This window comes from Eschrichtius robustus, chromosome 1 (assembly GCF_028021215.1).
Source record: "Eschrichtius robustus isolate mEscRob2 chromosome 1, mEscRob2.pri, whole genome shotgun sequence".
In the NCBI taxonomy this organism is placed as follows: domain Eukaryota; kingdom Metazoa; phylum Chordata; class Mammalia; order Artiodactyla; family Eschrichtiidae; genus Eschrichtius; species Eschrichtius robustus.
Genome location: NC_090824.1, coordinates 124,583,844 through 125,006,749, shown reverse-complemented (window position 1 = coordinate 125,006,749; position 422,906 = coordinate 124,583,844). Strand labels below are relative to the sequence as shown.

The 422,906-nt window shown below is 42.2% G+C and overlaps 5 protein-coding genes and 1 pseudogene across 16 annotated transcripts; 1 reads left to right on the top strand and 5 right to left on the bottom strand.

Annotated features, from left to right (window-relative positions):
• Window positions 1-5,779: 5,779 nt before the first annotated feature.
• On the bottom strand, window positions 5,780-9,812 carry FBXL22 (F-box and leucine rich repeat protein 22). Its single transcript, XM_068536478.1, has 2 exons — window positions 9,465-9,812; window positions 5,780-6,412 (listed from the first exon to the last, which is right to left on the bottom strand). Exons 1-2 carry the CDS (start codon window positions 9,797-9,799, stop codon window positions 6,067-6,069), a joined length of 681 nt encoding a protein of 226 aa, XP_068392579.1. The 5' UTR covers window positions 9,800-9,812; the 3' UTR covers window positions 5,780-6,066.
• Window positions 9,813-12,475: 2,663 nt separating this feature from the next.
• USP3 (ubiquitin specific peptidase 3) lies at window positions 12,476-313,690 on the bottom strand. Of its 7 annotated transcripts, none has more exons than XM_068553183.1 (16): window positions 234,837-234,959; window positions 232,036-232,261; window positions 85,423-85,483; window positions 81,941-82,072; window positions 68,554-68,637; window positions 65,324-65,405; window positions 63,721-63,803; window positions 61,997-62,110; window positions 59,325-59,438; window positions 50,404-50,550; window positions 46,587-46,693; window positions 46,331-46,411; window positions 18,826-18,944; window positions 17,520-17,633; window positions 17,293-17,360; window positions 12,476-15,987 (listed from the first exon to the last, which is right to left on the bottom strand). In XM_068553183.1, the coding sequence occupies exons 4-16, from the start codon at window positions 81,967-81,969 to the stop codon at window positions 15,822-15,824; spliced, it is 1,308 nt and encodes a 435-aa protein (XP_068409284.1). In that variant the 5' UTR covers window positions 81,970-82,072; window positions 85,423-85,483; window positions 232,036-232,261; window positions 234,837-234,959; the 3' UTR covers window positions 12,476-15,821. The 7 variants fall into 7 exon arrangements, with proteins under 7 accessions (XP_068409284.1, XP_068409277.1, XP_068409266.1 ...); XM_068553176.1 differs by having other exon boundaries at window positions 232,036-232,635; window positions 234,837-234,916; XM_068553165.1 differs by lacking the exons at window positions 232,036-232,261; window positions 234,837-234,959 and adding an exon at window positions 313,506-313,690.
• LOC137759821 (large ribosomal subunit protein eL33 pseudogene) lies at window positions 129,642-130,062 on the bottom strand (annotated as a pseudogene).
• On the top strand, window positions 234,950-296,526 carry CA12 (carbonic anhydrase 12). Of its 4 annotated transcripts, none has more exons than XM_068553220.1 (11): window positions 234,951-235,197; window positions 243,023-243,043; window positions 274,457-274,636; window positions 275,541-275,683; window positions 280,718-280,813; window positions 281,654-281,717; window positions 281,946-282,103; window positions 283,457-283,583; window positions 293,028-293,060; window positions 293,929-294,016; window positions 294,774-296,526. In XM_068553220.1, exons 1-11 carry the CDS (start codon window positions 235,113-235,115, stop codon window positions 294,841-294,843), a joined length of 1,065 nt encoding a protein of 354 aa, XP_068409321.1. In that variant the 5' UTR covers window positions 234,951-235,112; the 3' UTR covers window positions 294,844-296,526. The 4 variants fall into 4 exon arrangements, with proteins under 4 accessions (XP_068409338.1, XP_068409321.1, XP_068409329.1 ...); XM_068553212.1 differs by having other exon boundaries at window positions 234,952-235,197; window positions 294,771-296,525; XM_068553237.1 differs by lacking the exon at window positions 293,028-293,060 and having other exon boundaries at window positions 234,950-235,197.
• On the bottom strand, window positions 310,197-349,078 carry APH1B (aph-1 homolog B, gamma-secretase subunit). Of its 3 annotated transcripts, XM_068553255.1 has the most exons (7): window positions 349,019-349,078; window positions 348,448-348,587; window positions 346,904-347,074; window positions 341,785-341,855; window positions 340,532-340,654; window positions 326,169-326,296; window positions 310,197-313,700 (listed from the first exon to the last, which is right to left on the bottom strand). In XM_068553255.1, exons 2-7 carry the CDS (start codon window positions 348,558-348,560, stop codon window positions 313,533-313,535), a joined length of 774 nt encoding a protein of 257 aa, XP_068409356.1. In that variant the 5' UTR covers window positions 348,561-348,587; window positions 349,019-349,078; the 3' UTR covers window positions 310,197-313,532. The 3 variants fall into 3 exon arrangements, with proteins under 3 accessions (XP_068409356.1, XP_068409351.1, XP_068409361.1); XM_068553250.1 differs by lacking the exon at window positions 349,019-349,078 and having other exon boundaries at window positions 348,448-348,645; XM_068553260.1 differs by lacking the exons at window positions 346,904-347,074; window positions 349,019-349,078 and having other exon boundaries at window positions 348,448-348,645.
• Window positions 349,079-355,709: 6,631 nt separating this feature from the next.
• RAB8B (RAB8B, member RAS oncogene family) lies at window positions 355,710-422,303 on the bottom strand. Its single transcript, XM_068553148.1, has 8 exons — window positions 422,128-422,303; window positions 374,615-374,675; window positions 371,353-371,413; window positions 366,521-366,598; window positions 365,458-365,547; window positions 364,171-364,236; window positions 360,883-360,933; window positions 355,710-359,953 (listed from the first exon to the last, which is right to left on the bottom strand). Exons 1-8 carry the CDS (start codon window positions 422,249-422,251, stop codon window positions 359,861-359,863), a joined length of 624 nt encoding a protein of 207 aa, XP_068409249.1. The 5' UTR covers window positions 422,252-422,303; the 3' UTR covers window positions 355,710-359,860.
• Window positions 422,304-422,906: the final 603 nt, after the last annotated feature.

The window sequence follows — 422,906 nt, the reverse complement described above, 5'->3', positions numbered from 1 at the left end:
CTTTGAGGAGCCAGCAGATCCAGTGATGGAATTAAAGAGCGGGGCAGTTTACAATAACATGTCATCTACCCTGGAAGGGCAGCCACGTGGGCACTTGGCATACATGAATGAGTGACCATGTGAATGTGTGAATTAATTTGAGAACTAATGCGTGGCTTTTATGTCCTTGAATGATGGTGGGGAATTGTGCAGGGGACTGGGGAAGGGGTTACACCCTTGGTTCTTAAACCCAGACCTTGAAGGCCCTGGGCGATGTGTTCATTTGCTCAGGCATGTCAGAATGAGCATGTGGTCCTGGGAGAAAGGGCTGTCTGGAGAGCAGCTGTGAAGGCTCTGGGAGTGGGAACAGGGAGAGGGCACAGCCTTTGGGTGGCGTCTCTCTTTCATCCACTCCAAGTTCATGCCACACGCTACTTCCAGTGTACTTCATGGACAAGGCCAAGGCTGACAGCCTGCTCAAATGAGGTGCCAGAGAGCCTTACAGGCGTTTGTTTTCCACAAGGAAGGTAAAAGGTGTGTGTTTGCGAAGAGAAATTGGAAGGAAGATGTGGTTTTGTTGGCTAAGATGATGTGGTGCATGGATATTTCCCAGTGAGTATATCTAATAATATTTAGAATGATGACATTTCAGTTTTATGGAAAAGAGGCTTCAATTGGCATTGTGTCTCAGAAGACCACAGCTTCTGGGGACCCCCAGGGGGTTCTGAGCCTTTAATACTTGATCTGAGAGCTCAGTCAGAAGCAGCGGTGAAGGTCTTTGCGCTTGAAGCACTCACTTGGGGGGTGGGAAGGCACTGTCCGGGCCTCTGGGCCAGGAGGGAACTTCTCTCAGCCAAGAAAGGCCTCTGTGTGCTGCTGAGATCCTGGACAATGCCAAAAGGGGTCTCTTCGGGCCTTCTGGGCTGGCTCCCGGTGACAAGTAGCTCTTCCCTCTTGGTGGGCTGGGCTGAGAGTGTGCCGAGCTGAAGGCTACGTCTGCAGTCTCAGACTATTTTAAATCACAAGGCCTTGACCTTCATGAGGCTCTGGGCTCTGCTGCCCCAGCTCCCTCTGGACTCAGGGGAGGGGGCACCCGCAGCAGGCTGACGCTCAGGCCCCACCTGTCGGGCCTAACGGATGGCTTCTCAGGAGGCCTAACTCTGCGAGGAAATCCTGCACAGACACCTTGATTTTATAGCAGATGCCATTTCTTTGCTGGAAACCTGTCATTTTTCTTCATTCTCTCAACTTTTGAAGCTCTGGGAGAGAGGAGGAGGTGTGAGTCCCTGATGTGAGGAGCTGCAATGAGCCTAGTGCAGCTGTTTTTTCCCCCGTAGTTCACTTTCAACCCCCATAGAGGCTTAGGCCTTTTTTTTTTTTTCTTTGCTAGACTCATTCAGTTAACAAATCCTTGCAGTTTTTATCACCCTTAAACAGTCTCAAGAGAACTTTGACCCCCTAGCCTTTAAAATTTAAGATTTCCTTGGGCTTCCCTGGTGGCGCAGTGGTTGAGAATCCGCCTGCCAACGCAGGGGACACGGGTTCGAGCCCTGGCCTGGGAGGATCCCACGTGCCGCGGAGCGACTAGGCCCGTGAGCCACAACTACTGAGGCTGCGCGTCTGGAGCCTGTGCTCCGCGACAAGAGAGGCCGCAACAGTGAGAGGCCCGCGCACCGCGATGAAGAGTGGCCCCCGCTTGCCGCAACTAGAGAAAGCCCTCGCACAGAAACGAAGACCCAACACAGCCATAAATAAATTAAAAATAAATAAATAAATAAAGTGAATGATTTTAAAAAAAAAGATTTCCTCAAAGGCCCTTGCAAGGTGCAGCTTTTTTCTGGGCCTCCCAGCTTCGTGGCCTTTGCCCAGCACTGCCAGTGAGATGAAACCTATATATGGTGAGCTCGGTTTTTAGCAAAAAGCAAGTCTTGGGCATTGAATCCCAGAGCTGGAGGAATCCTAGAACTAAGGCGTCAGATGATCTCTCCCTTTACAGGCCAAGAATTCGAGGTCAGGAGAGGGAAAGTGCTGGATCACAGGTACTTAAAAGACGAGAGCTGCGAGTCCTGGCTTCCTGTCAGCACGCCAGTGGTGGAGTTGAGGGGGCTCAGTCAGCCCCCTGCAAACATTCAGCCTGTGCCAAAACAGGCCAGTGTGTCCCTGTAAGACAAGCCTTAGAGCACAATGTACCCCCCAGCAGGCTCTGTTTCCTAGGGAGCAATCTGGAGCCCCTGACCTCTGAGCATGTGGCCCCAGTCTCTGCTGGCATTGAGGATCAGCCGACTAGCCAGTATGATGTGGTGACTGCGGCCAGCCTCCCACTAGGGGGCACTGTCCTGCCCCAGTGCTGAGGTTCTGCACCCTCCCGCTAGCTTTCACTTTGGCTGCCTTGGCCAAAACTGAGAGTGAAAAGAGTTAGCATTCAGGAGCGGGGCAAAGTCTGTGGTGTGTTCTAATGGAGGCTGTGAGGGCACAGATAATCCCCAAGCCATTTCCAAGTGGCTCTGGGTCAGGCTCCCATCTCCCCCAGCTCGGCCTTCTCTGGACATGTATTGGGCTTCCTGACTCTTGTCTTTCCTGAGCTGTGCCTGCTGCTGATACCAACCTTATGGGAGCTGGGGTCAGTCTTCCAGTCTCGGCTCAAAGGCCGTGTCCTCCATCAGGTGTTGCTTCTTGTGGGTTCTGCTGGGCACTTGGCTTTTCTAGCCCCCTGTGGATGTGAGGATGCCTTTCCCTACCCTCTGCCTTCCAGGCAGTACACAATTAGACAAAATCTCAGCACAGTGTCACAGAGAGCGTACTGGTCCTATTTTACAAATAGAGAAATGGAGTCTCCGAGAAGTCATAACTTGTCAGAAGTTATGGCTGGCAGAGCTGGGAGAGCACTCAAAACCCCCCTCAACCCCAGCTGCATGTCTTCTGACTAGAGTGACTCCCTTGAGGTAAGGCCTGGCCCAGCCCATGCCCAACACCCAGTAAATGTTTGTGAGATGAATGAGTTGGTGGATTAATTAAGCATGCAGTGCCCCTTGCTCTATGCAAATCTGAGAGAAGATCTTGAAAGCTGTTTTTAGATTAAGCAGGGCGCTCTGTTCTGTCCAGTGCCTTTGCTCAGTGCCTGGTGATGTGAATGAACGGGGACTGTTAGAAGGCAGGGTGGAGAGTAGTGCCTGCCTTCCAGGAGTACCACAGATGGGCCTGGGCTCGGGGACCCAAAGGTCCTGTGCAGGGGGCAGGGCCTAATTGGAGCCCTAGAAACAACGCTGGACACAACTGTCAGCACAGCTTTCGTTCTGTGATCACTAGTCTTGGTACGTGAGGGTTTACTAGGCATCAAGGGGAACTTAACCCTCATTTATAAAAGAGCTTCTGTGGGAAAAGGAACCTCAGGGGAATGTAGGTTACCCACTTTCCAGCTGAATATACAGTAACCTTTGTTTGCTTTACAAACACAGTCTCACAACCCTTAAGAGAACTTTGCAAGCAAGATTCTCTAGCTATCCCAATATACAGGTAAGAAAGCTGAGGTTTGAAGAGGGCTGACCTGCCCTTGGTCAGAGGAGAGCTAGAAACCAGGGTCCTGTTTTTCCCCAGTATAAACCACCAACTTAGGGCAAACAAGACCTCTGGGAATTGGGGCTTATCAGAGATGATGAAAGCAAAGCCATGGGGTTTAAGTGGCTCTGTTTTAAACAAACATTTAAGTCCCTGGGAGCCTGAGCTTTCTTTCAACATTGTTTGCAGTAGTGGCTGAAAAATTGATTTCCTGCAAAGCCTCTCTCCAGAGTTCAGAGCAAGGGTGGGTAAACTAGAAAATCACCCAGAGGACGCCTGCGTCTCACAGGCTAGTAGTAGGCCCTCACGTTCCACTGCAGCTGGTGGCCTGGCAGGGCTGGCTTTCCCCACACAGGGATGAGGAAGGATTATGCCGGTCCAGGGTCAGTGCGGTTACCGGTTTCTGGGCTCAGGGATGGGTCTAACCAGGGGCCCAGGGGCAGCAACTGAGGCCTTCGGCAGTCCCTGGAGGGGTTTGGGCGAGGTAGGGTGCTGTTTGCCTGCCCACAGGCTCTGCCTAGAGAAATCTCAGCCCCTCTGGGCCTTCACCATCATCTTCTTGGGGCCCTGGCACCTGCTGGAGGTGGCCTGAGTGGGGGATCTCCAGCTCTCGTTTCATCCTCATAATAACCTCTGAGGCCTGGGTGAGGCCCCTCTTATCCCTTATTTTTCTCATCACCTCTCCTGCTTACCTTTCCTTCTCACTCACTCTGTTCCAGCCATAACACACCAGCCATGCTCCTAGTCTGGGGCCTTTGCGCTGGAGGCTGTTCCCTCTTGTCTGGAATATTTTCCTCCAGACGCTGCACCGTTCTCTCCCCCACTTCCGTTCTCAAATGCCTCCTTCTCAATGGGGCTTACATTGGTCGACCTCTTTTAAGTTGCTTTTTCCTTTCCAGCAATTCCCAAATACCCTCTTACCCTGTATTTTCCCTCTTCCCCAGTACTTATCCTCTTATACACCAATTACTTACTGTCTCTTCCCCCACTAAAACATAAGCTCCATGAGAATGTCTTTTTTTCCTTGCTGTTTCCCCAATATTGGGGCAACGAGTTAAGGAACCCATGTGTATGGTCAGGCCTCTCAAGATGGCTGTTCTCTTGCTCTCTGTACATCCCCTGCCTGACCAGTGCCTGTTTCACCTAAACCTTACACACATGACTGATCTTCCTTTGTTCTTGTCCCAGGCCCCAGCTGGGGCTGTTCTTATCAAAGGGGTGGTGAGGGGCGTGCCATTCCATCGGTTTCACTCGTAACTAATGAACCCACCTGACATCAATTCCCCTATAACTGGTAATCTCCCCTCCCCCACCACCAAGCGAAGACTGCCACCATGTCCTGCCCACCATCAGCTGCACACAGTGGGGCGTCACTCCAGGACCTTGCTTCAGACATGCAAGATTCCTCCATCCATTAAGCCATTGATGTCTCTGCTGCTGACTCTGGGCTCTTTCTTCAGTCTCAAAGCTGGACAAGTGCAGGCCTTGTAGGCCTGTGGCGTGCAGCCCAACAATGTGAGTAGGCATCAAGAGCCCCTTTCACAAAGAAGAAACACCTGGCCTCAGGTGGTTAAAGGGCCTTGATCTCAGCTGGTGATGGGAGGAGCCAGGGTGTGAGTATCACCCACCACGCCACCATTCTCCCTCCTTTCCGCACTTACCCAAAGTTTTCCCCGTGTACCTAGAACCAGGAGGCTGCAGGATGGCTGAGAGCCCTTCCTTTGGTGGCTAAAGGTGGGGCACCAGTGACTAAAGCCCTGAAGTTGACCTCCAGGCGTGCGCCCACGTTCAGCAAATATAGCAGGTAAAAATTTAACTTTGCATTGCCTTTTAATGGCTTCGTTAAGCAAGGATTTAACCAGGTCTGCTGCTTTTCTTTTTATGTCTTTACTTTGGGTTTTTCCAATGATTGTTTCCCTTTATGATTGGGAGGACGATAGAAAATAAGGATAACAATCCAGTTTATGAAAAAATCACAGCAACAAGCGAATTTTGTAGAATCGCGTTTGCAGTCACTGCTAGGAATGCATCTGATAGATGAAAGGCTAGCGGGCTGGGGTGGGCGCGGAGCAAAGCCTCTAGGTAACCCGTTCGATGGCTCTCTAGCGCCCTGTGCCCGGGGTGCCTCCCCTCCTCCCGCTGGTGCAGCACGGAGACGCGCCCCCGGGTAGCTCCGAGCGGCCACGCCTCCCCACGGCTGTTATTTAGACCCCCCCACCCCCCCGCAACTGCAACCTCAGCCGTGGAGTATGGGCTAAGTAAGGGCTCTCGCCCAGCGCCAGGCGGAGAACCGGGTGCTTAGGGGAGACAGGGAAGGGTGCTGGTGTTTAGTGAGAAACACCCGAGTGTTCTCCAAGCATCTGGCCATCAAATCTTGCACTCAGCCAATGTATAAAATCGTAGTGTGGGGGAGGCGCTCGTATCCCCGTCTTGGCTGAGAATGTGGCGGCTGTCTAGGGGCTGTTGTTCAATGCAGGCCACTCCTCCCGCTCGGAGGCCCAGGGCCGGTGTCCCAGCCACGGCCCGGCCGGCCTAGCGCAGAAGCCGCTTGCGGAGGGCAGCGCCGGGCGAACGCAGGCCGCGCGGGGGCTGATCGGGGATCATGGCCGCGCTGTGCTCGGCGCGCAGCGTCAGGCGCGGGCACGCAGTGCGCAAGCGGCGCAGGCCGGCCGCGCTCACGTTGCGGCAGAAGTCCACGTGCAGCGTCTGCAGCGCCCGCCCGTGCGCCGCCACGGCCGTCAGCGTGCGGTTGGTGACGCGCGCGCAGTTCTCCAGGCGCAGCGCGCGCAGGCGCGGGCAGGAGCGCAGCAGTCGCGCCAGGCAGTCGTCGGTGACGTGGCCGCAGCCCGACAGCGTGACGGATGCCAGGTTGGGGCACCTGCGGAGAGAACGCGGTGACCGCGGGCCGGGGCCGAGGAGGGTGCGGTTAGCGTGCTAGCGTGCGGCCGCCCCCGGTCACGCCCCTTAGCTCCCTGGTTGGTCCCCGTGCCAACTCTGGGAGACCGGGCAGGCCCTCCCGCTTTTTATAGAGGAGGAACGGGCTCAGAGAGTTTCGGGCACTTGCCCGCGGTGACACGCCGGGATCTGAACCGGGGCTTCTGTCCCGTGTCCCCTGTTCTTTCTGCCACTCCACCCCACCTTACTTTAATCTGCCTGAGCTCTTAGCCCCAGGAGCCCAAGCCCCGGTCCTACGGTGGACGTAGGCGATGCTGATTCCAAGGAGGGTCGGCTATAGTTTCTTTGATCCTTTCAGACTTGTTGCCTTGGGTGGGGGTGAGGAAAGCGGTGCGGAGTGACCGCTCCAGTCTAGCTTCAAGCTGAGGCCCTGATGCTCCTGGCAGGACGGTGCAGGGAGGAAAGGGTTTCCCGTGGGGTGGCTTAGAGTCAGGCCCATTCCAACCCGTGAGGCCATCGGGGCACGCCTCTTGAGTATTCGCTCTGAGTTCTAGAGCCCTGGTTTCAGCTCAGTTGACTGAGGCAGTTACTGCATCTCCAGTGGGATGCCAGCCTGTCACAGGCCAGGATCCGGAGGTAGCTAGACCCAGGCCTGAGGTGGGTACAATCAGGGACACAGGTAGCTTGTCCAGAAAGCTTTTGGGGGGGGGTCTCTCTGCCCCAACCTTACCAGCACCTGCTGGGGGAAAAGATCTTGAGCAAAGTTGGACTTGGCTTATTTGCGCCGTGACCTTGATTAAGTCACTCGCTGAGCCTTAGTTTACCTGGGGGTGTGTGTTGGGGGTGGGTGGCGGGGAGGGAATAATGCCTACCAGTGGGGTTGTTGTGATGATAAAGCGAGATTTGGGGTATCTGGAACCTGTACAGGACCTTCTGTAGGCTATCATAACCCGTGTTTCCTGGGAGCAAGCAGGACCAGACAGCTTCCAGTCAAGAAGGACCTGTCTCAGGGGTGCAGGCCTTGGCTTCCTGTAGCCAGAGGGATCTGGAGTCGGGCCACAGGGGGTTTCCCTCTCCCCATCAGCCTCCCCCGTTGCCCCTTGACTGCACCTGCCTGGGCCAGCTCAGCTCCCTTGTCCTTGAGCAAGGAGGTGAGGAACTAAAACAGACTGGGCATGGCCACATCCACACACCGAGTGCATCCTGTCTTCCCAAGTCCACACAACTTCCTAAGTCTTCATATCAACCTTCCACCCCCAATTTCATGAATGAGGAAACTGGCTCAGGGAGCTCAAGTGACTTGCCTGTGACATATTTGCTCTCTGACCCAGGACAAGTGTCCGAACCTTGCTGGGCCACCTCCTCATCTGTCAGGCAGAGAAACTTACTTTCAGGGTGGTGGTAAGGATTAGGTAGGTGTTTAAGCCCCAGGGCTGTTAAATGATCCCTTCCTCTAAGAACCTTTAAAATAATCCTGATGCAGGAAGAAACCAGAGAAAGAAAAAGCCAGCTCCTTGCCTGCCCAGCTATCCTCAGCTTTCCTCTCACAACCCCTCTCCCCAGCTGATTGCCAGATCTAGATTTGGTGCATACTTACCAATACCTGCTATGTGCTAGTGCTACTGTATCATTTAATCCTTTCAGCATGTGAGATAAGGTAGTTTATCCCATTTTACAGATAAAGAAATGAGGTTGAAAGTGTTTAAATATTTGGGCTGGGGTCACATGGTTGGGCAGTAGCAGAACTGGGGGACTCAGCCCCAAGCCCTTTGCTTTTTTGGTGACACTGGGGACCCTTGCTGTACCTCGACAGTGGCCTTGGAGGTCCAGTCCACACCTTGCTGGTATGGGGGATTAAACCTGGTTCCCCTACAACAAGAATGCAGCAGATTCGGGGCAAGCTTTTCACCCCATACATATCGCCCTCCAGTCTGATTTCTGGGCCTTGTTAAACTCATCAAAATGGCATGGTCCCATCAGGGACCAGCCCCAAGTCCATCTTCTGTTTTCTTCTACTGCCTTAAAAAAAAAAAAAAAAAGAAAGAAAGAAAGGTGGGGCCAGGCCACTACACTATTTCCTTCCACTCCTTGTTGGGCTGCCAGAATATAGCAGCTGTTAGACTTGGGTGGCAGCAAGCTGACTGAACCTAGTTTGTTAGTAAACAGGGGGGAGTCTTTCCTGAAAGGCAGGACAGGACTGGTAAAGCCTCGGTGAGAATCTGTTCTCGCATGGACCGCTCTGGGCAGGAGGCTGTGACTGTGAAGGGAGTCTCACCCATGGCTAAGCCTCTGTGGGGCTGACAGGTCAAATACAGGATGTATTTGGGACAGACACCAAAAAAATTATTCCGTCTATCTGAAATTCAGATTTAGCTGGGCCTTTTGAATTTTTATTTGCTAATATCCGGCAATCCTAGACTGGGGCAAGTCACACAACCTGTCAAGAGTTCTGGCTTGCTCATTTGAAACTTAGGCTAGAACACTCTCTCCTTCAGGTACCTTGAAGGTTAGTGCGTTTCTAATAAGGAAACCATTATCACCACCCCTACTTCTGGAGCCTGGCTTGGTCAGCTAACCCAGAGCTGAGCACCCTAACTCTCCTTCCTCAGCCGCATTTCACAGGTCTTGGGGTTTGCTTGCTAGGGGCAGATCGGAGGGGTGAGCTGATTGCTGAATCTAGAAACCTCTTCCTGGAGCCTGACCTTGAAAATGAAGGCCCAGCTGGACCCACCCAGCACTTAATGGCTGCCAGGGAGGACAGCCGCCTGAAACACAGGGACAGCTGAAGCCAAGTTCGTCCTCTTTGCCGAAGCAGCTCCAGGACCCGTGAGGCTAAGGGGAGGATTGGTGCCCGTTTCCCCCAGGATTTTATCCATCTTCTGGGGACTGCGCAGTGGGCAGGCTTGGAGGGTCTGCCTTGGGCCTAGTCTGAGGCTCCCTGAAGCAAAGCCGTCTTGCTCTTGTAATTTGCTCTTCCCTGACCCCCGGAAGCCTCCCAGAGCTCTGGATGCCAGCGCTGCTCAGAGGCGGCCTACCTGTCGCACACCTGGAGGAGGAAATCACTGACTAGGCTCTCGTGCCGGCTGCAGATGCTCCTCTGGAGGGCGCTCTTGAGCCAGTCCTCGATGCTGCACACCTGCACGCGGCTGGAGTGCCAGCAGATGGAGAGGCTCCTGAGCGCCGGGCTCAGGAGGAAGTTGTCCTTCTTGAGTTCTGTGAGGGACCGAAAGTGCAGCAGGGGCCAGAGTGCGGGGTCCTCAAACACGTCCTGGAGCTGGGGGCAGGTCCTGGCAAGGTTCTTCCTGCTGTCCTTGTCCAGAAAGGAGAAGAGGTGTAGCAGGCACTCGCGGTTGAGCTGGGTGATGTGCATGGTGCACAGCGGCCACAGAGTGTGGCTGGAGCCCGGGGACCTGACCTCTACCTCCTGCTGCTCCTCCCTAGCTCTGGGCTGGTGGACATATATGGTTGAGGAATGGTGTTTATTTTTGGCCAACAACTGGTGCTGCTGCTCTGACGAGGGGGGAAGCCCAGACCCAGACATACGTGCAGCAGTCTGTGGCTCGGCTTATGTTTCGAGGAATTGAAAATCCTGGCAGAAAAGCAGCGTATTGAAGTTAAATAGCTTCCTTAAAAGGGATTTCTTTCCTTTTAGCTGACCATGGTGTTAGGCGGAGAGCTCTTTTGGCATTTTCACTTGTGCTGCTGGCTAGACCACCTCTGTCTGGGCTTGCAGTCTCTACTCACTGGGAGGGACTCTAATTGTAAATAGTACGTTTTTGTCTCCTGGGACATCAATATGAGTCTTTTGCTCTACTCTTAGTAGGAAGCAGCCTGCTGTCTATGAAGAGCTAAGGGTGACGGTTTTGTGCTCAGAGGTGTAAGCAGAAGGCATGGGTGACGCTTTTCTCTGTTATTTTGTTCAGTATTGACGGTTTCCAGGCTAGGCTGAACTACCTTCAAATTCTGCTGCTCTCCTCCAGGCAAAGGGATTTCTTTGGTCTCCCAGTTGGCTGTATTTTTACCCTGAGCTTTTTCATAAAAGATTTGTCTTCAGTAGCTTCTCTCTCCAAGGTTCTTCTGTGTGTGTCACGTTTTAAACTTAAGTTTACTTGGCTTTACATTTTTCCAAATATGTGTCCCGCTGTATCTAGTCTGTATTTCCCAAAATGTCAGGATGGATGAGGTAGCTCTTAATACAAAACTGCTTGAAACAATTTTAAGTTGAAGTATTTTACTCTTTTGCCCTTTAAGCCAGCCACACACCATCCTCCTTGTGAGTGATGCTTTTAGTTCCTGGAATTAAGCTGCTAGGCAAGTTGCCTGGAGGTCATTCATTAAGTTCTCCCTTCCTAAAGTAACTGAGATTTCTCAGTCCATGGATCCATTTTCTAATACTGCTTCACTCCCAGTCGTTCACCAGACCCTACCGCATTTCCCCTCCTGTGAACTCCTGGCTCTGCGTACTGGTTGGTTGGTTTGTGGGCTACAGTAGTGAGACGAGGAACCATTTTTCCTCTGCTGGACCAGGGAACACCACCTCAGTGGTTACCTTTGTCCCTTTTCCCACATAATTAGAATGGGAAGGAATGGGAATACTTTGTTTCCACTTGCGTGGAGTAACACAGATGAGGCACATACGGCAGACCCTCTTCGGGAACTAAGGCTCGATCGGACCTGGTGCAGCTTTGCCTGTAAAAGCAGAACGCAGCCTAGAGGAGAAAGAAGCCGTCCTAGCCAGCTCCCTTGCGCTGAGGAGCCAGTCTCAGTGGCCCCCTGTGCCTCAGGTACCCCGCCACTGCCGAGGTAAAGTGGAAGGGGTGACTTTTCTTAAAAACAACATGAACCAAGAAACAGCCAAAAGGAAGATGTGTTTCTCAAGGAAAGGTTAACTAGGAGCTGCTCATATTTCAAGCTAATCATTTTAATTGTTCAAATTACAGCTGACAGCCAGAGTCCCTCTTTGGGCTCTAGCTACACTCACCCACTAAAACGGTACTGCTGCACCAGAGGCGGATTTGCTAGAAAGCCTTATTATCCCCACTTTCCCTCCCAAATCCTTTCCAAACCAGTACTTTTTAGAGGGCCGATCCCTGGAAGTAGTTGGTTCTTTCACCTTCCTAAAAGGCAGAGCCGTGTTAAGTGTGCTGGCCACAGGGGAGAGTCATTGTGGTTCCTGGTGGCTTCCATGCTGCACTCCCGCAGCTCTGCTCGAACAGCAAAAGGTGGGCAGGGTGAACGTTCAGAGCCTGGCCTCTTCGCTGCTTGTCCCGTGGGGTTGTAGGGAGCACCCCAGAATGCAGGGTGGGTCCCTGTGCATGCCTGCCTGCAGGGAGGGATCTGGCTTACGGCCTGGGTGGTGTGACAGCAGCTCCCCCCAGCTCCTCCCTTTCCGCCTGTGGAGCTCAGCTCCGTGGCTGCAGCAGTATCTGCTATGGCCTCTGACCAGCACAGCTGCCAAAAGGAGACGTGTGACATGGGAACTGGAGGCAAAACCATTTGGGCTGCAGGCGCCTTTGTCTTCAGTTTAAGAAGACTGATAGAAACAGGCAAATAAGTAACACAGGAAAACGATGGGTGTGGACACAGGGTGGGTCTTGGGCTTTTTGCTTGTTTGCAGGGGACATAGGGGCAGAGAGGGGTGTAAAGCAGAATATTTATTTTTTAACAATGGCACTTGTTTGCCTGTTTGGCTTTAAAAGGCGATCCTTTGCTCGGAGCCCCAAACCTAGTTCCTCTGGCTCCGAAGGAGTCAAGTGGACCTCATTTTTATAAAATCAGTGTCACAAGGAAAGACAGGATGAAGTCACTCCGTGCGGGTGAGCTCCCTCAGGACCTGAATGCAGGCACTAGAGGATCTCTCCCACCACCCCCCTGCCCCTCCAGGTCACTCCATCTGGGCCCGTGTGCACCAGCAGCCCCAGATGGTGAGGGGTCTGTAAAAACCTACTACTACCGGTTGACTGACTCTAACGACCTGTAGCTTGAGCTAAGTACATCATCACTTACTATGCTTCACTGAAAGGTGTTCAGAAATAATAGTCAAAAGGAAAGAGACCAGATCTTTAATGATACTTTCCATAAAACAGTTCAGGTTGGTGAAGCAGAAAAGGGATGTGATTACAACTTAAATGAAATCAGTCACTTGCACAGTTAAACCTCTCAGCATCATACAGACTAGGTTTTAGTGGAAATGATTACGTCACACACAACCAACACTCACAGAGGGCAGTCTGGAGTCCGTCACGGTCAGACCTGAGGGGGAAGGTACTGCACCCGTGAGGTGATGCACAGACCTTGGACCACAGCATGACGCTACCCACGCCCACCCCTTCCTGTGCTATGGGCACCTTCCTGCGGCCATACGCTCATCCCTTGGGACCCATGCCCTGGATGCAGGAACGGACTTTGCTCAGGAGCTTCTCCAGGGCCTGTGTGAAGAGGCCACTTCAGCAACAGGGGGGATGTGAGAAAGTTTAGGGGACGGTGGAGGTGGAAGTGGGATAAGTATATCTAAATAGACTTATGTACATACACTAAACCAATGAAGAAGAGGTTTGGCTTTAAGAAATAAATATGTCCCCAACCCCAGAAACCAAGCTGCTGAGCAGGTTCCACAGGTGAGATACACATTTAACACTTAACCAGGGCCCATATACTTTACTGGTTTTATTCTATTACATTTGTCATCACTAGACACTGAGTAGAATACAGTGGATAAGCAAAAGTTTCTCCACCATGGAGAGAGATTTGTGTTGCCACAAACTGTTTCTGTCACCCACCTGTGTGGGAGGACTTCTGAGAAAGTTTTCTTGTTCCGAGGAGCCCTGTGACTCGGCCTGAGGCCCTGCCTCAGCACTGCTCTCTGAGCGAGAAGCCACAAACATGCTAGAGACAACACGGCACAAGGGAAGAGCCCCGAAGAGCACGAAGTCAGCTTTTGAAATAGGCGTGATAAAGCTGCACAGTTAAATTTTCAAAATACAGATAGGCACATTTACATCACTGGTGTTCAAGTGCACAGTTCACATGGATCCAATCACTTTTCCAAAGAACCTTCATGATATCCTTCAAACCTGTCTGCTGAAGTAAAATCAAGAAATAAAAACACTACAGAATTCAGAGAGGAGATGTGTTCATTTCCTAAGCCAACAGTGTTGCCTGTGTGAGGACCACTTTCCCCAACAAAGTAGTCTAGTCTGTTGTAAGTTCCATTTGGTATAAAGGCCACTTTCCTCCATGAACACTGCCCGAGGCTTTCTTGCTGGAGTTATAACTGCTGCCTGTCCAGAGACTAATGATTTAAGTGCAAATGTTAGAAGTTACAGCTGTGTACCTTCTAAACAGAAGATCCTGGACTCATAGGAGCGAGATCAAAGGAGATGCACGTTTCAAGTTCAATGACATGTGGTGTTAATGTACTGATATAGTAGATCAAATTATGTGAAACTGTCATTTTTGTAGATCAAAAACAGTCAAATAGAATTTCACATGGCTCGACCTGTGTAATTTAACATTGTGAACTGTTTTAAATACATGTTTCCCTCTTAATTCTAGGCTCTCTGTTTCTAAGTTGTAAGACTTAAACACGATGGCAGAGCTTTTTTCTCTGGAGTGAAAGTGCAGACCAGTGCTGTCTGAGAGGGTTCTGCACACAGGTGGAACTGTCCCAGACCACAGGGCGGTCCTGTGCCACGTGTGGCTGCTGAGCATTTGAAATGTGGCCAGTGTGACTGGAGAACTGAGTTTTTAATTTATTTTTAATTAAAATTAACATTTAGCTAACCATATGTGGCCAGTGACTGCTGTATTGAACAGTGCAAGTTTAGACATAATTGTAATTTGCTCCTAGTTAAAGTATATAGCAGATGTGTTCTGCTCTGAGAAAATGTGGGATTTATCCGGCCAATATTAAAGTGGAAATGGAGCACATCTGCTCCTGCAACTGCAAATATCCGACCTAGGAGGACAGCCACCCAACTTTCTTTTACATTCATACACTTAAATTATCTGGACTATTTTTTTCTTTTAACAGAAAAACAAGAATAGCAAAAAGTCCGGTTGGCTGGCTTAACATGAAATACATTCTGCCCCTTGTAACAACTTGTAGAGAATTGGGAAGGGAGGAAAATAACGATTGGGACAAGGAATGAACATGAAAATGTGCGTGCTGGCTTGGAGCACTTGCAGAAAGCACAGTTACCTTCATTAGATGGGATTCTGGTTCCAGATTTCAGTTTGAGTTAAATCTAAATAGTGCTGGTGCCTATTTTTCTTGAAAATTTAAAACAGACTACTAACCTCAAGAATAGAAACTCTACTTATTCAAAGTGAAAATATTTTCAGTTGCTCTGCTATGAGGATAGGCCAATGAGAGTTGTTAAAACTTAGACTGGTAAAGACTTTAGTTTCCTTCTGTGGAAGCAGACCCCACAGTATTACCCGATGTTTAGGTGATGGTCAGAATCAACTCTGGAGGGTAGCATCTCAACCTCAGGTGACCAAGTAAGAAGTAAGACTACAGTGGACATGCAGTTAATCCCAGTGCTACAGCTAACGGGGAATTAGGTGCTGACTCAAAACGGCGAACAGAAGCTACGGTTTCACGGCAGTGGAGAAATAACACCTGGATAACATGTAGCCGAGTCATGGAATTTTTTAAACACTTAAGTGTATTTGGCCTTACTGGGAGTTTTCAGTACCCCTATCTCTATGAAAATACCCCAAAACCAAAAAAAAAAAAAAAAAGGTAATTCTTGAATTTGCAATATAGTTACAACTGAACCAACAAATTTAGTTAGTTAGTGCTGATAAACAGCAGCTTTGAGAGATACGAAGAGCAGCAATTACTGGTCTACTTAATGATGCCCTTTCAGTTATCTTTTACAAGCAAAAAGAATGATTACTGAGCAGTCACTGAAATCTCGTGGGCCACAAATTACGTGCACACAGGATCCTTGATTTTGAGCCAACCTGATCTCCGTTACAGCTGTGAGAAGGCAGCAGGTGGTTACGTTGCTCTTCATGATCAGGAACATACCTTTCTTTCAGCATGTGAGAGTAACGATGCATTGATGTAAATGTGCCTCAAAGTGAGAACTGAACATTAATATAAAAAAGTCAAATAGAACTAAGTTCTTGAAACTACATATAAAAACTGAATTATTACAACTAAAGCAGCAAATCAAAATATCTGCTGAGGTTTTCTGGTAGAACTAAAAAAAAAAATTAGTTGGTGCCCATGTTCAATAAGTCACTACCATTGACAAAATAAAACTAAACCCAAAATAGGAAACTGAAAAGTGCATAATGAAATTAAATCTTGGATCAAGTATTTATGGAAAATTGGAAATGTTTGTCCGGTATAGTTGACGAATAATGATTTGGAGGAGGTATTAAAGTTTATCCGACCCAGCTTTGGCCTGGCGTTCCACATAAAACAGGATGTAGGCCTTGGCCTTCACGACGGTGTCTTCGTCAGTCAGTGTTACAGTACTGTCATTGAAATGGAACCAGCGACCTTCGTGAGTTGCATATGCTGTGTAATGTCCAGAACCGACCCTGTAAGGAAAGGTCAAATGATCAAAGAAAAAGACTACAGAAATCACAAAAGAATCTACACAGCCATATAAATTATTAGGTAGACAATAAATTTTAATAAGTACTGTTATTAGAGAATAAATCCTAGAGGCTTGTAATTTAAGATGGTTGCTTGGGCTCATGTGTTTATCTTCTCAAAACTCATTGAAATGACAAGGAATATATTGACACTGGAAAACAGGGAAGAGTGCCATGGACTGACCAGAAATTGAGGATTTTTTAGGACACACAAAGCAGTGTTTACATGGTACTGGATTAACAGAGAAACCAAACAGTGAAGGAGCTCTCAACCTAACAAGCAGAGGTCAAAGCCTATGGAAACATGGAAAACTGAGGACCAGATTTCCTATCAAAGTCTTAGAAGAAACCTGAGCATAAGACAGAAATCTGCCTCCAGGGAAGCACTTTCCCTCCTACTTTGGCCATCAAAGGCTTTTCTCTCTCAGCATGACCCACCCACTCACACATGGAGCCCCAGAGTCAGTCCTCCCGGGTAGGAGAAAGCCTACAGATAGAATAGAGACCTTCATAAACTGCTAGAAAAACCCTTACAACAACATTTCCATGAGCTGAAGACATCAGACTAAGAGTGCCCCTGTCAACTACCAAAGAGAAATGCATGTGATGTAATTTCTTAAGTCCAAAGAAAAAAACAAATGAGAATCAGACACGTAGTGGACTTGTCACTTATAGCTATGAATGGTGAAGTCAGTGGAGCAATGTCTACAAAGTTCAGAGGGAAAAGGATTTTCAACATGGATAGCGGTTTGCCAAGTCTGAAGGTAAAACTGCCATTCTCAAGCAGACCAGAAATAAGGTATATACCCCTAATACAGACTTTCAGGGGAAAAAAGTAATCGAGAATGTCATTTAACAAAATAAGAAATGCACCTTGAAAGTAGATGACGTGAAGTAAAGTTATTCTAAATAATCCCCCATTTCCCCCCATTTAAATATCAATTGGCCAAGGAAATCAACAGCTTTGGAGTAAAGACTACTCAGGATTTTGTGGACAATAGACTGGTTCCGAATGCTGGGCTCAAATGAACCCTTCTCCATTTTGCTTTCATGCGCCTTCTCTTCATGCTTGGCAACATCCTCAGGAATATTCTTTCCCACCAAGATTGAAGGAAAGTTCTACTTCACCCACTTTAATGAATCTGACTCTACTGTATAGGGAGTCTGGGGAGGGTTATCGGCAGTGGTACAAAATAGTGGGTCTTCACTCTGTATTCCCAGCCCTGAGAAGCCTGCTGGCATACTCACCCGGAACCATGGTGCACCACCACAGCAGCAAGGTCGTAGAGGCAGTTCTCCGGGCCACTGTTCTCCGGCTACAGAACAAGGGAGAAGGTATCCCAGGACTGAGTTAGGAGCAGTGGTCAGTGACATCAGCGTCTCCCTACCTCAGTGACCTCTACCCTCTCTTTGTGAAGACTTAATTTTACTGAAGAGCCATCTTTTCACCAGGCTAACAAAGGTAATTACCTTACCTCTAGTAAGTAGCATTTCATGTCTAGGCCTCGCAGGGGAAATTCTACATATGTATCAACTTTGTTTCTTAAATATGCTGTCCAATGAAATCTTTTCAAATGTAAGCACAGCACCTGGACGAGAGATAAAGACAAAAATTATAAACAATTTACCTTTCAATCAAAATTAGCTACTTGGTACTAATGTCTCTTAAATAATATTTTAGGTGGCCTACTACTTTTTCTTTTGATTCTTGATATTCGTTTCTTCCATGAATACCTTATTGTGGTACTGTGATTTATAACAGTATTTTTTTAGTCTTTGTCTCCTTTCCTGGCACAGAGCTTCTAAAAGCCTTGAAATTTTCTAAGTGAGGAGAGCCATGAAGGTGTCTTTTTATGTTAATGAGGTATGGGCGCTTGTTGCCAAGAGAACCAATCAAGAGGTGAGAGAGTTGGAACTTTCAGTCCCACCCCCCCTACCCCCAAGAGGGGAGAGGGACTGGAGTTTGAATGATCAGCAGTGGCCGGTGATGTAATCAGTCGGCCTGTGTAATGAAGCCCAAAAGGACAGGGTTTGGAGAGCTTCTAGGTTGGGGAACCAGAGCTCTTCCACGTGCCACCATGCTGGGCCCCAAACTCCGTGAGGACAGAAGCTCCTTTGTTCAGGACTCTGCCCTTTGTATCTCTTCATCTGGTTGTTGATTTGTATCCTTTAACGTCCTTTGTCATAAATTGGTAATCTAGTGAGCAAACGGGTTTCCTGCGTTCTGTGAGCTGCTCTAGCAAATTAATAGAACCCAAGGAGGGGGTCATGGGAACCTCTGATTTATAACTAGTCGGTCACAAGTAGGGGTAACAATGTGAACTTGCGACTGGTGTCTGAAGTCCAGGGAAAGGGTCATAGGAACCCTCAATCTGTAGTTTGTCGTTGAGAAGCATAATGCACAAAGTAACAACCTGGGCTTGTGATTGGTGTCTGATGTGGAGGGTGGTCTTGTGGGACTGAGCCCTTACCCTGTGGAATCTGATGCTATCTCTGGGTAGATAGTGTCAGAATTGAGTTCAATTGTAGGACACCCATGGTGTCAGAGAAGTGCTTGTTAGTGGTGTGGTGGGAAAAAAAACCCTCCACACATTGTAAATAGTGATTAGGACACATTTACTTACGAATTCTTAAAGGATGTATTTAGTTTTACTGAAAACCTTAGAGACCAATGCAGAACAGATTATATAAGTATAAAGTTAGAAAAATAATTTGTCTTCCAGTCAGTCATAAGCATTTTTTCCCTCAAAATTGCATTATAATTTGAAACTCAACACTTACCTTGGGTAGTTTCTGAATCCAAAACTTTTTAGTGGACTTTTGTTTCTTCTTGCACTTGTGGCACATATATAACTCTGTCTCATCAAGTTCTTCTAAGTCGGTAAAACTGCGAAGACAATCTAAAACCAAATTGATTTTGGCAGCATTAAAACAGGATGTCTTTTATAGAGGCAGTGTACTGTAGGAAGAAAAGACTATGAACTTCAAAGCTGAACAACTCATGTTCATATCTCAGCTTTATTAGCTATATGACCTTAGAAGAGTCAGCCTTTCTCAGTTGCAAAATGGAGACCAAATAAAAAAGTCTACATTGAAGGACTGTTGTGAGGAAGAGAAATAACATGTATAATGTGCCTGGCATCATGTCTAATAATCTGATGATGATCAATTCATGACAGATGGTATTACCGTAGTTGGGTTTACTATTATTAGTAAAAGAATTAATCTGGATAATTCTGATAAAAATGGTTCCCTAATGAAATCAAGGTTCAAAGAGCAATTTTCTCTCAGTATCTTACATAACAAAGGACAAAGCCCCAAGTTCATAAAAATGTCAAGTTTAGCTCATTTTCACAGTCATAACTTAATAAACGTACACTACAGAAGGCTGCATTATTGACCTTCCTATTGTATCTCCAGTGAATCCTTTGCTTCACACACTACTCAGAATCCCCTAGATCAACCACAGCTATATTTTTTTCTTTTCAAGATTTAACTGTGTAATCTGGGATTTGGTAAACTTTGGCCGCAAGCCAAATCCAGCCACCTGGTTTTGTAAATAAAATTTGGAACATAACCACACCCACTCATTTATATACTCTGTGGCCGCTTTTACTCTACAACAGCAGAACTGAGTAGCTGTGACGTAGACCTTATTTGCTGTAAAGCCTAAAAAAATTACCATCTGGCCCTTTATAGAAAAAGTTTGCCAAATCTTGGCAAAATTAGTAGTATATTTAGAAGTCCATGTATCAATAAAATGTATGTATTGTTCTGTGAGAATAAATATTTTTTTAGAGAAGAATATGAATGCTTATGTACTCACCACTCCAGTAAGGAAATGGACTCTCTCTAGTACTTGAGGAGCCAGAGTTTATGTGAATGGCATCCCCTAGAGTTGTTCAGGGGGCAGCCTGTGCGGCAGCCATGTTAAGAGCTTCCTGAGTGCCTCATCCCAATCAACCCTCCCCCAACCCCAGAAGTAGTCATTATCCTGACCTCCGTTTAATCATTTCTTGGCATGTCTTTATATTCCATATATATGCATTTATGCATCTTTAAACAGTATACTGTTTGGTTTGAGAAGTTGGGTCGCAAGCACAAACCTAGCGTATAAGGAAAGGCAACACTCTCGCTGTACTCAGAGTCTCCAAGTCACAGTCAGCCTTGGCACTAGAGAGAGTGTAAGAAAGAGCCCTTCAGGGGAGTTAGTGGGACAAGGTCTAGCAGGGATTAGATGTGGGCCGGGTTCTACACAGGCCAGCATGTAGCCAGAGGCCCATGTCTCTTTTCTTTTTTTAAGCATACTTTTTAAAGCATAACATACTATGTTAGCTTCAGGTGTATAATATAATGATTCAATATTTGTATATATTGTAAAATGATCACAATAAATCTAGTTACCTTTAGTCACCATATATGTTTCAAATTTTTTTCTTCTGATGAGAACTTTTAAGATTTACCCTCTTAGTGACTTCCAAATATGCAATACAGTATAACCTACAGTTAGCATGCTATACATTACATCCCTGTGACTTTATAAGTGCAAGTTTGTACCTTTTGACCCCCTTCACCCATTTTACCCACCCTCCACCCCGATTCTGGCACCCATCAATCTGTTCTCTTTATCTATGAGCTTGTTTTTTGTTTGTTTTTGTTTTTTAGATTCCATACATAAGTGAGATCATATGGTATTTGTCTTTCTCTGCCTGACTTATTTCACTTAGCACAGTGCCCTCAAGATCCAGCCATGTTGTCCCAAATGGCAAGATTTCATTCTTTTTCTTTTTGGCTGCGTTCGGTCTTCATTGCTGCACGCGGGCTTTTCTCTAGTTGTGGTGAGCGGGGGCTACTCTTCGTTGTGGTGCACGGGTTTCTCATTGAGGCGGCTTCTCTTGTGGAGCACGGGCTCTAGGCGTGCAGGCTTCAGTAGTTGCAGCACGTGGGCTCAGTAGTTGTGGCTCTCAGGCTCTAGAGCACAGGCTCAGTAGTTGTGGTGCACGGGCTTAGGTGCTCTGCGGCATGTGGGATCTTCCTGGACCAGGGATCGAACCTGTATCCCCTACGTTGGCAGGCGGATTCATAACCACTGCGCCACCAGGGAAGTCCAAAGATTTCATTCTTTCTCAGGGCTGAATTATATTCCATTGTGCATGTGAGTGAGTGAGAGTGTGTGTGTGTGTATGTGTATGTATCACATTTTCTTTACCCATTCATCCATCAGTGGACACTTAGGTTGTTTCCATATCTCGGCTGTTGTAAATAATGCTGCAATGAACATGAGGGTGCATATATCTTTTGAAATTAGTGTTTTTGTTTTCTTTGGATAAATACCCAGAAGTGGAATTGCTGGATCATATGGTAGTTCTATTTTTAATTTTTTGAGGAACCTCCATACTGTTTTCCATAGTGGCTGCACCAATTTACAATCCCACTAACAGTGTATGAGGGTTCCCTTTTCTCTACATCCTCCTCAACACTTGTTATTTGTTGTCTTCTTGATGACAGCCATTCTTACAGGTGTGAGGTGGTATTTCATTGTGGTTTTGATTTTTATTTCCCTGATAATGATGTTGAGCATATTTTCATATACCTGTTGGCCCTCTGTATGTCTTCTTTGGAAAAATGTCTATTCAGATCTTCTGCCCATTCCTTCAGCTGACTCTTTTTTTTTTTAATTTATTATTTTATCTATTTATTTTTGGCTGCGTTGGGTCTTCGTTGCTGTGTGCGGGCTTTCTCTAGTTGGCGGCAAGCGGGAGCTTCATTGCGGTGAACGGGCTTCTCATTGTGGTGTCTTCTCTTGTTGCAGTTGCAGAGCACGGGCTATAGGTGCACGGGCTTCAGTAGTTGTGGCATGTGAGCTCAGTAGTTGTGGCTCATGGGCTCTAGAGCACAGGCGCAGTAGTTGTGGCACACAGGCTTAGCCGCTTTGCGGCATGTGGGATCTTCCCGGACCAGGGCTCAAACCTGTGACCCCTGCACTGGCAGGTGGATTCTTAACCACTCTGCCACCAGGGAAGCCCCCTTCAGCTGACTCAACGCAGGTTTAAACCATGCAGGTCCACTCATATACAGGTATTTTTAGTAGTAAATACTACAGTACTACATGGTCTGTGGTTGGTTGAATCCATGGATGCAGAAGAACTGTGGACATGAAGGGCTGACTATAAATTATACGTGGACTAACCCCCTCATTGCTCAAGTGTCGACTGCAATCAGATTGTTTTTTCTGCTATTGAGTTGTGCAAGTGTTTTATATATTTTGGATATTAACCCCTTATCAGATATATGATGCAAATTCAGTAGGTTGCTTTTTCATTTTGTTGATGATTTCCTTTGCTGTGCAGAAGCTTTTTAGTTTAATGTAGTCCCACTTGTTTTTTGTTTTTGTTTTTGTTGCCTTTGCTTTTGGAGTCAGATCCAGAAAATCATCACCAAGACTGAGGTCAAGGAACTTACTGTGTATGTTTTCTTCTAGGGATTTTAGGGTTTCAGGTCTTACATTCAATTCTTTAATCCATTTTGAGTTAATCTGTGTGTAAGATAGTGGTCCAGTTTCATTATTTTACATATGGCTGTCTGGTTTTCCAAACACCATTTATTGAAGAGATGGTCCTTTCCCCATTGCATATTCTTGGCTCCTTTGTCATAACTTAACTGACCATGTATGCATGGTTTATTTCTGGGTTCTCTATTCTGTTCCATTGATCTATGTGTCTGTGTTTGTGCCAATACCATACTGTTTTGATGACTGTAACTTTGTATATAGTTTGAAATCAGGGAGCATAATACCTCCAGCTTTGTTCTTTTTTCCTCTAGTTGCTTTGGCTATTCGGGGTCATTTGTGATTCCATACAAATTTTAGAATTATTTGTTCTAGTTCTGTGAATAATGCCATTGGTATTTTCGTAGGGATTGTACTGAATCTGTAGATTGTCTTGGGTATTATGGTCATTGTAACCATTGATTCTTCCAATCTGTGAGCACAGTATATCTATATCTTTCCATCTGTTTGTGTCACCTTCAATTTCTTTTATCACTGTCTTGTAGTTTTCCAAGTACATGTCTTTTATTTTTATTTTATTTTTATTAATTTTTATTGGAGTATGGTTGCTTTACAATGTTGTGTTAGCCTCCACTGCACAACAAAATGAATCAGCCATACACATACAGATATCCCCTCCCTTTTGGACTTCCCTCCCATTTAGGTAGAGTTCTCTGTGCTATACAGTATGTTCCCATCAGTTGTCTCTTTTATACATAATATCAATGATGTATATGCAAGTACATGTCTTTTACATCCTTGGTTGGATTTATTTCTAAGTATTTTATTCTTTTTTGATGTGGTTGTAAATGGTATTGTTTTCTTAATTTCTCTTTCTGATAGTTCATTATTAACATATAGAAATGCAACAGGTTTTTGTATGTTGATTTTGTATCCTGCAACTTTACTGAATTTGTTTAATTCTAACAGTTTTTTGGTGGAGTCTTTGGCATTTTCTATATATAATATGTCATCTGCAAATAGTGACAGTTTCACATCTTCCTTTCTGATTTGAATGCCCGTATTTCTTTTTCTTGCCTAACTGCTCTGGCTAGGTCTTCCAATTCAACTATGTTGAATAAAAGTGACATAAGTGGGCATTCTTGTCTTGTTCCTGATATTAGAAGAAAAGATTTCAGCTTTTCACCATTGAGTATGATGTTAGCTGTGGACCTGACATATATGGCCTTTATTATGTTGAGGTGTATTCCCTCTATACCCACTTTGAGAGTTTTTATCATAAATGGATGTTGAATTTTCTCAAATCTTTTTCTGCATGTATAGAGATGATCATATGATTTTTATCCTTCATTTTTGTAAATGTGGTATATCACATTGATCAACTTTGCAGATGTTGAACCATCCTTGCATCCCTGAAATAAATCCTACTTGATCATTGGTATATGATCCTTTTAATGTACTGCTGAATTGGGTGTGCTAATATTTTTTTGAGGTTCTCTGTGTTTATGTTCATCAGCGATACCAGCCTGTAACTTTCTTTTTTTGTGGTGTCCTTGTCTGACTTTGGTATCAGGTAATGCTGGCCTTATGAGTTTGGAAGTGTTCCCTCCTCTTCTGTTTATTGGAAGAGTTTGAGAAGGATTGTATTCTTCTTTGAATGTTTGGTTGCATTCACCAGTGAGGCTGTCTGGTCCTGGACTACTGTTTGTTGGGAGGCTTTGATTACTGGTTCAATTTCCTTACTAGTAATCAGTCTGTTCACATTTCCTGTTTCTTCATGATTCAGTCTTGGTAGGTTGTATGTTTCTAGGAATTTATCCATTTCTTCTATGTTGTCCAATTTGTTGGCATATAATTGTTCCGAGTGGTCTCTTATGATCCTTTGTATATCTGTGGTATCAGCTGTAATGTCTCCTCTTTCATTTCTGATTTTATCTATTTGAGTCCTTTTTTTTTAATAGTTTTTAATATGTTTTTATTTATTTGACCACGCCATGTGGCATGTGGGATCTTAGTTCCCCAACCAGGGATTGAACCATGCCCCCTGCAGTGGAAGCACAAAATTCCAACCACTGGACTGCCAGGGAATTCCCAGTCCTCTCTCGTTTTTGCTTGGTAAATCATAGCAAAAGGTTTGGCAACTTAGTTTATCTTTTCAGAGAATAAGCTCTTAGATTTATTGATTTTTTCTGTTGTCTTTTTTGTCTCTAATTCATTTATTTCTGCTCTGATCTTTGTTATTTCCTTCCTTTTAGTAACTTTGGATGTCATTTGTTCTTTTCTAGTTCCTTGAGGTGTAGAGTTAGGTTATTTATTCGAGATTTTTCTTGTTTCTTGACTTAGGCATTTATTGCTGTGAACTTCCCTCTTAAAACTGCCTTTGCTGCGTCGCATAAGTTTGGTATGTTGTATTTCCCTTTACATTTGTCTGAAGGTACTGTTTGATTTCTCCTTTGACCTACCGGTTGTTCAGTAGCAAGTTGTTTTCATCTCCACATGTTTGTCATTTTTCTAATTTTCTTCTTGTAGTTGACTTCTACTTTCATACCATCATGGCTGGGAAAGATGTTTGATATGATTTCAGTCTTCTTAAATTTATTAAGACTTGTTTGGGAATTCCCTAGTGGTCCAGTGGTTAGGACTCCATGCTTTCACTGCTAAGGACCCAGGTTCAATCCCTGGTCTGGGAACTAAGATCCCATGAGCCACACGGTATGACCAAAAAAAAAAAAAAAAGACTTGTTTTGTGGCCTTACATATGATCTACCTGGGGAATATTCCATGTGCACTTGAGAAGAATGTGTATTCTGTTGCTTTTGTATGGAATGTTGTGTATATATCTGTTAAGTCCATCTGATCTAATGTGTCATTTAAGACCAATGTTTCCTTATGGATTTTCTGTCTGGATGATCTATGCATTGATGTACTTGGGGCATTAAAGTCCCCACTATTTATTGTATTGCTGTCTATTTCTCACTTTAAGTTGGTTAATATTTGCTTTATATAGTTAGGTGCTCCTATATTGGGTGCCTAAATATTTACAAATGTTCCATCCTCTTGTTGTATTGACCCCTTTAGCATTATATAATGCCCATCTTTGTCTCTTATTACAGTCTTTGTTTTAAAATCCATTTTGTCTGATATACCTATCCTAGGTTTGTTTTGGTTTCCATTTGCATGGAATATATTTTTCCATCCCTCTACTTTCACTCTGTGTGTCCTTATATCTGTAGTGAGTCTCTTGTAGGCAGCATATAGATGGGTCTTGTTTTTTTAACCCATTCAGCTGCTCTGTCTCGATTGGAGAATTTAGTTCATTTTAAGTAATTATTGATAGATATGTACCTACTGCCATTTTGTTAATTGTTTTCTGGCTGTTTTGTAGTTCCTCTCTGTTCCTTTCTTCTTCTCTTGCTCTCTTCCTTTGTGGTTTGATGACTTTTTTTAGTGGTATGCTTAAATTCCTTTCTCATTATCTTTTGTGTATTTACTGTAGGTTTTTACTTTGTGGTTACCATGAGGCTTACATATTATATTTTAGACTTACAACTTATAACCATCTATTTTAAGTTGATAACAAGTTCAAACGCATTCTAAAGCTCCATTTTCCTCCCGCCCACATTTTATGTTTTTGATGTCCCATCTTTTTTTTTTTAAAACATCTTTATTAGACTATAATTAATGTCACATCTTTTTATCTTGTCTATCTCTTAACTATTGTATAGTTATTTTACTACTTCTGTCTTTTAACCTTCATACTAGCTTTCTAAGTGATTAATCCACTACCTTTACTATATATATTTACCTTTAACAGTAAAATTTATACTTTCTGTTTTTGTTACTAATTAGTGCCCTTTATTTTCAGCTTAAAGAAGTCTCTCTAACACTTCTTGTAAGGTCAGTATAGTGGTGATGAACTCCTTTAGCTTTTGCCTGTCTGGAAAACTCTATCTCTTCTTCAATTCTGAATGATAAACTTGCCAGGCAGAATATTCTTGTTGGAAGTTCTTTTCTTTCAGCACTTTGAATATATTGTGCTACTCCCTTCTGCCTGCAAAGTTTCTGCTGATTCTCTCCTTGTTTTTAACTTTTGACACTTTAATTATGTGTCCTGATGTGAGTTTTCTATCTCTTTATTGAAGTTCTCACTGTTGTTCATCCATTCTTCTCCTGAGATGGTGAGCATCTTTATGACCATTATTTTGAACTCCTTATCAGGTAAATTACTTATCTCTGTTTAATTAAGGTTTTTTTCTGAGGTTTTATCTTGTTCTTTCATTTGGAACATAGTCCTCTGTTTCTTCATTTTGCTCGACCCTATGCATTGGATACAACAGCCACCTCTCCCAGTCTTGAAGGAGTGGACTTTGTGTAGATGAACCATATTGCTCAACCATGCCCTAGCTCTTGGTTGTCTCTCAAAGCTTTGTGGTTGTCTAAGCAGCCGCCTATTTTATTTTTAATAGTTCCCAGTAGTTGAAGGTGTGCCAAGACCTGTCAGTGTCCCAAAGGGAAGAATCTCAGGCAGCAGCTTTTAAAGTATGCAAATATATACAGGCCTATGGGACTGCAAGCATAAGTTTCACTAGCCACCAGAGCTGGAGGTGTCCCTCCCACCAGAGTCAGAAAATTGGGGTCCAGACGAGGGTATAAACTCCTTTCTGGGAGATACCAGTGAGCTGTGGCAAGGCAGAGGGAGAGTGCAAAGATGACCTCCCTGGCCTGTGTTGCCTGAGAGTACCTCTCTAAGCCCCTAGGTGTGTGCCAAACCAGAAGCCTGCCCCTCAGGCCAAAGCTCCAGGATAAGTAAATTGGCCTCTTTTACAGGAAGACTTGGGGTTTTAGTCTGCTGTCCGTGCAGTGCCCTGGAGGTGGTAGCCTACCAAGCACTATCTTCAATGGTTAGAGTCCTGTGGGACCCAGGAACACAAGTCCCTCCCCCCTGGTCTCCAGAGACAGGCAATCAAGGGGCATCCCATGGGCTGCAGTCACAAAAAATGGGGCACCAGACATGTGTAAGAGCTCCCCTTCAGGAGATACTGCAACTGTGGAGCATGGCAGAGGAGAGGACAGCACCCATCCTCCAGGTTCTCTGGAAAGGATTATAGTCAGCCCTTAGGTGTGTGTCTAATTAGAAGCCTAGCTCTCAGGCTGCAACTATGATGATAAGCATATAGGCCTCTTTCAGAGCAAGGCGGAGCTCCTAGGTCTGTTGCTTCTTGCTGTGCCTGGAGAGTGACAGCTGTTTAAGAGCTCTTTCTCCATTGCTTACAGTCCTCTGGGACCTGTGAGCATAAGCCCCGCTGGCCACCAGAGCCAGGTGACATACAGGTGTCCCCTGACAGCAGCTACAAAAATCCGAGTGCCAGACAAAGGGTATAAGCTCCTTTCTGGAAGATATTGGTGAGCTAGAGCAAGGCTCTACCCTTGCTAGAACACAAAGGTTGCATCTGCTGGCCTCCACTCCCTGAGAGCAACTCTGTAGGCCCCTAGAACTGTGCCAGACCACAAGCCTGCCCCTCAGGCCAAAGCTCCTGGACAAGCAAAGTCTCAGAAAGACTGGGTATGTTTCTCTGTTTTCTATGCAATGCTGTGGGGATGGCAGTCTGCCAAGAACTGTCTCTCCATTGTTATAGTCTCATGGGATGCAGGAATGAATGTAAGCCCCGCTGGCCTCCAGAGCCAGGTGATAAAAAGGGGCATCCCCTGACGGGAGCTGCCAAAACTGGGGCACCGGATGCATGTGAAAGTTCCCCTCCAAGAGATGTTGGTGCTCTGGAGCATGGCAGAGCAGAGCCTGAAGATGGTGCCTGCTGTCTGGAGCAAAACAAAAAAGGAGTGTAAAGATGGCACCAACCCAAAGCAGAACACACACACAAACAAAACGCAGCACCTGCAGGTTTTACCAAGGCAAAGGGAGAGCATGAAGATGGCAACCACCAGCCTCCATCCCTGGAGGGTATCTCAGCAGGCCCCTGCCCTTCAGGCTGATGCTTTAAGGTTAGCAAATAAGCCTCACATAAAGTCTCGGTGCTTTTCAAAGGCCTGCTTCTGCATGGGACCCTAAAGTGAGTGAGTCTGTGCACAAGCCCTTTAAGAGCCATTTCTAAGTCTCATGGGTCTGGTGGATGCAAGCCCTGCTGATTTTCAAAGCTGTCTTGAGGCCTCACCTCTCAAGTTCAGGTCTTAAAAGTTGGGGTCCCTGGTGAAGGGAGAAGCTCTGGGTTTTGAGTTCCCTCCCTATGTGGGTTGCTGCCCTGGGTGTGGGCTTATGGTGAGATTGTCTCAGCCTCTCCTACCCACTACAATGTGGTTCCCTTCTTACTTGCCCAATGTGCAGGAGTCGCTGTTAGTTTTTAGGGTTTTTTCAGAGCAAATTGTTCCATATGTAGCTGTAGATTTGGTGTGTCCATGGAAGGAGTTAATAAGCTCAGGATCTTCCTATGTCACCGTCTTGAGCTGGAATCCCCATGCATTCTTTTTTGCTTCTTCTTTTTTTTTAATTGAAGTATAGTCAATTTGCAATGTTGTGTTAATTTCTGCTGTACAGCAAAGTGATTCAGTCATATGTATACATACATTCTTTTTACATTCTCTTCCATTGTGGTTTATCATAGGATATTGAATATGGTTCCCTGTGCTATACAGTAGGACCTTGTTGTTTATCCATTCTATGTATAAAAGCTTACATCTGCTCACCCCAACCTCCCACTCCATCCCTCCCCCAACCCTCTCCCCCTTGGCAACCACAAGTCTGTTCTCTATGTCCGTGAGTGTTTCTGTTTTGTAGATAGGTTCATTTGTGTCATATTTTAGATTCCACATATAAGTGATATCACATGGTATTTGACGTTCTCTTTCTGACTTACTGCATTTAATATGATAATCTCTAGTTACATCCATGTTGCTGCAAATGGCATTATTTCATTCTTTTTATGGCTGAGTAATATTCCATTGTGTATATGTACCACATCTTTCTTATCCATTAATCTGTCGATGGACATTTAGGTTGTTTCCACATCTTGGCTATTGTGAACAGTGCTGCCATGAACATAGGGGTGCATGTATCTTTTTGGATTAGAGTTTTGTATGGATATATGCTCAGGAGTGGGATTGCTAGATCATATGGCAACTCTATTTTTAGTTTTTTAAGAAACCTTCATACTGTTCTCCATAGCGGCTGCACCAACTTACATTTCCCCCACCAGTGTGGGAGAGTTCCCTTTTCTCCACACCCTCTCCAGTATTTGTTATTTGTACAAGTTTTTAATGATGGCCATTCTGACGGGTGTGAGGTGGTACCTCATTGTAGTTTTGATTTGCATTTCTCTAATAATTAGTGATGTTGAGCATCTTTTCATGTGCCTATTGGCCATTTGTATTTCTTCTTTGGAGAAATGTCTATTTAGGTCTTCTGCCCATTTTTCAATTGGGTTGTTTTTTTGTTGTTGAGTTGTATGTACTGTCTGTATATTTTGGAAATTAATCCCTTGTCGGTTGCATTGTTTGCAAATATTTTCTTCCATTATGTAGATTGTCTTTTTGTTTTGTTTATGGTTTATTTCGCTGTACAAATGCTTGTAAGTTTGATTAGGTCCCATTTGTTTATTTTTGTTTTTATTTCTATTGTCTTGGGAGACTGACCTAAAAAATCATTGGTATGATTCCCTGCAGGCATTCTTGACTATACCTTTGCTCCCTGATCCCAATACCTGGAATGTACATCCCACAACTGCCTCTCCTCAACTCAACTCTTCACGTTTTGGTTTTTTTTTTGAGCCTTTCCCAATCTCCAGGGGAAGTGACCCTTCCCTCTTAACCTTGTCCTAATAGATTTCTTTAATACTACATTGCCAACTTGCTATTTTATCTCAAGGATGGTTCCTAGGAAAGGGTGTATTGTTTTGACCTTTTATTTCCTGAAGCAAGTAACAAATATTAAACTTAGAGTGACGCTGCTCTTAGGGACCTCCGAAGTTACACATCTCTAGCTACAAAGAGCACTGACTATGCCACAGACTGGCTTGTACTATGAATCCCTTTAGATTGATCACTACGGTCTTGTAATCTCTGAAGCTAAAATTATGAGAACTTCCATCAGCAAGTATTTGTTGCATCGTGTGAAAAGCTGTAACCTTGCAGGGAAGGAGGGGGAGGTGGGGAATGGGATTAGACATAGGAAAGAAAAATATAATTTTCCACATTTAAAAATCAGCATGTAAACACTCAATAAACTAGGAAAAGAAGGCAACTTCTTTAACATGATAAAGGTCACATATGAAAAATTCAAAGCAAACATCATACTGAATGGTGAAAGACTGAAAGCTTTTCCCCTAAGATTAAGGAACAAGACAAGGATGCTTTTGCCACTTCTATTCAACATAGTATTGGCAATTTTAGCCAGAGCAGATAGGCAAGAAAAAGAAAAGGCATTAAAATTGAAAGGAAAAAGTAAAATTATCTGTTTGCAGATAATACGATCTTTTATGTAGAAAACTCTAAAAATAAAAAAACTAACTTCTAGAGCTAATATACCAATTTGGTAAAGTTACAGGATACAGAATCAACACACAAAAATCAGTTGTTTTTGTACACTAACAATGAACAACCCAAAAAGAAAATTAAGACAATCTCATTTACAATAGCATTTTTTAAAGGAATAAAATACTTAGTAAAACATTTAACCAAGAAGACAAAAGATTTGTACTGAAAACTACAAAACACTCCTGAAAGAAATTTTTATAAAGACCTAAATAAATGGAAAGACATCCCACGTTCATGGATTGGAAGACTTTATATTGTTAACATGACAATACCACCAATAGAAGTACAAAGATTCAATGCAATTTCTGTAGAAATCCCAGTGGCATTTTTTGTAGAAATAGAAAAGCCCATTCTAAAATTCATATGGAATCTCAAAGAATCCCAAATAGCCAAAACAATCTGAAAAAGAACAAAGTTGCAGGACTCACACTTTTCTGATTTCAAAACTTACTACAAAGCCATAGTGTAGTACTGACATAAAGTTAGTTTTCAGGGTTTTTTCAGAGGAAATTGTTCCATACGTAGCTGTAGTAGTGACATAAAGTGAAAGAGAATAGAGAGTCCAGAAGTAAACCCTCAAATATACGGGCAATAGAATTTTGACAAGAGCAACAGGATCATTCAATGGGGAAATGACAGTCTTTTCAACAAATGGTGCTAGGGAAACTGGATATCCACATGCAAAAGAATGAAGTTAGACCCTTACCTAATACCATATACAAAAATTAATTCAAAACTCTTAGAAGAAAATATAAGGGAAAAGCTTCATGACTTTGGATTTGACAATGATTTCTTTGATATGATACCAAATGCAGGGGCAACAAAAGAAAAATTAGATAAACTGGACTTTGTCAAAATTAAAAACTTTTGTGTATCAAAGGACACTAACAACAGAGTGAAAAGACTAACCACAGAATGGGAGAAAAATATTTGCAAATCATGTCTCCAGTAAGGGATTAATAGATAAAATATATAAAGAACTCCTACAACTCAACAACAACAAAAATAAACCACTTGATTCAAAAATAGGCAAAGGACTTAGACATTTCCCCAGAGAAGATATACAAATGGCCAAATAAGCACATCATTCAACATCATTAATGATTAGTAAAATGCAGTTCAAAACCACAATGAGATACCACTTCACACTCATTATGATGGCTATTATTTTTTAAAAAAATGAAAAATAACAGGTATTAGCTAGAATATGGAGAAATTAGAATCCTCATGCATTGCTGGTGGGAATGTAAAATGGTGCAGCCACTGTGGAAAACAGTTTGGCAGTACCTCAAAAAGTTAAAGAATTACCATATGATCTAGCAATTCCACTCCTAGGTATACACTCAGAAGAATTGAAAGCAGGGACTCAAACAGATATTTGTACACTTACGTTTGCAGCAACATTCTTCATAATAGCCAAAAGGTAAAAGCAACCCAAAGTTACATCAACAGGTTAGTGGATAAACAAAATGTGGTATATATGTACAATGGAATATTATTCAGTCTTAAAAAGGCAGGCAATTCTGATACATGCCATAATAGGATGAACCTTGAAAACGTTATGCTAAATGAAATATGCCAGTCACAGAAGGATAATAGTATGATTCATAGAATGTAGAATAGAGGTACCAGGTCTAGGGAAAGAGGAATAGGGAGTTACTGTTTAATTGGTACATTTTCTGTTTTGGATGATTTTTAAAGTTCTGGAAATAGTGGCGATGGTTGCATAATATTGTGAGTTTACTGAATGCTGCTGAATTGTACACTTAAATTATTAACATGGTAAATTTTACATATATTTTACCAGCATAAACAAACTTTTTTTTTTTAAAATAAGTGAAAATCAGTATCTGCCTGAAACTTTCATAAGCAAATAAACAGAGTAGGCAAGAACGATGACTCTGAGATGCTCGGTCACTCAGCTTCCCCGTCCCATTAACCAGGTGGTGGTATGATTTGCTAGCAAGACTTCCATTCCCCAAGTCTCCCCGGCCACATAACACTGAGAAGCAGAAACAACTTGATGGTGGGGAAGCATCTTTTTCCTATATTTAACCTGCATTGAACCACTTTCCTGTGTATGGAAGCATGCAGTCATTCAGAGGGAGTTACTAATGAGTTAGTAGGTGACATTGTGAAAGTCTCCGTTGATAATTATTTAGACCCTCTAATTTCAGGAATATGATACCCTTACAAATGTTGAGATTATTGAAAGAACATATCAACATTTCACAGCGACTCAGTTGCATTTTTGAGACCAAAATGTAAAATGCACAGAAGTACTGGTGTGCTCTCTGGTTTCTTCTCCCTGCTAAGACGTGGGTGGGCGCCTCTGCAGCCGCCCTGCAGGACTCCTTCCGTGGGGAGGCCCCACCCACTTTCCACACACAGGCCTACAGCCACAGCATCTGGCCTTGGCCCTGCATCATCCTGCTCCTTTTCTGAAAACAAAGCCCCTCCCTCTAGCAACCGTCCAGTCCTTTTCTTCTCCCCAACACAGTTTCACCTTCCTCCAGCATCTTTTTGCTTTCCAACATTTTCTTCCTTTGTATTTTTCTTCCTCCCTGACTTTTTGAGAGGCTTAAACTTATGGGGTGACCACCAAGTAAGTGGTCCCACAACTGACTGATGTACAAGATAGTGCAGAGTTCCCTCCTTTTCATGTGAGGCCGTACATGATAAACCAAAATGGAATAGAAGCCATGAAAGGCCCATCAGACAATTCACACGCAAGCAATACAAGCTGAGCCTAGTTTTTCCAACACTCAGTTTTAAAAATGGTGGCCCCAGCTGCCTCTTGGAGCCCTTTCTCTCTCTGTTCTCACACCTCTCCCTGGCGCTGCCACAGGCCCAGGAAGCCCACACCTGCGGCTGTCCCCAGACAATGACAGGCCAGAAAACTGCTGTGCCGGGGGTAGCCTCTAGGGAGTAGTTTCAGTGAAGAAACGACATTATAAATTCTTGCTGGATTTGTAGAGAACTACCCCCACTACCACAATCACATCTCCCTATGGGTTTTAAAAAGCTTCTTTAGTTCTCCTGAAAAGTTAAGGCCTATTTGTAATGGTTTCTTGGGTTAAAAAAATAATAACAATTCTAAAGTTCCAACTGCTGCCTTTTTATAAAGCAGCTTTTAAAGGAGTTTTTAAATTAAAATATCCTTAACCATGGTATTTCTGGAAATAAGCTTATAAGGGATGTTTCTTTTCCTCTTTGTGCTCTTTTGAATTGTCCCCAAATTCTATAATAAACAAAGAATTTTGCTTCTTTGTTTGAAACATATGCACACAAACATTTCTTTAAAAGGGGGACTGCCTAGATACAGCATCTCCTTGACATTCACAGATTTGACAACTGCCATCTTAACTATTTGAAAAGTCTGAATGACCCCAAAATGTACTACAGTGTAATATTTTGCAGCAGCATGAACGTGAATCTCACCTCAGAGCTCACATGTAGAAGTGAGTCACATGGCCGGTGACCAGTCTACTAGGCACCCATCACTCACACCGCAGCCAAGTTTTGTTGTTCTCTACTTACCTTCATTAAGGATCTGAGAAAACTGCTTAACGTTTTCATTTGTACTTTACTGCATTTCATGAGGGAAAAATATATGTGTGTGTGTTTGTGTGTGTGTGTGTGTGTGTGTATATATATATATATATATGCCATATATATGTGTATGTATGTGTGTGTATATGTGTGGGTGTGTGTGTGTGTATACTCAATGCCATGGTGGCTTCTGAAACTCCTAAGATTCTTAAAGGTTTCAGGGCATATATTTCATAAATGTCAGTCTAACGCATTACATAAACTGTTAAACAGTATTCTATAGAGAGCAGGGAATAACACTGATTTGTTGAAGTTACTAGATCACTTTGTACACTATATAAATTAAACAAAGCAGTAATTGGGAAGTATGCATAAATAATCCACATTTTGTTTTACTCCCCCAAAACAAATATATAAAGGTGATACAATAAGTTAAAAAACTCAAACAATATAAAAGAGATGAAAAATAGTCCCAGTTCCATTTCTTTCTGAATCCCACTACCCACTAAGATAGTCAATGTGAACAGGTGTACGCTGCTCAAGAATTTTAATGCACGTATTTTTTTAATATTATATAAATGGAAGAATTCATGGAATAATGCTATATATATACTTCCATGGATAGTGTTTGACTCTACAATATTTTGTAGCTTTCTGTGGCCTAGCTGTTGATCAGTTTTATCTTTCTTAAATGTTACATAGCACAGTGTATTAAACCAATGCCCTACTGGTGGACATATAAGTTATTTCTGATTTTTTGCAATAGCAATGTTTCCATGAATATCTTTTACATATGTTACTGTCCACGTTCACAAATGACATTACTATGTCTAAAAAAAAGCCCATTAAAAATGGTGATCACTACCCTCTGAAAACAACTCTACTAATTTATACTCCTAACACCAATATATGAGAGTGCCCACCTTATGAAACTTTCATTAACAGTGCATATTATCTGTCTTTATCATCTTGACTAATTTTGCTTTACTTACACTTTCTTGAATATAAATGAGACTTAGTATTTTTCCAGATGTTAAACTGACCATGTGCATTTCTTTCTTATTCATATATTTTGCCCAAGTACTTTTTTTCATATATGTTACAAATATTAGTTTCAAGTTTATCATCTTTTCTACTTTGTTTATGGCATCTTTTACCATTATACAGTTAAATTTATGAATTTCTAGCCTTCATGATATACTTACAAAGCTCTCTCCTACAACACGATCAAAAAGATGTTTTACTATAATGTCCTTGTGGTTTTATTTTTCACACTAAATCTTGAAGTCTCAAATTAATCTGGGAAAACATATGAGTTAGGAATGAAATTAATGATTCCCACATAAATTTTCATTTACACTAACACAACTCATTGACTAATTTCTTATTTTCTCCACTAATTTGAAGTGTCTCCTTTGCCACATAGTAAATTCCCATATACATAGTACTTCTAGGACACTACCTATGTCATCTCTGTCCTGCTCCATTATTTTTGTTTTAAAACTTTTTTAGTTCCTCTTAAGAATATCTGCTTATAAAAGAAATTCTGAACTAATTAGAATAAATTTAAGGAGTAATTTGGGGGAAAACTACATCTCTATCATACTGGGTCTTCCCATCCAAGAATATGACATGGCTCTGTTAATTCTGGCTTTTTCTATCCTTTTATCAAGTTTTATAATTTCTTCATCTAGGTCTTGCATATTTCTCAATAAATTTATCCTCAAGTACTTTTGAGTTTTTAATACAACTGTGAATAGGATCGTTTGCTATGTACAAGAAAGCAGTTGTTTTTTGCCTATTTTCTACTTGGCCATCTTACTAAGCTTTTTAGCTCCACATTAAGCACTTATTTATCAAATCAATATCTGTGTTTATTTTTTGTTAACTGAGGGCTAGAAAGGCAGGTCTCCTGCGTTCCAGAGATAGCTAGGGCTAAACATTCTTTCATAATTTCCAACTGATTTCTCTTGAAATGTTCTAGGTATGTAATAATTTAGTCTTTCCTCTTCACTACTTATTCTTATTTCCTTTCCTTGTCTACTGCCTTGTCCCACAGCAGCAGTCCTCCTGGCTGATTCCTGACTGTAATGGAAAGTCATTAGTGCTTCACTATTAACTGTGATGATCACTGACAGCTTCTGATAGATAATCCTCAACAAGTTAAGAAAACATGTCTATTCTTATTATAATAGGGCTTTTTTTTTTTTCTTCTTTTAATCAGTCATGAATTTGCAATTTTATCAAAACCTATTTGGGCATTTTGATTTTTCTTCTCCCAATAAATTATACTTTCTAATATTAAATCAGTCTTGCATTATTGAAATAAATCCTACTTGATCTCTGTATATTACTGTTTTAGGACACTACTGGGTTCTATTTGCTAACATTTTATTTAAGATTCTTTAATTTATAGTATTAGTAAGATAAAGCTACATTTTTTTCCCGTTCGGATGGTATCTTTGTTAGGGTTTAGACATGGGGTTATTTTAGCCTCTCATACACCCTCTTTCAGTTAAATGATTTCAAATGACAGTGGTCTTTCTCACCATCACCTTTCCTTTTTAAATGAAAACTAACCTTGACAATTACAGATCCAAAAAGCACATAAGTAATTCTAGCCAAGTAGATGTCTAAGCATGTTAAAAGCAAGACTTATCAGGTAATCACACATCTCCATCCCCATTTAATAAACAAATGTGTATTACTCAACTAAAATTCATCACACTATGGACTGTCCAAGAAAAACGACTGCCCTTAATTGATATTAGTGGTAAACAAAAAGAGAATGAAGCATTACCACACCCCATCATATACTTCTTAAAGCTGACGCAAGCTATTTATTTGTTTATTTTTCACTGAAGTGTATTTGATTTACAATACTGTCTGGGTTTCAGGTGCACAGCAAAGTGATTCAGTTATACATACGCATATATCGATTTTTTCAGATTCCTTTCCCTTATAGGTTATTACAAAATATTGAGTATAGTTCCCTGTGCTATACAATAGGACCTTGTTGGTTATCTACTTTATATATAGTAGTGTGTATATGTTAATCCCAAACTCCTATTATAATTTATCCCTTGCCCAGCTTTCCCCTTTGGTAACCTTAAGTTTGTTTTCTATGTCTGTGGGCCTATTTCTGTTTGGTATATAAATTCATTAGTATCTTTTTTTTTAGATTCCATATATAAGTGATATCATATGGTATTGGTCTTTCTCTGTTGGCTTACTTCACTTAGTATGATAATCTCTAAGTCCATCCATGTTACTGCAAATGGCATTATTTTATTTTTTATGGCTGAGTAATATTCTACTGTATATATGTACCACATCTTCTTTATCCATTCCTCTGTTGATGGACATTTAGGTTGCTTCCATGTCCTGGATATGGTAAATAGTGCTGCAGTGAACACTGGGGTGCATGTATCTTTTCAAATTATGGTCTTCTCCAGATATGTGCCCAGGAGTGGGATTGCTGGTCATATGGTAGTTTTAGTTTTACTTTTTTAAGGAACCTCCATACTGTTGTTCATAATGGTTGTAACCAATTTATATTCCTACCAACAGTGTAGGAGGTCTCCCTTTTCTCCACAACCTCTCTCCAGCATTTATTGTTTGTAGACTTTTTGATGATGGCCATTCTGACTGGTGTGAGGTGATACCTCATTGTAGTTTTGATTTGCATTTCTCTAATAATTAGTGATGTAAGCATCTTTTCATGTGCTTTTTGGCCATCTGTATGTCTTCTTTGGAGAAATGTCTGTTTAGATCTGCCCATTTTTTGATTGGGTTGTTTGGTTTTTTTGTTATTGAGCTGCATGAGCTGTTTTGTATATTTTGAAGATTAATCCCTTGTCAGTTGTTTCATTTGCAAATATTTTCTCCCATTCTGAGGGTTGTCTTTTTGTTTTCTTTATGGTTTCCTTTGCTGCACCGAAGGTGTTAAGTTTAATTAGGTCCCATTCGTTTATTTTTGTTTTCATTACTGTAGGAGGTGGATCCAAAAAGATTTTGTTGTGATTTATGTCAAGGAGTGTCCTGCCTATGTTTTCCTCTAAGAGTTTTACAGTATCCAGTCTTACATTTAGGTCTTTAATCCATTTTATTTTTGTGTATGGTTTTAGAGAATATTCTAGTTTCATTCTTTTACACATAGCTGTCCAGTTTTCCCAGCACCACTTATTGAAGAGACTGTCTTTTTTCCATTGTATATTCTTGCCTCCTCTGTCATAGATTAGTTGACCATAGGTGCATGGGTTTATCTCTGGACTTTCTATCATGTTCCATTGATCTGTATTTGTTTTGGGGCCAGTACCATACTGTTTTGATTACTGTAGCTTTGTAGTATAGTCTGAAGTCAGGGAGCATGATTCCTCCAGTTCTGTTTTTCTCTCTCAGGACTGCTTTGGCTATTTGGGGTCATTTGTGATTCCATTAAGATTGTAAAATTTTTTGTTCTAGTTCTGTGAAAAATGCCATTGGTAATTTAATAGAGATTGCATTGAGTCTGTAGATTGCCTTGAGTAGTATAGTCATTTTGATAATACTGATTCTTCCAATCCCAGAATGTGGTATATCTTTCCATCTGTTTGTGTCATGTTCAGTTTCTTTCATCAGCGTCTTATAGTTTTTGGAGTATAGGCCTTTTGCCTCCTCAGGTAGGTTTATTCCTAGGTACTTTGTTCTTTTTGATGTGATGGTAAATGGGATTGTTTCCTTAATTTCTCTTTCTGATCTTTGGTTGTTAGTGTATAGGAATGCAAGAGATTTCTGTGTATTAATTTTGTATCCTGCAACTTTACCAAATTCACGGATGAGCTTTAGTAGTTTTCTAGTAGCATCTTCAGTATTTACTATGTATAGTATGTCATCTGCAAACAGTGACAGTTTTACTTCTTTTCCAATTTGGATTCCTTTTATTCTTCTCTGATTGCTGTGGCTAAGACTTCCAAAACTATGTTGAATAAAAGTGGGGAGAGTGGACATCCTTGTCTTGTTCCTGATCTTACAGGAAATGCTTTCAGCTTTTCACCACTGAGTGTGATGTTAGCTGTGGGTCTGTAATATATGGCTTTTATTATGTTGAGGTAGGTTCCCTCTAGGCCCACTTTCAAGAGTTTTTATCATAAATGGGTGGTGAATTTTGTCAAAAGCTTTTTCTGCATCTATTGAGATGATCATATGGTTTTTATTCTTCAATTTGTTAATGTGGTATATCACACTGATTGATTTGAGGATATTGAAAAATCCTTGCATCCCTGGGATAAACCCCACTTGATCATGGTGTATGATCCTTTTAATGTGCTGTTGGATTCTGTTTGCTAGTATTTTGTTGAGGATTTTTTCATCTATGTTCATCAGTGATATTAGCCTGTAAGTTTCTTTTTTGTGGTACCTTTGGTTTTGGTTATCAGGGTGATGGTGGCCTCATAGAATGAGTTTGGGAGTGTTCCTTCCTCTGCAGTATTTTGGAATAGTTTCAGAAGGATAGGTGTTAACTCTTCTCTAAATGTTTGATAGACTTTGCCTGTGAAGCCATCTGGTCCTGGACTTCTGTTTGTTGGAAGTTTTAAAATCAGAGTTTCAATTTTGGTACTTATGATAGGTCTGTTCATATTTTCTGTTTCTTCCTGGTTCAATCTTGGAAGTCTGTACCTTTCTAAGAATTTGTCCATTTCTTCTAGGTTGTCCATTTTATTGGCATATAGTTGCTCGTCTCTTATGATCCTTTGTATTTCTATGGTGTGTCCACTGTAACTTCTTTTTCATTTCTAATTTTATTGATTTGAGCCCTCTCCCTTTTTTTCTTGATGAGTCTGGCTGAAGGTTTATCAATTTTGCTTATCTTCTCAAAGAACCAGCTTTTAGTTTCCTTGATCTTTTCTGTTATTTTCTTCATCTCTATTTCATTTATTTCTGCTCTGATCTTTATGATTTCTTCTACTAACTTTGGGTTTTGTTTGTTCTTCTTTCTCTAGTTGCTTTAGGTGTAAGGTTAGGTTGTTTACTTGAGATTTTTTCTTGTTTCCTAAGGTAAGATTGTCTTGCTATAAACTTCCCTCTTAGAATTGCTTTTGCTGTGTCCCGTAAGTTTTGTATCATCTTGCTTTCGTTTTCATTTGTCTCCAGGTACTTTTTGACTTCCTCTTTGATTTCTTCAGTGATCCATTGGTTGTTTGATAGCATACTGTTTAACCTCCACATGTTTGTTTTTTTAGTTTTTTCCTTGTAGTTGATTTCTAATCTTACAGCATTGTGGTCAGAAAAGAAGTATGATATGATTTCAGTTTTCTTAAATTTACCAAGGCTTGCTTTGTTGCCCAACATGTGACCTATCCTGGAGAATGTTCCATGTGCACTTGAGAAGGTGTATTCTGCTGCTTTCAGATGGAATGTTCTATAAATGTCAATTACGTTCATTGGGTCTAATGTGTCATTTAAGGCCTGTGTTTCCTTATTTATTTTCTGTCTGGATGATCTGTCCATTGATGTAAGTGGGGTGTTAAAGTCCCCCACTATTATTGTGTTACTGTCAATTTCTCCTTTTATGGCTATTAGCATTTGCCTTATATATTGAGGTGCTCCTATGTTAAGTGCATATATATATTTACAGTTGTTTTATCTTCTTGGATTGATTCCTTGATAATTTTGTAGTGTCCTTCATTGTCTCTTGTAACAGTCTTTAAAGTCTATTTTGTCTGATATGAGTATTGCTACTCCAGCTTTCTTTTGATTTCCATTTGCATGGAATAGCTTTTTCCATGTCCTCACTTCATCTGTATGTGTCCCTAGATTTGAAGTGGGTCTTTTGTGGACAGCATATATATGGGTCTTGTTTTTGTATCTATTCAGCCAATCTGTCTTTTGGTTCGAGCATTTAATCTGTTTATGTTTAAGGTAATTATCAGGATGTATGTTCTTTTTTTTTTTTTAATTATTTATTTATTTTTGGCTGTGTTGGGTCTTAGTTTCTGTGCGAGGGCTTTCTCTAGTTGCGGCAAGGGGGGGGCCACTCTTCATCGCGGTGCGCGGGCCTCTCATTGTCACGGCCTGTCTTGTTACGGAGCACAAGCTCCAGACGCGCAGGCTCAGTAGTTGTGGCTCATGGGCCCAGTCGCTCCGCGGCATGTGGGATCCTCCCAGACCAGGGCTCGAACCCGCGTCCCCTGCACTGGCAGGCAGACTCCCAACCACTGCGCCACCAGGGAAGCCCCAGGATGTATGTTCTTATTGCCATTTTGTTAATTGTTTTGGATTTGTTTTTGTAGGTTTTTTTTCTTCCCTTCCTCTTTTGTTCTCTTCTCTTGTGATTTGATGACTATCTTTAGTGTTGTGTTTGGACTGCTTTTTCTTTTTCGTGTGTGTGTCTATTATAGATTATTGGTTTGCAGCTACACTGAGGTTTTGATATTGCAGTCTATATATATATATACAGGATTAAGTTGCTGGTCTCTTAATTTCAAATGCATTTGTACTCTCCTCTTCTCACAGTGGCTGATTTTGATATCTTATTTGTGGTTTGATGATTTCCTACCTTTACTGTATGTTTACCTTTATTGGTGAGCTTTCCCATTCGTAATTTTCTCATTTCTAGCTGTGGCCTTTTCCACCTAGAGAAGTTCCTTTTCATTCGTCATAAAACTGGTGTTGCTGAATTCTCTTAGCTTTTGCTTGTCTGTAAAGCTTTTGATTTCTCTGTTGAATATGAACGAGAGCCTTGCTGGGTTGAGTATTCTTGGTTGTAGGTTTTTCCCTTTCATCACTTTAAGTATATCGTGCCACTCCCTTCTGGCCTGCAGAGTTCCTGCTGAAAAATCAGCTGATAACCGTATGGGGATTCCCTTGTACGTTATTTGTTGCTTTTCATGTGTTGTTTTTAATATTTTCTTTTTGTCTTTAATTTTTGTCAATTTGATTAATATGTGTCTTGGTGTGTTCCTCCTTGGGTTTATCCTGTATGGGATTCTCTGCACTTCCTGGACTTGAGTGTGTGTTTCCCTTCCCACGTTAGGGAAGTTTTTGGCTATTATCTCTTCAAATATTTTCTCAGGCCCTTTCTCTCTTCTCCTTCTGGGACCCATATAATGTGAATGTTGGTACATTTAATGTTATCCTGGAGGTCTCTTAGACTGTCCTCATTTCTTTTCATTCTTCTTTCTTTATTCTGTTCCACAGAAGTGATTTCCACCAGTCTGTCTTCCAGCTCACTTGTTCGTTCTTCTGCCTCATTTATTCCACTATTGATTCCTTCTAGTATATTTTTCATTTCGGTTATTGTATTGTTCATCTCTTATTGTTTGTTCTTTAAAGTTTCTAGCTCTTTATTAAACATTTCTTGTATTCTCTTGGTCTGTGCCTCCATTCTTTTTCCGAGATCTTGGATCAACTTTACTGTTATTACTCTGATTTTTTTTTCAAGTAGATTGCCTATCTCCACTTCATTTAGTTGTTCTTCTGGGTTTTTATCTTGTTCTTTCACCTGGAACATATTTCTCTGCAATCTCATTTTATCTAAATTTGTGTGTTTGAGGTCTCTGTTCCCCAGGCTGCAGGACTGTAATTCTTCTTGGTTCTGGTGTCTGCCCCCTGGTGGGTGAGGTTGGCCCAGGGGCTTGTGCAGGCTTCTCGGTGGGAGGGACTGGTGTCTGCCCCCTGGTGGGTGGAGCTGGGTCTTGTCCCTCTGGTGGGCAGGGCCAGCTCAAGAGGCGTTATTTATAGGTGGCTGTTGGCTCTGGATGACTTTAGGCAGCCTGTCTGATGATGGGTGGGGCTGTGTTCCCACCCTGTTGGTTGTGTGGCCTGAAGCATCCCAGCACTGAAGCCTGTAGGCTGTTGGGGGGGTCAGGTCTCTTTGCCAAAATGGTGACCTCCAGGAGGGCTCACACCAATTGAGTATTCCCTGGGGCGTCTGCCACCAGTGTCCTTGTCCCCACAGTCAACCCCCGTGTCCCCAGGAGACCTTCCAAGACCCTCAGGTAGGTCTGACCCAGGCTCCTATGACTGCTTTGCCCTGGGTCCCAGTGCATGTGAAACCTTGTGTGCGCCCTCCAAGAGTGGAGTCTCTGTTTCCTCCAGTCCTATGGAGCTCCTGCACTCAAGCCACCCTGGCCTTCAAATCCAAATGCTCCGGGGACTCCTTCTCCTGATTCCAGACCTCAAGGCTGGGAAGCCTGATATTGGGCTCAGAACTCTCACTCCTGTGGCAATCTCTGTGATATAATTATTTTCCAGTTTGTAGGTCACCCACCCACTGGATATGGGATTTGATTATATTGCAGAAGCGCCCCTCCTACCGTCTCATTGTGGCTGCTTCTTTGTCTTTGGGTATAGAATATCTTTTTGGTAGGTTCGAGTCTTTTTTGTTGATGGTTGTTCAGCAGTTAGTTGTGATTTGGTGTTTTTGTGAGAGGAGGTGAGCCCAAGTCCTTCTACTCCACCATCTTGTCACCAGCCTCTCCCTCATTCTTAAGCAGAAGTTGAGCCCTCACAGGCAAATGTCTTTGATGCTTCATCATGAAAGGTAATTGCCACTGCATGCTTCTTTGTCTCTCGAGACAGCCTGGTTATATTTTTGATGTTGTATAGTTCAGTTACCTTATGAAAGTTTCTGAAATGTGCTGCCTTTCATCTGGAAATTTTTCTAGCCCTCTGGGTCCTTTACTAGGCGCCTTCTTGAAAACCACGAGCATCATCTGAAAATCCCGTTTTGTTGCATTTCGCAGATACTGCATGGTTAGAAATTCTAACGCTGACAGTAAGCTCTTTAACAAAATGAAGTCTGAGAATTCAAAGGAAAGCCAGCTGAGAATACAGGAAACATGTTTCCAGCCAAACCCTCAACACCTCAGGATGGTCTGGGCCCCCTGATGCTAATACCAATCTTTATCAGATTCCAAGGAGTCTATGCCAAGAAAAATACTACTTGGGATGTGAGGCAAATTCCATTTGCCACTATTCTTGTTTATAGTACCAGTCAACCACCTAAGTAAGCTGTGTCATACACTCTCCTGGATGGTCTCAAGAAAGGAACATCTCTCAGTATTAGGGCATTAAGTTTAAGTGGAATGTTACAGAGGCAATAAGAACCATGTATGACCAATTCAGGAGGGGTGGGGGGAATCAGCACTGAAGGAAGGAGGAAAGAAACCTGAACAAATGAGTGTCTCTGGGTCTTCCAATCAGTCAAAAATCATCTGGACTAACGGTTTTGTTAAACATGAGAAATTATTATTCAAATATATACCCACACATATATATTGAGGAACAGTATTTTTTTACTACATTAATATTATTAGTGTTCTTATTGATATTTAAGGTGAAGTCAATCTAATTTAGATTATATAATTTGAGGCTCTTTAAAAATTTAACTTTCACTGATTTCCTCTCTAAATGATCAAATAATATTTGTTTTATGCTTGTTAGCCTGTATTCACATGCCATAAATATAAAGGGAAAATGATCTGACAGACACTTGCTATCAAGTATACTGTGATATTTTCTTAATCAATCTCAAATAGGCCAAAACAGTTTTAGAGAAACATACTATAGCCACATATTTTAGGGGGAAGTGGCGTGGATGGGGCTTCCTTAAATTTATTCTGTACTCCTGTTCAAAAGAGACAATCAATCAACACTGTTGTATAGGTGGTGAACAAACTAAAAGCATCTACAAAGTGTTTTCATATACATCTTACAGGATAATTTGATTCTACAGCAGCACCGTCTAATAGAACTTTCTGCAACAGTGGAAATGTTCTGCATCTGTGCTGACCACTACAGTAGCCACTGGCCACATGTGGCTACTGAGCACTCTAAATATGGCTAGTATAACTGAGCAATGGAATTTGAAATTTCACTTTGATTAATTTAAATTTTAATAGGCACATGTGACTTCATGGTTGCATATTGGACAGTAAAGTTTTAGACCAACAGAATCTTCTGTTTTGTAAGAAAAGTTTACATTATATGTATATTAATCATTATGACAATACTCCCTAAAACTTTTAGTGAACGTGTAATTCAGGGTAGAAACTTTTTATTTTCCTTCACTGTAGAGGTACTTAATAACACAACACATACTAGATCCTCTTTCTTTTTTCTATCCTAGTTTCTTCTTTCTATGACTAAAAAGAACAATTAGTCATTTTAGTGGTTGGTCAAGGACAGGTCTTTTGCCTTGACTAAAGTAGTTAATACTCATCAAGGAAAAAATCTGTTCAGAAATCTCTCAAAGTAAATGTGAATTTTAATCTTGCAATTAAAAGCAAGGCCTCAGGCTTAGCCAACAGTTAGTTATGCCATCAAGAGAGCTCTCAAATTATTAGTCATACAAAAGAGCGAATGACACCATAATTTATAAAACTTTTCTGAGGTTCTTTCTTCCTCCGGTTACTAGTGGAATATCCATAGAATAAATTCTATTTCATTCGATCAGAAAAAGTTTTGTTACAAACTTTCAATTTTAAACTAGTTTTAAAAAGAGGAGAAAGGTGAGAAATATTTTATGTTTCACCTGGCAGGTCACTATCTCTGGCAGGCATTCTTGCTAAACAGAATTTTTTTGTACAAGAAGAGACATTCAGCTTTGACGCTTGTTAAGTTATAACACAGATTCATTAAAACAAACAATCATTTGCTATTTCAAGGGGGAAAAATTCTAGAACATTAAAGTATCTTTACCTCGTAATGAACAAACTGGTCCATTTTCTTGATTCTTAGAGCGCTTATTTCTGAACTGACTTGGAATATCTAATGAAAGGTCTTAAAAGGAAATAGGAAAACAGAACTGTTAAAGGAATATAACCACACTCAAAAAATAATTTCAAAAATTGATGTATTTTTAAGGATTTGTCTCTTTACTGTCTTAGTTTTCAAAGGAAACATTAGTTATTATTTTAATACAATATCATATCTCCATATGCCACATATGTCTTACCTAGGAATGGATCAAACTTTCTAGATTCTGTCCCACATATGAGGCAGTTAACCTCATTTTGGAGAATGCCTCCGAATATAGCCGTGACAACTGTAGATGCTCCATTTCTAAAGAAAATCACACAGGAAAACATCTCAGTAAAAAACTAAAATACATATGTGTAAAAGGTCCTATAGGTGGCTCTGTTTGGGGGGGGGGGCGGGTATATATATATATATATATATATATATATATATACACACACACATATACATATACATATAGCATTTATTAATTTAAATTATAAAATAACACAAAAATTTCGAAGCTACATATAGACGTATACCAAATAAAAGGTTTAAGCCACTGGCCTTCCCCCAGCTCCTCTCCCAATCCCACTACTTTGTACAAAAGTTACTAACAAACAAACACTGAACATTTGCCATTACTAACAGATCACGTACATGCCTGTACTCAGGGCAACAGGACCCCTTTCCCTCAATTATACCCCTCAGAAAAGAGGGAACTGCCTTAGATTGGACCGTTTGCAAGACTTCTCATATTAGGGGGAGCTCTCTCAATTACTTTACTTTGAACAACAACCTTGATCAAAGATAGTTTCAGATTTTTTTAGCTGGTCATATTTGGGGAAAATGAGGTAAACAAATTTAATACATACTTACTTAGTAATCACTGGTGGAGATATGACTTCACATTTGAAGTGCTGGATGTTACTATCAACAAGCCTTTTAAAAAGCTCACTTAAAACAATATAATAATTCCCTTGTGGAGATCAAAAAATATGTACAGCACTTTAAGAACAATAAAAAACCAACTGTCTTAATGTTACTTAACCTCTCTGTGCCTCAGCTTCATCAAATGTGAAACAGGCGTAACATCTATCTACCTTCGAGGCCTGGTGACGATGAAACGGGAATATACGTACAGTGCTTTTAGACAAGTGCTTACCAAAAAGAAAGCCCTTGGAGTGTTGCAAGCATCTTTTATAACAATAATCAGGATCATACCTGCTTTTTGCTTTTCTTTCCTAAGTACGTATCTTGGACATGTAACTCACTCTTTGACAGGTGCACAGCCTGCCACGATATGGACAGAGAATGCACAAGAACAGCTGAGGAAGTGCACCAGTGACAGCATGATTAGCAAGCACTTATATTATTTAGCACTTACATGCCAGGCTCCATTCTAAGTACTTTCCATGTAAATCAATTAATCCTCACAACAACTCTGAGGTAGATAAGATTATCCCCATTTTGCAGACCAGGAAGCTGAGGTTCATAGGTTAAATAACTTGGCCCAGGTTCACACAGCTGGCCTGACCTGAGCACCTGCTCTGGACACTATGCTCCTTCTCTTAATTTAACTAATATAATATTAATGGGTAAATCAGCTGTACTTCAATAAAAAAATATTATTTTAAAAACCAAAATGGCTTTGGGTTTCACTGCAACAACAGGAACCCACATAAAATTGTCAACAGAACAAATAAAGATGAATCAGAATAAAAATATTAATGGATACTGAGGTTCATTTGTGTGCTTTCATTAATAGTACTACAGTGAACACATATTAACTTTTGTGCACTTATGCAGTTACTTGAGCCAGTATATTGCTCTTTTTCGCTAATAGCAATTTGAGGTGGTTTCTGTCACTTGCATCAGATTAGTACTCCTAATACACTGAACCGTACTTCGAGTTGCTCCAAATTAGACCTACTGCAATGATGAGACAGACAAAACCTACCTGAGCAATTCTGTTATTTTAAAAGTTTGCTTCCTTTTCTATGAAAGGGCTTCCTTCCTTACTGGCAAAAGAAACATACTGTAGCTTTTTTGTTTTTTTTTTAAGTTGTTCATAGGATACACATGGCTTCAGTAAATTACAAGGGGAAGATACAATGGGAACTGTAGGATATAATGGCCATTTCAGGTTTTAGGTTTAATATCTGTATCACAAAGGATATACACCCCCCAAAAAAATCTACTGAAAAATAAAGGGACTATGACTGACCCTTTCATCCTGATGTTCACACACACTGCTGCCTTTAATTAAAATGGAAACTGCTTTATTAAAAAGCAGTACATTTAAACTCAATGTACTTCTTCCTTTATAATTTCTTCCTCTGAGAAAAAGATACTAATGAATTCTTGGCTATCTGATGTGTATGGCATTAAGCTTAGTCATTATACAATGACTTAAAACAAGATTCATGAATTATTTCAAAATCACTGTTCCATTTATCATAACTACACAATGAGAGAGTTTAAATATTGGCTACTTGGACAGGCTATTATGCTGCAAAGTTCCTTTATACTGGCACTCGTGATTTTTTGTGTATTAAAAAGAACACATCCGCCATTTATTTCTACCATCCTCACCCCCACCTTCAGTAGGGTTCAGTGTGTTTATACGAATAAATACAAATACAGGAGACCTTTTTTTTTGTAGTTTTAGCAAATATGATCCTTAGATCCTGAAATGCATCCTCCAGTGAATGTAAGGAAATATAAAGGAGCCTGAGTTTTGAATACTTGATAATTTTTTTATGTTCCTAACTCACTAATGGAACTTAAAATTACTATTATTTAAAATATCATGAAAGGGTATGGATTAATACTGAAAACTCATTAGTTACTAAAAGAACATCTTGTATCACACAATGTGATTCCCTAAGGGTGCCCTGGGCATCAAATAAAATAATAAAGACATATATCCTCTCACTTCACACAGACTGTCCTTCATAGAGCCCAGTTCAATATCCTTTGTGTATGAATATATCATCCTAAAATACAAAACAGAATTTTTCATTTAATACTGTGTTTGATTTGGTGCTAGCAGCAAGAACATTTCTACCAAATCACAGGTCCTTCCCTTTCTGTACTGGATTCTAATTTGAACCATAGCTCCTAGGACCTAGGTTCAAACATTTAAAAAAGTATGGCAATTCATATTGATTGCCCATCTCTGATACAGTCAGATTAGCTGTGAGACTGCTCTGTCATTAAAAAGACCTTATCTTACACAAAATCCGATTTACGGACTGCCAGGCAATATACTACAGCAAACCCTATATAGAACTTACTCTTTTCTTCTTTCTTTGGGGAGTTTGTCTAATAAATCCCTTTCCTGCATAGGTCAATATGAAACTCTTCCCAAAATTTGAACAAAAGAAGGAGACAACTAACCAAGATCCAAGCTGAAATAAAAGTCAATTATCTCTCCCTCAGCAAAATAAACATTCTGATCTCAATGTATATTTTGGGGGTATTAGTACGTGGGAAAGCAACCCAAAAGGTTTGTTTTGTTCATACTGAGAGGCAAAAAAAAATTCTGAAAAGTTACAAATGCCTCAATTTGATTAAAGAACAGACATATTTTTGGAAAATTTAAGTCCAAATGAGGCTTTAGGAAAATTCACATTCAAAATATTTTAAGCCTTTGTTATTAGTGAACAAATGTAATTATTTTAGTATATGAAAATTGTCTCCCATCCATTATTCAGTACATTTGGAGGAAAATTTTTAAGTGCTAAATTGTACAAATATTTTCTATTTCTTCAAGTTTAAAAGTAATCTATAAAAAAAAAAAAATAATCTATAGCAAATAACAATCAGAACTACACCTAGATGCAAGTACAGGATGCCTTCGGTCTGGAAGCAGGAGGCATGTGCTAGTCCACTTGGTCACAAAGTTCAAGTGCACAAAAGTTTCAGCAAAGGTCCACAAAGCTTTCCACCTTCCATTGTAAATCTAATAAACAATAACACCAGTAGAAATCTGAGGTCTTCCCAGAAAACAAAAGGAAACTAAATCTTACATGCAACATTTGTTACTTGCAGACAGAGTAGAATTCTCTTGCAGAATTGATGAGCGGGAAATACCGTTGAAACCGCCCTGGAGTTCCAAGTGCAGGTGGTCTAACAGGTAGCGCATGAACTCATGAGCGTCCTGCTGCTGATAGCCCCTTGAAGCAAACAGAAACAGTTACTGTGGGGCTCCGCCTGCCCAGCCAAACACGCAGGGGGGCAAAGTGTCGAGAAGGGCCACAGCCCTGCGCTCAGAGCACGGGGAGGCGCCCTGATCCTTCCTCCTCACTTCCTCCTTGGTTTACACATAAAAGTACCTTCAAGACAGAATTCCACTACTGAAAAACAAGTTTGAAAACACAGAATAGTAGAGTTAATTGGAATTCTAGTGATCTCAACTGACCTCACTGAAGAGGAAAACTGAGGGGCAAAAAAGGGGTTGTGTGACCTGCCTGAAGTCCTGCAAAAGGAGAGTAACATGTCTCCCGCATGGACTGAATCTTCCCGTTTCCCACATGGCCTCTAGAAGATGCTCACATGTTAAAATTTCACATCTTAACCTGCACCAGAAAACTAGGTCTAAACCACCATTATAAGAAATAAGGAATTTAAAACTAAATCTTTAGACTGAAAGATACTAATTTTTAAACAGTGGCTGAAAGGAAGAAAAACTTTATCTAAAGAGTTAAAGATGTGTAACATTCTATACTTGCATCCTAATCTCTGATTCAAGACATTTTTTAAATAAATAAAAACTTTAAAACGCATTGACTCATAATTATGCTCTAGCCTAAAACTTTAATATATACAGCAACATATTCTGAGGTTACTTCTTACACTATATTCAGTCAGGAAATTCTATGGAATTCTTATACTAATACAGATCAATGACAAGTGAACAGTAATGAAATCTGACAGAAAATTAAGCTGGTACAGTTGGAAGGTAATAGAGGTTTATGTAGATAAATCCAGCAATGATATCTAAAGTACATTCATAAAATTATGGATAGGAAAGACTACTGCCTACATTTTTACAGGCATGGAAGGTTCTCTTTAATCTTTGCTCTAAGTGGCAAGTTTTCTGGCCTGGTCTTGAGTCAAAACTGCCACCACTCTTCCAGGCAGTGGTTCCATAAACAAAATTTCTTTTAACCAGAGTCCCCCCCCTTTTCCTAAAATTTCTCCTGGAAATAAATTATGGAAATGATCTGCCTAGTCAATGGAACTTAAATCGAAAGTAACTTTAGCATTTCACTGTAACTTTTTCTACACTATTTAGCAACCAAATATTAATATATATGTTCAAGTATTTCTTCTAAGACTCTTACGGATAAAAATGTTAAAATTCACAGTCAAAAGTATTCAAAGTTGGTAGTTCCTTTATATATCTAAGGAGGTGCTTTAAACTTTTTCAACATAACATACATTTTTTTCGTGACTCAAAGGTAAGATCAGTATTTCAGGTCATATTTGAAATTCTATCACATATAAAAAATGTTTTATTCTCTCACCAAAATAACCTAATATCTAATCATTATTTTCTAAAATGGATCATGAAAACCAGTGCCTTGTAGTTATGTCAATTTGCATTTTCAGACACATCCGTCCCTTTTTTTTAAAACAAACAATCTGCCTAATGTACATTAATGAACATTTCTAAACATACCATGATTCTCTTCTCTTTCCTTATATCAAAATACATTATTTTCTAATGTTTCCTTTACCATTAGAAACACATTTGTTGACCTACGTGAGATCATGGAACACATTGTTTTATAAAGATAAGTTATGGGATCTGTTTCAATTTGTGATCTTCACCGGATAACAAAAAGTCTATGTTTCTTCTAGGACTGGGACATTTTTTTGATTCTGACTAAAGAGACATTTACAATTCCATTTCTAAACATTTAAATAAAACCTTTCATTGATTTATCTGCAAATCTTAATAATTATTATTTAGTATATTAAATTCACCAGACTTCAGTTATCTTTTCAATTATTTCTCAATTATACAGTCTGGGCTTCAGAGTTTCCTCTGCAGTCAACTTAGGTTTCTTCTGTTTGGTAATCATGTTAAAGGAAACACCCCTCACATCTGGGTGCAGTGCTCATCATGTTCTGTATACAGATTATTTCAGTGATGTCACCCAAACAGGTGTTTGTGAGTTAGTGAAGAAAAGAATTTATGAAGAACCAACTGGTATCTCTGTGACAGATCAGAATTGAGAGAGAAAAGAAGACAGAGGGAAAGCATGGTGGCTCCAATTTTAACCCTGTACCTTATCTTCACTTGTTTGCGACCTTCGATAAGCATTACCTCTTTCTCCTTAATGTCTACAGAAAATCTGTGTCATAAAGATGCTGTGAGAAATCATCCTTGGAGAGCACACTGCAAATACAAGAAGCCTAGAGATCATGAGGCATCCCTTTTGAATGAGGGGGCAGAGAAGGACAGACACTGCTGAGGCACAACGTATAGGAACACAGAGCAACTGTCTCTTCACAACAAGTTTTGACACAACGAGGCAAGCCGTATTTATTCGGATCTTAGGAACAAAGAAATGTTCCAATAAAGAATGATCAAGGAAAATGTTACTCTGCACTTGCTTAAGTGAAAGGCAGACACTGCAAATGATAAAACAGACACCACATAATACAGGCACACACAAGCACTTGTGTGATGCTCCAACGTGCGCAACTGTGACACATGCCTGTGCATTACTGACCATTCTCTCTATTTTGGCAGGACCAGTACGTTATGTGTAAAATGGCAAAGACCAGTACGGAATAGGATATGCCTCTACAGAATCAAATGTTATCATACTAGAACAAACTTCTTGTAAAGTACCTAGGACACATTAGAATTTTAGGTTCTGTTCATATTTAAAATAAGTTATTGTTTTGTCCAAATTATCTGCAAAACCAAAATCAGTTAAATTTAGCTATTCCTATCCAGTGTGAGGCACCAATCAAGGCTGAGTTTCTTCAAGACAAAAATACCAGAAAATGAAAATGACAAATGATGTTTTGTTTACAAACACACACAAAAGAATACGATAGCTAAATTCTTAGTTAGAACTAATACAGCATACCTGGTTTTATCACACTTTGCTTTGTCGTGTTTTGCAGATACTGCAGTTTTTACAAATTGAAAGTCTGTGGCAACCCTGCATCAAGCCAGTCTATTGGTGCCCTTTTCCAACATTTGTTCACTTTGTGTTTCTGTATCACATTTTGGTAATTCTCGCAATACTTTAAACTTTTCCATTATTGTTATTATTTGTTAATGTGATCTATGATCAGTGATCTTTGATGTTACTACTGTAATAGTTTTAGGGTGCCACAAACCATATAAGGCAGCAGACTTAATAAATGTTGTGTGTGTTCTGACTGCTCCACCGACAGGCTGTTCCTGCCTCTCTCGGGCCTCTCTATTTCCTGAGACACAACAATATTGAAATTAGTCCAATTAATAACCCTCAATGGCCTCTCAGTGTTTAAGTGACAGGAAGAGTCGCATGTCTCTCACTTTAAATCAAAAGCTAAAAGGATTAAGCTGGGACTTCCCTGGTGGTCCAGTGGTTAAGAATCTGCCTTCCAATGCAGGGGACACGGGTTTGGTCCCTGGTCGGGCAACTAAGATCCCACATGCCACGGGGCAACTAAGCCTGCACGCTCTAGAGCCCGTGCGCTACAACTAGAGAGCCCGTGTGCTGCAACTACTGAGCCCACCCACCACAACTAGAGAGAAGCCTGCACGCCACAATGAAGCTCCCATGTGCCGCAACTTAAGACCCGATGCAGCCTAAATAAGCAAATATTAAAAAAAAAAAAAAGCTAAAAGGATTAAGTTTAGTGAGGAAGGCATGTCAAATGCCGGGACAGGCCAAAAGTTAGGCCTCTTGCACCAAACAGCCAAGTTGTGAAAGCAAAGGAAAAGTTCTTGAAGGAAGGTAAAAGTGCTGCCCCAGTGAAGACAACGACTGATAAAAAAATGAAACCCTATTGCTGATATGAAGAAAGTTTTATCAGTCTGGATAGAAGATCAAACCAGCCACAACATTCCCTTCAGCCCAAGCTTAATTTAGAGCAAGGCACTAACTCTCCTCAATTCCATGAAGGCTGAGAGAAGTGAGGAAGCTGCAGAAGAGAAGTCTGAAGCTAGCAGAGGTTGGTTAGTGAGGCTTAAGGAAAGAAGCCACCTCCGTAACAGAAAAGTGCAAGGTGAAGCAGCAAGTGCTGATGTAGAACTGGCAGCAAGATAACCAGATCTTGCTAAGATCAATAATGAAGGAAGCTACACCAAATAACAGATTTTCAATGTAGATAAAACAGCCTTATACTGAAAGAAGATGCCATCTAGGACTTTCCTAGCTAGAGAGGAGAAGTCGACATCTGGCTTCAAAGCTTCAAAGGACAGGCTGCCTCTCTTTTTAGGAGCTAGCTAATACAGCTGGTGACTTTAAATTGAAGCATGCTCATTTATTATTCTGAAAAAATCCTAGGACCCTTAAGAATAATGCTAAGTCTACTTTGCCTGTGCTCTACAAATGGAACAACAAAGCCTGGATGGCAGCATATCTGTTTACAACATGGTTTACTGAATATTTTAAGCCCACTGTTGAGACCTACTGCTCAGAAAAGATTTATTACTGCTCATGGACAACACACCTGGTCACCCAAGAGCTCTGATGGAGACAGACGATGAGATTAATGCTGTTTCCATGCCTGCTAACACAACATCCATGCTGCAGCCCACGGATCAAGGAGTCATTTTGACTTTCAAATCTTATTCTTTAAGAAATACATTTTGGGGGCTTCCCTGGTGGCGCAGTGGTTGAGAGTCTGCCTGCCAATGCAGGGGACACGGGTTCGAGCCCTGGTTTGGGAAGATCCCACATGCCGCGGAGCAACTAGGCCCGTGAGCCACAACTACTGAGCCTGCGCGTCTGGAGCCTGTGCTCTGCAACAAGAGAGGCCGCGACAGTGAGAGGCCCGCGCACTGCGATGAAGAGTGGCCCCCACTTGCCGCAACTGGAGAAAGCCCTAGCACAGAAACGAAGACCCAACACAGACAAAAATTAAATAAATAAAAACTTTAAAAAAAAAGAAATACATTTTGTAAGGCTGTAGCTGCCACAGATAGTGATTCCTCTGATGGATCTGAGCAAAGCAAACTGAAAACCTTCAGAAAGGATTCCCCATTCTAGATGCCATTAAGAACATCATTCGTGATTCATGGGAAAAGGTCAAAATACCAACATTAACAGGAGTTTGGATGAAGCAGATTCCAAACCTCATAGATGACTCTGAAAAAAGTTCAGCACTATTTGGAACAGCTTTATTTCGATATTTGCTAATTTACTGCAGTGGTCTGGAACCAAACCCAAACATTACTGAAGTATGCCTATATTGTTTAAAAAAAACACCAAGCTGTTTATATTTTATATTTAAAGTCCTCTATTTACAAATACCCAAAAAAGATTATTATTAAATTAAATCGATCTTTTCAAGTGATATTTTATTATCTACACAGATCTTTTATATTTTCTACAAAGCCGAGTAGAATAGCTAGCAAATTCAAGAAAGATTTTTCAGTAATTTATTCATCCATCATTTTTAAACATTTAAGAAAACTAAAGAAAACTGTTTTGGGAAGTCAATGAAGATATATTAAATCAAGTTTTACATGAAAGGAGAAATAGCCTGTAAGTGACACGATGAATCAAGGGAATAAATACTAAGACCTGATATGAATTATCAAGAGACTTTCCTGGAGAGTGTTAGCATTAAGCTGGATTCTAAAGAAAGAGATGTGACCACAGGCAAATACCGTAGGCAGGAAGCAGATGACAGACAAATATATGGAGGCAACAAGACAAAATCATGTTAAGGAAAGCAAGGAGTAACAAAGGCTAGCAGAAAAGACTATCAAAATTACAAAAGCTAATTGTCTTTTGACCCAGCAATTCCTCTTTTAAATACCTGCATTATATGTATGAGATTACCCACTTCAGCACTATTTGGAACAGCAAAGAATAAGAAATGTAACCTATGTAATCACTGGTAGGGGACTATTAAATAAATCATGATGCAACCATAAAGTGGACCATTATGCAGCCATAAAATGACTGAGAAAGCTATTTATATACTAACGTGAATCATCTCAAAGTAGAAAAACAAGATATGTTACCATTTATGTTAAAAATTATGCACATGCTTGTAGGTATATACACACAGACTACCACTGAAAGGATACACAAACATCTGTTAACTATGGTTGCTCCCGGAAAGCAAAATGAAAGGCTGGGGAATAGAGTAAAAGAAAAAACTTTCATTGTATAACCTTTCTTTACCTTTCGAAATTTTGAACCATGTGTATTTTTGTCTATTTAAAAAAAAATACACATTAAGGTATTTTTATGAAAAAAGAAAGGACAGGAAAAGCTGGGCATACTAGGAAGCCATAAGAAGTGTGGTAAGTAGACATATGTATGGTGGGAAGTTCAAACTCAGGAACAGTTTCCCTGCTGAGTGACTGGCTTTTGGTTTGCGTAGGAAAAGAGAAAGAATAGCTCTGATGATCTCTATGTCCAAAGCTGTTGATTACATTTAGGGTACTTTTTTTTCTGCATTTATTTAATACATGAAAGTTGTTCCTACTTCTACATGCATGATTGTATTTCAGGCTCCTCACATTTTTTCCCCCTTGGCCATGCCACGCAGCTTACGGGATCTCAGTTCCCCGACCAGGGACTGAACCCAGGCCACAGCAGTGAAAGCCTGGGATCCTAATTACTAGGCCACCAGGGAACTCTCCAGGCTCCTCTTATTTCATTCCAAGGTATCACACTCCCTAGATACTGTCATATGTTAATCAAGGAAAATGGGCTTTCTAAACTTTAAAAAATTTTACTTTGGGATTATAAATACAAACATAATTCAAGACTCATTGCATTTCCACGTCGGCATGTTATAAGAACTTTTACCCTGTACACATAATAGGAGTAACAATTACGAGAAGAAAACCCTACCTCACACCTGGGCATTGTGCAGTGACCCTGCACTAAAACTTTATTCATGATATAATCTCAAGATCTAGAGCTAACCAAGAGAAAATTATTCTCTGATTACATGAAAGTAAGGAACAATCTGAATTACTACAGAATGAAGAGAAAGCCCTGCTAAGAACACATGGACATCCTATTCTGATCAGTCATTAAGGAAATCTAAGAGTTCATATGTAACAGAAATCACTCCAGAAACACCATCCAAATTTCTCAACCTGGTTACCTACTCCAAAAGTTCTTTCCCTTCATTGGTAGGAATAATAGAATGAGTAAAATTAAGCAGCTAAAAACTTAAGCATGCTCACAGCTGGGCTAAAGAAACTAGAAAGAGCAGAGATACGGGCAGATTTAGATGAAAAGTAGAATTCTATTAAATGAAGAGGGAACTGAGTCACCATGGCAACCAAGTAGAAGAGTATAAAGGTGGTTGGTGGGCCTCACTGGGGCACGCGGACAAATTACTGTTAACACATCTATCGCTGACCAACACCACAAAGACCTGGGTTCTAATTCTGGTCCCAACACCTAATAGATGTATAAAACTGAACAAACTACTCTCCTCTGTCTCAGTTCTGTCTTCTTTCAGATGGGGCTAACACTTCTTACCCTGATGGGAATTTTGTTGTGTTTCTTAATGAAGATCAGATATAAAATACCTAAAGCGCTCGACACATAATAGACATTCAACAAATGGAAGCAATTTTTATATAATAACCAAACACAAAGATTAAATCCCTATCAAGAGTCTAAGTAGGTGATTGTTAGACATTTTATAGCAAGTCCAGACGTGATTAGCAGTAACTTAATCACTTCTACCTTTCCTATTTAGAGTCAGGAAATGCTAAAATTCTTACAAAATTATTCTCTCCTTCTCAGGAGAGATTTAAATAACATGAAATATAAAAGAAATTTCCTTCAAAACAAAGACCAGGGTTAACAATAGTCAATTATGTCTGATCCTCAAGGCTAGACTCTTTGGTAAGGCAACAAATTATAGTCCTTTGAAGCTGTTACCCTTTAGACATTTCTCCATACTACCAATATATCTAAACCACTCTGAGAGAGTAAAGCAAGATATATTGCTGAGTTTTACTAGAGCATGCTGGTTTTTAAAAAGGAGAGGGCTGTACGTAAGGTGCCCAAATCATGACTAGTAGGAACCATGACGTGCTTCAGAAAGATAAAATCAGCAGAAGGTGGCGAAGGCTGCCGTCAAGCACCCGTAGAGCTTCAGATCTGCTGTTACCTACGGGGAGGACTAGCTTAGGAGAAGAGGTAGATTTCTCTGACAGCAGGGCTGTTTCCCCACTCAAGCGAGACCAGATAAAGAACACGGGAAACGCTGTGACTCTATAACCACATTAGGAGATGATGTGCTAATTGTGTTACCTTCTGGAAAGCGAATGAATCCCAATGGACTTAGCTACAGTCTTGTAAGGTCTTCAGAACCCAGACCAGAACAGTGGATACGATACCATGGTTTTCTACTGATTACATTTGGATTTTTTTTTTTTTAGCTGAAATAACAGGACAGTATATGATGATAATTACTCTGTATAAGATTTTGAAAAAATCAAGGAAATTTTGTCCAGTATGTTTTCCTAGAGCACGTAAGTTATTTATAAAGGCTTTGTTTTTGTAACAACAAAATGCCCTGCCTTTTGTTAAAGATTTTTCTAAGGTCTATCTATTATTTAAACACATTCGTCTTAGTAGGATATATCCAACTTCTGCTCTTCTCCTTAAAAAACAAAACACCGGTTTCATTATTGAGAAGACCACCACTTTGTTGGAAATTGTTTCAGGAACAGTGTAAAGACTAATATTAACGTTTTAAATATCCTTCATTAAATAATACTTACCTAAAATTCGGCATAATCTTCCAAACAACATAAAATAAGGACTCTGGGCTAAATGCAGTCTGGCTACCTTGCCATAATGCACAGAGTGTCTTTCTAAACTCTTCCACCAAAGACCTAGAAAAGAGCAGGGGATGATGAGACCCTCAGCATCAGTGAGAGGCTGCTATTTCAATACACAATGACAAACTGTCTTAAAATCCACAAATAAAAAATGAAAACATAAAAAGAGTTTGGTCTCTTCTGAATTAAACCTGACAGCTACGTACAGCATCTCAAAACCCATACAAATAGCAGTAATTACAGACAAGACTAGTTTTTTAACTATATGGTGAACTCTGAGTATGCCAAAGTACTGCCGCACTTGTAGAATAAAGCAATGGATAAGTTACAAACCAATTACCTAAGAATGTAATGTTTCAAAAAAACCCATAAAACAAGTAACAGAATCTCTTTCACCATCTCTTGCCTTTCTCCTTCCCGCCCCTCTCTAGGAGCGCACTTCCCAGACCTCTGCGTGTGACTGTCTGCTCACCTCTGCCACAGAGTTCATCTGGCCACAAAGCTTCAACACTCACCTCTATACCAATGACTCTCAAATCCAAATGTAAACTCCAGATTTTTCTCATGACCACTTTTATTCAGCTGTCTCCAGGTTCCAGCAGGAATTTTCTACTGGCTGCCCTCTTGTCTCTTCTAACTCACTGTGTCCTAAACCTGCTCTCCGTACCCTCCCTACTGCCCCTCCGTCTCCAATCGCCCCTTCTCCCACAGGAATACAACTTCCATTTTTTTCTTGGCGCACATGAGCTCCTGGAATAAAAAAAAATTTGAGTGTGCCCAACTTTTGACAAATTCCCTTAAAGGGAAAGAGTGGTCCTTCTTATTCACCCCTTCCTTCTGCCTTCCAGCTAGAATGAGGACGAAACAGTGGTGCGCCAGCACCATTGCGGATGACGTGGATAAGAGTCTCACCCAGGGCTGGTGGGACAGAAAGCCAGAGGAGCCCAGTGATTGTGTGAAACAAACCTAGATGGATAACCTCCAACTTTTACATGAGAAGATAAACCACGGACGTTTAAGTCACCGTTAGTTTTGGTCTTCTATGCGTGCAGGTAAACTTACACACCTCCTCAACTTCAATGACTGTATGTGTCGATACAGCTACCATACTCGTGGATACCTGGTTGATATCACAGAGAATCTCACTATCTTCTTTCTCAACCCCTGTTATCCAGTAGGTCCCTGAGATACAAATCATATTTTTTACTTCCTAGTACCTGAACCCTCATCCTATGGTTGAGGAACCCCACCTTAAGAGTCAAAGCCTGCCTCCTACTGTGGAAGCTGAAAAGGCCAGGTACTTGCTCTCTCAGCCCCCGCCCGCTCCCCCTTGAAGCCAGGACTCAGATGCATGGCCTGGGTATGCCTAGCTGAAGCTGGAACAGTGCCAGATTGTTTGTGGTGGCAAAGGGCACAGTCAGGAGTGCAGGGGCAGCAGTAACGGCAGCACCCACCCAGCACCCAACTCCAGCAGTGCTGGCAACGGGAACTGCGGTGCAGCACGGACGGCGGTCCTAATGGGACACCCTCATGGATGCCTAGACTCCAGACCTGATTTTCCCCCCATCCAGTAATGGTAAGCTCACCAACAGACTTTCAATAAATTCCTTTTCTGCCTAAAATGGCCAGTGGCAATTTCTGTAATTCGTAACTAAACCCTAAATGACACTGATGCATCAAGTACTACTAATTCTTCCCTTAACTTTTGTGCACATGTATTTTTTCCTCTTCATTTCACGGCTGTTCCTTCTAACCAATTACTATAAAGTGAAGAGCCTCCTTGAATGCAGGCACGTTCCAGCTCATCCTAATGCTGCTACCAAAGTAAACTCCTAAAACACCACTTCTAGTGATATCATTCCATCCCTGCTCCAATGCCTGGCTTCACTGCGTACTCCACACTACACACTATTCTAACACGGCCTATCCTATTCTCCCTCAGGCATCTAGGCAGAACACTGTCAGATTATAAGACGGCTTTTCAGAATGTGTGGGGATGGGGTGTGTGGGAGCAGGGATGGGCAGGCAGGGAAAACACTACATTAAAATACATACAGATGATAAATCGTAGCCCTATTTCAGTAATGTTAAGATACCCCTTACGGTCATGATAATATGATACATCTTTCTGAACCCCAAAGAGAACATGGCTGCACTGAATTTGAATATATATTGGTTTGGCTATCAATAATCACTTCTCAATTTTTTTCCCCTTCCATATCAACTAAAAATTGACTGTATTGCTCCATAATTAATTTGATAACTACAAATTAATTTAATTATCCAAGACAGGTTTACCTAACCCTATCAGACAAATCAGTTCACAAAGACTAATGATATTCATGCCGGTCTATACCTAGAATTGTATTTCCTTCATAGATGTCAATTTTAGAATGCCCAAATCCACAGACTCAACGAGCAGAGCGCTACATTTGTCCTGCCTACTAGGTAAATAGAAATAAAAGAATTCCAACAATTATTAAGATTGCTAGCTAGATACTTAAACACAATTGAGAGTTGTTTTGGTGGTTTTTTAATTTTTTTAATGCACGTGCCTATTAACTCAGATAATGCAATGGAAATCACCAGAAAGGACATATTCTTAGACTCACACATTGTTGTCCCCCTGGCTCCTGGTGTGGTACGTTCGCCTTCCTGCTGTCTTCCCATTCCTTAACTCCACAGCAGGCAGTTCTTTGAAATAACAGCAAAACTGCTCAATGTTACTATTTTAAAAGGAAGGGAAAAAAATTATTAGTTTTTAAATGTACGGAGAAGTAAGGAAAGCACTATGAGACCTATACAGTATATGGATTTTGAAAATGTGATATTTCAATTTCTCATTAAAATGGTACTCAATGCAATCTCTTAACATTGCATTTCTTCATTAAGCTTCCTCATTTACTCCAAGAAAACAATATAAGGGGGACTTCCCTGGTGGCACAGTGAGTAAGATTCTGCACTCCCAATGCAGGGGGCCTGGGTTCAATCCCTGGTCGGGGAACTAGATCCCACATGCATGCTGCAACTAAGAGTTTGCATGCCACAACTTAGGAGCCCTGGAGCCACAACTAAGGAGCCCGCCTGCTGCAACTAAGACCCAGCACAACCAAATAAATAAATAAATAAATATGTTTTAAAAAGAGAATGTAAGTAGATGACTTTGCAAAAATAAACAAAGGCTTTAAAGCAAAATCTCTGTTCTAGAAATCCTCAATTCCCCCTTCCCATCTATAGACTGTCACCATTTCTTTCTTTTCAGGGTCTTTGTTCCCAAGTGTTCAATAATTTCCTCAAACAAAAGCAAACCATGAAACCAACCATATTGTTTAAATACACTATACAGAGTAACAAGGAGAATTCAGTAGTGACTAGAATTTCTTCTTTGAGCAAGACTAGATAAGCTGAAAGCCAGTACCTTTAAAGAGAGATCACACATGGCTTCTGTTCCTTATTAGCAAGGTGGCCTTGGGAAAATAATTTTCTGTGGTCTTTGATACCACATTAAAATCTAAAAGTATGCAACTTTTTAAATAATTTCTTCTGTATAACTTAGGTCAGCCTTGTTGTCTATTTTATTTTTCCTGCTCATCTTACTCTTTTTTTTTTTGGCCACGCGGCATGTGGGATCTTAGTTCCCTGACCAGGAATCGAACCTGAGCCCCCTGCAGTGGAAGCACAGAGTCTTAACCGCTGTACCGCCAGGGAAGTCCCTGCTCATCTTACATTTTGAAGATCTTCTAAACATCTGATCTTATGACCATACTTAAGACTCAACTAATGATTGAACTAAGTTATCTGAACAAGTTTCCTTATAGCCCAGGGGTCTGCAAACTATGGCCCACAGGACAAATCTGACCCTGGGCCAGTGAGCTTTTTACATTTTTAAGGTGAGTTTTATATTTTTAAAGAGTTGTTTAAAAGGGAGAGGAGTGTTGAAGGGAGGAGAAGAATGTGTGAGAAGGCCTGGATGTGGCATGCAAAGATTAAAAATATTTATTTAATCTGGCCTTTTACAGAAGTTTGCTGGCCTGTGCTCAAGCCTATTCAAGAAGGAACAGGAACTAAATAATAACAGCTAACAGTTATTTACTGCTAGGCACTGTTCTAAGCACTTTATGTAAATTATATAATATCTTCCCCACTACCCCGTGAGGTAGACTATTATCCCCAATTTCACTGATGAGAAAACTAAGGCACAGGGAACTGAGGTAACTTGCCCCAAGTTACTAGGCTAGAGTTAGTGGCAGAGATAGGATCTGAACCCGGAGACTTTGCTCTTAACCATTCCACCAGAAACTAACGTCAGATACTTAAGCTCTGACTGTAACAGTACCTGAGTGACTGAAGGATGGCGTTCATGAAACACGTGTTCCCCAAATTCCGAAGGCCTGTGGCACAAATGGCAGTGGTGCTTCCCTGTAAAATGGAACAAGAGGTGGCCTTCAGTAATACCAAGAGAAGGCCAACTGTTTCAACATCAAAGAAGAACAAAGGCCTATATTTGAAACTCTGGCAACAAGCCAGTTCGGAATTGATAATTTTCAGTCCAACAAATATTTCAAATTCTCTTTCTACTCTCTGTAAACGTGTCTGGATATTTTTAGAAGGCTGTTTCTGATCCTAGGATTGTTCTAAATGGAAGCTTATGAGGAAGTCACCATTAATAAGTACTGTGGAGTACACAATGCAAAAACCAGGAAGATCCTTAAAAGAAATAAGTTTAAGACTTAATGCCGTCACAAGACTCTATTAAAGCTACTACAATTGGAAAAAATATAAACATACCAAGTATTTCTGTCCCCCAGCTTTTAACTCTAAGCCATGCAAATGACCAACACGTGTTTTCCTAGCAATGGAGTATCAATCTGAAAAAACTACCTGAACTTCCCTTAAAGACTAAGGCTTCGTTTTTTGATTAGCTGTACAAATGCACTGTGATGTCTGAATACCACACATGGTTAGTGAATCTACCCATCCAACCCAAAGTATCACTTTAGCTCTTTCTTCCACAAAATTGTAATACTTAATTGTGTGTCTAAACACAGCTAGCATGACAGCAGAGAGGTAGATGCAGGACAAAATTACTGGTATATTTTACAATATTTAGTCATCTTTAAACTTTGTTACTCCATTAATGGCCATACATCTGGTAAGAGATGGGTATCAGAATGAGGAAGCATATTCTTTTATGGTGAAATTGTATTAATGAAGTCCTAAGGAATAAAGCTTACCAAAACTTCAGACCCAAAGCTTTTTTTTTTTTTAATTTTTATTTTATTTATTTATTTTTTGGCTGTGTTGGGCCTTTGTTGCTACGTGCGGGCCTTCTCTAGTTGAGGTGCACAGGCTTCTCATTGTGGTGGCTTCTCTTGTTGCAGAGCACGGGCTCTAGGCGCACGGGCTTCAGTAGTTGTGGCACACAGGCTCAGCAGTTGTGGCTCACGGGCTCTAGAGCGCAGGCTCAGTAGTTGTGGTGCACGGGCTTAGTTGCTCCGCCGCATGTGGGATCTTCCCGAACCAGGGCTCGAACCCGTGTCCCCTGCATTGGCAGGCGGATTCTTAACCACTGCACCACCAGGGTAGCCCCAGACCCACAGAATTTGCACTAGGGACCTTTAACAGAAGGAAGCAAGGATCTTTGGGATCCTATAGAGATGGAGTAATAAGGTACATGAGCAGGCGTTAAGAACAAATGCCTGCTGAGGCAGAGGAGCACGGTAGTCACCCTGACGGAAGGAAGGCACTGACAGACTCGCTGGGGTGTTTAGTCACGTCAAGAATCGTTAGTACAAGTAGCAAACATTTTGTAAAATATTCCAAATCCAAGGCATACATTTATAAAAGTTTATAAAGGGCAACATTAATGTTAGAATTGTAATCAAACAGTGACTAGATCTCAACCAATTCTTATATTTGAATACATTTTAATTACTTACATTTACTTTTAGTAACTTGCTGTTCAGTGATGAGTTTTCCAAAAGTTTTCTTTTCCTATGCCTGTCAGCTGTGAAAGCTGAGCTATTAAAGCACAAACAGACAGTCAAAAAGACATTCATACATACACAGCGCTGCACAGCCGGATAGAGTAAACATGGCTGTTCTAAGTATCTAGGGTATCTGGAGCCCCGCCTGGCTGCTTAGCCAGGCCAGGAAGTGACCCGTTAGGCCACTGTGGCCCACAAGCATTTCAAGTAACTGAGGAGTTCCACTTCCCTTGGAAATCCCCACTGCTCCTCCAGCAGGGTGGCACTGGAGGCTGCCACCCCCAGGCGCTGCCCAGAAAAGCTGGCCAAGTGGATGTGGTCTGTCGGACAGGCCCTCTCCTCCACCGCTCTATCTACCTAATCAATGGTGAAGCTTCAAACAAGAGAACACCCACTACTCATAAAAAAGAAAAACGCTGGTCTGACATGATTATTCTGAGATTTAACATTAAGTCTCAAATACTATGCCACTTCTTTCTTAATTTTGATAAAGGTATCATGTTTTATTAATATGTTGTAATAGATGACGATATAATCTGAGTTTGCAGAATGATAAATAAGTTATAGGCGCATAGGCATATATCAATTCATTTGATTCAGCTATGCTACAAAGCATATTCTAAAACAAATCCTAATTAGCACATAAATTCAGAATTTAAATTATCTAAATGTTTCTCATTGAAAGAGATATTAAGTTTGAAATTTATTAGAAAATAATTCCTATCGTCAAAGGGTCACTTTAAAATTATTATGTATCGGGGGAACTAATCTAAAGGAAGTGAAAGTTACTGTTAAACAACATAGACATTTTAAGTCTACCAACTCTTTCCCATCTTCCAAAAGTACCAGGCTAATCCAAAGAAAATACGTAATTATTTTTCTTTCCAGAATTTCCACATGAACTGTCTTTAGAGCATCAGATCTAGTGACAGTCAGCTGTTTCAAATCTAAAAATATTCTTAGGAAAAATGTCTTCAGAAATGTATGTTCCTCTCAGTGTACTGGTGACTACAAGGTAAGAAGAGATAATCCCATATGTACTACGATGTTAAGTTATTCCTTCACAAATTCTGTAGGTAAAGAGGTTCAGTCACGAGCACAGTGTATATACTGTGACAATGCCTAATAGTTAACTTCTAGTTTTAACCTATACAAAAAAAGCATTTAGCTTTTTAAAAATGTTATTAAATTTTACCATCAATGATTCTCAAAATGGCAGAATCCTTTAGATCCACGCTATTTAATATGGTAGCTGCTCACAACACGTGGCTAATAAATTTAAATTAATTAAACTTAAAAATGTAAAATTCAGTTCCTCGTCACACTAGCTAATTTTCAAGTGCTCAACAGTCACGTGTGTCTAGTGGCAACCATACTGGACAGTGTAGATTAATACAATGTTTCTGGTGCGCAGTGCTTCTCCAGAGGATACGCTAAACAGTCTAAAGTAAAACTCAAATGTAATAGTTCTTTCATTGTAGCTTCCATTACAGATTAAAAGCTATGTTTGAAAAAATAAAAATAAATTTAGGTAATGTTTATCGACATAGAAAAAGGATTGCAAGGTAGCTTTTTCAGTGGGACCAAGGAGAAGTGTAGACAAGGCGGTCTGTGACATCTTTTACCTGATGAAGAAATAAATGAAAATAAAAGATTCAATATCTGCATAAATGCATGCAGGTTCTTGAACGTCCGGTTTTCCCTTTGAATTTATTTGTCATTGAGATGATAGTCTTTTCTTAGAGAAAACTATAAATGGCAGGAAGAAATAATTTGGTAGCTACCTAGTTCTATAACAAAGAATCACGTTAGTAAGATCTTTACAATGACATCACCACACCAAAGAGTGATATTTACATAAATTACTGCAGGACTCTCCTACTTCACAGTTAATTGTGATTATTTCAGACCAAATTCAATATTCTAGATCTGTGTGTCTATACCTGTGTCCCTAACCCTAGATATGCTCCTGCTGCTCTGTTCAAATTAAAAGGGAGGAGGCGCTTTGAAAAAGTGAGGAGCCCCAAGATGACAAGCCAAAGCGCACTTAAACCCAGATTGTTTAAAAAAAAAAAAAAAAAAAACCCAGATTGTTCTAATTAGCTTAGATTTCAAAGAAATCAATTCTTCCCTTATCAGCTTATAGTCTATTTAGACAGAGACATGCACAGAGACTTTGGTTAACCAAAGCTAGGCAGTGTTTCACTCAAAGAACTTAGGTTATTCCCTCTCAGCACTCAATTTTAAAATACTCTGTTGGCTTCACATGTAAGTTTGCTAAAGGACTCCCACTTGTGGCATGTTCTCACAATACCATTTATACATCGACTGTCAAAATAAATAAGATGTTGTAAAGCAATTATACTCCAATAAAGATTTTTTTAAAACAACAAAAAATAAATAAATTAGATGGCACCTGACGATTAGGGGTGATTTACACAAATTTCACCTGAGTCAGCGACCATTCCAGGGCCATGCTTCTATCCACTGCAGCTTCAAAGACACTGCTACTGGGGTTTCTATTTACTGCTTGAATTTTGGGTCTAGTGAGTTTTATCTGACTAACCTGTTCGGCTATAGCAAAAAATAATTCTATTCACTTAAGCAGTTTAATTTCTTTATGATGACAAAGCATTTCACAGCTTCCTATACTTTCAAGTGATAAATACTGTCCCAAACAAAAAAAGGAAAAGAAGAAACTAGGATCTTGTGCTATCACATAGATGCACGCTGAACAATAATATAATTAAACCTATTTTCCCTTGATGCATAAATTTCAGAGTTTCTAAGAAGACCTCATAATACATTTGGATAAGGATTTTCTAATATCAAAGGTAACTCTATAATGATTTTGTATCATTTTTTGCCCTTCCCTTGCACTACCAAAATTCCCCTTGCAAATAAACTGAGGAGCTTCTAAGTTGGTGGATAATAACTAAAAAACAGGCTCTGGAGCCCTTGGATATGGTTTATGGCAAATATTAAACAAAGTAAATGCTGAGCTATGATCACTGACTATGGGCATTTTCAGATACCCAACTCCAAAGTTTATTTTGTTCACATTTCAATCACGCTAAAAACATGATGAAGTTATGGAACTCATAAACAAAAATCCCACTCAGAAATGCTGAAAGACCCCTCAACCCCACTCCATCCCTTCTTTCCCCAGGCCTATTACTTACTTTTCCAAGTTCTGTAAGTGTTCTCTGACTTTCTGTACCAGTCCCAGCTTGGTGTCATTAATCACAAAATCATCACAGCGATAACTGCAAGGAAAATATTAATCAATGTGTGTAAAGAGCTTGAGGAAACCACAGTAATGAAATCACTAAAAGGCCTGGCTACTGCCAAGATGATCACATGCCTCTGCAGGCAGTTACTGTCAGTGGTGAGTTTAAAGAGGACTTGGGAGTCCACAATGGAATGCTTTTTAAGAGTCCTTTTAAAAAGCCACGTAGGCAATGAACACCAGTTTCCTGACACATTTTTATTCAAAAGCTCTTCAATTCCTCTTTCAAAAATGAAATACGCTACTACATGTGTTATATTCTTTTCAGTGGTGCATAATACATGGAAAATGAAATACAAAGCACCAATTCTGTTCACGCAGTGCGAAGCCTAAATCTTTAATGTGATCCTTCCCAACTCAAATTAATGGGGAGTTTGCAGGGAGCAGAGATTTAAGAGAAAAGCAGGAAAAAAGTAATTAACCTGTAGGGATATTTGAATTAAAAAACTAAAAGCCATATATTTTACACATAATTTAATTTAAATAAACTGAATTCAGATGGTTGAGAAGAATGAATCTTTTCATTCCAAGGTGTTAGAAAACAAGTATAAAACAGTGGCTACATCTTTCAGGAAACCGATAACCACTTTGAAGAAAGACATTTAAGATGTTCCTTAAAACTGATACTGTGTGTGTGTGTGTGTGTGTGTGTGTGTGTGTTTTAGCAAGTCAACAAGCAAATAATATAAGGAATCACACATAATAAACTTTAACTTGTACATTAGCATTCAATTTTCTTCCTAGAATGAGGCCATTTTTAATAAAAACAATTTACAAGCTAGTATCAAAATATTCTTTTGAACTGCAGCTTTGTACAAAACCACTTATTATAACTACCAAAGAATAATGACAATAACATTGCCATTCTGAGCAAACAAAACTTTGAATGCATAGCAATTAGTAAAAATTAGGTCATCTCTAGCAGAATCCAAAAAACATTTCTTACATACCTGAAACCAGTCTATAAAAAAATTGTGAATAGGATGGGGGAAAGTAATTTTTTTAAAAAGAGATTATTACACACAAAAGCATGGCTTGTGTCTCTTATTCACAGAATTCAAAATGTAAGCGAGTGCTTTTGAAAACTTTAAGTAAAATATATATGTCATTATTTAACACGCCCCTCCGCATTAACTGACTGCCTATGTTGTCAATCAAGAGTCTCTAACGTATTCTCCAAGCTCCCGTGGTCAATCCCTAACGTTTCTATAAATAGCAAAAGCTACCTTTTACATCCTAGACCGTTTCTCTATGATCAAAGTACCAGCAATGGCAGGAAAATAATTCCTTATCAGTTTTATGACAAAGACATAAAGGAATTAAATTAGTGAAAAGGTTTAATTCCTTGCTTCCTCTCAGCATAAATGTTAAGAGGGTAAGGTCTACTCTGCAAATTTGGGTTTAAGGCACTTGGTTCCTCCATGAACCTCAGGCATTCACTAAAGAATGAAATTGTATTGTTACTCTAATTCCTGCTTACATTTTCATTCTATGTTTGCATAAATATATGCATGTATTTTGGTTAAAAGAATACCCAGCGTTCAAAACAAAAATAACTCCAAATGCTAGTGTTCATCTGGGGAATGAAGTCTAAAAGTAAATTCAGATCATCTGTCATGTATTTACATGCTGCTAGAATATCTCATTGAAAAGTAAACCCCTTAGCTTCTACAAAAAAATGGTTGCTTTGTTTAAAGAAACATTGTTTCAGATTATATGAAATAACTGATTTTTTTCTTATTAAAGTAATTCTTTTTGGTGTGACATGAATTCAGCATTTAACATTTGTTAAAGGAACGTTTTCATATATTGAAATACAGATTCATTTACGGCCTTGCTCCATTCTGAACTAATCTGACTTAACTGGGTCTAGTTGCTTCATCTCTTTGAATGTTCACCATTAAAGTGAATAAGTTTCTCTAGACTCTACAGCTGTCCTAATGTGACTAACGCAACTGGGGAAATGCATTTTAATCTTTTAAAATTTTAATTGACATAAAATTTTATTTAACTAAAGCAGTATAAAATATATTTCCATTAAATACTTTATGGTTTTGGTAAAACTATATTTCACTTTTATTATGACATCATATAAGATGTACTGCAGTGCACAATGTGGGTGCACGTGTCATTTCCAGGATCACACATAAGCATATCACCAGTCTAGTTTATGTCAACAGAAGGTTTCAGTTATTTTTCTATGCAATAATGAAGCGCTGTAATGTGCTTATTTGAATAGTTTCTGCAGACAGCAGGAGTTACAGTGATACCTATGTAAATCATAATTGGTAGTTGAACTGAAATACTTATTTTAATAATTAATATAAATAAATTATTTTTCTGGGTTAAAAACTAACAAGGAAAAAAAAATTTAACTTCCAAATGAAGTTTGGAACTTTTAAAAAAGATTACACACAAATGTGTAATTGACAACATAGGCACACTAATGAGGCAGAATCGAGTGGAAAAGGTGTATCACAAATTTTACAAATAATGGCAATTACGATTTAATACAGCAGAGCCAAATTAATAAGCTGTGTAAAAAAAGTTTTAAGATAATAAAGTCGACAATATTGAGTCATTTTCAGCAAATGCACAGTAATTTAATAAGAAGTTGCTTCTCTACAGTCAAAAAATAATCAATGAAATTTGTCACAATCAATGAAATCAGAATGAGATGTATAACAAAGAAGTTTCTTAGTGATTTTAAGGATTTGAGCTTGTAATTCTGGCAAGCTTTAAAATAGCTTTAATTCTTGCTCAAGAAAGACAACCATTTTTAGATGGAGAGATGAAACATTAAATTATTATTTCAGTTAAGGGAGTTATGTTTTAGAATTTGAGATAAAGATCAAAAAGGATATTTTACAAAAAGTGAAAGATCTTCAGTTGATCCACCAAACAACTGTTAGTGAATAAAAGACCTTTCTAACATTATTAAAGATCAATTCATTCAACATTTGAAAATTGTAAGTACTTTTACTTTTAGCTTTAGATGAGTTTTACAAGACAAGAGACAATGGCCAATTAATACTTTGCGTACGTTTTGTTTCAAATGACTTCCAAATTGAAATGTCTTCATCTATTTGCAACCTTAAAAACAATCAACCGCACTTTGTAAATATTTTTTAATCTTTTACATGTCACTTTCGGCTAGACAGGAAAAAGTTTCTATCAAGACAGACAAGGACCTGCTACGTGGGATCAAAAACCCGGATTTAATGGAATTATTTCCCTTATTTGATCCACTGCATATTAACATATTGAAAATATCTGTGCTCTAAAGTAGACTGTATCATGGATGCAGTTAATAAAATTGTTCAGTATACATGTGCAAATGCTCTGACTCATCACCAGTTTATGGAACTGTTAAAAGAAATAGAAGATAATGAATATGATGACTACATGTTCTTTGCCAATGTTCACTGCTTGAGTCATGGAAGAATTTTACAAAGGTTTACTGTACTGTTAACTCTAATTCAAGATTTTCTTGAAACAAAAGGAACACCTGCCAATATTGAACAAAGAGAAAACATCACAGCATGATTTACATTTTTTCACCTATATCACAGTGCACATGAATGAGCTAAATTTAAAGATCCAAGGAGAGAGTAAAAGCTTGTTTGTGACCTAGCTAGATAGGTATGAGAATTTATGTTAAAATTTAAACTATTCCTAATACAAATCAATAATGATTTTACACATTTCGACACGAACAAATATACAGAAGATTTTAAATACAATAGCATTATGTAAGTTGTCTGCAAAATCTACAAGAAAAATTGAAGAATGCTTTGTTGATGTGGACAAATTTGGAGTTGATTTTCAGTTTATATAATGATCCTTTGAATTTGATGTTGATAATACTGAGTGGTTACAAGAGTTAGTGGATTTACTTAAATTAGATACAGTTTTGAGACTGATATGCTTTTGCTTCGGACTCAGTTATTCTAAAAAAGATGAGTCAGTCTTGTCAAAACAGATGCCAAGTATTAAAGAAAATGGGTTTTTTTGGTACTTTATTCATTTATTGGAAAATTTTTAATAGTGTTTGGAATCTACATTTTTAACTGCAATTTTTACGACTAAATACAGATCAAGCATTTCTGATGAAAAGTTAGCATCTGAATGGAGATGTGCTGTACGTGTAAAATACATACTGGATTTTGAAGGTTTCATATTAAAAAAAGATGCAAACTATGTCTAATAATTCTATATGGATTACCACGTTGACATGATAATATTTTGGATAACTGGGTTAAATAAAATATACAGTTAAAATTAATCAACCTGTTTGTATTTGCTTTTTTAATGTGGCTACTAGAAAATTTTAAATTACATATGTGATGAATTATTTCTCTTGCACAGCACTGCTAGCCTAGAAAATATCTAAGATACTAGCTGCTCTACTATAATACTACCCAATATTATGAAGAGGTAATAAATATAACTTTAATGAACTATAAGAAATCAATTTTATTTTGGCTGAATTTGTTCTCACTGGCTTAAAAAATTTTAAGTTTTCACAATTGTCCTTATTGCCAAGAGTCAATTTTAGATCTTCTTACAGTCACTATGAAGGACATTTATTTCTAAGATTCTAACTTTTGTCCTGTCTGAATTCACCACACTATACAAGCGTTATTAGATGACAATGATAAAAGGAAAGCACCTGCTTCCACAGGTCAAAACGTCCAGGGGCGCCTGGCACGTGGTAGAGGGTCAGTAAATGTCAGCTTCCTTTTGCTGTGTAACCAGGGCTGCCTCACAGCACACCTGCCTCACAGCACACCCGCCTCACAGCACACCCGTCTCTAGCTGCCCCCATCCCCTGTTCTGATTTCTTCTTCCTCCCTGGCCCAGAGGTCAAGAGAAAATAAGTAACAAAAGTATGAAGTAAATAAGAATTTAAATGTTGTCTGGTTACCTTAGTCTTTAGCTGAGGCGCTGGTTTCTGCTGGTTTCAAACCGGAAACTATCCCACTAATACTGATACTAAGAAGTCCCAAGGCAATAAGAAGGATTTAAAGTAAACAAGTTCTAAAAATCTCTTCCTGGTTTACAATTGTGTTGAAGGTATTAGGTCAGTATTATGCTTACCTCTAACACCTGAAAAAAAATAAAATTTAGCCACTATTCTTAGTTTTCCCTTCAAGGAGATTACACCAGAATAAGTACAAAAAAGTGCAAAACTTGTAGGCTGTGTTTCAAAGCTTCTAGATTGCTCCTCTGAAACTTGGAATGCATTTCCCACTTTGAAATAAATATTGTTATAAAATATGGTTAAATGTTGCAAGGTGAAAATACACCTGGTTCCCAAAACGTAACTGAAATAATATAAAAAGTTCTACTCCTCTTTTTCTTCTTTCTACTGAGAAATTGGAGCTGAGGTCCAGGTTTTGGCATCTTTTCACATAAACAGGATTTCACATGTCTAGCAGACAAAAGTCAGTAACTACCTATATTACACAACCAACTTTTAGGCTATTATATTAACACTTAAGCAAGTTTAAATTTAGTGATTTTAGGCGATTTTTCAAGTAAAGATGAGCTCTACCTCTAACAGACTACTTGTCAGACAAGGAAAACGTTTACTTCTGTATTTACTAAAAAGAAAGAACTGTTTAAGGAAATTTAAGTAAACTGAACACTAAAGACAAAAAAATAATACTTAGAAGTCATATCAGGCAACATATTAGAGATGTTAGATAAGGAAATCAGATATAAAAAGGCAGGGAAGGAGAAGGTACTGGTATCTTTCTCTACTTCTAACACCTTGAGACAAAGTATACTATCATCTTAGCTATGTAAAAATTAGTCTCAAACCAAATTCCTTGAACCAAATATGACGCTAAAGTAGTTTTAAAGTACTTCAAGCCAACAGTTAATAAACTGATTAAATGTAGAGTAGGGTATTATATATATACTGCTGTTCAGAGCAGAAGATAAACAATTAATTTTACTACCTTGCACTGAAAGAACATGTAGCAGGTAGCAGGCAAATTTTCATAAGAAATACCAATTATTTATACTACTATATAATTTGGTAAAAAACGGATAATATCACAGCTCAAGTTATTTCAAATTCTGCTTATTCTAATAAATAGCAAAATTGTCCAATTTCTTCATTACATTGATTCCTTATGTGTACATTTTTAAGATTGTGATTTTTTCTAATTTCTAGCATCTAATCATGCCTAATCCTTTCTAAATATTTTTCTCTCTATAATCTCCCCCAAACCCATCTTTTTCCTCCTCTATCTCAACTAATATTTTATTCTAAACCTTGGTTATCTCCTTTGGTATGATATCCCCGTCCGCCCGACCCAAATACAGTGGCTTTCAAATGCACAGATATCTGTAGACGAATTAAGCTATAGTATTTGATGGTCCCTGCAATGTCGACCTTACCTAAATTTTCTTCTCTCTCATCCTTCCCTCCCAATCTTCCCTTTCACTTCAGTGTTACCTGCTTTACATTTAGAAATTAGGCTTTCATTCCATACACCACCAACTCCCTTACCCTCCCTCAGTATTTTCCATGTAGCACCATTCACTTGTTTAACAGCAAAAAATATTCCTTACTTGGTCATCCCTATCTGTACTTTTTCCCCATTCTCCAAAAACTAAAACATGCAGCATGGCTCAATCATTTTCTCGTCCTAAAATTTAATGTGGGTTTACCTCCTTTTAAAAATTCTAATTTTAGAAACACTTGTTTCCTTCCTATTTCCACCCTGCGCCTCATGCCCTCTCTAATTATAAAAGGAAAAACACCAGTCCACTAAGACGAAATCTTCAAATTATTTTCAATGGCTCCTGATCAGATAAAAAATAAGCCACAAAACTGAGCATCCATCACCCCCAACACATTTACACGTTTGTACTAATTATATATGCAAGTAAATCTAAATTAATATGCATATAGTATAAAAAAAGAAAAATTTTAGAAGAATGAGCTAGAAATGAAATAAACTTTTTAAATGTCTTCATACCATTATTAAACTAGTATCTCAGAGTATAATATATACATAGGGTGAGGTTTGACATTAATGATAATGGATATAAATTCGTACTTCACACAGTCTCAAACCTTCTGTCCAACTTATCAGATCTGATTAGTCTGTGTTTTTATTAGATAGCCAATATTTTTACTTTGTGATGTATTTGATGAGCTCAGAGTAGGAGTGTATGTCAGCTTACCTTTTCCTTGTTCACCAGTATTTGTGTTACTATTGTTACTGTTATTATCTTGGAGGATTTTTTCTCATAAAAAATCTTTTAAAATGTGTATCCATTTGAAGAGGATTGATTCTTGGTAAAATTAAATAAATCCATGTAACTAGGCAGACAAACACCGTAACATACTGCACAATGCTAAAAGTGAACAAGGAGGAGGACGCCACATGTGAAGCTGATTCAGGACACTCCGTGTGTGGTTCGTGACCCATAACCACCTAGTCTACAGACCACTGGCAGTAGGTATTTTAAATATTTGCCAATGCTTTTTTTTTTGCCAGATAAAAAGTTTTAATAAAAGTTCTGCTATTTTCCTCCCGTACCTTCAAGTGCATTATTTTAGAGACCACTGCACTAAAGACTAGGTCCCTAACATACAGCTGGTTCTCAATGAATATTTATGTATTGAATAAAAGCAACATATCCGCTGTTTTGATTTTTTTGGATGTCGTGCACATTATGTTCGAGGACCATCATGTTCATCAGACCCTGTCTCCAGGAAAACTTTTGAAGGTAAAAATTTGAGGGGGAAAGGAATTGTTTACAATGTCAAGTTTTCTTCACAAAGGATCCATATCTTTGCTTTGCGTCTTTCTGTAATACTTATTCCTAGATTTAGTTTATAATTTTTGTCATTATGTTGAATGTTTGTTTTTTTGTTTGGTCATTTCCATTTTTAACTAATGACTGCTAATGAAGAGAAAGCTATTAGTTTTTGTATATTGATTATGTATCACCATCTCAAAATTAATTATTAATTCTACTTGTTGTTTTCTACTAAAGTCCCCCTGAGTTTTCTCAGCATTATATAATTTGAAAGCAGAAATAATTGGTTCTTTTCTAATATTTATACCAACAATTTACCTATTCTGTCTTATTTCAATGGCTAGAACTGCCAAAGCAATGTTTAATAATAGTGACGATGATGTAAGTGATGATAGGAAGTATTTGTCTTGTTTCTCATGTTAATGGAAATAGCTTTAGTGTTTCATCAATTTGCATATGATGTTTGCTTTCTTTGGGGGGGACTATCATATTTTAATAGTTTCCTTTTATTTCAATGTTACTAGTTTTTTAAAAATCAGAAATGGCTTATTTATAAATGTATTTTTGCTTCTAATGATACAATAATCTGGGATTCCCTTTAAAATGAATATGTTGGCAGACTAGTGAAATTAACTCAGTAATTACATAATTTTTCTTTCTGACACATTTTATTGGGTTAGATTTGCTTTAAGTTATACTTATTTACAACTATTTTAGTTAGTGAAATTGACTTATTTTCTTTTTGGAGTTTCTATCAGATTTTTGTCTTAAGGTTTTTAAAGTTTCATAATATTAATATACTCAATGTTAAATTTTAATAGTGTGAGGCTACACTGTCTGCTATAGTAGCTACCAGTACATGTGGCAATTTAAACATAATCATTAAAATAAAATAAAACATTCAATTCCTCAGTCCTACTAGCCACTTTTAATTGCTCAACTGCTACCATATTATATGGCGCAGATGTCACACTCAAAACAAAGAAAATCTCTCTCTCTTTCTCAGCTTTAAAATTCTAAAGCTTTTTCCATTCCTGTTGTAAGTGCTATTGAAGCTACCCAAGTCATAAGTCTCCACATCATATTCTTGAAGCACTAAGAAAATATTCCCAGACCAAATCATTCTTCACCCACGTGAAACAAGAAGCAATCAACATACAAATGAACCTGATTTTTTTACGCAACAGTAAAGGAACAAGTCCTTTAATCTACTGGCTGTAAGGCAATCTTTATACAGTAAGTCATGTACAATACTAATACCAAAGAAACAAAATCAAAAAACTTTAATGCAAAAAGTACCCCTCAAGAAAGGGCAATGGCAAATCGATCATTAAGTTTTAAAATCCTTTTCATTCCCTTGTATAATAGATAACATCATAATATGACACCTAGAGTAAACTTTGACCTCCAGTTTTATTATAAATGACAGATATAGTTACAGAAAACAAAAAAACAAAACCAAACCAAAAAAGCTGATATTCCAGTGACTTCATCTATTTCAAACCAAGAAAAGTTAAATCCAAAGAACTCTTTTAGAAAACAAGCTTATTTTTAAATTCTCTTTTATTCAATTCTAATGCACAGCCATCAACTAAGCCAATTTTGGAAAATTAGAATACTTGCAGAGAAAACTCATTTCCTTTGTTAAAAGCAGACAAGTACCAGCTTATTAAGAAAGAGCCTTTTGTTTTCAGACCACGTGCTAAAAAGTTTCTTTTTAATAAAACTTCAAAATACTGTTTTTAAATAAACAAAATTCTTCCTGTTCTCTAATCTTTACAACACTGAAAATTTGTGCCCAAAAAGTTTATAAGGATAGTCAACAAAAGATCTTCCCCTTTTTAATTTTTAATCACAACTGCCTTTGAAAATGATTCAGCATCCATTTAAACCCACAAATAAAAGCTTTATTTTTATTAGTTTTAATTAAAACTGCTATTTATTATAGGTGTTTAAAATCTAAAATACAAGTCTTTTTTCTAGACAAATGAATTGACTCACATTTCATAATATTTCTTTGTTTGAAGGAGTGCTTTAAAACATTACCCTGCCAGGAAGGAAAAATTCTAGTAATTTAGTTTTAATACTCCTTTCATACTTTTGAATACTCAGAAATTCAGCTGTTGTTGATAAGTTGACAAGACTATGTCAGATGTCAAAAATTATCTGTTCAGTATTTTAAATCTATTAACTCCAAATGTCTATCTACATAAGAAGTCAAATAAAAGTTCCTAATTTTAATCTTTGTTTTTCTCAATCAATTTTAATCCCTTTTTTTTGATACAATAATGTATACCACATACAATTCCATTTGTATTAACTGGGGGAGGGAATTTGCGGTAGGAGGAAAAGAAATATTACTGAACACACAATAATCTGAACACTTGCCCTTGTGTGAAAATCTTAAGATTTTCATTTTTATTAAAATCTTCATTTGTCTCCTAAAGGAGTGGGTTTGTGCCCAACCAAAATGATTCTCTCCCTCTTTTGAAATAATGACCCGTTTTATGTTCTGCTTGGTTAATATGTGCTTCTCCTGGACGCCCAGTTTATATCAGAAGTGAAAGGACCTGCTCTACAAGGGTGTCCCTCTCGGGAGGTAAATGGAATAGCTCACATATGCTGTGATTTGAGTCTTCTTCAGGAAGAAGGTTCTGCAGCTCTTCAGTCCTCCAAAAGGATCAGGAGGGCACAATAGTATAGATTTGGTATAACCTTCCCCATTTTTGGAAAATAGTTAACAAAATTCAGCCTTTCAAACATCTACTGCCTACTCGGCACCAGACACTGAGTACTGTGGACGATACAAAGATCTGACATATGGTTCCTGCGGTCCCCAAGGACATTTACAAATAACTAACATGCAGCAGGAAATTATAAGTATCCCAAGGACTCTGAGTTTAGGGGACATTACATCCAGCTACAACTGGAGCTAGTTGGGGGAGGGGGGAGTGCTCAATGATAACCTCATAAAGGATATGCAAAGACAGGACAAGGCAGGGACTCTTGGAAAAGGGAAAATAAGGATAGAAAAACTGTAAGCCTCAGAGCATGTTTCAACTTCTTCAGAGGACAGAGCACATGGAAAAGGAGCCTTAACATTAGCTACAGTCAAAATATTTTGACTACAAGCATAATAATTAATAACCAAATAGGTTAAACCTAATACACCTCTAAAGTAAACCAATTAGTCTAACCACAAGAAATTTATATACAAGGAAAATTTACAAACTGAAGTGAAATTACTAAGGTGCACTGGAAAATCACACACACACACACACACACACCCGCATACAGAAGAAGAAATCCTTTTTTGTTTCTTAATCACAGTGAGGTGTGGGGAAAATGTTAATTTAAACTACAGCTTCATCAGCTTACTACTATCACAGTTTCCTTTTAGGCTGTCAGTATAATGCTACAGGATGATTCCCTGGCATTTTGTTCTAAACCCACAAATGAGACGGTTATGTGACCAGCTGCAGCTCCCTTCCTGCATTTCAGAAGCTCTCGGAGTCCACACACTTGCGGCTCTGTATAACTTCACACAAAAGACTGGCAACTGGCCAAGAAACCCCTGCCATGGTGTATATTCCCCCAAGGTCCAAGGTCTGCCATTTAATTCCAATTCAGCCGTGAAATGACTTGTACTTTAGCATACTGTACCAATATAAAGCAAATTAAATTCCAGTCCTAGTTAATAAAGGTATTCCTCTAAAATGCAATATACAAAGACATTAAAGTATACAGTCTATATTTTTAAAGAGACCTACGAATATAAATCCACTCCATTAAGAAAATTCCAAGAGAATTCTTTAAATTTCCTCAAAGAGTTACTATTTCCTCATAATCTTACCAACAGCAAGAAAACCCACTGCACACAGAGATTTAATTGTATTTCCAAATTTCCCCATTAAACATTTCATGCACATTGCTAACTAAAAATCAAGAAGGATGAACGTTTTCAGCATCTGGTGCATACAGGCTGACATGACCTGCAATGATGACTGTGAGACAGATACCTCAAGAATGACCTTAATTCCTGCTGTTTAAAGAGAAATACTTACAACCTTAACAGAAACACAGGGTTCTGTCAATTAGATAGCTGTGTCATTCTAGTATATAAGTGTCCTGAGGGAAAGGGGGGGAAACTAATGAAGACACTTTAACAGCTTGGCTAATGCTTGATTTTTGGAGGAAGGAGTGTTTTATGAGAGCAAATAATAATAAACTGGGCACTAGGCTCAGAATATCTTCCCACGATTTTCACTTTTACTGATGTGTCTTCATCTACCTCCAGCTTGTCTCTCTTCCACGTCCAGACATCTTCCACACAAAGGATCACTGAAATACTAGTGATCTACAGGACTAAACCTTACAATGTTTTATTCAATAGCCACAGTGAAATAATGTTAAACCTGTGAAAACGTAAACTTGGTAAGCCACTGACCTTTTTTCTTCCTTTTGATGGGACACCTTTCTACAATACCATAAGCAGCTAAGGATAATGTAGAAAGGATTAGCACACAACTTCAGTAGAAAGTGTGAATCAAAAGCAATATTTGGACTTTAAATCCCCATCCCTGCCCAGTATTGCCTTCACATAACATTTGAGGGCTATATGGCAAAAACAAAAACAAAAATAAGGGGGCTCCTTTAAATGGCTTTTTTTTTTTTCCTTTCAATGTCAAAAACCTTTCGAATTCAGTAAAATGATTAAAACCATAAAGAACTATTCATAATTTTTGCTTCACGCCAAAGTTAAAACTGTAAAATACACTGACTCTTTGAGCATACTGAATGGATATGGATTGTTAAACATCACTTGTGACCTGAATAACCTGTTCAAAGTAGTCAGAAGAATTCTTACTTTATTGTCATTTATATGAAACAGACATGTATAGTATATTACAAAGAGAGAACAGGGCCTCCAATATCCTTTTAAAGGATGTGACACTTAAAAAAAAATTAGCCTGAAAGGCAACACACAAAATTCTTGATGTTTATCTACAGAGTAGAAGAGGAGAGTGGAACTGTGTTGGGACAGGTGAGACTGTCAAAATAGTGTTTTAAACAAAAAAGTTAAAAATTTAAGGTTATATAACAAAACGTTAACTGGCCAGTAGGAATGTGGGTCTTTATCATATTATAATAATATTATATTATCATATTATTCTTCAATTAAAAACAAAACAAGAAAAAGAAAAGGAATTATAATGAACAACAACAAATACTTTTCACTTCCCCGAAGCTTAGTGGGATGGGAAAGAAGAGGAGACCTAGAGGTGGAAAGGGCAATGCAAATTTACATCCGAATGAATAAGGACAGGCCTTCCCGACAGCCCCAGTCCTCTGTGAATGCCAACAGGACTAACAGGCAGTAATGGCAGCCCCCACTGGCTTAGAGACTGCGGGGAGGGGAAAGAGCGAGGAAGACGAGAAAACGCCTGCGCACACATAGTAAAGGAGTATCATTTTCAGATAATATTAACACTTACCAGTATGTACTGTAGCTACTGCAATCCATACACACTGTGTGCTGAGCTTTTTCTTGCTTTTCTGATTTCTTATGGTTGGTTAAGGGTATTTGTGCATCTTCATAATGTTTTTTTGCATGGCCATTCACATACCTTACAAAAATCAAATGAAAATATATTTTAATCTAAATATTGCTTTGGAAGTTAAAGTAGCAGGAGATGATAATAAAATTAGATGGTTATCAAATCAGAATAAGAAAGAATTCCTTCTAATAAAGAGCATTCAATCCTGTAAGAGCATTCATCACTTAGTGATTTATTAAGCTGAGTACTTAAAATATGCTCCTTTTTTGCAATCAAATATATAGTCAACTTATTATTATACACAAGACTAGGACCAGGCAAGGAAAGGCGTTATCTATGCAAATCAGTTTCAATACCATTGATGTTATCACTTATCAACTCCTTTGCTGATACTTTTGCTATAGCCGTTTTCTTTTTTTAAGTTTTCTTAGGCTGCTAACTCCCAACGCAGCTATTATCAAAGACAAGCTTTGCAAACTAAATTACTCAATCACTGCCCACAGGGCCGTAGCCTCTGCTTAGGTTGCTGCTTAATATAAAACATGAGAGCCAGATATGGAAACAGGATAATCTCCCATCTCTTTCTCATCAATATGGCTTCAGATCTTTCATTTGAATGCCTGAATAATCACTCCACTAATATGGAAATAGGTATGTTTAAAAGAAATCCAAACAAAACAGAAATTATCTTAAGCTTATATAAACTGTTATTTCTTACTACATGGGCAAAGATAATCAAAGGTTGACTACAGTCAGAAAAATTTTCTAACACTTTCCAACTCAGATTTAATAAATCATTTTATCACAAAAAGCAAAATGAAACTGAAATAAGGGTTCATCTACACCTTCACCTAAATACTGTACAATGCCATAACTGACCACTACTTGAAGACCGTCATAAAACAAAAACTTCCCAGTTCCTAGAAAGCTGCCAATTTATAGAAGGTAAGGCCTAATTGTAAACTCAGAACAGTCAAAACAAATGTCGGTTAAATAGTGCCAAAGTAAACCTGCTCAGAGAGTTAAGGTGACATTTTTGTCATGAGGTGCCTTAACTGTACAAGGAGCAACACTTACCTTGGGGAAAGTAGGATAGTTTGTGGTAAGTAAGGAGGATCAACTCCAAGCCTGGCCCCTCTACCCCAGGAAACCTGGAAGCATCAGAGGCACTACTAACCTCAACTCAGAGTTTGATCACATTTTCCCCCCTTTTTTTCACTGTAATAAACATAACCAAGACTTGTGTGTAGGGTCTTCTGTTCACAAAAGTGGACCAAAATGAATTTTTAATCCTATTGTGTATATGGCTGAGTTAAAATAAAAATAATGATTAAGAGTATAAACTCAAAAATTAGACAGCCTGGGTTTTAGCCGGCGTTATCACATGCTGGCCTGGTGAGCCTGGGTGAGTTACTTAACCTCTCTACTTCTGTTTTCTCATCTATAAAACAGAGATAATAGTACTTATATCTCATGGGTTGTTAGGTGATTAAATAATCCATGGTTCAGAACGCATGAATGAATGAATAGTACATATAGTTCCTTTAGCCACCATACCGTAGCCTCCAAATGTACTAGATATTTCCGTGGTTACTGTAACAAATGTCAGTGATAAAGTAAGAAGTGTATTACTGCTAACATTAAGATTAGCAATGTTTTGGCTAACATTCAAATACATGTCAGAAGTTAACAGACATGTATAAACTACCACATAAAAATAAATATTTCCCTCATCTAGTTTTAGATTTTAACCAATTTGGTCTAAAAAGGAAAAGTGTCAATATACATGTCACAGATTTTTTAACAACAATCACAAAAAATTGGAAAAATAACTTAAAAGGGATGGTGTCATGAAGACCAATACAATATATAACTCAAATATACTCCTGATAAAGTACATTTCCTAGTTGAAAGAATATTCAGTTTAAGACTCCCCTAAAGACAAGTGGTCTAAATTACTAAAAAAAAAAATCGTCATTCTTGGCAATCAACACCCAGGATTACATGGCAAAAGAAAATTAGCCAATCAGCTATGTAAAATGAAGATCCAAATGCAGGTTACTCTCATTATCTGTGTAATCTACTTAATTATATTTCTCTGAAACCATGTCAGATTTCCAAATTTAAGATTGCTTACAATTGGAAACATACTACCTACAGAGCCTAGAAATTTTTCAATTTATTTTTCCAATACCTACTTAGAGAACTGTTTGTTGCTTGCTGTTAAGAACACTAATGTCTCCGCTTTTTGAGAGTATGTCAGGTCTTTTTGTTGACATATGACCTTCCAGATTTAGGCTGTAAAGCACTATGAGACAACTGGAGGATAGAACTATATAAACTTTATTGCATTATAATTCTCACCTCTCAAAATCTAGGAGAGGAATCTGTCTCTTCAAGTGCAGAATTTAAGTGCTTCTACTTTTCTTCTTTTTTTAAAAAAATGTTATCTGTACATAGTATTTTCAGGTTCCCCAAATCCTAGAGATTTCAAGACCACAATAACCACAATTAAGATATGCAGTTAACATTTTCCAGAAGTACTCTTAAGTGTACATGGAAAAATAGACTCAATTCCAGGACTGAAAATGTGAAAAATCAAAAGTTAACTGAACAAAGATGCTCTCTTCACGCAATGAGGGTTTATGAATAACGATGGGGAAACCGTCCAAATAAATACAATATAGATTTCAGCCTGTGGGACTCAGTATGATTTCCCACCTCCTTGCTGCTAAGCTACTAACTTCTGAAGTAAATTCAAAGCAGATTTTCTAAGCTAAAAGAGCCACAGAAATAAATGTGCTACTACCAGACACACAAAGTTTGATATTTATTTGAGTTTGTGCTAGAAGAAAGAGTTACTTAAGTATTTAAGTAACGTCATTTTGAATCCAAGAACTGGGAGGAAATGCTCAGGCTTGAACTGGGTTTGGGAGTGTTAAGTTCCTAGAGAGCAAAAATGTCTTAACGGAACAATGATATATTTGGTACATCTTAGCATAAATAATGAACTCCACAATGAGACCATTTTCGAGGGAATTCCTTTATCTGTTTTGTTTTCAGAAGAATGATGTGATATCTGGGATTTGATTCAAAAGTTAGTAAAGGTAGGGAAGGGTAGGTAACACGTGAAACAAAATTGGCCACATGTCAATCAAATATTACTAGCAGATTGTCTTGATCATCAAATTAAGTCTTCTGAGTATCAATATAAAGGCGTTTCCCCCCCAGAATTTCCTCAGTTCCATCATGGAACAAAGGGATTCTATTAGGAGAGGGAAGCCCTACAGAGAATTACATACACGCTATGATTAAACAATGGTGCTAAATAAATCCAAATCAATAAAACTTTGACATAAAGCTTAAAGGTAAACTGAAAAAAGCAAGTTGGGTAGTGAAGTAATAAGCATGTCACCTACCTTCCACAGTGGACACTTGAACAAGTCAAACAGACCCAGGGGCTTTTGTTGGACCGGCACACTAATAAAAAGAAAAATACACAATATGCCAATTGTATCATGTTATTTCCCAGTTTCTCCCCTAATCTGTAATACCACATCCTGTAACACAAGTTATAAATTCCATGGCTGCTTAGGCGTGCTGAAATCACAAATCCTTGCTTTGTGAGCGCATTTACACAAAACGGTTGCCTAATTAATGTTATACTGAAAGAATCTAAATGCATGTCCACAACAACTGCTCATATTAATTGCGAACTCAACTCAAATAGTCTAACCACAGGTTAAACACTTTTCTCCTTTATTACTTATTCCTTTTTTTTTTTTTCAACAGTCTCTGACAAGTTAAGGACAGTCTATTTTCTCATCAAAAGCATTTTTAAGGGAATTCCCTGGCAGTCCAGTGGTTAAGACTCCGCGTTCCCAATGCAGGGGGCATGGGTTCCATCCCTGGTTGGGGAACTAAGATCCCGTATGCCGCGTGGCGCAGCCAAAAAATAAATAAAAAGACAAAACATTAAAAAAAAAAAGATTTAAAAGAAACCATTTTTAAGTCTAATTTTTTAATCACATGTCTTTACCATACAGATCATATACTACTATAAATGACAACTCTTTCAGTTTATTTAGTGAGAGGCATAACCTAAGGATACAATTCGGAAGACGAAGCCCAGTTCTTCCCAAATTAATGTCTCAAATGCATTATATATAATTCTAAATATGATAATTGCATGTAATTCTTGCTGAGGGTATAATCAGGACATTAATTACTTTAGTTTGAGTATTACAGGGACGCGGCAGGCAAAAAGGGGTATGAAAACTTTTAAAATACTGATTACAATTTTGCTTGCTGTTTACTTATTCAATTTTAAGCCCAATAAACATAACAATGATTTTAAAAGGGAAGGGATATAAAAATCACCTGGAACAAGCTTTTTCAAAACACATATGTTCTACTCAGGCAGAGACATCTACATTGGGGTGGGTACAGAAGGACAAAAGAACATGTCTATTTTTCTCACTTCCCAGGTGATTCCCTAATACAACCACTTGAGAACCGCTAGTCAGCCTCCTAGGGGCCATGAGAGGGGCACCACAGCACATCCACACACTCAGGATTATAATAAATCCACTGCCTGTCACACAGTATATGCTCAATGAACAGTTGTTGAAACAAAGTTTAAATTTCTTAGTTTAAGATACCAAGCTCTTCCAAGATCTGATCCCTACTGTATTATATTGGTCTTGTCTAATCATACATCACAATCGGCCTTTCTCATTGTTAAGAAAAATTAGCCAAAACTGGAAATAAAGTGAATCAAGAACTCTAAGCCCTTTCAATGTATAATAAAACACATTATACCATGAATATCCCAAAGACATTTAATTATAATACCATTGTTTGACCTGCTGTTTACTATTGATTAGGACCCAAATTCTATGAAGTTACAGGTAAACTTGTAGATTTTTATTTGGTAGAGATAATATCTGTCTGGCAGACTCCAAGGGCTATGGTTTTACTACCCTGCAGGACATTCATGGGTTTTATATCTAGCCTAGCAATTTACTTCAACATTCATTCTTCAGTGTCTGCATTCACTCAATTCCTCAAATGCTCTTGGAATCAGCTTTACCATCCTGCTGGTTCCCTTATTAATGAGTTAAATAAACCTTTGACATACATTCATTCTACATTTGGGAGGGGAGGAGACGGCAAGGAAGAATAGGAGAGTACAGTGATATACTGCCCAAGGGCCTCTGCCTTTCTGCCCAGCACAGGGCTCTAACTATTTTTGAATGAGAAAGCTTTCAGTGGTAAAAATCCCCTTCCCGTTAGCCAAGGGCCTTACCTTTCCTTAGTGCATTACATTAACTGCTAGGGCCATCCTGAAGGCATTTTAGTTTTTTAATCAGTTGGGTCCAATTTTGTTATATGTGCATGTAAGTCACATGACAAAGGCTAATAAGAAGAACGCCAAACTGCTAACAGCAATTATGTTAGGCAAGTACATGAGAAGACTATTGTGAGGGGAGACTGTTGGCTTTTTATTTGTACACCCCTGTGGTATTTGATTTGTATCAACAAAAATATGACATTTTTATAGTTTGAAAAGAAAGTCCTATAAAGTATATCTTTAAAGGGAAAAATAAATTAGAACACAGTTTACTTGAAGCAGATATTCCTGGTCTGCGATATAACTTGAAGGATTAAAAAACTACAAATATTATATAGTTTTATTCCTCCAGCAAACCTTTTTCTTTTAGTAAATACTAAGAAACACTACTCAATCTGGAAGAAGTTTAATATTATCCTGAAATAAGTAATTATGTTATAATAGTAAGTTTAGGCCCAAGTTTTTAGTCATTTACAGGTTTTTGTTTTTTGTGTAATTATGGGAAGATTCTCCCCCCCTCCTTTGAATGGGAAAAAAAGAAACATTTAGAACAAAATCACTGTTACTTTGGTGTGTTTCCTACCAAGTGTTCACTTTTCCCCCGATGGCTGTAAAGTGTGTGTATGGACAAAAAGTACATACAATTTTGTGATCTAATTTTTCCACTATCAGTATATTAAATGCATTTCTTCATGTTACTGAATCAGAACAGTGAACTCTAAATCTAGTCTTATAAAATCTCAATTACCTCATAAAGTTTTATCAGTTTTTTAATTTCTTAATTTCAAATTTTCAAAAATATACCCTAAGCCTGAGGGGAAGAAATGGGGAATAACTGCCTAATAGGTACAGGGTTTATTTTGGGGTGATGAAATGTCTTGGAACAAGATAGAGGTGGTAGTTGTAGATGTACTAAATGCACTGAATTGAATTGTTCACTTTAAAATGGTTAATTTTGGGAATTCCCCGGCAGTCCAGTGGTTGGGACTCGGTGCTTTCACTGCCAAGAGCCCAGGTTCGATCCCTGGTTGGGGAACTAAGATCCCACAAGGCGCATAGCATGGCCATAAATAAATAAATAAGTAAATAATATTATGTTATGTGAATTATACCTTGATTAAATAAATAGGTGCTTAAGACAGGGATGAGGAGAAAGAATAAAAGGAAATAAAACAGTACTGACTTTCAAAAACATCGGAAAGAAGTGACTGTGCCTTTTACTAAATCTCAAAAAAGACCTCACTTTCTAAGTTAAGAAATCAAATTTCTTTTATCATGAATATTTACAATAAGAAAGTTAAGACTTAATGTGTGATAAGACAGTTGGTCTTGGCTATTTAAATGACAGTACTCTCTGAGGGCTTAATAGTTTCACACCAGAAGAACATTTGAAGGCTAGGAAACTACAGAGAAAAGGGTATTATGGGGCATTCTGAAGCCATTTATTACACTGCTTTGGGGAATATTCACTCTGTGTTTATATACCTTATCCAAATTATAAAACCTTTAAAGTACCCAAGACAATTAGAAAATAGAAGGAAAAATACTGGCTTTAAATTAAACTCTCAATTATTGCTACAAATAGAACAGGTCATAGCATGAGTAAATGAATACCTGCAATAATCTTAAATTCATTTATTTTAATCACCTTAAGGGGACATACTTTATTATAAAAGGTAGTCTCAATTTATAGACAGATAGGTTTCAAGTTTATCTGTAGGATGAACACATTTCCCATGGAAATTGCATTAGAGGTTTGCAGGCTATTTTATAAAACTCTACAAGAACCATAACAAAACTGAAATACTATATTGTGTGTGTGTGTGTGTGTGTGTATAAAATAAAACCATACACAGTCAATAAAAAATGTTTTTAAGCTATAAATATACTATCTATTCAGCAGAACATAAAAATATTAAACTGAAGGGGTTTTATTTTTTAAATCTTAAATGCTGGTACTTGAGAGAAAGAGGTTAATAAGGTTGGAAACTTGTAGAAGTTCAGAAAGATAAGTCTGAAAACTTATAAGGGCTCTTTTTATTATGCCTAATTACACTTCAAGGTGACGTCATGGCAGGGAAGCCATGCAGTATATTTCTCACACTGTTACACGTGGCCGCAGCAGGGTCACTGGAGCTCATAAACAGAAGTCTGGTCCTCTTTCACTCAGATTATGAAATTTCCTCAAAGTTACTCTCCTCCAGCAATCTGTTCCGTACGCTAAGATTCTTCCAACCCCGAGCTCGGGTTTCCGCTCTCAGCTCCTAGGCATCTCAGCCTGGGGGGCTGGTACCATCCAGCTCCCTTCACTCTCCTCCTGCTGCTATAGCCTCAGAACTCTCCTCTGGCCCTGTCCTCACCCTCAGCCACGAGCTCTGCAAGTTGGCAGCAGCACCCCTTTGCGGGGAGTGGAGAATGTCGATCCTCTCCTAAGCTAGGGCCATTTCCCACAAGGTAGAAGCTCTGACACAGGTTGGGCAGGGGAGACAGGTGAAGGAGGCCCAGCCTCTAAAACATGCTCGCATTCATGGCTTCTTCCTAAGCCCCCAAAAGCCTTAACCCTCCTGGAAACTAGGAAGGGACAACTGATGGAGCGCAAAGGCAGAGGGAAGGCATCCAAGTGATCTACAAACCAAAGTGGTTTCACTCCCTGCTACTCCCATGCAGGGAAGAACAGTCTGCTCCTTTACCAAGAGACAAAGAAGGGCAGAAAACCAGGGAGTTGTAGGGGACTTCCCTGGTGGCGCAGTGGTTAAGAATCCACCTGCCAATGCACGGGACACAGGTTCGAGCCCTGGTCCAGGAAGATCCCACATGCTGCGGAGCAACTAAGCCCATGTGCCACAACTACTGAGCCTGTGCTCTAGAGCCCGTGAGCCACAACTACTGAGCCCTCATGCCACAACTACTGAAGCCCACACGCCTAGAGCCCGTGCTCCGCAACAAGAGAAGCCACCGCAATGAGAAGCTCGTGCACCGCAACGAAGAGTAGCCCCCGCTCGCCACAACTAGAGAAAGCCCGCGTGCAGCAACAAAGACCCAGTGCAGCCAAAAAATAAATAAATAAAATAAATTAAAAAAAAAAAAAAAAGAAAACTAGGGAGTTCTGGGCTTAAAGGGGCCTATTTACACACGAATATCTTTAGGTTGTGTTCAGAAGGCAAAATGGCATCCACAGCGAATATAAATTTCTTCCCACTGATCTTCAATAGCCTTATTATTCACTACATAGAACCTAATAAGATAGAATACATTTGGTATTCAAGGCCCATCAACAATTCTCCTGGAATTCTAAATTTTTTTATAAAACATCATGCACTAGTGCTTACGATACAACTTAGTCACTGTCTCTACACGCAGAATAGTTCAAGCACTCAGCACTGACAGGCAAGCCATTTATAGTGCATCCATTATTCAATAGTTGCTTCAACTGGCAGAGAGGCTCTTGAGCTTCTTAAGAATTCAGAAAGGTGAGGCTCCAATGACTAGGATTCTAGTCCTGGCCCTATCATTACTAGCTACAGAACTGCGAACATCACTACTATTCTGGGTCTATTTCTTCACTGTAGAATAAAAACTAGGTGATGAGCATGCCCCCTCTAATTATAAAATTATTCAAAGAACACAAGCAAAAAACAGATTAAATAATCTTATCATTCTCTATAGATAAAATTCTTCCAACTCCACTCTCCTCCTAATTTTCTTAACAAAAAGATTAACTGCTAGTGTAGTATAATTTTCTAAATCAACAGCCTTCAGCTTTTTTTCCTGCTCCCACAACCCTTGAGAGGCAAACACATTCCCAGTACATTGCCTGTCAGTAACAGCAGCTCACTGCAACAGCGAGGTCAGAAACTGTGTGGAATCGCTGTTCAAAACCATTGTACAGGGGCTTCCCTAGTGGCGCAGTGGTTAAGAATCTGCCTGCCAATGCAGGGGACACAGGTTCGAGCCCTGGTCCGGGAAGATCCCACATGCCGCGGAGCAACTAAGCCCGTGTGCCACAACTACTGAGCCTGCGCTCTATAGCCCGCGAGCCACAACTACTGAAGCCTGCATGGCTAGAGCCCGTGCTCCGCAACAAGAGAAGCCACCGCAATGAGAAGCCCGCGCACCGCAACGAAGGGTAACCCTGCTCACCACAACTAGAGAAAGCCCATGTGCAGCAACGAAGACCCAACGCAGCCAAAAATAAAATAAATAAATTTATTTATTAAAAAAAAGAAAACTGTAGACAAACATGCTGCTCCAAGAGTAAAACTCAGAATACCACCCCCCTACCAACAACACACAGTTTTTAAAGTGCCACACTAAAAAACCAGCAACCCATAAGAAAATATTCATAACGTGTTTTTTCAAAGAGCAAGTTCTTTATTTAATATTTATCTAGTACATACTATGTGCCAAGCACTATTGCACTTTACTGTGCCACTTTATAAATATTACTTCATTTAATCCTCTACAGTCCAATGAGGTGTGTACTATTATTGGCCTGTTTTATAGATAAGGAAGCTGAGGCACAGAGAAGTTACATACCTTGCTAAGTTAGTAAGTGACAGAACTGGAACCCAAACTCAGTATTTGAAGGCATGGACTGTTGCAGAGCAGTAAGTCCAGAAGGTTGTCATTTTTGCTTTAGAAAGATTACGTACTATGTATTTCTGTGTATATGCTATATACCTGTATATAAACTGCTTGAAGTCTAGAAGGGTACGTAGTAACTGTTAACAGTCATGTAAAAAGAATGGGATGGGGGATTAGAGCCACATGGACCTACTTTCAACTATACTGTTTGAATTTTTTCAGAAAGCATTACTTCTTTTATAACAAAAATAAAGTTTAAATGTCTTAAAGATACTGGTATTATAAAGTTGTCCTAATGAAATAAACTTACTCTAAATTATTAAGCATGAGTGGTAAGTGAAACCAAAATCCTAGATTACAACTCTACGGGTGTGTAAACATATGATCAATGAAAAATATTTGCAGCTGTTATTCAAAACACACACACACACACACACACACACACACACACTCCATAGAATTATCAATAGTAAAAGTGTTATTCCTCTCGAAATTGGAGGATAGGGCAGAATTATCATAAAAATTCTATAAATATTCCAGTACATATACAAGTAGAAATATACTCCAGGGTTAACCCAGCTTACCCTCCAACTGATATATTTTTAGACGTTTAGAGCAAGGCGTATAATCTTCTTTATACCATAAATGCTCTTTGAACCACATACTCATGAGCCTATTCTATGCTAAAAGTTATGAAGTCTCTTCTATCTTCAACTTGAATCCTCTGAAATTACTGGGGGAAAGACTGGTAAAGTCACATAAAGAAAGCAGGAACTGGGCCTTCACGTAGTCCAGAAAAGAAGAAATCCAGCGATATTAAGCAACCGCCAGAGGTGCCAGAGCAGCCTGAGCGTAGCCAAAATCACTGCCTGTGTTCCCACCCCTACCGCCACCTCCCACCCCCGGCACTACAGCTCATTCTGGGAGTGCACACTGGGTTCCCAGGGAGCAGGGAAACAGGAGAAGTCACTTACAAAGCAACAGGCAGCGCCCAGGGCTTAAGAAGTGAGCCCATGCAGCGCTCAGGAGACTAAGCGGAGGTCCAGATGCTGAAGGAGGAGGAGACCAAGCATGAGTACCAAAGCCAAACTGCTCAGAAGTGGCAGGCTGGGGCTCACAGAAGATCACGGAACCAAGAGTTCAGGGCCAAGGCAGGGAAGGCAACTATGAAGTAAAGCTTACCTCGGTTGCCTTTCCGCTTCGCCCCATGAGCATGTTTCCCACCTTCCTCCTCTGGCTTCAGTCCCATTCTTATTCAAGGCTGGCATATCAGTTAATCTCTCCTGAGTCATTAGATGAGTAAATGTCTGATCGTTTTTCTGATAAAGTCACAGTTCAGTTATTTCTCACAACCATTCTCTCCTTTCTGCTTAATGGCCCTATGATAGATTAAAGATGACCACTCCTCCCATTGAGAGGCAGGTCTATGTCCTCTTTCCTTGAATCTGGGCAGGCTCTGCAGTGCCCTGACTAACTGAATATGGCAGAAGTGACTGCGTGTCAATGTGCAGGTCTGAGTTTTAAGAAATTGACAGCTTCTTCTTTTTATTGCTTGCTCTTGGGGAAGCCAGCCACCATGTAAGAAGCCTAATCAACCTGAGACCAACACACTGTGAGAAGCCCAAACGACACAGAGAGACCTTGCAGAATGTGACACCATGGGGGATGGGGGGGTGGGGTGGGGAGACAGAAACAGAGAGCAGGAGCACAGAGGCACAAGACATATGAGTTAAGAAGTCACCACGGAAGTGGATTCTCCAGCTTCAGGTGCGCCAGCTGAGACAGCCCCAGCCAAGCTCCTCCTGAATTCCTGACCCACAAGATGATAAGAAAAATAAAATGGTTGTTCTAAGCCACTAAGATGTAAGACAGTTTGTTATGCAGCAATAGATGATCAGAACACTACCTGTACAAGGAGGGGTATCAGCGGTACAGCATCTACCGTTCACCCCTGCCAAACCACTCATGGGAATGACTGACATTGTTGTTTAGCAGAAGTGAGGATGAGACCCTTTGAGAGGTTCTACTCCATAGGAATCAAAAACTATCCAAAGACTAGACTATCCCCTCTGCAACAGGGGTAGTAAGACAGTAAAAACACTGCAGTCTGTCATCAACTAAGCTGCCATCATCCTTTGGACTGGCTCTTTCTGTATCGCATTAATATTTTAAATCCAGGTGTGCTGTCATTACCATAAGACAACCTAATTCTTGAGCAAAACATCACTCCTAATGTTGTCCTATATTGTAAAAAACGACCTTCAAAAATCTCTAAACCACTATTCCTGTATTCTACTCTAAATAATTCAATTCTTCTTTATCCAAGATAAATAAGGATTACCTGGTTCTCTTTAAGCGGCACCATCCTTGGCTCTCAGAGGCTAATTTTGAGACTGCTCTAGCCAACTTTCCTAATCTTTTTCATGTCAGGACATGCATGGAAAATGATAACATCTGTATGGTGCATGCACATAAACTGAAGAGTCATCGCAGGGCCAGAAGTGATCTGTTTGGAGGCTCCAGTCACCCTTAGGCTGAGGGGATCGTTATCTCAACACGTATGTAATCCTTTTATGGCCCTTCTGATGGAAAGCTATGTGGTCAATCTTTTTACCTGGTTATCTAGCAATGCAGGAGGAGGTCGCCCTTCTACTCCAATGCCCACTTGTTGGAACAAAAGACTGGAAGTCATCAACCAGCTGCATTATCTAGGAATCCAAGATGCTCCTCTGAGTTTATACTACTCACTAATGTGCTGAGACCTGTCGGAGAAAATGGATGCCCAAATCCTTATTTCTATCCTATGTATAACCGTCTTATCCTACTGCCATTCTATAACCCAAGGGAGCAGCCAGTTAACAGTATGACACAGGAATCTAACATGAATTAAATTAAAAGAGAAAACTACTACAACAGCTGGGTCTGAGTACTTAGGTGGTAAAAGAGCATTGACGAGTATGTAAAAGGAAAAGTCAACTGCTTAAAATGAACCTGAACGTAGACTAAAAATGTTTCCAAGGTCACTTTCAGCTCTCTGATTTCAAGGTTTCCCAGACAGAAATATAATTACAATAATGTATTTCACTTCCACAGCCTTGAATGTATTTGTAAGATCACAGTAGATGGGAAGATAGGAGCAGGCAGACAAATAGTTTGAAGTATTATTAAAAAATCACTTACACATTATTGCTCACATGATTAAAAAGTTAAAACTTTTAATCTTCCCTGAAGATACCCAATAATACAAAAATATATTTGTACAAGGCTGTTAGCTGCAGCATTATCTGAAACTGCAAAATACTGGAAACAACCTAAATGCCCAAAGATAGGAGAATGTTTGAATTCACTGTGACACATCACAAATGGAGTACTATGAAGCTGTTAAAAAAATAATAAGTAAAATTTCTACAAACATGGAGTGATATCCAGAACACACTATTAAATGAAAGAAGCAAATTCCAAAAGAGTATACTTAGTTTGCTACCTTTGGTGAGAGAAAATAAGAAAATACTCATGTACCTGCTTTTTTTTTTTTACAAAAAGAAACAGGAAGGATAGATAAAAATAATTGGTTGTCTACATGGGGTGGATAGGAGTGAGTAGAAGGGTTAGGTAGTAACACTTCTTGGTATGGCTTTAACTTTTGGAACCATACTCATGTTTTATATACTCAAAAAGTAAAATAAAATCAGCAAGGATGAGGTGGAAAAAAATCTAAAATGGAAATCAAACAGAAACAAACAAAGCTAACTGTAAATCAAATAAATCAGTGTATTAAAAGATGGAAGGAAAGGGAAGAAAACAACCCAAACAACTTTTGAACATAACACTTCATATTTTATGAGTATACAGACAAAAAGAAACTGTAAACAAATAGTGAACTCGTTATAAGGAGTTTTCTTTGCAATGGTATGGGTTAGCAGTTTAGAACTACTTTCTCTGATTATGGCATGGGGCAAACAAGTACATACGCTGAGATAATAGGAACCAGATTCTCTCTGTTAGAGAAGGGCATTACAAATACAGAAAGGACAAGACTAGATCTGTAGTGCTGAATTGGAATTAAAGGTATCAAAATGAACTCATGGTTACACACACACACAAATATAGACATGTTTATTTATTTATACATATTTATATTTCTTAGCTCCTATTTGCTGAGAGATCTTAGTTTATAAACCTTATTCCCCACTGAAAGGAACGATGGCTACTTGGAGAAATGGCTGATTCCAGGACTGGGGCAGGCTGAGTACAAGATGAGCCTGGAGCACCTTGCCATGCCAGAAAGTAAGAAAGGGCTCCAAGAACAATAGGGGCATGTCAAAATTATGACCTAAGGAGGCTCCCACTAGCCAAATCTAAGACAATTTGAGCTTCAAAATAAATAACAGAATGTCACAAAATAAAATAAAAATCTATGAGTCCATGTTAATAAAATAAATGAATAAACAAGTGGGTGAGAAAGGAAAGCTCTTCCCTGTATATACTTAGAAGAAATAAGTTAGAAAATCAACATCTTGCAACCATCCTAGTAATAACTGATTCAGTCAACAATCATCAATGGATGCTAAATTACTAGATGAACGTTTGATGAGGAATAAGACATCTATACATAAGATCTCAAAGCATCTCCTACAAATTACCTATTAATAACAAAGGGAAAATACTAACTTTACAGTAAATAACCTTGCAACTATCACCTTAATTATCAAAATTAACATCACCAAAATGAGACAAACCAACCTCATATACCTCTTGATATGATGCCCTGAGAATACACATTGCTTCTGCAGTATTCCTACAAAAACAGTGCACAGCCTTAATCTAATGGTAAGGAAACAACAGAAAAACTCAAACTGAAGTACACTCTATAATTAGCCTGTTTTCTTCAAAAATACCAAGATGTGAAAGACAAAGACAGGATAAGGAACTGTTCCAGACTGAAGGAGACTATAGAGTTTCACAACTAAGTGAAATGCATGATCTTGGATTAGATGTGGGGGGCAGAAAAGGGAAATAGCTACATTATACGAAGGACATTATTGGGACAACTGGAGAAATCTAAGAATGGAATGTGCATTCGATAATACTATTATCTCAGTTATTAAATGTCCTGATTTTGACCAATACCCTGTGCTTAGTGACAAGAAAGTCCTTGTGCTTGGGGGGGAAAAAAAAAAAGTATTTATGGATGAAGGAGCATTAGGTCTGCAAATTACTTGGTGGCAGTGGTGGGGAGGTAGTGCATAAAAAGAAGGTGCAAACGTGTAACACAAATGTGGCAAAATGTTAACAACTGATGAACCTAGGCAAAGAGTACATGGGAGTTTCTGTACTATTCTTAGCAATGTTTCTTTAAGTGTGAAATTATATCAAAATAAAAAGGCTTTCTGAGATTAAAAAAATTTTATTCTTTACTTCCAATTAAGAACATTTTTTTTAAATTACTAAAACACAAGGGAAAAGGTTAAATTACCATCGTGCAGAGCCAAACAGTACTATAAACCTGGCAGTAACTTCCCTTTATTGATGGATGATAAATTAATCCAGTAAAAGTATTACAAGATATTAATTGCAGTGGTCCAAGGGACCTTACAACTTTTTCTTTCAATGTTTCTTTTATATATCCAAACTCCGTCTTATATTTGGCTTCCCAAGCAGAGTCAAACCCCCAGGCTTATCTGCTCTCTCTGCTGACTCAGGTAATAGCGACAATATTTTGCTCTGTTCATCAGGGAAGGTAAATCTGAGTTTGAACTTTTACTCAAAATCAGTACTGCAAAATTTCAGTTTTAGTGATTTAACTCTCTGGATGATGACTAATAAGATCCATTTCTGATAGGGCAAAGCATTTTTTTTGCCCTAAAAACTGGATTTTAAATATCTCATTTAAAAATAAACACCAAATTAAGCATGGCAGACCAAGTTCTCTCTTACCTCCTCTCCATGCTAACATCTCACTGAAATGACAATAAAGAAATTAAATCGACATTAACTCACAAAGATCATGTGAGACAAGCACATTTCAACACATTTTTGGGAGTCAGAAAGAAGCTGGAGGAGCAGTACTGATCTTAGTGGCATGAAGGAAGCTAGAGCTTAAGCGCCAGCAGAGAAGAGTGCAGACAGGAGGCAGCTCTGGGCTCAGGGACACTGGGCACAGCAGACAGCAAAGGTAAGGGTGGCACTGAAAACAAGGGGCCAAGGGCTGCAAGGAACAAGAGACTCATGGAACTTACTACATCCTGATGTCAGAACATCAGTGGCCAGGTGTGCAGCTCCCAGGCGGAAGACTGAAAAACTAAATGGTGCTAAAAAAAAAATATTAGCCATACAGACGTCTTGAGTGTCTTCCTCTAATGAAGAAGGCGGCCTGCCCCCAACCTTACGGTGAAGCCCACTATAGACAAGCCTCACTCACTTACAGAGCTTTTTAGTGCCTCACTCTTACATGAAAAAATAGACAAGGATAAAACAAGATCCTTGAAGAAAACCTCTAGTCTGAGAGAATTATTTTGAAAAGAAAAAGAGGAACTCAGAGGAAACAGAAACAATGCAGGGAGCACAGAAAAACCTCAAAACAAACAAACTCTAAAATCCAGGAGTCATGAGAGAAGATACTATAAAACAACAGCAACAGGATGTATGAAAAGGCAATGGTCAGAAAAATGAGAAAAAGCTCTTGAAAATTAAAAATATTATTATTAAAATTCAGCAGAAGGGTGGAAGGGAAAAAAAAAAAAATAAACACCTAGGAAATATCTCAGGAACTAGAACCAAAATGCAAAGAAATAAAAAGATAAGAAAATTACAGGTTCTACCCACAGTGCTCAACATTCAATTAATAGGAGTTGTACAGAAAAAAAAGTACAAACTAGGAGATTTAAGTACGGGAGGATAAGTGTACTCTCAAATGTTTAGATTGAAAAGTCCCCTGAGTACCAATTGCAATCATTGTTGCTTTTGTTGTGGTCATCCATTTACAATGCTTGGTGTCAGTTTATTTATCTCTTGTAAAAATAAAATACACTGTGTGTGTGTGAAAAAAAAAAAAAAGTCCCCTGAGTACCCATCACAAGAAAGAAAAAAAAAAAAAAAAAAACAACTAACCATGCCAAGACACATCATTCTGAAATTCCAGAACACCAAGGATAAAAGGAATATCCTAAAAGCTTCCAGGAGAAAGAATAAAAAGATATATATGAAGGAACAGTAATCAAAAAGGCATCAGGTTTCTCAACAACACTGGAAGCCTAAAAACAAAGGAACACTGCTTTCAAAATTCTAAGAGAAAAATCTTTTCTAACAGTCTATAGTCACCCAAGCAGTCAAGTATAAACGTAGGATAAAAGTGTCTGACTTGCATGGGATCAAAAATTTGCCTCTCCTGAGACGGAAGCTAGATGAGGTACCCCAGCAAAATGGTCTAATAAACCAAGGAAGAGAAAGACCTGGGATCCAGGAAATGAGAGATCTAATACAAAAGAATAGCAAGGGAATCACAGGATAAAAACTGTCGAGTAGGCCTAGAGAACAGTCAGTTCAGATGGGAGCGAGAGAGCTCTGGGAAGGAAAGCTTCAGGAAAAAATAATACTAAGACATTATGTGTTTAAGTGCTTGGAAAATAATATTCATAGACATTTAACAGATTTATAGGTTACATTTGGGAGAAAATGTACAGAAGGCAAAGTAAGCAATTTTTTTAAAAAAAGGCAATTATTAACTCAAAGAAAAATAAAATGCCAGACAAGAAAAAAAGTAATCACCATATTAATCAAAATTTGTAGTCTAGTTATATTGAGAAATGGAGAGAGAGGCAGAGGGGAGGGTAATGCAAACACTAATGTCCTCATTTACCATAGCAAGATGTCAAGAGATGATACCTAAAATGGATAAATTAAGAAATAACAGCGTATTACTTAGAAGTATGTAGGTAAACGTGACAGAGAAAGCTAAATAGAGCTGAAAGTGGTGGTCTGTGGACAGAAGGGCTGAGAGGAGAGGGGAGGGGGGCTGCTGCTCTACTTTAACCCTTTTGATACTACACTGTACGACTTAACTGTACACGTATTACTTTTGATACTACACTGTACGACTTAACTGTACACGTATTACTTTTGATACTACACTGTACGACTTAACTGTACACGTATTACTTTTTGAAAACATGAATTAATCTTTAAAAGGTAAATTGATATAACAGTCATATCAATTCATGAAGTTGCCTAAACCATTTTTTTATCTTTAAAAAAAATGCCTATAATCTATTAGATGAAATAAAAATTACAATAGCACTTTATCATTTGGGGCCAGGCACCTACTGAATTCCCTGTATACTACAAGGCTAATTTGCAGAGCTAATGGTATGTGTTCTCTACTAGAGAATGTAATTTCAAAGCTGGCCAAAATTTATCATATATATGTTAACAGATTCAGATATCTACAGAGCCAGAAAAGAGAGGGCATCTGGTCCTGCTGATTTCCTACATAGAGGCAAATTCTGATCCATAAAACTGGTCCCCTCACTGGCTCAAGCATTTCACTGTATTTTGAAATGCATTTCTGAAATCAGTTTTCAATGTCAAATGAAAACAACATATGGAAATAATGTATGTGAAACTACATATTCTCTAAAACTGTAATGTACTAAACACATTTTTTTATTATTCATTCTATCACAAACTCAGACTTGTTCAGCCCTACTTTGGTGAAAAACACCTAATGAAGCTATTATGCTTTATCTATTCTACAGTCTTCAGCTAAATACTGGAACTGTGCCCCTACCTCCAAATGAGAGGAAAGGGTAGTGGGGAGAAGGATTAGAACTACTAAAGTCAAAGCAGATTACTAAATCAGAGTCAAAATGGGCCACTTTTGCGTTTGGAAGACCAGACACAAATAACTACAGAAAAATTATCAGGGGTTTATATTGTTTCAAAAATAACTTTCCTTACGAAGTTGATTATACACAGAATGAACACAAAAGTCATGAATCACTTAAGAAAAATTCTGGCATCCAATATTCCATTTATTTAATATAGCAAGGTCTGATGCAATTCCACGCCTTTGCCAGCAACCTGAGTAAGCAAATCCATAGTTAAACAGTAGAGGGATTTTCAAAAGAAATGAATCAAGTCATAAATGTAAACACCACACAACTATTATTTCAAAACAAAAGCAAGTGTATGCAAGATAAGATGCATATATATATTTTATAGGAAGCACTCCCTCCCATAAATAAATGAAACAATTAAGAGGTTAAGGGACCTCTTATTATCGAAGACTTTACTCAGAGTGGAGGTTTATATCTGCACTGTATAATTCTTTTCCTAGTTTTTGTGGTATATAATATAGGTTAGCACTAAAGCACAAAGTTGGGGATGGGGGTGTGTGAAATTACAACAGTTGTATTTACTGGTGTGCTGGGAAACTATTCTTTTAAAATCAACAGGACTTTTTAGGAAGAAATGGAAAGAAAAAGCAAACTGGGCACATACTTACACTCTGCTTAAAGGGCTAGATACCCAAGATTACAGAAAATAGGAATCTGTAAACTCCGATAGCTGCTCTAATTATTTAACACAAACCAAGAGTTGGAAATTTTTTACAACCAATAGGTATAATTTTAAAATCTGACCCACATTTTCCCAAAAATCTCTATTAATTATTCAAAGAAAAAAAGCCTGAAAAATATTTTTAAAATGAAGTTCTAAAAAGACTATACACAAACAAAACACTTGAAATAACTGAAATGAAACTGATGCAGCTAAATTAAATTAGAATTAAATTCTCACAGCATGAACGTTGAGCTCTGGCAGCTACTTCATACACATAAGGTGAAGCTTGAGCCAGTTGTTGCAAATGATTTCTCCAATGTTAATACAGCTCACAATTAACATTCAAAATAATTCAAATGAAAACTAGAGTTAATCTCAATTTTACTGTGTGTGACACTAAAATTTAAAAATCACTCAATCAATAATATGTGTCGGCCCCAGAGTGTCTAAGTTATACAGAAGTTCTTTTTCAAAAATATTATATTAGAATATTTCTCTAACATGTTTTCTATCAATTATCCCAAGGAAACATTCCATCACCAAAAAAAAATTTGCCCCCTAGAAATTTCAGCACATCTTCACAAACTTGGACCAAAATCCTACCATCCCAATATTGTACAAAAAATGTTCAAGACAAAGGAATGGACAATAATCTATTATCTAAAAAGGAAAACCTGAGTGTGGTCAGTAAGGACAAAGATTTAAAGAAGCTAAATCAACAAGTGTACTACCCTACAATCAGTTAAATTAAACCTGCAAGAACATGACAGTTAATCACGAGCCTGCTGTTCCTGGTGATGAGATAGTATAAGAACAGTCCATAAAATTAAGAGTCTTCAGGGCAGGTCAAGGATAAACAGGCAAGCAGATTTCTACAAGGCTGCCTTAAACCCAGCTAGAACAAAGAAAAAATATCAGGAAAGAACATCTACTCAAAATGGAAAACAGCCCACTGATAGAGCTATTCAATCCTAAAGTACAAAGTCTCCAGAAAAAATCCAGTTGGTTATAATATCTTTTCAAAGACACAAGCTGGTTCATATTCAAAATAAACTCTCAATTCCCTCCTCAAAAGAGTCTTATAAAATTTAATTAGCTAGCATTGATTAATGGTGAAGTATTTAGATAAACACAAAGACAACTACAAACTTCATTTTCCAATGTCCAAGTTTAATTTCGACAATAGTTTTCAAAATCTGAAACTGCTGTCTTAAGCTTATCTGCATTTTATATATCTGTAAATAGCACACATATATACCTAATTTTCAGTATGTCTTAAGAAGGGGGGGGGGGGGCGGAAGAAGGGAGGGAAATCTGTTTTAAGCCCTGCAGTCTAAAGACTATAATTAACTTTTACAAGAAATATAATTGGAAAATCTTAGAATATAATAGATGGAATCAACGAAGTACCCTGCCTAAAAGCAAAGATTCAAATAACCTCTGAGCTACCAGAGGCAAAAGCAAAATTCCCTTTCTTAAGAATTCTCTCCCTCTCCCACCCCACAACAAACCCACCTCCAAAAAGAATCTCCTCCAGCAGAAACAAAATGAAAAAATGGGAGGGGGCAACTTCAAGAAGCGAAGCACATTTATAAAATAACCAAAAGTTAACTGCATTTTATCCATAGCTATGGTGAGAAGGCTGACTCATGATATCTGAACTAAAGTAATGTGAATTTCAGCCTACAAAAAAATTAGACCTGAACCGAAATTCAGACATTCAAAAACAGCGTTCTTCCAACTGTACTAACAATCTAGTTCCAACTTGGTGGCACTTTAATCAATAAACAGGGGGAGGAAGGGCTAATCAAATACAGAAATCTAAAATTATTTTCAAAAGGTAGAATTTAAAATGTACTTTCACATCAAAAATCTTCAAAGGAATTATTCAGAGTATGTTTCCAAACACTTATAATCCTTTAACTTATCAAGCATTAAGCGACTAGATGACAAAATAAAGACCCTGCTTTTACAAAGGCAAGCCAGAAGTATGGTTTGAATGGTATTTGAATTTAAACTTTGGGCTATCTCTAATGCCCCCAAGCATCTTGAGCAACTCTGTTAATCTTTGTCTCAGTTTCACAATCTATGAAACAGGAAAAACTACAAGGATGGGTAGTTAATTAAATTAGTCAGGATTAAATGCTAGCCAACTGCTTTGAAGTTACTTTATGTTGTTCTCAGTTCTCCTCCTACTGAGTAAAACTAATAGATGAGAAAACATCTGGAATTACTATATATACTAACATCTGCAGACTTACAGCAGTTAAAAGATGATCTCTGTTTACAAATTTCTAAGCCAAAGATCATTCAACACTCGGAAAGATTTCAGGATACAATTGCAATGAACAATTTTTAGGTAAATTTCCTTTCATTATGAAAGATACCTACTCTTACCTACATTCTCAAAACAGACTGTTATAAATCACAGAGCATCTTGAGAGGTCCTGGCACAAAACAATTCTAGGTAAGATGAACAAGCTGTTCCTGTTGTTAATGGTATTCTCAGCATTCTAAGCTGTCAATCAAGGTAAGCTTCATCACAAATAAACCCTCCAAAAAGTACTAGCCCCTGCTGAGAATCTAAGTACTTCCTCCTAAGCCATCTGTCCAGGAAAGCTCTATTAAAACACCTAGAATGCAGTTGCTCTCATGTTTAAAGGAGCTATGAGTAAACATGAAACACTAAAATACATTAAACAGTATATATTTTCCACTTCAAACATTAATAAACTACTACCCAAGTCTATATGGATGCCTAGGTTGAACACAAAACCCATAGGTTGGACACTAATTTATTTTTTCAAAGAAGGAAAATGTATAATACAGCTCAAGAAGGGGGAAATAGCTCAAAAAGAAAAAAACAAAGCAGGTTGGGGGAAATGTACTGATATTTGTAAATTATTCCCTGATGGAAGAGGGACTCAATTAAATTTTAAAACAGGAATTTAAATTACTCAATGAGCTACAAACTAAATTACTCACTGTTCTGCTTACTGAGCTACAAACACTAGAAAAACATAAGTATTTCCAAATTGAGTTTAAAGGATCCAAAGTTAATCTATTATATTCCAGTAAAGAAGGAAATTGCATAAATTTCAAAGAGGAAAAAGTAGGATGGTATAAGAGCCTAAGGCTAGTGCTGTAAAAGCAAAGAATGATGAGAATGAGTTATTTTGAGGATAAATGGATAACAAGAAACAGAAACAAAGAGTTCAAATTCTCCCATCAATCCCATCCTTTCTCCTGCTTAGGCCAAGAAGGATATTCTTTGTATACTACTACGAATACCATCAGAAAATAACTTTTGATCCATGTGTCAAAACTTCTTCACAACAGCAAAATGTTAGGCTTAATCCCTAGACTGCAGCCTCTTCAAACAAACACGTGGAGCACATTCTAAATTCCAGGTCCTTCACATGTACTACCAATTATTCAGAGACTTTGGAAATATGCTTAGGCTGCTTTAAGGTTCTGGGGGCTGGGACTCGGGGTGGATACTGCCAGAAAAACCAGAAAGACAATTACATTTGACTCAAGCGTACAAATATTATTTTTTAAAAAGTTTAAATTCTTCAGAAAAGCATATAAAAATCAAATGTTAATCTTCAAAATTAATGTGGAAAAAGTAACACCTGTCCATTGATTTTTAACTGCCCCATCCACATTTACTACTAAAAATGGCTACCTGCCCACCTATAAACACAGAATGTCAAACGAATACGAATTCGTCGTGGTAACAACATTGCAGGTGGTCAGTTGCTCACAGTCCAGTCAAAGTTTACTTTACAGGCTGAAAACTGGAAGTGAGGACTGGTGAAAGCATTCTGGGGAGAAGCTCACTTACTTTCCATTTATTTTAAACATAAAGTTTAAGGCCATTCCAGCCACCATCCAAGTGGAAGAAAGTTCCTTCATTCATTAAGCAAATATTTACTGAGTGTCTTATTACACGCTAGGCACTTAATAAATATTTCATACAGGGTTATTACTAAAAAGCAGTAAATGCATTTGACCTTATGATGAACAAATGACTGGTCCTACCTAGAAATTTTAGTCTACTGGGCATACAAGAGTCTTCTTTAGATTTAGGTTGTGAGAGAAATACGATACAAAATAACCCATCATCCCATCAAGGTGATTTCTCACCTTTATCACAAGCTTTATCACAAACTACAGATTTATTACCAATGACAAGGAATCAATAATCAGAACACCATCCTACTAAATGGATCTTCAAAAAGGGTTTTATCTCCAATATCCACCCCAAACTGCAAAACATTTACTTAATCTACTTACTTTTCTTTTCTTTTTTTTTTAATAACTTTATTTATTTATTTATTTTTGGCTGCGTTGGGTCTTCGTTGCTGCACGCCGGCTTTCTCTAGTTGCGGCGAGCGGGGGCTACTCTTTGTTGCGGTGCGCGGGTTTCTTATTGCAGTGGCTTCTCGTTGGGGAGCACAGGCTCTTGGCGCGTGGGCTTCAGTAGTTGTGGCTCACGGGCTCTAGACTGCAGGCTCAGTAGTTGTGGCGCACGGACTTAGTTGCTCCGCGGCATGTGGGATCTTCCCGGACCAGGGCTCGAACCCGTGTCCCCTGCATTGGCAGGTGGATTCTTAACCACTGCGCCACCAGGGAAGTCCCTACACTTACTTTCCTTAGGTAATGTGAGGGCAAGCATGTACTAGAAACTTTAAGAAGCCTTCTCGGACTTCCCTGGTGGTGCAGCAGTTAAGAATCTGCCCGCTGAGCCTGCACTCTAGAGCCTGAGAGCCACAACTACTGAAGCCCCTGCGCCTAGACCCCGTGCTCCGCAACAAAGAGAAGCCACTGCAATGAGAAACCCGCGGGCCGCAACAAAGAGTAGCCCCCGCTCGCGGCAACCAGAGAAAGCCTATGTGCAGCAACGAAGACCCAATGCAGCCAAAAATTAATTAATTAATTTTTAAAAAAAAGAGAGGCCTTCTCAATTCTTTGAAGAATTAATCACGGACAAATTCTCATGCCTACGCTATTAAAATATCTCCAATTTAACTGCTTACTTAACCCAAACACTTGAAGGCTTTGGCTTTCCTTAGTTATTAAAACAGTTGTGTTTAGGGCATCCTTTTAAACAATTTGGGTTTCCCCCCAGTATTTTGCCACTGGTTTAACTCTTTTACCCACAAAAATATGAAATGCCCAAGACTCCAGCTTCTGAAAATAACCTCTGATATGTGCACTTAACAAAAACCTTGAGAGAATGTCCTAGTTTTTATTTAAAACTTTTTCATTTAAAATGAGAATGCCTAGGGACTTTACTGGTGGCACAGTGGTTAAGAATCCACCTGCCAATGCAGGGGACGCAGATTCAATCCCTGGTCTGGGAGGATCCCACATGCCGCGGAGCAACTAAGCCCGTGCGCCACAACTACTGAGCCTGTGCTCTAGAGCCTATGAGTCACAACTACTGAGCCCACGCGCCACAACTACTGAAGCCCATGCGCCTAGAGCCCGTGCTCCGCAACAAGAGAAGCCCCCGCTCGCTGCAACTAGAGAAAGCCCGCGCACAGCAACGAAGACCCAACGTAGCCAAAAATAAATAAATAAATAAATAAAAATGAGAATGCCTTTAGCAAAATTAGACATAAATCAACTTTTACCTCATCAGAAGATTGCTATTTTCAACATTTACCTTAAACCACAACATGGATTAATCTTCTAACCAGTTAGTTTCCTATCTCTCCCCAACTAGATTAGACTGTAACTTTTTTGAGAGCAAGGGACTGACTACTGGACCCCATGGTCCCAGCTAATACATTTTGTAAACTCTGTAAGTCTCCACACAGACATAAATGTTGCTAGTTTTAAGGCCTTAAGGAATTCTTTAATATTTTAAAGCTATTTTGATCAGAGCAGGTGTCCTTAACTGCTACTATTGTTGTATACAAGTGGGTTCTCAAAGTGTGATCCTGAGGCCCTGAGAGTTTCCAAAATCCCTGCATGGGGTACATGAGCTCAAATTATTTTCATAAATAACATTGATGTTACTTTTATTCTTTACCCTCATTCTCTCACCAGCACGCAGTGGAGTTCTCCAGAAGCTACATGATGTGTGATATCTCAAGAGACTGAATGCAAAAGCAGATATGAAAATCCAGCTGTCTTCTATTAAGCCAGACAACAGAGTTGCAAAAATTAAAATAATTCCAATCTTCTCACCAATTTTTTTGTTTTGAAAGTATAGTTATTTTATACAAACTATTATGTTAACAGGTAATGGATTTATTATTGCTAATTGTAAATGATTTAATAAATATATATTAAAAATTTTTTCTGTTTTAATTCCTTGTACATCAAATATCAATAAATATAAGCTGTACAAACAAAGGCTCTTTGGGTTCTTAATAATTTTAAGAGGGTAAAGGGGTCCTGAAGACAAAAAGCTTGAGAATCACTGTGGTACACAATTATAAAACATATACAGTAATATGTACCAAGGGCTTCTCATAGATAAGAAGCTCAAGTTAACTGCAAAGTATAATTACTTCTTACACCTCCTAATCTTGTTGAATAATATATCTCCTTGCAAAGCATAATTCAGCATAAAGCCAGTCCATCCTAGGCCCTATCTAAGGGGCTTTAGATATTTATTGAGAGTCCTCTTTATAAAGATGTTCTGACCTATAATACCACCTATTACTTGAATAGTGTTTGGAGTTTCTCAAAGTTTTCACAAAAATTACCTTGTTCATCCTAACAACAACCTGTGAAGTAAATGTGAAGTATTACTCCCACCCCCCCTTCTTTTTTAACAGATGACATAATGAAACCGATGCTCCAAGGAAACAGAACTACCTTCCAAGGATGTATTGCTACCTAGGAGAGCCTAGGATGTTGGTCTTTTGCAATTTGCTTGGCTGCCTTAAGGCTGTTTCACTGTGGTGTAACTGGAAGCTCCCAAAGAAAACAAGGCAAGGGCATTAATTTTATTGTTCCAGTGCCAAAACAGAGATTTTTCCCTCCCTAATAAGAATGTAATCAGACTCAATACTTGGTCACCGCATTATTCCACACATTGGCTACCCAAAAAGAAAGAAAAAGAAAGAAAGAAATGAAGGAAGAAATTCGAGAGTGCTGGAGAATAAACACCAGAATACATAACCCTCCAAGATGATGAATTCGTCAAGGACTCACAGTTTTAATAATCATTTAATCACTGAAACAACAGGCAGGCAAGAACAAGATCAAGCTCAATACAAAAACATGAGACTATATCAATGAATGGGTGCCCAGAAAAAGTGGAAGGCCCACATGAAATGGGTTCAACTCATAGAACATGAGCAGAAGCAAAAAACCCACATAAAGTTGCAAAACTAGCTTTATTGGTTCTACAAATCCACGCACATGACTAAAATCACCCTCCCAAAGCAATGTCAGAGACAAACTTCGTTGCAAGATGCAAAGATGACATCCTAGCCCTTGGATAGAAATCACCCCTCCCTTAGGACTACACATACTAGTTTGTTCTTTTTTATCAGCACAAGCCTCTTAGTTATGCTCCAATTTAACTTAAGTTCCTCAAGAGATGCTCAATTTTCTGCATCTCTTTTCCACACTCAAGTGGACGCCCTGACTGACAAAGGCAAGACTGACTCACAACAGGATATCTGCCACTTGCATAAACTCTTTTCCTTTTTTTAGATGCATGTGACCAATGAGGCCATTTTAAAACTTGATGTGATTTTACCTAGAAACAGCCAGAAGTGTGCTGTCTGCTTTGTATCTATCCCTTTAGTTTACCACAGATGAGCAGAAGTAGTTTCATCATTCCTCATGAGGTATGCTTTTCCTAGTGTTTACTTTGGTCTTTTTTTTCTTTTTTTCAATCCCTGGGGCAGGGGTTACAGTTACAGCACCACAGCTCTAGCTACAATTATAGATAATGCAACACCAACTAGTTTGTAAAGCAATTTAACACACCTTATTTGTTGTTTCATACTCAACATTCACTGTAGAAGAAACATTCGTAGGTAAGTTTCTACACCCTCATAAAAGAACTGCAATACTGCACTGTAAAACCAATTAACCGGTTAATCTTTATGGGCTTCATGCAGAAAAAGACAATCTGACTTTACAAAGGCAAGCAAAGCATCAAACCTCTGAGAGCTCAAGGAAACCGCAGTTATTTCCATTCCTTATCCCAGGGTACATTTTTCTTTGTGGCCTTACCTGTGTTTTTCTCCAAGGACATAATCACCATTTAAGAAGTAACCTGTCAAAAGTGTCAAGGCATTCTCTGAACTATCCTCCCAGCTCCGGCCCACAATGAGAAATGTCACACAGCTAAATCGTACCATTGCTGTTTTCTTCCCTTTATTTCTTCAAATGAACTTAAGATTTTTGAAATGCACAATTCAAATTTTACACTACAACCCAAGCTACCACTGATCATCTCAAAGCTGATAAACAAAGACTCTATCGGCGGCACCAGGGCCCTACCAGGAAGTAATCAAAGCAGTGTGGCCGGTGCGATCTTAAGTCGCTAGAGCAGACAATAAGAGGGCACTGGGGCTTCCGAGGGGCCCGACAGAAGGAGATAAGATGCTTAAGCAATGCAAAAGCATTACATAAACCTAATAACTGTCCTACAGCACATGGACTCGGAAATCCCAAAGCAATTTCAAACAAACAAAAATATCTGAAAGGCAACGCGAGCCGCCCCTCCAAAGCAGCTGCTCAATCAGCCTTCTGAGCTTTTTCAGCCCGCAGCCTGTTTTCAAACTTCACCTTCCCGGGCTGATGAAAGACTCCGACCTCGGCCGCCCGAGTTCTAAGCACCTCTCGAGGTCCCGGCTCCCGCTCGCCCGGCGTGGATCTGGTCGCCGGAGCATGGGGGGAAGCGAAAGGAAGCGGGTCCGGGGCAGGTAGCGAAGGGCCCCAGCGCGCCCCGCAGCCGAGACAAAGCTGCGCCCCTGAGCGGCGCTTTTCCCGTCCGGTCTAGGAGGGGACGCAACTCGGGCCCCGCCACACGTGCGGCCGCCTTGTGGGGGCCGGACACCCACCCCCCGCGGCCCCCGACCCGGCGACACAGGCCAGCACAACCCCCGGGCACTGCAGAGCGGCGCGGGGGCGCGAGCCGCAGGCCAGGGTCCCCGCTCGCCGCCGTCCCCACGAGCTCGTGGCCCCCGCGGTCTCTATCCCTCGCGGGCCTCTCCTTCGCCGGACGGACCGTCGGGCCGCGGGAAACAAAGGAGCCGCCGCCGCCGCTCCGCCCGCCTCGCCGCGTACCCCTCCCCAGCCGCCGGGCCCGGCTTGCCCGCACCGCTCCCCGAGTCCGCGCGCCGACTGCCCGCGGCCCCTAGACGGCAGGCCCGGCAGAGCCGGGGCCTCGGGTGCGCTGCAGGGCCGCCTGGGGCCGCACTCACCGCTGCAGCACCAGGACGACGGGGAGCCGTTGGGGAACTTGGCTGAGTCCGGGGCGATGCAGACGCTGGAGCTCAGGTGCGGACACTCCATGGCCACGAGGAGGGCGGCGAGAAGGACTGAGGCTCCGAGACCAGGCGGGGGGGGGGGGGGGGAGGGGCGGAGGAGGGACTCCGAAGGCTCTGCCTGGGGTCGTTCCTCGCCGGGCGCTCGGCCGACGGCGGCTGCGTCCCGAGCCCTTGCGTCAAAGAAAGCAAAAGCTTCCGGGCGCCGGGTTTTCCCGCCCGCCGTCTCCCGAAGCCCGGCTCCGGAAAACGTGGTGCTCCGGCATCCGGGTTCTGCCGCCACCCCTCGGCTGGGGGCTTCCGTCTTCCCAGGCCGGCCCCTCCCCTCCCCTGGGCAGGCCCCGCCTACAGGCCCGGCCCCGCCCCCGTCCTCTCCCGCGGGGTGAGGTCCCCGCGCTCGCAGGCTGGTGGCCCAGAGTCGGACTGCGCTCGGAAGTGACTGTCCCAACTCCGCTCCCCCGGGCAGCCGCGGTTTCCCCCGGCCCCGGGTAGGGTGGAGCGCCAAGCCAGGGCACGCCGGGCCGGTCCGCTGCTTTTACCCCGGCCCGGCGAGCGCTCGCAGTCAGAGAAGACTGACCCTGCGTAGTGTGTAGTGGCCTGACTACACTGCGGTAGAAAATGTGGCCACACAAGAAAGTGTGAAGAAGAAAATAAAAACCACCGGGCAGACAGACAGCCCCCATTTTACACACGAATGCACAAGCTCAGAGAGGTTAAGGGCCTGGCCCCCGGTGGCCCAGCGGGCTGCATAGGTCCCAGAGCAGTACTGGTTTAGTGGTCTGCTCCCTGCGGCAGCTACGATAGTTACCGGGTTCTAGGTTCTGAACACGTGGCCTTTTCCAGCCACCTGGGTGCTGAGTGCGGGGGCGATCGTGAACCTGGGTTCAAACCCCGTCACTGTGACTCACCATCTGCATTACCTCGAGCACGTGGTCGGACATTCATACCTCACCCTCCGGTGTAAGTTTAAATGAGGTAACTGTAACCTGGGTGTGCTGAGGGGGGCGGTCCCGGTTACCAGGTGGTAAAAAGGGAAGGGATCTAACATTTGTTAAACACCTGCTGCTGTCTCCTAGCCAGGCACTTAACATACAGTACCTCATTTAAACCTCGCACCACACCGCCAGCTGCTGTAACCATCCTCTTTTTTACCGCAGGGGAAACCGAGTCTGTAATTGGTTAATCCATGCCGGGATTGGATCCCCGCCTCTCTGACCCCTTCGTAGAAAAGAGGATAGGACAAGCCTCCAGCGGCCGCTAGGGCAAGCGTTACACCCTAGCGAGCCTGCTATCTCTCCGGGGCACGGCCTTGAGGACGTCCCGGGCTATTACGAACATTGCCTCAAAGTTGGGGCTCCTTGTAAAACCCGGCGAAGGAGCAACAGGGCCAGGAGGCGAGCAGGGGGAGGGGGAGGCTGATGTGGCAATCCTGCGGGCTGGGCGAGAGGAGGAAGGAAGGTCAGGAAATGATTAACCGGGCCGGGCGGGGTAGTGGTTAGAGCATGGCACCTCCCCGCAGTGCAGTCCTGGAGCAGTCCAGGGATGCCCTCTCAGTCACTTAGGACGCCTCGCCATCCTCCCCACCACCCGCCACCTCTCGGTTTCGGCCGCGCACTCCTCTGCCTAACGGTGTCCACTCACCTGCGGCCTCTCTGCCGACGCTTTCCTCCCCCCCCCGCCCCCCCCGGCCAACTCCCGGAGCATTTCCAGTTCCTCTGTCAACGCTCTTTGATTGCTCCCCAAGTTTTACTTGACTGCTTTAGAGCAAGCCATCTTGAGGTTTTATGGCAGTGACGAGTTGCGGAAAGTGCAGCTGCTCAAATCCCTAGCTCTGCTGCCTACTTGATGACCAGCTTTAGCAAGTGTCTCTAGTCCTCCCAAGACTTTTTTATCCATAAAACTGGGAAAATAATACTTATCTCTCAAGGAAGATGTGAGAATTGCCACCCCGTAGTAGATAGTCAATAATTTATAGCTTTTTTCTTTTTTCTTTTTAATGACAGCAGGTGAGAGAATAATTCCTAGGAAGGGGGAGGATAAACAATAAATGTGACCTCTGCCCAGGCTGTCCCAACTCTCTCCTCCTATCCACCGATTCTTTTTCAAGGCCTGGCTGTATCAACCTCTGTTTCCTTCCGGAAACCTACCCCCCATTTACGATCCATGCCCCCTCATTTAGCCATGAAACATGCCGTGAACTCACGCCGGTCTTTTATGCTAGCATGTAACGGTTCCTTTTTCACCTTCGCAAAGACTCAGTTTCCTTATCGTCTAGACCTCAGCTTAAACATCACTTCCTCAGGGAGGCCTTTCCTGACCCTGCCCCAACTCCAGGTTACCTCCAGGTGTGTGATGCCCTTGTCTGCCCCCATATTCTGCCTTTTTAAAACACTCTTCAGGCACGTAATTATTTGTTTAATGTCTGTCTTCCCCTTGGAGGTCCATAAGGGTAGCAAAAAAGTCTGTCTGGTTTCCTGCTTTATTCCTAACATAACATGTGGAACATGGAGGGCATCCAATAAATGTGTTCAATCATGACTGAGTGAGTGATCGATTAGCAATGTCTACCATGGGCAGGCGGTTAGGAAGTGGCCCCATATATGCCAGGTAGTCACCCCCTTCTCCCCCACTTGATCTGTAAATTTCCCTTCAGCTCTGAGTTTATGATTTTAACGGCATCAGGAATGTGAAAACACCTTGTGAGGTGTAATCTGCCGGGGGTGGGGGGAAAGAAAGGAAAAATAGTTTTTATTAGAGTCTTCTCTCCCTAACTAGAATAAAAACCCCTCCGAGCAGGGGCCCTAACTTAGTCCCCCCTGACTGGTATAGACCGCAGAGGGCAAACTATGACTATCAGGCAGTTCAGAGAAGCTGGGCAAAATCAGAAGTCCCTCCTGGGACTTTTGCTAGGTTTACCTAAAACTTTCCTGTGTCTCTGAAAGTTCTCGTAACTAAAAAAATTTTTTTCTTTGGGAAAAAAAACCTCGTGGTGAGTAAATGTGTCAAACGGGGGAAGACCACGGGGCACACTGGGAAATCTGCTTTTTTAGTCCCTCGTTTCTTCGGCTACATTTATTACTACGTTTTCTTTTTGGTTCTTGGCCCACATCCCTTTGGCGCTGAGGAGCTCTGACTTACACAAGGGTGAGCCCTGGTGGTGCTGAGCCAGCCTCCAGCACGGGTGCCGGGTGCCGGGAACGCGCCGCCTCCGAGAGTCCCCGCCCAGCCCTCGGGAGTGCCAGGGGGTAGGGATGGGGGAGGAGGGCGGCTCTTGCCAGCAGAGGAGGGCGAGTTTTAAAAGTTTGCATTTTTTCAGAGGAGAGAAATGCACAATTTCAACCACACTATCAAGTGTTTTTCTTCTAAAGGGTATATCTATATAAAGGGAGGAGGGAGGGTTGAGCCAGGAGCCGGGGGTGGCGAAGTGGGTGGTTGTAAGTTGCGGAGGGAACCATCATCAGGACGGGTCTCAAGGTTGTTATGACCGTCCCCTAACTTTTAGACTTGAGACTTCTGGCAGAATTGGTGGTCCCGAAGCAAGGATTGCAAGCTGACCAGGCCCAGGGGAAGAAGCCTTATTGGAAGCACCGAGAGAGCTAGGTTAATTATTTACCTTAGAGATTTTTCTAGGAGCAAAACCTGCTTGGAAAACTCAAGAGGAGGCTTGGTGAGTATTCGGAAGGAGCAGCCGCTCAGGGACTCTTTTATCACCTTGTTTAATTTTCCAAGAGGCACTTATCTGATACTTCCTTGCTTGTTTACTTGTTTATCTACTGTCAGTCTCCTCCATGAGAACAGAGACCTTGCTAGTCCTGTTCATTGCCTGATTTCCAGCTTCTGGAATTCAGCCTGGTGCATGGCAGGTCCTCAGGAACTATTTGTTGAATGATTAAATGAATGATGGGGCTGGGTGTGGGCTTCAGCCAGCCAGCCCTCACTGGCTGTCATTCTCCCAGTTCTTTTCATTCACCGCTTTTGCATTATCTCCCTGCCCCAAATTCTCCAGTGGCTCCCTATGTGTGGCAAGATAAAATTGGAAACCCACTGCCATCACAGTCACCTGTCCCTTCTCTTTTGTTAAAGCTTTAAAAAAAAAAAACTGTTCTAGCAATATCTAAAATAGCTCCCTCATTATAGAAAATGTGCTTCCTCACACCTGTGTCCTCCCCCTCCATTCCCTTTTACCTGCCCAGCTGTAACTCCTCCCCCATGAAGCATACAGCCTCCTTAGGGAAGCCCTCCCTCACTCACCCAAGCAGACTTCTAAGCCCTCCCCTCACACCATCACTCTTTCCGTTCCTGCATCTTGTCACATGGTGCTGGGCTTTTCTGTTTACATTTCAGTCTCCTTTGGGAGCAGATGCTTTTCAATTGTGGATCCTAGGCAATGAGTTCAGCAGTTGAAGATATTGGGAAAAGATTATATTTATTGATTAAATGTTGTTGGAAGTGCCCCTTTCAAGAGCGATTACATCAATCATTGTGTGTAACGTTCCCCTAGGTATTCACAGAAAGGACCTCAACTCTGCAAGAACAGAAATTTACATTAAGTGGGTCCCAACTGGGTGCAAGATACTATATCAAGTGTTTTTCATTTCTTCTTTAATCCCCACAACAAATCTCAGTTGGAGGTATTATCATTTCCTTTTTACTGATGAAAGAACTAAAGCTCAAAGAAGGTATAAATAATTGCATAAATTTGCACAACTAGTAATTGCTCTTTTATCAAAGGTGGTTTTCACCCCTCACACACATGGCCAGCTAAATAATTTTGCCATATTTTATGGGGGTAGCTGAAGTTCCTAATAAGGAAGAAGACTCTTAAGGACCACAGGACACAGAAGAGCCTTTTAAGTAACTAAAGAAAGGATCATTTATGTTCAGTACCATTGTAACAATCATTGTATCATCAACATCTTAATTTGTATTGCTTTCCTCTATTGCTTTTAATGCTTTCTTCTTTATCATTGAAATGTGAACTTCACAGCACTTTTATGAAGGAGATGAGAAGGTTTTCTTGTTTAAAGACCCACTTTGCAGCTAAAGCACTGACCAATTAAGCAAAACCAAATGGCTCTAGCACCAAACAACTCTTTGACAAGTCAAGGAGTCACTTTTCTCTCTGGGCCCCAGTCTCGCATTTGTAAAATCAGGGAGTTGAATCTGGATGATCCCCAAGGGCCGTTCTAGAGTGAACATCCATATATCCTGTGATAGCTCAGGGCCACCCAGTGACACTGGCAGAGGCAAGACCGTCCTTGTATCCCGCAGCAGAGACTGCTAACTGTTCACCCCAAATCTGTTTTCTTTTCCTCCTGGTTTCAGAAAAGAAATTTCTCAGCTCCCTTTATAGCTGGGTGCAGTCATTTTTAGTCCATAGAGTGAGCAGAAATCACAAGGATCAGCCTTGGCTGGCACTGTGGACAGCTGCCCATGACAAAAATACTTCAGTGTCTAGTTTTGTTTATCAACACGTGGGGGAAATATATTAGGTCAGGTCCAGAAAGAAATGTTGGGTCTTCTAGGCTTCCAGTCTGCTCTTTCTTTCTGTGCTTCCTCTTCAACCATTTGTTCATTTACCCAACAAATACTGTATGTACTCCTGCCACGTGCCAGGCACTGAAGGTACAGGGACTGAGAGCTCTGCACTACATGGGGGCCTCCTCTGTTGACATCTCTTTGCCACTGTCAAGATGGAAAGTGTAATATCACTCCTTTCCCCTTTGTTCATTGACTGACTGGACATCAGAGCCTCTGAATTTCAAAGTGCTGTCTAGACATGGAGTCTTAAGCCTTTAAATTGTGAAAATGACTTCACACAAAAAGGGCCTGGCTTGGTGCTTGGTATACAGTAGACCCTCAATAAATGTCCATTTCCTTGAGACCTTGTCAAATAGGAGGGTTGATGTGGGGGATGAAGGATGATGGCCTGAAATCATTGATTCTAGGATAGCTGGCCAGAAGGGCAGATTTTTATCCTTTTTAAAGGCATCCAGGCCAGATTGTTCATTCAACAAATATTACTGATGCCCAAAGCTCACGGGATATAAAAGTGAAACAACACGAAGTCTCATCCTCAAAGGGATGAGGAAGGGAGCAAGAGAAACAGACCGGCAGAGAGGCAATTGCAACCCAGTGTGATAAGTGTTATGAAGGGAAGTACAGGATGTTGCTTAGCCACAAACAAGGGGCAACTAACCCAGGCTGGTGGGTGAGGGTGGGGGAAGCATCAGGCAAGACTTCCTGGAGGAAGTGACATATGATCTGAGACTTGAATGGTATACAGAAGTTAACCAAGTACCTGTTACAGTGGAGGATTACTGGACTGAATGTCAATATTATGACACAGTATGAGTGTGTTTCGTGTTTAGTAATTGCAATCATTGTTGCTTTTGTTGTGGTCATCCATTTACAATGCTTGGTGTCAGTTTATTTATCTCTTGGAAAAATAAAATACGGTGTGTGTGTGTGAAAAAAAAAAAAAGTTAATGCGAAGTGTATCTGGGAACCAGCGCTGGTTTGCACATTATTTCCTACAGGTCTTCGTCAAGATGTAGTTTACGTTTTTGTAATCTTTTTTTTACCCCTATGTTATGTTTGTTCTGGTTAAATTTATTGAAATATAAACAAAAATTTTAAAAAATTAAAAAATTTAAAAAAGAAGTTAACCAGGTAGAGTGGGGGAGGGGGTCATAGCATCCCAGGCAGAGGGAACTGTACCTGCAAATGCTCAGAGACTCAGAGAGGGTCTGAGACTGCCAGTCTGGCTGGAGAGTCATGTGCAAGGAGGTAGAAAGCTGAGAGGTGAGGCTGGCAAGGAGGGCAGAAAGACATTAAAGGGCAGCTGATTCTCTGGAGCAGAGAACTGCCATCATAGAGAAATCTGGGTTCCCAGGACTCGGGACTCTTTCAGGGTTGCACTTTGCCAGGTCCTGGGAGAGGGGATAAGGGTGCAAAGATGCAGAAAGATGAGAGATAAGACAGAGGAAAGAAAGGTACCACTAACAATTATTAACATCTATAAGATGTTCGACTGCATTAGTCATCTGGGAAATGCAAATGAAAACCACAGCACACACCTAGGTGGAACCAAATAGGAGAGGGACTTCCCTGGTGGTCCAGTGGTTAAGATTCCATGCTCCCAATGCAGGGGGCCGGGTTTGATCCCTGGTTGGGGAACTAGATCCTGCATGCCACAACTAAGAGCCCACAGGCTGCAACGAAGATCCCGCCGGCCGCAACTAAAACCCAGTGCAGCCAAATAAATAAATAAATATTAAAAAAAAAAAGAAGAACCAAATAGGAGAGATTCGAATGCAGATGTGACTGCCCCACACCATAATCATGACCAGACCTCTGAGACTGTGTCCATGAGGAGCTTGCAAATCACTGAGAGGGAGAGGCTCATACACTTTAAGAAGTAGGATTTTGGTGGGGAAAAGAATCCTAGGCTTAGAGAACCTCCATCTCTGCCTTCCCCCCTCCTCCTAACCTAACCTAACCTGACAATTCAGCTATCAGGAATATCCAGCTAACCAGAAAATGAATTTCTCACACAACCAGAACATAGATTTTCATAGTCCCAGACCCTTCCATGAGGTGTCTGATGCACTGTAAAGAAGCAAGGCTTTGGGTCCAATCCGGCTGGGGTCCTGCTTCTGCCACTGGCCTGCTGTGTGACCTTGGGCCAGCAGCCTGACCTCTCTGGAGCCTGTGTCTATGAAATAGGAATAATAATAGCTGCTTCCAGGGCTTCCCTGGTGGCGCAGTGGTTGAGAGTCTGCCTGCCAATGCAGGGGACACGGGTTCGAGCCCTGGTCTGGGAAGATCCCACGTGCCGCGGAGCAGCTGGGCCCGTGAACCACAACTACTGAGCCTGCGCGTCTGGAGCCTGTGCTCCGCAACAAGAGAGGCCGCGATAGTGAGAGGCCCGCGCACCGCGATGAAGAGTGGCCCCCGCTTGCCACAACTAGAGAAAGCCCTCGCACAGAAACGAAGACCCAACACAGCCATAAATAAATAAATAAACAAATACTTTAATAACAGCTGCTTCCAAAATGGAGATTCCCCTGCTCTGTCTCCCTTAGCCAAATACTTAATGTTTGGAAAGGGAGAACAGGGATCCACATGTCATGATCAGAACCATTTTCTGAAGTTGCCAACACCCATAATTTACGCATTTATGTAATCACACCAAAGGTTATAAGCATATTTTATAATTCCATCATCTAGAAAGCTCTGCTGTGGTTGACCCAGTTATAAATTGGCAGCAGCAGGAGAAAAAAGGTATTTCACATTATTACCATCTGAAGAACAATAGTGGAAAAGTAAGGAAAGGGCTTTAGAGCCCTTTTGGCCTTTCTCAGTTTCCTGTGGAGCGGCTGGTGCTTTCAGGCTGGAAATGGAGCTCAGAATCAGCAAGGCTTCGTGGAAGATTACCCTGAGAGCCCTTAGGGCAGAATGATGAGAGAACTGGAAGGGCCAGAAGTTTCACAGAGGAGGAAACTGGTCCTAGAGAGGTGACACATTTGTCCAGCAACACAGAGTCCTCTGGGCAGCTCCTGACATCAGCGTGCTCGTCGCTTGCCAGAGTCTGTGCAAAGCCAAGCTGCAAAAGGATTTTTTCATGCTTCTCGTTCGGCCCTTCCTGTGTGCAGGATGCATGAGCTGGTTCTCCTGGAGAAAGATGGCTACAGAGGCAGGCTTGCCTCCCCCATTCCCCTCGAATGGGTCCTAGACTGTCACCTTCTGCGTGCACCGCTGATTCTGCCTGTGGTCATCCACAGTGGGTAGTTCTATGGTTGACATCCTGATTTTTTTTTTTTAAAGCACTTTTTTGAGTTGTGAGCTAAACTAGCTGCTTTTTTATTTTTATTTTTTAATTTATTTTTGGCTGCACTGGGTCTTCATTGCTGCGCTTGGGCTTTTTCTAGTTGTGGCAAGCGGGGGCTACTCTTCGTTAATTTTGTAGAAAATGCATCCTGATTTTTTTTAATCTTTTATTTTATATTGGAGTATAGTTGATTTACAACGTTGTGTTAGTTTCAGGTGTACAGCACAGTGATTCAGTTATACATACAAAGGTGTCTATTCTTTTTCAAATTCTTTTCCCATTTTGGTTATTACTGCATCCTGATTTTTTTTTTAATTAACTAATTATTTTTTGGCTGCGTAGGGTCTTTGTTGCTGCGCGAGCAGGCTTTCTCTATTTGCGGCGAGCGGGGGCTACTCTTCATCACAGTGCGCAGGCCTCTCACTGCAGTGGCTTCTCTTGTTGCGGAGCACGGGCTCTAGGCACGCGCGCTTCAGTAACTGTGGCCCGTGGGTTCTAGAGTGCAGGCTCAGTAGTTGTGGCACACGGGCTCAGTTGCTCCGCGGCATGTGGGATCTTCCCGGACCAGGGCTCGAACCCGTATCCCCTGCACTGGCAGGCGGGTTGTTAACCACTGCGCCACCAGGGAAGCCCAACGTCCTGATATTAACTTGGCTATAGTCATTTACCACTTTTTCTTATAACTGAATCAAAAAAATAATTCTGGTGAATTGAATGGCCTGGCAACTGGTTTCTGGATTTCATTGAGTTTTTACAGCACTTGAAAGACAAATTCATCTGTACTTCCTTAAAAAAGATTTTCAAAGTCAGAAATTAGCCTAAATTTGTAAGGGGCGAGGGCACTTATTCTGCTTTGGCTGAGCTGAAAAGACTTCTTCACCGTGTCTCAGAATACATTTCCTTTCCATTTCCCCTGCCCATGCCCGCCATCTCCTCCTACCCCAGGACCCTCAGTGTTTCCTACTGGACCACACCTTCCCCGACAGCCAAAAAAAAAATCAGGACACTCCCTTCTCTGAACCCCTCCCATAGGCCTTGAAGGGGCCTTGCGCTCAGCCTATGCTAAGACTGGGAGCTTGCACGGCTGGAACCAGTTCTCTTCGTGTCCCCGCTGAGTGGCCAGCCTGGCAGTGGGTGTTGGCCAAAGAAGGGAGGAACCACACAAAGGCCACATCCCCACCTCCCACTGCCAGATCTCACTGCAAACTTGCATCATCACTTCCTGCCTGTGCTCTATTAGAAGCTGTCAGCAGCTGCCCAATGCTCCCAGAAGCAAGCCTAGACCCTTCCGTGGCATCAAGTTTCCCCTAATTTGGTCCTGACTGACCTGCCAGCCTTGCTTCTCCACCTACTACATGGGCCTGACTGCTGAGCAGATCCTCAGTGCTCTCGCCCTGGCTTCTCGCTCAAGCTCTTTGTTCGGCCTCTTTCACTCCAGCCTGTGGAAGCCCTCCAACCCACGAGGCGTAACACAAAGCCCATGTTTAGAAAAATTCTGCCCAGCACCCATCTCATTCATATTTTCTCTCTCTCTCCCACTCCCTCCTTCTCCTCTTTCTCTCTTCTTTCCTCCTCTCTCTCTCTCCCTCTCTCACACACACACAGCATGGATTAATCTCCCTCCTTTATCCACGTTCCCATGGGACTCTGCTTGTCCTTAGAGACAGCACTTATTGCAATCTGCTTTGGAAAAGAATTCCTCACATTTATACTACCTCCCAGTTAGAAACTGTCTCCCTGGAATGCAAGAGCTACCCATCCTCATTCATCTGGATATTTATCATTGTACTGGCCCCAGGGTTTTACACATAGTAGGTTCTCAACAAATGTTTGGCCTTTGAAGACAGTGACTTGATGGACAGAGACTTGGCTTTGGCAATGGACAGAACTGAGTTCGAGCGCCCCTCCACCTCTTACTAACTGTGTGATCTTGGATAAGCAGTGTACTCTCTCTGAACCGCTTAGGTCCAAAACCTGTAAAATGGGGGTTACCATAGTGCCTACCCCATAGAGTGGTAAAGAATGGTTGAGATAATATGTGTAGAACATGTAACTCTTGCCATTCATAAAGTAGGTTCCTATAAACACGGGTCACCAACTTTATCCTATACACATTTCTGAAGCTCTTACTTTTGCCTTGGACACCCTAGAGTGGATATCTGGGGAGACGCCTACTAGAATATTCCCATTGGAAGACAAAAATGACCTCCTTGCAACCTGGGCCTGGTTGCAAGGAGGTCAGAGGGGTTGGCAAAGACTGAAAGGATTCTGAGGAAAGAGTGGGGGGGAGGGGTGGCAAAAGGGGGCAGCCCCAGGCCCTGTAGGAGGTGGGCCACACCCTTCCCAACTAATAAAGTCAGACACTTCCCAGGAAATCAGCTCCTCCAACCTCATTTATGCTAAATTAGCATCTACTAGAGAACGTCCCCAAAGCCATCCCCACACTTTAATGGGAACCTGAGTAATCAGAAATAGGAAAAGCAGCCAGGAGCACGGAGACAGGGCATTTCCAAAGGAACTTGGCCAGTGTGTCTCTGGCACTGAGGGTGGGGGGGACAGAGGCCTAGGAGGGCAGGCCTCTAGAGGACCAGGGAGCCCCGCCTGTCACAGAGACGCTCACACTTGCCGAACAGCCTTCTGATTGTACCTTGGTTTCCAGGGGCAGCCATCCTGGAAACGGGTGAAGGGGACAGGATTTAGAGTGGGGTGGAGAAGCGTGGGATGGGAACAGCAATGTTCTCCACGTGGCACCTGTGGTTCTCAGTACACATTATTAAATGGGAGTTTTGATACCTTTCAGCCTCCTGAGACTTTGGGCAGGGCCATCAGCTCTTCTCAGGGCTGAGTTCCCTTGAATATGCTGATCTACTACTTCCTTCTGTGCACCAGCAGCCTGTCCAAAACTGAGTTCCCTGTGATAGGACAGTGTTGTGTGTCTGTGGGTGAGGGTGATACTAGTCTGCACAGTTGTCGTGGTGGGAAGATTTGAATGCCAGGTGGCAGTCTTTCCCTTGGAGACAGGATCCTGGATTAGGATCTTGGCACTTGAACGACTTTTGGAGATCATGTAGTCCAGTCACCCTATTACCGATGAGGAAACTGACACCTAGAGAGGCCAAACCAGTTCACAATGTATACACATATCAAATCACCACCATGGACACTTTAAATGTCTTATATATTTGTCAATTATACCTTAATAAAGCTGAAAAAATAAACTAAAATTAAAATTAATAAAAAAGAAGCCAAGCCAGGAAGAGAACCAGGTCTCCTCATCCCCAGCCCAGGGTTTCTATCCTGTTTCTCTATGATAGCCCCATAAAGACGTTTTGGTGTGGTGTGAAACAGGCATCACCACATGGTTGAAAATGATAAATCTGGATTTTTTTTTATAAATATGAATTTGACTAGAACATGTGAATCTTATGTGTTCTAATCTTAAATTAGAGCCCTTACTCCTTGCCTGCCTTCTTGTAGCTTCTTGTTCCCATGGGGAACTCATGTAAATGGCTTCTAGATTCACACTCTGATAGACTCTTGGGGTGGAGTTGGGGAAAGTCCCAGGCATGAGAATTTGGGCTTGCTCTTTTGAGTGCTGGGTGGTAGGCAGGCAGGCAGGCAGGCATTCTCTCTTCCCTTCCCTAAAAGATCTCCATCCTCTTTAAGTCCAAAAGAGGCTGGTATGCAAGGAGACACCCCTGGGAGGTAGCACGTGGCCCCTCTCCTGGGGAAAGGGACAGACTGAGTGAAAAATGGATAGTAACTCACATGAGTTCATAAAAAGCACAAGTAGATCAATGGAACAGGATAGAAAGCCCAGAGATAAACCCACACACCTATGGTCAACTAATCTATGACAAAGGAGGCAAGAATATACAATGGAGAAAAGACAGTCTCTTCAATAAGTGGTGCTGGGGAAACTGGACAGCTACATGTAAAAGAATGAAATCAGAACACTCCCTAACACCATACACAAAAATAAACTCAAAGTGGATTAGAGACCTAAATATAAGACCGGACACTATAAAGCTCTTAGAGGAAAACAGAGGAAGGACACTCTTTGACATAAATCACAGCAAGATCTTTTTTGATCCACCTCCTAGAGTAATGGAAATAGAAACAAAAATAAACAAATGGGACCTAATTAAACTTAAATGCTTCTGCACAGCAAAGGAAACCATAAACAAAACAAAAAGACAACCCTCAGAATCAGAGAAATTATTTGCAGATGAGCAACCGACAAGGGATTAATCTCCAAAATATACAAACAGCTCATGCAGCTCAATATCAAAAAACAAACAACCCAATCAAAAAATGAGCAGATGACCTAAATAGACATTTCTCCAAAGAAGACATACAGATGGCCAAGAAGCACATGAAAAGCTGCTCAATGTCACTAATTATTAGAGAGTGCAAATCAAAACTACAATGAGATATCACCTCACACTGATTAGAATGGGCATCATCAGAAAATCTACAAACAATAAATGTTGGAGAGGGTGTGGAGAAAAGGGAACCCTCTTGCACTGTTGGTGGGAATGTAAATTGATACAGCCACTATGGAGAACAGTATGGAGGTTCCTTAAAAAACTAAAAATAGAACTACCATATGACACAGCAATCCCACTCCTGGGCATATACCCTGAGAAAACCATAATTCAAGAAGAGTCATGTACCACAATGTTTGTTGCTGCACTATTTACAATAGCCAGGACATGGAAGCATCTGTCCATCTACAGATGAATGGATAAAGAAGATGTGGCACATATATACAATGGAATATTACTCAGCCATAAAAAGAAACAAAATTGAGTTATTTGTAGTGAGGTGGATGAACCTAGAGTCTGTCATACAGAGTGAAGTAAGTCAGAAAGAGAAAAACAAATACTGTATGCTAACACATATATATGGAATCTAAAAAAATAAAAAATAAAATGGTCATGAAGAACCTAAGGGCAGGACAGGAATAAAGAGGCAGACCTACTAGAGAATGGACTTGAGGACACGGGGAGGGGGAAGGGTAAGCTGGGACAAAGTGAGAGAGTGGCATGGACTTATATACACTACCAAATGTAAAATAGATAGCTAGTGGGAAGCAGCCGCGTAGCACAGGGAGATCAGCTCGGTGCTTTGTGACCACCTAGAGGGTTGGGATAGGGAGGGTGGGAGGGAGGGAGACGCAAGAGGGAAGAGATATGGGGATATATGTATATGTATAGTTGATTCACTTTGTTATAAAGCAGAAACTAACACACCATTGTAAAGCAATTATACTCCAATAATGATGATAAAAAAAAAAAGATGTGGTACATATATAAAATGGAATATTACTCAGCCATAAAAAGGAACAAAATTGGGTCATTTGTAGAGACATGATAGACCTAGAGACTGTCATACAGAGTGAAGTAAGTCAGAAAGAGAAAAACAAATATCATATAATATCGCTTATATGGGGAATCTAGAAAAACGGTACAGATGAACCTAGAAAAATGGTACAGATGAACTTATTTGCAAAGCAGCAATAGAGACACAGATGTAGAGAACAAACTTATGGATACCAAGAGGGGAAGGGGGGTGGGATGAACTGGGAAATTGGGATTGACATATATACACTACTATGTATGAAATAGGTAACTAATGAGAACCTACTGTATAGCACAGGGAATTCTACTCAGTTCTCTGTGGTGATCTAAATGGGAAGGAAATCCAAAAAAAGAGGGGATATATGTATACGTATAACTGATTCACTTTGCTGTACAGCAGAAACTAACACAACATCGTAAAGCAACTATACTCAAATAAAAATTAATAATAAAAAAAAAGCACAAGTAAATTAAGCCTAAAGAAAGAGGGATGGCAAAAGGATTGATGAAACTCACAAGGGTAAATGCATTGACTCATTCAAGAAATCTTTAACTGATCACTTAATTTAACAGGTATAGTTCTATGCACTGGGCACATTAGACCAAGAAGGATACAGAGACCTAAGCAAGTGACCCAGAAGAGGAAAACTCAAAGTCAGGGACAAATTCTCAGTTAAATGGAAAGTGAGGTTAGAGGAGGATAGTGGGAGGAATGAGATCTTAAAAAGTTGGCCAGAGATTTCAAGAGGATAACCTCTGCACAGATAACATTTTTGAAAACCTGAAAGAAAGGAGGCAGAGAGAGATACAATTTGAGAGCTACTGTGGCACTCTAAGGACTAAACCAAAGTGTTTGCACTGCATGCTGGGATAATTCATTCACTCAGCAAGTACTCACTGAGCACTTCCTATTTTTCTGGCTATGCCAGGCTCTTTGCTGTTCCTTGCCCTCACCAGACACACTCCCCTACCCTGCCTTTAATACATCAGTGTCCTCTTCTTTTGAGGGCTTCCCCCCAATGAATAGCACCATTTAGCAGATACATAAACAAACTGAAAAAGCTGTGACAGGAGAAGGAACAATATCCTAGCAAGGACCCTGTCTAATTCATCTTTGCACCCCAGTGCTGGGCACATAGTAGGCATTTAGGAAATGTTTGATGAATGAATGAATATCATTGCGAGGCACTAAGGAAGCCAAATTTTTCTAATGAGAAATGTTGGCCTGGGGAATTCCCTGGCGGTCCAGTGGTTAGGACTCTGCACTTTCACTGCCAAGGGAAAGAAATGTTAGCCTGGTTACAACTCTGTAAAAAGTGCATTTAAAAAAAAAAAAGTGCATTTAAAAAATCTTTTAAAAATCTACTGAAAAACACTAACAGTGGTTGAATGATGGAATTATGGGAGACTTTCTTTTCTGTATTTCCCCCATTTTGTATATTACAGCAACATTTTTTATAATGAAAAAATATATTTTAGCCCATCCCCCCATTCCCTCCCCCTGACCCAAACTGTGAGACTTACAACTTATTACCTAATTGAAAAAAATTGTTTGTACCATATAAATTATGAAGACTGAGAAAACATGACCTGAATTTTATAATGCAACCAACTAAAATTTATCACCACATTATTCTGATGTGTTTGCTGATATGCATGATCATTTATAGCCAGGCATAAACAACAGCTCCCATAAAACATTTTGATTAGTATTACTTGAAATAGCCAAATTGGGTCTTTTGTCTGAGCGCTGAGGAAGGGGAGACAGAAACTGGGCCGAGGGGGATTTGACTCTGTTGCCCTCACTAGGGACCCCACTTTTCCGGCAGAGTCTGTCAGGACCTGGGAGCTCTGGGGACCTCTGGCTGACAGATGTGCAGGCGTCCAAGTGCTGGCAGCAGAGCAGGGCAGTAACTGGGACTGCTCAGGCTTCACGAAGGAGCTTTTCACCCCAACAGGAGCGGCGCTACCACCCCAAACTCTCCTTTCCTCTCCCTCCCAAGGTCAGCTTTCTAGGTGTGAGAAAGTCCGTAAGGATACTGCCTAAAATGTCATCAATAAAAATTTATTTGGGCAGCGGAAGCATTGCCTCTAGAGGGCTAGAGGAGGGACATGTTCATTCACATGACAAATATTTATCGAGAACCAATAGGCACCAAGCGTAAGCAAGGTCCTATACATACATGATATCATTTTCCCCTTCCTTCATCATTTCTTTCTTCATGCTATTATCCCCATTATACAGATAATGAAGCAGGCTCAGAAAAGTTAACTGGCCCTAGGTCACACATTTAAGTTAAGTGGTGGGAGTTGGGTGGACTGGGGAGTAGAGAGAGGGAAGGAGAAGGGATCCAAACTTAGCTCTATCAGACCTGGTAACCCACTCTCCCCGCACTTCACAAAGCAACATAGCAGAAGTTTCCAGACTTGGTGTTTAAAGTCTGTGTGACTATCAGCAGCCACTCTGGGTCTCAGTCTCCTTGTTTAAAAATAAAGGGCTTGAGAAGTATGTTTTCCAAGTGTCCTTCCAGCGCTGGTTCTTTGTCACAGTGTTCCCTCTCCTTGTCTTTGTGAAAGCTCTGCGGGATGAACACTCCCCCGTCACCAGAGCAGAGCAACGCCAGGAACTCCAGTCTCTCCGGGGATCGACCCCTAGAGGACATCGATGGTGTTGCAGGAGCCAAGGCTCCCCCTGAAGAGTCCAGGCAGCAAACAATCACAGGGTTGAAGCCAACTTTAACTACCGCTTTACCTTTTTTAAAATGGATTTAGAAAACATTCTCACAGCCCTTTCCACGCTCACCAGGGCAACGTTGCTGGAACATTCAATGATGGGGAACATTTGTAGCCTGAAGACCTACTGATTCTATGAGTCATATTTTAAAATTAGATTATATTTTAACTTTCTACACCTCAGTTTCTTTTAGGACTGTGAGGCCATTAACTGATCCAATGCTGATTTTGCAGAGCTGCCGAAATGTGATTATAAAACAATACATTTGTCTCTACTTAGTTATTTTTATTACAATAGTCAAGTTTTGATTAGGTAATATATGCATGTGGTACAACATTCAAAAATCACTACAGGGACTTCCCTGGTGGCGCAGTGGTTAAGAATCTGCCTGTCAGTGTGGTTCAAGCCCTGGTCTGGGAAGATCCCACATGCCGCGGAGCAACTAAGCCCATACGCCACAACTACTGAGCCTGCGCTCTAGAGCCCGTGAGCCACAACTACTGAGCCTATGTGCCACAACTACTGAAGCCCGCGCACCTAGAGCCTATGCTCCGCAACAAAACAAGCCACCGCAATGAGAAGCCCACGCACTGCAACGAAGAGTAGCCCCCGCTTGCTGCAACTAGAGAAAGCCTGTGTGCAGCAATGAAGACCCAATGCAGCCAAAATATAAATAAATTAAAAAATAAATTAAAAAAAGAAGTCACTACAGAGTTTTCAGTAATTACAATATGACCAAGAAATTCCACTCCTGGGTCTATACCCCCGCAAACTGAAAACAGGTGTTCAAATAAAAACTTATACACAAATGTTCATAGCAGCACTATTCACAATAGCCAAAAAGTGGAAACAACCCAAATGTCATCAACTGACACTAGATAAACAAAATGTGGTATATTCATACAGTGGAACATTATTCAGCCATAAAAAGGAATGAAGTACTGATACATGCTACTATTTGGATAGACCTTGAAACATTATGCTAAATGAAAGAAGCCAGACACAAAAGGCCACATATTATGTTATTCCATTTATATGAAATATCCAGAAGAGGCAAATCCGTAGAGATTTTCTTATCTGCAGGTTAGTGGTTGCCAGGGTCTGGGGGAAAGGGCGAATGGGAAGTGACTGCTAATGAGTATGGGGTCTCCTGTTGGGGTGATGAAAATGTTCTGTAACTAGATAGTGGCAATGGCTGCACAACATTGTGAATGTACTAAATGTTGCTGAATTGTACACTCTAAAATATTTAAAATGGTAAAGTTTATGTTACATGTATTTGACCACAATACAAATAAATAAATAAAGGGTATTCTGTAAAAAGTAAGTTCCCCTTTCTCCAGGTCCCCTTCCTGCAGACAAAACAACAATTAGCACTTTTCCTTCTCTACTCTTCCAGAGATTATTATTGTATGTATGTATGTATGTGTGTGTGCATATATAGTGTTTATTATATATGTGCTTGTATGTATTGTAAATATATATTCTTATTCTCCCTTTTTTGGGACACAAATTGTCACACCATTCTGCAACTTGCTTTTTCCACTTCAATTATTTTGGATGGTTCTGAGTCAGTACTTGTTGTTTTTAATGGCTTTTGATCTTTCCAAAATGATAAATGAAGAATATTATCTCATTATAGTTTTAATTTTTATTTATTTTCTTTTGAATGAGGTTGAGCATCTTTTCATGTGTTAAAACCCATTTGTATTTTCTTTTTAAAGTAATTAATTAATTAATTAATTTAACAAAAATACAAGGGAACAAATCCACACTTTTATTTATTTACTTTTCAGTAAGTTTAAATCCTTGAAGGGTACAGCATCACATGGATTCCGTGTCCAATGCCCTTAGCAGGAAGGTTGCTTCGGAATTTGGCACAAACCATGTCACTGTTTCCATGAGCATGAGTTATCTTTCCCCAGATTACTCTGGTTTTGTTAGGTTTTCCACCAGGAGTTGATCTGTTGTTCTTTGCTTTGTACACATAAGCACATCTCTTGCCTAGATAGAATTCAGTTTCATCTCGAGCATATACACCTTCAATTTTCAGGAGAGCTGTGTGCTCCCTCTGGTTCCATAGACCCCGCTTATAGCCAGCAAAAATGGCCTTGGACCACAGCCTTCCAGACATATTTGTCGTTTTAGAAGTCCTGTTCCCAGCAGGCCCCACTTATTTGCCCCCAAAGTTCAGCTGAGGGAGTGCCACACACCTCCCTAATTAATTAATTTATTTGGCTGCATCAGGTCTTAGTTGAGGCACACAGGATCTTTCGCTGAGGCGTGTGGGCTTCTCTCTAGGTGTGGCGCGTGGGCTCTACAGCACATGGGCTCAGTAGTTGTGGCACGCAGGCTTAGTTTCCCCGCGGCATGTGGGATCTTAGTTCCCCGACCAGGGATCAAACTCGAGTCCCTTGCATTGGAAGGCAGATTCTTAACCACTGGACTACCAAGGAAGTCCCCCATTTGTATTTTCTTAACTATGACTTTTCGTATACTTTGCCCATTTTCATGTGAAGTTGTTGGTCTTTTCCTTTTGATTTGTAGGTGCTCTTTATAAATTAACATTATTAGCTCTCTATGGTATTAATATTGAATCTATTACCCAATTGTCTTTTGGCCCTCCAACATCCGTGTAACCAGATGCATTAATTTTCCCTGTTTGAATTACCTAGCATATGGTTTCTGTTTTTCTGACTGGATCCTGACTGATACATTTGGGTGGGTTTTTTTTTTTTCTTATTCATTTGTGAGAACACTTTGTACATTAAGGAAATTAACCAATTATCTATCATACATGTTGAAATTATTTTTATTAGTTTATTTTGCCTTTTAAATATGTTTATTCTTTTATAGAAATTTAAAAATTTTATGTACTCAAATTTATCAGTATTTGCCTTCACAGTTTCTATATTTCATGGCATGCTTAGACAAGTCTTCCTCATTCTAAGATGATAAACATATTCACCTATATTTTCTTTCTATACTTTTATGGTTTCATGTTTTATATTGAGTTTTTTATTCATCTGGAACTTATTTTGGAGTAAGGAGTGAGGTAGCAGTGTAATTTAAATGGCTTTCCCAAATGGAAGATGGTGTTTAGTCAATTGTCTCAGTACTATTTATTGAATAACCCTTCCTTTCTCCTTTGATTTGAAATGCTAATTTTACCAAGAATTACATCCAAATATATACTTGGGTCTGTTTCTGGACTTTTCTATTGGCTTACTTATTTCTTAGTCAGTTATACTTTACTTATTAGCCAGAAACCAGCATTTGACTTTATGGACTCATCCATAAACATACCTCTACACTTGAAGTAAGTAACTCTTGGAAGTCAAAACACAAGAAATGGAGGGTGGAGTCTCTTCATGTCTGAGAAGCCAGAGATGTTGATTGAGGAGGAAATACTGAAAAATTGATCTCCTAGAGCAAGGCTTCCTAAATAATTTTTGATCGATAAAGTAAGTGCATTTAAATGCCAGATTTCAACCAAAAGTTATGGGGGGTTTTGTTTGTTTACTTTCTGAGAGATTTCCTAAATTTTATCTTCTAACTCTTTTACTGAGCTGTCATATTTTTAATCCCAAGGGCTCTTTATTGTTTTACAAATGCTTTTTTTTTTTTTTTTTTGGCATCCTGTTCTTTTTTCATGGATACATTATTTTCTCTTCCTGAGGATTAACCATAGAATATATCTTTTTTTTTCTCCTCTTTTCTGTATTTCTCTATTTTCTTTGAGTTCATTGTTTTGTGTGTATTAGCTGCTATCTTTTAGAGACTTTCCCTCAATTATTTGAATTTTGCTTTATTTAATATTATTTTAATATTAGCCTTATTTAAGAGTGAAGCATGAAAAAGCTAATTGGAAAATCTGTGTGTGTGTGAGTGAGAGAGAGAGAAGAGGATTATTGATTAAAAGGCTTCAGGCAGGATAACTAGGCAGAGACCCCACTGTTTATTTAGGTGACCTTCAAATGTCGATCTCTTAAGCCATTTCCCTTGGGCAAGTTTCACCTGAGACGAAATCTCCAGTCTCCTGCCTGGTGGGTCCATATCTGGCTGCCCGCTCCCTGGGAGTTAAGCTAGGGAAAAAACTGGTGGGCAATACAGGGACACTACAAAATGGGAAAATCTTTTTGGGGAAAAAAACCCCTATGTTCAAGACCCGTAAGTTTGGGGGACTTCCCTGGTGGTCCAGCGGTTAAGAGTCCGCCTTCCAGTGCAGAAGACGTGGGTTCGATCCCTGGTCAGGGAACTAAGATCCCACGTGCCATGGGGCAACTAAGCCCACGCTGCAACTACTGAGCCCACGTGCCACAACTAGAGAACCCACGTGCCCCTGTGCTCTCAAACTTCCAAAAAGAAGGTCTTTTATAAATTTGCTGAATTCTCTGTGAGCTTGTGTTTATTAAGTCCCACTGTTTGCAAACTATTTTGCCATGACATACACATCATTTTAAAACAGGAAGTTAGCTTTTAATCATTAGGCTGAAGTCAAGTGCTTCAGAAAATAAAAAGGCTTCAAGCCTGAGAATTTAACATGACAAAAATCACAACAGGAAGGTAGGTGACTCTGGCTTTGCCTCTTCATTCAGTCTTTGGGTTTGTTCATTGTTTGCCCACTTCTTACATACCTAATTGTGCATGGCCTCATTTACACTCTGGTCTACACCAATCAAATGAGCTACTCAGTCAAAATGCAAGAACTCTGTTAATACATAGACTTCCTATGTACAAAGATAGGAAAAGAGGCCTTATTTTCACTGCTGTAAAATACACCATTGTGTGAATGAACCGTAATTCATTTACTAATTCTCTTGCTGATGAATGATGTTTGGGTTGTTTCCAGATTTTTCTATTACAAGCAATGCTGCAGTGAACAACCTAGCACATCCCTCCCTCCTAGCACATCCCTTGCACACATGTGCAAGTTTCACTCAGGCAACAGTTCTCAAAGTGTAATCCAAGGACCCACAGGGGTCCCTGCAGTCCTTTTAGGGGGTCCGTGAGGTCAAAACTATTTTTGTAATCATTTTCACTTTCATTCTGTCAGGCATATGCAGAGGAGTTTTCCGGAGGCTGCATGATATGTACATAATTATCAGAAAAGGCCATTAAAATACTCCTACCATTTCCAATTATGTACCTACATGAGGCTGTCCTCTGTTAAAGCCAGACAGTAAAGAGATTTGCAAAATGTAAACAATGCCACTCATCTCCCTAAATTTTCAAGTATATATAATTCTTTTTCATAAAATATGTTGTGTTAACATGTACTGGGTTTCAATCAAAAAATGGGCAAAAGACCTAAATCGACCTTTCTCCAAAGAAGAAATACAAACAGCCAATAGGCACATGCAAAGATGCTCAACATTGCTAATTATTAGAGAAATGCAAATCAAAACTACCATGAGGTACCACCTCACACCAGTCAGAATGGCCATGATTGAAAACTCTGCAAATAACAAATGCTGGAGAAGATGTGGAGAAAAGGGAACCCTCTTACACTGTTGGTGGGGATGTAAGTTGGTACAGCCACTATGGAGAACAGTATGGCAGTTCCTCAGAAAACTAAAAATAGAACTACCATATGATCCAGCAATCCCACTCCTACGCATATATCCAGACAAAGCTCTAATCCAAAAACATACATGCACCCTTATGTTCATAGCAGCACTGTTCACAAGAGCCAAGACATGGAAACAACCTAAATGTCCAACAACACATGAATAGATAAAGAAGATATACAATGGAATACTACTCAGCCATAAAAAAGAACGAAATAATGCCATTTGCAGCAACATGAATGCAACTAGAGATTATCACACTAAGTGAAGTTAGTCAGAAAGAGAAAGACAAATACCACATGATATCATTCATATGTGGAATCTAAAAAAATGACACAAATGAACCTATCTACAAAACAGAAACAGACTCATGGACATAGAGAACAGACTTGGGGTTGCCAAGGGGGAGAGGGTTGGGGGAGGGATGGAGTGAGAGGTTGGGGTTAGCAGATGTAAGCTATTATATGTAGAATGGATAAATAATAAGGTCCTACTCTATAGCACAGAGAACTATATTCAGTATCCTATGGTAAACTATAATGAAAAACTATTAAAAAAATGTATATATATGTATAACTGAATCACTTTGCTGTACAGCAGAATTTAACACAACGTTGTAAATCAACTATACTTCAATTAAAAAAAAACTTGTACTGGGTTTATTTTAAAATTAATTAATAAATATTTTTAAATGTTTCAATTTCTAATATAGTAAATATCAATAGATGTAACCCACATAAACAAAAGCTCTTTGGTATGGGATCTCCAATAATTTTTAAGAGGATAAAAGAATCCTGAAACCAAAAAGTTTGAGAACCACTGCCCTAGGGTATAGACCTGGGAGTGGAATGGATGAGTTGCGGGGTAGGTGCATATCCAGCTTTAAACGATAAATCTCATAATCACTAAACATTAAATTTTATTTGATATTTATATCGAAGCACCCCAAAACCCAGCAAAATTAAAGTATATATAGCTCAGAAATGCATACATATTTGCTAAAACTGAAAACAAAAAATAGAGGCCAATGTTATGCTCAAAATACAGGCTAGTGGTTACCTTTTGTGAGAAGGCAGGGGGATAGGTGGGCAGAGCAGATTGGATTAGTTCTTTTTTAAAATTCTTTTCCATTATGGTTTATTACAAGATATTGTATATAGCTCCGTGTGCTATACAGCAGGACTTTGTTGTTTATCTATTTTACATATAGTAATTTGTATCTGCTAATCCCAAACTCCTAATTTACATCCATCCGCAGCATGGATTCTTAGGTCCAGTGTTTATTATTGTGCTTTATAACTTACGGATATGCTGCATTTGTCTTTTACATATATAAAGTCTTTTATATATATTAAGTATTATGTAATTTTTCTATTCACTAAAAATAAGAAACAGTTTCTGCCCTCAAGGGGCTTCCAATCTGCTGCTGAGGTCCTACTCTTCTCCCCTGTGGGGTTTCAACCAGTTGAGAATTTGACCTGGGGCTGAAAGCATCAGCTCTATTGTTGGCAAAGCTGGATCTGAGAAAGTGGAAGCCAAATGGTTTCTCCTCCTTTCTCACCTGATCCAGGTGGTCAGATGCAAACTGGAGATACTCTGCTGAGCCCTTCCTGAGTGGTAGGGCCACCCCAGTGGAGGAGGTGGCAGGAGAGAAACCACTGAAGGGAAGAGGAGAGAGGGGGCCTCCCTTCCTGGGGAGCAGAGTGGAAGTCTCCTGGACAAGGCACACCCAAACCACCGGCATTTGTCACTGAGCAGGAGGTGACAAATGCTGTAAGAGGGCCAAGAGCAGGTGAGCAGTGCAAGGGCAGAGTTTTTTGCAGCGAACAGTTTTTTGAAGCTTTGTGATGGAAAGCTTCCCAGAGAAGGCCACAAACATTTTGCCTCCACATGAGATGGGGTGGAATCTGGGCCAGTAAGGGGGAAACGGTGACTATTAACACAGAGGCTGAAATGGCAAGACTGGTCAGTGGGCTGAGGTCTGAGCTGGGGCTTCTTTGATCGTAATAGGACAGAACTGGCCCTTCTCTGGACACTAAGGGTGTGTCACCTGAAGGTGAGCTTAGCAGAGGGGGGTAGCCAGGTTGGGCGAGTAGGCAGGTTTGGGGGACAGGGGGACTCCCCCTGTCTCCTCCCCAGGTGTGGGAGAATCCTTCCAGCTGCTGATTCCTGGGCTGGCACAGGGGTCCTGCCCTAAAGCAGAGTCCCCACTTCACCCCCCAGGGGGACAGGTGACCTTGGGTTTGTGATCCGGTAGCCTGCCAGTTGCTTGACTTTGGGCAAGGAGCAAGAGAAGGCGCACCCAGTGAAAACCTCCCTCCTGTGTATCAGGGTTTTGTTTTCTGTGCACCATTTTCTTTGTGTTTAATCCTCACAACAACTCTGTGAGGCTGGCACTAATATCTCCCATTCACAGATGAGGAGTTTGAGGGGCAGGGAGGGTAAGGGGTTACCCAAAGTCATGCAGGTGGTAGGGGATGGTGCCTGGGATGCTAGAGCCCAATTCTGTCTGCCTCTCAAGGTGATATCCTTTCCATTATACTGCGTCACCCTTCTGGGCCTCAGTTTCCCCTTCTATAAAATGGGAATAACATCTATGTCCCAGATTCATCATGAAGACTAATTGCATAACCTAGCACAGTGGCTGACTCTCCTCCTTCCCTGTCCTTCAAGCCCCAGTTGCAGGGTCAGGCCACACCCTGAGATTGCTCATCTACACCTCTCTGGGTTTGGCTACTCTCAGCTACTTTCAGGACAGGGACCTATCCAGAGAGGGCTGGGCCATGAGTTACACGGCTCATTTCATATCATTAATGCTCGCATGTTTCTGACAGTTACCGTGTTTGCCTCACTGACCTTAGGGAGCGCCCACCTTCCTCTCTCCCTCCCACCCTCCCTCCTCTATTCATGCTGATTCACACCCAGGCCCAGCTCACACCATGGCTCTCAACAGAGACTCTCACTTTTGACTTGATTCAAAGCCAGTTATTCACCACAGGCAGTGACTATGAGAAACCACAGAGGACTCAGAGAGCAATGAGCTAAGAGAACCCCCGCCCCCCAAACTATCAAAGGGGCCCTAGCACTGCGCTTGCCTCCTCTTAGACACTGTGGCTTCAACTGAGCTGCATTTAAAGGGCCAGTGGCTCTTATGTGAAAGGCTGGTTAGTCATCTACCTGTTCCTTTTGGTTTGATTCTATTTAATTAGATTTAATTCCTTTCCACAGTTAAGTGCCAGATGCTGGGCAAGGCTAGTGTGTTCAGCCTGCAGAAGCTCGGCTCCCCAGAAAACAACTTTGTTAGGGACTTAATTCCAGAAATGGAGTCTAATTCACAGATAGTTTAACTAGGACAAGAGATGGAATGAGAGGGAATTGGAGGCTATGTGAGTTTTATTATTGAGGAGTCTAGTTCTCTGCCTGTCATACTGAGACTGAGTCCCCCTGACACCGAGTTCCCCTGTCGAGTTTATTATTAACCTCTCTATCCAAAACCTTATTCCCTTTCTTGTCCCACATTTGTTCCTCTCAGGATTGAGGAGTATCAATGAAAAGGGGGACTGAGACCAAGTAGGACCCTATGGGACCTTCCTGGGTACAAAAACCCCTTAATGCCCCCCTTTATTGTTTGGAGAAAAAGACTTTAATTTCCTAGGCCTTCCCTGAGTTCCAAAGAGCAGACTCAAGTTACTAATTAGGGAAGAGAAGGAATGCAGAAACAAAGGAAAAGCAGTTAAACAAGAAAAAGTAATGATAATAGTTCAGCAATAAAACTATTATCTTAGTTCCTTGTCCCAGTTCTTCCACAAGGGGTATAGATAACAATCTGATACATATCTTTGAGTTGTTCTGCAGGAACTAAGACCCTTCGTCCCCCCAGTCACCAAACCAAGTGGATGGCAACTACTACACACTGAACACAAGCACGTAGACCCCAGACTGGTTGGAACCAGAAAGCTGATGATTGAGATTCCTGAAACGTCGCCCTGCTACCTCACCACCAACCAATCAGAAGAAAGTCATGCACCCTGTAGCCCTCACCCCAAATGTTGCCTTTAAAAACCCTTCCCTGAAAGCTATTGGGGAGTTCGGGTCTTTTGAGCACGAATTGCCTGTATGCCTTGCCTTGACCTAAGTTCAGTTCAGTAATAAGACCTCTGAGCCTCACCAGGGAGAGGAATAATTCATTCACGTCTCACCCCAAATAGGCCGTGCTGCTATAGAACCGAACTTGGGTCCGCTCACCCCTCACACAGCAAAGCCAAGTTACTGACACCAGGTTGTCGTGAAGGAAAGTACAGTGTTTACTGCAGGCATCAAGCAAAGAGCATGGGCAGCTCATGCTCAAAAGACCCAAACTCCCCAACGGCTTTCAGGGAAGGTTATTTAAAGGTGATATTTGGGGTGAGGGCTGCAGGGTGCATGATTTTCTTCTGATTGGTTGTTGGTGAGAAGGTAACAGGGTTATATTTCAAGAATCTCAATCATCAGCCTTCTGGTTCTAACCAGTCTGGGGTCTACATGCTTGTGCTCAGTGTGTAGTCGCCACCCTCCACGTGGGTTGGGGTGAGGGGTGTCTTAGTTCCTACAGAACAACTCAAAGATGTGTATCAGATTATGTATAGCCCTTGAGGAGGAACTCTTTTATTGCTGAACTATTATCATTACTTTTCTTGCTTAACTGCTTTTCTTTTCTTTCTGCATTCCCTCTCTTCCCTAATTAGTAACTGCTTGAGTCTGCTCTTTGAAACTAAGGGAAGGCCTAGGAGACTAAAGCCTTTTCTTACAAGCAAGAAACGGGGGACATGGAGGGGCTTTTGTACCTGGGAGGGCCCTGCAAGGTCCTGCTCAGTTTCAATGCCACAGAGAGTTGTTCCTACAGTGTAGTTTAGAAACGTGTGTTTGTGCCGCTATGGAGCTGGAAAAGGAAAACCAAGGGAAAAAATGCAAATCAAGGGGGAAAAACAAACATAGTTAAAGCTGTTCCCGCCAACATTCTCTCAACTGGAAAGGTCCAATTCTGACATTCTGGTTCACACCTTGAAAATACATACTCATCTATTTTTTTTTTTTTTTAATCTGCGTTGGGTCTTCTTTGCTGTGTGCAGGCTTTCTCTAGCTGCGGCGAGCGGGGTCTACTCTTTGTTGCAGTGTGCAGGCTTCTCATTGCGGTGGCTTCTCTTGTTGCAGAGCACGGGCTCTAGGCATGCAGGCTTCAGTAGTTGTGGCACAAGGGCTCAGTAGTTGTGGCGCACGGGCTTAGTTGCTCCACGGCACGTGGGATCTTCCTGGACCAGGGATCAAACCCATGTCCCCTGCATTGTCAGGCAGATTCCTAACCACTGTGCCACCAGGGAAGTCCCCATACTCATCTATTTTGACTGAACAATATTGATCACAAGACAGTATGGGAAGAGTGAAAGATATCAAGGTTAGTTGGTAAAATGCAAGAGAAACTATACATGTCAGCCATTCCTTAGGAAGAGAGACAAAGCAAGATGAAGAAAAAAATCCAGCAGAACTGAAGAATGTTTACATTCTTGCAACCACAAATGTGAAGTGAGCTCAGAAGCCAGCGGGAGTTTAACAAAATAGAGTTAAGGTGGAGGTGGAGGCTTCTCTGTGCAGACCCCCCTCCTGGTCGCCCTGGCAATGAGACATGGCCTTACAGTAATGAAATCACATTGAGAAGAAACCCACAAGCACAGGAGAATTTCTGGGTCTACAGGCTTGCTGTTTCTCCCTCTGACTTTGGCCTAGTGAAGGTAGGAAACAGGTGAGGTAGCTGTGTGTATGTCTTTTACTCACTGGCACCATTGCCTAGGAGGAAACTTCAGGAACCCAGGACCGCAAGTATCAGGAGGGTAACCTCCTGGAGGGTGCCTGAGGGGCTTAGATCAGAGACTTACAACAGCGCTATCATTCAGGAGGGGTTAGAGAGAGAAGGGGCTGAGTCCACTCATTAGCTGGCTAATAACTCTTGAGTTTGTCATGGAGATGTCATGGAGAAGACAAAATGAACGAGATGACATCCATGTCCCCACGGTGAGGGGAAAGCAGAGGCATATACACAATTAGTTGTAATATAAGTCACATTCAGGTGTGTGAACAAAGCACTACAGGAACCCTTTTCTCCTCTTTGGTATTCTTTTCCTTCTACAGGCCATGTTTTTACAGAAAAATAAACTTAGCAAATACTAAGCAAAAGGAAAAAATTAGAGTCATTCTATATTATACCGCCCAGAAAGGACTATCATTAACATTTTGGAGTATACCTTTTCAGACCTTTTTCTTATGCAAATATATGCATGGGTTCAAAACATATATATGTTCTCTCTGTATATAGATAGATATTTTTCTGAGACAGAATTATACACCATATATAGGATTTTACCTTTTGGCATCTCACAATACACCATGAATATCTTTTCAACTAACACGTATATATTGGCATCAACATGTTTAATATCTGCGTTGCATCCACTATTTGACTTTAAAATAATTTAGCTAACAATAATAAGGTGGAGAGATGGGGGTTCCTGTCCTTCCCCTTAAGTCAAGTGAGGGGGGCTCCAATGGCAACATTCAGAGAACCTGATACGTGTTTCTTACAGTTTTGGGAGCCAGTGTTGGTGTCAGATCCTGCCTAAGAGTCTGAAGGGCAAATGTAGGGTGGCTGGCAGCTGATAGACAAGATAAAGGAGAGGGGCTGTGCTGGGATCAGCCTCTAATCCCAGAGTTGCCAGGTGAGGATGCAAGAGGGTTTCCCATGGACCACACACTGGAAAGAAACAAGTTGCTTGGTGACTGCATCAACATAAAGTTTACAGTGGATAAAGGAGCTCAGACTTTATTTCGGTGCTAATGAGGACCCACTGGGAGGCTGAGATGGGGAATGATGCTGTCAGAGCCTGGCTGTAGGAGATGAATCTACTAATTATGTTTAAGGCAACTGGAGGCAGGGGAGACTAGAGGACAGCAAGTCAGTTCAGAGGCTGTTACTGAAGTCTGAAGACAATGTTCCCTCCTTCCAGGGGAGTTAGTGGATCGGGTTCAAGCCTGGTTTCTACCATGGATGAACCTGGATCACTCACTTAACCTTCCTGGGCCTCAATATTCCACCCATAACAAGGGCATAAAAACACCCCAAGGAGTGATGAAAATGCTTTGGAACTTGCTAAAGGCAATGGTTGCACAATCTTGTGAATGTACTAAATGCCGCTGAAGTGTACACAATTATAATACTTAATTCCATGTTATGTGCATTTCACCTCAATTAAAAGGTAACAAAGAAAATAACCCCAAGAGTTGTTATGAAGATTGAGTCTGGTGGGTTAGTTTTTATAGTCACCCTTATGTGGGCCAACATGAAACTAGCTTTCTTCCCATAATTGCATTAACCCTTCTTGGCCCAGATCCCTCCATAGTCTCAGAGCCAGCAACTTATTTGGGCTCCCTTAAGGTTTTCCAGGCTTGTAGTTCAACCTGGTTATTAAAATCTCAGTCACGGTGCAGTTTATAATTTCAGTGTCATTCCTTCTCCACACAGAGGGTGTCTGTGCCAGCCTAGGCAGCGTGAGGGCTTGGCAGGAGACAAACGGTGGTTGATTGCTGTGGGAGGTTGCATAACTGGTTCGCAGTAACTTTGCCGGGGCTCCCCTAGCCCGAGCCATCACCATCTGGCTCCTGGCCACAGCCTCATCTGGCTGCTGCTGGGAGTGGGAGGGCAAGGTTCTCCACCTGCTTCTGTCAGTGCAGCACTCAAGAGCTGGTCTCCCTGCAGGCGCTGTATGAGGTTTCCTTGGGCAGCATTCAGCTCGGCCGCACCACGGAGGACCCCAGAGGGCAGCCAGGTCTGTTGGGGGTGGAGGATTGGTTGTCGCTCATTCCAAAGCTCTTCTCAGTGCTAGCTCGGCCGGGTGGCCATGTGGCAGCCTGAGGCTTTCCCCTCCCCCCCCCCCAACCACCCAACTAATGCCCAGCATCCTCTTGAGGGTCCTTCCCTGTGTCCTTCTAGCTCCTGGCCCCACCAGCTACCCAGGGTGAAGCCACTCTGCCGAATTCCAATCCAGAACTTGTTTTCTCACTCGCCACTAGTTAAGAGACACATTTAAATCTCCTCCCCGCTGGCTTCGTGCTCGATTTTTCATTGATTCACAGCTAACATTTTCTTTCGGGGACTTAACAAGAACAGATGACAGGCATGCTTGATGGCTCCTCCCTCATTTGTCCCTGGTCCTGTCACAGTCATTACATGACAGACTCTAGGAAGACAGTCACTGAAGAAAAATGGATGGCAGAGAGAGAGAGAGAGAGAGAGAAAAGTCAGTCTTAACTTTTGTCCCCAGGCCAGCCCTCGTCAGCTGAAAGCACACCCACCAGCCTCTGAGATGCTTGCTGGCCAGCACCTTAGACCTTCTGGCTCTTCTGAAAGGAGCTGCCACAGGAAGACGGATAAAAGAGCTAGGGCTTTTCAGATCGGAATGGAAGAGGCTGAGAGGCCCATCTCAAGCCCTGCTCCTGGCAGCTAAGGCTAAAAGTGCCTATGACACCAAAATCATAGTGTAAGAAATGGCAGTGCAGTAACCCCCTCTTCCTCTTTTCTGCATAAAAAACTCCTATCTACCTCTCCAAGCCCAGCTGAATACTATCATTCTGGGGAGCCTCACCCCCGCACCAAGGGGCAGTCAGGACTCCCCCTTCTGCGGGCCCCATGGGGTGTGCCGAGGGTCCATGAAGCATCGGATGTGGAAGGGCCGAACGACTAGCACAGTGCCCTTCCTCTCTCCCCCGCGGCAGTGTCCCTGTGAGGGTCCCTGGACATCATATGTGTATGCGAACAGGTGTTCTAAGCTACAAAGCACCATATTAAAAACCATATTTATCGGGCTGGGTCTTATTAGTTGCTTGCACCTATTCCCAAACTGTGAGCTCTCTGATGACAAGGATGCTTTATTTATTTATTTTTTTTACGTGTAGCCTCAATACCTCACAATGCTGGGCACAAAAGTAGGCACTTGACAGATGTGCCGGGCAGAAGCTGCCTTTACACAGGCCCACAGCCTGGCCAGGAAGGCTGGCACCTGGCTCTTCAGAGCAGCACAGCAATTCGCTTGGCCTGAGCTGAGGGTCCGGCTGGCTGCTTCTTTCTTTCTTTTCTTCTTTCTTTTCTTTCTTTTCTTTCTCCCCTTCCTTCCTTCCTTCCTTCCTTCCTTCCTTCCTTCCTTCCTTCCTCCCTCCCTCCCTCCCTCCCTCCCTCCCTCCCTCCCTTCCTCCCTCCCTCCCTTCCTTCCTTCCTTCCTTCCTGGCTGGCTGTGTTGGGTCTTTGTTGCTGCACGCGGGCTCTCTCTAGTTGCGGCGAGCGGGGGCTTCTCTTCGTTGCGGTGCGCGGGCTTCTCATTGCGGTGGCTTCTCTTGCTGCGGAGCACAGGCTCTAGGCGCGCGGGCTTCAGTAGTTGTGGCACGCGGGCTCAGTAGTTGTGGCTCGCAGGCTCTAGAGCACAGGCTCAGTAGTTGTGGCACGTGGGCTTAGTTGCTCCGCGGCATGTGGGATCTTCCCCAACCAGGGCTCGAACCCGTGTCCCCTGCATTGGCAGGTGGACTCCCAACCACTGTGCCACCAGGGAAGCCCCTGCTGCTTCTTCTTTGGAAGCTCCTGCAATCCTGGTTGCCTTCGCCTGCTGCCAGGCGAAGAGTTGCTACCAACTCTTCCAGACTCCTGGCAGCTTCCCCCTGCTCACCCAGCACTTGATCATGGCCTCTCTCCTCAGCCCCTCCTCCCACCCCCTGGCAGCATCCCCAGCACTGACCACTGCATGACTGACCCAGGGTTTGTCTCAGAAGGCCAGCCTTTGGGCCTCATGTGTGGCTCAAAGCCCAGTAAATTTATCTCAGAGTTAGAGAGGACACCAGTGCTGTGAACTGATGGGTCAGTGGTGGTGGAAAGCGCAGGGGCAGACCTGGGGTCGCATCCTGGCTCAGCTGCTAACTAGCTGTGTGATCATGACCAGCTGCTGAACTTCTTCTTAGAATCTCAGTTTTCTCTACTGTTCATGGAGATTAAAACACACACACACACACACACACACACGCACACACCAGAACTCATAGGATCACTGTGAAGAGTAAATACTGTGACACACACTAAGCCTCTGGCCTTGTGCTGACACATGGCAGATTCTCAGTATGTGTTCGTTTCCTTCCTTTCCTCCTTTCAGCTAAGGCTTTTCCAAGTCTAAAAGTGCATGAGCCTTTGAAACACAAGTTCCCATGTTAAACTATAACTTGGGAAGTTTACCAAGCTGCTAGAAAGTGTATCTTCCCAGGGGAACAAGGATCTCAGGTGACAGAGACAACCTCTGCGTCCCATGTTCCCTGCAGATCAGGAGAGGGTGCTGTAGGAGATCAGGGCTCACACACCACACCTGACTGAGGAGAGGACAGCAGGGTCGGTTCACAGAGAATCAACAAGTGAGCGAAAGCTCGGGAAGCCTGGGAATGACGGTGGGGCTCAGAGAGAGAGGGCAGTGACCCAAGAGCAGATAAGTCCATGCGCAACTGGGAGCAGAGGGGCGCAGCTGGGGATGCCCTGCGCTCATGCCGCCCAACACAGGCTCCCAGGGAGACAGAGGGCAGACGGGAGGCAGCACTAGCCTCAGCCTCCTCTTCAGACGGGGGAAATGGTGAGATTTTGCAGACGCCGAACTGAACAGAGCGGTGGGGGCAGGGTGGGGGGCCAGTAGAGTCAACTCACTGCTCTCCCTCGGGGCAGTGGTTCTGAGAGCGATCCCAGCACCAGCGAAGTGGGTATCACCTGCGTTTGTTAGCGATACAGATAGCAGGCCCCACCTCAGACATCTCAACACGGACTCAGCCATCTGTGTTCTAATAAGCCCTCTGGGTGTTGCTGATTCTTGCTAAGGTTTGAGAACCGTCACCTTGGGGGATGCTTTTAGTCATTTCCCTGAAACTGCCTTCCCATTTCGAAGTGGTGGGAAGTGGCACAACACTGGAATGGTCGTAACCTTTAGAGACAAGAAGGTCTGAGTTCGGATCCAGACTCTGCCCCTAAGTGGCTGTGTGGCCTTGGACAAGTCCATCAATCTCTCTGAACCAGTTTCCTCAAGCATAAAATATCTACATCTCAGGCTTAAGTGGTTAGGTTCGGAGAGAACATGCAGAAAGCATTTAGCAGAGTGCCTGGCGCCTAGGAGCTGCTCATCTTCAACATCATCACAGTCATCAGAACCACCCTGACTACCAAGAGGCCCTGGCATGAGTAAGAAGTGGAGATGCATTAAGAGTCATCATCAGGCCACACGGGGATCATCTTGCTCTGTGAGTGTTTGCTCTGCTGCTCAGAATGCCCCTTGGTGCCACTTGTTGCTGGGCTGCACCCTCATTAAGCTAGGAATGACTTAAAGATAACAATTCCTTTCAAATTTGATGAGAAACAAATATCTAATTCAGATATACCAAATGAAACACCAACGGGAAAAACCATTCTCGTTACAATATAACCCAGCCATGTTCCCGCCCTACCCACTTCCCCTTTCCACTTAGATAAGTCCCTTAAGCACACAGTAGCACCCGGCAAATATTTGTTGAATGTTGAATGAATGGATTGGCTCAATTTGATTTGAAAATGCCCAACTGTTGTGCAATAAAAGGAACCCAATTTGTGGCCAGGCCTTTAGCCTCCTGGGGTGGAAACATGGCAGAACCGGCCATAACAGTCACTTGGGTAGCCCACTGGAATCTTGGCAAATCAGGCACTGAAGGGACGGGAAGAGACCACGCTGGCCAGGACAGGGAATGGAGGTGGTTTTCTGAATTTAGCGAAGGCCTTTCACTATGAGATGGCTAGTGGCCCTCCATCCCCTGCTGTACGCGTCAGTGTCTGGTCCACCCACTAAGCCTGCTGGGGGCTTGCCCATGCTGGAGAGTCAAATGTCCTGTGGCCTCTGCAATGCAGAGCAAACAGGAATCAGAGCACCAAAACTGGTGTGCCAGTTTGCTTCCCCATGGGTTGGGGGGTGGGGGGAATGTACATATCGCCCTTCTCGTTTTGGCCAAAGGGCTATCATTTGGGCCTTTGGCATCTTCTTTCACTCCCCAGACACTGCACAAGTCACCTGTGGCCTGGCTGCCGTCCTGCTCTTCTCCATTTATCCTCCCCTCTGTCTCCAACATAGATCTTATCTTCCACTCCCTGCTTGCAGAATAAAGTCCCAACGCCTTGGCAGGGCATTCATCCTTTGCAATTGGTCCCCAACCTGAATGTCCAGCTTTACTGCCCTCGGCCACACCTAACTTCTGCCTGGTAGTACCCTGCTCTCTCATACGTCTGACCACTGACTGAAAGGCCTTTCCTCCTGTTGTCTGCTTGGAGGACTCTGACAGCTCTTTCCAGAACCTGCTTAAATGCAGCCTTCTATGAAATGGACCCGCCAGCACCTAGCGGCTTCCTGAATACTTTCCTAAGTCTTTACTTAGCCTGGAAGTCTCCTTTTCCAACCCACAAATTCCTAGTGTCCTTCAGGACATGGCTCTAGTATTGCTTTAAAAAATTTTTTTAATGTTTTTTTTTTTGGACACAGTTTCAAACTTAAAGCAAAGTTGCAAGCATAGGACAAAGAATTCTTGTACACCTTTCACCCAGATTCCCTAAACATTAATGTTTTCCCACATTTGCTTTAACCTTCTCCTCATTCTCTCTCTCTCTCTCTCCCACCCGGGTGTATAATTTTATTTTTTTCTGAACAGTTTATGAGTTATTTTCAGACATTATACTCCTCTACTGCTTCAATGTGTATGTTTTCTAAAACCAAGGAAATTCTCTTACGTAATTAGAGAATAATTATCAAAGTTAGGAAATTAACTTTGATACTAATTATTATCTAATATACAGATCTTATTCAGATTTCACAAATTATCCCAATAATGTCCTTAATAGTAAAGAAAATTCCCAGATCATCATTGCATTTAGTTGTTATGTCTCTTTAGTATTCTTTAACCTACAACAGTTCCCTGTTTTTTTTTTTTTTTTTGGTCTTTCTTGACAATTGACATTTTTCAAGTATCTAGGCCAGTTATTTTGTGGAAAGTACCTCATTTTAGGTTTGTCTGATATTTCCTTACGTTGGGTTCATGCTGTACAGACTTGGCCAGGGTAGCCAGAGGTGATGCTGGGTTCATCTCAGGGTATCATATCAGGAGCTGTATGATGTCACTTTGTCCCATTTCTGGCGATGTTAACATCGGTCAGTTGGTTGATTTGTTGATATGTCTGACTCCTCCCCTGGCCCATGAGGCCCTTCTCAAGGTCAAGGAGGAACTCAGCCTTCCTGGCACCTGGTACCAGAGGATATGGAGATATAGGGAAGTGAGGAGCACACACCAACCGATCCCCTCCCATGTGCCCAGCTCTGTGGCCACTTCTCATCTAAGCCTCACAGCAACCCTATAATTTAGTAGTTGCTGTGCTCATTTTACAATTGTGCTCAGAGAAGATGAAGAATTTGCCTGAGGACACTTGACTGGTAAGTAGCAGATCCAGATTCAAATCCAGGTCTTCCTCTTCCCATAACATTTAGGCACTGGAGACAATAGATGGTCAACAACATGACTGGATTTTTTTTTAAACTTAAACAGAAAAATCTAACACCAAGACCATTGGAAAACTGAATACCCTCCTACATCAATGAGGATGTTTTTTATTCATTTATCCCTTCAACAAATATTTATGGTGGGTCTGCTATGTACCAGGCAGTGTCATAGATCATACAGATATAGTAGTAAACAAATAGCCTACATTCTAGTGGGACTCTGCAAATACCAGCAAATCCAGCTAAAGTGCTTGAACAATAACAAGAAGGCTAGTAGTAGAGCAGCTCCAGGGTTGATTCATTTAGCAGTTCAAAGATGTCATGGCTAAGATTTTTCTTCTCGGAAATTCCCTTAGCTTTCCCTTTGGGGATGCAAGCTGTTTGCCTTTAGTTTTAAGCAAGATATCCTCAAAGGAAACAAAGGGGATGTTCCTGTCATGGTCCCTTTAGATGGGAAAAGAAAGCCTTGCTATAATCTTCCCAGCCAACTTCCCTTCCACTTCCCTGGCCAGAACTACATTGCCAGCTGATGCAAATCCACCCCTTGGCCAGAGGAATGAGCTGCCATGCCTGGCTCAGGGAATCTAGATTTGCACTGCTACCATCCAGATCACCTCCAGGTTCAGCCTTCCCCAAACTACTTCGTTGTCAGAAGAGTAGGAGGAGAGTGAAAAAAAATAGCAATTTTCTTTAAAGAAGCAAAGAGGGGGAAAGGGTGTTTCCCTAATTTACAGAATATTTACAGACTCTTGTCTTGTTTATGCAAATACAAGTTTGTGTCATTGCTATTCCTTATAGAATCCTCCTTCATGAGCCACAGGTTATTGGTTCCAGGATCCCCATGGATATCAAAATTCGAGGATGCTCAAGTCTCTTTGGAACCCACAGACAGGGAGGGCCAACTGTATTCATTATATCAAGTTCTACTTCATTTTCCTTACTAAGTCATATAATGTCTCTCTCTCTTTATCTATCCCTGTATCTCTTGTCTCATTCCAAAATAAGGTCCCTTTTTGTAAAGGTACAGAATCTTAGCCAGGGGAGGTTTAAAAATATTTAATAACTGGTTCTAGAATGTGTACTGACCACTGCACAGTGTAGGGTCCTGGAGGGTCCTTCTGGACCAGGCAATCACATTTAGTTGATGGATGGGGAGATCTAGGAAGATCCTAGCAGAGGGGTCAGGGAGGTTGGGGGGACACTCAGTCCCTACTATTTGCCACCTGATATGGAATTATTTAAGAATTTTTTAAAATTTATTTTTTATTGAGGTATAATTGATCTATAACATTAGTTTTATGTGTACAATATAATGATTCGATATTTGTATACATTGTGAAATGATCACCACAATAAGTTTAGTTAACATATGTTACCTTACTTAGTTACTAGTTTTTTCTTTTTTTTTGTCTTGTGATGAGAACTTTTAAGATCTACTCTCTTAGCAACTTTCAAGTATGCAAGACAGTGTTAGCAACTACAGTCACCATGCCGTGTGTTACATCCTGGTGACTTATTTTATAGCTGAAAGTTTGTACCTTTTGACCCCCTGGACTCATTTTGCCCACCGCCCCCAACTCCCACCTCTGGCAACCACCAATCTGTTCTCTGTGTCTATGAGCTTGGGTTTTTTGTTTTTGTTCTTTAGATTCCACATATGAGATCATGTGGTATTTATCTTTCTCTGTCTGATTTATTTCACTTAGCATAATGTCCCCAAGGTCCATCCATGTTGTCCTACATCCATGTTGTCCTAAATGCCAAGATTTCATTTGGCAAGATTTCATTTCATATGGCTGAATAACAGTCCATTATATATATATATATATATATATATATATATATATATATATATATATATATATATATATATATATATATTGCATCTTCTTTATTCATTCATCCATCAATGCATATTTGGTTTATTTCCATGTCCTGACTACTATAAGTAATGCAATAAACATGGAGGTGTAAATATCTATTCAACTTAGTGTTTTCATTTTCTTTGGATATATACCCAGAAGTGGAATTGTTGGATCATATGGTAGTTCTATTTTTAGCTTTTTAAGGAACCTCCATACTGTTCTCCGTAGAGGCTGTATCAATTTACATTCCCACCAACAGTGCACAAGAGCTCTCTTTTTTCCACATCCTCACCAATACTTATTTCTTGTCTTTTTAATAACAGCCATTCTGATAGGTGTGGGGTGATATCTCATTTTGATTTTGATTTTCATTTCCCCAATGATTAGTGATGTGAAGCATCTTTTCATTGGCCACCCGTATGTCTTCTTTGGAAAACTGTCTACTCAGATCTACCCATTTTAAAATCAGATTGTTTGCATTTTTCTATTAAGTTGTATGAGTTCTTTAAATATTCTGGATACTAACCCCTTATCAGATATGTGATTTGCAAATATTGTCTGCCATTCAGTAGGTTGCCTTTTCATTTTGTTGATTGTTTCCTTTGCTGTGCAGAAGCATTTTAGTTTGATACAGTCCCACTTGTTTATTTTTGCTTTTATAGCTTTTGCTATTTTAATATTTTAATGTCCAGGATGATAGTCCCCGTGTGATGTGCTGGACATCGGCTCCAATCTTCACAATGACCATTCTCAGTGTCAGTGTAATGACTACAGCAAGATCCTCCCAGCTTCTGCCCATGGTCAAGCATTTGGGCCACTTCCAGTTTTAAATGCAATATGAAGCTCAGATCTAAACATCTCTGTATGCACCTTTGTTTTATTTTTTTATATTTCACAATACATAAAATGTATATATTTATAAATATATATCGCATATTTTTGTTTCCTTGGAACACATTTCCCAAAGTGGTATTTCAAGGTCAAAGGGTAGGATCAATTTGATAATTTGCATGGTGATTTGAAAAGCATTTAAGGGACTTCCCTGGTGGCACAGTGGTTAAGAATCCGCCTGCCAATGCAGGGGACACGGGTTTGAGCCCTGGTCCGGGAAGATCTCACATGCCGCAGAGCAACTAAGCCCGTGCGCCACAACTACTGAGCTCGTGTGTCACAACTACTGAAGCCCGCGTGCCTAGAGCCCGTGCTCCGCAACAAAAGAAGCCATCAAAATGAGAAGCCCGCGCACCGCAACGAAGAGTAGCCCCCGCTTGCTGCAACTAGAGAAAACCCGTGTGCAGCAACGAAGACCCAACGCAGCCCTAAATAAATAAATAAATAAATTTTAAAATAAATAAATAAAAAGCATTTAACTTAGCAGAAATTACACTGTAGACTTGTTCACAAAACTTCAAAAAATGAAAGCCTATTTGTTGGTTACTCCTGACAAGTATAAATGGTGGAAATTAATAATCATTAGGCATCATTATGCAGAAATTCACTTCCTTAGTGCAGGAACTATATTTCTGGTTAAGAAGTTCTTGCAATTGATTAGAATTAAAATTGGGAAATAAGCAGACTTTCAACAACAACAATAAATGAATGGATGAATAAATAGCATTTAACCAAAGATTTAGAAACATCCTTGCACACTTTTTCACAGACTACTGTTGCCAGGGAACCGGAAGGCACATGGTGTAGTGGAAAGAGGGTGGGCACTGGAGTAAGGAGAGCTGGGCTCAGCTCTGGGCAATGTTACTCTACCAGGGGTTGGGGACTTGGCAGTCTCTTAGCTTGTCTGGACCTTGGTTTCCCCAAGCGTAAAATGGGGGAGATGCCATCTCTCACAGCACTGGGCACAGCAGGCACTGATTGCCTCCATCTGTTCCTGACTTTGGCCTGAGGCCTGGCCACCCTTATCACACCCTCACTGTGGGCCACCTCTGAACGATGAACTGTCAAAGGGCCCTTCGCCGTAAGGAAGCGCGTAGGCTGCCACCTCCTGGTGTAAAGAGTTAGTGTCCGGATGACTTTGGGGATCAAGCTGCTCCCCCTTGCGTCCCTGTGAGGATCTGCCCCAAGGGTGAAGCTGCCGAAGAAAAGGAAGGTTCTTCCCACCTAGACTGGCCCTGGTGTCGGCGGTGGCTTTAAAGTGATGTCCTCCTTCTGCCAGTGCAACTCTGGGGGAGAGATGGTGCGGGGTTTTGAAAAGCTGCCTGTAAAGGAAGCTGTTTTTGCTTTTGGAGACTGTGAAGGTGCTGGTAAAGGCATCTTGGCAAAAGCAGGAGGCCTTTATCAGTGATTTGTTAAACCCTCTTTAGAAAGGCTGACAGCAGTGGTCAATCAGCCCACAAATATTTACAGAGCACCTACCACGTGCCAGACATGTGCTTTGATAAACAACCTTGAACAAGACAGGCAGGGTCCCTGCTCTCCTTGTCTAGAGGGGAAGTTTAGGAATAAGATTCTTTTTTAACTGATATACTTTCTTCTATTTATTTAATTGAAGACAAAATGACATCTAAGCTGAAAAACTTAAAACACAGTATTTCACCTTCCCAACACTGTAGCTATTTTTATTTCAACACCTTCCAGCCCTTGTGTGCACATTTTTAAGAGCTATAATCATAACACCTGGTATTCTTTAGATACATTTCACTCCCAATAAACACTTCTCTATGTTGTTACTTAATCTTCATAATTATCCTTATAGCTCTGCAAGAGACAAGTGTGTGCCTGTATCATAATCTATGTAGCAAGTCCCCTAAGCTTAGACTCATAATTTGTTTTCTTTCTTTTCTTGCTATGATAGATATTGCTGATGTTAACTTCTTCATGCAGATTTTTATTACGTTCCTTCTCAATGATCATGAATATGGTTCATCCTATGTGTTGCCATATTGCTTCCCAAAAGAGCTGTTACTAATTTACAATACAATGCCACCAATATTATATCCGTGAGTCACTTTTGCTGCAATATCAGGTACATTGAATATTGTTGCTTTTATACATTTTTGAGAATTACATTTTTAAATGGGGTCCCAAATTTCCTTTCATCTGCATTTCTCTGGATACCAGCAGGCAGGTTCTTTTTTGCACGTGACTATTTATAATTGCTCATGTGAAATGTCTGTTCATATTGTGGTTAAAATTTTGAATGAGTATCTTGTTTGATGTCTTTTCCTAGACAAGAGAACAGCAATAGAAGATTGCAGTACTGCAGCCCAGGATGTGAAAAAGGTACTTATTGTTTTAATAATTGGGTTAATAACTCCTAATGGAATCTTCCTAAGAAAGCTCAGCTGTTTCAGAATCTAAAGTGCAAGTCTCTTCCACTGCCCAGAGCTACTAAGTGAGAAAAGAGATTCTGTAACCCTTGGCTGTGCTTGACTCGGTAGTGGAAATGACATAATTTCCCACTGTTTATGAAAAAGAGTTGGACATCAGCCTAGGTTACAATAATACAAATGAAAATTATGTGACTGGAGACTTAATTTGTTTCCTAGTGACTCTGAAGAAATGCAGAGTGTCCCTGAGTGTTGGAAGGGTCCATGGTCCAAACCCCTGGCCCAGAGAAGTGAAGTGACTTGCCTAAACTCACACAGCAAACTAGACCCCCAGCTACTGACTCCCCTTGCATCTTTCCTGTGTCCTGAATGTGAATGTAAATGAACCTGTGATTCCCTCCTTCCTGACCCTGCCCCTACCCCCTGCATGGAGATTGGCCACCTCCCAGCCTGGATGATTTCTGGAACACAGCTCTGGGAATGCTTTCTGTGCTGGGAGTTAGTTTCCTTTTTCTACATAGCTTCCAACAAGAGCTCTGGGCCTTTCCTCTCTGGGAACTCAAAGTATTGCACCATGCAGGGTTCTGAGCAGTAGCTAAAATACTTTTCCAGAGCACAAGTCCTTCTTCTGAAAGAAGACAGCAAACGTTAGAAATGGGACCTGTGTGAGGGTGAGCTATTCTGACTCTGTCGGTAAGGCTTTTTGGTTTAATATCTCACTACTTTTTTCTGGGATGATTAGATGACGGGAAATAACATTGGATTAACACATACCCTGTAGTAGGCACTACCTCATTTAATTTCTTAAAAACACCTATGGAGTAACAGATTTGGAACGGAGGCTCAGAGAGGTTAAGTAACTAACTCGACCAGCTCCCAAAGCGAAGATGTCACTGTCTCACTGATTCTCAATGAGAAATGGAATGGCCAATCAGAATCACCTGGGAGCTTTTTCAAACTACTCATATATGTTTCCCATTGAGAACAACTGCACCCTATAGGGCCATCTGTAGGATCTGTGTGCCCAGGGTGCCATCCCGCAGATGTTCGAACCTGGACAGGTGTCAACAAACTGGTGAAGTATTGTAGTCAGCACTCTGCCTCTGTGGGTCCTGCATCCGCCAACACAGGGGGCTGACTGTACTTTGCAATTTTATATGAGGGACTTGAGGATCCGCAGATTTTGGTATTCTGGGGGGGATGGGGGTTCTAGAACCAATCCCCTGCAGATACTGAGGTTCAACTGTAGTAGGCGGGAGATAGAAATCCATGTAGAGGGGCTGTAACAAAGACAAGGAAAATGAGTGTCTGGAACAATTCCTTAGAGAAGAAGAAACAGAAGACGCCTAATGATTGGGACACAGGGGAATATAACTCAGGACCAGAGAAGAGAGTAGTCCTGGAAGGAGGGTGCAAGGGGGCAGGGCCCAGGGCAGGCTGACCCATTCCCAGGAAAGATGTGGTGGGAGGGAGGTGTGGTGCAGGACTTGGGGCAGAATCTCTGTCTACCACATTCAACAGAGAGGCAGCAGCTGAGGTAAGAGGAGCACTTGACCAGTTCTTAGACACAGTCCTGGCTGTGTGACTTCAGGCAAGTCACGTTACCTCTCTGTGATATGGTTTCTTTCTCTTCACAATGGGCATAAAAATAACCTTCTCTGGCTACCTCTCAGGGGCATTATGGGAACTGACAGAGTTAACTTATATCAAAGTTTTTCATGCAGAATTTCAGCCCCTCAGTTTGTTCTTGGCTATATTTTATTGGCAGCATTTGTGCAGTAAAGCCTGGCATGGGGAAAGCCCCCGTGTTAGTGTCCCCTGATCTTGTACCTGCAGCCCAGCTAGTATGAATTTCAGCTACATAGAAAATACCTTCTGATAGTGGTCTGATTGCCCTTTAAAAAACCCAGGTCTTGTTCTTAAAACAGAGGATTTTTTTTTTTTTTTTTTGGTGAAAAGTTCACTCATACAAGAATATATATATAACATGTAAGTACAATTTAACAAATAATAAAACAAATCACATGCTAAGCTTAAGGAAAAATGTCACCTGCAATGCTCCCACTTATCCTTTGCTGCTGCAATCTCCTCACTCTACTGTCCTCATTTTGTGTTCATTGTTCTCTTGCTTTTAAGAAATAGCTTTACTGCAATCTACAGATTCAATGCAATCCCTATCAAACTACCAATGGCATTTTTCACAGAACTAGAACAAAAAATTTCACAATTTGTATGGAAACACAAAAGACCCCAAATAGCCAAAGCAACCTTGAGAAAGAAAAATGGAGCTGGAGGAATCAGACTCCCTGACTTCAGACTATACTACAAAGCTACAGTAATCAAGACAGTATGTTACTGGCATAAAAACAGAAATATAGATCAATGGAACAGGATAGAAAGCCTAGAGATAAACCCACGCACATATGGTCATCTTATTTTTGATAAAGGAGGCAAGAATATACAATGGAGAAAAGACAGCCTCTTCAATAAGTGGTGCTGGGAAAACTGGACAGCTACATGTAAAAGAATGAAATTAGAACACTCCCTAACACCACACACAAAAATAAACTCAAAATGGATTAAAGACCTAAATGTAAGGCCAGACACTATAAAACCCTTAGAGGAAAACACAGGCAGAACACCCCGTGACATAAATCACAGCAAGATCCTTTGTGACCCACCTCCTAGAGAAATGGAAATAAAAACAAAAATAAACAAATGGGACCTAATGAAACTTAAAGCTTTTGCACAGCAAAGGAAGCCATAAACAAGATGAAAAGACAACCCTCAGAATGGGAGAAAATATTTGAAAATGAAGCCACTAACAAAGGATTAACCTCCAAAATTTACAAGCACCTCATGCAGCTCAATATCAAAAAAACAAACAACCCAATCCAGACAGACTGGGTCAAGATGGTGGAGTAGAAGTTTGTGTGCTCACTCCCTCTTGCAAGAGCACCAGAATCACAACTAACTGCTGAACAATCATCAACAGGAAGACACTGGAACTCACCAAAAAGATACCCCACATCCAAAGACAAAGAAGAAGCCAAAATGAGACGGTAGGAGGGGCACAATCACAATAAAATCAAATCCTGTAACTGCTGGGTGGGTGACTCACAAACTGGAGAACACTTATACCACAGAAGTCCACCCACTGGAGTGAAGGTTCTGAGCCCCACGTCAGGCTTCCCAACATGGGGGTCCAGCAACAGGAGGAGGAATTTCTAGAGAATCAGACTTTGAAGCCTAGTGGGATTTGACTGCAGGACTTTGACAGGACTGGGGGAAACAGAGACTCCACTCTTGGAGGGCACACACAAAGTAGTGTGCACATCGGGACGCAGGGGAAGAAGCAGTGACCCCAGGGGAGACTGAACCAGACCTACCTGCTAGTGTTGGAGGGTCTGCTGCAGAGGCAGGGGGTGGCTGTGGCTCACCGTGGGGACAAGGACACTGGCAGCAGAAGTTCTGGGAAGTACTCCTTGGCATGAGCTCTCCCAGAGTCCGCCATTAGTCCCACCAAAGAGCCCAGGTAGGCTCCAGTGTTGGGTTGCCTCAGGCCAAACAACCCAGAGGGAGGGAAACAAACCCATAACAATTAAGAAAATGGTCATAGGAACATACATATTGATAATTACCTTAAACGTGAATGGATTAAATGCTCCAACCAAAAGACACAGGCTCGCTGAATGGATACGAAAACAAGACCCATATATATGCTGTCTACAAGAGATCCACTTCAGACCTAGGGACACATACAGACTGAAAGTGAGGGGATGGAAAAAGATATTCCATGCAAATGGAAATCAGAAGAAAGCTGGAGTAGCAATACTCATATCAGATAAAATAGACTTTAAAATAAAGAATGTTACAAGAGACAAGGAAGGACACTACATAATGATCAAGGGATCAATCCAAGAAGAAGATATAACAATTATAAATATATATGCACCCAACATAGGAGCACCTCAATACATAAGGCAACTGCTAACAGCTATAAAAGAGGAAATCGACAGTAACACAATAAGAGTGGGGGACTTTAACAACTCACTTACACCAATGGACAGATCATCGAAACAGAAAATAAATAAGGAAACACAAGCTTTAAATGACACAGCAGACCAGGTAGATTTAATTGATATTTATTTATAGGACATTCCATCCAAAAACAGCAGATTACACTTTCTCCTCACGTGTGCTCGGAACATTCTCCAGGATAGATCACATCTTGGGTCACAAATCAAGCCTCAGTCAATTTAAGAAAATTGAAATCATATCAAGCATCTTTTCTGACCACAACACTATGAGATTAGAAATGAATTACAGGGAAAAAAATGTAAAAAACACAAACACATGGAGGCTAAACAATACATTACTAAATAACCAAGAGATCACTCAAGAAATCAAAGAGGAAATCAAAAAATACCTAGAGAAAAATGACAATGAAAACACGACAATCCAAAACCTATGGGATGCAGCAAAAGCAGTTCTAAGAGAGAAGTTTATAGCTATACAAGCGTACCTCAAGAAACAAGAAAAATCTCAAATAAACAATCTAACCTTATACCTAAAGGAACTAGAGAAAGAAGAACAAACAAAACCCAAAGTTAGGGCTTCCCTGGTGGCGCAGTGGTTGAGAATCTGCCTGCCAATGCAGGGGACACAGGTTCAAGCCCTGGTCTGGGAAGATCCCACATGCCGCGGAACAACTAGGCCCGTGAGCCACAACCACTGAGCCTGCGCATCTGGAGCTTGTGCTCCGCAATAAGAGAAGCCATGACAGTGAGAGGCCCGCGCACCGTGATGAAGAGTGGCCCCCGCTCGCCGCAACTGGAGAAAGCCCTCGCACAGAAACGAAGACCCAACACAGCCAAAAATAAATAAATAAATAAATAAAATTTTTTAAAAAACAAAAAAAAACCCAAAAAAAACCCCCAAGTTAGCAGAAGGAAAGAAATCATAAAGATCAGAGCAGAAATACATGAAATAGAAACAAAGAAAACAATAGCAAAGATCAATAAAACTAAAAGCTGGTTCTTTGAGAAGATAAACAAAATTGATAGACCATTAGCCAGACTCATCAAGAAAAAGAGGGAGAGGACTCAAATCAATAAAATTAGAAATGAAAACGGAGAAGTTACAACAGATACCACAGAAATACAAAGCATCCTAACAGACTACTACAAGCAACTCTTTGCCAATAAAATGGACAACCTGGAAGAAATGGACAAATTCTTAGAAAGGTATAACCTTCCAAGACTGAACCAGGAAGAAATAGAAAACATGAACAGACCAATCACAAGTAATGAAGTTGAAACTGTGATTAAAAATCTTCCAACAAACAAAAGTCCAGGACCAGATGGCTTCACAGGTGAATTCTATCAAACATTTAGAGAAGAGCTAACACCCCTCCTTCTCAAACTCTTCCAAAAACTTGCAGAGAAAGGAACACTCCCAAACTCATTCTATGAGGCCACCATCACCCTGATACCAAAACCAGACAAACATACTACAAAAAAGAAAATTAAAGACCAATATCACTGATGAATATAGATGCAAAAATCCTCAACAAAATACTAGCAAACAGAATCCAACGACATATTAAAAGGATCATACACCATGATCAAGTGGGATTTATCCCAGGGATGCAAGGATTCCTCAATATATGTAAATCAATCAATGTGATACACCATATTAACAAACTGAAGAATAAAAACCATATGATCATCTCAATAGATGCAGAAAAAGCTTTTGACAAAATTCAACACCCATTTCTGATAAAAACTCTCCAGAAAGTGGGCATAGAGGGAACCTACCTCAACATAATAAAGACCATATATGACAAACCCACAGCAAACATCATTCTCAATGGTGAAAAACTGAAAGCATTTCCTCTAAGATCAGGAACAAGACAAGGAGGTCCACTCTCACCACTATTATTCAACATAGTTTCGGAAGTCCTAGCCAAGGCAATCAGAGAAGAAAAAGACATAAAAGGAATACAAATTGGAAAAGAAGAAGTAAAACTGTCACTGTTTGCAGATGACATGATACTATACATAGAGAATCCTAAAGATGCCACCAGAAAACTACTAGAGCTAATCAATGAATTTGGTAAAGTTGCTGGATACAAAATTAATGCACAGAAATCTTTTGCATTCCTATACACTAATGATGAAAACTCTGAAAGAGAAATTAAGGAAACACTCCCATTTACCACTGCAACAAAAAGAATAAGATACCTAGGAATAAACCTACCTAGGGAGACAAAAGACCTGTATGTGGAAAACTATAAGACACTGATGAAAGAAATTAAAGATGATACCAACAGATGGAGAGATATACCATGTTCTTGGATTGGAAGAATCAATATTGTGAAAATGACTCTACTACCCAAAGCAATCTACAGATTCAATGCAATCCCTATCCAATTACCAATGGCATTTTTTTACGGAACTAGAACAAAAAATCTTAAAATTTGTATGGAGACACAAAGGACCCCGAATAGCCAAAGCAGTCTTGGGGGAAAATAACGGAGCTGGAGGAATCAGACTCCCTGACTTCAGACTATACTACAAAGCTACAGTAATCAAGACAATATGGTACCGGCACAAAAACAGAAACATAGATCAGTGGAACAAGATAGAAAGCCCAGAGATAAACCCACGCACCTATGGTCAACTAATCTATGACAAAGGAGGCAAGGATATACAATGGAGAAAAGACAGTCTCTTCAATAAGTGGTGCTGGGAAAACTGGACAGCGACATGTAAAAGAATGAAATTAGAACACTCCCTAACACCATACACAAAAATAAACTCAAAATGGATTAGAGACCTAAATGTAAGACCGGACACTATAAAACTCTTAGAGGAAAACACAGGAAGAACACTATTTGACATAAATCACAGCAAGATCTTTTTTGATCCACCTCCTAGAGTAATGGAAGTAAAACAAAAATAAACAAATGGGATGTAATGAAACTTCAAAGCTTTTGCACAGCAAAGGAAACCATAAACAGGATGAGAAGACAACCCTCAGAATGGGAGAAAATATTTGCAAACGAACCAACGGACAAAGGATTAATCTCCAAAATATATAAACAGCTCATGCAGCTCAATATTAAAGAAACAAACAACCCAGTCCAAAAATGGGCAGAAGACCTAAATAGACATTTCTCCAAAGAAGACATACAGATGGCCAAGAAGCACATGAAAAGCTGGTCAACATCACTAATTATTAGAGAAATGCAAATCAAAACTACAATGAGGTATCACCTCACACCAGTAAGAATGGGCATCATCAGAAAATCTACAAACAACAAATGCTGGAGAGGGTGTGGAGAAAAGGGAACCCTCTTGCACTGTTGGTGGGAATGTAAATTGATACAGCCACTATGGAGAACAGTACAGAGGTTCCTTAAAAAACTAAAAATAGAATTACCATATGATCCAGCAATTCCACTACTGGGCATATACCCAGAGAAAACCATAATTCAAAAAGACACATGCACCCCAATGTTCACTGCAGCACTATTTACAATAGCCAGGTCATGGAAGCCACCTAAATGCCCATCGACAGACGAATGGGTAAAGAAGATGTGGTACATATATACAATGGAATATTACTCAGCCATAAAATGGAACGAAATTGGGTCATTTGTAGAGACGTGGATGGATCTAGAGACTGTCATACAGAGTGAAGTAAGTCAGAAAGAGAAAAACAAATATCATACATTAACGCATATATGTGGAATCTAGAAAAATGGTACAGATGAACCGGTTTGCAGGGCAGAAGTTGAGACACAGATGTAGAGAACAAATGTATGGACACCAAGGGGGGAAGCGGCAGTGGGGGGGGTGGTGTGATGAATTCGGCGATTGGGATTGACATGTATATACTGATGTGTATAAAATTGATGACTAATAAGAACCTGCTGTATAAAAAAATAAAATAAAATTCAAAAAAAAAAACCAAAAAAAACAAAACAAAACAAAAAACAAAAAAACAACAAAAAAAGAAATTCCACGGCAAATGCTGTGTCAATAGTATTCTGAAGGCAGAAATAATTATAACATAACAAAGCAAGACTGGAAGAATTCATAGGACCAACAGATCACACTGAGCCGGAGTTGCTGGATAAATTTTCATGGAGAAGGTGGGATTGAATTAGGTTTTGAAGGATTGGCAAGATTTCAAGGAATGAGAACTGTTTTCTAGGTGGAGGAAGCAGTGTAAACAAAGGGCCACCTGGAGAAGGTGTGAAAGTCCAGAGTTAACACTGGTAAAGACCAGGCACTAACCAGTCCTAATGATTACTGGCCAAGTAGTCTCAGTTGTTGGGTTTGAGGGGAGGTCCCTACGGAGGGACTGGGGTGGAGGTGGGACGCTGAGGTGGTGGTGGGGTGCTCAGGACAGCAGTCAGAGATGGCCTCCTAGCAATTTAACCGTCTGCTGAAGTATTTTAGTATTTTTACAAATAGGACAGCTCCATCCGTGCTCACAGGCTAAACATCTGCCCTGCATTGGAGACTTAGGCATCTGAGGATGGAAAGACAGGGTGGAGGTAAATTGTGAAGGGCTTTGAATGCCAGGGGGTCTGGGATTCCCAAAACAAACATGACCGTCATTTATTTTTAGAGACAAACCTTAGGGAACCCCTCCCTCTATAAATATCTAGTAATAAATGAGTAGTTAAATAAACAATAGTATATCTACATAATGGAATAGTCTGTAATTATTAATATCAAGTTTCTGAAGACTCGTTAATGACACGGCATAAGTGGGAACAAAATGTGTATAGAGTATAATACCAATTTAGTAACTACAAATATGAAGATAAGAAGAGAAGAACCAACATCAAACTGTAAACTGTGGTTATTTTTGGATGGTAGTATTATACTTGATTTTTATTTTCATCATTACTTTTTTCTATGTTTTAACTTTTTCTATAATGAGCACATATTACTTTTATAATGAATACGTAATAAACGTTATTTTTCAAAAGCAAAGCTTAAAAGTGGAGTTTGGTGCGGTGGTTGCCATTGCTACCGTCTTATTCTTTCTAAGCAGGTGAACTCCATTCTCACTTGCACAGTATCCAGGAACTGGGCGCCCACGTGATTCAGTTTACAGTGGCTGAGCAACCTCTGTCCCTGTGGTGTCAGGACTGCCCGTCACTGAGCACATGACTGGGAAAGCCTCTCACTTGTCATCATTCCCGAAAGGTCCTCGGGTGCACCTGTAATTCCAGCAATTCCCCGAGGTTTTTGGGGCCCCAGAAAAGGCACAGGACCTCCCTGAGCACACGCAAGGACTGACACGGAACTGTGGGCAGCTAGAGCACATTCAGATGCAAATTCTCATTTTACAGTTGAGAAAACAGGCCAGAAAGAAGGCTCTCGCCCAAGGTCACACAGTGAATTAGCGGCAAGGAGGGACTTGGGCCCAGGCCTCTGTCATCAACAGTCACAGGCTCTTAGACAACTGTCTTTCCCAGGTTTTGTTCAAATTTGTTTTCTGTCTACTCTTCAGTAACTACACAGTCAGATGTAGTTTGGGTTAAAGTTCACAGAATGACTTCTACTCTTGTCTGTTTAGTTTCACGGCTCCCTGGGTTTCTTCGACTAAATTTTGATCTCTTTTAAATCTCATACAGTATCAAAATGGTGAAAATATTCTTTGAAAACAGTCAGGCAGTTCCTCAAAAAGTTCCACATAGCATTACCCAGCAAATTCCACTCCTAGGCATGAACCCAAGAGAACTGAAAGCCTGTGTCCACACAAAACTTGTATACCAATGTTTATAGCAGCATTATCCATAATAACCAAAAAGTAGAAACAACCTAAATGTCCATCAACTGGTGAGTGGATAAACAAAATGTGCTACAGATATTGAGAACAAACCAGTGGTTACCAGTGAGGAGGGGCAAGATAGGGGTAGGGGAGTAAGAGGTACAAACTATTAGGTATAAAATAAGCTACAAGGATATATCATACAACATGGGGAACATAGCCAACCTTTCATAATAACTATACAAGGAGTCCCCTTTAAAAATTGTGGGGACTTCCCTGGCGGTCCAGAGGTTAAGAATCCGCACTCCCACTGCAGGTGGCATGGGTTCGATCCCTGGTCGGGGAAATAAGATCCCACATGCCATGCAGTGCAGCCAAAAAAAAAAAAATTGTGAATCACTATATTGTACAACTGTAACTTATATAATATTGTACAGCAACTATACTTCAATAAAATTTTTTTAAATGTGCTATATCCATACAGTGGCATGTTACACGGTAATAAAAAGGAATGAAGTACTGTTAAATGCTAAACATGGATGAACCTTTAAAATATATGCTAAGTGAGAGAAGCCAGCCACCAAAGACCACATGTTATATGATTCCATTTACATGAGACGTCCAGAATAGGTAAATCCTCAGAGACAGACAGTAGATTAATGGTTTCAAGAGGCTTTGGGGTGAGGAGAATGGGAAGTGACTGCTAATGGATATGGGTTTCTTTACTGAGCGATGAAAATGTACTGGAATTAGATATTGGAGGAAAGCCACAATGAAAACAGTATTGTGGTATAAAGACCTACATTTAAGCTACATGCCTGAGCCTAAAGCAGCATTTAGAAGCAGGTCTTCTACTCTGAAAGATAGAGCGGAGTGGTGGAATAGGTCATGACATAAATTAGCTACTCAGATACTAATTAGAATCCCAGGGACTCCACTAACTAGATGCAAGACCTTAGTCAAGTTACTCATCCTTAATCAACCTCAGTTTCTTCATCTGTAAAATGGGATAATAGCCTGTCTTGCAGGTAATTGCATGCACAATGCCTCACACTCAACCCTTTAGTTGCCCCTGGTTTCCCCCTCTCATCTCTATTATCAGGAGTCACTCTTGAAATATTGGGGGGCACTGGTACCCCCCAGGAGATTCAAGAAGACCTCTTAACACAAGGGTCTGGGAGCTTTTCTGAGCTTTTCTCAAACTGTAACAGGCATAGGACTTATTTCTTTCCCACTGATTTTCTCAAACCCTACACATTAGTGACTAGGACAAGGCTTTCACATCAGATCACTTGGGGATCTTGTAAAATGTAGATTCTGAGTCTTTGATTCATAGGTCTGGGGTGGAGCTTGAGAGTCTACATTTCTAAATCTCCCATGCTGTTGTTTCTGGTCCTTGAAAATACCTTCATAGTGGTACAAAGTCACTGGAAATGTTAAACTAGAATGATTTCTAGAAACTTCCTCAAGTAGCAAACTTTGAATATCTAAGGTAGATAGAGATAAAATAAATGAATATGGGTTTCATAACAAAAATGCTGACAGAGTCTGAAATATTATCAAAGATTTTCAAAAGGCCTTTCAGGTCTTCACAGAAATATTTACAGCTTTCCATGAGGGTCCAGAGTTGACATATGAAATTCTCATCTGAACCATAAAAGTTACAAGTTGCATCGAGTGTCAACATTGTCTAAGCAGGGCTTGCATCTAGTATCTCCTTTAATCTGCCTAGACCAAGTCTAGGAGGGAGGCAGAGCAGGAATGATTGTCCTCTGTTGGTAGATGACAAAACTGAGGCTCAGGCAGTTTAAGCGATCTGTTAAGGCCACTTGGATTGTCCCTGGCTGAGCCTGGCCCAAGGGAAACGGCTCCTCTCTGCATCTGGTTTCTGTGCCCTCCTGCTTATCATGGCATGACAGAGGATTCTCTGCAACTTCAGATCTTCCCTCTGGTCCTGGGTGTATAAACAAGGCAGCTTCAGGGATAAGGAGGCAAGCTAGAGAACCCCTAGCAAAGGGTATCCTCAGAGGTGCAAGCTAACAGAGCTAGTCATATCTCTACCCTTCTCTTTGGTACCACCCCACAATTCAGGACTAAAAAATGTCACAGTCTTGCCTACACTAAAACAAGCATGTTTGGGATCCAAACACCCATCTTGCTATCTTCTTGCCCCTGTTGTTTACAGGACAGCAGGAAGGCTGCAGGTTGCCAGTCTTCAGCACGTCACCAGGCTCCCTTCACCCAACATCTCTCGGCCTGATTTGTCCCCTGAAAACTCTCAGGTCTTTGGAGGAGTGGGGGGGTGGGGCATGGTGGGAAGGCAGAAACCATCTCTTTGTATTTGGAGCGTATGTCCTTTAATTCATCACTTAGGCATTCAAGAATATAAGGGTGTGTGTGATTTTTAACCTTGAAGGTTTCAAGTTGGGGAAGTTTAAAAATATCGATGCTGGGCCCCACCCCTAGAGATCTGTGGTGGGCTAGGATTTTTTAAGTATTCCAGGCATTCTCATGAATAGCCAGGGTTGCAAACTGCCACATTAAGGTCAAGGATTTGAATAGATCCCCCTACCCTGCCTCCACAGGTGAGTTCTATCCACTCTGTCCTAGAGGTTTCGCTCACCCTGAATTTAAAATGTTGTGTGAATGCCATTCCACACAAATCAAGTCGTGTGTATGACATGTGGTCTGGAAGGAGGCTGGTGAACTTCTTGTCTCTACCACTTGCTGTCAGAGAGGCAGTACGTGAAGGAAGGTTATGGGCACAGACCTTCTGGCCTTGCATCCCGGCTCCACTGCTAACTAATTTAGCAAATCAGAACATATTGCTAAGCTGTCCTAAGCCTCCGTTTCCTTATTTGTAAAATGGGGCTATGGGTTGTTGAAGGGATGCAGGGCTGGGAAGAGGACACACTTCCATGACCCTGAACACGAATGTCTCCTTAAGTTTTGCATCTTGGGCACCTCGCTTGCCTCACCTTAGCCCTTGCTCTGAGGGGGTGCAAGGAGATAATGCATGCCCAGTGCTTCACCCAGTGCCTGGCACGCTTTAGGTACTCTATAAATGTTCATTAGGAGCAGGAGTTGGGTCTATAACCCAACTCTTAACTCAGCCAACCCCACTGTATTTTATTCCCCACAACCAATTAAACTCCATTCCTTTCTGATAGAGAACAGACTTGCCAAGGGGCGGGGGGTGTGGTGGGGGAGAGGGAGGGGGAGGGAAGGATTGGGAATTTGGGATTAGCAGATGCAAACTATTATGTATAGGATGGATAAACAACAAGGTCCTACTGTATAGCACAGGGAACTATATTCAATATCCTGTGATAAACCATAATGGAAAAGAAAATATATGTATAACTGAATCACTTTACTGTACAGCAGAAATTAACACTGTACAGCAGAAATTAACACAACATTGTAAATCAATTATACTTCAGTAAAATTTTTAAAAATCAAAAAAAAAATTCCACTCCTTTCTATTTAAGTTAACCCAATTCAATCCCCCCCCCCCCACTCCACCCTCCCCCAAATCCCCGCGGCTTTCCAAACTGGTCCAAGCAAGTTAATTTGATACAGTTCAATTCTTCTAACATCTCTTTACTCATAGAGTTGACATTTAATAACAACCAAAATTCAGGATGCCCAGTTAAATTTGAATTTTAGATCATTGAGCAATCATTTTAGTATATGTCCCATGCTATATTCAAATTTAAATTTGAAATAAGTTTGAAATATTTTAAAGTAAAAAATTCAAACTTAAGCACCCTGTATTTTATCTGGCAACCTTACTCACTTGTTACTGCTCAGACACAGTTGGGCGCTGTGCCCTCTGGTGCTTTTTCTTTCCCACCTTATAGCGCTTATGTTGTAAGACAAATTCTAAGTGCTCCCCAGCAGACTGGGAGCAACTAGGAGATGAATGCTTTATTTCAATTACCTAGCATAGTTCCCGGTACTGTTTGTGGAAGGTGGGAAGGAAGCGAGAGAGGGAAGGAAGGAGAGAGGAAGGAAAGAAGGAAGAAGGGAAGAGGGGGAAGGGAGAAAGGAAAGTTCTGCTTCTCAGCTAATAATCTGATTTAGTGCACGAAAACAGATAAGCAAAAATTACACCCTCTCGTGTGCTTAACGCTTTGTCTTTTCAGTAATTAACATATGTCCAATGTTTTAACGTTTACAAATGGTTTACACATATATTATTTAATCTTTGCCTCGAGACTTTAGGGGAGGTGTATGTTGTTTTTTGTTTTTAATTATTTATTTATTTTTGGTTGCATTGGGTCTTCGCTGCTGTGCGCAGGCTTTCTCTAGTTGCATTGAGTAGGGGCTACTCTTCATTGTGGTGCACGGTCTTCTCATTGCGGTGGCTTCTCCTGTTGTGGAGCACAGGCTCTAGGCACGTGGGCTTCAGTAGTTGTGGCACACGGGCTTAGTTGCTCCGCGGCATGTGGGATCTTCCCAGACCAGGGAATCGAACCCATGTCCCCTGCATTGGCAGACAGATTCTTAACCACTGCGCCACCAGGGAAGTCCCGGGAGGTGTTACTTTAACCCCAGGCAGCAGACACAGTTGGATGCCCACTCACCAGTTACTCCAGTAGTTCCCCATCCGCCTCTTCTTGCTGGTTATGATTGCAGCGCTGCTCTGCTCCTCTCCGCCTTTCCCGAGACTCAGAGAAGGTGGCCCCATTCCCAGCTCCGGGAGTGAATCATGGTTGGTCCAAGCCCACCATGGTGGGCCTCTGTCTTTGCTAATCGCCACTTTAGGCCCTTGGCATGATTCTAACTGATGCAATGCAGGAGCGGTGCTGTTGAGGGACTTTGAGGTATGCTCTCCCTTGCTCTTCGTAGAGCTGCTGTCCTGCTCTTTTGCTGCTGGACTGTGCTGTGTCTGAGTACAAGGTCTGGAGGTGGAGCAGAGACAGGCAGAGCACAAAGATGGAAGGAACCTGGGACCTTGACAACAGCATTGAGCCAATAAAGCCAAGCCTGACCGTCTTCCCTCCCCCTTCTCATTATGTTATAATGAGACTCATTGTTTCAGCTGCTTCCAGTTGGGTTTTCTGTTCTTTGAAGCTGAAGCATCCTCACTGACACACTCCGTGTTATAGGTAAGAGTAAATTGAGGCCTAAGGAGGCAAATGACTTGCCCTGGATTGCAGAGCTGGTAAACTCCAGAGAAGGGTCCCAGGCCCAGTTGCATCCGGGTTCAGGTCTGAAGTTATCTGTGCTTCAGGTCTCCTTGTTAACCACTGTCCTCCTTCAGGTCTGCCACAGTAACTCAGATTCCCACTGCTTAGCTGTCTCTTTGGGTTAAGATATTAAGGACCTGTATAAAGATGCAACTACATTTGTATTTTACTTCTGAATGTGTATGTGTATGCAGTGTGGTGGACTGATCTTTTTTTTTTTCCCTGAGAGATAAAAATTAATCCATTTATACTGTATCAGCATGTTACTACGTGGACACACCTGCTCACACAGCTGACTTTTCTTATAGCAAAAGAGGGATTATTCTCCTTTCGTTTTCTCTGGAGGGATGAAACATTTTAAAAGTACATATTTTCATATTAAGTAGAAACTATAAATAATTGATTTTCTAAAAATGTCACAAGGCATAGGGCTGGTGAGCAAGAGATCTGAGTGCTTATAAATTTGCTTTCAGGCCTCTCCTCATCCTTTTGGTCCTCATCTTTCACATAAACTCTACATCTATCAAAACACAAACATTCCATTCCCTCTGCTGAGAATTAAAAGCACTTAACTTGAAAAATCAACTTTTTTCTAATAAGAAAAATAGAGTGATGTCAGGGATTGTGAATGTAATCAATGCCACTGAATTGTACACTTAAAATGGTTAAAATGGCAAATTTTATGTTACATATATTTTACCACAATTTTAAAAGTTAATATATGAAAAGCCTTAAGTTACACACTTTAAATGGGTAAATTGTATTGTATGTGAATTATATCTCAATAAAGCTATTAAAAATAGAACCAGCTACTATTTCCATTAACAAAGTGTCTTTTCCATTTCCATTTAAGTTTCTGAAAAGGTGATCTGATTGCTAAATAATTTCAAATGCATTAATAAAAGGGACCCATGTATGATCAGCCATTTCCAAACATTAATGATAGTTACCATGGCCTTTATAATGACTTTTTGGGGGTAATGTTTGATTTTTACATAATTCAAACTCACAGAAAAGTTGTGAGCATCTTACATATTGTTTAGATAATATGTGACAACACAGACACACGAAGAGGGGAAATTCAGACAATCTAAAGTGAGTATTATGACATCAGGAGAAAATCCACTGTATAAAATAAACACAACTTTGAAATAACTATAACCACTTTAATACAACTGCAGTTCAGCATATAGCTGTTTCATGACCAATCATAAAAGAGAAGTTCCCATAAAAATGCATGGGCACCTTACAGGTAAAGAATTTGTGCATTAATTATTACAGAAATGCAAATCAAAACGCAAATCAAAACTACAATGAGGGGGCTTCCCTGGTGGTGCAGTGGTTAAGAATCCACCTGCTAATGCAGGGAACACGGGCTTGAGCCCTGGTCCGGGAAGATACCACATGTCACAGAGCAACTAAGCCCGTGTGCCACAACTACTAAGCCTGCGCTCTAGAGCCCACAAGCCACAACTACTGAAGCTCGCATGCCACAACTACTGAGCCCTCACACCACAACTACAGAAGCCCACACGCCTAGAGCCCATGCTCTACAACAAGAAGCCACCACAATGAGAAGCCTGCGCACCGCAACAAAGAGTAGCCCCCGCTCGCCACAACTAGAGAAAGCCTGTGTGCAGCAACAAAGACCCAACGCAGACAAAAATAATAAATAAATAAATTTTTAAAAAAAGAATAGATACCTAAAATACCTAAAATTTAAAAAAAAAAACTGCAATGAGGTACCACCTCACACTGGTCAGAATGGCCATCATTAAAAAGTCTACAAATAACAAATGCTGGAGAGGGTATGGAGAAAAGGTAACCCTCCTACACTGTTGGTAAATGGGAATGTAAATTGGTGCAGTCATTATGGAGAACAATGTGGAGGTTCCTTAAAAAACTAAAAATAGAGTTGCCATATGATCCAGCAATCCCACTCCTGTGCATATATCTGGACAAATCTATAATTCAAAAAATACATGCACCCCCATGTTCATAGCAGCACTATTCACAATAGCCAAGACGTGGTAACAAGCTAAATGTCCATTAACAGTTGAATGGATAAAGAAGATGTGGTACATATATACAATGGAATACTACTCAGCCATAAGAAAGAATAAAATAATGCCATTTGCAGCAACATGGATGGACCTAGAGATTATCATACTAGGTGAAGTCAGAAAGAGAAAGACAAATATTATATGATATCACTTATACATGGAATCTAAAATATGACACAAATGAACTTATCTACAAAACAGAAACAGACTCACAGACACAGAGAACAGACTTGTGGTTGCCAAGGGGGGTGGAGGGATGGAGTGGGAGTTTGGGATTAGCAGATGCAAACTATTATATATAGAATGGATAAACAACAAGGTCCTACTGTATAGCACAGGGAACTATATTCAATATCCTGTGATAAACCATAATGGAAAAGAATGTGAAAAAGACTATATATATATATATATATATCACTTTGCTATACAGCAGAAATTAACACAACATTGTAAATCAACTATACTTCAATAAAATAAATTTTTAAAAATTAAAATAAGTTTAGATACCTTCTGGAGCAGATGAGCCCTTAAAAAAAAAAAAAAAGAATTTGTGCACTGCAGTGATGTGTTTCACACAATAAAGCCAATCAAAATATATGCAGGCTACCTTAAAACTGGAAATGCATGGGCTTTAAATTGTTTTTAAAATATTCCATATAAACATCTACAAATGTGCAATTTTGCAGTAAACTCACATTTCTCTCTCATAGGCTCCGGTCACCCTCCCCCAGCTCCACAGTGCCTGCGGTTGATTCCCGGGGGTGTGCCCGTTCCTGGCCTCTCTACACTTCCTCTTCTGCTCTTCTGGGCTTGGAGATGTGAGAGGGAAGTGGTCTTGTCCCACGACTGACTGTGGCAGGTCCTCCTCGTTGCTCTAGTTGCTGATCTCCAGGGTGACCCGGGGACCGTCGCCCCTGAGCTATCTCATTGTCAGAAGGTTCTGAATGGATGGGTGGAGGCCCCGTCAGGCCCCAGAGGGGCAGGACTCGAGCACTTCCCTTGACGTTGGCTGGCCCATGAGGGACCTGACCCCATCTTTTCAGCTGCGTTATTCCATCCCCAATGGGCAGCACCCCACTCCCCCCATGCTATACCAGTCTCTTTACTTTTGAGGTCCCCAGCTCTGGAGCCCTCAGCCCAGCTGTACTTTTCAAGGACTATGACAAAAGGAGGTGGCCTTGACCATTCTCATCCTAAGGCCCAAGCCTCCCCTCTCCTTCCTCCCAGCTCTGGTCAGGCCAGCAAGCTTTGCGGCTCTACAAGAGATTGTCTTGTGGTTCTCCCGCTGTTGGCTTTAAGGCGTGTGACCCATCTAGTGACCCCTCGCAATGGGAGGAGATGGCAAAAAATGATCTCACTTTACATAAAGGGCACCCTCCCAAAGTTCATCATCAACCCCACCCCAATGCATCTTGCAGAGACTGGGGATGGAGTGATGGGGTTCAGGTGGGAGAAATGGGGTGCTGGTACTGCAGAAATGACGTTTTGCCTTTCAGAAAGTTTTTACAGGGGTGAGGTGGGCCCACAGGTGGAGTTGCTCTAAAAATGTGAGAAGTTTCCAGCTGTGGACTCGCAGAGGGAATTCTGGAAAAAAGGAAAGATACCCCTATCATGATACATTGTTAAAATATAGTGCGGCAGGTGCTATACCAGGGACATTTACAGCAGAAAGGGGGCAGGGCCACCTCTCCTTGGCAGGGGTGGCAGTGGGATGGGGCTGAGGTTGGGCTGGGCCTTGAAGAAGGAAGGTACCTGCTAGAGAGAGGGGAGGAGATTTCCAGTCGGGGAAGAATGTGAGCGAAGAGTCTGGCCTGAAAGGCAGGGCCTGTTCAGGAAAAGAGTGAGGAGTGCCCGCCTGGCTGATCTGTGGAGTGTCTGGGTCTGGGGAAGGAGATGATTCTGGAAAGTGGGTTGCGGCCAGTTGTGAGGGCATAAGTGCCTAGGTAAGGAGCATGGGCTTCTGTTGGCTTACTGGGTCTTTAAGTAGGAGAATAACATCACAGGATGTGTTTAACATTTTTGTATATTGTCTCATTATGATAAAGACTGTTACAATGAATTATATATTTTTAAAGTTTCCACTTCTAAAATGTTTTTAAAGTCATAGGGTGCACATCAACATCCCAGAACAAAAATTCCCATGGGGTTTTATTTATATAACCAATAATTAAAAGTAGATACATTCTGGGCTTTCCTGGTGGCGCAGTGGTTGAGAATCTGCCTGCCAATGCAGGGGACACAGGTTCCAGCCCTGGTCTGGGAAGATCCCACATGCCGCGGAACAACTAGGCCTGTGCGCCACAACTACTGAGCCTGCGCGTCTGGAGCCTGTGCTCCGCAACAAGAGAGGCCGCGACAGTGAGAGGCCCGTGCACCGCGATGAAGAGTGGCCCCCACTCGCTGCAACTAGAGAAAGCCCTTGCACAGAAACGAAGACCCACCACAGCCAAAAATAAATAAATAAATAAATAAAATTTTTAAAAAAATAGATACATTCTATGGGTAGCTATTTTAATATATTAAATATAGTATATTTTACTATAGTAACATATGCTTGAATTATAAGCCCTGCTAAATAATTGTGCAGTCTGAGCAAATCTGCCAAGTCTATAGAATAACGCTTACTATTTTTATTTTCATTTTTTTCCCCCTTTTCCTTCCTTTTAATTTTCATTTTCAATTAAAAAAATAACTTGGGGGAGGGGAAGAGCTTCACCCAGTAACTACTGACATGCACCTGTGCTTCCTGGGCACACAGTATTTTCCCACCTCTGCAGCAATACAGGCAAATAATTCAGTAACTTCCATGCTTTTAGAAACAGTAGCCGAGTTTCAGAATAAAAGTATTTTCCCTGATCCTTCACAGCTCACCTTGAATGCTGTTTGGCTATTTCTAAAACTACCTATACTTTCTCCCCTTCCTTCTTTTTACTTTTTATTTAAAAAATTAGAATCTAAAAAAAAAAGGAAGAGAAAAAAAATCAAATCTATAGGAAAGTTGCAAAGATATTACAACAAATGCTTGTATACCTTTCAATGCAATTCACCTACTGTTAACATTTTACCACTCTTTCTCTTTCTATATTCGTATGCACACACACATATATACACACACACACATACAATCCAGTCTCACTGGTATTTCCCTTTTTGCTTCTGAACCATATGAGAGTAAGTTGCAGATATCATAACTCTTCATCCTTAAATACTTCAGCATGTAACTTATAAGTACAAGGATATTCTTTTATATAATCACAATACAAATATCAAATTCAGGAAATTTAACACTAATATAATACAGTAATGCACATTCTTTAATCAAACTGCAATTATTCCAATAATATCTTTAAAGTATGTTTTTATCCCCCCAATCCAGTATCCAATTCAAGATCACACATATTATGTACTTTTCATTCACTTTAATTCCCTTTAATCCGGAAGTGTTCCTTATTCTTGTTTTTCATGGTATTAACACTTTTTAAGTTTATGGGGCCAGATGTTTTGTAGCATGTCCCTCAATATGGACTTGTCTGACTGTCCTCTCATTATTAGACCCAGCTGATGACTTTAGGGCAGAAATACTACAGAAACAGTGTGTCCTTTGCACTACATCATACCAGGAGGCGCCTGATGTCGGCTGTCTCATTATTGGTGATGTTAACTTTGGTCATTTGGTTAAGGTTGTGTTTCCAGATCTCTCAACTGTCAAAGGACCCTTTTCCCTTTGTAATTAATAAATAATTTATGGGGAAAGACTTGAGACTGTGTAAATATCGGGCTGCCCAACAAATTATCACCCGATGATTTTAGCATCCATTGGGGATTTTTTTTTGCCCAAATCCTTTATTATAGTAGTTTCAAAATAGTGATCTTCTTACCTATCATTTCTTCTACACTTACCTGATATGAAGATGAGCTTTCCTTCCCCATACTAGTTCCTATTCCATAATTACTTATCTATTTGTCTACACGTTTGTATTTATATTTATAAGTATCAGTATGGGCTAATAGATTCTTTGAATAGGATATGTTATAATCTTTTACAGTTATTATTTACGTTGATGCCCAAATCGTCCCCAGTTTTTCCAGTAATAACCCTTTCACAGTGGCTCCTGTGGGTTTGTTTTTTTTAAATTGACTGAGGTATTTTCCATAAAATAAAAAACGTTAAAACTTCCTCATTTTCCGGCCCCACAAGACATTCCAGCCTCACCTGGTATTTTCTTGCCCTAGACCTGGAATCAACCATTTCTCCAAGGAGTGCTTGTTCCTTGTAGTGGAGAATGGTTTTTCGAAACCAAGATTTGGGTGCTGGGTGTGGTAGAGAATGTATTTTAGAAAAATCAAATGAAACTCAGCAGGTTGTGTGGCGGCAGTCACACAGGGACAAAACGCCTTCTCCCTTCCTTCTTGTCTTTACTGGGTAGGGCCTCCGGCATTAATACCTTTCAGTCACCACGCTTGCTTCCCTGAGAGGGGCTGGATGAGAGACGCCCAACCACAGAAACGATGGAGCATTCTTTGTGGCCTCCTGCCCTCTTTTACTGCCTCCTGGTTTCCCACCTTTGGTGAACCTGTGAGCTTGTCCTGCTCTGAACCTTTCCAACCTTCCCTATATCCAAAAAATTCATCCCACCCCCACCATTTTCCAACGTGCTCCATTCTTTGGAAAGAGAAGAGGAGGATTTGGACTCAAACTCTGGTTCCTCCACCTGTGTGCCCATGAGCAAGTTAATGTCTCTGGGCCTCAGTTTCCTCATCCTTAAAATGCAGGAATCATCTTTAATATAATAAATTAAAATGAAAGTGCTTTGATCCTAAGAGACTACTACAAGCAACTCTATGCCAATAAAATGGACAACCTGGAAGAAATGGACAAATTCTTAGAAAGGTATAACCTTCCAAGACTGAACCAGGAAGAAATAGAAAACATGAACAGACCAATCACAAGTAATGAAGTTGAAACTGTGATTAAAAATCTTCCAACAAACAAAAGTCCAGGACCAGATGGCTTCACAGGTGAATTCTATCAAACATTTAGAGAAGAGCTAACACCCATATTTCTCAAACTCTTCCAAAAAATTGCAGAGGAAGGAACACTCCCAAACTCATTCTATGAGGCCACCATCACCCTGACACCAAAACCAGACAAAGATACTACAAAAAAAGAAAAGTACAGACCAATATCACTAATGAATATAGATGCAAAAATCCTCAAGAAAATACTAGCAAACAGAATCCAACAACACATTAAAAGGATCATACACCATGATCAAGTGGGATTTATCCCAGGGATGCAGGATTCTTCAACATACGTAAATCAATCAATGTGATACACCATATTAACAAACTGAACAATAAAAACCATATGATCATTTCAATAGATGAGGAAAGAGCTTTTGACAAAATTCAACACCAATTTATGATAAAAACTCTCCAGAAAGTGGGCATAGAGGGAACCTACCTCAACATAATAAAGGCCATATATGACAAACCCACAGCAAACATCATTCTCAATGGTGAAAAACAGAAAGCATTTCCTCTAAGATCAGAAACAAGACAAGGATGTCCACTCTCACCACTATTATTCAACATAGTTTTGGAAGTCCTAGCCACGGCAATCAGAGAAGAAAAAGAAATAAAAGGAATACAAATAGGAAAAGAAGAAGTAAAACTGTCGCTGTTTGCAGATGACATGATATTATACATAGAGAATCCTAAAGATGCCACCAGAAAACTACTAGAGCTAATCAATGAATTTGGTAAAGTAGCAGGATACAAAATTAATGCACAGAAATCTCTTGCATTCCTATACACTAATGATGAAAAATCTGAAAGTGAAATTAAGAAAACACTCCCATTTACCATTGCAACAAAAAGAATAAAATATCTAGGAATAAACCTACCTAAGGAGACAAAAGACCTGTATGCAGAAAATTATAAGACACTGATGAAAGAAATGAAAGTTGATACAAACAGATGGAGAGATATACCATGTTCTTGGATTGGAAGAATCAACATTGTGAAAATGACTATACTACCCAAAGCAATCTACAGATTCAATGCAATCCCTATCAAACTACCACTGGCATTTTTCACAGAACTAGAACAAAAAATTTCACAATTTGTATGGAAACACAAAAGACCTCGAATAGCCAAAGCAATCCTGAGAAAGAAAAATGGAGCTGGGGGAATCAGGCTCCCTGACTTCAGACAATACTACAAAGCTACAGTAATCAAGACAGTTTGGTACTGGCACAAAAACAGAAACATAGATCAATGGAACAGGATAGAAAGCCCAGAGATAAACCCACGCACATATGGTCACCTTATCTTTGATAAAGGAGGCAAGGATATACAGTGGAGAAAAGACAGCCTCTTCAATAAGTGGTGCTGGGAAAACTGGACAGGTACATGTAAAAGTATGAAATTAGAACACTCCCTAACACCACACACAAAAATAAACTCAAAATGGATTAAAGACCTAAATGTAAGGCCAGACACTATCAAACTCTTAGAGGAAAACATAGGAAGAACACTCTATGACATAAATCACAGCAAGATCCTTTTTGACCCACCTCCTAGAGAAATGGAAATAAAAACAAAAATAAACAAATGGGACCTAATGAAACATCAAAGCTTTTGCACAGCAAAGGAAACCATAAACAGGATGAGAAGACAACCCTCAGAATGGGAGAAAATATTTGCAAACGAATCAATGGACAAAGGATTAATCTCCAAAATATATAAACAGCTCATTCAGCTCAATATTAAAAAAACAAACAACCCAATCCAAAAATGGGCAGAAGACCTAAATAGACATTTCTCCAAAGAAGACATACAGATGGCCAAAAGCACATGAAAAGCTGCTCAACATCACTGATTATTAGAGAAATGCAAATCAAAACTACAATGAGGTATCACCTCACACCAGTTAGAATGGGCATCATCAGAAAATCTACAAACAACAATGCTGGAGAGGGTGTGGAGAAAAGGGAACCCTCTTGCACTGTTGGTGGGAATGTAAATTGATACAACACTATGGAGAACAGTATGGAGGTTCCTTAAAAAACTAAAAATAGAATTACCATATGATCCAGCAATCCCACTACTGGGCATACACCCAGAGAAAACCATAATTCAAAAAGACACATGCACCCCAATGTTCACTGCAGCACTATTTACAATAGCCAGGTCATGGAAGCAACCTAAATGCCCATCAACAGACGAATGGGTAAAGAAGATGTGGTACATATATACAATGGAATATTACTCAGCCATAAAAAGGAATGAAATTGGGCCATTTGTAGAGATGTGGATGGATCTAGAGACTGTCATACAGAGTGAAGTAAGTCAGAAAGAGAAAAACAAATATCGTATATTAACGCATATATGTGGAACCTAGAAAAATGCTACAGATGAACCGGTTTGCAGGGCAGAAGTTGAGACACAGATGTAGAGAACAAACATATGGACACCAAGGGGGGAAAGCGGCCGGGGGTTGGGGTGGTGGTGTGATGAATTGGGAGACTGGGATTGACATGTATACACTGATGTGTATAAAATGGATGACTAATAAGAACCTGCTGTATAAAAAAATAAATAAAATAAAATTCAAAAAAAAAAAAATGAAAGTGCTTTGTGATCCATAAGATCTCCATAAAAATGTCAGGGGCTGTTATTAATATAAATGAAATCCTCTGATGTATTAATAGCTTCATGAATTAATGCTCCCAGGTTATCAAGGCAGCCTGAAGAACTGGGAACCCCTTTGAAGCCAGAGAGATCCAGTCTACCATTAATTAGTTGTATGGCCTTGTGGAAAACTTAGCCTCTCTGGGTCTCGATTTCTTCATCTGTAAAATGGGAATAACAATACCTACCTTGTAGTTTGTTGCTGGGTGTCTGCTGAGCCACAGGGCTTGCTGTACTGACCAGGGCTGGAGTAGGAGGTGGGAGGGAGTGAGGGTGGAGTGTTGGGGCAAGAGGGCGTGGGAGAGTGATTCTCAATCATGGCTGTACATTAGAATAACGTGGGGAGCTTTTAAAAATTCCCAGTGCCCAGGATGAACCCCAGGCCAATTATATCAGAATCTCTGGGCGCTGAGACCAGGCATCACTAATTTTTAAAGCTCCCCACGTGATTCCAATGTTAAGTGAGCTAATAAACCTAACTCCTGTTGTCCCTTCTCTTCTCTTCCTTTGGGACTATGACCCAAAAGGGTAGCTAACGGTGGCAACACTAGGTCTGGGGCAAGGTGGTGAGGAAGGCACTTCAGAATGGGCAAGCTTTTCAGATCCCCTCGGACACAAGCAGCCGTGCATTGGGGCTGTTTCCTGAGTGTATTTCGGTGGAACTTGTTAAGTGACATCATTTGAAAGCTAAAAAGGTCTGCTTGCAGCACAATGTTGATGTCTTCCTCCCTCACCACCCCTCCCCAAGTACAAAGGATCTTATTTTTAAAAGCTCTCCTTAATGATAGTGATATATCGAAATGATGTTGAAGCTGCCTGTTCAAAACATCAACAATATACTTAACTGTATAATAAGCACATTATGCGTGCAACCTGGGGTTAGCCAGAGACTTGTCATCTTGATTGCATGCTGTGCTGTCAGGCAGAGGCTTCCAGGAGACCACATGGGTGCCCCCCGGTCACGCCCCCCCATGCTGGGCTGGTCCCTGGCCCACATTTGAATAATTTGGGTTTGGGGATTACAATGAAGCTCTGTGTTTATGTTATGTTCTTGCTAGCACGTTCTTTGGAGCCGCTATCATTTAGTGTCTCTACCCCCAAAGATGGGGGGTAGTGTCTCTTTGTTTTGTCAGAGGGGTGGCAGGAAGGGCCAGAGAAAGATCCAGGGGTCTTAGCTACTAGGGTCCCTCTCTCCTCCCTTGAGCATCTGTCTTTGCTTTCTGGAGATCTTTCCATTCCTCAGGTAAATGCCTGGTTCCACCTGCAGTGAGGCCAGCTGGGTAGATCATGCAGTAAATAGTGCAGGTGGTTCCTGAACTGTCGAGGTGACAGAACACCTGGAGGTCGTGGTGCTCTTTTAGCTGCTGTGCACTGATCACCTACCAGGTGCCCGGTGCTTTGTGTGCATTGTTTGTTATATCCCAATGGCCCTACACCTTGCAGGGTGGATATTATCCCTACTTATTCTCTAATGATAAAACCAAGGCCCCGAGAGGTGAAATAAGTTGCCCAAAGTTACACAGCTAGTAAATGGCAAGACCAAGATTGGAAACCAGGGCTGACTGACAGACTCCACTCTCAACATTAAACTACACTATTCCATGAGGTCCAAGTTATCGGCTCCACTACCTCCTCTGGCCTACAGAAATGTGAGGATTCATGAGCAAGTCTTGCCTCTCCACAAAACCATCAAGCTGAGAGGTAGTACTTGTAGAAGTCCTGCCCTCCTTCCAGAATGATTTCCTCATACCTCTATGACCACCACCAGCAGACATGACAATTACATAACAGACAGCAAGGAAAGCATTTCTTTCACACTGGCCTCAGGGCACTGTTCCCAGCCTTCTCTGGAAACTCATTGTGTGGACACATCTAGAACACACCACAGGCCGTCAAGGCTCGTCTCTGGCTTTCACGCTCTATATGGACATTCTGCTTTTGTGTCCATCCATTTTTGGTCCCCCTGGTCAGCAGAGGCCAGACTTGTAATGAGTTTAACTTAAAATCTAGTCTTGATTTTAAAAATTCAGGCTCATAGGATCTTACATGCACAGAACTTTAAAGCTGGAAAGGATGCTAAAGATTACCCATTTAGATGGAATAGAGAGCCAGAAATAAACCCACACACCTACGGTCAATTAATCTTTGACAAAGGAGGCAAGAATATACAGTGGAGAAAAGACAGTCTCTTCAGCAAGTGGTACTCAGAAAGCTGGACAGCTGCGTTTGCTCAGTGAAGTTAGAACACACCTTCACACTACACAGAAAAATAAACTCCAAATAGCTTAAAGACTTAAATATAAGACATGACACCATAAAACTCCTGGAAGAGAACATAGGCAAAACATTTTCTGACATAAATTGCGGCAATACTTTCTCAGATCAGTCTCCCAAGGCAAAATAAATAAAAGCAAAAATAAACAAATGGGACCTAATCAAACTTACAAGCTTTTGCACAGCAAAGGAAACCATAAACAAAATGAAAAGACAACCTACAGAATGGGAGAAAACATTTGTAAATGACATGACCAAAAAAGGCGTAATTCCCAAAATATACAGACAGCTCATATAGCTCAATGATAAAAAAAAAAAAACCCAAACAACCCAATCAAAAAATGAGCAGAAGACCTAGACATTTCTCCAAAGAAGACATACAGATGGCCAACAGGCACATGAAAGAATGCTCAACATCATTAATCATTAGAGAACTGCAAATCAAAACTACAATGAGGTATCACCTCACACCAGTCAGAATGGCCATCATCAAAAAGTCTGCAAATAATAAATGCTGCAGAGAGTGTGGAGAAAAGGGAACCCTCTTACACTGTTGGTGGGAATGCAAATTGGTGCAGCCACTATGGAGAACAGTGTGGAGGTTCCTTAAAAAACTAAAAATAGAGTCACCGTATGATCCTGCAATCCCACTCCTGCGCACGTATCCAGAAAATACGAAAACTCTAATTAGAAAAGATACACACACCCCAATGTTCACAGCAGCATTATTTACAATAGCCAAGACATGGAAGCAACCAAAATGTCCATTGATAGATGAATGGATAAAGAAGATGTGGTATATCTATACAATGGAATATTACTCAGCCATAAAAAGAATGAAATAATGCCATTTGCAGCAACATGGATGTACCTGGAGATTATCACACGAAGTGAAGTAAGAAGTCAGACAAAGACAAATATCATATGATATTGCTTCTATGTGGAATGTAAAAAAATGATGCAAATGAACTTATTTACAAAACAGAAACAGACTTACAGACGTGGAAAACAAACTTACGGTTACCTACGGGGAAAGGGAAGGGGAAGGGATAAGTTAGGAGTTTGGGATTAACATATACACACTCCTATGTATAAAATAGATAACCAACAAGGGCCTACTGTATAGCACAGGGAACTATATTCAGTATCTTATAATAACCTACAATAGAAAAGAATCTGAAAAAGAATATATATATATGTATATGTACAACAATCACTTTGTTGTATACCTGAAACTAACACAACATTATAAATCAGCTATACTTCAAAAAAAAAAAAACAGAACAAAGACAAAACAAAAAAAGAAAAAAAAGGTTATCCATTTATGTTTCCTTTATTTACAGTCAGGGAAACTGAGGTCTAGAACTATTTAGACACCTGCTAAGGTTACAATGTGAAATCAGTGGTCAGAACACAGTACTACCATGAAAAATTAAGTCACATGATCCCTTTCCCCTTGTCAGTCTATCCCAGAGTTTCGTTCCTCTCTGACACTTTGATTGCTTTTCTAGAACTTAATTCTGGGACCTCCTCCACCAAGAGATGAGGCAAAGTAGGCAGGACCTGTGGGCGGGCAAGACAAAGGGGGCAGGAGGTCACTCACCTTCAACCCCAGGCCACAGCTTGGGATCAAATGCAGCCTGGAGAGATGCTGGTCACAGAACACTTTTGCCTCAGAAACCAGGAACATTTTGAGGGCACAACTCCACGTGGCAGGAGGGGGACAGGGCATTTAGCAAAGCCCCTCAAATAGATGCCACTGTGAGGAAGTTCCAGTGGCAGGGGAATCCAAGACCTGGGTCCTGGTCCCCAGTTGCCTGGAGAACCAGCTCTGATCTCCTTGAGAGCTCTGGCCCCAGCACAGCCCCTGGTGTGTGCTCAGTGAATTATACCTTTGAAACCACCTGGGGAGCCACATGAGGAACCCAGGTGCGTTTCTGAGGTTTCTCCTCCAGTTGGGGACAGAGAGAAGTATTTCACTCTTACTCCACAGATTCAGTTCTGAACGACTTTTAGCAGTTTTTAAAAAAATTCAGTCTATCGGGGCTTCCCTGGTGGCACAGTGGTTAAGAATCCGCCTGCCAATGCAGGGGACACAGGTGCAAGCCCTGGTCCGGGAAGATCCCACATGCCACGGAGCAATTAAGCCCGTGCACCACAACTACTGAGCCTGTGCTCTAGAGCCCGCGAGCCACAACTACTGAGCACGGCATGCTGCAACTAATGAAGTCTAGAGCCTGTGCTCCACAACAAGAGAAGCCACCACAATGAGAGGCCCAGGCATCGCAACAAAGAGTAGCCCCCGCTTGCTGCAACTAGAGAAAGCCCGCGCACAGCAACGAAGATCCCACACAGCCAAAAAGAAAAATAAATAAAAAATAAATTAATTAAAAAAAAACAACAACAAAAAAAACAATTTTCCCAAGATTACCAGCAGACAAGTGGGTATTATTCCTATCTGTAAAATGGGAATAATACTGACCTCATAGCATTGAAGAAAGGAGTAAATGAAATTATGTTGGTCAAACTCCTGGCCCAGTGCCCGCCCCTGGAAAAGGCACTCACTGAATAGCTAATGTTTGTATTCACTGATTGGCCAGATCCTTCATTATAATACAAAAGACTCAAAAAGTTTGTTTTTAAAGAGGATACTTTACGGGTCAGTTCTATTTTAATGTGCATAGGAAAGGTGAAGAATTTCCACGTCTTCACTCAACTGCTCAGATGTGAGTACCCAGCTCACAGTCAGCCACTCATGATGCTAATGTTCCTCTGGTGGATGTTGAGTTAACGTTACACTCGCAGAGACAGCCACATTTCAGTACCATAACAGAAAGCGGAAAGCGTAAAAATCTATTAAGAGAACATCTTTCATGATGCAAAGAAACTCACGTCTTTTTTTTTAAAGGGAACTTTATTTTTATTTATTTATTTATTTATTTATTTATTTATTTATGGCTGTGTTGGGTCTTCGTTGCTACACGGGCTTTCTTTTGTTGCAGCAAGCGGGGGCTACTCTTCATTGCAGTGCGTGGGTTCCTCATTGCAGTGGCTTCTCTTGTTGCAGAGCACGGGCTCTAGGCACACGGGCTTCAGTAGTTGTGGCACGAGGGCTCAGTAGTTGTGGCTTGCAGGCTCAAGAGCGCAGGCTCAGTAGTTGTGGCACATGGGCTTAGTTGCTCCGTGGCATGTGGGATCTTCCCGGACGAGGGCTTGAACCCATGTCCCCTGCATTGGCAAGTGGATTCTTAACCACTGCACCACCAGGGAAGCCCGAAACTCACATCTTTGACATACTTTCAGGTTCTGACTGCTTTCAAAGTCGGGCACAATAGAGCTCAGGGGAAGAGATCCCCCATCAACAATAGTTATAATCTCTAACCTGTATAAGATGCTTTAGTTTTCTGTACCTTTTTTTCTTTTATTTTGGCTGTGCTGTGCAACATGTGGGATCTTAGTTCCCCGACCAGCGATCCAACCCGCGCCCCCTGCAGCAGAAGCGTGGAGTCTTAACCACTGGACCGCCGGGGAAGTCCCTGCTTTAGTTTTCAAAGCACTTCCCATACTCAATGCAGTAACCTTGGAAGAAAGGCAGGGGAGCCTTATACTCATTTTACAATTAAAGAAACTGTGGACTAAAGGTATTCAACAGAGCTGGGTCTGAAATGTCTGATAATTCCAAGAAAGCACACTGATTCCAGTAGCTACAAGAGGAGAGATTGAGTCCACTCAGTAACTATTTACAGCTTCTATTTACTATTTACTACTATGGGCCAGGCACTGAGTGTTGGGGAGGACAGTGAACGGGGTAGATGTGGCTCTGTCCTCATGGGGCCCACAGTTTAATGGAGTTTGATGAGTACAGTCACTGCCCGTCTGCAATTTGTTCCTCTCCTCATGGCGGCTGCTCTCTCCAACCTGACGTTAGCAATGCGTGTCTAATGTAAATCTGTACTGCGCATATGCTCCAGAAAAGGCAGCTACTTTTGCTCATCAGCCAGACACAGCCCATGGCTGATGGCACGTCATTCAGTTTGGTCAGCTGATGCCCTCATAGGGGGTGATCAGAGCCCTACACATGCTGTCTTTCACGTCTCAGACGTTTGGATCTGAAGGTCAAGCAAGGCCCAGCGGTCCAAGGCCCGTCCTCTCTTGTGGATCCAAAGCTAACAGGGGAGCCTCCTTGTAGGGTATCCCCTTCACCACGGTTTGGATTATGGAGCCCTGGCTGCGGGCCCGGTGACTTCTGTGTCAGGTGTCGGAGGTGGAAAAGTGAGGGAGACGGAGGCTGGGGAGCTATTTTCATCTTGTTCCAATGGCTTAAAACACCAGCTTTTCTTGTGCCTTATTTAGATGAACAGTCTTGACCTAAAAAAAAAACAGTCTTGACCACAGTCAAAGCTGTGACTCAGTTGAGCTCCTGAGTTGCTCAAAACGCCCCAGGCTCCTGTCTGGGGCTATTCTGAACAACGTCTTTGGATGGTCTGAGGTGGACATCACGTTTAGGCAACCGAAAGAGCCTTTGGCAATCATCCCCCTGGATTTTGGGGCCAGGATGAAAAACACTGGTGTTTGGGAGCCCAGCTTGCTGTTTTGGCCCACTCTTATTTTTAAATAGTGTGGGTGGGACTTGCCCATTCAAAGAAAAGTGTGTTTCTAGCTTTCTAAAGCAGAGAAGATGGAACCTGCAGACATACCAAGGTGAGCCCAGAGACCAGATCGCACCTGAGGCACCACTTGTGCTATGTGTACCAGGAACACACTCCCTTGGGGAGAGGAGCCACGTGGCAGGGCCATGGTGGGGTAAATGCATTCATTTCAAACCTCTTCTCAACACCAGGCTGGCCTGAGGGAAGCCTGCAGAAGAGGGCAGGTTTGCCTCTGGTGTCCTGTGCTGCCCTCTGATCACTGCACAGTCCCCTACCCTGACCCCACTGTTGAGTCCTGTCCCTGCCTTCCTTTCCCAGACAGTACCCCGTGCTCCAAAATGATCTCTTTGCCTCACCACACCCATCTCATTAAACTATTGCTTTCTATTCATGTAGAACCCCGGTAACAGGAGAAAAGTGCGTCCCTCACTTTGTCCCAGTGTCCAGCCTGCCTGAGCTCAGGATCTAAGTGGGAATGCACAGACAAGAAGAGGTGGCCTGATGTGAGGGCAGAGGCAGGGGTTCTGGGGACTTGGTTGGAATCCCACAAGTGCTGTTCCCTGGCCAGGTGACCGTGGTCTAAGGCTCTTCACCTCTTTGAACCTCAGTTTCCTTTTCTCTGACAACCTCATGGGCCACCAACCTACAGAAACATCTCTATCAATGGTTTCAGCAAATACAAATACAAGCAATAAGGGTGGGCTTTGTACAAGTTTTGAAATCAGCCTTTGGTGGTGATGTCAATGCTGATGCCACCCAGCTACCCCCTCCAATACCAACAGGCTTGACTAAGTTACAGTCAGACAGTAATGGTGGTGATACTCATAAGCATGTGTATAGTACGTGCAGGGCAGGCTCTGCAGCCAGACTATCTGGCTTGTATCTGAAGGCTTCCACTTCCTGGGTGAGTGGCCTTGGGCTGGCATCCCGGTTCCCTTATCTAGAAATTAGGGTAATGACAATGCCCCACCCCTTCACAGTGATGTTATGAAGACGAAATGAGTTGATTCATGTAAAGCTCTTGGAACAGTGCCTGGCATCTAGAAGGCATTCAATAAGTATTATAATAACTAGTAGTCAACATTTGAAGAGAATGCTCAGGTGTGTCATCTGTTTAGAGAATCATATCATTTTACAAATAAGGAAACTCAGGTTCAAATGGATGAAATGTCTCACCTGGGAACAGAGCCCAGGTTTTCTGACTCCAAGACCAGTACTCTTCTTCTGCCACATGGACAAAAATACTCTTCAAACTAAACAACAAAGGCCCATGACACCCAAGTCAGAGGTCAATATTTTTGTAACTTCTTGTCAAGGGCTAGATAAAATCATACAAAGGTTTAGATGTGGCTTTTTTTGTTTTTTAGATGTGGCTTTTGAGTGGTGGGTTCCCCACCCTAATGTCTGTAGCTTTTCAGAGCTGCCAAGGCAGGTATGACCTGCCAGGTGACTAAGGTTCTGTAAATATGACCTCAGAGGGAGGATAAATTTTCCCCGAAGAGGACTCGTGAGAACAGTCTGGACTCTTTCTGGGCTGCTGGGGGATAGGAGGGTTTGGAGAGAGATTAGAGGTCAGATGACTTCATTCACCCAGCTGTACTGAGGGAGTTTCTTCACCAGATTTCAGCTGCTCTTATTCAATTCCCACTTCAATTTAAAAATAAAAATTAAAAAATTTGGTTAAAGGCAGAATCCAATATCCCAACCTGAAAAAGCAGTTCCAGAGATACAGATGAGCAAGTGCAGCCAGATCCCTCTGCCTGTAGAAACACTGATGGCAAAGCACTGACTCTTCATTCTGGTCCCTCCCGCCATCCATCAGGCCACCCAGCAGTCATTCTCCCACCAGACACGCATTTATTTATTTATTTTTATTTTTTATTAATTTATTTATTTTTAGCTGTGTTGGGTCTTCGATTCTGTGCGAGGGCTTTCTCTAGTTGCGGCGAGCGGGGGCCACTCTTCATCGCGGTGCGCGGGCCTCTCACTATCGCGGCCTCTCTTGTTGCGGAGCACAGGCTCCAGACGCGCAGGCTCAGCAATTGTGGCTCACGGGCCCAGTTGCTCCGCGGCATGTGGGATCTCCCCAGACCAGGGCTCGAACCCGTGTGCCCTGCATTGGCAGGCAGATTCTCAACCACTGCGCCACCAGGGAAGCCCCCGACACGCACTTATTAAGCCCTGACTCTTTTAAGGCCTCCTCTTGAGTTACTTGTGGCTCATCCAGCAGGCACAGTTAGCTGCAGCTAAGAACGGTGGCCTGGTGCCTCTCTTCAGGGGCAATCCTGGCTCAAAGCAGTAGCTTGGCCTCCTTGGTTTGCCCCTTCCCTCCCTCTTTCCCTTTTAATCTGGGCCAGTGTCTTCAGACACGGCAAGGATGGTGATTTCCTAAAGCATGGCTATTATTTTGTTTCCATATTCAGCCCACCTGGATGTCATGTGTTTAATTTCAAAGCACCATTGGACCCGTTTTTTTCTCTGCTTCTTGGAAACAGGTCCTCCCAGAGCTGCCTCTTAGGTCCTCCCCTGCCACATACAGATGGTTACACTCACAACCCCTCATCAGAAGAGCCCAGAATGATGTCTCCCTGTTGTCACTGTTGGGCATCCACACCCAAGTCATGTGGCTGCCGGATACCCTGAGCTCTTCTCCACTGACAGCAGGAGGGGAAGGGGGAGGATGGGGAGGGAGGGTGTCAGGCAAAGGGGTGAGCCCACAGCACCAGGAGGCAGAGACCTGGGAGCTTCCTGGTTCCTGTCCTGGCTCTGCCAGTAACTAACTTGCTCTCAGACCCCAGGCAAGCAGCTTCACTGTTCTCTTCTTCAGTTTCTTTATCTGTATCTCAAGGATGGGCAATTGCCCTTGGCTATAGGGCTATAGGGAGGACCAATAGAGAGAGTATGATGTCACGTGTTAAAAAGTTCCAGTCCAGGGACTTCCCTGGTGGCGCAGTGGTTAATAATCCGCCTGCCAATGCAGGGGACACAGGTTCGAGCCCTGGTCCAGGAAGATACCACATGCCGCAGAGCAACTAAGCCCATGCGCCACAACTACTGAGCCTGCGCTCTACAGCCCGTGAGCCACAACTACTGAGCCCTCGTGCCACAACTACTGAAGCCCGTGTGCCTATCGCCCATGCTCCGCAACGAGAAGACACCGCGATGAGAAGCCCATGCACCACAACGAAGAGTAGCCCCCGCTCGCCACAACTAGGGAAAGCCTGTGCGCAGCAACGAAGACCCAATGCAGCCATAAATAAATAAATAAATAAACTTATTTAAAAAAAAAAAAAGTTCCAGTCCTATCTAAAAATTAGTTACTATGGATGACAGATTGTTATAGGGGCAAAAGAGAGTCCTGCTGATTTAGATGCCTAACTCCTATCACCTGCTTAATGCTTTTATGTGACTATGAAATAAGATGAACCACCTCCATGATGTGGGGCTAGAGGTTCATGCCCAGACAGTTCTAGAAAGGGTTGAGAAACCAGAAACCTTTCACACAAGTTCATACAACTCACAGGGCAAGTACTTAGAGATGAGGGATGATGTGGCTATTGGTGCCTCTGGTTGTAAAAATGCAACATGGTTTTAAAATCTTTAGCAACAGTGTCTTAAAAGGCACCAGTGTAAGAATATTCATTTGTGTATATAGGTCTTTTGTGCTTCTTTTTCTCACAGTCTATGCATACATCTCTGTTTCTTCCTATATTTATCCCACTTCACGTATTTTTTCAAAATTACTTTAACTTTTTATTCCCATTTCCCTTGGTATTTCTCCCTTGAACTGGTCATAATTTAAAAACAAGGTTAACATCAATGCCAAAATAGACTCACAGACATAGAAAACAAACTTATGCTTACCAAAGGGGTAAGGGCGGGGAGGGATAAATTAGGAATCTGGGGTTACACACTACTACAGATACACACTACTACATATAAAATAGATAAACAACAAGAACCTACTGTATAGCATAGGGAACTATATTCAATATCCTGTAATAAACCATAATGAAAAAGAATATATATATATATATATATATATATAAAACTGAATCACTTTGCTGTACACCTGAAACATTGTAAATCAATAATACTTCAATTAAAAAAAAGATTAACAACAACAATTCGAGGTTCATTGTTCTTGCCTGTGTTTATTGAAAGAGTTTTAAATACCCTGCTCTGATTTTTAAATTGGATGGATAGAATATTTTATGAAAGGTGAAATCATCAAGCAACAAAACTTATTTTTCACCAACATACTAGAATTTTTACAACAGAATGTTCTGAAACTATTAGGTTGGCCCAAAAGTTTGTTTGGGTTTTTCTTTCTTTTTTTTTTTTTAAACATCTTTATTGGAGTATAATTGCTTTACAATGGTGTGGTTAGTTTCTGCTGTGTAACAAAGTGAATCAGCTATACATATACATACATCCTGTTTGGGTTTTTCTGTAAGAACTTTTTGGCCAATCCAATATTTTCAGGGGATTCTTTTTTAGGTCCTCAATGAGAGCAAAATCTTTAAGGGCAGGTTTTCGGAAACAGCCAAAAATGAGCTGGATTTGCCTCTGAAGCTTTAGCAGCTCTGTCCCTAGCACCCTCTGAACAGATTTTCCCGTCCCTTTCCTTGCGCGGGGCAAGCTCTCTAGGCTCCATTCTCCAGTACCCTCCCAGGTCTGCCTGCTCAGCTGTGGGCTCAGGGACGGACTGCCCTTAGACCTGGGGAAGAGGGCACTCATCCTGGGCCTTACACTTTATGGGACTGCTCTGGTCCTTCCCCTTCCCGTGGGCTGAGAAGTTCATGGGGCCAAGTGGCTATGCCCCCCCGGGAACCTGCGCCTCCCTACTAGACCATCCTCAGGGTACCAGGAACTCCCAAATTCCCTGCCCAAGGGTCTCCAAGTGCAACTGCAGGGCCTGCATGACCTGTTTTTCAGATTGCACAGCTGCTATTCTTACCTCTGGCTGGGAGGGGGCTGAGGGCAGCGGCTTGCGTTGGCGGGGGCGAGGGTGCTGTGTGTGTGCAGGGCAGGGTGTGGAGGTGCACTCACCTAAGGCCCCGCATGGTGGGAGACAGAGCTGGGAGTGGAAGGAGAACAGGGCAGGGGGACCTACAGGTTGGGGGTGGGGGGCTGTGCTGCCCTATGTGGACTTCAAACTTTGAGGAGGGTAAACATCCTAAATCTGAGCCTGGCTTGCCTTCTTGTTATGAAGGTATATTTGTCAAGGTAGGAGGACAGAACATATTTTAATTCACATTTTGTTAGCTTGATTTATCACTTTCAAATGCTGAGGTATATGGTCTGTGGCCTCTGTCGGTACTATCACCTTTTTATGTTAAGGTGGTCTGAGCTGGGGCAGGCCTGTTGTTTGGCCTAGTATCTACCCCTCAGCCCGGCCCTGTTTGAAGACGCCCAGCTTCACCCCAGATCCTGATCTATGACTCCACACGGCCCAGGGCCAGCCCCACCCAACCACTCCATACAGCCCTGGTTCCTGAGAGCCCTGGAAAGGAAATTTCAACAACTGGGAACTGAAACTGGTGAATCAGGCTGGGACTTGGGCTAGATCATTGCCTTTATTTGCTTCAAGATGTAGGAGGCCATTAAAGGGGAGGGCTGGTTTCTCCTGGGGCCAACAGTCTGGCCCTTCAGGCGGCTCCCTAGGGGACCTGGGCACAGGCAGCACGACAGGTGGAGGGAGTTGGAGGTGGTCAGGGCTCTGCAGAGACCTTAAGTTGAGAGATCAGGTGAGTCAGACCCGGAGAGAACAAGGCCCAGAACCGGGCTAAGACCAGAACGGCCTTCCAAGCCCATTCCAGAGTCAGTTACGGGAGGAGAAGCAGAGTACCTGCTATGGTCTGAATGTTTAAGTCTCCCTAAAATTCACATGTTGATGTTCCAACCCCTAAGGTGATGGTATTAGGGGGTGGGGCCTTCGGGAGATCATTAGGTCATGAGGGTAGAGCCCTCACGGTTGAGCTTATGCCCTAGAGATCTTGCTTGCCCCTTCCTCCATGCAAGGACACGTGAGAAATTGCCAGCCATGAACAGGAGGGCCCTCACCAGATCACGACCATGCTGGCACCTTGATCTTGGACTTCCAGCCTCCAGAACTTTTGAGAAATAAGATTCTGTTGTTTAGAAGCCCCCCAGGCTGTGGTATCCTGTTATAGCAGCCCAAATGGACTAAGCTAGTACCCTTCCGGAAAGGTGTTTCCCAACACACCTCTCATGGGGAGCACCGTGGGCCGTGGGAGGGGGCCCTCAGTCTGGGGTGGGAGCTGAGCCCCGGGAGTGTGCTGTGAGAGCAGATTCGTTGATGCCTTCCAAGGAGGTGGGCTCGGCACCCACAGGCCTTCCTCCGGCCTGGTGCCCCGTTCTTGTAGAAGAGAGACAGCCAGGGCCTGGATCACGTAGGGCCGCGCTGGCTGTGGTGAGAACTTCGGGTTTTATTTTTGGTGACAGGACATTGTCGGAGTGTTTGAAGCTGGGCAGTGATCTAATATGACACACAGGGAGGGGATCCCTGGGACTGCTGTGTAGACTGCAGTGGACAGAGGGTGGCCAGGTTGGCGCCTGGAGGCTCCTGCAAAACTCCAAGCCAGAGACGCTGGCAGTGTAGACTTGATCAGATGTTCCCATCCGGAATTCAGGGAGTTCATGCACTTAGATGGGAGTGGGAAAGAGGCGGGATAGTATATATATGTATATATATATATATATATATATATATATATATACACACACACACACACATACACACACACATATATGTATATATATATATATTTATTTTCATTACCCTCTAACTAAATTTATCCTTTCCTTCAATGATCAATGTAGGCAACAAATCACATTAATATGAGCACTGCCTGTGACTTTGACACCACTAGAAATCACAGATGTTTTTATATCACAATATATACAGTTACTGCAGGTCTAGAAACATTGTCTATATTCAACAATACCTTGGAATTATAATAGTTATTAGACTTGCCACTAGATCTTTTCATTTCATGTGGTAATAATAAAGCACATCTATTAATATATCACAAGTTTATTCTTTACAATATTTTGATAACTGTATTTCAGTATGATTGGTTTCCTTTGTAATCCTCACTATTTTATTTTAGGTATTTAAAAACATTATTTGGATACAGGGATTCATAGGTTCTGGCAAAAAAGATGCCGGGACAAGGTGGAAATAGTAGATGTGGTGAGAAATGGTCAGGTTCTACATGTATTTTGCAGGGAAAGCTGGCAGAATTAGCTGATGGATTAAGTGTGGAACGGAAAGGAAGAGAAGTCAGCACTCCTGGGTCTTTGGCCTGAGCAGGTGGGTGAAAACTGATGGTGTTACAGAGAAGAGGCAGATGGGGTGGGCGGGGGGAGCAGGCTTGGAGGGGCGGGGAATGGAAAGTTCTGCTTGAAGTCTGTTGATTATTGGACGTCCAAGAGCAGAGGTCCAGGAGACAGTCATATAAACGAATCTAGAGCTCAGGGGAGAAGCTGGGGTTGGAGATTCAACTTTGGGAGGCATCAGCCTAGAGACTGTATAAAAGCCATAGGACTGGATGTAAATATTACTACACCCATCTTCTAGATCAGGTACCTACTATGGGCAGAGCCAGTTCTTTAAGCCTTGACTTCCTCTCCTAAGCAGTCCCTACTCTGGTCCAACAGGCTAAAAAAAAAACCTAGTATGATGAATCAAGCCCCTTACATGGGGACCACTGCAAAGAGGAGTTATTTGACCCTGTATTGAGTCTGGTACCAGAAAGATGAAATACATTAAATTCCCTTGCATCTTGACAAGTGGCGCATCTTTCCCCTAATTCAGACCTCTGCACACCTGTGGAGCCCATGGGCATTTCACGTGCAATGGACTGCTCCAGCCACAATGTAGTCCGGGCAAGGATTACTTTAGAAAGGTGGTAATTTAACTTCACGACCAAGAGACATTCTCATATACAGTCGCTCATATTGATGCTAAACCTTAAACACTGTTACCAGAAATCCAAGGGTGGTTAGTAATTTTGTTTCAGACACGAAAGCATGTCACGAAAGCAGTCACCAACGTGACTGACTGGGCCTCAGTTTCCTTATCTATTAGCCAAACAGGTTCAACAAGGTGTAGTGAACATCCCCAAGGCTCTAAAATGAGGTTTCTCTTTTCTCTGAACTTGCTTCCCCTCTTGTGAATGTCTCGTAATTCCAGGAAGAGGTGGGGAGAATTCCAGGTGACTGCATTTCTGTTCCTGGCTGGCTGCTCTGATCTCAAGGAAGTCTTCCTACATTTTGGGGACTCCATCCTTTTTAAGCTCTTGTATAAGAAAGGAAACTTTCAGAAGTGACTGGAGAGATGAATTTCATGATTACAGAACACTCTGAACAGAATACAAAAAGCCCAGAAGAATCCTTTATTTGAATCACCATAAAAGTACTTCTTGAGTATTTTGTATCACACAGACCATAGTATTTGCAAAGAGATAAAATGTGATGTGGTGACAGACCGTGGGCTTTGGAGGCAGGAGACCCGGCCCCAATGTCAGCACTGCCACTTTCTAGCTGTGCGACCAGGGGCAAGTTTCCGATTATAGCTACCACTGCGTGCCTATGTGCCAGGTGCTTTACAGAAATGGTGTCTTCCCATCATGATAGTCACCCCCATTTTACACATTAGGAAACATTACATATAGTTCAGTGCTGTTCCCCAGCTCGTGGGTCAGGGCTAGGATCAAGCCCAGGTCACCTAGAAGACTCTAAGTTCTCCTCATCACTGCAGGGAGACCTGGGGGAGAAAGTGCATATAAAACACCTGGGACGTAATAGTTGCTCAATGCACACCGCTTTCTTCTCATTTTGGGCTAAAACAGATAATACAGACTTACAAGTCCAGAGAAGATTCTTTGCATTCTACCCCTGCCTGCTGGCTTCCTTCAATCACTTAATTTTCACCAGCATCAGAGCCATTGAAAATATCAGACCCTCATCCAGGAATCTACTTTGCTACCAGGAAGATTTGTGGGTCCAGCTTCGGCAGCCTTTGCCTCATCAGGGCTGGGCTCTGTGTCTTTGAGGTGCAGTCTTGGGAGGAACATTTTTTGCTGATCTTAAAATCAGCTCATATCCTCAGAGCACTCACTATGGGCCAAGGACTACGTCCAGCACTGAGGTGCATTTTCTCACCTCATCCTCAGAGCAGACCTGAGAGGTAGATACAGTTGATATCTCTATTTCAGAGAAGAAACTGAGTCTTACAGAGGGCCAGCCACTTTGCTAAGGTCACACACCTTGCCACTAGCAGTCAAGATTAGAAATGAGGTCTGTCTCGGGGACTTCCCTGGTGGCGCAGTGGATAAGAGGCCGCGCTCCTAATGTAGGGGGCCCAGGTTCAATACCTGGTCAGGGAACTAGATCCCCCATGCATGTCACAACTAAAAGTTCTCATGCCACAACTAAGAAGCCCACGTGCTGCAACTACGGAGCCTGCCTGCCGAAACTAAGGAGCCCGCCTGCTAACACCCGGCGCAACCAAATAAATAAATAAATATTTTTTTAAGAAAAAAAAAAAGAAAGAAAGAAATGAGTTGTCTGCCTTACTCCTAAATTCTTCGTGCCACTTAGAAAATAGACATTTCTTTGGGCAAACTGCTGTTGGCTCATCTCCTCCCAGCTGTCCTCTTTAGCCTCCCCACAACCCAGTAAAACAAACACAAGCCCAAAAGAGATTATTTCTAAAATGAAGATTCCTAGGCGTTTGGGAGGACCCAGGGCTTTAAGTAAATAGCTATTGACAAAGGGAAAGCTCTATGGGTTACATTGCAAAGGCCACGCGGACGGTCACGCCCCCTGACTTAGTAATTGTACTCCTGGGATTCTGCTAAGGTTATATTTAACATAAACAAAAACCTCCACGAGTATATTTATCATGAAGTTATTTCAATATCTAAAATTTAGAAGCAACATCAATGTCCAAAATAAGGAACTGCTGTGGACCACTATGCATCAACACAACTGAACATTATGCAGCCGTTAAAATGATGACTATTTAGTCTATATAGAAATGGAGAAACATTTACGGATATTATCACACATGATTAAGTGAAAATAGTAGACTATAAAATATATGTGCAGGGCTTCCCTGGTGGCGCAGTGGTTGAGAATCTGCCTGCCAATGCAGGGCACACGGGTTCGAGCCCTGGTCTGGGAAGATCCCACATGCCGCGGAGCAACTAGGCCCGTGAGCCACAACTACTGAGCCTGCGCATCTGGAGCCTGTGCTCCGCAACAAGAGAGGCCGCGATAGTGAGAGGCCCGCGCACCGGGATGAAGAGTGGCCCCCGCTTGCCACAACTAGAGAAAGCCCTCGCACAGAAACGAAGACCCAACACAGCCAAAAATAAAAAAATAAATAAATAAACAAATGTGGGGTTAAAAAAAATATATATATATATATGTGCAATATGATTGCGACTAAGCACAGTATATATGCGTATGGGCAAAGTCTGAAAAGGAATTAATGAAAATGAAAATAGTGCTGTTAGACTGGTAGAGTCATAGGTCCTTTTATTTTTTTTTAAAGCAATTTCTGCTCATGTTTTAAAAAAAAGTTCAAGCAATAAAGAAGGTGTGAAGTTGAAAGTATTTCTATTCTCCAAAGGTAGTTCTTATTACATTTTCTTTTTTTAAATTAATTAATTAATTAATTTTATTTATATATTTGGCACTGGGTCTTCATTGCTGTGTGCGGGCTTCTCATTGCGGTGGCTTCTCTTGTTGTGGAGTATGGGCTCTAGGTGCATGGGCTTCACTAGTTGTGGCGTGCAGGCTCAGTAGCTGTGGTTCATGGGCTCTAGAGCTCAGGCTTCAGTAGTTGTGGCACATGGGCTTAGTTGCTCCGTGGCATGTGGGATCTTCCCGGACCATGGCTTGAACCTGTGTCCCCTACATTGGCAGGTGGATTCTTAACCACTGCGCCACCAGGGAAGTCCCACCTATTACATTTTCATGTGCTCATTTCATAGATGCATTTTTAAATTTAAAAAGATGCTTAATGCTATTTTTAGTTATAAACCAAGCAAAAAAAGTCCTTTCCTTCACAATAGCTAGTACCTCTTTCTTTCAGATCATTTGGATTCTTTTAATTAAACTTAACTTTGGTTATTAACATTTTTTAATTTGAAAAATTTTCAGACACACAAAAAATTTAGAATATAACGTAATGGTCCTACGTGTACCTACTACCCAGTATAAAAACAAGACACTTAAAATACAGCTTTATTTTAAGACGTCCCGTGTACACTTCCCTAATCCCATCTCTCCTTCCCTCCCTGTCGGTGGTCATGACTCTCCTGAATTGACCGTTCATCATCTTTTTCTACTTTTACCATGTATATATAGCTCTCAAAAAAAATATTTGCTATTGTTTTGTACGTTTTAAACTTTTCTATAAATTTCTGTAACTTGCTTGTTTTGCTCAATATAATTTTTGTGAGAATTATCCATATCGATACAAATAGTTCATTCATTTTTCACTGCTGTTTAGTATTCCTGTGTGTGAATGTAGCATGCCTGTCGGTGTCTCAACCTCCTACATCCTCTCCATGCTCTCCATCTCCCTGCCCACAGGCCTGGCTCTCTGTGGCCATCACCCCACATCATCACCTGAGGGCTTTCTCGGGCTGCTGCCACTTGGGGGGGCCCAGAGGGCTTGGATTTAACAGCCCCCAGGAGCAGCCCTCACCCGTGTCTGAGGGGCGTTGGTAGATAAATTCCCGCGCTCCCTCACTCCTCAGGCAGGACCGCTCTGAGGCACGTGCTCTGCACTGTCTCCTGGAGTTTCCACGTGCGATTCAGCTCTGGGTGGTTGCCCACAGCAGTGACTACTTTGATAATTGTCTCAGGCCATCTTCTCCAGAAGCTGATGCTGAACCAGAACTTGGGGCACAAGGTGTTTATTAGGAACACCTGCAAAAGGAAGCGGGGAGGAAGCAGGATCGGGCAGAGGGAGAAACAGAACTGCGATGAAGGCCCGATGAAGCCTCAGCCAACCTGCAGGGGACCCCAGAGGGAGTGGTGGCCTGCAGAGTGTCCCATGGAAGACCCAAAGGGCTGGTTCTCAATACCTCTGCCTCACTCAGTCCCTGGCTGTGGGCTGCCCCGGGGAGAGTGTGACCTTGGGCAGCCGAGGCAGACCCTGAAGCAGCTGACAGCTGGAGGCCCCGACCCCAGCAGCTGGACAGCAAGGCTTCCCTTGAAGGGGGCTCTGGGCAGCGTGCCCATGTACACCACAAGAACACACCTCTGTTCCTCTGTTACACATTTGGGATCACCTCCTACATAACTACTTGTACTTGTATCCTGTCTCAGGGTCTGCTTTTGGGGGAACCCAAACTAAGACAATGAATGTATCTCAATGCATGTATCCATTCTCCTGTTAACGGACACCCAAGTTGTTTGCAATCTTTTGTTACTGCAAACTAGGTTGCAATGGACCTTCTTATACCAGTCTCCTTTTGTACATGCTGTGGGAGTTTTAAGATAAATACCTAGAGGCAGAGTTCTTAGGTCACAGTTCTTGGAAGACAGGGCTACACGTCTTCAAGTTTACCAGGGGTTGGACCAGGGCCCTGTAGCTGAGGTCAAGATTGAGGGTAAGGATGTACTGGGGAGGCAGCCTCATATTGAAAAGGTTTTGTACCAGATGGACTTCATCACAGACAGACCCTCAGAATCCTTCCTCTAGAGCAGAGCGTCTCAGACTTTAATGTGCATACAAATCCCCTGGGGATCTTGTTATAGTGCAGATTCTGATCTGGTAAGTCTAGGTTGGGACCTGAAATTCTGTATTTGTAAGCTTTTAGGTGCTGCTGCTACGCCATGGTCCTCACACTGAGTATCAGGCTCTAGAGAATGAGTCTGATTAGGGGCTATCGGAATATCAAAGTAAAAGGTCCATGATTCTCTTTGATTGTTGCCAATAGAATAGGATAAAAAGAGATGCCTAACAAAGGGGAATAGACTGTGGGCTAAACCATTAAGATACTACAGTGTGGGATATTATTCTACTAAGGGTCTAGGGATTCACCACTGACAGCTTTTTGGGGTACTGTCAATTCCAGGTTACGCCTCACTTTTGTCTTGGGGAAAGATATAGACCAGTATGGTCTTACATGAGTAGGTCTGTCTTGTTAAATATCAACTGATTTTCACCCCTTTTTTGTTGTTGTTCCAGGCACAATGTTTGGTTGTCAATTTGAGGGTGCTATATAACATTTGCCTCTAAAAAGTGCCCAGATCAGGTGGGTTTGCACTTGAGTCCCCAGAGGGATAGACCTGCTGGGCCGCTTTGAGGATTCACAGCCGTGGACCACTATATGGGAAGGTCCGCTGTTCATTCCCATCAGTGCAAAGGGATGTTTAACATCAGTTAAACAGGACTTCTGTTTCTACTCACGATGGTGTAACAAGGATTGAATTTATCCTCCCATGCAAAACAACTAAAAAATTGGGTAAAATATTTGAAACAATGGCAACACGTGAGGTGAGCCCTACAATTACCTAGCTCATTGCCTGAAGAAACTTTTTTCATCTGTGACATATGGAGGGGAACCCAGGCAGAGCCTGGGAGTCTCCCTGTGTTTAGTGAACAGAGATGGGGTGCAGGGCAGCTATGGCAGCTAGACTTCACAGGGCAGAGTAGCAGAGGAGAGAGCTGCACACAGAGAGAACTATGAAGATATGCAGAGGGTCCCCCTTGAGTATTCATTTGAGTACTGGCCAGCCAAGGCATGTGAAGACTCTTGCTGAAACCAGGGAAAGAACCACCCAAAAGGATTTGAGCGAACAGTGCTCAGAGCGCATAGGGCCAAGAACAATGCCTGCTCCCAGCAGCCAGAGTGGAAAATCTCATAATTCAGGAGGCACTGATTAGAGTACCAAGGAGGGTCTTGCCTTGGGGAAGAAAATTAACTCTAAATTAAATGCAGGGACTTCCCCCGTGGCTCAGTGGTTAAGACTCCACGCTCCCAATGCAGGCACCCAGGTGCAATCTCTGGTCAGGGAACTCGATCCCACATGCATGCTGCAACTAAGAGTTCACATGCCACAACTAAGGAGCTGGTGAGCCACAACTAAGAAGCCTGTGAGCTGCAACTAGCAACTAAGACCCAGTGCAACTAATATACAAAAAAAAAAAGTAAATTAAATGCAGCTCTGACCTGGCCTAACAAAAGTGAAAAATAAGACATGAAATTATCAAACTGTTGGGGAGGAAGAAATCTTCCTCTACCCTTCTAGCTCTTCTGGCTGGTCTAAGAATTAAATTGACATGAGACAGATTAAGAGGAGAAAAATTAAGAAGTTTAATAACATGTATACATGGGAGAGACCCAGGAAAACTGAGCAACTCACCAAAATGGCCTAAGCCCTCACCTTAAATACCATCTTCAGCTAAAGACAAAAGAGGATGTTGGGAGTAGTGGTTTGGGACTTCAAAGGCGAGGAAAGCAATCGACATGAAGATGGAAAAGCAACTGTTTGGAAAAGCCATGCGGAGACAATGGAACTCTGATCTTTAGGCCCTGCCTAGAGTTTCCCCCACCATCCTAGCCCATATCTTTGCAGAGATCTCTGGTGATAGCTCTATTCCAGAAGCAGACCCTTTATCTAAAATTTTTTAGGGAGCTCAGGGAGGGGTCAAAATTTCTTCCTGAGTCTTTTGGGCCTTGATTGTTTTTGTTCAAAACAGTCTGCATGCCAAAGAGACATTTTGGGGTGGCAAGTTTTGCTCCCCTACAGTACTGTTTCCAAGTAACTTAACTGCATTCCAGAACAAAGCTCAAGAATATTTACATGAATACAAAAATATTCAACATCCAACAAGGTAAAATTCACAATGTTTGGCATCCCAACAAAAAGTACCAGGCATGCAAAAATGCAGGAAAATATAATCCAGAATGAAGAGAAAAATCAATCCATCAAAGCTGACTCAGAAAGAATACAAATGATAGAATTCATATACAATAATATTTTTTAAAGTTATTATGACTACACTCCATATTTCAAGAAGTTAGAGGAAAGACTGAATGTGATAAGTAGAGACATGAAAGATATAAAATAAACCCAAATTGAACGTTTAGAGATGAAAACTGTGATGCCCAAGACAAAAAAAATGCACTTGTTAATATTAATAGCAGATTATACATTGCAGAAAAAAAGAACAGTGAATGTGAAGATATAGCAATAGAGACGATTCAAGGGCTTCCCTGGTGACGCAGTGGTTGAGAATCTGCCTGCCAATGCGGGGGACACGGGTTCGAGCCCTGGTCTGGGAAGATCCCACGTGCCGCGGAGCAACTGGGCTCGTGAGCCACAACTACTGAGCCTGCGCGTCTGGAGCTTGCGCTCCGCAACAAGAGAGGCCGCGATAGTGAGAGGCCCGCGCACCGCGACGAAGAGTGGCCCCCGCTTGCCGCAACTAGAGAAAGCCCTCGCACAGAAACGAAGACCCAACACAGCCATAAATAAATAAATAAATAAAATAAACCCAAAGTTAAAAAAAAAACAAACCTGTCATTTAAAAAAAAAAAAAAAAAAAGGAACGATTCAAGATTAAACTTACAAAAAAGACTAAAAAAAAAAAAAATTGGGGCATCAGTGAACTGTGGGATAACTTTAAGTGCCCTAACAGACATGTAATTTAGAGACTGGAGTCCCTGAAATGGGGCGTGGGATGGGCAGGGGGCCAAAAATATTTGAGGAAGTAATGGCCAAAAATGTTCTAAATTTGATGAAAACTATAAACTGACAGACCCAAAGAAGCTCAATAAACCCCAAGCACAAAAACATGAAGAAAACTTCACTAAGGCATATCATAATCAAATTGCTTAAAGCCAGCGATGAAGAGAAAATCAAAGGCAGCTGAGAAAAAAGACATATTATTCCAGAGAAACAAAAATAAAGATGACTGGGGGTTTCCCTGGTGGCACAGTGGTTGGGAATCTGCCTGCCAATGCAGGGGACACGGGTTCGAGCCCTGGTCCGAGAAGATCCCACATGCCACGGAGCAACTAAGCCCATGTGCCACGATTACTGAGCCTGCGTGCTACAACTACTGAGCCCAATGAAGAGCAGCCCCCCTTCGCCACAGCTAGAGAGAGCCCACGTGCAGCAACGAAGACCCAACGCAGCCAAAGATAGATAGATAGATAGATAGATAGATAGATAGATAGATAGATAGATAGATAGACAGAGAAAGAAAGAAAGAAAGAAAGACGACAGACTTCTTGTTAGAAACAAAGTAAGCTAGAAGACAGTAGAATGACATCTTTAAAGTACTAAAAACAAAAAAAACCAACAACTGTCAAACTAGACTTCCATACCCAATGAAAATATCTTTCAAAAATGAAGATGGGGGCTTCCCTGGTGGCGCAGTAGTTGAGAATCTGCCTGCCAATGCGGGGGACACGGGTTCGAGCCCTGGTCTGGGAAGATCCCACATGCCGCGGAGGAACTGGGCCCGTGAGCCACAACTACTGAGCCTGCGCGTCTGGAGCTTGCGCTCCGCAACAAGAGAGGCCGCAACAGTGAGAGGCCCGCGCACCGTGATGAAGAGTGGCCCCCCCTTGCCACAACTAGAGAAAGCCCTCGCACAGAAACGAAAACCCAACACAGCAAAAATAAATAAATAAATAAATTTATAAAAAAAAAAATGAAGATGGTCAGGAAAATAAGAAGACAAGCCACAGACAGGGAGAAAATATTTGCAAAAGACAAAACTGATAAAAGACTGTTATCCAAAATACACACACACACACACACACAAAAACCCCTTAAAACTGAACAATATGAAAACAAACAATCCAATTTAAAAAGTGGGCCAAAGATCTTAACAGAAACCTCACCAAAGAAGATATACAGATGGCAAATAAGCATTTGAAAATATGCTCCACATTACATGTCAACAGGGAAATGCAAACTAAAACAATGACATACCTCTATGTACCTATTCCTATGGCCAAAATCTGAAATGCTGATGACACCAAATGTTAGTGAGGATGTGGAGCGGCAGGGACTCTCATTCCAGTGGGAACGTAAAAATGGTGCAGGCACTTTGGAAGACAGTGTGATGGTTTCTTACAAAACTGAACATAGTCTTACCATATGATCCAGCAACCATTATTTCTTGGTATTTACCCAAAGGAGTTGAAAACTTATGTCCAGAAAACCTTGCACATGGATGTTTATAGCAGCTTTATTCATAATTGTCAGAACTTGGAAGCAATCAAGACGCCCTTCAAAAGGTAAATGAATAAACTGTGGTACATGTAGACCATGTTCTATTATTCAGTGCTAAAAAGAACGAGCTATTGAGCCATACAAAAAAACCCATGAATATTACTGAGTGAAAGAAGCCAGTCTGAAGAGGCTATGTACTGTATGATTCCAACCATGACATCCTGGAAAAGGCAAAACTATGGAGATGGTAAAGAGATAAGTGGTTGCCAGAGGTTGGGGAAGGGGGAAAAGGATGAATAGGCAGAGCATAGAGGGTTTTTAGAATAGTGAAAATACTTTGTATGATACTATAATGGTGGTTACATGTCATCATGCATTTATCCAAAACCAATGGACGACTCCATGAGTGAACCCTAAGGTAAACTGTGGGCTTTGGGTGATTATGATGTGTCAGTGTAGGTTCATCAATTGCAACAAATGTACCATTTGATCAGGGGTGCTGATAATGGGGGAGGCTATGCATGTGTGGAGGCAAGGAGTATATGGGAAATCTCTGTACCTTCCTCTCAATTTTGATGTGAACATAAAACAGCTCCAAAAAACCAGTATCTTTTTAAAAAAAGAATTATAAGAGGAAAAAAGAGGGACTTCCCTGGTGGCGCAGTGGATAAGACTCCGAGCTCCTAATTCAGGGGGCCTGGGTTCGATCCCTGGTCAGGGAACTGGATCCCACATGCACGCTGCAACTAAGAGTTCACATGCCACAACTAAGGAGCCCGCATGCCACAACTAAGGAGCCCGCCTGCCGCAGCTAAGACCCAGTGCAGCCAAATAAATAAATAGATATTAAAAAAAAAAAAAGAGGAAAAAAGAAAGTTAGGAGAAATATTTTTTCATATATACAAAAACTGAAAGAATTCACAACCAGCAGACTTATTCTATAAGGAATATTATTGGAAGTCTGATAAGCAGAGGGAAAAGGATAGCAGAGGGGAATCTGGATCTACATAAAGGAATAAAGAACATCACAAATGACACTACACAGGTAATTTTTTTTTTTTTTTTTTTTTTTGGCAGCTTGCAGGATCTTAGTTCCCCGACCAGTGATCGAACCTGTGCCCCCTGCAATGGAAGCACTGAGTCCTAACCACTGGGCTGCCAGGGAATTCCCTGCATAGGTAATTTAAAGACCTTTTTCTTCTTAGTTAAATCTCTTTAAAAGATAATTGACAATTCAAAACAAAAATAATAACAATGCCATTATGTAGAAGTAAATGTATGACGACAATAACACAAAGGCTGGGAGGGGAGAAATAGAAATAGCTGTTATAAGTTCTCATATTTTACATGAAGTGGTATAATATCTCTTGAAGGCAAACCAGAGAAGTTAAAGATGTATACTATAAACCTTAAAGCAACCACTAAAGTAGCACAACAAAGAGTTATAGCTAATAAGTCAGCAACGGAGATAAAAATGGAATCATGAAAAATATCCAATTAATCCAAAAACAGTCGGAACAAGATGGAAAAATGAACAAAAAAATAGATGGGAAAGACAGAAAACAAACAGCAAGGCGGTAGAATTAAAGCTAACCATATAAAAATCACAACAAATTTAAATGGGCTGAACATCCAAATTAAAATAGAGATAGTCATATTGGATAAAAAAGCCAAGACCCAACTATATGCTGTCTATAAGAAATCCACTTTAAATACAAAAACACAAGTAGGTTAAAGGTAAAAGGATAGAAAATAATATACCATGCTAACACTAGTCAAAAGAAAACTGGAGTGGTTATATTAACACCAGACAAAGTAGATTTCAGAGAAACAATATTAGCACGGATAAACAGGGTAATTTCGTAATGACAAAGGGGTCAATTCATCAAGATGACATAATAATCTTAACCATTTGTATACCTCATAATAGAGCTTCAAAATACATGAAGCAAAAACTGATAGAACTGCAAGGAGTTATGGAAAACTCCACAACTATTGTTTGAAATTTTAAAACCTGTCTTTCATAGAAGAAGTAGAAAAATCAGACCCAAGTGGTTTAGTTCAGCCAGAACGGAAGGTGCAGGAAAGGAGTGAGGGGGAAATTAGTTAACTACCCTGGAGGGAAGATAACAGGAAAAAACATGAAAACAGGGAAGGCGGACTCAGTAACTCTGGCACCAAGGGAAAAGAAGTGTTGGGTAAACATGAAGCTCTCCTATTACTAATCATAATTAGGTCAGAAGACCTCCAGTTTCCATAGTCTCAGTCATCCTTTTTATTTTTGTATAAACAATCTATAAGTTTTTGCCGCAGGGAATATTGTTGTTGCTCTTTCCAGTCTGGAGTAGAATCCTTTGAATTTTATGAAGTCAAACGGAGAGAACAGTCTATGACAGAGTGGAGACCTGCTTTTTAATCCAGTCCTAGATGCATCTCTGAGTGACCCCAAGCGTAGAAGGAAGTGATGGAAGCCACCATATCTAGAGGATAGTGAAGAACGGGCAGAGCTCCTGAGAACAATCCATCATCTTGTCCATCCATCCATCCATCTATCTATCAATCCATCATCCTTCTATTTTTCCACTCATCTACCATTCCTCCTTCATCCATCTATCCATCCACCCACTCACTCACTCACTCATACAATAAGTAGTCACATCCTGGGTTGGGTGGCAGCTTCACCTGTGGTTCCTTGGTCCTATTCAGAAGTAACTGAGACCTCATAACTCATTTGCCTTCAGGGTAAATTACCACCAAGGCACACCCAGATCATCACTGTCCCTTGGGAGGACACTGTGGCAATAACAGACATCCTGTTGCATGAAACCATGGCCCATCCTGTCAACTCAAGCCTTCCCAAATCAGGTTCCCAAACACTGGTTTGCCAGGAATTAGGGTAGAGTGGGAGACACACCTGAATTGAGTTGTGTTGAAGGGAGAGGGAACCAGTCAGACAAGAGGCCCTTCTCCAAGAAGGGAAAGAGAGATGGGTGGGAGTGGGGGGGTACACATTTTTCCCTTTATTTTCTCCGATTCATCCCCTGTTTCTGTCTCTCCTACCCTCAACCCAAGAGCATAATTTGGTCCTTAAAAGCCAACCACCCTCTTAGTTGGCAGATGTGTGAACCTCTTTTAGAAGTGCTGAGACAAACCCCACTTAAAAGGGAATTTGGAGTCCTGAAGAGGCATCAACTTTGGACTCTAGGTTCAAATCCCAGCTCTAACCCTGAGAAGTTGTATAATCTTGATTAAGTCATTTAACTTCTCTAAGGCTTGCTTTTTCCCTCTGTAAAATGGGAATGATACTAACCTTGCAGAGGTGGTTGAGAGGACTAAACCAGATAACACATGTGTAGGTATTATATTTCCCAGGTTACAACCTTGGGTATCTAAACAAGAAAGTTTAATTTTCTTTTTCTGTAATTTAACTCTAAACACTATCTTGAGCTTCCATTTTGCCTCCTGGTTAAACACAAACAAATAACAATAACAACTTTATTGTTATTACCAGTTTTTTATGTGTTCTTTCAAAATTAAATTATGCATTTACAAGCATATTTATAGGACCATATAGAAGATGATCATATAATATATATATATAATCATTTATCTCTCACTGATCTAAGTATACCTCATATATACACACACACAAATATATCATGTATACATATACGCAAATATATCTATACCTCGTACATACACACAAAAAATCTCATATATATACATACATACAAATATATATATATATTTGTATATACACAATGTGTGTGTATATACACTCTGTTGTCTAAGAGAGATTGAAAAGATTTTGTATATACAGGTTGGAAAAGTGCTAGGAGCAAGTTGGGAGGAGGAGGTTGAGACCAGGTTAAGGAGTTTGAAACATATCCTGTAGGCAAGTAGTTGTTAACCTTGACTGTACCTCTGAACTATCTGTAAGTTTTTAAAAACACATAGCCTGGGTCCAAGGTCAGTTCTACAGAATCAGATTCTATGCGGGTTGGGGATGTGCCTTTGAATTAAAACTGCAGGTCGTTCAGATGCCTCAGAGGGTTGAAATTCTTGCTGTAGGCAGTGAGCAGGCGTGGAAGGAAGGGAGCGATAGCACCATGTTAGGAACATTAATTTGGCGATTGTGGGAGGGAGAGGAAGAAGATTGGAGGCAAGGGAACTAGCTTGAGGGCTGTGGAAATGGTCCAGGGATGAGCGTGCCAAGGCCTGAGCTGGCTGGTGAAGTGGAACAGAATGAACGGGGTGGATATGGAAGACGTCTCAAGGCTTTGTAACATTTGGGTGGGGGGAGGGGCCGGGAGTGAGAGGGAAAAGACTGGAAGTTAATGGTTTCTAGCAAAACCCACTACAGCAAACACTTTCCTTTACTCTTTCTCTAGTCATCAGTCCTTTATTCGAGAGAGGGAGTCCTAACAGGAAACATTCAGTGTTTCTGTTATTGACTCTGAGATTCAATGATAGATTCCCAGCTTTCCAAACGGGGCTAGTTAATTTTTAAAGGTACTCAGCAGTGAGCCAACAGGTGAGCAAAAGCCACAGGAGACACATGGCATCTCTCTCTAGAGCAGGGTTCAGCCAACATTTTCTGTAAAAGACCAGATAGTAAATAGGCTTTGCGGGCTATGTGGTTTCTGTAGCAACCACTCAACTTTGCTGTTGGAACATGAAAGCAGCCTGACAATCTATAACTGAATGAGCGTGGCTGTATTCCAATAAAAATTTATTTACAGGGCTTCCCTGGTGGCGCAGTGGTTAAGAATCCGCCTGCCAATGCAGGGGACACGGGTTCGAGCCCTGGTCCGAGAAGATCCCACATGCTGCGGAGCAACTAAACCTGTGCGCCACAACTACTGAGCCTGCGCTCTAGGGCCGTGAGCCACAACTACTGAGCCCACGTGCCGCAACTACTGAAGCCCACGTGCCTAGAGTCCGTGCTCCGCAACGAGAAGCCACCGCGATGAGAAGCCCGCGCACCACAAGGAAGAGTAGCCCCCGCTTGCCACAACTAGAGAAAGCCCACGTGCAGCAACGAAGACCCAACACAGCCAAAAATAAAATAAATTAAATAAAATAAATTTTAAAAAAATTTATTTACAAAAGCAGGCGTGAAGCTAGTCCACGGCCCATGGCTTGCTGACTCCTAATCTAGAGCACCAGTTTTGCTGGAAGATTTGGGGGAAATGTTATTTTTGCTACCAGGTGTTTATACGGTCCCCTATTTCTAGGGTCACCTTCTCTTGAACATCCAGCCAGTGCCATTCTCTAAGTGCAGGCTGTGTAATGCACAAAGGCACCTAAGCAAGATGACAAATGGGGTTGGTACCAGCCTTTCTGTAATTCATTGCTCAGAGGGGCCCTTGGTTTGTAGTTTGCATGAAGGTACCATACATGCTCATGACAGCCTTGATACAACTCTCACTCCCTTCTAATCTGGCCCCAGTAGCTGTCTTCCTTTCCAGTACTTCTCAGGGTCCTGGGGACAGTTTTTGCTTGCCAGGTGATGTTTAGCTTGTTTGCCAGGTGATGGCTTGCCGTCTCTCCGTTGGTCACCACTGGCTGCCTTGGAACTCCTTCTCTGGGATGCTCCCCTGGTCCACAAGGGTGGAGTCAGGCCTCTCTCTTGATGCCAAGGTACCACTCAGACAAGGCCAGCAGGTGTACTAGACCTGGCTGAGGCTTGAGGCCAACAAGAGAAACACAGCTCAGTAACAGAAAGCTTACATCAGCCATCAGCCAACACTGGTCCTGTGTGCCTTGGCTGAAGTCAGCCTTTTCAGTTATTAATCAGTCTCAACATTAGGTCAGAAACACTTGGATTTGGATCACTTGCCTGTTTCTGACCTCCTTTCAGAAGTAGAAGCCTCACACCTGCAGCCCCGAAGAACTTAAAACCCTTAGCGCTTTCCATTAAATGAATCAGGATTTTAATGGAAGTGAATGTACCATTTTAACACATTTCAAAAGCATAAAGCTTGGAAGAAAACTTGCATTTGCCCCAAGTAGCTTTGGGCCATGGTCTCAGGTTCCTGGGTACAAGGTCACTGGCTTCTGTCATTAGAGAAAATATTCTGTCAGAAGAAAACATTGAGAAGCCCTGAATTAAGTTCTTTTTTCTGATTTAGCATGGATGCCCAGACTTCTTAGAAACTGCATATCTAGTGTCAAACATGGTTGCCTGTGGCCAATTTAAATGAGTTCTCACCCTCTTTTTGAAACCCCATTCTCATTTTCCCCAACTGATGTGAAGCTTGAGGCTTCTCCACTTGGAGAACTCTAGCTTGCTGCCACGTCCACACACTGGTTCTCCTTGAAAGAGTAAGGGCTTATTTTCTCTTGGAAATTCCGGTCCTTATACACCCCAGATCTTCTTTGTTCATTCAGGTCTTAGGTATTCCAGACACAGAGCTCACCATGCACCTACACACTGAAGTTACTGTTCAACCTTTCCCAGGGAGTGAGGCCTCATCATCAGAGGCTGAAAAGAGGGACATCTAGCCTCACGGCCACTTGTCCCTCTCCCCAACCTCTGAACTTGGAGAGCCTCTCTTGTAACTGATTTGTCTGTTTATGAAATTGTTCCTAGTTGCTTTGAGATTTTCCAACGTAATTGCCTTGTGAATGCAAAGCAAGAGCTATGGAATTTCAGACATAAAAAATCATTTTGAAAGGGAACCCTCCTACACTGTGGGTGGGAATGTAAGTTGGTGCAGCCACTGCGGAAAACAGTATGGTGGCTCCTCAGAAAGCTAAAAATAGAATTACCACATGATCCAGCAATCCCACTCTTGGGCGTACATCCAAACAAAACTATAATTCAAAAAGATACACGCACCCCTATGTTCGTAGCAGAACTATGCACAATAGCCAAGACATGGAAACAACCTAAATGTTCATCAACAGATGAATGGATAAAGATGATGTGGTACATGTATACAATGGAGTATTACTCAGCCATAAAAAAGAATGAAATAAACACTTCGCTGTACAGCAGAAACTGACACAGCAGTACAAATCAACTATACTCCAATTTTAAAAAAAAGAGGAAGAAGACAGAGAGATGTCTCTCTTTCCACATGCACACAAAGAAGAAGTTGTGTAAGCATACAGTGAGATGGTGGTTGCCTGCAAGCAAGGAAGTAGTCGTCCATCACCAAGAACAGAATCTGTTGCACCTTGATCTTAGAATTCCAATCTCCAGAACCGTGAGAAGTAAAGGTTAAGCCACGCCCCCCCCCCAAAAAGAATGAAATAATGTCATTTGCAGCAACATGAATGCAACTACAGATTACCATATCAATACTAAGTGAAGTAAGTCAGAAAGAGAAAGACAAATACCATATGATATCACTTATATGTGGAATCTAAACTATGACACAAATGAACTTATCTACGAAACAGAAACAGACCCACAGACACAGAGAACAGACTTGGGGTTGCCGAGGGGGAGGGGTTGGGGGAGGGATGGAGTGGGAGGTTGGGATTAGCAGATGTAAGCTTTTATATATAGAATGCATAAACAACAAGGTCCTACTGTATAGCACAGGGAACCATAGTCAATATCCTATGATAAACCATAATAGAAAAGAATACAGAAAAAAAGAATGTTTATATATATATATATATATATATATATATATATATGTATAACTGAATCACTTTGCTATACAGCAGAAATTGACACAACATTGTAAATAAATCAACTATACTTCAATAAAAACTTATTTTGGCAAAAAAAAAAAAATCATTTTGAAAACAAAACATAGAACAAAGTTTTGGCAACAGAGGAAGAATTTTTAGGTGGAGAGGGCATCCAGTCCCTCTGAGTTCCACTTTGAGGCCTGTCATTGGGTCCAGGGATATGCTTTTTGGTACTCTGGGCCCAGGGCAGCCGCAGCTTCTTGGCTTCCCAGTTGACATGGCTGGCACTGGCACCCAGCACTAAATACAAAGGCAGTATTACCCCTAGATCTGGGCAGTCAGGGTGCCTGTCCTATAGCTTCTGCTTTTAGGACCATCTGCTCAGGCCTTCCTGTGGCTGGGCCCCTCCCCACGGAGTGAGAACAGGGAGCCAGGGGGAGCCAAGGACAAGGAGGACCTTCCAGATCAGGCTCTGGATACCTGGGCCCTGGAATTCGCTGCTGAAATGACCCCAAGCCCTCTTCTAGGGCCATTAAGGAACTCTTCCCCAGACCCATCCTTCCAAAGGTGGGCCCAACAGATGGCCAAGGGGGCTCTGGTGGGAGCATGCCAGTGAAGTTTGGACAGGGTTATTTGCACCCATGTCCGCAAGGCCCTCTGTCGTGAGGAACAGAACCAGAGGTGTGGAGAGAAGCATTATGAACTGTAGGCCAGGGAGCCCTCATTTAAGTTCTTGCCTTGGTCTCTGCAAATGTTAGTAGTGGGCCTGCCCAAAGAAGAACGGATGGGAAACAACCAGAGAAAGTACAAGAATCATGAAACCAACACATTTACTAGAACTCCTGCTTTGGTGTAGGGAGAAAAGCGTCCCCCAAGTCACTGCATTGATAAACCTGGACTTAAAGCTTAATTTATTTTTCATGTTAAAAGTCAGAAAAGGGACTTCCCTGGTGGCACAGTTGTTAAGAATCCGCCTGCCAATGCAGGGGACACGGGTTTGAGCCCTGGTCCAGGAAGATCCCACATGCCGTGAGCCACAACTACCGAGCCCACGTGCCACGGCTTCTGAAGCCTGTGCGCCTAGAGCCCGTGCTCCGCAACAAGAGAAGCCACCGCAATAAGCCCACGCACTGCAATGAAGAGTAGCCCCCGCTCGCCGCAACTAGAGAAAGCCCACGCACAGCAACAAAGACCCAACACAGCCAAAACTAAATAAATAAATAAATAGAAGACATAAAAAAAAAAGTATAAAAAAAAGTCAGAAAAAAGTAAATTATTCCAATAACTGAGATTCATTTGTTGAAAAAAAATGGCAAAAATAGGTCCCTATGTTAGTGTGAGGATAAGATGAGAAGGCAGGCAGTATCTAGTGGCGGGAAGCACTTAGTACATGCTGATATGATTGTTCTGTTTCTATTTTCCTCCAGCTAGCCCCTAAGATAATGTTCAAAGCTTTACCTTTTCCTTCATTTGGCTTATACTGTCTGGCCAAATAGAGTTAATAAAAAACAGACACTAAGGTGTTTTTAAACATCAAGTTGGCCAAGTTAGCAATTGCTTGCCCACAATATGAGAGCAAACTGTATTCCAGGATCAAAAGCAATTGATTTTCTACCTTTCAGAGCGGCCAGAATTCCTGAGAACTCACTCTACCAGGTGAGTGTGGGGACAACCTTAGAATCTGAATGATCCCATCATCACAGCTCATGCCAGACACCAGCTGGGGGCATCTATCCAGCTTGACGAGGGTGTGATTTAACTTGTCTTGTCTGAAAAGAAAGGAAGAGCTGAAAACCCATGCTGAGGAGCCACGCAGTCCGCTAAAATATCAAACCACGCTACCCGTGGATAGTCTGCAAAGGCTGGTGCGGTTTAGCGGATGTGACTCACGCCAGAAATCACAGTTATCACGCCTTACACTCGTGTAGCATTTCGTGGTTTCCACAGGGCTGTGGTAGACAGGATTTCCCATCATCCTCGTATGGAGACAGAGTGGTTCTCGCCACACAGAGCACCCAGGGATGGAACCCTCGGCACTCCCCAAACTCCCACTGGGAGAGCATTTGGAGACAAAGACGCCGGCTACCGGGGCTGGACAGAGGACAGTACTCAGTAAGTGCCCATCAGATGCTGCTGGGATTCAGCTGTGCCATTCTCTGCAAGACCCCTAACCAGCGGGGAAGTCACGACGCCTTCAGGGAAACCCTGGACCCCTGAGTGCAGCCCCTCCCATCAAGGCCTAGGTAACGGGGAAGCTATTGTGCTTGTGCCCACGGATACGGGGTTTTGTCTCTCCTCTGCCTGCCCTGGAGGAACAGACGTTCCTAACATGCGTGGGCATCTGGAGACCCACGTTTTGAGCCACAGATGTCTGAAAGGGAGCGCTGGGCTGCAGATCTAGTAGGAGGAAATGGTCCCGGACATGTGGTACCTCTCAGGGCTTGGGGCCAGATGCTCAACAACCTCATGGGTGTTCAGGCTGATGCACTCAGAAGAGGTGCAAAGGCAGGCAGCTGGCCAAAGTAATCCAAAAGATCACACTACCATTTATGGAGGGCCTCCACGCACTAATCACTCCATATACATTACCTCATTTAATCCTCAGAACACCTTGCATTGGTTTCATTATTCCCATTTCACAGATAAGGAATATGAGGCTTAGTGGGGTGAAGAAATCTCCCAAAGGTATGCAGCTGGAAGTGGTGGAACCAAGAGCTTTCTGTCAGAAAGTCTGCTTAGAGAAAATCAGAAGTGCAGCACTTGGGTCGAGGGAGCTCCCAGGGCGTTGCCTAGGGAAACTTCTTTTCCCATTGGAGATTTTCATACTTCCAAGCAATATCACCTGAGATTCCACCGAACTGACTTTGAGGCAACTGTCCTGCATCACAGCCTAACCTGGTGTGGCTTACTCCCAGTCTGGGGCTCCTGGTCCAGGGCCTTCTCCACATCTTCTGGAAGCCTCCCTGTGGTTACCAAGACTGAGCCTGGGGAAGGGCCCGGTGCTATTTGTCAGCTTTTGCCTCTTTCAGCAGCACATGGGACTCCAGCTGGGGATGTGCCAGGAGAAATATGATTCTTGGAAAGGCCTGGCTATCAGCTCTGTGGGGCAGAAACACTCCCCTGGGACTTAGCAGCTCTCGGGAAGCAAGGCCTAGGGGTTTTCCCAAAGGACCACACCCGTCTCCTCTGTAGTTCTATTGTAGGCTGCCTCGCTTCTTCCTGGTAGAGGAGGAAAGACACTGTGGATGCCTCCCTCCCAGTCCTGTGGTTTTTAACCCTCTGGGAACACAGAGAGAACACATCCCGGAGGGGGCCAAGGTGGGGAGTGCAGAACCGGGGGTCCAGTGCCCGGGGCTGATGCTGGGTCCTGGGCTGGTTCAGAAGAACAGAGGGCAAATCGGAAGTAGGCTGAGCCATGCCGCGTGCCGACAGTGAGGGTCGGGTGGCACCTGAGGAGGGGAGGGGCCCCGGTTCCAGGAGTGTGAAGCGGAAGGTGGAGGAGGGGAGGCAGGTGGGCAGGAGCCGTGGGAACCAGCAGGCCCCAGGTGGAAAAGAAGCAAGGGGCAAGAGTTAGAGGCGACAGGGGCACGTGGAGCTGGTAGTTCTGCTTGCTGGGCCCGTGGATTCATCAGAGGTAAAGGAGAGAGACAGCCTGTCCCAGCTGTTCGCTCCTATGAGGTACATTGTCCAAGTTAAACTAAAAATCCTATAGGACTCAAAACAAGCTTTTGCACACGCTGGCCTCCACTTTCCTTTCTGGCCTCACCTCCATCGGTTCTCTTTTTTGTCCACTCTATGCCTCAATCAGAAAGTCTGTGTTCCTTCTCATGAGGCTCTCTCCTACCTCAACACCTGAGTAAGCCGTTTGCTCTCCTCAAAGTGCCTGCTCACCAGCTCTCTGCCTGTGGATCTCCTGCTCATCTCACCTGAACAGGCAAGTCATGTAAGAGTTACAGCCAGGAAGGATAGGGAAACATAGTTATCAGAGAAATGAGAATTAAAATTTATTACGAGGCATCATGGCATAGCTATGACATTAGCAGATTACAAAAAACAAAACAAAATGAGAAATCACCCAACGTTGTCACGCTTTTGATGAAACAAGTACATCTACTGCCCATGACGGTGTAAATGGGTCTAACCTTTTTGCGGGGGGAACAATGGAGCAATATATTTCAAAGGAGATAGAAATGTTCATGCCCGTTGACCTCCATCAATCCTACCCGGCAGAGCTAAACTAAAGAAAATGATACCAAAAAAGAAAAAAAGCTACATGCGTAATAAAGATTCCCCTTACACCATAACTGTTAACTGTGAAGAAACTGGAGAAATAGCGCAACTATCCCACACCAGGGGACTGTAAAGGAAATTACATTCACCACCAGATGGAAAGTATGATGAAAACTATTAGCAAAAGGAAATGCTTATCACATAATGCTTATGAGAGCACAAAACTGTACTGTGAAGATACTATAAAAATCACATAAAGGTATGAATAAGGATGTGTAAAGGAACACAGAGAAAGGAAAATCACTGCTCATTACGGTATTATTTTTATTGGAATGTTGTTGATGTAATAAAAATCTCCTATAGAAAATGCCGGGACTTCCCTGGTGGCACAGTGGTTAACAATCCACCTGCCAATGCAGGGGACACGGGTTCGAGTCCTGGTAGATCCCACATGCCGCAGAGCAACTAAGCCCATGCACCACAACTACTGAGCCTGCGCTCTAGAGCCCGCGAGCCACAACTACTGAGCCCACGTGCCACAACTACTGAAGCCCACACACCTAGAGCCCATGCTCCACAACAAGAGAAGCCACCGCAATGAGAAGCCCGCGCACTGCAAGGAAGAGTAGCCCCCGCTCGCCACAACTAGAGGAAGCCCGTGCGCAGCAACAAAGACCTAATACAGCCAAAAATAAATTTAAAAAAATAAATTTATGGAAAAAAAAGAGTGTGATGTTTGAAAAAAAAAAAAAGAGAAGAAAATGCTACCCTTCCTTCAAAATCCCTGATTCACCTTGTCCCTACCTGGTTTGTGATCCTTATTACATTATACCCTGAATGTAATTATTACAGTGTAGTAGTTTTAGCCCCCTTTGGACCATAAACTCTTAAGGGGCAAGGACTATGATTTACTTTTTTGTCTCACCTGAGCACTTGTATCTGCCTGGCACGTACTAAACGTTCAATAAATACTAAGTGAATTCAACCACTGCTAAACATTATACTTGTTTAAAAATAAAATGCAGCAGATCATTCCTCCACTCTCTTGTCTCCTGGCAAAAAACACTCAGATGAATAGATATCTATATTATTTTTATTAAAGGCTTCCTGGGAAGGAAAATGCACATTTGAAAAGTTAGCATTTTACATTTGGAGTGAAACATAGATGCAGCAATAGAGGCAACACTTGGAAATCTACTGAGGCTCTTAAGGCAACAAGATGTTTAAAAATTGAAGCCATACTGAGGTTTGTCACTTGGGGCCAGGTGGATCCTGGCCAGGAGAACGATTCACCACTCCCGCTGGGAGCCCCAAAGTTGCTGTGCTTAAATCAGGTCCAGTCTCATATGAGCTTAAATGTTAGGACTGGCCAGGAGACAGGAAATGGGACAAACTAGCCGGAGCTTATCTCTCCCAAAGAGAATAACAGGAATTTACTGAGGAACTATTTTTATAAGTACCCAGGCTTTATTGAGTGCCAGGCATGCTGTGTGCAATACCTTAGGCTCCCATTTTACAGATAAAAACTTGAAGTTCAGAGACACTATATGACTCACCCAAGGTCAAGTAGCTAGTGAGGGCAAGACCCCAAGGCAGCCACAGGCTCTTAACCTTCCCTACCCAGCATGCCTTGCAACTCACTCTGAACAGCCCCATTTGTGTGTGTGTGTGTGTGTGTTTAATTTTTTTTTAACATCTTTATTGGAGTATAATTGCTTTACAATGGTGTGTTAGTTTCTGCTTTATAACAAAGTGAATCAGCTATACATATACATATATCCCCATATCTCTTCCCTCTTGCATCTCCCTCCCACCCTCCCTATCCCACCCCTCTAGGTGGTCACAAAGCACCCAGCTGATCTCCCCATATGATGCAGCTGCTTCCCACTAGCTATCTATTTTACATTTGGTAGTGTATATATGTCCATGCCACTCTCTCACTTTGTCCCAGCTTACCCTTCCCCCTCCCCGCATCCTCAAGTCCATTCTCTACATCTGCGTCTTTATTCCCGTCCTGCCCCTAGGTTCTTCAGAACCATTTTTTTTTAGATTCCATATATATGTGTTAGCATACGGTATTTGTTTTTCTCTTTCTGACTTACTTCACTCCGTATGACAGACTCTAGGGCCATCCACCTCACTACAAATAACTCAATTTCGTTTCTTTTTATGGCTGAGTAATATTCCATTGTATATGTGTGCCACATCTTCTTTAGCCATTCATCTGTCGATGGACACTTAGGTTGCTTCCATGTCCTGGCTATTGTAAATAGAGCTGCAGTGAACATTTTGGTACATGACTCCTTTTGAATTATGGTTTTCTCAGGGTATATGCCCAGTAGTGGGATTGCTGGATCATATGGTAATTCTATTTTTAGTTTTTTAAGGAACCTCCATACTGTTCTCCATAGTGGCTGTATCAATTTACATTCCCACCAACAGTGCAGGAGGGTTCCCTTTTCTCCACACCCTCTCCAGCATTTATTGTTTGTGGATTTTTTGATGATGGCCATTCTGACTGGTGTGAGGTGATACCTCATTGTAGTTTTGATTTGCATTTCTCTAATGATTAGTGATGTTGAGCATTCTTTCATGTGTTTGTTGGCTATCTGTGTATCTTCTTTGGAGAAATGTCTATTTAGGTCTTCTGCCCATTTTTGGATTGGGTTGTTTGCTTTTTTTGATATTGAGCTGCATGAGCTGCTTGTAAATTTTGGAGATTAATCCTTTGTCAGTTGCTTCATTTGCAAATATTTTCTCCCATTCTGAGGGTTGTCTTTTCATCTTTTTTATGGTTTCCTTTGTGAACAGCCCCATTTTGGCTGTTTGTCTAGGTCAGTGAAGTCTCAGGGTTTTCCTTTTTCCTTTTTTTCTCATTTTTAGAAGGCCAGTTAACATTTTTCCGGGATTGTGGTGAGGAGGGAGTGGGTAGATTCTTGCACAGTGGGTAGATATCTTACAGATATCTCCCTTTCTTGCAGCCTGCAAATCAGACTATTTTTACCTCGCTTACGTTTTTTCTCTTGTTTTCAGCCTGACTCACTGAGCCCTTGATTTTACTCCATGCTCTTTGAATCGCGGTGGTCATCAGTCATTTTCTCCTTAAGAAAATCACATACTACCTGTTATCAGTGACTTTCCTGATGCCTGAGTGTATAAATCGTTTCTGGGACATGTTTCTTTAGCCGACTGCGGTCTCACATATTGAGGACAGGGTTTGGGGATTAAAACAGCAGTTGTTCCAGGACAGTTTCTTCCAAAATTATATGAATATTCTTTTTTCTTGGAAGTAAAGCTTTTTCACAAATTGCACTTCTTAGCATTTACTATCCTCCTACTCTCACTGTGTTCCCTTTCGTCTTTTTCTTCCATGCATTTTTGTTTGTGGTGCAAAACTGCCATTTTTTTTCAGTCTCTCTTAATGCGAGTAACAGTAACATCTGATGTAATATCCAGCTACACTCGGGCAGAGGCAGAACCCCCGCCATCTGCTTTCCTGTGAGAACTGCCTCCTGTTTTGCTCACTTCTATTCTTCTTAGCTTTATTTGGTGCCCTTCAAATTGTCTTCCTAAAACACAAAATTCCACATCAACTAAAAATTAATTGAGAAACAGATGGTACTTAGTAAGTCCCAAACTACAGAATCTGACCCATTCTCATCGTCTGGGGCTTATGCAGTTAAACATTAAGTGGTAACAGATGTTCCCTGCTGGAGACTCAATTTCCAGGACTGTGTTTTATCATTCCCTCTAAAAGAGTCAGTTTTTCCCCTTTTATTCTTGCATTTGAAAAAGAGCATTATCTAGGTTTAAAAAGAGTGAAAATGTCTGCATTTGGAAGAATAGTTTAGTGATAGACGCTTTTTCTTTCAACCAGTTAAGGGAAATTGTGGAAATTTAGGCTATGTTTTCTAGGTTTGCTGTATATTATGTATATTTCAATATTAAATGAATATTTTAATATATGTGTGTGGTGGATGAAATCTGGCCACAGATTCTTTGCAGTTCCTCCCACCAAGAAGCGGAATCTATTTTCCTACCCTCTGAATCTAGGCTAGACTTATGACTTGTTTTGACCAGTAACAGGTGGCTGAACTGGCATCCTGTGAGTTCAGGGGCAAGGAACTTAAGAGGACTTGCAGCTTCTGCCTTTGTCACTTGGAATGCTGTCCTGAGACTGTCACATAAAGAAGCCAGTCAACCCTGCTGCAGGGTGAGAAGGAGAACCCAACACCAACTTTGTCTTCCCAACATAGAGCACCAGAGAGCCTTTCATTAGAAACTGACTCCTGCATGCCCCACGGAGCTAAAGTGTAAACTTTTGTTCTTTTAGGGGAATCATGATTCCGCCCGAGGTCAGGCTGGCACCATAGAAGTCCACAGTGGGAAAGAACCACAAACCAACTCCCCTGGGTGGCATGGTCCAGGCGGCGCTTTATTTAGATGAATGCACACAGAGATGCTACAGTTCGGTCTGGGCATATGATTATATGGTTTGGATGCCATGTGGTCTTACGGGAAGTCAAGAACGCTGTGAATCCCAGCTCGCACCAATGTGCCCTGCCTCAATTTCCCTTTTTCTCAAATTGGCAGCACAGCTGTCACTTATCTTGTAGGTACGATGGTTCTATCCTCGTCCGCAAATCCCTTTTTAAAGAACCCCGAGTCTCTACTGTAAATGCTACATAAATCCAAGTTTTGAAGTACCTTTGGGCTGCAACCAGTTTTGAAGTCAGGCAAGATCTCAGGCTCCACCCTCTTTTCTTCCTTGAAGATCCAGTGGTACGAAGGAGGTCGTGCAACCATGATTAGCCCGGGAGAGCCGAGGAAAAGGAAGAGAAAGGGTAACTTTCATTTTGTTCATCAAGACCTTATTGAAGAGAGGTGGGTGAGTGGACCCTGGAAAGGAGGCTCAGAGGCTGTTAGCGTTTTCCATCCCTTTGGAGGTGGGCACCAAAGGGACAGGCTCTCAGTGATGGGTGGGAAGGAAAAGGATGGCTCTCTTTCTAATATAAATCTCTATCAACGGTCAGGAGGGGACACTTGTCAGGGCATTCTGATTCTTGGCAAATTATCACTGGACATCAATCTAAATTTAACGCAGGGCTATGCCCCCTGCATTATCTCTTTAAAGAGACACATCACCACCCAAACCGTGCAGGCTCATTCAGAAACTACCTTCTCTGAGATCTCATTTTCCTGGACTATTTTGGTTTGATCCTCTTGGTGTCGTGACATTTTCAGATATTATTTTTAATTTCAAAAGTAATTTAGAATTCAATTTAATAAGTTCTGAACACACACTTAAAAATCTGGTAAAAAATCAAATACTATCAAAGGGCATTCAACAAAAAGTAAATGTCCATTCCATCCCAGCCAAACACCAATCTGTAACTAGATTCCTGTGTATTTCAAAGCCATTTTATACTTAAAATGTATATTTTTTCAGGCATTAAAAAAATTGTACTTTTTACCTTTAAACCTACTTGAACTCAAGACAAGGCAGAAAGGTAGACACCTGTGGATTAAAAAAGGAGCAAAAAAGGTCTGAGGTATAATTGTTTTAAATACTGTGTTGATGTGTTGAGTTTAAAAATATTTTGATGTGTCCCAACGCATGGAAAACAAGATGCTGTGAATCACTCACTACCCCAAATAAACTGTCCAATATGATTATATATTTTTGTGTTTACTTGGCAAGGTCACCTCGACAAGTTTATATCATATACAGAAAACAGAAAGTCACCACATAAAGTGGAGTGAGCAGGAAGGTAGGGAGAGGAGCAGAACGCAGACTGTTCTTCTCCTTAGAGAAGAGGTGCTGAGAAGGAAAAGAGACGAGAGACTGGAAAGGTAGGTCAGCCAAGCCCTGGGCCAGTGCTTTCCTAGAGGATTTTCTGCAATGCTGGACATGATCACGTTCTGCAGTGTCCAATAGGGCAGCCGCTGGTGCTACTGAGCACTTGAAATGTGGCTAGCGTGACTGAGAGATTGGATTTTTCATTTCATTTAGTTCATTTGAATTTAAATAGCCACATGGGTTAGTGGTCACCAGAGTAGACAGTGCAACATCCTTGGGAGGCATCAATGAACGCAGAGAAAAGAGAATGAAAACGAGGTAGAGGATAAAGGAGGGGAAAGTAAAAGCAGATGAGAAAAGAGGGAAGGGAAGGAGAGAGGAGCAAGAAGAAAGAAGCCATTGGGTCTTGCTAGAGGAGAAGGAGAAGGGACGAGAATAAAAGGGCAAGTAGAAGAAGCAGGGGAAGATGGAAAAAAGAGTAAGACGTCGTGGAAAGGTAAACAGCTCGGAACAGCTGTCTTAAGTGACAATAAGTAACACTGTACTACTGGAAGGACCCCCTGCTACCACCACTTCTGGCATTTATTCTGTGGTCTCTGCAACAGCACCACTGGAACGGCCTCTGGAGAATTAAATTCTGGAGCGACATCCTACCCGCACTGACCTTGGGGGGCCTGGGGGCCTCAACTACCTGATCTGTGAAGGGAGCAGGGGTCCAAGGGCTCCTTCACCCTAACTTGTAAAATAAAACACTTTACTCCAAGGAAGACCCCCAGTTTTGATACACCACTAGGTGTCACCATTAACCAAAATGAGTTCTTATTTTATTTTTTTGCCCTGCAAAATCTGGTGAAAGTTTCTTCTTTGAATCTATATCTGATCTACACAATTTATTTGGCTATTTTCTCGCTCTGTCACACCAAAAGCAAAATGGTTTGTGCTCTGGGAGCCCACTAAAGAGGGATACTCATTCTAATTTGTTATATATACATCTTTTCTTTCCAGCTAAAACCTGCTAAATGCCACAAACATGATGTGTATGCACACATGCATGCTCAGTTGCTTGCTTGCTCATTCATTCATTAAACATTTACTATGTGCCAAGTAGGGGGTCTCATGTACAGCTGCATAAGTTGTATACTGCACAACGCCGGTGGGGCGCTGCTCACATAGATGTCAATGTGATTGCCTGAAGAGTTCAGCCCAGAGGCTCTGCAAGATTTTGGTCTGGGTTCGGGGACAAAAGGATGGTCCATGCTGTTCCCTTCCTCTCTGTTTTCTCTCTTAGGAAAGAATGTTAGTCTAAAATCTTCTTCGTAACTAGAAATATCTGTGCCCCATATACATTTTGAGAGTTAAACATACCACATATAGCTTTATCTTCCAGTCTCATAAAAACTAAACTTTCATTCCTTTTCAGAAAAGTTATACCCCTCACAGAGCATATTTTACGACTAAAGCAATGTACTGGGAAAATCAAGGCATGGCCTTTGCCCTTGAGAAATTCAAGAAGAGGCTTGATCACACCTAAGATACAAAATAACATCCTTAAGATCTGTATATCTCAACCTGACCTTTGACTAGAAGAGGGGTAGCAGCAATTGAACATGAATCTAGGGACCAGGACCTCGAGATCTAGCCTGATTAGGCGTTCTTGGGAAATAGGCCTCTTAGGTTTTGCTGTGTCACAAACCACCTGGAACCTAAGTGGCTTAAAGTAGCAAACACTTATTATTTCTCACGATTCCATAAGCCATTTGGACAGTTAATCTGATCTACGTTGGTGTGGTGGGTCTCTGAGGTCTGTAGGTGGCTTATCTGGAGTTGGCTGGCCTCACTCACATATCAGGAGATTGATAGGCTGGTTGGTCAAGGGGGAGTCATCTGGGATGACCCAACTCTGCTCTATATGATCTCTCATCCTCCAGCAGGCTAACCCAGGCTTCACATAGTGGTCTCACCACGGTGGTCTCAGGGTACCAAAGGGCAGTAAGAGAGGGCAAACTCCAACGTGCAAGCACTTAAAATTTTCTGCTTGTGTCATATTTGCTCTTGTTTCATTTGCCAAAGCAAGTTACATGGCCAAGCCTGAGTCAGTGGGAAAGGTGTGACTCAAGAGGGTCGATCCAGGGAGGTATGAACAAATTGAGGGCCAGTGCTGCAAAAATCTACTGAAGAAAATTGATTTAATTTCTCTTTATCTCAGTTTTCACCAAAATGATAATAATACCTCCTTTACCCATTGTCCAGGGATGCAAAAGGAATAAACACACAAAAGAAACTGCTATATATCATTCAAAGAAAAGGAACAATATAAACATTATTAATTTTACTTCAGTTTCTTCATTTACCTTTCTCATGTCTCCTCCATAACATGACTAATCTATCCCACTTATTGGAAATTCCTATTGAAAGTAAAGGTACTATTTTCAAAATAAATTTCCATTTGTGTCATAACCTTCACCTGTAAATAGGTACATTTCAAGGGCTGTGTGTAAGGATACGTACCTAACAGTGTAAGTAGGAGTATTATTCAGGAACAGAGACCCAGGAATGTCTGTCCTCATGCTAACTTCCACAATTGCCCCTAGATGTTAGGGGCAATTTGCAGGTACATTTCGTTCTAAATAGTCACTCAACGCTACACAGGTTGAACACCTGTTAGTATAACACTCAAATGATTTATTAGGTAATAAAGAGAATGACTAAGAGTTTACAGTGTCTGTTCTCATTCCTATTTGCATGTTGCTGAGTATTACTGAAGGTAACAACACCTCTGCAAATTCACATTGAATCCTCCTGGTGCCAAGATTGGGCAAGAGCATTACTTCACCCTTACAAATGACTTCTTTTTCCTATGATTTGTGACCTCTATAATTTAATTTGATGAATAAAAATTTATTGAGCATCTACTACATGTGAAGAACTGCTGCAGAGATAGAGATGAGTAAAACACAGTCCTTGCTCTCCTGGAGGTCACTATCTAATGGGACAGTTAGATAACTAACAACAAACTATAAGGCAAGTCTGACACAGAAGTGCTATGGTGGGGCGCTAGGGAAGAAATGATGCACCCCCATGGGATGAACTTGAGAAGACTTCATAAGAATGATGAGTTGTTCTGAGCCTTGATCAATGAGTAGGATTTCTCAACGTGGAGAAAGGATAAGAGAACTCTATGTATGGTAAACAGATTAGGTTTAAAGTACACCTGTTCGGACTTCCCTGGTGGCGCAGTGGTTAAGAATCCGCCTACCAATGCAGGGGACACGGATTCGAGCCCTGGTCCGGGAAGATCCCACATGCCGCGGAGCAACTAAGCCCCGTGCATCACAACTACTGAGCCTGTGCTCTAGAGCCCGCGAGCCACAACTACTGAGCCCATGTGCCGTAACTACTGAAGCCCACACGCGTAGAGCCCGTGCTCTGCAAGAGAAGCCACCGCAATGAGAAGCCCGCGCACCGCAAAGAAGAGTAGCCCCCGCTCACCGGAACTAGAGAAAGTCCGCGTGCAGCAACAAAGACCCAACGCAGTCAAAAATAATAATAATAATAATAATAAAGTACACCTGTTCAGGAAAAGGAGATCACCCAGAGTGGTTTGAATGTGGTATAAGTTGTGTAAGTGGAAAAGGAGGTAAGGCCAGCTTGTCAACACCTTTGAATGCTCTTATTAAAGAGCTTACAATGAGGGTCTTCAGCGGCTTCTGATTAAAGCATTCTCATGACCATGGTTATTTTAGAAGTATCACTCTGGCTTCTGGATACTGAGAAAATGGCAACCCATTTTAGGCTACTGGCTATTTCCTTCAACCCAGCTATGGGAGTGCCTCAGAAATGGGGCAGTTGTTGGATCTGAGTATCTAATGCAATAACTGTGAGAAGCCTCTGGAAGGACAGCAAATGGTTGGGTTCCAATATGTGTGTCTGTGACAGCAGTTTACAGAGGAAGAGGAAAGATGCCACAGGTGGGGAAGCTTTTACCTTGGGATCTTTTTCTCCCTCATATTTTCATGGGCAGATTGTTGTCTATCCCAACTCCACTACAAGACAAAACAGAATGATTAGTCCTGCGCGCCAACAGAAGATGGAGCTTGTGGCTACCTTAGGGCAGGCTTAACCCATGGGGATAGGGAGGAGATAATAGTGCAGACAGCCCCATGTTCCCTCTAAGAACAGGAGCTGCTACAACTCAACAGAGTACTGGAGGTCTTGGCCAATGTGATAAGACATGAAGAAGAAGCGATATGTGTAAGGATTTGAAAGGAAGTGACAAAACTGTCATTATTTATAGCTTATCTGATTACCTATGTGGAAAACCTTACAGAATTAATAGAAAAACTTTTAGAACTACTACTTATTGTCTGCAAGGATGTCAGGAACAAGATCTTCTTACAAAAATCAGTAGCATTCTTCTACATCAGCAATACTCAAGCAGAAAATATAATAGAAAATAAGACACCTTTCACAAGAGCAATGAACCTATGAAGTACGTAAAAATTAACTTACTATATCTGGAGAAAAACATACTTCAAAAAGACACATGTGCCCCTATGTTCATTGCAGCACTCTGTACAATAGCCAAGACACGGAAGCAACCTAAATGCCCATCAACAGATGAATGTATAAAGAAGATGTGGTACATATATACAATGGAATATTACTCAGCCATAAAAAAGAATGAAATAATGCCATTTGCAGCAACATGGATGGATCTAGAGATTATCATACTAAGTGAAGTAAATCAGAGAAAGACAAATATCGTATGATATCATTTACATGTGCAATCTAAAAAATGATACAAATGAACTTATTTATAAAACAGAAACAGACACACAGACTTAGAAAACAAACTTCTGGTTACCAAAGGGGAAAGGTGGTGGGGGAAGGGATAAATTAGAAGATTGGGATTAGCAAATACACACTACTATATGTAAAATAAACAACAAGGACCTACTGTATAGCACAGGGAACTCTACTCAATACTCTGTAATTACCTATATGGGAAAAGAATCTGAAAAAGAATATGTATATGTATAACTAAATCACTTTGCTGTATACCTGAAACTAACACAACATTGTAAATCAACTATACTCCAATATAAAATAAAAACTCAAAAAACTACAAAGTACCTAAAAATTAACTTAAAAGGCTCAAAATAAATTTTTAGAGAGAAATATAAAACTATTAAAGGACATAATATAAGACTTGAATAAGCAAAGAGGTATGCCATGGTGGTGGGCAAGACCCCTTAACATGTAAAGATATCAATTTTCCCAAAGTTAATCTAAAAATTCAAGGCAATTTCAATATACTTCCAACAAATATTTTGAGGGAATGAAAAAGCATATTCGAAAATTTATGTGGAAGAATAAAACCAAAGTCCATAATTAGTTGAGTCTATTTTGAGAAAAGAGCAAAGAGAAAGGACTTGCCCCACTCTGCTCCAATGCCATATAACAAAACGCTACGGTCCTGGTGCAAAAACATGCAAATAGACCAAGGACCAGAAAGTGCTCAGAAATGTATATGTGTGTGTTTATGCATTTGGGTGTGAGTGTACCTGATGTATGGAAAAGAACACACCACAAATCAGTGGGGTCAGGATACGTAGCTTAGTAGATAGTGCAGGGAAAAGTGGTTCACTAGATGGAGAAGAATTAAGCTGAATCCCTAACACCATAAACAAAGGTGAATTTCAGAGGCATTAAAGATATGAATGTGAAAGGCAACCCTACAAAACAAATAAATAGAAATATTTATAGGAGAATATATTTATGATCTTTAAAGTGGGGAAGGATTTTTTTTAAAAAAACAAGACCTAAAAAGTGCAACCAGAGGCCAAAGAAAAAATTGAGGGATTCGACTATTTTAAAATTAATGATAGCATATATGTGAAACCTAGAAAAATGGTACAGATGAACCGGTTTGCAGGGCAGAAAGTGAGACACAGATGTAGAGAACAAACGTATGGACACCAAGGGGGGAAAGCAGCGGCGGGTGGGGTTGGTGGTGTGATGAATTGGGAGATTGGGATTGACATGTATACACTGATGTGTATAAAATGGATGACTAATAAGAGCCTGCTGTATAAAAAAATAAATAAAATAAAATTCAAGAGAAAAAAAAACCCAAACTTATAGCTTTTTCTCCTTTCATAGATTTATTATCTATAGCTAGCTAACATAATTTATTTTTGTATTTAGTATGTTCAGGTATCATATACCATAGTATCTTTATTAAATACTTCCTAATATTTTCTAAATTTTCATGTGAAATAATATTGATATGTGGGATAGTATATAGATTACAGTATCTTTGCATTTGTATACACATTATTATTTATAAAAATAAAAGCATGTGTACATGTAAAAAAAAATTAATGATAATGATAAGGATGGGTATCATTATCAAAATCAACTGGTGGGTGAAAAACTGGGAAAAAAAATTGACACTTCTAAAACCAGCAAGGGATTCTTACCTAGAACATATAAGAAAGTTCTACAATCAATCAGAAAAAGACAGAGAACCCGGTAGAAAAATGGGCAAAGGCTATGAATATGTGACTCACATGAGAAAATCCACTAGCTTTGCTCAACCCCACTAGTTATTAGATAAATGCTCAACCCCACTAGTTATTGGATAAATGCTCAACCTCACTAGCTAACAGATAAATGAAAATTAAAACAATAGAAAGAGGACTTCCCTGGTGGCGCAGTGGTTAAGAATCCGCATGCCAATGCAGGGAACATGGGTTCGAGCCCTGCTCTGGTAAGATCCCACATGCCGCGGAGCAACTAAGCCCATGCGCCACAACTACTGAGCCTGCGCTCTAGAGCCCACGAGCCACAACTACTGAGCCCACGTGCCACAACTACTGAAGCCCACACACCTAGAGCCCGTGCTCCACAACAAGAGAAGCCACCACAATGAGAAGCCCGCGCACCGCAAGGAAGAGTAGCCCCCGCTTGCCACAACTAGAGAAAGCCCGTGCGCAGCAAAAAAGACCCAACGCAGCCAAAAACTAAATAAATAAATAAATTTAAAATAATAATAATAATTGGTGTTTTCAGAACAACAAAATATGTGAGTGCTTATTGCATATTGGATACTATGCTTAAGATGTTTATATCCATTAGCTCATTCACAACTCTATAAAAGAGACTATTATTAGCTCCATTTTATTGATTAGGAAACTGAAGCTTAGAGAAGTTAAGTTCTTGCCCAAGGTCACAAAGCTTCTACAAACCCACATCTTCTGATTCCGTAGCCCTACTATGTATTAGATACCATGCCACAGGCTTCATTTTCATATAATTCTCACAAGCTTTCTCCATGAGATAGGCTTATTATCTTCTTACAGATGTGGAAAGTGAGGCTCAGAGCACTTAGATGACAGGTCCAACCGCTCTTAGCTAGTAAGTGGTAGAGTGTGATGTAGACCCAAAGTCTGTGCTCTTTTCACAATACACACCTGCACATCTCTCTGTGCTACTGCTCAAATGATTCTTCAGGCTACCAATTCAAATTATACCTATAGATCAAAAGAATCTCAAGAGATGTCTTAACCTATTGCAGTGTATGGACCTTGTTTGGAGCCCACTTCAAACAAATGGATAGTAAAACCACCAAGAAGACAATAAGAAAAATGTGATACTGAGAAACTATTATTGATTTTTGTGAGTGATGGTAACATCATGGTTACCTTTTAAAGAAGGGATTCCTGGGGTGGGGGGCGGGGGGTGGGAACTATGTATGCACACACCACATGGATAAATCTCAAGATGATTAGGCTAAGTAAAAGCCACCACACATAAAAGATACACATTGTATGACCCCATAGATAAAATCCTAAAAAAATTTAAATAATCTATAGTGACCGAAAACAGCTCACTGGTTCTTGGGGTGTTTGGGGTGGGTCGGTACTACAGCCTGAGGGATTAGAAAGGGGCACAAGAAATCTTTGGGGCTATTAGAAATGTTCTTTATCTTGATTGTGATGATGGTTTCATGGATATACACATATGTCAAAACTTCAAATTAAGACACTTTAAACATGTACTGTTTACTGTATGTCAAGTATATCTCAATAAAGCTGCTGAAAATTTTAAAAATTATTTTAAAAAAGGAAGTCCTTTTTAAAAGCGAAGTACGTACAGGTAAAATAATACCATGGTTCTCAAAGTGTGGTCCCTGGATCTGCAGCATCAGTATCACCTGGAAACTTGTTAGAAATACAAATTCTCAACGCCACCCTAGAACTGCTGAATCAGAAACTCTGGGCGTGCGGCTCAGCAACCTGTTTTAACAACAGAGTCCCCAGGGGACTCTGATGCTCGCTCAAGTTTGACAACCAGTGAAATAATGTGATGTCCTGAATTTGTTTCAAAATAACCTGGGAAAGGGGTGATGGGTTGGTGGGGGTAGACATGAAACAAAGTGGGTCATGAGTTGATCATTGTTGGAGCTGGGTGATAGCTACATGGGGACTCATTATAACTACACTCTCTACCTTTTTTTTTTTAAACTCTTTTTTTAAAAAAAATTTATTTATTTATTTGGTTGCACTGGGTCTTTAGTTGCGGCTCGAGGGCTCCTTAGTTGTAGCATGCATGTGGGATCTAGTTCCCTGACCAGGGATTGAACCCCGGCCCCCTGCATGGGGAGTGTGGAGTCTTAACCATTGCACCACCAGGGAAGTCCCTCTCTACTTTTATATATATTTGTAAGTTTCCCATAATAAAAAGTTTTCCAAAATCCAAGGTGTTTTCCACAGTGTCTCTTCACTGCTCTCCCCTTGCTCCTCTTGGTCCCTTCTTTTCCAGCTCTCGTCCATCTGGAACATTCCCTCCTCCTGGCCTCCTTGTTCTCCTCATGAGCCTCAAGGTGTTGTTGATGTTAAAAAATCTTTTAAGACTATGCAGGAATGTGGAAAAACCCTTACGACCCACTGTTAGTTTCCAAAAAAGTAGTATACAAAATACAGTATATTTACTTGGTAGTAACTTGGTAAATATTTTTTGTTGACACGGACAAGAACAAAAATGGAACGTACAAGAATTAAGTTATTGTCAGGTTGGATGGAGTAGTGGGCAATTCTTTTCCTTTACGAATTCCACCTAAATAGCTTTGTGTATAAAAATCACTTGGCTGAGATGTTTCCCTGTTCTAGTTCAATGTTTAAAGTTCCGTTTCCAGGAACTTTAAAGGGAAGTGGGGAGGGGCAAGATAGGGGTAGGGAATTAAGAGGCACAAATGTAGTAATGTATAAAATAAATAAGCTACAAGGATATATTGTACAGCACAGGGAATACAGCCAGTATTTTATAACAAATTTAAATGGAGTACTGAATTACTCTGTTATACACCTGAAACTAATATAATATTGTAACTCAATACTTCAATTAAAAAAAAATGTTCCATTTCCAGTCTGGGCTGGCATGCTTTGTGCAGCATCAGACTCTGTATTGAGTCTTCACAAGACCACCCTGTTGCTCAGCCCCCGGTGGAAGCCCATGGCGCCTTCTTTCACTTCCCTGCATCTCCCCTTTTGTCTGGACAATGGCTACGAGTTAGAACTCTTCCTTCTATAACTTTTCTCTGCCCTCGTCCCCACTTCTTACCACTTCTCTTCGCTGACAGCTAGTTACATGAGACCTATTATGACGGGATTTCTTATTCACGATCTCTGAATTGATATCTTTCCCATGAAGTGGGCCTGTGTCAACTTGTTTGTTATCTCAGAGGTAGAATAAGCCCAGGGATCCTTCTTACAACAGACACGTCTGTTGCCTGCACTAAAAACAAACAGCCAACTCAACAGTTCCAGGCAAAGTACACTTTATAATTTTGGAGTTTAGTGTCCTTCTTAAACATCTCAAAAGAATTTTACAAATTCTCATTGGAATTAAGTGCCACTTAATTTTATCATCAAGTCTCTATGATAAAAACGGAGTGACTGAGGTATTGGAGGGATTTCCCCTTCCCATGCATGCCCCCCAGAGGAAACCAAATTTGAAGAGCCCAAGTTTCTGAGTTTTCATTTTCTGATTCTTTGAACACCCTTTAAGGACTCTCTCTGTATCCTGTCATCATTTCTAACCCCCACAAAACCCTGTCGAGACGAGAAAACAGATATGTAATATCAAAGAGAAGTTTTGCATACCTGTGTTAAAAAACTAGGATGCAGACAGAAGTAACCTAGTTATAATTTATTCCACTGCAAAGTGAGCCCCAAACTCTTATTTCAAGGATAAGAGACCAGGGGAGACCAATGCAAACTGAAATGCAAGCACCTGGGGGTTGTTTGCCAGTTTTTTTTTTGAAAGGAACTGAAAGGAGGGATAAGCTCATACATTCCTGCAATTGCACGGAACTAGAGCATCCAAGCAAGAGGAAATTGCCAGCTTATTCCAATAGTACGTGGCATCTCTGAGCTCAGGAATACCTCCCAGCCCCAAGAGTCTAGTGATTGGGCATTTCCTGTGGTAAAGTGGTTCTGAGTCTACTGATTTAGAAAGCATCACTGCTTCAGTAGGGAGATTGGCTTGTTATGACAAAAACTACATTCTTTGAGAGGCCAATGTGTAGAATTGCGGGGGACAGTGTTACTTGGAAATCACTCATTCTTTTCTTAGGGTTCACGGAATTTGGTGTGATTGCTCAAACCAGGGAGGCTGGCGGGGTTGCCCAAACTAGGAACTATGGGGTGAAATAGTCCCCCTTCAGGCAACCAAGACCTTTCTACAGCAGAGAACTACATTTACATAGTGCTTATTATGAGCCACTGCGCTAAGTTCTTCACATGCCTAGCTCATTATATTTAATCCTCCCCTCTCCTCTTTGCAGTATACTTACTCTATGGCTTTCATCTCTTTAAAAAGTAGGAAACTGAGACTCAGAGAGGTTAAGTGACTTGCTCAAGGTCACACAGGAAGTGAGTGGTGGAGCTGAGTTTCGAAGTCCAGTTTCATATGATGCCAACGCTCTTTCCCCTCTACCATTTGGCCTCCCTAACCATTGGTGGAAGTTGTCAGAATCGATATGAAGACTATTTGCTTTAGGTTGGCACCTGTGAGCTTGCTGGAATGTGGTCTGTGACCGCACTATGATTTAAAACACAGGGTTGAGAGAGGACAGTGCTTCAGACTGAGAACAAGGAGAACAGGATCTGGACCAAACCTCTGAGGTTAGAGGAGAGTGGATCCAACTAGCAGGTGTGAAAGGATAGATGGATGTGAGAAAACTTAAGCTATTATAGTCTAATGATATCTCCTAAGCAGTCTTGGTATCAGCTAACCATGGTTTTCAGAATAATTTACCTGGAAAGAGATAACACATATTGCACCAAGGTTTATTTTCACTTAAAATGCTAACTTTCCCTGTGCATAGGATTTTGATTTATTGTCATTTTTAATCAATCATGAAGAGTGTTTTATAAAAGTCCCGGTGACAAGCCATCATTCCCTACTCGACGGAAGCAGTTGGAGTCCGTGGACAAATAATTAGACCAGAGTCACAAGTTACCATGGAAACTGGTAGCAGGGGCTGGGTAAGAACTTACGGTCCCTGGTTGGAATCCAGATTTCATTTTCTTAAGTTAGTAAACCAAGACTGAGATCAAGACAACTTTCTTTTGTTTCAAGCCCACTCTCAGGAACATCTTATGTATGTCAAGTGCTTTTGTTTGCCAAAGTACTTTCCCATATATGGTCTCATCCTACACTCACAACCCCGGGTGGGGTTAGACATTCTTATTTCAACGTACAGATCAGAAAACTGAGGCATACACCGGGCCAGAGACTTGCTAAGGGCCCAGAGCTGGTTCCTGGCAGAGCCACAAGTCTGGCCTTCTTTCCTGTAGGTCACATTGCCCTCCACCTGATCCTGCCTGAAATTGAGCACGGTAGCTAGGGTTCACACAGAGGTTATGACTCTAAGCCACAGCTGCAGAAGTGAAGAAGCAGATGTGAAGAAAGAGACAAAAGTGACTGCATTTTTTCAAAGACCTAGACATTCACACCGGGATCAAGGGGTCCATGCATGTCTTGGCCTAGGGGTTCCCTCAGTCTCGGCCCAGGCAAAGGAAACCCCTTGGCCTTTTCCTTCCTTCTTCCTTCCCTCTCCCTCACGTTCCCTCCATACGCCACCCTCCACCCCACACCAGTCAAAGCAGAGCTCATTAATATAACAAAGAACTCCGTGGTTGGGCTCATGTTCTCCTTTGCTGGAGAACATACCAAATCAAAGCTCTGTGGTGTCAGGTTCTTCGTATCCCATTTGGGCAGATGCTCTGGGCAGGGAGCGGAGTGCAGGGGCCCTCAGCGCCCCTCCCCATGGCGCTCCGGGAGAAGGACACAGCCATGTCCCATGTGGAGCATTATGTGATTGCCAGAAGTGGTACACTGTGCCCCGGATCAACAAAAACAATCACAGCATCTAGAAAACTGGAGAATCCACATCTCAGAGGGCTCCGGAAACACAACGACCCTGTTTGCAGCATTTGTTAGGGCGGCCATGGAAAGAGCTTGCCTGGGCCTTGGAGACAGAGAATTATCTAGTTGACAATTCAGTCTCTGCTACTCAAGCCTCGTGAACCTGTGCAAGGAAGGGATTTCTCTTTTCCCAGCCTCAGGTGCCTCATCCGTAAAGTGGCAAATGTAACACTCATCCCCACAGGTTGTTGTAAGAATAAAGTGCCAAGTTCAGTGTCTGGCAAATAGTAGGCACTCAATACATGTTAGTTCTCTTCCCACCAGCCCTTTCTTTTGCCCCATCAAAAGCTGCATTCCCAACTGAGTGATACTATCCGAAGAGTTAATTCTTACCTTAAGAAATAAAAATCTCTATACTCTAACCCTTATGCCTGAAAGGCCAACGATTAGCTTGTGTAAAGGGCAAATACTGCCAGACGGTACCAGCTTTGAGAAAGAAGAGCCTGGTATTAGCTGTGCATTTCAAAGGTTTTAGGAAGTCATAAAATATAATCCTTACACTGATGATGTCTTCCCTCACAGCCCCAGGACAGCGTGGGCCCCTTCTGGTTATACATCAACTTTCCATCAAGCTTATAACAATCATAATTACATGGTTATTTATGAGATTATTTGTTCTATGTTTACACACTCTCCAAGAGCAAGGACTATGCCTAGCACAGTTCCTGGCACATAGAGGGTGAATGAATGAATGAATGAATGAAAAGTTTCCACCCACCTTATCTCGTTCCAGCCATATATCAATTCTCTCAATGCCCCAGCGGCCGGGATGACAATCTGCACTTTAGAGACGACCAGGATACTGAAGTTCAGGGAGGTTGCATCACTGTCAAGGCCATCCAGTAAGTGGTGGGGCAGGCCCTTCAGTCTAGACTTCCTGACACCAAATCCGGTGTTCCTTTCCTCCACACTCCTCTGCCCTTTGACTCAGCAGCCTCGCCCTCCTGTTGATCCAGATGGCAACATTTTAGAGAAGCTCTGCTCCCTGGGGCCTTCCATCTGGGCGTGTCATTTGTTGGCCTGGTGCCATCTTTTGAGCGCTGAAGGTCCACTTTCTACCTTAATCCACTGAGTAATGAGCTATTTATTAGCCGACAGCAGCCTCATCTGCTGATGGCAAGGCAAATCCAAACATGTTCAGTTACACAGGCCTCAGGAAGCCTCTGGCAGGGAGGGATCCCAGAGTTGGGGTCTTAAGCTGGTTAGGTATGTGCTGCTTGCTGGGGAGTGGGATGGGGAGGCTTGATATTCAGCTTCAATGTTTTAGAAGTTTGGTCATTCTGTTCATTTCTGCGTGAGTTTTCCCCCCTCTGACACCCTAGGATTAAAAAAAAAAAAAAAAAATCACACCTGTAGGTCATTTATACTTCAAACAGGCAAACTCACAGAAAAAAGGGATCAGATTTCTGGTTATCAGAGGTGGGGGCAGTGAGGGAACTGGATGCAGGCAGTCAAAAGGTACAAACTTCCGGGCTTTCCTGGTGGCGCAGTGGTTGAGAATCTGCCTGCCAATGCAGGGGACACGGGTTCGAGCCCTGGTCTGGGAAGATCTCACATGCCGCGGAGCAACTAGGCCCGTGAGCCACAACTACTGAGCCTGCGCATCTAGAGCCTGTGCTCCGCAACAAGAGAGGCGGTGACAGTGAGAGGCCCACGCACCGCGATGAAGAGTGGCCCCCATTTGCCGCAACTAGAGAAAGCCTTCGCACAGAAACGAAGACCCAACACAGCCAAAACTTAATTAATCAATTAAAAAAAAAAAGGTACAAACTTCCACTTATAAGACAAATAAATACTAGGGATGTAATGTACAACGTGATAAATACGATTAACACCGCTGGACGTTATATAGGAAAATGTGGGGTGAGTGATTTCACCTCCATGGTGTGCATTTCTGAACCTTCAGTGGCTCCTCCCCAACCTCTGTGTTACTCCAGTACATTTCATCTTTTAAAGACCTTGATGACAAATCAGAGACGTGAATGTTTCAAGAACCGCAGTGAAATGCTCACTCACCACCCGGAGGTGTGGCTCTTGATCAAGAGTTACAGGCAGAAAAGGTCATCCTTAAGTCTACCATCCTCTGAAAGTGCTTGTAACAAGATTGTCTTTGTAACTACTTCCCTAAAAAGACTTCAAAGCCCTTTATTAACCCAAACGATAGCTGAGAGGATAGGGACAGAACAGTAGCACCCCTTGAAATGCGGGTGGCATGTGCTTCCTGGAGGCTTTCAGCAGACAAGCTGCTCTATCCCTCCAAAACTACCACGGACAAGCAGCTTCTCTGGTCACTGAGGCCAGCCTGAGAGTCCACTTAGGCTGAGGGTCAGCAGAGACCAGAGAGGTGCGGGCTGGTCAGGCCGCTGTGGCCAAGAGAAGAAGGCAGGATGGTCCAGGTAACAAAACCAAAGGTCATATACCAGGGCTGGGGGTGGGCACCCTTCAGCAGACCATGTGATCTGAGCAATACCTGTAGGCAGCAGGGAGCCAAGAGAATAGGCAGGGTCACAGAGCAGGAAGGAGACAGAGCCCAGCATGGGGAGCAGGGCAGACACGTTCGGAGGACCCAGGGAAGCCAGAAGCACAAATGACAAGGGTAGTGGTGGGAACGGCAAGCGGCAGTAACAGCACCAGGAAGATTTAGTGAGCATTGGGGACAGCAAGTTAGTAAGACCTTTGACTTAACAACTGAACATGGACTAAACACGAAGAGGATCAGAACCGCCAAGTATATGACTAGATGTATGCACATATTTAAAAGAATACGGATACGTGAGGACAGTGGGCAGAAAGGAGCAACAGGTGATGATAATCTGCGCTGAAAACAGAACTCAGACACCGATTTAAGCCAAGATGCAAAACACCTGGTACAGAGCCTTACACTGAGTAGGTCCTCAATAAATAATGTTAAGTCCCCTTCTTTCACCACTACCCCCAGAGAAAGGACGTCCCCCTCCCAGCTTCCTAAAGAACTATTGATATTAGGAACTAGTATGAGCCTTGCCTACTTACCTGTTATGAGAGGAAAGTCTAATTGCTTAGTAAAGCTGTTTATTTTATTTAGTCTATTTATCTGTATATCTATTTCTATGTCACAGTGTATCCCCACTGTGCTATGTACCTGTTAATTTCTTGGCGTCTAAATTTCAAAGGTAAGACCTTATCAGAACCCACTGTACCGTCCACAGAAGTTCGTAATTTGAACGCAGCCCTCGCCAAACCCCACCTGTGTCGTCCAGTCCCCAAAGTGTGCCCAGTCCAGGGGCCCAGAAGGAGGCTCCTGCCCAGATGGCATTGTACTAAGGGGGCTTCTCAGTAAGGGCAATGACAGACCAAGGCCGTGGCCACTGAAGCGAGTCCCTAGACGCACCCCCTCCCGACGGGGCCAAGGCAGGCGGATCTCTCCCACGCCTGCCCGCGGCTCCCACGGAGAAGCGGGTTCCCAGGTCAGCCCCGGCTCCGGGGAGCGCCCGAGCCGCCGTCCCGCGGAGAGCTGCTGAAGCCAGGGTTACAACTCACCTTGGAACTAGGGCGCCAGACCTCCCGTAGGCAGGGCGTTCTCCCGCCACCCTCCACCCGGTGACATCATGTGTTTAGGACTGAGTCTCTCCATAAAAGCAGCCCGCGGGAAGCCAGGAGCACAAAGAACAGACGTGCTCGCCCTGGCGCCCCGGCTTCGCGCACGAAGTCCCGGTGCGCGCCCCTCGCCGGCCCCAGCGCCGGAGCCAGAGAGAGAGAAGGAGCCCAGCTGCCGGCAGCCCGCGCCCGCCTCCTGCCCGGAGGAGCCGCCCGAAGATGCCCCTCCGCAGCGTGCACGCGGCTGCCGTCCTCCTGCTCGTGGTCTTAAAGGAACAGCCTTCTAACCCAACCCCACTCAACGGTAAAGTTTCTTCTTTCCTAACAATCCCGAGCGTGCTCAGCCACACCTGGGCAGAAGGATTTCCACGGGGCTCGTTAATGATAAAAATCATTTGGGGGGAGCGGGGAAGGACCTGCATGGTCTCAAAATCGCACATTTTTACAAAGGATGCTTCGTTTTCCTGTGGAATGCAGGATCTGCTCCGGTTGCCAGGGCGCACGTCGTCTTCGCACTCAAATATGTTTGTGTGTTCTCGGAGCATTCCCAGCTCTAGAGAGGTGGCTTGGGAATTTGATAACCGGGGAGGAGAAACAGAGCCGGGATTTCAAATAATGCGCCCCGATCCACGTGCACGTGGTGGAGTGACCGGGGCGTGCTGAGCAGCCTCTACCAGGGAGGGTTTGCACAGTGGTGGGTGCTTTTCTTTGGAGGAGAGGCTCTTTACCACTGTTTCACCTCCAAGTCAAAGGAATGATGCATCCCATCCTTAATCGTTATTTTTCTCCAGAAGGGCTCTCCTTCTGGTACGCGTGTGTGTGTACGTGCCCTGAGACGAGCATACACAGCTTATTTCTGAGTGTAATGAGGGCGTTGAACCCTGAAGGGCTGGAGGCTGGTGGTGCCCGGCCAGTAGCAGGAGGAGGTGGAGGGGCCTTATCTGTAGGCTCAGGTCTGGGCAGTGAGTTGCAGAGAGCAGCCAAGCTCAGGGCTTTTGCCTGCCTCTCCACAGCTGGGTGAGCGCTTTTCTGGGGCAGTAGATGGTGACTTACGGAAACTTCCCGAGTAACGCATCGTGGCTCCTGCCCTTGACAGTTTGTCCCAAGTTGTACGGACATGTGTAGGTGCGACCATTCCTGGACCCAGGCTTGGTTGAAGCACTTATAGAAGGGCCCAAAGTGACTAGAATGGCTGACAATCCGTCCTCCCGGGCTGGGTGGTGGCAGTGGGAAATTGGTCCTGCTCAGCAGCATGAAAGCTGGAGCCCCCTCCCCTCAGAGGTCACGGTGCCCATGGGGCAGGGCAAGGGGAGGCAGGGGGAGCCTGGCTGTCAGCAGCTTTGCCATTCTTCTTGATTCAGTTCGAGACCACTAGCTGGCATGAAATGCTTGGTAGTATCTTCCTCGTCTGGTGGGGCAGAAGGTGGGTGGAAGAAAGTAGTTACATAAAAGTGGAAATTAATTTATAAAAGTGCATACTTTGACACAGATTCCCCTCTGAAGAAAACTGCCCTGAGACCCAAAGTTTGACTTGAAAGAGCTCCAAGCTGCTCCAGGACGAGAGAGAAGCCCTTTTACTGGCCCTCTTTCCTGAAAGCCTGTTACTCCCCTCACTCTGGGGGCAGCTCTCCCTCCCCCCTCTGCCTCTCTGACCTTCCGTACGCTCCTCTCCCCCTCGCTCTTCTCCCTTCCCCCTTCTCCCAGTTGGGCTGGGGAAAGTTTTCAGTAAAAAATCTACTTTCACCCCACACTGAGGAGCCAGCCTGCTTACCCCTTGATTCTAAGAACACAGCTTTTATTCTGTTATGCCTCAGGCAGGTTTCTTGGCTTTTTAATTGCCTCCAGGGACAAGGTCAAAGCAAAACTCACTGAGGTGTAAAGTGTCAGTATTAAACCCAAGGTTTCGGGGTGGAGGGGGGTTAAGCTGGGCAGGAGGGTGAGAGTGTGGTCCGCCCTCCGCCTGGGGCACTTAAACTCCCAGCTGTTGGCACTGGGGAACATCAGGGTTAGGGAGGGAAGGGGCATAATAAGGTGAAGGCTTGCATCTTCCAGACATAACCTAGGAATTCTCAGTTGCTGCAGGGGAACATTTCAATGAACTCCGCAGAGCCCGCTTTGCCTGAGCCTGGTGTGGAGAGCTGGGCAGCCCTGGGCTGCATGGATGTGGGTTCTAGCACCCAGGACAGGAAGCAGGCAGGGCCCTGAACCCCTGACCCGAATCTCTGTAAACATCATTCCCTCCGAAGGCACCCAGGACATTCTCCTTGCCCAGTATAAGCTGGGTCTGCAGGTTCTAACAGGCATCCAGCTGGGCCTCCCAAGGCTCCGGATAGAACAGATGACCTTCTTGGAAAGGGAACAGTGCTCCCAGGAAGCTACTGAGGTGTAACCGCAGGGGCCTTTGCCTGGCCTGCCTGTGGGGTCAGTTTAATTCTGTGAAGACCCTTGCCCCTAAAGCTAAAGGTGGGAAACCAGGAGAGGACATTTCCAAAAAGCAAAGGGGCACACTTCCTTTATAAAGTCTTCCTGCCTTCAGTTCTGGCTGAACTGAATGAACCAGGCTGGGCCCTGACCTTCATCCAGTAAGACCCCCTGACTCAGCCCGCCCTCCCCTTCATTTTACCGTGCTTCTCCTCCCCAGACTCCAGCTTGTGAGCCCCTCCAGGCACGGCCCTTTATACCCAAAGCACCAAGTCCTGAGGGCCAAGCAGGTTCGCTCAGAGAAAGGAGGGCAGGAAAGATTGCTCTGATGCTGCTGCTTTCTAAGAACAACTCCCCAGTCCTGTGTCACCAGCTGAGCCCTTACAGTCCCTGATGCACTCGATCACACTGGGCCCTGAGCTTACCAGAGTATTATGCTGATTCCTCATCTGAGGATGAGAGCTGCAACAACACGGAAACCACAGCTTAGCAAGCTTTGGGGAAAGTAGCAGAAGATGTAGGTTATTAAGGCCATGATTTGATTTTGGTGCAGGTGCAATTAAAATTTCTGGCCAAGGCAGGACTGCTCAGAGGTAGCAGATGTTTTTCCTGGTGGCCTCCAGGATCACCGAGTGGCCTATGTCTCTCAGGGAAGCAGTGAGGACAAACCTCCCCGTTCTTTGTGAGATTTTACAACCTGGGCCTCCAAGTGCTCTGCCTGGCTAAGTGGCAATCACCTGGCTTCCTTTGCCTCTGAAATCCATGATTCTATTTTAATAGAAGCCCTCAAACAGAACGCTGAGGGAAAATGTTCAGAAAAGAGGTTTGAAGTCTTCTGTAGCTTGGTTCCAAAGCCAAGCTGTTTTGTTCCTTTTCACTACTGTTTCAGTAAAAGGCTAGCAGTGAACTTGGGGGTCACGTACAAGTTTGGGCTCCCCACAGTTCTGGATGTCGTCAACCAATTGCTAATTCAGAGGAGGTTAATTTGGAGACTATTAACTCCCATCCGGTCCATAGTAAGTTTCAGGGGGTCTGTGGGGCCCTGTGTACTTTCGCCGTAAGCATCTTTGCTGCAAGCACTTTCGCTGCGTAACTAATTGACCCATAAGGCAATTTTGCTGTAGAAAATAAAATAATAAAAAGTAAAAGAGGGATATCAAGAGGGACATAATGAACAGAAATACAGTCAGAGATGTAGAAAACAAACTTATGGTTACCGGGGGGAAAGGAGAGGGGAGGGATAAATTGGGAGATTGGGATTAACATAATACACACTACTATATATAAAATAGATAACTAATAAGGACCTGCTGTATAGCACAGGGAACTCTACTCAATACTCTGTAATGACCTATATGGGAAAAGAATCTAAAAAAGAGTGCATATATGTATGTATAACTGATTCATTTTGCTGTACACCTGAAACTAACACACTGTAAATCAACTAAACTCCAATAAAAATTTTTTTAAAAGGACATAATGAAACATAAGAAATAAATAACAATTTAAAAGACTTTATTGCAAAATACAAAATATTTGAATACATTTAAAATGTGTGTAGATTCATGGCAATACTGTGCAAATAACTGATTTTATTTTGTGGCTTGTCCCTAAGTATTCGTCTTCCAAGTCTGTCATTCATAGTATTCATACCTTTTTCTTTCTTTTGCTTTGTTGATTCATCTCCTCGTTCGGCAGTGCACTTTTTCGTTCTCGCTAACATTTCTTCCTTCATTAAGAGAGGTATCAGTTTCCAAATACAAGGGTGCATGTTTGTACCTGAGCTTTGTGTTGCACTGTGAAAGCCTCTACCCTGTGGTGTATTCTTGGCATCTTGTCACATCTCTAGTGACAGATGTTTCAAAGTTCTGTGGGAGATGTTGGCTCAACTCTGCACCTTCGAGGCCCTCAGCCTCTTTCTCCTCCAATGTAGTGTGTTTCAAAATAAGAAACCAACTCTTGGGGCAAATGATTGTCATCGGTCAGCTGGATAAAGCCATCAATAACATCACTAACTGGAAGAAATGCTAATGCATTTCAACCAGTGGAAACCAAACTGTCAATCCAAAACTGTCAACTAGTTATTTGATCTTTCACAGAAAAATTGTCTTAATGCCAATTAATTATGCAGCAGCGAAGATGTTTATGGCAAAGAAGCTTACAGTAAAAAAAAAAAACAAAAAAAAAACAAACAAACACCTAACATGGTTCTATTGACCTCCTGAAGTTAACTGTACATGAAATTTTCTGTGTCCAAGCTTATGGGCATTTTTAAAATTAATTTTTATTGGCGTATGGTTGCTTTACAATGTTGTGTTAGTGGGCATTTTTAACGAGGAAAGGTCCATAGTACTGATCAAATACTCTAAGGGGTCTGGACTCCCCCCTCTACCCCAAAGATTGGGAAGGAGACTCAAAGATTCTCTAAGTTCGTGGGAAGTGATGGGAAATGTGGAGATACGCTTCTTAGCAGGCACTGATATTCCGCTTCGCCTTGTGGACTTTCATTTTCTCATCTATAAAACGAGGTGTCGGGTTGCAGGTATGTGAAAGAGCCCTCAATCCGTCTCTTCCCAAGTGGGATGTCAACAAATAATGCCTAAACCAAAGCAAATCATGAAGGCACAACATGGGCATGTTTTATAGAGATGAGATAACGCCAAAAGAAACATTTTAAAAGAATTCACAGTGGTTGCCATAGGGAGCAGGAAAGTGACTAGGGAGTGTCAGGGGACCAATATTTTTATTAAAAGCCTTATAGAGCCATCTGACTCTTTAAACCATGTACAAGTGTAATTTGAAAAAACTGCCAATTGAATTTGAAAATTAAAAAGACCGAGGCAAAGAATTGAAACAGAACAACAACAAAAATAGGACATTAAACCAGCTTACAAAGAAAAAACAAACAAAATCCTCTTTTCGCTTTTGAAAACCACCACTGGCTTGAGGAGGAAATGCCCAGTGGTGATAAGTGACTACCAGATGGTTGGTCAGGTAAGTTTTACTGCAAATCATTCCCAAGAGAGAAAGGAGATGTGAGTCTTCCTCTTGCATCAGTACCCTGGTGGGCCGAGAATCTCAGAGGCACTGGGAGAAGCTGGGAGGGAGGGACATAGGAGTTGAACAGCCCCCTCATTGTGATGTGTCCCGAGACACCCTGAGTCTCAGTTTGGGGTCTCGGGCTCCTCCTGGAGATGAAGAGGGAGGTGTGCCAACAGGGTAATGAGAGCGCAGCTCTGCAATGACTTTTTAAAAACTGAAGTATAGTTAATGTACAATACTGTCAGTTTCAGGTGTACAGCAAAGTGATTCAGTTATACATATACCTATATATTCTTTTTCAGATTCTTTTCCCTTATAGGTTATTACAAGATAGTTCCCTGCGTATAGTTCCCTGTGCTATACACTGGGCCTTGTTGGTTATCTATGCAACGACTTTTAAAAATTTTTTATTTTATATTGGAGCACAGTTGATTAAACAATGTTGTGTTAGTTTCAGGTGTACTATGCAATGACTTTTTTTTTCTTTTCACACACACACACTGTATTTTATTTTTACAAGAGATAAATAGACTGACACCAAGCATTGTAAATGGATGACCACAACAAAAGCAACAATGATTGCAATTACCAAACATGAAACACACTCATACTATGCCATAATATTGACATTCGGTCCAGTAATCCTCCACTGTAACAGCTCCTTTCCTTTGCAGTGAAAATTGATTTGTATATTCTTTATGCAATGACTTTTTAAAACTATGTTTTGTTGTCGGCACAAAGGGCTTTTATGAGTGAAGGGTGTGGAGTGGGAAGCGATAGGTGACTTTCGTTATATACCTGGCAGGACCTCTCCTCCACATTGCCACTGCCCCTGGAATTCTAACTCAGATGAGGGTGGCAGCTTCCTCAAAGAAAAACTTTCCTTTGGGGATTAGTTTTCTCCTCTTTATGTACTGAGGTGAACTCTTCTCCAGGCTGTGTTTTTAAGTGGGAAAAAGCAAGATGCAAAACAGGGTTTCCCGTATGTCAACATTTGTGTGCAAAAAAGGCGGGGGGGGGGGGGGACAGAATACAGAGACCTGTGCGTGCAGTCACACTGTGCAAGTGTTCCCATCAGCTGGTGAAACTAAGTCTAATGCAGCAGGGAGCTCGGGTGGCAGGAATTGCTTTCACTGTGTACCTTTTGGTGGCTTTTGAGTTTTGAGCCTCGTGACTTTATTACCCAAATTTCCAGGTGATGACATTTGGCTTCTCTACGATATACGGGAGGCTTCTGATCAAGAAGCCCCCTCCCTAACCCCTGGGCCCCTGCACAAAATCACTGCCTTGTGCTTTGTCTCCCCTGGGAGCACAGTTGCTCTGAGAAGCAGTTGTTCTGACACAGACTCTGAAAAAGCTTTTTGCTTTTTTTTTTCTAATTAAAAAAAATTTTTTTCTTACAGTTTCATTGAGATATACTTGACACACAGCACTGTATAAATTTAATATGTACGGTATAACGATGTGACTTATATGCATCATGAAATGATGATCACAGTAAGTTTAGCGAGCACCCATCATCTCATATGGGTACAAAATTAAATAGAAAAAAATTTTTTCCTTCTGATGAGAACTCTTAGGACTCTCTTAACAATTTTCATATGTAACGTCCAGCCGTGTTAATTATATTTAGCATGTTGTACATCGCATCCCTAGTACTTATTTATCTTATAACTGGAAGTTAGTACCTTTTGGTCATCGTCATCCAACTCCCCCTGCCCTCACCCACTGCCTCCGGTAGCCACCAATAAGACCTCTTTTTCTATGAGTAAGTTTGTTTGTTTTTGAAGTATATTGACCTACAACACTATGTTAGTTCCTATTATGCAACATAGTGATTTTTTTCTATACATTTAAAATATGTCACCATCCAAGGATATCAGTTACTGACTATATTCCCCACACTGTACATTTCATATCAGTGACTCGTTTATTTTGCAACTGGAAGCTTGTACCTCTTCATCTCCATCACCTATTTCTGTCCTCCCTCCATGCACCCCTCCTCTGGAAACCACCTATTCTCTGTATCTCTGTTTCTTTTGTTACGTTTGTTCATTTGTTTGGATTTTTAGATTCCACATATACGTGAAATCATACAGTATTTGTCTTTCTCTGACTTATTTCACTTAGCATAATACTCTCTAGGTCCATCCATGTCGTCACAAATGGCAAGATTTAATTCTTTTTTATGGCTGGGTAATATTCCATATATATATCTATGGAATATCTATATCTATATCTATATATATCTCACATGTTCTTTATCCATTCACCTATTAATGGCCACTTGGGTTGCTTCCATATCTTGACTATTGTAAATAATGCTGCAATGAACATAGGGGTGCATATATCTTTCCTAATTAGTGTTTTTGTTTTCTTTGGATAAATATCCAGGAGTGGAATTGCTGGATCATATGGCAGTTCTGTTCTTGATTTTTTTGAGCAACCTATATATCAATACTGTTTTCCATAGTGGCTGCACCAATTTACATTCCCACCAACAGTGCATAAGGGTTCCCTTTTCTCCACGTTGAAAAAGTTTGAAGTTCTGGGCATCCACCTTCTTTTAATTTCACCCATTTAAAAATAAAATCTGTCATGTTTTCTCTAACTTGTTCAAGCTCAGTTGTCCTTACTTGCTTTTTTTTTCTTCTTCTCCTTTGCAGGATCCACGTGGACCTATATAGGTAAGTAGAGATCTTAAATACTTTTTTGAGGAGGTGGATGTATTTAATGAGAAAGTCAGAAACTTCTTGACCTGTAGAGATTATTTTGGGGCGTTGGGGAGAGCAGTTCTGGTATTGTTAAAAGAGGGCACAACGTCCTCTCTAAAGACTTGCTCCACACAGGTCTCAGACAGCTCTTTCTCCAAGGAGCTGAGCCTGCTTTGTGCATTTGAACTGCGAGTCACAGAGTAAGGCTTTCAGATTCCTGCAAACCGCCCAGGTGAGGGTGCCCAGGTTACCTTCAGACTGCAAGGGCCCTAGGCAGGAGAGTGCCCTTCTCCTCTGTAGGACATTTATTCTACAGTAAACAAAGAATAAAGGGCTCCTTTCTGAAAGTTAGGCTCAGGTCCGAGAACTTAAGCTGCCAGTGGGTCTAGAATTAACTTCTCGTTGCCGTGTTTGTAAGCAAGCAGTGGACCAAGCAGTGATGGTCAGTCCTTAGTGAAAGAGGAATGCTTGTCTTAAATGGAGAGACAGGGACATCAAGTCTGCAAAAAGTTTTCGAGATAAGCAGCTTGAAATCGGCTTAGCTCATGTATTGCAATGAATGGGAAATTTGGTCATCAGCTGGAGTGGGGATGGGGGTCAAGCTCTAGGGTCCACTGGCAAGCGCAGGAATGTTAATAATGTCTTGTTTGGGACTGAGTGACGAGGGATGTGCAAGAGAGATTGTTATGGGGAGCAGGAGGGTGGAACTGGCCTCGTTGGCACAGGAGGGGTGATGACAGGCAGGGAAGTTGATTACTACAGAGGAAGCAGAATCCAGAGAACGATCTGACTTGGATTTGCTAGTTAGCCTTTGGATGTTTGTTAGCCCAAGAGGCATAGAAAAGTCCCTAAGTTAATCAACCAGCTACCTCCAGGCCAAGGTCTCCTTGGCTCTAGCATTGCATGGCTCCACTGCTACTAACATCCCTTATGTACTTATTATGGGCAAGGCATGTTGCTAAGTGGGTGGGTAATTAGAAGCATAGGCTGTGGTCTGTAGATGGGAATTACTTAAAGCTCACAATTCAAAGCAGAATATAATAGGTAATAATAGCAGATAACAAGTAAACGATTCAGTGCTCTGATGGTTCAGAGGAGGACAAGAGTGCTAGGACTAGATGGTCAAGGAAGGCTTCCTGGAGGAAGAGGGTTTTCAACTGGACCTTGGAGGATGGGGAGGATTCAGTACGATGGGAAGGAAGTGCTATTGGCCAAATTGATGATGGTGTCACATGAATGAAGGCAAGAAAGAGCAAGATGGCATTTGAGGGAAAACATGTAGAGAAGTCGTTACAGGGGAGGGATGGACTCTAAGGTCAGAAAGATAGGTTGGGTCATGTATTAAAAGACTGCAGCAGGTCTATAAGTAAGGATACTGGCCCATCTCCCATCTCCAAGCTATGTTGTTAAATGAAAAAAGCCAGGTATAGTATGTATATGTGGCACCATGTGTGTACAATGTAACTGTGTGTTTGCACAGAATTTTTCTAGAAGGATTCAGGAGAAACTGAAACAGTAATGGCCCCTGGAAAGGAGTACTGAGGGACTAGGGGTCAGCTCTGGGAGGGAAGAGTTACTTTTCACTGTTTGTAAAGTTTGAATGTTTATCCTATGCTTGCCTTACCAAAAAATGCAAAATAAAACAAAATATTAAAAAAAATTTTTTCAAGAATATTTAGCGAATACTTTAAATTATCCCAAAATACAGAGAGAAAAACATGAGACACAACAGGCCTTTTTTCCCCCCAAAACACTAACATTGTGCAACAGGAAGGCATTGTTGCTGTTCTAAAGGCCTATATTAGACTTTCTACTGATGGCACCAACCACAGGGTTACTGTGAGGATCAAATGGTAAGATCCATGTGAAACGGGCTAGCATAGTATTGATACTTGTTCTATAGTAAGCACCCAATAAAAGTAGACTATGACTATTATTATCAAGATACATTGTTTTCTTGGAATAGATTTTTACTTCTCTCAAAAATAATAATATTTTTGTATCTACACGTTTTATTAATATGAGAAGGCAATTTGACGCCTGTGTATCTCATCATCATTTTTTGGAGTTGAATGTTATTTCCCTCACTACCACAAATAAAAGCTTCATGTATGTCCACCTTTTGGTAACATGTTGTTAAAGCTATAATGATTGCATTGTGTCAACAGTATTCTATTATACTGAGAGTGTTGTATGGACTTCTCTAAGGTGAATATATTTCATTAATAAATATTGTTCTAAATTAAAAAAAAAAAAAACAGGGGCAGCATGGAGGGGGAGGCCAGGCTCTTCCCACTTTGTCCCATGGATGGAGGGGCGGGGCAGGGGGTAATTTGCATTTTAAGGAGAGTAGGGGGTGGTAGGTGGTGGAAGAGGAAGGATGGGAGGGAGGCCAGAAGGTGTCTGGCCTTTGAAGGAACCCCATTCTGTGTCTTAACGTCCAGTTTACGGTGGCGGCAGTAAGAGGGAAGGGTAGGGCAAGAGACCTGACAAAGGAGGAATCGGTGGAGTCTGGGCATCAGGGCCCCTTGGGCAGGTTCAGTGTGTGGGAGGAGACAGGAGCAGTGTAGGCACGGAAAGAAGGCGGGACTCAAGTTCTGGACCTTATCCCATATGGTCTGGAGGAAGCACGTGGGCCCTCGGGGTCTTGCTTTCTCCCCATCTGTGAGCTGGAGAAGGGGTTGTCCAGATCAGTGTTCCTCAAGCTATGGCTTGGGCTCACCTGCATCAGAATCACCTGGAATGCCTTCCAGATATACAGATTTCTGAGCCGCAGCCTGGACCTGGGGGAGGGAGGGAACCTGAAAAACTTGTCTATTTCAGGTGATTCTTATGCACTCTGTTAGAGAACCTCTGACCAGATGGTTCCCAAAACCTTTCTAGCCTGAGTCAGAGGTAACTTGCCCCACACCTCTTCTACTGGCTTCCCAGGTGGAGTGGAGACACAAGTCACGTCTCCCCAGGGCTCCCTTCGTCTGCGGGACAGCCCCCCTGGGCAGGGCAAGGAAGTTACAGAGAACAGAGAGACACGGTGTCACGAAGGTATTGGAGCAAAATCTTACTGCCACTTAGGCATGACACGGTGCTCCCCAAGAGAGGGCCTTTCTGTCCAGCCATACCGACCAATCCAGAAGCATTTCTTCCTGACCGTTAGCGCTGGCCAGCCCTCTGTCCCTCCTGCGTACAGTTAGAGCAGCTCTTTGCTGAGGAAGCAGAGGGCAGAGTCTAAAGATGGCATGGCATGCATGGGGGTGAGCACAGAGGCAAACCTGGGTTTTTATTAGTGAAATGAGCACACGTGATGTGGAGTCAGGTCAGTGGGGGCCAGTGAAGGAGGCAAACAGGTCCAGGCTGGCAGCTGGCACTTGTGCTTGGAGTCACACAAGTAAACAGAGAGCCTGGCATAGGTGCCAGGGGGGAGAGGGGAGAATGGTTTCCAAACAATACAGGCTGCACCGAATGGGGCAAGTCCAACCCAAGGCCACGTGCTGGCTTTCCCAGGGCGCAGACCTCAGCTACTTTTCACATAGATGCCTCTGAGTCATCCTGCTCCGCGGGCCTCTCGCTTCCAGGAACACATGACAGGACTTCTAGAAGCACATGGAAAGAGAACTCGAGCCCCATCCCGCCTCCACACTGAGTCACCAGGCTAACCTCCCGGATGGCCCCCTGCAGACAGGAGGACCATCTGGCAGCCAGGATGGAGCCAGCCCTGCCCCTGAGTGCTCCTCCTGGGTGGCTGGAGCAGCAGCTGGGTACGCGTTGGCATGTGCTGGGTCAGTGCCCTACCCCCTGCAATCAGCCCCAATTCAGTCCTGCTGAGCCACCAACTCTGAAAGAGAGGGCAACTGCAAGTCAGGCTGACACGTGAGAGAAGGCTGAACTCCAGTCTGCTCAAGTGCACCTATGCTGTTAGAAGGCAGGATAGCGGGTGCCCTTGGGGTGCGGAGGTGACTGGAAGGAGGGGCTACTGGTCACGTTTCGTTCCTTGACATGGGTGCTGTGTTCAGTTTGTGAAAATCCATCAAGCTGTTCACTTACGATACGGGCACTTTTCTGTATGTATATTATATTCAATAAAAGAGTTAAAAAATTCCAGCTGGCTGGGAGAGTCATCCTTACCCCAATAGATTTTTCAGCCCTCCCACAAGAAACAACCAAAAAACCCTCAGCGTGTTCAAAATAACAGAGCAACCAAAAGGAATGACTGTATTGAAACTAACGACCCAAGAACGCATCATGTGAGCAGAGAACAGAGGTGGGGCTCCATCCCAGAGGACGCCAGACACTGCTCTGGTGCTCCTCCAATGTGAGCTAGTTCAGAAACAGACAAATAGCACTGTTCATCATTTGGGAGAAATAAGACAAACCTTCATGGGAGATGAGATGTAAGGGGAAGAGCAAGCCAAACGCCCCCTCCTGGCGGGTGAACGAGTCCCACTTCTCCCCAGGTCAGGGCCCCACAAGGCATCCACCAGATCAGCCCCTCCATCCCAGATCGGGGACTCTGGAAAGATGGCAGCTTAGCCTGGGGGTGCCGGGCGCCGGGCTCGTAGGCCCTCCTGCCCAGCTTCTCGGTCCCGGGCTCTGGCAGGACTCCCTGTGACCACTGCCACCGCATTCCTTAACTGCTCTCCTTTCTCCCAGACAATAGAGGCTCTGTCTTAAAGAATTTCCTTTGGGAATTAGGAAGGGATCCTCCATTGGGGCGAACCTCATTGGTTCTCCAGGCTCCCACCTCCACCCCCCTTCTGTCCTGAATCTGCTGGAATATTAAGTTACTATAAACAAACTATCTCTGGGGTTCGGGACATCCTTCCCAGGCTAGAACAAGACATGGAACACATGCAAGGAAGCTAGGAAGCTTTACTTTTGTAGTAGGCAAAGGCACCGTGTGACCTTCACACTCAAAGGCAGTATAAAAAACAGATTAAGTTAGAGCTAAAGGGAGAACTTAAAACAGCAGTTAGGGAGCACGTGCAATTAATAGGCTGATTTTATTAAGGAGAACTGTCGTCTTTACCAAAGGTAGAGGCCTGGCCAACTCACAATACCCTAGTGACTTCTCCCCCGCTCCCACTGCCATCCTGAGGATGAAGGACAAGAGGCACAAAGCACTCTTCCGGGAAAGAGGGAGAGAGAACAAAAAAGGCCAGAACATGTTTTTCATACCAGGGAACTGAATCCCTAACCCCTGTGTCTTGGGGATTTCCCTTGAGGCTTAGCAATCCAACCCGCTGTGATTTATTAAATCTGTGCTATAGTTCCAGTTACTTCTAATTGAAGTTGTAACATCCAGGGTCCGCCTGGATGTGGTGTGGTCTACCCACTCGTCATGATTTCTCATCTTTCCTGAGTTGCAGAATTGAGGTTTGTGTGTTCTGGAGGATCTTGGCCTGTAGCTGCCCAAATGCCTGCATTTTCGTGTTCACAGCTGGCCTTACCAGCTGGGTGAAAAGATAGGGAAGCTAGCATTTGTTCCTAAAGGCGGGTGTAGTGTCACGGGGGGCGAGGGACGGGTGAGACAGAAAACCAGGAGGAAGAAGTGGAACGTGTACAAAGCCCAGAACCAGGCAGACCTCCTGGAAATAGCAGCTGGGCCACTTTCTGGATGAATGGTCTTAGGAAAGTAACAACCTCTCTGGACCTCGGTTTTCTCAGCTACAAAATGGGAGCAATAATAGCATCTACCTCAGTGGCACCAGGATGGGCAGCACCAACATCACCGGGGGCTCGGGATGCCCTTCCCAAACACTCAGAACTACAAGCGAAACTCATGGGGGGAGCCTGGGAGGAAAAACCCAAACCCTTCGCCTCCTGTTCTTTTAGCAGCAAGAAAAGCACCATATATGACTGTGTTAGAAACGCAAATTCTCGGGCCCATCCCAGATTTACCTCCAAATCAAAATCTCTGGGGCTGGGCCCAGCAGTCTGCTTGAACAAGCCCATCAGGTGATTCTGATACACACTCAAGTTTGAGGACCTCTGCTTTGCTTCAGAGTCATGGCGAGGATTAAATAAGATAATACACAGAAACAGGCTCGCAGTGCCTGGCGAATAGTGAGCACGTGTAGCTAATCATCTTCTTTCCCTTCACTTTACAGAGTTATGGTGGAATTCTATTAGCTAATAGATGGGAAAATGCCTGGTAAGCTCCACAATACCAAGCAAACCTGAGTTTTGTTAGAAAGGATCTACTTCTTCGTGCTTTTCTGAATTGCCTGAGTTTTTAACAGTGAGGAGGTATTCTTTTTATATTCTGAACAAACCAAAGGAGTTTCCCTTGTGAGAAACAAAGTGATTGAGCAAAAAACCCCAAGGGCACCAAGCCCTTGTCCCACGGGCCTCACAGGCCAGAAAGTTCTTCCCAGCCTTGTCCTTCAGACCAGGGGTTGAGTTGGAGCTCATCACCCTGGCACTTCCCTGGCATCTAGGGACCAGATATCTGGTTCCACAGCCGTGGCCACCTCAGCCATGCAGCTGAAGTCACTGGAGCCTCCCCTGCCTCCCTGCCCAGCCCACGGGGGCAGGGTGCTACTCCCCCGAGCCTCTGGGCCGAGCCTTGATTTAGGGTTCAGGAGTGGAGCTGGGAAGAAATCTGGGGCTGGGCTACTAGGGCCCCGTGCAGGGACTGTCACCCACCTGGGGCAGAGACAAGCCTTGGAACTGCGGGCTGAGAGTTTGCTGCCGAGAGCCGGGAGCAGGTCCTGCCAGGGGCTCCATCAGGCCTCTGGCTGTGCTCCAACTTGCCCTCTCTGCTTCATGCTGGTCTCAAGCCCCAGGCATTCAGGTGAGGGCAGGGCACAGCCCTCCAGAAGCCAGTTAAAGCCCTTGGCAGCCCACCCCCAGCAAGGGGAGAGAGGGGAGCCCATGGGGTAAACCAGCTTAGAAGAAAGATTGAAAGCAAAAGGGCTGAATTCAGAGCAGGTGTGTGAAGGTGCCCCGGGCAGAGACTAGAAGGTCTGGTTTTCCATGAAGAAGAGAATGGACCAGAGACTGTCTCAGCAGGCTCCACGTCTCCTTGAAGGGAGCAGGGGCCCTCTCTCCTGGTCTGTTACTGTCTTCCTCTGCAGGGGCGGCCACAGGGGTGAAGGGTGCATGCACGACTGCGGAGCCCAAGAGCATAGCCAGACTCTTCCCAGGGCCACACCTCATGGCCAACAAAGAGAGCCAGGACCTGCTGTGGACAAAGACTGTATTTCATTGATTCTCAGATGCAACTATTTTATGTTAGCATCTCTGTAAGTGGGATATATCTTATAATCCATGGCATCTAGAAGCAATGAAATATGGTAGCTGTTCCACAAATACTCACCAAGAAGCACCCTGTTAGATGCTAAGAGCACAGAGAAAGGAGCTGAAATGATTTAATTGATCAACAATTAAATAGTGAAACAGCAAGAAAATGTAAAAATAATCGCTAGTATGCATGCTGTTCAACATAGCATATAGGAATGATGGGGAAACATATTAGATTTTGAACTGTAACTTCTTTCAATTTTCAGTCAAGCCACAGTTCACTTACACTTTTTAGTGGTGTTGGACCAGTATTACAAGTATTTGTAAACAAAATAAATTAGGCGCTTTTTTTTTTTTTTTTTTTTTTGGCTGAGCCACACGGCTTGTGGGACCTTAGTTCCCTGACCAGGGATTGAACTGGGCCATGGCGGTGAGAGCACCGAGTCCTAACCACTGGACCGCCAGGGAATTCCCATAGATGGGCTCTTTTTCTTCTTTTTTTTATTAATTCACAAAAGTATTCCTTTAAGGAACAAGCTTTCCAATGACCTGGCAAGCATTTAATTTTTGCCAACCAGGAAGGAAGAAATACGAGCTGCCACCTCCTCATGTCCATAAAGGTTGACTCAGAACTGACGTAACTGTCCTATGTGACAGTTTTGTCATTGTTAGAGATTTCAGTAATTAAAATGGGAAACAGAAGCTTAGGTTATTTTCCTTATCAAAACTATGTTCCTTGGAGCCACAGTATTATGATGGTTTTCGTGCTCCTGTACGTTGGATGTCTTAAGCTGAGTGCAGTTTAAGGGATCCTTTCTAATTACAGGAAGGTACTTCTTTCCTTCAACACTGTGATCTGACCTGTGACAAATCTGTACTATACACTGTGTAAATGGCTAACAAGTCAATTGCAAACCAACTGAATGTACAAATCTTAGTGCTGGTGCTGAAATCTCTTCAGAATAGGCATCATGATCTCAAAGTTTGTTTCAAAATTTCCAAGCATCGAGTGTCAATCAAAACTGAAGATGAAACACTAATGAATGTTGAATTCTCATGCTTTAGGTGGACTTCCTTATTAGAGGTTTTGGTTCTCTGCTATTTTTACCATACTGTTTCATTTAAATTTCCTACATGCTAACTTCATTTGTGCGATTGAAATAAAATTGCAATATAAAAAAAAAAAAAGAACTGGCGTGACTCTAAATAAAATGGCTCATTTAGCTCATCTTAACTTTTTAAATGATTTTGTAATCATTAACTTGTGACTAGATCAGCTGTATGACTTCTGGGTGAATAGGAGACCCATGTAGATCTCGTAAGGATGCCCGTGGTTAGCTTCAGGGCAAATGGTCATGCCGCCCCCACCTTTTGGGACAGTTGGCTCAGAAAGGGCTCCTTGGTTATGACGAGGGTGAGATTTGCTTATAGCAGGGAATGGCGACACTGGCAAATGGTGCCTGGTGCTTTTGTAGGGAGGCCCCTCCTTGGTACTCCATCTTCTGGAAACTGCATGAGAAGTGGAGAAAGGAGAAAAGGTGACTGTGCAGGTTGTGGAACAAAGAGGTTTTGTAGCAGGTCTGAGGCGGTCGTGCAAATGACTGTTTCCCCTTTTGGCTTTGGCCACCAGGAAGCCCAGAGGCAAACTGGTGATTCCAACTTGAGTAACTGTCTATTCTCCTATGACCTGCAAATCTAAAGGTTCTTCATTGATAGTGCCCTTCTAGTTTATAGGTATTTTTCATGATCCTGAGCCAAAACATTATACAAATAAATTTCTGGAATTATTACCTAGAAGGGACCTGAGAGTAATGGTACCCTACACATGCATCACTCTTTTATTCTGCCCTCCTCCATGGATACCACTGTTTAAAAGGTTTAACAAATTAATCTATTAATGAAATAGTTTTCCCATTTGTTATTAATCAAAGACAGATCTGAAAACCAATCAAAGTTTTTAGTTAGCCCAAGATAAGGATTCATATTGATTCCACAAACATTTATAGAGTAAATACAAAGTGCCAAGTATTAGGCTAGGTGCTGAGGAAATGATGAATAAGGCATGAATAAGACTGAGAATCTGGGAGGAGACAGTGAATTAGGCCTTACAAAGCAGAGAGATGAAGCACAGAAAAGAGTGCCCTCACCTAGTGTCTTGGGAAAGGATTAGAGAAGGCTTCCTGGAGGAGGTGATGTCTAAGCTGAGACCTGGAGGACATGTAAGAGCTAGCCAGGCAAAGGGCAGGGGTTGAAAGAGCCTTTGGGGTTAAGGGACAGATTGTGCCATGATCACCTAGGCTGGTAGGTTCTGGGCACTACCAAGGACCTCAGTGAGGAGGGAAGGGGCTGGGGAGATGGACCAGGGCCAGTGTGAGGGGCTCATGAGCTGGCTGAGGAGTTGGGACCTCATTCTGGAGATAGCGGGGGGACAGCTGGAGCGTTCTAGGTGGAAAGCTGAGATAAGCGTTTTAGAAGGATCATTGTGGCTACAAAGTAAAGAGTGAATTGAGTGTGAAACACGGAAGGAAGGGGGCCAGAGGGATGCAGGAGAGGGGGATAGGGGTCTGAACCACGGGAGGGGCAATGGGGGTCCTGACCTGTTGATATAACTCAGCCAGAAACGTAAGACATCTAATGTTGTAACTGGCAGAAGCAGCCTGATTGTAGATGAGTGCCCATCTCTGTTGGGCTTCGTGAAGTATTCACATCAGCATCCAGACTGCCACTGCTGCCCAGGTGGGACCCCAGTGGGGAGCACCGATGTAGCCAAGCCCCACACTCATTTACGGATGAGGCGAGGAAAACTCAGAGTTGTCAAGTGGCCCAAGCATGAGATGCTGAGCCAAGACTGGAATTTGTGTCTCCTGATTTCCGTCTCGTGTATTTTCCCAGTCATTTGGTGGATGCTTATTTTATGCCAGGCATTGTGTACCCTACACGACACATCACAACACTGTGCAAAAGCCACTGAGGAAATGCAGTGATTTTTTTGAAAAAGTAAATAATACAGACTTGCCAGAAACAAATTATGCCAAGTTAACTTGCTTTTCTTCCCTACATCAGAGTAAAAGGCTTGGTGGTTAAAGAAAACGCAATAGACTTAATACCTGTTGACGTAAATAAACATTTGATATGGTTCCTTGCGACACACTCAAGGGAAATGTAGATCAAAGACCAGTGTGGTTGCCAGGGAAAAAAAATCAATACAGTCAAGTCATCATTACTGTAGGCAGCGCACGGCTGGGAGAGATGTCAGGGGTCCTACAGGGACAGTCATGAATCAATACCGTTTTCGGATTCTTGGGAGTAGGATGGACAGCTGAAGGAGTGTGGTGGTTGGAATCGGAAAGACGAGAGTTGGAGGGAAGAACAGGGAATGGATGACACACGTAAGTGAAGAAGAAAAGCAGATCAGAGAGTGGGTGGACCTGGGGGTGGGGAGAGGGGCAGGAAGCAGCTCCTGGTGAGGAACACCGTGCGGGCGCAGCAAGACAGGAGCCCCGGCAGAGACTGAATGAGGAGAGCCGCCTGCCCCGTGCTCGGTCCTGGTGATTCAGGAAAGAGGTGTATGCACGCATTTACACACGCACACATATGTGTGCACGCATGCATTCATGTTCACGTGTATCTACATTCTTAGGTGTGTCCACACCCCCGACACTCACACCTCCATCTCCTACACCATGAACTTGGAGTGAGCCTCTCCGCTGGCTTCTGAGCTACGGGAATGTGTGTTGACATCTCACTGCTTGGAGCAGTGCTTGGGTGAGAACTTACAGCCGCCCCTCAGTCCCTCGGTGCTTCCTTTTGGCAGTTTCCCAAGAGCCCTCCCAGCTCTTGATGAACCTTTTGGTGTAATGCTTAAACGTCTCTATCAGCAAGGATGGAGCAGGGAATGGTCCAGCACTGAGTAAAACTGAGCATGGAAGGTCTGCAGGGAAGACTGGGTGTGCAAAGATATCTGGTCAGAAACCTTGTTACGCCGTGGGGAAAAAAGTGGAGGAACTGCAGGACTTTAATGCTCTTCCTTCACGTAATTGCCTTGAGAAGCATAGGTACCTCCGTGGTTAATAACGAAGTGCTCGCTCTCCAGCTAAGGCTAATGTGCTGAATTATCACTGGAGAATGATTTCCTCCCTGGTGGTTTTTGAGCACAAGCCTGCTGCAAGCAAGGCAGTATTTGAGGGGCACGGGTTTGAGCAGGAGCCCTTTCTAGCCTCAAGGGGTGTTATCTAGAAGGAGAACATCATGCACACCGTGTGGGGAGTGACACCCTCCCCAAAGGGGCTGCTCGGGCAGAGGCAGAGAGCCCAGTCCGGAAGAGGTGCTGAGGAAACATTTGTTGAATGAACGAGGAAAGAATGGTTTGTCTCTCTATTTACTTTGGGCTCTGGGAGTGAGGGAAGGCACCAGGGAGAAGGTGACACTTGATCTGGGATGGCAGGATTTCAGAGGTGAAACCAGTCTGAAACGAAATGCCACATCACCATGCATATCTCATTAGAAGTAAAAGGAGCCACACAGGGAGCCCTAGATTTGTTTTCCGGTGAGGTGAAAGGGAGAACTTGCTCTAAAAGGTTGGAAAAAGGGGGCGGGGGAAGGAGGAATTGAGACTATTCCATTCAGAAGGGCCTGGGAACCAGCATGTCTTGTAAGTCCATCACAAATAGACACTACACTACCACGTTTATTCCTCCCAACAGCCCTGGGGTCCTGCCGGGTGGGTACTGCCACTTTCATTTTGTAAGCGAAGCTCAGGAAATCTAAGAGATATGTTCAAGGTCACACAGCCAGTAGGTGGTGGAGCTGTGATTGGCAGCTTGGTCAATGGCTCCAAAGCCCTTGACCTTCCCAACTGCACTTCACACCCCTCTGGAAGGGAGACAGAAGTAGCCTGGATGGGGACTTGCCTGGTGGCGCAGTGGTTAAGAATCCACCTGCCAATGCAGGGCACACGGGTTCGAGCCCTGGTCCAGGAAGATCCCACGTGCCGTGGAGCAACTAAGCCCGTGCGTCACAACTACTGAGCCTGTGCTCTAGAGTCCACGAGACACAACTACTGAGCCCGTGTGCCGCAGCTACTGAAGCCCACATGCCTAGAGCCCGTGCTCCGCAACAAGAGAAGCCACTGCAATGCGAAGCCCGCGCACCGCAACGAAGAGTAGCCCCCGCTCGCCACAACTAGAGAAAGCCCGCGCGCAGCAACGAAGACCCAATGCAGCCAAAAATAAATAAATTAATTTAAAAAAAAGAAGTAGCCTGGATGAAGGCTTTCAGGTGTGAGAAGAACCATCGAACAGCAAATTTTCTCCCTAAAAGGGAAAACCGAGGGAGCAGCTTTAAATAACAGCAAAAGCGCTATAGGTTAGATATCAGAAAGGACTTCCTCTTTGTGAAAGCGGGTAAGTGAAGAACGGGCTCAACAGCAGGTCAATGTTTAGAGACCAGTCAGCCGTCACTTAGGTCACGTTCCCCCGTGGGTAGCTGCAGAAAGCTCACGTCTTTTACCAGATCCCCTCTTTTTGTTATTTCCAGACCCCCCAGGTATGTTTACAAGGTCACAAATCTCTCCATTGCTGCTTCTCCCCTCTAGCTCTGGACCATCGCCAGGGCTTGTCTGCTGGTCCCCTCTCACCACCTCATAACCGCTGCTGCCGCCCAGGCTCTAGACCCTCCAAAGGCTGCTGCTGGGGAGAACGTGAGGGTCAGGGTCAGTGGCACCCTGGCTGCTTACTGGCACTGTGACTTTGGGCACATTACTCAACCTCTGTGCCTCAGTCACCTCATCTGCTAAATGAGAACATAGTACCTCTGTCGTAGGGTTGTAATGCAGATTAATTAATACCTGTTAAGCATATAGAATGGGGGTTGGTGGACTATGGCCCATGGGCCAAATCCAGTCCACCACCTGTTTTTGTGAATAAAATCTTCTTGGAACAGGGCTACACTCACCTGTTCACATATTCTCTATGGCTGGCTTTTTTTTTTGTTTTTTGTTTTAACAAAAGCAGAGTTGGGTAGTAGTGACAGAGATCATACAGCTCACAAAGCCTAAAATATCTGCTATCTGGCCTTTTGTTGAAAATGTTAGCCAACCTTTGATATAGAATGATGCCTGGCACGTAGTAAGTGCTCATTAAATGGTAGCTTTAAGAAAAACAACAACTCACTAGGCTTTGGAGTTTAACAAAATTTGACTGAGGTCCTGGGGTGACACAGGCAACTACAGCCTAAGAGGAAAGCCAGATGTCTCTGTCATCAGTACTCCACGAAGGCAATGATCATCCCTGTCCCTGGGGATTTCCTAGCATCAGGTCGTAGGCGCCAGTCTTGCTCTCCTGGCCTGGAGCCCTGACTGTGTTTCCCCTCCCCTGAGGTTAGGCCTCCATTCCTCTTTCCTACCCCAGGATGACTGACAGCGAGAGCACCTCATTCTTTCTAGAAAAACATCCTCTGCAATGTGTGATCTGCTCTTTCCTTCTGCGTGGCCCAGCCGAGACGATCACAATAGTCCAGGGCTTCTCAGCCTCTGCGCTGTTGACATTTGGGGCGGGATAATTCTTTGTCTGGGGGCTGTCCTGTGCACTGTACGACGTTTAGCAGCACCCCTGGCCAGCCCATCTACCCACTGAATGTCAGCAGCATTCCCCCTCGTGACACCAAAAATGTCTCCAGACGTTGCCAGACATCCCGAGGGGACAAAAATCACTCCTGAGAACCACTGGCTGCGTCTGAGATAACATCACAGGTGAGGCAACAACCTTCCAGTCCAGGACAGCTAAATCCATTATTTTAGAAAAACAGTGTTCTTTGCAAGGGCACAGACCAGTTAAAGATGCACCCAATTTGTATCACTGGATCACTAGACAGAACGCTTGGCACCTCAGCCTGAAACGCCAGCATTTGGACTGTTACAGCTGGGGCTGAGCTTTCACAGAAACGCTGGGTAGTTACCTGCCTCAAGTCTGGGTCACTAAGAGGGCTTATCCAAGCGATCTGTCCCGCAACAGGGGGAGTGGGACAAATTTTTGGCCCCTCCCCCAGAATGTAGAAAATGCTTATGAACCGCCCCAGCTGTCCTGCCCCTTCCCACATGAAGATTTTCCATCCTCATCCGTGTTTGACATTCTACTCCCCCTCAAGTGACAGGAAGAAACTGCTAGCAGCTTTAAAATAACGGTCTATTCACTGATCCACTTATTCTTTTGACCAATCCTTAATGATTCCCTTTGTGGGCTGGTCACTGGGGACCAGAGACAAGCAGAACACAGCCCCTGCCTTCCATGCACTGAGAGCCGAGGGGCAAGCAGACGTGTAAACAGGTAATGACAACGGAGCAGATTAAGTCCTGTGATAATGTACACTGACCCTGGGGACACAAAGGTGGGGCAGAATTCCTATATTTGGGGGTGACGGCGGCTGTCAGACTTCCCTGAGGAGCTGATTCTTGAAAGATAAAGGAGTTAGCAGGGCAAGGAGAGTGCGTGCATGTTTACGTGCATGGTGGTGTGCGTTTTAGGGATGAAAATGGCATTCCACTGCAGGCAGCAGAGCTCCGAAACCAGACGAGAGTGTGGGGTGCGATCAGAGAATCAGGATGGCAGCAGCCCAGTGTCGGAGAAGTGGTGGGGAAAAGATTGTCCCTGCGTCTGTGAGCAGAGGCTCTGACAGCTTTCGTTCCAGACTACCTTTTCAAAGATGTTTATGTAGCAAGTCATCTTGCATAGATAAAGGCAGTGTCTCCTTCCAGGGCAGAGAGCAGATCTGTTTGCTGTCCAGTAAAACAATGTCTCTCTTGGAGGCAAAGGTTGGGCAAGTTTGCTAACCACCCCCCTTTACACACTGGGGTTTCCTAAGCTGAGAGGGATGTTCATTGTGTGGAGCAGCTTGCAAGTGGAGGCGTTACAAGGCCCTGGTTACATCACCCTATGGAACTGGGGCTTGAGAAACAGCTGCAAATGTCACTCTGCTACCCCTGTGAGTATTAAACTGTCCTTCGTCTCTGACTCAGGAGTCTCGTGTCTTTACCAGCATCCGTGAAACTGTGGCAGGCTAACCTGTTAGTCGGGGTGAAGTCTTAAGACTCCCACCCCCGCTTTGTGACACATGGTAGTAGGGGAAGCAAAGCCTAGAGAGGCGGGTGGGATCATGACGGGCTTGTGGGCTGCACTCCAGACCTTGGGATTAAGCCTGAAGGCTTGAGGAGCCACTGAAGAACTTTCAGCAGAGAAATGTCTGGATCTGGATCTAGCGTAGGGAGTGGAGGGCTGGAGAAACAAGGCCAGTGAGGCCTACAGATACGGAGCTATGCAGCTGAACAGGGCTATGCCAGTAGGGGCAGATGAAGGCCAAGTTTAAAAGAAACTTAATTTGGTCCTTGATAGCTTTTTTTCCTGAACCGGGAGTCAATCCGGATAATCCTTTGCATTTATTTGTGGTATCTCTTTAGACCTTTCATGCTCTTGACATTTCTGAAGCATACAGACCAGATATCACGTAGCATGTCCTTCCATTTGGGTTTGTCTGAGGGTTTCTCATGAGATTCAGGTTGTCCATTTTGGCGCGAAGAGTACAGTATATACAGAAGTATATACTGTTATTATATATTATATATGCATACACACATATCTATATACACACATATATTCACAATGGAATATTACTCAGCCATAAAAAAGAATGAAATAATGCCATTTGCAGCGACATGGATGGACCTAGAGATTATCATACTAAATGAAATAAGTCAGACAGAAAGACATGTATCATATGATATCACTTATATGTGGAATCTTCAAAAAAATGATACAAATGAACTTATTTACAAAACAGAAATGGACTCAGAGACATAGAAAACAAACTTATGGTTACCAAAGGGGAAAGGAGGGGAGGGAGGGATAAATTAGGAATTTGGGATTAACAGATACACACTACTATATATAAAGTAAACAACAAGGTCCTACTGTATAGCACAGGGAACTATACTCAATATCTTGAAATAACCTATAATGGCAAAGAATCTGAAAAAGAATATATATGTATATGTATATATATACACACACGTATACATATACACACACATATACATATATACACACACGTATACATACACACATGTAAACATACACACACACGTATACATATACACACGTATACATATACACACCCACACATATACACATACACAGCCATGTATACGTATACACACACGTCTACGTACACACACATCTATGTACACACACGTCTCCGTACACACCCACGTCTACATATACACACCCACGTCTACATACACACACACACGTTACGTATACACACACACGTATACCTATATACACACACGTATACATATACACACACACACATATATAACTGAATCACTTTGCTGTACACCTGACTCTCACACAACACTGTAAATCAACTATGCTTCAATTTTTTAAAAAAGATTAAAAATAAAGAAAAAATATTGTCCTAAAAAAAAGACACCTAAAAGAGTAAAATTGTTACATCTCTGTGCCTAAAAATGGGGCCAAAGGAAAGGAAGGAGCGGACTGGGATTCCCAGCTTTTGGGGGGGTGGGCGGTACTATCAGCTGCGATAGAGAACCTCGAAGGGGGTGGAGGAGGGCGAGAGAGGAAAGGATGGTAGGTTTGGTTATTTTTCAAATTATTTGTTTGCCTGTCTGCCTCCCCCCTCCAGCCACGTCTGATTTCAGGAACCCATGGAGCGTCCAATGGGGGTGGCCAGTAGGCAATGGGTCTGGAGCTCAGGAGGAGGAAACCCCGACAGGGCAGAGGTGGTGCTGAAGCCATGGGAGGGGATAAGATGACCCCAGGGGAGCGTAAGTGAGAGAGAAAGAAAAGAGCCAAGGACAAAACCACAGGGAGAGCTGACATTAAGGGCAGGTAGCTACAGAGAGCTGAGAAGGGGCAGGAGAAATGGGAAGATAACTCAGACAAAGCAGTATCCCCCAGAAACCCAGAGAGGACAGGTTCAGAAATGGGGTGGGGTAGGGGGGGAGGCACCGGGGCCAAGGGCCACAAGAGAAATGAGGGCTGAAGAGTCTATCTGAATCCAGTGGGATGTGGGCCTTGAAGCCAGAGTCCTGGAGCAGGGAGATCTGAGCAGGAAGTGGAGATGCAGAAGTGGCCAGACAATGTTTGGTTGCAAAGAGGGGGTGAGGAATCAGAGCGGGAGGGAAGGGGAGGTTCTCGTCCTAGTAAACAGATATCAAAGTCCACAGCTAAATAGCTTGTTCAGGGCCACATTCAACTTAGATACGCAGGATGGCCCCTGACCTGCTGTCTAGCCGCCCCATCCAGTCTCGGCTCCTCACTCACAGCCTCACACGTTTCACAAAGATGAGTGGTGTGAAGGTGGATGGGGCAGCAAGGGAGAGAAGAGCATAGCTGACGAGTAAAAGCACCTGTTACATTTCTCTCTCTCTCTCTCTCTCTCTGTCTCTCTCTCTCTCTGTCTCTCTCTGTGTCTCTCTGTCTCTCTCTCTCTCTCTCTGTCTCTGTCTCTCTGTCTCTGTCTCTCTGTCTCTCTCTCTGTCTCTCTCTCTCTGTCTCTCTCTGTCTCTCTCTCTCTGTCTCTCTGTCTCTCTGTCTCTCTCTCTCTCTGTCTCTCTCTGTCTCTCTGTCTCTCTCTGTCTCTGTCTCTCTCTCTCTGTCTCTCTGTCTCTCTCTGTCTCTGTCTCTCTCTGTCTCTCTCTCTGTCTCTGTCTCTCTCTGTCTCTCTGTCTCTGTCTCTCTGTCTCTCTCTGTCTCTGTCTCTCTGTCTCTCTCTGTCTCTGTCTGTCTCTCTCTCTCTCCCCCCCCCCACCCCAGGGAAGGAGCGGGTCACTAAGGCAGCCTCTGCTCACATTATTTGCTCTCCCATCAGTTTCCTTTTGCTGCCAGGGAACATTGCTTCATCACCTTGCATGGAACACGCCTTTATTATCAGGATTATTTGAAGTTTTCTCTCTTCATTCAGAAGCTTCTTACAAATAATAGCCTCATTGTCCCCCAGACCCTCGTCTCCAGGCTGTATTATCTCCAGCTTTCTTTCGTGCCAGCTCTGTTCAGTTTACTTTCTAAAACCCACACAAGAGGAACATGAATGCTTTATTTCAGTCAACAGCTATTTTATAGCAGAGAATAGCAAGTTAAACACAGTCAAATATTTAAACTACAACAAAAAGCAACCCTATGAAATGAGAAACACGTGTGATACATCCATACAATGGGATACTCTTCAGCCATAAAAAAGGAATGAAGTACTGATACATGCTACATCATGGATGAACCTTGAAAACATTATACTGTGTGAAAGAAGCCAGACACAAATTGTATGATTCCATTTATAAGAAATATCCAGAAGAGACAAACCTATAGAGACAGTAAGTAGATTAGTGGTTGCCAAGGGCTGGGGGGAGGAGGGGAAATGACTGCTTAGTGAGTATGGCGTTTCCTTTGGGATGATGAAAATGTCCCGGAACTAAACAGTGGTGACAGTTGTACAACACTGTGAATATACTAAATGTAATTAATGGTAAATTTACGTTATATATATTCTGCCACAATAAAAAATTAATTACTTTGGAAAAAAGAAACCTTACCTTGACACCAGAGAACAAAAAGCCCTGGCTCCAGCCCCAACGGTGTCGATGTAATGAAGGCTTTCTACCAGCTCTTCTTAACTTCGGCTGCACATTAGAATCACCTGAGCAGCTTCTTAAAGCCTCCTGTATCTGGACACTACCCAAGACCCATTAAACCTGATCTCTGGGGCGGGGGCCAGGGGCAGACCTAGGAGCTCTAGGAAGCTCCAATGTGCAGTTAGGGTTGAGAAGTACTGAGCTAGACCAGTGGTCCTCAGAGTGTGGTCCCCAGACCAGCAGCACCAGCAGCACCTGGGAATTTGGTTAGAAAGGCACATTCTGGGACTGCACCCCAAACCTTCTGAATTAGAAACCCTGAGAGTGTTTTAACAATCTGTGTTTTAACAAGAAATTTGTGTTTTAACAAGTCCTCCAGGGGATTCTGATACACACCAAAGTCTGACACCAACTGTTCTGAGTCTAGACCAAGTAAGATACAGAGAGTTTTCCTCAACCAATGAGTGTTTACTGAGCATCTACTGTAAGTTTGCTTCTGTGATAGATGTGAAAATACAGAAAGTCACCTCAGGTCTCCTCAAACATCTAGTTGGTTAGATTCTTGGAAAAGAAGTTGTATGTTAAAATGAGCTGAGCTTTTTTATGGCTGAACAGTATTCCATTGTAGGTGTATACCACATTTTATTTATCCCTTCATGTCTTGATGGGCACATGAGTTATTTCCACCTTTCAGCTATTACGAATAATTCTGCTATGAACATTGGTGTACAAGTATCTGTTTGAGTCTCTGCTTTCAATTCCTTTGAGTATATACCTCAAAATTCTACTCTAGGAGTAGAACTGTCAGGTCATATGACAATGCTATGTTTAACTTTTTAAGGAATCACCAAAGTGTTTTCCACAGCGGCTGCACCACCAGGAATGTACGTGTGGGATGATGGAAAAAGTTCTGGAAGGGGCTAGTGATGATGTTTGCACAACAGTGTGACTGTAGTTAACACCACTGAATTCACTTTAAAATGGTTAAAAATGGTAAATTTTATGTTATGTATATTTTACCACACATACACACACAACATTAAAGACATGAAATGAGCCATGAAAACAGATTTAGAAAAGGAAGTTATGTTCCTAATGGTCAACACTGAATAAAAATGACCTCAAACACCCTAATTATGTTTCCATAATTACACATATAACAGTGCATTAAAAAGATGGTGTCTGCAGTTCTTACTATTCAGAGGTGGTCTTTGCCTGAGGATGGAGAAAGAATATTTTTAATATTCTTTTTTTAGGAGGGTAGGGCAGGACGTCGGGTTCTTCTGGGGACATCGTGTGTTTACATCGACCAAAATTCCTTTGTGAACAAGTCAAACAAGAATAACATGTACTGAGCACTGACAGGTGATGGGCCTGGCTTGGTTTCCCTACTGGGGTTAGGCCGTTACCACCTTAGCAACTTGTCTAACGTATTAGTGGCCTGTTGCTGTTCAGGAACCCTTTGCTGAGCACTTGGATGTGCAGGCTCAGTGGGAGGAGCCAGGGATACAGGAATGAATGGGACGAGCTGAGAGCCCAGTGCGGTGGTTCCCAACCTCCAGCAAGCACTGAGTCTCCCACTGGGCTTGTTCAATGACAGATGCCGGGCACCACCCCCAGAGTGTCTGGGTCAGGGTGCCGAGCGGGGAGGGGGGGAGGCCCAAGAATCTGCATTCCTAACAGGTTCCTAGGTGATGATGGTGGTGGTGCTTGTCCAGGGACCACGCTTTGAGAACCACTGGTCTACTGGGGTAGGAAAGTATAAAATGTTATTTTGATAAGTGTAGGTGCCTCTAGGAAGGAGAAGTGTAAAGGGCTCCACAGGAGCATGGAGGATGCGGAAACACTTGGTCCTGCCTTTTGGGGGGTACGAGGGGCAGGGAGAGGGTGTTTCTGGGGGCTGGGATGCAGCTTGGTGTGTCTCAGCATCGCTGCAATAAAAAGGGGAGGGGAGAGCAGGCTCAGAGGAGTCCAAAGAGGTGGGCAGAGCTTTGCCACAACGAACGCGCTCTAAGGCAACAGGACCTAAGAGGGTGCCAGAGATGCAGGAGCAAAAGCAAACAGTTGTCACCATTTGCCTTTGGCATCCTGGAAACCTCACCCTCCTCCCTATAAAAGCCTTCCCTCCAGAAAGGACCTGACAAATGCCTGGAAGCCAAAGGGTAAATGACTGCCAAGCCTTTTCTTCTAGCTATACCCGTACCTCCCCTCTCCTCTCCATCCCAGCAATATTGGAAGGGGATTACTGGAGAGGGAGGGGCCCTCTAAGTATGGCAAGATGCAGGGGAAGGACTTCGAAAGGTTTAGCAGAGAGCTGAGCTGGCGGCCCCAGTCCTGCAGCTCACCTCTTCTTGCTCCCCAGACTGCAGTACTGGCCCCACTGCCATGGCTAAACCAGAAAGGATGCCAAAGAGTGGCTTGGGAGGAATTTACCCTTTCCCAGTCTCCTCCCTCTCAAGCCGACCCAAACAAAAATTGAAATAATAAAGAGAAAAGTTCGATATAAAGTATGGCTTAACAGCATCTTTAGAAAACATTCCTATTTTTATTGATCTATAACAGTAAAAATCAAGGAAGCAGAATGGGCCTGCTATGGCAGTCCAGCTTTAAGCTTTGTAAATAATAAGTAACACTGACTCTCCAGCCCTTGCTCTGCCCTGTCTCTGATTCACTTGTAATATTAACAAAGAAAAGGCTTCAATGCCAGTTTGGTTCCTTGACCTCTGTTTATAATAAAATCATAAGACATCACCAGTGAATCATTAACCCACCCCTCTGCTAGCCTCCTCTCCTTTTGGGCAGGATCTTGGGCTTTATGGCCATGCCTCTCCACTTGACTGGCAGGGAAACAGGCAGAGTCAGCACAGTGTGGCTTTGGGCTCAGGGGGCAAGAATCCAGCCAAGGCAGATGCTGTGGGAACCCCACACTACTGACCAGCTGAACCCACTGGACTTTTATGGGAAGCCATGTATCTTTTAATCAACTTCAGAAGTGAACTGCAGGAGCTGTAAAATATACATAAAACATATTTTACAAATGTGACTTCTGCATCCTAACAACATCCTGAGAATGTGTGGTATTGAGATGGATTTAGAGAGGATACAGAGGCTGCTTTCCCTTCTGAATGGGGTCCTGTGGCTTAGCTGTGTTCTCTATGGCTCCAGCCACAGGACCACGAAGGATGGGTGACCCCCAGAGAGAGCTGGGTCCCAGCCCCCTGAAAGGAGGACCTTTCTAACAGACGGAGGAGTGTACCTGAGCGGGTGCTGAATGACTCCCACGCAGCCTTGTCGTAGGGCAGCACCCAGCCTGGCCAGGGGGAAGCCAGATGAACCCTAGGTTCATTCTGAGTCTTTACATCACATACACATAAAATATACAAGCTCTCTGTTGCAGCAGGGTCTCTGAGTGCTCTGTGCACTCCCTTTGGAATGCCATTCCCCAGGCTTGACTCATGGTGGGCTCAGTCCCATCCTTTTAAGTCTCAACTTTAATGGTGCCTCCTCTGAGAAGCCTGCCTGCATCACCTGGTCCATAGTGGTCCCTCCATTTTTTCTCCATCATAGCCCTTGCTTATTTCCTTCATAGCATTGACTGCAGACTGGAATTATTTTACTTATGTATTGGTTTGCTTATCTGTAATTTATTATCAGTCTTTTCCACTGGAATGTAAGTTCCATGAGGACAGAGACCAGATCTGTTGTGTTCTCCATTGTATCTTCAATACTAAATACAGGAGGCACATCTGTTGAAGAAATGAACGAATTAACTTCAAAATTAAATAGCACTCCAAGGAGGGTATTTAGCAATTTTCTCTTTTATTCAACATTTGAATACTCATTTTTAAATTGCAAATATAATCTATTTAATTGTGTATTCAAATTTGATACACAATCTGTGATCATTTTCATATAAATATACATGCCCAGACTGGGGGCATTTTTACTAGAGTCAGATCCCCTTACAAAACAAACCTTGGCGACTGACCAAAAGCTTTTATTATACGAAAATTTTGACTGTTGGTTAAAAAAAGGTGTGTCAACATCTAGAATGTGTAAAACCTTGCCACTGTAGTTTTATCCATTGGGGCAAGTTTTGATCTGACTGCGTTTTGGTAGCCAGTCCAAAGAGACAGGCCCTGGGGATGGTGGCCCAGGATGGGCTGCCCAGGCGTTCACACAGACACTGAGGGCTCTACCCCAAGAGTGTGGCTACCACAAATGTCAGGGGCGCCAGTTAGGTCTGAGGGACAGACTTAGAAAGGCCCAAAAAGGTAAACGTCATAATAGGATAATAATGAATACTTTTTTTTTTTTTGTCCAGACTCATCAGATATAGTCAAGTTACAAACAATATTTATTTTCACTAGAATTTTTGTTATTCTTAAGCACACAGGATGCAGTCAGTGAGAAAGAGTAATCAGTGAGAAACAGCAATCAAACTGTACCAGTAATTACATAGTTCTGATCTTCTAAGGAGCCCTATATGCCTTACAGTACATGCTGTAACGTATATGTAGTAAATGTATAAATATAAGAAATTACTCAACCCATAAAGTGTCTTACTTACCCCATACCATGTCTGCAAACAGATTATAAAATAATAAAATTATCCTTCATTTACTTGCATGAACTGTTATTTGCCCAAGGCAGTAGTGAGTCTCTACATACATATGTACAGAGCAAAATACACCCATGTTGGAGAGAAATAAAAGGAGGACCTATAGATTAAAAGAAACTCAAGGGACATATTAACCAGTCATGATACATGGACCTTATCTGGACCCAGATCCAAACAAACTATTTCATAAATATATGAGACTATAGCACAGGGAACTACATTCAATATCTTTTAATAACCTACAATAGAAAAGAATATGAAAAAGATATATATAGATAGATAGATAGATATAACTGAATCACTTTGCTATATACCTGACACATTGTAAATCAACTATACTTCAATTAAAAAATAGGAAAAAAAAAACAAAAAAGATTTATGAGACAATTGGGAAAATTTGAATTTGCACTGGATGTTTGATGACATTAAGAAATCATTGGGAGACGCAAGAGGGAAGAGATATGGGGATATATGTATATGTATAGCTGATTCACTTTGTTATAAAGCAGAAATTAACACACCATTGTAAAGCAATTATACTCCAATAAAGATGTTGAAAAAGTTTAAAAAAAAAAAGAAAGAAATCATTGTTAATAGTTTTTAGATGTGAAGATGATATTGTGGTTATTTTTACAGAGTTCATACCTATAGTTATATATAAGCATCCATAGATTTTCTTCAAAGGAATCCAGTGGAGGGGGAACGGATAGGTCGGGGGTATGGATGAAACTAAATTAGTCATGGAGAGATGGGTACACGGGGCCATGCTACTATGCTCTTTACTGTTGTACCTGCTTTGAAATTGTATTAAATTTTAAAACAAGACATAAGGTGTAGTAAGAAAATAGCCAAATATAGGTTCACTTTAAAAATCACATTGACTCTTTTAGGCTCACGGGTGTACTTGGGCTGCGTGCATCTCAGAATGTGAGAAACTGAGACTGTCTGTCATCCCACGGCCCATCCTCTTCTCTGATCACCTCTGCAGGCCTGCTGAGTTCTAGGATTTCTGACTGGGTTTTTACTCTATGGGCTTCCTTTCCAGGAAGGCTTCGGTGTTCTGGTCTGATCCATTCAGCAAACACTTACTGAGTGCCTCCTTCAGCCCAGAGGTAATTTCTACCTCTGCTGGCTGGGTCCACCCCTCCCCCACTGTCTTCTAAGGGCCACACTCCATGAATCAGCCCTTCCTTCTCCTGGAACCATGCTTCCTTCTCTATTCCCCTTTCCTTCTGCGTGGAAGTGTGCTCAAGTCTCTTCATTAAAAAATAAAAAATGCTTCTCGTCACCCTCATCTTCCTATAAACACCACACACACCCACACACACACACCCTTCTCCCATCCCTTTATGGCTAGATTTCTGAAATGAGCTTAAGAAACCCTCCAAATCAATTCATTAAGTGTCTAGGAAATGCCACTATATGCTCAGACACGGGGGAGGGACGTGACAGAGTTCTAGGCTTCCAAAGGTCTTCAAAATTTATAGACAGAGTTCTAGTCTGGAACGGGTTTAGAGTAACAGTCACAGGTGAGATGGCTAAATGACAATTCAAGGCACTGTACCATTGTAGGAAGCCGGGTAATCTGGCCTAGGAGTTCAAGGCAGGAAGAAAGTGCTGGAGTAGCTTGCCCAGGACTTGAGCTGGATTTTGGAGATGGACAAGATTTGGAAAGGTAGAGAGGAAAGAAGGCAGCATTTTAAGCAGATTTTTAGCATAAGAACATTTGTGAAGGTTGGTCTGAGGATGGGGGCGAACTGGGGTGGGTGTGAGGGCTTTTGGAAGGCCTTGAGAGGCCGAAGCTGTGAAAGATGGCTGTGGTTCTGCTTTGTTTTATTGGAGGCGGGGGCAGGGCAGGGCGTGCTATGGAGAAAGGGAGCGGACGGACGGGTGGTACCACAGGAGCAGGGCTACACCTGGTTCTGGCTGCAACAGGAAAGGCTGGGGCGGGGACCTCGCGTGGAGCCTCTGCAGTGTGACCTGGTAAGGGCCTAACCAGGGTGGTGGAGGTGGCGGTGGTGACGGTGGAAACTTGGGACCCCATGACCCACCCGGAGGGCAAAGGTTGGGCTGAGCCAGCCTGGCTCTGAGATTTTGAGCCTTGGAAGAGCGGGGCCAGTTGTCGTCTGACAAGGCTTAGAGCCATCAAATTGAGATCTAGGCCATAACACATCAACCAGCTTCACTATGTGGACTTTCTCCGAATCCTGAATTTTACAAACAACCATTAAAAAGATATGAAAACAACAAGGTCCTACTGTAAAGCACAGGGAACTATATTCAATATCCTGTGATAAACCATAACAGAAAAGAATATGAAAAAGAATGTATAGATATATGTATAACTGAATCACTTTGCTGTACAGCAGAAATTAATGCAACATTGTAAATCAACTATACTTCAATAAATGTTTTTTTTAACTCTGAAATTCCTATTTTATTTTATTTTATTTTTTAACATCTTTATTGGAGTATAACTGCTTTACAATGGTGTGTTAGTTTCTGCTTTATAACAAAGTGAATCAGTCATACATATACATATATCCCCATATCTCTTCCCTCTTGCATCTCCCTCCCTCCCACCCTCCCCATCCCACCCCTCTAGGTGGTCACAAAGCACCGAGCTGATCTCCCTGTGCTATGTGGCTGCTTCCCACTAGCTATCTATTTTACGTTTGGTAGTGTATATATGTCCATGCCACTCTCTCACTTTGTCCCAGCTTACCCTTCCCCCTCCCTGTATCCTCAAGTCCATTCTGTAGTAGGTCTGCATCTTTATTCCCATCTTGCCCCTAGGTTCTTCTGACCATTTTTTTTTTTTTTTTAGATTCCATATATATGTGTTAGCATACGGTATTTGTTTTTCTCTTTCTGACTTACTTCACTCTGTATGACAGACTCTAGGGTCCATCCACCTCACTACAAATAACTCAATTTCGTTCCTTTTTATGGCTGAGTAATATTCCATTGTATATATGTGCCACATCTTCTTTAGCCATTCATCTGTCGATGGACACTTAGGTTGCTTCCATGTCCTGGCTATTGTAAATAGAGCTGCAATGAACATCGTGGTGCATGACTCTTTTTGAATTATGGTTTTCTCAGGGTATATGCCCAGTAGTGGGATTGCTGGGTCGTATGGTAGTTCTATTTTTAGTTTTTTAAGGAACCTCCATACTGTTCTCCATAGTGGCTGTATCAATATACATTCCCACCAACAGTGCAAGAGGGTTCCCTTTTCTCCACACCCTCTCCAGCATTTATTGTTTGTAAAAAGAAATGTTTTAAAAAGATATGTGATAATTGGAAAATTTTGAATTCTGACTGGATTTAATAATATTAAGGAATTGTTAACTTTTTAAGTGTGGTAATGGTATTGTGCTTTCGTTCTAAGAGCCCTTATGTTTTAGAGACATACTGAAATATGCGCAGATGAAATACATTTGGATTTGTTTCAAAATTATCCAGGGATAGGGGAGAGCGGGTGTGGTAGAGATGAAGGCGGATAGGCTGTGGATTGTTAGTTGTTGAAGCTCGGGGATGTGGGGTCCATTTTGCTCCTCTCTCTACGGTTGCACGCATTTGACATTCTCCCTGAAAGAAATCCTGGTCCTCGGGTAATGCAAGTCTTGTACTCTGGGCCTCAATAATGCCCAGCTGGAAAGCATGAGAGGCATTTTGAGCCATGCCACGTTAATCTCTTGTTACAATTCAAAACAGAAATTTGGTCCACTTCTGTTTTGCCTCAAACAGAAAAATTCATGAACTGGAAAGAAATAATGCCTTGATTTTAGTTGGAAAAACAAACTGGGAGATACACATGATCTCCTTTATCATGACCATGGGAGGAATCTAATCCACGGAAGAGGCAAAGTCACAACCTGAGAGAAAAGTCACATTTTGACGGTAGCTGGAAATAAATGCTTCTTTTGGAAGAGTCAGTCCCAGGAGAGGTTTTCTGGCAGCAGAGCGCTTGGCATGAGTGTGAAAGCTGAGACCAAGCTGAAAAATTACAGCCTGGGCCGCAGCTGCCAGCGAAAGAAAGGGCAGTGTTAGAGCAGCAATGAGTCACACGTTGCTCACACAGAGGCTGCAGGGCAGAAGGGAGCCTGCTGCCTACGTGCCTGATACTGGGTGTCCTGGTGCCCAGCCACATGGCACCTCTCTCTCTCACTCACAAGCCACAGAGATCAGAGGCTGCTCTGACAATGTCTCTAGCCATGTAAGAAGGGGACACAGCCATCACACGCTGGCGGAGGGTCCCGTGAACTGCAATGAAACCCTATACTCAGCAGATCGTCTCCCAAGCTACCGGCCAGCAACCGGATTTCTTTTTCAATGAGTGGCCCCAACCAGAACAAAACCTCATGCAGGTACACTAGAAAGCTAGGAGGGTAAATTTTGAACCTGAGCAAGTAACATCCTTTTTCTTTACTTTTTATAGGAAAAAGAAAATTATGTGGGGGAATAGAGAGAAACTAGGAGGTTTAATATAGGTGCACGCTTCCCTGGAGAGGAACAAGCACAAAATTAGCAGGAGAATCCAGCTCAGTAAACATGTGAGGGCCTGCTCTATGCCAGGCATTGTGGACAAGGCAGGGGTGAATGAGACATGGTCCTTGCCTTCAAGGAGATCATGGGAGAAGGAGGATACGAGCGTGCACGAAATCTCCTGGATAAATAATGAAATAGAAGGCATGGAGGTCCTGTGACCCAGGCAAGGTAACTCTGTTACTAAGCCAAAGTCTGTCTGTGGGCAGGTCACTTCATCTCAGTTTTTCATCTACAGAATGGGGCAATTCTTGCCTTGTTGACCCCAGAGTTGTAGAGGTGTAAGGACCAAAACTACTAACGTCATCATCATCGTCATCACCATCATCATCATGAGGAGGAGGAGGAGGAGGAATAGAAAAGGCTTCCTAGATCCTGCTGCCCAAAGGGCCTGTGATGGGCACTCAGGACGAGTGCTCCCAGTGGTCAGCAGCCCAAACCGGCGGCAATGCCCACTCTCCCGCCAGCCCCGGGAGCAGCAGCGCCGTGTGCCCTCGTTCCCACAGCTGCTTCCCACTGGGCACCTCGTCACATGCCCAGGAGCTGCCTTTGGATGAGCAGTTCTCTCCAACCCATTCCAACCGGCCCGATACAGAGGTGAAGGTGCTTAGTCCTAGTAATCCTAATAAATCGCAGAGCTTGAGAGTCAGAAGGGACCTTCCAGAACATAGTGTCCACCCCTCCCACGTGTACAAAGGGCAAAGGAGACTAAGGCAGGGAATGTGACCGGCTTGAGGTCACTCACGGAGGTGGAGGCGGGGGACGGCTGGTGCCGGAATCTGGTACTCTGGAGTCTCCGGGTCCGATACAGCTGCTTCTATTTCCTAGGAAGGTTTTGCCACCACTGACTCTGTTGCCTTTTATATCCTTAGTCTTTTCTGCTCCCAAATACCTAATTTGGCCAACTTCCAAGAAAGTATTTAGGGCAAAAGAAAAATTCCTCCTCATCACCTTTCCCCAAGCTCTCTGTTCTTTGGGGGTCTTTCTTTCTTTGGGGAAGATGTTTACTCAGTGCCTGTTATGCATGTGATCCTAAGCACGATGTGGGTTCACAGAGATGAAATGGGATGTCCCAGTCCCCTCTTCATGAAACCTTCAGGGGAGCTCTGGCTCTGGGAAAAGAAAGTTCTTCTTACTCCATTCCCTTTAGCTATGTGTTCAAGGGGAGATCTCTTTGCCACGCCTCTTCACTTCCTCAGTTTTTCCATTCATGCCTGTCTGGCAGCTTCTGCCACCCTGGCTGTGGGCCCAGATGCTGCTGTGAGCAGAGAAAAGGCTGGCAGCCTCACTCTGGAAGGGTTGCCACCTGGGAGCTGCGCTGCTTCCTGACCCTCAGGGTTGGCACGATACCTCTTGACTGCTTCATCTCTGAACCCTGTGGTCTCTAAGGAATTCGGTTTTGCCCTCAGCTGAGTAACTGCCCTAATCCAGTCTGCGCCCTGGAGTGACTGCCTTGGTGTCCTCCAGCCTGCCTCTCCGCCAGTCACCATCTTGGTGTAGTTTAGTTGCCTTGAGTCCAGGGCTTTGAGGCCATGGAAAGAAAAACAATACAGTTCAGTGGAAACTCTTGACATGTGAGAGTTGGGAAAACTGGTGTCCAGTGAGGGGTTGGGCTGGAGAGTCTGAAATCCCTTCCAGCTGCAACATTTCTGAAAAGGTATACCCGAAGGTTGACAGCCTAAAATATTAGAGGGTTCGCCCGTGTGTATCCAGACCTAGGACCAACTCCTCATGGCATTTCAAATGAATGTGGGCACCAAGTTTTGCTTCTGACTCTCCCTACTCTCAGGTGAGGTCCCCTAGTTAGAGAACAAGGTATAGGGGATGGGGATTCTGTGAGGCCGGTGTACACACACGCATTCCTGTGAAATGGTGCTGTGGTCTATGGCAAGGGTGCCCAGAAGACGTGGTGTTCCTTCCCCTTCTGCTCTAGGTGACACCCTTCCGTGTGCTGAAATACTGATGAATGAACTCCAGGTGGCAAACCTTGGTTCCCAACTCCTAGAGAGCCCACAGGGTACCATGGTTCTACTCTAACGAGCCGTGACCTGCCAATTATTTTCTTTTCTGGAGAAACCTCAGCTTGAAAAATCCACTTAATTACCGTGGGAGATAATCTTTTAAACACAGCCTTACATCCTTGAAAGACTTTTCCCTGTGGGAGTAAGAAAGTGTACCTGAACATGGGATTGGATTGTTTATTTTCATTTCCTGGGGAAGGACTATTACCTGGTAGTTAGCAAGAAGCCTGAGCCCTGGAGGGTTTATTTGATAAGTCTGCTCCTCCTCACTGCTAGTTTGTCAATTATATTGTAATAATTAGCTTGTAACATTGTCATACTTTTCCCCAGTGTAAACACTGCATTTAGCTCCGTGATTCCGGGCTTATAATTACTTGATATTTTCCAAGCTTCCCTATCAGGTTGGGGGTTTTTACTTGCTCTAGATGTGGGTATTCAGAGTCAATGTCCTCAAGGGTTTTCTATCAGGAAGATCATACCTGTAAATCACCAACCTCAAAGACCTACCTGCAGTTGGAGACAGACTCCAATTTTTCCAATGTGGGACATCCCAGTGGATTAAATAAATTCTTCCCCACTAGGAGAGGGAAGGGTGGAGGGGCAATAGAGGTGTAGGGGAGTAAGAGGTACAAACTATTAGGTATAAAATAAGCTACAAGGATATATTGTACAACATGGGGAATATGTTCCATATTTTAAAACAACTCTATGTGGAGTATAACCTTTAAAAATTGTGAATCACTATATTGTACACCTGTAACGTATAATATTGTACAGCAACTATACTTCAATTTTTAAAAAGTACCAAAGGAAAGAGAGCCATAGGTTTTAAACTGAACTTGAAAAACAACAACAACAAAATGTCCTTAGCTTCTAAAAACACAAAAAAATTATAAAATTAAAAAAAAAATTCTTCCCCACTAGAATGTAAGCTTGGGCAGCCCCAAGACCCAGAGCAATTCCTGCTCATAGTAGGTGTTCAATACACAGATGCTAAATTGCTGAGAGTCACAAGGTCTTCATGTGGCATGGATGTGCATCGGGTCGAAATATGAACAATGGACAGAAGAATGCAGAGTCCCTGCCATGGGACTGCTCTGGTCCCTCTTCCTCCACATCACTTCAAAAGCAAATGGTCTGGAGGCATTTGCATGACCTGATTCTGTAGGCTGGGGTCTCTGGGCCTTAAGAGTATACCTCTGGGGATTAAGAAAAGAATAGAAAAGGAGTAATTGTATTGCACACAGAATTAGAAGGTGAGGAAAAATCTTTAGTGGAAAACGGATTAAGTCATGGACCTGAATCTCTCCTTCCAGGTCCCGATGGGGAGAAGAGCTGGTCCAAGAGCTACCCATCGTGTGGGGGCCTGATGCAGTCCCCAATAGACCTGCACAATGACATCCTCCAGTACAACGCCAGCCTTGTGCCCCTCGGCTTCCAAGGCTACAGTGAGTCTGCCGACCAGCAATTTGTCCTGACCAACAATGGCCATTCAGGTGAGGGAGCGACCTCCGAGACCTGAAGGGGTGTCTGAGCTTTCCTCAGCTCCCTGGCCTCTTCTGTCTGCCGGGGCAGGGGGTAGGGTGGGTTCTACTGAGGCACCCAGGAAGGAGGTCAAAGGGGAGCCTTGAGGGATGCTTGGACCACTCTCTCCAGGGGATGCTGCAGGTCCTGGGCTCGGGTGGTTCTGCCGGGGTGGTACCTCTCAGAAGCGGCACATCTCTTGGGATGGGAGAGGGGACAGGCCTGAGCCCCTTGGCCTATTGGATATGGTGCGGGAGTGAATTCTGGGGCACCATGAACAACTCAAGGGGCCACGCAGTTTACTGGGGGGGGGCTTACCCAGTCTTTGGAGTCAGACCAACCCGAATTTGAATCGTGGCTTGACTACTTATGAGTCATGAGACTCTGGATAAGAATTTTAAACTCCTTGAGGTTTCATCTGGAAAATGGGCATATTGATGGGTACTGTAAAGACTAGAGATTATGTATGTTAATATCCACAATAGAGAGGTGCTTAATAAATAGCGATTATTATTGTTGTTGTTGTTATATAATTCTACAGCTTGGCAGATACTTCACGACAGGTTCTATCTTCATAGCCAAGTGTGTAATACATGGATATATAAACAAACGTTCATCCATTGGTCTCAGTTAGTTCCTGCCATCGTTTTCCAAGGGGAACCAAGAAGGTGCTTGTGCCACTGGAATAGCTTTAGTGAAAGGGGGACATTCTCAGAGAAAGAGCCCAGGTTTCTGACCTACAGGCTGCATCTCTCTGGTCCCCACCTCGCTGTATCCACGCGCCCCTGTCTGGGCCCTGGGCAGGTGAGGCCTACCTGCTCGCAGGCAGCACTCAGCTGGCCAGGGCTCTGAAGACTGCCCCTCCTTTCCCTGCAGTGAAGCTGAAACTGCCCAAGGACATGCACATCCAGGGCCTTGGGGCCCGCTACAATGCCTCGCAGCTGCACCTGCACTGGGGAGACCAGAATGAACCTCACGGCTCGGAGCACACTGTCGGTGGGAAGCACTTTGCTGCCGAGGTGAGTGGGGCGGCCCGGCTGGCAGAGGATTCCCGGCGGTGGGTGGTCTGGCACCCTTCCACTTGTTTGGTGTGCAGATAAGATCAGAGCATAGGGGGTGAGGTGGAGGGTGCCGTCCTGCTCTACACACCCACCCCAGCCCTGCTGACAGCACAGGGAGGCATAGCCACTCCGGCCACACTGCAGCTCACCTGTGGTGTCCCGCTTCCCTTCCTCTCCTGAACTTGCTGAGTTTGTTTCCGTGTCTTTTACTGAGTGATGCTGCTCAGAGGCAGTGAGTGCTCCCAGGGGGGCACAGTGGGACACACATGCCCCTGTTCTACACGTCGCCCTTCTGTTTGCACAGATTAAGATCCCAGCAGCTTGTGTGGCTGATCCATCCCACTGCCAAATCATACTAGGCGAAATGCTCCCCCAACTTTTCAGTTTTCTTCATATGCCATGCTGCTTGCATAAGTTTTTCCCATCCCATCTTTCCTTTCCCTGGGCATGAGTTGTGCTTGGAGCTTGGGGACCCAGGTCCAGGGTCACTCTTCTATTTGGCCATAAATCAAGGGATGACTGGCATTATAACGCGTAGGGCATTGTGGCAATCAGAGACTCACTGAGGATAGCTTGGGACATCATCACAGTGTTGCGTTACATTGCTCTGAGGTGCTACCCCAAATACCAAAGAAAAAAGGAAGAGGAGCAGAGCTTTTTTCCTGCACTACAAGTGTTCAGTGGAGGCTGGGGGATTGAGGTGCTCCATTTTGGAGCTCCCATGGGATTGCACTTGGGGGTGTGGTTCTGAATGTCTAAAGGGCAGTAAATACAAAGGGATAAATGCTACTGATCAGCTAATGGAGCCCACGGTAAACAATGACACGACCATTCTCCTCTGTTCTTAAATGCCAAACTGCTTAATGTCTTAGGCTAATTAGAGGTCGAGTTACAAGAGGTGGAAGAGCTATAATTCTGGCCCAATGGATGGCCCTACTGGAGGTGCACATATTTCAGACCAGGCCCCTCTCTGAACCTCCAGGACTGCAATTTCTTTCAGCCTAACTGCAATAAGGAGGCTTCTGTTTTCCCACAGGGAGTAAAGGAGTTAGGGTGTAGGCTGAGAGGGTTTGGGCATTTAAAAATAGTTATTGTATTTTCTGCTATTAAGCCACATCATCAGACCAAGAGCCTGGTGAAAATGGACCATAAATGTCAATAATAGAGAAAAAACATCAAGGTGACCCTAAAGTGGCAGATTCTCTATGGAGGGTCCTTGAAAGTGTAGCAGTTCTTCTGGCTTGAGTCTATATAAGAAGACTCTCTTAATCCTCTCAGCAGGGAATTCCCTTCTGTTTGTATTAGTCTTCACCTCCTCTTGATTTCATCTGAACAACTGAGAAAAGTGCTAAAACAGAACACAAGCTCAAAGGTCAGCTGTAAAAAGAAATAAGGATAGGGACTTCCCTGGTGGCGCAGTGGTTAAGAATCTGCCTGCCAATGCAGGGGACACCGGTTTGATCCCTGGTCTGGGAAGATCTCATATGCCGCAGAGCAGCTAAGCCCGTGAACCACAACTACTGAGCCCGTGTGCCACAACTCCTGAAGCCCACACACCTAGAGCCCGTGTTCCGCAACAAGAGAAGCCACCGCAATGAGAAGCCTGCACACCTCAACAAAGAGTAGCCCCCGCTCGCTGCAACTAGAGAAAGCCTGTGAGCAGCAATGAAGACTAGAGAAAGCCTGTGAGCAGCAATGAAGACCCAACGCAGCCAAAAATAGACAATAAATAAATAAATAAATAAATAAATAAATAAAAAAAAAAAAAAAAGAAATAAGGATCTAGGACCTTCAGGGTTTTAGCCACATAGAGTTCTGCACTATTTCCCAAAGCAATGCCAGGACAAGATGGTGTGGGGCAGTGTGGAGGCTACATCCTTTGGGGGGGAAAGATGGTAAAGTAGGAGCCCCTAAGAAATCCTTAATAGAGGACCATTAAAAAGAAGAAATAATTTGATATAATTTTCTTTTAATTAGAAAGGGCCAATTGAAAAGTGGGGAACATTGAGCTGTATTCATTAAAATATGCTTGACTTCTATTTATAATCACATAAGACGAGAAAAGAGATTAACGAAGAAAAAGAGGGGTAAAATCTCAGTGTGTCATAGTCTCAAGAGGCAAAGAATCAACTAAAATACATGTGATCATATATAATATAGTTTTTTGGAGGACAGGTGATACCACCTTTAGGATTAAAAATCAGGTTAAACTAAGTAGGAGGATGAGACTCCTGCATGTCTAAGGGGCTTTATCAGAATGAAGTCATGTCTATAAGCTCTTAATGTCTAGAAGGAGAATGTAGAATAGACATAATATATTTAAACTATCCAAAAATTACAGGAATTTTTCTGTGAAGAATGATAAAGATTTCCAACAACATGCTTTCTTGTTTAAAGCTTTAATACCTGAAGAAAATATAACATTGATCGTATAAAAATCAATCCAAGGCATGACATAAGGGAGTTTGTGATACAAATATTACCTTAAATATGAGGTATTCAAAGGTGATGGAGAAAAACAGATATGTACTTAGGAGCCTTGAGGGAATCAGTGTGAGAAGGAGTTATTTAGGAGTAAGTGAAGATGTGAAGATGCCCAGATAGGGGTTCAACCAAGGAAAGTGTGTTAGGTATCTATTGCTACATAACAAATTACCCTAAAAATTAGCAGTTTAAGACAACAAACATTTATTATCTTGCAGTTTCTGTGGGTAAAAAACTTGGGAGCAACTTAGGGGACTGGCTCTGGTTTAGAGTCTCTCATGACACTGCAGTCATGGTATTGGCTGGGCTACAGTCATCTGAAAGCTTGACTGGGGCTGAAGGATCTGCTTCCAAAATGGCTCATAAGGTGGACAAGTTGATGCTGGCTATTGGCAGGAGGCCTCAGTCCCTTACTACGTGGACCTGTTCATAGAGTTGCTTGGGTGCCCTTATGACATGACAGCTGGCTTTCTCCACTGTGAGTGATCCAAGTGTGAGCAAGGGGAAAAGCCACAATGCCTTTTATGATGTGGTCTCAGAAGTCATATATTATCACTTCCACCTTACATGATTTATTAGAAGCAAGACATTTAGTCAATGCCACACCTGAGGGGAGAGGAATTAGGCTCTACTTTCTGAAGAATGAGTCAAAGAATTTGTGGATATATTTTAACACATCACATAAGGCAAGAGAGAATAGACAAAGACCAGAGCAGGCTTGCTGGTAGACCTAAGACAAACTTCATTTCCTGTATAAAGCTGATGACAAGCAATACAAACTATTCCCCTTTTGCCAACTGCCAAGAGGTCCAGCTATAACCCTTTAGAATGGGCTAGAGCGGCCTCTGGCAGGAAACAAGGGATTATCTGAGATTTTTAGGAACACTTTCACTCTACAAATATCTATCCACCTGTTTCCTGAAGGCTGGAATTGTTTTAATATTGAGGCAAAAGCCACACCTGGAGAGAAGAGACAACAAAGAAAATGACAATTGAAACAAACACCAATGCAGCTGAAAATGGAAATGTTTACTAACCAATTGGTGGGGAGTCTCAGATCACAGACTTAACCTTGTCATGTAGGGGGAGGATGACAGATTCCAAAAGAATTAGGAGAAAGGACTGTGAAATAAAATGGAGTCACTTACGCCAAGGGGTTTTAAAATGGAGCTGGGAGGCCATTAAGGAGGTGAACCTTATGCATGTCCTCACCAGCGGGAACCATGAACTTCTGAACTGGGCCAAACCACAAATACTCCAAGGACTCTGCAAGAACACCTGCAACTTGTCACATTAACGAACTTTTCCCTCCCTCTAGTAACAGCCTTAGTATTCAACCATGTTTAGCCAAGACTCCAACTTGAAAATTCAACCATGTATTCAACCATGTTTAGCTTCTGCCTCCAACTTGAAAATTACAAAATTCTTTGTAATGCAAACCTCCCTTCTTTACCTTTAAAAGCCCCTTTTACTCCCTAGCAGGACACTGTTTGGGAAGCTACCCAAATCTGTGTGCCCCAAATCGCATTCTTTGATCCAAATAAACATTTTTTTTGCTTGATTAAGAAAAAAAACATCAGGTTAAACATTGTCAGAGTTTGTCATAACAATGTCTTAATGCTTACCTAGACTGTTTTTTTAAAATTTTTTAAGACTTTTTTTTTTTTAGAGCATTTTAGGTTCACAGCAAAATGCAGAGGAAGATACAGAGATTTCCCATAGACCCTTTGCCCTCACACGTGCATAGCCTCCCTCATTATCAACATGACTCATCAGAGTTTACCTAGACTTTTCAAACCCAAGATTTCTCAAAAACTTCTCTTTTCCTCACTTTAATAATGATAAGTAATTTCTGCTTTGAAAAAAAACGAGTTTAGAATGGTATTTTGGAGTCTACATTCATGGAGTAGCATTTTTGTTTCATGGTCTCTTAAAATATAGTTGATAAAACCTTTATAAAAGTCATGTTGTGATTGTCTCCACCTGAGAGATAAATGCACGTCCTGCTCTGGGTACAAGTATGATTAAGTTACAGTTGGAGGTTTACTACCCCGGCCCCCAGATCAAATGCAGAGTGGCCGGGCTGAGGCTGGGCAAGCCACATGGGACCATTTTGCCCCAGGCTCCAGAATAAGTAGGAAAAATCAGAAGGGAGAAGTGCTCCAAAGTATCCAAGCTTTTTCACTGCTAGTATAAAAACCAATTTGTTCATTCATTCATTCAATATCTATTGTGTACCTGGTACTTTTCAAGCACCATGTCAGACACTGGGATACCATGAGTGAATAAGACGGACAGACTGGCCTGGTGGAGTTTGCAGTCTAGAGGACTGAGAGAAAAGGGGAACACTGGGGTGGCCATGAGGCAAGGGTCTGAGAGGCCGAATCTAGCTGGGGATGGGGGTGGTCTGTCCCTCCCATTGGATTCCAGTCTCCTGCAAAAGTGAAAGCTTCCCATGGGTCCCTATCCCCTGATGGATAGCAACTCATCTCCCCTCTCCCACTGCAGCTGCATATGGTCTATTATAACTCGGACCTGTACCCGAATGCCAGCATCGCCAGTGACAAGCCAGAAGGCCTCGCGGTCCTAGCTGTTCTCATAGAGGTAAGAGATGTTGAGAGGCATTTTACGTGAAATTTGAAGTCAGGATGACATCAGACTTGGCATGTGGTTCCACGCACACCTGTCTGGTCCATTTCGGCTGTGTCTTGACTCTAAAACAGGGGCTATTTCCCCATAGGGTTCCTACTCTCTTGGCCTGGAGGCAGCACTTTCTGTGGCTGGACAGCAGAAATGGGCATGTCCTAGGTGACACTGGAAAAATGAGTCCTAGTCCCCAGCCCTATTGCATAATCAAGGAATTGCCAAGTTGGATAGGACCTGTCGTGGGTGGGGGAATCATTCACTGCTGCCCCATCAGATGCCTGATACAATTTCCAGTATCCAAGCTCCATCCTTTATAAGAACCCCAGCATAAGTTCTTTCCTTAATCCCAGAAAATGGGAACATCTCCTGATTTGCTTGCATTTTTCCCCCTAAGGAGACAGCACGTATGTCGTTTCTCAACATGCTTACTTGCCTGATTTGGCTTGCATGAACTCAAGCTCCCTTAAGTTCTGGTTAGAGAACATGCTATTTGTGGCCTTCAAGCTCACAGCCAGATAATCAGGAGCACAAGCTATACCTATTGCTCTGCGACACCCCAGCCCCGGTGCCTTGAGCTGGAAATAGGATGTCCTGCGATGCAAGAGGGCAGGACCATTCCGCCAACCCCCTGACAGCCTAGTGATGCATCATAACTGTCCTAGTAAAGTGGATCCTTTGGGGAGGATCTCAGCAGTGGTGATTACACACCCTCAGCAGAGCCCTTCCATTCACAGTTGTCAAGCCGAGCTCAGCCTATTGAATTCTGTCCCTGTTCAACCTGCCCCATCTCTATTGCAGATGGGCTCCTTCAATCCATCATATGACAAGATCTTCAGTCACCTTAAAGATGTAAAGTACAAAGGTGAGAGGATGCTTTGGATGCTTATTCACCCTCTGTTGGAGAAGAGTGCATTCACCCCTGTGTGATCTGAAGAAGAACACATGCAGGGGGCCGGGTTCTGTCTGTGACCAAGTCCCAGGATCAGATGGCTCAGAATGGAGCTAGTTCACCTTCCTAGTCCGTCATATGCTCAGCTGCACCTCTGCCTTGGGGAGCAAGGTAACATCATCCCCCAACATGTCCCTCCAGGCCAAGAAGTGTCCATTCCGGGTTTCAGCATCGAAGAGCTGCTGCCGAAGAGGCCTGAGGAGTACTACCGCTACCGAGGGTCCCTGACCACACCTCCTTGCTACCCGACCGTGCTCTGGACGGTTTTCCGGAACCCTGTGCAAATTTCCCAGCAGCAGGTAACTGTCGTGCTCTTCCTTGTCAGAGAGCACGTGGCACCTCGGACCCTACCACCACCCATATCATAATCAACGGCTTGATTTCCTCACTTAGAGTTTCATGGGCAGCTATTCAAAACCTCTCCAAATATCACAGGGGCTTGGAAGCACTTCAGAAATTACAGGCTGAGCTTCAAAAGTGGAGCTATCAAGTCAAGTGGGGAAAATGAATCTGTCTCCACAGTGCTTTAAATAAGAGCTGTTAAGCTGCGTTTCCTAATATATCCCTCAGTGGATAGTGTCTACCTCCCAGGCAGGAAAGAGCATGGCTCCTTTACAGGGGCAGAATCAAGATAGGATCAGGTTAGACTGTTTAACAAGCCCGGGGGGATGGGGATTACAGGAATGAGGAAGTGAGGATCTCTGCCCTCAAGAAGCTCACAGTCTAGTGTAAAACTGGGGGGACAGAGTCCTTAGGAATCATCTCTAATCCTCTCATTTCTTAGGTGATGAAAGCAAGGGTTAGAGTTGAGGAAACTTGGGGATCACCAGCTGGTTAGTGACAGAGCTAAGACCCAAAGATAGAGCTGAGTTCCAGGTCACTGCCGGTGTCTGTAGTCTGCAGCTGAATTTCATCAGGAGGAAGCATGGCTGCCCAGGAGACGGGGCCAGGGGACCGCTGCACACTGGCTCATGGCCCCCACCCGCTTCATGAGCCAGCACAGCTCTCACTGCTGCTCCTTCCTTTCTACTATGAGCTACTGATCTGAGTAGCCTCGATAAATGGCAGCAAGTAAGCTGACAGGAATAAAGACATGATGAATCAAGAGATAAAATGATCAGAAAGGCAGTAATATGTCCTAACCCAGAAACTGCCTTGGAAACAGTTACAAGATCTATGTGGGTGTATGAAAATACCATGGAACTAGAAGTCAGATGACCTGTGAGACCCTTGCCTCCCTCTTTTTGTTCCTTTTGACGGGACCATCAGACTAAGCCCCAGGCCCCTCTGATTCAGAGCTGGGCTCTGAATGAGGCTCAGGAGAGGAATGCAGTCTCCGTGGGAGACTGAGGAGCCCCTCACCACCCCAGGTTTCCCTCCCTGCAGGGCAGATTTCAGGCTCAATCAGGAGCTGACAGCACGAACCCTTCCGGCAGCCCCGGGAGGTGGGAAGACAGTGGGAAGACACACGGGCTCGCCCGAGCCCCATCACTCAGACACCCGCAGGGGAGGGGCAGCTTCTGGCTTCCCCACTGCTTTCTCAAGGGTCTCCCGCCAGGCCTCGGAGGTGAGATCTGGTGGTCCTCTCCCTCGAGGTCAGGCAAGGGGGCGTCACTCTGCCCGTGGCGGGTGTTTCTGCTCTTCCCCCGCAGCTGGTGGATTTGGAGACAGCCCTGTACTGCACACGGGTGGACGACCCGTCCCCTAGAGAGATGATCAACAACTTCCGGCAGGTCCAGAAATTTGATGAGCGGCTGGTGTACGTCTCCTTCCGACAAGGTGAGGAGATGCAGCGTGTGGCGAGTGTGGTGCCGAGATGCCTGTTTTGTATGAAATCGGGTGCACTGCTCTTGGGCACTGTCACTGATACCCTTAGGAGATGGGTTAAGAGCACTCTGGCTGCCAAGGGAACCAGATGCATGGGGAGCTACTGTGTGTGGGTTTACTGGGGTCTCCCTCCACTGACCTTGACTTCCCTGAGCCTTGGTAGAGAAGCACGAGCCAGGGCCTCCAGGCGCACGGACCAGAACCCTCATTAAGTCTGGGAGTCTCCCACAGATGGGGAAGACAGGATGGTCTGGGGGCCTCTCTGCCCTGAAGAACTACCTACCCCTTCTCCTAAGATACATGATAGGGCCCTTTTCATGAGATCAAACCTTCTAACTTCTTATAGGCTTTCTTGGCATCAAGGCCCATCTTTGGCCTTGCCCGGTGATTCCTGGCACCACTAGCACCACCAAGGTCCAGGGATGCTCCTTTGTAAGGTTTTAGAAAGTGGGCATAACCCACATCCGAGCCACAAGCAGCTCATGGTCTAATGTAGCAGGGCCCGTTAGACAAGAAAGTATCTTCAGAACTGCCTTTTGTCTCATCTCCTTGAAGCTTGCACAGGCATCCGAGATCTATATGGAATGAAGCTTAATAGTTTGGTTTCTTCCTGAGCTATGGAAGCTCAGTTCTTCCTTTTAAATCCGTAACCATAACTCCCCAGATGGACAGTTAACAACTTGACTTGCTCGGTATCTACATCAAGACAGCTGGTAGCTGGGGGTCCGGGGAAAGGGGTGAGGGGCCCACACTCTTCAAATCGCTAAGTTCACTTTCTCACATCACTTGTGGCCAAGCTGGGCCAAGGGTTCATATTTAAGGATGACCATTAACCCACTTGTCAGAGCATCAGCTCTCCTCGTCTCACATGGGGCACCTTGTTCTGTTGTTGTTCCTCTCATAGTGTGTGAGATTATAACTATCACCTGCTAAACTTAGTGGACCACATGAAGATTGAATTTCAAGGCCCTTGCCAGAAAGCTTTAGAAACATGCCCTTCTGAACTGACCCACACATATGGTCAGAAGTACGTCCTTCTCTGTCAGTTACTTAATCAAGAACCATCCAAGAATTTATCTTTTGGGTTCTCCTCTCCAGATGTCACTAGTTTAGGTCATTTTCCTCTTTTCACCAGTTTCTTGGTCTGAAAACTGAACCTATAAACAATGGCCCCTCCTAAAAGTTGAGGATGTACATGAGGATAACTATAGCAGCTTCTTTTCCAGGAAGTACCTCAAATGCACAGAATTATCCCCTGGTGCTCTATTCTGGATATAACATTCTCTTTTCCTATTTTTCTAAATGAAGTATGTAGTAGTCAAGGGTTAAACGGAAATACTTCAACTCTTAAATAAAATAAAATTCCTCCTGGAGATAAGGGACACTGCCCACATAGATCAGGTAGAATTTTGCTTGTGATTCAAGGAAAACAGTCAGCTCTGTTCTCTGGGCTAAGTCTCTACAAGTCACCAGGGATAGTGTGACAGATACTCCCCAACAGTCAGGAGACCCGGGTTCCAGGCCTCACCTTGTTTCCTCCTGGCTACATGACGCAGGCAAATCATGTCCCTTCTTTGGCCTTGGTTTCCTCAGCCATAAAATGATGGGTTGGACTAGGTGAGTTAAGGTCCTTTTGGTGCTAACATGTTCTGATTCTAAGTGGACATTAACAACCATCCATCCTGACTTCACGTGGCAGGGACAGCGTGTGAGGGCAGTTACAGAGGAGCAGAAGAGAGCACGCAGGAACTTGACATCCAGAAGTAACCCCCACGCGTACAATGAACTGTAGCCTCGGGGATAATTAGCCATCTTCGCAGACCAGTGCAGGTATAAGCTGGCGCCTATAGAGCAGGCAGTGCAGTCAGGCTGGTAACAGAGCGCTTCACTAGACCCTCCCAGTCTGGCTGGGGGAGCTTGAGGGGCCTCTAAGCAGAAACCCCCAGACCGGCTCCAGCTCAGGACGTGGAGATCACAGCCCAAATGCAGCTTTGCCGCTGCCCCTCCTGCACGGCTTACCCAGGGCTGCTGCTTCCAAAGGCAGGGCTGGACTGGGCTTTCTCCCTGGAGTTAAGAATCTGTGGCAGTTCAAGGCAAACCTGTTCATTTGGAGGCTGATTATAGAAACTTGGCCAGAATTCTCCCCTTCCCCTCATTTCCCAAAGACTCGGGCAGCAAATGGGGCTGTCCCCTAAGAAACAAGGATGAGGCAGCCCCAAAGGAGTGAAGCCCCAAACCTCATCCCCCCCCCAGGCGTGCCTGCAAGTCACAAGGGCCTTCTCACACCAACGTGGAGCGGGTCTCAGACTGTAACACGCCCTTTCAGGTCGATGGGGTAAGCTTGTTTGTCAGTGGGAACCTTGAGCAATTTGGACTCAATTGTTTGCACGCTCTTCCACTGAGGCATGTCTGTAATTAGGGGCTGGTTTAATTCAGGGTCTTCTCTGAAAGTTAACAGGAACTATGGGGTTGGGAAATGAAAACTCTGGAGTTTTCTGCCAGGAAAAAAGTAATGTTAAGGAAATCCTTTATGAAAGAAAGTGCACGGACCTTGAGAGGGGGATCTGAGGTTTAACCAAATTGGAACAACTGGGACTGAATCACTTAACTGGACCCTGTATTTTCTTCAACTAGAAAAGGAACACAGAGCTTGGTTTCTGTCCTTAAGAGGTGTAGAGTCTATGATGGCCCTAGGGCAGGGTTTCTCAGCCTTGGCATCAGCACGTCAATGCTGACGCTTGGAGCGGGATAATTCTCCCTGTGAGGGCTGCCCTTTGCACTGCAGGATGTTTAGCAGCGTCCTTGAACTCTACCCTCTAGATGCCAGCAGCGTCCCCCCCTTGTGACAGCCAAAACATCTCTAGACATTGTCAAGTGTCTCTGGGGGAGGAGGGGCAAAGTTGCCCCTGATTGAGAACCGATGCCCTACGGATTGTACAGTGACTTTCCTAGGCCCAGAACTTTTTTTTCCCACTCCTATCACAGGATTCTAGGGTTTTATATCACATGCCCTGGTCTTTATTCTATTCTATCCCAGTTTCCCATCTTCCTTTAGGATTTGAGTAGGTACTCTTCTTGTATAATTGGGGAGGGCCAAGGCTAAGAGAAGTAGATGAGAGAGAACTATTCACCCTTCAAAGAAGCATACCAGAGGCCCGCGCACCACGATGAAGAGTGGCCCCCACTTGCCGCAACTAGAGAAAGCCCTCGCACAGAAACCAAGACCCAACACAGCCATAGATAAATAAATAAATAAACAAAGAAGCATACCAATTCCTTCACCAGGGGTCCAGATGCCTCTGAGGTAGCAACTTTCTTCAGAATCCCCTCATCATTCTGTTCCTTCCCTTTCGTATGATTTTTTTTTTCTCTTGTGTATGTTGTTTCCTGTTGCCTTTGGTTAAAATGCCCTCTCCTTGTGGAGAGATGAAAGTCATGCCAGGCACTTTTTTCAGCTCTTAAAAAGTGCCTCTTCCAAGTGGCACAAATGGAAGTCTTGAGCTAAAGAGAGGAAACAAGACTCACGTCCTCCAGGTGGGGTCTTGGAGAGGAGGAACACATCCTGGGAGCAGTCCAGATCTCGTAGGAGTCAGCTGCCCGATGTGAGGAAGGAGAAAGACAGTAGAGGCACATCCATATAGTTCAGGGGCCCGATTCTCGGTTCCCCAAAGTTGACCTCTTCCCAGCCAAAGACACCAACACTGGGTCCAGATGGCAAAGGGTAATAAAGCCAGACCAATAAAACCCAAATGCTAATGTTATCAAGTTCTATTTTCAACATGTCAGGGCAAGAAAAACTTGAAGGACAAGAGGAAGCCAAAAAGTTTCTATAATCGTGTCTTCAGTGCGCTTGCTCTGAGCAAGTGCATGTCACATGCCTCAGAGCCTGGAGCCAGCTGAGGCGACACTTAGACAAGAACGCTGGGCAGTCGAGGGGTAGGGCTTTCCCCCTCAGCAGAGCTGTGGAGTAGCCTGATAGAATCTGCTTGACCCTGAGGGACCTGGGTAGTTTCATAAAATGTTTAAAAAAGAGAGAGAAAAAAACCTTACAAAGCTAAGATGGCTAATTATCTAATTTTTTGAGACTAGAATGTATGCTTTGTGGTTATTGACCTTGTCAACTTTCTAAAAGTCCCTATTTATAAATAAACTCTATTAGATGGAAAAAGATTAATTCTTCCAAAGGATCCAAATGAAAGACCAGACGCGTTCCCCTTAAAATCCCCTACCCCGGATACAGGGTCTGAATAGTCAGGAATGATCGTCAAATGTGCGAAGAAGCGGAGTCCTAGTCACACCTAATGCAGCTCAACACACCGCGTGTTACTGAGCACGCCCCACGTTAGCCACTGCGGGGAACAGAAAGCCCCACCAGGGATGTTCTCTTGCTCCCAGCAATAAGCCTCTGGCCCAGACAGCGGGAGAAGGGGTCAGGCGGAAACCTGGGACCACCCTTCGTGGTTCTGCTCGTCAGCACCAGCTGATCCTTCCAGCATGTCTCCCCTGCTCCCATCCTGCCCTGTGGGGCCTCCTTCAACATGGCAGGTGCTTTCATGTGTGCATGCTATTGACTTTTGCACACACGAGTCCCTTTGTCTGGGATGCCCCTCGCCTCTTCCACCAGGAAAAATTTTCAAGACCCAACTCCAACCATATCCTGCCAAAGTCTTCCCCATCCCCCCGAGGGTGACTTACAGTCTCCTGCTTCAGTGCAGCTGAACTTGTTCATCTGTGTTATAGTTTTTAGCACACCACAGGGTAATGATGCATTACCACGCAGAAAAAGAAGAAGAAAAAATATGCCTCTATTACCCACACACCACGAGCCCCTTAAAAGCAGGGGCTGTGGGCGTCTTACCAGCCTTTTGTGCCTGGCACCGTGCCTGGTGCTCATTACAAGTCTGAAGGAATGGAGCCGACCCGTCTCCCTTCCCCTCTCCCCACCAGTGTCTTCTCTGCAGAACGATCTAAACAGAAGCCTGACCGGTTGTCAGGTTTTAGTTTTATTAAGTCTTATTTTGCTTTGTTATCAATTTGCCAACAGCATTCAAATCAATCTATTTGTTGAGGAAAACGTAAAGATCAGAACGTAGCTGTCAAGTGTTGAAGGTCTGGGAGGGGGTTGCTGAGGGATGCCGTCAGGCCTTCTGTCATGTGGCCTGACAGGGGTAAGAGCCCCGGTCCCACCACCTGTCATTCCTGCAGCACAAGCAGCCTGACCTCCAAAGGGAACTGAGAGCATGAAGCACCCCGTGCTGCATAATAACCCTCGCCCACTGTCCCAGGGTTTAGGCCCCCTCAGAGCAGCACGGCTCTCTCTGGGCCTGCATTCCTGCAATCTGGAAGGCAAAGCCCTCAGGCCCTAGCACGGTCATAGAAAACCAGTTCCCACGTGTAATCTGGCAGCATCTTTTGGGCAGACTTATTTGTAGAAATTATTTCTTCAACGGGTTCCACAGTGTTAAGAAAAACTCCAGTAAAATATGTCCTCTTAAGATAGTTATGCTCTGTGGTTACGGAGGGCGTCTTCCTTGCTTTTCTTACCAAAGCATCATCCAAAGAGAGGACCAGCATTTCAGTTACTTGAGTCTATGACTTGTATTAAGCACAATAACTAGAGTTTTACCATCTGAAACTGGATTTTATATATTTAAACTCTCAAATCCCTGCTAAACCCAAACTCTCCCTGCCTCTTTTATAAGACCGGAGACTGCTAAAGACATACACCTATATGTATACGTATCTAATTACTGCGGAACATGTCACCTACTAAAACAGTCCATACTTTAAAATAATACACTGAAAGGAAAAGGATTGTATTCCTTTTATTCAAAACTCTGTTTGAATAAACAGAATTGCAAATAGACCTAGAAAATGCTAGACTTGTTTCAGGAACGGCAAGCTGTGTAAATGAGCTGCTTGTTCCTCCCGCTGGACTTTTCTGTGTGTGCACCTGAGGCTTCAGAAGACCTCAGACGCAGTTAACCAGCATCCCTTGGTCCAGCAAGATGCCCGTGGAAGACGCAGCACCTGAGCCAGCCAGACAGGTAGCAGTGCCCCGTGGCGAGCGGCTTGCTGATCTTCTCGGGGGTCTGTACCTTCCCGGGTGAGGCATGTGGTACTGGAGTTCTTCTCTATCTGTGTGATTCCTTCTGTGTGGCGTACTGTCCTACTTCTGCTCACCCTGACTCGTACCGGAGCCTTGTATGGAGAGCAGGCAGCTGTCCCACGTCTGTAATGGCACGTACCCTCGTACCTGCCAGCTCAGGAGCCCCTTCGTTGCGTTCTCACCCCGTGCCTCTCATGGGCCGTCTCTGTCAACCAGCCTGTCTCGTTTCTCCTGTCTGTCCCACTGTCCTTCAGTGGGAACTCCCTGTCTCATTTGCCATTCAGAAACCATTTCTGTGTTTAATCTGCAAGTGAATCTTTGCCCCTCCCTGCACCATCTTTGATGCCTGTTCTCTGCAACATCCCAGAGGCGCTGCGGGGATGCAGGCTTCGGCTTCTCTCTCTGGGCACTAGTTCTCTAGTCGCCCCAACAGTTCTCCTGATGCCTTCTGTGACCTCCCCTCTCCCTTTAGTTAGCAGATGCTCTGGCATCTGCCTCCAGTGGGACCCAAGCCCTGCGCTTTATCCAGCTCAGCAGAGGAGCTCTGCTCCTTGATGCTTGGCGCTGTCTCACCTGGCAGGAGATAGCATCCCAACGTCATCTTTCTGCCCCGGGCTTCCTGGCGGGTAGAATTCCCACGAGGCACCGCCCTCGCTGCCATTCCTCTTCCCAAGGGGCTTATGCTCTTCGCTTGCTCAGTCAAGCTGCTTTGTTTTTTGCTGCATCAAACACTTGGCTGTAAAGCATCTGTCCCAGTCTCTGGGGACTTCCTTGTCTTCATACCTGCTTGGTCTTGTTTCATTGTTTCCAAGGAGAGGCAACTTAGGCCCTAAGCAGTCGTCATCCAGGAGCAAGGAACCCACATTAGCGCCCTGGATTAAATTAGGCTGTTGTTTATAGGGCCTAATACAGCCAAGGACACTGCTCAGTGACACAGGAAAGCCAGACTCTCCCTCCAGATCAGCCACCCAGCTGCGCCACATGCGCATGAGAAAAGTCTCATGCCTGGGGCCTTGCTTCCAAGCCTTCACTCTGCTCCCTAAGACCATGGCCTGAGGGTACCTCCTCCAGCCCCAGAGTGGGGCTGTCAGTTGTCTGGGGGCCTGTGTGGCTCTGAGGATGTTTGAGGTGACTGTGAAAGCGACGACTTTAGAAACTGTCCAGTTTGGACGGCTTAGCCAAGTGGTTAGGCTTACTAGTAACAGTTTTATGTGGCGAGAACTAGTTTAGTACCACAAGCATCTGGAGCTTTAGGAACAAAAAACAAAAGTGTATTTCATCAAAAAGGCTTGGAAAAGAAATCACGACTAGTTGGGTTTTTTTTCAGTGGTTGTTGTTCTTAAGATCCTAGAGGCCTTGGTTACCTCTAGGTACCTTAAAAAAAAAAACAAACAAATTATAGTGTGCAGAGGCCACAGGCCATGCAGGGAACAGAGCATGTGCTGTACAAACACTTGATGCTTTCCCCAGGGGGAGACTCACGTCCTGAGAATCTCCCCAAGACACAGACTGGTCCCTGTGTTCAGGGCAGGGAATCAGGCGAGGGGAGCCACGCTCTCTGCCAGCTGGGAGGCCGCGGGCTACCAGTGGTGGCCGGCAACAGCCAAGAGAACAGGCCACCCTGCCCTTTGTGGACGGCTCCTATCCATACCTGCCCTGCTTATCCTTTCAACAGTCTGGGGCCACCCGGGACAACTAGGGCCCAGCCGTGGACCAGGGAGGCTATGGCTCAATATTAGACTGTGGAGGAAGACAGTAGGGAAAGAACTCGGGGCTGATGGCCCCAGGGGAATCAGCCAGACTGGGGCCAGATGGCAGGAGAAGGGGGTGAGCAAAACCTCACCCTGCAGTCTCAGGTCTGGTTCCCCAGGGTATCAAGTGCCCCAAGGGGAGGTGGTCCCCGGCCCTCGGCCTGCATCTCACACTTGATCGGGGCTCTCCCAGGGTCTCCGTCGCCATGGTGGGCTCTATGGGCACAGGCTCTCCTGAGTGTCTGGCTGGGTGGCCACCATCTGCACAACTCTGGCTTCCAGTGTGAACTGGAACCCCCCCATCCCCTCCCCCCCGCCACAAGCTAGAAGTTTCTACTGAGATCAGAAAACCACCAGACAGGCAGGTGTGTGTAAGCAGACTTTCTTTAGATGGAGAATCTGACTGGAAGAATGAGGAGTAGCTCTGAGAACCTGGAAGCAGCTGGGGTAACCTGGGGGCTTTGTGACTGGGCGCCTCTGTGCTACTCGAGAGGACAGACTCACTCAGGGCCCTCCCCAGAGAGGTTCCTAGCAGGCTGACCACGGGATTTCACCTTAGATCACTGGGCACTATTTCAGCCCCACTGAGGACCCCACTAACTCACCCCATCCATCTCCAACAATAACTTGCTGAAGAAGCCACGCTCCTCTGTTTCCATGTAGCAGGGAAGAGAGGCTAGTATGGTGGAGGGGCTTCTCCAGTTTGTCCAGTGGGGCCACAGCAAAAAAAGAAAGAAAGAAAGAAAGAAAGGAAGGGAGGAAGGAAGGAAGGAAGGAAGAAAGGAAGGAAGGAAGAAAGGAAGGAAGGAAGGAAGGAAGGAAAGGAAGGAAAGGAAAGGAAAGGAAGGGAGGGAGGGAGGGAGGGAGGGAGGGAGAGAGGGAGAGGGGAGGGGGGGAGAGAGAGAGAGAGAGGGAGGGAGGGAGGGAGGGAGACAGGGAGAGAGGGGGAGAGGGGGAGAGAGGGAGAGGGGGAGAGGGGGAGAGGGGGAGAGAGAGAGAGAGGGAGAGAGAAAGAAAGAAAGAAAGAAAGAATGAATGAATAAATAAATAAATAAATAAATATAAATAGAACCAAACCATGACAACATTACTGGATGGGGATGGGTGTAGAAGGCTGGTGACAGGTTCCAACCAAGCTCTGCTGGCCCCAGCCAGCTAGAACCTGGCAGCTTCCTTGCTGAGGAAGAGAGATAGGTGCCAGAGAAGCAGATGACAGCTCACCAAGGTAGACTCTGATTCTCACCCTTCCTCACCTTCCAAGTTGGCCATATTGTATCAAAACCTGAAGTCTTAGCCGCACAAAGAGACTGTTGTGATTAAAGGAGCATCAGAGGGAGGGATCACGGTGTGAATTCCCTGGGTGGGCAATTCCCTCTACCCCATCAGGCACCTGAGCCAAGAGTGAACATCCCCAAAAGGGCTGCATCAGCCCTGTACTTCCACCCAAACAAAAGGTAGAGCTTTGCTCAACACACTGGTCAAATCTGCCAGGGTTTGACTCGGTTAATTTCCAGTCTTCTCCTCTCCCCTTTGAAGGGCCAGACCCTACGTACACAGGACTGAGTCTGGGTACGTGGCCAACCGGCCGTGCATGCTGCAGCTGGGTGATCACTGTGATTCTCGGTGTGATCTGGGCCTGTGATTCTTCAAGCCCATCCTCTCTGCTTCTCCGTGCTATCACTCTGACTCCTGACCCCCTCCTCACTGTGTGTCTCACCCTCAAGTCACTCTCTGATTTAAAGATGAGCGGCCAATCAAATGCTCCCCTGATGAACGACCTAATCACTTTATAGCATGTGTACATTCAAAGAGCCTATCCAAGACCTTCTGTTTGCCAGGATGGGAAGCCATTGCCTAAAAACTAGGCCTAAGCCCAGTATGGAGGTTGGGTGACCAGCCAGTTGACCTTGGCAATGGGCCCTGGTTGTTTTGGACTGCTTAGGACTGTGTAATGGAACTTGGGGCCAAAGCTGATAAAGAGGCATCTCAAGGGGCCTTAAATCCAGCAAGCAAAAATGGAATAAGTTCTTATTCTGTAGCCCAGGGTTTCTCAAAGTGTGGTTCATGGACCACATATATCAGCATCAGCTAGAGGTGTTTGGTTAAAATGCAGATTCCTGGGCCTAACTCCAGATTGAATCAGAGTCTCTGAGGGTTGGGCTCAAAAAAAGTCTACATTAGACACAAGCTCCTCAGATGATGCTGGTGCAAGTTTGAGAACCCCTGCTGGAGAATCGCTACAATTTGCGAATGGCCCCCTGTGAGTACTCCAGCCAATCCTACTAGGCCAAAGACCAGAACCTGAGAACAGAGATGGGGAAATTACACCTTTCTGTGGATGATTCTGCAGCTGTCACTTGACTGTGCACACATGTGCTATGGGGATGAGATGAAGGGGAAGGGAGGATTGTAATGAGTGTGCACTACCCCTCAACAGGCATCGCCCTTCCTGTGGCCCTGGCTGGCGTTCTGGGCATCAGTATGGTCCTGGCAGTATCCATTTGGCTTTTCAGAAGGAAGAAGAGGTGAGTTGGTTTGGGCCCAAGATGGGAGTGGGTGGCTTTGTGTCCATGAGGATTGATCTGTTTGGAAAGGCAGCCTGCAGAACGAAGAGCCCTGTCACCTGTACCAACACTTATCCTAGGAGTGCCATTTCCCAAACACCACTGATCCAGTGAGACACTGGGTGCTGGTGGTTCAAGAGTCAGTGCGCTCAGAGTTGGAGGTGCGTCTGCCAGCTTTGCTGCCACTGCTGAGACCTTGGACGAGCCTCTCGATTTGGAAGGGAGGCCCCATTTACCTACACACAAGCGCCAAGGCTGTCTTCTTTCTAAGATCTTGACATCCGGTTTTTCTTCTCTGAACCCAGAAGAAAACTGAGGGAAATTTTTTGATTTCTTACTCACATTGATGCCCTTTGCTTGTGTTTTTATTGTCGTGTTTAGTTTTTCCTAAAACCTAATTTATTTTTCCTGGTATGAAAAAAAGAGCTTGTCAGAAACCCTGTAGGAATCAGAGATTTGAAGCAGGGTGGTAATGAGACCTTCGTCAAAATGCAGGTCTAGTATCGTCAAGCGTTAAAAGAGAACAGTTGAAAAATGAACAGGTTCCCTTTTGCTTTAATGCTTTATTGGGGGGCGTTTCCTCCCAAGACCAACAGAACTGGAGAAAGGTCTCCAAGAGAGGAATCTGACTTGCCTCATTCCATAGCTGAGTTGGGCTGCTCTTGCCTCTCTTTCCAGTTTGACTAATAACACTCATGTGTCCTTGCTGTTCCAGCAGCAAAAAAGTTGCCAACAAAGGAGTCATCTACAAACCAGCCATCAAGCAGGAGACTAAGGCCCACGCCTGAGGCCCTGGCATGCCCAGGCGTGTCCAAGGAAGGACTTGGCTTTGGACACAACCTGCTGTGGCTCCCTGGACACTTGAAATACCTGAGGGTTCTCTGGAGTTCCACCCACAAGCACCCCAGACCCTTGGGGGACCCCACCATCCTGATGCCATGCCACCGCCAGTGGGAGCGTGGATGGGGAGAGCTCGCCTCGGAGGTAGGAGGTCTGAGCTGTCTGCTTCGCGAGCGTGAGACCATGAAGTGGTCCGGATTCTGGGAGCACAAACCACGTCGCTCGCTGCGGGCTGTTACTGGTTAGAACACACTCTTATCCAGGGCTTCACCTGAACGTGGTTTCAAGTGTCCCGGGAATTCTGTTTCTCGTCCATGCCTTCAGACCAGCACACGGACTCTCTCTGCGCTCAGACTTAGGCTCCACTCTTGAGACTCAGTTTCCTTCCCCAGGGAAGGGCTTGTTGTCTGCTTTCCTTCTGCTATGACAACACCTTTAGTCTGACCTTACAGCCGGGGGGACGGGGGTAACAGGAAGGGTCAAGGTGTCCGAGACAAAAAGAAAACAAGAGATATTCTTTGTAATATAGTAGAGGCATTTTCCAAGTCCTGCCCTTTGTTTGTTTGTTTTGTTTGTTTGTCTGTTTAACCTCTTTATTGGAGTATAATTGCTTTACAATTGAATCAGACGCACTGAATGGACCTCAGAGAGAGAGAAGACACGTAAGATCTGGAAGAGTCTCACTTTGGAATGACAACTGGAATCAGAAGTTGCTTGTCAAGTGTGAGGACAGAATATTAAGCCCGACCCAACCTCCTGTCAGGGCTGTCGTTATGTTTCATACTTTACGGATTTTATAAATAATTTGGCTATTCCTTGAAAATGTGTTGTTGCCTTCTCTCTCCTCGAGGAGACGTGAACTCTGAGATGACCTAAGCTGCTTTTGTGTCTAAAGGAAACAGAAGCAAAATGGTTGAAGAGTTTTGTCTCTCCTGCCCAAATTTTATCTCTGCCACCTTTGCGGTCTGTGTCCCTACTGTCAACCTGGAATTGGGACTTACCAACTTCTCTGACTTGGAAGAAGATATGGAGCCATGGCTGAGTTAAAGTATATTTTCAAACTATGAAAGCAGCAAGTTATCTGTGCAGGGGCTGGCATCATGGCATTCAGGGACCAGAAATAATGGAATGTTGCAAAGATCCTTCGTGGTCTTCCCTCCAAGTGACAAAGACAGTTTCTGAGATGACGTAACTCCTTTATTCTCCGCCCACCGATATAAGAGACCAGCAGAGACCAGTTAGTTCCATGACTGAGAAGGAGGTCCCCACCACCAACCTCTCCTGGCTGGCACCTTGCAGTTCACAGAGAACCTTCTGATTCCCACTCTCATTTTGACAGCATGAGATGTCCTCCTGAAGCATAGGTTTCTTTAGATCATCTCTTTCCCTCTCCTCCTCCCTTGACTTTGAGAAGTCTTCTCTCTTCTCTACTGTCTTAACTTTGTGTAGTGATGGCGAGCCTTATGTCTTTGTAGCTTGTTTGCTAGGCGGAGTTACAGATGGAGACTCGGGTGTGTGTGTGGGTGTGTGTGTGTGTGTGTGTGTTTGTGCGCGCGCGTGCGTGCGCGTGCATGAGACCTCTGACCGCCCTGGAGCCAGGGGTGGCATCCGGCCTTGCCATTAGCACACCAGCCTGATGCGGATCAAATGACAGCAGCGACAGCCCTCAGGACTGAGCAGTGGGAATTAGACGATGCTTTCTCGGCCTCGTCCCAAAGTTGCCCATCAGAAACCAACAAAAACCACTCCAGAGCTGTGAGGCTGTCTTTCAAAGAGCTCTCTACAGCTTTTAGGGACGGATTTTGTGAGAGCACAGAGAGAGCATTGTACCTGGCACAATGGCTGTTCATAAAAAGGGAGAGTTATGGGGGAGGTGAAAACAGTGACAGTTTTCCTGCCCTCTCCCTCCTCAGCACAGCCTGGGCTCTCGGCCCTCCTGGCTCAGACAAAACAAAGCCAGGGAGAGGGCTCCAGGGATCAACAATGTCACCCTCCTTGCTACTCCGTGTGGACTCCTGAGGATCCAGCCCTGCAGCTGGGAAAGCTTTCCTCAGGTTCTCACTCATTCCCTGCCACTGGCTGCCTCTACAGGAAAGCACTGCTGAAGCTCCTCTGCCTCCCACCGACCACTGGGAGGGCCCAGGTGCTGAGCTGGACGCAAGGCAGGCGAAGGTAACAAAGACGAGGCCCCGGCTGGGGCAGGGACACAGGGAAGGCCCTGGCTTCTTTGCCTCTCACGAAGGGGAGGTCTTCAGTCTCTTTGCTTTGTTTGGTTACTGTCAAATGGTAAAAGCCTATACTTGTTTCCTTAATAAACATTCTAGGACTTTGCTGCATTGATTATTAATCCCATTTTAGGTTCCACCTTAAATTCTTTTCCCCTTCACTCAACTCTAAATTTTCATTGAAAATATCTGATCTATATTTAGATTTCATATAAATTTACCTTTGAAAAAGCATATTCACGTACCCAAGTTGCTCCAAACACAAAGTTTTCCAAATAACTGAATCAATTATCAGCTTTTAAATTTAAATTTATTAAAATAAAATAAAATAAATGGAGTTTCTCAGTTTCAGTAGCCACATTCAAAGTACTCAGTAGCCACGCATGGCCAGTGGCCAGTATAGCCACTGTGCAGATATGGAACCCTAACCTCCTTTGACATATCCTTTGGAAGGGTTAAACCTAGATGACTTGCACACAAAATAAACCCTGGAAGAAAGCTCTGGAAGGTGAGGATGGGGGACAGGATACAGAGATGGGGGAATCCAGAGAGGGTGGATATGGAGGATGGGAGAAAAGAGGGCATACGGAAAATCAGGCCCAAGGGAAGCAGGCCAGCAGCCCTTAGGCGTGGCTCCCCTTGTCCTTGCACCCCTTCCCCTCACTCCTTCCGGGGGTCCCCAGCCCTCCCTGCCCTGGCCACACCCTTCAGCCACGCCCTGGGGTCCAGGTGCTCAGCAGTGACCTGGCCTAGGGCGTCCTTGCCTTTGCGGGAGCTCCCGCTGCGGGCATAAGGGCGCCTGGTTAACTTCCGGGGACCTTGCTGCAGGACCCTGGCCAGGTGCCAGGTGCTACCTGCCCCCTGTGCCCCCAACACCCCCTCCTGATCTCCTCGGAGTCTGAACATTCCTGCACCGCACAATGCGGTGTGAAAGCATTCTCTACTGGAACCTGCCATCCTGAAGGGGGCGAACGCCTGAAACCCGAGTCTCTTGACTTGTTAGCTGTGCCCTGTCCCTCACGTTAGAAGGAGTCACCTTCCTTCGAGATGTGGGTAGAAGCTCGAGACCCACTTACAGGAGGAAATGAGACCTCCGGGGCCACCTGCTGGGCAGCAGAGGTGCCTCCTGGACAGTGGGTACCATTTTGGCGTCACCACGCATATCCGCATTGGACACGGCGGGCAGGCAAGCCTGGCCCTACGTGGTCCTCTGGCTGGGATTCAACTGCCGCAGGGTGTAAGGGAAAGGTGCGAGGCCGAGACAACACTGCAGAGGAGGGTCCCTCTGCCCCACTCATATGCCCTTTCACTATAGAATGATGGGCAGAAACAAGGGCCAAAGTGCTCTGTGGTATGGAATTATTCACCAAAAAAAATTATTGCAGGTCAGCATATCATCATGACTGCAGGTCAACCGGGGATTCAGTAATGCCTCCCACTTGTATACCCTTGACTGTTTCGACGCACCTTCACGCCTTTATGCAACAACCCAGGGAAAGAGGGAGCGCTGCCCCTATATCTTATAAGTGGAAAACGAAACAAGGGCTGGAGCTCTGGGCTGAGCCAAGGCCACGCAGCTCCCGCAGTGCTCTGATCTCCAGCGGCAGCGCAGGGTCCGCCCTCCACAGCTCCGGTGCCACAGAAACACCTTCTCGTAATAGAATTTGCCATATGCTTATCATAATCATGCCACGTCATAAAACCCCACAGGATAAAGGCCCTAAAGGCATTTGTGCCAACAATTTCTGGAAAATCAACGACAACCTCCCGCCTCCAATCTGCTTCATAACATTAAACTCTGCCATCTGCTCCGGAAAAGTCTGAGCAAGTTCTGCCAACTGCCAGCAGACAAAGGAGTCAGCTTAACTCCTGGGATGTTACCCTCACCTCTAATTCAGTGAACCAAATTCCCAGGGACACGTGCACTGAACTTTCTCTCTTCCTGAAGCTGAACTGGAGACAAGGAATAAATACACACACAAATATAAACAAACACACACATATAAAAATTCCATTTGTATAAAATTCTTAAAAATGCAAACTAAACTATAGTGACAGAAAGCAGATCAGCGGTTGCCTGGGGATGAGGTGGTGGCTGAAGGGATTACGAAGGGGTATGGAAAACTGTTGAGGTGATGGATATGTACATTATCTTGACTGTCGTGATGGTTTCTCTACATATGTCAAAACGGCTCAAATTTCATACTTTAAATAGGTGTCATTTATCTTACATTAATTATACCTCAATAAAGCCATAAAAGAAGAAGAAGAAGAAGAAGAAAAACCACACAGCCAAATAACATCCTGCCCCATCCTGGCATTTCCATTCAGAGCTTATCCCCTTGGTCCATCAAGAAGGAGAAGCCTGGGGAGGGGGAAGGGTAAGCTGTGAGAAAGTGAGAGTGGCATGGACATATATACACTACCAAATGTAAAATAGCTAGCTAGTGGGAAGCAGCCACATAGCACAGGGAGATCAGCTCAGTGCTTTGTGACCACCTAGAGGGGTGGGGTAGGGAGGAAGGGTGGGAGGGAGGGAGACGCAAGAGGGAAGAGATATGGGAACATATGTATATGTATAACTGATTCACTTTGTTATAAAGCAGAAACTAACACACCATTGTAAAGCAATTATACTCCAATAAAGATGTCAAAAAAAAAAAAAAAAAAGGAGAAGCCTGGCCAGGCCTGGCACACTTCTCTGGGACTTGTCCTGTGGGTGGGAGCCCAAGAAGGAGCGTGATCTCTACTCACAGGGCCACTATGACCTCTCCACACTGTAAGTCAAAGCCATTATTTCTGCTCGAGTTCACTTGTTTCAAATATTAACTTTTAATCACCCGCTATGAAGACAATAAACACAGGGCCTACGGGTTCAAGGGCACACTGAGACCTCTATAGCAACTCTGTGCTGGTGATGACAGAGTTGACCAGCTTCTCTGAAAGCAGCAAAGACTCTTCTGGTGAGGCAGGTAACATAACCAGTTAGTTCATCTGCTGAAACTAGTTTCCCAAGCTACCTAGACATCCAACAGGTCTCATGCATCTTAGTTTCTCTCCTTCCCAACCACTCGACACACAACCATTTGAAAAGTTTTCCTGAATATGGTACATCCTTTTCATGGAGAACAAGCATGGTCAGGAGCTCATCACTCCCTCTTAGCCACTGGGTGAAATCTGGATTAATCTCCTGTGATACTGGGATATAATACGAAATATGTACTTGGTCTTTGTCTTTGGTTCCTGGCACAAAGCTCCTAAATGTTATTCATAAGAAGCCCTTTTAAGCCACACCTCAGCTGATGCTAAAGAGGTGATGAAGCTTGGAGGATGGGGGCTGGTTTCCAGAGGAACCAACCATGTGACTAGAGGGTTAGAACTTTCAGCCCCACCCCCAGCCTCCAGGGAGGGGAGAGAGGCTGGGAATTGAGCTCAATCACCAGTGGGGGTGGGGGGGGGGTGGGGGGTGGGACTTCCCTGGTGGCGCAGTGGTTAAGAATCTGCCTGCCAATGCAGGGGACACGGGTTCCAGCCCCGGTCTGGGAAGATCCCACATGCCACGGAGCAACTAAGCCCGTGCGCCACAACAACTGAGCCTGCGCTCTAGAGCCTGCAAGCCACAACTACTGAGCCCACGGGCCACAACCACTGAAGCCCGCGTGCCTAGAGCCTGTGCTCCGCAACAAAGAGAAGCCACCGCAATGAGAAGCCCGCACACCACAACAAAAAGTAGCCCCCGCTCACCGCAACTAGAGAAAGCCCACACGCAGCAACGAAGACCCAACACAGCCAAAAAATAAATAAATCTATAAAAAAAAAAAATCACCAATGGGGAATGATTTAATCAATCACATCTGCATAATGGGACCTCCATAAAAACCCTAAACAATGGGATTCAGAATGCTCCCAACACAGAGGTGCTGGGATAGTGATGCTCCCAGAGAGGGCATGGAAGTCCTGTGCCCTTTCTTCATGCCTTGACCTATGGACCTCTTTATCTGGCTGTTAATATCCTTTGTTAATATCCTTTATAATATCCTTTATAATAATCCCTTGTTAATATATCCCTTGTTAATATCCTTTATAATAAACTGGCAAATGTAGGTAAATGTTTACCTGAGTTTTCTAGCAAATTATCAGACCTGAGGAGGGAGTCATGGGAACCTGTAATTTACAGTCAGAAGTACAAGTGACAACCTGGGACTACACTTGATGTCTAAAGTGGGGGCAGGCTTGTGGGATTGAGTCCTTAACCTGTGGGGTCTGCAATATTTCTGGACAGTTAGTGTCAGAATTGAGTTAAATGGTAGAACAGCCAGCTGGTGTCCACCGAGGACTGGAGAATTGCTTGGTGTGGAGAAACCCACACTTCTGGTGTCAAAAGTGTTATAAGGAAACAGCGTTTTCCTTTATCTCTCTTCTATCATTCAAAGTAATTTCCAATTGACTTTCTTTCTCATACCTCCTTATTCAAAAGCAAAGATTTAATGAGCAACCACTGTTTGCTAAGCACAAATTAAGTGCAACCACGATTTAGATAGATAATTGGTATCACAATCTCATTTAGGGAGACAGAGAGAAAACATTAACCATAATATATAGAAGAGTAGTATGAAAAGATGCTATGTGTCTATTAACAGAAGAAGGACTAAACAACTGTACTTCCATAAGATGGAATACCATTCAGCAAAAAGTTACAACTTACTGATATACCCCAAGACATGAATCTCAGAAAATTATGCTGAGGAAAGAAGTCAGATACAAAAGAGTACACTTTGTGTTATTCCGTTTTTATGAAGTTCAAAAGTGAAACTAATCCACGGTGATAGAAGTTGGAACCAGCAGCTGCCTCTGTGGAAGGTACGTGGATTGACTAGGAAGGAAGCAAGGGAACCACCTGGGGAACAGGAAACGTTCTATAGCTTGCTGGGGTGGTGGTTACACAGGCGTACACATTTGTCAAGACTCATCCAACTGTATGCTTCAGATCGGTGCATTTTACTGTATGTAAATTATTCCTTGATTTAAAAATATATATGTGTTAAGGAATCACAGTGGAAAAAGCCACTTGTTTTTCTAAGTCTAATCAGGAAAGACTTCACAAAGGCTGACACTTGAGCAGGACCTTGCAGGAGGAATACGACGTTTTCTACCTGGAGCGAAAAACAAGAACAAAGATGGGGAGGTTTGAGAGCTCACGGTGCATCGTAAACAGAGGCCTCGGGGATGTGTTTGAAAATGTCTGGGAAGGGAGGACAGGGAATGGTGAGGGGCAGGAAAGTGGTTGGGATCAGAGTGTGAAAGGCCTTTTATGATATACACTTTCTAAAAAGGACAACAAGAAATCATAGAAGTGCTTAGATTATGGTTTTGTCTGACTACATAAATAATATATGCTCTGCATGTGGAATCTAGAAAAATGGTACAGATGAACCGGTTTGCAGGGAAGAAGGTGAGACACAGATGTAGAGAACAAACGTATGGACACCAAGGGGGGAAAACCGCGGTGGGGTGGGGATGGTGGTGTGCTGAATTGGGCGATTGGGATTGACATGCATAGACTGATGTGTATAAAACTGATGACTAATAAGAACCTGCAGTATAAAAAAACAAACAAACCAACAAAACAACTAATACTAAACTTTCTTTGGGTTATTTGTATGGAAATATGTTAATATAAATGTTTCAGACATTACATGAAATTTCTAAAAATCTTATATGTTCTGGTATAATGTTATGTCATAATTCTAGTTATTACTTTAAAATGTGTATCTCAGAAATAACTAAATTTCCTTGTCAATTGCATTATTATGAACTTTCATCAAATCTTTAACCGTGGTCATTTTTAAGTCTTTTGTCATTTACAGACAGTTCTGGGTGTACTCTGATGCTTTTGCAGAAATGTTCCTATAAAAGGGTTTCATCTTCAAGAAATTCATGGAAAAGACTCTGACAAGTACAGGTTTCTGGTAACAGACTATACTGCTGAGCTGAATGAATAAGCCTTTTCAGAACTCTAATGGAAAACTGATGAATTCATAAAAGTGCAAAACAAAAGATAAAAAAAATTAAGATAAAAAAAATTAATTACATGGGGCTGAGTGAACTGATGAGGATGATTATAATTTTTGTGACTTTCTGTTTGAATATAAAAAAAAAAAATCCCACAAGGACTCAGAGGCAAAAAATATACAAATCAATTTTCACTGCAAAGTAAAGATGCTGTTACAGTGGAGGATTACTGGACTGAATGTCAATATTATGACAGTATGAGTGTGTTTCGTGTTCGGTAATTGCAATCATTGTTGCTTTTGTTGTGGTCATCCATTTACAATGCTTGGTGTCAGTCTATTTATCTCTTGTAAAGATAAAATACAGCGTGTGTGTGTGAAAAAAAAAAAAAAAAGGAAACTTGGAAATGCAGAGAAATGGAAAGTGTATTTAAAGTCACCTCTTCTCTAATGCAGATGCTACTAATGTTTTTGTGTTTTTCTCTGATATTTTTTCTATGTATTGATACTTTTAAAAAGTCTTTAAGTAACTAACATGATAGCATATTGTTATTTAATATTTATAAACCTAATTTTTATTAGCTGGATAATGTTTCTTTGGATGGATTTGTTGGTCTTAGTGTTTTCCTTAGTGTTAAACATTAATATTTAAGTTAACACTTTGTTAACTTTTATATTTAACTTTTTTATATTTAACTTTTATATTTAATATGTTTATATTAACTTTTATTAATATAAAAGTTAACACTTTTCCTTAGTGTTAAACATTAATATTTTTCTTCTAGCTTTTTGCTACTATAAATAATGCTGTGACCAATATTTTTTTTTAAATAAGAGGTTTTCCATATTTAAAAAATAATAATAATAATATATGCTCATTAAAAAATACAAATATTTAATTATGAATAAAGCCAAAAGTCCCCCATAATCCTAACTCCCAAAATAGTCATAGTTATGTATGTTCGTGTGTTAACATTCACTTTTAAATATTTAATAAACGGATCTTACCTACTTTCACTATTGTATTCTTGGTATCTACCACAATGTCTGGCATAAAAAATATTTACTGAATGGAAGAATGGTCTATACCTTGCTTTTGTTTTCTAACATATTCCAAATATCCTCATTCTTTCTAATGGCTGTAAAGCGTTCTGCAATTGGAGGCCAAGCTCTGTTGAAAGACGTTCATTGCAAATTCCTTACAGTTACAAGACTATTACAAGAGCCTATGTATTCAGATGTATTTCTGCAAGATAAATTCCTAGAAAAGGAACTGCTGGCTCAAAAAACGCACATCTCAAAATCTTATAGATATTTTATAAATTTTGCTAAATTACCACCCAAAAGGATTGTACTGATTTGTCTGCTTACAACATGCTAAACATGACAAACAGCAACATGCTGTTTCTACCATATGCTAAACAATTCTTTTTTTTTTCATTTTATTGAGATTAATTGACACACAGCACTGTATAAATTTAAGGTGTACGGTATAATGATGTGACTTACATACATCACGAAGTGATTATCACAGTAAGTTTAGTGAACGCCCATCATCTCATATAGACACAAAATTACAGAAACAGAAAAAAATGTGTGTGTGTGATGAGAACTCTTAGGATTTACTCTCTTAACTTTCATATATAACGTACAGCAACGTTAATTATATTTATCATGTTGTACATTATATCCCTAGCACTTATTTAACTGAAAACTGCAAGTCTGTAGTACTTTTTGACTGCTTTCATCCAATTCCCCCTCCCCCCACTGCTCACCTCTGATAACCATATAGCTGATCTTTTTCCATTAGTTTGTATGTTTGTTTGCTTGTTTTTGAAGTATAGCTGACCTATAACACTATGTTAGTTCCTGTTACACAATGTGATTTATTTCTATACACTTCAAAATAATCACCACAATAAATCTAGTTACAATGTGTCACCACCCAAAGGTATTACAGTTATTGACTATATTCCTCACACTGTACATTTCATATCCATGACTCATTTATTTTGCAACTCCAAGTTTATACCTCTTACTCTCCCTCACCTATTTCCTTCCTCTCCCCACCCCCCTCTCCTCTAACCACCTGTTTTGTTCTCTGTATCTATAACTCTGTTATGGCAAGATTTCATTCTTTTTATGGCTGAGTAATATTCCATGGTGTGTGTGTGTGTGTGTGTGTGTGTGTGTGTGTGTGTGTGTGCGTGCATGTGTGTGTACGTATGTATCACATCTTCTTCACCCATTCATCTACTGATAGGCACTTGGGTTGCTTCCATATCTTGGCTATTGCAAATGCTGCAATGAACACAGGGGTGCATATATCTTTTCTAATTAGTGTTTTTGTTTTCTTTGGATAACTACCAAGGAGTAGAACTGCTGGATCATATGGTAGTTCTATTTTTAATTTTTTGAGGAACCTCCATCCTGTTTTCCATAGTGGCTGCACCAATTTATACTCACCAACCGTGCAGAAGGGTTCCCTTTTCTCCCCATCCCTGCCAACACTAGTTACTTGAGGTCTTTTTGACCACAGCCATTCTGACAGGTGTGAGGTGATATATCACTGTGGTTTTGATTTGCATTTCCCTGGTGATTACTGATGTCGAGCATCTTTTCATGTGCCTGTTGGCCAGCTGAATGCCTTCTTTGGAAAAATGTCTTTTCAGATCCTCTGCCTGTTTTTTAATTGGATTGTTTGTGGGGGTTTTTTCTTTTTTCTTTTTTCATTGCAGCATTTATAATAGCCCAGATATGGAAGAAACCCAAGTGCCTATCAGTAGATGAATGGGCAAAGAAGATGTGATACATACATACATACATACACACACACACACACACACACACACGTATACATACGTTGATGTTGAGTTTTATGAGTTTTTTATATATTTTGGATATTAACCCTTTATCAGATATATTATTTGCAAATATCTTCTTCCATTCAGTAAGCGGCCTTTTCATTTTGTTGATAGTTTCCTTTGCTGTGCAAAAGCTTTTTAGTTTGATGTGGTCCTGTTTATTTTTGCTTTTGTTTCCCTTGAGACATATCCAAAAAAATACAACTAAAACTGATGTCAAAGAGAGTACTGCCTATGTTTTCTTCTAGAAGTTTTATGGTTCTATGTGTCTGTTTTTATGCCAATATCATACTGTTTTGATTACTACAGTTTTATAACATATCTCCTTTTTGTTTGTTTGTTTTATTAAAGTCTGGTAGAATTCTTCAGTGAAGCCTTCTAGGAATTTCTTTACGTAAACTGCAAATTCGATGCCTTTAATAGATTTTGGGGATTTCTGGTTAGCTCCAACATGTAAAGAGCTTGAAAGCTGTCACTCTCACACTTACAATAAGAAAACACTAAACACATTGTAAAGCAATTATACTCCAATAAAGATGTTAAAAAAAAAAAAAAGAAAAGGAAAACACTAAACAAACTGAAAATCAGTAATGTTTCTCACCCCCATTAGAGAACTGAGGTCTCAAGACAAGCCATCATCCTGAAATCTGGAGAGACAGGTGAATCCAGGGAGCCACAGCTGAGATTTGCTTACCTAGAGCAGAAGTTGGTGGAGCCATAAACAGGTAGGGACACTTAAATGCTAATTTTGACAAATTGCTAGAGCCTAAGTATGGAATAGCTTAAAAGTGAGAAATTCCTAAGTCTAGAACAGAGTCTTAAGAGCCCCACACTTTTGAGGGTTTTACCTCCAGGAGACCTGCCAAATTCTCAGTGAAGAGCCCTCTGTGGCTCTGGCAGGGAGAGGGTAAGGATAATCATTGTAAAATATGCCCAGAGGGACTTCCCTGATGGCGCAGTGGTTAAGAATCCTCCTGCCAATGCAGGGGACACGGGTTCGATCCCTGGTCTGGGAAGATCCCACATGCCGTGGAGCAAATAAGCCCGTGTGCCACAACTACTGAGCCTGTGCTCTAGAGCCCATGAGCCACAACTACTGAGCCCGCGTGCCACAACTACTGAAGCCTGCATGCTTAGAGCCCGTGCTCCACAACAAGAGAAGCCACCGCAATGAGAAGCCCGCGCACCGCAACAAAGAGTAGCCCCTGCTCGCCGCAACTAGAGAAAGCCTGCACGTAGCAACGAAGACCCAACACAGCCAAAATTAAATAAGTAAATTTATTTTTAAAAAAAGAAAAAAAAAGTAAAATATGCCCAGAGCGTTCTCCATAACAAAGGCCTACTTTCCAGGAGAAAAGACGGTACAAGAGCCTTATCCCACCTAGAAGAAGGGCATTTCTCCCATTCCAGCCCCCTTTAGCCTTCCTGTCTCACCTAAGGGGAGGAAAAGAACTAAGAGACACTTAGTTAAGGGATGTAGCCCCACCAAAAAACTGAGATTTAGTCTTAAGATTATAGGACATGGCCCCTCTCCCACACCAACCTTACTGCCACCTCAGTAGGGCTCCAATATAAAAACAGTGGGTTACAGTTCAAAGATACTCAAGACATAGACTTTCTTTGAGAAGGAGCACAGGGGAAGCCCAAAGTCAAGAGGGGAGACAACAACAAGGACACGAGAGGAACTTGAAGCCTCTGGTACTTAGAGCTGCAGCAGATATTAAATACAGTCCAGCTCTTGCCCAGGCTGACATAAAACTTACACTAAAGGCCTATTTACTTCAGTTCCTCTTACCTAATACATGATGTACAGCTTTCAATAAATAATCACAAGGCACATTACAAGGCAAGAAAAAACACTCTGAAGCGATATAGGGATAGTCAGATTTTCTAGTTCTTCTTGAGTGAGCTTTTTTAAAAAGGAATTTGTCCACTTCATTTAAGTTTTTAATTTACTGCCTTTAAGCTATTCATAATATTCCCTTTTTACTTAATAATGTAGAGGCTGTATTGATGTCTCCACTTATTCCTGATACTCATAATTTGTGCCCTCTTTTTTTCCTTATCAATCTGGACACAGCTTTACCAATTGTACTGATTTTCTCAAAGAACCAGAGTTTCCTTTTATTGATTGCTCCATTGTTTTTTCTGCCTTCTATCTGACTTCTGCTATTCTCTTCACTACTTCCTTTCTTCAGCTTATTCTAGCTTTAGTTTGCTCCTCTGTTTCTAGTTTCTTAAGTAGAAGTTTAAGTTCTTGTTTTTAAACATTTTAACTTATCTAATTGTAAGCATTTAATGCTAAAAAGCTTCCCACTCTATTCTCTCCTTAGGGACTTTGCTTTGGCAACTATCGCCTCTCCTGCATCAATGTTTCCCTTTCCACTGAATCATCCCCATCTTCATATAAACATGCTGTTACAGTACAACGTTAGAGAGAAAAAAGAAAAGGAAAGAAGAATGCCGTCTCTTGCCCTCACATCCTCCTCAGGCTATCATCCCATTCCCCTACTATAATTATATGGTTATCTGTATTCTACATGCTGTGGCTACTTCCTTATCTCCCTATCTCTATAATCCACTCCATTTAGACATTCACCCCTACACTAAAATTGCTTTTATCAAAGTCACCAGAAAATTCCATCTCTCCACGTACAGCAATCAGTTCCTACTCCTCATCTTACTCATTGCTCAGCAGCGGTTGACATACTTCCCCCTGGCTCTCAGGCCACCACACTCTCCTGGTTTTCCTTCTCTCCTCAGTGATGACCCCACCTGCCCTTTCCTGTCAAGTGGAGCGCCTCAGAGTTCAGCCCTCAGTCCCCACCTTTTCTTTTTGACATACCTCCATGACCCACCTGCCCCTCATCCACTCCAAAAATTTTAAGTATCATCCTATGTATTCAAGCTATTCTATATTATTTCCTAATTTGTAGTGCATTTGTAGCTGCCTTATATATTTCCTAAAAAACAAAGATCTCCACCATCTTGTTCTTTTCCATCCTTTTAAAGTATCTCTCTCTCTCTCTCTCTCTCTCTCTCACACACACACACACACACACACACACACACACACAGACACACACACACAAGATAAAGTATCTAACACAACGTTCTGTGCATGGTAAGCCCTGACTAAATGCTGTAGACTCTACCTCTGATTTTGCTCAAGCACAGAAAATATGTATGGATTTACTATTAGGTATAAGCAGGATTTACAGTGACCCACACTTGAGCAAAAAGTACCACCTACTAATTACTGAACCTTAAAGCCAGGACCCACTCAGAGCTCATAATCTACTGTCGTCCCCTTAGAATGTGTCAAATCCCCAATTCTTTTACTAAGGCTGAGACCATAAGCCAGGGAGTGGTTCCTTCTATTCAGCATTTTCAATAAGGCGAAGGTAAAATATGTAGCTCTTTCCATTGGGGGTTTCTCATACGTTGAGGCTGGTCACAGGGAAATCCCTGTCCCAACTAAACATCAAACAAATAACAATTAAACTAGAGCCACGATTTCAGTGTGGAACGGCCAAAGAAATTGTACATGAATCTGGGGAATGTACACCTTTTCCATTACAAGTTAGACCGAAGAGTCCTTGACTCCTGAGGATATTTCATCTAATAATACAATTAACATAAACCTGGAGCAGCCTCATTTCAAACCAGAGTGAAAAGGCATCACATGGTTTTGCGTTTCAGGCCCTAACAATTCTCTGTGTAGCGTGTCTGATGGTGAAGGCCAAGCTCAGCCCCTTAGCTGCACTGACTCCTCACCAAGGGAAGAAAAAACAAAACGACGCTATAGGCTGCTCGGGGTCACTGGGTAGAAACTAAATTGTACTCTCCTAGTCAACCAACTCCCATCTTTGGCCAGTATTCCATGATGTTTTATACATTCACTATTTTACAGTTACTTAGGAGACTTTTCAAGGGCTTTCAGGACCTTTGAGGATTCTCCTCCATTTGGCCTATGACACCTCAGGCAACTTCTCTGCACCAAACTGCTTCTGAACACACAGAAACAAAACAGGCCTTATAAATTTTAAATCAGATAACAAAGATTTCTCTTTGAAAAGAGTCTCCGAGTTGACCGGTGACAAATAACATAATGCACGGCCAAGTTTTATAAGAGACAAAAATTATAAAACAAATACTGCAGGATACACTATTCCAAAGAAGAGGAAACATGAGAAACAAGTAGTGACAAACAATCTTTTTATTGTTTACTGAAAAATACAGCTCTGGAAAGAGTCTATTGCATTGTGTATTGAACACAAGGTCTGACATTGCAAGTATACATGACATAACAGTATAACTTATATAAAACGATACGCGTTGTACATGGAGACGGTGCCCACCCCTCTAAACACTAAAATTTAACGGAATGAAGTAAAGTCTTTTATTAAATGAGAAATGTAAACATCGCAATCATAAACAAAGTGCTCTAAGCAAAGAACTTTGAGATTGTTTTGTTGTGACATCTATCTACCTGGAGTTAGGAATGGTGCGGCCTAGGAAAAACTTAGCCAAATAGAAAGCTAGCACTCTCAAGGAGCCCGTCCCAGGGAGTGGGCTGCTGATGCCTGAGACAGGCTTCCACCCTGGCTTCCGCGGAGCCCTCAGGCCCACTCTGACCATTAATCGATGTCTTGGGGCTAGTTTGAGGCGAGCGGGAAGAGGACCAGGTAAGAGGAAGCTTCTGTCACGACTCCTTATCCTGTACCAACTCTACAGGATAAGAACACCTAGCATTTTTGATGCATACCTGCCACTCTCAGCAAACAATGAAATGTGCTTGAGAAGAAAAATATTAACATTGGGAACAAAAGCCATCTTCTATACAGTCTTCAGATAGCATTTATTCCTTTCAGCCATATTTTCACTAAGCTGCTCGAAAAGAGGCTGCTACTATATTGCCAGTCACACAGGCTAGGATCAAGGGTAACAAAACTCCTCCCACTACAAGTGCTAATTCAGATGAGTTAAAAATAAACACAAATTTATTAGAGAACCAAAATCGGTCTCAATTATTCACATGGCAACAGAGTCAGGTGCTGCAACAGCATTCACATTCCAAGGTCAGCTTTAACTATAGCCACACTTCCCTCCAAACTGAGAAAGCCTCGTGTGGAGGAGAACATACAAGATTACCACCACCAACTCCTCTCCAAGTACTATCAGGGCTCAGAAAGCTCATTAGAGATAACAAACGCAAAAAATAAAAATTAAAAAAATAAAGCACATCTCAATATATACACACAACAGAGGAAGACTACTCTCCCCCGGGCTTCCTTGGCATTAGGCAAACAAGGCTACTTGCAATCACAGTGCCTAAGCTGACTATGGCAATGCTCACAAGAGAAATAAGGAATTACAAAGTTCCTTTATTCACAGGTAATCAAGGATTATTAAATGAACTATTAAATAAAACTAAGACAACAGTCTCACCATCAAAGAAAATTTTCTTCCTGCCCGAGATGCTTTTATAAATGAGATGTCACAATATCCCAGATTCCTTACCTAATATTAAACTATTAATGCACACAGGACATCCGCAGAGCTCAAGCATGAGTAATATTAATATTCTCAGATATTTCTATACTTTACAGATCAGCAAATATTTAACCAGACTATCCGTTAAAGAGATGTGTATGTCAGCAGTAATAGCCAACTCTATATTTTTCTTATCCTGATCATCAAAGAACACCATGCTCCAATAGGAATGAAGCCCAGTTCAGTGGGTATCTTGTTCCCCTCAACTCTGCACAATAGATTTCACTATTCAGTCTCTATGTCCTTGACTCTTCTATGACTCACCTAGTTTAAAGAAAATCTTGTAAAAAGGTGGAAAATTGTAAACCCCAGCAAAAACATTGGTATTAGTGGTGAAGTAAGCTTTAGCGGAATAACTATAATTGCTTATGGGACTGTTTACAGCCTTGCGAGAAACCCTACTGCTCCTGAATCCCTAGATTGAAAAATTCAAATAATTTAAACATGAGAGGGGATTTCTCTGATAAAGGTCTAGTTCACGTGTAAGGTTCTGGTCCCTGGAATGATGTGTGGCTAACCCAAAACACTGGCTGCGTTTCCATTTTAAACATGTCTGTTATTCTTCCCCACCACAGTATCGTCAAATTCTCCCATCGGTCACGTCACTGGTGAGCCCTCTCATTTGCTGCTTCTATTTCTTTTGGCTGTTCTACTGCACATACGGGATTCACTGAGCTTCTCATTTAAATGTGTAGGGAATTTACATTTCACACCATCAGCTTCCTAAAAGCCATCAACTGGGAACAATTACTCTTTACAAAGGAAGCCAAAAGCGTTGTTTGGAAGCTGAACAAACATCTTAGATATTCCTATAAAGGGAATGCTGTATCTGTCAGCAAAACCCAGAAACATTTACAAGATCTAAAGATTATATGGGCTATGTTAAAAGCGGGAATTTGGCAGTTTAAGTCATATTTCCAATTTTTCACTACACCATTTGGGGAGAAGTACTAGTTAATATCACAGGAGCAAATTATAAGTGTCAACACCACCCTACTGGTTTGTTTTCCTCCTGCTTTTCGTAAACTTCTGCCAGCTCCAGGGAAGCCTGTTCCAGGGTACATCACTCAGCAACTTGCAGAGCTGCTCAGAGACAGAACATGGGCTTCAACTCAACTAGTCCGGCAGCAAGTGCTCAGCTGGTAAACACTGCCTTGGGGCAGAGCCCATGGAAAGCCTTGAGCTCAGGGAAGACTTACAGAAGTTGCACAAAAATTCTTGGTTTTATATCATCTTCCCAGGAAGTTGGAAAATAATTGGTTTTTAGTTAAAGAAACATAATCTATGCTCAAAAATGTAATGTAATGTAATGCTTCAAACAAGCAAAATCGAGAATGAAAAAACTAGAGGAAAATACAGTCTATTAATCAATAGCTTACTTGGTTAAATGATCATAGTCAGTCAGTGCAATGTATTATTATAGTTAGAAGCACGGCCTACCATGTTCTCATAAAACAGGGTACCAGTGAAGGACGTGAAAACAGTTCACGGAGATGATAGCCCTTTAGCCTTCTGTGACTTCAAAACTTGAAAAGACAAAGGCTAACCAGGATTTGACCTTCAGACGCTTACTTGCCCAATGCAGGCTGAGTTAAGAGACAGCTAAACATCTGATTCTTATTCACTTACGGTGTTCTCAGGAAGTTCCTGTTTGGACACCGATGGTTCTCAACCTGGCTGCACATCGGCGTCATCTGGGAAACTTTAAAAAATCACCAAATGCCCAGACCAATTAAATCTGGAGGGTGGAGTCCAGAAATCAGTATTCTTTATGCTTCCCCAGGTAGTTCTTTCTAACGTGCAGCCTGGCTGCACACCACTGATGAATCCCTTTCAGAAAGCTGTTGCATGAAAGCCATGCTGTATCTAGATAGTTTGGTTTTTTCTAATTCCACCAGGAAAAGGGATTTTTAGAAAAAGGCACCGTTGCGCTTCCTCTAAAGAGGCAGCTTACTGTTTGAGAAGCGCTGGTCCTTGGAGGTTATCTGGAGCGCTGGTTGAAGAGGAGGGAGTCCTTGTCTTGGCAAAGCAGGCAGAGTTTCAGGCTTCGGCAGCTGCCTCCAGAAACAAAGAAGGCCCAGATGCCCGTGAGCACCAGGATGGTGTATGCCAACACCAGATTTAATCCAGAATAAGGACTTATGAAGGTCTGCAAGGGGAAAATAACAGCAAGCTTATTAAACATGTGGAGTAACCAAAGAAAAAGGAAAATATGAAATACTTTCAATAGCTGGGGTGTGTTTCACCAAACATGAGATGTATGTCATGCACCCACAAAGACACATAGGACTAACCTAGTCAACAGACACTAGCCCGTAAGTCTGTTTCTGTGTAAGTGAAATGGGACTGAGGTGAAGCTAAAATAACACCAGTAAGGCGCTTATGACAGGTTCTGGCACAGGGTATCTGAGAATAGTCCTGATAACAATCATTGCCACACGGGGCAGAGTCAGTCAGTGTTGTCCCAGCTTCCCCAAGTCTTCTGTGTTGGTCTCCATGGCACACGCGGCACGTTGAGGGCAGCAGCAGGAAGGGCCATCGAGAGTGCCCGAGGTGCTGTGCTGTGTACTTATCACCTGGGTCACACATTCCAGTCCCACGATGATAACCTGTGAGCTAAGGGCCCATTTCATAGAAGAACAATCTCAGATTTCAGGACTTGACAGGCTAGGCAGCTAGGAAAAGTGAAGCCAGATCTGGCTCCCAAAGTGAAAAGATGCTGGGTGTAGGAGAGCTTTTGACTAGAGTGAGGCAGGGGGCATCTCTGTCTAGCTGAGGATGGGCAGGGAAGTGCCCAGGGCTGGTGAAGATGCAGGAAGGCCGAGATGCAGAGAGTTTATTTGCCTTGAGAAAAAGGACAGCTTTTTAGAGGTGGGAAATGTAACCTGGCTGCCAAGCTTCTCTTTGCGTCTGTGGAGAGAAAATATTGGGTTGGCCAAAGGTTCATTCGTTTTTTTTCCGTAAGGTGGCTCTAGTAGCACTTAGTTGTCTTTAACTTCATTCAAAACAATTTTGTTAGATTGTATGTGACAGCTGTCATATCAGCGTGCATTTAAAAAAAGACTTTTCAAAATTGGTGACTTTTTGTGTAACCATTTTAATATTGAAGATGGAAGAAAAAAGCAATATTTTCAGCATATTATGCTTTATTATTCCAAGAAAGGTAAAAACGCAACCGAAATGCAAAAAAGATTTGTGCAGTATATGGAAAAGGTGCTGTGACTGATGGAACACGTCAAAAGTGGTTTGCGAAGTTTCGTGCTGGACATTTCTCGCTGGGCGATGCTCCACGGTCGGGTAGACCAGGTGAAGTTGACAGCGATCAAGTCGAGACATTAATTGAGAACAATCAACGTTATACCACGCAGGAGATAGCCGACATACTCAAAGTATCCAAATCAAGCGTTGAAAATCATTTGCATCAGCTTGGTTATGTTAATCGCTTTGATGTTTGGGTTCCACGTAAGTTAAGTGAAAAAAACCTTCTTGACTGTATTTCCACATGCGATTCTCTACTTAAACATAAAGAAAACGTTCTGTTTTTAAAACAAATTGTGATGGGCAATGAAAAGTGGATACTGTACAATAATGTGGAACGGAAGAGACCGTGGGGCAAGCAAAATGGACCACCACCAACCACACCAAAGGCCGGTCTTCATCCAAAGATGGTGATGTTGTGTAGATGGTGGTTTTGGAAGGGAGTCCTCTATTACGAGCTCCTTCCGGAAAGCCAAATGATTAATTCCAACAAGTACTGCTCCCAATTAGACCAACTGAAAGCAGCACTCGACGAAAAGCGTCCAGAATTAGTCAACAGAAAAAGCATAATCTTCCATCAGGATAATGCAAGACAACATGTTTCTTTGATGACCAGGCAAAAAACTGTTACAGCTTGGCTGGGAAGTTCTGATTCTTCCGCTGTATTCACCACACATTGCACCTTCGGATTTCCATTTATTTCGGTCTTCACAAAATTCTCTTAATGGAAAATATTTCAATTCCCTGGAAGACTGTAAAAGGAACCTGGGACAGTTTTTTGCTCAAAAAGATAATCAGTTTTAGGAAGACAGAATTATGAAGTTGCCTGAAAAATAGCAAAAGGTAGTGGAACAAAGCAGTGAATACGCTGTTCAATAGAGTTCTTGGTGAAAATGAAATATGTGTCTTTTATTTTGACTTAAAAACTGAAGGAACTTTTTGGCCAACCCAATATATTCAAATGGCAACCCTAGAAGGTAATCAGAAGCCAGACCTAATGAAATACCCAACAGAAGATAGATGTTACATAACCAGGGCCCAGTTATTAACCATTTCTGTGTTAACGGGCTCTTAGAGTTAGCAAGAAAGTGAGACAAGTCCAGGTTACTTTAGTAAAAATCCTTAGTATTAAGGGAACGTGAGGGAACAGCATCTTTTTCAGCTGCACAATTGCTGAGGGTTCCAAAAGTTCATTTAAAAACTGCTGATAAGATGCTGCGAGGTATTAGTGAAGACCACAGTGCCTATCCTGATGGAGCTTATATACCAGTAAGGGAGACAAGTAATGAATGAAGAAACAAATAAATAATTCCAAATTGTGGTGAATGCTAGGACAGAATAACTACAACTGAGATGGTGCTAGCATAGGTAAGAACAAGGCGATCTACCTATGGGGGGGTCAAGGAAGGTGCTGAGGAAGCAGCATTTAATCTGAGACTTAACAGGAGGAGGAGGGAGCCAGCCTGGTGTAGACCAAGGGAGGGAACCAAAGGAGGGCAAGGAGTTCACTGCAGCTGAGAACCTGAGAGGTGATATAAATGATGTGTAGGGATGGAAGGGCAAGCACTGAGATAGGAGAGGAAGGCAGGGGCCAGCTACCCAGCATGTTGGTGAGGAGTGTGAATTTCATCCTCAGTGCAATGGAGGTGCACAGAAGGGTTTTAGGTCGGGGAGCTGAATGATTTTAGATTATTTATTTATTTATTTTTTGGCCGCCCTGCACTTGTGGGATCTTGGTTCCCCGACCAGGGATTGAACCCGGGCCATGGGAGTGAAAGCGCCGAGTCGTAACCACTGGACCACCAAGGAATTCCCATGATTTTAGATTTTTTAAACTGCAGATAATGGATTCAAGGAGGCTATGGTGAAAGTAGGGAGACTAGTTAGAAAGACTCTGCACTGCATGAGGAGAGTACAGGTTGGTGACTTAGTCCAGGGTGATGGTGGTAGAGATGGAGAGAGCAGATGATAGGAAACAATGGGAGTTGCTGGTGGATGGAATGTGAGGGAAGGGGAGAGGCCAGGAATGACTTCCATGTTTCTGGCTTTAGGTAAATGGTGGTGCTATTTAATGAGATACAAAAGACTTGAGGAAGACCAAGCTTAAAAGACTTGGAGTTAATAAGAACCTGCTGTATAAAAAAATGAAGCAGTCTTAGAAGGGTGGTTGAACAGAAGGCAAAATGCACTAGAAGCATGAGAGAAGAAGCGGAGACAGAGTTTGTGGAGATAACTCTTTGAGAAATTTTGCTGCGATGGGAAGCAGAAAAAAAAAGTCATAGCTAGAAAGAGAACAGGCAATAATGAAGAGTTTTATTTAAGATATGTCTATATGCTGGTGAAGAGAGGGATAGGCTGGTGAGACAGGAGAGAGGGCACAGTCAAAGCAGTAAAGTCCTTAAGTAGGAAGGAATTAGGTCTGGAGCCCAAGTGGAGGGACTGGCCTTTGATAGAAGAAAGGATACTTCCAGTTCTGGGTCCAGGTAAGGTGGGGAGATGGGTTCTTCTTAACAAAGAAGAGGCTCTGATTGGGTCAGTTTGTCACCTCTGCCCAGCAGGGGTAGCGGGGGAGTGCCTCCAAGGCACCTCACTGTCCTCACCCTCACCCTGCCTGCACATGCCCTTGGATCCAGGATACAAAGAGTGACAAGATAAGGTCCCATCACTGATGATCAAACTCTAATTAGAGAGGTAGATGTAAAAACTGTATCAAATAAAATAATGCTGGCCGGGGAGAGGGGTTATAACACAGCTATAAATAAGGGCTAGTGATAGTGCTGAGTCAGAAATGGGCACCTTTTCCAGGGAGGCCTCACATGAAATGCTCAGGAGTTTTCCAAACTGACCTAGGTTAGGAGCCATTGCAGATAAAACAGCATGAACAAAGGCACTCCCTGCTGGGGAGCCACACTGGATCAATTTAGATGGAGTGTATGATGTGAACAATGGAGAGCAGCAAGAGGTAAGTTCTGCACCAGTAAAACCAGTAAGAGGCTTATGTCAAACAAAGAAGTCTGGGTTTTATTCCACTGGCCTCTACTACAGCCCATCCCTCTCTCCTCCTCAGCACACTTGGCTTCAGGACACCTGGCTCCTGGTGCTCTTCTACTTCACTAAGTTGCTCCTTCTCAGTTTCCTTGGCTGGCTCCTCTTCTTGCCCCAGTCTCGAGGCTGGAATGCCCCAGGCCTTAGTCCTTGGGCCTCTTCTCTTCTCTGCTTATATTCACTTCTTGTAATCATCTCTTCGAGCCTGGATTTCTCTCCCAAACTCCAGACTTTTTCATCCAACTGCCTAACTGACTTCTCCACTTGAATGCCCAAGAGGCGCCCCCAAGGTAACGTGCCCAAAGAGAACTCCTGATCTCCCTCACAAGCTTCTCCATCCCAGCTGGTGGCAACTCCATCCTTCTAGTTATCCAGGCCAAAAACTGTGACGACATCCTTGGCTCCTCTTCTTTCTCTCCCTTGCCTTATCCAGTCTGTCAGGAAATACTGTTGGCTCTACTTTCAAAAATATGTCCTGAATCTGAACATTTCTCATTATTTCCACTGCTCTCTCACCCAAGTTGTCACCATCCTTCTCCTGATGACTGTAATCCCTTCCCCCATTACAGTCTACTCTGAACACAGCAGTCAAAATGATCCTTTTAAAATGTGATTCAAGTCATGTCCCTGTATTCAACACCCTACAATGACTCCCATTTCATTGACAGTAAAAAGCTCAAGTCTTGCATTATCTAGATGTGGTTCTCATTTCCAACCTCTACTTCCGTCCCCAACTTCAAATCTGTGACAGTATCTGCTACTAACTTCCCCAGGCTCACGGGGTCTGGCCACCCTCACTTCCATAAACATGCCAAGCATGTTCTTTAGTCTTAGGACTTTGCCACTGGCTGTTTTAGTCTTGGATGCTCTTTCTCCAGACAGCCACATGGCCAACTTCACTTCTTTGTTCAGATGTCACCTTCACAATGAAGCCTACTTTTGACTATATAGTTCAAAAATTCAACATCCCCAGCCCACACAATCTGGAACCCTTTTAACCTGCTCTACTTTCCCTTTTTTCCCACAACACCTATCAATTTCTAAAATACTATAAAACTTCTTTTTATTATGTCTATTGCTTACTGCCTCTCTCTCCACTAGATGGTAAAGGCAGGGTCTTTCTTTTTTTCACTAAATTGTTTTGTTCGCCTAGAACAGTGCCTGGAACATAGAAGGCTATTTGTTGAATGAATGAATGGCCAATTGGATCCATAAGAAGAATACTTCCTTTTCCTTGCAACTTCCTTTATGTTCATTAAAGTGTACACAGTAGAAAATTTGGAACATGCCAAAAACCGTAAAGAATAAAAGAATCTACCCAAAGATGAAAGCTGTTAATATTTTAACGCACTCTCTCGCCAGTGTTTTATCCATTAAGATTTGACTTTACGGCCCTGAACCAAGATGGCGGAGTAGAAGGACGTGCTCTCACTCCCTCTTGCGAGAACACCAAAATCACAACTAGCTGCTGGACAATCATCGACAGGAGGACACTGGAACTCACCAAAAAAGATACCCCACATCCAAAGACGAAGGAGAAGCCACCATGAGATGGCAGGAGGGGCGCAATCACAGTAAAATCAAATCCCATAACTGCTGCGTGGGTGACTCACAGACTGGAGAACACTTATACCACAGAAGTCCACCCACTGGAGTGAAGGTTCTGAGCCCCACGTCAGGCTTCCCAACCTGGGGGTGCAGCAATGGGAGGAGGAATTCCTAGAGAATGAAACTTTGAAGCCTAGTGGGATTTGATTGCAGGACTTTGACAGGACTGGGGGAAACAGAGACTCCACTCTTGGAGGGCACACACAAAGTAGTGTGCACATCGGGACGCAGGGGAAGGAGCAGTGACCCCAGGGGAGACTGAACCAGACCTACCAGCTAGTGTTGGAGGGTCTGCTGCAGAGGCGGGGCGGGGGGTGGCTGTGGCTCACCGTGGGGACAAGGACACTGGCAGCAGAGGTTCTGGCAAGTACTCCTTGGTGTGAGCTCTCCCAGAGTCCGCCATTAGTCCCACCAAAGACCCCAGGTAGGCTCCAGTGTTGGGTTGCCTCGGGCCAAACAACCAAGAGCGAGGGAACCCAGCCCCAACCTTAAGCAGATTAAAGTTTTACTGAGCTCTGCCCACCAGAGCAACAGTCAGCTCTACCCACCACCAGTCCCTCCCACCAGGAAACTTGCACAAGCCTCTTAGATAGCCACATCCACCAGAGGGCAGACAGCAGAAACAAGAACTACAGTCCTGCAGCCTGTGGAACAAAATCCACATTCACAGAAAGATAGACAAGATGAAAAGGCAGAGGGCTATGTACCAGATGAAGGCACAAGATAAAACCCCAGAAAAACAACTAAATGAAGTAGAGATAGGCAACCTTCCAGAAAAAGAATTCAGAATAATGATAGTGAAGATGATCCAGGACCCTGGAAAAAGAATGGAGGCAAAGATCGACGAGATGCAAGAAATGTTTAACAAAGACCTAGAAGAATTAAAGAACAAACAAACAGAGATGAACAATACAATAACTGAAATGAAAACTACACTAGAAGGAATCAATAGCAGAATAACTGAGGCAGAAGAACGGATAAGTGACCTGGAAGACAGAATGGTGGAATTCACTGCTGCAGAACAGAATAAAGAAAAAAGAATGAAAAGAAATGAAGACAGCCTAAGAGACCTCTGGGACAACCATTAAACACAACAACATTCGCATTATAGGGGTCCCAGAAGGAGAAGAGAGAGAGAAAGGACCAGAGAAAATATCTGAAGAGATTATAGTCGGAAACTTCCCTAACATGGGAAAGGAAATAGCCACCCAAGTCCAGGAGGCGCAGAGAGTCCCATACAGGATAAACCCAAGGAGACACACACCAAGACACATAGTAATCAAATTGGCAAAAATTAAAGACAAAGAAAAATTATTGAAAGCAACAAGGGAAAAATGACAAATAACATACAAGGGAACTCCCATAAGGTTAACAGCTGATTTCTCAGCAGAAACTCCACAAACCAGAAGGGAGTGGCATGATATACTTAAAGTGAAGAAAGGGAAGAACCTAAAACCAAGATTACTCTACCTGGCAAGGATCTCATTCAGATTCGATGGAGAAATCAAAAGCTTTACAGACAAGCAAAAGCTAAGAGAATTCAGCACCACCAAACCAGCTCTAAAACAAATGCTAAAGGAACTTCTCTAAGTGGGAAACACAAGAGAAGAAAAGGATCTACAAAAACAAACCCAAAACAATTAAGAAAATGGTCATAGGAACATACATATTGATAATTACCTTAAACGTGAATGGATTAAATGGTCCAACCAAAAGACACAGGCTTGCTGAATGGATACAAAAACAAGACCCATCTATATGCTATCTATAAGAGACCCACTTCAGACCTAGGGACACATACAGACTGAAAGTGAGGGGATGGAGAAAGATATTCCATGCAAATGGAAATCAGAAGAAAGCTGGAGTAGCAATATTCATATCAGATAAAATAGACTTTAAAATAAAGAATGTTACAAGACACAAGCAAGGACTCTACATAATGATCAAGGGATCAATCCAAGAACAAGATATAACAATTATAAATATATAGACACCCAACATAGGAGCACCTCAATACATAAGGCAACTGCTAACAGCTATAAAAGAGGAAATCGACAGTAACACAATAATAGTGGGGGACTTTAACACCTCACTTACACCAATGGACATATCATCCAAAATGAAAATAAATAAGGAAACAGAAGCTTTAAATGACACAATAGACCAGATAGATTTAACTGATATTTATAGGACACTCCATCCAAAAACAGCAGATTACACTTTCTTCTCAAGTGCGCACAGAACATTCTCCAGGATAGATCACATCTTGGGTCACAAATCAAGCCTCAGTAAATATAAGAAAATTGAAATCATATCAAGCATCCTTTCTGATCATAATGCTATGAGATTAGAAATCAACTACAGGGAAAATAACGTAAAAAACACAAACACATGGAGGCTAAACAATATGTTACTAAATAACCGAGAGATCACTGAAGAAATCAAAGAGGAAATCAAAAAATACCTAGAGACAAATGACAATGAAAACACGACAATCCAAAACCTATGGGATGCAGCAAAAGCAGTTCTAAGAGGGAGGTTTATAGCTATACAAGCCCACCTCAGGAAACAAGAAAAATCTCAACTAAACAATCTAACCTTACACCTGAAGGAACTAGAGAAAGAAGCACAAACAAAACCCAAAGTTAGCAGAAGGAAAGAAATCATACAGATCAGAGCAGAAATAAATGAAACAGAAACAAAGAAAACAATAGCAAAGATCAATAAAACTAAAAGCTGGTTCTTTGAGAAGATAAACAAAATTGATAAACGATTGGCCAGACTCATCAAGAAAAAGAGGGAGAGGACTCAAATCAATAAAATTAGAAATGAAAAAGGAGAAGTTACAACAGACACCGCAGAAATACAAAGCATCCTAAGAGACTACTACAAGCAACTCTATGCCAATAAAATGGACAACCTGGAAGAAATGGACAAATTCTTAGAAAGGTATAACCTTCCAAGACTGAACCAGGAAGAAATAGAAAATATGAACAGACCAATCACAAGTAATGAAATTGAAACTGTGATTAAAAATCTTCCAACAAACAAAAGTCCAGGACCAGATGGCTTCATAGGTGAATTCTATCAAACATTTAGAGAAGAGCTAACACCCATCGTTCTCAAACTCTTCCAAAAACTTGCAGAGGAAAGAACACTCCCAAACTCATTCTATGAGGCCACCATCACCCTGATACCAAAAGCAGACAAACATACTACAAAAAAAGAAAATTCCAGACCAATATCACTGATGAATATAGATGCAAAAATCCTCAACAAAATACTAGCAAACAGAATCCAACAACACATTAAAAGTATCATACACCACGATCAAGTGGGATTTATCCCAGGGATGCAAGGATTCTTCAATATACGCAAATCAATCAATGTGATACACCACATTAACAAATTGAAGAAAAACCATATGATCATCTCAATAGATGCAGAAAAAGCTTTTGACAAAATTCAACACCCATTTCTGATAAAAACTCTCCAGAAAGTGGGCATAGAGGGAACCTACCTCAACATAATAAAGGCCATATATGACAAACCCACAGCAAACATCATTCTCAATGGTGAAAAACTGAAAGCATTCCCTCTAAGATCAGGAATGAGACAAGGAGGTCCACTCTCACCACTATTATTCAACATAGTTTTGGAAGTCCTAGCCATGGCAATCAGAGAAGAAAGAGAAATAAAAGGAATACAAATTGGAAAAGAAGAAGTAAAACTGTCACTGTTTGCGGATGACATGATACTATACATAGAGAATCCTAAAGATGCCACCAGAAAACTACTAGAGCTAATCAATGAATTTGGTAAAGTTGCAGGATACAAAATTAATGCACAGAAATCTCTCGCATTCCTATACACTAATGATGAAAAATCTGAAAGAGAAATTATGGAAACACTCGCATTTACCATTGCAACAAAAAGAATAAAATACCTAGGAATAAACCTACCTAGGGAGACAAAAGACCTGTATGCAGAAAACTATAAGACACTGATGAAAGAAATTAAAGATGATACCAACAGATGGAGAGATATACCATGTTCTTAGATTGGAAGAATCAATACTGTGAAAATGACTCTACTACACAAAGCAATCGACAGATTCAATGCAATCCCTATCCAATTACCAATGGCATTTTTTACGGAACTAGAACAAATCATCTTAAAATTTGTATGGAGACACAAAAGACCCCGAATAGCCAAAGCAGTCTTGAGGGAAAAAAACGGAGCTGGAGGAATCAGACTCCCTGACTTCAGACTATACTACAAAGCTACAGTAATCAAGACAATATGGTACTGGCACAAAAACAGAAACATAGATCAATGGAACAAGATAGAAAGCCCAGAGATTAACCCACGCACATGTGGTCAACTAATCTATGACAAAGGAGGCAAGGATACACAACGGAGAAAAGACAGTCTCTTCAATAAGTGGTGCTGGGAAAACTGGGCAGCTACATGTAAAAGAATGAAATTAGAACACTCCCTAACACCACACACAAAAATAAACTCAAAATGGATTAGAGACCTAAATGTAAGACCGGACAACACTATAAAGCTCTTAGAGGAAAACAGAGGAAGGACACTCTTTGACATAAATCACAGCAAGATCTTTTTTGATCTACCTCCTAGAGTAATGGAAATAAAAACAAAAATAAACAAATGGGACCTAATGAAACTTAAAAGCTTTTGCACAGCAAAGGAAACCATAAACAAGACGAAAAGACAACCCTCAGAATGGGAGAAAATATTTGCAAATGAATCAACGGACAAAGGGTTAATCTCCAAAATATATAAACAGCTCATGCAGCTCAATATTAAAGAAACAAACAACCCAATCCAAAAATGGGCAGAAGACCTAAACAGACATTTCTCCAAAGAAGACATACAGATGGCCAAGAAGCACATGAAAAGATGCTCAACATCACTAATTATTAGAGAAATGCAAATCAAAACTACAATGAGGTACCACCTCACACCAGTTAGAATGGGCGTCATCAGAAAATCTACAAACAACAAATGCTGGAGAGGGTGTGGAGAAAAGGGAACCCTCTTGCACTGTTGGTGGGAATGTAAATTGATACAGCCACTATGGAGAACAGTATGGAGGTTCCTTAAAAAACCAGAAACAGAATTATCATATGATCCAGCAATCCCAGTACTGGGCATATACCCTGAGAAAACCATAATTCAAAAAGACACATGTACCCCAATGTTCACTGCAGCACTATTTACAATAGCCAGGTCATGGAAGCAACCTAAATGCCCATCGACAGACGAATGGATGAAGAAGATACGGTACATATATACAATGGAATATTATTCAGCCATAAAAGGGAACAAAACTGGGTCATTTGTTGAGACATGGATGGATCTAGAGACTGTCATTTAGAGTGAAGTAAGTCAGAAAGAGAAAAACAAATATAGTATATTAACACATATATGTTGAACTTAGAAAAATGGTACAGATGAACCAGTTTGCAGGGCAGAAATTGAGACACAGATGTAGAGAACAAACATATGGACACCAAGGGGGGAAAGCGGCGGGGGGCTGGGGTGGTGGTGTGATGAATTGGGCGATTGCGATTGACATGTATACACTGATGTGTATAAAATGTATGATTAATAAGAACCTGCTCTATAAAAAAATAAATAAAATTAAAAAATTAAAAAACAAAAAAAGATTTGACTTTATGTAGCTGCCATCATATTAAGGGTAACTTTAGCATCCTGTATGACTGAAAGGTTTTAGGTAAGAAAGGCAATAAGATTATTTTTTAGATGGAACAGCGAACAAGAAGCCCAGTATAAGAAAACCTGATATGAACTCTAAATGGATGGAGAGGAGAGAAACATGAGGCAGGACACCATCAAAAGGAAGCTTTTCAATACTGTAGGTGAGAAATGATAAACGTCTGGACAAAGCAGTGGCTGGGATAATTCTGTTGCAAGTACATGACATGTTACAATTAAACTAAGACCAAAGCATTAAACAGTGCTTAAACAATACATCTAGTCAAGTATTCGTTTTAAATTACTTTTGAAAACTGGCATTATAATGTCAGTGAGGAGAGTTTAGTAAGATGGGCACTCTTGACATTCATCAGAATGCGTAAAAATAGTACAACCCTTGTAGAGAGTATTTTAGCAATTTGCATCAAGGGCTTTAAAAATATTCACACCATTTGACTTCAAAAATCCATTCCTTGGACTCTAAACAATGTATTGAAAAAGTTTCACATACAAAGTTGTTCCAGACAGCATTATAATAACCAAAAGTAGAAAAACAAGTTATCAATCAGTTAAGCAAACTATAACTTTATGTAATGATCTAAAGCCACTAAAACTTAAATATTAAAAGGATTTATAATAACATGGAAATTGTTTAAGATGTGTTACATAACATAAGCATAATGCAAGCCTATTTCAGTTTGACTCTACCCATTAAAAGAGAGACACATATGAAAAAAAAAACCAAAAAACTTTTATGAGATCAACCAACAAATTAATAGTTATCTTTCTATGGTAAGAAATAGATGATTTATCTATCATTCATTCACTCATTCTTTTAAATGACTTTTCTGAATTTCCTCATTTTCCTATGAGCATGTATTTCATTCAGAGTGGAATCTACCACTTTAGATATGCAGACTTGAGCTCCAAAAACCAGCTTGAGCACGGTAGCAATACTCACCAGGGCTGACACCAGCAGATGCGTCAGAAGCACTGCAAGCAGGGTGTACCACTTTTTCTTCTCACAGCCATCAAAAAACACAATGCCCCAGAACATGTGCAGCAATATGATCACCAGCGTCATGAAAGCTGAAAGACAGGCAACCATTACTGTCCAGTCACAGGACAACAAACCCCAAAGCCCACTGAACACCTAGACCTGGGACAACGCTCTTGGGGTACACCGCACTACTGGGAGGGTTCAACCCTATCTGACAGAAGCGGGACCCTGACACATATTTGCTCGAATAGTAACTCTGACAGCAACATTCCTGAACCAGGGGGCCAACTCTGAAGCAGCTTCTCATCTAGAACGTGAACTTGTGAAACAAAAAGTCAACTTGGATCTGGCTTTCAAGGAGTTTCTCTTAGGAATGCAATAAAACTACTGTGATACCTAATCAGCTTTTCTCCAAATTACCCTTCTGCACTAATTGCGAAACTCCCACCCTCCCCCAACACCACGCCACACAGCACGTGGGATCTTAGTTCCCCGACCAGGGATCAAACCAGCACACCCCCAACCCCACATTGGAAACTCGAAGTCTTAACCAATGGACTGCCAGGGAGGTCCCTGAGAAACTGTTCTCCATTAAAAGAGGTGTCTTCAATTTAAACAAGTCTTCTCATTAAAGTGGAATTTCTCCTTGGATTTTTTTTTTTAAGGCCAATGGAAGATAAAAATATTAGAAATTGCAGTAATTATCCAAGATTCTTTCTTTTTTTAACATCTTTATTGGACTATAAGTGCTTTACAATCGTGTGTTAGTTTCTGCTTTATAACAAAGTGAATCAGGTATACATATACATATGTCCCCATATGTCTTCCCTCTTGCGTCTCCCTCCCACCCTCCCTATCCCACCCCTCTAGGTGGACACAAAGCATGAGCTGATCTCCCTGTGCTATGCGGCTGCTTCCCACTAGCTATCTATTTTACGTTTGGTAGTGTATATATGTCCATGCCACTCTCTCACTTCATCCCAGCTTACCCTTCCCCCTCCCCGTGTCCTCAAGTCCATTCTTTACATCTGCGTCTTTATTCCTGTCCTGCCCCTAGGTTCTTCAGAACCATTTTTTTTTTAACTCACTACAAATAACTCAATTTCGTTTATTTTTATGGCTGAGTAATATTCCATTGTATATATGTGCCACATCTTTATCCACTCATCTGTCGATGGACACTTAGGTTGCTTCCATGTCCTGGCTATTGTAAAGAGTGCTGCAATGAACACTGTGGTACATGACTCTTTTTGAATTATGGTTTTCTCAGGGTATATGCCCAGTAGTGGGACTGCTGGGTCGTATGGTAGTTCTATTTTTAGTTTTTTAAGGAACCTCCAAACTGTTTCCCATAGTGGCTGTATAAATTTACACTCCCACCAAAAGTGCAGGAGGATTCCCTTTTCTCCACACCCTCTCCAGCATTTATTGTTTGTAGGTTTTTTGATGATGGCCATTCTGACTGGTGTGAGGTGATACCTCATTGTAGTTTTGATTTGCATTTCTCTAATGATTAGTGATGTTGAGCATCCTTTCATGTGTTTGTTGGCAATCTGTATATCTTCTTTCAAGAAACGTCTGTTTAGGTCTTCTGCCCATTTTTTATCCAAGATTCTTAAGCAACTGAAACTGAACTTGATCGGCACACACAGGTTTTTCTATGGAATACTGTGTGTGTGCACGCGTGTGCGTGTGTGTCCTGCATCCTGGACAACATTCCTTACTTAAAATGAGCAAGTTTCAGAATTCCCTGGCAGTCCAGTAGTTAGGACTCCGCGCTCTCACTGCTGAGGGCCCAGCTTCGATCCCTGGTCGGGGAACTAAAATCCCACAAGCCACAAGGTGTGGCCAAAAAAAAAAGAGAACGATCAAGTTCCACATATTCTGAAAGTTTCAACATGAAAAAAGGCACACAGATTTCCCTTTTCCACCATTAACACCCACCAATCTGGCAAAAAGTCAAGTCTGACCATTCTCTTTCACACTGCTGGTAGGCAAACAATCTAGCATTACCTAGCAAAGTTGAAAATGTGCATTCTCTATCACACTCCAGCAATTCCACAGCTAGACCTATACAATTCTCCCTTAGTATTCGTGGAGGATTGCGTCCAGGACCCCCCCCCCATGGATACCAAAACCTGCAGATGCTCAAGTCCCTTATATAAAATGGCATAATATTTGCATATAACCTATGCACAGCACATCCTCCACCGTATACCTTAAATCATCTCTAGATTACTTATAATACCTAATATAATGTAAATGTTAGGAAAATAGTTGTAAACATAGTATAAATTCTATGTAAGTAGTTGCTGGAGCCAGGCAAGTACAAGTTTTGCTTTGGGGAATTTTCTCTTCCTGAATTATTTTTGATCCATGGTAGGCTGAATCTGTGAATGCAAAACCCACAGATATGGAGGGCTGACTGTATGGACTCTGAAGCAGTTAGTTTTTGAATCAATAGATCACTAGCACTTGAGCACTTGTTAGAAATGCAAATTCTTGGGACCCACCTCAGACCTCCTGAATCTGACACAGTACACCCAGCAATCTATGTTTAAATAGCCCTCCAGGTGATTCTAATGCATGGTCAAGTTTGAGAACCACTGCTGTAGAGAAACTTTAGTATATTTGTACAAGGAGATATATACAAGAATATTAATAGCAGCACTGGTTGTAATGACCAAAAATGTTCATCATTACCAGAATGGATAAACTGTGGTGTATTCACACAATGGAATACTTATATGTTCTGTAATATAAATGGTCTTAAGAATATAATGTTGAGTGAGGGAAAAGCATATTGTGGGAAAATGACCATTATTTCAGTTATACAAAGTCAAAAGCAAACTATTAAAAAGACATAACTGTTGAGGCCGGAGGAAAGCAAGTTGTTACATCTAGTGATAGTGTTTCAGCAAATGATGGTAAATACTTTAAAGTAGAGGAGGAATTTTAAAAAAGAAAAAACTTCGGGACAATGGTAGACGAAACTAAAATGATGCATTTTAATTCCATCGATGATCCCTCAGAGGTCAGTTTCCCTGAAGACAGATGCCTGTTCATGTGATGGTGTAGAGCTGAGACGACTGAAAACACCCAGGAGTTAATTTTATGTCACAAAAGACCAGAGTAGAAATTGTGATCTATAGACACAGATGTTCACACTCTAAGGTTTTTCTAAAGCCTACACGTCAATTACATGTCAAGAGAAAGAAATGACATCATTAATGAGTCATCTGTTCGTGAGCTATGTGAAAGAAAGATCAAAATGGAGTCAGTATTGCTAAGAGAATTCTCCACATGGAGCCGGGTGGCCATTAAGGAAGTGTAACTTAGGCATGGCTCAGCTGAGATGGAATCTGACATTTTGACCTGATGAAGTCATCCAGGACACCTGCCAGAAACTCAAGACACTTATTGAACCTTCACCCTAAAATAACTCATGACAGTCTATCCACTTATTGGACCCCTACTCTAAAACAACTTGTGATTCCTTAAGGACAAATATTTTCCGACTTATGTCAATCACAATTCTCACCAGGCAACTTTTAACAACCTCATCGTCTTTTGTCTTTACAAGCCCGGGTCTATTTCTTCCTTGGAACACTCTTTCAAGATTACACGAATCTGTCTCCTGACTTGCAATTCTTTTTTTTAAAATTAATTAATTAATTATAATTGGCTGCATTGGGTCTTCATTGCTGTGCGTGCGTTTTCTCTAGTTGCAGTGAGTGGGGGCTACTCTTCCTCGTGGTATGCGGGCTTCTCATTGCAGTGGCTTCTCTTGCTGTGAAGCACAGGCTCTAGGCACGGGCTTCAGTAGTTGTGGCTCACGGGCTCTAGAGCTCAGCCTCAGTAGTTGTGGTGCACGGGTTTAGTTGCTCTGTGGCATGTGGAATCTTCCCAGACCAGGGCTCGAACCCGTGTGCCCTGCATTGGCAGGCAGATTCTTAACCACTGAGCCACCAGGGAAGTCCCTGACTTGCAATTCTTAAGACCCCAAATAAACTCTTTTCTTATTTGTAGCCTCCTGCATTATCTTTTGTTTGACAGCTATATTTGCCCTTTCTTCTATGCATTACCACATATACTGAAGCCAGCCAATTATCCTCCTGTGATCAAGTCCTAGAGTTCAGCTACTTGGAAAATGCTCTTACTTATGGACTTTTCAGTTCATTCTCATCCAAAAGAGCATTACTCTGTTTCAGACAAACATTCTCAAGATATCATTAGCCCTCAACTTTCTTTCAAATTCTAGGTAGGATATTTCTGTTTGCAAGGCTCTTTCCTGCTAAAAATTATCTCTGATGGATTGACCCTGTCTCCAAAGTAAAGTCCAAGCATCTCAGGTTAGCATCGAAGGCCCTCTACAACCTAGACCCAAATTACTATCCTTTACTAATCTTCAAACATATCCTACATGGAAGAAAACCAGAACTCTTACTTATACTCTGTCTATGCCTCTATGTTTTCACTTTTTGTTTTTTAACTGGTTACCCCTTTTGCCTGAATGCTCTACCCCTCACCACCAGCCTACCCATTTCACTCCATCCGAATCTTACTTTTATTTAACATCTAGCTCAGTGCCATCTCCTTGGTAAGCTCATCCTGATACCTACTCTTTTTTTTTAAACACTCCACACACATTTACTGAGCACCTAGAGAGTCTGGCCTGAAGGTGATGCCTATGGGCTCTGGAGTCACACACTCCTGAGCTGGAATCCTAGCTCCACGGTGTGGCTTTGGGCAAGCTCTTCCAACCCCTCTGAGCTTCTGTTTCCTTTATTTCTAAAATGCAAATAATGCCTCTGGGTTGCTGTGCAGGGAAGAACAGTGCTTTGCCAACCACAGTTTTTCAATAAATGACAACTGCTATGTGCTACGGTCTCCAGATTCAAAGATGAACATAAGCCAGGACCTTTAATTTAGTGAGTTTGTACTAACAGGCGGGAAAGTAAAGCAAAGCAGCAAGCAATTACCACATTCATCCAAGCTTCCTGGGCACTTGACTATGTTTTAAAATGCACTCTTGTTCACTCTTGTAGATTATTTCTTCCTCTGACATTGTATTACTCGCACATTTACTTTCTTCCTCCCCTCTTTTACTAATCCATACAAAGATTTATTAGCACGCACTATGGGCCAGGCAATAGGGCTATCACGGTGAACAAAATACAGTCCCGTGGAACTTCCTTTTCAGAAAAGAAGCGCATCGTTTCAGTTTACTGTTTTATTAACACAATATCTAAAAAGGATCTCTCAGACATTTACTAAAACGTTGTATATTCCTACTTGACTGCTTATTTATTCAGCTAGCACTACTTTCTGGCCAGCTTCTATAGTCATAAGCCTTTACTATTACAATGTGCTATTTAGATTACTGGGATTTATTGTTTGTTTCCTCTGCAGCTGGTTAGAGGTCCAACAGAAACTGAGCCCTGGATATCTAAACTATTCTGTCACATACATGTAGCTAGAGCTACACACATACTATTTTGATACTTCTCTCTAATAAATGGAATTAACTGCAGCTAGAAATGAAGATTTGTTAATAGTATCTCTAGGGTACTATCTTTTAATTACTAAACCTTTCTCATGTCATGTTCCTAAATATATAAAATTCTAAAAGTCCTTCAGTGAGTCTAACCCTAAAATATGCTTTGTTCTTTTTTTTTTTTTTTTGGCCACGCTGTGCGGCATGCTGGATCTCAGTTTCCCAACGAGGGATCGAACCCATGTGCCCTGCAGTGGAAGCGCGGAGTGCTAACCACTGGACCACCAGGGAATTCCCATTGCTTTGTTCTAATATTCTTAAAAGTAGAAAAAACAAAAACACTTTTCTAAGTTAACCATGAGAATATCAAAATTATATCCTTTTATAATCCAGATTAATAAAAAGAGCTCCCATAATTTTAATGTTTTAGAACATTAATCAGAAAGCTGAAGAGTTCTAACAAGTATTTTACATCTGTTTGTGAAATTGTATTTCACTACTTTGCTAATGCACTTCCTTTTCTAATAATCTTTTACACATTCTCTTGGTAGAGAATGTTTCAATCTAACCTACTTCTAAGCAAAATGTTTCAGTGTTATCTTTAAGATGCTACATTTACTATTTGGTTCTTTAATCCTTCCTGAACATAGCCCAAACACTCTAGCACACGGATTCATAAATATCTTCATTTTCACGCTTGTCCCTCTCTCCCTCATTCTTGATATCTACTTTTCTGTCCTTGCAAAGGCAACGGCCTAATATAGCTATAGATCCTAATACAGCTATAGCTCCTAATACTGGATCCAGCCAGCATGGAAACTGCTATCATCCGGCTTCCCCTGACAACTTCAGAGCATCTCTATAACCAGGCCAGAGAGCTCCAAGGCCTGCTGCTGGATGGTGGCAACAACAGACAGAGGAGGACTTCCCAAAGCCAAGGCTCAGCCTCAGCTGCCCAGAGATAGGATGTGATTACCAAAGGGCTTCTGGATGCTTTTTCCGAGGAAGAGAAGGGTCTGGGACTTCAAGGTTCTGTGAAGTGACAGACTCTCCTCCATCCCTCTTGGCTGCAGAAACTCACCAGATCCTGGAGAGATCTCCAATGACCTAGCCCAAGTCAGGACCCAGAACTAAACCAGTGTTTTTGAAAATGCCTTTCCTGCAATAAGGATTTAACTTTACATTTTTGCTTTAAAAAATGTAACAGAATTCTGTGACCTAGTTTATTGTAATGTAGATGTACATATATTACTAAACAAGTAACATTCTCCCAGATAAAATTAAGACATTTTGAAAACCATCTCATATGACACAGCCGTAAGAAAGGCGTAGTACTGTCCCTTAATACCAACCAGATCAAAAAGAAAATGTCCTGAAAGCAATCTGAATATAAACAAATATAATGATACAAAATATCATTTCAGATTTATGAAAATGCTCCTGAAGGATGTTCATGAGCTGAACAGACTGCCAAGGAAACGATGTTACATTTACAGTCCCCCTAGCAGATGGTGAAGAATGATGAAATTCCCTCCCCCAATTAGCCCATCAGTGTGGAGAGTCAGTGTTGGGAAGCCCCTTAGAAGTTGCTGATCTAGTCCCCTGTGCAATGAAAAAGCAGATCCCACAGGGTCCACTTCAAATACTTCCAGTTTAGGAGCTTATTTCTTCAAAACAGTCACTGTGGGAAAGTTCCCTCTAACAGCAAACCCAAATCTGGCCTTTCAACTCGGTGATTCTCAAGTGGGGGGATTTTGCCCCCAGAGGTCACTTGTCAATGTCTGTAGACATTTTTGGTTGCCACACTGGGGGTGGGCTGCTTCTGGCATCTGGTGGACAGAAGCCAGGGACGCTGCTGAACACCCTACAGTACACAAGACAACGCCCCCCCGAAAAAAGAACCCCAAAAGTCCATAGTAACGAGGTTGAGAAACCCTGCTCCAGCTCCTGCTTATTAAGCCTAGGAAGGCCCTTTGAAGAAGCAAAAGTCAACTCTTTGTTTCCATATGTGGCACATTAAAAAATACTTGAAACTCTCTCTATAGGTCAATTATTATCACAAAAATGCTGCATAACAAACCAAGCCAAACTCACTGGCCAGAGCTGCCATTGGGAGCATGGGGTCTAAGGCAGCGCTCACAGGAACCTAGGGTGCAATTCCTTAGTTCAGTGAGTGTGGGCTCTCAGGATTCTATTACTTTGTATTAATGCTTCACAGACTTCATGAAATTAACTAGGACCTTCTCATGTCTGTCTCTGCCCTGGAGTAGTTTCAGCACCATCAGGTTTACCTTTTCTTTAAATGTTTGCTCCAAAGCATCTCTCAAACATCCATTCCTGATTCCATATATAAAGCAAAAGCTAGCGCATAAGAACTTGGATGGAGATTTAAATGGAAGTGGGAGGTAAGATTTGCAGTTGGATTAGATGTGAGTAACGAGAAAAACAGAAGAATCAGGAATTACTCCAAGGTTTTGGGCCTGAGCAACAGGAAGGATGGAAGTGCTTCAACTGAGATGAGGGAGACCGCAGAGATACCCCGCTTTAAAGATGCCATCCGTGCCTTCTGTCCTCCAGAAATGCTGGCAAATCAGCAGTACTGCAAATCACTGTTCCACTGAATATAAGGAGAAAGTCTCCTGAGAGATGGAAAAGCAGCCTACCATCTGGAACAAGGCAATTCATTCTCAAGATGGAAATATCCACGTAGATCTTTGTAAATGAAAATATTCAAGTAAATGTTTGGTGAAGTATTTTAGAATGAAAAAGATGAGAAAATCTAACAGATCTATCCCTTAAAACAGGGGTCCCCAACCCCCGGGCCACGGACCGGTACTGGTCCACGGCCTGTTAGAAATCCGGCCGCACGGCAGGAGGTGAGTGGCGGGCGAGCGAGCCAAGCTTCATCTGCTGCTCCCCATCACTCCCCAACGCTCGCATTCCCGCCTGAACCATCCCCCCACCCCCGGCTCCGGGGAAAAAACTGTCTTCCATGAAACCGGTCCCTGGTGCCAAAAAAGGTTGGGGACCGCTGCCTTAAAATAAACCTCAAGCTTGATTAATCCCTTCATAGAACCATGAAGATTTCCAAACTTCTATGCATGTAAGAAAAGTGGTTTGGGGAAATTTAGTTAAAACCTGTTCCAGGAATAGTGTTGGAAAACCTCAGAGCACACCAATGAAACCTGTTACAATGTGAATGATTCCTCCAGAAACTGTGCACAGCAACAGCACTGACGTGAACATTGTGATTCTCTTTAGCAGAGCTGAGGGGAGGTAGAAGAGTGACCTGGTACAAGCAGTCCCAGTAGTGACGAGCGTCCTTGGTGAGAAATGCGCGTGGAGCAGCTCAGTAAATGCCAGGACTCCAGCACATCCTCCCAGCACAGCCATGGAGCTGCAGAGGATCAAGCTGAGGTTGCTGAGCAAGGCTAGGCTCATCAATAAAGCTGAAGACAGGATTTTTTTTTTCTCCTTTCAAATTATAAATATTGGGTATAGTGGGTAAACATATATTCCTATGGGGCTAAATGAAGGAAGATACTATGTTGAATGGTATTCAAAAAATATTACCTTTTCCCAATGCAAATCATCTTTACAGGGTACTATCCTGCTCATCACACTACGAAAAAAATCTCTGTACGATTCATTGAAGAAAAAGAAACTAAACACACACACACACAAAAGAAACCACCAAAAATTAAAGGCAGCAGTGGATGAAGAAAATAAGGACCAATTCACATGTGAAGATGACACAAGGCCTGAAGAGAGAGAGAAGCACAAGGCATTAGGCTGCCTGAACTGCAAAGGGGTCAGCACGGGCTCTCCACCCAGCCATGTGGGCAAAGAGATGTCAGTGTCACAGAAGGTGACCTAGAACACATGTGGAAGAGCCACAGCCTGTGTCATTCTTTCAGTCACTCTGCGAAGCAATTCACTGAGCTGCCTGTTTGCACTCTGCCTAAAGATGGCTACCTGGGCTCTGCATACTTGATAATGTATCATAGGCTACTAGAGCCTATAACAGGCCAAGGTTTGGGGAAAAGACATTCCGAAAGTATAATTTTCCATTCTCAGTTATTTGAGAAGCTTGAAGGAAAGACTATTACACTACTGATGTAATGAAAACATATAATGAAAATATATAGTTGGTGACAAAACCAATGACACGTTACAGTATATGGAGCATCCTTGTGTCATAAGCGGTGACAGTTGTGATAATTTATTATAAGAAATTAAGATTCTAACAAATTCAGAAAAGGATAAGAACTGCAGATTAAGCTCTATTGCAGATCATTTTCTCTGTATCATTAACAATGCTATAGTTTCTCTACCTCTCTGGAATTGGTAGCTATTTGAGACAGTCTTGCATGAAAAGTGCTTTCACTTAAAAGTTTAAACATTTAACAAACTGCCACATTGTATTATAGAAATTATATCAATACTTAAAATACTACAGGAAAAAAGTGAATGAATGAAAAAAACTCACTGGGTTACAACAACAAGGATTTATTCTCATGCTCACTGGTCTAGAGGTTGACTGTGCTTTGGCTGATTAAGTGAGGCTGGGGTCAGCTGGACAGCTCTGCTGCAGCCTGCTGGTACAGCTGGGTTTGCCTTGTCATTTCAGGTTGGGCCCAGGTCTGCTCTATACTTGTTCATTCTGTGGTCCAGGCTAAGGGGGCATTAACTATGGGGGCATGTTCTCTGGCACATGATCAGAGCCCAAGAGGGCAGAACCAACCATGCAAGTGCTTTTTATGTCTCTGACTTACATCCACTTACATCCAATTAGTGACTTACGTTCACTATTTGGCCAATTCGTGTCACAGGGCTGAGCTCAAAGTCAGGGGTAGGCAAGTACGTGCTAGTCACCATGAGGTCAATGCAAGGGTGTGGATGTATATTTCTCTTACAGCAGAATGACAAATTTGGACACAAATGAAATCTCCCACATTCCCCTTACTTTTATTTTTCTTCAAGCTCAATATTCCTCTTCCCTTCAATAATACAGCTTCTAGATCTTTCACCATACTAACGATGTTCTTCTATACCAACTTTAGTTCTTCAGTATTCCTATTAAATCACAATGCTCAGAATTGAACACGATACTCTACACGTGATCTGACCCATACTGATTTCTCCTAGTAAAAGGTTTAGCGGCTGAAAAGTTGAAAACCTTACCTAGATAAGAGCACTGCTAAGAAAATAAAATACTGGGTTAGCCAAAAAGTTCGTTCAGTTTCAAGTAAAAATAAAAGACACATTTTTCATTTTCACCAAGAACTTCATTGGACAATGTATTCATTAACCGAGTGAACTTTTTGGCCAACCCAATACAAATGAAATGGTTTGGGGAAGTTTTAAAAATAAAATATCAGCTATCCTTACTGAGTACTAAAGACATTTTTCTTCTAAAGCATAAGGGAGGCAATTCAGAGTGATAAATCCAGATACCACATAAATTAGAGAAATTATCCTTTCTCTAAATTCTATTCTTCATTTTGAGAACCAAATTCTCTACCCTTGGGCTATTTTACAGTTTATAGAGCACTTAAATATATACTCTCTAATTTCATTTCATTCTCTACGACCTTGAGCTAGGTATTATTTTTGCCTCTGCTGAAAGATGAGGAAATTGAGGGGTTAGATGGAAGTCCAGTATTTCCTGTGCCCTGTGAACAATGTCTTTCTAACCTCCAGGACTACAAGGAAGACTGCTTCCCTCCACCTGGAACAGTCTTCCCTGACAACCACCTTGCTTTCCCTGCCACCTACCATTCATCCTTTAAATCTCTACTCAGATAGCCCTTCCTCCATAAGCATTGTCTTTCATTTTTTTTCAATAAATATTTATGAGTTCATCTAGAAACAAAGAACTCCACAAGGTGCTGGGGATACTGCAGTGAACAAGACAGACAGTCCTTGCACTTATATGGCTGAGCATCCAGCTGGGGAGAAAGACATAAACAAATAACTACACAGTTGATCAATTAATTACAAATGCGGTAAGTACTACAAAGGAGAAGTACAATACCACCCGAGGGGGTTACAGCTTTTTCGCGCACTCATGGCTCTTCCTCATCATGGTATCTATCACACTTTGCTGTAATCAGCTGTTTGTCTTTATTCCCTGCTATGAGTGGAATATGTAAACATTAACTGGGTTGTTAAATAAAAATACTTAATTATTTGTGGAATGAGTGATTAAATGATCAAATGGACTTGCCCAAAATACTAAATTAATGAGCCAGGGTAAGACTTGAACTTACAACTCCAATTCCTATACCTTGCCTCTATACAGAATAACCAAGACACGGTAATGATTCTAATAAAGTTAATGTTAGCCTACTATACAACTACAACCAAAAATAATTAACTTATAATACATTTAATTTGTAAACTATGCTGACTTGTCACATGAAAACCTATGTACATACAGGTATCATATAGTGTACATCTTGTACTAACATAGACATACTAATTATACCCCATATTCCTGATTATTACTTAGGCATTTATAATGGAGTATTGTTAAACTATTTAACTGACAAATTAAAAAGGAGCTCATGCCTAAATACATGGAAACAGCAGCAGTTACAAATAATATATGCAATAAACACAAATACATGCAAATTTGGGGTTATTATTTTTAAACGCAATAAGTAGTTTCTTAAATGTTTAATTCAAAGGTTATGCTCCAAAGAATGATGTTATAACAAATAAACTCTAGCACATGATAAAAGTTAACAGCTATTCTTGACTCTATAGGTACACATCCACAGCATGGTCAGCCTGCCGTCCTAACTTAGCTAAAGATATTACAACACTTTATTCTCTTTGAATTTATAGAAATCACAAATACAATCCCCAAATTGCTAGCGCATGTTTTACTTTCTTCCAAAAGAATCATTTTAAGCCAATCTTATGAAAACAGCCTAGTTCACAAAAGGGAATTAGCGCAATCTAGTGAGAGAATCTGGTAGAAAAATAAGTTCCATTAGGAGACTGCTACTTGAGAACCAAAAAAAAAAAAAATGCGTATGTAGCAGTTTAATAGACTGATTTAAGAAAATATAGAAAACTGCAGCAGTAACACCCCCTCCTGATTATGTTTTATTAACTCATATTGGACGCTAACAGATTTTAGCATTAATATTACAGTTGTTCTAAAAATCTAATACTCATTATTATGTTCATTTTTTAAGACTGTCAGAAATATTCTAATTATGGAATGTTTAAAAGGAAGATAATTTGCTATGTTGGGGGCGCAACTAAATAAGTAGGACCCATTCCACTGACATACTTTCCTGTCCTCTAACTTGTAGCCGGACGTGAAGGGCCCTGAATAACTTGTAGGCCTTGAAAAGCCCTTATACATTTTTGTGCAGGGACGAGTCATTTGGGGGGCTGTATACAGGATGGATTCCCATGGAAAATGTGTTGAGGAAAGACTAACCGGGTGGGAGTTAATGGTAGTAATCTAGACAGGAGATACCAAGGTCTGAACTGAAATGATGAACAAGGGTCCACTGGGTTTGGGGATCACTATAACGTGCAGCATGTCTCTCAATTTTTTACTGCAGCAATTTGTTTGTTTAATTTGGTCATACCTCCTTATATCTTTTCTATTATTATGTTAAACTGCATTGAAACGCTTAATCACTTTTTTGGTCTTATTCCCTCTACAAGATGATAAGCTCCTTGAAGACAGAAATTACTTTAGTACAGATGATAAATTAATAATGATTTAATTAAAAGAATCTGTGCATAGGGTCACTTATTTCAACGATACAACTTGTGAAGACAAAAAAATGCAGTGGGGTTTTTAAAAACTATTTTTTAAAAGATTCTTCTTGTGTAATTTAGGAGAGATCTTATATTAATTATGTACATTACCAACTCTCAAATGTGTGACCACTGCATCATGGGGACAATTTTCATCTGGTGGATGAAAAGCGGTTTGAAATGGGTTGGTCCTTTTACCTGCACCTTTGGATAAAGGTCAACTCATCTATTATTTTTTTCCTCTCAATTTCTTTTTTTAAAAGAATATAGTACAATTTATTTTTAAATGTTCAAAAGCAAGAAAACTAAACTTTTTTTTTTTTTTTCAGATACACACATGAAGGTAAAACTTTCAGGTTTTACCTTCAAAGTAAAACATCGATACATGTTAAAAACCTAACTTTCAGACCTGGCTAACCCAGGGACTTAATAACACAAAATCAGGGCAACAGTTACCTGTCGGGGAGGAGTGGGGAGGAACAAGGGACTCTAAGTTCCTGCTGGTGTCCCAGTTCTTAAGGAACAGGGAAGATGGAATGTTACAGTTAAAATTAAATATATATATGTTTAAATATACGTTTTTAGATATATGACATTACCTCACATTAAATAAGAACTATTTTCTCTCCTCTCAATTTCAAGATTAAATTATACTTCCCATTCCAAAAAGCGGCCAAGATGACAAATGAATTAAGATTAGGGCTACAGTGAAGAGAAATATAAACTAATAAAAACAAAAACAAAAAAAGCATATAGCCTATAAAAGTTCACTTACAATATATCAGCTATACAGCAACACTGTTAGTATAGTAACAGAAAAATAAATTTTATGCAAGCTTAGTTCCACTCTAAAATTCTACAATACTCTAACTGTAATTTGTATTTTCCTAGGTCCTTTCCATCACAGTGCCTAACAGTATCTTGCCTTTAGAAGGTATAACATAAATTTCTATTCACTTCATTTCCTAAGCCAGGGAACTCCACTAAGGATGATCATTTAGATCATAAATCTGAACATTCACAGCTACCAGACACATACCTGAATTCAGGAAGAACTGGGGAGGGTCTCCATGAATGCCCACCGTGCCCGGTCCCAAGGAGTCAGACAGGGTATTTACAAAGGAAAATACTCCACTCATGATTCCAAAGCCCAAGCCAGAAACTAAAGAGGAAGGAAAACACTGTTAAACCTTACTCATGCTGTGATTTCTCTTCAAATCAAATTCCCAAGGACTAAGGAACACTATTTTGTTGAAGGAAAAAGGGTGCACATGCTGTTGGAGGAGCAGTGGAAAGCTGGCTCAGAAAAGGCAAGCGCTTGGCTAAATGATGAACTGAGAGAGAAGTGGGGAGAAAAGAGGAAAGGAAATGGTCAGTGAAATGTAGCAGAGAAATGAAAAGGGAGAGAAAGAGATCCAGAAAGCCTCCGAAGGGATAGGCGAGACAGAAGGATACGATACTGAAGCTCTGACTTTAATTCATGACAACAGAATCTGCAGAATTAAGTTTGATGGAACTGAGCTTGAGGGGTGACTGTATTGTAAAGAGGGATCCCTGGGTCAAGCTGGGTGACTCAATTTAGGGACCCGGATCCAAACTTTAAACCATAATTCTGAGAGAAAAATACAAAGAGGTATTAACTGTATTAATATGAAGAGTCCTCTCAGTACAGACAAAGTCATGGAAACAACCCAGAGAAGGTAACAATAACATCACTTAGAAATTGTTAACTAGAGTGTATACGTGTTAAAAAACGTAACTGTCAAATCTGGTTAATATTTAATGGACACACAGATAATGGTCACCTGCAATCACTTTCCTTTACATAAGGGCCCTGGAAAGCTAGAAAAATAAACAATGTACACCAATAGGCCAATGCGGTAGTAAAATACTACTTGAAACCTACAAAGATTTAAAAGATAAAAATGGGGCTTCCCTGGTGGCGCAGTGGTTGAGGGTCTGCCTGCCAATGCAGGGGACACGGGTTTGAGCCCTGGTCTGGGAGGATCCCACATGCCGCGGAGCAACTGGGCCCGTGGACCACAATTGCTGAGCCTGCGCGTCTGGAGCCTGTACTCCGCAACAAGAGAGGCCGCGATAGTGAGGGGCCCGCGCACCGCGATGAGGAGTGGCCCCCGCTTGCCACAACTAGAGAAGGCCCTCGCACAGAAACGAAGACCCAACACAGCCATAAATAAATAAAAATAAATAAATTAAAAAAAAAAAGATAAAAATGGCTTTTATGTCAAGTCTGATCTTTTATCTTTAGGACGCTATGCAGTTCTAACTTACCATAAGCCAGCAATCGCATAGAGGGTGCTTTCTCACCTGGGTTTATACTCTTCAAACCCTCACTGGATTTTCTAAAATAAAACCACACAGATAATTTTTTTTAAGTAGTATATCAGAAAAATACATACGATATTTTGAAATCCAGATACTTAATGAGGTTTTTGATCACATCATACTCTAAATCTAAAATCCATTTAAACGAACACAGCAAGTTTTCAATTAACTAAAGTCAACCAAAATTTCCAACCAACTTTTGCCTTTTGTCTGACATTCACAAAGAGGAGGAAAAATAAGAAGAATATAAGTAAATAAGCCATCAGGGATTGAGTTTAATAATACAAAAAAAAGTAATACTTATGACTAAGCTTAGGAAGTATTTAATTCAATATCTTATGGCATCTACCACTCTGAATTTTTCCTCCTCCCAAAGTACTGTATCTTCTATTCCACTTCTTTGGTACTTTGTTGTGTCTCCGCCTGGGTTAGACTTATTCTGTCACTCTCCCTTCTACCCTCCACTCCGTAGAACGTAAGTGGTACTCACTCTTCAAAGTCTAGTTCATGCAACAATTGCTCAAAGAAGCCATCTTTACCAATGATTGATAATTATTCATCCCATCTCTCCTTACTCTTAAATCCTACAACACTGACAGTGTGAACTCTCATATGGATACCTAATCAAATGGTCTTCTGATTCGAAAACATTATTTGTTTCATAACGCCAGTCAGGCCTCAGGGGAGAAGTAATCAGGGGAGAATAAAATGCTACCCTCAGAAAAGAAGATAAATGAATACCTGAATGAAACATTAGACTACTGCTCAATAAGAAATGATCTTCAGAGTGATCATATCCATGCTTCTGTCATGGACAATTTGCAAACTGACCATGAGCCCCTGCACCCCATACAAATGTGTGAGGACTGCGGCAGGTCGGCTCCACTCTTGTCACTATTGCTACCCCTTGTTGGCTAGAAAGTCTGCAACAACAATCCTGATGCAAAGGATATTTAAATTATATTTAAAGTATACTTATTAAAGCAATAAAGGAACCAAACATTTTACAACAATTTTTCAACAAGTGCTGAAACAAAAAGGAGTTAACTGTAAGAGTAGAAAATTAACTAGAACATGGAAATTATATTCTGGGTATTGTGTTAATTAAATTTTAAGGTATGTATATTCACTACAGTGACCCTATCTCATGACATAAATATATTGACTACATTAAGGCAACACAGAATTCAACCAAAATTGTAATAAGCATAAAGAAGAAGGTCTTTGGGACTTCCCTGGCGGTCCAGTGGTTAAGACTCCATGCTTCCAATGCAGGGGGCACAGATTCAATCCCTGGTCGGGGAACTAAGATCCCAGATGCGGCCAAAAAAAAAAAAAAAAAAACGCCTTTTTCTTTTCTAGACTCAAAAGAAACAATTTGCCATTTCAGTGCTCTCCATTTGGAAGCATCACTTGGTAGGAGGGACATGAGCCAAAATTTAGTGACTGTCATCTTCTTTCTCTGGAGCAGTAACCACCTGAAATGTGCAATTTTCCTAAATAAACGTACCTGTCACAGGAATGTTGTTAAAGGCTACTGAATGCTTAGAGACCTATACAATAGCAATAACTTCCATCAACAAACAGATATAATGGTATAATAGAATCAATAAATTTTGGAGGATTTCTGTTTTATGTAAATTGCTCAGCAATGAATAAAAGATTTTTGCTATTTAGTAAAACAAAGTACTGCTATCACAAATATATTAAAGATATAAATTTAAAAGTTTAGTAAACGTCCTTGTTCAATGAGGAAGGAAAGGTCTAGGGCCAACATCAGGAAGTGAAAAAGTACAAAACACCATCAGTTTCCGTGTTCCTGACGGATACATCACACAACTGATGATGTAAGTGACGGTGATTTTAATTTGACCATTTTACTGAAGTGGAAAATTCTTTGTTTGCGTTTATTATTGTTTCCAAGAACAAAAAAGAAAAAGCTCAATTTTTTAAATATAAACTTTGAAAAACAAATGATAAATCATACCAGCTTTCTTGTTTCTTCTGATTCACTTTATACGTGTGTGTAAGAGAGGGAAAGTACCAAGGAATATGCATATAAATACACCATTTTAGAGAATTTTTTAAATAGACTTATGCCTTTTAAGACATTATAGCAATGATTATCTTATTATTTTGTCTATAAATGATTTTCTCAAATTACCAAATATTTATGGTATCAGCATTATAAGACAATTGAACTAAATTACAAAAGCTTCAATCCAAGCCAAAAAATTCTAAGGTATGTTTTAGGCAATGTGCAGGACCATAACTTGGGTTTTTCTTTTTCCTTCTGATTAAGGTAGAAAGGGCTATCACATGTGGCCACATGTCAATTTCTCAGAGTGCAACTCTTTGCTAGGCTGAAAGTGTCAATTCATTCATTCAAGATGAAGTACTGGTCCTAAGACCTAAGCCATGAAATAAATTTATATTGGACTACAATGATAAATACTTTGATTCAATTCCATATATGTAAAAAACAAAAACTGGTGCAAGCTCTCCACATTTTAATCTTGGCACCAAATTCAGATAGAGAAAATTTGATTGAGGCAGTACTTTAAACTTAAAAGTTCAAAACCTACTTTGGCAGTGGAGATAGTTAGAATACTGATTAAACTGAAGTTCCTATATTTGAATGTAGTAAAGCCTAAGAGAGCAACTTAAATGCATCTATATAAATGTTAGTCATGAATAAAGTATCATAATAATTCTCAAACTTGTTTTAACACGTAACTACATAACATCCAACATTTCTAAAATGTGCTAGGAAAATACTGTACCATATTCCAAAGGTTTGTAGCAGATGCCTTTTGTAAAGGCAAACAAAGGCACCTGTTAATACAGGTTTGTCCTATTATTTGTTTTCAAATCTCCAAAGGTCCTTTCAGAGGAGCAAACACGGTTTCCCCAGAAGGCCAAAGAGGCTTCTGTGAATTTCCTGGCATGAGAGCCTGCAGACTGACAGCCATAATTCCTTCTGCACGTGGCCCTCATTAAAAATGGCAACTCTGGGACTTCCCTGGCGGTCCAGTGGTTAAGACTCCAAGAGGCACAGGTTCGATCCCTGGTCGGGGAACTAAGATCCCACACGCCTCCCGGCACAGCCAAAAAAAAAGGCAACCCATGGGGAATTCCCAGGTGGTCCAGTGGTTAGGACTCTGCGCTTTCACTGCCGAAGGCGTGGGTTCAATCCCTGGTGGAGGAACTAAGATCCCACAAGCCACACAGCCATGGCCAAAAAAAAAAGGCAACCCATGTTCAGCTTGTAGTCCTTTGGAACCTTAGGTTAGTGCCAATAAACGGTTGCTTTTCAGGTGGAAACCGTGAAGAAACACAATAGTGAAGAACAGCAGATACCCACTTAGCCACTCCAGGTAAGTGAGGTTTTAGAACCTCAAGTCCTAAGGGGTTATTAAAGCCATGTCCTGATCTATGAAAATCTACTGAAATTAGTAAATGCAAAACCAACATGAGCCAGTGATGCTGGAGACAGGAAAATCCAGTGCAACCCGAGGCTGAGTTAAGAGAACAGTGCCCTGTCAAGGGTGGGAAGGACCCTGCTCTCTGCACTGCTTCGACCACAGCAGGGTACTGTGCTGGGTTCCGGGCACAGGTAAATCCCAGGCACCGACAAAAAGGGGTGTGTCCACTGACATAAAAGAACAGAGATGGGAAAAGGTTTGGAAGCCACATCCATGTCTCCTGAGGGCCAGCTGAAGAAATGAGGAATGTTTAGCCTTGAAAGAGACAAGATGATAACCATGTGACAGAGACTGCATTTGCCTGTGTAAGGTAGACGTCAGAAAGAAGGAGATTTTTATTACCTTAATATATTCTACAGTTAAATTTTGGAATAGTAGTAACTGCTGCATACCAGAAACAGTCAACCACAGCTGAATGTCCATCTGTTAAGGCTACTGTATTCCCATGGAATCTGAAATGTTATGTTTGATTTTTATTGGTTGTTCTTTAATATTTCCAGGAACTAATGGAAATTTCATTTTTAAACTTTTTCTCAGATATGACTTTTGCTTCTAAGCAATGGCTTCCTGGTTTTCTACTTGTGATTTAAATTGCTTCGTTATTAAATTTCAATATCTGTTATTAAAAGCAACAAGTAAAAAATACAAAAAAAAAAGTAAATTAAAAAAAAAATACAAAAGGACTGGCATATTGGCAAGAACAAATTATCAGAAGCCTATTATAAGAGATGTTATTGAGGTTCTGTCTTGGTTGCATCCATAAAATTCATAAAGTGCTTTAATTATCTCATTTGCAGAGATGAGAAGACATAGCACATTTATCACTCTACTAACTAAGCCTTACTACATAATCAAAGCCAACCTCATGACTACCTGAAAGAAAATATGGTTCCAAGTTCAAGCTGTGTTTAAAAACAGTGGTTTCATGTGAGATCCTCATGGATCCTACAGATGACCTACTTTCTGGCCTAAAAAGGGAACTCATGCCCATGGCTTTTTTTTTTTTTTTAATGTATTTTTCTATTCTGAACATGAAATCAAATGACATATCACAAAATGAACCCCTGTTCCTCCCTAATACGGTCAAAATAATGGCAGGCATAATCACCATAAGAATTACCTATTTTAGGTGATGTCAAAGAGAAGTGCGTATAAATTCTGATCTGGTACAGTTTTTGTTCTTCTTGTTTCAATGACTATTTCTCTAGCTTATTTTTCTCCATGGCACTTATTATCTTTTAGTATACAATGTCTTTTCTTGTTTATTCATTTGTTGTCTATCTCTTCCCACTATAATATTACCACCATGAGACTGTCTTTTAATCATGATGTATCCCCAGTACCTAGGGTATGCACGGCATTGAGCAAATTCTCAAGACATATTTTTTGAATGAGTGAAGGAAGGAATGAATGTCCACGAGTTAAAATACTCAATATTTTCAGGCTGGAAATGTACAATCCCTTGGCTTGGAACTATGTAGGAAGACATGGACCTTCAAATACAACAATACATTAATGTTTCAAACTACTAAATCATAATTCAAATAAAACTGGGAAAAAAGGTAAAGCATTTAACTTACTTTAAAAGTTTATAATATGCAAACCGGAACATTTCTTGGATAAGGACTGAGATTAACACTCCACAGATCAGCAGATCTCTCTGTCTTGGTTCATCTTTGTTATCAGTAAGGGTTGCTGCCATGAACCAAATGAAGGAAGAAAGCAGCAGAGACACCAGCCAGAAGAAAGCTCTGAAAATTAGGGGTGGGGGGGAGTTACAAGTGAACAGGGCTAATAATGATTTAAAAGCAGAAAAAACCCTGCTTGAGAAGGAAGAGATTTCCTGACAAAAAAAGTGTTCATGAAGTGATGCTCTTAACCAACTGGTCCTAATCAATGGGGCAGTTTCCCCGGTGAAATAAACATGCAGGCCAAGAGGAATTTGAGATTTTTCCTAAAAATCACTTTTTTCAGTGACCCTGCTATTTGTAAGTAAATTTGCAGACTAACTGCCAAGGACTGTCTGTCTGGAAACTTGGTTATTTGCTAATAAGCTTCCTAATTAAAGCTTTGCCCATTGATGTGCAAATGTCTTTTCCAGGAAAATGTCTACATCTCTATTAACAGAGCGATTGGTTTAAAATCCAGAGGTTGAAAGCCTGTGCTCTGATCTACATCAGTCTTCCAGGCCTGGTTTTTACAACATTCCTGTGGATTTTAATGATTATAACAAGCTTTACAGACCTCTTGCCCAAATCTCTATTGTTTTTTAAATGACACGTGTGATGCAGCATTTTCAATACAGTCGTGAGAGGTGAGAAAGCTCAGAAAAGGTGGGATTCACTGGCCTCGCCTGGCTGTTTCTCCTGGTACCAAGTGAGACTCAGTGGCGGAGAGGGTCGTAGGGGAGCTCCAGTAAGAGCTGCCAGACAGGTGAAAACTGGGATTATGATTACATTCGCCACCAGAGTTCGGTATTGACCAACCTCCTGCAAGGAGACGTACTACAGGTGCTGCGGAGTTCTCACAGGTTTCTACCCTTTGGCCGCACACCTGAATCACCTGGGACGCTTTTAAAAAGTCCGAATTCCACCCCCCAGACATTCCTATTCAGTTGATTCAGGGAGGGATAGGTGTTGTGCATCCGTATGTTTTAAAGCACCCGATCCCCAGGTGCTTAAGGGCTCTTAACTCGCTTGGGATTACAGATGCCTGTCAGAATCTGAGGGAAATTAGGGACCTCCCCCTCCAAAAAAAAAAATGCATATTTGAAGTTATCCACAATTTTTTAAATACAGTTTTAATGTATGACTCACTAACGCCCACCCACGGACCCTAGGCAAAAAGTCGGGAGCCAAGCGTCAGGGTTTTCTGAGACCCAAGGTGTGATCTCCTTCCCTAGAGCTCGTCCTCTGGGGTCGCGGGGCTCTTGTTCTTTTCTCGCCGACCCTCGGAGGAGGGCGAGGAGTCCCAGGAGTGGGGTCTCCGCTCTCCCCCCTCCTAACCCTTCTCCGCTCCAAAGCCCAACGAGGACGAGCCGTTTGGTGGGTACGCCAGGGATCGCCGGTACCCCCGGCGGGGGAGGGGAGCCCCAGGTCCGGGTTTCCCGGCGCAACCGCCTTACCCGATGATGAGGAAGATGATGCGCAACGGCTCGGTGGCGATGGTGAAGATGTAGAGGGCGAGCGCAGGCCCGAAGGCAACGAAGGCGCAGCCGAAGAACACGGCCGCCGTCATGGCGACCGCAGAAGCCGGCCCGGGGGCCTAGCGGGGACGCGGGGGCGCAGAACGCCAACGGTGAAGAGCGAGCGGCGAGGGCGGGGCAGGCCGAGGGGCTGGAGGCGGGGCGCGGCGGCGGAGGCGGGGCGCGGCGCGGCGGAGGAGGCGGGGCGCGGCGCGGCGGCGGAGGCGGGGCGCGGCGGCGGAGGCGGGGCGCGGCGGCGGCGGCGGGGCGGGGCGGAGGGGGCGGGGCGGGGCGCGGCGGAGGAGGCGGGGCGCGGCGGAGGAGGCGGGGCGCGGCGGAGGAGGCGGGGCGCGGCGGAGGAGGCGGGGCGCGGCGGAGGAGGCGGGGCGCGGCGGAGGAGGCGGGGCGCGGCGGAGGAGGCGGGGCGCGGCGGAGGAGGCGGGGCGCGGCGGAGGAGGCGGGGCGCGGCGGAGGAGGCGGGGCGCGGCGGAGGAGGCGGGGCGGGGCTCACCTCCGGCTTTCAGCCCGGGAGACTTAGCAGCTTCTGAGGCAGAGGCGGCGGTATCTGGAGACTTTAGCGTAGGAGCTTTGGCGCCGCCCCCCGCCACCACCACTGGTACGCATCCATCAGGCCAACGACACCGCCCACGACGTGGCTAAGAGAAGGGGAGGTCCCCAACCCGCTCTGGAGCCAGAACTGGGGAAGAGTCCAGATCAGCTAACGAAAAACTCCGCGCAGGACATAGGCAGGATTCCATTTCTAAACAAAGGAGTCTTTTTTTGAAGCACATTATGCCATTTGTATATTTGCGGGAACTTCGTGAAACTACGTACAAAACTCTAGCTGGGAGGGCAGTGACCCAGGCGATAACTCACAGTAGAAGCTGTCCATCTCGGGGTTGTTTTGGCGAGCTGGTTTTATTTGTACCCCACTCCCGGCAAGTCTTAAAAAAGTTGTTTTTGAAGGCATTCTTTGACCACCCCGTAATAACAGTAACATCTCCCTGCTCAGTTTTTACTTGCTCATTTGTCTCCCCGATTAAAATGTAAACTTCTGGAGGGCAGGGTCTTTGTTTTGTTCTTTGTTGGTTTTGCAGCAGCAAGAAGGCGCTGAACTAAATATCTGTTCAATGAGTGAAATAATTTAAAAAGTGGAACTTAAAAACATTTGCTATTTTGTATTAATTAAACAATTTCTGAGAGGTTTACAAATTAAAACCAGAAGGTTAATTTCCGTAATCATTCACATCTAAGATTTACCTCCATGCCTAATGGGGACAATAATACGTCATGGGTTATTTTGAGGATTGTGCCTGCACAGTAAGTGCCATGTAAGTGTTAGCCATTCCTACTCATTCTTTAATGTCTATCGTGAATAAAGCTCTTGGAAATCAACACTGAAAAGACAAAAGTTGGGACCTGGCTGAAGATGTTTTCGCAGCTCACCTCTGAAAAATGGGCCTTCAAATAATACAAGTATTTAATTTTTGTGGTAAAATGTCACCTTTGTCCATTTAAAACAGACATACATATTTTCCTATTACTCCACAGAATTTTTCATTTTGAAATGTCTTGTCCAGCACCTGTTAAAACTCAGGTTGAGACAACAGTTGAAATTGATAGAGTGACTCACCATTAGATAGATTCTTTTGGTTCTATCCTGAATCAAATTTGTCAAATACAATTACATTACTTCAGCTTCATGCAGAAATGCCATCACAGAGGCATATCCTACTCACGTCCTTGGTGTAAATTAAGCTTTTTTAATACAAGAAATTGTAAGCAGATAGGATAGGGGGTCCCCGGAGAAAGAGAACCAGGCATGGCTTCATTGACATAAGAAAATCTGTTTTTGGCCTAAGCTATTTTGTCATCTAAGCCTAGACACAATGCTTGTCCTTGAACAGGCCTTAGTAATTAATAGTCTTAAGGGAACAAAAGAATGTAGGACTGTTATTGGGCAAGAGAAGTAACAATAGCAAAGATAATATATCAGTAATAAAGACTCCCAGCTCTGTTTCAATGGTAAAGATTAGCCTGAAGCCTCAACCACCAGATCAACTGGAACCTAAGGGGTGATGATGTTGACCTTTTCTGACCCTTGTGACTTCAATCAACTAAAGCTTGTACTCTGTCGACCTTTGCCTCAATTCTATGCTGAATTCTCCTCTGCTCAAGCGTCTACATAAATATGCATGTACCCTTAGCTTAAAACTTCCCCAGTTTTGCCATTTGGGGAGACACTTCTTTGGGAAAGATCCCCAGTGTGCTCCTTACTTGCTGCAAGTAATAAATCCTTCCTTCTCCTGATCTTTGGCTTGGTTGTGTCTTCTGGCTCGACACCCACCAAGAGGCGAACCCCATTTTTTGGGTAGCAAAATGGCCATCTACATTTTTTCTTGCATATTTCATAAACTATTTCATTATCATTATTCAATATCTCTAATTTACTGTTTGAGTTCAGGGCTAGAAAAAAGTTTTGTTTCTCCTGACAAATGCATATGCTCAGCTTGAGAGCTAACTCATCATATTCAGGCTTTAATTCCCAGGAAGCTTGGAGCTAAATTTAATAGTCAATTGTAGCAACTCTTCTTCTTTTTTTAAATTACAATTACTGCCATGACTTCAGAATATGGCTTATTCTTTTATCCCTATTTTGATTTGACTATCCTGATTTTAACCAAGATCTGTGTCTCCATTAAAGGTGCCTCAAATACTTTGGAAGTAGGCAACTCAACATGCAGAGCTATAAATTGGGGGAATTTGCACTTACATTATCTTGACCATATCTCAGTTCAATTTTAGTCCCCAAGTCCAGTTAAAAAATGGGAAGGCAATGCAAAATGTAATGACTCTGCCCCCCTATCTATGAAGACATCTTTAACTGATGTCTGTTGGAATAAAATAGAAAAGGAAGTAACTAGACCAAACTGTCAAAATCACCAATAAGATAGACTTCTTCAGCATTCATGGTTATTTACTAGAAACACTTATTTCAAGTTTTCTCTGAATTACATTTACATGATGCATGGCTGTTTAAAAAGCACTTTTACACTGATTTCCACAATTCTTTTACAAGTGAGGAACGTGAGGCTAAGAAGCAGTGCTATTGACTCCTTAAGTTTTTACGAACTTACTATGAGTTTTCTCCAAAGACTTGAAAACATACTAAGTGATGTTGGGACTTAAATCTCTAAAAGGTGCCTGGGGGAAAGAGGCTGACACACACTATGGATAAGGATATCCACTGCTGGGTATGCGCCTGGAGGAGTGGGAGGGTGCAAAAAGCAATACCACATTTTAGCAATTTATCCAATAAGGCTTGGACATACCTACCAGTAATTCACAATATACTAATGAATTCACTTGAGCTTTATTTTCTGATAGTGCTGATAGATTTATACTCAACCATTTATTCATTCATTCAAAATGCATGCTGCGTGAGCATGAAGTATCAGGCAAAACGCTAGGGATTGGGAGGACACCAGTGAAACAGTTGTGCTCCTGTCTCCACTGAGCTTACAGTCTAGTGGAGAAGCCAGACAGGCAAGTAGAGGGGTTATGAGGTTATACAGGAAGGGGGAAGGACAGCCAATCCAAACTTGGGAGCTGTTGCTAAAGAAGATGACACCCACTCATTCAGGTCTCAGCTTTGGAGTCAGCAAAGCTAGGAAGTAGGGGAGAAATGGAAGGACAAGTGGAAAGGCCTCAAAGTGAAAGAAAGCAGGGCATTTCTGAGGGACAGAAAGTAGTTCAGGATGTCCTCTCAGTGTGAGGAGAGATAAGACAGAAAAGGCCAGCAGGTTAGAGTTTACCTCAAGTCCGGAGTTTATCCAAGCTCGGAGTGACAGGCTCAGATCTCCTTTGTAAAGATAATGGAAAATGGGATTTCAGATAAGAGGTCTTTGGCATCTGCAGATGAATCAGGGAAACAGCAGGAGTCTGGAGAGAAGCAGAAAGACTGAAGAGATTTAGGAACTGTGCAAACACAATTTAATGACCTGATGAGCTACATGGAGTGAAGGAGGGAAAAAAATCAAGGGTGATGGCTTCTGGAAAGGTATATATATTTTTAAATTAATTAATATTAATTAATTTTACTTGTACTGACTGAAAAAAAAATGCACAACCTAAAAGTTGAGAATTATGTTTTATTCGGCCGACTTGCTGAGGGCTCAGGACTGCTCTAAATAAAGAGCCAAAGAGAGGAGCCAGATATATAGGAGTTTTGAAAACAAAAACAAAACCTGGTGGTTAGAGCAGCTGATGATTACTGTTAATTAAAGAAAAACCAGACATCTCAAGTTAATGAATTTAGCACTTTTCTATGTGTGGGAAGACGCAAGAGTCTTGGCTCATTGAAAACATTCCTTTGATATGCACCTTAGCTATCTAGGGTCAGTATCCTGCTTTTCTTCATCCTGAGTCCCCTCTGGGTGCAGTTTTGGCGGGCAGCTGCAGTGGCTGAGGGCTTGATGGTCGCAGCATCCTTTGTTTACTGATATGGCATGCGACATTTTTCATCCACACTTGCTATGGGGGCATTCTCATATATCCCTGGAACTAATATTGGAAAACCTAAATTGTGAGAGTAGAAAACATGAAGAAAGGGGAAGAGAGGGTTTACTCAATTTATCAATACATAGAGAGCATTCTGGGTGATTTATCTCATTAAGAAAGAAAATTCTTCTATATTTAATAAAGGATAAAAGAGTGTAAGATATTTAACAAAGATTAAAATAGTGTAAGATGAGGGCCAGAATAAAAACCAGATAATGAAGCTTCTCTTTTTATTGCCAAACTTATTGAGGCACTGATGAATTTACTTCCATTCTTCCTTCAAATTAAAAGTAAATGGAGAACCAAACAGCTCCTAAATTACACTTAGCTTTCTTCAGCAACGTGTTGATTATGATGACTACTGAAGTTCACTGATTCTTTCAACATTTATTAAACACATACTATGTGCCAGGCTCTTTGCCTGATACTGTGATTACAAAAACCAAAGACTCGGTCCCCACCTTACAAGAGCTTAGAGTCTAGTGGGGAAGGAAAGTAAACAGATGATTCGAATCCAGGGTAGTGAGTGACACTTTGGGCAGACACAGGAGGGAGTTCCTAACCAGGGATGGGTTGTGGCTGAAGTCTTCCCAGAGAAACCCTTACTGAATGAAGATAAGTAGAAGTTACTGAATGATAAGGAGGAGTTAGACAAGGGGCAGGGAGTCAGCAGAAGGAACAGCATAAGGAAAGGAATGACAAAGCATGTTATGTTCAGGGAAATGCAATTACTGATGCGGTTCAAAAGGTACATATGAGTTAAAGAGTGACAAAATCTAAGGCGGGAAAGAAAGGTGTGGGGATCGCAAAGGACTTTGTTTGCCAGGCTACAGAGTTTAGTTTTTTTTTTTCCCAAGGTTATGAGGATTAAATTTGGCAGGGGTGTAAGACTTGTTTTAAAAACCTGTCAGCACTGTGAAAACTGGATTGGAGGAAAATAAGATTAGAGACTGGAAGACTGGTTAGGAGAGGTTGCAGAAATCTAGGCAAAAGATAAGGAGGCCTGAGCGAAGACAGAGGCAAAAATAATGGGCAAGGAGATAGATTAGAGAGTAAGGAGTTAGTACCTGTAAGGCTCGGAGGTTGATTAACTGTTTGGGGATCTGGGTAGATGACGGTGCTATCAAGATGGAGAGAAGAGGAGAAAGAATAGGTTTCTCCTCTTGGGATTTAGAGTTGTTGGTGGGAATTGCTGGAGAAGGAGGAAAGATGGAGAGTTGAGTTGGAATTTCAGACATGTTGTTTGATGTACCTGTAGCAGATTCAAGGGGAGGTGTCCAGTAGGCGGATCAACTTTGAAGTCTGGCCCTCTGGAAAGAGGCTGGAGCTAGAGATACAAATGTGAAAACTGTATTAGTTTCCTATCGTTGCTGTAAACAAATTACCACAAATTTAATGGCTTAATGCAACACAAATTTACTCTCTTATAGTTCTGGAGGTCAGAATTATGAAATGAGTCTTACCAGGCTAAAATCAAGGTGTCAGGGCCAGGATAGTTTCCTTCTAGAGGCTTTAGGGGAAAATCTCTAACCTCACCTTTTCAAGATCCTAGAGGCTGGACTTCCCTGGCCGTGCAGTGGTTAAGAATCCGCCTGCCAGTGCAGGGGACACGGGTTCGAGCCCTGGTCCGGGAGGATCCCACATGCCGCGGAGCAACTAAGCCCGTGCGCCACAACTACTGAGCCTGTGCTCTAGAGCCCACGAGCCACAACTACTGAGCCCACGTGCCACAACTACTGAAGCCTACACGCCTAGAGCCCGTGGTCCGCAACAAGAGAAGCCACCGCAATGAGAAGCCCACGCACCGCAACTAGAGGAAGCCCACACGCAGCAACAAAGACCCAACGCAGCCAAAAATAAATAAATAAAAGACTTGACCTTTAAGAAAAAAAAAAAAGAGTGAAAGGAAAATAAGCTTGAGAGGAATAGTGAAGGTTCAAAATGGTTCTGGGGATGAACGGCAAAAGCTACCGGGAACATGCACCAGCCCAGGGGTAGAACATTGGCAGAACATCGACATCCAATTGTGCTGTTTGAAAGTGAAAACAACAGAAACTAAACTGGCAAGGACTAAGAAGGGAAGCACGATCAATTTAAGGCTGCAGTTCTATAACAGAATAACCTCAATGTATGCTGAATTAAGAATAAGCAGGAGCTCTGGCCATTTTTCTCAGTCTTTAAGGAACTCTAGGGCGGGGGGAAGGGATAAATTAGGAGGTTGGCATTAACACATACACACTAAAATATATAAAATAGATAACCAACAAGGACCTACTGTACAGCACAGGGGACTATACTCAACATCTTGTAATAACCTGTAAGGGAAAAGAATCTGAAAAATATATATATATATATCACTGAATCACTGTGCTGTATACCTGAAACTAACATGACATTGTAAATCAACTACACTTCAGTTTAAAAATAAATAAATAAATAAAATTTCCCTCCAAAAAAACAAAAAGAACTCGAAGTAAGATGTAAAGTTTGCTAAAATATCTCAAGTCTACCATGGTTTGAGACACACACCTAGCAAATTAGAAGAAACATTTAAAAAATGTGCAATCCATTTCAGAGAGACATAAGTATTTTCATTATGTAGTTTTTATTTTAGACGAACATTATTGTAAAAAAAAGTTCACCTGGAATAAAATCCATTTTTTCTTAAAAAAAACACAGCATCATTATCAGTACACAGTTAATGAATTGGCTTAAACAAGATTAACAACATGACAGGTCCACTTTATCTGCAGGAGCTTTTTCACATTAAGCCATTGGAGCAAAAGTAAAATATGCTGAAACTTACAGTAGGATGATTCTATGGAAAAAATGGATATTTCCCATTAGGGGCATGATTTTAGTCAAATAGTTTACAGTATTTTGCTTTAAAGGGACAGTGTCAGCTGCAAATAAACAAAACCCATCTGTAAGGCCATAGGAATGAATTATAATTAAATTCACATTTTAAAAAAAGGTAAGAAATAAAACAAGAAGTTCTATTAGTTCTTGGCAATAAGAAATGCAATTGCGTATGGCACAAGCATTTCAAAAAATGAAGTAAAATTTGAAAATATCCCTAAAATAATTGTTTGCTAATTTTCATTTCTGTAAATTTCATTTAGATTTTTTTCATAGTGAACATGACGCCCATTAATTTTATCAGTCTGAAAAAAGACCAATTCTACTGTAAAATTGTGCTAGCATTTGAAATTTTATTAGTATATCCTGTCCATCTAGGTCCCTCTAGGACAAGGAATTTCATTTTTAGACATTCCCCCACCCCCTTCTTTGGATATAACAAGAAGGAAAAAGGAATGTCCTTTCTGTTAAAAGAAAAATTATAAAAAATCTGAGAGCAGAAATGAGTGCTTAAAATCAGAGAAAAGTAAACCAACATAATGAAATGCTATTTTAAAATTTTAAGCTTAGAAACTCATCTTTAAAGATTAAGAACTAAATTTATAAAGAAATCTAAGTCATGAACTAGGAAAGGAAGTCTGCTTACACGTATCACTTACTGTTCACAGGAAAAACTATAAGCCTTAATACAGATTCTCAGCATTCAGAACCTGTAAAATGGAGTTATAATCTCTTATTTAGAAATTTCTGCAAACATTTATCTATATTGCACAGCTAAATTTATTAATGGAGACAGGAAGATAATACTTTTTTTGCGCTACTGGATATGACATGTATGTTCTATCCTAAACTACCTGCTACTTTTTCCAATGATGCCTTTAGTTCAAAACAAAACATATAGTCTAAATTGTGTTGGATACTTAAAGACTGGCTCACTGTTTTTCTACTAGGTATTAGAATACTAGTTAGCTAAATGAGGTATAATTAAAAAATAGTCCTTCAAAGTAAAGAGTATAGTCTTCTGAAAATTTATAACAAAGACTGCACAAAATGTTCATGTAAATAGTAAGAAACCCTGCAGCACCTCCTAACTGATGCACAGGTGGATTATTTTCTCATAATCTGTCTGAAGTAAAATATAGCTAAAATAAGTTCCCAGTGAAACGCTTTACAATCAACTGATTTACATGCTACTTAGTTACAGCACGTTTTCATTGTCTGATACCCTCAGACTCTATTTGAAAAGGTCTAGCCCAGTCATTGTCAAAAATTAGCACACTGATAATAAAATGCAGCCACTGAACCACTAATACTGCTGCAATAAACCTTCATGTACCTTTATCCATAAAACCACAAAAATGTTCACACAAAACTAGATTTCAGCAGGGAACAGACAATTATCTGTCACTAAATTCATCTACAAATAGAAAAAATAATGCACTATATGTACATTATTAAGCAAAGTGGAGTATTTATTGGGGCATTTTACCATGCAGAAAGTGAATCTCCTATGGTCTTAGCTCAAATTATATACAATTTAGCAAAGCTAAATGTAAGAAAATAGCAAGGACAATTTATTTCTATATAACAGAGTATATACCCCCAGTTTGCTGCTACTTCAAAGAACACTTTTAGACTCATCTAACTTTCATAGGCTCTTTCAAAGGGAAGTTCATGGAGACTAGTTATTAACCCATATGAGACAACAGAAGAGAGAAGGAAAAAAAAACAAAAGCAAAGCATTCTGTTTAAAAAAAAAAGGCTAACCACAGAATATGTCAGTTTTGGTTTGCAGACAACCCCTGAGATATAAACCAAAGTGTTAAGACACCAAAGAGCTGGAGGTAAATTACTAAGAGAGTTACATTCATACATGGTGTCATAGCACTTGCCTATTAGAAATTACCTTGTTACCATCCAGAAAGCTTAACTGCTGGGATCTTTTTCTGAAAATCAGTGAATACAAAATGTTTCTAAGAAATTATCTTTTTTGTTCCAGAAACCTATCTAATTTTCAGATGGTAGACTTACAGTCAACTTTTGATCAAGGAACTACTGATTTTACTGGGACACCAACTGGTGCCTTTAAGCCTATAAGTAAGTACAAAAAAAAAAAAAAAAAGAAAAAATCAAGGAGACTGAAATTTGTGAACAATAAATTTAGTGAACCCATCAAAAATAGCTCTGGTATATATTTCCTGCCACTAAATTGTGTATAAGTTTTCAAACAAGTAGTAAAGGTTGACTGGTCCAAGTATTCTAATGACACATCTTAATTTGAAGCAGAATTCTCTGAGGTAACAAGCAATCCATTCCCACTTTCAACTCCCGGACTTAACTATAAAGCATGATGGTAACCTTTGTGAAACAAAACAGGCCTAACAGGAAGAATAATTATTATTTCCTAATCACCTCTTTATTACTCCCTTCTGTGTTATGACACTGAAGGCTAGAATAACAACAATGAATTTGGCACATTAAGTTAACACTAAATACCTTTTTTTCTCATGTGACGGTTTCATCTACAAAAGGCATACCAGTACCAGTGTTTGGTGAGAAAGGCAGCTAAGTTTTTTGGTTGGCTTTGGCCCAAATGGCTGGACCAAGTTCTATAGCAATGCACCTGAACAGATGGAACTGGGTTCTACACATTCAACAACAGCTGTTGTAAAACTGAAACCATGCTCATATTTGCTCTAATGAAAAGGCAAGACTTTTCCTAGAGGCTGCACTAGGTCTAATTAATCTTATTTAAAAAAAAAAAAAAGCCCAAAATAAAAAAAAAAATCGTTATTTTCACCATTACCAAGAGCTATCTCTATGAAATTTATATCCACAAATTAATCTCTATCCCTATAGGTAAGCATTCTGTGAACTAAGTCTAAATCTAACTCTTGTTAATTCTTGCAGACAGGGATTATGATAAGAATTGGGCATTGCTACTAAACCAACAGCTAAGGAGTGAATCTAAGAAAAAATATATTATGTTTGCTGATGTGACAGAACAACAATTAGATGCTGAAATAAAACCCTAAGTAGTGTGTCTGTCTATGTAAAATTTCAGTTTAAGAAGCTTACACTTAGAAACAGACAACAATGTTCAAATATGTTATGTTTTAGGTGAGTGATTATAATAGGTCAAACATAGGAAAGAAGAGCAAATACAAAACTCAAGAAAAGCGACATTAAAGTGATTTCCAAATGCAGTGTCAATAGATTAGGCAGAGGTAATCAATAAATCACCTGAAAAAGTGATTTATTCAGCTACCCAGACTCTGGCAAAAAAGTCAGGAATGAAGCAAAACTCTAAACAATCTGAAGAAATAAAGAAACTGTGGCCTTTGATGAACAGATGGGCATTTTTATGAATTTTTAAGATAAATTTTATCAGAATTTAATGACTTTTATTTATGAAAATCAGAGCCCTTAAATAAATGCTATCAATGCAATAACATTTGCCCATATGAGCCTGACCAGATATGCTGTAATTTTCGTACATTAACCTCTGCTTTAAATGTTCTACTCTTTTTTTAAACATTCCCAAATGCAAATTTGTCTAGAACCTCATCAGACAGAAGTGTGCAGATATGAATCTCAGATTGTGCTGTAACAAGGAAAGGCTAACAACTGATGTGCAAAGTGAAAAAGAAAAAGATAGCAGCTTCTGCAACACGCAATAAAACAGAGGAAAAACAAGTTAAGTCCTGCACGTGTCTCCACTTCATTGCTTCCACGTTTGAAAGAAGAAGCCTGTTATCTTGATGGGCCATGAGGCTGGAATCCACTGCACATTCTGTGTGCAGAATCTAGGTCTAGGTTCAGCGGTGCTCTCAGTAGCAGCCAGGCAGGATGATTCTGAGGCTGGGTGACCTGTGCTTTCAGAGAAGCAGGAAAGGGTCCTCTAGGTGAGCTGCAGTCTCTCAGAAAGAGTTCATCAAAGGAGCGAACAACGGAAGAAACTGGTCTTCTTTGATCGGTTTTCTGTTATTTTCACTGGTCCACCTGCCCCGGATGAATTGCTGTCATTCTAAAAAAAACAGAAGATGGAGTTAGCAAGGAAATAAAAGTTTCATGGTTTGAGCCCAATTATCTAAGAAATAAAAAAATATCTAACCATGCCATAAATGTGTCCTCAGTAGTGTGGTTAATTAGGAAGGGAACTAGTTAAGCTCTGATGTTGTCTGTTTCTTTGGAAACGGTGGGTTAATATAGGAAAAATATTTTAAGGCTAGCACCTAATATATTAACCACATATTAGGAAGTTCCTAAGTCCAGTTCAAAAAAATTATAACCAAAAGAGTGTAAAGTTTCAAGGGTAATAATGTAAACAATGTTAAGATACTGGTACAGGCAACCCCTTTGTTGGAGGTAAGAAGAGTTGGTAACATAAGGTATACAATTATATGCAAGATTCAGGTTAAACCAAACTTTCCGGGATGTCGGGATGTCATAATGATTCATCACTGAGATTGTTTCAAATTTAAGCAAACTTCAGCGACTTTGAGATCATAATTATATACTGATATAGAGAGAGATAAAAAATTTAATTTTGCCATTATTACTTTAATTATTCTGATCAAAATTCAATTAAAGACCACTTAATGGGGATATATGTATATGTATAGCTGATTCGCTTTGTTATAAAGCAGAAACTAACACACCATTGTAAAGCAATTATACTCCAATAAAGATGTTAAAAAAAAAATAAAAATAAACACCACTTAAAGAGCCAGAGGAAAGAACTGAAACAGCTGCAGCTCAGAAATAAGAAATTTGAAGACACAGAAATAAGAATCAAAGTTTAAGCAGGTGAAAATGTAAGTCAGGGAAAAAAATGGGTTAATCTGAATATATTATAATCAGGCCTATCCCTTTAATTAAATAAATAAACAACACAAATAAGAAAACAAATTTAAAAACAGCATAAGGAAAATAAAAATTATATGTCATACAAACCATTTTTCTGTTGAGTTTTGTCATTATATCCCGTGCAAGTGTAAAAAATGCCTAAAGGTAAACCAAAGATTTCATTATTATATGTTTATATTATCTTTTAAAATAGAAATGTAGCCTTTTTTATTATTTCATTATAAAATATAAATATATTACTTTGAGGTTTTTAATTGAGAAAAGAACATAATTGCAATCACAGTAGACACATGACTACTGTAACTTATTTTTCATTTATCATATCATAAAGGTTTTCCAGTGTAATCAAACTGTCGTTCATCAAATATTTTCGCACATAACATCTGGCACAAGTTCCTAGTATGACACTTGTTGAGTTATGGGTATAATAAGATCACTTGGGAGGCGGAGGCTCTAAAGCTCCTGGGCATCCCCAGAGTGGGGCACAGTTTCTGGTCTAGGAGATGCTGAATATCTGTTTAATAACTGAAGGAATAATTATGAATTACCCTATAGCTCTAAAATTTGTTTTCACAAAAATCTCCACCTTTTATTCCCCACCTCCTCTCTTTCAAATTGCTTTCCCTCTTATACCTGAGAATATATAACCTCCCGTGTCGCAACACTCCAAAATCCCAACAGTTCCTACAGCTCAGCTAAATTCCCCACCGTGGAAATCAGTGAAATAGAAGCAGGACAAATCTCAGTGGCATTTTATGCCTAGTGCCTCTTGACCCAAACCCAAGCCAAACGTTTTTAAAACCTATCATCCCTGGTGGTCCAGTGGTTAAGAATCCGCCTTCCAGGGACTTCCCTGATGGCGCAGTGGTTAAGAATCTGCCTGCCAATGCAGGGGACACGGGTTTGAGGCCTGGTTCCCAGTCTGGGAAGATCCCACATGCCGCGGAGCAACTAAGCCCGTGCGCCACAACTACTGAGCCTGAGCTCTAGAGCCCACAAGCCACAACTACTAAAGCCCGAGCGCCGAGAGCCCATGCTCTGCAACGAGAAGCCACCGCAATGAGAAGCCCGCGCACCACAACGAAGAGTAACCCCCGCTCACAGCAACTAGAGAAAGGCCACGCTCAGCAACGAGGACCCAATGCAGCCAAAAATAAATAAATTTATGAAAAAAAAAAAAAAGAATCCACCTTCCAATGCAGAGGACAGGGGTTCGATCCCTGGTCGGGGAACTAAGATCCCATATGCCGCAGGGCAACTAAGCCCATGTGCCACAACTAGAGAGCCCAAGTGCCACAACTACAGAGCCCATGAGCCGCAACTATTGAGCCCGTGCACTCTAGAGCCCATGTGCCACAACTAGAGAGAAGCCTAACTGCCGCACTGAAGAGCCTGCCCGCTGCAACGAAAGATCCGCTGTGCTGCAACTAAGACCCAACACAGCCAAAAATAAATAAATTAATTAATAATTTTAAAAAAACTATCATCCCTACTTTGTTTCTACGTGACTCTTAAGGCTTCCTCAGTTGTCTCCATGCTAAACCACTGGTATGTCAGTCTGTTCCCAATCACTCCTAATGCCCAAAAATGTTCAGCAAAAGGATTATTATTAAACCAGTCAAAAAGAAGCAATATGATAACTACTATTATCACTCATTGTCAGTGTTTCACTGTCACACTGGTCACCTGTGAGTCAAAGTTTCTAAGTAAGCCCATCTCAGTTTTTGAGGCTAAGTTAAAGCTCTGGGAAAACTGCTAACTTCTGCAGAATACCTGGCCAGAATAAGCAGCTCGGGCAATCCCCAGGTCTATATTTCCATAGCTCAATGCTCTCTTCTCTCTTTTTTTTTTTTTTGGCCACACCGAGCGGCTTGCGGGATTTTAGTTCCCTGACCAGGGAATTCCCAACTCAATACTCTCTCTAAGTCACAGGTATGATCAGGGCACAGGACTAACAGAGACCAAAGCCTGCTCCATTAAGCCAGGGTACAGAGCTCACTCTGTGGCAGCAATCCTACGTGGGCCATCTCAGTGAGCAAGCTTTTCTCCTGTCTCCACCATTAAACCTGACTGAAGAGGCTCCCCTCTTTCTGATGAAAGGAAATCCTTTTGTAGCAAGCAGAAGGAAGCATTTTTCTGCGTATCTATGCTTGAGTAAATAAATCAGTAGAGGCTTCCTGTTTCCTAACCCCCGTTAGCCAACCTGAAGAAATGACTGTTAGTTATTTAAAAGAAAGAAAAAGTTCTGATCAGCGTCCACTAGTCGAGTCACTTAAGTCTCAATTTTTAGCCATATGTCATGGTGAAGAGTGAACAGCTTGAGAAATTAAATGTTTATGAAACCATCAGTTTTATTGTTAAATAAATTACATGTATTAACACATAGTACATGTATTATTTTTATGATCAGTTTTAAAAATGTTTTTAAAAAAGAAAATATTATCAACAACTCTGCGCTTGGCAAAGAAAATCTATTCTTAGAAGATCTTAGATAATTTGGTCTTAACAGTAAACTTACTGAAAACTTATTAAAACTACTCTCTGATAAACACACTTTCTTATTTCTACTTAAATGCCATAGCGTTAAAATGTATCATGCTTAATCGACTTCAAACATGGACACTAAGGGAATCTGTTCAATAAGCTAACAGTTTAATTCTCTCTTGAGAGAGTGCAGACATGAAAGTAATTAAGACTGTGCTACACGCTACTGTAGGATGACATGGACGATGATAAATGAGCAGAGGACACTGTGCTTGGTCGGCCAGAGCAGGATTTCCAGCTTCCCAAACAAAGGGCAAAACTGAACTTAACCTGAACTTCCATCTTCTGTTCAGTGACCCTTCTTTGGTTTTTTTTGGGTGTGTTGGGTCTTCGTTGCTGCACGCGGGCTTTCTCTAGTTGCAGCGAGTGGGGGTTACTCTTTGCAGGCTTCTCATTGCAGTGGCTTCTCCTGTTGAGGAGCATGGGCTCTAGGCGCGCAGGCTTCAGTAATTGTGGCCCGCGGGCTCAGTAATTGTGGCCCAAGGGCTCAGTAGTTACTCCACAGCACGTGGGATCTTCCCAGACCAGGGCTCAAACCCATGTTCCCTGCACTGGCAGACAGATTCTTAACCACTGCGCCACCAGGGAAGCCCTGTTCAGTGACTCTTAATTGAGCAATCTAATATATCCCATGTGGAGGACGGGTGGTAGAAATCCAACAACCAGGATCCACATAAAAGTCAGAAGCATAAACATTTACAGAATGGAAGTGGAGTTCCCACAAGGCATTCACTAAGTCAGAAAATATCAAGGCTTGGAGAGTTGCTTGAACACAGGCACCTAAGACACTAATGCTACTACATAACAAGTCACCAAACAATTCCTTCTCACCTCTTCTACATTCGTACTGGATTTTGCGCTTGTCTCCAAGAATTTAATCCCATAGTCAATTGCTAACTGAAAGACAAGAGAAACATTTAAATTCAGTGCAAGTTTCTTGAACATATAGAGCATTTATATTTTTTTAGGTTCTTCAGAGTCCTAAAGGGAGAGTACCTAGTTCAGAACTCCTGTGGTTCTCAAATTTCTTTGCTTTCTTCTACTGTATCATGTTTGAAATTTAGATATCTAACTTCATCACCACAAGTAAGTAAAATGGCACCACTTCCACTCAAAACATAACTTAAGTACTTCCCTTTTTTTCGATTATACTTGTAGTTCTCTAATAAAATCACTAGCAAACCTATGAGACATTCACCCCTATCATTAATTTGGGATAGTTTTACCCCTTTTATCTGCTCCCAAAGTACAAACCTCCAACAGTTACTATTGTAACTTTTCATTATTTTTTAATAAATTGCATAAAAGAACAAAAGCTTAAAATACTAAGTACTCACTGCTTGGGTTTCTATTGATTGTGGCAATTTGTGAACTCTTCTACATTTCCATCTATTTCCAAAGAGTTCCCAGTTCATTTGCAACACCAAGATTAAGTGAATGTTTTTAGGGGAAAAAAGTTCGCAGTCAGATTGAAAAGCAAAATGTATTTTGCGCGTATCACTAAAAAAAAGTCTAAAGCAAAATTCCAAGACTTAAAAAATTGAAGCATCTAAGTCAATTTGGAAAATGTCATAGAAATGAATACGTACATGTAATAAACTCTTGTTTTGCAGGACATAAAATAGAGAAATGCCTATAAATGACATCCGTAGCTTAATGAAGAGTCTAAAACTCCATAATGACCTAAATCTAATGTGTAGTAAAATATTCCTGAAAAAAAAAATGAATTGAAAAATGATTACTGTTGAAATTTCACCTATCCTGCTACTTTTTTTTTCAAAGAGAATGAACTGGTTTAACTTCAAAACTGGGTATTTACACACAGATATGGAAGAAACAGCCTGAACTCTAAGCTGCAGGAATCTGAAAAAGGACCAATTTGTATCTCCCAGAAAACAGCAAATTCTTTAGGAATGAGTCATGACTACACAGTATATGGAGTTGGAGCTCGAATACTAATTCATACCATTCAAGTATGGATTACAACCCTTTTGTTGTTTTTTTAACAGATTAAAATATAGATGTTTTTAAAACTTAAATCAATAATTAAATAATAGTAAGAAAATGAATGCTTAACGTGAGTAGATTCCAATCTTTATGCATTCAGTTCAAATTTACCTTCTCCCCTCTTTCTTTTGACACTTGTCTTTTGTCATTCATATCACACTTGTTGCCCAGGATCATTCTTTCAACATCTGAAGAGGCATGCTGCAGGGAGAAAACAGTATGTTACACAAACAACCTGAGAAAAACACAGTTACTCAATAGGCAAATCTTAACCTGTCAGAAACAGATCCAGAAATTTAATTATAAGACAAATAATCTTTCACTCAACACAAGGCCTGATTCACAGAAAAATTTTAAAGATGAGAGGAGGGGAAAGCTACAGCATAAGAGTCCATGCAAACTTTTTTATCAAAGGCTTGCAGTCATTCTCATGTCTTTTTTGGTACATGAACAAACAAAAATAAAACTTAAAGTTATCTAACAAAAAAACTTCCAAATGTTAGTTTGGGTCAAAGAAGGGAGAAAACCTCAGTACTAAGTGAGCCAATGCGGAAGGTATTCTGGATTCTGAACTACTTAAACAATAAATTCACGTAGGTTAATATAAATGTGTATGAAATTATTTCAGAGTCAGATTTCTTTCTGAAATGTCAAAGACATTTAAAAAAAATCTTCATACCAATCAAACTGGAACTAAACCAAATTTTAAATATCTAAGATGAAGAAAATGTTAGAAGGGCAAAATGATAAACTGCCGGAATAAAGATATATTTTTGCCCGTCAAACAGCCTGGTGGAACAGACAGAACCTGAGAACCAAGGTTTTAATCCTCGCTCTCCTTTTTAAAGGCTCTATGAGCACATGCAAGTCACCTCTTTCTGGCCTCAGTCTTCTCATGTGTAAAATGGGGGCTTGGATTAAATTATTTTCAAGATCAGGGCCAAGTTTAAAATTCTGTGAAACTGCTCCTCTGTCTGCACCCCCCAAGTCCAGCAGAGAAGTCAGACTGGCGGTACCAGAGATGTCACCCTCCCTGGCACTCCTCAGAGCAGAGGGCCTGACCTGCCCGCGCCCTACTTCCTAGCAGCTCAGCTGAGTGATAGGGAGACAGAGGAGCCCTTTATAAGCACCCAGCAGGACTCTTCTCTAGTATCCATTCTCTTTCCATACATACCTCTTCAATGTTTCTTATCCAATTTTTAATATTGTCAAAGGACTTTTCATTTGTGATGTCATAGACCAGCATAATTCCCTATAAGAGGAAAAAAGACCGTTATTTAGTACTTTATACATTTAAAGTTAAAGAATATAATGTCAATGTACTCTTCTCCTCCAGAAACCTTGTGTTTGTCCTTTTTCTGTCTTTATAAAAGGAATTTATAATAAAAACTTGAAGTACAGAGAAACAGAAATAAATAAAATCTTCCATTGTCTCACCATGTAAATAAATACTCTGTTAACATTTTTTTCACTTTTAACCTTTAATGAATTAGTAATTATGGTAAAGGTGATAAACCCTTTCTACCTGACCTCATATAATAAAACTGGCACCAACTGAAGCTAAAAGGATGTTTAAGTTAAAATAGAGGTAACATTGAGAGTAAGGGGTAATCGCTTCTGTTGTGCACTTCTTTATTCTAAGTAGAAATTATCTTGTTTCTGACTCTTATACTAAGATTGTAACCATATGGCTTTAGATTTATTTCTTTTTATATGAACTGATTGAAATGTTACTAAACTAAAAAAAGTTACTATTTGTCTAAGTAAATCACAGACACTTAAAATATAATGCATTTGTTACACAGTTTGATGAAAAGCATCGTCATCATATCTTAGAAGACCCCATGTCTGGTATTTTTAAACGGTTTATCTTCTAAATGTTTCAACTGACACCTGTACGTTACCTATTCCAAAATCTGTATCACAAGACCACACTTGTGTACTAAGTGCTAGATCCACCCCCCGTCCATCCATTTCAACAAATATTTAGTGAGCACCTACTATGTGCCTGATAGTATACCAAATGCTACTAGTAGTGAATAAGATAGACAAGGCCCCTTCTTCTCATGGATGGCTAGCAAACAAAACAATGAACCAATAATTATATAATTAATTATAATTTAGACAATCGCTATGAAGAAGCATGAGGAACTCTGAGTAAAAATGCTCACCTAATCTGGCTGAGGGGCTGGGGTGGCCCACGGAAGGTTTCCATGAGAAAAGGACATTAAAGCCAAGGCCTGAGGACTGAGTAGACTTGAACTGGGCAAAGGGGTAGAGGCTGGAGTGAAGAGGGGAAGCCCTCAGTGCCTGGGACATAGCAGAAATGTGATAAATATCTTGCTCACCAGGAAGGCCCAGAACCTACTAGGTTGAGTAAAAGACTGTCAGCTTGGCAAGAGTGCCCAGATCCACCGGGAGAAGGGCACAAGATGAGGCCGAAGACATAGACAGGGGTCAGGTGTGCCTTGGAGAACACTGACAGGGCATCGGCTCCCAGATGGCCTCTGTGGTCACCGAAAACTCAACTAAGTGAAATAGGAAGTTGTCTTTGTCCCCTTCAAATCTTCTCTTCCTCCTTGTACTCTCGTTTTGAAGAAGGGCAATACATCCCTGCCAGCCAGCCCAAGCAGACCCCTGGGAGTAATCTGCTCCACCACTAGTCAGTCACTAAGTCCTGTAGACTCAACAACCTCCACATTTCCACAGTCTGATACCCCACATGCAAGGCCTTACTCACATTCTAATCAATTAGCCTTTACATGGATGACTTACGTCTCCCCGCTTTTATTCTTAACCTCCTCTAATCCACTCTCCATAAGGGTACCAGAGTTATCACTTCATTGCTTAAAATCCTTTGGCATCTCGCCATTGTACTCATAATTAAAATTCCTTAAATAGCAGGCAAAATCTTTCAGGGTCTGGCTTCCAACTTTGTAAATAAATACAAAATATAAATGTAAATAAATATAAATCAAATAAAATACACATAGATAAAAGAATCCAGGAAACATAGCAAAATGTTAACAGAAGCTATCTCTTATGGTGGTGGGATTTTAGATGATTTCTTAGGATTTTCAAAGCTTTCTATACTACATGTAACCTTCTGACAACCAGAAAAATATACATTATTATTTAAATTTAAATGACAAACAACATTCTTCTCTATCCTCCCTCCTCCTAGCCTCAAATGCAAATGTTTAACTTTGGCTACACTGTAAAGCAGATTTTACAATTACCAAGGTAATTAAAAAAAAAAAAATCAAAGTGGAGAACTGTACACTTAAATGTTAAATTTTATGTTACATATATTTTATCATAATTTTTAAAAGCCTCAAAATGCAATCTGAATAATTCCTGATTCAAACAGCTTAGCTACCTACAATAGTAAAATTAAGCAAAAAATTGCCAGAGCTTTACTTCCCTTTGGGCTATGTGGACAACCTTGATCTTTACTGCTGTCTGTCAAGTAGCACTCTGGGTGGTTAGCACAGGAAGTGTGAACACAGTGTAGTGGTTAAAGGCACAGATTCTGGAGTCAGAGGTCAAGTCTGGGCTCCACCACATGCTACCTGGGAGATCCTGGAGAATTTATTTTATCCCTCGCAGTCTGCGTTTGGGAAATGAGGACAGCACATCTTCCACACTGGATTTTTGAGGATCTACTGAGATATTATCTGTAAAGTACTTTACCTAGAATCCAGGACACAGCTTGGACTCAATAATTGGCAACAATTATTAATTTATATCTTTGGTTTCAGTAGCAGAAACCCTTTGACTATTCCTTATGTTTGTAAGCTAATTGATATTATGAATCAGCTGGAAATACAAGTTCCGGTATACCAGGTAAAAACTTTATATATCTAGTATACATACCTTTAACAACAACGGCCTCCTAAGAGTTCACAAGACAGTACTGAGAAATGGCGATAATGCAATGATATGGTCCCTTTTCCCCCCAAAGCCCGATTGTCCATCAGGGTTACTGCTATGCCTACAAATGTTGCTGAATAGTTTGAAATAGACCAAAGGACTCTGCCACGGTGTCAGACTCAGTACTGTGCTTACCAAAACGCTGCATACCTGAGCCAACCAAACTAAACCTGCCAGAACCACCACCTGTTGAAATGAGAACACAACGGCCCCACATCCCACTGGAACAGATGACATGCAGGATTCAAGACTCAAGCAGAGCAGGATTTCCTGAACACATTATCTAAGATTGTTTCTAGGTCTGAAACTGTTCACTGATTCACTCCTTCAGCAAGATTTTATTGAGCATCTACTATGTGTAAGGCACTGGCATTCGTAGCAAAACAAGAGACAAAAATCCCTACCTTCAAAATGAAAAGGACAAGATATCTTAGAACAGCAACAATTTCTGATTATTTGCAGTAATGTGAAAAAAGGCTAGGCAGTAGATAAATGAAATCTAAATTAAAGAACACATTTCAGTGATCTCTTTCCTTATACCATGAACTAGAGCTACACAGCCAAGGAAGACACTTGCTCCAAATTCTAAGTGTTCTTGCCCACTCTGTAGTGAAAACAAGCTTGCAAGTGGTATCAGTACATCATTCCTAGAAAATAAAAAAATTGGTCAATATAAAGGCCTGTGTTTATAAGATGCCTCTAATCAAAATTACCTATAAACTATTCTAAATCAACCCTGTTAAGATGTTCTTATTTACCCCCAAAATCCTTTCTGGAGGAAATAAACAACAAACAAACTTCTCCACACAAGGTAAGTCCCTTCCCTTTGATTCCAATCTAAGCAAAGTAGAGAGTAGCTGACAACGGCCCTTCTTAAAAGGATGACCTTTTACAATCTTCAAAGTATTATAGGGTGGAGAACACATACATATAAAATGGTTAGTGGTATAGAGTCCCAAGGTGGTAGAGCTTCAAAAAGGAATTCCCAAAAGGAATCCCCAACTTCTGTGTGGGGATGCCACTGGCACTCAAATACTGGAGGGTGAGTGGCAGTGGAGGAGGAAGGGAGAGCAGCATATTAATAGAGGGATCTGTGGATTCAGATCGCACCTTCCTGCGGCAAAGGGACAGCTAAGACCCCTACATCTCCGTCACGTCCACACCACTCTCAGGAGCACAACGGTCTTTCATGCAATGAGCTGGGTAAGTTGGCAGCTGGCACCCCAGAGTCTACTAGGCTGGGCTACATGATCTCAACTGTTCAACCTTCCAAGACTCTCTGAGCATACTGGGTTTCATCATCATTTAAAGCTCCAAGTTATACCTGGCTTAGGCCTAAAAGCCAGAGATAAAGCCCTGTTCTGGGTCAGACGTTTTAGGCTTGGTTCAGTAGAGCTCAGCTTCTAAGCTGCCTTATTCACCACTGTACTCACAGCACCACACAGAATCTACCCTGAGCCAACAATATAATGGGTTGTAGAGATGAAGCATCTTAGGACGGAAAAGAGCCAAGTGACAAGGTTATGATAACAAGGATAAGGCTAGGATATAGCACAGAAGGACCTGGTAGTCAAGATTCACTAGATTCTAAGCCTCAGAGAGTCACAGATCATTTGGCTACTTCCTGGCCAGCTGGCAGAATGCTGGTGGAGGAGACTCCAGAGAGATGAGCCAATAGGAGTGGATGTTGTGGACCTGGTGAGAGATAAGGGATGATGGTGGCAGGGCTGAATGGGGAGAGGGTGCAAGAAATGCATATTTAGTCACAGAGCTTGTGGTCTGCTAAGATTTGGCAAAGGTATTAACAAAAGGACAAAGCACAAAAATATACGATCACTCAGAATGTGTGGAGGAGTTCTAAGACATCTCCAAGCTAATTACGTGATTAATATCATGAAGACCAATGGCAGAGTACACAGCTACTAAACACAAAATGTAAAAACCCCTTTAAATGTCTTGTTTGCACATCAAAAAATCTATTTTCTCCAATGTACTAGACTCTAGCTTGAATCCTACAAACTTGACGAATGAACATTCATGTTTTACTTCCACAAAAGCCTAAATCACACTCACCATAGCTCCTCTATAGTATGCTGTCGTGATGGTTCGAAATCTTTCCTGACCCGCCGTGTCCCTAAAATGTGAAACAAAGGAGAGAGTGGTTTGCAAAGTCATCACCAGTATCGCTGAGGAGACACTCGAAGCTGTAGGAGATATAATTGTGGTCTGCTCACAAATGCAGTGGTTTCAGGGAGATGGGGAACGAGACACAAAGGGAGCCTGTTGTGCCTCTGGAAGCCTGTCGGGAGCTCACAATGACTTGGGTGAAAAACTTGGACCTTGATGACAAAATCAGCCACAGGAAAATGCATGGTCCTGCTAGGAACTGGCAATGTTGAGTTCGCCAGTCAGATGAGGAACAGAATAGAGAATAGTTCTAACTTCTTGGACTACTAGAGGCAGTTCTAATCCTTTTTATAAATGCCCAATGATTCAGGCATTTTGCTCTCTTGACTGAAAGTCTGATTTCTGTACAAAGCAAGCAGTTGGACTGGACTTACTACCATGTAAATTCTGCTCAGCAGAGCACACTAAAATGGGTCTCCTCAAGAACTTTTTCAGCCCTAGAGCCCGTGATTAAATGAGACCGTGGAGTTCAACACACAATTGTTGACAAAGACTTCAAAATATGAACAATACCTCAAAATTACATCAACTTGCATTTATTCTTGCTTTTTTGGAGGATGACGTACCATCTAAATACATTCTGAAAAATGCCAACATTTCGAATTACATTACCAAAGCAACCCCTATAAAGGAAGTCAAATTTCCTTGATATCTGGGAAAAATAAATATTCTTAAAAGAAAAAAAAAGCATTTGTGGAAATACACTAAAAAAGAAGCATTTGTGGAAATATACTAAAAATCTAACACATACCAAACCCAAATGAGATAAAGGCCTAAGGGAAATATAGTAAATTTAAAACATTAATAAATACCTTACCATTTATGTATACCTTACATAAAATGTATACCTTACATAAAATACTTTCACATGGTGCTCAAATGATGCCCACCACAGCCCAGTGTGGTGGTATTACCATCATCCTTGTTCTACAGAAGAGGAAACAGGCTCAGGTGGGCTGTGGTCCCAGTTCTGCCACTAAATAGCTCATACCCTTGAATGCGACTCAAGCATTCTAGGCCTTGGCTGTTTAGTGCAGGCCCTGGCCTCACACTACCATCATCTTATCCTGCCATCCTCTCACTGATCAGGATTAGATACACAGGCACTTGTTTAGGACTCAGCAAACAAATCATGAGGAAAACAGGAGCCAAACACCGTTGAGCAGACTAACCATATTTTATTTATTTATTTATTTTTGGCTGCGTTGGGTCTTCGTTGCTGCGCGCGGGCTTCTCTAGCTGCGGCGAGCGGGAGCTACTCTTCGCGCTCTACAACAAGAGAAGCCACCCCAACGAGAAGCCCGCGCACCACAGCGAAAAATAAATTTTTTAATTAATTAATTTATTTATTTTATTTTTGGCTGTGTTGGGTCTTCGTTTCTGTGCGAGGGCTTTCTCTAGTTGCGGCGAGCAGGGGCCACTCCTCATCGCGGCGCGCGGGCCTCTCACTATCGTGGCCTCTCTTGTTGGGAGCACAGGCTCCAGACGCGCAGGCTCAGTTGTTGTGGCTCACGGGCCTAGTTGCTCCGCGGCATGTGGGATCTTCCCGGACCAGGGCTCGAACCCATGTCCCCTGCATTGGCAGGCAGATTCTCAATCACTGCGCCACCAGGGAAGCCCAGAATAACCATATTTTGATTCTAACATGCTACTTGATTTAGAACCAGCTCTGCAGCAAGGATGGAGGAGAAACCCTACCATCCTAAATGCAGGCCATGAAGATTGAATGGAGACTACTTTGCTGCCAAGAGGACTGATAAATAGTGCCATGGGGTTCTAATTAGCTGATTACCCACAGGCTCCTAGAAACATTCCTTATTGCTATGATCAGGACTGTACAGCACAGAGTCAGAGATTCTCTTTGCTTCCCCCTTAAAAAAATTTTTTTTTCTTTAAAATATTTGACTCTTATTAAATACCAATAGATGAGAAGAGTAGCTTGTGGTGACCTACACAATGTTTTCCAGTGAAGTATACGGGGAACCTCTATACAAGGCTAATACATGAAGCTGACACAAGGTTCCAGGAGATTTGGGTAGTTGTCCCAGCTCCATCACTATCCCAGACATATGCCTTCAGATGAACTTAACCACTCTAAGTCCCAGTTTCCTATCAAAGAAAGGCTGGCGGATTTCAATATAAGGTTCTAGTTCTATCCTGGTTCTGAAATTCAAAGAAGAAAAACAGCCTATGGAAAAAGCTGATATATATGTATTACTTTATTATTTTGCCCTGCTTCCTTCTTAAGTCAATGATGCTCTAAATTTCTAAGCTTTGTTTCCTGCTGTTATTGTCACACATTAGGTCAGTAAACATCATCAAAAACCTTCCTCAAGGCTCCAAATCTATGTGGCTCCATGGAAGGCCCTACACTGAAAGCAATTAAGGAGGTTAAAAAAAAAAATCTCAGAGTTTGAGTTCAAGCCAAAAATATTCAACCAGGCAATCTGCAGGAACCATATTTATTCATTGTAGTGTGACAAATTTTTGAGGAATTAACCAGTTGGAGTTGGCTGATCGTAAAGAGATCTTTGCCTTGCATATTATAACATGAGAGATGACAGGCACGCCCTTTCCCTTCCTTATTCCCCAGTGCAGTGTTCCCCATTTTTTATTTAAGGAGAAGAAATATGCAAATAAATGAGAAAATATCAGAGCTGGAAGGGAACTCAGATGTCATCAGTCTGACCAATCAATTTACAAATGAGGACAAGTAGTCCCTAAGGAGGGAAGCAAATAACTCCAAGTCTTTAATTTAGAGGCTGGACTCCAGATCAGCACTTTGGGGTAGGAACTTTGGGGTTCCTACCACTTGACTACTTGGCCTTATCTGATTTCACAGCTGCAACAACTACAATGGAAAAATAACTGACACGCTTTAGAATTTAGTTTCCTCCCCTATAAAATTAGCATTTTGGAAGAATGAGCTCTCAAATTTCTCCTGGCTGTGAGACTTAGTGATATCATGCTTACCATCCCACTCCTGGTGAAGATACCTTTGAATACCTACCCATTTCCCCTTGGTTCTGATAAAGAAGTTTTAGCTACCAAACGATACCTCTAATTTACCACAATTCACCTTTTAATTCCCACTTTCAATTCCTGATTAAGGTAGAAATGCTGTGTGCATATATATTTTTTTACTTACCATATCTGAAGCTTGATTTTCTTTCCATCTAGTTCTATCGTTCTGATTTTAAAATCAATTCCTGCCAGAAAAAGAAAGAAAGACATGCTAAATTTCTTCAAATATAATCCAAGTCTTATTAGGAAAAGGACAAAGATTTCTTTTGAAAAAAAGCTCTCCAACGCACTGGAAAATGTGAACACAGAGAGGGTGTGAATGGTATGTTTCCTCTGAATACAGGCTGAAGAAAGGAATGCTAATTACTCTGCAAAGAATTCCCACACATGTTAAATGAAATGTATTATATGCCTCATTATTTTGACACAAATGGAACACATCCCTCAAAGGTACATAATTTAGATAGATGGAGAACATGCCATATTTTCCACTTCCTGAAATACAGATAAACAAAGCTTCCTACCCACCCCTCGTGCCCCGTCCTTGCCTAAAGAAGGCCGTGAGGCCTCTTTTTGTTTTATTTCCACCTCCTTCCATTTGCTTCTTTAGAATCTGCAACTGGCTAAAAGAAAGAAAAAACAAAACAAAACCCACCTATCTGAAGGCAGGGATGAGAAAGCCTGCATATTTATTTTATACAGTTAGCAAGTACTTTACATACGTGTTAATAAATGTTCCCTGCATCTTTCTGGCTAGTGCTAAAATAGCTAAAAGGGCTTTTAGCCCTGGCTGCACTTTAGAATTACCTCAAGAACTTAAAAGAAAAATAAAAATACTCATGACTAGGCCTGCTCCCTTCCCCAAATTCTGAGATTCTGACTGAATTGGTCAAGGATGGGATCTGCGCACTAGTAATTTCAAAACCTCCCCAAGTGATTCCAACCTGAAGCCAAAGCTAAGAAGCACTCAACCAGCCTGACAGGTAGCATGTGAAAGTCATTTGTGGCTCCAGCACTCAACAGTTCAACCCCTCCCTCACCTATTTCCCCCCACTATGGTAGCTCAAAACTTACTCAGCAATTTCAGCTACAAAGAACCACAAAGTCCCTGACAAATATCGGCATCCTCTACCATTTAACAGGAACAGGCTGCTGCTCTTTGTGAAGGAACCAGTTAGTGAATACAGCTCGGTTGCAATTTGCTAAATCCTCATCATCTGGCTACTCAGCTTTGTTTCAGATGTTTCTACTCCTTCACATTCTCTACAGAACCCCTTAAAGTGGTTTCTAAGACATTTCAAGAAAACGTCAATTATGCATCCTCTAAAGTGACTGAAACATTAACTGCAGCTATTTCGAGGGAGAAAAGCCTTCAACGGCTACATTATTACAGTATTTCTACATATTAACATTGACAACGCCCAAAAAGGCTGCTTGCCGGCTCCAGCTTCATATATGGCAAAGGCATAAACCAAGTGGATTTGCCCCTTCTTCTCTGCGTGGCACTTTTCCCCCAGGGAACCTTTTCACGTATGCTTGTGAATCTTGAAATACGCAACAATCACACCCAAGCTAATCCAGCAGAACAGCTTCTTATTCTTTCCCTTCACTAATAACCATGTAATGTTAACAAATACAATCTCATACCCAATACCCCCAGGTTATCTGGCTCACATTTCCTCCTCTAAGGTACCTCAGTATTGCAGGGTCTGCAGTCACTGAAGCAAAACTGAGCAACACAGCACAAATATTATTGTCAGCATCACACAGAATTCACTGTGGCCATCATTCATTTAAGATTTAACACACATTGATTTTTATTGTGATTTATCTTTTTATATATCTCCAAATCCAGTGTAACAAAGACCCTCTAGGGATTCTCTCTAGCCTTTATCTCTTTTTGGTCTTCACATCAAGAACAATGCCCAACACGTGGTAAGCAAGAAATAAATGTTTCGTGATGTTAACATTTTTTAAAAATTCACAATTTTCCAAATTCATAGAAACAGAAAATAGAATGGTGGTTATGAAGGGCTGAAGGGAGGGGGCGGGGAAGGAGAGCTGTTGTTTAATGGGCATAAAGTTTCAGATTTGCAAGATGAAAAAGTTCTGGAGATCTATTTCACAACAATGTGAATATACTTAATACTACTGCACTGATCACTGAAAAAACAGTTAAGATGGTAAACTTTATTTTATGTGTGTGTATGGGGTTTTTTTAGCACAGTAAAAAAGAAGAAAAATTCATGACTTTCAAAATACTTACTGTATCTTCAGAAAATAACTTTCTTAACTGGAAGACTAAAGTCATCCAACATTCCATCTTTTAATAGTTCATTCACATTTTAAGTAAAAGATGATGTCTATCAAAACGCCTGCCAAATGAATACTTTTCCTTATTCTATTTTATTAAGATTTAACTCCGGTTCTTTCAAGGTTGTTTTTACCTGTAGTCAGGAGTCATGGGCAACTTTTCCACCTTCATTCAACAAAGCCATTTTGAGGCGCCCTTAAGTCTCAGTTACTCTCCATTCATGTGAAACATTGAGGAAACTTTCTACTGACCCAGCCTTTTGTTTTTTGTATTTGTTAGAAGGATTACCTTTCTGTTATTGGAGGAGGTTCTACCATTATCTGTGATACTTAACCGTCTGTTCACTATTCAGAAGTTTTCAACATTTTATAAGAGCTGTGAACTGGTATTTAGCTTTGGTTGATGCTGCTATCAGGAGCCAGCTAACAGACAAATGCTGTAGAGCACAGTCAAATTAGCACAACTTGAATTTCACTAAAAATGGGAAATATCACTTATGTTATTATTGAAAAGTCCTGGCCCTGGAAGTCAAAAGACCTAGATTGCAGGTTGGGTTCTGTCATTAACAACTTTTAGGAGGTTGCCCTATCTGTTCTGAACCTCCACATTCCCATCCATAGAAAAGGTTGAGAGAATCTCATTAGATAAATTAAATAATGTGCTTGATTGTGCGGTGGGAACTCTGAAATTCCACACAGATGTAAGATATTACACATTCAGATGCTGTTATCCGGCAGATCTTGTCACCTCATGCATGGATTATGGTAATAGCCTCCCAGGACGCTGTGCCAACATCTCTTGCTGGTCTAATTCCCCTGCATGCAACTGTGAGAACAGCTTTCAACAATCCCTGTGGTAATGTCACCTCCCTATTCAAGAAGCCATGGATCCAACCTCCTCGGCCTGGCAATCCAGCCTTCCCCACAGGTGCACCGCTCTCCCGACGCCGCCACCGTCCCAGCCTCTCTCCAACTTCGGCCTCTGTTTCTCTCACTGGGCCCCGCACCTCCTCCCCTCTGCCCGTGCATGGCTACCTCAATCGGCAGCCTTCTCTGAGGGTGCCGCCCTACCCCACGGTCCTCTCCACTCAGGCCTGTCCATCCCTACCTCCAGGCCTGGCTTTTGCACAGCAATTCAATACTGTGTTACTGGGTTTATTAACATACTGTCCTGAATTGCTCTCACATCAAGCAAGGGTTCCATCCTCTCTTTGCCAGTTAGGTTGCACACAGAAACATGTATGCAGTAGATCCTAAATGAAAGGTTAAATACCCCTGTGTAATTAAGTAAAGGTTAAATTCTACTAAGTGTGGAGAGAGCTAAGAAAACCTTGGAAGTTCAAAGTTTTGTCAGCATACTCTAGTGAGAATAGTAGGGATGCTGAGAAATCTTATGACACTAAGAAAATGAAGATCTCTACATTACAATTAGTTTTGACAATAATATCAGTAGAATATATAGTGCGTTAATACTTACTATAAAGGAAAGACAACTTTCTGAGGCTACTCCAGGATTAAAAGAATAACCAGTCATAAGAATGATAATATAGGACTTCCCTGGCCATGCAGTGGTTAAGAATCCTCCTGCCAATGCAGGGGACACGGGTTCGAGCCCTGGCCCGGGAAGATCCCACGTGCTGCGGAGCAACTAAGCCCGTGCGCCACAACTACTGAGCCTGTGCTCTAGAGCCCGCGAGCCACAACTACTGAGCCCACATGCCACAACTACTGAAGCCCACGCACCTACAGCCCGTGCTACACAAGAGAAGCCACAGCAGTGAGAAGCCCGCGCACCACAATGAAGAGTAGCCCCCACTCGCGGCAACCAGAGAAAGCCCGCGCGTAGCAACAAAGACCCAACACAGCCATAAATAAATAAATAAATAAATAAATTTATTTTAAAAAAAAAAGAATGATAATATAATTATATCAATTAGGATGCTTTCTGCTGCAAATAACAGAAACTCCAAATCAAACTAGCTTAAGGTAATTTGTTGACTCATATGACAAGCCCAGTGGTGAGCTGGGGTTCAGAGACGGCTCAGTCCAGGAGTTCTGGCTCATTTCTCTGCACCTCCTTTGGCTCTGCCCTCATGGGAGTATCAATTTCATCCTCTGACTGATAGCAGCTCCTGACTACAACAGCAATACTGAGAAGAAAAGAGATCATCTTCCTGTGCCTCTCTTAAAAGTGAGGAAATGTTTCCCCAAAGCCTCCAGCGACCTTTCCTTCATGTCTCATTTCTGGATTTATAACCAAGGGAATGTCATGTTCTGGGGGCCAAGACTGAGCTCCTGAACTAATCACTGCCCCGGGCAGTTACCAAGATTGGATGAATCTAAACCCATCCCTAAATTCAGATTAATCAAGGCCCATCCCTGGAGCTGGGTCACTCCCCCGATCCTGGTAAAAATAGGAGAGAGGGGAAAGCTGTTGGATCAATCATAATATCTGTTAGAATAATACAAGTTTATTTAATAAAGTTTTATATTCATAGCTACATGAAACAGAGAGATGCTAACAGCTATCACTACTACTCTGGCACGAATGTTATTAAATTTCACGATAACTACGGTACTTCTCTGAAGGTAATTTCTCCTCATGTTCAGCCATGAACAAGAAAGAAAACAAGAAGGAAAAAAAGGACAACGAGCAACCCAAGTAGGTGCCACAACATCTCTGGGTTAAACCATGATCTTCACTGTTAGGAGAGTTCCCAAGCCCACAGCTCCAAAGACCTGGCTTGTGCTCTAGCCCCAGATATTAGAGACTGCAAAGGAGGAGGCAGTCTTCGGCAGCAGCAAGAACCAAAGCTCATCCTAGCAGTAAGGGATCAATTTTTTTTTTTTTTTCCTCCCTTTAAAAGGACTATACAGGGCTTCCCTGGTGGCACAGTGGTTGAGAATCTGCTTGCCAATGCAGGGGACACGGGTTCGAGCCCTGGTCTGGGAAGATCCCACATGCCGCAGAGCAACTAGGCCCATGAGCCACAATTACTGAGCCTGTGCGTCTGGAGCCTGTGCTCCGCAACAAGAGAGGCCGCGATAGTGAGAGGCCCGCGCACCGCGATGAAGAGTGGCCCCCGCTTGCCGCAACTAGAGGAAGCCCTCGCACAGAAACGAAGACCCAACACAGCCATAAATTAATTAATTAATTAATTTAATTAAATTAAAAAAAAAAAAAGGACTATACAATCTCAAAAAACATAGCTCCCGAAGAGGATTACATTTAGGGTCAAAAAGCCCCATGTATTTCTTTTTTCTTAATAAATGTATTTATTTATCTTTGGCTGCGTTGGGTCTTCATTGCTACGCACGGGCTTTCTCTAGTTGCGGCGAGCGGGGGCTACTCTTCGTTGCGGTGCAAGGGCTTCTCATTGCGGTGGCTTCTCTTGTTGCAGAGCACGGGCTCTACGTGCGTGGGCTTCAGTAGTTGTGGCACGTGGGCTCAGTAGTTGTGGCACGTGGGCTCAGTAGTTGTGGCTCGCGGGCTCTAGAGCGCAGGCTCAGTAGTTGTGGCGCACGGGCTTAGTTGTTCTGCGGCATGTGTGATCTTCCCGGACCAGGGCTCGAACCTGTGTCCCCTGCGTTGGCAGGTGGATTCTTAACCACTGCGCCACCAGGGAAGTCCAAAGCCCCCTGTATTTCAATAGTCTTTTAGAAAGCATCATTTTTTGGCAGCACATAATACAATAATTCACGTTCAAAATGACAACCCTGAGTCATCCCACCTCATGAGCAATCCATGAGCCACCAGGCTGCATGCAGCCTACCTGGCTGGCAGCACAGCCAACATCTATGCTCAAGAGAAGACTCCATCATTGCTTCCATGTTGCTTGAATATGCCCTGGCATTAAGTTTTTGATGGCTTTAAAGAAGAGCCAGTTTTCTCAATATTTATCTAGTCAATAAAACAGGAAATCTAAATTGTAAGAAAACATTTGCAAGGGACACAAAACCATTTTTCATTCTGAATTTAAATACATACATACACGCACACACACAACACACACACACACACTCACTAATAGATTTTTATTTTTTCTGAATTGATTCTCATGCTAAACGGTTGCTCATCACTGATACATATTATGCAGCATAAGGAGGCACCGAGGGAAAGATGAAAGGAACCACAGAATTCTAGTGACCATTTAGTCCAGTCCTCCCCCTGTGCTGAAGAAAACTGAGGCTCATGGAGACGCAGCAACTTACCCAGATTCACAAAGGCCAATTCAAAACGGGGTTAAAATCAAATTTTGGCATTTAAAGATCAGGCCTTCCTGAAGAGATGCATACAAGAATGTCCACATCTCCCTGAGGAGGCCTCCTCTTTACGGGTCGTAGCAAAGCACTAGCAACAACAGGAATGCCCTGGTATACAAGGCCAAGAATACCTTGGTATATAAGGAAATACTAGGGAGCAGTGAACAAGAGTCACGTGTATCAACATGAATGAAGCTCAAAACAACGTCCAGGGAAAAGGGCAACTGCAGACATGCACACAGAGTCAAACCATTTCTGTAAAATTTCAATACCAAAAACAACAGTATGGATCATTTATACATCCATCCACGTGTAATTAAAATATAAAAAAATACGCAAGAATGGTTATCAACAAAATCCGGATAGCTGTTACCTCTGGAGAGAAACGGAAGAGGAGGGATTAGACAGGGGTTCACAGGGACTTCAACTCTACTTGTTATTTATTATTTCTAAAAGTGAGGGGTGGTACATGAACATGGGAGTGTTTTCTATTAGGTATACTTTTGTATGCCTAAATCTGTTCATCATTTTTTAAAAGCAATGGCTAATTACTGGAAAAATGACATAGGGAGGCACACATTTATTCATGGCAGGAGAAAAATCAAACCAAATTTGAGAGATGAAAGGCACCCAAGAAGATTTAGGCCAGGGAAAAACAGGCACCACCCCCTTCCCAACTTGTTCAATACCAAGAGGGCCTTGGTGCTCAGTTCAATAGACTGAGCCCTTGGTGACCAGTTACGGGGTGACAGAAAGACGGGATCAAGCTCAGAAAGTGAGGGGGCAGATGAGTGGCTTGGGGCTGCAAGGAGTGCTGGCCACTCAGATTTCCAGTAAGGGTATCAAGGACATTTCCTTCCCCAACTGGAGGAAAAGGAGCTTCCATGTGGGCCAAGGACAAGGGAGGAATACACATGTGGTCACCGTTGGGAATGGTACCGTGGGAGAGGAACAAAGGAGCTCTGATTTTCCATCTCTAATGCGACAGGGAAGAGGCTTCGGCTGCGGGGAGCAGGGGTCTGCCCTGCACCTCTGAGGAGAAGGTGGAGTATACTTGAGGCTTCTGCATTGTTCAGGGCGACCCACAGGAACAAGACCTGGCAGAGGCTGGCAGTGAGGCTCTAGCGAGGGATATGAACCAAGCACGTGCCCAAAGCACTGCTTATCAATCACAGTTCTCAGAAACCAGTGGTGGACCTGGAGGGAGGGCTTGACCAGCAAAACAAAGGGACAGAAACTTTGAACTTGGCCCTAGTCCACACTTAACAGACCTTAGAGGGAAAAGGAATTTGGAATGAGCAGTCTTGGGCCTCCTTTCATTCCGCAAGTTAGATACGATTTAACATGGAGAGCGAACAGATGGACAAAATTCTTTCACACCAAAGTCACATTAGTCAGCCAACAGATATAATAACAAAACCTTTTCTGTTTCAAGAGAACAGGGAGGTTGCCCAGGTTTGTGAATGGGTAAAAGGATACCATTGCTGAAGTGTGGGAAAAGAGTACGAAGAAGGACTTTTCCTGGCCTTCAGAACTAACTCGGGGGGGCCAGGGAGTTGTCTCGACCTTCAGCCTAAGCTGTGACTTGATTTATTTTTGCTCTGTGGGTGCTGGAGGTTAGAACACACACACACAGCTCTCTCTTCTATCCTGGGTCACTTGGTCACTTTTCCTTGCCTGGCCCAGGAAAATCAGGGGTGGAGAAACAGTAGGGACCTTCCTTCAACTGAAGTTTTAGACATGTGGTTCCCACTGATGTTCTTCTAAAAGTCCAATTTGGCTGAAGTCAAGAGAGCCATAAAAAAAAAAATCAAGATTTCTGGGATATTGAGCCTTTCAATGAATGACAGCAATGTAAGATTCCAATGCTGGGTTTACCCCAGTGCTGCACAAGGAGGGGAAAAAACACGGGTCATCTATCCCCTTTGACCCACTTTAAGAAGTATAAGTTTAACACTGCACTTTTACAATTAAAAAGAAAAAAATGTACTTTGTTTCAAAAGTCCATTTGGGAACAAAAAACATCTGTGATTCTAGGCTATCTGAATATGAGTTTTATGGTTTCTCTATTTACATTTCAGAGATACTCCAGGAACAGAAAAAAAGTTTCTCAAATATTGAAATCCACTTTAAAGAAATGTTACATTCACTTCCTTACTCAAGACTTTTATTATTAATAATGAAGATACAGTATAGATGGATCCTGTCAGTTTTGAAACTTTGACAACCATATTTTGCTTGTTTTTTCTGTGGACTTTTAAACATGGAGAATAATAAAATTTTAGAGTAGCTGACTTCAGGATAATTAGCTAAAAGCTCTAATTAGAAAAACAGATTAATGAAATAGGATAAAATATGAGTCATAGATTGAAGCTTTAAACTATTTTCTTTTTTCCAAAATAAAGAAGGGACTTGGAAAAAATGTGTAAAAGTAGAAATAAAGTTAAGAATGTTACTTAGATTGAAAGAGAGGCATTCAAGGCATTGTTCTTTTTTAAAAACACACTCTATAAGTTCATAAAAGCACATTTCCACCAAGTGCCAACTTTACTGCATATATTTAGAACTATTTTTTATTTTATTCACTTATATTCAAATTTACTATCTGTTTTCTTATTTGAGAATTAGAAAATCTAAAGTTCAAAAGGAGGGGACTTCCCTGGTGGCGCAGTGGTTGAGAATCTGCCTGCTAATGCAGGAAACACGGGTTCGAGCCCTGGTCTGGGAAGATCCCACATGCCGCGGAGCGGCTAGGCCCGTGTGCCACAACTACTGAGCCTGCGCGTCTGGAGCCTGTGCTCCGCAACAAGAGAGGCCGCGATAGTGAGAGGCCCGCGCACCGCAACGAAGAGTGGCCCCCGCTTGCCACAACTAGAGAAAGTCCTCGCACAGAAACGAAGACCCAACACAGCCAAAAGTAAATAAATAAATAAATAAATAAACATTAAAAATGCTAAAGATAAAACATTATAAAGTTCAAAAGGAAAAACACATTAAAAGTAAATTTAGAAGACGTTTTGACAACAGTGTGAAATGAGCACTGGCAGCCAAATATGTTAATTTTGTTAAATCCAATATTAGAAAAGGGGGATTTTTTATTTTTAAAGGTGGACTAACAAGTGGTCTGCGAATATTATTTGCCCTTAAAGGAAAGAACACCTGATATACTAAAAAGAAGACAGACTAGAAGTTTTCAGATTTCTTTGCTTCTTCTACTCTGTGAATAGGAAGTGGTAAATGAAACCCCATTTATGGTGTAAATCAACAGTGACACTTATCACCACTTCCTGCTGAAAAAGCTGCACATCTTTACACTGTTTTGGAATTTCCTACTTGTTACTGAATTAAATTCAATTCTTGGCATTCTTCATTAGACAGCTGAACCCATAAAATCTAATCATGACAACAAAAGATAACAAATTCATAAACTAATTCTAGAAATTATGAAGGATTTACTAATTTTTCTTTGAGCCATTAACATATGCCTGACAGATACAAAAACAGTGCATTTAAGAACAGCTTCTGAGGGACTTCCTTGGTGGTCCAGTGGTAAAGAATCCATCCACCTCCCAATGCAGGGGACGTGGGTTCAATCCCTGGTCAGGGAACTAAGATCCCACATGCCGCGGGGCAACAAAGCCCGCTCACCACAACTACTGAGCTCGCGCACCTCAACGAGTTGCAACTACAGAGCCCACGCGCTCTGGACACCGCGCGCCACAACTAGAGACAGAAAACCTGCACATCACACCTAGAGAGAAAGCCCATGCACCACAACTTGAGAGAAGCCTGCGCGCCTCAACGAAAGATCCTGCATGCCTCAACGAAGACCCTGCGTGCCACAACTAAGACCCGACGCAGCCAAAAAATTAAATAAATATTTTAAAAAATTCTTAAAACAAAAAAAAAGAATAGCTTTAGGGACTTCCCTGGTGACGCAGTGGTTGAGAATCCGCCTGCCAACGCAGGGGACACGGGTTCAAGCCCTGATCTGGGAAGATCCCACATGCCGCGGAGCAACTAAGCCCATGCACCACAACTACTGAGCCTGTGCTCTAGAGCCAGCGAGCCACAACTGAGCCTCCATGCCACAACTACTGAAGCCCGCATGCCGAGAACCCGTGCTCCACAACAAGAGAAGCCACTGCAATGAGAAGCCCGCACACTGCAACAAAGAGTAGCCCCCGCTCACCGCAACTAGAGAAAGCCTGCATGCAGCAATGAAGACCCAATGCAGTCAAAAATAAATAAATAAATTTATTAAAAAAAAAAAAAAAGAATAGCTTTAAGGAATCTCTATATTGGAGAGTCTCAAAGGGCTTTATAGATTAAAATATAAAGATTTAATTAACCCTTAAAATGTCTTTGGGCAATGAAAGGGCAAAACAACGAATCACTATAATACCATCACTTTCACACCAGTGTAAAGAAAAACAAAACAAAACAAAACAAATCACTATAATACCAAATGATAACTACTAAAATATAACTGAATTACAAATGAAAGGGTTTTAATGCTAGAGCTGCCAAAATGTCAAGAGAGAAAAACAGAACTGGCAAATAAGGTGTAATAACACAGCTACAACAACTCAGATAAAGTATGCAGAAACACCAAGGAAGGATTGAGAATTTTAAATCTGATTAAGGAGCCAGCAGCGATTACCCAGCATTCAACTCACAATTTGAGAATGGCCAAAGAATGCACAAGTCTCTTTTGCAAATCTTGCACTTTCAAAAGGAAATGTGTTTTAAGTGTTACTCAATCTGGAAGTAGCAATGTGCTTGAAGTTGTCAAAATGTGGATTTTAAAGGCTTTCAATGAACAGATGTTTTCCCTTCAATAAAATCTCTTTTCATAAAAAGCCTAATTTATGAACTAGACTTCCTTGAAGAGTAAAAGTTCAGAATGCCTCTGAGATTTCCATCTCTTTTCCCGTTATTAATTCATGACCACTCCAAGAACCAAACTGCTCCCCAGTGAAACCAGCTGCATCTCCTCTGCTCTATCCACTGTTTCTGAAAAACTGTACCTTTGTAACAGGCAAAGCCCTCCAGTACAAGTCCTAAACCTGGAATTTCTTTGTTTGTACTTTGACAACTCAGGGTCAGGTCTGTTTCATTTAAGGGTGAAGGGAATACTGTGGTTATTCAAAAGATGAAGATAAAAAAGCAAATCCCAGATTTTACATATTATTGCCATGGGAAAAACATACTGCCAAATCACTGGAATTACCACTGGAAAAAATTACAACTACATTCCAATGATGTTGCACCAAAAATGCAGCAAAACTGATCCTTTAAATCTTTCCAAGTACTGACTATGTATCATATTTTCCATTCGTTTGGAGGTAAATGAAAGCTAAAAAGAAAAAAATAACTAAGCAACAATATTACATGGTACAACTAACTAAAAACAAATGATATATATTTTCCCTTTGAGAATGAGTTCTTAAAAGAGGAAAACCAAAAAAGATTGTTATCAATGTAATATACCAGTTAGCAACTAGGGCTGAAATAAACTTTAGCTACAATTTTATTATTTTCCTGGAAAATATCCATATCACTTGTTTAAGACTTCAGCTTATATTGGTGCACAATGTGAAAATTCAGTAATTTTCCTCAGCCAGTTAATACAGATCAGCTTATAATGGGGGAGGAGGTAAGGGTCTGAACCAAATTACTGGAGGCTGGAAGAGAAGAATCATCTAAAGTCATACAGTACCCACCTCACCCCTCCCATCCTCTTCTCCCACTGACTTTTCTCTAGATAAAAGGAAGATGATCAGAGATTATAAAATAAACAAACATAACTGCAAACTCACACTGCTCTGAATCTAGTTAGCAAAAAAGGCTTTTCTTGATCAAAACCAACATCAATGCCACAAAAAGTACAGTAAAATTAAGAAGCACTTACAGCTCATTGGAGCCAGGGTAGCAGATGGATAATTATAATAAGCTATTGCTAATGAGTAGGATTTAAAAAGACAGATGGGGTATATGCAAGCAAAAGGATGAGACAAAAATCAACAAAAATGGCACAAACAGAATACAGTTTTCCCAATCAAAAATGAAAACCTTTTTCAGGTGATTATATCATTCTGATTTGTAAACACACTTCCCTACAAGACGAAAGTTTAAAGTTGACAACACCCTATAACCTTCATGCATGTAATAAACACTTCTACCAGCCTATTATGCATATCTCATAGACATACAGCCAGACACCTCTAAATACTTGAGACATTTTTGTAACTTTACAGGGTGATAAAGGATTATGCCGCCTACTACTTCCTTGGCTTGACTTTTAAAACAGAATACAATGCTACAACTGGGCTGGTAAATCCAAGATCTTCTCTGACCTATAGTCTGGACCAGTGAAGCAGCTAGAACATGTCATATTTTTTTTCTCCCTTGTCCCCCGGGCTAATTGCCACTTTAAACTTCAAATATGCAAAGAATGAGTAATAACTATATTTAAAGCATAAAATGAGTGGGTTGTCAAGATACGCTACAGTGGATTCACATTCAGTCATTATTCTCCCTACTTCCAAAGCCCTGTGTTTTGGTGAGGCGGGGAGTGGGGAGAAGTGGTAGACGGGCCTGGGGAGAAGGAAACCTAGACAATATTGACAAGAGACCGTTTTTTAGAAGCCATCCTGATACTTTAATGGCTGGGAGATTCATTCAGTGCCACATAAAATAACTTTTCTAAAATTGACAAAAAATCTATTTCAAATTATATTTTTATCGGCGTGTTTTTATAAAACCAACTTCAAAGTGGAATATCCCATTCAAGATACCCCACCCCCATCCCCAATAACTAAGGCCTTGAGCGTTCTAGCAAGAAACTACCTGCACAGTTTCCTCTGACTGGTCCTCAATCTTGGATAAAAGAATTATTTACCTTATGCTTCTTTTTACCCATTTCTTTCAAAATAGACAGCTCTTTCCAAATCCTGGAGAAGCACGTTAAGGATCAAAGAATGTCTGTTAGCACCTGTCTTTCTCAGGCAAGTGTTTCAAAGTTACAAATCCAAGAATGTTCTTTAAACAGGTCATAAACAGGCAGTTGCCCCAACCAACAGACATGTAAGATACAAACGACTCATTCGGAGGTCTCCTTGGGTCCTGGAGGGCAATGCCCCTTATTTCCCACAACAGAACACCAGGAGTCAGTGACCAGGAGTAGTGAGGGACCAAGAGCTACATCTTCTCTTAGACAGGTACAAACACAGACACACTTCCTTGAAAACAGCATCTGCCTGCTGCCCATCCCCCCACCGACAGTTCCTCCCCTATTTCCTATGCTAGAGTAGCCACTGAAGTCTTTGCATCTTTTTCACCAAGAGGGAGTATTTTAAGTCTATTAAAAGTAATCCTTGATCATTATCAAGATTACACAGAAACTTGGAAAGTATTTATGTTATAATTTGATAAAAGTAGCAAAATATAAAAGGCACTATGTCTATAACTATGAAGAAAATATATATGGAAAGCAACATATAAAGCAATAAAGCAGTTATGTTAGGGTATGTTACTGTGAGATGATTTTCACATTTATGAACTTAAAATGTTCACATACTCCTGTATTACCTTTGTATTAAGCAATTTTGAAGAAAATGTTACTTATGCTATAGATGAAATAGTACCCACTACAACTATACTTCAAATTCTGGATTAAAGAAGCTTTGAGAGACTGCTCTTACAAAATCTTACCAATGAATATAATACTGTTTCTATGGGGGGAAAAAAAGCATAAAAAGGCACACCAAATATGTAATTCATACGCTCCTGAAAGAGTCTTTAACTGAAGCACTGCAACCATTATCTACCAAACAGCCTGGACAAATGTGTCCCTTGTCCCCTAATTCCTTCAGTTCCAGTTTATTTGCTGTCACCTGCAAGAGAACGTGTGGGAAGACAAAGAAAGGGATACAGAAATGTGAGCTTGCTTTCACATGATGCTTCTTAGTGGCATCGGCAGAACAAAACCAGGAGGAAAGACATCACCGGCAGATTTCATTTTCCCATGCTATCCCTGTCCCTAATTAACAAGATAATTCTGAGTGTGCCATACTATAATTTATTAATCTTATTCAATTAATCTAAGCAGCTGTAAAACAGGAGACGGCAACAGTGCAAGCTATTTTTAAAAAATAAAGTTATTTATTTATTTATTTATGGCTGTGTTGGCTCTTCATTGCTGCGCACGGGCTTTTTCTAGTTGCAGCGACTGGGGGCCACTCTTTGTTGTGGTGCGCGGGCTTCTCATTGCGGTGGCTTCTCCTGTCGTGGAGCACGGGCTCTAGGCACGCGGCTTCAGTAGTTGTGGCTCACGGGCTCTAGAGCGCAGGCTCAGTAGTTGTGACGCACGGGCTTAGTTGCTCTGTGGCACGTGGGATCTTCCCGGACCAGGGCTCAAACCCGTGTCCCCTGCACTGGCAGGCAGATTCTTAATCACTGGGCCACCAGGGAAGTCCAACAGTGCAAGCTTTAATAAAGGGAGCTCCTTTAAAACCTGCTCAGCTGAGGCTCACAATGAATTCACTCCCACACACAAAGGGCAGGAGTGGCCTTGGTGAATAATTTGCTTTGTATATTTTTAACTCATCTTTCTACTTAAGGCTCCATATTACAATGTGGTTTAGAAAAAAGAAACAGCAGGTATATACAGATTATTTTAAAAGTAAACTCAGGGGTAGATAATTCCAGGTTCTTGGGTGTGTAGGGGTGGATCAAGCCAGAGTGTTGCTACATATAAACGGCTGAGAAAAAACTAAACAAAACAAACTTGATCATCAAGCTGAAAATTTTACTTCTGCAATTGAAAAGGTGGTATTTTACAATGTTAAATTCATCTACCCAGTTTCTGAGTGATCCAAAAGTACACTGGCAACACCCTAACTGCAACCCTCAGTTACTAAAGTGGAAAACAAAAACAGAACTCTCCACGCATGTGATCATTTTATAGACACACTGTCATTTCAATGATGTCCTCGGGCAAGCCTGGGGCAGGATTTCCACATCTGGTGGTCCCAACGTCAGTGCTCCCAGTTTGGACAGTGTAGTCATTAGGTCAGGAAATGCATACGACAGTGATGCAGAGAAGTTAAGAAATATGATACACAATGACTGTGTATTTTTAACCCAAAATGGTCTGTCAGCAGAACTGAGGAGGGTGAAGAATAATGTCACTGGCCAGTCTGGGAACAGAAGAGATCACACCCATTGGACTGCAGTTCTTTGAATGAATTTCTGAAAGTGACAGAAGAAACCAGAAAAAAGTCATGCATTCAGAAAAACTGATATTTCATCCACTTCAGGTAAGTCTTTGCGGACCTCAAGGTTGCAGTCTATGTGTGGAAATTATGATACTGAGGCAGAGAAGTGACAGACATGGCCCCCTTTTGACAGTTCCTCAGCCTGTCTGTAAGTATAATCCACGACGCAAATTATAAAACAGAAAACTGACTGAGACTGCTTCATTTTGGCTACATAAAAGACATGGCTAAAGAGTGCTCAACCACATATGATAGATACAATGACGTTTAGCTTAGTCAGACGTTAAGTCACACTTAATGAAAATCAAGTTGACTAATGAAAGGGCAAATTTCAATATTGAATTTGACAAGAAGTCCTGAGCCTGACATGACGCTACGTGCTGAGGAATACAAAGATGAAAATTTATGGGTCTCAGGGAGCTCCCAGGCCAGTAGGCACTAAAATCTCCTAACGTGAAAATCCCACGTCATACTTACATCTTTTGTTAAAGAATATTACAAGGTTTGCTCTTCGGGAGCAGGAACTAACAACAGATGATAAACCAACAGAAAACATGATTTCCTAAGACATGAAACTGCCTGCTTTAATTCTGTCTTTTCTGCAAGCAAGCATACAATTATCTCCCAAAGGCTGAGAGTAAACAAGTGGCATTTGTCTATCACAAATGGCAAAAATGGTAACAGCAATTTTTCACTGTTGTTTAGAAGCCGATTTGGCTTAGGATTTAAAACAGTCTAAAAAAAAAAAGGACTCATTCTACCATCACCTTCACATTCCCTCCCAGCACTCCAATATATAAACGATAGTCTTGGTCAAGTTTGACATTTTCTCTGAACTCTAAGAGCTTTGATGACCAGCTAGAAGTCAAAATGAGCAAACATCACATTTACGAAGAATGGTCATATTAAAAACTGTCAGTTTTTGCTAGACAGCAGAAACTAACACAACATTGTAAATCAACTATACTCCAATTTAAAAAATGAATTTAAAATTTAAAAATTTTTTTAAAATAAAAACTGTCAGTTTTTAAGTTATATTAGCAAAGGCTAGGGGGCTCAGCTACCCTCTGTAGCTCAGTTGTAGTCTTGAGCCCCTGACTCAAAAGTCTTTTATCTGATAAGTATGATGATATGATATTAAAGAGCTACCATTTACTGTGTACCTACTATGTGCCAGGTATAACCATAAGAAATAGCCACGATTATCCCCCATTTCACCACCAAAGAGCCTGAGGCTCAAAGAAGTAACTTGTCCGAGATGACAAGCTAGTAAGAGCAGAGCTGGGATATTTATCTGTGCCTGCCTAGCTCCCTTCACTGGGCTATACGCTATGAGAATTCTGGGACTCAAGTGGCACTAATAGGGGAATTACCCTTCTGAGTCAGCCTTGATGGTACCAACTCAGATTACAAAGGATTTGGGAGGAACCAGTTTCCAACAGAGCACTGAAAGTTGAACCTAGCTCTAGGTCATCTCTAGATCACAAAAGGAGAATGGGTCCACTCTGGGTGGACCTGAATACTAGGTATTAGTTCTTTGAGCTCTCTCAGTATGTTTAGTATAGCCATTCCATAAAGAATTCTTATTCTATCGATAGATTAACACAAAATAGATCTGATCATCCTGGCATCTTTCAAACTGGAAAAGACTCCATCACAGCAAGTCTGTTTCGAATCAAAGCAAACCTCTCCCCTCGAGCAAGTCCCCAAATAGAGGATGTTCAGGAGAAGGGGCAAGAGGCAACTTATGCTCCTGAGATGGAAATCCATCTCAAGTCGGCCTGCAAGACAGGGATTGTGACACTCATGCTGCCCCAGGAAAGGTTCCACAGGAAAGCTAGGAAGAACCAAAAAATTTGGAATACCTAGGGTATCATCAGTGGCCAAATGTATTTCCTGGCCATTTAGAGAATATCCTTTAAATGCACATAAATTTCTTCCAATATGACATGAATGCTTTATATAACTTTATAATTGTAGGTGCATCTTCCAATTCTGAATTTATAATGAGAAAGAAACTGTGCTGGAAATAACTACAAATGATCACAAAAAATTAAAATGTGACCAGCTGATAGACTGTTCTGTGACATCAGTTAGGCTCCAAACCCAGTGCTCTTTTCACATTACACTGCTTTATTAGGAGGTGTTTTATGGGATAATAAAATGGGTTGTTTGATACCTATTTCTGAGGCTGCACTATAGAAAAAAAAACATAAAAGACAAAAGAAATACTCCTTTTTTTGAAAAATGTATCAGTCAGGATCTAATCAGAAAAAAGAAACCACTTCAAGTATCTACACAGGAGGAATTTAATATAGGGAATTGGTTACACAAGCCATGAAGTTGCGGAGCACCAAAGAAGGGATGGTAAAAGGTTTAGCAACAGCAGGGAGCCACTACCACCCCCAAGCCAGACAGACAAAAGAAGGAGATAATGTTACTGGAGCTGAAGGCCTATAATAACAAGAGGGTGGAACCATGGTGGCCCTGTCCAGTGGGAGCTGGAGCCCCAGAGAAACAGTCTCTGCTGAAGAAGCCATCTGAGGCAGAAGGGAGGAGAAGTACCCTGATTGCTCCCCTTCTCTTCCTGTCCAACCTCCCTCCAGTGTCTCTAGTTGGCTGAACTCAGTCTAAAGCCAGTTGACTCATGAGCCTGGGCAGGGGAAGAGGGAGGAAATGGATTTGATGGAAGACTGACCAAGGATATGATCAGCCTTTAGCTACAAGAATTAAATGTGTGTTACTGTTCTAAGCCACTGAGATTTGGGGGCTGTGTAACAGCAAAAGTTGATTGATGGATACCTCCACAAACAACTCCAGGTAGGTAAATAAATAAGCAGACAGAAACGTCAGATAAATGGAAACTCAAACGTGGAATCATATGAATAATTATTTTCAATAATTGCTTTAAGGAAAACATCTCCACCATTAATGCGTGAGCCTGAGGCAGAGGGCAAGCACCTGTACAGATCCCCAGCCACGCCCTGGTCCTGAAAGAAAAGCACATTCGGGATCTCCAGCTGGAAGTAGAAAGCAGCCCTGGCTATTACTACCTGGCTATTACTATCTTGCAGCTTCACAGTCAACTGGGCAGTTCGGGACAGGAAGACCTGGTGAACTTACAGTGTCATATGCTGGCAAGTCAGGAGCCAGGCTTCCAAAAAGGAAGTTTGTCACTGAGTCAGCAACGCTGCTAAGTCCTAAGCCAGAGCAGTACCAATATAGCTCAAGGGTAGCCACCGACATGGTGGCTCCAAGTTTTTTCCTTATACTGTTTCCATCATGGTACCAGCCTCCATCACAGTACTCACAGGACATCCTGGTTAGTTATTTATAATCCCTTCTCCCAAAGTAGACTGTACACACCCACAGTATGTGGGGTGCCTTTTGAGCTTATGAATCTCTACAATTACCCACATTAAAGTACACAGCCTCACCCAACATATCCAACCCTAGTTTTCACAGTGCCTCAGTACACACCCTCAGAAACGTCTCCCTCATGTTCCACTCTGATATTCCCTGCCTCGAAGCATTTTCCAGGATTCCCCCACTGTCTGGAACATTCTCCATCCTTCCCACTGGAATCCTGACAGTGACTTAAGACTCAGTAACTCCACTTCCTCTGTCCTCCAGATATCCCAGCCAGCCCTGCTTACTCTCTACCTTAAATTCCTACTGAATTTAGAATACCACTAGCAGTGGCATTTAATTTTTCTTGTTTCATATGATGTTTTGCCTTCCCGATTAGTTTTAGGCACAGCATCTAGCACAGTATGCAGCTGATTAAGTAGGTGCTCAATACATGTTTAAAGAGATGAATGAAAGTTAAGCTTCGTCTTTTACAAGCTATTCTCTTTGTAAACTTCCCTCCCATGCCAAGCACATCACAGGCACTCAATAAATACTTCTTGACATTGATTAATCACTTCTGAAAACAATTAGGGTCATATATCTCCAAACTGATCCTATTGGAATGCATTTTAATGGGTAACAATTAAGTTACATATTTGGAAAACTTTAGGTGATAAAGAAAAAGAGAGAGAAGGAGGGAGGGAGGGAGAGGGGGAGAGAGAGAGAGAGAGGGGGAAGAAAGAAAGAGAGAGAGGGGGAGGGAGGGAGGGAAGAAGAAAGGAGAGAGACACACAAACACTAAATTATTGAGAAAAGAACAAATCAAAAACACAGTACTGAGCTTCCCTGGTGGCGCAGTGGTTGAGAATCTGCCTGCTAATGCAGGGGACACGGGTTCTAGCCCTGGTCCGGGAAGATTCCACATGCCGCGGAGCAATTAAGCCCGTGCGCCACAACTACTGAGCCTGCGCTCTAGAGCCCGCGAGCCACAACTACTGAGCCCACGTGCCACAACTACCGAAGCCCACGCGCCTAGAGCCCGTGCTCCGCAACAAGAGAAGCCACCACAATGAGAAGCCCGCAGACCGCAACGAAGAGTTGCCCCCGCTCACCGCAACTAGAGAAAGCCCACGTGCAGCAACGAAGACCCAATGCAGCCAAAAATAAATAAATGAATAAATAAATTTATTTTAAAAAAAAAGGTTCTCTTACCATGGTCTCAATTCTAACCCTTAAAATCACATGTCACTTTAGATAGGCTTAGGAATCTAGGTGATTTTTAAAAATACACACACAGTGAAATAAATACCAATTCTGTAGTTATATTAGGAGGACCAATATACCACCCAGTGGGGGTGTGGGGGGAAGGGGGAAGAACTGGATATTTCATGTTGGTTAGAGAGTTTTACTTTCTTCAGAAACCATAATTTTCTTAAAACTTTGGCAACAACCACAAAACCATATGTTACAGACGTCTCTGCTGTGTGGGAACTTCTGCCACTGCTCCAACAATTAGAATGGCTTCCACAGTCCACTTAGAGAGAGAAAAAGCAGAAAGCCAAGAAAAGGAGAGAGACAATAGGTTGATTACCCAAAAGACCCTAACAGAGACACAGCAGGTCAAACCATCAGTGGAAGCCCTCCATCAATAAAAGCTTGACAGTTAAAAGGCCCAATTTTCTTTCACGGGGAAAAAAAAAGGATTTATCCAATTAAATACAGCCTCCATAGAGTTGGCTTAAATTTTTTTTTAAAGTCTTCAGTGGCAAAAGCAGCCACACCAGTGGCTTTCTAGCTTTTCTGACCCACAGTTTAGAAATACTTTTTATATCACCGTACATTACACATCTATACATACTTACATAACTGAAACAAAAGTTTCATAAAATTGGGACTTCCCTGGTGGCACAGTGGTTAAGACTCTGCGCTCACAATGCAGGGAGCCTGGGTTCGATCCCAGGTCAGGGAACTAGATCCCACATGCATGCTGCAACTAAGAGTTTGCATGCTGCAACTAAGCAGCCCACCTGCCACAACTAAGACCCAGTGCAACCAAATAAAAATAAATAAATATTTTTAAAAAATATTTAAAAGAAAAGGTTTCAGAAAATCACATTTGACCCTTACCCCTGCTTACTCTTGTATATGCAGTGGACTCTGTACTTTCTTTTCCTTCCTTCCTTCCTTTCTTTTCTTTCTTTTAAATTTTATTGAAGTATAGTTGATTTACCATATTGTGTTAATTTCTTCTGAACAGTAAAGTTACTCAGTTTTGTATATATGTGTGTGTGTGTGTGTGTGTGTGTGTGTGTGTATATATTCTTTTTCATATTCTTTTCCATTATCGTTTGTCACATGATACTGAATAGAGTTCCCTGTGCTATACAGTTGGACCTTGTTGTTTATCCATCCTATATATAATAGTTTGCCTCTGCTAGGCCCAAACTCCCATTTCTTCCCTCCTCTACCACCCAACCCCTGCCGGCAACCACAAGTCTGTTCTCTATATCTGTGAGTCTGTTTCTGTTCCGTAGATATGTTGATATGTATCATATTTAGTTTCCACATATAAGTGATATCATATGGTATTTGTCTTTCTCTTTCTGACTTACTTCACTTAGTATGATAATATCTAGGTCTATCCATGTTGCTCAATGGCATTATTTCGTTCTTTTTGATGGCTGAATAATATTCCATTGTATATATATACCACATCATCTTTATCCATTCATCTGTCAGTGGACATTTAGGTTCTTTCCATGTCTTGGCTATTGTAAATAGTGCTGCTGTGAACATAGGGGTGCATGTATCTTTTCAAATTATAGTTTTGTCTGGGTATAGGCCCAGGAGTGGGATTGCTGGATCATATAGTAACTCTATTTTTAATTTTTTGAGGAACCTCCATACTGTTTTCCATAGTGGCTGCACCAATTTACATTCCCACCAACAGTGTAAGACGGTTCCCTTTTCTCTACACCCTCTCCAGCATTTGTTATTTGTAGACTTTTTAATGATGGCCATTCTGACTGGTGTGAGGTGATACCTCATTGTAGTTTTGATCTGTAGTTCTCTAATAATAAGTGATGTTGAGCATCTTTTCATGTGCCTATTGGCCATCTGTATGTCTTCTTTGGAGAAATGTCTGTTTAGGTCTTCTGCCCATTTTTTGATTGGGTTGTTTGTTTTTTTGTTGTTGTTGAGTTGTATGAGCTGTTTGTATATTTTGGAAACTATCTTTCTTTTCTATTCTTTTGTACTTTCTTTTCTATGTACTTTCTTTTCTATTCTTATGTTATGATCTATTCTTTTCCCTTCCATCAAAAAAAAAAAAAAAAAAAAAGTAGGTCTGGACACACTCAACAGACTCCATGACCCAATACTGGGTTGCAATCCACACTGAAAAACACTGGCCTAAAGAAGATTCTGGAAGTCGACCAAAGGTCACATGCCATTTCTTTCCTTTTAAAAAATCCTTTGTTGATAAGGAAAAGCCACTCCAGCTTCACTTTTTAATGAGAGAGAGAGGAGGGAAAAATATGACAACTTCAGGACTGTGCTAAGTCCTTAATATACCTTATCACTAGTCTCAAAACAAGCCTGCATGGGGGCTGTTATTCCCATTTTACACAAGAGGGAACGGAGGTCCAGATGGAGGAAGGCAGAAGTCTAAATCAGAGAGTGGAAGAGGGATGGGTATGAGAGAGGAAGGGCCCTGGGACTGAATTATGCAGACATCAGTCTTCAACTTCCAGACTCCCTGAGCCCCAGTTGGTGGTTTGGGACCAACATGGTATTTGGTCACAAACAGGAACAGTAGGTATGTGGCCCGTCTGGAATGGGGAAGCAGCTCAGAATCCTGTAGAGACTGCTGACACCTGACTCTACACTAATGAGGTGGAAGGTATAAGGACATAAGAGCTCTTCAATTTTAAAGACCTTAGTAAACAAGAAAAATAAATACTATATGTATTCCACAGAAAATATATTTTTCTTTAGAAATAAAAAAATGCAGTTTTTAAGTTAGGAGGGAAAAAAAGGAAATGTGAACTCTCAAAAGCAGAAACTCGAATCTTGATGGTTACGTAAGAAAAGAGAAATGACATGCTGCTGAAATTGGAGGCGGGTAATGCCCGCCCTGGTCACATCCATTGTCAAATGCACAAGCTTTGGAAAGTGTTAGCAGCTGAGCACACCCATTTCCAAGGAATTCAACACCATCGCAGAATTCTTTTCCAAACTGGAATTAAGCTCTCAGATGACTACATTAAACAGACCCTTTACGCCCACACTGTAATGCTTTGAAAGGAATGACTACTTTGACTTTTTAAGCACTGGAAATTTCTACATTATACAAAACTGGTGGAGAGAAGGAAGCCACATTTTTTTGTTCTTGAGAACAGATATGAGAGATAGGAATAAATGGAAAATGTAGAATGTTATTTGGAAGACAATGTACTCATTTTAAGTTTCAGTACTCATAAACAAAAGTGGTTGGAAAGAGACCTCGTGTAAGAATTCCCCTTAATCAGAGGAAGATTGTTTTGTTTCCTCGTTTTTTTTTTTTAAGTGTCCTTATTACAACGTAAGCTGTTATCATCATTTTTTAAATGAAGGTTGCTTTATCGGTAGTCATAAATGCACAGCCTACTGAATTTAAAAGAGGCACACATTAATTTTAAGCATAAGTACGAGTTACTAAGTGAACAAGACATTCTTCAGGCGGTACAATGGCTTTTCTGGGCATGTGGCACTATTTGGAGGAAAAAGATTTACCACACACTGATCCACTGACCTAAGTCATATTATGATTGCTTCCCTAACCTAACCTGTGCCTCCCTTCCCAAGCCCACCTCCCTACGTATCCACCTGTCTGGGGCAGCAAAATAGTGTCTAGCAGACATTAATCCTTCAGATTTTATTTGAAGAAAGACGTCAGAGTGCAATTATCTAGTATAACTCATCTACAATTTCAGGTACTAGTTAGGAAACAGAGAAATGAAAATTAATTTAATCTGTGTACAGGTTGGAATTGTCCCTAGTTTTGAAAAGAGATTAGTCAGAACATACGAGAGTTTCCTTTTGATTCCAAAGCGGAGGAAGGGAAGGAGGAAGGAGGGGAGGGAGGAAGGGAGGGAAGGAGAGAGGGGAGAGGGAAGACTCTGATACTAAAACATGCTTTAGGTTTCTGACAAAGTCTTATAAAAACTTAACGTGAAAAAAAAAAAAAACTTAACGCAAACCTCACAGTTAACTACTGACAGTGGCATATGCTTTCAATCATATTCTGAAAATGTGCAAGAAAGCGAGGCAAAATTTTATCATGGTTCTCATTTACATTTATCATTCCCTCACTACGGGAATATATAATCACACACAGACATCTGTGGATGATTATATATGAAGATGGGCCTTTCAAGATCAAGTGTGAGAAAAATTAATGCACAGAAATCTCTTGCATTCCTATACACTAATGATGAAAAATCTGAAAGTGAAATTAAGAAAACACTCCTATTTACCATTGCAACAAAAAGAATAAAATATCTAGGAATAAACCTACCTAAGGAGACAAAACACCTGTATGCAGAAAACTATAAGACACTGATGAAAGAAATTAAAGACGATACAAACAGATGGAGAGATATACCATGTTCTTGGATTGGAAGAATCAACATTGTGAAAATGACTATACTACCCAAAGCAATCTACAGATTCAATGCAATCCCTATCAAACTACCAATGACATTTTTCATAGAACTAGAACACAAAATTTCACAATTTGTATGGAAACACAAAAGACCCCGAATAGCCAAAGCAATCTTGAGGAAGAAAAACGGAGCTGGAGGAATCAGGCTCCTGGACTTCAGACTATACTACAAAGCTACAGTAATCAACACAGTATGGTACTGGCACAAAAACAGAAATATAGATCAATGGAACAGGATAGAAAGCCCAGAGATAAACCCACGCACATATGGTCACCTTATTTTTGATAAAGGAGGCAAGAATATACAGTGGAGAAAAGACAGCCTCTTCAGTAAGTGGTGCTGGGAAAACTGGACAGCTACATGTAAAAGAATGAAATCAGAACACTCCCTAACACCACACACAAAAATAAACTCAAAATGGATTAAAGACCTAAATGTAAGGCCAGACACTATCAAACTCTTAGAGGAATACATAGGCAGAACACTCTATGACATAAATCACAGCAAGATCCTTTTTGACCCACCTCCTAGAGCAATGGAAATAAAAACAAAAATAAACAAATGGGACCTAATGAAACTTCAAAGCTTTTGCACAGCAAAGGAAACCATAAACAAGACGAAAAGACAACCCTCAGAATGGGAGAAAATATTTGCAAATGAAGCAACTGACAAAGGATTAATCTCCAAAATTTACAAGCAGCTCATGCAGCTCAATATCAAAAAAAACAAACAACCCAATCCAAAAATGGGCAGAAGACCTAAACAGACATTTCTCCAAAGAAGATATACAGATTGCCAACAAACACATGAAAGAATTCTCAACATCATTAATCATTAGAGAAATGCAAATCAAAACTACAACGAGGGCTTCCCTGGTGGCGCAGTGGTTGAGAATCTGCCTGTCAATGCAGGGGACACGGGTTCGTGCCCTGGTCTGGGAAGATCCCACATGCCGCGGAGCAACTGGGCCCGTGAGCCACAACTACTGAGCCTGCGCGTCTGGAGCCTGTGCTTCGCAACAAGAGAGGCCGCGATAGTGAGAGGCCCGCGCACCGTGATGAAGAGTGGCCCCCACTTGCTGCAATTAGAGAAAGCCCTTGCACAGAAACGAAGACCCAACACAGCCAAAAATAAAAAAATAAAAAAATAAAAAAAACTACAATGAGATATCATCTCACACCAGTCAGAATGGCCATCATCAAAAAATCTACAAACAATAATTGCTGGAGAGGGTGTGGAGAAAAGGGAACCCTCTTGCACTGTTGGTGGGAATGTAAATTGATACAGCCACTATGGAGAACAGTATGGAGGTTCCTTAAAAAACTAAAAATAGAACTACCATACGACCCAGCAATCCCACTACTGGGCATATACCCTGAGAAAACCATAATTCAGAAAGAGTCATGTACCACAATGTTCACTGCAGCTCTATTTACAATAGCCAGGACATGGAAGCAACCTAAGTGTCCATCAACAGATGAATGGATAAAGAAGATGTGGCACATATATACAATGGAATATTACTCAGCCATAAAAAGAAACGAAATTGAGTTATTTGTAGTGAGGTGGATGGCCCTAGAGTCTGTCATACAGAGTGAAGTAAGTCAGAAAGAGAAAAACAAATACCGTATGCTAACACATATATATGGAATCTAAAAAAAAAAAAAAAAAAAAAATGGTCATGAAGAACCTAAGGGCAAGAAGGGAATAAAGACACAGACCTACTGGAGAATGGACTTGAGGACACGGGGAGGGGGAAGGGTAAGCTGGGACAAAGTGAGAGAGTGGCATGGACATATATACACTACCAAACGTAAAATAGATAGCTAGTGGGAAGCAGCCGTATAGCACAGGGAGATCAGCTCGGTGCTTTGTGACCACCTAGAGGGGTGGGATAGGGAGGGTGGGAGGGAGGGAGATGCAAGAGGGAAGAGATATGAGGACATATGTATATGTATACCTGATTCACTTTGTCATAAAGCAGAAACTAACACACCATTGTAAAGCAATTATACTCCAATAAAGATGTTTACAAAAAAAAAAAAAGATCAAGTGTGAGAGTTCCAGTGTCTTTCTCTATATTCATACACCAATCGTGAGGCAATTCACTAGAGCTGGCTTAGTGAACGGGGCAACACGCGGGGAAGTCCAAAGGCTCTTTCCCCGCCACATATAAAAATTCTATAGTAATTTCCCTGACCCGCACCCCCGCTCCTTCCCACAGTAAAGCTCAGAGGTGACTTTCCTTTCCCCTATCTGTTTATAAGAATCACTGTGTACTTTTCAACACTCTCTTTTGTAAGGGTTCTCTATTTTTTCCTCAAGTCAAAAGTGATGCCAGGGTTTCCCTGGTGGCGCAGTGGTTGAGAATCTGCCTGCCAATGCAGGGGACACAGGTTCGAGCCCTGGTCTTGGAAGATCCCACATGCCGCGGAGGAACTGGGCCCGTGAGCCACAACTACTGAGCCTGCGCATCTGGAGCCTGTGCTCCACAACAAGAGAGGCCGCGACAGTGAGAGGCCCGCGCACCACGATGAAGAGTGGCCCTCGCTTGCCACAACTAGAGAAAGCTCTCACACAGAAACGAAGACCCAACACAGCCAAAAACAAAAATAAATAAATAATTAATTAATTTTTTAAAAAAACAACGAAACGGTGATGCCAAATTATCACTACAGTATCTTGGCTCTTCTGATCCCCAATCAGAATTTCCCCTCCCCTGGTTGAAAGAGACATTTTCTACTACAAAAAAATTTCCAAGCAAAAATTGGGTTAGACTAGAATAAATATGAGTCACAGCTGAATATGAACTGAAACAGCAAATGTGCTGGTGAAATCCCTCCCTTAAAAACTATCCTTAAAAATGATAAACATGGTGACCTATGCAACAACCTGGATATCAGCTTTTTGTTGCGTTTGCTTTTTGCTGTGAACTAGTTCAGCAGGCTCTGCTTGTCCTGCACCAAGGATGCTTCCACGACAACTTAGAAGGCAGGACCACAATGCATTGTCCTAGGAAGACAGGGCTCCGAATGATGTGGAACAATCAATTAGGGGCATTTCATCTTCAAATCTGGTACGTACGAGATGCACTGGTCAGTCGATATGTGGTGAGACTAAGGAAAATGTAGGTGCCTGGCAAAAAATCCACCAAAGCCATAATTGGATTTAAGTGGAAGTTAATTTTGAACTCTACCAGACTCACTTTTACTTTTAACAAGATATATTTAAAGGAAGTATTTGCTAAGTACAATATCAAGAAGCTTTATAAGGAAATTTTCAAACTATGACTCTAAAGTCTTACACATTCTTTCCTGTTCAAAAGGCCATCAACTGTTAAGGTATGACGGGGTTACGTAAGCCTGTCAATGAGAGACAGTGAGTGAATGCAGCCTGGAGCAGAGCACAGTTATAATAGCCCAGTAAGTGAGACAGTACTCTCCAAGCTCCCAACACGTAAAGGGGCAAGAATTCACTCAATTTGGCTGTAGTTTCAGGAACATCTGTAAAACATTTCCCCCTAATCCCAGTAATTTCTATACTTGTGATCTACCAATAATATTCTATTCATTTCTTCCCCTGTCAGAAAAGTTAGGCCAAAAAAGCCAAAAGAGATTTAAATGTAAAACACTGAAGCCAATGAGAGCAGAGCTGATCATTCACTTTTATCTGGGCTTTTGCAGATAAGACACACATCTCAAACAAAGCACAGAATGCTCCCTAAACTCTACTCCTGCTTTTATCTTTTGATGTTGCAAGAACTCCAATGGGTCACTATGCAGTGGTATCTTTCGGGAAAAAAAAAAAAAAAATTCCTTGGGAGGAGTTAAGTCCCAGCTCTTCAAAGCTAATTAGAACCACACCACATAGCACTGTTTAGCACGCTGCTAGAACAGGCCTGTCGTATGATGTTAAGCTTTCATCCTCTTCAAGAGACAATTCAATTTATCATCTTCTATTTACACACCAGTCACTCAGAACACAAATCCAGCCGCCAGTTTAGAAAAAGAAGGCCAAGAACTACCCATAGCTGCAGTCACCACCATTACCATCACTATTCACCACCCGCTCCGGCCCTTTTTCAGTAGAAAAGACAAGATAGAAGAGGCAGTGGCTTCCTCTTCCTTCTCCTTTCAGGGTCTTCCATGTTAGAAACCCTGCCATTTTCCCCAACTCCAAAATAATCTCAGTGCTTCTGTGGAAAAAGTTGAAAAATGGCTCCAGCACAGGAGGTCAAGGTAGAAGGTACTTTGCACAGAAGGTTGTCTCAGGCGTGTATACTAGGAGGTCCAGCTGTGGTGCTACCTATCTATCTCCCAGCCAGGTTTACTTTCCACAATCCAAATTCAGTAACAAAAGATTTGGTGGGAGAGTGTAGACGTAGACAAAGTGGGAAGAAAAACCAAGTTCCTTACAAAAAAAATTTTTTTAAAGAAGAATAAAAGTGACAGGCCTGTATATAGTTCAAAGATGGCTTTCGCACAGACACAGAGAAAGCCTCGTTGTCTAGATCAGGCCAATTGCTGACAGCTCTAGAGAAAGCCAGAGGCAAACAAATTGCAGCCTATCACCTGGGAGAAAGAAGATTTTCAGGGCCTCCTCTGTCAAAATGAAATCAAAATCAACGTTCCAAAACAAGTTTCACAGAAAAAGGCCAAATGAAATGTGTAATTTCTCAACTCAACCACAGCAGACCTTCACTCCACACTGAGATATCTAGAGTTGCAGTCTAAGATTATTTTATCTTTAAAAGATAAACGGACAATCATTCTTAACGTGTTTTAGTTAAGTGACTGTAATTCTAATTTCGGAATTATCAAGAAAAAATTTCTGAACTAGTACCTTTAGGGGACCCCTATCCCCAAAGATGAGAGCTTTACTTAATCACTTCATCAGTATCATCCCGAAATTTCAGTTTGATGACAATTTTTCCAAGCACCCAATATGTGCCAAGTACAATGTCTGGCAATGCAGAGAACACAAAGATAAAACAAGCTTCTGCCCCAAACAAGGTTATCATGGGAGTGGGGAGTTGGGAAAGTGGAGAAGGAAGCCGGCTCTACTTTTAACACAGGAAGAACACAGGAAGTGCCACGTAAAAGTCCAAAGTACTACAGGGCATAAAGTACCACCGAGGAAAGAGAAAAGCATCTTGCAGTGCAGGGAGGGGGCAGGGAGAAGGCTCTGACATGGCAGCATAAAGAAAGTAACACCTGAGGAGCATCAGGAAGGAAAGGTAGGATGTCAACAGGCAGAACGGGGTGTGTTCGTGGAACCATCCATTCTGGTAGAGCGGTGATTCTTAGACTCTTTAATTTTGTGAATTAGTAAAATCTCCAGGAAAAAAAAAAAAAAAGGGTAGTGGTGGGGAGAATGAAAGAAATTAAAAGACGGAACATACTAAGCTAGGAACTGTATATTCCATAAAATTTGCTTGGGGAGAAAACTGGACTGGAAAGATTTTTCTCCCTCAGAGAAACAAAACAGCAAGAATTCTATTGCATTTTTTATTTTGCAAATGATAATGAAATAAATAATGGCTATCTATTCGCCTCGTCATTTTATAAGTAAAGGAGCATTTTCATTCCAAAAATGTAGGAAGCACATCATCTCAGAAACTTAAAAATGGCATTCCTTCTCATGCAAGGGCAGCTAGTAAACCTTACACTGGTCAGGTGAAAACTTGGTCACTGCCCACCGGGTACCTCTGTTTAGTAGGAGTCTGTGGGTTAGAGTCTAGGACTCCTGTAAGGAGCTGAAGGAAATACAGGTGCAGCCACATGGTAGGGATTTGGAATGGTAGACTGAGGAAGATATATTCAATTCGGCAAAGTGAAGAATAAGACTTTTTCGGGGAGGGGTAAGGGATTAACATGATGTATAATCAGGGCTATGCTCCACAATTAATTTGATCAAAATGTGTGGGATGGAATGGGAGGGGTAGGGGGGCGCTGCTGCCCAAGTGAGACTGGAAGTGCTCAGGCCACCTAGGAGAATATTGCAAAGTCCAGGTGAGAGGCGTTGAGGGCCTAAAGCAGGGTGCTGGAAGAATGGAAAGGACTTAGCAACAGATTACATATATCGAATAGGACTTGAGGAAAAGGACAGAGTCAAAGAGATTTTCAGATTTTGAACCTACATACAAGAAAAAAAAAATGACAGTAGTGTCAACAGATATATGAAAATTCATGAAAGGGTACTAGATCTAGGGGACTAGATAAGAGGAGGAAATGAATTCATGCTGGGGTGGGACATGCCGGGCAGGAGTTTGGGAAAGGGTGGGGACATGAGACAGGACGCTGGAGAGTCAGACATGGAAGGCTTGGAAGGGGGCAAGCTTACCTCCTTCATCACTTGGGCATGTCTGAACCCTCACTACATGCTAGGCACCGTACTAGGTGCTACAGATAATGCTGAAGACCAGCAGACCTGGGACCTGCACTCATGGACCTCCAATCTGGCAGGAAAGACAGACGTTCATGCAGTAATCACACAGGCAGTTGTCATTACAACTTGCATTAGAATGTCTAATTTCCAAAAGAGGAAAAAGGAAAAAAAAAATAGAGAACAGATACTTGGAAAATGACTTCAATTAAAAGGCAAAATGAGACTGCCACTGGAACCAGAAGGCAGTTAGTAGGAAACAAATTGAGCAGACAATTCCTGGAAGCTGGTGGAGGAAGCGTTTCAAGGAACAAGTGACAAATGGTGCCAAGTGCTGCTGAGAGGCCAAGAGGGATGAGGAAAGAGCAAAGGCCACTGGCCTGTTCACTGAGGACAGGACAACCTGAGCGCAGCGTGGAAGCAGGCGGGGCCGGATTTCAAGGCGTTAATGAGTGAGGAGATGGTAGAAAAGTGCAAGTGACAAGACTTCTCTTTCGAGAAGTTAAACGACAAAAGGAAAGGCGATGGGGAGAAAGGTGACTTGAGGAAGGGGTGAGTTTAAGCGATCTCCTTATCAAAATGGGGATGATTTCAACAGGATTGAAAGCAGAGCAGAAAGGGCCAGCAGAGAAAGAGAAAGAGGAGAGAGAAGATGTAAGAGAGGAGGAGGAGGACTGCCGGGGCCCGGCCCCAGGAGCAGGAGGGTATTACATCAAGAACATCAACCAACAGGTCAGCACCGGCTCCTTGGAGAGAAGGGGAAAGGAAACAACGGGAAGATGAAAATACGCAGAAATTATAATGGCAAGAAAGGACGTTGAGGAAGCTCTTGTTATGGGGTCATGGGGTCTTTGCTGGAAAACAGGGGAAAGGGGGAGACATTTGCTGTGATTTGAGTGAGACATGAACAGCTGGAAAGTGCCATTGGCCACCAACTGTACATTCACGCTACAAGCATTTACGGAGGGCCTTCCAGGCGCCAAAAACTGTGCATTTACACATGGGCATAAGTGAAGTCAGCAGGCATTTATTACTACAGGCAAATACTCTGGGTAAAAGAGAAACAGGTTGATTTTATCATTCTCACATCTAGAAAAAGACCATAAGCAGTAACAGGTGATAATTACACATCCTTTGAAGCTTATGTATGTGCTAATGGATGAGATTCTCACTATTACAGGAGCCCAAATCCATTCCTCAGAAGGAAATATATGGTGTTAGTTCATTTATTCCACAGATACTGCATGCCTGAACATCAGACAAATGAGCTCTGAAGAGGCAAGCCATGGTTCCTGTCCTCCAGAAGGTCACCATCAGATGGGATGTCCTGAAAGCTTCCGCTCATTCCAACATTTTGGCACATTTGAGTGCTCAGAACACTAACTGAACCAACCCTCACAATCTCTATGCTTCATTAGGAGGTAAGACTGGCTATCTGAACATTTTTAACAAATACTTTTCTGGATGCAACATGATTTTAGGGAATGGACTGGACCAGAAAGTTCCATGGCATGGTTTTTCAGTGCCATTAAACCCCAAGATGAACTCTCTTCACCGCAGCTTTTCAAATTATAAATTAAATGTGTCACTTCCCTGCACATAACGCTACATATGTATTTTCAACTACAGTCACAATAAAAGCTATCCTCCTTACCCCTTCATGACTTGTTCCCTGTCACCTCTTGTACCATCCTTGTGTGTGTGGGGGTGTAATTTTTTTTTAATGTTTAAAAACATTTTTATGCTAGTAAAGAGCATCTCACTTCACCTTCCTGGTCCAAGCAAGCACTGTACAAAACCAAACCCAGTTCTGGCTTTATTCCTACCATGTACATTTAACCATTCAGTATGTACTAAATATCACAGGGGGGAAAAGGGTTAAAAGGGGGGAAGATCATGCTTTACACTCACACTGACACATTTATTTCCCTAATTCTCTTGATGAGACACTTTAATGATTAAAAAGAAATTAATAGCATGTATCAATATTGCAAAAATATGATTAATGACTTTTTTGAGATGAAAGTATCATCATCCTGATTATTAGGTAAAGAAAAGCCTATTAACTAACTTTCAAGTAGGGTAATTTACTCCATTAAAATCAGCTACGATGTTTCAAGATTTAATGTATTGTTCAAATTCATGTATGCAAACAAACTCATTAAAATTCAGGTGACCTCACTCAGAAACTCACTGCACTTAAAATTCAGGGCCCTAACAGAGGACATTGAGCTGGAATATTTAAATTGAAACATTTGTCCTTTCTAGACAGGGCATTCGACACTGATTTTGTTTTTGTTTTTGTTTTCACCAGAAGGAGGAATTCAAGATGCCTGAGAGTTTGCAGCAGCTAAAAGGTTCTGAAGAACTTGCTGCTTATATCATACCGACATCCTGCACCCAAGGTCAAGGGCTGTGTTGGACATCTCCTTACACCAGCTGAGGCCAAGGACAATCACCTTCACTTTGGAAATGGGTTTAAAGAAATACTTCTCACTCTAGCTTAGTAAAACGCATGTAGTCCTAAACTTTAAGGATTAATTTTCTAGAAAACTAAAGCACACCCCATTAAGCAACCAAAATGTCCCCGTTCATATTTTTTATGGAACTTGTGCTAGCAGGTGTTTCTCAAGTTACCTGGAGAAAAACCAAACCCTCACCACCTACTGACCCTGGCTGCGTGCGAGGCCCTATGCTAAATGCTTCCCTACAGGACTTCATTAAACTGCCTCACGCCAATTCTCTGCAGAAGAAGGGACAGGGACCAAGGAGGTTTACAGGATGTGATGATGTCACCCAGCTGGTAAGGAGCAGCGCCCACAGTGCACCTTGCGCCACATCACCTCCTTAAAGATAGCTAATCTTTTTTTTGTTTCTTTTTTAACATTTCTGAGTCACTGTTGGGGCAGAAAGGCATAGTGGTTAAAAACATAGACTCTGGAACCAGACTGCCTGGATTCAGATCGGGGCTGGTTCCACCACTTACCAGCTGTGTGACACTAAGATGTTATTCAACCACTCTGTGCATCAATTACCTCATCTGGAAAAAGTGGAAATAATAACAGAATGTACCTGAGAGGTTGTTGTGAGAATTAAATGGGTCAATCCATGAAAAATGTTAATTCATGTAAAATGCCTAGAACTGTACCTGATATATAGTAAACACTAGGTAAATGTTAGCTCTTATCATTAAAAGCAAGTGTTAGAACAATGAAACCCCATGGATCACCAAGGTTCTCATAGCGAACCCACCCTCAGGGAACCAAGACTGAGTTCACCCACACACAGTCACACACACACACACACACACCTTTTTGTGTATCTCCCATGTGCCAAAGACATTATGCACACAACAATGCATTTCAGTCTCGAAATAAAACATAACAAAATTCCTGCAAGAGAGTCAGTACCCTTCCTTTATCAATAAGGAAAATGGTTAAATAATTCGCCCAAGGCTCTCAAGTAGGAAGTAGCAGAATCAGGATTGGAATTTGAGAGTTTCTGTCTCAAAAGCCCAAGTTCTTTTATCTACACAATGTTATCTTCAGTTCTTACGTCTACTTTTCCCATTGTGTTGGTGAGTCCACTGCTATCACTTAGGATCGGAGTTTTGGAAGGGACTTTTGAGTGTATCTAGCACAACATTCCCTGTTTGCTTATGAAGAAAAATGGAAGCCTGGGAGGCTCGCTACTGGCTTGCCCGAAGTCACATGATGAATGCCACTGCCACGGTGCCACGCTGCCGCTTTTTCCTCTTGGATGCTGGTGGCCTGTCTCTAGGAGGCCCCCAGCCCTGCTCCAATGACCACTGTATAAATCAAGAATGCAAAGGCTAAGTTTGGACCCAGGGGCTCCCCAGTGAGGCAAGTTCATTAGCAAATGGACTTGGTTATATCCAGTTTTGCTGCTTGGACCTTTCCGCTTTCTGGCTCACAGCAGCATTCTGGAGACTCAGGGTTAGCAAACAAATCAGGTGTCAGTCTGGTCTACAATGTCACTGTGAATCTGAGGAAAACTGCCGAACGAGGCTTTACAAACAAAACCCAGAGTACAGACAACTTCACCCTGGAAGAAAAGAAAGGACAGGCTAACGAGAAGTTTAATTTGTCAAAGGAAGGAAGCTCACAATTAAAGCAGCTGTTCCTAGCACACTACAGTCTATCTGAGGCCAACAACGTACGTACAAGCATAACAAACCATCGGCCCCATGTGGAGAAGCAATGCTGAGATTTCTGACATAATTAGTTTCCTTTCCACAAAAGAGCTGGATCCATAATTAAACTCTGTCTCCTCCTGCCCCCGTTCTGCTGTGTATATATTTGATTGCTTCCTAAGGGACTGGGTTAGAGAACAGGAGACAACCCGAAACCACAGTTCACTGACGTCCCAGGGCCAACAGGCGACACGATGCATGTTTGTAGTAGCTGTTACTGGGCCTTGTCCAGGGAGAGGCTGATTTCATCCCTCCACTCAACACACTTCTCAAGGGTTTGCTGGTCAGTTGACACAGTTCTTACAGACCACTGGAAGTGACCGCTAAGACAGGCTAAGTGCCAGGGCACTGAGTCCCACGGAAAACTTCAGGGCCCATTCTGAGAGGAACAGGTTGTTGTGGACAGACTATAGTCCAGAACTGAAATGAAGTTCAAGACTCAAGTCTTGGCTCCTCCACCTACCTACTTGATTGATCAAGAGTCTATCCCCCTCTCAGAACCTTAGCTTCCTTGCCTAGAACATGAAGACAATCTCTGTCCATGGACATGATTACTGAGGAGTTTAAACAGGGACGTAAGTGCAAGTACTCTGTAAACAGTAAAGGTCCAAGCGAAGCGAAGGGGCAGCCGAGGAAGTCTGCTTATCTCCTAACTGGTCTCTGTGTGGAAAATCCCCAGTAACTCCCCACTGCTCTCAGGATAAAAGTCCAGACTCCTGAACAGGTGTAAAGTCCCTTCACAATCTGCCCTCTAACTACCCTTCAACTTGACCTCTTGTCACATGCCCGTCACTTGAGGAGTTCCTCCAGGGGCTGTGACTCCCACACCTGCAGGGGACAGCCCTCCCTCCTGACACTCCACATTCTACCCAACTAACCCGTCCTGGGGGCCTGATTTTAACCTCCACGTCATTCCCTCCTAGATGCCCTCCTCTACCTCTCTTCTATGCTTTCCTAACATCTTACATTAATCCCTTTGAAGCCCTTTTCATCATTGTGCTCAAACTGCCTGGATACTCACTACTCTTTTCTCCTCTCAATATTTCGTGGACTAAAGAACATTGTTCACTGAATGAGTGAATTTAGTGAAAATGACTTAGTGTCTGACACTAGTAGCCTACTAACAAATCACTACAGTTCCCAACCCCAGCCTCTCCTTTTTACTGCTAAGAAAAGAAAGGCCAAAAAAAAAAAAAAAGACAAAAGAAAACAAAGGCCACGAGAAGCTAAAAGACTTGCCCGAAAGCAAATGACTAATCACCCTATGTCTCCTAGTTCAATCTCTGACTTTTCTCCCACAAAATACTTACTATGTCCAGGTTTTATGCTATACCATCAATGTCTTTCCATAGCAAGAGAACTGAAGGTAGAGGAGTTGTAAGAGAAAAGAGACTTGAAATCAGAAAACTACTGCTCAAGGCCAGGCTCTGTGTGACCCTGAACAATCTCCATGCCTCTGGGTCTCAGGCCCCCCAACTGTCAAACAGAAATTTAGCATCAGCATACCTAAGAAGCAAAAGGCTTCCTATTGTTTGCTTATTTTTCACCTACTTCGCCATGTTTTATGTGACAAAAATGAGGTAATCTGAAAATACTTTATACATCTCAAAGAAGTATTTTTACAGCTTTCAAGTACAGTTACCCCTGGGTACCTCTGGGGGACTGGTTCTAGGACACCCCAGCCCCAAAGAGTATGCATACCAAAAGCTGCAGATGCTCAAGTCCCTTATATAAAATGGCACAGTATTTGGCATATAATCTATGCACATCCTCCCATATACTTTAAATCATCTCTGTATTACTTACAATACCTAACACAATGTAAATGCTATGTAAATAGATGCTGGCACGTGGCAAATGCAAGTTTTGCTTTTAAGAACTTCCTGGAGTTTTTTTTTCCTGAGTATTTTCAATCCAAGTTTGGTTCAATCCTCAGATGTAGAATCTGTGGATGTGGAACCCATGGATACAAAGGGCTGACTATAGTTATTTTTCTGGTGACATTTAGCTTTATTGTTTAAACCAAGACATTTTTAAGGACAGGATTCAAAAACATTAAGCAGTCTCTTTGGTACTATAAAAAGTTTAATCAAGTTACAAGATCAACCCAGGCTCAGCTTGGATTAACTAATAATGCTACTTCTTCTTCCTTCTGTCTTCATGCCATCAAAACCCTAGTGTCTACCTGCAAAAAGAAACCTCCCCACAATCATTAACTGAAAAAGGACAAACCCTTTTTTTCTTTACAGACACTACTTGATTTCATAGACTCACAGAATGCTGCAGCCAGAAGAGACCATCGATGGCCAGACCATCGAAGCCTGAACTTGCCTTTCACAATGAGAAAACAGGCCTGGTCTAATGTCCTTAGGAAGGACTTGTGCCATCACTGATTGGAAACATGCAACAATTGTTTTTCAGAGTACTATATACTTTATTTTGCAATAACAAGGAGACGACCTGACCAAAAAAATGTGGTAAATCATATAATGAGATTCCAACAGAAAATAAAATACAATGGTGTTTATTGAAGCTGAAGGCTGAAGGGCCAAGACAGAGACACACCTCTGATGATATTTATATATACATGTTTTTAAATGTAATTGTTATGGAATTTTGTGGATGTGAAAGAAATTATTTTGCTTGTTTCGTTAATTTTTCATGCTTCTATAAGACTGGAAATTTTCAAAACAATAGTAAGTAGACAAAATAGGAAATGCACTCACTCAAATTATTTTGTTTATGGACAACATCCTAATCTGTTCATTGCTGGTTATGACTGAGACATGGTTATGACGATTTTTTATTATTTAGTTTTAAACAATGTAAGAAAGCAATGCAGTCAAAAGTCACCATATCTTAGGCAGAAGTTTCTAACTCCTCACCCAACAGTTTATTCCAACTGTTAACAAAAGCAAAAGAGACTGAAAAGTAGTCAAAGAAACTGATACAGGAGAAGGGTGGAATGCTGTTTTCATTCTTCTCTTCCCAATCCAATCCCCTCTCCCCAAACCCTGATAGGGGTGAGGTGTTAATGGAGAGTGAAATGAGAAAGTGGTCTGAATCATTCCAAAAATGGAATAGTTAACTCTCAATAAAGAATTGTTTTCCATGCCATCTCAAGATTTTATTCAGAGACCTTAAGAAAAGAAAAAATAAAAAAATTCCTTGTTGAAAAACATAAACAGCTATCCCATCCAAATTCATAAGCCACAAATTACAGTAGGGTTAGTCACTGACATCTCACAATGCAAACTTTCTTTTTTTTTCGTAATGGATTTCGTGTATGAGATTTGCATGAGATTAAACTATTTTGCGATACCTATTCCAGCTAAACAAATATTGCATAGGGTCATAAGAAATTAACTCTTATAATTCAACTTTTAAGTAGATCACCCTATATTTCAGGTCAAAAGTTGATCATACATTTTAGAGACTGCCCTTCTACTTTATACATCAGGAAAATATCTATGAATTATTAAAAGAATTACTGCCAAGTTCTTCCCTCAAATATGCAAAATTACGACATGATGTGGGTAAGTCACGCCAGTCCCAACTTTGCCAGCAGGAAGCTGTGAAACACGACATACTGCTTAACGACTCTGTGGTTGGTTTTTATCACGATGAGGTGGGATTCCATACCTAACCGACCTTCTGCTAAGCACTTTGAAACCCTGCAATGCCGTCATGGGACTGCAAGCAGCACTGTCACCCAGCCTGTCTTAGTGACAGCAAGCCTAATCTAATGAACATGAGGACATGCAGAGCTTTCCCACTCTCTCCTGGGAGCCAAGAATTAAAATTCTGGGCTGAGGAAGATGAGAGCTCCGTAGAAAACGTCCAAAGTTTCAGCAACAGGTAAATACCAAAGTGCCTAATTAAACTGATGCTGGATGCTACAGGCAAGACAGCAAGAAAATACTTTGTCACAGTCAAGAAACAGGGCTGCTGCAAGAACTGTTTCCAAGTTGTTTCCATCACTTTATGTGGCTTCCCTAAGGAAGTCCTAAGTAACTAAGTAACTTTTTAAAAAAAAAGCAGTGCAGACATTTCTTCCTCTAAGGACAATCAGGCACCTACTTCCTTTAAGGTTCTTAATAATTCAACGCAAAATAAGGAAAATCCCAAAAGTCAAAACTGAACACAGGAAAAGGACACATCTCCAGACACAATGTATCCAATAGGGACTTCCCTGGTGGCTCAGTGGTTAAGAATACACCTGCCAGTGCAGGGGACACTGGTCCGGGAAGATCCCACATGCCGCAGAGCAACTAAGCCCATGCACCACAACTACTGAGCCTCTGCTCTACAGCCCATGCTCTAGAGCCCACGAGCCACAACTACTGAGCCCGTGTGCCACAACTACTGAAGCCCGCATGCCTAGAGCCAGTGCTCCGCAACGAGAAGCCCGCGCACCACAACAAAGACCCAATGCAACCAAAAATAAATAAATTTATTTTAAAAAAGAAATATATATATATATATATATATATATGCAATAGTCATTGACAGATAATGTTTTAATACTGAAATTTAACCATGACACACTGCACAGCAGACACTACATATTCACTTTAGAAAATAGATAGCAGGGACTTCCCTGGTGGTCCAGTGGTAAAAAATCTGCCTTCCAACACAGGGGACACGGGTTCGATCCCTGGTCAGGGAACTAAGATCCCACATGTTGCGGGGCAACTAAGCCCGTGCACCACAACTAGAGAGAAGCCAGAGCGCTGCAACAAAAGATCCTGCATGCCTCATGAAAGATCCCGCATGCCTCAACGAAGATCCCGTGTGCCGCGACTAAGACCGACACAGCCAAAAAAAAAAAAAAGAAAATAAATAAAGAAAAGAAAAAGAAAATAGATAGCAAATGTGTAGGATGTTGCCATCCACTCTCTCCATCCATTGCCCATGGCCCACATCAGGAATCTATCACAGCCCTCGGTCTTGCTGAGCTCAGACAGGACCTCAGAACTCTATACAACACAGCATGCTGGGAGGCAGCTACCAACCCATCAGCATCGACATTCATGCTGAAGCCCATTTCGTCCCAGCTTTGCATAGTCCTCAACCCACTATACCAAAATACTGAAACAGATCTTCAGAGAGAGTCACTGCATGACAGTTTCAAGACTACCCAAAAACCATCATTTAAGCCATAAAAAGGTATTTTTCCATATTATGTAATTTCTAAAGGATAATAAGAGCAGAAAACATAACTGCAAACATTAGTTTTACTCTAGACACTATGCTGTTCCACTGAGATACACAAGCGGTTCTATATAATAAATGTTTATATCCATCTTTTTAAAAATAGAATTTGGCTTTATTCAACCCAAACGCCCAGCCCAATTCCAAACCACTCACTACCCTGTCACTCAAACAGTGCTGGGCAGAACACAGACACAAACATAGCTCCATCTGCTAATTAAAACCGGGCATGAAACTGTTAATAGGCATCTGTTGCATTGTTTGAAGCTAATGGGCAAAGACAAAGCTGAAATGGCTCTTCTAAAGCAAACCCAGTGATTTCACTCATTTTCTATTTGGTATTTATGTTAGTGGGGGGTTGGAAGCAGGGTGTTAAACAGCTTATTATGGAGACTGAAAGACAAGTGAAATATCTTTCAGAGTCTAAAATATCCCTTTAAAACTGATTATAGAAAGACAGCATTTTATAGTGGGGGAAATACCATTCTTGTATTAAGAATTCCAATTAAGCACTATTAATCTTGCCTCAGACATCATCTAATTATCTAGAATATTATGACAGATAATAACTAAAATTTAAGCAATGCTTTATAGCTCATATAGTGCTTTCACAATTCATTCATCCAATTGATTAGTCATTTAATAGAGGCCTTGGAGACTTAAAAGGTGAATAAGATTTGATTCCTGCCCTAGGGAACTCACATCAACCCTGAAAAGTTGGTAGAGTATTAGTATACTCTAGTACAGATAAAGGAACTAAGGCCCTAGAAGGACGACTGACTCACTAAAGGCCAGAAATGTAGGAACGGCAGATGTCAGGACATGAACCCTGATCTGACCCCAGACCTACTGCTCTTAATTGACCACGCAATCTCCCTAACAGCAAACATGAACCAAGCCGCTACATCGGCTACTTAAATTTCAGAAGATCAATATTATGTTATGTTCCACGATATTACTCACCATCTAACAGCTACTTCCCCATTCCCCACTCCCACCCTCTTCTCATCCTGCTATGAAAACTCTTTCCTGCAGAATTTTCCCACGTACTCATTCTAACACACACCAGAGAGCTGGTCTCCAGAATGGTCCTGTGTGCAGGCAGGCAGATCTGACCTACCGCCAGCCTCAGGCCATGCCGGCAGCTCCCTGGTCTCCCACTTCTGGTTCCATGGTTCCTTCTAGATTCAGTTATCAGATTCCACTAAAATATCAACTGTTAAATTTTTCCTTGTCTTCAAAGACAATATCCAAACCTATCTCCCTCCAGCTTTTCTTAGAGGATCCAAACAATCTTGGTGCTGTTGCCAAGAGAACCTCCTCCCTGGTTTGCTGCCATGCGGAACAGCTGGTGAAGCTCTTTGTGAAAGTACGCTTATTCTTAAGACACATCCAGGTCTGTCTCCAAGACTCAGTTTCCCACTCCCATCCTTGATTTGTTGAATGGCTTTTTGCATTCGCTAGAACACTAACTGAGGAGATGAGTTTAACCCTTTATGATCAAGCATTAAAATCCTGAAACAGTGTTCTTTTCAAAGCTATCACCTAGATGGGAAGTCTATCGACAGCTTTGAAAGAAAGGGCCATGGGGCTCTCTCCCTTTCTCCTCTTAGCAGAAGTCCAGGTTTCCAAGCAGACTTTCTGCTGACCCCTCTGTCACCCACCGCCAGTCAGGGCAGTTCTTCATTCTGCGTTGGGAGTCTGGAGGAAGACTCTCCCTTCCCTTCCTTTGCCCAGATGCTGAGAAGTGGGAAAGCAAAAGCAGATGTGTGGCCCAAAACTGCTCCAAAGAAAGATGAAAAGAGCTCAGGTCCTCCTGCCCCTGTGGACACCGATGGGGAGAGTGATAACGCAGACGGTGTTCCTGTGCCCAGTTTCCAGAATTCCTTCAGCCAAGCTATTGAAGCAGCCTTCACGAAACTGGACACGCCAGCTACTTCAGATCCCCTCTCTGAAGAGAAAGGAGGAAGAAAAGAAAAAACAAACAGAAGCTCCTGTTCAGCACCTCAGTCGTCCACACCAAGTGACACTACTGGCCTGGCTACCTTCTCCATCCGGTTTTCTTTTTTCTGTGCTTTTGTTTTGTTGCTGTAATTTTTAAGTATTTGAGTTTGAACAGATTAGCTCTGGGAGGAGGGGGTTTCCACAATGTGAGGGGGAACCAAGAAAATTTTAAATAACAGTGTATTTTCCAGCTTCCCGTCTTCACGCCAAAATAAAGTACTGACACTCACAAGAGGAAAAAAAAAAAAAAAGACGGTGACATTAAAATAAGGCTTCATGTACAAAATGTTCAATTTGAAGTTGCCTGTCCCTTACATATTTTTGTTTGAGAGGTTGAAACCACGGAAAATAACTATGAAAATTAAAATAGACTTGCACTACATATCTGGATTATGCTCAGCCAAATGTTGATATCATCTTGGATAAAAATGTAAATATGACAAAGTTTGTTTTTCAGTCAATCAGTCTTGATAAAAACTTTGAATTGCTACCAACCAAAAACAGTTTTTAATTTTAAGCTGGGGTCAGCAAACTCTTTCTGTAAAGGAACAGTTAGTAAATATTTTTAAGCTTTGTGGGACCCATATGGTGTCTGTTGCATATTCTTTGTTTTGTGTTACTTTTTAATAACCCTTTAAAAATGTAAAAACCATTCTTCGCTTGTGGACTGCACAAAAACAGGCTGCAGGCCGCAGGCCACATTTGGCCTGTGGGCCATAGTTTGCCAACCCCTAAACGAAAGTAAGTGAATCCAAGAAAAAAATGTTGGGGAATAAAAATGTTAGGCACTAGGCTGCAATGATTATCAGCACACATTAATATGACATCATTAGTTATTTTGCACATGGAAGGAACTTTCATGGCAGGATACACTTTGATCTCCTAAAGTGAAACTACAGACATAGAAAGGGCAAAGGACAGTTAGAACGTGCTGAGTTAGCCCATATAAACTCCTATAGGACTCTGAGTTGTATTGGCATTTACTGTTTTCCCTGAAGTGATACAGCTAATCCAAATGGGAACACCTTAACTTTCCTCACATAAAAGCAAATGTGCAAAAGCGAATTCCTCCCTGGAAAAGATGGTGACTTGAATCTATGGTGGTGATCATACTGATCAGAAATAGCAGCAGCTCAGCTGTGAAAAGTGATCCAGACTTGAATCTGGGGTTTCACTAGAGGCTCTTCTACAACCAGCTGTGTTATCTTGACAGTATCAACCTAAGCTCAGTTTTCTTACTTATAACACTGGGCCATGGGCATAAGGTAGATAATTTCTAAGACTCTGCTGTCAAACTATGACTATACTAAATAATAAAACCACTCAGGAAATACCCTAACAGGAAGAAGGGGGCAGGGCAGGGGAGAGACAGTTAAGGGAGGAAGCTTAGACTGTCCTGTTAGAGGACAGGGCTGGGTTTTCTCTTTCTGTTCTCCCAGCACCTTGTTCGGTACAGGCCATTCCAAGACATCGATACGACCCTCGCGTCAATATTAAAATGTACCCACATCCCATAGGAAATATAATTCAGAGCTACTGTATTACCGTTTCCTAGTTGTCTTAATGCTACATTTTACATACATTTAATTAATCGTTATTAATGATCATGTAAGGGGCTTGGGGAGTCAATCAAAAATTTTTTTTTCAGTTCTTAAACGTTTGAACTGAAACGCTAGTTGGTTCTTGGTCCTAGACACTGGGCCTACAACTTCAAATGGATAAAACATCCCTACTCAAAAGTTAAATATTATCTGACTGATATACGAAAAGAGTCCCAACAAGTCAGTTGAAAAACTGTACCCTCTACCACCCCCAAGAGCAGAAAGGAAATGAGGGGAGCTGGGACATCAGAGAAGATACCAGAACCTTAGATACATCAAAGAAGAAAGCATCTGTGAGACAACTGTTTCTGTAATCAAAATGACTAACTGTCTCCTTCCTTTCATGAATGCAGAACCCCTATCAAAACAGTGTCTAGAGGTGGCAGATGTCCTTTTTTTAAAACTACTTAAATTTTAACAAAGCAAAATTAAGACTGTAAATGTATCTCCATGGGAAGAAACAGGCATCCATACATATCTCCCAGGACACACACACACACACACAAACCCCATGTATTAAGAAATGCCCATTAAGGAATGGACAATTCCTGGGACGCAGACCTTATCAAGTTTTGTCAGCAATGATGTGGCAGTCAGAAAAGCCCTGGAAACTTCCACACTGAGGTGCTTCAAGAAATAATTATGACTGGGAGGAGATGGACCACCAACTCTCCCCTCAGCAACCTCAGATCACCTGGAAAAAGGGGTGACGGTTGGAGGGGGGTAGATATTGCTGCCAGAGATGTGGACACTCCAAGCCTATGTTTGTGATCAGTGTGTGTGGAACTTTTCACTAGAATGATATTAACATTCACCTTATTTTCCTAGCTTAACTTCAACTCCAAAGCATTAGGTTGCAGGTATGTACAGTTTTTGTGCTGTTTGAAGGCAGTGGGCCACCACTTCCTGTCAGAGCTCTGGGGCTAAATAAGAGGCATGGGATTTCCCCTCCTCCATGTCAACTGAAGACACAGCTCAGAGCCTCTCTTTACCACATCCACCCTACGGAAAATACAAAGGCCAGCATCACACATGAGATTCACCCCATTTAACGTCTACCTCCAGTTCTAAGCTCTTTCAGGACACTTGTTTTCCTGCCTTAATAACTGCAACCCTCCACAAAACCAAATTTCAATCATTAAAAAAAAAAATTTAAAAATCCACGGAAGAAAGATTGTACTCCTTCAGAATGAAAGGTAACTTTTCAAAGCTACTATTGTAAAAGGAAGCAGGCACCCTCACAGAAAAGGTCGGACAAAAATTAAGACCAAAAAAGAGGAAACTAATAAAACTATTACAAACAAGCAAAAGTCATTTAAGGCGCTTAATGGAAACAGCATCAGTGAGATTCAGTCACTTTCGATGCAGGGGAATACTTCTGGGAGGGTCACTCGTAGAACGGACAAAAGGCGACCCACTCGACTTGTTAGAAACCGTCCTTTACCATCTGGACTGCAGTGTGCGTTCAACAATGAAAAAGGGTTATGGGGTTTAGAAATGAGTACCAGCATCAAAAATTAACGCCTTTTGGTTGCTGCAACAGCTCCCATCAAATCTCTTAGGAATATACTTGAGACATGACATTTAAAATCTGCTTCCTCCGAAGAGAAAAAGTCCCACTCAAGAATGACTGCCAAGAACTTGCAACTCAAACTTCCCTAAGCCCAGACATCATAACACCCGGGAGGTTTCAGACCACTCAATCCATATGAAAGATGCCAGAACAAACAAAACATAGCCCTTCCTAGTGCTTGGCTGAAGAGTGCTCTATACCCCAATATTCTTCTTTTATAAATGATAAATTATCCTTAAAACATAACTCATTACCATAGCACTAGCCCCCTAATAATCCCAGCAATTCTTGGCGAAATATGCTGTAAGAACCATTTGAAAGATGCTTAAGTGACCCGCTATGAGAAGCCATGACATTATCCAGACAACCAAGAGCTAAGATTCTTAAGGTACTTAATTAACCGCAGCTATTTAACAAGGGAAATGACGTTAAGGTCACTTGTACAGGCAGCTTAAAACCAGCTCTGATTTGCTCTTCTTCAGGTTTACGTTAAGTTAGAGATCTTGTTACCTGACCAGAGTCTTCCAAAAGTAGGAAGGACAGCTCCAAGCCAAGACCAGAAAAATCAGAATCAATTGAAAGTAACTGAGGGGTATATTGCATGTTGTGATTCGTTTAGCAAGTAATAATTAAAACCAAAGGAAAATATACAGGGAGGCAGGCAGAATGTAAGATCAATTCCCCAGCTGAGAATTATTAAACCTTCAAGGCTAAGAACTTTAAAAATTGAGAAGTGCTGTGGCACAGGAGATAGTAAAGGAATGAACCACATTTTCCTGACCACACCATTCCCAAAGTCACCCATCCTCTTAACACCCTTAACACTCACAGAACAATTTTAATGCTCCATAGACAGTATCTCATTATCAGTCACTTTTTGCTCTTTCTCCTGCACTTGATCCAAAGGGAGTAAAGAGAGAGAAAATGGTAACCAGTGCTCCCAGTTACTGGAGAAAGTCCTACTTTCCATTTCCTCTCCCTTTCCCATCTTCTCTCTTCTCTGCTCAACCTCTCTACTGTATATTCTGCTTCCCTTTTTCCTTTCTGTTTCACAGCCAGCTCTCCTTTACTTTCTCCACCAAGTATCCTCATTCCATCCTCTGGCCCCCTGAACTCATCTTCTACCTGCAATTTTCTTCTGCCCCCTCCCATGATATCTATGACCAGACTTCTTGTAGCCAGTGCCCCTCATCCCTTACCTCCTGATCACTCATTCCTCCGAACTCCTTCCGGATTCCCGGGTTCTCACCTCTCTTGTCCCTTGTGTCCTCTGTCCTTTACTTCACGGACCTCCCATTCCCATTCCCCCAACCCTTCATTTCCCCCTTCACATTTCCTTCCTCTTTCCTGTCTTTTAATCCATTTCACACCCACTATTCCCTTCTCTCTCTCCATGAGATTTCCTGTGTCCCCCCCACTCTGTCCCTCTAAGACCCCTCCCTGTCACACCCCCAACCCTCTCATTTCTCTCAACACCCCTAGTCCTTGTTCTTCTGGTTCCTCCTCCCCTTCCTTTGCCCCCAAGTTCCTCCTTTCAACCGCCCGCCCCCCCAGCCTCAGGTCCCCACTGGCCCCCCTCCCTCATGCCTTCACCCTCTCCCACTGTCCTCGCAGCCCTGCTGTCCCCGGGGTCCCTTCCCTGGGGCTCCCAAGCCCTCCCACCGCTCTCTCCCGGCCCCCTCGCACCCGCTCCCCATTTCTCACTCCCCGTCCCCGGCCGCGGCCCCTCCCTCACCGATGGTGGAGATGAAGGTGGTGTTGAAGGCGTCCTCGGAAAAGCGGAATAGGAGGCAGGTCTTGCCCACCCCCGAGTCGCCGATCAGCAGCAGCTTGAACAGATAATCATACATCTTCGCCATCTTCTCGCTCCGGCCCTCTGACCGCGGAGCGAGAGGAGCGGCGGAGAGAGGCGGGGAGGGGGCCGCGGGCGAGGGGGCGTGCCCGCTGAGCCGCCGCCGCTCGCCCCGCCCCGCGCCCCGCCCCTTTCCTCGGAGAAGGCCTGCGCGCCCCGCCCCGCATGGCCAATCCGCAGAGGCTTCGTCATCACCGCCCGCGCCCCAGTGTTTGGTGGGGCTTGTAGTTCCTTTGAGGAGCTTCGGGCGTGCCCGGGGCGGCCTGTCCCCGCGGCCCCAAAGGATAAAAGAAGAGCCGCTCTGGGCTGGGTGATCGGGGATTAGGCGTTTCCACTCGAGGTAGGCAGGGAGGGTCGGTTTCCAACTCTGCGTGTCCTACCACCGGAACTTAACTTCGTCGTTTCTTTGTGTGCTGGTGCCTTTCAAATCCAGGACCTCGGAATCTGTGTCCAGCCGATCCCGCATCTCTTCCACCGCGACCCGCAGCTGAGATGCTTTCTTTCCTTCCCGCTGCCCTGGCGCAGGCTGTGGATTATCTGCAGAGTGCCTTATCTGGCTTCTCCTCCAGCTGCTGCCCAGAACCACTTCTGAGCCCCCTCCCGCAGTCCGTCAGTTACGGAGCTCGAAAAGAATGATTGCGGTTCTCACTTGAACCCCACTC

Coding starts and splice junctions, on each gene's coding strand:
- FBXL22 (XM_068536478.1), bottom strand. CDS start 9,799: ATGCACATCACCCAGCTCAACCGCGAGTGCCTGCTACACCTCTTCTCC. Junction 6,413..9,464: donor CTCCTCCAGGTGTGCGACAG/GTAGGCCGCCTC, acceptor TTCTCTCCGCAG/GTGCCCCAACCTGGCATCCG.
- USP3 (XM_068553156.1), bottom strand. CDS start 110,996: ATGGAGTGTCCGCACCTGAGCTCCAGCGTCTGCATCGCCCCGGACTCA. Junction 85,484..110,905: donor GTCGTCCTGGTGCTGCAGCG/GTGAGTGCGGCC, acceptor TCTTTTTATTAG/TGTGCCGGTCCAACAAAAGC. Junction 17,634..18,825: donor GGATTCAGAAACTACCCAAG/GTAAGTGTTGAG, acceptor TCTCTCGTCCAG/GTGCTGTGCTTACATTTGAA.
- CA12 (XM_068553212.1), top strand. CDS start 235,113: ATGCCCCTCCGCAGCGTGCACGCGGCTGCCGTCCTCCTGCTCGTGGTC. Junction 282,104..283,456: donor TGCAAATTTCCCAGCAGCAG/GTAACTGTCGTG, acceptor CTTCCCCCGCAG/CTGGTGGATTTGGAGACAGC. Junction 293,061..293,928: donor GTACACAGGACTGAGTCTGG/GTACGTGGCCAA, acceptor ACCCCTCAACAG/GCATCGCCCTTCCTGTGGCC.
- APH1B (XM_068553255.1), bottom strand. CDS start 348,560: ATGACGGCGGCCGTGTTCTTCGGCTGCGCCTTCGTTGCCTTCGGGCCT. Junction 347,075..348,447: donor ATCATCTTCCTCATCATCGG/GTAAGGCGGTTG, acceptor CCTAATTTTCAG/AGCTTTCTTCTGGCTGGTGT. Junction 326,297..340,531: donor CCAGTTCTTCCTGAATTCAG/GTATGTGTCTGG, acceptor CCTGTCTTTCAG/CTTTCATGACGCTGGTGATC.
- RAB8B (XM_068553148.1), bottom strand. CDS start 422,251: ATGGCGAAGATGTATGATTATCTGTTCAAGCTGCTGCTGATCGGCGAC. Junction 374,676..422,127: donor CACCTTCATCTCCACCATCG/GTGAGGGAGGGG, acceptor TTTTTCTGGCAG/GAATTGATTTTAAAATCAGA. Junction 366,599..371,352: donor CATACTATAGAGGAGCTATG/GTGAGTGTGATT, acceptor TTCCTCTTATAG/GGAATTATGCTGGTCTATGA.